Raw genomic sequence first — 576,716 nt, 5'->3', positions numbered from 1 at the left:
TCATCTAAGCCCTCTCCACACCCAGGAGCCAAGCCGAGTGGGAACCCCAAAAGCGAAACGTCCCTCCTTTCCAGCCACTGCCGTCTGTTGGCTCGATTCCCCGAAGCAATTCGCAGAGCCGCTTTCCCTCATGAAAATGAGGGGTGGCAGTTTATGAGATGATAGAGTCCAGGAGGACTGAAGTGCTGCGTCTCTATCAGGCCTTGCTGCGAGAAAGCCAGGCTTTCAATGCCTACGGCTATAGGTAGGAAGACTGGGTGTCTCAGGAGCAGAGCCTTTGGTGCCAAGTTCCTCTTCTGCCCCTATGAAAATCATCCCCCACTCACGCTACAGTTAAATGTGCGTAGGGTGATAGGGTTTGTTTTAAATGGATAAAAAGATCTGTTCTGCTCATTATCAAAATCTGAGTGGAAGTGAGGATGCCGCTGATCCTGATGCTGGTAGGCAGAGGCAGAATTCTTTTTTTCTTGTTTCCCTCCCCAAAAAATTAAGGTGTGTCTTATACTCCAGTGCATCTTATATCCGAAAAATACGGTATGTATATATGTTTCTGTGTCTATGTTTGTGTACACGAACAGAAAATAGAAAGACAGAGACCAATATATACACACACACTCAAAATCTATACATTTCCTTGAACAGGTTATGCTGAGATAATTGTCTCATCAAACATTTTTTTTCAATCTATCTTCTTTGAGATATAACTTTACACACTAACAAATGCAGGTAGTCCTCATTCAGCAATCACTCATTCAGTTACCATTCATAGATATGACAATGCTGAACAAGGAAACTTATGACCAGTCCTTGTAGCTGCAACCATTACAGCGTCTTCCAAGTTTGCCAACTTTTAACAAGGTCCCTGACAGGCAGGAGATTGCAAATGGTGCTGTAATGTCATGTTAGTGACCTGTAATATTTGTTTAAATGCAGCAATCAAAACTGCCACAATTGCTGTTGTAAGTTAGTGCAGTCACAAAGTATCATGCTTTTCAGTTGGGTCACTCAGCAAAGATATTTCCAAATACAACTACCATCGTTAAGCAAGGACTACCTACAATAATAAATGCATTAAACACGGTAATTATTTAGTATCCTTTAAAGTAGGTGTCCCTAATCTTCAGGCTGTGGCCCATTACCGGGCTGTTTCTATTCGGAATTGGGCCAGCATGCACACATCTCCACTCGTGCAATAAATTCCATCAATAGTCAAGAGTTATTTAAAGCAGTGGTGTCCAACCTTTGTGGTTCATGCAGCCCAGTTGCCCACTCCTCCCCCACAGCCAGTCTGCCAAGCTGCAAAAACTGATGACAGTTGCTTTAAAGAACTATTGACTATTGATGGAATTCCTCTTCATTAACATTTTTCAAGCTATATGTGTGTTACAGTCTTCTCAAAATCAAGTTTTCAAAAGCATACTTCAAATATTTTAAGCTCAGGGTCTTAATTACTAAAAAAAAATGCTAATTAATTAACAGAAACATAATTGTTAAGAAGTACTTACGAGTAAAAAATATTAAATCCTGTTAGATTATAAGCAGCATCACTAAAAAAGTGTAGCAGTGCATAGCCAGATGTAGTTACTACTTCAGGTACAGTTTCATTTCCATGCACTTCTGGAACTATAAGACCACTGCAGAATTTTAAACATAAGAGATGTGTATTATTAGTAAACAATGAAAAGCTGGGAATTTGAACAAATTACATGAGTTCTTAGCTAATTTGGAAGTGTTTCATTACATTCCATTGTAATGTGTAAAGCAGAACACAGTGAGATATATTAATATTTGCATACTAAATTAGTCAACATTTCTAAATGATTTTGAACTGGGGCATACCAGTCATAACCCACCACTGAATGCAGTTTAAAATAAGAGAACTCTGGAAACCATTTCTAGAAATGATTGACATAAAAATAATGCAGTCAAAATGTATAAAGGTAATATTTCAGTTTTTAAACAAAATAAAATTCAAATTAGTGCACAGAAGCAACTTTTAAACATATGTATTACTTCAAATATTCAAGTTTACAATTTAGACATAATTCTTGCACAGTCTGGCTTAAGTGTGGTATATATAACCAAGGTGCCACTAAGTCTTTTTCAATAGAGACATCCCATATTTTTCTCCACCTATATCTGGTCCATGAAAAAATCAACAACCACATTCTTTTCTTGCTACAAATCCAAAAGGATATTTTCTAATTTTTCTGAACTAGCAGCACTGTTTGGTTGTATTCCAGTTGCACACTGTGAAACGAATTCCCTTTTCTCTATCAACATTTTTGTTCTCTGTAGCAATTTTTTTCCTGACCTACTGCCCTATCTGTCTCATTCTGAAGGGTCTACCCATTTTAATATGTTAACAAGTAAATGAGTAAAATCTTATTGTTTTTATTCTTTTATGAGGTGAAACAAGACTTTGCCCTCCATCTCGAACAGAAAAAAATGGGGTCTGTCTTTCTTTCTTTTTTCTTTCTTTCTTTCTTTCTTTCTTTCTTTCTTTCTTTCTTTCTTTCTTTCTTTCTTTCTTTTTTCTTTCTTCCTTCCTTCCTTCCTTCCTTCCTTCCTTCCTTCCTTCCTTCCTTCCTTCCTCGATATTCAAGAAAATCATGGCAAAATTTAAAAATGATGAGTTTGCTAAACATGGCTCAAAGTAGAGCATGCTGAAATGGTTGAAAGAAGGATCTTTAAAAAGGCAATAGACAGAGAACTACATACTGAAATCCAATCTAAAACTTCAATTTAATGCACTTTTGTAACACTGTAATAAAAGGTATTAAGCTGAAATACTCACCTAAATACAGCTATTAAAGGTGCATATATTGAATCTCCATCATAAACATACATATGATCCCAACTACATTCTGTTGCAAAATGATTAAATCTTAATCTTAAAACTGAATTAGGGCTAGAAGAGAAAAGCAAGAAACAGCACTTAAAAACAGAACAGTTTATAATGAAATGTACATATAAGTATGTCAGTACAATATTAAAGGCTAGACTTGTCAGTTTTATGATTACACAATTTTAAAAATTGTAATACGTGTGTATATGTGTGGATGCAACCATTACATAAATTTTAGACATGTATTTCATTGCAAATGAGAAAATCCAATCTGAAACTGTGGAACTAAAAACTATTTTCTGGTTCAGACGTAGGAATATGTGTCTGGAAATGGGGTCTTTACTTATATGGTCTCCCCTTGCCCTTACACTCTTTTCTTTATCGTGTACAGCAAATTGTACTTTATTATGATACATTTACATAAGCTTAATTTAGCTTAAACACTGAAGTTGAAATTGAGCTATTCTATAAAACAATTTAGCTCAATTTATTGGATATTCAAGTGTGGCCTAAAACTTATCAAAAACGAATAATTACTCTTTCAAACAAGTATTATTTTCGTTTTTAAGAATGCCGATTTCAAAATCTTTATCTGATCAGCAATAAAACCAATATCTGTTATTTGGAACTGCTATATTGATTACTATGAAAACCAAAGATGCAAGCAAAATATACATCGGCATCAGATTATATTATTAGGCCAAAGTGAGCTTATATTATGCAACAGCAGCTAGAACAAATCAATAAGTTATAGTATCAGGAATTGCTTGACATTTTTCATGGCAGGTAACTTTGTAAGTCCATTTGTGCAGTCAGTTAAGCTCACAAGTAGTAGGTAGATATGACTATCAAAAGCTGCAATGCCATACTGCAATTCTACTGTGAAAGTAGAATTAGTCATATATTCCTTGTCTGTTTTTCGTATTTTATTATTAACAATACATTTCTCAATTTTTTTCCTGAAATATAACTGGTGCATCAAGAACTCTTTAGAAAATCATCAAAAGTTCTCGAAAAATCATCATCATAAAATCTTTGCAACCATGTTATAGAAAACTCAATCATTTTTTAACTTAACATTTTGTCAAATATCTCTTAAGAGCTACAATGTAGAATCAACATTAATTTAAAATATACTTACTATCCTTCAATTAACCATGTACATTTAGTTTTGTATTTATAATTTATCGGCCCATCCGTTAAATATCCAGACGATTCAGTTAACCTACAAAAAAAGTTAGTGTTTAAAGCTATTTTTCCTTGCAAAGTACATACAAAAATATTACAATTTGAATGAAGTTTTAAAAAAGAATTTTATATAAAATTGTGTTTAAAGTGAACTAACATTTCTTATCTTTTCTTACTCATTAATATTGCACATATATTTGCTTACATTCAGTTGCATAGAAGTGTGTTAAACTGACTTGCAGCATGATGGTAAGGTATTGACACTACCCAATGTAAGGAGGGAACTTACAATCAAGTTTATTTTATATCAAAAAGTCTTTCTAGTCTGCAAAGCAGGATACTGCAACTGGGAAAAGGTTCTACAGGAAGAACTTACTTTTTATCAATAAGCAGTATATACAATTCATAATAAAAATGTCCAGAGACAAAATAAAGATGCAAAATAACTCAAATGATTTGCAAAAATATTTATTCTATAATACCTTTGAAAATTTTTTAAAAATAGAATGATCTTCTTTTCAACTTTTCTTATCACTATTAATTTGGACTACTGTAGGGTGCTATACAAAGGGATACCTTGGAAAACTACTGCAGTAGGAAACTGCAGGTATTACAAAATGCAATAGCCCTCTTATTGTGAGAATCTTACTTCCAGAACCACATTATTCTTGTGCTGCGTGTTCTACATTGATTGCTAATAGGTTTCTGGAACATAAATATAATATAGCAATTAAGATGTTAAACTAGTGTCTCCATTGGCATGAAAAAAAATTGACAAGAGTTATTTTGGGCTAATCACTCTCCCAGACCATCCTACTTCAAAATACCAGCAGACCTGCCTTCTACAACTAAAATCAAATCATCCAGTACAATTATCTCATAGCACTTTGTTGATTAGTTACCTATTTAAAAAAGTAAGAGGAGCAGACTAAAACCAGTGGTTGTTTAACTTACAGAACAGCCTTTTCTTAGAAGTGAATCTTGTCCCATCTTAAACAACATTCCAATATTTGGTTAAGGTGGAACAATTCCACAAAGCATGTAGTAGTTAATATATTATTACCATTGGTTTTTATATTATTAATCAATTATCAATTATAACAATTATTTAATTGTCCATTTGCTTGTTCATTTTACCTCAGGTGTCTTAATAGTACAATAATGAAATAAGTATCTATGAAACACATATGATTTGTGAATTTAATATGAGCTAGGTATGTATAGGTAGTGTTGCAAACATACTTTGAATGAGCAATGTTTTAGCACTTACATTACACATAGTCACTCCATCAAGTTTATCTTTTTAAGTCTATCTACAGTAATAGCCTATATCCCCTGATATACTCTCTAAACAGAAAGTTGTCTTTTCAGGATGAAATAATTGCAGAAACAGTCAAGTAAAATCATTTGCAACATCCAGAAAATGGTAGCAATACATTCTAAACCAAAACCTACCTCATATTTCATTAAATATGAATCTATTTATAACACCTCTGTTCATGCAGGGGTGGGTTTCTGCCGGTACGGTGCGCGCATATCCGTTCATCAAATTTAGTATGCTTTTCAGTATCCGCTCGTCCGGTGGCACCATACCGGAACGCTGCCTCCCTGGCCTGCCCCCCCTTCGCTCCCCCTGCCCACCCAGTCGCCGCTCAATCTCTCTCTCTCTCCCCACCTCACCATGCTTGCAAAGCGTGGTACGAGGGGCAGAAGCCAGCGGGGAGCCTAAGCAAAGGAGGCAGAGAGCTGAGTGGAGGAAGGGAAAGCCCTAGCGAGGCTGCCTGCCGTCAACTCGGCTCCACGCAGAGCGGGCTGCAGAGGGTGCCATAAGGCAGGTTGATCAGGGCAGCATGCTGCTGCAAGAAGCCGTGCTGCTACTGCTGGAACTGCATTGCCTCGCTGGGTTTGGGGACTTCTGCCCCTCATGCTGCACTTTGCAGTCGCCAGAGCCCTGCACAGATCTCTTTGGGGTGCTGGGCAACCTGGTTCTGGGAATCCCCACCTCAGAACTAGGTTGCCCAGCACCCCAAAGAGGTTTGTGCCGGCGGCTGCAAAGCGCAACACTAGGGCAGAAGTCCCCGAATTAAGGTTTCCCCCTTCATCCACCCAGCTATCCACCTCCTCTGCTTAGGAGACCCACTGGGCTCGGGAGCTTTGCAGCTGCCGGAGCTCCACACGGACCTCTTTAGGCTGCTGGACAACCTGGTTCTGGGGATCCCCCCCAAAAAAAGACCGACCACCCGTGTCTCCAGATCTTGTGGCTTTTTCGGGGGCTTCTTTTAAAAAAATGCCTCTCCAGAGGGTCTTCAAAACCTGTGAGGTTTCTTTGAGAGGGGGCAGATGGGCAGCATCCCCCCGTCCCTGGGTGCCTGCAGCCTCAAAGCCTGCAGCCTTAAAGCAAGCCTTTGCACAGTAAAGAAAATCTTCTCGTGAGTGTGAGAAGTTCTTAGTTGCCTTTACTGTAAAAGTTGCTGCAGGCTCCAAGGCTGAAGCACCCAGGGACAGGGGAGGGGGGGAATGCTGCCTGTCTGCCCCCTCCCAAAACAACCTAGCAGGTTTTCAAGATCATCTGGAGAGACGGGCGGTTGATCTTTTGGGGGGGAGAAAGGACCGCGCTGCCAAAGACGGGCACTGGACGGATTGCTGGTGGCACTGGGAGCCGCGCTATATGCAAAGGAGCCAGTGGCTGGAGCACTTTGAAGCAGTACCAGCCAGTATCTCCTGCAATAAGAGCTCCAAGGGCAAGAGCAGCAGCGCTGCGTCCTCCTCCCTCCCTGCCCGCTGCCCAGCAGTGCGCTGCCTCCTCCTCGTCAGGCAGGCCGGGCAGGGACATGGCCCAGGAGGTGGTGACCAACAGGGGAAACTGCCCAGCCGGCTCTCCCTCAGCAGCAGCAGCGAGTTCCACGATGCCGCCTTCAAGGTGAGCAGCGGGCATCGGTGTCACTTGGCCAGGGCAGCGCTTGACTGGCAGGCGGATGGATGGGCAGAGAGTTTCCCTGGCTTGACCGGCAGCTAGCATGACTGCCTGTTTTCCCTGGCCGGGTTGGAGCACAGGATGGCCTCGCAACAGGCATGTCTGTCGCTTGTGGAGTGAAGATGCCGTGCTTGGAAGCAGCGGCGGGCTTGTTTTCCAGCCGGTTCCCGGCCCTGCGAAGGTCCCGAAAGTGCCTGGGCTCCGGAAAGGAAAGAGCTTATGACCACAATTGAGTAGAAAATTTTGGTTTCTAAGCAAGAGTGTTGTTAAGTGAGTTTCACCATATTTTCCATGTTTGCACGCCCACCCGGTCACATGACCGCTGAGCCACTCCCACAAAACAGCCCACACCTATAGAATAGGTTCTAGAAAATTTTGAAACCCACCACTGATTCATACTATTAAACTTGCAAGGCTAAACATAATTTCTTTTCCAAACTCCAAGTAGAATCAAAGAGGTTATTAGCTAATGATAGAAATTTTAGGTTATAAATCACTCTCACTTATAAATAATCTCCCTGATTTCAATGGCATTTATTCTGTAGCTACATAAACAGTTGTAAGATTGTAAAATATTCAATTACAGCCATAAAGGAGAAAATGCACAGGTTTATATATATAATACATACACATACACACACACACACACATATATACACACACATATACACACACACATACATACTCAGAGTCCAAGTTCTGACTTATGCAAGGCAAAACTACCTAGATTTCAGAATGTTTACTGTTAGATAGGGTGAACAGATGAGACAGGACTCAGGCTTCAGTGACAACAGTTCGTTATTCAGCACTCTGTGTACAGATCCAATGCTGGCCTGTCTGACAGCTTGCCCTTTGATAGAGAGCTGTCAGACGGCTCAGCCAATCAGCTTCAAGTATTTTCCCGCTGGAATGGAGGACCTTGGTGGAGCCTATTACTCCAGTCTTACCCAATTAATTCCGTAATCCCATAAGTAGGCGGGGCATTTCTGTACCGTTACAGACCTGAGCAGTTCAGTTGGAGTGGAGGCAGTGAACTGTTCAGATGGAACTGTTGCTTCTCCTGGCTTGACCAATGGAAGCACCTGGAAGCTTCCCTGGGGCATGGCTGGAATTCTTGAAACCGGTTCACCTGGAGATCGCCGCTAGACTGATGGTTACATGCAGCTTCTTGTTTCTTGGCATGCTGGCCTGCCAAATCTTGGTTTGGAATGCATCTGTTCATTGCACTCTTTCATGCTTCCACCGGGGGTTCCAGGTCTTGGTGCTTAATGCATCTTGAGAGTGTTCTGTAGTACAGACCAGGTGACCGTCTGGACCGGGGTTGGCTCGGACAGTGCCTTTGCGATGTTGAAAACTTCAGGCCCACAATAACTCAGGAAGAGGGCCCACTTCCTATTGTCCGATAGGCAAAGAAAGTCGTTGGCCTCCATGAAGCACTTGAACCTGGTCATTTAGGAGTCCCAGTGCTCTGTGGCTGGATCGTAGGGAGCTGGTGGGCCGTGCATAGTCATTATGACAAGCTGAGGCAACTTTGAATTTGCCTCTCAAAATGGCCACTTGGCGCCCGATGTTGATTGCTCCAACTGGGATTATGCTGGATCGCATTGTCAGCTCTTTTTTGCCTAGTTGTCTTCTGGTCCCATCCTCATCATCAGTATTGGGTGAACGGATGATACAGGACTCCGGCTTCAGTGACAACAACAGCTCTTTATTCGGCAAACTATGTACAGATACAGTGCTGGCCCTTGTCCTTTTATAGGGAGCTGTCAGACAGCTCAGCTAATCAGCTTCAAGTATTTTCTCTCCGGAATGGAGGACCTTAATATCTAACATTTACTTTTACATTCAGTTTACAAAAATAATAACAAGATTAGTATCACTAAACCTAATCAGATGAGTCAAGCACATTCACTTTTACAGCTTTAACTAGGTATTGCATTCTTTTTTATATGAGCAATTAGCCCCATATCTCTAAACCTAGCCCAGGAAAGCAGTTTGCAAACTATCCATTTTTTCATTCTCATTCTCAAAAGTTTCATTCTCAAAGTTATTTTAAGAAAACATGTCTTAACACAGTGTGACACAAACCTATGACATATGTCTTCCTAGCATGTAATCACTCTGCTGTGTTATTAATTAATTTTTTACCTACTACTCTGGAGTAGATAAAAATTTATCCCCCTCAGTCTAGTCTAGTAGATCAAATTGCACCAGCTCCTGCCCACCGAGCAATTCGAAAGCATGAAAATGCAAGTAGATAATAGGTATAATTTAATGGGTAACAGCATTCTGCGTGCCTCAGCATATAATTGTGCTGGTCACATGATTATGGAAATGTCTTAAGAAAAATACTAGCTCCCTCAGCTAAGAAATTAGGATCAAGGTACTTCTTATACACCTGATGCAGGCTTCTTAATGCAGCCAGGATTATTCTCCAAACCCAATGTTATGTTTTTCACAACACATTGAACCAAAAATTAACATACGTAGACTTCATTTGCATATAATAGCTTCAATGTAATTTGCTAGCTTGTCATTTATTTGCGCAGCAGAAGTACAACATGTGAGAAGCAGAATAGCAATTCTGACAGGACTTCTATCCATTCCTTAACATCTTTTCCTATAGTTGATGACTTGCATCAGTTTCAATTGATTATGTACACATTCTCCCTGATCTTGGTTTTTTTTCCAATGCTATGTTTGACCCACAAATAATTTCCTTAAGAAAATTATAATACTAGATTATAATACTTTTCAATTAGCTAAATTGATGTCAGGGTTTAGTTGTGTCCCATGAAGAAGCTGTGCCAATACCGTGGGTTCAAATAATTAGAATGTTTATAGAATATACTTTGGTACTTCTGGCACAGAAAAATCATACAACTATCGCTAAAGATCTCTGAGCTTACAGAATGTAAGGGTGAAAAAAAGGATACTTGGGCATTTTATTTTACAATTGATTATAAAAATAAGGAGTTTAAAGTAAACATTAATAGTTATTTTTAAATGCCTTGATAGGATTCACAGCCTAACTGGGCACTTCAGCTTGTGGCTTTTGTGAATGTCCAAGGCATATTTCTGCCTTTTAATCAGATCAAATCTGATTAAAATAATGCAAAAAATAAAGGCAGTACTCATTTGGATGCTTGCAGACAGCCATTAGCAGGGAACAGAATTCTTAAAAAACAGATTTATTTGTATGTATGTATGTATGTATGTATGTATGTATGTATGTATGTATGTATTTGTGTTACAACCCCTGGTATGCCCCTGGTTACAACCCCTGGTATGCCCATATATATATCAGTGACGTGCGGTGAGGTTTATAGCTGGTGAGGCAGCAATTTTTTTAGACTTGTGGACTTCAACTCCCAGAATTCCACAGTCAGGCATGCTCAGTTGCGACCTGCCGCCCTCCGCCCTGGGATTCGGCCACGGCACCGCCTGCCAGAGCTGTGCGGAATCCGAGGCGCGCTTGTTGGGCGAGGGCAGCGCAGATGGGGAGCGGACGGAGCGGAGGAAGCCTCTCCCCCCCCCCGCTTCCCGCACCCGAAAGAACAAAGGGAACCTCTGCCGCTGCCCGGGCAACCTGGCCGGCCTCTTTCGCGGCGGCTTTCTGGTGCCGAGCTTGGGAGTCCCTGGAGGAGCTGGCGGGGGCTGCAAGCACCGCAGGCTGGACTGGAGCCTCGAGTCTAGGGCAGCGAGTCATTCGATAGGAAACTCTTGGAAGGAATGACTCGGCTTGGCTCCTGCTTTGTCTCTCCTGCCTCTTCGTTTCTCTGTTCAGTCGTTGGGCGGCAGATCGAAAGCGGGAGCCAAGCTGGGTCATTCCTCCCAAAAGGCAAGTTTCCCATCGAATGACTCGCTGCCCTGATGATGAGAGGTTAAGCTGTGCCTCACTTGCCTCACCTGACTGCACGTCACTGATATATATATATTAAATTTTGTAGAATAAGAGTTATAGATGCAATGTTCAAGATGCTATTGGACGTGATCTAAAATCCTCAGATATTATGAAACTAGGGAACAACAATTTCAAAGAAGCATCAAAATCACTTATTCCTTCATAACTACACTATATTGCCAAAAGTATTCGCTCACCCATCCACATAATCAGAATCAGTTGTGAGTGAATACTTTTGGCAACATAGTGTATGTTCTGATTGACCTTGATATACATGATCTCCAGGAAGTTCTGAATGACTGACTCTAAAGAATAGACTGGGATCACTCTCATACGATGTGAAAAATATGTGGCCTTCTGCCTTATTTACCGAGGGGTGGTGGTGGAAGCATTGGCTTTAATCACTAGCTTTAGAACCTAAAGAACAGGATTTGTAGCTATGCTATGTTGCTGTCTTTCTAAAATTGCAAACTTGCGTGCATCTTTAAGTCAGTTGTCACGCCTGGAATTGTTGGAAGTGGTTTGCCATTGTCTGATTCTTTCAAGAGCTGGTAGAGTGGGAATGGCACAAGGTCACCCAGCTGGTTTTCTGCCTAAGGCAAGGCTAGAACACTAAGGCTGGATAACCATCCCTTGGGAGTAGAGAAATTAGATTCCTGCCAAAGGCAGGAGATTGGACTAGAGCAGCGATGGCAAACCTTTTTTGGTTCACGTGCCATTAGTGGGGGGAGCGCACACATAATGCAGTGTGCCACCCATAATGCAGTGCGCACATGCATACTATGCGCACATGCACATAGTGTGCATGTGCGCACTACAGGAGCAAATCAGGAGCATTTTTGCATGCTTTTTTCATCCTCCTCAGGCTCCAGAGGCTTTATAGGAGCAGGGGGAGGGCAAAAACAGCCTTCCCCACCCCTCCGGAAGCCCTCTGGAGGCTTCAGGGACCTTCAAGAGGCTTCCCTGAAGCCTCAAGAGTAGTCAAAATGACCCTCCGAGCAAACCGAAAGTCACTTCCAGTTTGCTCAGAAGGTCGTTTCGAGTGCTCCAAAGGCTTCAGGGACCTTCAGGAGGCTTCCCTGAAGCCTCCAGAGCAGTCAAAATGACCCTCCGAGCAAACAGGAAGTCCATTTCCAAACTTCTGGTTTGCCGTAGGGCCAGTTTTTTGCACTCCGGAGGCTTCAGGGAAACTCAAGAGGGCCTCGAGGGGGCAGGGGAATCTCTTTTCGCCCTCCCCAGACTCCAGAGGCTTTATAGGAGCCTGGGGAGGGCGAAAAGAGCCTCCACTGCCCCCCCGGAAGCCCTCAAAATGACCCTCCGAGCAAACAGTAAGTCACTTCCGGTTTGCTCGGAGGGTCGTTTTAAGTGCTCCAAAGGCTTCAGGGAAGCCTCCAGAGCAGTCAAAACGACCCTCCGAGCAAACAGGAAGTCCGTTCCCGAACTTCCAGTTTGCCCATAGGGCCGTTTTTTTCAGGGAAGCTCAAGAGGGCCTCCGGGGGGGGCAGGGGAGGCTCTTTTCGCCCTCCCCAGGCACTTATAAACCCTCTGGAGCCTGGGGAGGGCGAAAAATGGCTTTAAAAAGGGTGAACTCAGCTTGCCAGTGCACACATGCACGCTGGCCAGCTGACAGGGCAGGGCCTGGCCTGCCCTGACAAATGGCTCCGCATGCCACCCATGGAACGCCTGCCATAGATTCGCCATCATTGGGCTAGAGGATCTACAACATTTCTTCCTACTTTACATTCTATGGTTATGTGAAAAAGAAAGGAAATTGCATCAGATGAATCTATTCCTCAGAGCTCCACATTGTGAAAGATAAGTCTGACAAAATCAATTTTAAAATGTAATAGTTATGGAAATGAAAAGCACATGAACACAGGCCAGGGACAGAAGAGGCCATTATACAGTGTGAGAAGGAAAATGAAAAGAGGGTTTAAACTATTTATTTGCAGAACAGTGAATTTACAGCATTTTTTCTATTATCTTCAATAAATATTAGTTATCTGTGGTTCTGAATTTCTTGTGAGCCTGTCTCAGTGGTTTATTTCTTCTGTATTTCTTCACTACTTCCACGTAAGTAAACTCAGTCACACTTAAGTTATCATTTTAGCTGTTAGTAGGTTCTAAAAATCTTTGTAGTTTCCATGCTATCAAAACTGATGTTCTGCAGAAAGCACCAACTATACACAGTAACCTAAGAGGAATGGCTGTTTACAGCTTCCACAAAAACCCAGTTTCTTGGACAGTGTCTCCTTAGAACAAACTGATTGTATTCTTCTGTAAACAATCCGAGCAACAATCTCTTACACCAAAGTAGCAGTAATTTATCTAGTATATGTACTCCAAATACAGAGAGGTGGCAAATGAAAATAAACCACAATACATAAATATTTTGTTTTCACACAACTTTGCACACTAAGGAATGAAAAATAAGTGTGGAGATTATGATGTGTATAAAACATTTAATTTGGCTAAATTCTCAGCAGGATTATGGAAAGTGTTCAGATGAAATAGCCATAAGCAACATGCAGAGAATTTCCTTTGTTTGCATGACATGGCATAGCTTTAAGTTATCCATTGCCAGTGGCTTTACAATTACTATATTATCTGAACATGTTACATTTGTTCTTTCAACCAAATAGAGAAAGCTGAAACAACTTCAGACAAGTATCTCCTAATGGAAAAAGCCATTTTGCTTTCTTTGGATGCCATAGCAACCACATTATCTCAATGCTTCTAACTTTAACTTTGGGAATTAAGCACTAAATTCCCAGAATCTAATACATTTTAAATGTATTAAAATGCGTTGAATGCATTTAAATTAAGAAGCAAAGAATTTTCTGGCATGCTAAAGATGAACACATTTATAAAATAGTTCCCTATTCATTCAATATGTCACAATAATTCTGCTGCAAAGATAATAGCAGGGAGTGCAGAAAATAGATGGGAACAGAGAACAGATGGCAATAGCAAAAGAATTTTTTTCAAAAGGGAAATAAGAGGTAGAGAGAAAGAAGCAATGAAGTTTTACACAATAGCTAGGTTCACATTCCAAACTATAAAACACAAATGCCAATGTGAATGAGTAGCAAGAATATGCATGAATCTTCTCTTCAACAAATAAACATTGCTAGTATTTCTTGATTTACGACAATTGAAAAATTCATTTTTAAGCAGTGTAGGTCATTAAATGAGACATCACATAATCATAACTTGTGACTTTCCCTGCCAGTTTCCCAACTGACTTTGCTTATCAGAAGCCTGGGAACTGGGAAGGTCACAAGTGGTGACACATCATGTAACCACACAATATGCTGCAATGGCTGTATATCAGCTGTTGGTGGCGCAGTGCTTAGAATGTACTGCAGGCTACTTCTGCTGACTGCTCGCTCCTGCAATTTGGCAGTTCGAATCTCACCAGGCTCAAGATTGACTCAGCCTTCCATCCTTCCGAAGTTGGTAAAATGAGGACTCAGATTGTTGGTGGCATTAAACCGCTTAAGAGAGATGTAAAGCACTGTGAAGTGGTATATAAGTCTAAGTGCTATTACTATATATGAGGACAAACTGGAGGTCACTTTTTCAGTGAAGTTGTAAATTTAATTTGTCACTGAACAAATGGACTGCTGTAAGCTTTTTAATATAAATTGTTAACTAGAATTTGTGCTATCAGATCATCTTGATTCTTTGATGTCATAAACTAACATGGCTTTCCTCCTACCATTATTCAATGGATGTAACTACAACTATAGTATATACATTTATAAAGATTTATGATTGGGAACTAATTTTGTTATAGTTTCTATGAGCTATCATCAAAGACTTTTTCATTGTGGTTATCATCTTACTATGTTTCAACTGTTTCAAATAAAATCCAGTTTACAAGTAGTCCTCAACTTACAACTATAGTGAGCCAAAAATTTCTGTTATTAAGATAATAATAATAATAAATAAATAATAATTTTTATTTGTTAGCCGCACCCTCTCCCGAAGGACTCGGGGCGGCGTACAATAAAAACACATAAAATATACAAATGAAGAATACATATACAGATAAAAATAAACACATACACGTACGTACACATATACATATACATGGAGGAGGTATCAAATATATAAAATAGAATTAAAATTGACAATTTAAAACACCCTCGATTAAATTACAAGATTTAAAAAACCCGCCAGGAGCGATAAGGTAAAACAGATGCACTGTTAAGATGCATTTTGCTTCATTTTATGACCTTTCTTGCCACAGTTGTTAAATGAATATCTGCAGTTGTTAATTTAGTAACATGGCTATTAAATGAATCTGGATTCCCAATTGACTTTGCTTGTCAGAACGTCACAAAAAGTCATATAGAAGCTGTGGTGGAGCAATGATCAGAATGAAGTATTGCAGACTAATTCAGCTCACTGCCAGGTGTTTGATACTCATCGGCTCAAGGTTAACTCAGCCTTCCATTCTTCCAAGTTTGGTAAAATGACGACCCAGATTGTTGGGAGAAATATGCTGACTCTTGTTGGGAGAAATATGCTAGCCACTTAGAGAGTGCTGTTAAGCGGGAGTCCCCAACTCAGGGTCCGTAGACTGGCATCTAACCACAGCATGCCAGAAACCGGTCCACACAAACAAGCAATGTGTCCTACCTTCTTCCTCTCTTCATTTTCTGTTTTGGCTAAGATTTCATACCCAAACTATCCTTTCATCTTCCCAAAGTTGGTAAAACAATGAGCCAAATTGTTGGAAGCAATGTGCTGACACTTTAAAGCACTTAGAGAGGGCTGTAAAGCACTGTGAAGCGGTATGTAAGTACTATTGATATTATAAGGCTGATTGCTATACTAAGTTCCTAGATTCCAAAATTACTGTTAGTCCCATGTTTTGTTTAGCCAAATGTGACAAATCCATAGTGTTGGCATTATCTCAGTGGTGTCAAACTGGCAGCCGCAAGATGGATCCATCAGGCACAGGCTAAGCCCACCCCAGATCCCCAGGATAAAAATGTCATGAAACACCAATGTTGGCAACGTGACACAGCAAGTTTGACACCCGTGCATTATCTCAATAACAGCTAGTTTCAGGAGAGGTGCAATAAGAATTACAATAAATTTTTGAACTACTACTTAGTGTAATTTTCTATTTTTCCCCATATCCTTTGAAATAGTGTAGATATGTGTATTGAGAAGCATTCAGGTTAGATAACTTGAATCTCTCCTATGTGATACCGAGTGAGCTTCGTAATTACTGTATCACATATACTGTATGAAGGTGGGAAGGGGGGGGGGTTCAAAGCGGAAAGCTGAAAACAACATTTTGCCATGTGTTGCCAAAACAACTCTTGCTAAAAAATTTTTTTTTAAAATAATCTATATAATCATGATTGTACATGAGTCTTTTGAATTTATAGGTTACAGCAATAAATAATCAGAATCACTACTATGTTATAGTTTCTTGAACTGTTCACTTGTTAAAACTGAGGGAACATTTTAGAAATCAGCATTATCACAAAATGGTTTGTATAGTAGCATATGTGATTCTTACTCCGAATAACCTGTAAAATCATGGTCAATGTTTTACTCGTATTGAGAAATAGTATATCTTGTTAATGATGGAGTTTTATTTCAAGGCCGAGAAAACTGACACAGGACTTTTCATTTTATGACATCAATATGAAACTTTGAAATCTCTGCAGCATTCTATAAACAAAAAATGCCAATAATATGATGGTTTTATCAGTGTAAACTGACCACAATCAACAGTAAATTATAGATTAATGCAGCATAATAATTAATGCAGAAAAATGCTGGAAGCTGATTCACACATATAAATAATGGTGTATATATAATAGTGTGGTAAACACCTATTAGTGCCTTGTGATTTTAAATAAACTAATCAAGTTAGGTACATGATTATTTATTCTGCAAATAAAAAGTAAAAAAAAACTATATTTGTAATCTAACTAAGTAGTAACAGTCACAGTAGCCTTTATGAAGAAAAAAAAGTTAAGAAAGTCACACCTTGTTAATACTACCAGAAAATCCCTATAAATATTTGGAAATTTGTAAAATATCTCATAAGAAAACTACGGCAAATACCTTCTCTGCTGTTTTTAAGAAAATTACAAGGCAGTTCAGAAAGAGTTAACTTTAATTCCATGGATGCTTTATATTTTATAATTATGACTCATCCTCAAAACTCAGAAGATGGTATTATGAGCTCCTTCATGTTGTATGATCTTCTTCAGTGCAATTTTCAGACATGGTTATAAATCATTGAGAGGTCTATTAACTATAAATTTGTAAAAGCTGCTTAAGGTAGCAGCCAATGAGCTTAAGACAATATTTTTAAACACATTACATGCTGTGCAAGCAATACTTCAAGCAATCTATTGCAAATCAAATTCATTAGAGTAACATAAATCCTAATGTCCTGAACTAAAGGATTATCAGTATTTTTTCAAATAAAGAAACAACTGAACTGAAATAGATTTTTTCCAACAGATTCTTCAGAGCAGCACATTTTTTTCACACTTCCACACTGTATGCAAACTGAATTTTATAAGCTGTCAAAAAGAAAAGAAAAAGAAAAAAGACTCTCTCCTATTCATCCAGGCACTTCAAATGAGTAGATAATTCTTAAATCGCCCATTAACTTCATGTTGTGGACATGAACATCCTCAATTTGTCTCCAGCTGCCTAGAAGGCAGGCTCTACCTGAATCTTTTTGCTGAATAAACAATATTTTTTCACTTCTGCCAGCAAAGCCATCTTTTAATATCCATCTTCAGCCAAGTTTTGCAGAATAGTCTCAGATGAGGATTGCCTGCTTCTATAGGCCACCTGAAGCAATTCATTTGCCTTTGAACAGAAAAGCCCTGACTGGCAAGAAGCCATTCTGTCCACTTCTCTTGCTAATGTATGAACGGCAGGGGAAAGAGATAGAAGAGGATGAAATGTCGATCTTTGGGACATCAGTTCTCTTACCACCCAAAAGACTCAATTCACAGAAAGGTGAGGTTTTCTGTTGAAAGCTGTATGATTTGTGTAACCTCTCACACATCTCCTGCTATTCATAGATAAGAGCCAGGGGGTGGGGGTGGGATTGGGTTTTTGACTTATAAACTACATGGAACATCCACTTTAGTGCAATGCTGCCATTTGTAGAACTGCTTCGTTTACACCACAGCCACAGTGCAATATTGCAGGCAAAGCAGCATCCCAATGATGCAGTTGCTTATCACACATACATACACCCCACAAAAGTGAACTGCTTCTCCACATGCAGCATGGATCCAGTTGAAGTAGCAGTGCTATTCTCATTCTTCTTGGTAGAGGCAAGCATGCCTCTCACTCTGCTTTGGTACTACTCATAGTGAAAGGCAGGACCACCACTCTTCTTCTATCTCACTTCTCTAGCAAAGTAGGGCAAAAAAAATGGGGGAGAAGAATAAGAAAGAATGGTTCCTTTGGAACTGAATCACTAAAGGTGATTCAAAAAATGAGGTTTTTTTAAAAAAATGAAAACATGTATAGCTGTTTGATTTGTCATTGACCAAGCACAGACAGCTTCATTGCATGATGGTGTTTTCAGGATAAATGTCCATAGATCACTACCTGTCTTTCATTATCCAACTGCAGAAAACAACTTTACATACTTTGCTCTGGAAGTGGCATTTTTACACTTAACCCACCTCCAGAAACTGCATCTACACAATTTAGGGTATGTTGAGACACATAGGAGATTGATTGATTATGCCATCAACTTTTAACAATCACATAGGTAGGATTTCTTCAGAACAATCTGCCGCTAACTTGGTTGTTCAGGTTTTTCAATCCATTGCCACTGTAACCAAGGCCATCTTGTTGCTAGTTGATGTCTTCTCTTTCTTACTTTTCTTCTACGGATTTGTAGATACTGTGCATCTTCTAATCAATGGCTAGAACTGCCAAAACTGAGCACACCAATAATGTGCATTTTAGCCCACTGAAGCATACTTCACTAATGAATGGTCAGGATCTAAATAATGAATGAGGAATTTTACTTTTATGTGGTCCTTGGACATGACTAAAGATGTATTGTATCTCTAAAATAAAAATAAAAAATCTCATATTTTACTTTGATTTCACCTGAAGCCAGTAAACATACTTCACAGATCTCAAAAATTTCCAACATTCATCCTCATAACTGAAAAATTGCAAACAACTGGTCAACCATATAATGATAGCTTTTCATGCTCCTATGATTACAGAGATAGTTGCTGCAGTTCTCCTTTAGGCAAGATTACCTTTTCAAAGTAGCAAAAGCAATAGCTAAATCAAAATGTATAAAACCTAAACCAATATATTATTTATTGCTTTAGTCCAGCGATGGCGAACCTTTTTTGGCTCGCGTGCCACAAGTGGGGGAAGTGCAGGGGGGTCGTGTGCGGGCGTGCCGCACCCATAATGCAGGGCGCGACACCCCCAGTGCGCATGCATGCACAACGTGCCCCCCATTTTTACATGCTTTTTTCACCCTCCCCAGGCCCCAGAGGCTTTATAGGAGCCTGGGGAGGGCGAAAAGAGCCCCCCCGCCCCCTGGAGGCTTCAGGGACCGTCCGCAGTGACTTCCGGTTTGCTCGGAGGGTTGTTTTAAGCATTCCGAAGGCTTCAGGGACTGTCCTATAAAGCCTCTGGAGGGTGAAAAATGGCTTTTAAAAAGGTGAACTCAGCTGGCCAGCGCGCGCATACGCGCTGGCTAGCTGACAGGGCAGCGCCTCGCGTGCCGACAAATGGCTCCGTGTGCCACCTGTGGCACGCGTGCCATAGGTTCGCCATCACTGCTTTAGTCTGTCATCAAAAGTATTAGTTATATATTCTGCAGAAATAACAAGCTAGCTATAAAAAGCAAGTTATAAACAATCCCTTTCATTTTGCTTCTCATTTTTGGTATTAACTAATTAACGTTAATAACTACAGTATGAATATGTTCATTGCATATTCAGGCAAAAAAAAGCTCTGTTGTTAAAAGGGGGAAATAATGTAGCAGAGGAAGTTTCTAACAAGGTCAATACTGCAGCAATATCTTCAGAGTCTCAATGGTAGGAATGGAGAACCACATTAAAATTAGACTATTAAGACTGAGCTTAGCTATTAGCAGGATTGTCACAAGCAATACTTTTACATCTGTGTACCATTCAGAGGCAAGATTTAGATGGATATTAGGAATTCATTTATACACATAGACTTTCTCATTTATAGTATTTAATTCTTATAGCAATTTTTATGTCTAGCAGAGTTTTACACTTTATCAAATGTGTGAATTAATAAACATTTTGAACTGAGGACAAGGCAAATTAATTCCATCTATTTTCATCTGTAGTAAGTTAGAACTACTGAAAAATTGTTCCAAAACACATTGCAATGTACTGTCCTTTTCCATAATACTATGTGATATTAAAAGGACACACAAGTGTTACTTTTAAGAAAGAAGCGGACTATGGCTTTCCACATGATTGTTTAAACTATCAAATTATTAAGATACTAGCCTTTTACATTTCACCCACATTACTCATAGCAAGCAGAAAATTCTGTAATGGGGACAATAAAACTGTTTTATTTTAAAGCTATTATAATAATAATATATCTTTATTACGGTCAAAGACCAGCAATAGACACTACTTTTTACAATATATTAAAAAAGTACTGACATTAAAAGTGGATAATAACATACATGCTCTCAAACTGTTTGGGTCACTCCCTGGTTTACGTGGGTGAAAAGCTGATAAGTATGGGAATAAATATAATGATTTAGAAATTGTTAGAGATACACTATATTGCCAAAAGTATTCGCTCACCTGCCTTTACTCGCATTTGAACTTACTGTAAGTGACTCCCATTCCTAATCCATAGGGTTCAATATGATGTTAGTCCACTCTTTGCAGCTATAACAGCTTCAACTCTTCTGGGAAGGCTGTCCACAAGGTTTAGGTGTGTGTTTATGGGAATTTTTGACCATTCTTCCAGAAGCGCATTTGGGAAGTCACACACTGATGTTGGACGAGTTTACGTGGCCTACCACTTCGTGGCTGAGTTGCTGTCATTCCCAAACACTTCCATACAGCTGACAGTTGACTGGAATATTTAGGAGCAAGGAAATTTCATGACTGGATTTGTTGCACAGGTGGCATCCTATCACAGTTCCATGCTGGAATTCACTGAGCTCCTGAGAGAGACCCATTCTTTCACAAATGTTTGTAAAAACTGTCTGCATGCCTAGGTATTTGATTTTATACACCTGTAGCCATGGAAGTGATTGGAGCACCTGATTCTGATTATTTGGATGGGTGAGCGAATACTTTTGGCAATATAGTGTATTGGTACAAATAATTGGTACAAGATGACAGCTATAATTCTGTAACTATTTTTTTTCTTGTGGACATTGCAGCAAAACAGAGTTTTGCAACTGCATGCATGGTAGACGGGTTTGAGTCCTGGAGGAGAAATAAATAAAATTTATTTATTTCTAAATAAAAATTGTCCCCTGGCAATCTCTCTAGTAAGGGGAGAATATATGCAGACTTATGAACTCTGTATAGCTCACAGTACAATAAAACATGTGAGATATCTTCAACTTCTCCTTTACCACATATACATACATACCTGTTCTGCTATTGGAGTTCTCTTATACCTGCCCTGGAGGAGTTCTAAAGGAAGAGTGTTAAATCTGGTTCTGAAGAAAGTTATTCTTTGTTTTGGGAAGATCAGATCATTTAGATATCTTGCTGATTCCCACAAACCCTGTTTGATTCTGTCCCTACTGTGGAGAGGCAACCTATTTAGTTCTTAGGATAAGCATTTTTAAAAACTGTACACAGGGCAAAGTAGTTGTATAACTATAATATAATGTGTTAAGTATTGTTAACACTTAAAACTCAGATTTTGTAGAAAAACAGAGCACATATATTGAATAATGGATACAGACCCCAGGAATGGGCAGTAGCTGAACAATTCTGTATTGATTTGATCAATGCCACTGTAAGAGTTTCAGAATAAATTGAGAACTAAACTCTGCTGGTTCTTTTCCCCCAAAAAAGCCTGAAGCCCCCAAAATGGAGACCTTAAGATCAAGAGAACAATAAAGAAAAAATTTAACTCTGATCAAAAAAGGTAACTGGAATTGAACAACTTAAGACAGAAATTGAATCATGTTATTGCAAAAATGTGTAAACTTTTGTTGAGATTCTAAATTGAAGAGAAACAAATTAACGATTACATGAACAAATAAGCCATTTGGTTATGTTATACAGATGGATAAATGGAAGACATTGTGGTTAAATGGGTGTCAGGTTCCAAAGGGTTAATGAAAACAGCCAAACACTGAGACAGTTTGAAAATGCAGTTTAACTTCTTCCTCCAGCACGAACTGACCAACCAAGCACTAAGGCAATGAATAAATTATCAGAGCTGACACCCGGTGCTCCCCACCACCTTTTATAATTACTTGGTAATTAGACTAAACCCCACCCCCTACCCCATGTGCACACACATATCATCTTGTGACCCAGAGTGAAATCAATCAATCATGGATTGTTCGCAGTCAGTTATCAGTTCTGGAATGTTCTCAGTGGAAACCTCCCAGCAGTCAAACATGAAGAGCTTGTAGAGGTCTCAGCTGAATTGTTTGTGGAGGATGGAAATCTCCATTGGTAAGCACGAGTCTTGGCAGCAGGGCCAGTTGTCGTCCCGTCCCCCCCCCCCCCCGAATAGTAGCCGGAGCTGACAATGGGATGAAATTCATCCATTAAATTTAAGTGAGAATTTTTATAAAATGACTCAAGTGCAATTATCAAACAAGCATAACGGTACTTAAATGTTGAAAATGTGAAAAGCAAGAAAAGACATTTTTACCATGCATGGTGATAGACTTGTGAAAAAGATTAATGTGAAAAAGATTAATATTGACATAAAAATTCATACAAGGATACAAAAATTTCAAAGATTAACATTAAGAAAAAAAATCTACATTTTTTTTAAATTGGGACATATGGATTACAAAAGTCTCATGGAAGAAATTTTATATATGGTGACTGCAGTAATATTACATGCACAGCAATGGAGGAATGCTAAAATTTCCACAATGGAAGAATGAACTGTGAAAATGACAGAAATGGCAAAACTGACCTTTGGTCAGAGCTAAAACAAGTACTTTTATGAAACACTTAAAACCTTTTATGGATTTTTATGGAATATGGGAAAAAGTTAAGTAACGATTTATTGACTTGGTGACTGAAAAAGCATTTAAAAAGGGATTGTAGGAATTTTTGTAATATTACAGAGGCAGGATGCATAATAAGATTAATTACGACTATTTAAAAGATTGGAAGTTGAATTTTTTATGATTCCTTTTTCTTTTCTTTCTTTTTCTTTTGCCTTGTTTTTATCCTATTTTTTTCTTTTTTTCTTTCACAGTATCTATGTCCTTTCTTTATATTTACTTTTATATATGTAAAAACTTTTAGTAAAAATGGTATGCATATGTTTATTCATTCTCTTGGTAACAAGTGAATTTAGCAGTTTGTTAAAAATGCTGCAGGATTATTATTCTATTCTTGTTATTCTTCCATAGAAAGTAACACACATTAATCATTGAAGGCTATTAGCCAAATACGTGTCAGCGTTGTTAAAGCAAGTAAAGCTTTTCATGAAGAGAGTCCCTTTATTACAATTACATATGCTAAATCTCAGTTTGTACACTGGTTTAAATGCCTTTCTATCTTCCCTACTATGACTAGTTATTGCATTTTCTTTTTAGATAAGCATTTCCTTTTCCTGTCAATAGATTGCAGCTTGAGGCAGAAAAGAGTGGATCTCAGATACAACCAAAAAGTCGTATTATTTAATCCATTCACATGTCAAAGGATTTTTTTTTCTTGCAGTTAGTGAATTATCACAGCATGCTATTCCTCAATGCAAGGAAAGGGAGTTTTGTTTTATTTTTACGTGGAACACAATTAAACCAACACTAACTAAAATATAGTCCTTTGTAGTTTCTAATCTTGTTGCACATCAGACATCAGACATCTATTTCTAAATATAGTGTAGGTATCAGTCCACTCCAACAAATATAAAGTCTTCTTTGTCTGAAACAGTGAAAAATCCTACAGATTTTTATAGAAAAAGACAAAGGTAGCACAACATGAGAAGAAATCAGCATGGGAGTCTTTCTTCAACAAAATCTATTTTCTTTCCAGTTCACTCTCAACAATTTTTTTTCTTCCAGCAAAACAGAAAGTGCACCAGTTCCAATTTAAAGCAATACAGAGCTGTGTATAAAGTCTGTGGGGAGAAACTCTGATCAATCAAGAAAATAGTTCACCTTTCGTTATAATTTGGCAATGTATCTTATCCAATGCGTTCTTAATATTTAACCTTCGTAAAATGGAACTAGTTAAAGCAATCCAAAAGACACTGGTTTTATTTACATCATATCTGTGAATAGTTTTCCTGTCATAAGCTTTGTGTTTTAAACTATGTTACCCAAGATAGAACAGGGTACGTGAAAAAGTTGTCCTTGTGAAAAAATGTGTTCCAAATTTATATATGACAAAACCACAAATTTATATATGACAAAACCACTCATAGCTTAGTAACTACAAATGTAATATCCTCAAATATTGTATCTAATGTACAAGACATCAATACTTGTGTGTGGTGTGTGTGTGTGTATCATTAGCCTAACAACTGATGGCTAACAATACTTTAGTTTGCCTTCTGCAACTACTTCTAATTCACTCAAAGTTAAACTCTGACTGGGCAGGTCCAAGTGAGAAGCCTGGGATAGGTTTTGTGAGGTTATCTAAACTGAGTTTGATTCTGTGACGCCCAAGGCCAAGGAGAGGAACCTCCAATCTGTCAATACAGTCTCTTTTCTATTATCTCTTGATCTTTCCTTGGTTGTTAAGACAGCCACGAGGTGAATCAGAGATAGGTCTGAGGAACAGTGTCATCCTTTTTGAGGGATGGTGTGATACTGGTCTTGAAGGACTCAGTGAAGGAAGCTGCAGCTGGTACAAAATGCACTGCAAGTGCAGCAATGGGGCAATGTGTCATCATGGCTACTACACAAGCTGCACTTGTTGCCAGTTGGCCTCTAAGTAAAACTCAAGGTGCTTGTCATCACCTTTAAATAGACCATATGGCCTAGCTATTTGAGGATCCACCCATCTCCAATGGTCTCTCTCTCTCTCTCTCTCTCTCTCTCTCTCTCTCTCTCTCTCTCTCTCTCTCTCTCTCTCCCTCCCTCCCTCCCTCCCTCCCTCCCTCCCTCCCTCCCTGGCATATTTGCATTGTAGTATCTGTCTGTTAAACATGTTGTGCGACCAAGGTTTGGTTTGGTTTGGTTTGGTTTGGTTTATTTGGATTTATATGCCGCCCTTCTCCAAAAGGACTCAGGGCGGCGTACAACATTAAAAAACACACATCCCAAAAGTTTAAAAAGATTAAATCCATATCCAAAAAAAACCAAACCGAATTTTAAAAAAAAACAATACATTTAAAATAAGTTAAAATTAAAATTAACAAGCCAGGCCGGCTTGCTGGAAAAGCCAACTTTTTAGGGCACGTCGGAAGGACCGGAGGTCAGGGATTATGCGAAGCTCCGGGGGGAGCTCATTCCAGAGGGATGTTGTCCATCCTCTCTGAAACAGCTGAGAGATACAAGTGACACTGAATTTACTGAAGTTTCTTTAAAACTTGCTTTGTTTTACCTCCCTGGAGCTAATTTGTTTATTGTTGTATTTGTTGAGCCCTGTTGTATTTGTACATTTTTATTTTAGTTATTTTAATCTGGGTTGCCTGTTTATGTGTGCTTACGTTCATTTAATTATTTTTATTGTTTCTAAATTTTGTTAAGTAGCTAAAGGCTAATAAAGTGGGTGACCATTACAAATTCAATAAATTAAATTAAAAATTAAATTATACATAATTAGAATGTAATTTTTAAAGAACTGACTACAATTTGCCACATCTTAGCCTTAGAAACAGTATAGATCTTAGGGTTTGTAGGAGTTTGGCCAACTGGCAATGTTTTAATATTTATATATTATTATGCAATTTGTACCAGGCAGTTAATGAAAGAAAATTTTTTATATTTTTTTTATTTTTGAATAAGCACAAACAAACAAGGCACAACAAACACCATAAAAACATATTCCATTACAAATTATAAAAAGTGTGTCAATTGGTTACAAAGAACGTTTGTGCATCCCTTTCACATTCATCACCTAAAATCCATATCAAATTATATATTTTACATCAAATATATTTATATATATTACTAGCATCATACCTCATCCTTCATATGACTTTAGTTGTTTTAACATCCCTTTATAACAAATATTTCAAATTTTAAAGAAAAACCACATAATGGCATTCCATTGTCTATTTTCAATATGATCCAACAACATTCTATCTTTCTGAAACGTTCTAAAAAAATATGTTTGATAACAAAGTTTCTAAACCTCCTTTCTTAATCACTGTTTACAATTTATATCCAATTTCAATATTGTAGGCTTTCATACATAACTAAGTTTCAAAACTTCCTTTCATGGTCACCATTTAAAATTTATGCCAAATTTCCTCTTGTCGAACCAATATGTATGTATACATTATATCAGGGGTGGCGAACACGCGGCTCACGAGCCGCATGCGGCTCCCGGCCAAAATAAATGAGGCTCTTTGCCTCTTATCATTATTTAGTATACTGTGGCTCGGATCGCGAGCTCACTTTCGGAAGCTGGGGAGGTCCTTTGCAGGCAGCTAGAACAGGCCGCCTGCAAAGGACTTCCCCAGATTTGCTTTGAGGAGCACGGGGCGACTGAGGCTAGTTGTGAAGCCCCAAAGCCCCACCGCCACCGGAAGAACTGCTGCCACCTCCTCCTCATCCTCCTCTAACAGGCAGCACTGCCGGATTTGCCGCCCGGCGCTGCGGCTGAGATGAAGCCGCCAAAGCTCCAGCCGGCATCTCCGCGCGTGGCAGCGGCGCCTCGCCTCTGCTCGGAGCAGCTGAGCTCAGTCAGCGCTGGGTTACCCCTGCCCCCTCCTCCTCCTCCACCATGCTTTTGAGGAGCCATGAGGCTGCAGGAGCCAGTAGGAAGGCGGGGGGGAGCAGGGGGAAAAAAGCCTCATGGCTCCTCAAAAGCACGGAGGAGGGGGAGGGGGCAGAGGTAACCCAGCGCTGAGCTCAGGAGCAAATCTGGTGATTCTGTTGGAGGAGGAGGAGGAGGTAGCAGCAGTTATTCTGGTGGCAACTCGTACTCGTCGGCATCTTCAGCAGAAGCCCTGCCCACAATGAAGAAAGCAAAGATGGAGCAGATCCACGCAGATGACGTCGCTGCAACATGACTGGAGGAGGAATTCTGGGAGTTGAAGTCCACAAGTGTTAAAGCTGTCAGGTTTGAAGACCCCTGGGGTTTTTTTTCCCTAAAGGGTTAGGGGTGCAAGGGTCTTGTAACTTGACAGCTTTAAGAGTTGCGTGCTTCAAATGCCAGAGTTTCTGAGCCAACATTTTGGTTGCTAAGCAGGAGCGTTGTTAAGTGATACTGATATTATATAACACTTTGAATTAAGCGGGTACCTTGAAGAAACATAACTTTGAGTTTCAAATAATACTGATTTCGTTGTTGTCTTAGGTGACATCTGTGAAAAAAATTCGGCTCACATCGAAAAAAAATTAGAGGGAACATTGCTTCCGGGTCTGTTTTGGCAGGTCACTGCGTGGTGTGGCTCTCTGACTCTCACAGTTTAAAATTTTGGCTCTTTTTGTCAAACTTGTTCGCCACCCCTGCATTATATCATTATCAATTATTTATCTAACTATATCCATGATCAATCCAATTTCAATATTATAAGCATAACAAAATTTCTAAACTTCCTTTCATGGTCATCATTTAAAAATGTATACCAAATTTTCTCGTCAAACCAATACATATGTACACATTATATCATTATCAATTATCTATCTAGCTATATCCATCATCACTTCATTTTTAACATAATGCTCTAATTTTAACTATTTAGCTAGTATTTTGTTAATAGTTTTCATATCTCAACCTGTCTCTTTCCAGTAGTAGTACAGTCTTATTTCTTTTGCCTTATGTGGGATTAATCTTCTGGTTATTTCCTAAATCAACTTTGTGTGAACTTCTCTTCGCACCTTGTTGTTTGTTGCATGTCTTAGAAATTCTCAAAACCCTCCATCAGCTTCTTTAATCATCTTATCGTTGGTTATCAGTAGTGCTTTTGTCAAAGTTCCTCTCCTTAAATCTATCAATTCTTCTCTTTTTTCTCCTTCTATACCTTGAAATCTAGGGTAGAGTTCCTTTCCATCTCTCTTCCCTTTCCATGTTCCATTCTTTCCATTTCCAACCACGCTCAGATCACTGTCAATATCCACAGTTATCCTCCCTCTTTGTTCATTTTTCCCTTGGGTTTTTGAAACTCTAACCTCCACTTTTTCCATTAGCTGGCTATCTTCAATTTCATCAAATTTTGCTATATTACTATCTATATTTTCCAATTTCTTCTCAATTCCCTCTGATGTTTCTAATAATTTTTGAATTTCAAACATAATCTGTTGTAATGTTATGGTTTCTTCTTGGTATTGTGCCATTGTCCAATTTATAAACACTGCCACTCTAGTTGGAAAACAAAGCTTTGTTTTTCACTTCTCTCTCGCTACCAGAGACATCCAAAGGTCACCTGAATAAACAACCCATCTTATCTCTTTGCAAGCTAAAACCTTTGAAGTGCAAGGTCAAAATGATCAAAGAAAAGAGAGAGAAAAATATTTCCAGAACTCAGCCTCCAACCTCCAAGTGGCAGTGTAACTTCTTTTCCCTCTGATGTTACTGTTTTCTTTATATTCCTTTTATATCTTCTTTATATTCCAAGCTTAAAAGAAACAAGGCTCTTAAATTGGAACAAAATAAAAAGAAAAAAAATCCCATCCAAGCCAGTAGTGTGAAAATTAAAAAAGATTTAATACATAGGTTAAAAAAAAAGTAGAAGAAAAGCCAATACTTTCACTTTAAAAAGTAGAAAGTGTTTGCAAAACTTCCATCCATAGAAGACAATTTTAAAAAGAATAATACACTGTCCAAAATAGCTTAAATTCGCCACTTATTTTCTTTTCTTTACCAATTTAATTTGGTTTTCATCATTTTTGGGATGTCTCTTTTGTAAAAATAAAATTTCCTCACCAGATGGACACACTTTCTCTTTCCGCTTTCCTCCGGTTGCGGAGCTGTCCCGACTTCAGCAGCTTGGGGCTGCGCTTCTATCGCCGGCTAGAAGAGATTATCTTGGATCAATCAGGGACTTTGCGATGTCCCTGAGATCAGCAAGACGTACTCTTCCCTGTCACCATCTATTTGGGACGGTTTAGGTCCAGATGGACCACCCAGCGGTAAAAGTATCGGCTGCGATCTCGGAGCTCCAAGATCGCACATCCATAACATCATGACGTCACCTCCTTCTTCTGAAAGAAAATGTTTTGAGTTATAAATGTTCGGATAGCTATTTTAAGAAATATTTAAAGATTTAAAACAGGTAAATTTACATAATGCTGGGATATTGTGTCAACTATATAGATAACTATAGGTAACTATAGTTATCTAACAAGCCAAATTTTAAAGCTTTTGGTCCATAGGCTAAGCAAATCATGTTATGGCTCCCATTCTAAACCCTCCATATGTATTTTAAATCCTCCATATGGTAGACATTTAAAAAGACATACAAAAAGAAAGGATGCGTGTCTATTCTAAATGCCTGAGATGGACTGTAAAACATGTCAAATTGCGCATTTCTATTCATATAAGTTCATTTGTCTATTTCTTTTCTGGATATTCTCTATGAAAATACATTCATACAACCCTCAGAATCATAAACACCATACAATTAATGTAGGTGTTCCACTTTAACTTAAAGTATATATTTCATTCTAAGTGAAAGAGCATCTTTATTCTTCTGATTTAATGGAATTACAGAACTTCAAAGATTACATTATGCATTTTAATTGTTTTTATGATTACAATTATATTCATCATAGAGGTAATATGGACATGTTCACAGTTCTTGAGGACTAAAGAAACTGAAAGAAGTGGACAGAAATTATATGAAAAGCATAGGATAATTTTCCTGTAATATTTAAACTACTTCTATTTACAAATATGAATTCTAAACCATCACAGACATATTAAACATGTGAGTAAAATTAAACAGAATGTATTAAGTTGATGGTTTAAACTGAACTGATCATGCAGTAACACCCTAACATTTTCTATTAACCTAAGTTATACAGCTATATTCTATAGATAATTGATTTCAGAACAATTAAATTGCTACTGGTTGTTTCCTATAACCCAAAAAAATCTCAATTCAAGCTAAGCATACCAGACACATACAATAACTGAGGCTTAAAGTGAGAGAAAAAAGTAGGTCACTCTATGCTTCCTCAGAAATAGGTCAAAATTTTAACAAGTCATTCACAAGAGATAAAGATTTTAATATTTTTGTGCCTTTGTCATTTTCTATCTTTTTATTGTAGAATAAAACCATAAGATTGAATAAATCTGATCTATTCTATTTTTAATTTTAAATGGCAGTTAAATGAATATTGTATTCCAAGATAAAAAAATTACTGGACAATTTATCAAATATTATTTGCATAAGGATAGTCTTAAGAATTTATCAATATTATTAAGCTCTTCAGATACTATAGTTATTTTCGCTGCCTTTGGGAAGGATGTGGCAATGTAAAATTATCTGTTTACCACACTTTCCTCTGAAGAGAAGTTACCAATCAGGCAAATATACTGTAGCCCAATAATTCTGCCTGAGAACATGCATTTTTCAACTCACATCCATGCAGTTAATGTTCATTTATGTACTTCAATGTTATTTAGATTGGATAAGTATATGTAGAATTGTAATTGCTGAATGCTATAAAATTATTATACATTTCTTTCTCCTGTTGCATTTTTTCATTTTAAATACTTTTTATGTGTTATTTTTGTATATATTTGCATGTATGTAACTTAACTTTGTGTTTTATCTCTTTCTGTTTTTCTGCAGCTATTACTTTAAGGGTTCTCCAAAGTGTTTAGTATTGATCCCAAGGACTATCCAAAAGACAATTATTATTATTCACAGTACTATTAATTAAAGTAGAATTTATTAAATTATTTTCATATAATAAATATTTGGGGTTTAATGAACAATTGGAAATTTCATAAAGGGTCAATGAGCTGAAGAGTTTGCGAACTTTGCTTTAAGGGAAAGGATTTTTTACAAGGCAAACTCTAGCCAAAGAAACCAACTTTCAAAGCCTTGCATGTAAGATTACTGTATCATGCAGTAGTATACAAATGTAGTATAGATGCAAACTGTCACGGATAATTACATGTGACTAGAAATTACATGTGACTAGATAATTACATGCGACTAGAAATGAAGCATTGCTTAAATAATTAATTTTAAGCTCACTTAAGCATTGTATTATTTATAACAATGTGACCAGAAACTTCATACAGTAAATAGGACCAACAATCATCTCTCTGTTATGTAGCTTCAGAAGATTGTTATATATATAAACTAAACAAAAAGTACTCTAATATCTGAAATTCTGTAGTCGCTTTAAAATATAAATTAAGTTCAATGCATTTTTCATAATTTCATTTTATAAAATTTAAAGCACAGGGTAGTTAAACTTGTGATATAAAAGTTGTCTCCAAATGGTTCTTTCATCTGTAATTTCTATCCTTTGTTTATGCCGAGAGAATCCAGATGACACTTATATTATTAAACTCCAGTGTTTTTTATTCCCTTCAAGGGCTGCAGTGTTATTTTTGTAACTCTTTTTTTTCCTTTTGGCAAATTGCAACAAGGATAAATTACTCAAAATTACAGCAATAGTAATTACAATTTACACTAGCAAATAGTACAGCATAGATAAAAAGCAATGTAAAGGAAGGGTAAAATGTAATGGAAAAAAAAAGCTCTCTGGAACAGGCACTAATGCTTGGAAAGGTGGAAGGAAAGAGAAGAGGACGATCAGCAGCAAGGCGGGTGGGTGGACTATGAGTGTTGAGAAAGTAAAAAAAACAAATTAAGAATAAATCATCATAAAGATTGATCTATGTGGTTACTAAAAGTCAAAAATGATTTGATGATACATAATCAAAAAATCAAAAAGGAACTTATGCAAGGTTTTCTGAGAAAAATGAAGTCTTAGAAAATAAGAGCACAGATCTTGGAATAAATTTTATCATTTAAAAAATAATTCCAGGAGCAAGGCTGTGTAAATCTGATTTGATCAAATCTTTTTAATTGAATTAGAAAGTCAAAGCCAATTATTAAATCAGATGCACTTCTATTGATTAAGTTTTGATTTAAAATATCAAAATGAATCCCTCAATCCATTTATTAACAGAGATCAAATTTACAGATCAAATTGGACACAATCAGAGAATAAGAATGAACTTGAACTTTGGCAAATAAGTTACAGTATATAAAGAGTAAATTCCTGCATCATTTTCGGGGATGGGGCAGGAGTGGACTTCATTTTAACACTACTCGCTCTTAACCTAATTATAATAAATCACGAGTAGCTAAATTTTTGCCAGTACTACTACATTGCTTTGCTGATTCAATATCCAATTTTTAAAAATTGGATATTAAAGATGTCCAAAAGAATCTCTCTGAGACAAGTACATTAAAATGAAAAATTCAGTTAGTTCCCAATTAAAATGATGTGCATACTTGTAAAAAGTTCACATGAAAGAGCCAACAAAACAGGATCTCTGGATGGGAATATATAGTTCAATGGAACATGGTCCCAGTATGAATGCTATGAAAAGAGAAACTCGATGAAAGAAAATTGACTCCATCAGCCACTGGGATACTCTCCAGTTGAGCATGTATTCGCCGCTTGACAATGTAACCCACTGTGCAACTGCTATGAACAAAGTAAATCCCTTGCTAGGAATCATTAGGGAAGCAATAAAAAATAAAACTGCCAAAGCTTTGCATTGTACTTCTAGAAAAGGTGTTGAATAATATTAGGGCTGAATTTCTACAGGGACATTTTTGGGACTTTGCACCTTAACAAAAAAAAAAGGAATATGATATAAACACACATCACATGCAGACTCTGGATAAGGAAGTGATTTTTGTCCAATTTAAAAATATCTAGACAGTTACTATGGAAAGTTCAGAAAAAATAAAGGGTTTTTTGCCAAACTTATTTTTTAACTATAAAATATAATTGTGCCCATCAACTTGAGGGACACTAAAAACAGAATTGCAAACTCATAAATTGTGATTACTTGACATAGCTGACATGTACTGATGTTTCTCCAAAAATAAGGCGGTGTTTTATTTTGGGAGGCATCTTATTTTTTTCCCCCATGTACAGGAGGTCCACTTCTGCTTGTTCGCAGCTGGGCAGGAGGCCATGTGGCACATCAGTGCTGCCGCTGTGAGGCAGGGGGATGGGGTGGAGCTGTCCCATGCGCCCCACACTGGCTTATCTTAGGACCCTCGCAGCCAGGTCACCCATGTTCCGACACCAGCATCACTCTGCAGCCGTGGCACCAACATGCCACTTGGCTTCCTGCTCCATTGTGGCCATGAGCAAGCAGAAATGAGCTGGAAGCCACATGGGCTCCTGCTGCATGTCAGGTGTTGGGGAATGGATGGGGGTCCTTGCAGCAGCTCCACCACCACCCCGCTTTAGTGCCTTGGCACTGCGAGTAACCAGACAGAATGGGTGGGCAGGCAGCTGCACAGGTTCTTAAGTAGGTCTTATTTTACAAGGAACCTCAGAAGTCAGTTGCTTAGCATCTTTAGTTTTGGATGGGTTCCACTATCCCAGACAGACCCAGTGTACAACCTGGGGATTCTCTTGGACTTGCAACTTCTGCTCAAAGAGCAGGTCACAGTCATGGCTAGGAAAGTCTTTGTACAACTTTGTGTTATGATTCACATATATGCCCTTACCTGACTCACGAGGCCTGCACATAGTCATTCTTGCCATAATCATCTCTCAGTTGGATATCTACAATATGCTCTACATTGGGCTGTCCTTGAAGAGTATTTGGAAACTGTTACAGAATGCTACGTGCAGAGTTCTGGGGCCCTAGGGTAGCATATAGACACCACTGTTGTACAAGCTGCTTTGGTTATCACTTTGCTTCCAGGTCCAATTCAAAGGTTGGTTCTTTTAAAGCCATATATGGCATGTTTCCAGAGTATCTGAGGAGCCACCTCATCCCAATGAGACTAGTCTACCCACTTGTGCCTTCTAGGGAGCCCATTTGCTAAGGAATTCTAGTGACTAGGGTCAAGGAGAAGAAACTTTTCTGTGACATTGATCTTGCGGAACACCCTGTCACCAGAGTTGAGAACTTGTCTCACCCTTTTGGCCTTCCAATCAAAATTTGTTTTTTTTCTGATTGACCTGGGTCTCTAAGGGAAGTGCTTACCACTGGAAATGATTGACAGGTAGGAAGACCTCATCGCTGTGCCATCTGTCTCTTAGTTCTGATTTTTTTGCACACCTTTAAATTTTTAATTTGCATAATAATTTCATTGCTTCTCTATTATCTTTTTATGATCTGTATAAACCACCCAGGCTCACCTTATCAGGGAGGTGGGTGGCATATACATTTAATAAATAAAATAAATAACAGTTTCTGCCCTATCTGAATGCTGGTTAGATGAACAGATTACTGTCAGAGTGAGTTTCAATTAAGTTGTTTTTTTTTTACTATATACCCATCTTCAGTTGTATGTTACCTTTAGCAAAAGATCTTATTTTTTTAACAGAAGCAAATTAAACAGTGAAGTAATGAGAAGTCATGTTTTAATGGTTAATTCTGTGGCCAAATGAGTAAACATTTTTATATCTTATAACCTAACAAAACCTGTTAAAACTATCAGATCATGTGTCCAAGAAAGAAAACATGTGCAATGGTTTTGGAAATTTGATGATTTCTTTGGAAACTCTTTTGCATTTTGCAGCTTTTTATAATACAGATATTATGATATTCTATGGTAAAGCTTCTGAATAGAATCACCCAACTTGATTTAGGATGAAGGGTTCGTTAAGGTCATATCCTGGTATTAGACTTTACAGTGCATTTAGAAAGTATTCAGATCCCCTTCACTTTTGTCAATTTTGCTATGCTGCAGCCTGATTCTACAGTTGAAATTCATTTTATCATTGATCAACACTCAATACCCCATAATGACAAAGTGAACAGTTTAGAAATGCATGTAAATTTATTAAAAAATGCTAAAATATCACATTAGCATTAATATTCAGACCCTCTGCAACAACACTTGAAATTTAGCTCTGGTGCCTCCCATTTTTCTTGATCGTTGTGACATGTTTCTACTCCATACAATACAATACAATACAATAGTAGAGTTGGAAGGGACCTTGGAGGCCTTCTAGTCCAACCCCCTGCCTAGGCAGGAAACCCTATACCGTTTCAGGCAAATGGCTATCCAACATCTTCTTAAAGACTTCCAGTGTTGGGGCATTCACAACTTCTGGAGGCAAGCTGTTCCACTGATTAATTGTTCTAACTGTCAGGAAATTTCTCCTCAGTTCTAAGTTGCTTCTTTCCTTGATTAGTTTCCACCCATTGCTTCTTGTTCTACCCTCAGGTGCCTTGGAAAATAGTTTGACTCCCTCTTCTTTGTGGCAACCCCTGAGATATTGGAACACTGCTATCATGTCTCCCCTAGTCCTTCTTTCTATTAAACTAGACATACCCAGTTCCCCATGACTGGAGTTGACTTGTGGTAAATTAAATTGATTGTATGTGATTTGGAAATGTACAGTCCTCTCTATAGAAGACCTCACAGCTAACAAGGCATACCGTGCAAAAACCATGAGGTGAAAGGAAATGACTGCAGAGGTCAGAGACAGGATTACAATAAGGTTTCTGCTGCAGTGAAATTTTCTAAGAGCACAATGGTCTCCCCTAATTCTCAAATGGAAGAAGTTTGGCACAACCAGGACTCCAACCTGGCCAAACCGAGCAATTGGAGAAGAAGGTCCTTAATAAGAGAGCTGACCAAGAACCTGACTGTCACTCTGATTGAGCTCCAGAGATCCTGTGTGGAGATGGGACAGAGTTCCAGAAGGACAACCTTCACCGCACTCCTCCGATCTGAGCTTTATCAGAGTAGCTAGACAGAAGCCTATTCTAGGTACAAAATACATGAAAGCCTGATTGGAGTTTGCAAAAAAGCACCTGAAGGATTCTCAGATTGTGAGGAATAAGATTCTCTGGTCTGATGCCACCAATAATTGAACTCTTTGGCCTCAATTCTAAATGTTATGTCTGGAAGAAACCAGACACCGCTCATCACCTGCCCAATGAAGCATGGTGGTGGCAGCATCATACTGTGGGGTGTTTTTCAGCAGCAGGAAGTGGGAGACTGGTCAGGGTTGAGGTAAAAGTGAATGGAGCAAAGTACAGGGATATCCTCAATTAAAACCTGCTCCGCTAAAGACCTCAGACTGGGCGGAAGGTTCACTTTCCAACATGACAATGACCCTAAACACAGCTAAGGCATATTAAGTGATTTCCCCCCCAAAAATTGCATCTTTACTAATACTTTGAATATTTTATCCTGGCAAAGTAGTTGAGAGCCACATGGACCCTTGGGCAGTTTAAGAAGCAAATTTGAAATAAGTAAACAATTGATGAGTTGATACTCCCTTGAGTACCCAAGGCACATTGCAGGGTGCAGCAGGATGGGAAACATAGCAATAGGGGAAGCAGGAACTACCTAACTTGAGTCTGACTATTAGTGTTAGGTCTGAGTCTGACTGTTGGTTACCAAAACTGGATGCAGTATTCCAGACCACACCTGGAAGACCATATTCAGTTTTGCTTACCACATTACAAAAAATATGTTAAATCTTTGGGGGGAAAAGCAAAGAAAAACAACTAAGATTATTAAAGGCCTGGAGACTAAAACATGTGAAGAATTGTTGCAGGATTTGGATATAGCTAATCTAGAGAAAAGAAGGACTAGGGAGGACATAATAACAGTATTCTAGTATTTGATATGCTGCCAGAAAGAAGATGGCTCTCCACTTATTTTCTAAAGCACCCAAAGGCCAGACAAGATGCAATGGATGGAAACTAATCAAAGAGAAAAGCAACCTGGAATTAAGGAGAACAATAAGAACAATTAACCAGTGGAACAGCTTGCCTCCAGAAGTTGTGGGTGCTCCATGACTGAAGGTTTTTAAGAGAAGAATGGACATCCACCTGTCTGAAATGGTATAGGGTCTCTTGTTTAAGCAGGGAGTTGGACTAGAAGTCCCTTCCAGCTCTATTCTGATTAATTGATTGATTGATTAGATTTCTATATCCATTGGACGTTGAAGAGTCACCTTACAGGGGAGATAAATGACAGAGAAAAGGGATGTGTTTTCTAAGTCAAAATTGATTGGAAAGAGTCACAAACCTTCATGATATTTACCAGAACCTGAAGATTTATATTTATTTTTAACATTAGTCTCATAAGTCTATTTCATAATTTAGCTTTTCCCTTTTCCTCACTCCAAGCCAAAGTTTCATTAAGTTTTAACATAGTAACATTTGACATTTCAAGGTAAAAGGCAAAGGTTAAAAATGTAGCATGGTAATAAATAATATTTGTTCAAAAATATAGGAAACTCTTAGTACTTTGAAGCCGAATTGCTTATTTTTTTATCATTTAACATTCATCCCTCTCAGAGCACCTTTCAAAGAATAATTTTATTTATTAACAAATTCCCTGTAGAGAAAATGACACATTTGCATGGTATCAGTCAATTATCTTTGACACATGCTTATCAAGATTGATCAATCACTGCTGATAAGTCTGCTAAGCTATTCTTTTTCAACTAAAAAAAACCTGACATGAGAATTAATACACCCAATCGCCCAGACTGATGATCAATATTGAGTATCAATACCAGTAGTGTTTGCTAATGTCAATCACTTCACGTGATCACTTAGATCGCTTCACAATGATCTAACTTAATTACATACCACTTTATATATCTGAGAATGGAAAATATGAGATTCTCATATTGAAACCATTGACAAATCAGAGAATAAATCCAAGGCTTAAATTAAATGACTTGAAATTCTATTAAACTGTACGTACTATCTATCAAAACGAAAGGTTGACAATACTTATATTTTCAAAAATAAAAAATAAGACATTTTAAAATCCACTTTAAAATACTAATGTGTTGGTCTGACATTATGTTCAATGCATTTACAACAAAACATTTTCCCAATTAGATCATTTTTCTTATTCTATATATATAGTGTAGTTTAAATGTTCTAAATCGCAGCATCCTGTATTGCATCTCCAAGAAGGTTCTCTGAAGTCTGATAACCTTGTTAGGTTGTACAAGTGATAGAGGTAATCTCTGTAACAGTAGAAGAAGTAATTTTCACAAGCTGGTCTATTCATAATACTAACTCATAACTTCCACAAAATCTGTCTGTAATTTCTATGCTTCCATACTATGGTTAAGCTAAGTTATTTATCATTCTTAGAGAAATCGTGCATTCAAGTTAAATCAACTGTTCAGCATGGAGTCATTTTAGTACAGTATATATTAACCTCGATATTCAGTCAAGTTCACATTTTATATATACGTCCTTCAAACTAGATTGCTTTCAGACAGCAACATACTAAGAAGCACCGGTCACAATAATAAATGTACATTAAAATGATATTTTTATAAATAGAAACATTCATATAAAATTCCAAATGCCATGATATGGTTAGACCCCCTCCAAAAAAAGTATCCTCAGAGAGTAGCCTGCTACTTTTATCAAGGGTGTAATTAGACAGGAAAAAATGACTTAGGTTTGACATCATGAGTCACAGTTTTAACTGAAATAAGTAAGTAACTAAATTCAAAGTAGGCAATCTCAAGGTGCTGCCATGATTTCAAGTTGCACTTGAAATTGTATTTATTCTCAGATAGAAATTCATTTTTAAGTGGCAAATAAATATTATATATGACATCTTAACTATAGACTAAATCCTCTCTGTATCCATTTACCAATCAATATTTTGTTAAACATGAGTAACAGGTAACTTCAATATTATCACAGGAAGAAAAAAAATCAAACATACTTTATTAAGTCACTTTAAGGTGCTATGAAGTTAACGAGAAATTTAGGATTGATAAGAGAAGAACTCTATAACAAAATATTTGATTTTGTTGAATAAACCATAGATTTTCTTTCCTTTTGTTGTTGTAAAATGTTTCCAAATCTATTGCAAGTGGTTAATCTGTGCAAGTGGTTGATATGCTCTCTTTTTAATACATATGCAAGGATCAATTATTTTTTTCTTTTGCCAATGCTCTAAAATTTCTTATTTGAAACATGTTTGCTATTTTGCAAGTGGAGAATTAAACATTGAACATGGTCAGATTATCCTAATATTTTGATAGGAGAAAATCTTGACTGTTATCTACAAATAAACTTGATTTAATATTCACACTGACAGTTTCAATATTGTATGTGGCAAATATAGGAAATAATCAAGAAAATACCATCAAGAGCTGCAATAACTGCATTTAATATGTTCAAGGATATTTTCATTATCTTCTAAGTTGTACACATATTATGGCAGGAAATTCTCTAAGTACCAGAAGTAAAAAATATAGACCTAACATTCATAATAAGGTAATCTTTTCAGGAATCACATTAGAATCAACAGTTGGATGTTCCAAGTGCTACTGAAGATTTATCTTAAAAACATACATTTGTCTTAATTATATATACATTAAAGCTGTCATCTAAAATTCTGGTTTTCCTCAAGGGAAAAAAATCAGAAAAATAGGTTTTCACTATTTGTTAGAGGTGGCTTCTATTTATCAGATGGGTGTCACATTCTATTAAGTTTTAGGCCTCTGTTCAGTGTCCAATAATAAGTATACCTCCTTTTACAAATCAAGTATACCTCCTTTTACAAATCAACTAAACAAGAAAGCATGGAGCAACAAACTAACTTGCATAATATTAAATCCCAGACCATAAGGACTGGAGACAATTTACATTTAAATTGTCAAGCTTTATTTGGTAACTTCATTCCTAGGCTAATGTTCAACTTGATGTCTCTAAATATTTTGAACTGGCTATCACTTCTAGCCAAGAAGAAATCATTTACTACAAATGGACAAGACAGTTAAAGTCATGACTGTTTCCATAGCCTACCCTATATACTTCATCAAAACCAATATATTACATGTTGATTTGTTTTCTGGTTCTTTGCAAAAAGTCCATAAGTATTTTCCAGTCAGCAATAAACCTAAATTGCCTAAATTCAATTTTGTTGAATGTTATTCAATATTTAAAACAAATTTGTTCTAAACAAATACCCTCATTAACTTCTTTGGTTAACTTAGAATAATATATGACCTTATAAGATTACAGGAACAACCACCAATACTCTATTATATTCTTAAAATCTGCAGTGTAATCTGGACAGTCCAGGCGGATATTTTCTGTTTCGTTAGCAATTAGCGCTAGGAAGGAAAGATAGCACAGAAACTACTTACTTGAACCTGCCTTGGCAATGCTGGCACTGATCCCCCACCCAGCCTTGATCACAGAGGCAGCTGGAATTGACACATCGACCAGAAAAGCACGAGGTTCTTTCACAAGTCTTCGACTGGGAAACTTGGGCATACAGCACCAGGTAGAGGATCCCGTAAAAGAGCAGCCAGTTATTTATATCCATGAAGGTAGCAAAGCAGCAGGAGGAGGAAGAAAAAGGTCTCCAGGTTCCCAGGATTACAGGAGGGCCTTCTATTCTGCGCAGGACTTTCCCCAACAGATCCAGCATCTTTGCCCACAAAGCACATCCGCAACCGGCCTGCCTGACGAACCGCGACAGGAGAGTAAGGAAGGCTGAATTAATCCAGTTCCTCGGGCAGGCTTAAGCAGGAGGAAAGCCGCCCCGCGCACATCACTCAAAAGGAGGCGCTTTTAAAGAGGCTGAAGAAACGGGGCGCAGGCGAGGAAGGGGCTGCAGACTCCCGAAGGTAGTTACAACAGGAAAACCGAGAAGCTTCCTCCCTTCCTCGCTTCTCACACAGCAACCTCCGCCGGGCTCTTCGGGTACAACGCAGGCGACCCGCTTCCCGCCTCCTCTTCCTCGTCGTCCTTGGGGCTCATTGCCCCCCACTTTCCATGAGCAGAGGCTTCTCTCCTGCCCTGGCCGCTTTTTCTCACCACATGGCCCCGCTCCCCGTGTCCGGCTCTCCCAAAGCCCGCAAAATAAAATTAAAAAAGAAAGCCCCTCTCCTCCTCCGCCTCCTGTAGTCCCGACTCTTGCAGCAGTAGCAGCAACGGGAGAGCAAGGAGGATAGCGGAGGGTGGGGGGGGGGGATGCTCTGGCTCCTTCAAGGCAAGGAGGGCGCCTTTCTTCAACGTCCTCCCAGCATCCCCGAGCAGCGAGCCGGAGGCCGGGAGGGAAGCGCCTTGCAAGCGGGGGTGCGTGGGAGGGAAGGAAGGGCGAGAGTTAAAAGCCTCCGTCTGTCCCAGCTGACACTTTGAAAGCAGCCATTTTTAAAAGGCTAATTGTAAGCTGCTTTCGGAGGCTGGCTGGCTGGGGCCGAATCCCTCCTCTTCCTCCTCCACCCCCGCTCCGCCGGTTTGATTAGACCCGTCCCTTTCTTTTGGACTGCCAGGCAGGCCCCGCCTCAGCCGGGGAGAAGACTGGAAGAGACTCCGCTACGGGAGCCTCGTTGCTGGAGCAACTGCCCCGGAAAGGATGGAGAGCCACTAAAGGTCCCTTTCCATTTCTGAGCCCCAGCCTAGAAAGTGAAGGGAGCGCTCTTCCCTCCCGCCCCCCGGGAAAGTTCGTGCCCCGGTTTCGGGCGGCCTCAAAATCGAAAGGAAAGTCTCTCTCGCTCTCTCTTCCGTCTTTGGAATTGCAACGCTCCAGCCTCTCCGCCGCCTTTGCAGGGGAGCTCTAGAAAGAAACTACTACACAAAGAGGAGCTGAGCATGTGCGGCAGCCGAGGAGCCCCCCCCCCCCCGTTTAAAGGCACAGCGCCCGTCTCCCTTGCATCACTTGGAGCTTGACCCGCTGGGAGGGAAGTGCGCGCGGGAGGGGGGGGAGGGAAGAGAAGCGCGGATCCTCCGGGGAAGGAGGCGAGCGCGCGCAGCGGGCCGAGGTTTGTTCTCTTTTCCGCAGGAGGCGATGCGAGTTCCTGAACTTCATGTGCAAAACCAAACAAACAAACAACCAAGCGAACAAAGCCGAGAGTGGAAGCCATTTCCAGACGTGCTTTGTTAAACGCCGGGACTCATTGCGGCAAAATTTCCAACGGAAGGGAAGCGATCGACCATCAACCTTGTTGCGGCGGCGTGTCTGTCTGTGTTTTTTTCTATAGCTACCACTTTTTCCCCTCTAGTCATGCCTCTGTGGCACTTTATACAGGTAGTGCTCGACCTTAGAACCACAACTGAACAAAACATTTCTGTTGCCACGGGAGGCATGTGTTAAGGGAATGTTGCCCCGTTTTATGACCTTTCTTGCCTCAGTTGTTAAGTGAATCTGGCTTCCCCATTGACTTTGCGTGTCGAAAGGTCGCAAAAGGGGGACACATGACCCCAGGACACTGCAACCGTCGTAAATATGAGTCCGTTCCCGAATCTTGATCACATGACCATGGGGATGTTGCAACGGTCTTAAGTATGAAAAAAGGTCATAACTCACTTTTTTCAGTGCCACTGAAACTTCAAAGGGTCACTAAGAGAACTGTTGTAAGTTGAGGATTACATGTAATGCAAGTAGTCCTCGACTTACAACCATTCCTTCAAAGTTAACCTATGAAAAGAGTGACCTATGACGGGTCTTCAAATTTACTATTGTTGTAACATATCTGTGATCATATGACCAAAATTCTGTTGGGTATTTATGAGGATTCTGAGATCATGTGATCACCTTTTATAACTTTCTGACAAGGTCAGTGGGAAAGCCAAATTGTCTTTGCAACCATGTTAACCAACTTAACCACTGCAGTTATTCACTTTACTTGGCAAGAAAGGTTGTAAAATGGGGCAAAACTCACTTAATTGTCTTGCTTAGCGATGGACATTTTGGGCTCATTTGTGGTCATAGGCCAAGAGCTACCTGGGTAAGAATTTGAAACAAATGGAGCTTAGTGTTCCATTATGCCACCTCCATTTTGGTGCTTTTCATGCTTCAGTAGGGGTCAGTTTCGTACTATATCTAATGATGCTGAACAAAAAAATCATCGTCAAGTTATACTAATTTTACTTCTAATCTATTATACCAGAAGATACATTTTCTATATATCTTTCTGAGCTAGGAATTCTGTTGGTTAGTCCCAATGGTAGTAATAGTTTGGTGTGTCAAACTGGTGGCACACAGACGTCATGTGCATGTCCACTCTAGCTCTGTGAATGGGAAAAATGTTGCAAAACATCACGTGACGTGGCAAGTATGACACCCGTGTTGTAGACAGTATATAAAACTTTTATAATATTTAACGGAGATTTCAAACATATTTAGGTTTGCTCCATGGGCATAACTATATTCAGAAATTGCTTCTTAAATTCAACTTTACACCTTTTCCAAGATTTTTATTTCATTTCTTGCCTTTTATACTTAGTCAGACCATAAAATAATATGCAAAAATTGCTGAATACTGAAAAAAAAAGTTATGCTGAACCCTTAGTGGCAGCATTTCCTTTCTAATGAAACAACTGATGGCCTTCCATAGATTTTTTTTTCCTGTTAATGTTATGCTGCAATGCCCATCTCATTGAGGATATTTTTTTTTACAAGTATGGCCATATAATATAGAGATGGAATTTAAATGAACCTGCAAATGGAAAACTTCTGCTTCTCCCTCTGAAAGCTAAAATAGAATGTCAATTTGATTGAAAAGAGCCTAAAATTGAGATAAAAAGTGATGCCCATAATGTAGAATCTCTATCAGAATTATGCAGCTACCCTTTGCCATTGTATTAGGGAATAAGATTCACGGAATATACTGTATACTCCATTTCCCCAATATCAACTTAAAGTAAACCGTAATTATGTCAGCATGTAACAATGGTATCATAAAATTGAATATCCACATTACAAATTCTTTTCATGTTTCTGTTGCAGCTATCTGCCAAATAGTTGTTCAGGTTTTCATGTCTCATAAGCATTCCAACTATATTTTCTTCCGGCTTTGCTGCAATCCCCTTCAACACAATACAAGAGCATTCTGCAACAAACCATCCAACACTTGAGCATAAATGAAAGAGAATCTGACATTATTAAGCAATTCTGCAAGTTCCTCTTGTCTTTCCTGAACTGCTTTGTCTATCCTCTTCTCAGAATCCATCTGGAACATCTTGTAAGTTAAAAATAATGTTCAATGAAGAAATGCATTGGAAGACAGCTCCTAATCAAAACTACTTGTTTCCAAAAAATCTTAAATGAGTGGCACCATCAGAGGTGGTATTCAGCCAGTTCTGACAGGTTCTGGAGAACCGGTAGCGGAAATTTTGAGTAGTTCGGAGAACCAGCAAATAGGCTTTTCCTGCCCCAGCTGCCTCCAAACTAATCTTCTTTTGTTGCCTTGAACAGGACAATGGAGCTGGAAAGCAGGTTAATGGAGTGGGAAGGAAATGGGAATTTTGCAGTATCCTTCCCCTACCATGCCCACAAAGCCACACCACGCTCACAAAACCACGCCCACAGAACCAGTAGTAAAAAAAATTGAATCCCACCATTGAGCACCATATAGATTTCAATTTGATCACAGCAGAGGGGGAAAGCACCTCAGAAGAGTAAAAGCAACCAATGCTTTATTGAGCTAATTGTTTAAGATTGAAATTGAACTGCTGCTGAAATTGAGTAGATACTTTTCTCCTTTTTGGCACATTAGAATGCAGTTTCTGAACAAAGTTCTCCTTGTTTTAGATTTTATAACCTTCAGCATCTAATTGAAGTAGGCTTCAAAGCTTTAGTTTTCTCTTTTGATGGTGAATCTTCCAGGACAATGCACAAAATAATGGGAAATCTTTCCAATCACATATTAATTCCACATTGGTGAATCCATATTTCTTACGTAAAAGGACCTTTCAATTCAATATAGCAAAGCTACAATCTGGAAGAATAATCCAAAAGATCTTGTAAATAAATAATACTAGAGTAGCTCAGTGGCTAAGACACTGAGCTTGTCAATCAGAAAGTCAACAGTTCAGCAATTCGAATCCCTAGCGCCGCATAACAGAGTGAGCTCCTGATACTTGTCCCAGTTTCGGCCAACCTAGCAGTTTGAAAATTTGTAAAAATGCAAGAAGAAAAATAGGGACCATCTTTAGTGGGAAGGTTAAAGCATTCCGTGTGCCTTCTGTGTTTAGTCATGCCGGCCACATGACCACGGAGAAGTCTTTGGACAGTGCTGGTTCTTCGACTTTGAAACGGGGACGAGCACCACCCCCTAGAGTCGGGAACGACTAACACATATGTTTGAGGGGAAGTTACGTTTATCTTTAGAATTAATGATTTTAATCCCACTATAAACTTAGATTTAGGCAACTGCCTGAACAAAATCCATATTCAATGATACATGAATTGTTCAATTTTTAACAATTATTAGAAATGTTAGGAAATCATGTTTTTCTTTCAATAATAATAGCAGCCTTATAGAGACAAGAGAGAGAGAGAGAAATATAGACAATAAAGCATATTGACTAAACTTATGTCTGGCATTCTGTATTTAGTCTACTCAGAATTCCTAGCTAGTGTAGACTCTGACTACCCTGGCTGGAAATATTAGTTTTGTGTTGCTACAACACTTCAGATTAGATATGTCTGTTTTAAGAAAACCACAAAGTTTGAATCTTCCTATAGATCTGTTGTAGTTCAAAAAGGGCATCTGGGATTAATTTTCCTACATGATTCTATCAACGTATGATCAATTCTACCAGTAAGTGTTTCCTTATATTGTACTTAAGCATCACTTGCTTTTCTGTGAAAGTCAAAAAAAAAAAAAAAAACCAACAACAACATTGGATACAAAGGTTTGTTTTATTTATTTTTCTGTGCAAAGAGGAATGCCATTGCCTATAAAGGAGCTTCTGTTATTTATTCATTCTGAATTACTGCTTGTACCAGGTTACACTCATATAATAAATGAACAGAATTGTAGTTGTAATTAAGCTTAAATAACAAGAGTATTTATATTTTATTTTTATCATTTGTACTTCCTTTCTCATTTTATTTTCCTTGGAATGCCTGTATCTTTATATACACTGTGAGACTGAAATATATGTACATACAATTAGGCAAACAAAGAAGGATTATGCTTCTTTTACTGCTAAATGTCACATAGCATCATTTGGAGGTGTTAAAATTCTGGATTGTGTAAGATTTGTAAATGCCTTTGCTAGTTATGCTAATTAAATAATGAACTTCCTTAGTTAGAAATCTAAGAAAGAAATCTGAGCAAAAGCAACACAATTAATGTAATATTGTTATAATGTTTGATACTCTGTACCTTAAATATGGTATTTGGTATTCTGAATATTTTTGTACCAATGTATAGTATTAAACATGAAAATTACTTGTGATTAACAGATTTTCTATAGAAGCCAAAATAGTTTTTCTTCAGAATAAAAGTTTACAGTGAGAGATTTGTGTAGGATTTGAGAATGTGTTATTTGTATATAAGGAAAAAAAAACTACAGAATGCTATGTTTACAGATCAGTTTTCAGAACAAAGAATAAAATGTTACCTCAATGAACATTTATTCATGCCTTATGCTAATAAGAGGAATGTAAAAATAATAAATCCAGAGAGTGACTTGGATTATTTATTTTAAAAAGTCTTCCTAAAGTTTTTTGGGGGGGAAATTGATAAGGCACCAAAACCTCCAAAGATAATTATTTGAAGTGTTTAAAGGTCAAGAAAGAAGTAAAGGGAAGGATTATAAAATTGATTTATTTGCTCAAGATTGATATGTTATTATGCCTGATAAACCTTTCTGGACTTCTGCTGACACCAGGATTAAAATGACAAGGCTTTATGGATTTCTCTACAGATAAGAGATGGTATATAAGAAGATATCATTTGTTTTATTTTAAGAGAAGGTAATAAGTTATTTAAAAAATTATACTTGTGATTAAGATACCATCGACCATGGTATCCTATTGCGCCGGCTGGAGGGGATGGGAGTCGGAGGCACCGTTTTACGGTGGTTCGGCTCCTACCTCTCCGGCCGGATGCAATATGTGTTGACTGGGGGGCAGAGGTCGACCCCGAGGCCACTCTCTTGTGGGGTGCCACAGGGGTCGGTCCTCTCGCCCCTTTTGTTCAACGCATATGTGAAGCCGCTGGGTGAGATCATCCATGGTTTTGGGGTTGAGTACCATCTGTACGCTGATGATACTCAGTTGTACATCTCAACCCCAAGCCACCCCAACGAGGCTGTCGAAGTGATGTCCCGGTGTTTGGAAGCCGTCGGGGTCTGGATGGGGGACAACAGACTCAAGCTCAACCCCTCCAAGACTGAGTGGCTGTGGCTACCGGCACCTCGGTTCAGCCAGCTGATTCCATCACTGGCCATAGGGGGCGAACAATTGCCCCCTGTGGAACGGGCGCGCAATTTGGGCGTCCTCCTAGATGCCCGGCTGTCAATGGATGATCATGTGGCAGCCGTGGCAAGGGGGGCGTTCCACCAGGTTCGCCTGGTGCGCCAATTGCGCCCCCTTCTGGACCGTGATGCCCTACGCACAGTCACTCACGCACTGGTGACGTCTCGCCTGGACTACTGTAACGCTCTCTACATGGGGCTTCCCTTGGGACGCGCCCGAAGACTGCAGCTAGTCCAGAACGCAGCCGCGCGGGTAGTCATGGGGAGTACTAGGTACTCCCACATAACACCTCTCCTGCGCGAGCTGCACTGGCTACCTGTGGTCTTTCGGGTGCGTTTCAAGGTTCTGATCACCATTTTTAAAGCGCTCCATGGCATAGGGCCTAGTTACCTGCGGGATCGCATCCTCCCACATACATCCCTGCGGCCAATCCGCTCTCACAGGGAGGGCCTTCTCCTGGTGCCATCCACGAGGCAATGCCAACGGGCGACACCGAGGAGTAGGGCCTTCTCTGTGATGGGCCCAACCCTCTGGAATGACCTCCCCCCCGACATTAGAACCACTACTGACCTCCGCTCCTTCCGACAGAAACTGAAGACACACCTGTTCCGACTGGCTGGTTTGGCATAATTTATAACGTCTACCTCCTGGCATACACATTCTTACTGGTTTTTAGAGGGATAGTGTTTTAAATTTAATCTGATATTTTAAACTTTTGTATTGATTTATTTATTAGCAGTACAGTTTGGCATATTTTATCCTCCTCATATACATGTATTTCTGTAGTTATTTCTATGTTTTAATCTGTTGTATTTTAATACGGACTGTACACCGCCCCGAGTCCCTTTCGGGAGAGGGGGCGGTATATAAACGCTAATAATAAAATAAATAAATAAATAAATAAATAAATAAGAAAAAAATAACTTTATATGTTATTTTTATTTTTCTTATTTTTTTCTCTGCCATTTTTCTCTTATTTTTTCTTTATCTTTTATTTTCTCTTTTTTATTGTTTTATATGTTTTCTAGTTTGTATTCATTTTTCATAGTTGCTTTAGAATTTTGGCCAGGGATAATAATCTAATCATGATCCAGGTTTACCAGAAAGTAACATTTTTAAAAAGTGACAAATAAATCTAAATATTATATAAGATAATGCTATTAAAATGGATATGAATGAAGAAGATGGCTTAGCATCTCATGATCACAGTACAATTTCTATTGTCCTTGATATTCTGATTTGTGGAATAGAAAATAAGTGTTCTAAAATGAAGTTGAAGATAATGTGGATCAATGTGTTAGGACTCACAAACATACACTCATGTCTTTGTAATGGTTAATTTCCCAACTCATTCTACCAAGGCAACTTTATGACAATGAAGAACCTGTTGCTTTTCAGAGCCGAGTTAGGTAGAATTTTCAGTCCTTCAAACACTTTTTTTTTAATTGTTCAAATGTTTTATTAGTTTTAAGAATTTTACAAGGAAAAGGGGTTATAGGGTTATAAAACATTTTGACAGCTACATCGTGCGGGGGGGGAGAACTCCCCCCCCCCAGGTCTTGCAACTTTTACAAACAAAGATAGAAAAATATCAACGTTTACATAAGTATTAGCAGTTTTAAGTTTAGCACAAAATCATCAGTATGTTTCAATCATTTGTTTTGTATCACTTCCATGAAAGTACATTGTAGCAACAATTGCAATAGTGTTCCAAATCACTTTTGTGATCTGAGTCTTCTAGTTGTTGCGTCCTCCATCCCGTCCACCCGCTGAGCCTCAGCCCCTCCCTTCTTTGTTTCTTGTGTAACATCCCCCATTCCACCTAAGAGAGCACTGTGTTTTTTAGTGAAAGCCTCTGCTTCCACTACTGTGTTGATTCTAATTCTGCTGCCCTCCCAAAAAATCAACATGCCTTCTGGAAACAGCCACCTGAACCAAACCCCATTATTATATAATTTTTTTGCTAAGAAGGAAAATTTCCTTCTGTTATCTCTTACTTTCTTTGGGATCTATTTAAGAATGGTTATTTCTTTATCTTTATATTTTAATGGTCCTCCCCTTTGAGCTCCTAGAACCTCATCTCTTGTAGTTTTTCTAAGAAATTTGACATGAACTTCCCTTGGAACATTGTGTGTTCTTGTTTAAGCTGAATTAACCCTATAGATCAGATCAATGTCCCACCAAAGCTGTTGTTTATCTCTATTAATATATTCTGCTAGTATTGTGGTCATAATCTCCTTAAGATCTTCGTTCTCAACTTCTGGTAAATTTTGGAACCTAAGAAAAAAAGACATCCTTTCAAATTCCATTTTTAACATCTGATTTCCAAATTCTGCATTCCCCCTTTGGATTGTCTTCATCTCGTCTTTCATCCCAACTGCCCCCTCCTCCAGCACACCTATCCTCTGTTCATTCCGTGTGGTTTGCTGATTCATCTCTCTGAGCTGTTCATTTAAGTCCTGCAGTTGTTTTTTAATTTCGTCCTGTCCCTTTAAGATGATTTGAAACATCTGTTGAGTAGACAAGTCCTTTGCACTCTCTTCAGAGGCTTTAGGTTGTAGAAAAGATCCCAGTTGTGACTGGTGAGCGGGGCTGGACGTGGAAGATGTTGGGGCCAATGAGGCCTTACCAGGCGGCAATTTCTTTGGACCCATCATGAGTCTCAGAGATAGTTGTTATTCTGTACAAAGAGATGGCGTCTGTGGGAGAGCACAGCCGGTAGGGATCACCAAACAAACAAGTCCAAAGGAGAATAAGTCCTCTAGTAGAAAACTAGAGCAAATAGGTGGGTCAAAATATTCCAAATCCAGGGGAATAATGTACTTGAAGAGGCTCCTGGAAGTCTCTGGGGTGGAAATTAGTTGAAAGCCATAAAGTTTTCCAAGGGAGGAGTCTCATTCATAAAGGCAAAGAAGGAGGAAGTTGCCATATTGGCTCAGCCAGTACAGGTGGTCAGGAAACAACAAAGTCAAAGTTCCCATAGATAGTTTAGAGAAGAATCAGTTCAGCCATCCTTTCTCTCACAATTGTAGCCAAGAAAAAAAAATTCCCCCATTATTTAAGGGAAGTGAAAGTAGTTTTCAAACTTTCTCTCTCCCCCATAAAAGGGAGAGATTTTTCAAGTGCCGCTTTTCCAAGGGGGGTGGAATTCCCCCCCCCAATATAAGCTCCTCCAAAAGTTGAAACAAAGTCCCAAAAGGAAAACTGCAAAACAGTCAAAAGTGTAAGAAAGTAAAAGACCTGAGGAGACCCCTCTTCAGCTGTTTCGTTCCAATTAATTATTTCCTTCCAGGCTGCATTCAGAGAAGCATGCGGTGGCATTCCGCGCACTCCCCACGCTCCCCGGCTCCTGGGGCAAGGCTGGAGACCCCCCCATGGCCGCTGCCATTCCAGGGGGTCCCAGCGAGCCGCCCCTATGGCAGGGCGCCTCTCCAAGGCACCCTGTGCTCCCCCTAGACTTCAGGGGAGCCCACCAGAGCAGCGAAAAGGCGGACACGCGCTTTCGTCTCCTTCGGCTGCCGGAAGTCGTCCCAAACACTTTTATTATAGTTCTTTTAATTGTAATTACTAGCAAAAGTAGAATGATTAGGCTACCTCCCTGAATAATTCTAAATTTTCTAGAAATTTTTTTAAATACTTAAATTGTTTAAAAATAGTTACAATTAAGTACTGTATTTTTCGGAGTATAAAACGCACCGGAGTATAAGACGCAGCAAGGTTTTGAAGAGGAAAATTTAAAAAAAAGTTTTTGCACTCTACAAATCTCCCAAAAACGTTTCCCCCCCCCCAAAAAGGTCATGAATAGCCTTTAGGAAGCTTGCAGAGTGCTTGGGGGGGGGGGCAAAATGAGCAAAAAATGGCCCGTTTTTATTAAAAAGGCATGGATAGCCTTTAGGAAGCTTATAGAATGCTCCTGGGGGCTGGGGGGCATTTTTTGCTCATTTCTGCCCTCCCCAGCCCCCAGGAGCTCTCTAAAAGCTTCCTAGAGGCTAAGCACGGTCATTTTGGGAGGCAAAAAATGCTGTGTTCAGTGTATAAGATGCACCCAGATTTTCAGCCTCTTTTTTTGAGGGAAAAAGGTGTGTCTTATACTCCGAAAAACCAGTAGTTTAAATTTAAAATGTTCTAATTTAGATTCCACAACTACCAAGCATATAAGATAAAACTGATACCCAATTTGTTTCATGTCATAGATTAATTTTGTTGTCTGCAAGAAACAACTATTATTCTATGGGTTTGAAGAAAAATAGCATGGAATTCAATTCTAAATATTTGGCCTTCCACCTGAAAGAAAATGAAGATATTTAAATGAATAAAGAACATGAGGGACACTAAACAGATTAAAATTAAATAATCCAAACTAAGGAATGGCACTGAATTCATTATTTTTGTACAATATTAGCTCAAATTGAACTGTGTAATGGAATATATGGATGACCTTGGGGAATGAGTGAAGTGATAGGAAACAATCAGACAAGAGAGACAGGAAACCACAAAAGCTTTAAAGTCAGAGAAAGAAAATTAGGAAGGATGTGCCATAATGGATCAAGCAGTAAAAAGTGGCACCAGGAAGTTTGTCCTTTCAGACTTGCCAGACTCTCTTAATATAGCATTGCAATAAAGTAGAATTGGTTCATCTAGCCATATTTCCAGTCTGGTTTACTTGGAAGGATTGACTCAGTCTTCTTTTGTTTTCATATACTGTTGCAGAAGAAACATTCACCCATAAACAAGTCAGACCTCTTCACTTAATAAATAAATAAGACAAAGTTATAAGCGGTGGGATTCCAAATCTTTTCCTACCGGTTCTGAGGCGCGGCAATCTACTCTGCCGCACGAATCAGCTGAACTAAAAAAACAAAGTATAGGACAGGGACTGACGGGGTGGGAGTATGGGACCAGTTAGAGGTGGTATTTGCCGGTTCTACGAACTATTTAAAACTTCTGCCACCGGTATGCCAGCAAACCGGCTGAACACTACCACCTCTGAAAGTTATACATAAATCTATGACAAAATACTCTAAACTATATCTTTCTATTTTCATTGCTTTGTCAGCTTTCTCATTCTTTTATGTGAATCAGTCAAGTTTTATATACAATAATAATTTTATAATAAATATAATATAAATATAATTATTTATAAATCATAAATAAAGATATAAATGGTGTTGTCTAGTGCTTTCAACCTTTATCCATTGTGGCATCTACTCTCCAAAATGAGATGCCCTTCCAAAATCTGTGCAGCCCCTATAATTTTGGCATTGCATAAACCCTGAAGCTCTGGTTGGTCTTTGAGTTAAAATGGATAGACTCCCTTTTTGGATGTGTCTTTATTTATTTTTGTTTATGGCTATTTAGAGTGGGGAGATCCAATTTGTTCTGTTTTATAATGAGGTTTTTTCTACAGTATTATGTTGTGAATCTGATGGATCAGGGGATTAAGCTGAAATAAATAAATAAATCCTTATTCATTTGAATGACAGTATTACAATTTTAATTCATGACTGTTAGTATCGTGAATATTGTCAATATAGGGATTTTCAACAATTGTTTCATAAAACATCTTTATGTAAAACTTTCTACTTTGTTCTTTAACAATAGATGCTAAGGTATGCTAAAACTTTTAGGAACTACGGTAAATGTAATTTTTTTTAAAAAAAGTTAAAACTTAATTTATGAAACCGAAGAAATCGTACAGCATGCTAAGTTTGAAAGTCCATTTTTTTCTTTCATATAGTTTGGATAATAGGTTTGTAGCATTGAGAAAATCACGTTCTAACAATTGTAATAAAAATCTGAAAAATGCAAAAATAAGTATGTGGCTAAAGTGCAAGGTATACAGTATATAAGTATTCCTTGGATTATAATCACTCTTTGAGCAACTGTTCAAAGTGAAGACCACACTGAACGAATGGTATTTATAACCACTCTTCAAAGCTTTGGCCATCTCAACATCTCCCCAGTCACATGTTTGCAATTCATGAGCTTGGCAACTGATTAGCCCTTAATGATAGTTGCAGAGTCCTATGATAACGTCAATGGGCAAACTGATAGGGAATGTTGCAAATCATTCCCATAAGTTGCTCCTGCTGCTTTTTCTCTCAAGGAACCTCAATACAGAGTACCATGGATTTCGTTGTCCATAGTAATCTGCCTCTGCACATTACATACCCTGAACCTACTCATAGCACCCCCTGCCTTCCAGTGACCCTATCTGCATTCAGTAATGTCTTCCCATTGCCCCCGCAATATGCTGCAGCCCCTGCTGAACCAATTTCCATTTTGTAGCATTGCCTACGGCACCTTCCATCCTATCTACAGCTCCTGCCAGACCATCTGAGGCCCTCCTATCCCTCCCATGCTTGTAGCACCTGCTCTACAGCACCAACTTAGACCTCACAATCCTTGCCTGTAATTTCTGCCTCTTCCTGCTTAATAACCCAGATGGCCTTGAGCAACAGTCGTCCTTGGGAGTGCCAGGATTACTATCACTGTGTGATGTGGTCACATGATATTGTGCTTTACCCTTACATCGGTTAGCAATGGCAATCCCAGTCCCAAGTATGTCATAACCAAAGATACAGTACAATGTTGCATAGTATCTGCCTGGCTGATTCAGCTTGGCAGAATTAGCACACTTTGGGCTCCATCGCTTAAACCATTGGGACCCCAGCAGCATGCATTTTCTCCTTGGAGTTAAGTTGTCCTCAAGTTTTGAACATCTCCTATCCTGCTGTTATTACGAAAACACCTTTGCCAAGGATAACTGATACAGAGGTGGTATTCAGCAGGTTCTGACTAGTTCTGGAGAACCAGTAGCAGAAATTTTTAGTAGTTCAGAGAACCAGTAAATACCACCTCTGACAGGCCCCATCCCCATCTATTCTCTGCCTCCCAAGTCCCAGCTGATCAGAAGGAAATGGGGATTTTGCAGAAACCTTCCCCTGGAGTGGGGAGGGAATGGAGATTTTACAGTATTCTTCCTCTGCCATACCCACCAAGCCATGCCACACCCACAGAGCCGGTGGTAAAAAAACCTGAATCCCACCACTGGACTGTTGCCTCATTTTTATCTAGGTTATTTCCTCTTTATTATCTTGCCATTTCTGCCCTTCTTTTGTATTTCTTGTCATTTTTTTACATCTTGTTTATGGCTGGCATATAAATGTTAATAATAAGAAGAACAACTGGTGGGACCATAAAATAGAGAAAATAATAGAAAATGAAGACGCTCTGAAAATAAACTGCTCTGAATCTTTGAAATTCAAACAGAGGAGCGTCTGCCATACAACACCCCAGACTTAACAATTGTCTATAAGAAAGACAAAAAAGTCTGGATAGTGGATGTGACAGGACCTGAAGGCAGCAGAAGAGAAGAGGAAGAACCTGAGAGAATTGTAAAATACAAAGACCTGCAAATAGAAACAGAACAATTGTGACAAAAGAAAGCAAAGATAGTAGCGAAGATATTATCAACAGTAATAGGCACCTTGTGTCCAATTCCAGAACATCTGGAAAACCATTTGAACACCATCAAATGGTGTTCAATATTGAAAAAAATCACCATTGGTTGATTGGAAAAGGCAGCTTTACTTGAAATAACTTATCTCCTGCAATGATACTTTTAGTACCATCAAACAGCAACATTTGCCTATCCCAGTCCTTATGAAGAACTTTATTGGTAAATAAAAATAAAAATGAATAAAAACAAAAATGAATAAAAAATCAGTCTTAACATCTGCCTGACTATATGACCAACCATAATTATAGTAATAGGTTTATGTAGCATTTCAGACATAACAAAAAATACAATTCAGAGCATGTGAAAATGTAACCTTAACACCTTTCCACAATTCTTTATAGCAGCTGCATTTCTCCATTAGATTGCACAACTGCCTTTTGCATATATACATACACATACTCTTACAGGTGATATTATAATTATGAATTAAACATTACAATGCCTTTGAGATGCAGGAACATTCATTTTCCATTCTTGGTTCTTTAGAGTAAAAATATTCCATATCTTCAACTATATGCTGATAGTTTAGTGATTTATTTCTCATCTAATTTTGCTAGACACTACCTACTAGAACCTATCTTAATGAATTCCTGAAGGAGTTGCCTGTCAGTTTGCTTTCCAAGAAGCTGATACAGCATATCTTTCAGCAACAGGATTTGTTTGGCTCTCATCCAATGCTCAATCAAATGTTAATGCATTTTAAAATCCAATTCTCTACTATTAAATAAGGAACACTAAAACTCATAAATATATGCAGGAATACAGACAATACATGGTACAAACACATAGAAGATCTTCTAGGAGGCTTAAAAATGAAATCATAGCCTACTTTTAGGGGGGAAATTGCAATTGCAATAAATATTTTAAAAAGTGGAAATGTTTATTTCCAAAATGAGAGCATAACTTACATGAAGTTTAGTCCACCTGCTGCTTTTTAATATATAAATATATGAGAAGATGTTCAATTCTAAAATGAAACACAAAGATAAGAAAACTAAATGTTTTAAAAGACAAAAACTAGGGACACAAATACATGTATAGAAAATACCCATAGATGACTTGACTAATTTTGTAATAAAAAGAGATATTGCCTTCAAGTTACATTTAAGTTTTGCAGATTTGCCTGGATCATCTATGGTTCTTTCTTGATTTGTCGTGGAAGTCCTTTACTATTGTCTTCTTTGGCAATATGGTTTTTTTTAAACTTCTCTTTCTTCCTACAGGCCTGGGCCTCCATCCAGGCAGTAACCAGTCACATTTCTGGTTACATTTCTGTATCATCCAATAAAATTACTTTATTCTTTCACTTTGATAGCTATGTTAGTTCAAAGTGGAAATCAAATAAATAATTACATGTAAATTGACTATCTACTAAATATTTATCATTATCAGTACTGATTTCTCCCATAACTCACAACAGAAGTTCTATTCCGAGATGTCCCAGTAGTAGGAGAGAAGTGAAAAGATAACTTTTGCTATTCTTCAATCTCCCAAACTTGGGTCTTACACATCCACAGTTATAGCAATTATTAGGGAGATTCAACAAAATCTGTCATTCTTCTGCTGTCATCTGCGGCTCTCTGCCACATTAAAAAGTTCCATGAGGTGCTCACTTTAGCAGCACGTTTGATAAAGTCGGAATGATACAGAGACAATTAGCAAAAAGTTTCATAGAAGGAAAGGGCCACAGACATACAAGAAGTCTGCTGAGCAATGAGGCTTTTTTGGCTCCGAATCAAGTGTCTTTCCACTGGCCAAGATCTCAGGACCTACATCTTAGCTGCAAATATTGAAATGTGCCTGTTTAAATCTGTATTTAAACCCTATTTAAGAAATGATTTATTCTTTACTTTCTAACAGTTGTCTTTGTGGTGCACTGTATTACTTGTCTGTCTGTTTTTTGAAATATGACCTACATTGTCTTCTTTTCAGTTTGGTAAAAACTAACATGCTTGAATACATGCTGATTTGAGCTGAGAGCCTAAAACTACACACTGCCCATCACTCACAACAAAACATAAAGTAAGGGTCTGTGTGCATTAAGAGTTAGAGTGGCACCAAATTGATAATAAAAGGGAGAGATGAATGAATGTAGTCTTTATTACTTTTCATTCACTCATTTATACAATCAGATAAAGTTACATATACTCACAGGCTTGATCATCTATTGAATTTCTTCTTTTTCCCATAACTATTATTCAGCTTTCTCAGAAATCTTATTAACCAATAGAATATTTGTATTCTATTAGCTGCCCCAACAATGGAACAAGCAGGGAATAGAATACGGAGAATTATTTGTCAGAGAAGCTAAAATATCTGATCAGTATCTGATAAAAGGCCAGCTACCTCTCACTTTTTGTATATTTCATAGTTGCAATAGACTTACTCTTTTAGATTAAAGTAAAATCAACCTAAAAATGTACATATCTAAAATATATACTGCTAAAAAGCCAGGAGCATGGATGAAAATATATAACTTCAGTAAATAATTGAATGAAAGCCTGAAAGATCGATCTAAATAAGATTTAATAATGTATCCAGCAAGTTAAAAAATCTTCAAAAACTGAAGCCAAAGCTGAAAAACCTTCACTGACTGAATAACTCTAACATATATGCCAGAACATATATGCTGGAATAGCAAGATGGGCGGCATATAAATTTAATAAATGAATAAATATACATGTATGGTTAAAACATGTTAAAAATAGCAGCTCATAGATTGGAAGAAGCAATCTACACATCAACATCAAAGAGTGCAGACAGAACAGACTATGCAAACTATCATTCCTAACCCTCAGGAACATCTAAAACAGATTAAAGCCCTACATTGCCAAATGCTGAAGCTGATTTTAGAACAGATTGAGGAACACTAAACATTATTGAGAATGCATAGTGGATAACCGAGAAAACCAACAAGGTCAGCATGTGTTCCATTGATTATGGAAAGGCATTCAATTGTGTCAACTATGCTCTATTATGCAACACCTACTTGGATCTAAGGATAGGAAACTACAGTCCAAATAGAACATTTAGATAGACTGGCATTAGGTCAGCAATGGAATCAGACAAAGCTGTATACCCTCATTTATTTATTCTATGTGCTGAATATATATTGAGGAAGACTGGTTTGGAAAAGCATAAACATAATCTAAAACTGAACAAATAAACATCAGTAACATGCCGCACTGATAATACTACTTTTGGATGCCTGACAAGTGACAGATATTTACAATTGTGTCAGTGTCCTGGGGTCATTTGATCATCATTGGGCATCTTCTCAGAGAGCTTCCTCCAAGTCAAAGGGGGAAAGCCATATTTATTAACAACCTCAAAATTAGCTTAATGACCTCAACAAAAAAGTCATAAAATTGGGTGTATCTCACTTAACAACTGCATTACTCAGCGACATAAGTTCCAATCCCAGTTGTGATCATTAGTTGAGGAGTACCTGTAAAAGATTAACTTGCTACTTCACTGTTGGTTATTTTTCTGCTTCATGAGTAGACTTTTCATGGGCATATTACAGCATACAGATGGTTTTATTCTGTCTCTCCCACTCATTGCATTCACTGGGAAATTATTTGGCACCCACAAACATCCATGAAATCTCTGTGATCAGACAGTTCACAGACATATTCATTGAATAATTCTAATTTAGCTGATTTTCTGGCTGCCAATATCCCCTGCTGTTCTATTCCTGGTCTTCCTTCTGAATAGAGTCTCATCATAGTGCCAACAAGGAGTGTGTGGGAGTGCTTTCTCTTTTTAACATATTAATTGATTTCTCAAAGAACTAATCTGAACGTGAAATAAAGGGAAAATGAAAGATAATATTTTAAAAAGCTAGTAGAATAGCATAGACGGACTGATTTAAAGAAAGAGGTTTCTAGCAGAAAAGAAAGGCTTTGTAGTAGCTTCTCTTTTTCTATTTAATAAAACAAAATACATTCTTGCAAATTCATGTACTAATTACTGTATTTCATAGTCCTTAATCAGTAGGTATAAAATAGTGGAAAAGTAGAGTAAACCATGTGTCACTTGTTCTGTAGAAATTTTCTGAAAGGTTTATTGTCTTATTACATTTTAAATGACTGCTGGCATTTGCATACAAAGCATTTATTCTAAAACAAGAGAATATTTCCTTCATTTGTTCTGATTTCCTACTAGATAGTGGGTAAGTATTCATAGAAAAAAATGGCTATCTGGACATCTGTTTTCAGTGCTTCAGCTGAACTATTCTGTTATTCTTCTTTAGTAAACTCATATTGGAGGAAACAGACTTTTAACTTGAATTCCAGATGCAAGTGTATGAATTTGTATTGGTTTTGTTACATTTACTATTGTTTGTGAACCACCCAGTGTTATGTTATATAAGATGGGCAACTATATAATTCAATTTTTATTTTTTATTTATTTACTAAGCGCTTATAGACCGCCCCCTCTCCCAGAAGGGACTCGGGGCGGTGTACAGTCCATATCAGAAATACATCATAAATAGCTATAAAATTAAACAATTAAAATTATTAAGTAGATAAATAGATAGATAAGAGGAGGATAAAAAGATTTAAAGAACTGTACTGCTAAGTAAATAATTTAAAACCCCAACAAATATCCTATAAAATTAAATTTAAAAAACAATCCCCCTAAAAAACCAGTAGGAAATATGTTTGCCAGGAAGTAGATGTTATAATTATGCCAGGCCAGCCAGTCGGAACAGGTGTGTCTTCAATTTCTGTCGGAAGGAGCGGAAGTCGGTGGTGGTTCTAATGTCGGGGGGGAGGTCATTCCAGAGGGTTGGGCCCATCACAGAGAAGGCCCTACTCCTTGGTGTCGCCCGTTGGCATTGCCTAGTGGACGGCACCAGGAGAAGGCCCTCCCTGTGAGAGCGAATTGGCCGCAGGGATGTGTGTGGGAGGATGCGATTCCGCAGGTAGCTAGGTCCTGTGCCATGGAGCGCTTTAAAGATGGTGGTCAAAACCTTGAAACGCACCCGAAAAACCACAGGCAGCCAGTGCAGCTCGCGCAGGAGCGGTGTTACGTGGGAGTACCTAGTACTCCCCATGACTGCCCGCGCGGCTGCGTTCTGGACTAGCTGCAGCCTTCGGGCGCGTCCCAAGGGAAGCCCCATGTAGAGAGCATTGCAGTAGTCCAGGCGAGACGTCACCAGTGCATGAGTGACCGTGCGTAGGGCATCCCGGTCCAGGAGGGGGCGCAATTGGCGCACCAGGCGAACCTGGTGGAACGCCCCCCTTGCCACGGCTGCCACATGGTCATCCATTGACAGCCGGGCATCTAGGAGGACAGCCGGGCATCTAGGAGCATGGAAAATAATTTGCCTCCCCGTTCTTAATTCAATTTTGCACAAATTGGAATTGAGAAAAGGATTTATAACAACATGAGGAGTTATTCGTTCTTAATTATGAAGAGCCATTGGTTTTTGATATGATTATTTTCTATTCATTGGGACATGTATAGAATCCAGAACTTTGTATAAATTAGCCCTTTTGATATACAAGTGGTAGCAAACAAGGAACTACATTTTTCATTGTAATACATTTTACAACAGAGGTGTCCAATTTAATGAATGATGTCATGAATAAGATTATTCTCACTTCTACAGAAATGTCCACAGATTTAACTTGTCATCTCAATGCTGCTACTTTAAAGATGTTGAGTTTTTAGGTTTTGTAATTGGCTTCAATTTCTGTATTGGCTAATACAAAGACTATGTGTTGTGTGTAATCACTTGTTATCTAGCCTATGTCAGTCTTGGCAGGTGAAAGGTTCCTGGGAATAACAGAATATTTTTCTGGCTAAGGCTAACAATGCATCAGGAAGGGCAGTAGAACAAAAGACTTCATTTGGACTTTTTGTAAATAAACAAATCTCTATATTCTTTCTACACCTAAGGGCACTTAGCTTTATCTTCAGTTAAGTTCTAAAGTTGACTAAATGTATCCTGTGCACTTAGAATGAAAATACTACCAATCTTTTATTATTTTTGGTTCATAATTGTAAAGGAATTTAGACTGACATAGAGGAAGATATGACTTAGTCATATCTGGGGAAGAAAGAGTCAGGTATAAAAGGAAGCATGAGAGGAAAAAATGACCCCCACTTTGATTTTGTTTAATATAGTATTGTAATGATATGTGGGAAAGATCTTGGAAGACAGGGCAAATAAATCCTACCCAAGGGATGATCAGATAAGAGAAAGTATAGCCAGTAGCTGGATAGAGGACAGAGCAAAAAATTCGGGAGAAACTTTCTCTACTTTCTTAGGCTGCAGAGAGGACAACAGACAAATGCACTTTAGGACTTGCAAGATTCTGTTAATGTATTCTTTGGTGGATTACCAGAAACCTTCAAATGGAAATGGATTATTCTTAGATCTCCTGATTATTCTTAGATCTCCTGAACTTTATATTTGTGCTTCTGGCTTATCTTTTTCAAACTACCATAAATAGTTTGTTATCAGAACTCTATGTATGTCACTGTAAAATAGCACAGAACATTATGAAATGTTTATTTTTTAAAATTAAACCTTTAAATTATGGGAAGGTGGAGGGGTTGAGCAGCAATTTGGGACATGGCAATAAAACCTTCATTGAGATGAAAGGAGGATTCTTTACTTCATCACTTTCCCATGAGCACATTGAGTGTCTAAACCTAAAGGCTGTGTGTGTAAGAAGAACTTAAGTTTATCTTATCCAGAAGCAACGGCCTTGATACAACTTGGATTATCATTGTTTATTATATAGAAATGTATTTCCTTTATTGGATACTTTTATCTCTGATAGTGTCAGGCAATTTTCATTGGAACAGCCTAAGGAAGGAGGGAAGACAGGCCCTGAATCTTGGTTCAGACTTTGGTTCATTATAACATTGCAAAAGACTGGTCAAGGAAAAAGATATTTGCAGACAGAGGCAGGGTGAGATCAATGAGGCATAACATTTATATTTTTATCTGTATGTTCAGACAGACCATGAGGGGTGTATCCTGTTATCTGTCTAGGACAGGGGATAGTCCCGTGTTTGTCTCACAGATGTTAAATGTTCCTTGACGTATTTTTATTCTCGGCTCTTTCTGTACTTTTCCATTTCTCCTTTTATCATTTTAGCAAATGTATGCCTGCGTATATGCTTACGTCAAAATGACTATATAAGATTGTTGTTTGAGACTGTTTGGGGTTCAAACCCCCATATGCTATTTTAGCTGTTTGAACCTGCGCAATAAACTTTCTTGCATTGCAAAGAGCTGGTCTTTGAGTCCTCAATTTCCACAACAACATGGCACCCCAGATGGGACTCTTAGACGAGGTGAAATTTCGCTGAGGGCAGGTTTCACCCTTCGGATCCAGGGGAGGCCACTCCCAACTTCCAAGGCGCCGTGGGGAAAACTTATCTCCAGGAAAAGGTAGCGGCCTCCTGTGGGATCGACGGTGCTGGAAAACCTAGTCCAAGCACCCTTGAATGCAAGAAAGAAGGTCTGACCTCTTTTCCTGGCCAGGACGTGTGTGTGAAGACTTTTCAGGCGAGTATATGTTAACTTTGTGAAGTACCTATCTCATTTGAAGATAGAAGAGGGGGACTAATTACCCCCCTGGAGTCGGGGCGTCGACCCTAAAGAACTCCGTGTCAGGTTGTGTGGGTGGTTACTACCGCAGTTCCCTTTAGTGGTCGTATGTGCATCCGAGACTAAGGGTCGGTAGTTGTGTGGTTAGAAATGGGTGGAAAGTCAAGCATTCCCAACACCCCGTTGGAATGCATGTTAGAAGGTTTTGATGAGGTATTTCAATCAGGTCGAATACACGTTTCCCTATCCCAAAATCACCAAACAAAGATTGAGGTTCTTATGCGAAAGTGAATGGCCTCATCTAGGGGTTGGGTGGCCGTCTTATGGGACGTTTAGAGAACAGATTATACAAAGGCTGTGGGATGTGGTTAACCAAAATGAGGATAAATATCCTAACTAATATCCTTATATAGACCAGTGGCGTAACGCAGTCCTTGATAGAAGTGATAAATTGTTACAATGTCAGGCAGAAATGGTGAAACTGTGTCTAAGTAGACAGGGAGGAAATAAGAACAAGATAACTAAAAACATCTGTGACAAAGAGAAGCCGAGAAATGTTCCAAAGGTTGAAAGAAAGACAGAGAATGAAAAGAAAATATTGAGTGAGGATGAAGATGATGTTAGTATAAGACCCCCACCATATGCGCCACCCCCACCTCAGTTATATGCACAACATCAAGTTACTTTGGCAGCGGGGGGGGGGGGAACCCATAGTCCGTAGAAAACAAAAAGTGGCAGATGGCGAGACAAAAGCAGAACTTAGTGGAGAAATGTCTGTCAGTGAAGATAAGGAAGAAGTTGTTAAAATGAAAACACGGTCTGTTACGGCTAGAGAGGAAACAGAAGCGAGGAAGGAATTCCTTGCTCCCTTGAGACAAACGGACCAACAAGTGCCGGGAGCTCACGGGCAGATGCAAATTGTGCCTATGTTTCAGTATGTCCCTTTTACAACGACTGATTTATTGAATTGGAAACAACATTATGGTCCGTTGAGCGAAAAACCTACAGAGATGGCGGATTTATTCCAGACAATTATGCAAACTCATAATCCAACCTGGAATGATATCCAACAACTTCTAAATACCTTATTAACCCCAGAAGAGAGGGAAAAGTGGAAGACAGCAGTTAGAAAGTGCATTCAGGAACAGTCGCCAATTGTTCCAAATTTACAACAGGAATTGTCAGAAAAGGCACCCGAGGAAGACCCGCATTGGTCCACCCGGGATAATACACATATGGATAGACTCAAGGACTATCAAAATTTGACAGTAAGGGCACTCCGAATGGCGGGAAAACCCCCTGTTAATATGTCTAAACCATCTTTAGTGATGCAGAAGCCAGATGAAAGTCCTGAGAGTTTCCTGCAGAGATTGATTGAAGCCTACCAGTTGTATACTCAAGTAGACCCCAGAGCCCCAGACAATGTGCAAATGTTGAATGAGCGCTTCATAGCCCAGAGTTATGAGGATATTAGAAGGAAGTTACAAAGATTGGAAGGGGCATTGGGTAAAAATACTACTGAGTTGTTGGAGATTGCGAGAAAAGTGTATGTGAATAGAGACAAGGTTGAGAAGAAGGAAAGAGATGTTAGGATGCAGAAAAAGACAGAATTGTTGGCAGTGGCACTGCAGAGGGGCCCTGGATTGGGACCCAACCAATGTGCATTTTGTAAAGGAGAAGGACATTGGAAGAGAGAATGTCCCAGAAAGATGATGAGGGGAAGAGGTTTAGGGGATAGACCAGGAAATAGACAGGACTCTGAGAGGCAAACATACGGCCAAGGAGGAAGAGGAGGAATGGTGTCTGGAAGATTCCCTGGCAGAGGGAGAGGCAGAGGTGTGAGAGGCAGAGGATATGTGAATGCAGAGAGAGAGAACAGGGTGGAAGGAATTGGATTGGCAGAAACAGGATGGACAGATTGACGGGGACCTGGCTTAGGGGAGGCCCCACCCGAGCCTTTGGTTACTATGCAAATTGGGGGTCAACAAACCACATTTTTGGTAGACACAGGAGCAGGGAGATCGGTAGTAAATCAACCAGTCACATCACCTGGACCATACAAATTACAAGTGCAGGGGATTTCAGGAAAGGTGGTGGGACGTGAGGTTTTGAAACCAGTGAAGTGTGTATTGAATGGATCTGAAATTGAACATGAATTTTTGTATATTCCTGAATGCCCCATTCCTTTATTGGGTAGGGATCTACTTAGCAAATTAGGGGCTACGATTTCATTTGATGAAGGGTGTCAGCGGGTGTCTGTAAGACACCGGTCTGAAGCCACATGGAGGGTAATGGTACTGGATGTTGTTGGGGGGCAGGAATCGGATGAAAAATGGAGAGAATTCGATGTACCGGAATTATGGGCAGAGGACAATCCTCTGGGTTTTGCAGCCCACCATCCTCCCGTAATTGTAGATTTAAAACCTACTGCTATGCCTGTACAAATTGGACAGTATCGGCCATATTCCAGGGAAGTCGTACTCGCCATATATAAAAGTATACTGAAATACTTGAAAGCAGGTATATTAGTACCGATTCAGTCTCCTTGGAACACCCCGATCATTCCTATTAGGAAGCCGGATGGCTCCTATCGGCCGGTTCAGGATTTGAGGCTCGTGAACAGTATGACTGTGACCCTACACCCAGTGGTACCAAACCCTTACACGCTTTTGAGTTTGATCCCTCCAGAAGCTAGGTGGTTTTCAGTCATAGATTTAAAAGATGCGTTTTTCACAATACCCATTCACCCGGTTAGTCAGCCATTATTTGCCTTTCAATGGGAAAACCCAGGAACAGGAGTTAAGATGCAATTCACTTGGACTCGATTACCACAAGGGTTCAAAAACTCACCCACCCTATTTGGAACTGCTTTGGCCAAGGATCTGCTCTACTTTGTTCCCAGACAAGAAGGAGATGTGGTTTTACAATATGTGGATGATGTGTTGGTGACAGGACAATGTGAGGATACTTGTTGGGAGAATACCAAAAGGTTGTTGGATTTGTTATTAGATTGTGGTTATAGAGCATCCAGACTGAAAGCGCAGTTGGTAAAAGAGAAAGTGAGATATTTAGGCTATGATATTGAACAAGGACTCAGATCGCTAGGACCAGAACGAAAAGAAGCAATTTTAACAATAACAGAACCCAAAAACAGAAGACAACTTAGGGGATTTCTTGGCTTAGCAAGTTTTTGTAGAATTTGGATTCCTAACTTTGCTCTGATAGCAGCACCTCTATATACATCTGCTAAAGGAGCAAATGTAGATCCTTTCCTTTGGGAAGGAGAACAGAAAAATGCTTTTAGAAATATTAAAATAGCTCTTACTTCTGCACCTGCTTTAGCGTTGCCTAATTTGAGGAAACCTTTTAATTTGTATGTGGATACCAGCAAAAATATGGCTCTAGGAGTACTCACTCAGAAACTTGGAAGGTGGCAACAACCTGTTTCCTACCTATCCAAACAATTGGATGGAGTGGCCAAAGGATGGCCGCACTGCCTGAAGGTTTTGGCTGCAATTGCTGAGTTGTTACAGGATTGTAACAAACTAACATTTTCTTGTCCTATCAATGTGCACACCCCACATGCTGTATAGTCAGTATTAGATAATAAGGGACATTTATGGATTAGTAACCAGAGATTGACTAAGTATCAAGCCATGTTGATTGAGAATCCTCAAGTGCAGTTGATAGTTTCCAATAGATTGAATCCAGCTACATTGTTGCCCACAGAAACTGAAAAGGAACATGATTGTTTGCAAGTATTAGAGACAGTGTATTCAACTCGTCCCGATTTATCTGATATCCCTTTGACAGATGCAAAACTTTATTGGTATACAGATGGCTCTAGTTACATGCATGAGGGGAAACGTGTGGCCGGATATGCGATTGTGGATGATGAAGGTGTTGTAGAAAGCGGACCGATAGGAGGGAAGTGGAGTGCTCAGGTGGCAGAATTGTGGGCATTAACAAGAGCTTTAGAAAGAGCAGAGAAAGAGACTTTGAATGTGTGGACTGATAGCAAGTACGCTTTCCTGACCTTACATGCTCATGGAGCAGTTTATAAGGAAAGGGGTTTTCGAGATTCTGCAGGGAAGTATGTCCAGCATGGACATTTGATTAGTCGCCTCATCGATGCAGTACATAAACCTGCAAAGGTTTCTGTTATGCATTGTAAAGGCCACCAGAGGGGGGACGATAGGATAGCCCAGGGAAATCGACTAGCAGATTTGGAAGCCAGAGAAGCAGCCAAGCGAACGGGCCCTACTCCTGATTTAGCAATTCATGTGGCAATGGATTTAGGAGTGATTCCACCAGAAATAAAGCCAACATACACTCAACAGGAGTGTATTAAGGCCACTCATGATTTACATGCTAGTATAAAAGAAGGTTGGTATGTGATGCCAGATAAAAGAATATATGTGCCGACGTCAGTAGCATGGACATTGGTCCAGCTATCACATGAAACTACTCATATGGGGAAAACTGCCTTAGAAACCGCCCTAAGTAGGGATTATTTCATTAATGGACTGGCTGGAATAGCAGCGAAAGTCGTGGCCAAATGTATTATATGTGCTAAGGTGAATCCGAGGCAGGGACCACTCTTGCCCCCTGGAACCATCCCGGTGTCATATCTCCCAATGGATTATTTGATGATTGATTTTACAGACATGCCAAGATGTGGCCCTTATAAAGCAATGTTGGTTATGGTTGATATGTATACCGGATGGCCAGAGGCTTTTCCCACCAAAACAAAACAAGCTAGAGAGGTGGCTAGACTGCTCCTTAAAGAGATAATCCCTAGGTTCGGACTTCCATCCCATATCTCATCAGATAATGGGCCTGAGTTTGTCCATCACATTAACCAGGCGGTGGCTAACGCAGTGGGGATCAAGTGGAGGTTCCATAGTTCAAATCACCCTGAATCGGGAGCGATGGCTGAAAGAATGAACAGAACCCTTAAAGAAAGGATCATTAAAATCTGTGCGGAATGTCATTTGAAATGGCCTGATGCCCTTCCATTGGCTTTGTATGCTGTCAGGTGTTCTCCCCGACGCCAACATAAACTGTCACCTTATGAGTTAATGTTTGGGCGTCCACCTACATTGTTGAGAAGAAACTTGGCGGAGTGGCCTGATTTGGGACATAAGGGGGGTGTTTGGAATATGGAAATGGTGCAAGAGTTAAATAAGCAAGTTGAGAAACTCCGAAATTATGTTCAAGAGCAAAACCCCCCACCACTAGTGACTAAATGTCACCCATTTAAGCCAGGAGATAATGTGTGGGTAAAGCATTGGAAGAAGGAACAGTTGGAAGGGAGATGGAAAGGTCCATATATGGTCATAATGGTGTCACCCTTGGCAGTGAAAATAGCAGAATCCAAGGCCTGGATTCATTGGACGAGGGTTAAGGCTGCGGACGTAGGCTGGAGCGTTTCAGTGGACCACCGAAATCCTACCAAAATGACATTCAAACGTGCTTAAATCACTTGTGTTATGTATATAAATAGGTTAAGTGTACCCAGGTTGTGTTGAGAAGGCGGAAGAAGAGGACCTAGCCCTGCGGGACCACAACCCAGAAGCTGGTTCCCAAGCACGGCTGAAGATTGGTATGGACTCATGTTTGAAGCCTGGGTGTGGGGACTTTGGATATTAGCAATAGGATCACTAATGATAGTATTCTTCTACTACTGTCGTGAGCGATTTTGTGGTATTCCAAAGCCTGTGGATCCTCTGATTCCCTTGCCCACTCCAACTCCTGAGGGCCAACAACAGATCACGTGGCTTGAATTCCTGGAGGAAAGAAGAAACCCCTGCTAAAGTCACCCCGGAAGCTGACTTTTCAACGCATGGGTGAAGATTGGATAAGTAATACTTAGTATAGCATACATATTATTAACATATGCTTATTATATAACCAAATAGGATAAGTCTATATGTGTTGGTTTTGTGATTGTAAGTGTGGGTGTTGTTGCTGTACACATTGTATTGATTGTATTGCATACTCACATTGTGGAATTGAATGTGATGTAAAAATTATAGAGGACGCATTATCACCATACATAGGTCAAAGAGATAACAAATATTATTGTACACTTAAACCTTGTCCTACTGTAAATCAAACCATCCAGAGGCATCAGGAAGAAGCAGACAACCCGGATACAACGGAGGATGAGGTTAACTTGTGCATCCGTTTGTTTGGGGGTAAGTGTGTTATTTACAAGGGTCTTAGGAAAATCAGTGTGCGTGCAAAATCTAGGACAGTGGAATAGGCCTGAGGAACGTCCAGGTATTGTCCAGTCTTATGTAATAGGCAATGGACAATGCCGGGGCTATCCTCCTCTTGTCTTTACACCAGATTGCTGGAATGAAATTTTACCACATCCTTGTCAAGCCCCCCATGCATTTGATCAACTAGTCAAGGAAGCCTGTCTAGCTCGGAAGTACATAAACCATTTCCTCTGCAAGTACGTAGGCTATGTGCTCAGAAAGGGAATGTGTAGCTATGCTTCATATCGAGAGGAAAGGCCTCCTATTATATTAGACTGTGGGGATCCAATATTTCGGGGTTGGGAACGGGTTACTCATATCAATCAGTTAAAACCTGGATGGAAGGGGATATGTACCTTACAACATAGCCGCATAAAGGAGAGAAGGAAACAGCGAAGTGTTGGGGAAAATTGGCCTTTAGGGGAAGGACCCTGTACTCAATGTTTAAATGATGGAGCCATCTTCTATCGTTTGGAGAAACCAAAAACATGTACCAGGTTTGACTTAACCACTTGTGCTCGATCCGGGAGAAGAGGTCTAAGTATATACAAAAGATGTAATGGAACAGAAGGGGTACTATGTTATCAGGATTGCAAAGGCTCATTGAATCACTGTCCACCCCCTCGTCAAACACCCACCAAAGCACACGTAAAAAGACTTTTCCCACAAACACGTGCACCAAAATCTCATGTTACACCAAGAGAAGCACCTAGACGGGCACCTCACTCCACCGAGGCCCCTGACACCTGTTCTCCTTGTATTACAAAGGCACAAGTAGGGAGAACCATTCTTAACACTTTAGTCTACCACACACAATCACCTAGAAACTGTAAGCCTCAGCTTGTCAATTGCATACATAACCAAACCGTGTATAGTTTGTGCAACCATGATGGAAAAATTATTTGTTATAACCCTAGTACTCCCATACGATTGAATGTGACCATATATGCTGGATTGGCTAAATATGGCTCCCGTAATACCCCTGAAGGTGACGGGAAGTTGTATTTTCTCAATTATACTCTAAAGTTAGAAAGAGGAAAAGACCCCTTAAGAATAAGCTTTGATGCATGTATCGCCATGAGCAAAGGATGGGGTTCCACCTGTGGAGACGAGTCTTGGGTAACAGCCTACCAAGCAAACCATAAATATTTGTGTTCCGCTAACATGAATTGGGCTTATGGCAACCCAAACCAATGGCTCCCCTGTGCTGGAAACACCCAATGTTCTGGCTGGAAATGCATCTGTGATTATACTGGAGGGGGTTATAAGGGCTGTAAGTATATTACTTCCTTTAGAAGAAGCAGTGGAAATGTAGTAGAGTTAGAAGTGGACCGAAGGCATCCTGCAGTAGTAAGTTACGGATTTGGAATAGATGGTACAGGATCAGATCCAAAAACGTATCTTACTATAAAGGTGGAGAAAGTATTTGAAGGTGAAGTAAAATCCCTGGGATGGTCGGTTTACGATAATCTACGGAAATTAGAAACGCCCCTTTTAATAAGCGCAAAAGCCAATAATCTTTTTGTAGAGCTTGCCGAAGAAGTAACTAAAACCCTTACAGTCAAGAATTGTTTTGTGTGTGGAGGAACTAACATGGGGGAACAATGGCCATGGGAGGCGCTGGAGGCTCATCCATTGATCTATAATAATCTTTCCAAGGCAGGAAATATTACAAAGAGGGAACAGCTTACAGGTATTGTCTGGACACTCACCACTAATCTTGTAGGAAGAAACTGTTTTGCTAGAAATGGTACACATTATGTAGGAGAACTTATTTGCTTAGGAATTTGGAATGAAAAGTATAACCAATGGACATCACCAGGTAATGCCACAAAACCTGAACATTTTAATAGAACATATCTAGGTTACCTGAACTCATCCCGGACGGCTGATGAATGGGTAGCTCCTAAAGACATGTATTGGATATGTGGAAAACTAGCTTATGAACAACTCCCTTTTAATTGGTCAGGTTCGTGTGTCTTAGGTTGGATAAAACCATCCTTCTTTTTGTTACCAATTCAATCAAAACAAATACTAGGAGTCCCCTTATATGAACAAGTAGGATTGAGAGCAAAGAGGGAAGTGCAAACTGTGTTCACAGACTTCCCTTGTAAAGAATATTCTGCTTATGATAAGGAGGATGAGAAATGGACTAGTGAACGCATAGTGTGTACATATGGAAGAGCAACATGGGCAGAAGATGGATCATGGGGGTACTGCACCCCTATATACATGTTAAACAGAATCATTCGGTTACAGGCAGTTCTGGATCTGGCAGGGGTAAGAATAGACAAAGCACTTAATGTTTTGTTGGAAGCCACTGATAAGATAAGAACTGCTGTGTATCAGAATAGATTGGCCCTAGACTATCTCTTGGCTAAAGAAGGAGGGGTGTGTGGAAAGTTTAATTTGTCCAACTGCTGCCTCCAAATCGATGAAACAGGGAAGGTGGTAAAACAGCTGACTACAGAAATTAGACAACTTAATAATAATAATAAATTTAAATTTATTAGCCGCTCCCTTTCCAGACAGGACTCGGGGCGGCGTACAGTGGAACATATAAAACATAAAACATGTACAGACACATAAACATACTCATATACAGAGACATACATGCACGGAGGAGGTAACAAATTACATCACATTTAGACAATTAAAAATCACCTTACACATAATCCCACTCAAATATGGCGAGGATTTAATCTGAAGGAGGTGTTTGGGGGATGGTTTCCCAAGCTTCCAGGATTACAGGCCATAGTTGCTTTGATTGGGTTGATTGCAGCGGGATGTGTGATACTTCCTTGTGTATTGCCAATTTTTGTTCGAACCATCTCTAATAGTCTGTCTTTATTAGCAGAAAGAAAGGCAACTGCTCAGGTGATGGCTGTGCTAGAATATGAGAACTTAAGACCTACAATAGAGTTGGAAGAATATGTGACTCTTCTGGGAAACTCAGATGAGTCACAAAGGGGGGATTAAGGAAGGAGGGAAGACAGGCCCTGAATCTTGGTTCAGACTTTGGTTCATTATAACATTGCAAAAGACTGGTCAAGGAAAAAGATATTTGCAGACAGAGGCAGGGTGAGATCAATGAGGCATAACATTTATATTTTTATCTGTATGTTCAGACAGACCATGAGGGGTGTATCCTGTTATCTGTCTAGGACAGGGGATAGTCCCGTGTTTGTCTCGCAGATGTTAAATGTTCCTTGACGTATTTTTATTCTCGGCTCTTTCTGTACTTTTCCATTTCTCCTTTTATCATTTTAGCAAATGTATGCCTGCGTATATGCTTACGTCAAAATGACTATATAAGATTGTTGTTTGAGACTGTTCGGGGTTCAAACCCCCATATGCTATTTTAGCTGTTTGAACCTGCGCAATAAACTTTCTTGCATTGCAAAGAGCTGGTCTTTGAGTCCTCAATTTCCACAACAAGCCCACATATATCTAAGTAAGTAAATAAAAAGTTAATCATTGTTCCTTTTTGCCTTTTGTATATATCAGAAGGTATTGATTTTGAAATTAAAAAACTGTAAGAACTTGTTTTCTTATTAGCTATTTTGAGAGACATCTTTAAAAGAAATAGAGCCTATAAATTTGGTAAACAGGAAATAAATAATGTTGGTGTGTATTTCCTTCAGATGCTGCTCCTGGCCTATTTATAAGTAGGCAGTCATCTTGCTGGAGGTGTGTCTAACACTCAGGAAATATATAAACTGATAATACAACCTGTAAAATAACTGCTAGGAAAAAAATAGATTGCTTTTCAGTATTACTTACCCTGTGGCTATCTAGCTTCCCAGTTCATTCTCAAGGATTATAGTAATACATGGTATAATTTCCTCACAGCATACTGGATTCTGACTAGGTAATCCCCAGAGTAAAATTCTCACTCAACCATGAAGCTAGCTAGGCTGATCATTATCTGAACTGATCATTATCTGTCTACCATTCACAAGGTTCTTATGAGGATCAGATGTCTAGAGGGGGTTAATATGCTCCTGCTTGTAGATTATTAGAGGAAGGACAAACTAGAATGTGTAACAAAGAAATAACAAAATAAAAAATAATTATAACAGCACAGTAGTTTCATTTTTTAATTGTATTTTAGTACAATTGAATTTAAAGGATGTAGACAGATTACTGCATTTGAAACATACAAAAAAGTTACTTGTAGGCAATATTTTGCTCCAGCAGTAGCTGCATATGGTAAGATGGCTTGAATAATAAAAAATCTTGTTTATCATGAGGTACAGTCTAAATATCTCTCTCTTTCTCTCTAACTGAGTACAGATGCAGCATTAAGAATCTACACTGTTACACAACTGACCTTTTGTAAGATAATTTATTCATCTGGATCTCATCAGATATTTAGCCATGGAAATAGAACCATCCAACACATTTTCAAGTTATGGTGTATGATTTCATATACAAGCTAACGATATGGATTACAGTGGATTTGTATTTCTAGAGAATACTTTAAATACTTCAACATGCAGTCATAATGTGATTGTTTCTGTAGATCTTTTCTCAAAAATATAGAGGATAGTGATTTTATCTTCTAAAAAATTTGCAAAGTATGAAAAGCATTTTCTCAGCTTTAAACATCTTTCCATTTTGGTCTCTATCCAGTTCCCAGTGTTTCTCAATCCTGCCTGGGGAATTCTGGGAGTTGCAACCCACATATCTTAAACAAACTAAGGTTGAGGAACACTGCTGTTTCTAACAATAATAACATGCCATTCTGAATCAGCTTTCTGAATGTTTCTTTGGTTTTGAATAATTCTTTGCTATGCATTTGCCATTTTCAAATTCTTCATTTAACTTTAATTCAACAAAGTAGTATAGCATAAACAAATCTAATCAATAATGAAATTATAATCAGGCCCTCTGCCCAGGAATAACAATACATTCCAAGGATTATATTTTAAGGATAAAATTCAGATTATGATAGGATTTTCAGTACCAAATTGTAGAATTTATCAATAATCAACTAAGACAAGCCTCTTTCACAATTGTCTTTCTTTTTTCTTCGTATCGCAATTGCATATTCACAAAATGTGTGCATCTGACTTTCTTTGGGAAAAATGTTTTTGAAAGGTTACCAGTCTGATATATTTTTGTATCCAGATAAGGAAAATTTGTATGAGGAAAACCTGGGATATTGCATCTAGGTTTGGTCTAGAAAAGATGCTGAGACTCTAGAAAGAATGCAGAAAAGAGCAACAAAGATGATTACAAGCTGGAGGTAAAACATAAAGAATGGTTGCAGGAATTAGGTATGTCTAGCCTAGTGGGAAAAAATACTAGGGATAACACGATATTTGAGGAGCTGTCACAAAGAAGAGAAGGGCAACCTATTTTCTAAACCACCAGAAAGCCGGACAAGAAGCAGATTTAAACTAATAAAAGAGAGAAACATTCTAAGGATGTTTGCTAAGAATTTGCTGACAGTGAGAATTATTAACCAATGGTAGTTATTGCATTTGGTGCATTTTAAAGAAGAGATTGAGCAACATTTGTCCAGAATGGTATGCAGTGGTCTCTTGCTTGTGCAAGGGATTGGATTGTAAGACCTACAAGGTTCCTTCCAACTATGCTATTCTGTTAAAATATAGAAGAGTTTTGGGAGACTATGTCTGTTAATTTCATTTAATAGAACATTAGTATAGAGTGTTTGGAATGGCACTGCTTTTATTAAAGAAAAAAATTGTTTTCGACATGGTACTACCTTTTTTATTCCGCTCTATCAAACTACATTTTTCCTTTCTTTGTTATTTTCACAATATTATATAGCACTATGTTCTTACATACGGTAAATGCTTTTGAACATTTTTACTGTGGTTCTTGTTGTGCCTTAAAGTATAAGTCTTCTTTACAGCTCTAACTCCTCAATGCCATATTTAATTATAATTTCATTTCAGCCTTTCTAACAGCTGACGTTCTATTGAAAACCAGTGCTTAGAAAATAATAAAAAATGGACAACAAGGAGAGATTTGATTAAGGTGCTGAATATCACGTTATAAAGCACAGTGCTGCTGCTGATAAATCACTAAAGAGGGATTCATAGGTCTCTACTGACAGGCTGCTACATAAAAGTATGTTCAAGCAGCAATGACAATGCTGAAAAGAAAGATGTGTCCTTAAAAAAATATTTTAAAAAGATGTCAAGGCAATCTGAAGGAATCTATTGTGCATACCTGGCAATGGAAGTGGCCATAATTTTTGCACATGAAAACTAAATGTTACAGAACAACCTGGCTTCATTTGTAAATCTTTATTCTTGACCAAAAAGCGAGATACCATAGATAACAAATAATCAATTATTCAATAATATAAAATGTAAATATTCTAGGTCTAGTAACTGAAGGACTTGAAAATTTAAATATGAGTCAATGTTCAAAATAAATCTTTTGCCATTTAATATCAAAAATTCATTATCTGAGAATCCACGTTAACACTCTCCTATTCCAGAGAGTGTAAAACATTATGGGGAAAGCCAAATATGTTCAATTTCCTCCCTAGAACATTTTGAGTATTGAGAGTTGGAAAGTTTGGAGAGATGCAATCTAGTGGTTTTGAGTGAAATGGATGCCAGGTTCAGAGCAGTGATGGCATTTGTCAGGGCACGTGAGGCGCTGCCCTATCAGCTGGCCAGCGTGCATGCACGCGCTGACCAGCTGAGTTCACCCTTTTTTAAAGCCATTTTTTGCCCTCCCCAGGCTACAGAGGCTTTATAGGAGCCTGGGGAGGGTGAAAACAGCCTCTCCAGCCCCCCCGGACGCCCTCAGGAGGCGTCAGGGAAGCCTCTGGAGGCTTCCCTGACGCCTTCGGAGCGCTCAAAATGACCCTCTGAGCAAAGCGGAAGTCACTTCCAGTTTGCTCAGAAGGTCATTTTAAGCGCTTCGAAGGCTTCAGGGAAGCCTCCGGACGGTCCCTGAAGCCATCGGAGCGGTCAAAACGACCCTCTGAGCAAACCGGAAGTCACTTCCGGTTTGCTCGGAGGATCGTTTTGACCGCTCCGAAGGCTTCAGGGACTGTCCAGAGGCTTCCCTGATGCCTCCTGAGGATGTCCGGGGGGGGGAGTGGGAGGCTGTTTTCACCCTCCCCAGGCTCCTATAAAGCCTCTGTAGCCTGGGGAGGGCAAAAAATGGCTTTAAAAAAGGGTGAACTCAGCTGGTCAGCGCGTGCATGCACGCTGGCCAGCTGATAGGGCAGCGCCTCACGTGCCCTGACAAATGCCATCACTGCTCTATTGTCAAAACACTGTTCTTTTTGGTCAGTGTTTATTGATATGTTTGATTTTCCTTAGTTAATATGCCAGAATGGATATCAGTTTCTGTGTATTTACTATTGAAATGTGTAAGAATGCTAAAAACTAGAAATGTTTTGTTAATGTCAGGGACAGCCTAGCTAGTTGTTTCCAGTTAATTATGACTGCTGAGGTGGGGCAGTGGTTAAAGTGCAGTACTGCAGGCTTCTTCTGCTGACTACTAGCTGCCTGCAATTTGGCAGTTCAAATCTCACGTAGCCTTCCATCTTTCCAAGGTTGGTAAAATGAGGACCCATATTGTTGGGCGGCAATATGCTGACTCTGTAAACCACTTAGAGAGGGCTGTAAAAGTACTATGAAGCAGTAAGTGCTACTGCTATTATAACCAAAATATGACAAACACTATCTACATACAACTAACAATGGTTTTCATTGTTTTTTTAAAATAAGTGTTTATAGCAGTGATGGCGAACCTATGGCATGCGTGCCACAGGTGGCACGCGGAGCCATTTGTCAGGACACATGAGGTGCTGCCCTGTTAGCTGGCCAGCACGCATGCGCGCGCTGGCCAACTGAGTTCACCCTTTTTAAAAGCCATTTTTCGCCCTCCCCAGGCTCCAGAGGCTTTATAGGAGCCTGGGGAGGGCAAAAGCAGCCAAGTCACTTCCGGTTTGCTCGGAAGGTCGTTTTAAGTGCTCCGAAGGCTTCATGGACTGTCCGGAGGCTTCCATGACGCCTCTGAAGGGCATCCGAGGGGGGCGGGGGAGGCTGTTTTCACCCTCCTTAGGTTCCTATAAAGCCTCTGGAGCCTGGGGAGGGCGAAAAAAGCATGTAAAAATGGGGGGGAGCACCTGTAGTCCGCGCAGGTGCACTGGGGGTCACGGATTGCATTATGGGTGTGGCACACCCACACACGACTCCCCTGCGCTCCCCCCACTTATGGCACGCGAGCCAAAAAAGGTTTGCCATTGCTGGTTTATAGCATATTTATACCAAATCAAACATTGTGATATCTGATGAAAAATCCAAGAACATGGAACAATTCAGCCAGTTCTTTATTTGCTCACATATAGCAGAAAGAATCTTGCCAGACTAAAGCTTTACCTACTCCCAGCCCAGGGATACCCTAGAAGACTCTCGAAAGTAACTGTCCTTACTCTCTTCTTCTTCTGTTTCCTATGCAGCTTCAGGCTGTGCTGCTTCTTGTTTGGCCCTTCTTTCTGGAATGTGCTCCATCCTTCTTGGGAAACTGCCAGTTCACATAGTCCATCATGTCAACTCCCCTCCATAGGCACTCTCTCTCACATGTTCTTTTTTGCACACTCTTACAGCCACATTCTTTTGTGAGACCAACAGAACTGCCTATGGATGTGAGTTGCTTCATAATACAATATTTTGCAGCATAGACCAGAAGAAAGAATCAAATGATATGAAGATATTTTAAGCTGTCTATTGTATATGTAGAGATAAGTAAAAGATTCTTCGTTATGAACACATGTCAGAAAGATGACGTATCTTCATCCCACTCAGAATTAGTTCTAAATCTCTGGTGCATTACCTAACTGAATGAAAGCTATCAAGAAGGCCTTGACTCAAAGAGCAATCAGCAAATGCAAGTGATAATGCTGCTTTAACAAGAATTCAGGATAGAACATAAGTCATTCTCTTATATCCAGTTTTGCTTATTCACCGCTCCTTTCACTTCATCCTTATGCTATGGATTCATTTCATACTTATTAGCATAGTTCTACATATTCTTTTCAATTATATCTAAATAACTTTTTGGAACGTCTGTTATTTCATTTCTTTGTAATTAATTCTGTTAGTAGAATAATCTAACTTGGAAAATCTCTAATACAAAACTCTTGCAATCATTGTATCCTTTACTATCCTTTACTTTTCTGTTTCTTTCCCCCCCAAGTTTTGAACTTGTCACTACCAATACTATATGCAACATTTACTGATTATTTTAGTCCAAAAAGAGCAGTCAGTTCTTTTTATTTTCATGTCTGGTCTTCACCTATTCATTCATCTTATCCAACAGATTAATTTTCTTTTTCCTACGGCAGCGACCCACCCGGGCTCCTTGGTATACTGAGGAGCTGAGGGTGATGAAGCGCCAGAGGAGACGTCTAGAGAGCAGGTGGAGGTCCTCACGCTCCGGGTCTGACCGAACACAGGTAAGAGCCTATTTACGGACTTACCTTGTGGCATTGAGAGCGGCCAAACGTAGACATTGTGCCGCTCTTATTGCGTCTGCGGATAACCGCCCTGCTGCCCTGTTTAGGGTCACCCGCTCCCTCTTAGTGCAAGAGACGAGGGGGGCACCCTTACAGGGTAGAGCAGAGGAGTTTGGAGAATATCTGCAGAACAAAGTCGCTCAGATCCGGAGCGGATGGGCCCCCTCCAGTGGTCTGGACGGGCCGTCAACAGTGAGTCTTGTGAGTCCACTCTGGGAGGAGTTTGACTCTGTTGCCCCCGAGGATTTAGACAGGTTGCGTGGAAGGCTGCGACCCACCACATGTTCATTGGACCCGTGTCCCTCCTGGCTGGTACTGGCATCCTGGGAGGTGACACGAGGCTGGCTTCTGGGCCTGGTGAACGCCTCGTTGGGTGAGGGATCCTTACCTACCATCTTGAAAGAGGCGGTGGTGAGGCCCTTACTCAAGAGGCCTTCACTCGACCAATGGAGCTAGCTAATTATCGTCCAGTCTCCAACCTCCCTTTCTTGGTGAAGGTTGTTGAGAATGTGGTAGCGCAGCAGTTTCCGCGTCACCTCGATGAATCCGATTATCTAGACCCACGCCAGTCCGGCTTCCGACCCGGGCACAGCACTGAGACAGCCTTGGTCGCGTTGGTTGATGATCTCTGGAGGGCCAGAGATAGAGGTTGTTCCTCTATCCTGGTCCTATTAGATCTCTCAGCGGCTTTTGATATCATCGACCATGGTATCCTTCTGCGCCGGCTGGAGGGGATGGGAGTCGGAGGCACCGTGTTACGGTGGTTCGACTCTTACCTCTCCGGCCAGATGCAATATGTGTTGACAGGGGGGCAGAGATCGACCCCGAGGCCACTCTCTTGTGGGGTGCCGCAGGGGTCGGTCCTCTCGCCCCTTCTGTTCAATGCATATGTGAAGCCGCTGGGCGAGATCATCCGTGGTTTTGGGGTTGAATACCATCTGTACGCTGATGATACGCAGCTGTACATTTCAACCCCAAACCACCCCAACGAGGCTGTCGCAGTGATGTTCCGGTGTTTGGAAGCCGTCGGGGTCTGGATGGGGGACAACAGACTCAAACTCAACCCCTCCAAGACTGAGTGGCTGTGGCTTCCGGCATCTCGGTTCAGCCAGCTGACTCCATCGCTGGCCATAGGGGACGAGCTACTGCCCCCTGTGGAACGGGCGCGCAATTTGGGCGTCCTCCTAGATGCCCGGCTGTCAATGGATGACCATGTGGCAGCCGTGGCAAGGGGGGCGTTCCACCAGGTTCGCCTGGTGCGCCAATTGCGCCCCCTACTGGACCGGGATGCCCTACACACAGTCACTCATGCGCTGATGACGTCTCGCCTAGACTACTGTAATGCTCTCTACATGGGGCTTCCCTTGGGACGCGCCCGGAGACTGCAGCTAGTCCAGAACGCGGCCGCGCGGGTTATCATGGGGATGTCTAGATACTCCCACGTAACACCGCTCCTGCGCGAGCTGCACTGGCTACCTGTGGTTTTTTGGGTGCGTTTCAAGGTCCTGATTACTATCTTTAAAGCGCTCCATGGCTCAGGACCTAGTTACTTGCGGGATCGCATCCTCCCACATACATCCCTGCGGCCAATCCACTCTCACAGGGAGGGCCTTCTCCTGGTGCCGTCCACTAGGCAATGCCAGCGGGCGGCGCCAAGGAGTAGAGCCTTCTCTGTGATGGGCCCAACCCTCTGGAATGACCTCCCCCCCGACATTAGAACCACCTCGGACTTCCGCTCCTTCCGACAAAAATTGAAGACTCACCTGTTCCGATTAGCTGGCCTGGTATGATTATAAATGTTACATCTATGAACTCCTGGTAGTATATTCTCATCTGGTTATTTTGAGGGTAATGTTTTAGTTTTAATTGTTTTTAGGGCCTTTAGCCTCATATTTATTCTTCTGTACAGTACTTTTAATTTTAACCTCCTCCACATATATACGTATATTTATAGTTCTATTTATATTTGTATTTTATCTGTTATTTATTGTGGACTGTACACTGCCCCGAGTCCCTTTTTGGGAGAGGGGGCGGTTTAGAAATGTGAAGAATAAATAAATAAATAAATAAATAAATAAATGCATTTGTTCACAATGTTGCACAGTTTTCCCGCAGACTCATATCTGATTCCCCTGTTATCATGTTTACTAGAATATAACTTTCAATTATTACTCTCTTCAGTATCTAGTATTATTAGCACTCACAATAATTTAAATGACACTGTTCTGTGTATGTTAGTCCTTCCATTCATAATTACATCTACATTTACTCTCTGCATGCATGCATTAACACCACTCAAAACTATGGCATCTGTATTTCAATTACTGCATCATTTCCCTTTCTCTTAGCTTCCCAGATGATAGATGTTTCTTTCATTTCATTTCATTTGCTAATGCCCACCCCTTTTCATTTACTTCTCTTGCATTCTAAATTTATAAATATTGCATGTATCACCGTTATCATTCATAATTGTTGGTCTCTATGCCTATTATGGAGGTTTTCACATAATAGTTTTTAGAGAAAATCTAGATTATCAATCTTAACTGAATCTGTGCCAAATGCATAATTCTTGTAATGCTAAGGCAGTATTGTCCAATTTTGTTCCATTCTGACCTAAAGGCAACAAATGCTACTAAATATGAGGATTATCTCAAGATTGCTTAGTTACTATATGAAAAATAAGTTTCTAATCCAGAAATTATCTTGCAGGCCAACACACACTCACACTCACCAACTTGGAGACCCATGTAATGTATTGGTGTATATGCAGGATGCCTCTTACCTATTAAAATTGTTTGGGGCAATGATTCAATTTTTTTCTCTGTTATGGAACTGTGTTTTCTTGTAACCAGTTTATTAAATTCTTTATTTCTAGTTCACAGTTCCATATCCTCAGTTGCAGATTAGATTATGAACTGCTATTTTTTTCAGAGTTATGCTTTTTTTTTGTTTTATTATCTATTTCTTATTTTCTTATTCTTTTGTTCTTATTCTCTTTTTCTTATTTTAAAAACAGTTTGAGTTCCAAAAAGTTCACGTTTATAATCAAGCATTCCCATCTCACTCCTCTGCTTCACTTTATATAATTGTCACGATTAGTGTATTAATCTCTATAGAGACTGTCAGGATTGTATTGAACAGTAACTACAGCCAGTTATGGAGTGCATTTATTAGAAATAAATAATTACATCTAATTTTATAACCTGTTTAATAGTTCTTACTTCTTTTTTTTACCTACTGTTTTCTTCTTTTGGCTTGGAACAGGAATATTGCTATTAATTTATCGTTCAAATATTTTTGTAACTCACCATCTCTAACATTATGTGTTTGTTTGTTTGTTTGTTTGTTTGTTTTATTGCTTTTCTGTTTATTACAGGGACTAACAGTGGTGAGCATAGCTTTCTCTTCTCCTGTTTTTCTCCACAATGATAATTCTGTGAGATGGTTCAAAATCTCCAAAGAATGCTCTGATGATGAAGTTGAATCTTGATAGTCTGATTCCTAGCATACATATCACTCAAGTTGGCTTGACAACAATTAAAGTCTTGCAAATGTTGTTTAGCCATGATATTTGTTTAAACCTAGATAGAGACAATCCTAGCAAAAGTCTGACTGTGGCATTTTTTAGAAATCCAGGACTTGTTTTGTTAATTGCACAAAATTAAATGGTATGGATGACTGGTGCAGTGCTCAAAAGCACAGTACCATTTCCAATTAAATGAACAAGCAAGGATTTATACAGAACAAGAAAGGAGTCTTACACAGTTGTAGAAAGAGGTAAATGAAATGATCAAGGCGCATTGCTGATAAAATGTCTAATCTAAACTATGCTGTTATTTTGAAAAGCTTGGCAAAGAAAATGCCTATGCTAGCAATTGGCCAAGCATCATGAAACCTGAAAGTGTATTAATTATTAAGTTTCTGATATGAATTCAATTCATAACCTGACCCACCGTAATTACAATCAAAGCAGACATTGATGCCAGGTTAAACAAGCTACTTTCTCTATTTGTTTTTTCCTAGAAATGAGACACTGCCACATCAATAAATTATAGTTTACTGAGATATTCTGATATATATCAAGCAGATTATTTTCAATCAGTTATTCTTTTTTTGTTTATCTGCTGCTGCATAACATACACATGTCTCGGTTATTTTGAAGAGGAGATGCAGAGTTTAATCTTCTACTTCATAGTTTCTGATCCAAACTGACCTTATTAAGTTTTTTCTATATTTATAGCTTCTAATTAGTGTGCTCAAGGATTTGCTTACAACATATTGTAGAAAGCTAGAAGCCATCTAGAATTCATATGCCTGGTAAACCAGTTTTGCCATTATAAATAAATTGAACACTCATGTCAAAAGTGGTGGTTTTTTTTGCATGTGTCTAAGAACTGCAGAATAACTTCTTATGATGTCCATAATGCAGTTTATTATGGGATGGGGCTAATCCTCTGGAATGTTCTGTCCCCCTGACATTTGCGTGGTGCTTACTATTAAACATACTATTAAACATACTATTAAGCCTACTGTCCCCATTTATTTGCATTTATTTCCTTTGTTCATGTCCATGTTCATACTTATACCTGCTATCCTATACATTTGACAAACTAATAAATAAATAAACATTCTAAGTCATTGATGTCCTTGTTTGTCTCCATCCATGCTTTCTCTTTATACATTGTGTTTGATTGTGTCTGCTTTTGTTTTCCTTTCCCTCAGCACTCTGCTGTTCTGTGAATATTGCTGCTATTTAAATCACATGGACATCACAAGTAATAAGAAGACCTAAGTAATTTTCTGTCATTTGACTTTGCTTCTCAATCCTCATTTTTAGACATTCTCATCGAATTCCAGTTCTTTCTGCAGCAGCACATGGTAACATAAAATAATGAAATCTTTGTCTTCTAAGTTGTTGAAAGCTCCATTGTTCCAGAGCATAAACTAGTTTAGACTATGTTACTGCACATGCAACATAAGGACAAATGGCTATATACAAGCAAATGATGAAACACGACCAAGGATAGCAGAACAAAATTGATTGGTAAATAACTGAGGAACAAACTGTGCTAAATTGGTAATTGTAAAGTTTCATGGAAAAATGCACATTGTGCATTTGTGCATAGATTGTGCATCTATTCCAATTTTAATATGACTATTTCATTTCTCTAAAGTCTTCAAATTTTAGTATAAGTTTTGATAGTTTCTCATTTGTTATTACTGGCATTCATATTAATTGGTTACAGGAAATTACACTTTTCTACTGTATTTACCCAACACATTTAATCTCATTCTCATTTAAGTAATTTTGGGATTTGCCCTATAGATTCAGCCATAAAATAACCAAATGGGCTTAGTTCAGAAAGCATGCAAAGCCACAACACCAAGTTTAAAACTTCCATAATTAAATCTACCAATGCAACTATTAGGTTGTGGAAGAGAAATAATATTCTCCCTACATCCATGAGGCAGAACAGGCAAGTTAAAGTTGTCCAATGATCTTCAAGGGGAAGGAGACAGATTAAAAAAACCAGGTTATTGTCTTTTTCTGTGGGGTGACTTTTATAAAACACTTTTCTTGATAAAATAAAAACGTTTATGCTAGAAGGGATCACTATCACTAGAATGTATGAGCTTGGGATCTCCTTAGAATATTAGATTGCAAAGGCACTGAGTCAGTCTATAGTAAGAACTTTATGCTGTTAGCAGATTCTACATTCCTTCAATCATGTCTAATAATTTAAACTGCTTTAGTAAATCAAAAATAATATTTCTTGAGGATATATATACCTATAACCTTGTGGATTTGGGGTCCTTCTTTCTTTGAAAAGAGCTCTGTAATCACTGTAATTGTGCATGCTTATAAAAGATTCATTTAGCCTTTATCTCCCAGTACTTTGGTTCCTTATTTAAGTATTTTTCTCACCACAAACAAACAACAATGTTTTTCACTGTCCTGTGTGAACATGGGCATTTTAATGCATAGAACATGGACATGAAAATATCACGTCTCGTAGACTGCAAAGATAGGATCAGGTTGAATACAAATTTCTTTCTCTTTTGTTGGAAAAAACGAGAAGGGAGGCATGAATCAATCTTCTAGCCCATTTTAACTGTTTTGATATAATGTGCTTAAAAAGTTGGATCAAGGACAAGCATATCATCTAAGGACTTCTCTAACATCTTTAGCAGAAGGGCTTCAATACAGATCTCAGCAACATCAGTGTTGGTTGCAGAAATCTGGGGTTTGAATTGCAAACATCTAAAGAGTGTTCAGATTGTCATGAAACATGCCAAAATTTTGCTAGCTTTATCCAGTTACTAGGACAGCGATGGCTAACCTTTTTTGGCTTGCGTGCCACAAGTGGGGGGAGAGCGCGGGGGTCATATGCGGGCGTGCCACACCCATAATGCAATGCACGATCCCCCAGTGCGCATGCGCGGACTACAGGCGCTCCCCCCATTTTTACATGCTTTTTTCCCCCTCCCCAGGCTCCAGAGGCTTTATAGGAGCCTGGGGAGGGCGGAAAGAGCCTCCCCGCCCCCCCCCGGAGGCTTCAGGGACCGTCCGGAGGCTTCCCTGAAGCCTTCGGAATGCTTAAAACCACCCTTCGAGCAAACCGGAAGTCACTTCCGGGCTGCTGGGAGGGTGGTTTTAAGCGCTCCGAAGGCATCAGGGAAGCCTCCAGACGGTCCCTAAAGCCTTCGGAGTGCTTAAAATGACCCTCCGAGCAACCCAGAAGTCTCGGAGCGTGGTTTTAAGTGCTCCGAAGGCATCAGGGAAGCCTCCGGACGGTCCCTGAAGCCTTCGGAACGCTTAAAACGACCCTCCGAGCAACCCGGAAGTGACTTCTGGTTTGCTCAAAGGGTGGTTTTAAGCGTTCCGAAGGCTTCAGGGAAGCCTCCAGACGGTCCCTGAAGTCTCCGGGGGGGGAGGCTCTTTCCGCCCTCTCCAGGCTCCTATAAAGCCTCTGGAGCCTGGGGAGGGCGAAAAATAGCTTTTAAAAAGGTGAACTCAGATGGCCAGCAAACGCATGCGCGCTGGCCAGCTGACAGGGCAGCGCCTCGCGTACCCTGACAAATGGCTCCGCGTGCCACTTGTGGCACGTGTGCCATAGGTTCGCCATCACTGTACTAGGATATCTAACCATTTAAGGGAGGTCACTTCCTTGAGGTTCAAGGAATAAATTTCAAAAGGGAAATTAGGAATATCTATCACTGCTATAGCAATAATCATCATCATAATTATCACCATCATCACACTTGATGCCATATCCAAAATGTCCATATTTCAAAAAGTGGATTTCAACAACACGATGATATACGGCAATGATGGCGAACGTTTTTCTGCTCGGGTGCCAAAAGGGTGCACGCTTGCTTGCGACAGCATGTTATGAAGCCTCCGGTCCACACCCATAATGCAACACCTTCCCCCCATGCATGCACATACAACTCCCCCCCCCCACGCATGTGCACAGGCCTCACTGAAGCCTCCGTACTTTTGGTTTTCCTGTTGGGCCCTTTTTCACCCTCCCCAGGCTGCAGTGGCTTTCCTGAAGCCTAGGGAGGGCGAATACGGCCTCCCCCACCTCCGGAAGGCCGAAAATCAGCTGTCCAGTGGGTGCATGTGCACACTGGAGCTGACATTGGGCAATGTCTCACATGCCCTCAGATCTGGCTCCGCATGCCACCTGTGGCATGCATGCCATTGGTTCGCCATCATGAATATATGGTATAAGTAAGATTTAAAATGATAACCATCAGATTCCTAGTTCTCTGCTAGCATATAACAATTGATTTCTCGCTACAGTATTTATTATGCTTATTACTTAATAAATACTGTCAAGCATAATGACAGTATGCATCCGATTCCTAATCAAAAACATTTTTCACACATCTCTCTTTTTAAATAACATTTAAAAACAACTGGCATCATGTTAAAAACATCAACAATGAAAGTAAACCCTGAATTTTCTCCCTTTTCCTGCTAGATATCCCTAAAGGATAAGTTCAAAGGAGACAACAGAGACTCACATGTAATTCCATTTTATCTCTTGCTGCCTTCTAATCTTCCTCCATTATTGATGGATTTTGTCAGCAGCTTTTTTGAGATGGGAATTTCCTTTTTATTCACTTAAAGGAAATCAATACTGTTTTAAGAAACCCAGTGTTTAATTCTCTACCAGTGATGGGAAGGAAAAATTGACTTTCATTCCAACACAGGTCACAATATCATTGCTTTAAAATGTATTTTACTGTAACAATGCTATTTCAGTTACATTTTGACAAATTTAATAGGAACTAGGCAATAATTCTAATAGGAAAAGATTTCTCAGTACGTTAAGATGTATGTATGTATGTATGTATGTATGTATGTATGTATGTATGTGTATATATATGTATAAATATATATACATACGTACATACACACACACACACACACACACACACACACACACACAACCTTACGAACTGGTTCCTGAAGATCCGGGCACATCGTCAGGGGTAAAGCAACCATGAGATGACCAAGCTCATAAGCAACCGCCTGGCAAACCCCCTCTCCAGCCGGGCAGAGCACCATTTACTGACCTAGGGGGTATCCTTAAGGCGCCAAGCCATGTGGCACTCTGCCCGTTCCCCAGCTCCAGTGGTTTGGGACATTAAGGATACCCCCAGGTCAGTGTATGGAGGTCTGCCCGGGTGGAGAAGGGGGTTGCGCGAGCGCTTGTTATGCCCCCAGCAGGCATGCCTTCTAGCTTCAACATGTCCAGGCCCAGCTCTCCCTGCAGCAGCCGCCACCACGCTCCGAGCATAATGTCTTCTCCAGTTCCAAACTCCCAAACTCGGCTGCCGAGTCTTCCAGCAGCGGCCGCTCTAGGAGTGCGCTCTATGGTTATGGGCTGGCTGCTGGAAGACTCTCTGTCTGGAAGACTCTCTGTGCGGAAGACTCTCTGTGCGGAAGACTCTCTGTGCGGAAGACTGTCTTACAGAGTCACACATCTCAACAGCCTACACCCCAAAATACAATTCACCATGGAAATAGAAGCAAACAACCAACTTCCCTTTCTGGACGTCCTAATCTACAAAAACCCCAATGGCTCCCTAGAACACACCATCTACTGGAAAAAAACACACACCAACCGCTACCTAAATGCACAATCCCATCACCACCCTGCACAGATCAACTCTGTAGCCAAGACCCTCATCTCCAGAACCAAACGCCTAGCCAACAAAGATCACCTGAAAACTGAATTACACACTCTTACAAATGTATTAATCTCCAATGGATTCCAAAGAAAAACAATTACCAACCTAATCCAAAGGGAGACTACCCCCAAAAACCAAGACACAGAAAGGACAACGGCATCACCCTCTTCCCTTACATCAAAGGCACCACAGATAAAATCAGCAAAATTTTCCACAAACACAATATCAAGACAGCCTTCAACACTGACCAAAAAATACCCAACATCTTAAGAAACCCCAAAGACAAAATCCAGCTAGAAAACCAAGGAGTCTACGAAATACCATGCAAAATCTGCCCTGCAACATACATAGGACAAACAAACAGGAGAATAAATGCACGCATCGCAGAACACAAGAATACATTAAGAAAAAAGAAAAAACTTCCTCCCTTTTCCAGCACCTTAAAGCTACAGGACATGAACATGAAATTAATTTTGAAGGAACCAGGCTAATCCCCAAAACAGAACACTTCAACGAAGAGAATAATTATGGAAGCTATCAAAATAGAGAAACACCCCCACAACATGAATAAACGTGACAATATCTCCCGCCTACCAAACATCTGGAAATCAGCCCTAGTCAACAAATGAGCCCCACCCACCACCGAGGCCGTTAAAACACGAAACAACAATGTACACACAGCCAGCACCAATCAGCACCAATCTACCGATCATGATACAGCCACACAACCAATCACTCCACTTACTGAAACAAAGCCAGCACTCCATACCTTCCCACCAAGATTTATAGAAAGACATTAGCTCCGATCACACTTTAAGCCCAAAACCCATCCTGAAGATGGCAAGTGAGACCTCGCTCAAACGTTGCCAAGACAATCTCAATCTTGCACGGGAAAAGACCCGAATACAACAAGACCAGCATATATATACATATATATACATACATATATGTACATACATACATACATACATACATGCATACACACACACACACACACACACACATATAATTCACTTTTAAAATATACTGAACATGAGATTACCAACTTTCAATTACTGCTGCTTTTTCAGAGAGAGAGAGAGAGAGAGAGAGAGAGAGAAATCTAAGAACAATTAGATTTGATTAGTACTCATGACCTTCAAATGCCATGGTCAAAACAGTACATGGTTTTAACTAAGTTTCTCTGCCCTCACAATTTTGCAAAATTAAAGTTCTAGCCCAATAAACCTTACCACAAGTAATTCTGAAGAAAACTGCAATTGGTGTAGAGCAGCTGTCTGCAGTCCTTCTGTCCAGATATGTTGAGACTGAGGTTGCAAATGTTTGGTTACACAAATTTGGAGAAAGCTGATTTAGACATGTCATTCTTTTCTTTTATTCTGCTTTACTCTGAATCACCAGAATAATTAGTACATGAAGTATGCCATGTGTAGAAAAGACTGATGCGTGGAATAAAAATACAGGCCAGGTTCTGTATTTACAGTTTGAAACCAATCCAAATAATTTAACTTTGGAGACTAGAATTCTAAATGTTTAGCTAAGAAATCAATCAAACAATAGAACATTTCTTCTCCCTAATGATAAAAGAGGTCTTACATTTGGAAGTGTTGGGTAACTGCTCCCAGTAGAGTTATAAGGAACATGTCCAGGACACAAATTCACAAGAACACAAGTTTAAGATCCTATTCAAAGAAATGAAGTTATACATATTTCCATGTATGCGTGGAAAACATGAAATCATAAATCAAGCAATTAAAATTGTGAACTGTTTTATATAATCAGTGCCAATGTTGAAAACAACTTAGCTAGCAACCCTCATCCCTTTTCTTTCTGGTATTCGACTAGTACTAGTCATTGATATAATTGGCTTAACCTTTGTAAAAATAAGGAACAAGAAATGCCTACACTATTATGTTACCTGCTGATCTACACAAAGAGCTACAATTTGTCGTCATACCTTAGGCTAGCATATCTGTTTTAAAAATAGTGGGTTTTTTTTTAAAAAAATGCTCATTAAAAGTGTGTTAGTTAGAAAAAGTGCTAACAGAGTCCTGAAATTTTGCCACTATTATAGGTCTCCTGAAATTTTCTCAGTATTATCTCTAGTTTAGAATTTTTGTTAAGAAGGACAAAATACATGATGTATTGCAACTTATTTTTAATGATAGGGAAAGATATAGGGTTGTTTTTTACCCTCCGGAGCCTTCAGGGAAACTCCTGAACAATACTACTTTTTAAAATTTGATATTGACCAGTATTACTAATAAGAAAATAAATTGCTACAGCAAATCCATTGCCAAGAAATAACTGAAAAATCACACAAATGCCTATTTCCAATATAGCTAGAAACATTCTAGGAAAAAGGAGATTTAATGCTTTTTGTATGTTATGTTGTTTTAAGAATATGGAAAAACGTATTCATTTCAAATCCACTAACATTTATGGTAGGGATTTTTTCCCCAGTAATTATATAAGGAAAGTCACACATGATGACTGCAGTATAAATAAAAACACTTTAGGTTCGCTTCCTATACCTTCTTTGTGTAGATATGTCCTTCCCATTGTACATTTTGCTGTGTTGCATGACAGGGTTTAAAGAAATTGTTTTTTCACTTTCAATTAAACAGAAGTGGGAGCTGTGCTGAAAAATGGATTAATTCCTCAGAATTTTGTTCTTGATTGGCTATTCAGTGCAATAAAGTTTCTGATTGAAAGGACAGGGTTATGTGAAGGAAAGATGGAAGGGATAAAATAAATGGATTCCAGGCCTAGTTTGCTCATGCAAATGCCCGAAGAGACATCATGTTCCTTCATTTAATAAATTTCCTTTATAAGGAAAACTTGGGGTATACGGAATGGGCCATCCCAAAAAGGGACATAGATGACCTCAACTCTAAACAACTCCACCCTGGAATATTTTCTTTCATATTCCATTTTTAAGTAGCTACAAATAATTCTAGAATGTACCAGTCTGGAAAAATCCATGCAGCAAGAAGTTGCTCCATTTTTCATTGGAGCTGTATTGTAAGAGATAAAACACATGTATCCTGTTAACATTAGAAGCATTATATCTATTTCCAACAGTAACCTATTTCACTCTTATGTGTTTCTATAGCAAGTGGGTGTAGAAACAGCTTTTTTGCATTCTAACAAATGGAAAATAACAGAAATGGCTTCCTCTGTCTGCGCTATATGCATGTATGTGCTGGACTGGAGCAGAAAAACGAAATTATAGTCCTGTTTAGGCATGAAGCTTTCTGGGTGTCTTCAAGTCAGTTACTTTCTCCAATCCTTAAGAAGCAAGCAATGGCAAATTACTGAAAATGCAGCAAAAAATCTCTGCAGGGACTTGTCATTAGAGTCAAAATTGATTCAAAATAACTAGAGGTGGAGATATATCATTGTTTATAGAAATGTACAGTAAAGAGGAGGTGGGAAGGAAGGAGAAAGAGAGAAAATCCTAAAATTAAAAGAAAATAGTAGGGAAATATATTAAAACTTTGTTACATTTACTTGGAATCATACTTCTCTTCTTTCTTGTGCAAGGTTTCATGGTTATGATATGAATGTTAACTGTTTCCTCCGAATATGTTTAGCAGAAACACTGTTAAAACTATTCTTTCTTTCTGAAAAAAAGAAGCTATTATTGTATCCATTTATTCAAAGCTAAGAAATCATGAATACATTTGCAGCAATCTGACCTTTCAAATTGCTGTTCCCTTTGACAAAGGAGTGGATTATGTTGCCAGTAGGCTTGTTAGCCGAGCTCTTTTATTTTCTTCAGTCCTCGCTACACAGTTAAGTTACAAGAATAATTCTTAAAACTAAGAAACATATTTATCTCAGACTATTGTTAAGCCCTAGGTCCGGGATGGCGAACCTATGGCACATGTGCCACAGGTGGCATGCAGAGCCATTTGTCAGAGCACGTGAGGCGTTGCCCTGTCGGCTAGCCAGCGTGCTGGCAAGCTAAGTTCAGCCTTTTTTTAAAGCCATTTTTCGCCCTCACCGGGCTCCAGAGGCTTTATAGGAGCCCGGGGAGGGTGAAAACAGTCTCCCCTGACACCGCCCCCAGAGGCCCTCTGGAGGTTTCAGGAGCTTCCCTGAAGCCTCCGAAGGGCAAAAAACGACCGTACGAGCAAACCGGAATCCAGTTTTTCTTGTAGGGTCATTTTTGTTCTCTGGAGACTTCAGGGAAGCCTACTGAGGGCTCCTGAATGCTCCGGAGGGCTAAAATCAGCCATACAAGGAACCCGGAAGTTACTTCTGGTTTGCTCATAGGGTCGTTTTTTACCCTCCGGAGCCTTCAGGGAAACTCCTGAAGCTTCCGGAGGGCCTCCGGGGGGCTGAGGAGGCTGTTTTTGCCTCTCCAGGCTCCTAAAAAGCCTCTGGAGCCTGGGGAGGGCGAAAAAGCATGCAAAAAATGGGGGGTTGCGCCTGTCATGTAAGCATGTGTGCTGGGGGGTCATGCATTGCATTATGGGTGCAGCACACAGGCGCCCAACCACCCTGCACTCCCCCCACTTATGGCACGCGAGCCAAAAAAGGTTCGCTATCGCTGTCCTAGATTGTTAGCATTAATTAGGTATTGATTTCTGTTTCCAAATATTTAGAAATAAGAACACTAGACTCTGAAGTTAGAACTGTACAGAGAGGCTGCTTTAAAGAAAATACTAATAATTGAAAATGCTACCATACTCTCTTGTTACTTCAGGTGCTGTGGATGGCATTATAATACTTTTAAATTTTAACTTGTTTAAATCATTCTTCAAAGTGGTGGGAAGAGTAAAATCTATCAAGGACACAATTCTCAATGGGTATATTTAATAGTTTTATGGAGTTCATGGTATACATATTTAATTACACCTAAGGACATTTGTCAAATCTTCTGAAAGTAGGTATATGTTTTTCAGTGTTTTGGAAAAAACTGACAGCAAGATATAGTACAATTATTAAATCCTGATTTTCTTTTGTGCAATTTACTGCTTTTCTATAAGAAAACTAGATAGCTTTTCATCTAGACACCATTCTAACCTACTACTCAGTTTAGAAAACATGTAAGTCCCACTTTCTGTGGTGTCACTCAAATTTATTTATTTGAACTTTTTAAATGTTAAGCTTGTTTTCCTCTTGCAGATTCTGATGAATATGTGAATGCTTCACAGAATGCAGTATTATCTGAATTTTCTAGCAACATCTACAATACCCAGGATGTTCATGGAGATGGCTATAGCTCCATTGGTTGCAACAAAAACCCCTTGGCTAATCATCTTGTCACCTGGGCCTGATGTTGGTGGGGTCTGTGTTCAGCTCAGCTGTGTTTAATTGTGCAAGATGGCATTTGTCAGCCAAAAAAGCAAAACATTGCTAGAAGGATGGCTTCCTGGCCATGGTAGACAGGGAGAGGGCCAGGATCTCCTAGCATGTAGTGTGTTTTCAGTAGTAGGTCTCCCAGTGCCTTCCTCACCTGATGAAGCACCCCCCCCATGCAATTGTTTAATTACCTGTGTGGCTGCTTAATGACCACAAGTGGGAGAGTTAGTTTGCAGTTGTTGAGTGAAATGCAGTGACGTGCGGTGAGGTTTATGGCTGGTGAGGCTGGTGACGTCATCAGGAAGGCGGGGAATGGGACCACGTAGGCTGGAGGCTCAGACTGCCTCAGCCTCCAGCACACGTGATCCCATTCCCCGCCTTCCTGAGCGTGCTCCGCCGGCTCGCACTCCGCAATCCTCGAAAGCGACTGGGGAACGATGAGAACCTTCCTGCCTCTGCTGCATATTGCAGTCGCAAGGAGCGCGCGAAATCCAGCAGAGGCAGGAAGGTTCTCGTCGTTCCCCAGTCGCTTTCGTGCCTTCGTCATCCGGGAGCGCCGACAACATTTCTGCCTCTGCCCTCCGCAGCTCCCGGGCGTGCCCTGATGGAGGTAGCCAGAATGGTGCCAAGGCAGTCCGGCGGGCGAGCGACCGAGGATCAGGCTGCCTCGCTTGCTCTTTCGTCCACCCGGACTGCCTCGGCGTCGCTGTGGCTGCATCCTCCCGGCCGCGCCCGGGAGCTGCGGACGGCGGAGGCAGAAATGTTGTCGGCGCTTCCGGATGACGAAGGCACGAAAGCGAACCCAGTCGCTTTCGTGCCTTCATCATCCGGGAGCGCCGACAACATTTCTGCCTCCGCAGCTCCCAGGCGCAGCCGGACGTATGTATATAATATTATAATATTATATATATATATATAGTATATAATATTATATACTATTATTTCATGAAGAGAGGTGAGGCTCTGCCTCCCCTGCCTCCCCTGAACGCACGTCCCTGGTGAAATGGTCACATAGGTATCTCATTTAACAACCACTTAAATCAAAATTTAGATCCCAATAAGAAAATCCATATGACATCAACTTTTCAATCCTGTTTTCATCAAAAAGTGCACAAATGGTTACCAGAATTTAATAACTTCTTATATTAACCTTCATCAATTAAACCAACTTATATTCCTCTGTTTTATCTCTGAAACTTTTTTTCAATTAAATATTACCATGGAATCTCTTCCATTCTTTGATTCTCTTCAATTCTTCAAATTATTCTTCGAGGCCTTAATAAATCTCTTTTGTAAATCCAATAAAAAGATATTATCCAGATCGTCTATCTATCAATATAATCATTTGCATTTCTGCTTAATTTTTCAAATTTTAACTAGATTTTATAGGATATTTTTTTATATCCTGTAAAAAATTATGTGAGTCATTCCCTTACCTTGACACTTTTATTTAAACTTTAAATACCGTCTAATGTCTTCTAATATATACTTTTTTAATCCAATATTTCCATTTTTTATCAAGTAAAATTTCTTTCATATCTGCCATTCCTCCATTATTATTATTTAAACATGGTAAAAGTTTCAATATTCCAAATTTGTCTTAACCGTTAATTCATTTATAACTTTCTTAATCAAAATCTCAGTTACCTTTTTGTCATTTATTTCAAATGCTTTTATTTTTTAAACTTATATTTATTTTTTCTTTGTTCAGAAATGAAAAGAGACTATCCAGGTGGCCTTTGAAATTTGGCCATTGGAAGATTTTTAATCGTGTTCAGATCAATCTTAAGGGATCAATTATCAAGGTTATAATTATGGAGGGGCCTTTAAAGGACACTAAATTCACTAAACCTGCTTTTAATTTTTTTAAAAAATTGTATATTTAACTATTTTAAGGCTTCACCAGTGTGGTACTTTATATCCACTTATTCCCCTGCATGTGAAAAATGTAATAAGAAGCCGAAAAATTCAGCATGCTGTTCTAGCCTTCAAATTGGAGCCAAAATGGAAAACATGTTCCCAAAGTTCTAATCCCACAGGAAGATATATTTATTATGTGTTAATGGGCTAAAAGCAAAACCAAGATTTTTTTTAAAAGACCCAGTATATAAATGTTTAAAGGAGCAATTAAAATATGTCAAATACAATGCATTTTGAAATGCACCGTTAGTTCTGAAAGCATTGACAATGGCATTCCCCGGTCCAAGTGCTGATCCCAGTTGGAGAATTCTTGAGTATAAACAATAAACCCTTACAGCAAACGGGGCTGTTGTTTCATATTTTATTTGATTAGCCACAATTGCTCAATTTGATATGGACAAATAGTTTTGTTGGCTTTGTTCATCAAAGGGGATGGAAGGGGAGAGAGAGAGGGAAAGAGATAAATTAGCATAGAATAGTGTTCATTATCTTAATTTCTCTCTAAATTCTACTACATCTCAAATCCTTTTTTCTTTTCCAGTTTAAACAGCAGACAGTCAAGCTTTGAAGATTTTTAAAAAAGAAAATACATCACTGCATATTACCTGACCCAGGAGAACACTTAAGAATGGATGACTATTACAAAACATTAGCTTTTAATTCCTGTTGAGCATTGTAACTCAAGTAAGATGCTGGTTTATACTATTTGAAGAGGTGACATAGACCTTAACAGAAGCAAACAACTAACTTCTCTTAGGTTCTGTTTCCTGATCAAGATAAAACAATGACCTCTGCAGCTGAAAGGGGAAGCATGTGCAAATGTCTGTATGTGGCGCATCACTTCTTCAACTGGGCATTGTCATAGTTTGTGTCATTTTCAACTTCTGCCCAATCTGAACTAAGGGATAATGGTCACAAATTCTCTGCCTTCCAACAGTATACTAAATGCTATAGAATAAAGTATTCTATAGCAGAATTTAGAAATAGATTTTCATGACTAGTTATGAGTTAATAATTAGGCAGATAGATATTTATAGGTGAAGGTTGAAATTGTATCTATATGAATCTTTTGCTAGTGAATTCTATATTGCCCACTGTATAAATAGATAGCTATGATATTCATTACAATATCTATAATTTTTATATTTCACCACATGAGGCATTAGCAATCCCTCATTCATAGAATGTACTCAGATTTTGTGTCCCAAACACAATCCTTTTATTTTGTCCCATGAAAAGTACAATACAATACAATAGTAGAGTTGGAAGGGACCTTGGAGGTAAAAGGAAAAAGCTGAGCTAGTTGCTGCCTCACCGTGGATAACTCTGCTTAACCTCACTGGTGCTCTCCCTCCCCAAGTGTAGTGACTTCCTCCCCAGGCCCCCATTCATTTCTCTCTCTCACACACACACAGCTGGATAAAACTATATAAAAATCTAGCCCAGCTTCACTGATTACAAGTTTGAAAAGGCAACGTGGCTCCACCTGCAATCAAACTACACTTGGGGAGGGAGAGCACAAGCGAGCACTGAGGAGACCACAGGAGGAGGCAGGAAGCCAGGCAAAGAGCCATGCTGTAGTACACACACTTCCCCCCAGCCTCTTTCTTTTGGAAGGCTCGGCTCCCCTCTGGCTTCTCTGCCTCTCCTCTCACCCCAGCCTGCCAGCAGGAGGTGGTGGGTGGGCTTTATTGTGTTCCAGGCATTTCCCACCCAGACAGCAGGCTGCATTTGCAATGGTGGAGGTGTTTGGGAAAGGCAGCAGGGGAATGGGGGGGGGATGGCAGAGGAGCTGCTTTCAAGCCACTGGAAAAGATATCCAATCCAACTTTTGTGTGTGGGGGGGTTGTTTGAGAGTGAGTGAGAGAGGGAAGGGGTAGGAGAGATAGTCCAATCCAACTTCTGTGTGTGTGTGTGTGTCTTTGAGAGAGGGGGAGGAAGGGAGAGAGGAAGGAAGGAGGGGAAGGAGAAGAAAAAGAAAAAGAAAGAAGGAGCAAAGGAGAAAAACAAATGCTGTCGCTTTAAATTGGAACTGAGCATGCCTGGCTGTGGAATTCTGGGAGTTGAAGTCCACAAGTCTAAAAATATTTGAAACCCAGCACTGTGTCAATGCCTCACCAGTCATAAACCTCACCGCACGTCACTGTAATCTAGACATACCCAGTTCCTGCAACCGTTCTTCATATGTTTTAGTCTCCAGTCCCCTAATCATCTTTGTTGCTCTTCTCTGCACTATCTCCAGAGTCTCTACATCGTGGCGACCAGAACTGAATGCAGTATTCCAAGTGTGGCCTTACCAAGGCATTATAAAGTGGTATTAACACTTCACGTGATCTTGATTCCATCCCTCTGTTGATGCAGCCTAGATTGATGCAGCCTAGTACTAAGAACTGAGGCTGCCAAATTTTCTTTACAGGTAGTCCTCGACTTACAACAGGTCACTTAGTGACCATTTAAAGTTACAACAACACTGAAAAAAGTGACACGACCATTTTTCACACTTATGACCCTTGCAGCATCCTCATGGTCATGTGATTAAAATTCAGACACTTGGAACGTTGCAGTGTTCCAGAGTCATATGATCAAACTTTTGTAACCTTGTGACAAGCAAAGTCAATGGAGAAGCTAGATTCACTTAACAACTGTGTTACTAATTTAACCACTGCAATGATTCACTTAACAAATGAAACGAGAAAGATTGTAAAATGGGGCAAAATTCACTTAACAAATATTACTCTTAGCAACATAAATTTCAGGCTCAATTGTGATCCTAAGTCGAAGATTACCTGTAGTAAGATACATTTGAGTTTGATCATTTGGACAGGGTCAGTGTGAATCATATCTCTGTATAATAAAAAAATAATATTTATATTATATTATATTATAAATAAATATATTTATACTATTATATAATATAAATATAATGTATATATAAATAAAGACTAAATATATTTACTACTTGGCTATATTAAATATATATTCATCGAGCCATACATTATGAAACAATATATGAATTGCCCAAAGGTCCATCAGTAGAATCACATGCTGGATTCAGGAAAATTCTGGATAACAAGATGAAGCAGAGGAATTTAAAACAGTTTTCTTCTTTTTCTAGTCTGAATGGATGCCAGTCTGATTCTAAGCTTCCACGGAGCTTAGACATTATTCAAGCATGTTTTGAGAACAGTGTCCTAGAACCTTCAGAATCCCCAACACCAAACTATGCTAGGGCGAATGCAGTGGTGGGTTTCAAATTTTTTTTAGAAACTCTTCCATAGGTGTGGCCTGCTTTGTGAGAGTGGCTTGTCAGCCATGTGACCGGATAGGAGTGGCTTGCCAGCCATGTGACTGGGTGGGCATGGCCAACTTGTAAAATGTGGTGAAACTCACTTAACAACGCTCTTGCTTAGCAACCAAAATGTTGGCTCAGAAATGCTGGCATTTGAAGCATGCAAGTCTTAAAGCTGTCAAGTTACAAGACCCTTGCACCCCTAACCCTTTGGAAAAAAAAACCAGGAGTGTTCAAACTTGACAGCTTTAAGACTTGGGGACTTCAACTCCTGAATTCCTCCTCTCGCTCTTTATCTTGATGATGTGCGGATGGGCGGGAAAAGGGATGTAGAACCGGTTCTAAACAGCACTGTAGATTTGTTGAACCTCTTCTATAGAAGAGGTTAGAACTGGCAGGAACCCACCCCTGAGTGAATAGGTAGAACTAGATAAAATGGTTGAAAAACAAATGGAACTTTTGCTCTGAAATATAGAAAACATATGATTTAATATTCTCATTAACCACAATTTCACTAGAAGAGCTTAGATTATGTGATTTAATATCTATACTTGAAAGTATATGGGCAATACCTGTTAAGTTTAAAATGAGAGGGTTTTAGTTAGTGTCATTGTATAATTTAATCTCACTGGAGAAGAGCCTAATGCTGGGAAAAATTGAGGGCAAAAGAAGAAAGGGACGACGGAGAATGTGGTGGCTGGATGGAGTCACCGAAGCAGTCGGCGTGAGCTTAAATGGACTCCAGAGGATGGTAGAGGACAGGAAGACCTGGAGGAACATTGTCCATGGGGTCATGATGGGTCAGACAGGACTTCGCAACTAACAATAACATAATTTAATCATTAGGTGGTAGGGGGCTTACTTATTTTGCGGTGATATTTTCTGTTGCAGCTCTGTTGTTTAAGAGATTATTGTTGATACTTCAATTTGCCCGCACGCAGTTTGCTGAGTTCATGTCTACTTGATATGTCAGTACCTAGATATAGGAAATTATTTTTATGTTTTATTCTTTAGCAGGAGAAGTGCAATTCTGAAAACTCAGCAAATAATAATTGCTGCTGCCCTCTGTTTCTCCGCCCACTAATTTACCCTGCTTTTTCCATATAGCTTTTAGTAATAAAAGTAACCTCTAAAGGGGTATAAAAGCAGACAACTGTCAGATCAAATGTAAGTTTCAGCTTTGGATTGTAGAGGAAGGTCTTATAGCAAACGAGAGCAATCTACTAGTTTCTGCCAGGAAGCAGTAATGTGTTGTAAAGCTGCTGTCAATTTGGCTACAAATTTAACCATCCCGCTACAATGAACTTGCTTAAGAACAAAATAACTTATTGACTGCTTTTGGTTTTTTTTCCTTTTAAAAGTGGTATGTTTTGATTTGCGACTCCCTAAATGCAAGTATTTCTTCTCATATCATTCACAAAGCACAAAGGTTGCCTGCACATTACATCTTGGAAGCCATAATCTTCGCACATCTCCTGCAATATGTGATAAAGTTAAAAGAAAGGTTGAAAGATTCCTTTCAAGGATAATAATGCTAGATGTAACTGCGGGCCTTCACTTAATGGGGGGTTCTTAGGAAATAATAATAATAATAATAATAATAATAATAATAATAATAATAATAATAATAATAATAATAATAATAATAATAATAATAAATATTTATTTCTTAGCCGCACCCTCTCCCGAAGGACTCGGGGCGGCGTACAACAAAACATAGGAAATAAATATATCGACATACATATAACAAAACATATACCAAGACATATACACGACATATACAAGGAGGAGGTGAACTGATAGATAAAAACAAGTAAAAACACAATGTTTAAAAACCCCTAAATAAATTGAATGTAATTAAAATACCCCAAATAAAAAACCCATCAGGAGCGATATAGTTGGATCAAAGTTGAGCCAGGCCAGCAACTTGAAAAAGGTGGGTCTTGAGCTTTACACGAAAGGAGCGGAGGTCAGAGGTATTCCTAATATCCGGAGGGAGGTCATTCCACAGGGCTGGGCCCGCCACAGAGAAGGCTCTACTCCTAGGCGCCGCCCCTCGACACTGTCTGGTGGACGGCACCTGGAGGAGGCCCTCTCTGTGCGAGCGGATTGGTCGCAGGGATGTATGGGGCAGAATACGATCCCGCAAGTAACTAGGTCCTGAGCCATGGAGCGCTTTAAAGATTGTTATCAAAACCTTGAAACGCACCCGATAGACCACAGGAAGCCAGTGCAGCTCGCGCAGGAACGGTGTCACATGGGAGTACCTAGTACTCCCCATAATTACCCGCGCGGCTGCGTTCTGGACCAACTGTAGCCTCCGGGTGCATTTCAAGGGAAGCCCCATGTAGAGAGCGTTACAGTAGTCCAAGCGAGACGTCACCAGCGCATGAGTGACTGTGCGTAAGGCGTCCCGGTCCAGTAGGGGGCGCAATTGGCGCACCAGGCGAACCTGGTGGAACGCCCCCCTTGCCACGGCTGTCACATGGTCATCCATGGACAGCCGGGCATCCAGGAGGATGCCCAAATTGCGCGCCCGCTCCACGGGGGCAAGTTGAATGCCCCCGATAGCCAATGATGGAATTAATTGGCTGAACCGGGGAGCCGGTACCCACAGCCACTCCGTCTTGGAGGGGTTGAGTTTGAGTCGGTTGTCATCCATCCAGATCCGTACAGCTTCCACACACCGGGACATCACTTCGATGGCCTCGTTGGGGTGGTTCGGGGTGGAAAAGTACAGCTGAGTATCATCAGCGTACAGATGGTATCCCACCCCGAAACCACGGATGATCTCACCCAGCGGCTTCATATATGTGTTGAACAGGAGTGGCGAGAGGACCGACCCCTGTGGCACCCCACAAGTAAGGGGGCGTAGGGTCGACCTCTCCTCCCCTGCCAACACACGCTGCGTCTGGCCAGAAAGGTAGGAGCCGAACCACCGCAAAACGGTGCCCCGGACCCCCAACCGCTCCAGCCGGCGCAGCAGGATACCATGGTCGATGGTATCAAAAGCTGCTGAGAGGTCTAATAGGACCAGGATAGAGGAACAACCTCTATCTCTGGCCCTCCAGAGATCATCCACCAACGCGACCAAGGCCGTCTCCGTGCTGTGACCGGGGCGGAAGCCGGACTGGTGCGGGTCTAGAGAATCATTTTCCTCCAGATGCCGTGGAAACTGGTAGGCCACCACACTCTCTACAACCTTCGCCAAAAAGGGAAGGTTGGAGACAGGACGATAATTGGCCAGCTCCAAAGGATCCAGGGAAGGCTTCTTGAGCAAGGGTCTCACCACCGCCTCTTTCAAGGCGGCCGGGAGAGACCCCTCGCTCAGCGAAGCGTTCACTAGGTCCAGGAGTCAGTCTCGTGTAACCTCCCAGGATGCCAGTACAAGCCAGGAGGGGCACGGGTCCAATAAACATGTGGTGGGTCGCAGTCGTCCACGCATTCTGTCCAAATCCTTGATGGCAACCAAGTCAAACTCCTCCCAGGTCGATTCCTCAAGACTCGCCACGGACGTCTCCATTGGACCACTAACAGGGACCCAATCCTTCCGGATTTGAGCGATTTTATCCTGCAGATATTTCCCAAATTCCTCTGCTCTGCCCTGTAGAGGGGCCTCCCGCGGCCTCTGAAACAAGAGGGAGCGGGACACCCGAAACAGGGCAGCAGGGCGGTTCTCTGCGGATGCAATGAGAGTGGCACAATATTGGCGTTTGGCCACTCTCAATGCCACAAGGTACGTCCTTAAATGGGCTCGTGCCTGTGTTCGATCAAGTTCGGAACGAGAGGATCTCCAACGACTCTCTAGACGTCTCTTGCGGCATTTCATCACCCTCAGCTCCTCGGTAAACCAAGGGGCCAGGGTGGATCGTTGCCGCCGGAGAGGCCGCAAAGGCGCCACCCGGTTCAAGGCCCCGGTAGTCGCATTATTCCACGCGACCACCAGGTCCTCTACCCGGGGGCGGGTCAAGGTTACAGGAGGTGGCCCAAGCTCCGTCTGGAACCTATCTGGTTCCATCAGGCGCCTGGGGCGGAACCATCTAGTGCTTTCCGGTTCCGCCTCCCCGCAGCGGGAGGTAGCACCAGGGAAGTCAAGACGAAGGAGTGAGTGATCTGACCATGACAGGGGAGTGATGGTTAAGTCCCCTCCTCCCAGATCACTCAACCACTGGCCAGAGACAAAAACGAGGTCCAGAGTGTGTCCTCCCTCGTGTGTCGGGCCCTGAATCATTTGAGTCAGGTCCATGGCTGTCATGGAAGCCATGAACTCCCGAACCCCCTCTGATGCTTCTCCCATCGATGGCAGGTTAAAATCCCCCATCACTAAAAGTTTGGGGGTCTCGACCACCACCGATGCGATCAGCTCGAGGAGTTCAGGCAGGGCCGCTGATGTATAGCGAGGAGCCAGGTATACTATCAGCAGGCCCAACTGTCTCCCAGGGCCCCATTTCACAACAAGGGATTCACATCTGGACGTCTGTGGCACAGTAGACTCCCTCGGCTCTAAGTCCTCCCGAATAATTACTGCCACCCCACCGCCCCTTCCCTGGGCCCGGGGCTGGTGAAATGCTCGGTAGCCTGGTGGGCACATTTCCACGAGAGGAAGACCTCCCTCGTGGCCCAACCAGGTCTCCGTTATTCCCGCGAGGTCCGGCTCCCCCTCTAAAATTAGATCGTGAATGAGGGGGGCCTTGTTAACAACGGACCTCGCATTGCATAACAACAGCCTCAGGCCCTGGGTCTGTAACTCTTGACCACCTAGACCGCGGGGATTGGTACAAGCAACCGGGTGTAACCAGCAACCACGGTCTCCCAACCGACTATAAGTTCTTAATCTGTCCTCGTATCTGCCCCTCCCTGCGACCGTTGGAATTAAAGAGCCCTGTATAGGAATGAGGTCCAACAATGGTTTGAAAAGGACCTATAACTATGGATTGTATCTATTCTTGTAGAAAGGTCTAGGTCAAATCTCTAGCATTTCCAATATGAAGGGCTTCAGGTGATGAGTTCAATATGACCTACTTTTAGCAGACCTACTTTTAGATACACACACACACACACACACAATTTGTTAGGTCAATGGAGCTCAGTTACTGCTTTCTCCTGCATCCTGAACATTGCTATCCATCGTTCCTGGTTCTGCCAGACAATGGACTTCTGTTCACTTTTCCCTCCTCACCTAAAATCAGGAGTGTCAAACTCGCGGTCGCAGGCTGGATGCATTATGTGCTGGCCATGCCCACATCTGGTTTAGTGAAGGGGGGAAAAGTCATGATACTATGTGATGACACCGTGAGGACACCCCTACCTTAAAGGGATGCTAAAGAAAACGCTGCCTCGGAAACAACCTTACTCTATATTTAAAATCCAGTTTTGTTTTCTAATCATAAAAGAAGACCATTATTTCAAAAACACCAGTGACTAGATATACATGTTTCTGGTTGCAAATTTGGGAGTGTGGAACTCACCCAGAATTTATATAATCTCTTCAAATAAAAAGAAAAACAAGTATTTCAACCATGGAAGAAGGGGAGAGGAGGAGAAAAGGGGAAAAACAGAATTCTCATTTTGCAATCTACCATCATCTAGTAAAGACTCCAGTAAAAATTAATAGCTAATGATGTTTAATGTATTTGGTAGTGAACAACTTTGTAGGTGTAGCTATTCCAAAATATTATTCATGAAATGATAAGGATTATGTTTTATTTGTATTGTGTTGTATTTTTTCCTGTTTAATTTATTTCAAAGTAATCCATAGTTCTATTAAAAAAATTTCTGTTAGCCAATACAGCTGAATGGGAAACATAAAATTGTTAAAAGTAGTAGTAGAGAAACAATCTTTTCACTTTGAAGATCTGAAAGGATTCTTTAGTCTCTTCCTTGATTCTTTAATTTATTCTAATAGTTTATAAGGACATACTGCCTTAGAGTTTATTTTCCCTTTGTATGATATTAGCCAGTGTAATTTCAAATAATCCAAGATTTAGTTCATAGTTACATCAAGCATAATCAAACAAACAATGGAAGATTATTCCATGGCATTGTCATACTTTCAGCCTGGATCTGCAAAATTTCCTGCTACTGAAATAATTTTTACTTGGGCTTAATGGTCTAATGGGGATGTTCCACTCTTTTCAATTCTCATATAAAATGTGTAAACTTTCATCCTCATTTTTAAAAAATCAGACTTATTTTTGGAAAGTTCAGCTTTGTATGTAAAACATAAAATTTGTTTCCAAATAGCCTAATCAGCTGTTTTATTTCTTAATGTCCTTTTATGAATCAGAGGGCAATTAGAAATCCATTTCTTAGTAGACATAATTCTGTATTCTACTTGGGTTGCATGACTAAAGAGTTTGGGTAATAGTCCTTGCTTGTATGAAAGCTTTAGCTGTAAATCAATATGTTGCAGCTTATTTATTACTGCAATTACTAGACAGCGGGAGAAACATGATTGGAAGTGGATTCCGGTAAAAGATTCAAACTGAGAAAAGAAACTTCTACTATGGTGGGACCTGCTTAAAAAGCTAGCTGTGACCTTCAAATCACTAAATGATTTGTGCTTCTTACTATATTGTTAATATAATTTCCGCAGCAGCACACAATAAGACCTATACAAAGTGAACATTAAACATACAAAACAATTGCATAACATGCATTTTAATAACTGTTCATTTATTCTGTTTAATTTTAGAGACTTTAAAAATGATCAAGACCTCGGTTCAATTTTTTTCAAACCCTGAACTTCATTGAGTAATGTGAAACTAATGATTTTTATCTGATATATTGGGGGCCGTGGTGGCTCATGTGGTAATGATGCTGGGCCTGCACACCACTAAGGTCGGTGGCTCAATTCACATGAGTGAATAAACCACAAAGGGACAACTAAGGAGTCTCTCCCTATTGCTTACTGGCATTCAGGTGTCCTGCCGGTAAAGATAACACTGCCCAAAAAATTCCTTTCATACAAGCATCCTTGGTTATCCCTGGCTAACACGTGCCATACGCTAAAAAAAAAAACCCAAACCATGATATATTAATTATTAATAGCCATGTTTTAATAGTAAATGTTTCTGGTATCCCTAAATTTACCTGATACTGTGTGTAAATTTCTGACACACATTGAATATAGTCATAAAGGAGCTTGTTTGATTAGAGCATATAAATTAAAGCCATTATCTTTTCTATACCATGGTGTTACATTTAGCATGTTGTATCCCCACCTAGCAGTTTGAAAACATGCAAATGTAAGTAGATAAATAGGTATCACTTTGGTGGGAAGACAACAGCATTCTGTGTGCCTTGGTGTATGGTCCTGCTGGTCACATGAGCACAGAAATGTCTTCAGACAACTATGACTCTCTCAGCTAAGAAACAGAGATGACCACTGCCCCCTAGAGTTGGACACATTTCCACAGAGGGAAGCCTTTACAGTGGTGGGATTTAAATTTTTTTACTACCGGTTCTGTGGGTGTGGCTTGGTGGGTGTGGCATGGCTTGGTGGGCATGGCAGGGGAAGGATACTGTAAAATCTCCATTCCCTCCCCACTCAAGGGGAAGGTTACTCCAAAATCCCCATACCCTCCCGATCAGCTGGGACTCGGGAGGCAGAGAATAGATGGAGTAGCCGAGTCAGAGATGGTCTTTACAGGTTCTCCAAACTACTCAAAATTTCCGCTACCAGTTTTCCAGAACTGGTCAGAACCTGCTGAATACCACCTCTGAGCCTTTATCTTTCCTTTTATGAACACAGCTGTGTTTTATTTAATAAATCAAGTACAGTATATGATATTTAGTCAGAATGTAAAAAGATAAAATTGGCTGAGTTATTGCTGATCAAAGGAATATAGAATACATGAGGATCAATGGCTATTAGATGGCAGTGCAACTGCCTGAAAACCATCTGCAGGAAGACTAGTGGACTTTTTTGTGCAACTGGTTGACCACTGCATGAACAGCCTGCTCATCTAAGGGGGTAATGAATGAGATGTAACAATGGCAAGGGCTCCATTCCTTGTGGCAAGAGGCTTTCATTCCTTTCATTTATGCAAAGAGAAATGATCCAACTCATACTAAGTCACATATCTATTGAATGTAGTGTAGCTCTAACCCTCGTAAGGGCTGCTGGAGTCTTGGTTCTCCTGGCCCTCTTCGTATGGCTGCCAGTCCAACCTGGTCCCTCTCTGATGCACTTCTACTTGCTAGGGTCACATGATGGGGGGGTGGTCAGCCTCCTCTCAGCAAGCAGGTCACGGATGGGGTGGTATTCAGGTGGCTGGTTGGAGCTTCTTCCTCTTTCTCTATCTCTTGAACTGCCTGCTGGGCTCTCCTTCCGCAGCCTCTGCTCCTTCGTTGTTTCCTTTGCTTGCCTCCTTTCACTCAAACTCTTCTCTCCCTCAGGCTTGGCCCACAGAAGCCTCTGCTATACCCTATTCCGTTATCTCCCCTTTTTCCCTTGGTCTCACCTCCTCTCTCCCTGGTTCCTGTTCCTTTTTCCCCCTTTCCTTTTTATCTCCTTTCCCCCTCTCCTTCCTTCTCTTGCCTTCTCTTGCCTCCCCTGTGTCCTCCTCTTCCTCCCAACCCCCCCCCCCCGCTACAGTAGATTATACTGTTTTATGAATACATACAATTAAAGAGATCAAATTGCCTTTTAACTGATCTAATGCATCTTGATGAGACTGGATTTGCCTCAAAGAAATATATGAAGGATAATATCCAAAATATTAAATTACTATCAACAAGATAAAATAAAAAAAACCCTAGGTTTTCTCACCTGGGGACAAAGCTAATATGCTAGTAAATTGATTTTTATCCTGAAAATATAAAAAGGAAACAAGCCAAGGTTTCCTTCCTCTTCCCTTCTCTATTTTATTGGCATTAGAACCATTGGCAAAAAATATTTGAAAAGAAAGTAATTTTTCAGAAGTTACATTGGCAAAAAAATATGCTTATTTAATTATATAAAAATAATGCATAATGCATACATGTGTGCCAATAATGAAATAACTGCAAGAAAATAACCAATTTCAAAGAGCACCCAAGACCCCACAGATCAACCCTGAGCTACAGATATTCTCTTCTCTTGATATCTTGGAATCTGAAGCACAAAATCTCAAATGAAAGCTTCTGTAAAACATGCTATTTGGTCAATGCAATTATAACATATGACAAAGCATTCAGCAAACATTAATTACTACATTACCTTGCACAATTTCTGATATACTGGTTCTGAATCAAATTCCATGGAGCAGGAAGCCAATCAAGGCATATGCAGACAGTGTAATGCAGCTATACTTTAAAAGCTAACCTTTCTTTTTCCTGAAGAAAAAAGTTCAAGTTATATTAAGTTGTTAATATTCAGACAGTGTGCCATGGAGAATATTTCCTTAGAAAATACATACTTACTCTTTCACTGCAACACTCATTTTTATTCCCAACTCCAATTAAAAGTAATTGCTTGAATAGAAAAGGTACTGCAGGTCATATCACATATAGCTGAAGCAGCTAAATGTAAAAGTCATCCATTTCTACTGCATCAAGCAAAGCAGAAAAGGCTGGATCTAGAAAAGCCATAAACCATGATTAATATACAATAATGATTGGCTTTGCCCAATATGAGCCAAAACTAAACACATCCCTATTAATTTAGTTTGATTTGTGAGCTTAATTTCTGAGTCTAAATGTTTGGTGATGATAAATGCCTAGCAAGATTTCCCCCACTTTTTTATTACATGCGTGCACAAGCTATATGTGTTAAAATTAATTAAAACATGGCTATATTCTTCACTTGTGGAATTGATAAGTCAAACAATACTGGTACAATGTAGAATGATAAGAAGATAATGGCAGATAAACACAATAGTAACAGTTCAAAAGACCTGGAAGAATAAACTGCCAAGCAATATTATGTATTGTGTTTTGGTTCATTTTTATTTTGTTTCTGAGGTCAGTGGTGTATTAACCATTAAGCAGACTAAGCATGTGCTTAGGGCACCAGGCCCAAGGGGGCACCACAAAGTTGAGAAAGAAAAACCCCCAATGAAGATTTGCAAAGTATGTATAAAGTAGGAGGGCACCAAGATTTGTCAGTGCTTAGAGCACCAGTGAGACGTAATCTGCCACTGTCTGATTAAATCTGGTAGATTAAATCTGATGGTTATAATATGCCTTGACAGTAATTCTGGCTTGGAAAGAACTTTCTCTAGAGTGTAGAACATTGATGGATCATTCTTCTTTATAATTGTCTACAGAAGAGACAACTGGAAAAGACATTCCCATCACAACTATTAGTTATAGGTGTTTTTTTTTAATGAAAGCCATAACTACTGAAAGAGGTGATAATATCTGAGTATAAAAGTAAAGTAACACAAAGAGTGCTTGCAAATAAGCAGAAAGTATTTAAAATTGCAGCTTTGCATCAAAGAATAATAATATCTGCATTTGGAACATATAGACAACAGTTCACATAAATGCAAGATTCTCTGGGTACATTTACAATCTCTAAAACTTTCTGTTGAATAGATGACTAACCACAATTATACATCTTAATGTTGCACAACCTTTTTAGTTATTTATTTACAATCCAAGATTAATATGCAAAATTTAAAATAGAGACACTATTAATACATATCCGCTCCTTACTTAATCAAGGAACTGTGGAAGACCCCTTGCAGGGTAGGGCTGAAGAATTTGTTCAGTATCTGCAGGATAAAATCGCTCAGAATCCGGACAGGCTTGGACTCTGACTGGGTAGATTCGGGCGAGCCAACGGGGATGAATCCTGAGGAGACTATCTGGGATGGGTTTGACCCTGTGACCCCCGAAGGCATGGACAGGATTATGGGGAGACTCAGTGCTGCCACTTGTGTGCTGGACCCGTGTCCCTCTTGGTTAGTTTCGGCTTCCCAGGAGGTGACACGATGCTGGCTCCAGGCGATTACCAACGCTTCATTGAGAGAGGGGTTCTTTCCCACCGCCTTGAAGGAGGCGGTGGTGAGGCCCCTCCTCAAGAAGCCTTCCCTGGACCCAGCTTCTTTAGCCAACTATCGTCTGGTCTCCAACCTTCGCTTTGTAGCGAAGGTTGTCGAGAGTGTGGTAGCATGTCAGCTTCCCCAGTACCTGGATGAAGCTGTCTACCTGGATCCGTTTCAGTCAGGTTTCAGGCCCGGGTACAGCACGGAGATGGCATTGGTCATGTTGGCCGATGATCTCTGGCGGGCCCAGGACAGGGGCTGTTCCTCTGGCTATTAGACCTCTCGGCGGCTTTCAATACCATCGACCATGGTATCCTACTGCGACAACTCAGGGGGTTGGGAGTGGGGGGCACCGTTTTATGGTGGTTCTCCTCCTACCTGTCGGATCGGTCGCAGTTTGTGTTGACTGGAGGGCAGAGATCGACCCCCAGGCGCGTCACTTGTGGGGTGCCCCAGGGGTCAGTTCTCTCACCCCTCCTGTTCAACATATACATGAAACCGCTGGGCGACATCATCCATGGTTTTGGGGTACGGTATCATCAATATGCTGATGATACCCAACTTTTCATCTCTACCCCAAACCACCCAAACGATGCCCTCGACGTGATGTCCCGATGCCTGGAGGCTGTGCGGATCTGGATGGGGAGGAACAGACTCAAGCTCAATCCCTCCAAGACTGAGTGGCTGTGGTTCCCGTCATCCCGATTTGTACATCTTGTTCCATCTTTGAGGATAGGGGGAGAAATTTTAGCCCCCTCAGAGAAGGCTCGCAACCTGGGAGTCCTCCTGGATATGCGGCTTAGTTTAGAAGAACACCTGATGGCCGTGACCAGGGGGGGCTTTTACCAGGTTCGCCTGGTACGCCACTTGCGCCCCTTCCTGGATCGGGATGCTCTGTGCACAGTAACTCATGCCCTCGTCCTTTCTCGCCTGGACTACTGCAATGCTCTCTACATGGGGCTGCCCTTGAAGAGCACCCGGAGGCTTCAGCTGGTCCAGAATGCGGCCGCGGGTTGTCACCTAGGTGCTCCCATGTCACACCCCTTTTAGACGGCCTGCACTGGTTGCCGGTTGTTGTTTTCCGGGTGCGATTCAAGGTATTAATTATGACCTTTAAAGCGCTCCATGGCTTAGGCCCAGGGTACCTGCGAGACCACCTACTGCCACCAGTGGCCTCCCACCGTCCAGTACGATCCCACAGAGTTGGTCTCCTCAGGGTGCCGTCGGCCAAGCAGTGTCGGCTGGTGACCCCCAGGGGGAGAGCCTTCTCTGTGGGAGTGCCTTCCCTCTGGAATGAGCTGCCCCCAGAGCTTCGCATAATCCCTGACCTCCGGTCCTTCCGACGCGCCCTAAAAAGTTGGCTTTTCCAGCAAGCCGGCCTGGCCTGTTAATATTAATTTTAATTTTAATTTATTTTAAATGTATTGTTTCTTTTTTAAAAAAAATCGGTTTGGTCTTTTTGGAAATGGGTTTAATCTTTTTTTTAACTTTTGTGATGTGTGTTTTTAATGTTGTATGCCGCCCTGAGTCCTTTTGGAGAAGGGTGGCATATAAATCCAAATAAACCTGAAACCTGAATACATATGTGTATTACACACACACACACACACACACACACACACACACACAGAGTATATTTTATTTCTCATCCAAGAAGCTTCTTCAGCTCTTGTTTTCAAGAGCTCTTCTACAAGAGCTCTTCTTCATGAGTTACAGAAACTTCTTGGATGAGAAATGAAATATCTTCAAAGAAAAACCAAAAAGTCCAGTTGCCTCTTGAAAAATCACCTTTGGGATAATTACCCAATTCTCTAAATTGTGTACTGTACATTGTTTGAATAATTCTTTCCTGAGTTTGCCCTGAAACCACTGGGTACTGGTATGGCTAGTCATATTTTGCCAACAAAATGTACAGGTAACAATATTGTCTCCAAGCTTTAAAGACATCTTAATAGGCACACTCACATTAAGATCAGTGGGGATCAGTGGTGCTTATTTCAGCAATATACAGCAGTGCTATTTAGACACTGAACTGGGATAGCTGATAAAGCTGACGAGAGAAATAGAAAGAAGGGAAAAAGAGCAGCAATTGCTCAAGCCCTACATATAGCTGTATAAACATTAATCCAATGCAATATGGAATGAATTCTATTATTGTTGGGAAATAAACAGTAATCAATATGTGATTATTATAAAGATTAGTTATTTTTCATTTCTCAGTACAAGTACAAACAAGGCTCAGTGACATTTTATGAAGCCTAGTTTGAATGTTTAAATTTCATTCTTGCTGCAAATGCCTTTTTATTACATTGATGGCTATATTCGTTTGTATTATTTTATAGTACATTTGTTTCATTTGCATATTGAATCTCGCCTCTTTGGGAGGGGGTGCTGAAAAGCAAGATACACATACAAATACAATTAAACAGCTGTCTTTAAAAACAAAACAAAAGAAAGGTCGGTTCTGTAAGCACCTTTCAAGGCTACTGCTATGAATCTGTTTCCTAAGAAATATGACCAAAGAACAACAGAGACATGGAAGAAAATAAAGGTGGAACATCCTATGTTTCTCAATGCATGAAGAAGACAAAGAAAGGCATTGCTCTTGCTGGATTGTAACCTGTCATCTTCTCTGCATAAGTGCGTGCGCGTGCGTGCGTGCGTGTGTGTATAAAGGTGTCATTTCAGTCTTGCCAGTCACTCTTGCATGCTCTTCAGACAGCTCTATTTTTAGCTCTTTCTTTCTTTCTTTCTTTCTTCTTTCTTTCTTTCTTTCTTTCTTTCTTTCTTTCTTTCTTTCTTTCTTTCTTTCTTTCTTTCTTTCTCTTCCTTCTGGCTCTGCCTGGATTCAACTTTCTCAGATCAAGTCAATTTTATCAATTGTCCACTTATCTTCATAAAACACATGCTCTTCTAGTGTAAACATCCATTGTTTTGCTGGCTCAGATTAGATTCTGCCTGGTGGTATGGGAGGACAACTCTAGAGCAAAGAAAGAGAAAAACAAAAGACAGGTGCATAGACATTTTACAGAATTTAAATCACCACCATAGAGGAAAAAGAATAACTAGGAAAGTTTCTATGGAAGATCAGTGAATGAATCCAGAGCTTATCAGTGCAAGAATGCTTATATTACATCATTAAGTGTTTTCTGATTAGCCACTATCCATGACTAATTTTATTCCCCTGTCCAATGTACTATTTTCTTCTTTAATAATTAATTCTCCCATTCCAACTGACATCTTTGCAAATGGATTCAATTGTTTTTAATGCCATACTTAATGCTTTTTTTTTGAAGACACATATGTGCTATAATATACATGTACTATGTTAAAGATTAACTGGAAGTCAAAAATCCAGACATCTGTGTATGGGAGTTAATAATGCTGATCCATCTTATAGTTTGTATATATGGATTGTAAAGATAATACAAAGAAATCTCTCAAAACAGATGTACAAATAATCTTTGATAAAAGTCCTTTTTTTTTCCAGATCATAAAAATTAACAATTATATGTAGATTTTCCTTTTATTATCTAAAAATAAAAACCAATGAATCATCTCATTTTTCAAAGCCTTCAGTATCAGATACTATGTATAGAAAATCTCAGGGCAAATGAAGGTATCACAATTCATGACATAAAATGGTGACTTGTGTCAGAAACTGCAAATAATAAGGTTGGAGTATGTGTCCTGACATCCCTGTGCACATATCACCATTATGGTCTAATCTTGGTTTGCTAAGCAAACCAATCGGCAAGCATCCTTATACCTTGGCCTATTGTAGACTATGATTTAGGCAATATACATAGCAAATTTGTAAAGATACCATGGTCTCACATTAAGAAGTCTTAGCATGCAGGTCTGAATTTGGTAGCCATCTGCTATTTTAGTGGGATCCTTTAATTTTTTCCCCCTTAACCTTTTAAGGCTCCGGAAGCTTCAGGGAAGCGTCCTGAAGGTCTCTGAAGCCTTCGGAGCGCTCAAAACGACCTTCCAAGCAAACCGGAAGTCCCGGTTTGCTTGGAGGGTCGTTTTGACTGCTCCGGAGGCTTCAGGGAAGCCTCGCGAAGGTCCCTGAAGCCTTCGGAGGGCTTCCGCGGGGGTGGGGGAGGCTGTTTTTGCCCTCGCCAGGCTCCTATAAAGCCTCTGGAGCTTGGGGAGGGTGAAAAAAGCATGCAAAAAATGGGAGGGTCACGCCTGTAGTGTGCGCATGCGCACTGGAGGGGTCGTGCATTGCATTATGAGTACAGCGCACCCACACACAACCCCACTGCACTCCCACTTATGGCACTCAAGCCAAAAAAGGTTCGCCATCGCTGCTTGAAGCTTTTAAAAATACCTTTGCAGCAGTTTGGCTGGAATTGCTTTTTTTCTTATGTATTTGTTTCATTTTTATTGTAAGTGCTCCAGGGTCAATGTGTACGGTGCTGTCTGCAGCCATAAAATATTCAGCAAGCGTGTTCCTTAGACACTAAAAGGTTGCCCATCCCAGTTATATAGCTACCAGTATTTCTTCAGTTCTTGTTGGCCAGTAGCTGTATTTTCAAACATCATTCAAGTAATGTTCCTCAACCTTGGCAAATTTAAGATGGATGGAATCCATCCATCTTAATATTGCCAAAGTTAAGAAACTCTGAAGTAAAGCACATATCTATGAATTACTCAGTGGTTCTTTAGATTAAGTAGAATCACATTCAAATCCTACCAAAAAAATATCTTGTTTTAGGTCAGTATTATCAATTATCTTCATCTGGGGAGAGGAAAGCATAGTATAATTTCAAAGATAATTTTTTCTTGCTTTGACTATTTAATCTATTCATCTGGCAAGAGAAAAAGGATGTTGTCTTTTTCTTATTAATTCCACTTTGTTTCCACCCTCAATAGACCACATTACCATCAGTTCATTCACATGCACTTTTTGCTCTACCTACAAAGCATACGGAAAATAGCAAGCCCCATCCTAGCACTAGTCTGGCAGCCAGAGATACGAAAAGCAAAAAGAATCCCCTGTTAACTGGTGCGTGTACGGTTTCCTCTTTTTTCTCGGTACTTACCTTTGCCAATGTCACCGACCAAGCTTTCTGCATAAAAGCAGCTGCCACAAGTTAATGGTGGCATGGTGAATTGCCAATGTAGGACAAAAATCCATTTTGCATAGAAATGTAGAAATGCACTAGGCAAACAAGAGAGCGATTGAAATATTTATGGCTTCTGGTATAAATTATTCATCCTGTAACATATGGGCGGGTGAGATTGTGAAGTCAGCAAAGAGTGAACAGCAAACAGAAGGAAAATGTAGTGGCTCAACCATTGTTCACCATATAACCACTGAACTTAGGTTTTGTTTTTTAATAACTACTTTAGACCCCCTCCTTTGAGGAAGGAAAAACAAATGCTAAAAGTCCATAGTAATTGCCTGGCAATAATTATAAAAGGTTATTTTAAAATGCTATCAAGTAGGCTTCAAACTTTCCTTGTTGTGGCAAAAACTGTCCCTGGATTAGAATAATGCCTCCTAGCCCATTAGGGAAGAAGAATCTCCTTTTGCCCCTGAAACTTGACAAAATTGCACAGCCAAATTATCAAAATTTGGATGCATGATGTGAAGACCTAATTCTCTTGTGAACTGTATATAATGCAGAGAGAGAGAGAGAGACAGAAAGAGAGAGATAGAGTCAGAAACACAGAGAGACAGAGACAGAGAGAAGAAAGAGAAAACATCCAGCAGTTAGGTGGATGAGGTCTACTAGAGCTGTGATGGATGCCTTATTAAAAAAAAAAGTCATGAGCCGGGTTGAGGATACACCAGCTTGGAAAAGATATAGTATACAGTATATACTATATACAGTAGTTATCAAGAATCACCATTGATTTGATGCAGCCAATCAATCGACTGATCATTTAATACCACATTATCAAAAACATAATCCTGTTTATTAAATCCATTGCTTTACTCCTAAAGTATTTATTCCAACCAAGTCAATTGTTTCTGGTTAATAGTAAAAATAATCCCTAAGTAAAAATTCAACTTTCTTGAACCAACACAAAAAAATAACGGGTTATTATCAATTTAACTGCCTGTTTAAAAGAAGAATCTTCAAAGTTTTTTTGCAATGATGCATAATCTAACAAAATTATTATGTACATTTGCATGATTATCTCTGCATTCATACATGACCCATTCTTAACATGCCATTTGGGGATTAACAGTAGCCAAAAGCAAATGACCTTACAATCTTCAGCATTTCAGGGAATGTGAAGTTAAAGTGAACCAACTCAACCTGTCATTCAGGGAACATTTTCTATTTTAAATATAATCAGACCAAATGAATAGTAGCACTGCAACTCTTTGCTTCTTACTTATATAATCAATGGAAGAGAAAAGTTTGTGTTAAGCAATAACCAAAAACCTGGAAGGTAATTTGTTTAAAAAGCCAGCATCAAGGTCCATTTGCAAGTGCAGTACAGATCAGTGTGATTCTTTGACTGTAATTCTGTCAAGTTAATTCATTCTTTTCAGGTTGACTTCTCTTGCCAGTTTTCCGTTGTGCAGACATCCTCCCGTAGGCAAAATGAGCTTTCTGCAGGATTTGCAATTTACCAAAGTATTTGTAGGGGAGGAATTTGCATGATTGTCCCTGTGAATTTTTTTTTTTTTTTAGAATGTTCTGAAGATTTTCTTTGGTTCACTAATCTGCCAGATACAGAAATCATCCCTACTTCCACTTCAACAATAGTTACTAATTTAGCAACTGATGAATTTGAGCCTATTCAATTTTATGTTAGAAAAAAAAATCAAGCCTTACATATCCAGCAGCATGAATCTGAAGCAGGAGAATAAAAAGATCCATCAGGATCTATAACCTTTTCCACTTCCTGCAGGCAGTTACATATTAAATGCAACCGTCTGCAGGAGAAAAGCTTTTACTGGTCAGCTTGCACGCGCATTGACTTCCCTATGAGAGGATTCTGACAGTGCAGCAAATACAAAATGCAAATCAGATTGCACAGTTCTGGATGATGAACAACTATCTGTATCTGGAGACATTCTAGCACATTTTACAGCTGCGGTAGGATATCTAGGAGTACAATAGAGTAGCCAAGGCCAAGCTGTATATAAGCGTTTCTCAAACTTGACAACTTTAAGATATGTGGACTTCAGCTCCTAGAACTCCCCAGGATCTGCTGGGTGGGTAATTGTGAGAATTGAAGTCTACACACTTAAAGTTGCCAATTTTGAAAAAGGCTAATATATTGTGGGAAGCCACCCTCCTCCTAGAAGAAATATTTTGAGGTATATTTTTAAAAAGGCAGGATATTATATTTCCCTAAATGAGAAATGTTTTTTATAGGCAGGAAGCAGACTCAGATTTTCTTAATAGCCCCCAGCAGATATTTTGTGCCCATTAAGAAAGATTGGGCCAGCCTATTCAGAAACCAGCCCCTGTCTCCCTGCAGAAACTAAGGAAATGCATTTTAGAAATGCAGATTTGGTAATCCGTTCAAGGCAGGATATTTTGAAACAAAGGCAGAATGGTAGGATTAGAAGCAGTCAGAGCAGTCCAAAGCACCTTCATTGCACCACCCCCAGAGCAGTCCAAACTTCAACCAAATTGGCTCAGACAAGCACCTAGGATCTGGATTTACTCTTTTGCCTATAGAGCCAGCTATGACCCAAGATAACCCCTACATGACCCCATAGGAAACTTACAATAACCAATACAATGTTAGAGGACATGTTCGTGCACAGGAACAGGAAGCTCAAATACAAAGCCCAAAGAATGTATAAAACACCCACAGTCTCAACTCCATTTTGTCAGCTGCACCAGAACCACAAACCCTGGGGGTTCTGTTCATCATTAAACCATCTTTCCAATCAGCCTCCATGTTTCCAGTGTCTTTCTCCCAGTTTTGGACTGAACCATATTTCTTCCAACAATACATTTTCAGATAGTGTTAGAAACCTAACCCTATCTGTAATGCTCACAAACTTCCACCACCACCTCTCCACCCAAAAAAAATATTGTAGACCTGACTGCAAAAGTTGTGTCAAAGAAAAATGTCCAAATCTCTTTCCAAAATATCTGAATCCATAAAGAAAATCCACACACATTTCATGCCCCACCCTGTATGGTGACTTTGGGTCTTCTAAAATAAGAAAGTTCAGTGTGATCCTGGCGAACAACATATTATTCTCCATCAGTTGTATCCTGATTGTGATTCTAAACATTTCAAATTGTGCCAGCGAGACAAATAAAACATTTCAAATATTTCCCAGTTTTATTTCCATTGTTCCTAACATGACACAAAGAAAATTACAGTGGTACCTTGGTACTCATAATTAATATGTACCAAAAACAATAAGTACCAAACAATTTTTTCCGTATGGAATAATGTAGTGAGTCACAAGGCAGTCGACACTGACAGGTTCTAGCTTGTGCAAGCAAGTACCAAGTAAACAATGGATATTGGGGCAAAATTGTCATGTCAAAATGTATTGATTACAAAATTTGATGAGTTTCAAAGCAGTTGAATACTAAGGCACCACTGTAATTTTCTTTGTCGCATGCTACTATCCTGTTTCCCTGAAAATAAGACCTTCCCGGATAATAAGCCCAATCGAGCTTTTGAGAGCATGTGCTAAAATAATCCCTCCCCCAAAAATAAGCCCTCCCCCAAAATATTGCAACACAGCAACCGCCATAAAGTGACCACGCTCATCGCCTCCTGCAGCTCAAAAAAAATAAGACCTCCCCAAAAATAAGGCCAAGTGCTTATTTCAGGGGTCAAAAGAAAATAAGACCCTGTCTTATTTTCGGGGAGACACGGTATACTACCCACTATAAATACATGCAGAAACAGACAATATATATTCCCACCGCCCAAAATCAGAAACCATAGTCAGCTGAGAGCAAAAAACCCACAATAATGTGAGCTCTTTCTCATACTCCAACAGGTCAGCCAAAATAGGCATGCTGCAAGTCCTATTGGCTAAGAACTGCTGGTTGGCGAGACCTTTTCTATTGTGATACGCTATTGGATATCTATTGGAACTCTCTTCTTCCAGAGATTAGGAAAGTGCTAACCCTGCTGGCTTTTCATAAGTCCTTAAAGACCTGGTTCTGTGTCTGGGCATGGAACCAGGGGTGTGTGCAGGGATCCATTTCTTGGTTATACTAACAATTATATAGTATGGTTTATTCTTGGATACTATGTGTTTTAATTTCTGCATTATTGTAATTGCTTTTATTTTATGTTTAATTTTGTTCACCCTCCCATGATACCTGTTGACAGGAATGACTACGCAAATTGAACAATTAAATAAATAATTCTGCACTTCATACTTAATCAGAGTTTGGCACATACAGCTAGGAAGAATATTTGGGAAGATACAGCATCAATTTTGGGTAAACTAAATTTATTCTAATCCAGTTCTGAGCCTTGGATTAAATTTAACTCTTTATTGTTTAAAAAGTATAACTACAGCAATTATGGTTTAAAATTGGTTGATCTAGTCCTAATGGTAACCACTGTTATTTGTCTAAAGGCATGAAAAACTATGTCCCAAACTCTGGTAGGTTTCAATTTATTTTGCTACTAGTTTGCTTGTGCACATGCGCAGAAGCATCTGGGTGGTGGTGCAGCCTCCTGCTGCTGCCACTACTGGTTCGCCCAATCCAGGACAAACCAGCAGAAACCCACCTCCAGTGTTTTTCCCAAAAGGCAACTGGACTTTGAAAATGTTTCACTTTTCATCCAAGAAGCTTCTTCATGACTGAAAAAGCTCTTTCAATGAGAAGCAAAATGTTTTCAAAGAAAACACCAAAAGAGTCCAGTTGCCTTTTGGAGAAAGAAATATCTTTGGAACAACCATAACCTAGATGACAGGTATCGCACTCGCCACGTCACATTGCCATCATGTGACGTTTTGCAACATTTCCCCCTTTTGCGAATCTGGGATGGACATGGCCTGCGCGTGAGGCATCTGGCCCACACGCCACATGTTTGACACCTCTGACCTACATCATTTAGAATCCCTATAGACATGAAGAACTATGGTTAATCAAAGTGAAAATAAAAACTGGGTATATGGGAGTAAATATGGAATCTTAAAAGCCTAAACCAGTGATGGCGAACCTATGGCACGCATGCCACAGGTGGCACATGGAGCCATTTGTCAGGGCACGTGAGGCACTGCCCTGTCAGCTGGCCAGCGCACATGCATGCGCTGGGAGGCTGAATTCACCCTTTTTTAAAGCCATTTTTGCCCTCCCCAGGCTCCAGAGGCTTTATAGGAGTAGGGGAGGGTGAAAAGAGCCTCCGTGCCCCCCAGAGGCTTCATGAGCTTCCCTAACGCCTTCGGAGCGCTCAAAACGACCCTCCGAGCAAATAGGAAGTCACTTCCTGTTTTCTCGGAGGATTGTTTTGAGCGCTCTGAAGGCTTCAGAGACCGTCCGGAGGCTTCCCTGACTCCTCCGGAAGGCGTCTGGGGGGCGGGCGGAGGAGGCTGTTTTCGCCCTCCCCAGGCTCCTATAAAGCCTCTGGAGCCTGGGGAGGGCGAAAAAAGCATGTAAAAATGGGGGGAGTGCCTGTAGTGCGCGCATGCACACTGGAGGGGTCACACATTGCATTATGGGTGTGGAACACGCTCACACGACCCCCTTGCGCTCCCCCCACTTATGGCACGTGAGCTAAAAAAGGTTCGCCATCACTGGCCTAAACTTTTATATGATTTGTTCAAGTCACATTAAATTTAGATTAGTAAAAAGTGCTAGTTGAGCACAGACTTACATGTGAAATTTAGAAACTTTGGTTTGCGGCATTTGAAAATGATCAAGATATTTTTATTGCCTGTTCCATCATTCATCTCCCCCTTCTTTGGTTAAACAAACAACATGGGTTTTTGCAGAAGAAGCAAGTAAATATGAATAATGAATTCCCATTATTCTTTTATAGTTGCTCTCTAATCTTCTCAGCAGTTACAGTTCTCTATTTGAACAGATGGCTTTCATGATAGAGATAAGAAGGTTATTTCCTGAAAAGAAAACATTTCATCTCTTATGCTGTATCAGAAGGAAACAACTTTAATAACTCACTTTACAGAGTAAGAGAACATTTGGATTCTGGAACGTTTGATGGCAGATGTTTCTACTGTGCCCAGCAGCAGTTTAAATGAGGTGTCATTAATGGTAACGTTATGGCAGCTCGTAAATCAGTCAAGAAGAAAACAAACTATACTGAAATGAAGAAACAGAAAAACAAGGACTCCCGAGAGATACTTATTCCCTGTTGGGTTTATAAGATCAGTGTCATATTTACTAAAACTTCTATTTACACCATTTATATTGACTGCCCAAACAAATACTTCTAACAAAAATAATGTTCAAACAAAAGAGAATGCTAAATGTTGCCTTTCTGCCATCAAATGATATTGAGATACCAGAGATTTTGTAAATATTAACATAGGAAAAGATTGTGGCATCTCTTGTTACATCTATATCTATAGCTATAGCTATAGCTATAACTATAACAATAGCTATCATCTATCTATCTATCTAGATGTAGATGTAGATGTAGATGTAGATGTAGATATAGATATAGATATCATTATTTTTATAACCCTTCATCCTCCTATTTTCCACAAAACAACAGATTTGTAAAGTAGGATGGGCTGAGAGACACTGACTGGTCCAAAGTCACCCAGCTGGCCTTTATGCCTAAAGTGGGACTAGAACTCACTGTCTCCCAGTTTCTAGCCTGGTACCTTAATCACTAAAACCAACTGCAGAAGAAGAATTAGGGTACATCTTACTAGCTTAACATCAAGAATAGATTGTACTGGTTTGTTCCATGCATTTCAGAAATCATACATTTTAGTATTTTGTCATGGTGTTATGACCAAACCATCATTATAGTCATATATCATAAGCTTATAATTACAAGCCATCAATCCATTATGTTGTAAATCTGTGTGATTATATTTAAGGATTGGCTGAGAGCAAAAGTTAGTGAAGCTGGAACTAATCAGGTTATTCTGGTCTATAGATCCACTTGGAAACAATAGACAATTTCTTTATTCTTTTTCAGATAGACACCTAAGGCAGTAATTTGTCTTAGGCAACAAGCTAAATCTTATGCAATTTGTCTAATGCTTAAGTTATCTAAGTTTAAATGCAACAGAATAAGCAGAAAAACATACCGTATATACTTGAGTATAAGCCAAATTTTTCAGCCCACTTTTTGGACTGAAAAATCCACTTCGGCTTATACTCCAGTGAACAAAAAAAAAATGTGGCTCTTTAAACATTTTAATGCGGCTCTTCTGTGTGCCGGGCGCCCGCTTCCCTCCCTCCTCTCGGGCTTCGGAGGGAAGCTACTGCATAACCCCGGCGAGTGACAAGTCTCCCAGGCTGTAATTTACCGAGCTGTACGTGCGCGCCTGTTTTCCACGGCGTGGAGCAGCGGCGAGATTCTGGGCAGCGAGCGATGATTCCGGGGGCCATCAGTGGGGAGGGGCAAGGTCCCCCCTCGCGTTCCTCATCTTCCCGGATGGCCCCTGGAATCATCGCTCGCCGCGCAGAATCTCGCTGCTGCTCCACGCCGTGGAAAACAGGCGCGTGCGCACAGCTCGGCAAATTAAAGCCTGGGAGACTTGTTGTCATTCGCCTTTGCAGAAGCTTCCCTCCGAAGCGTTCCGAGGGAGGGCTGTAAACTTCTCTCTGAAGTCTTGGGATGTTCTGAGGAGCCCCCCAAGGCAAAACGCCGCTGCCAGGTAGTTAAAAGTACGTCTCTGATTCGTCTCTGTCAGTCTCTCTCTGATTCCCTCTCTCTCTCCCTCTCTCTGTTCCTCTGTCTGTCTGTCTCACTCACACACACACACTTTTAGCAATTTTATTGTTATCTACCTGTATTTTTATTTTTGAAATTTACCGTGAGCTGCTGCATTTCCCAGCCTCGGCTTATACTCGAGTCAATAACTTTTTCCAGTTTTTGGGGGTAAAATTAGGGGTCTCGGCTTATACTCGAGTCGGCTTATACTCAAGTATATACGGGTATATAAAATAGTCAGAATGTATCATCAAAATATAAGCAGCAAATTCAAAGGATTAAGTAACAAGGCAAGGTCTCAGGAAGGTCAAGTTTACAAATGTAGGTTTGTGTCCCATACATTACAAGGCAAAGTTATTACTGATTTTTCTCTACTACTAATTTGAACCTAATATAAGTTTCTGAATTCTCACATAAGCCAGGCAAGTGCTAATTTCTGATCAGGATGCACAGCTAATTAGGAGGAGCTCCTGAATTCAAAATACATACATTCCCATGATGTATTGCCTTGAAATCTAACTATGGCCTGATTACTTCTTTGTCAACCTGAATTACATATACCCTGGATTTATATAAAGTAGTGGACGTATTGCAATAGTCCATCCAATTATGTCATAGATTCAGAGGGTTTTCACGGGACACTTGGAGCATTTTCCAGCAATTGGATGAGCAGTTGCATCTCACATTTGGTTGATCTGTGCTCAGAGGTGGGCTGCACTTACGTTCACAAGCAGTTTGCTGGGGGTGAGCGTGCACTCTTTGGGAATGAAATGGAGTTTCAAAGAAACAGGTAATCAATTCAGGCAGCTCCGGTGAGTAAAGCAGGGATGGTGCAAAACTCAGCTGGGCAGCGAGGGCGTAAGGAATGAGCCAGAAAGTTAGTTCACGTAGCAGCCCACCATTGTATGTGCTAATTAGATCAACTGTGGTTGATCTAGGCAACTAAAACACTGGTTGAGATTGTTTCAGCTTGTTTTCTGTGCATTCAATAACTCTAACTTAAGTTGTTTGAAGAAAATCAAGCAACTTAACAGACACAACAAAGATGACAGAAGACCAGAAGTGATTGTATCCAAGCAAAGATAAGAATATGTTTTTCTGTTGATTTTATCTGCATATTCCTACCTACTTGTTTTGTTAAAGAAAAGTGGTTCAAAAAAAGGATATTTCTAGAGAAAGATGGGAAAGAGAAAGTCTGTGCAGTCACAGTAGAAGAATGGATGGGTTTTCTTGATGGATAAAAGTTGATGAGTACCATAGTTCCACTTGGTGGTCATGGGGTTTTGCTTGAGGCTTAATGCTCTCACCAGTGTTATTCTACTTCTACATGAGATCACTGCAAGTAATCATCTGTTACTCTGGAATGAGGTGTAATTGGATGTAATTATATATTGCCACCATGCACCAAGCATAAGATAACATAGAAGAACTGAATTGATGCCCAGAAGCCATAAGAATCTGGATGGACTGAAACATGTTCAGATTAAAGATGGAGTTAGTATACCTCAGTAAACAAATTGGCAATAATCCTAGCTTCAGTAATTACTCTGGAGGGTTTGTTTACTGCTCCCAGGGAGGTAATTCATGAGAAATGTGTTCTTGCAGAATTTAGTGTCTTTGTGAGACAACAGGTAGAACTATCATTTACTGTCCTACCTGGATCAGGATACTCTATTAACCATAATACATGCCCCAATATTTTTGGGCTCAATTATGACAGTTGTTAAGTGAATCACTGCATTTGTTAAGTTAGCAACATGGTTGTTAAGTGATTCTGGTTTCCCCATTGACTTTTCTTGTCAGATGATTGTGAGTGTATAATAGTAGTAGTAGATTGGTTCAGGCTTTGCTGAAGCTGAAACGCAAGTAGGCCGTGAGAAAATGACCTTAAAAAGTGCTTGCATAGGATGTTGGCTAACTGCAACATTTAACTATAGCTGTTTGCTCGTTACAATATTTGATAACTGTTTTCTTGTTATTTGTGGGAAATTACTGAGTGTACTTTTCTTGTACGTGCTTATCTCCCAGCCTTTGTAAAACTATGCAATAAATGGGTTTGTGCAGAACACGTCAGGAGAAATGTAGCTTTCACATTCTCCGAGCATTCTGTGCTTGCCTCCCTCGAGAAAACTCTTTGTGTGATGTCTTGAATTGCGGCTTTCGTCCACGCGTGGACCCTCCAAATTCCCGGTGAGGACCGGGGCTCGTTCTCCCACCCATGGGAGAACCCTGAAGACCCAAACAGGCGAATCCGGACTTGAGTGTGTCGCAAACCTTGCAGCGACATCTGGGGGCTCGTCCGGTCCTGTCTTGGCGTCTTCATGGGCACGATCGTTGTCTAGCGGTGTGCTCTCTTTCACTCCTGTGACCTTACCCGGCCGGACGCGCCACTGTACACATAAGTCATGGGCACCCCGTGCTCTAAAGCTTCTGCTCATCATCGAGAGGAGCTTTTCGCTCTTGTGAAAAGTGCAAATTGTATCCAAAAGATTAATGGCATTACTGTCTACCCGCTTTCTCGCAAATCTATCGCTTCCTTTCTGTCCTATGTCCGTGAAAAATGTCCCGCCTATCCAGAAGCAGGTAACCTTAAAAAAATTACTTGGACACGTCTCGGGAAATTCCTTCATGAGGCTCCCCGAGCGCCACCCGACATCTTGGTCACTTGGAGGGCTGTTATGTTTGCTTTAGAAACTCTCTATCCTAATCCTCCTTCTGAAAATTCCTTTTCTTCTTCCGTTCCTAACTCTTCCCCTTCGAACGAAACTCCGAAGGTGTCTCCACCTCCTTATGAGGCTCCTAAACTCTCAGTCGCTTCCTCCGCTCCCGCTGCGGAGCCCTTTGCTTCTCCCCCCTCTGAATTTCCTGTTGAATTGCCCGATGTGGATCCGTGGGCTGGCTCCTTTTCTGCTTTTGTTGCTTCTGCCAAATCCACACTTTCTTCCGAATCAGAAGCCTCAACCTCTGCCTACCCCCTATACTTAAATCGGGGAGGTGTGGGTCCCTATTATGATAATTTTAATCAAAGGGACCTGAGACATCTGAAGGAGGCTGTAACCCAATATGGAATCCACTCTCCATATGTGACAGGATTACTTGATTCTTTAACTGAAACTGATGTTGTAATGTTAATGTATGATTGGAAACTTTAGTTTTCTATGTTGCTTACCCCTGCCCAATTTGTCATTTGATTTTCGGAATATAATAAAATGGCAGATGCTGAGATTGTTCGGGGGCTGCCCCAGGGCGTCCAAGGTGATCACATAAAAGGCACCGGACAATTTACCAGCCTTGTTCAGCAGCAAAATACCCCGCGCCGAGCTTTTGCTATCATCCGCCTGTGCGCCATGGGAGCGCTCAAGCAGGTGGATGATGCTGATGGTCGCTCAGCTCAAAATTTTTTAAAAGTCATTCAAGAACCAAGTGAGCCCTATGCCACTTTCATCAATCGTCTCCAACTTGCTTTAGAAAGGCAAATTCAGAATCCATCTGCTCGTAACGAGCTCATGATAAAATTGGCTTTTGAAAATGCAAATGAGGACTGCAAAAAGGTTTTGCAACCCCTTTCTGCAAAACCAGGTGTTTCTCTTGCAGAATTTTTGCAGGCTTGTCGGGTTGTGGGTACTACAATTCATAAAATGTCTGCTTTGGCTGCTGCGCTAACATCCTCCATAGGGGGTGGGGAGAGCCAAGCTTTTCCTGTTGCTCGCAATGGCAATTGTTTCAACTGTGGTAAGCCAGGTCATTTCAAAGGCCAATGCCGCATGCCTGGCGGCGGCGGGGCTCCTCGCAGCCGACCGCAGAGCCCTCTAGCCGCTAACAACAAAAAGCCGAAAACTGTGTGCCCTAGGTGTCGGGAAGGTTTTCATTGGGCACGCAATTGTACAAAGTTTCCCAACTCCACTCCATCCCAGGGAAACTGAGTGGGGGGCGACCAGCCAGCCCCGCTCCAAAGGCTGACCTTCATCCCTTGGCCAATGATTCTTCTCTTGCTTTTCCTGTTCGTCTTTCTAAGGATTTTGTGTATGATGACCCAGGCTCGGTTTTTACCATGCCCCTGAAGGTCTCTTTGTTTGCCCCACTCCCTCCCGATGTTCCTGTTCTCCTGATGCCTAATTCCTCTCTCACGCTGGAAGGTGTGATTGCTGCACCCTTTCTGCATAACTCGGACCCTTTTAAAAACATTTCTTTGGCTGCCATTGGGGACCGGTGCTTCTCCCTGAAGGAAGGCACTGTAGTGGCAACTTTGATTCTCCTCCCTTCTCCTGAACACCCTTCTCTTCTTGCTCTTCAACAGCCTGTCCAGGACACCAAGCCCATAATTTCCATTCTTCTCAACGGGCGCTCCTTTTCCGGCCTTATTGACACGGGTGCTGACGTTTCCGTCATTCGCTCATCTGAATGGCCTCCCTCCTGGCCTCTTACTGACGCCTCAACGGTGCAAGGCGTGGGCGGAGCACAGGCTGCTAAGGTTAGCACTTCTTGGCTAACTGCTTCCACTCCTCATTCTTCTGTTACTGCCTATCTCCGTCCTTTCATTCTTCCTCTTCATATTAATTTGTGGGGTAGAGATTTGTTGTCTCAACTTCACGCCACTCTCACTATTCCTTGAACCTTTTTATTATGTCTCCTGTTCCATTGCCCCTTACCCTTAAGTCCTCTGTCCCCATTTGGGTGGACCAGTGGCCCATGACCCAGGAAAAACTCGCAATTTTACAACAGCTGGTTGCCCAACAGCTTCAGGAGGGTCACCTTGAGCCCTCTACTAGTCCATATAATACTCCGGTCTTTGTCATTAAAAAGAAAAGTGGCAAACACCGTCTTCTTCAAGATCTGAGACAAATTAATCTCATTATTCAACCCATGGGCCCCCTACAATGCGGATTGCCAAACCCCAATTTGATTCCTTATAATTATGATCTAGTTGTCATTGATCTAAAAGACTGCTTCTTTTCTATCCCTCTCATGCCTGCTGACAGGATTTTGTTTGCCTTTACCATTCCTCAATTTAACAACTCTAGGCCTACTACTAGGTATCAGTGGAAGGCCCTCCCTCAGGGGATGGTCAATTCACCCACGATGTGTCAATATTTTGTTGATAAAGCCTTGCAACCTTATCGAGATGCACATCCCACGTTTTTAATTTACCATTATATGGATGATATCTTGATAGCAGCTGATGGTCCGAAAGGCACTGTTTCTCAGACTCTTTCCTTTTTGTATACTGTTCTTGCCCAATCCGGTCTTTATGTTGCCCCTGATAAAGTACAAACTTCATACCCCATGCAATATTTGGGACACAAACTTTTGGCCTCTGCTGCCATGCCTGTTCTCCCCATATTGCACCTCCCAGAAAAGGCCACACTTGTACAACTTCAACAATATCTGGGAACACTCAACTGGGCCAGGCCCTATTTGGCCATACCAACCCATGTTCTTTCACCCTTGTTTTCTGCTTTGGTGGGCCTCAAACATCCCTCAGACACTGTCTGCCTACAGCAGGAGCACAAAACCGCTCTTGCTCAGGTCAACACTGCGCTCACCCAGAAATGGGTGGACAGGTCACTATCAAATGTACCTCCTTTGTTTGCTATTCTTCCCACTCCATCTCTTCTTACAGCTGTTGTCTTCCAGTTATCAGCAGAGAAGAAAATGTTTATTTTAGAGTGGCTATATTTGGCTCACACCCCCAGGGCTTCTATTACTACTAAAGCCCTGCAAATGGCTCTCCTCATCGAGAAAGGGAGACGCCGTTGTAAAGCACTCATGGGAATAGATTTTTGTTCTCTTTATGTACCTTTTAAATTAAGCCAGTGGGAATCTTTGTTTCAATCTTCAAATGCTTTGCAAAGTGCTCTGGAGGACTGGAATGGCAATGTCTCCTGCCATCTCCCTCCAGATCCCAGAATTCAAGTCCTTAAGACTGTTCCTATTCTCTTTACTACCCCGGTCGCTTCTTCTCCTATCAAGGAGGCTCTTACTGTGTTCACTGATGGCTCAAAATCAGTGGGCGCTTGTGCATGGCAAGATTCTGCTAACCAATGGCAGACTCGCCAAACTTCCTTACAGCCCTCTGCCCAGCAGGCGGAGCTGTCCGCTTTTAATCTGGCTCTGTCAGTATTCCCGAACCAACCTCTTAACATCATTACTGACAGTTTATATGTTTTTCATTTGGTGTCTTGCATCTATGATGCATATATTTCTCCTTCCACCCCTGCCCCATTAATGAAGCTTTTTTTACAGCTCCAGGATTTGTTACACCTCCGCGCCCATCATCTGTTTGTGGCACATATTAGAAGTCATCAATATTTACCTGGTTTCCTCTCTGAAGGGAACCATATGGCAGATGAAGCCTGTAAGCATGCTTCACCAGTCTGTCTGTTAACTCTGACGGCTGGGGAAAGCCATGACTATTTTCATCAGAACAAAAAAGCACTTGTCAAACAGTTTGGCATTACACATCAAGAAGCCACTGCAATTATTCAACAATGCCCGACCTGTAGTCTCCAGGCTGCTGCTATCCCACAGGGCGTGAACCCCAGGGGTACCTCGGCCTGTGAGACATGGCAAATGGATGTGACTCAATATTCATCCTTTGCCCCTTGGAAATATATCCATGTTTCGGTGGATACCTATTCGGGTTTTATTATGGCTACCTTGCAAAGGGGGGAAGCCTCAAAAAATGTTATCAACCATAGTATTCGGACCTTTGTGACGTTGGGAGCTCCAAAAACATTGAAAACTGACAACGGCCCGGCCTACACTAGTTCTGCCTTTGCACAATTTTGCCACCGTTGGTCAATCGTTCATAAATTTGGCATACCATTTAATAGCAGGGCTCAAGGAATTGTTGAAAGAGCTAACGGTACCTTGAAGCAAGCTCTGGACAGACATTTGGGAAAAAAGGGCCTTAGCCCCCCATCTCTCCCGGCGTTACAGAATGTGTTGAATGTTTGCTTATATTCTTTGAATTTTCTAAACTTGACTGGATCTCCTGCTTCTACTGCGGCCTCTCGACACTTTTCTTCCCCTCCCCTCCCCTCTTCTCGTCCACTTGTCTATTATAGGCATCTACCTGATCCTGCCTGGAAGGGTCCTGTTCCACTCATCACCTGGGGAAAAGGATACGCTGCAGTACAATTGCAGGATCGAGTCCTCTGGGTTCCGGCTCGCTGTGTCCGTCCGTGTCACCTGACCCCCCAAAAATCAAAAAAGGAGGAATCTCCAGACAACGAGGATGAAGACGATTCTGCTCTTTCTCTCACTCAGCTGTTTCTTTCTTCCTCTTTTTTCTGACCCATCACTTTCAAAATTTTCTGACTCTTCCTTTCCTTCTCCCACCTTCCTTGAACGACTCAGCGCATACATTCGTGTGCCTCACTGCAGAGTTGCTGCACCACAAGGAGGCAAAGCTGAACTGACCTGCAAACAGCGATATCCAGTAATACATGCGGCTAACTGGTACTGGTTTAAAGAAGGAAGAACTATCCACTCTTCTGATATTACCCATATTGTGTCTTCTCCTTGTTCTACTTCTCTTCTTCTCCTTAATATTTCTTTTCAGGACTATGGTACCTATAGGTGTGCTTTAGATTTTCCGAAATTAAGACAAGATTTTGGAATGGATGTTTCTCTCTTGCACCCCTCTGAGATCTCCCATGTCCGCCACCGGCGTGCCCTGCAGGAACGCCCTATCAATCGGCATCGTCCTGTAAACTACACCTGGACTATTTTGGACTTTCAAGGAAACATCCTTCATTCCATTTCTAATCGAACTCTGTGGCCTTGGTTCCCTGTGCTTTCCTTTGACTTTGCTGAAATGCTGGTCGGCGCTCATGGCTTTAAATACAAGACTAAATGTGATCCTTCCCCCCGAGGTGTTTGGAAGACTGGTCCAGGCCTGTATATTTGCCCTGGACATCCCACGGACCTTTCCCACCAGGATAAATGTGGAACCTACTTAGACTATTATTGTAAGTCATGGCAATGTGTGTCGACTGGAAAGATTTGGTGGACTGCTCCCTATACCTCGGACTATATCAAAGCAGTATTAGGCCCTGATAGTAATTTGCCTTGGAACTCATGTGAAAATTGGGCCTGTTGTGGTGTTCGCCTTAACCCCATGACTGTCACCTTTACCTCATATGGCAGAAATCTTCCAATCGCTGAATGGCTTGCAGGGAAGCAATGGGGGGGAAGGTCAAACGATAACTCTGACTATTGGTATCGGGGCCATCCAGGTAATGTTTTCACAATTCGCCTTACCAGGACTGAAGAAACGTCCCCACCTGTAGGCCCAAACATGCAACTTAGTTCACCTTTTTTACAGCCCTTGACTAAAAATGATAATCCATTGGTGACTTTGGTTTCTTCTGCACACGATGCCCTCGCGGCGGCTGGTGCCTTCCCTCACAATGACACAAGGTGTTGGTTGTGTATGTCCTCCCAACCTCCCTTTTATGAGGCCATAGGTTCTGCCGTACCTTTTACCAATAGTATCACAGATACCACTTGTCGGTGGTCTAACTCTTCTATAACAGTGTCCTCAATTGAAGGTCAAGGTTGTTGTCTTGGGTATGTACCCTCTAACTTTTCTCACTTTTGTATTAATGCTTCTTCTGATGCTTATCACCTTTGCCAAATGTGGTTGCCTGGTGCAAGACTAGGACTTCCCACAGGTGGATGGACTACTATGCACACCCTCCTTCCCACAGCTGATTTCTCCCGACAGTATAAAGGTCAATTTTTTATTCCCTCCAATGGCTCTGTTTGGGCCTGCTCTACCGGTGCCACTGCATGCGTCAGTGGGGACATCTTACACAAACAAAGAGCTTTTTGTATTCAAATATATCTTCTCCCTAAAATGTCTGTCTTTTCTGATAATGACTTTCTTTCTCGAATGGAAACACCTCAATACCTCCCACGGTCAAAACGTGAAATAGTCACTACTATGACTTTGGCCCTTCTCCTGGGCCTAGGAGCCTCTGGAGCGGCAACAGGCATCGCAGGAATGGTTGTAGCGGACCAAAACATTCGCAGGCTCAGTGTTGAAGTTGATGCCGATCTCAAACGCATTGAACAATCTATGGTTGCTCTCCAGAATTCCCTTACCTCCTTATCTGAAGTTGTTTTACAGAACAGGAGGGGATTGGATTTGTTATTTTTAAAACAGGGGGGCTTGTGTGTAGCTTTGAAAGAAGAATGCTGTTTTTATACCGACAGTTCAGGCATTGTACTCGATTCTATGGCAGAATTAAATACCCGACTGAAAGATAGAGAGACAGAACGCACCCAGTTTCACACATGGTATCAGGGAATGTTTAATTTTTCCCCATGGCTTACAACTTTGCTTTCAGCACTCATGGGTCCCTTGATTTTAATCTTGCTTGCTTGTGCCATTGGCCCTTGTATAATGGGAAAATTGCTTCACTTTTTAAGCATTCGTCTTGGTGATATAGATCGAGAAGTTAGTGCTACTCGAAAAGATTTAAACTTATTGCAAAACTTGCTACCCTCCTCATATGATACTTGCAAACAACCATTGTTGACATTTTCAGATTTAAACTCTGACACAGAAAGTGATTTTCAGTTCCCGGATAAGGTGAGTGGTCCTTCTCGCTGCCTACCGGAGGGTGGGTCGTTAGAGGAATACCTAGCCTTAGAGGGATACTGACCTTTCTTAAAAAAAACAAAAACAGAGGAGATGTGAGTGTATAATAGTAGTAGTAGATTGGTTCAGGCTTTGCTGAAGCTGAAATGCAAGTAGGCCGTGAGAAAATGACCTTAAAAAGTGCTTGCATAGGATGTTGGCTAACTGCAACATTTAACTATAGCTGTTTGCTCGTTACAATATTTGATAACTGTTTTCTTGTTATTTGTGGGAAATTACTGAGTGTACTTTTCTTGTACGTGCTTATCTCCCAGCCTTTGTAAAACTATGCAATAAATGGGTTTGTGCAGAACACGTCAGGAGAAATGTAGCTTTCACATTCTCCGAGCATTCTGTGCTTGCCTCCCTCGAGAAAACTCTTTGTGTGATGTCTTGAATTGCGGCTTTCGTCCACGCGTGGACCCTCCAAATTCCCGGTGAGGACCGGGGCTCGTTCTCCCACCCATGGGAGAACCCTGAAGACCCAAACAGGCGAATCCGGACTTGAGTGTGTCGCAAACCTTGCAGCGACAGATGATTGCAAAGATGCTCACATAACAGGAAGACAGACACTGCAACTGTCATATATTCGAGTTGCCAAGCGTCAAAATTTTGATCACGTGACCACGGGGAGACTACAATGGTCACAAGTGTGAAAAACAGTCGTAAGTCACTTTTTTCCAGTGCTGCTGTATCTTTGAATGTTCATTAAATGAATTATTATAAGTCAAAGATTCCCTACAACTACTTGATTTAATTATTGCAATGCATTCTATGTGGGTCTGCTTTTGGAAATGACCCGAAATGTATCAGCTAGATTTTCAGGACAAAGAAGGGTCCAATCCTCATTAGTGAAAAATGACATCAATTATAAAATTCAAAGTCTTGTTCATCACTGTGTTGATGAAATCTGTATCATAAACTGCATTATAAAATTGTTATGATACAGCAACATGTTACATCAAGGAGTGCTTTTCAGAATTGAATCTGCTCATCTGATACAGCCATCTAATATGGGTCTGTTGAGACTCCACTTAGGAGCCCACATCTGAGAAATACATGGGTGCAGAAAAAATGACATTTTTTCTCAGTAACAATTCCCATTCTTTAGATAATCTTCCCTGAGAAGTCCATCTGAGCCCCACTTATAATGTAGTAGATTCTAAAATTGGTATTATTTCAGTATGCCTTTAGTTGATTATGAATGATCACTGGTGGAATTTTGAGTATTGTTGTTTTTATTACCCTTTAGTGTTTATTTAAAACACCATTATTAAGAAAATATAAACTTAGCTCAAGAAAATAGGAAGACATGCAGTGGTGGGATTCAAATAATTTAAACAACCGGTTCTCTGCCCTAATGATTTCTTCCAACAATCAGTTCACCAAACTGCTCAGAAACTTAACAACCGGTTCTCCCAAAGTGGTGCGAATTGGCTGAATCCCACCACAGAAGACATGAGAAAGAAATTTTAAGATTGCCCTGTCTTGACATTCTTTAATATAAAAGTGATGAAAGGTGCAATATTGTTAGGCTTTCAAGATTGTTTTATCATAGCCAACACAGTTCTAGGCTGCATTAATAGAGGGATAGAATTAAGATCACGTGAAAATGTTAATACCACTTTATATGCCTTGGTAAGGCCACACTTGGAATACTGCATTCAGTTCTGGTTGCCACGATGTAAAAAAGATGTGGAGACTCTAGAAAGAGTGCAGAGAAGAGCAACAAAGATGATTAGGGGGCAGTTGCTGGAACTGGGTATGTCTAGTTCAATGAAAATGACTAGGGGAGACATGATAGTAGTGTTCCAATATTTCAGGGGCTGCCACAACGAAGAGGGAGTCAAGCTATTCTCCAAAGCACTGAGGGCAGGACAAGAAGCAATGGATGGAAACTAATCAAGGAGCAAATCAACCTAGAACTAAGGAGAAATTTCCTAACAGTTAGAACTATCAGTGGAACAACTTGTGAATGTTCCAACACTGGAAGTGCCTGAGCAGGGAGTTGGACTAGAAAACCTCCAAGGTCCCTTCCAACTCTGTCATTCTATTGCATTATATTCTGTTGTATTCTGTTCTGTTCTATTCTATTCTATTTTAATCTATTCTAAAATAGAGTTTCAGTATTTCTTGTGTCAGGTTTCCAAGTGATCGAACTCACCACTTGGTCAATCTCAGTTGACCTTTATCCAGAGTCAAGTTGAGTTGAAGACAGTAAAAAAAAAAAGTTCATACATGTTTTAAATTAAGTCAAATCATTTCCAGAACAAAAGAAGTATCTTCTATGTAAAAGATGTGTGTGAACAGTGATGTAATTAATAGGGACTATATTCTTTCATGAGCAAAAAACAACATCACTATAAGTTAATTTGTGATAAACTAAACCAGTCCTATCCAACATGACACCTTCTATATATGGTGGGAATATAGCTTCAAGGCATGAGGACCAATATCCATGGTAGCCAGAAATTCCTAGTTGTAATCTCAATCTCTCCCTCTCTCCCTCTCTCCCTCTCTCTCATATACATACAACACACACACACACACACACACACACACACACACACACACACACAAATAAGTAATGGAGTACCCTAGCCAGGACATTCAATGTATAAATTGGCTATTGGGCTATATCTGGTTCAAATAATTAAACCAATGGCTAGTAATGGACAATAAATATGAAACAAAATATAGGTTCGGGGAGTTCTGATGGCACTTAACAACATTTTAACATAATCCCAGAATGGAAGAGCAGATTTTATGCAAGAAAACAGAAGGGAAGAAAAATGTACCAAAGGCATCTTTTTCGCTACAGTGCAACTGCAGATAATTTACTGTTTATACCTGTTATTGGTAATTATGAATACTGAGTCCTGCATAGCCGTTGCTAGGAGATTAGCTATCTATAGCTCCGCCAACCCCCAAGGTCTTTTTTAACTTGTAAAAGAATTAATGGGAATAGTTGCCATCCAATTAGTGGAATCTCATTCTTCAGAAGCCCAGAGGAAATTCACTTTCTGCGTATGTCCAGTTCCCATACCTAGCAGCAAAGCGGGAGCCTAGTAACAATGTCAACCATTGGAAGAAAGAACTCTTATACTGCATGGATAAAATCATTTTTGTTTAGCTGTCTTCCTGAAATGTAAAAGATCATTCAGGGATGTTAGAAAGATCCATAATACACTATAGTTTATTGGATACCCAAAGGTGTTTTTTCAGAAGGCAATTGGACTTCCTTGTTTTTTCTTTCAAGATATTTTACTTCTCATCTAAGAAGCTTCTTCAGTTCTGACAGGACAGTGGGGAATGGAAGGATTTATATTCCTTGCAGACTTCCTTGCATTCCTTCCTCTGTAAGTAATATAAATCCTTCCATTCCCAACTTTCCTGTCAGAGCTGAAGAAGTTTCTTGGATGATCAGTGAAACATCATCAAAGAAAAAAAACAGAAAGTCTAGTTCAGTGGTTCCCAAACTTTTTCAGTCCACCGACCCCTTCGTGCTACAAACTGATCCTCAGTGCCTCCCACCCAGTGGTGGGATTCAATTCTTTTACTACCGGTTCTGCCGGCGTGGCTTGGTGGGCGTGGCTGGGGGGTCATGTGACTGGGCAGTTTGCATGACAGAAGGAGGGTACTAACAGTAAAATTCAAAACTGTAACAATTAATTGCACATTTATTCAAAATCCAATTTAAAAACCTTTTTAGTTAATGTTAATTCAAAAAATTCTTGAACATGATCCAGTGATACCAGGTTTTCAAAATCTGATAGTCATTTATCAAGAACCTTAGTAACTAGTAACTTAGTAAATTCAGTAAAATTTAGTAACTTCTTCACTGTTCAGTAAATTCTTAATGTGATGGATGGGCTTGATGAAGTGATACCAGTTTCCCAATGTCTGGTTTTAAGTCACTTAGCAGGAGTCTTAAATCACCACATTCAGTAATCTGGAGCTGTTTGTTTTGGTTTGTTTTGTTTGTTTGTTTTATTGGATTTATATGCCGCCCTTCTCCCAAAGGACTCAGGGCGGCGTACAGTATTAAAAAACACATATTACAAAAGTTAAAAGGAAATTAGAAACAATCCAAAAAACAAACCCCATGAATACAACACTAACATTTTAAAAATTAGATAAAATTAACAGGCCAGGCCGGCTTGCTGGAAAAGCCAACTTTTTAGGGCGTGTTGGAAAGACCGGAGGTCAGGGATTATGCGAAGCTCCAGGGGCAGCTCGGAGGGAAGAGGGAAGGTGCTCCCACAAAGAAGGCTCTCCCCCTGGGGGTCACTAGCCGACACTGGCCGATGGCACCCTAAGGCACCCTAAGGCACCCTGAGGAGGCCAACTCTGTGGGATCGCACTGGACGGTGGGAGGCTGCTGGTAGCAGTAGGTGGTCTCACAGGTACCCTGGGCCCAAGCCATGGAGCGCTTTAAATGTCATAATTAGTACCTTGAATCGCACCCGGAAAACAACCGGCAACCAGTGCAGGCCGCCTAAAAGGGGTGTAACATGGGAGCACTTAGGTACCCCCATGATAACCCGCGTGGCTGCATTCTGGACCAGCTGAAGCCTCCGGGTGCTCTTCAAGGGCAGCCCCATGTAGAGAGTGTTGCAGTAGTCCAGGCGAGAAAGGACGAGAGTATGAGTGACTGTGCATAAAGCATCCCGATCCAGGAAGGGGCGCAACTGATGTACCAGGTGAACCTGGTAAAAGGCCCCCCTGGTCACGGCCGTCAGGTGATCTTCAAAACTAAGCCACGTGTCCAGGAGGACTCCCAGATTGTTGGCCCTCTCTGAGTGGGCTAAAATTTCTCCCCCTATCATTAAAGATGGAACAAGATGCACAAATCGGGATAACGGAAACCACAGCCACTCAGTCTTGGAGAGATTGAGCTTGAGCCTGTTCCTCCCCATCCAGATCCGCACAGCCTCCAGGCATCGGGACATCACATCGAGGGCATCGTTTGGGTGGTTTGGGGTAGAGATGAAAAGTTGGGTATCATCAGCATATTGATGATACCGTACCCCAAAACCACGGATGATCTCGCCTAGTGGTTTCATATATATGTTGAACAGGAGGGGTGAGAGAACCGACCCCTGGGGCACCACACAAGTGACACACCTCGGGGTCGATCCCTGCCCTCCAGTCAACACGAACTGCAACCGATCCGACAGGTAGGAGGAGAATCACCGTAAAACAGTGCCCCCCACTCCCAACCCCCCGAGTCGTCGCAGTAGGATACCATGGTCGATGGTATCGAAAGCCGCCGAGAGATCTAATAGGACCAGGACAGAGGAACAGCCCCATCCTGGGCCCGCCAGAGATCATCGACCAACACGACCAATACTGTCTCCGTGCTGTACCCGGGCCTGAAACCCAACTGAAACAGATCCAGGTAGACAGCTTCATCCAGGTACTGGGGAAGCTGACGTGCTACCACACTCTTGACAACCTTTGCTACAAAGCAAAGGTTGGAAACCGGACGATAGTTGGCTAAAGAAGCTGGGTCCAGGGAAGGCTTCTTGAGGAGGGGCCTCACCACCACCTCCTTCAAGGCGGTGGGAAAGAACTCCTCTCTCAATGAAGCATTGGTAATCGCCTTGAGCCAGTCTCATGTCACCTCCCAGGAAGCCGAAACTAACCAAGAGGGACACGGGTCCAGCACACAAGTGGCAGCACGGAGTCTCCCCATAATCCTGTCCATGCCCTCGGGGGTCACAGGGTCAAACTCATCCCAGATTGTCTCCACAAGATTCATCCCCTTCGACTCGCCCGAATCTACCCAGTCAGAGTCCAAGCCTATCCGGATCTGAGCGATTTTATCCTGCAGATACTGAACAAATTCTTCAGCCCTACTCTGCAAGGGGTCTTTCTCAGTTCCTTGGTTAAGGAAGGAACGGGTCACCCTAAACAGGGCGGCTGGGCAGTTATCTGCGGACGTGATAAGAGCAGAAAAATGTTGCCGTTTTGCCACTTTTATCGCCACTAAGTAGGATTTAATATGAATTCTTACTAGTGTTCGATCAGATTCGGACCGGCTGGCCCTCCAGCCACTCTTTAGGCATTTTTTCATCTCCCGGAGCTCCTGGGTAAACCAGGGAGCCACCCAGGATCGACACCGGGTTAGAGGCCGCAAAGGCACAATGCGATCCAAGGCCCCAGTGGCCGCCCTATCCCAGGCTTCCACTAGGGCTTCGGTCGAGTTGTGAGCAAGGGATTCAGGAAAAGTCCCAAGCTCCATCAGAAACCTTTCAGGGTCCATCAGGCACCTGGGGTGGAACCATCTAGTTAGTTCCGCCTCCCTGCAGCGAGGGGTAGCAGTATGGAAGTGAAGCCTGATGAGGAAATAATCAGACCATGGAGTCGATTTCTTTGCTTGGAGAGAAGTTGGATGACCACACTGAAGCCACATTCCACCAAATATGATGTTGGAAATGCAACAAGGAGCTTCTTAACCATTGTCCATAGTGCAGGATTGCAATCAGAAATTTCTTTCTGTAACCAAAACTCTTGGTACGATTTCTTAAACTTTGGCTTCAGCTGAATGTCATTTTGCAGCCCTATGAGTTATTCCTCCACTACCCCATCTTCCTCAGTATCTGAAAATGGATTTATCACCCAATCTGGAATTTCCATCAAAAGAAGATCCTGATATCGCTCAGTCATCTAAGTCTTAGAATGTCAGAGAAACAACTTTAGCTGGATAGTCACATCCCTGCAATAACATCATTGCAATTTTCAGTTTCATTAATTTCCACAATATCATGGGTGATAGTATACAATACTTATATTAAAGAAAGCTCCCGTGAGTTTAACAACACCTGTATTTCCAAGGCTAGAAACGGAAGATTGCAATGCGAGCTCCCTCCTGCTGGTAATCCAAACCTCCCTAACCAAAATTCACACCACCATAAGGGAGCGACCACACTTCCGTTCATCACCCCCCTCCTCCGTTACTTTTACCCAGCAGCGTCTCCATGCAAAGGAAATGGATGGCACGAAATATGTGACCATTTTTTAAACCAATGGCAAAGAGCTCTCTCGCAAGCTTAACCAGAATTAGATTGGCGGGGTTTTTTTTCCCCCTGATAACACCGTGCACGATCTCCCCGCCCACCGACCATTTTTGGTTTTTTGTTTTAAAAAAACTTTCACAAGCCGAGCCGGTCGGTGAAGACGCCGGCGGTGTTAGGGGGTGGGCGATTGAAGCGGCACACGTCCCTCTCCTGGGATCAAGGCAGTGATTGGAGGGGAGGGTGGTGCCGTTGCTTAAAGGGAAACCCGCAGCTATTTTCAGGTTTGTTTGGTTGATTTCATCCTTCTGCCCGGGTCGATGGGCTTTAAACAGTCTATCTTCCACTCGGCAGGTTTCTCCTTTCCATCTGAGAATTAGCTAAGGGAAAGCTACCAACCTAAGGGCGACGCCCTCTGCAGCCAACACAATACACGATCTTTTTTTTCCTCACCCTCTTAGCGCCGCCCTGCCACCACCTTGCCTCTTAGCGCCCCCCCCCCAATTCATCCCATAGACCCCTAGAGGGTGGTACCACCCACTTTGGGAAGCACTCGTCTAGTTGCTTCTTGAAAAAGCACCTTTGGGACAACCGTTACTTGGATGACTGAGAATCTGTACAGACTTTTATTGGATACCCTATCCAGGGCTTTCTTTACAATACAGATATTCTAGATCTATACATTAGCAACATGAAACATAGTTTGTCTTAAATTTAGAAGAATTATTATTAAAATATTTTTTTCTAATTCAAATATTTTGAAAGAGAAATATCTTACTTTTTTTTTTTACTCTGGAAAGAAGTAAGTATGAGTAATTAATTATCTATTTGTCCTTTGCAGTCAAGGGCTATTTTCTGCCAGCTTGAACCTTCTCTGAATTTCCTGCGTGCGTGTGCATGCACACACACACACACACACATACACACACACACACATACAATGAGCCCTCTGCCACACAATCATTTTGATAGTTCCTCTTTCTTTTATGTTGACAAAAACTTCCATCTCTACATTCCTCTATTTTTATATTGACTATGAAAAATAATGTACTGTGAAGTTGATGTACTCGTTGTATGTTTCTCTCTTTGTGCGATAGCCATAGGTATGAAAATTGTACAGGTAGTCCTTGACTTACAACAGTTCATTTAGTGACCATTCAAAGTTACAATAGCACTAAAAATGTTATGACCATTTTTCACGCTTACGACCATTGTAGGATCCCCTTGGTCACGTGATCAAAGTTCAGATGCGTGGCAAATGGTTCACTAGGGTCATGTGATCACCTTTTGTGACTTTCTGAACAAATTCAATGGGGTATCGAGATTCACTTAACAACCATATTACTAATTTAATAAATGCAATGATTCACTTAACAATGGTGGCAAGAATAGTTATAAAATGGGGCAAACTCACTTAACAAATATTTCACTTAACAACATAAATTTTGGGCTCAATTGTGGTCGTAAGTCAAGGACTACATGTACTAAAAATATTTGAACCTAGGTGAATTGAATGATGATTCCCTGTTTCCACTATCTATTTTTTATTCTTATGAAAGCATAAGGCTATTTTTTCTCCCCACAAAAGAAAAGATTTCCCATGTCTATTTGAATACAGGCTTGCTTGTATCTGAAGGATAAAGGAAAGAGCAAGTAGCAATGTAATAACTGATAATGAGGAAATTAATCAACTGGTTTTAATAGCAAAAGCAACTCAGGCAATTGTTCCAACAGTAGAATGTTTAGAATGTAATTTCTGGGGAGATCATTAAATCATCTCAACTTTGCAAGCAATTTGAGAGGTCGCTGTCTAGGTTAAATAATACAGTTGTTTGGGACAACAAACATCTTAGATTTGAATCATTTAGGAAACTCCGTGTATTATTTAGAGGAACTAGCTAGCTTTCGGTTGCATTCATTCATGTTTTTTTATTCCAATTGCAGATAGGTTTCAGGCCCAATTGAACTGTCTTTACCGAAAGATCCTTTATTCCATCCACCACATGCAAGCTGGATTTGAGAGGATTTGAGGCCCTTCTAAAATAGCATGGGAAAACACCAGGAGTTGCAAGGGAAATGAAAATGTAATAAAGCTACTTTTCTCCAGTGCATCATCCCATGTCTGTAATCTTACTCCTGAGATATTAGAATAGTGATTATAAAGTACTACTACTCTCTACTACTCAATAAAGGAGATTATTTGTAGCTCAGGATTGAACTGTCATTTCCCTTTTTTCAAGTTACCTCCAGAATTTCCCCTGATCATTTGTATATGTTATGTATTACGCCAAACCATTTAAATCAAAACATGCAATGGAATGAAAGAAGATAGTGTCTGTTTAAATATGTGCATGTAGAAGAGGCCTGGAAAGGCTACATCAAATTATTGGATAAAGATGGCCTCTGCAATGGTTTGAAGAATAACATTTGGCTCGAGGTGTTGCTTCCAACTGATTTTCACAATCATATTATTTATTATATCATAAAGAAACATTTACAATAGCTTTTTACTATTTTTACCAAGCCTCCCATCTGCAAAGCACAAACTCAAAATATTTTTGTGTCTTGTATGTTGAAAAGAAATATTGTACAGGCAGTCCTTAGCTTACAATTTTGTTGTTTAACAGTCATTCTGAATTATGACCGCCATCATAAAATGTCATATATATATATATATATATATATATATATATATATATATATATATATATATATATATGTGTGTGTGTGTGTGTGTGTGTGTGTGTGTGTGTGTGTGTGTGTGTGTGTGTTGTATTTGTACTGATAAATAAATAAAGGGAGACTAGTATAGATCTATTTCGAGCTAATTAGCTCTCATCAGCTAGCCATACCCTTACTGGGATTTGAACCTGGACTGTATTATATCTTAGGCAGGAGTCTTAGCCACTAAGCCACAGGCTCTCGTCCTTATCAGCTAAGCCAGGGGAATAGGTATGTATTTGTGTTACAACCCCTGGTATGCCCAAATATGGGAGGAAGCTCACCACTCCCTCTTTGTGTCCTTCGGCTCATCACAGGAAACCATCCAGGCAGAAAACCATATTTTTATTTTTAATGTTGTCTTTTTATATTTGTGTTGTATTTGTGCTGATAAATAAATAAAGGGAGACTAGTATAGATCCATTTCAAGCTATTTAGCTCTCATCAGCTAGCCATACCCTTACTGGGATTTGAACCTGGGCTGTATTACATATTAGGCAGGAGTCTTAGCCACTAAGCCACAGGCTCTCGTCCTTATCAGCTAAGCCAGGGAAATAGGTATGTATTTGTATTACAACCCCTGGTATGCCCAATATGTAATACATATTGTAATTTGTTGTAACACATTTGTTGTAATACCAGGGGTTGTAACACAAATGTATGTATGTATGTATGTATGTATGTATGTATGTATGTATGTATGTATGTATGTATGTATTTGTGTTACAACCCCTGGTATGCCCAAATATGGGAGGGAGCTCACTACTCCCCCTTTCTGTCCTTCGGCTCATTACAGAAGACCATCCAGGCAGAAAACCATATTTTTATTTTTAATGTTGCCTTTGCTATGCTTGTGTTGTATTTGTGCTGATAAATAAATAAAGGGAGACTAGTATAGATTTATTTCAAGCTATTTAGCTCTCATCAGCTAGCCATATCCTTACTGGGATTAGAACCTGGGCTGTATTACATATTAGGCAGATGTATTAGCCCTTTTATTTATTTATCAGCACAAATACAACACAAACATAGCAAAGGCAACATTAAAAATAAAAATATGGTTTTCTGCCTGGATGATCTTCTGTAATGAGCCGAAGGACAGAAAGGAGGAGTAGTGAGCTCCCTCCCATATTTGGGCATACCAGGGGTTGTAACACAAATACATACCTATTTCCCTGGCTCAGCTGATAAGGAGGAGAGCCTGTGGCTTAGTGGCTAATACATCTGCCTAATATGTAATACAGCCCAGGTTCTAATCCCAGTAAGGGTATGGCTAGCTGATGAGAGCTAAATAGCTTGAAATAGATCTATACTAGTCTCCCTTTATTTATTTATCAGCACAAATACAACACACACACACACACACACACACATATATATGTTGTGTTTGTGCTGATGAATAAATAAAGGGAGTGTCAGGCCTGCAGAGGTTCCTTTAAGAATTTTAAGCCTGCCACACTTTCTTATAATTTCCTATGATGTTTCATTAGAGTAGTAGTTGGGAGGGGCGAATAGAAAGGAGTAGAATTGTAGACTGTGTTGTTGTCAAAATAAAACATTCCTTTCTAGAAGCCAAGGTCATCTTTTGTCTCCGCACCTCGACATTTGACCGGAAGAAGCTGGGTGGAGATGCCAGCGTGGAAGAAGAAGATTGGGCCATGTGATGGATTTATGGGCGTGGGGATAGATCATGAACGTTCAACTGGGTGGAATTCCAGGATGTAAATCAGAGTTGGAATTCCACAGATGTGCCAACATACCTGTAAAATTAAATTGGAACTTTAAGGATGATTCTGCCTTGGACTTTGATTTATTCATGCATGGTATTTGGAACGCTGACAGGGAGACTAGTATAGATCAGCACAAACACAACACAAATGTAACAAAGGCAACATTAAAAATATGGTTTTCTGCCTGGATGGTCTCCTGGAGTGAGCCGAAGGACAGAAAAGGGAAGCAGAGTGTTCCCTCCCATATTTGGGCATACCAGGGGTTGTGACACAATACACACACACACACACACACACACACACACACATGTATGTATGTATATAAAATATTAAAAATTAAACCTACAATATTGCAGACTCTGGAGAACAGAGTTAACCAATTTCAAATATACATCAGATGGCAAACTGTTTAAACTATAAAACCCCAAAGATCACAAGATGGGGCTCACCTGTTATAGTTCTATTAGTCTGCGAATGTTATTCAGTTCAGATAACTGCTATGGGGAAAATTATGGTGTCAAAAAATGTGAAAGAAGGGGATTGTTCTCATGCCCACCCTGTTATAGGTATAAAATACTAAAGGGGTAGTTACTTAACTTGCATAAACATATACATAACACAAACTTACCATAGCTTGTTTAAATATGTATCTTTCTTAAACATGAATCTCAAACCAAACCTATATCCCCTGCAGTTGATGTATCCTCTGTGATTTATTTCAGCCATTTACCAGAGCTCTGCCCTAACTCAAGCACACACTTGCCTTCACCGTTTAGCCAAAATTCTCCTTCTAATTTTCAAGAACAAAGCTTTTCAAACCCCAAAAGAGAAGAGAGGACCATGTCTCTTTGCATTCAGAATGCTTGCCTTCTCCCATGTTGATTCTGGAAGTATGTATTCCCAGTCTTGGAAGCCAGCTGTCATGTCACTGGCTGTCACCATTGTGACTGTAAGCTGGCACCACAGCAGTAGGCAAGTAATGAAATATGCATCCTGGTGTAAACCTGGCATTTAACAGAATAATAGTTGAAAGAGACCTTGGAGGTCTTCAAATCCTTGCTGAAACAGGAAACTGTACCATTTCAGAAACACAACTATTTAGTTTCTTCTTTAAAATATCCAGTGATGGATCACCCACAACTTCTGGAATTAAGCTGTTCCACTGTTTAATTGTTGTCACCTACAGAAAATTTCTTCTTAATTCTAGGGTGGTTTTTTCATTGATTATTGTAGGTAATTATGTCTGTTACCAGAATGCAAATATGAACAGTTACACTGGGTAAATTGTTAAAAATGTATAAAGGTACTTCAAATGTATGCTGGAAATGTAAATGAAAGAAGGAACATTTTATCATCTGTGTAGGATCTGCAATAAAGCAAAGAAATATTGGAGTGCAATTCATATTTTATCATTCTTAAAGTGAATATAAAGATAAAACCAGAGACTTTTCTTTTAGGCTTAACAAAGAAGTTGAAAAAAAATGGAACTTTGATGTTATATATGCTGACAGCAGTAAGAATGCTCTATGCACGAAAATGGGAAGATATAGTACTTTAATTCCCCAAATGGATGACTTATCAAAAGCTGATGGAGTTAGCAGAGATTGTTAAATTGACTTTCCTAATTTAAAGAAAAGAATACAACTTTGTTTTTACCTGGAAACTACTTCTGGACTTTGTGCTTCAGGTGGAAAAAAAATGAAAATTTGATTTTGGGCCTTGCTGATTAGGTAGGTTTGTTGTTAAGGAAATATATATTACTATGTAAAAATAAAATTTGAGGTTGCATGCTATTACCTTATTCTACTAAGCTAAAAACATGAGAAAGTCTTTTTCTTTTTCTTTCCCCTTTTGCTCTATACTTCTTCCTCTTCCTTTTTTCCTTACCTACTTTCCCATTAATTTTTCTTTCTATTTTATATTTTGATTCTTGAAAGAAATGTCCTTCTGGGTTCGGCTCCAAGTGGGGGGAAAGACACTGGAGACATGGAGGTGCTTGGAAAGATGGTTTAATGGTGAAACAGGACCACATGGCTTGAGTCCTGAACAGAAAAGGTGATCACATGCTTCAATGTTGGGTGAGGAAGAAGAGAAGGGCTGAGATGCTGAAAGTCCCTGGTTTTATGCCCTCTCTGGGCTTTGATCTTGGGCTTGTATTTTGATTGGTTGTCAGACTCCCATGGGGCCATGCAGGGGCAACTCTCTAGGCTGTGTTTTGAATCCAGGTTTGGTTGAGTTCTCAGATGCCATGTGGTGAGTGGGTAAAGGCTAATCATGTCTTAATCCCATCACCCTGGAACTGAAGAGGAGAACTCTTTATTATGTAAAGGGACTGGCTTGGGCATCTTAATGGCCCATTGACAACATGTTTCTTCCTTTTCACATCCAGGGAAATGTAATATTCTGCCTTTTCAATATTTCCTAGGATATTTCATTTTTCTGGGAGAGGGCTGGGTGATAACTTCCTACATGATAAAACTAATACAATTAATAAAGAAAGGGTGAAAATATGAACAGTTAAATTGGACTGTGTCACACATTTTCCCCCATCAAGTTTCATGAACTATAGTTTCAAAACTGATTTCCTTTCAATTTACTCCAGGAAAGTGTTGTTAGACGAATGGCCAGGCTGACAACCCAATCTACATTCTATAAAACAAGTAAGAGTATTTTCAAGTTCTGTATAAACAACCTTACACTTCATGACTTAAGGACATGGTGATTTGTACATGCAAATGAACTATTACCAATTTATTACACTGAAACAAATTTTAAATCAACTTTTTTGTCCGTTGAGCAAATCTATTAGGAGGAATAGATCTAAAGAGTTTGCTATTAATGGGTAAAAGTTAATAACTTCATCAGATGAATGGAACTTAGTAATGGAGAACTAATGGCCTAAATAACGAGTTCAGCATTACAAATAACAAAGCAGCAAGCCAGTCCAGTAAAGTAGTTTTAAATCTTTATTTGTTCAGTCAAACGAATGCTCAGACTTAAATACATTCATGAAAACTGAGTGCCAATTTAAAATTGCTTATAATCTTTCATAGTAATTACTTGCATACTGCAGGTAGTTAATAGATTTCGAAAAGGATAGCTTTGCCCTGTGACAAGCAAAATTGTCTCCTGGTAAAATTTATACCTTTGCTACTAATTAGCATTTCCATTAAAATGAACAGCTTCTCACAGTAAAGAAATTTAGCTAAAGTGTTGTTGAGTATGAGCATCACAACAGGGCAATTGAAAGCTAAGGATTAGCCAAAACAACAGTTTGTAAAAATCTGGCCCCAGAAGAAAAAGTCTTCTAGTTCTTCTCAATTAATTGCAATGTAGTGTATAACAGATGCTTTATTTGATGCATTTCTAGAATGACAACAGCTAATAGCTCTCTGGACAGTTCACAAACCGAAAATTATAACACAACCAAATATAAAATCTGAATCTGAAACAATCAAAGAATCTATAAATAAATGACAGAAGGTCTACAAAAATCTAAAAAGCACTAAAAAGTATTCTGTTGTGAAATATCACGCTTTAAATACATATTTCACTTTCCAAGGTAAATCTACTTCAGGAATCTACATAGCAAAACAGCTTGTTAGGAGATCCAAGGATGTTTAGTATATATTGGGACACAAAATTATTTTAGATACTCACAGTTTAATGATGTTAAATTTAAGTGCATTGAGGAAAAAAAACAAAAAAATTAAGGTAGATTTCTTTTTTAACAAGTCTTGATTACTTTCATATATTTGGATAGGGAGATTTTGAAGACATACAATATTATTTCACTTCTGCAATAATAGACGGACATCCGCGTCTGCCTTTTCGCTGCTCCGGTGGGCTCCCCTGAAGTCTAGGGGAGCACAGGGTGCCTTGGAGGGGTGCCCTGCTGTAGGGGCGGCTTGCTGGGACCCCCTGGAATGATGGGGGGCATGGGGGGGTCTCCAGCCTTGCCCCAGGAGCTGGGGAGCGTAGGGAGCGCGCGGAATGCTACCGCACGCTTCTCCAAACGCAGCCTTGAAGGAAATAATCAATTGGAACGAAGCAGCTGAAGAGCGGTGAGCCGAGGGGTCTTCCCAGGTCTTTTACTATTTTTACACTCCTGACTCTTTCACAGTTTTCTTGCCTTGCTTATTTTTACACTCCTGACTGTTTCATAGTTTTCTTGCCTTGCTTGTTTCAACTTCTGAAAGAGTTTAGATTGGAGGGGGGGGAGTTCCACCCCCCTCAGAAAAGCGGCACTTGAAAAATCTCTCCCTTTCATGGGGGAGAGAGAAAGTCTGAAAACCACTTTCACTTCCCTTAAATAATGGGGGGGAAATCTTTTTTTGGCTACAATTGTGAGAGAAAGGATGGTTGAACTGATTCTTTTTTAAACTACTTATGGGAACTTTGACTTTGTTGTTTCCTGATCACCTATACTGGCTGAGCCAAGATGGCCAACTTCCTCTTTCTTCTTTGTCTTTATGAATGAGACTCCTCCCTTGGAAAACTTTATGGCTTTCAACTAACTTCCACCCCAGAGACTTCCAGGAACCTCTTCAAACATGTTACTCCCCTGGATTTGGAATATTTTGACCCACCTATCTGCTTTAATTCTTCTGCTAGAGGACTTGTTCTCCTTTGGACCTGCTTGTTTGGTGATCCCTGCCGGCTGTGCTCTCCCACAGACGCCATCTCCTTGTACAGAATAACAATTATCTCTGAGACTCATGATGGGTCCAAAGAAATTGCCACCTGGTAAGGCCTCGTCGGCCCCAACATCTTCCATGTCCAGCCCTGCACACCAGTCACAAATGGGATCTTTTCTACAACCTAAAGCCTCTGAAGAGAGTGCAAAAGACCTGTCTACTCAACAGATGCTTCAAAACATCTTAAAGGGACAGGACGAAATCAAAAAACAACTGCAGGACTTAAATGGACAGCTCAGAGAGACGAACTAGCAAACCACATGGAATGAACAGAGGATTGGTGTGCTGGAGGAGGGGGCGGTTGGGATTAGAGATGAGATGAAGACAATCCAGAGGGGGAATGCAGAATTTGGGAATCAGATGTTAAAAATGGAATTTGAAAGGATGTCTTTTTTTCTTAGGTTCCAAAATTTGCCAGAAGTTGAGAATGAAGATCTCAAGGAGATTATGACCACAATACTAGCAGAATATATTAATAGAGATAAACAACAGCTCTGGTGGGACATTGATTTGATCTATAGGGTTAACTCAGCCTATGCAAGAACACACAACGTTCCAAGGGAAGTTCATATCAAATTTCTTAGAAAAACTACAAGAGATGAGGTTCTAGGAGCTCAAAGGGGAGGACCATTAAAATATAAAGATAAATAAATAACCATTCTTAAACAGATCCCAAAGAAAGTAAGAGATAATAGAAAGAAATATTCCTTCTTAGCAAAAAAATTATATAATAATGGGGTCTGGTTTAGATGGCTATTTCCAGAAGGCATGTTGAATTTTTGGGAGGGCAGCAGAATTAGAATTCACACACCAGTGGAAGCAGAGGCTTTCGCTAAAAAGCACAGTGCTCTTTTAGATGAAATGGGGGATGTTACACAAGAAACAAGGGAGGGAGGGGCTGAGGCTCAGCCGGTGGATGGGAGAGAGGATGCAACAGCTAGAAGACTCAGATCACAAAAGTGATTTGGAACACTATTGCAATTGTTGCTACAATGTACTTTCATGGAAGTGATACAAAACAAATGATTGAAACATACTGATGATTTTGTGTTAAATTTAAAACTGCTAATACTTAGGTAAATGTTGATATTTTTCTATCATTGTTTGTAAAAGTTGCAAGACCTGGGGGGGCTTCTCCCCCCCGCACCATGTAGCTGTCAAAATGTTTTATAACCCTATAACCCTTTTCCCTTGAAAAATTTTTAAAACCAATAAAAATTTGAACAATAAAAAAAATATTATTTCAGTTCTGCAATGTACAAGAGGATCAGCTATAAGAATATTACATGACAAAGTTGTACACTTATTCAACTTTGATTTCATTTAGGGAACTAAACTGCTTTTGTATCAATTATTAATAATGATCTCGATAAAATTACTTCTCAACAAATTAAAAGTTGTTTGGTTCTTGAATGAAGTTCACATGCAACTTATCAGATATGTCATGAACTAAAACTAAGAGGCTGCATTAAAAGCATAAAAGACACGAATAGGGAAGGATGCCATAAAAACATATAAGCTGGCAAAAGTCTCACTCTAATCTTAATAACAATTAAACTCCAAGAATTGCTTTGGCAACTAGTCTGTCACAAAATAGAAGTCTCAGTTCCATTATAGACAATTAAAATGGCTTCCATTGATTACAGAAAATTAAATGGACTATAAGCATTTCAGGACCATAATAAACTATTATCCCAGTTTCCTTTACTTTTTGTTTCATTCCAATCGTCTGGAACCCGGAAATATTATTACTGAGATGGCATTTTAATAATAATCCTCTCCTTCAAGATCAAATCAAAGTCACCTACTACTTAAATAAGAAATAACAATTAAGATAGGAAAGTCAGTTCTAATATTCTGTAAATTAGCTAACTCCTAGAATTTCAGGAGAGGAAAAAAAAGACTATAAGTCTCCATTTTCCAAAAAGCAAAGTTTTCCAACTACCTAAAACAGTGATGGCTAACCTTTTTGGCGCCGAGTGCCAAAAGCGCCTGTGCACACAGCCATAATGCAATGCGTGCATGCCCCCGTTTGCTCCACCCCACCCATGTGCACATGACCTCCCCACGTGCACCCAACTCTTTAAGCATGTGCACAAGAGCCTCCCACATGCATTCTGCTCTCCCATGCATGCACACGTAACCCAAGCATACACATGTGACCCCTTATGCACACGCCCTTCCCCCCGGACATGCGCACACATCTCCTGCATGCCCCCTCATCGCATGTGCAGCAGAGACCCAAAAATCAGCTGGCCGGTGGGAGGCACGCATACACGCATGGAAGAACTGAACTCAGGCGACGGCTCACGTGCCCGCAGAGAGGGCCCACGTGCCACCTGTGGCACACATGCCATAGCTTTGCCATCACGGACCTAAAGGATAGTACAGATTTTCAGTCACAAAAAGAAAAATGAAAGAAAAAAGGTAAGCGGTAAGAAAAAAGGCTGGGCATCATACTAAAGAACTTTGGCTTAACTGTGTTTTTGGCTGAAGGACCAATATTGATCGTGTTGACTCAGTATGTACATTCTGATTCGTTGAGCAAAGTATCAGTAAGTACATAGTCTCTTAAAAATAAAGTATCTTCCTAGGCTGTGTATTCTACAGTCTAGGAAATGCAGAGACAGAACTATAAATACTTCAGTATCTGCTTGCTGAATCCTTAGTGCAACCAATATCTTAAGTCTTCAAGCTATTGTCTGTACTGTATTCAATTTTATATTCAGTATGCAATGTGCCCAAAATTTGGCATCATGGCAAATTCAAGGTAACAGGTTCAAATTTTCCCATGTCCTTCTGATGAATTCCCTGAGGTCTGCTGCCGTTTAAGAAAGATTTTAAAATATGGCTTTTTCAGCAAGGCCTGTAATTTGCCACCCATACTATTTCCTTGGTACTTCCTTCCCCAGTATGATTTTGTTACAGCTTTAGTGTTTTCTTTTCACTTGCTTTAATATTTGAATGTATTGTGTGTTGCCTGGAGTTGTTTTAGTTATTGAGGTAACTTATACAATGGGAGTGGGTGGGAGGGAGAGAGAGAGAGAGATTGGAGAATGCTTCTTGTTGAATGGGTTTTAATGTTCTTGATTAATTTGCTGTTGACAGGGCTAAATAAGTAGTAATGGCCTATATTGCTGGAGCTATGCTAAAAGGTGAAAACAAAGTGCTCCTCCAATAACTAAATTTTAGACAGTGGTCTGAAGTATCATATCCTAGTTGCAAACTATTATCATCCCTATTTATAAGTAAGATGAGAAAGCTCAGCTTGCTTTAATAATCTAATAGCTTGATTTCAGCAAGTGATACATTATATATACCATTTATCTTAATGGAAAACTTAATTGTTAGATGTAATGAGGTTTGGTGGTGGGAACAGGCAGATTCTAGGAAAAGTGACTCAATATTAGATCATTTTATTATTTTAAGATACAGAGCTGAAAAATACACGCCAGCCTCTATACTGTATGCATCTATTGGTTACCAAATTCTTATTATGGATTTGAAATTTACTTTCAATTTTGTTCTCAGGAAAGGATAATGGAAGAAAACTAAACTGATCAAAATAAGCCTGAAAATGAAACCAACTACATCTATTATTTGTACAACATCTATTATGGTGGGCACTGCACAAAAGCAAGCACCCAAAGCATTATCTTTGAACATGACAAACATAAAACAATAGAATAAAACTGGAGAAAGAAAAAATAATGTATTAGAAGGAAGTTTAAAGATAACCTGTTGTTTTTATTAACCTTAAAACATAACTGAATGTATATCCGATGAATCAAGGCATTGAGGGGAAATGGAACACCAACTGAACTTTGTTTATTCAAAGAATTCCAGAGGCAAATAATAATAGGAATATATATATAAAAACGTGAAAAAGAAAAATAACAAGTGATAAGCAACTAAGCAACTAAGAATCAGAAAAATAAAAGCTGAAAAGGAGAGTGTAAGGAAACTTTGGATAAAATCAATTTGAATCTAATCACTTATCCTCATATAAATGTGGAAGACCAAGTAGAAATATAGCACAAGGTAAAAACAATTGCTGTAGTTTATTATTGTATTGATAGAATTTAATTCAACATTGAAATCTCTGGAAAAAAAACAATTGCAATATTAAATCCATCATCTTGAGAAAAAGAAAAAAATATCGATAGATTGGGGAAAATAAATATTGTCCTTGATGTTCAAAGAATGATGATACTTGTCAGGTTTCACACTGGGTTCAATAATATACCATTAGTCTGTTGGTATTTTATCCACTTGGTAGAAGATACCCAACACAGCTCATATAGATTATTTATGGCAGACAAAAATGAAGCAAATGAATAACGAATTGATTGCCCATTTCATTGAAAAGATGTCGGAGATTGGTAGAACTTCCCAAAGGTTTACAGTCAAAGGGTTTTTATCTTTCCCGTCCAAATTAATTGATGTTTGATTATGGGCCCAGTAGTCTTGAAATGGGGCATTGGTTCTTACCTGATATGCCCCTTCTCTCCACCTCCATATGCAGGTGGAGACAGCAGCCATGCACGGGTTAACTTAGCCAGTAACCAATGGACTGAGTCTACCAAAGTAATGTCATAGCCTCTGGGGAGTGTCCTCCCACTTTCTTGATGAAAGAGAATAAGTCAACTGCTGTGCTGTATCAGATTGCTTTCTGTCGATCCCTGCTCAAGAGTCTCTTGTTACTGAACCTTTCAGATATAGGCCCGCGCCTGAAAGGGTGGGGATGGCTGCTGTCTCCACCTGCCAAGAGAAGGGGCGTATCAGATAATAACCAATGCTCCATTCTCCAAAGTTGGTGGACACAGTAGCCATGCATGGGACATACCAAAGTTCGGAGCGTCCCCGGGTGGGAATGTGAGTGGCCTATGAGACTGGAGAAGTAAGCACTTGTTGTAGCACTTGCCTTCCGAATGCCGCATCTGCCGAAGCGTATCTATCTTGTAGTGGCGGATAAAGGGAGTAGGTGTAGTCCAAGTTGCCGCCCTGCAGATTTCTTCCACCAAGGCTTGTGTGGTCCACGCCACCGAAGTTGCCGCACTGCACGTCGAATGAGCCGTGATGTTGGACGGAGGGGTGAGGTGATGAGTTAGGTAAGCCCTTGAGATGGAAGATCTTATCCAGCATCCTATCATAGACGAAAAGGCCTTAAGCCCCTTGTTGGTGGGATGAAATGAAACAAAAAGAACCTCAGTATGTCTGAAGTGGGCCGTTCTGGTAACGTAGATCTTGAGGGCATGATGCACATCCAATGTGTGCCACTTGCGTTCAAGCCTGTGCGTAGGATTGGGGCAAAAATTTGAAAGGGTTAGATCTTGAGATTGGTGGAAGGCCGAATTTACCTTTGGGATAAAGGTGGGGTCGAAGTGGAGGACCACTCGGTCTGGATGGAACACACATAGATCAGATCTGATGGAAAGGGCCGCCAACTCCGAGACCCGCCTCGCTGACGTAATGGCCACCAGAAAGACAGATTTCAGAGTGAGGTGTTGTAGTGAGGCAGATCTGAAAGGTTCAAAAGGAGGCTCTGTGAGGAAGTCCAGGACCCTGGCTAGGTCCCATGAAGGAAAACAGTGGGTGACCGGAGGGCAGAGGCTAGATGCACCTCTAATGAAGCGACAAACATGTGGGTGTAAGGAGAGAGGCTCATCGCGATGTAGAGAGAGAACAGAAGAGAGAGCTGCCACTTGGTGCCTTAGGGTGTTGGGAAGGAGCTCCTTGTCAAGTCCTTGTTGTAAGAATTTCAAGACGTGGGCTACTGAAGCCTCGAAGACGATGATACGTCTGGTAGAGCACCAAGTTGAGAATGCCTGCCACGTTGATTCGTAAATCTTAGTGGTAGCAAGGTGATGAAATACCTGATAGTCTGGATTACTTTGTCAGAAAGGTTAGCCGCTATCAAGGCTGCCCGCTCAGCCTCCAGGTGGTTAGGTTGAGCCAGAGAAGGTCGGGATGATGAATGGATCCCTGATATAGTAGGGATCTGATCATGGGAAGACGCCATGCAGGACCCACCGATAGATTGAGTAGGTCCACATACCAGGGTTGACGCTGCCAATGGGGAATAATTAGGATTACCTGCCTCCTCTTCCAGCATTTTGCGAATCACCCTCTGTATCAGGAGGGAGGGAAGGCGTACAGGAGACTGCGTGGTCACCTGCACCTCGGAGCCTCTGTCCCTTCCGCACCTGGTGTCATGTAGCGAGAAAAGTACCTGGGCAGCTGCTTGTTGGTTCTCATGGCGAAAAGATCCAGAACTGAAGCCCCATACCTCGTGGACAGCTGCCTGAAGATATGAGGGTTCAGACTTCATTCCGCAGGGTTGATTGTTGTGCGGCTCAACCAGTCTGCCCTCGTGTTGTCGGTGCCTGAGATGTGTTCGGCCTGAAGAGAGAGAAGATTGGCTTCCACCCAGATCCCTAGGTGAAAGGCAGATTCCATGAGTGAGATGGCTCTTGGCCCCCCTTGGCGGTTTACGTGCGCCTTGGCTGTGGTGTTGTCCATCCGAATATGCACATGGGAGTTGCGTACTGATGATTGGAAGTGGAGGAGGGCCAGATGGATAACCCTCAGCTCCAGTCAATTCATGCTGTGAGCAAGGTCAGAGCTGGACCACAGACCCTGGGCCACCTGATCTTGTAGATGAGCTCCTCACCCGGACAGACTTGCGTCCATTGTGAGTAAAATACGAGGAGGCTCCCTGAAGAGGAACCCCTGAGAGATGGCTGGGGAGATCCACCAATACAGAGATTGGAGTACCTCTGGGGTCATCCTGACTTTCACTAGGGAACAACTGCTGTTGGTCTTCTGGTACGGCAATAGGAACCACTGGAGGCAGCAACTGTGAAGCCGTGCCCATGGAACAATGGAGAAGCATGAGACCATCTTTCCGAGTGACTGGGGCAGTTGAAGCAGTGGAACCAGATGTTTCCACCATACTTCGTTGGTTAGATCCCTGAGGCTGACCTACCTCTCCTGGGACAGGGAGACTCTCCCCTGGACTGAATCTATCAGAGATCCCAAATAGACCAAACAGTGGGTGGGAACCAGGTGGCTCTTTTGATGATTTATGGAGTAGCCCAGTTCCTAAAGAACTGCAATGGAGGTGTGAAGGTCCTGAAGAGCCTGATTGTGTGACCTGGACAGCAAAAGGATGTCGTCGAGGTAGCACAATATCCTTATGGGATGGGCTTAAAGGTGGGCCACGACCACTGACAGAAGCTTGGTGAACCCCCTTGTGGGGGAGGACAGCCCGAAGGGTAGGGCACGATACAGAAAATGATTGCCAGCGTAAACAAATCTCAGGAACTTCCTGTGGCGTTTGAGAGTGGGGACGTGGAGATAAGCCTCTGTGAGGTCCACCGAGGTGAGGGGATCATTTCTGTGCACGCTCTCCAGAATTGACTGGAGAGAGTGCATGTTGAATCTCCTGTACCTTATGAATCGATTGAGAAATTTGAGGTCGAGAATCGCCCTCCAGCCCCCGAAGACTTTGGCCCGATAAAGAGACGAGAGTAAAACCCTTGTCCCACCTAGCCTGGGGGGATGTGGAGCAGGTGATGAATGGCCTGCTCTACCAGGAGCCTATTGTGAGGGTCTCTGGAGATCAGACACATGACAAATTAGTTTGGAGGGCTGGAGCGCAAGTCTAAAGTTAGGCCAAATCTGATGGTGCACCTGACCCACGTGTCATTGGTGATGTCGTCCCAATGATCCGCAAAGGCCACCAGGCATCCCCCCCCATTGGGAGGGACTCCAGGCAGTCACTTCTGCCTCTTGAATGACTTATTGGAAGAGTCCCTAAAGGACTTCCAAGGGGCGAATCTCTTGTTACTTCGGTTGGAGAAGGAGGGACCCTGTCTGGGAGGGGTCTGATATTGCGGATGGGAGTTGGAGAAACCCCCGTCCTGGCCATGAAAGGGTTGCCTGCGGTAGAAGGAGTGGCCTCGACCTTCCTGTTTCTTAGTGGCATCTTGGAATACCTTCCTCTTATCTTTAGATTCCACTAAGAGGAGCTCTAGTGGGGGACCAAAGAGAAGGTTGGAGGAGTAGACCGAAGAAGCAAGCCTCCACTTAGCCCGGGCCTCCGCCTGCCATTGCCTGAGCCAGATGAGCCAGATGAGCCAGCGGGAGGAGACAGAGGAAGCAATGGATTTGGAAGCAAAATGGGCTGTGTCCAAAGATGCATCTGCAGTGTATTCCAGGGCCACCTTCTGCGAGCCCTGGAATCCCTGGGAGGAATCCTCTCCTGAAGCTATCTGAGCCACAGAAGGGCAGAGCGGCTAAAGAAAGAGGAGGAGGTTGCAGCCCAAACTGCCCACGCTGCAGCTTGATGGACCTTGATGAGAGTCTGTTCGATCCTCTTATCCTCCGGACAAAGAGCCTCCTCAGGAGCAGCTGAAGCCACATAGGGAGAGGACAGGGTGAACACATGCAAATCAATAGAAAGTACCTCAAGAGCCTTGGCGAGGTCGGGACCCGTGTTGTACAGACACTTGTCTAATGTGGAGGGGAGAGGACCTGTACCTGGCGACACCCACTAGTTCTGGACCACGTTGATGAAGAGCCTGGGGAGGGGAATCACTTCCTTCTCTACCCTGGGTTGAGTGAAGAGAGGGTCCATGGTGTCCGTCTTGTCTGCTTCCGCCTGTTGGGGAGTCTTGGGGGCCGGGATGCCCGCGACCTTTCTTGCCTTAAATAGAAGAGAGCGAAAAATAGCAGGTTTAAAGAAACCAACAAAGGAAGGGGGGGTCAGGAGGGAGACCTTCATCCTCAGACAGGTCTGAATCTCTGGCTGGATGCTCTACTCCAAAAACTGAAGGTTGACTGGAGGTGCCTGGCAAGTCTTGTGAAGCGGAGGCCGAAAGATCACCTTCCCTGTGCCTGGAGCTGGAGGAGGAAGACCTTTGTGGAGTGGAATGGGAAGAAGATGAAGACCTGTGGTTTAACCCCACAGCAATGCCCTGCTCAATGGCATCAGAAATGATAATTGCCATATCAGAAGTACAAGGTGGGGCCCTGAAGGGCGTGGCACCGGCATGTTGTGATAAGACTTCGCTATCAGGAGTGAGACTCCTCTCTTCCTCAGACTCCTCCCCACTGTAGACCTGGGCATCTGCATCCCTGGCTTCCTCAGGTTGAATGATGGTGGCAGCAGGAGACAATTCCTCCTCAGAATCTGAAGAAAAGTCTGCAGGAGGGCTAACCTCAACCAGCCTTTGGGCCTGGAATAGGTATGGTTCAGCATGTTTGGTCTTACTCCTGGACTTCCTGGGGGGGCCTGTTGAACTCTGTCCCCTTGCTCCGTAGAGGTACCTGAGGTAGGCTTGTAGTCGGGCCTGGGAGTCTTCGGCAATGGTTGGGTGGAGGAGACCCCATCGGTGGCCCTGTGCTTGGGAGCCCTGGGTGGGAGAGGATCTGCCGGAGGACTAGAGGCCTGGATGTCCAGAGGAGCCTGCGGATCTTGATCCGGTGCGTCAGACATGGCCAGTACTCACTGCGATACCCAATTCAAAATGGCCACTGAGGCAGATAGCCTATGGGCCAGAAGGCAGCGTGGCTGGGTTGCCGCAAAAGCCGCAGGGGCAAAGAGGCACTGCGGGGGCTTTGTCAGAGCTCCCAATGCTGCAGCGTCGACAGTGAGCACGGTGGCGAAGGAGGATGCTACGGCAATGGCAGCGGCTGTAGTGGCGGTGGCCATCGCAGAGAAGCTGGTCTCTAATCTGGAAGGCTAGAAAGGGTTGCCTGAAGGGCGGTAGCCTCCAACGGCCACTGCCCGGTAGCGATGCTGGAAGAGGAGTGCTGAGGAAGAACAAGGTGCCTCAGGGCTGTTTTCCCTGAGCCTTGAGAGGCTGCGAAGCCCGGAGCCCCAGGAGGAGCTGGAAATGCCAAATAAAGATCCCCTGCATTGTGGATACCAATTATAGGGAAGTGAAAAAAGGTAATTTAATTTAAAAATAGCCAATTTAACAATTTTTTTCTAATTTTTAGATGCAGAGAGAGCAAACAGCACAGCCAGTCCCAATCAACTGAGTCTAAAAAAGCAGGAGGACACTCCCCAGACACTATGACATCCCTTTGGTAGACTCAGTCCATTGGTTACTGGCTAAGTTAACCCGTGCATGGCTGCTGTCTCCAACTTTGTAGAATTGGGAAGTTATAGGATGTGTATGTAATGCCGCTGGGTAACATTTAGTTCACTTCTTGAAACCTATGTTACAGTTTTCCATTTTTGTCCTTAAATCCTGACATATCAGATGCTTTTTCTTCCTTCTGCTCATGGGTAGTTGTAGTGAGTTTTCCTGTTGCTTTCATCTCCATCTCTCCTTTGACAGAAACACTTACCAGTCTTCAAGTTACAATAATTCATTCAATGATCATTCAAATTTGCAACAGCACTGAACAAGGGAGGCTTGTTGTTATTGCAGCATTCCTATAGTCACATGTTTGTGATTTCTGATAATATTTACCAACTTCCTACAAATAAAGTCAGTAGAAAAGCTGGCAGGAAGTTGGAAGTCATGATCTTCATGTAATGACATGTGTGGTCCTTGCTTAACAACAGTAACCAGGACTGCCAGAATTTTCATCTCTAAGCAATGCAGTTATGTGATGTTGGGGTTTTACATTTAGTGATGAACTTCTGTTCCCAATTCCCATCGTAAGCCAAGGATTACTTGTATTGACTGGCACTTAGGGAAGATTACGAAAGAGACAATTTGCTTGAGCATAATCTATTTTATAGATAACTATTTTCCTTAATATGACACTGGAGGGTAATATTCACAAATAACATTCCAAGTCACGGTTTCTATCTTGCATTTACAAGCAAGAAAGGAATGATTTTTAGAGGCAATGCATTACTCTGAACAAAGAGGTGTCACTACTTTCTGAACAATTTGCCTGATCTTCTTCACCCATCACTTGGATTGGCACAGCTTCATTACACGTCTTTAAATTATTATATACACTGATCAGTTGCCCCGGCTATTAATCTCAGCTGCTTATACAAAGCCTTAAAAACAGTTTCAAGTGAAGTTCTCTCACCTGACTTGTAGCCATTTGTTTCCTTCCACTGCTATGACAAACACATCACTCTAGGTCCTAGCATACTTGAAATACATTGATTCAATAAGAGAGTAGTCATAAGGGAATAAATCAGATATATGGATGGCATATCATCTCAAGAGAAAATTATCATTATCTAAGACTTGAGCTCCTGCTTTATATTTATTGCAGGTCTTTAATACTGAAAAGTGCTACATTTTGATGTGTTTTGTAATGAAAATGACAGATCAACATTAGTAAGTTGAATTGTACACCGTCTGAACATAGAAAGTCAGTGTAGTATAGTGGAATGACCAGTTTTGCTCTTTATCTTAAAAGGTTTCAAATTTTCTTTCTCCAGCTTTTCCCTGTGAAAATGTGGATGCTGAGACAAAAACATGTTTATTCTCTGTGAAAGCTATAGACACAACAAAAGGTTAGCCTTTCTAGCTACAGAGATCCAGAAACCCCATTTGTCCAATAAACCCTGAGACAATCAACCATCTCTCAGCATAGCTTATCATATCATGTTTCCCCATATTTTTCGGACTATAAGACATACCTAAATTTACAGGAGGAAAACAAGAAAAATAGTTTTGGCCCACCTGAGTCCCCAGAAACATTATAAACCAATCACTTCAGCTGAATTTGCCAAGAATACTTGGCTAAAATGGGGTATTTCAATATTTTCCATCAAAATAGGCATATTTCTAATAAAATACTGTCAAAATACTGTTAAGTATTTTATACTTTAAATACTTTTAAGTATAAGCATGAATTAATATTTTAGTTCCTTGTTTACCTTGAATAGCAACACCTTCTGTTTGAAATCAGATTTCTTGAACAGATGCAACAATATTTTAGTATTTTAGATCCTGGGAAGCATCGTGGAAAGATGCCTGACAAAGTCAAATGACGAGTCTAAATACATTGTTTTCTACGGGATCCACAAAAACGTCACAGATGTTCTGAACTCAAGATTCTTAAGTATAAAACTGAATTAATTTTAATTATCAGCAGATCTCTGTGTGCATTTCCATATACCTAACTTTTCCTTCTCTTTTTATTCTCATCCCCAAATAAATTATTTTATATTCATGATTTCTGGCTTTAAAAAAAAGGCAGTTCATTAGAATTACGCTCTGAAATCTTCACTATTTGTTGAGAATACACTTTTATTCAACTATTCTTTCCTTGTATTTTATTCCTTACACGTATGATATTTTGCAACCTTTTGATGGGGCCCATGTTCTCTGGGTTTCAGGATAGTGGATATAAAGATTTTGAATGGTTTGATATTTCTAGCATGTATTAGTGCCAGAATGTAGCAACTGTAATGCTAGGTTCATAAGAGCCAAATCAATTTTGGCTGAGATTTTCAGCAAGGTGATGATTACAGCAAGAAATGTCAGAAAAAGAATGTCTGCTAAGTCTCTAGATTCAAGGGTAATTGATTGCTTAAGGACAAAGCTTACAAAATGGTATGGGATCAAATCAAGACCTCACCAAAAGAGCAAATACTCTTCTAGCGTCTCATAATGTTTTGCATGTTTCACTTATATACACACAAAAAGCCTTTTTGCCAACAAACCCTCAGAGAAAAAAACAAAGTTGACTGATCCAAAACACCATTTGGGAAAATGGATCATTTTCTAATAATGGTTCATGGTATTGTTAGATGAATACTGGGGGAGGTGGGGATCTCACAAGCTAAAAGGAGCAAATATTTGGCAGTAGGATTTGAAAACTGTCCAAATAGCAACAGCGCTTGTTCAATTATTTAGAGTAAGATCAACTTGCAGTATTAGATTGTTGGCATTTACTTGGGGAAAAAAGGAGATCGTCAGCAGCAGAACTCCTCCCTTCACAAATCCATCATGCACAATTACAAACTAGACACGAAAACAGTATTCCTATTCTGATATTATTCCCAATAGCTTTTCAGAGGCATAGTTTTTGCTTTTAGCTTACAGCTCTTAAATTGAATGCATTAAATACAGAACTAGAATATTGAAGTTGTTATAGGGCAAGTATACAGTAGGAATCATTATTTTCCATCAGCATTCGCAAGGCTGATTTATGAAATTGTGTCATTTCTATGTAAGTATTAATACTGGTCCATAAAGAATATTGCTACTGAAGTATTAAAAGCATTATTCAGTATTTTAAGCTATTACGGACTTTTCTTTTATATTGAAGGAAACTTCATTACAAAATATATAAACACAGATGCTTGCAATAGGTGTTTGCTTTTTATAGATGTTTGTATTCTATGGTTTGGTCTTTAAAATGTTGGTAATGGATCCCAACTGCAGATAGAAATTATTCCGAATAGCCATTAATTTGTTAAAGACATGTTAATGGAAAGCTAATAGTACAGAGTAATGTTAAGTATCCACTTATGACTTCATCTTATTTGTCATTCCATTTGGAAGACATAACTGCAGAAAGAAAAGCTATTTTGCCCAAGGCAGTTTAGGTAATCTACACTTAGATTCACAATCTCAGACTGGTGGACGCTTAATAATTTAAGTCCTAACTAAGGATTTAAGAATTATTAAGATAGCGTCTAAGAATACTGTAGAGGCAGTTCCAAGTAGGGTGATCCAATTTGGGGGGATCAAATTAGGATGTTCAGGTCTGATAATTTTAATATTTTGAGATATTTAACAGGTCCTTTAGGTATTGCTCTGAGGGTACCATCATAATAGGTATAGCAGCAGATTTCTTTTTCCACAAGTGTTCAACTTCCAGACTTATAATTGGATCGATTGGAATTTATTGCTTGTAGATTTGAAGGAGATGTTTGGGTTGAAAACTGCAGGCTTGTTGGTAGAAGACTGAAAGTAGTGTAGATTCTAAAGACTAAAGAGTTAACAGAATTGATGAAAGATGAACTGGACTTTTTAAAGAAAAATAGATATTGGGGAATGGATTTCTTATATCCAACTAGTTTTTTGGTTTTTTTGGAATAACAAATGCAGTGAGATGTTTACAACAGAGACCTATGTTTTGGGGGAATGAAATCCAATTCTTGGTAAAGATCCCAGTTAAAATAAACATTTTAAGGAAAATATTTATCATTAAGAATCAGTTATGGACATTTGATCTTGAATGGACTAGCGGTAACGACTGTGGTGGTTTATGGTAGATCAGAAGCAATCGTGGAGTTTCTAGGAGTGAAGTACAATAATATATTGTTAACAGAAGGATTTGAAGTTTAACTTAGATGTTGGCTTTATTTGGTAAACATATTTTTTATGTAATAGATGTGTCTGGTCAAATTGGTTGGGTAAATAGAGCTGTAGTAGTTTATAAATTGTGGATGTTTCACAAGGACGGATAAATCTATTAGTATCAAGTGAGGGGACAATTTATGTATATATTTATTTATTTATACACACACACACAATTCTATTATATAATGTCTGGTTTAGCTTTGTTCTGGTATTTTTTTGTATTCTGCTCATTTTCCCAAACCTTTTCAACTTGATGGTTTCACTAGTTTTTACATTAAAATCTAAACCTCAGATAGTTTCCAATGAATAATTCTGGCAATTGGGTCATTACGCTGCTTGTACATGTAGTCCTCAACTTACGATCACAGTTAAGCTCAGAATGTATGTTGCTAGGTGAGAAATGGGTTAAATGAGTTTTGCCCCATTTTACAACTTTTCTTGCCACATTTAAGTGAATCCACTGCAGTTGTTAAATTAGGAACGTGGTTGTTAAGTGAATCTGGTTTTCCCATTGACTTTGCTTGCCAAAAGGCCACAAAAGGTGATCACGTGAGCCAGAGACTCTGCAACCTTCAAAAATATGAAATATGAAAGTTGTCAATCATCCGAATGTAAATCACGTGACCATAGGGATGCTGAAATGATCATGTGAAAAACAATCGTAACTTTTTTCAATGCCATTATAACTTTGAACAGTCACTAAATGAACTGTTGTATGTCAAGGACTACCTGTAGTCAGTTTGTGAAATTTTGCTGCAGCCACTGATCAAGTGGTCAATTGTTTCATTTTTTTTACTACGAAGATGACATGTGTTCATAGAAAAAAACTATGTTGTTTGCTACATAGTTTTGCCTTCAGGCAATTAGTTGGCAAATTATTGTATAAATAATACAATAATATATGCAAAAATAAAGGCTTTAGTTTCTTTTTGTAATATTATCTAATGATGAATATAAGAAATGAAGAAATGGAAACCCTTGTGGAAACTATATGAAAAACAAAGGTTGCAAAGAAAAAATGTGTGTTTGTGTGTGTTCCTAAGGGACATGTATAAGTCTTCAAGCTTCATAGATTGCCCATAACTGATTTTTCAGAATGGAACTTTGCAGTGCCTCTCTTGAGTCTGGACTTCTAAACAAGTCTTTTATGTATGCCTCAAGTGGAAAACATTATAAAGTCATAATGGAGCGTGTACTAGACATGATTTAATGGCAGTCAAATCCACATGCTTTTTGGGCTTATCCGTAATGGTTTAAATATCAATTGTTCCAAAATAATTGTTTGAGAAGGAAGCTTTTAATGAAGAGGTTTTATGCGACCATTCATAAAATGAACATTCTGTAGAACTGTGTTGTATGGAATCTCAGTAAAATATTTTGAAAAGGGAGAAATTGTGCTGTATGAAGAAAAATTATAGAAGAGAGTACCAAAGGTCAATTGTTAATTTGTTTTTCTGGAATATTCAATCTATGAACTTCTGAGATTGTCAAAAATCTATTCTTCATGGCTGCTTTATTTCCATAAAAGCTAAAAACTAAATAACAAGATAAATCAACATTTTGTTCTCTTATACTTATTCAGAAAACCATGGAAGGGAATAAGGCTAACCAGGGGGGCCACCAATATCTGGAGAGTCACCATCTTTCAGGGCCCTGAAAGTTTCTGAAGTGAGAGGCTGGACAGACAAAACCAAATGTATGAAAAAAAAACACCATATTTTTACTTCTGGCTGTCCTTTCTCCATACAAAGGGAGAAACGCTGAGACTTCTTCAAAAATAAGCAGTCACTTGTTTAAATTACTTTTTTTTATTTTTATGAATATCCCTTTGAATCCTTCATGCACATTTTCAAACATAAAAATCTTTCAACTAAATCGTCTGACATAAGTTATAATTGTTCCATAACGTGGTCATTCCAACAGTCCCTCAGGAATCTATTAAACTTTGGCAAACAGTATCATCAGACTAGACAAAGTCCAGTAGGAAGGGCTTGATGAACATTTTACATTTGATGTAAAGAGGAGGGGTGGTTGAACTCAACTCATGGGTGGATAAAGAGAAGTTTTCATAGCAGTAAGCAACATGGCATATGGTTTATTAATCATAGCTATGCTGTTAATAGTAATACACATCTTTTTTCATACTGAGAGATCAATGAAAATATAGTATTTGCATTGTTGGTGTCAAATAAGTTAAATGAAGATGTTAGTTTATGACTGACAAGAGATTCAGCAACTCCTGAATGAAGGCTGCCATTCATTTTTAAAGAAATACCATGATGATTGTACAATATTGGGATCTTTGTCTTGGAATACTGTAAGCAAATACTAGGGTTTAGGCGTCCATTAATATACAAATATACATATGTAAACAGGTAATGTACAACCAGCCTGAAGTTGCATCTTGCATCACAACTCTGAAATTGCACCAATGAACATAGTATAAGAATGCTACAAAGAAAATATATGATTTACTACACCAATATACCTATAATAATAGTTTAAAAGAAACAGCTATCATACTCATTCCCTCATGTTATTACATATCCAACATCAGAAACTAAACTAACATTGATACAATTAATAACAGAAAGATGAAAGTTTCTTTTATTTACATAACTGTGCATTTAGGATAAAAATTAAATTTTGAATCATACAATTCCAGCTTTCTTCATCCATTCACGTATATAAACAATGTTTTATCTGTAATGGCAATAAGCACCAAATAGATACCTCTAACCTCTTTAACCCTAGTGGTAAAACTGTAGAACATATTGTATATTTATCTGTATGAATAATAAATAGCCATATACAAGTGTATGGAAACACACAACAAACACTCTCTCTTCAGGCTGACGGTTGTCATGATAAACATAATTCAAACAATTCAAGGAAGAAAATAATTAGCCTCTTTTTTTAAAAAAGTGCATGGAAATCAAAACATTTAAAAGATTAAAAGAGCTCAATTTTGGAAGGAAAATTCAATCTGGTTTTATAAAAATAAGATGTTTTTCTAAAAATTTAAGGATACATAAAAACAACTCAGTAAATAGAGAATGCAAAAAGCTTTCTTTAGCTTTGAAATGCATATTGTGGCAAAGAAATCCTTAACAGTAGGGGAGTACATGAAAATCTTGGTTCTTTAATATTTCAGGAATTTACCGGCAAAATGAACATATTTATACTTAATGGATTTCCTTAATGTACACGGCAGCACAATTCAGGCATTAATTGTAATGCTTTAGAAGACATGAATTTTAATATTAGATATTTTCTATAGCCGTTCTAATAGGAAACAAACTTTCTTTCTTCTTACTCTAGGGCACTTTGATTTCTGTGTGCTCCAGAATGATTTATTTGCACAACATGGACTATACTTTTCAGCTAAAAGTACAATGCTAACAATGCACAAAATGGCTAAAGCATTCAAATGGCAGTATGTCCCTAAGACTGAAGAACATTACCCAAAATTTAAGAGTGGGGCTAATTTGCATGCATTTACTCAAGTTCCAGTATATTTAAAAGACTTATAATAACAATCTGACTAAATTACTTATACCTGTATAAGTTTTAAATGCTTCATAGATAGATCTATTTCCATAAAATTATTTCCCGAGTCTATCTTTTTCTAGCCAAATTCAACAGCCAAATTCACAAAGAAAAACATACCTCTATGAATGTGAAGAGGAAGTCCTATTAGACAAATTTTAACATGATTTTAATTATCACAGTGTAAATGTCTATATTTAAGTTATTTAAGTATGAAGTTACACTGTTCTCTATCAGTTAGTCCCTGGCAAATTTCTACAACATATACCCTGGCAGGTATTGGTTTTCTTTCTTAAAATACAAATCATAGTTCTATTCCCTCCGCCCTCACCCCAAATTTATATCAATCCAAACAATATCTGAAATAATTAGCAAACATGTTAGAAAATTATTATGAAGAAAGAACTTTAAAATTACATTTAAATGCTGAAGACTTAAAAAAGAAAATAAGAAAATTTTGGATTAAATTTGACTTTGTTGTACTCATGGTGTAACAAATAAAGGAAAAGTGATATGAAGGGACCATTCCCCCCCATGTAATGAGTCTATCAATCCCAACTCTTTTACACGAAGATCAAAACCAATAAAATATTATAAAGGTCTTATGTTGATTTTTCAATCCATGGAAGATCAGAAGAGATGAATAATAGGACCACTTGGGCTTCCCATCTATTCTAGATTATTCGGCGTGCCAAAATAAAGAGCTCTTTATTCTCTCTGACCTGCAATGAATTTCTGCAAACATTAACATCAGACCTAGAAGTCAATTCATTTGTAACAGCCTGCAAGGACTCGAGTAAAATAACTTATCAATTATCCCTTGTGGTAGATGATAAACCTTTCAAGATAGCTGGATAATAAAGTAATTTAACAGCACAAAACCTGTGAATTTTCAACAATAAATAGGCACAAAATATGTCTCAGTCAAACAATCATATAAAAATAGTATGTAGCATAACAAGAGATAATGAATAAATATTCAAATAAAACCTGTACTAAACTTGGCATCAATAAGGAGAAAGTATTGAACGAATGTGAAAGATAACGGGGGGGGGGGGGGAATCATGTTTATAAAGTCTGAAACTTCTTGGGTTTTTTTTCTCCAATTGCCTGAAATATTTTAAAACACTTTAATCACTTACTGGTTTTTATATAAAGGGATAAAACACACCTTAGCTATGACACAAAAACTATTATTTAAAGCCTATGAAGCCTAATATGTGTACAGTTATATATTTAAAAATTCCTTCTTCCAGGAAAGTTATTAAAATAAAGTATTATAATTAAAGTTCAATCTATATAACTTCTGAAGCTGAACTTTTTTAGCTAGAATCCCTTCGGTTGAATTGATGTTACGATGTCTGTTTTGCATTTCCAAGTTGCCACTAGCAATGAATGAAAGCACTTCTGCAATTTGAATGTGTCCCATGTAAACTTTCCAAATATATGCCAATGTTTTGCTTTTTTGCTTTCTTGCCTGGGAAAATTTATTAGCCATTTTTCACCGAAACACTACATAACCATGAAGTTTGTGATTGCTGCTCATGGTGCTGATGAAGAGTGGTATTTCACAAACGCAATTGCAGCCAGTTCTTTACAAAATTCTTCTAATACTATCACACCTTCAAGTAATGTCATGTGGTCAACACTGTAAAGTGAAGATAAGGAATAGATTTAAAAAGCCATACAATATCAGTAGGAAAGAATCTGTATTTGACTGACAATTAATATACTTACATAGGCCCTTCAGGTTCTAACCCAAGAAGACGTTTCCTGACCAATAGAAGTTTAGGTGTGAAATCAGGTATGCGCTGAATCCGTACCATGAGATCCCCAACAACCTGCATATCATCCACAAAAATATTGAACAAAATGAAGCAAAGAATCAGTGTATATGGATCTGAATTTTGTGATAAAATATCAAACTTCAACTTTCTAAAGTACTGTACATATGTGGGCTTCATGCAATTCAGATGAATCCCCGGGAACCCTATCAAATTCCCACTCTGGTCCATCTGATGAAATGACAAATGATGAACATTAACAAGAATAACAGCTGCCTTCCATTTCCAATTGCTCAACAGCAAAACCATTCACATATACACTACTGTGAGACTGATCAGATGGCATACTTACCCTAACAATTACTGAAAAAAGAGAACGGCAGCTAGAAGCCAGATTTACATAGGGATCCAAAAGGTATTCATGAATATGTGGATGTGGAAACAAAGAAAGCTTAGACAATACAGATGTTACTTGTAGATTTACATCATATGGCTGTGGGGTAAAAAGAAAAGAAGACATTTCTTCAATATACACGTTCATTGTCTCAGATACCTGAATTTTAGCAAAAAATTACTAGCTCTGCTTTTATCTATATGCAAGATTTACAATGAATAATTTTTATCACCTATGCAAGCACATGGCTTTTATTGTCTTGACAAAAAAGCCATTATATTACTCAAAGAAAGCCAATGGCTGAGATTTCTGTTTTATTTCTTTAGGGTAATAATTGGTTTAAAGCTATCAAACTATAGGCATAAAGGGACAGAAGGTGTACAATAGATCAATTATTACTGTTTAGACCTGGGGTAGTCAACCTTTTTATACCTACCGCCCACTTTTATATCTCTGTTAGTAGTAAAGTTTTCTAACCGCCCACCAGTTCCACAGTAATGGTGATTTATAAAGTAAGTAAAGGGAAGTAACTTTCTTTATAAAATTTATAAAGCAGCAAACCCCTACCGCCCACCATGAAAGCTGGAACGCCCACTAGTGGGCGGTAGGGACCATGTTGACTACCACTGGTTTAGACTATGCAGGAGAGAAGGTTTCTATGTGTCCATCATCTATACTGATGATCATCTGAGGTGATTGAGAGATTCTTATGGCTGCTCTTGAATGCTAATAGCAGGCTGAGTGCAGCACAAAGAATCTGTATTTCTTTCTGTCTCTAGTTCTGGTCCTTGAATACATTTTAGCAAAAGTGAGGAAAATTATTATTAGGTGAAGTTCTCAAAAATTGGACTGATGGGACAAAATAATTTTCCTAATGTACAACAATTCATTTGTTTGTTAGCATGTCATCTCCTGTCCATGGCTCAAGAGAACATTCATATTCCAATGTTACTATATTAGCAATCCTCTAAGAAAAATGTTTCTACAGATAGTAATTGATCTATAATTACTATAATGGATTTTTTTTGTATCAGCAAAATGTCCACTTTATCCTTTGTTTCACAATTGTTATAGAACAGTAAGAGAGATTCAATCCTTAAAATACAGAAAGCATGAAATTTTCAGACTAGGTGGCTGCACAAAGATTGCTGGGAGCCTTGTGAGACATTTTACTTACATAAAAAAAACCCTGAAAACTTGTTTTGATTAGCAAAAAAACTATTGATATCAACATATTGGGATAAGCATCAAGAGGATGTTGGCTATGAGAACAAGAGAACATGCATGGAACATGTGGGTTAAATCTGTAGTCAGGAACTATCTTGCACTTAAGAAATAAACCAGTTTTTGCAAAGTTTTGCAAAATCATGTAATTTGGAAGCTGTAGATACAGAATTTCAGTTTCTGTGTGAAAAAGAATCAGAAAAAAGAAAAAGAAAAAACATCAATTATTCAAGAGGCTAATACTAATGGATCAACAGCCATATACAATGTTGTGTCAGAACACTGAAATGGCATTTATGGATCTAGAAAACAGAACCTGCATCTGCAGGAAACCACCATGGCCTGCTTTATAACAGAGGTCCCCAACCTGTGGGCTATGGCCAACTAGTGGGCCGTGAGTGATTTGCAACCAAACTGCGGAAACGGCCAGCAAGCATTCATGTGCAACTTCACTTGTGTGAACAACAGACAAGCATGCATGCACTCCATTTAAGTGAGTGGCACATGCGCTTGCCAGCCACTTGTGTGTAACCATCCCTTCTCTCTCTGGTGCCAGTTGCAAAGCCGGAAACATTGGGAACTCTACTTTATAACATTAGTAAAGACTGTATAAAGTTGTCGTATGTCAATAGAATTGCATTCAATTGTAAGTAAATGTTCACAGACATATTGTTATAGTTAAATCACGTTTTTCATTTTAATCTCAAATGGGTGCTTAAGAACATTTCCTTCTGATTTAGCATAGCATTTTAGTTTAAAAATGCAGCTATCTTCCCTTATTTTAGTATAATCTAGCATACTAACAATTTATACTGTCCTCTCTTTTTAACCCGTTACGATTCCGTGATTTTTACCTCTTCTATTTGATGGAAAGATAAACTCTTTAAATCTGAGTTTATGAACCTTCAACAATTGTCAGATATAAAAAATCACTCTCTACGGTGCAACTGTACTAATTTAACCACCATTAGTTATGTTGTGCCTAAAAAACAGCTATATCACAAAAGGAAGAGGCACAAAATGTAGATCTACCTGATCCAGAATTTTGCCCATTCTATCAAAGAGAACTTTCAAGAAATGTCCCTCAAAGAATGCAGCTTCTAAATTGCACTTTTCCAGAGATTTAGGAGATCCTGGCCATTCCCATCGTAAGCATATGGAACAATAATCCCGAAACTGAAGAAGGAAACATGTGATTACTAATTAATAAATTAAAGAAAAAATAGTAACGACAAGAAACTCATGAATAATCAACTACTTTTTAAAGATCATTTTAAATAAATCCTAAAATATGCAAGTCTGTCTATTTATCTGCATTGTAGTATCCTTCGTAGAATATTGTAAAAAACACTGTGAATTTAATTGATAAATGCTGTTTTCTTCACAACTAAAAATACTACACTGCAAATATCACTTATGAAGAAAAGTTAAGGTACTAATTTGAGGCTATTTGAAAATTTCAAAACACATAACAGTGTATTTCATTCTTTATTTTATCTATCAAGCAGTATGAATTGAAGCAGTATTTGAGTAGTAAATGGACATGGTGTATGTTAAAATACTATAAAATTGCTTTACAGATAAAATAAAGAATGAAATTAACTATAATAAGGCACTTGAGGGTAGAACAAGAAGCAATGGGTGGAAACTAATCAAGGAGAGAAGCAACTTAGAACTGAGGAGAAATTTCCTGACAGTTAGAACAATTAATCAGTGGAACAGAAGTTGCCTCCAGAAGTTGTGAATGCCCCAACACTGGAAGTCTTTAAGAAGATGTTGGATACCCATCTGTCTGAAACGGTATAGGTTTCCTGCCTAGGCAGGGGGTTGGACTAGAAGGCCTCCAAGGTCCCTTCCAACTCTACTATTGTATTGTATTGTATTGTATAATGTGGTTTCAGGTTTTAAAAAAATAATAAAGTAAACTGTCACATAATTATGTAACCAGGTAAAGCTGGCTTCTGCCTCTCCCTTGTTTGAAATCATCATATGATATAAAAATAGCATTTTCTGTTTTACTTACCTGTCGATGGGCATCTCTGAGGTAGGTATCATAACCTGTTCCTTCCACATGGTAGGAAGATTTGGCTTCATCCGGTACAAGACAGAGAAAACTGCAGAGATATATGAAACAAAGATACATAAAGCAAATCCTTTCTATGCTTTTACAACAAGGAGCAACTCAAATACTATTTAACTTATGCTAGTTACATGAATTGCTGTGGAACAGAAAACAAGAAAGGCCTTGTTGAGGCCTTTCATTCAATCTGATTACAGAAATTCTGAACTACTGAAAAACCATGTTTAATTCACTCCTTGTTATTTCAGTTAGCACACTATTCATTTGTTTTCTGTCCATCAATTTAAATGTTCTTTAGAAAGCAAAACCAAACATAAATAAAAAAAAAATAAAAAAATGGTATCATGCTTTGATCAAGAGCATTTCATACATTTCATTCGCGTACTGATACACGCTATTTTAGATACACATATGCCCAAATGATGACGTCTGTCCTTTTCCTTTGCTGTAAATAATGTAAAAAAGATCAATTTAATGTATTTTTGCATTTTTCCTTTATGTTTATTAATTTTTCACTTGAAATACCAGGCTAATTATATAAATATAGGACTTACAAAACCTGCATTAATATATTAAGGATTTCTTTATAAAATTATGGATAATATCATTGTGTAATATTTATAAATGATAATGAATGAATAAAATAATTACTTTAGGAAAATGGATGTTTGTGTTTAGTAGAAACAAAAAAAATTTCTACCAAACATTCTGGCTGTTTTAGAATCAAGCTCAAGACAAGACAGTGAGATTCAATGAAGTACAATCCTTTATTTGCTTAGACTAATAGAATCTTGCCAAACTAAAGCTGTAATTTTCTAAGGTATCAGATATATTCTGTTGATTCTAGGGTTGGTTATGTTCAACCATCCTCTCTCTCACCACCACCCCGGGCCAGGATTAGGCAGTCCCTTCCTTGGAAATAGTTGGCAAAATCCTCCCCCTCTGATGCTGCTGCAGGTGCACGTCCCATCAAGGCTGAGATCTTACTGTCCATTGGGATGACAAAAAATTATGCGAAAAGGAATTGAAGGAATAAGCATTATCATCTAATGGCATATCTTTGAGGATTTCCTTATTATATTTCTATTGTAATTCTGCATTCTAAGAAGTTATTTGTAATATTTGCGTTATTTTTCTTATTGCAGTGGTTGAAGAGTGAATATTCATAATCAAAGCCCATATATTATAACTAAATTTGTGATTTTTGAATAATATACGCTTTAAATATTAAATTATAGATTTCAGGAATCCAGCTCAGGAATGAAGGTCAGTCAATCCTTTCTGACTGATACATTATATTCAAAGCTATCTCCTAGTTTGTACTTACTCTTCTCTACCTTGCAAATACTCTCTTTTGAGTTTCTCTCAGGGTCAGTGAAAACAGAGAGAGAGAGAGAGCGAGGGAGGGAGGGAGGGAGGGAGGGAGGGAGGGAGAGAGAGAGAGAGAGAGAGAGAGAGAGAGAGAGAGAGCCCAAGACCTCTAACTCTAACCCATATAGTCACATGATGGCTTCAATGTTCATCAGAAAAAGTAATCAATCTTCTGTCCTTTAAACTTTTAGCTCCACCATATAGTAACTTTGATTTAGCAGAATAATGTGATATAGAAGTTAGATCATTTGTAGGAGTAGAAAGATTCAGATTCAAGTCCAGCCTACTATGAAAAACAGCGTCATTTTTATGAGAAAAAAAAGGACAAGAAAGTGCTGTGCATGTCACATTTATTCCTGGAAGGTCATATATAATAAACAATTAATAAAATATATACTATACCAGTCATTTTTATTGCATTTATTGCAGAAACCTAAAGCAAGTTTTACAGTATTATACTAACCTAAGAACAAACATTAGGAAGTTTAACACACCTATTTACAATTTTGTGAACTTCAGTCTTCCCATCAGTTTTTGGATGATCGGGAGTTGTAGGTGGTGAAGCACTAAGCCATTCTTGATTTGATAATATAGTATCAGGAGAAAGATCTGTAAACAAAGGATCTTCTTCCAGGTCTCTGTCGCAAAATTAAGAAAGAATAAAAGGTAATGCTTTCTCTTTAAAAGAAAACTTTATGTCTGCAATCTGAAAAAAAAAATTACATCCATCCTGTACAATTTCTATTCCTTTCTCCTTTCAGCTACAGCCTTCAACTCATAAGCAGCTTTTTAAACATATTCCAAAAATAGTTTGAATAGACATGAAAACATTATATCAAGAAACAATCATGAAATAGGCCATTCCAACATCAGAATATTTGAAGCGTGAACCACTTCAGAATTAATTACCTAGAATGATGTTTCTGTTTCAAATATCTACTTTGACAACCAATGCACCATTGAAGCAATTGCAGAAAGATACTGTATATCTAGATATTTATACAGCAAGGGAAAAAGCAAGAGTTAAATGTAAAAAAATTCAAGATGAAAAAGAGTGAGGAGGATTGGGATTTCCTGATTTGAAATTATACTTTATAGCCTGCTGTTTGGTTTGCATGAGATTGGGTGTTGTGCAAAATAAAAGAATTTTAGAAACAGAAGGGCATGACCTCAGGTTTGGATGATATGGTTTTTAATGGTACGTCAAAGTTAAGGTTAATGTAGATTTTAAAAGCCATTATATTATTGTCATATTAAGATATGGAATAGATACAAACCAAGGCCATGCCTGAAAATGTCTTTGTGAGTCTTAGTACAAGAAGGATTTTATACAAAAGAAAAAACAGGGAAAGAGAAATGATGAACATATCTAGAGTTGTCAGAACAAGAATATAAAGAATACAAGATTAAAAGAGATCCACTGACTACAGAGGGATTTAATTTTCAATTATTTTTATATATGCTATTAAGAGAAAATAGACAGGAGGACACTAGGAACTGAACAACTTAAGATGAAATTTGAAACTGAATTATATGCATAGGGTGAACATATAAAATGTGTAAGCTTTTACTGAAATTTGAAACAGAAAAAGAAGTTAAAGGGAATGTGGTAAATTGAGTTAAGAACTTTGGTTTTAACATACAGATAAACAATGGGAAATATGTGGGCTGAAAGGACTGGCAATCACATTATATTACAATTTACAAGATAATTTTTATAAAATGATATATCGTTGGTACATGACACCAAAAAACTGTCTAGAATATGTAAAGTATTTTTCAGTGTATAAGGCACACTTCCTCCCCCCAAAAGTGGGTGGAAATGTCTGTGCCTCTTATTGAATGAATGTTGCTGAAGCCACCAGATCCCACCCTTCAGTCTCTTCCTCCCAGCAATTTGCTCCTTGCAGCAAACACTTCAGCACACCTGATTTAGTACAAGCAGCTGATTGGCGGTTGGAGCTGCCTCCCAGATTACCGCCTACCAGCTGTTCTAGGCTGTGAGGATCGCTGCCATCTATCGCTGCCTCTGCACGCTCCATTTTTTACCTCCGTATGCCCTATATTTTCAGCCTCCGTGCGACCCATTTTCAGCCTGTTCCAGGCGGCAGCGATCCCCGCCACCTGGAACAGGCCGAAAATGGAATGTGCGGAGGCCAAAGATAGGGCATGCAGGTCGAAAACGGGATGCATGGGGGCCGAAAATGGGGCAAACGGAGGCGGCAAAGGGTGGTGGAAGCAATGGGGGCGGTTATCCCTGCAGCCTGGAACAGCTGATAGGTAATATTCTGGAAGGAGGCAGATACAACCGCCAATCAGCTGATCGTGCTAAATCAGGCTGTGCTGAACCTGAGCAGGCTGTTTGCTGTAAGGAGAGAAATTTCTGGGAGGCAGATTTTTTTTTCTTATTTTCCTTCCCAAGTGGTAGGTGTGTCTTATAGTCCGAAGCATCTTATTGTCCGAATAATATGGTACTTCAACTCTATGATGAAGATGTGGAAAAATGAAGAGTCATTTTATGAAGTTTAGTAGACTTGTAAAACAGCTAAAAGAGTTTGGGTTCAAATACATATAGTTTAAAAAGCATTTTAAACATTAACATTCCACTGAAAGCAGATCTTCATTAATCTTTTTTGGGATTAATGGACAGACAATTAGAAAAGCCTTATGGAAGATTACGTTTCTTAATGATAATTTAAGCAAATTATGTGCAGATAGAAATTCTCTGAAATACCCATAATGGAAAAACGGTTGGTAAAGATGACAGAATTTTCAGAGATGGCAAAATTGACGATAACTACATTTGTTAGTGATTGAAAACATTTTATGGATTCCATCCCCCGAAAAATAGACAAAGTAGAAAAAAATGAACTTAAAATGAAAGGTAAAGAAAAGGGAACTTCTCTAAGGGATCCTTAGGATAGATAAAATATAAATGCATTTATAACTTCTGTAAAAAAAAGATTAGAAACCACTTCTTTTTTTACTTTGTTATCTTTCTTTTTATTCCTTAATTTCTTATTACTTTTCTGTATGTTTAATGTATTATTTTGTAACAAAATTATTCAATAAAATAATTTTAAAAATGAAATACACTGGTAGCCTGGGTGACTCCTGCAGCAATGGTGTAACACAGTGGTGAATTTGTACTGGTTTTACTATTGGTTTGCTCGTGTGCGCGCAAGTGCTCTTGCTTCTGCGCATGCAAAGAAGCATCTGGGCATTGGGAGTAGTCTCCCGCCACCGCTTCTACTGGTTTGGCCAAACTAGACCTAACTCAGAGCAACCCACCTCTGGTGTAACATGGCAGTGCCAAGACTGGTTAGTAAGCATGCCAGCCACAGCATTTAGACCAGTTGTAGTTTTTAAATAGTCTTCAAAAGTAAATTACAGTAATATAATCATAAATGGCAAGAACATGAATGACAGTCTTTGGAGTATCCTGCTGCAGATAAGGTTGCTGTTAAATGGATAGAAGTACATTCTTCATTCATCTCTCTTGCATGAAACAGCAGTATTTTCATGATTTTATTTCTACTCCCTAACTATTTGTGGCGTATTAAAATAACACATTAAAACATTAAATATATATTCTCAATTATTTGCTTAATCAAATAAACCTACATGAAAGTAAAACGATTTTAGGGTTGTTGTTTTTTAAAAAAGAATAAAAATAAAATAATGAAACATTATAGCAACTTCAAAGGAAATTCAAAACATAATAAAACATACACTGCTCCTGGTATCTGCCCATTTTCTACCACATCTTTATCTTCTTGGCAGGGTGGTTTATATTCTGTATAGTTTCTCTCTTCTAAATTTCTAAGAACCAGGTTATAAAGAATGTGTTCATCAGGCTTTTGCAAAAGATGTTCAAACATTCTGAGGGTCATTATGCTGATCTGTAGAAGAAAAGGAAAGAACACATTAAAACATACTGGAAAGGGTTAGTTAATTCCTTTTTCATATGTATTCTCAATATTATGATGCTTGTCACTGATAAAACAGCTCTAGAGACTATCATAGAAATACATACTTAATGCAATCAATACTTGGAAAATAAGTTTTGGTTATCGTAACAATATAATTGTTACAATCTCCTAATCTGGTGGCTCGTTACAGGTGTAAATTTAGGAAAAGCTGCTGTAAAATTATTTTGTAAAGCCATCTGAATGAACTATTTTAGGTTAGGGATGGGAAATTGTCATCCATCTCCAGTACTGAATTAGTATGGTTTGTACGGCTATTACTGAAACTGCAATTCAGCAACAACTGAAGGACCACAATTTTCTCATGCATATTCTATTCTATAGTATTCTGCTTAGAGAATGGAAACAAGACACGCCACAGGTTCAAAGTAGCACTTAAGTGAATCATGCTTCCTAGCCTGTAACATTCAAATCTTGAGGCAAATCTTGAGGTATTAGTCTTCTAATTCCTAGACCAGTCGAGCACTTTAGGCTATCAGTGACTTGCCCAGCCTTTGAAAGTGCTGACAGGCCTTTCTACTTCATGATTTTCCATTTCCTCTTACCCATCTCTGCATCACATCCCAAAATGCTACTATCCTCTATATAACAGATAGGAAAGGAAGCACATATGCTAGGGATTGCACACAGACTTTTAAGTATTTGTTTTTCAGTTCTTTATTACTCTGAATTATTCATCCTCAAGAGTGGTCTGCCCACTTAGAAATGAAACTATTAGAAGGTGTAGCAGTATAATCTGCATTCAAGCTTTTAAAATATATATTTACTTATAGTTATCGGGTGTCTAAAGATGAACTATTTTGCAATGTTGTTCACCATTTAAAACTTAACTTATTAATAAACATCTTGAACACCATTTGTTTCAAAATAGCATTGTGCACTTGCTATATTTGAACTTCTTACCTCATCTGAAATGTGATCGCAGTGCTCAATTAAGCGATGTCGCAATGGATGCCTGTTGACATCCATTAGTTTTTCGGGCTCCCGCTGCTCTCCAAGGATGAAGTAAACCATTTCGTGAACTAAGGCATCTGATGAAACTTGACGAACGATACGATGCAACAGGGCAGTGGAAGTAAGAATTCCAATCTCTGAACTGATCATAACAAGAATTTTAAAAAACAAATTGAATAACATGGGCTCCGTTGTTAAAAATAAAAAAGATGGGGGAAAGCTCACTTCATTTTACTCACGTTTGCATTAGTTGAGGTTCCATCACGCCAATGAAAAAACGTTCCCTCACTGAGATTGCCATGGCAAGAGCAGTTGTCTAAAATATAGAGGATATCAAGACGTCATCTTCATGATTTACAAACCATAGCTTTGTGAATTTGTTTTGGCAATGACTGAAACAAGTATCACAAACCTTGTGAGCTTCCTTAATGAGTTGATCACAGTAATCAAACCAGGATAGGAATGAAATCAGAGCTCTTTTGCCGGGGAAAGCAGATGCGTCTTCTTTGTAGTTATAGGAGTCCAAACTAGAATGCAGGAAATGAAAGCAATTTAAATATTTAATATTTCCTGCCATTGTGGCATAATGATAAGCAAGAGTTCTAAACATTTAGGTAATTTTCATTGCTGTATTGATGCTGATACTTTTTCCAACTGAGAGACATTTAAATTTTAACTGATCTCAAGTATAAGGTAGGTTATAAATATAAATCAATCTACAGCTTATGTGCAAAATGTGTCCCAAAAAATAATACAAGCGTGCAAGGACAGAATACTTACCCCCAGTTAATGCCTTCGACTGTTTCGATATCTAAAGGATCCATTGATTGAGGGAGGGCTTTGTAAAGAGACGCCAGCCTATCTGTCAGCAGTTCACATAAACATATATTCTGTGTTAAGTACTTGGCAGCTGCTGGTTCAGGCAAACTCACTAGAAGCATGAGGCCTTCACAAGCTTTCACTGCTACTCGGCCATCCTGTGAAGGAAGATCAACAGATTTTACTAAATTGAAGCACATCTAATCATATGGTTTCTGTGACCTAGGGGTGGGTAAAATAGATTGAATTGATTACATACTATGGCATGAATGTATATGTAGGATTAATTTTGCTTATTTATGTATTATACATACAGACCATCATAATCAGGATTGACTCTATTTATACAGAATAGCTTAAAGGAAGTTTCCATTCTCAAATGCAGCTGTACTAACCTTAAAAAAAGTGAGTGGGTTTCACCACACTTCTAGGGTGGGAACGTCTATCATTTGCAGGCAACATGGCTAACAAAATGGGATAGTTTAAACAAGTTCTAAAGGTCCTTGTTAATTTAAAGGATTATTTAGCAGATTAGGTACTAACAGGACACCATTCAGAATAAGTCTTAAGGAACTTACAATAGTGGTTCTCTAACTCTGTAGTATGCCCTTCGGAAAATAGTGAATTAATGACTTTTCTGCCAAGAAAACTAACGATTTTGTTGGTGTTCCTTATGTTATATAAGGAATAAACCACTTTTAATCATTATATTTCTTCCATATACAGGAATTCTCAGACTTAGCTATACAATAGCCCGTCTCCCCTCAAATAAGGTGAACAGGGGTAATGCCTAGACTTGTTTGCACTTTGCCTGCCCAGTGTGACATCTGATGCCCCACCCTCAGTAGCTTACAATTTACTAGAAATTCTGATCCACAGTTTGAAAACCACAAATTAGAGCAAATTTGTGAGGGTTCCTGTGAATATTGGTCAAAGTGGATCTGTAGACGTGATGATTACTCAGCAGCCAAACAACCACCAGACAGAGAAATGATGTCTCTCTTTAATCCAAAATTAATTCTGCTATAATAAATAGACACTCACTGGGCTTTTGGTAAGGTTGAGCAGAGAATTCACCAAATTATAATCCCCATGTGGGCGAACAGCTAAAGCCTCTGGAGATAAAGGGATGTTTAATTCAATTTGATTTGCAGAGAAATTATCTGCCTGCTGAAGGTCATTCTCTCTCTCTGCTTGCTTTGTCCTATTTGATGTTTCTTCAGATTGAATTGACTGTCCTGTATCTGTCACTCCAGAATCTTGCCTTTTTACGAGGTCCTCTGTGATTGAGTTTGCTGCATCTTTTGAAGCCAATCCTTTCTGCTTGTTCTGGAAAAAAAAATTAAAATGGAAAATTACAAAGATAAAATCAATGCTTGATTTGTAGCAGAAATACAGCACGAAGAAACCCAAAGGAAATGAAGAAACAGCAGAAGAAACCTAAAATGTTAAACTGATTCCCGAGGGTCTAAGTTTCTAAGTAACTAAAATGCATTTGAATTGAATAATGTAACACAAGGAAGCTTTTCATTATGCCTTTCATATTTTAAGAATGTTTAATCACAGAATGTATTTTTGATTCTCAGATCTTAGAGCAGGAGATAAAAACTGCCTAGTTCATTGCATTATATATTTTATACAGACTGCAGAAATTTATCAACATCAAGCAATCTTCCATGAATTTTAGCCTGATTACATAAGCTACTATCCTGTGTTTATTTGTAACCTAATTACATGCATGCATCAATCATTTTTTTAAAAAACCACACACATTATCGTTTGATTTGTTAGCCTTGGTGGTTTACTTCTTCTGCTTCTTATCTAATTAAAACATACTTCCCGTCAATCTGGTTAGTCAGAATTACCGAATAACATGTTAAAAATAGAAGAAACAGGACATCCTTCAACAATTTAAAGTGTGCTACAAAAATTTGCTAGGAATTGTACAATCAGGTGCAATACTCTACATACCTTTCCAAATGAAAGCAGACATTTATGATATGCAAGGCATCTTCTAATATTAATTCAAAAGAAATCCAAAAGAATTTAGTTTAAGACCTCAACTCACTTTATTTTTCTGAGTTCTAAGAAGGGTTTTAAGTGCTAATCTAGTCATGCTTCTAATTGCACACATCTAAAAGGAAAAAAAATGTTATTGGAATTGGGAAATCTGTACTTACCACTATACAAAATTATGAAACCTTTTTAAAGGCTGCCCAATTTAAAGTGGAAACACTTTGAACACTTCACTTTTGCCTAAAGATCTGCTTCTGATTTGTGAATGATAAGACAGATTCAAAGTTCCAGTTTTTGCCAGTTTAAAAGAATCCTTAAGAACTACGGTAATGGGTCTCTCAGTTTCCTTTCTGTATTTGGCAATATGGCACACTTAAATTATAATAAACTTGCATAAACAATTGTGTAATTGTTATCCTTGAGTAATGTTATTTTGGAAGCACATGCAATATTCCATGCATTACAGAAAATAAACATATAATTAAAACTAAAATGTAGTTAGAACATAATTACTGTATGTTCTATTATGAACGTAAAGGATAAAAAAGAGTAGTATTGCAGAGAAGTCTACTATTTGCCAGAAAATATTTTACTATAAAAAACCATATATACACTTTCTAAAAAATACCGTAGATTTCTGTTTTTGAAAATGAAATTGACTCATACATGGCATCATTTTAACATTCATGGATCCCGCTATGCTAAAATGACATATGGAAAACTAAGACCAAATTTAAGTATTGTATGCAACAATGTAAACATTATTGGGTTTTCAATGCTTCTTTTAAGTAGACCTCAGACCTAGTGAGGCTTCAGCACAGATGTGATGTGGAATTGTTAATGTTAATCTTCATTTCAAATGAAATACTTGTAGAAAGAATCAACCTGACAAATAGTGTCAAAGGCTTGATGACTATGCCTACATTAGGAATGGAGAACCTAGCCCACAATTTTGTACTATAATTTTAAAAGCTCCAGCACCATGACACTGGTGTTTTATGGGATTTGTTGCCCAAACAAATACATGGGGCCATATTTCTTCTATTAAGAAGCAGGCTGTTTTCTCTGGAAACAGTAAAAAAAATTCAATGTGGTGTCTGCTCCTTTATTATTGTTAATGGGTTGCAGTAAGAGATGATTTATGAATCACACTATGCAAAACAATCAAAATTCATTGATTTGTTCATGCAGCCCACCTGCTCACCTGCCTCGAAGAAATGTGTAGGACAGGGCCTGGAATCACCTATTAGGAAAGTTTAATGAAATAGGCTGTATGCTTTCTGATTCAAGAGCATCATCACCAAGGGACTTCACTACCAGACCACTGGGGATAGCAAGAGCAAGCAACAGTTTGCTGAACTTAACAGAAAGAAAAAAGCCAACTCAGTTCAGCAGCAAACGGTGTGTAGAAAGCATCTTGTCAAACAAACAAACAAACGCCACATAAAAAGTCCAACTGGTTAATTGTGGTAATGAAAACATTAAAACAAATGTAATCATACACACTCTGTCAGGATACATATGCTGCTCCCTTTTTCTTTTCACACTATTAGTCACAAAATCATGGAAGAAAGATAATTGAAAATACAGCCACATAATTGCATAGGGCAGGAGGCATTGTTCATCACAAAAGGTACTGCACTGGAAAATGCAGCAGTGTGATCTATATTCCACTGGTCTAATATGACCACATAAATCTGCAAATAGTGGCAATAATAATTACCAATCTTCTAAATGCAATTACAGTAGAAGACCAGTTTATGGAAAAAGTCGCAGCGACTCTAATAAAGTTCAGAAGGTGAACTCTGCCATTCATTAAAAACGTTTATACCTTCAGTAATATTAATTCTATACATGTCTACTCAGAAATATTGAATAAATTCGGTTGGAGATACTTTTACAAGGATAAACATACAATTCCAAATTTGTAAGATTCTCTCAAGATTATCAGTCTTTCCTCCATGGCTATAACTTTTCCACAGGCATCGGGTTGATGCACTATTATGGAAATAGTGAACTACTACAAAAAGACTCTAATCCAATTGGGTTGTTAAACTTTTAAACCAAATTCAGTTTATATATTATACATTAGGTATGCAGAGCATGGTGAGATGCATTTCCTCATTTATCAAACAATCAAACTTTGTATCACCATGGATATCTTGAAATCAGTGGATATATATTGGCAAGCCTGAACAGTCTGGTTAAACTGTTTCCATAATTTCATGTTTGTTTGTTTTTGTTAAAATTATTTGCCACCTATCTTGCCATGGGGCTATTCTAGGCAGTTTACAACATAAAAAGGATGAAATGAAAAGAGTATAAACAAAAGAGAACATCTGGATTACTGCAATGCACTCTACATGGGGCTGTCCTTGAAGACCACCCAGAAGCTTCAAATGATCCAAAATGCAGCAGCAAGCACAGTAGTGGGGGGGGGGGTGTCCTACTGTAGGCTTGTCCATGTAAAGTCTCTGTTGAATGAGCTCACTGGCTTCCAGTTTCTTTCCTGGTGCAATTCAAGGTGCTGGTCATCACCTTTAATGCCCTATACGGCACAGGGCCAGGCTATCTGCGGAATATCTGCCTGACATTCAGTAGGCCTCCACCCATTTAGCCTTCCATAAGGCTGTAAAGACCTTTTCCATCAAAGATTGGAAGAAGATAATAAGATGATCAAACTGATTTGGCACCAGGTTTTTGTTCTTTTTGATGCTTTAATGTTTTAAATAGTTGAGTTTTACAACTTTAATATGATTTTATATGTCTTTTAATTTTTGATTAGAGGTCATCCAGAGTTTGCTGAAAGATGGGTGGCTATAGCAAAATAAATAAATAAATATAAGCTATATCTATTATTTGTGATATTATAAACTCCTTTAAATTCCAAATTTGTCCAAGAGCAGCAGGTATGGAGAATTAAATATTCAGCACTATTGTACCTTCCGACAATCATGAACAAGTAGTCAATAAGGAGCAACTACAACATGACCGTATCATATTACTTTTACTGATGTAAAATATGGGGCAATGTTTTTTTTCTTTTTCTTTTAGTTTTATTTAATACTGACCTATTTATAAATAAAGGTGAGATTAAGTATTTAAATGAATAATATTAAATACAATAATTATTTAAAAAACAACAGCCTCTTAAGAGGATTCAACCTCAATTTATTAGTCCTCATCATGCCATTACAGTGTCCATACAAAGCAGACTAGAACCTAGCTCTGATGTAAATGACTTCCTGATTATTTCATTAAGCAATTTTGTACTGATCTTTGACAAATGATACAAAATGAATCTCTTGGATACTCCACACCTTAGTAAGGGAACTGAGCAAAATTCCCAAAATTGTGATTCTAACTATGACCCATAGAGCCAGTCGAACAATATATTACTGCACAATCAGTAGTATCTAATGTGATGGAGATATCCAGAAGTACATGGTTATACTTTCACATTTCTCTCTTTCAGCAGATCAGTCATAAGAATAATCAACATGATGCTGATTCCAATCCCTTAATTTAAACAATGCTGGAATGGTTCTAGATAATCAGTTTCTCCCAAAAACAAAAACTAACCAACTACCTTTCTCAAAATACCTTAATGTTCATGTATATCTGGAACTAGTACAGAAGAAGCTATACTTCTGTTTCCTTGAAAATGATCTCGCCTTTTTATGCATCTAATTAATATTTATTAGTCACAACAGAATCAAGCTATATGTTGGGAGGGATTATTCCCAAAACACCAAATTGGCAGCACTCTCAAATGTCTTCCACAAGTGTTATAATTGCCGGCCCAAGACGTTGCAGACATACTTTTCTCAAAATTATGATAGAAGAGATGAATCTCCATCACTAATTCGGTTTCACTAGAATAATTATGTTTAGCAACCTCTCAAGGATGAAATTGTCCTCTTTGGTTTAGGCCAGGCTGGAAATACAACCAAATGAGTTCATTATACTTAGGCTACATTATCAGAAACTAGATGAAAACCTCCTGCTGTCTCTTTTACAGTCTGAGAGGTTAGGCAGGTTCCCTTTTGGGTCTCTGCCTCTGTACATATTATGCAATTGAGAGTTATGTCATCTCTTATCTGAACATTTCCTAGGCAGTATCCCTCTTCCCTGTATTCCAAGGTCATACCCACACACCACTATAGTTTAAAACTCACAGTTGCTAGGCAAAAAAAAGCAATTTACTCAAGGCAGAATAGGTAGCGGCAGTCAAGGAAAGGAACGTAAATCAAAACAGCTTCCGGAAAAGAAACCTTGTTTGAGCAATGTTGCTTTTAACAGGAGCATGCAGAAGAGTAATCAAAATCCAATCCAAAGTTCACGGAGCCGAGTTTGGTTTGTCAGCTAGTCCAAGGTCAGTGTTTCATGAACAAGATTCACAAGAATGATACGCCAAAGGAGGAAATCAGTCAGTTGTTTTTTAATAAAGTAACACAGATAAAGCTGCCTTTTAAATTAGGTTGCAGACAGCTATCTTTAATCAAGAAATGTTACTCCTTGCTTGACAAGAAGCCTCACTGAGCATCTTTGCTCTGTTCTCTGCTCTACTCTCGGAATCTGAGAGCTTGGAAGCTGAAGCCAACAGCTCCAGCCATTCTCATGATGCTTCTGTTCGATCAGCCTCGGGTGATTCCTGACTGAAGAGTCTCTTGAGGCTGATATTTCACATGTTCGGTTAGAGCAGCTTCTTAAGAATCTGAATCCTGGGTCATGGCACTATCTTCCTTCCCAGAACTCTGTCCAATCTCAGATGGAAGCTTATGCTTTTGAAAGTATTGTTTATGGAAGTAACATAACAGAGGTGGAGCATGAACTTGGAATGCATCCTCACCACTATTCATTTCACCACTGAGTCATTTCACTGGGCCATTTCTCTAGTCCAGGGATATCAAACTCAAGGCTAATGGGCTGGATCTGGTCTGTGGGGTGCTTAAATCTGGTCTGTGGATCTACCCTGGAAATACGAAAGGACTGGCCCACAATGGTTCTGGCGGCTAAAGTGGGCTGTGTGCAGCACCCCCGCCCTACATTTTGCTTTCCTGTAGCACTGCCAGCCGAAAACGTCCCCAAAAATGGCCCCGAAAACGACTGGAGTGCTATAGGCCATGGAGGATGAAAATGAGGTGCAGGGAGGCTGAGTGCAGCCCCCCCCCCCATGCCCCGCTTTGAACTACAATGCTGATCTGGTCCTCAAAGAAATCCAGTTTGACACCCTTGCTCTAGTCCATCAAGCAATGTAATCAGTGTCTATACCTATGGGAGTCCAAAATATGTACCATCTCATATTTGGGGTCATCATTTATCCTGATAAGTGGTGGAGGCAGAGGATTTGAGCAATGAGACATTAGAGCATCAAGTGCCAACAATGATCTATGGAAATTGGTAGACTTTATTTGATGCAGGTAGTTTAACATAACGGGTTAATGGGTTACTCATAGCTTTAATAAGGAAAGATTTAGGTGGCCTAGTTTTTAGTTATGTGCCTGGTGTAAATCCAAACTAAGTCTCCAACTAATGAGGTAATTACAGGTTATTGAAATTGATCAGCAAAGTGTCTATATGATATTTTTTGCTTTCCATACATGAAAGACTTAGTGGATTGCCTTTTGTTCCTGCAAATATTGACTGCATATGTAATTGATTAGGTAGTGGAATCCAGAGAAAAAAAGAAAAAATCCAAGGTGGAAACCATAATTAATAAGAATTGTGTTATTTGTGTAGAGATGTGTTGTGCACTGTTTTGGGCACATTCCTCTGAAGCCAGAAATTTAGTCCAATTGCTTTGGTGCTAATTTACATCCAGTAGCACGAGAGAATTTTCCTGGAACATTTTTTGACCAGCAGCAAACAGGGCATGAAACAACATATAGTTCTACTTCTATCTTGTAATGTGACCACAAGAAATATCTAGCCATCTATGCAAAGTCTTAAAGGGAACAAAATGTTCTGATGGTGGGCTGTCATAGCATTGATTAAGAACAGTAACCTGCAAAGTTCCAAAGAGAGCTCAACCTTGAAAGAATAAGACATTGTGATTCAATAACATGGGGGAGGTTATTATAGATGGTTTCAATTTCCTTCTGATAGGCCTGGGCAATAGCAGGTAAGGCAAGCCTGTTCTTGTAGTTCTTGAAGTATACAGTGGAAGAGTGGAAGCAGCAAATTTTTCTGGAGATATAGTAGGAGCAGCTGAGAGTCAACGTCTCAGGGGCTGACACAAAGAAGAGGGAGGCAAGCTAGTCTCCAAAGCACCTGAGGGCAGGACAAGAAGCAATGGGTCGAAACTAATCAAGGAGAGAAGCAACCTAGAACTAAGGAGAAATTTCCTGACAGAACAATTAAATTATCAGCTGTATAAGTTTGATAAATAGCATCCACAGAGGAATAGGATGAAGGAGTGTATCTGCCACTAGCGGCAGCATTCCCAGGGATACATCATAGGCATCAATCCCTATGACAAAAGGCCGTGTTGGATCTGGATGATGAAAGTGGACTGAGAGACGAAAGCAATTTTTCTTCTTCTGAGGAATACACAACCATCAATAACCTGGACCAAGTGGGTAAGTGGTCCAAAAGTGATTGGCAGGCTGTTACTTCTAGTTTCATTAAGAAACTCTCTACTTATAGCAATGAGATTGCTGACATAATCCCAGTCCCTAATGATGAAGCTCAACTGCCTTAAGTTCAATTTTATTTATGTTTATTTTAAAAAAAATATGGCTCCCCATCTTAAACAACTCTGAGTGAATTACCAGTAAAACTTTTGAAATCAAAAGGAAATTATGTGTCCAAACACTTAGTATTGTTTTTCCATGCAAATCCAATTTTTCTAAAGATTTCTATCTAAGGAATCTGTGATTTAGGAAGCAACTCAGTTTAAATTTCTTCAAGTTAATAAAAGTACTACAAATGCCTATAACGAGGAATGTTATTGTAGGAAAGTAAAGTAAAAGGCTATTCTGGAGTTATGAATATATATATGAATCTATTTGTAAAAACAGAGAAAATGTGTCTTATTTAATAAGGCTTAAATAATTCATTAAATATTATATTTATATAATATTGTGTTTGCTAATGAAGCACAATTTTTTGTGAAATTGAAAAGACCCTTTTAAGAATAAAACTGTATACCTAAAATGACTTTTCAACACTTAAACAGACTATTCAGTAAAAGCACAATCAGCAATAGATTAACTTACTTCAAGAAAAAAATTAACCAGGTATGGATCTTGCTTCAACTTTGAACATACTGTGCAGAGAAACTGGATTTCTTCATTTTCTGTAGGTGTTGCAAGAACTTCACCACACAGTCTTATTAATTTCTGTTGGGAAAAAATTAAGGAGTATTTTAAAATCAGATTTCTTTTTTTTTTAACAATTTCTACTGATTCTTTTGTAGAATCATACTGTAGATGTCCTTAAAATAAAAAAAAAATTAAAAAAAATGTATTTAATTATCAAACAATATATTTTCAAATGTGTCAGTTTTGAAATTAATCCAATACCTGTACAGGTCTGTGTACATTTATATGTGGAAGAAGAGGTTGCCGTATTCTTCCCAGAAGTTTGGTATAAAAAGATAAAACCTGCTGTTTCATGCCTGGAGGACACTAAAAAAAATGAACAAAAATTAAAATTATAGGGAAGCTGATGACAATAATTATTTTCAATATTTATTTGTATATGTATAGCTTTAGTTGATAAGCTTCTAATATTACAGAGCTTTATTTTCTAACTTGAAGTATTGAGCTTTTCTGAATCCTACGTTGATTGAAAGGTGGTAACAAATACTACACAGAATAAATACTACACAGTATAAATACTAAATTAATTTTTTTAACAAACAGAACAATATGTTTTATAACAAATAGAACACATTACAGTATTTAAGAAAACTGAATCTTTATAATACACCTTACATAGCAGGGTCAAACATGTAGTACCTGTTACAAATACCTTAAAATAAATATATGTTACCTACTATTGTTGAACCTTATGAAGTGTAGATTCTTTAAAGATACACAGCAGGTGCTATATGGTTGCCCATCAAGATTCTGAATCACATTTTCCCACTAGAATTGATCTCTGCCCAGACCTTTTTCGTACGTCATACCAGCATTTTAAATAAACAATGATACAATGATACCTGAGCCTGTACATAGGCATGGTTGCAAAAAGCAACCAATATGGTTTAGGTATGACTTACTGAAAATATAATTAGCATTTGTGGGCCTAAAACTAGGAAGATGAGGCCATGTATGCTGACACTTTCCCAGCAGTGGGAAAGGGGGTGGGGGTGGGGAGAGACTACAATGAAAGCAACATCACAGGAAGGATGGTGATTTGCCTTTGTTTGTGCAGTTTTGATGAATTTACAAATCAAATAAATTACGAATTTATAATTTCAATAAAGACTAACAGATAGATTGGGCAATAAGAAAACAGGATTGAATAATTCAGGAACAAACCAATTCAGAGTTCAATAGTTTTCAATCTGCCCAATCTGCGAGACTTTCACATGTCATTATTTTCATGTGTTTATGCATGTTTTTAACTTTCAATAGTAACATCTTCCTAAATTATCATTTCCAAGACATCATTTCTTGTTCAAGAAGACTGGAAGAACATGAAGATTTAACATGTGTGAAATAAATGCAATTACATCCAATCATAAGATCTGGCCTTTATTGATAAAATCTGATAAACTTACATCAGCCTTGCCCAAAGTGTATAAAGTTTCCAAAATTTTGTGATGTAGCAGATATTCCATACAAGGACCTGTTTCTCCAGATTCCCTTTCATTTTCTTCTTGAACCAAAATGTCCAACATCTGCTCCAGATGTGATGGAATATTGGTATCAGTCACAGGAGCTTTGTCATCTGCAGAAAGCATTTACATTAAGATCCAGCTTCATTAGCATGGCACAGTAACTTGCCATTTTAGCAAATATTGTTTTTATTTACTTTTACATTTTCTCATGTGATAGAAGAAACAGAAAAGGCAAATATATTATTTTGACTAACCACTGAAATTGGTGCATATCTGTTCAATTAGCTTAAAGCAAATGGTTGATGATATTTTGGTACAAAAAAGACAAGAAAACTCTTGAAAAAACAATTTGGAAAAAGTCAGTTATATATCCTCATCTTCCATATTACTAATTACACATATTTTCTGATGTCAAGTTTAAATATAAAATATTCATGTTTAACATATGAATAAAAGCAAACAAAATATTTATACTACTAGTGTAAAAAAATTAACTGAAGCTAAGTGGTATTTATTTATCTCAGAATGCTTAAAGCAATTGAGATACAATTTCATCTAAGAAAACGGTTACATTATAAATAAACCAATGGAAAGTTGCTGCATTTCCCCTTATGCAACTTTCTACAAATAAATGGTATTTCAAGGTAAAGAAAGTCAAAGTCACAGGAACAACTTGCAACAGCTGAACTTCTGGACTTCTAACATTACAAATGTGTTTTTGAAGTGTTGCAAGTACACCATCCAGAGGTCATCAACTAGATTCCTCTTTATTTTATTACTTCTTGGATCTGATTTTGTGTATGCCATACGTGTGGAACTACAATTCCCATCCACTGAATTGAGGAAGGATAATAAATTGAAGAAGATTCTTTTAGATTACTACTTTCTAAGTGACAATAAAGAATTTTATCTTACCTGATGTTTCTATGTAATAATGGGTAATTGCCTTCCAATGGTAAACGAAGTCTTCTTGCAATGGAAGGGAAGGTGCAAGCTGAAGAAATACAAACAAATGGAAGACATTTTCTTCAAAATATGTATTTTATATTTCTACAATAATATTTGAAATTTACTTATGAAGTTGTAACAAAATATACTTGACAGATACATTGTTCAACAGGAGAATAATATAAAATACGGCTGTCATTAAATCAGGTTATATAATTCTGAAAAAAAATGATCAATAAACTTATGTGTGTTATCTTTAACTTATTTACTTTTATTTATAAAAATATTCTGATTTTATTCAGGGGAAAAAGCTAAGAGTAAAAATTATAATAGAACAAAATAAAAGCAATATGAGAAGGGCCCTAGCAAGACTTACGACCTTTGGTTCAGTGACCATTTGAAACTACAAGAGTGTTAAAAAAAATGGACTTATGGCTGGTCCCAAGGTTACAAGCACTGAAGTACCCTTGCTGTAACATCATCAAAATTTGGGTCGCCTGCATTTACTGCAGGGGTGTTTCAACTCCATAATAATAATAATACTTTATTTACAGTCACAGACCAAAACACGACCACTACAAAAGAGACACAGCAGCCAGTCACCAAAAGCCCAACTAAGGGAGGTTACAGCTCTTTCCTCTAATGGTCACAGCTCTCAAGAAAAACCTGGAAACCTGAGAGGTGATGTACGAGGAGACATCCCCAAGGCAATGCACAAACAAATCACAGCCATCAGGTCCAGAAGGGACAATTTCAGGAAGAGACAGTAACCTAGATCTATCCGTGCTATACATAGGGCAAAATAGAAGGACATGCTCCGCTCTCTCAACCTTGGCTCTGTCACAAGGGCACAGCCTCTCATTAATCGGAAGCCTCTTGAAACGACCATCCAGAAGTGCTGAGGGCAAGACATTGAAGCGAGCTAGGGAAGTTTCAACTCCATATACCTCCTTACTTCCTCTCCATCATCTTTGCACTCCACCATATACCTTTTCGTCCCCTCTGTTCACAACTGCCCTTTGTTATCTTCTTCACCCTGCTAGTGGTCCAGGAATCAGGTGCTGGATGAGGATAAAACCTTGAAATAAAACCTTGCTGTAAGGTCAGCAGAACAATGGAACTCATTTGTTGAAGTTAAAGCTAACTAGGCCTGGCTACGGAAAAGGTAGTATGGCTTCTCCAATGCCTGGCAAGGCAGGCGATCAGGCGGCAGTTCTCCAGGCAAAGATGGGAAGCTGTTTGACAAGTACTGTTTGGAATGGTGGCATTACTGGAAGAAGTGGAGAGATGAGGGCTTCTGGGACTATGCAATGCATACTATGTAGCTTGTGCTGCAAGTATTCCTGGAAGTGGCCTGCCAGGATGTCCCTTCACAAAGAGTCCAGGCAGTGCCATAAATGTTGTTGGCATTGGGCATCCATGGCCAGCAGTTCTTCAGGACCCTAGTGGTGGTGGCAGATGGGTCCCTGAACTGGGCTGCCCATGCCTCAATCAAAGCTTAAAAGCCTATGCCTGCAACACACCTTCCCTTCTAATGGCTGCTAATATTGCCTCTGCCATATATATTCCCAGAACTCCTTAGTTTTTACAAGACTACCCACTGCACAATCTTTCCAATGACGAGGTGAACCACATGATGGAAGGTCTTAGCCATTTAACTTTTAATGTATTGAAAATCTCAAGTGTCTTAAGACCTTTTTCTGATTGGCTAAGTCCTCTACTTTATCATATGGCTCACCTTCCTTCTCCAGACCTTACCTAGTGCTTCTCTTAGTTGGTTTTTGAGAAGAAAATGATTTACTTAACTGAAAATACACACAAACTTCACAAACATTTGTCTGCACATTCCATGCTTATATCACTGTATTTTATTTCAACTAAAACACCCTGTTTAATTTAGTATAATTTCCTCCTTTACCCAATCTTAAGTACTATAATAAATATGATCTGAAATCATCATTACCCCAAAGCTTTAAATCCTGTTTTCCTTAAATTGCTGCTAGTAATAAGTTTCCTGGCTTGACTTTAATAGGAAACAAATTCTCAACTACAATGGTTAAGATCTTAGTTTCTGGAAATCAAACCATACACATTACATTATGGCATCGTTATGGATATGCCCATGTGGTTTTTCTTACTTCTTTTTGCACCCATCAATGTCTACGTTATGTTTTTTTCTTTGTGGTTGTCAATATTACTATAGCAGCAATTCCATTAATTACAAAAAAAGTCAATTTGTGACTTATTCAATACCAGCATCATTTTTTCAAAATCCAAAAATGTCCAACAGTCCAAATTTTTGTGGCTCTAACAACTTAGCATATGTGAACCCAGCTAGTGATTTTAATGAGCCACAAGATTATATTTTGAACAAAATCTTTGACTCTGAATGAACACAAAACAATAAAAGTATGCAAAACTTTGTAAATTCACCTAGCACTTATATCAAAAATCCATTCTATTCAATAATTTGAGTCTTGCTAGTCTGATTTTAAAAAACACCCGTTAATAGGATTGATGCTCTTTATCAATTATTTCTACAATACTTTTTTGGGAACGTGATTTGTAAAAACATAAAATAAAACCAATTTTCATATATAGAACATACATTGTATTTACTATTCACTGAAATATGTATGCACCAACTGTGAGGATCAGGACAATAAACAACAACACTACTGCCTACTGATAGTATTAACAGTAGAGTTTCTAATAATGCGTAAGATGTATGACCTAACAGATTAATTCAAGTAATATAAATATATACATATTACAAATGCATGAATAAATGGTCTGCATTTTCTGTTGCATGGTAAAGCTATGAATATCAAAGTTGTGTATAGCAACACCCTGAATCTATGGATTGCTGAATCTATAACTGAAAAGTTATGTTCCAGACCCTACAATTATCTCTTCCCCTGAAAACTTCATTTCTCTTCCTTCCATAGCTATTGTCTGTATACTTCATCTCTCAGTGAGTTCTCCTCTTTCATTCAGTCATGGTGGATATCACTGGGTCAGACTGATAGTGCTTCAGGTGGTCTTTTCTTCAGATTGAATGTGGTTGGCTGGTGATATACAGAAATGCCCCATTTTCACCTCTGGATCACATTCGTTTTCTGCCGTCTACTGTTCTTTTATGAACTAAGAGTAGGAGATTCTTGAACATAGCAATTGCAATTGCAATAATTAAATGTATGCAGTCTTTTGCAGCACTAGCATTCATTGGCACAACTGAGCATTCCGCCATGAGAACGCATTGTGAATGTTCGTATGTACCCACAAAAATCCATCTGTCATTCTTTGGGTTCCTAAGTATAAGGTCAAAACCAATGATACATTAAAAGCATTACATATTCTACATATTGATACATCTCTATCAATCGCAGATATGAGAAACCATGGGTAATCTGCGATTACTCAGAGCACATAAATTGACTCAAATGAATTCTTAAATATGTGTGGTATCCAAAAAGAAAAATACTCTGCAGCATTAAGTGTAGTGAACAATGAGTCATGTTGTAACCTTAGAGTAAGAGGTACATTTATAATTTATAATCAGAAGCTATTTCTTTTCATCTTTTTTTCTCCCGTCCTTGTAATTTTAGCTTTCCCTTTGATTTCTTTCTTTCCTCCTTCATATTTTTTATTAATTTGAATTAGTTTTATCTTTTTTAAACTTTAAAAATTATAAATATAAAAATATTATATATATATACATACACATATACGTGAAGGAATTAGTGTTGCCTACAACATAAACATCATGCTTCAGCATTAATCTAGATACTGCTAGTTCTTGTGGCAGAAATAATTCCTTGATCTATATAATCTACTCACAGAAAGCATACTTATATTAATGTGGTGTGTGTGTGTGTGCGCACACACACACACATGCATGTGCCTTTAGTTATCACAATCAAACAGCATTCAAGGATGCATTTCCTTTGCATAGGAATAGATGATGGTATGCGTTCAGCATAGATTAATTGCAGGAATAACCTGTATGGATCCTACTGACAAGTTTATAATGCATGTATCACACAACTGTCCCTTATGTAACTGATATTTCTTTAGAACCCACTATACTTGAATCTATACTCTGTAAGATGATACTGGTTAATAGTCTGTTAGGAACCAGGCAGCACAGCTGCAGGTCAGTGGCAGGTGAGCAAGCAAAACCGAAACCATCCGCCCCTGGTCCGTGGAAAAACTGTCTTCCATGAAACCAATTCCTGGTGTCCTAGTATGCAGTCTTAATCAAGAATGTGTTAGCAAAAAGTCCTACCAAGTTTAATACAACTTTCTGGTTAAATGCATATAAAGGTTACAGCTAATTTGCACTGTCAATTTTTCAATGTGACAAGGATGCATTTCCACTTGTGCTAGTCTCTTATACGAAAAATATATGCTTATGCGGTTAAAAACTGTTTTACTACTGTAGTAATATGCTGCTTTCATTCCACCCTTTACCATTAGCTTAGTTGACTCTTATGATTAAATATGCCATAGACTAGCATCCAGTAGAGCAACTAATGAATGCTTTGGAAAAGATATTAAAATACCGTTATGTGTCTATATCTACAAAGATCAGAATCATGCAAGCTACATTATTCCCTGCAACACTCTGTGGAAATGAAAGTTGCACTTTAAAGAAATAGGATCGGAAGAACAATGCTTTTCAACTTTGATGTTGAAGAAGACTCTTAAGAATATTGTGGACAGCCAAGAAAACAAATTGAAGGATAATTGAACAAATCAATCCACAGTTCTCACTTGAAACCCAAATAACTAGGGTTCATTATGTGAAGACCTAGATCTCCAGAAATACTCTTATGCTGGGAAAGATAGAAAGAAAATAAAGAATAAGATGGTCAGAAGCAAAATGGATAGTTTCAGAGATGATGAACAATCATGAACAAACAGATTAGCTGATCTTAGAGAAAATCTATCTATGTGGTAACTAGGAGTGATAGGCATGTAATGGACCTATCAATGATTAAAGTATATGAAGAAGTCATGCTTTGTCATCATACAGTTCTCAAGCATGGCACAGTAGTGGTAGAGCCCTGAACTAATCTATGCTTATGATGTCATCTTTTGCTGAATGTGCGATAGGGGACTTTGTCTCCTCCATGGCCAGCACAGAACTTCAATGGATCGATCGTCAAAGTACAAATAATCCTATTCCTGCCAAAAACCTCCTAGGGTTGTATAAGCAGATGGTATAAGGGACCAGATGTGAGCCATCAAACTCTCTCATCTCTACACTTTTGTTCCCTGGGGAAACCTCTTTAAAATCAAGGATCAAGTGATCTGACAGCAGATCAGATCCTCTCTTCAAAGCACGCCCTGCACTGGATAAAAATGGGAAGACTCACTCCCATATAACACAAGCTGCATTTTGTGGTAAGATTTGTTTTGCTATTGTCCTGAAGGCTTCCAAAATTAGCACTACATCCATTTTAATTGTCTAATTGTCTTTCATTGCAAAACAAGTACCTTTTTATTTACCAGAGCCTTATAGCTAGTTTTTATTTGGCTACATTTTTTGTTTTAACATAAACAGTTGTCTATTGGTTTACCCCTCCTGTAGCCCAGGCCCAGAAGCATAATGCAAGAGAAATGCAAAATATTTCAAATACATGAACAAATAAAGTAAAGAAAGAAAGTAAAGAAAGAAAGAAAAGACACTGAGCTATATAGCCGAGTTCAATCAGGGACTAGAAGAAAAAAAGGAAGCAAGAATTATATTGTCAAGTTCTTATATTTTACTTTGCCGTCTGAATCCGGGCGGGGGTGGTTCCCTCCCCCACTTCTTCCCCAAACGGAAAAAATAAACAAGTTAAAATTATTAGGTGATCTGACACAGAAAGACGGAGGCGGTTGGACAAGAGAGGGAAACCGAGAGAGGGCCCTGAAAAACGAGCGTTCCCCAGCTTAGGCCCGAGGTAAGCCCCGGCCTTGCGTGGCGAGCGTTTCCGGTGGCCTTACCGCTTCCACGGCGTGCTGCAGGATGGAGGTGAACTTGGAGAACATCTTGTCCCTGGACTGGACCAGCCGCTGCCGGGAGGATCTGGAGAGCTCTTCGATCCGCCGCCTCCGCTCCAGGGTGAGGGCTGCATGCGGCTGACCGGACAGCGGGGATCGGATCGGTTACCGAGGCAAGACGGGGCTGCTTCCAGGTCTGCCTGCCGCAAGGAGACACGGTGGCACTGACGGAGGCGGACACCCACCCGCGCCGAGCTTCGGCGACGGTGCCCGGAAGCCGAGCGTTTTCGCCCGGCGTCGTTGCTTTTGCTCCCTCCCCTCTCAGGGGCCTTCTGAGAGCCGCTACCTCCGCGGACGCCGCCGCTGCTGCTGCACCGCTTTTAAGCAGTAACAGATGAAAACTACGTGGGCTCCGCAAAGGATAGAGCGCAGCTTCTTTCAGGTCTTCTTCTTGCCGGAGCCAGAAATCAGGAGGCGTCTAGTAGCACCTTCTCAGACTCGCTTTTGTCGACGTTTTCCCAACAACACCCGTTTTTCTCATCTATAAATAGAAGGGTGGCATTTAGAATTTCCTCCCACAGGGTCTTTATGTTAGTCCTTATAACTGGGGCTTGCTTTCATATTTCCCTTACTACGTTCCAAGCGAAAGTACTGTTACTGATGAAGCAACTTTCTGTCCTTTTTTTTCTCTTTTCACTTCAAATAGCTGTTGTATGTTTTACCTATACATGAATTGTATCTGTGTATGGCAAGGATCCTTAAACAGAATACAGGTAATCCTTGACATACAATCACAATTGAGCACCAAAATTTTGTTGCTAAGAGAATGAATTTTGCAGTTGTTAAGTTAGTAACGTGGTTGTTAAGTGAATCTGGCTCTCCGTTGACTTTGCTTGTCAGAAGGTCACAAAATGATATGATCCTGGGACACTGCAACCGTCAGAAATATGAGGCTTTTTGCACAAGCATCTGAATTTTGATCACATGATCATAGGAATGTTGCAACCGTCAGAAATATGAGGCTTTTTGCACAAGCATCTGAATTTTGATCACATGATCATAGGAATGTTGCAAAGGTCCTAAGTATGGAAAATGGTCATCAGTCACTTTTTTCCTGTGCTGTGGTAACTTTGAACAGTCACTGAATGAACTGTTGTAAATCAAAGACTACCTGCATCATGTACCTACGTATTTTTCGGACTATAAGACGCACCATGATTTTGAAGAGGTAATTTTTTTTAAAAAAGCGTTTGCACTCTGCAGCCTTCCCAAACCCACTGCACACCTTGTTCTTTGCAAATAAAGAGTGGGGGGGACATGCAGAGAATTTGGGAGGCTTGTAGAGTGCTGCTGGGGGCTGGGGGGGGGAGGGAGCAAAGCAATAAAAAATTGCTTCATTTTTTTGCTTATTTTTGCCCTCCCCAGCTTCCAAGAGCACTTTGCAAACCCACCAAGCCCTCTGCACGTCAATTTTTGCAAAGGGGATAGGCCAAAAATGCTGTATTCAGTGCAAGAAGCACCCTGATTTTTACCCTCTTTTTTGAGGAGAAAAGGTGCGTCTTATACTCCGAAAAATATGGTACATAATGTACCTACATGGTAGTACCTACATAATCTTGATGAAAAGCTAAATAGGTCTGAATCTTGTTGGCACATGGTGGAATTTTGTTAGCTAGATTGGGGAATAAATTATACACACACACACAGGCACACTCAAAAGTAAACTTACTTCCATGTTTTACAGAAAACCGTATGGATGTGTCTAACACGCATCAGAGAATTAAACTCAATTTGAGCGAGCGCTTAAGGGAATGTGTGATGCCTAGGTTGATTATAATAGAATAGATTTTTTTTGAGAAAAAACAAAATAGGAAACGGGGATTAGGACAATTTGAAATGCTTCAGAGTGAGGGCTTCCAGCTTTGTTCAATGTTTGGTCTGTGCCTGTATATTTCAGCACCAAATCTTTTTGGGTAACGCTATCTCATCCAGAAATAAAGATGAAAAATCTCGAGATGTAGGTGGGTCCTAAAACCCACAGCAACTAAGTCACACTAAGGTTGAACTCGTTGCTGCCCATTCCAATCCCCACAGCCTTCAGAAGCGAAAAAGAACCTTGAAAGTATCACTTGTCAAGGGCAGGAATGGCAGTGTATATAGCTGAATATAATCAGCCATATTCAAGGTTGCGTATTCCAACCAATCAATATTGAGGAAGTTCAGTAAAGTCATAGTTAGCTTCTATCAGGACAAATCAGGAGAAACACGTGGAAAAAATAGTTAATAAATATATGTTGATGGAATGAATTTGGTACCATACACTAAAAACATAGGGCATCATGGGTTTCTTAAAAAGGAAAGCTAGGCGTATTTGTAATACTAATTTTCTGCAAAGTTGGAAGAAACGTTACAAATATAGATTTTGAGGCAAAAGGGTACTGTAGTCAGATAGGTACTAGCATCTTTTGACACTCCTGAAACTTTTAATACAATGAATATATAATTAATATTTACAGGTTCTCCTTCACTTATTGTATGACTATAATTGAGCTGGAATTACAGTTGTAACTTGTTGAAGTCAAGGTAATACATGACCAGCCCTGATTTTTTAAAAATTCTTGCTGCAGCCATTAAGCGGATGCCCTGGCTGTTAAGCAAATCAATTTTCCCAATGAAAATTTTCTGCAAGAAACAGGAAGTAAACACTAGAAACTGGAAAAAAAATATTGCAAATTGCAATCATGTAACCTCTGCAAAGATCTATAAAAGTGAGCCAAGCACCCAAAATGTAGTCACATATCTAAGTATATATATGTGCACGTGCGTCTGTCATAACTTTGAAAACAGGTCATAATTAGCTCTAAGGAATTCTGTCTTAACTTTGAACTGTCATTAAGTAACCAATCGTAAATCAAAAACTATACTTGCTTCTGTTAAGTGTCAATTTTGATTCGATCGGTACTAAGTTGGTAGAAAGTGCAATAACTTTGACTGCATCACATCTGCATAAATTGTGAACTACTGTGTACTATGAACTACTTTCCCCAGTTGATACTGGTAATTACAGGATATTATAATTTTTTAGTACCACAAGTTAGACATGATCAGAATTTGCTCATAGAAATTACTTTGACCTTGTTACTCATGAAATGCATATACTATAGGATAAATACATTTTAAAATACTAATACCTAGATGCCCCCTTTTTACTTGGTATTACTCAGATAAAACTGAGTTCTGAATTCTAAACTATTTTTAAATAAGTTTGAGCTATCCCAGCTTTTTGCAAATTATCCATATTAAGTATTGGTACTTGAATTATTTCTGCTACTGCTAGTATTTCCATGGATCCATTCTATTAGATGTTTTGGGGCAAGCCGTGGCTCATGAGCCACATGCGGCTCTTTACACACTTTAATATGGCTCTTCTGTGTGCCGGGCGCCCGCTCCCCTCCCTCCTCTCGGGCACTTCAAAACAAGCGCCCCTTTCCCTTTTTTCTTTTCGACCCACAATGATTAGGGAGGATCCTGAAGTCAGGCGGGGACGAGAAGTGAGGAGGCAGAAAAAGAAGCGGAGGCTAAGGAGCTTCCCCCCCGCCTCCTCCCAGCAAAAATCTAACCGGGGAGCCGGGCGGGCAGTAGCAAATTAGCCGATCACGCCGCGTGATCAGCTAATTTGCTACTGCCCGCCGGCTCCCTGATAAGATTTTTGCGGGGGGGGGAGAAGCTCCTTGGCCTCCGTCTCTTTTTCTCCCTCCTCGCTTCTTGGGGCTCCACCAATGGGGGAGCAAGGCCCGCCCAGCGCCAGGCTTTGGGCTAACACAGAGGTCTGCAAAGTTTGCTGTTTTAAGACTGGTGGACTTCAATTCTCAGAATTCTGGGAGTTGAAGTCCACCAGTCTTAAGAGCCAATTTTGCAGATCCCTGCCTGGGCTAATATGATTGATGCCCTTGGTGGACTTCAACTCTCAGAATTCTGGGAGTTGAAGTCCACCAGTCTTAAGAGCCAATTTTGCAGATCCCTGCCTGGGCTAATATTTTTACTTTACTTTACTTTTATTTAGATTTTTATACCGCCCCCTCTCCCCAAAGGGACTCGGGGCGGTGTACAGTCAGATAAAAACACATCAATAGATAGAAAATACAAACACAAAAGAGGAGGCAATAAGAAACTGTACATATCGAAGCAAAGTAGTTAAAAAACAATATTTAAATAACCCTAAAAATACCCTAAAAATACCCGATTAAAATATCTGCCAGGAGGTAGAATAAAACTATAGATCTATAAATGGGCCAGGCCGGCTAAACGGAACAGGTGAGTCTTCAGTTTTTGTCGAAAGGAGCGGAAGTCGGTGGTGGTTCTGATATCGGGGGGGGGGGGAGGTCATTCCAGAGGGTTGGGCCCATCACAGAGAAGGCTCTACTCCTAGGCGCCGCCCGCTGGCACTGCTTAGCGGACGGCACCCGGAGGAGTCCCTCCCTGTGAGAGCGAATCGGTCGCAGGGAAGTGTGTGGTAGGATGCAATCCCGCAAGTACCTAGGTCCTGAGCCATGGAGCGCTTTAAAGATAGTAATTAGCACCTTGAAACGCACCCGAAAGACCACAGGCAGCCAGTGCAGCTCGCGCAGGAGCGGTGTTACGTGGGAGTACCTAGTACTCCCCATAATAGCCCGCGCGGCTGCGTTCTGGACTAGCTGCAGTCTTCGAGCGCGTCCCAAGGGAAGCCCCATGTAGAGGGCGTTGCAGTAGTCCAGCCGAGCCGTCACCAGTGCATGAGTGACCGTGTGTAGGGCATCCCGGTCCAGTAGGGGGCGCAATTGGCGCACCAGGCGAACCTGGTGAAACGCCCCCCTTGCCACGGCTGCCACATGGTCATCCATTGATAGCCGGGCATCTAGGAGGATGCCCAAATTGCGCACCCGTTCCACGGGGGGCAATTGCTCGCCCCCTATGGTCAGTGATGGAATCAACTGACTGAACCGGGGTGCCGGTAGCCACAGCCACTCAGTCTTGGAGGGGTTGAGCTTGAGTCTGTTGTCCCCCATCCAGACCCCGACGGCTTCCAAACACCGGGTCATCACCTCGACAGCCTCGTTGGGGTGGTCTGGGGTGGAAATGTACAGCTGCATATCATCAGCGTACAGATGATACTCCACCCCAAAACCACGGATGATCTTCCCCTGTGGCTTCACATATGCATTGAACAGAAGGGGCGAGAGGACCGACCCCTGAGGCACCCCACAAGTGAGTGACCTTAGGGTTGACCTCTGCCCCCCTGCCAACACACATTGCGTCCGGTCAGAGAGGTAGGAGCCAAACCACCGCAGAACGGTGCCTCCAACTCCCATCCCCCCCAGCCGGCGCAATAGGATACCATGGTCGATGGTATCAAAAGCCGCCAAGAGATCTAATAGGACCAGGATAGAGGAACAACCCCTATCTCTGGCCCTCCAGAGATCATCGACCAACGCGACCAAGGCTGTCTCCGTGCTGTGTCCGGGCCGGAAGCCAGACTGGCGTGGGTCTAGATATTCGGATTCCTCAAGGTGTCATGGAAACTGCTGTGCCACCACATTCTCTACAACCTTCGCCAAAAGGGGAAGGTTGGAGACTGGACGATAATTAGCTAGCTCCGTTGGGTCAAGGGAAGGCCTCTTGAGTAGGGGCCTCACCACCGCCTCTTTCAAGGTGGCAGGTAAGGACCCCTCACTCAAAGAGGTGTTCACCAAGCCCAGTAGCCAGCCTCGTGTCACTTCCCAGGATGCCAGTACCAACCAGGAGGGACACGGGTCCATTAAACATGTGGTCGGTCGCAGCTGTCCACGCAACCTATCCAAATCCTCGGGGGCAACAGAATCAAACTCCTCCCAGAATGGTCTCACAAGACTCACTGTTGGCGGCTCCTCTGGTCCACTGAAGGGGCCCATCCTCTCCGGATCTGAGCGATGATATGATTGATGCCCTTGGTGGACTTCAATTCTAAGAATTCTGGGAGTTGAAGTCCACCAGTCTTCAAGCTGTCAGGTTTGAAGACCCCTGGGTTTTTTTTTCCTAAAGGGTTAGGGGTGCAAGGGTCTTGCAACTTGACAGCTTTAAGACTTGCATGCTTCAATGCCAGAGTTTCTGAGCCAACATGACTGGAGGAGGAATTCTGGGAGTTGAAGTCCACAAGTCTTAAAGCTGTCAAGTTTGAAGACCCCTTGGGGTTTTTTTCCTAAAGGGTTAGGGATGCAAGGATCTTGTAACTTGACAACTTTAAGACTTGCGTGCTTCAAATGCCAGAGTTTATTGAAACTAAAAACAGTGTACCATCCTATGTATTTTCAGTTTTAAAAATGTGACTCTCAAAATAAATTTCAATCGTGGTTTTGGCGAGATTTGGCTCAGTTGAAAAAAAAGGTTGCCCACCACTGTTTTGGTGTAAGGCCATTGAAATTCCTACTGTGTTTCTTACTGCATTTTTCTAAAAAGCTGTAATAAACTTATAAAATTAATTTTAATTCTATAACTTTAAAAGAACAAACAAAAATGACCCCATTCTTATAAATCAGGGGAAGATGTTTTTAAATCATGTAAAATAATTTATTTTTATCTTAAAATGAATTCAATATAACAGAAAAACTTTGGCCACAGTGGACACTTGTGGATATCTGCTTAATAAGGGTTGGTTACAATTATATGCATGTATATGGAAAGCAAGAATTGGAACCCCAATGTATATAATCTGATTTTATTTTTTATCATTGGATTTGGGTTTAAAATTTTCAGAATAATTTTAAAAAGATTAGACTTGTAGATTAAGGATGTATGTGTCATAAATCCCAAATTTTGGGAATTCATCAACATTTATGCCATTTTAATGTATCAAAATACTGATGCCAATATGATATAATATTGAAAGGATAAATCTACAGGGAATTATGCTGATAATTGTTGATCTCTTTCAATATTTGAATAAGCTTTTTAAAAGGAAGGTCACGGAAGATAAATAACTGAATAAATTCAGACAGATTTATTTTATTTCAAATATCTCCACCCCAGCCTATTCAGTCAAATATACTGAAGTAGCCAATATACTACCCTTTGCAGATACCTAGTGTTTATGAAGTTTATCATTAGTTACATTATTAGTTACAGTGTAAACAAAATACAAAATGAAGTCGATGAAGAATTCTCTAATTATGAGGAAATAGATAATTTACATCAGGAAAAAAAATAAATCAGATATTGCCCTGCAGATGGCAGTAGGTTTACACATTTTAAATGTGGATGATATTAATCTCTACAGAGGGAGCTTGTATTGTGAAGCAGCACTACATGATTTATATAAAATATATAAAAAATCCTATGCATGTACAATTAAAAATGATTTTAAAATGGAAGAAATATGTAAACAAAATGCCAGGAAAATTCTTTTGCTCATAGGACTTATTTTTCATACCAGCAGTGGAGGATTAAGGCTCATTGGTGCCCTAAGCACTGAGAAATCTTGGTGCCCTTCTCCTTTGTACATACTGTACAAATCTTCAGTTTTTTTTTTCTTTCTCAACTTTGTGGTGCCCCCTTTGGGCCTGGTGCCCTAAGCATGTGCTTAGTCTGCCTAATGGTTAATACCAGTCAATCATTGCCTAGGCCAAATGGAGTAAAACATTTTAAAAGTCTAGAATGTCCAGACAGCATGGAAGCTTCACAGACAAAGACTGTAATTCACCAAAATATGAGAAGGGGATTGTACAGCATAATCAGACTTGCAAGACTGTTGTAACAAAACTCAGTTAAATAGTTTTAGCTTTTTCTGCACTTGACTTGATCTGGCTTATCTTGTGGAATCCTTTGGTCTACACTTTCCTGTTTTTGTTGGTCTTTGTTGGTTCAACAAGTAGTGAAAGCGTCAACATAGGAGGGGACCAGGACAATGGGACAGGAGGAAGAGGGGGGGAGGAGGAGGAATAGGGCAATGACTAAACTGGCTGGTGAGGATAAATATGACAAGGATGGCAACCATGATGGAAAAAGATTAGCAGTGGAAAGTGGACAAAATGTCCAGGGTCATGTTTGTCCATTTTTAATATCTTAGTTGAATGGATTAGATGCTGGGGGCTGAAAAAATGGAATAGGTTGTAGTTTTGAAAGACCAGTTGTGGGACTGAATGAATATATGTTTGTTGTTAAAGGCAGATGACTGAAATAAGTCACAATACCTCTGATGAACTGATAAGGGACTTCAACAAAATAATACTAAGATGCAAATAGTGGCAGAAGTGAACTATGATGATGACACAACCTGCTTGATTGAGTTTGAAATAAGACTGCTGTTTTTGATTTTAAACTTGAGCATTTTGAGAGAAGGGATAAAGAGAAGATTGGGAATGGGGCATTTGTAGGAGAAAACAGATTGAAGACTAATCATTTTAAAATTATTTTGTATGTGGACTTTAGCACAAAGTTTAAGGAGTGCTTAGAAAATAATAACTCAGCTTCAATAAAAATGGCCTAATAACAACAATTTTGCTTCTGCTGAGTCTATTCAAGCCAAAATGACATTGAAAGGCAAGTGATCACCAGTGACCAGGGAGGAGGGAGCATGTCCATATAAATTAGGAGTATGTAAAGAATTTTTAAAAAAATGCTACATCAAAACTGATATTTTAAAACTGAGATGCAGGCAGGTTTTGAGGGTAGAGCAAGTACTAAACGTTTGTGGGGCATGAGCTGTTGCAGTTAGAGGAACATGAGGATAACCAATTTCGTTTTATTTAAATACAATGACAATAAAGATTATATTTATAAGCTGCAAAGCACTTGGATGTTCTATCACTTGTTGTTCTTCTGGTTTAATGAGATTCACGTGTTTTTCATTGTTGATGAGATGCTTATGTACCTTGGTTTTCAATCTGTGATGCAACATTCATCTCTAAAACAAAAGCCCAAAAGCTCAAGAGTTTGAAATCTTTTATTTGTGTCACAAGCATCTTCATGTTATAGACATATAATGTTCAACACTGAGCAGATAAAATAAATCATACAGATATAGTACATATAAAAATTATGTAAAATAAATAGGATTAAGCGTAGATGACATTTACCCAGTAATGGGCCACATTAACAGCATTTTCTTTTGCCAGCATGAGATCTTCCACTGTACATGTTGAAGGACATTGTATGCACCATAGTATGCATGAAATGGACTGTTACTTTCCACATTCACATAGTGTATCTTCCATAGGCAAGACCCATTTTCTTAGATTGTTCCTTGATCTTTCTACTTAGCATAATCTGTTTTGCGATTTCCATATATGTCAAGTTTATTCTTGACCAGATGGTAGTCGTGTGGTTGTGCCAAGTTTCCCGGAAGCTCCTCACTCGCCTTCCATAATTCCAGGGCTGACTGTGGCTACTGCTTGATGGGACGGGTGAAGGTTTTGACAAAGTCATTCCTCGATCTCAATCTGAACTGTGGAGGTTGATGGCCACATAATGTGTTCTGAAGTTGTTGCTTTAACTCATCCTTTCTGTGCAGCACTTTCCCAGCAGAACATTGGAGGGCAGATACCAGCTAGATAATGCATCTTTTGTATTTGGGTCAGTTTTAGATACCTTGATGATCAGTCTCATTGTTTCATTTAGGGACACATCCACCTATTTTGCATGTTTCGATCTGAACCAAACAGAGTGACATATGTCTAATGTGGAAATTCTATGGAAATGTGGTTGAGTGGTCATCTTTATTTTTCTTAGATTGTTCCCAGCAGATATTTTATGTTTGGTATTAAAATAGTGGTTCTTAAAGGTAAGTGCGCATTTCAGATTTACTCCAAAATACTTTAGGATAGTGAAATTTTCTAGGCTAGTACCATTCTATCATACATGCAGTGTTCTTGATGTCTCACAGTTTTATTCAAATGGAAAGCCCAGGGTTGTGTTTTCAGCTGGTTTGGCTTCAGCTGGTTATCCCTGTAGTATGTAGCCATTAGATTCAGACCCTTGATCATTTTTTTCTTGACAGCTTTGAAAGTTACACTTTCGCTGCTATTACCAGATTGTTGACATCACAGTGAAGTCTGAAAGATATTGAACTAGAAGGTGTTATCTTTAGAAGCAACTGCAGAGAAATTGCAACACATTGGCAATAGTTATCAAAGCCATAGCTGCTCAGTAAATTGTTCCTTGATGTTACTCTAACTACAGCATGACTCTTCTTATATAAACATGGGAAAACGTGAATGGCTGTTATTATCTTTATCCTGATGTACAGCAGAACTGGACACGCATTGCTGATATATATATTTCAAAGCCTTCTTTGGACACAAGGAAGATGCTAAAGTGAATAACGTAGGTTTTTCCAGTATCTTGGAGACTTGTTACATGTCTACAAATTCAGCTTTGACTATATATGAAGCAAAAAGAAAGCAAAGCGAACAGTTTATGACTTAACATGAACAAAACAATGTGGTTTCCACAAAAAGTTGTATATTTTGTCTAATTATTTTAAAATATAAGTAAAAGTATGTAAATATTTTCTGGCATGGTTTTTCCAGTTTCTAACTTGGTACCTTGACCATTACACCAAACTGGCTCTCCTAACATTCTGTAGAGGAAGCCCAAATTGGCAAAGCAAGCAGAAACCATGCACTTTTGTATGGGTATCAAAATTGCACATTGGGTTGGTCATGCAGTTGTGACAACCATTATGACATTTTAGATCCCTCCTGGGGTGCCTCTGAGAATGTATCTGCTGCTGAATTTCCTTTGCCCCATTTTAAGGCCTTTCTTGCCACAGTTGTTAAGTGCATCACTGCAACTGATAAGTTAGTAACCTGGTTAAGTGAATCTGGTTTTCCCATTGACTTTGTTTGCCAAAAAGTTGCAAAAGATAATCACATGACCTTGGCACATAGCAATGGTCATAAGTATGAACCAATTGCCAAGCATCTGGATTTTGATCACATGATCATGGGGATGCTATAAAGATTGTAACTGACTGGTCATTAAATGAACTGTGGTAAGTCAAGGACTACCTTAAACTTTAAAATATTGTTTTGGACCAGAACGTCAAGGCTTGGACTACAATTTCTATATATTTGAATGACTTGTTTTGTTTAGTGCTGTTAATTCTGATAATGTATAAAGGAAACTCTGAAAAACATAATTTTAAGTTTTTGTGGTTTTTAAAAATAATTGACAAGATTATCCTCTCTATTGTATAATGCAAAAGCCTAAAGGAATTATCTAATGCCCACTTGGAAAACAGAAAAAAAGTGATATTGTCTGAATACAGGGCTGAACCTGGTTTATTTGCCTATTTTTTCATTTACTGATATGACAACCTTACATTATCTAACGATGGGAGCAACTGTTTAACTAAAATAATAGTCACTGTGGACTTTATATATATATTTGCAAAATGTATCATGCAGTTTGATTAGGCTCTTCTGTTAATGTATTAGACAATAACATATCAATTGCTAATTGCAAATTTGTTGAATGTACATCCCACTTTTTGTACATCAATTCAAGATGCTCTACATAATATTTCTGCCTTCACTTACAGGAATAGCGTCCATCTGTGAAATTGACTATGTTGAAAGTGATCAGTCTCCAAGGTCACCAGTGGCCTGAAAGACCTTGATGTGGGTATCCCTGATCTTACTTAATATCCTAACTACTGCACAACACTAAATTAATACCACTTGACATTGATATCAACTCTACAATGGTATTCTGGCCATGAATTTTATTTTGAGAAAACATATCCACCTGGAGACGACTTCCGGTCCCCGAAGGCGATGGACCTGTGCGTCCGCCGCTCGTTTCTTCGGTGGGCTCCTTGGAGGGGCTCCCTGCCGTAGGGCAGCTCGTTGGGACCCTCAGGCTCGGCGGCAGCCGCAGGGGGGTTTCCAACCTCACCCCAGGAGCTGGGGAGCGTGGGGGTGCATGGCGGCGCTGCATGCTGTCGCTGTGCGCCTTCGCTGAACGGAGCCTGGAAGGAAACAATTAACCAGATGCTACAGCTGAAGTGCAGTGAGGTGGGAAGTTTCCCTCAATCTCTTTTAAATCTACCTAATTGATGAGCAGCAGCCTTTCTAAATTGTGGATTCAATCCTTTGAAGCATTAAGATTGGAGGGGGTGGATTTTCCACTGCCCCTCAGAAAAGTGGCACTCGGAATATCTCTCTCTCTCAGAGGAGAGAGAGAGAGTTAAAAGTTAACTTTCACTTCCACTACGCAATGGGAGAATGACTTTTGCAACAATTGCAAGAGATGACTGCTGAGTTGATTCTCTTAAACTACCTTTTGGAAACTTTGGATATGTTGCTTTCTGATCCCCTGTGAAGGCGGAGCCAAGATGGCCAGCTTCCTCCTTCTTCTTTGCTTTTACGAATGAAGTTTCCCCTTTGAAAGGATTTCTGGCTTTATATTACCCCACGCCCCAGAGATTTCCTGGAGCCTCTCTTCTTATATGGTCCCCTTGGATTTGGAACATTTGATTATTATCTTTTGGATTGGAGCTGTATAGGAAGACTAACTTTCACTTCTGGGCTTGTTTGCCTCACGATCTCTCCCAGCTGTGCATTCCACAGACGCCATTTCTTCTGTATAAGACTTACAGCTATCTCTGAACTTAACATGGGTCCTAAAAAGCCACCGCCTGGTAAGGCATCCTTGGCCCTGATATCTTCTACGTCTTGCCCGATTACTCAACAGACACAAATGGCTTCATTTCTACAATCTAAAACAACTGAAGAGAGTTCAAAGGACTTATCTGTTGCCCAAATGTTTCAAACTATTATGAAGGGACAAGACAAACTGAAAAAACAACTGGCAAACTTAAATGATCAGCTCAGAGAAACGCAACAACAAGCAACACAAAATAAACAGAGAATAGGTGTATTGGAGGAAGACACGACTGGGCTGAGGGAGGAGGTTAAGATTGTCCAGAAGGGGAATAGAGAATTTGAAAACCATATGATTAAAAATGGAATTTGAAAGAATGTCTTTTTTTCTTAGTTTTTAAAACTTACCAGAGACAGAAAATGAAGACCTTAAGGAGATCATGACCACAATTTTAGCAGAATATATTAAAAGAGATAAACAACAGCTATGGTGGGATATTGATTTGATTTATAGGATCAATTCAGCATACGCTAGAACACACAATGTTCCAAGGGAAATACATGTTAAATTTCTTAGAAAGACTACAAGAGATGAGGTCTTAGGAGCTCAAAGGGTGGGACCACTAAAATATAAAGACAAAGAAATAACCATCCTCAAACAAATTCCAAAGAAAGTAAGAGATAAGAGGAAAAAATATTCCTCTTTATCAAAGAAATTATATAGCAAAGGAGTTTGGTTCAGATGGTTATTGCCAGAAGGAATGGTGATTTTCTGGGAGGGCACTAGAATCAGAATTAATACAGTAGTGGAGGCAGAGGCTTTCATTGAAAAATACAGTGCCTTTCTAGATGGAAAAGGGGACAGTACACAAGATATGAGAGGGGGGGCATGGCTCTGCCAGAAGACAGGGGGGAGGAACCAATAGTGAAAAGACTCAGGTCACAAAAATGAGTTTGAAACATTGCAATTGTTGTTATAATGTAAGTGTTGGAAGTGACATAAAAGATGATTGAATATATTGTTGATATAATGCAAAACAAAAAGCTGCCAATGTCTATTTCTTAATTTTTGATTCTTTTTTTCTGTAAAAGTTGTGAGATTTGGGGGGATTTCTACCTTTCACACGATGTAGCTGTCAAAATTTTCTTGTACCTATTTACCCTTTCCTATAAATATTTGTAAAAACCAATAAAATTCTTTTAAAAAAAGAAAACATATCCACCTGGAAGCTCTTCTGAGATTAAAGTTTTGCTATTTGTGCCCAGAGAATGAGCTGTGCAATAGTAGCCCAAGATGACATTTCCATCTTGAAAAATGCAACCCATCAGCCAAGCTTGAGGTCAGTTTCTGTTTTTTCCATACCAGGAGCATCAACAGCATTCACTGGTTTTGTAACCACTATGTGGTTGTGAATCACCACATACTTGAGGTCATGTACAATATCACAAATTGTAAACAATCGCAGAGAAGGGGACAACAGGATTTTCTAAAGACTCTGAAAGGTCCAGAATACAAAATAATCATTTTGTATTTCCTTGCTTTTCTCATTTTGTGTTCCTTCAATGTACGTTTCTTTCCTCCATTATTCTTTGCCCATTGAAAACAATACCATGACATTTGTGTGGGAAAACCTGCACATGTAGCATACTGCTTGTGCTATTATATTTTAACTGGTTTAACTGCTTTGAATGCCAAACGCCGATCAAACGCCTGTAATCGATCATTTCGAATACAGTTATCGGTTCATACTGGTGGAGGTTCCTTCATTGTGTACACCTGGAGGCGCCCCTCCCCTTTCAAAAACACCGTGGATTACGCGAGTACCTGTTGCCTGCTCGATCCAAGCGGCATAAATGTCCTGAATTGCCCTCAAGATAAAACAAAAAAACAAAAACCAGACTTGGCTTCTTTATCCGGCTATTAAGCCAGAATTCATTGCGGAATGTTCACATTGCATGAAGGAACGAACACGTAAATCGCCTCCTCGCTCTTCTGCAGGAGGCCCCAACCGGTGGGCCGGTGGTTGGTTTTTTTTTTTTTTTTAAGCCAGATCCGAGTGGTGCTGCAGCGCCTGGCGAAGCGGCAAATGGCCCCGCCCAGGCCCAGCCGGTCGCTGCTCGCAGTGGCTGCAGCGGTCGGCTGTTGTGCTAGTCCGCGGCGCTCCCTCGCTTTGAGACGCAGACAGGTACCGCCCTCTCGCTCGCAGTCCCGGCGGCACATGGGGAGATGCTTCTCGGCTGCGCCCGGTTAATGTCGGGGAGGGGGCTTCGCTTCTTGCGCTCGCCGCCGCCGCCTTGTCTCTCTTGGTCCATCTGAGCCATGTCCGCCAGAGGTGAGTGAGCATCTGGGTCGGGACAGGAGATTGGATCAACATCTTTTCAGCCAGCGAATGCTTCCAGATAAGGCCAACTCTCCGCCTCTTTCGCATCTTCCTCTCCCTGAGCGGTAGTTGCATTCATGTATCCCCTTTTTCCCCCTTCTCTCCCCCCTCCACCTTTCCCTGCATTATGCACCTGCTGTGCCTACGAACTTCGCTTCTGCCTCCCCTTTAATTTTCCATTTGCTTGATCTTTTGAGGGAGGCGAAGAAGAGCCGCGCTTGAGAGAGCCTTGAAGTCAACGTTTATGTTAACACCACAGCTCTCTTTTGTGAGTACGAGGAAGCCTGGCCTGGCCTGGGAACCTACCTTCCTTAGGGGTGGGGGTGAGATTTTGCGTCCACCCCACCCTCCTTGGGACGGGTGTTTTTATACAGTGTTGATGGAAAAACTCATTGATGCACCAAGATATTTAAAGCTGCAGTGAATCCCTTTGGGAAAGAGGGAAGGAGAATGGAGAAAGGGTGGGGGTGGGGGGGATTCACAATCACTTTGGAATTTATCAGTCTGCCTTCCCCCCCCCCCCCAAGAAGAAAATATTTTTTGGTGAAGAATTTGGGAGGTGGAATGTTGCACTGATAGAAAGTGAAGGAAAATACCAGAATGATAATACTAGTATGTTCTCCTTTCTGAGCTAGGCGAAGTAGCTAGTACAGTGATTTTAGTCAGTTGTAGATACTTCTTTTAATGAAGTGTTAGATATTATTGAGTAAGGGGCTTATTCATGGAAATGCATATAGTATTTATTGATGTTGAAGTTTACGAACAGATTTTATTATCTGGATATAAAAATATTATAATTTTAATGTATTTTTCAACAGAAGTCCTTTGCACACTTTCCTTGCACCTGGTCGGAAATCCTTTTGAAATGTAGATGCATAGGATTGTGATTTAAAGAAGTCCAGATGTAAAATCCTTCTTTGAAACTGGACCTTTAGAACATAAGATCTGTGTTACGTGCTGTGTTATAAGGACAGAAATGATTTTTTTATTCTGATAAATCCGTGCAATTGATATTTCTAGCTGCATTGTGTACACTTTATGTAAGATCTTTTAAGAGCGTGTACTTGTAAAGAAATAACAAAACCAAAGACATGTTTATCTTATTTCCACTGTGCGTATTTGATTTATTTCACTCATACTGTGATTGTTGTTTCAATAATAATTGTACACGGTAGAATCTACCATGACCAGAACAAAACTCCTCTAGAAATCTGCAAATACCGATTTGTCTGCAAATTCATGGGTGTGGCTATGCTTGGAAATGGAAAAAGAAAAGGTGGAGACATAGGAGGAACTTTGCATACTCTGACCAGACTCCTTAATATTGCCTAGCTTCCTCTAAGTTTTGTGATGTCACAGTACTGACTCAGCTAAAATTTAAAAGTACATTTAGTTAATTTATTTTTGGGGTGGGATACTCAGTGATCCTCTTGATTTATACAACTTGCATATCAGTGACTCCAAGATCTCTTAACCTTCTATTGTTTCATCTTTCTGAAGAAATATCTGTTTAATGTTTGAATGGAAAATCTTGTGCCACTCTTCGTTTCTAAAATCTATTGCTAGCTAGCTGTAGAATTAAAAAGACCATGTTTAACCATTGCAGAAACCATACTGTAAAGTTATTGTAAAATAGGGAAAATTGAAGCAGATTTTATTTCTAACGAGGTGAGTACTCCTGGTCTCTCTTCAATGTTTTTGCATTTTTGAAAGAAATTAGTGGGGGAAAGCATTAGATGTCATGTATTATGCTTCTCAGCTGTCCACCGTACTGGAAATATGAAGCTCAACCATGCATATCAACATTTTTGTATAATTTAGACATAGCAGTAGGCTCGAGTCTTTTAAGACAAGTTTTATACCCTTGTGGATTAAGGTTTTTAAAATATTCAAAACATTGAATAACTTTAAAATACTATGATTATAACATAAAGCATCACATTAGGATGTAGTCATTTTGAAAGCTTTAAGGCACAGGTGTCAAACTTGATGCATCATGTTGCCGTCACGTGATGTTTTGCAACGTTTCCCCATTCATGGACCTGGGGTGGGCATGACCTGCATGTGATCCAGCCTGTGGGCCCTCAGTTTGACACCCCTGCTAAGGGAAAGGCTTTGGTAGCTTTAAATATAAAGAGTTTAGGAAGCCAAATATCAAGTATCATCTTGGAACCATTTTGAAAGCAGGGGCTAACTGCAGCTCTGAAGAGTGCATATTCAGCAGTTTGGGAGATAGCTGTTAGGACTTTGGAAAGCAGATTGTAAAATTCAAGGCAGATTTACACCGGGAGCCCTTGTTGTTTTGCTAGTCAGCCTAACTGATTATGGTATTGAACAAATATGGTAGCCTATGGGATATTTGATAATGCATTCTTCTGATGATCATGCTGCTTCTTGCTTTGACAACAACACTCATTCAAAAAGAGAAATAATAGGATATAACACCTGGGGAAATACTGTTGCATATCCATCTTCTGTGGTTTTTGGCTGCATTTCAGATTCAGATATAAGAAAGAGTGATATTTTTGTTCAGTGGTACGAGGTATTCCCAACAAGGTGCATAAATACGGATGACTATTATTGAAATTGATTTTATTAAAGCTATATCAGTTAAAATGCTCATTTTTTTGTGCCAATATATATTTACATTCTACAATTATATGCACTTAGCAGAACCACAAGACTGAGGTTTCTGCAAATATAGAACAAAAATCATATGACCTCTCAGGGATTGATTAAAATCCTCTTAGTTGCTGGTAGATGAGATCAGAACTATTTGGGGTGCAATCTTTGATGAGTCAAATGGTAATTTCAATAAACTCCAGCAATATAAGACTGTACAGAAAGACCATTTAAATATTGACATATCTTTGGAAAACTGATTTTGTACATTTTAAATTATAGTTTCTTGGTTTACTTAGGTAACCTGGATTGCCCCAAACTAGGTGCCTAGATTAAGTACTGATAAACTCTGCCGTCTGGTATTTCCATCAGCAGACTGTTGTAGAAGACAAAATAATGCAGCTGCTCTAGGGCTCCCATCCCTTATATTCACCCCTACTGGTATATGGAAATAGGGGGCAGAAATAATATGGGAAGAGATTTACTAATCTCCAGTTTGTCCATAATGGTTATGACCTTAATAAGATCACCACTTTTAATTTTACGGAATTACATATTTTTTTTCTTTTTAAAGTCAAGGAGGTGACAACTAGCTAGGAAGTTTGTGAAAATGAACATTACTGTAATGTGACAGTTGCAGTTGGCATATCATCTGGCTACAAATTGAGCTAATGGTTTATCTTAACTTGTGCAAAATACATTTTATAATAAGCTTGACTGTGTCATACTGCCCCTTCTGGCCAAGTGAGCTGCAGAATAAATATTGATCAAGGCTGAATAATATATAATTTAAATAATGAATAGTACTGCAAGCCAATCAACTCCCTTGAGGCTTTCAGAGAAAGAAGTAAAGTGCACAACAGGAATAGTTGATTTAAGCATAAGCTTCCTATAGGTATATCTAAGCAAGAAAATGAGCTGGCAGGGCTTGACAGAAGATTCTCAGCAAAATGCCATCCACAAATGTGTCCTTATTTTTCCAACCCGGTGGCTTAGATTTGTAGCTCCCATCTACTGTTTTAATTGGCTTTGCAAATCTGCCAACTATAGGAATTGAGAGCTATGTTTCTTCATGGTAGTGCTACTACTTATACATTGTTTCATTTGGGGTATCTGGACGTATGGCTATAAGTATTGATCACACTTTTATAGTTGTTTCACCAGGCATCCAGGAAGGCTTCCTATGTGTAGTTGTTCATATATCAATTATGTCAACTAATCTCACAGTTTCATAGACAAGAAGCTCCCGATGGGAAAAATAAGTGCTGGAATTAAACTACAATATGTATTAAAAGGGAATTTCACTTTCTTGTTGATTAAAGATAATCTGTTGTTTTCGTGTGGTAATTGAGGATCTTAAAATGACCATGGACTTATACTCCAGGCAAGCCTGGAAGCTTAGCTGATGTCTTTCAGTGAAGGGTTAGCAACATATCTATAGGCCTATGGTATATTTTTGGTAGTTATGGAAGGGAATTATATTTGATAATTCACAGTTCCTTAAATGGAAAGACAGCATCAAAGATACGCTACAAAACATCAACTAACAGTGATGTTCAGGCTGCCAGAAGAGCAAGACAGGGAGAAACTTTGTATCTCCCTTGAAGTGGTAAAAGAGGAGAAGCAGGAAGAAGAGGAGGAGAAGGATCCTCAAAGCTGAATGGCTTAACATGTTTTTCAAAGTATTAAATACTTGGAAAACATAGTGAAGTTTGTCATCTGAAATGCAACAACTAAGCAACTAATTATTGTGTTTCTTTAGCTGTTATCAGAATTATGTGTAGCTTTTAAAAACAAAGTATGAGATACTGTAATAAGAATATCAGGAGGAGAAAAGAACTTTGCACGTTCCCACAATAATTGTGTTAATTGTATGTTTAGAACTACATACTTGAGCTCCAGAATTAAAACCAGGTTCTATCATTACCAATGCTTTTGATAATGTGTTTTGATGGGTATATATTTGTCAGTTCTATGGATATTGCAAAGCACCAATCTCCTATGATTGATTGGGCTTGGTATTCTTTAACCAATTTCCATAACTTTTAGCCAGTAGGCTATTGTATTTTTAACAGTTTTGGTGGGAAAGCATGAAAATATAAATGTTGAAAAAATGATGGAAAGGCATGGAAATGTTACAAATGGAAGGTATTGACATATGGACACTTAGTAAAATAATGTGATTAATGCAAGACTATTAAGAATAAATTCATAGCCTGGATTGGTATTTTTGTGGAATTTGTTTGTTAAATTACTTAGACTAATTTTATTATGTAATTGCTTTTTAGTGTTTTATCATGAATTAGATTCACAACTTGAAGGTTATGTTAAAATTTATTCAATTTATTCAATTTATAAGTCGCTCCCCCTCCACGAAGGGACTCGGGGCGGCGTACAATTAAATACACAAGCATATGGCACAGGAGGAGGTATATACATAAAAACATTTTTACAGTTCATAAATAAATAATTTATGGTTTTATGTGGTTTATGTGGTTTTATGAGGAAAAAAGAGCCGTGAAGTGCTAGACTTAACAAAAAACAACTTAACCATTTATCTTGAGTTGGAGCTTTTTTTTAAAAAAAAAAATCTATCTTGTTTTGGTTACAAGCCCATTGGAATTCCTGAGGGGAACATTACAAATAAGTCAGCACTAATAAGCACCAGAATGGTTGTGAGCTGCTAGTTTCCTGTGATTGTCTGTCTGTACAATGAGCTTTAGGCTATTTTGAGTGCCCATGTTTCTGTATCATTTTAAAAAGAGAAAATAAGCTTAGCTTGTGGCTAAACAATTAGCAGTTCAGTTCTATGCATGGTTACTGAAAAAAAGTCTCTTGGACTTAAGTGTGTGTCACTCCTAGGAAATTGTATACAGCATCAGCTTGAGCAGGTGTAAAGCTTCCCATATGTTCCTTAAATGGAGGGAAGTTACCCGAATCTGGTCTAATCATAATGCTATGCTTCACAAACAGTAGAGACAATAACACAACAGTAACACAAGCCAGCATGATCTTGCTGCTGCAACTAATCATGTGATCACCTGCTTATGATGTTGCCTGTGCATAAAGACAGCTGTTGGCCATTTTTTGTGTGTGTGATGTTTAAATTTTGTGCATTCACACACAGATTGAATGAATAGGTTTTCTCAAATTGTGAAAGGTTGTTACAGAGGTCTTGTTACCTGTAATTTGAGAATGCGCATATGGAATAAAATGCTTAAATTACAAGAAGTTATTTAACAATGAAGCCAAATATGAGCGGCAAAGATGAACTTTCTAGTGCTGGACATGTTTAAGAAGAGAGTAAAGAACCATTAGTTAGGGAGGACTTCATTTCTATTTTTGTGCTGCACAGATGAATCTATTTTATTTTGAAACAAAATTATGGGAAGGTGGGAAAAATGAAAGTTTCACACTACCACCACTGCCAAATATATTGCCCGCCGCTTAAAAAAAAAATTTAAACAGTGTGCCCATTGGCCCTTCAAAGTTTGAATATCTAATAAATAACAATTAGCATGAAGCGTGGGAGTTTAAAGGAAAGGAACTTAGCCATGGGAAATATATTTCAGAGATCTGAGTCTGCCATTCAATTTTTTAAAAAATTAACTCTATAAGCAAAGTTAAGCTTTTCAATGTTTTGACCTCAAATGTACTAAAGAGGCACAATAAAACTGTAACAATGGGAATCTCTTGCTTCCGAACTCCTATTCATCAGTTGCAGGAATGAATATAAACATGATGGGCTAATTTTAGTTTTCTGGATCATGAACTGAGAGTTCTTTCTTTTTTTTTGTACTATACTTACACACATATAACATATAGAATCGTAGAAACAACAAAAGAAGCATCATGGGAAGTCATTACTTATTGGAATAGATCTAAGACTCTAAAAATCTAGTTTCAGTTCTTGGCTGGCATTCATGTGTGAATTATCTGTACAGAAGATATACTAAATTTAGGGTGCTTTCTTTGAAAACAGAAGCCAGAAAATAATCACTTCTTTCCATGATAATTTGTTCAGTGAGTCTAAAATAAGCATCTCATTTTAAAAATAAATTATTTTGGAGAAAAAGTCTTCCTTTGCAATACTGGCGAATGTAAGATAATAGTTTCTTTATGTAAGATAAATTTAATACATCATATAAGTACATCTAAACTTTTTTCTGTTATTGTGACTTTGATAATACTGATACTGAGGTCTGCATACTGAGGTCTGTATTATTTCTAATTTCATAAAAATATGGTATGGTCTTCTTTATACTGTGAAAATACCATAAAACCATGATTTTTATAACCATATATTATATTATATTATAGTATAGTATAGTATAGTATAGTATAGTATAGTATAGTATATCATATCATATCATATCATATCATTACCATTTCCCCCCTTTATTTGTACAATGCCAGATTTTCTTATTTTTTATCAGGCTGTGCTGATCAAACCAAGATGGATTTTTCTAATGAGTCCTTTTGTCTATGAGTCTGTCCAGCTGGCTGAATTGCACAGCCATCCATCTTCAAATCAGGGATGACCCCCTTATGTTATAATTATGATTGCCTTTTTGTTTTCAACAGTAAGATATGATTCACGATCAATTGCATAATTTTTTTCAGCCAGCTGCAATGCACATGGCTTTGTTTCCTATTTATAGAGTCTTAATGATGTGAACATTTGTTGATAGTTATCTTTAGAAATTCTTTTTGTCATTTCCTAGTAACAGATACAAGAGAAAAGGAAGGAGTTGGTATGAGAATTAAAGTTCTAGTCTATCTTTTCAAAATCATTTAAACCACAAACTCGTTAGCCACATTTCAGTTTAGTTCATTACATTAAGCTAGCGTGTATTATTAATTTATGATCTAGCATGCTGTGGAAAGCTACAAAACCACTGTTCTCCTTTGCTGTTTTAGCTCCTATATCCGTGATGGCGAACCGTGGTGGCACGCGGAGCCATTTGTGAGGGCACGCAAAGCGCTGCCCTGTCAGCTGGCCAGCGCGCATGCACGCGCTGGCCAGGTGAGTTTACCTTTTTAAAAGCTATTTTTTGCCTTCCCCAGGCTCCAGAGGCTTTATAGGAACCTGGGAAGGGCGAAAAGAGCCTCCCCTGCCCCCCCGGGAGGCTTCAGGGACCTTCAGGGATTGTTTTAAGTGCTCCGAAGGCATCAGAGAAGCCTCGGACGGTCCCTGAAGCCTTCGGAGCACTTAAAACAACCCTCCGAACAAACCGGAACTTCCGGTTTGATCGGAGAGTTGTTTTAAGCATTCCAAAGGCTTCAGGGACCGTCCAAGGCTTCCCTGATGCCTTCGGAGCGCTTAAAACCACCCTCCGAGCAACCCGAAAGTCACTTCCGGTTTGCTCGGAGGGTCGTTTTAAGCGCTCCGAAGGCTTCAGGGACCGTCCGAGGCTTCCCTGATGCCTTCGGAGCGCTTAAAACGACCCTCCGAGCAACCCGGAAGTCACTTCCGGTTTGCTCGGAGGGTGGTTTTAAGCGCTCCGAAGGCTTCAGGGAAGCCTCCGGACAGTCCCTGAAGCCTCCGAAGGGCCTCTGGGGGGTTGGGGGAGGCTCTTTTCGCCCTCCCCAGGCTCATATAAGCCCCTAGAGCCTGGGGGGGGCAAAAAAATGTAAAATGGGGGGGTGTCGTGCATTGTGCGCGCATGCGCACTGGGGGGGGGGCACGCGTTGCATTATGGGTGCGGCACGCCTGCACTTGACCCCCCTGCACTCCCCCCATTTGTGGCACGCGAACCAAAAAAGGTTCACCATCACTGTCCTATATATTACTATTGTTCACAAAACTCTATAAAGTAATGATCAGAAATGATGTTTGGATGGGGACCAACCTTTAGTGGAAAAGAAAAAGTAGAAATTCATTAACTAGAAAACTAGTTAAGGTCAAGGATCCAAGTTATTGCGCTTACAATATTATTTACTTAAGCTGCTTTTTATGCTTCCACATAAACCTTAGAAAATATGGCTCTTTCTTAATTCCCATAATTTCAAAATGGATGCTAAAGGTGATGGTGTAGAAAGAAAAATTAACTCTTCTTTGACATGGTTTGCTGACATATGTATTTTCCTTGCTGGTGGTAGAATGTTGAATATATATATATATATTCTGGTGTCCAGTTTTGAAAAAAATAAAATAATAATATTATAAATTTAACATAAATAGTCATCTTTAATGTGATTCCACTCTGCCCTTTTGAAAAAAGGGGAGAGTGGAATCATATTAAAGATGACTATTTATGTTCCAGTAAGAAATTCTGCTGTTTTATGTTAAATACTGCAAATAATTAATTCAGGAAGCTATTGCTAGACTTATGGCATTGGATAATTTCTAGTCTAACTCCAAATTTCTCTTTTTGATGAATATTTTTCAGAAATAGTTATCCTGAACCTTTTGAAAGCCTTTAAGTCAGATTTCAGGCGTGGCAAACTACTGAAATAGCACTGATCACACTTTCTTGGTGATTCATGATTGCATTTGTTGATTACCTATGACGGGTCTGGGATGGAGGTAATGCATCTTTATTGAACTTTCTTGACTCTTAGTGGCCTTCAATATCATCATGTGTCATGGAAATTTCAGAAATTTCAAAACACAGATTTGATGAAAAAGAACTATGTCCAGTTCAAAAATCATTTGGTGCCTTTTTGCAAGAAACTGGAAACAAACACCCCCCCCCCCACACACACACACCCCAGAACCTGAGGGCTATGAGGTGAGAAATTTAGCAATCTGATTTTCTGGTCAACTTTGAGGATGCTAGTCAGATCTTTATCTGTATCCACATCCTAGGATTTTTTCCAGGATGCTGCTCTGGAGAGTCCAAGCAAGGGTTAAATACAGCCAATCTGCCCAGAACTGAATTGAAACATTAAACCACGCCTCTGGTGCTGATTATCTTCAATTTTTTTCAATTCAGCTAGCCCAGTGGACGCGTTTCGAGTTTCTCTTCAATTCTAGATAGATTGCTTGGACTATCAATTGTGTTTGAAGGTAGAAAAAGTATTGTAGAAATTAATTTTGAGCAGGCTTGGTGAGAAAAAGCTCGTTTCTTTCTAATTTGGCCATCCTCCTGGTGTCCCGGGCTTGCTCGGGCACCGTTGGGTCACAGACAGCTGTTGGGGAGGTGCGTGGGTTGGAGTGCCGATGCCAGCGCCATTGCAGCAACCCTGCTGAGAGCTCTGTTGCTGCCGTCCGTGTTTTTTACGAGCTGGCGTTCTCAGGGCTCTCCCTATTGCTAGCGGCAAACTTAAAGGGCTGAAGAGGCGGCAGGGAGTTCTGGGTGCCATTTTTGGAACCCTGCTGGTTTCGGTTTCAATTCTGGCCTCATGCTGCAGCTGCCTGAAGCCTGACTCATAGCAGGACCCTGGGCACCGCAACTACCGCCTCCCAGGTCTGGCCCCAGGCTTTACCCCATTGAGGACCAAAGGCCCAACCTCTCAGCAGAAATGCAGGAGGTCATCAACAGAGCTATCTCCCAGGGCATTGAAGCGGGCATGCAGCAGAGGGGCAAACGCACTCGCAAGACATGCCATCTCCAGCCCGAAGATGCTCCCAGAGCAGCATCTTTCACCCAGCCTCCTCAGTCCCCCCATTCCTCCTTGGCCTCTGAGGATTCAGATTGGGAAGAGGAGGACATATTACCTAGTCAGGAAGCCAAGTTCTCTGGGGACGAAGGTGGTACTTCCGAAAAACCTATATTTTCGGGCCTATTTAAACTGACCAACTTCAAAACCATCCTGGATAAGGCTAAGATAGCAACCTGCTTGGGGTCAACACCATCGGTTCAGGCGACTAATGACCCAGATGACCTATCTGGGAACCTGTTTGAGGAACCTGTGTCAGCCCAGAAGATAGTACAAGTCCCCAAACTCTTTCTCAATATGGTTCAAAAGCAATGGGCACAACTGGCTATCATGGCTACCCCCAGCAGTAATGATAAGGAACTGTATATGGTAGATGCCAGCCTGGAGGATTTGATTAAACTACCTCCAATTGACACCCCCCCCCCGTGGTGGCCCTTACCTCAAGGTCTGTTCTCCCCCCTGACTTACTAGAGGATCTCAAAGCAGAGGACAAGAAAACTGAGAATGCTTGTCACAAAACTCACCAGGTGGCAGCATGGGTGATTAAAACATCCGCCTCGGCCTCATTCCTTTCCAGGGCCGCCCTGCTTTGGTTGAGGCAGTTACTGGCAAACATTCCGGCCAGTAACTGCCTCAACCAAAGCAGGGCAGCCAGGGACACCAAATTGAGGCAGGATATCAATAAGATCATGGCAGCCACAGAGTGTACTGCTGATGCCACCCTGAGCACGGCCAAATTTGCCTCTTGAGCCCTAGCATCCAATGTCACTATCAGGCGTCTTTTGTGGCTCAGACACTGTAACGTGGACAAGCATTCCAAGTGGAAGCTAGTCTCAGCCCCCTTTAAAGGGGACAAGCTTTTTGGGGAAGTCCTGGACCCAGTCCTAGTAGAAAATAAGGACCTGTTCCAGCACATATCCCAGAGGTTCGGCTGTCCGCAGGTAAAACTGTTCACCACCGCATCCAACACGCACCTCCCCAGGTTCTTCACGAGGTTTCACGACCCGCGTGCCAAGGGAGTCAATGCCTTGCACTGCCCTCGGCTGCGGGGACTGCTGTACGCTTTCCCGCCGTTACCTCTCCTTCCCAGAATCATCCAGAAGATCCTGTCGGAGGCAGTAGAGATACTACTGGTGGCACCGTTCTGGCCCAGGAGAACCTGGTTTTTAGATCTGGTGAGTCTCTCCGTCAAACCCCCTTGGCAGATTCCACTGCAGGAAATCTCCCTCAGCCAGGGGGCCCTTCAACACCCAGAGCCCCAGTGGCTACAACTAGCTGTCTGGCACTTGAGAAGGATCTCCTGAGCAGAGGCAGCCTCTCTGCCAAGGTGATCTGTACCATCCAAACATCCAGATGTCTGTCCACAACCCGGATCTACGACGCTACCTGGAGAGCCTTCGCCAGCTGGTGCACTGCTCGTGGGACTTCCGCTTCCTCAGCCTCGATCCCTGTTATTCTGTACTTCCTACAAGATGGCCTTGAGAAGGGCCTAGCACCCAACACCCTATGGCGTCAGGTAGCCGCAATTTCCACCATTCTGGCTCCAGACGAGCACTCCTCGCTCGGTCGGCATCCTACCATCCACAGTTTTCTCAGAGGTGCAACCAACCTAAGACCTTCAGTGGTTCACAGATATCCATTTTGGGACCTCAACGTGGTTCTGCGTGCCCTCATCGGTCCCCTGTTTGAACCACTCTGGACAACCAGCATTAAACATTTGACATTTTGATTGTCATTACCTCGGCACAGCGTATTTCGGAGCTGGCAGCCCTGTCTGTCAGAGAAGACTTGTGCTTGATTCAACAGGACAGGGTAGTCCTCAGGCAGGACCCATAGTTCATCCCCAAGATTAACTCCTGGTTCCATCGCGCCCAAGAAATAGTTCTCCTGGACTTTTGTCCACGCCCTAGACATCCGAGGGAGAAACGCTGGCACATGCTAGATGTTCGCAGGATGCTCCGCAAGTATGTCAAGCGCACAGCTGGCTTTTGACGTTCTGAATCGCTCTTCATTTCTTTCCAACCGACTTCCCAGGGCAGGAAAGTGTCCTCATCGGGTAAGTTACCCTAGGACTGTACTGTGAAGTGGTGAACTGTTCTTTGTTTCAGATGGAATGGCAGAGAGGATCAATTTGTCTCTTATAGGATGAGATAGAGAGGAACTGGATTTGACCTTAGTCATGTCCAAATAATGAGGAAAAAAAGTGAAGCTTCCATTTTGTTTGTTATATCTATCTTCTGCACTAGACATGGTAGCCATTGGACTCACAAGGATATTGTGATGGTTCTTCTTCCCGCAGGGTCAGTTCTTATAGACCCAGCTTGTACACCAGTTGTATCTATTCTGCTTGATTGCTTATTCCTTTACCTATTGATGATTGATCGTATATGGCAGAAGCTATCTGCTACGTCGATATCTTCATTGTCAATTCTGGCTGGTTGTTTTACCCATTTTTGTTAGTTTGGTCTGCTTTATATTTAATTTTAGTCCCATTTTTTCACTGTGTCCTTGACCTTTAGTATTGGCGCTTGCATATCATTTGCACTTTCAACCATCAGGGTAGTGTCATTAGAATTAGCAAATGTAAATACTGTTAATGTCCAGATGACTAGATGTTGATGTACATATTCCTCCTGGTGAGTGCTGAAACAATAAAAAACATGGTCATTTGAATTTTAACTTTTCAAGTAGAGCATTATAAGTTAATCGCCAATAGCAGATTTTTATTATGTAAGGTTGCCTTCTTTACAGTAGTTTAACATGTGTTAGAAGTTCAGAATACAGGATAACTGGAAAAGTTTAAATTTTCTAGACCTGAAATAATTTTTTAAAAAAACCCTTTTGTGGAGATCAATGTTCTTTTTTAGAACCATATGTGCTGTTACTAACGAACAGGTTCAATTGAGCCAAGTGGAGTACTTACGTTGTGAGCACAAAGGACATGTATGTATGTATGTATGTATGTATGTATGTATGTATGTATGTATGTATCCAATTCCAATTCCAATCATCACATTTTCCATATTAAATATGGGTATTTTTTCTATGAAATATCATATTTACAACAAATTTCACTTTTTCTTTTCTACATTTTGAAACTTGGTTACTTCAAAGGCATGAACTGTAGGGCGTGATAAAGTTATTAATTAAGACAGCTAAGATAAATAAATCTAAGACACTGAATAACTGAAAAAAATACTTTTGAAATAGCAAAATGACAAGAAAAAACTAGGTATTTATGACAGGAGTATTGGTTATTATCAAAATTGTTTACAATTGTTAATAATAGCAAATACATTCATAAATAAAAAATATTTTTGATTTATAGATGATAGATACTGGATTTATACGTGGGTTAGTTGTCTTGAATAGGGACAAATGAAAGCAGTTGGGTCCAAAATAATGTAACAGTTTGCCTGGAAAAATCGAGGACAGTCAGTCTTGTATAATCACACTATTCCCCCTTTGTCCCAGGATATTTGTGGTACATTGATTATAAAAGAGTGTTAGTTGAATTGCAAAAGTACATAGCCCAGTTGACTAGGAATGTCATTTGGCCATTATCCAATGAACACATTTTCTTTGAAGCAAAGGATCTTTTTGATTTTGACCAGTACGTAGGATGCAAATATTAAAATTATCTATACAAAAATATCCAGGTATGAGTTATTTAATCTAATATTAACTTGTATTAGGGATAAGCCCATTCTGTTCAGTCAGCATGTATTAAAACACACTCATCTGCATTTCATTCTACAAACAATTTTTATTAAAACAAGAATTAAAACAAGAATCTCTTTCATGATTACATGCATTGTTGGTACACTATTTAGAGATGGAGAACTGATGGAAAAATTGATAATCTGAAATATGGCTTAATTTTTTTCTTTAGTTTTATCACGGGCTCATAATTGATTTTAGTGTGCATGTTTCATCAGCTGGGACATTGCAGGTCCCAGGTGCATTGTCCAATGTCTAGGCATGAGAGCTCTTTGACGTAGAAAGGACATGTTGATAAAGTTGCCCAGCCATTCATTTTACAACTGCAATGAATACTGATTCACACATAGCTCCCTATGTTAGTTACCGAGTCTCTTGGCAGCCATAGCTGCTGTTCTATTTCTTCAGTGTAATTAATTATATGGCCTGAATCAAAGGAAGAAGCAGTTGCCTTTGTCGCAAAGAAGGGGAAATCCCACCCGCCAAAAACTTCTGTGTCCATAATGTTCTTTTTCTATGAAAAGGTAAAAAGCTTTGCTTTATTTATCATGTCACTGAGAAAAATAAGCATTAGACAAAAATATACGAGGTTCATACCTTTGTTTTCGTTTGCAATCATCACAAAGGGTTAGTGTTTGGATCAGGAGTGATAGAAAGTTTCCTATTTCAAAGCAGAATGAGAATGTCTTTGCAGTTTCACTTAATGCCAGTATGTTTCAGTTTTGGCCTGGGCATTTGCTCAACTTGAATAAGACTGTGCTATGAAGTCCATGCTGCATTTTGTCATTTGTTAACAAATGAGCATCTTCCTGTGTCAGTGTCTGGGGGATTTGTGAAGTTGGATACAGTATAAGGATGCTGGTTCCCAGCAAGCTCTCTTTGATTTATGCTTAGGATAGTCCTGGTAACAAATGTCATGGAGAACATTGTAGCTTAGTAGAGATCAGAAATACATAACAGCAGGTCTCCCTGTGGATTATGTTAATTGTGAGCAAAATCCTCCTGGGTCAATGTAAATATTCAGTTACTTCTTAAATATTTACAAAATAACATGTAATCAATGAGCTATTCCCAGATTATATTAACAATGACTCCTAGAAATCCATTAAATCTGGTTCTATTATAATTGGAATTGCATTTTGAATTATTTTACCTAATTTTCTCTTTAAAATCTATATGTGATTTACTTGCCTAGTTCTGGTTGGCCGTGAAGAGCAGATGACTGGTTGAAAGCATAGATGGTAGGTCATTGCTAAGCAAAAATATGCCTCCATTCTCATGCTGCTGATGACCACAGAAACACTGAATGTTCTTGTTTTATTAAAAATGTTAAACTGCAGAGCTCGCTGGATGATTTGCAATAAAATACAATAAAAATACAATTTGGACAAAACTATATACAATAAAATCAAGCAAGTATTTATTAAAATACTTAAACTACCCAGATGATTCTAAATAGTTATGCTCACTTTCATAACGGACGTAAATTTTAAATGTCTACATCTAGAAATTTTTATTTATTGTGGTTGGTTAAGATGCTATGATCTCATTCACATTTGATTTTCAGAAAGGTATTACAGATTATACCAAAAAGTGAGTGAGAATTACTAAGCATTACAACCTGTTTTGTTTCCTTATGTTCAATTTCCATAAGAAGATAAATAAAACAAGTAAAGGTGCGTAATCTTGAATTCTCATCAGCCCTGGCCAGCTGCAGCTATGTCTTTTTCCCAGTTTGTGCAGGTTGCTGTTAATCCAGTGGTGCTGACCTGGGTGTATCCAATGCCTCCTGCACGCTTCATCATGCTCACCCATCCACAATGTTACAGGCCTTGGCTTCCTCTGAGTTAGTCTCCATATCCCCCTCAGACTCATCAGTCTCCTTGGAAGGCTTCTCCTTGTCTGAGCCATCATTCAAGAGACCCATCACAATGAAATTGTTTCATAGTCTAGTCTTTTTTCTTCTTGATCACATTCTCCCAAAGCAGTATCTGGTTTTTTTAAGATCAACTAAATGTTGATCCATTGGTTGCTTCCCTCAGCGGTGGCGGCGAGAGGAGGCGGCCGGCGTCCCCTGAGGAGCAGGAGGAGGAGGAGGAGGAAGGAGCTGCCCCTGGCGACATGAATGTGAGGCAGCCCCCGCTGGCCGCAGCCCCATCCAGAGACTCCGTCGCCGCTGCTGTCGCCGCCTCACGAGGCACCCAGCGGCCGCCCCAGCCCCGCTGCACCTCAGGCTAACACCACTGCCGCCCCGTTGGAGCCGCCTTGGCGAGGCCGTAGCTGGCTCCCTATGAGGGGGGTGGAGAGTGTGCGCAGCTGGCCGGGCTGAGGAGACGCTCCGCCTCCACCTCCTCTGGAGCTCCACTGGGATGGGCGGGGGGAGGCCAGCTTAAGGGTGGGGAGATGTGGCAGAGGGATGGGGCAGGCGCCGCCCCGCCACAGACAGCAAAGGCCTGGCGGCAGGGGAGGATAGAGAGGGGAGGGGGAGGCTGAAAGGCTTCGGCTCCCCTTGGTGGAAATGGCAAAGCTCATCGGAGACGGGGCGGAAAGGGAAACGGGTGCAGCCGCAGCCTAGCCACACATATAAAGGGACCGTCGGGACGAAGCTGGAGAGAAGCCGAACTGTTCCAAATATACTATACTCAAGAAATGAACACTATGGTATAGTGTGTTTTGCTTTTACGTCCAGCAGATGGCGCTGGTTTTCAAAAAAGCATGCTTTTACAAAAAATGTGTTTTTACCTATCACAGGTGTGACATCTATATAATATACATATATAAAAACATGCACGTAATTGAATGCAACGTTTTGTCAAAATTTCAAAGCAGTCGGTGAAGAACATTCGGAGATTTGAGATTTTGAACAAACAAACATTACATTTTTATTTATATAGATTTAAGTTGGTGACTATAACTGTAGATTGTACTTAGTATTTGTCATCAAAAAGGATATATCCTTGTAGATATATGCTTCATTTATTTTGAAGTTTTTCCTTAACCAAAATTTCCTGGAAGCTGAAATATAAAGTATTTTTCTGTGTGGCTCATAAAAGTGATGGAATCTGGCAAAGCTACAGAAGTACTTAACTGATGAGGAAGGGAGGATCTTAATGGTTCTTGACAGCTTAAGACAAAACAGATTATCTCATTTAATAGCAGATCCTCTGTAACAAGTGTGCGAAGCCTTTTTTCCCCACAGTGGGCCACATTCCAGATCTGTGATTTTGGGGGAGGGTGTAAGAGCTTATATGATGAAGAATGTTAAAGCAAATCATTGGTACCCAAGCCAGCAGTGAGTGGTACTATCCATTTTCTCTCTGTAAATTCTTTCTTTTTCTGATATTCTCTTTTCTCCTTCCTCAAACAGTAGACTGCTGGAAATTTCTGGTGATTATCATAGCTCTGAAACAAGAGATGGGTTCAAATTAGGCCTGGAACTAATAGAATTAAGCAGATGGCTGCATAGAGATATCAGGTTCAGGTTATTAATTTCTGCTTTATAAATTAAAATGCATTTCTGAAGCAGTATTTCAGGATGAAATGCTTAAATGGAAATAACTGCTAATTCAAATATAATTGATTCTAAATAGAAGAATATATCACTTTCATTCTACCAGTCGAATACATGTACTTTCCTGGAGTTTAGCAGATGTGAAAAGTTCTGAAGAATGAAGAAGAATTGATTCTGCCCTAAATCAGCACAAAATAGACACTGAGAGCGAGGCCTTGAAAATGACCCTTTTAGCTTCATTAAACTCCACACACAGAGACTATTGAAATATGTCTCAGCCTTGATGGATACATTTTTTCTAAGTGTTAATCAAGTGGTTTTAAGGACTGCACTATAGAAGTAAATGCCTGCTTTGAAATCTATATGAATAAACATAGTTGTTAGTGGGTAAATATAATGGCTGAACAGTCATGCGTAGACTCCAGAGTACATGAAGTCAGCATCCTGGCAGCCAAACTCTTTTTGTTGTCTGGGTTTCTTTTCTACAGTGTTCGCCCTTTTCAGAGAATCTGTTGGAATGTTCTTTTGCCTGGTTAACTATTGATTGCTATTGTTAATGTTTGGTGGCATGATTTATATGGCTAGCCAGGGTTCCTTGTTTTTCCTGCAGCAGACAATAAAATAGCTACATCTGTAAGCACTGACCTCTAAAACTGCAAATAGGCATATTCTCTCTGGTGTGAAAGTTAGAGCTGGTAGAAGTAATTTTTAAAAAGGGAGGGGGATAAATATGCTTCATTTTAATGCCCAAATAAGCATTTCTGAAACTAAATTTTTAGGATTTTTTTTTTCCAGGATATAAGTGAACATGGAATATACTTAATGGATATTTTTCTGCGATTAAGGAATTACCAACTCTTTGCCTTAAAATACTTTTAATCTCACAATAAAGGTTAAATACATATACTGAATGAACATATACCGAGCCTTTTCTCAAATTAGCTTGAACATCTGACATTTCTTTTTTTCACATAGGCCTTTTACTCTGTCGTTGATCCTAAAATTATGTGACTGGCATGTGAAGTTAAGGATAGTATACAATAGTTTGTACAATAAGTCTCCTTTCTTTAGTATTCTTTAGTCATGTGACCATCATTAGTGTCTTTTGCAAATGGCTGATGATAAGCAGAGTTAATGGAGAACGTGGAGGCAAAATTATAAGTCCCAGTCACATGATGTTTTACTTAACAAAGTGGGAGAGAGATCATAACTCCATCACACTCATATGATTTTCCGCTCTATGACAGATTTTCTGGTCCCAATTGTGGCTGTTAAGCAAGGACTACCTGTATCTTAAACTTTGGTCCAGATGAAGTTCCTTAGGTTTTAGTAAAATTCAAAGCATGCAAAATCCTGACATACAATATGGAATCTTCCAAATAGATCAGCATAAAGTTTGAGTTGACCTTTCCGCAATGATTACAATTTAAATTATTTTCTTAAATCTAGTATCTTGAAGAATAAAGAGTTATAGATTTAGGGCCAATTAAGTTTTTATTACTCTACCAGCACACACTTCATCTAAAGAAGAAAGCTTCCTCCCCCCTTCTTTTCTTCCAAGCCCCACCTCTTCCACACAATTAATTTATAGGAGAGTGGAAACTAGATGATAATTATATACACAAAATACCCCAATCCGGCTGTTTACTAGAGAAATGCTAACTAAAGCTTTTAGCAGTTGCCACAGTCTATGAAAAACAAAAGAAATCAGCAATACTTTGTGAGCTGATCGGAGTATTTTATATGCAATCTCCATGGAGACCTGAATATCCTGAGTGTCAATTGCACTCTTTCAAATAGATTTATGTGCTAGTTATATCCCTGTGCAAGTCTGGGAGCCATTTCTTTGATTGCTAATGGAAATCCTAAAACCAAGGCCAGGTTTAAACAGGCTTCCATAATCAATGGGAGTGAGACGTTTTTATGCCTTTTTCATATATCCCCCCAAAATAAAAACAGTGACATCAGTGAAAGACCTAATGAAAATATGAGACTTTCTTTGTCAGCTTGGACTGGGAGACAGATGGACAGGAGGATAAAATAGAGCTGCTTTAGTTATGGTAGCTTTCCTATTACTTATAGTTCAGTTTAGGGATTGCCATGAAATTCTTATGACCTTCCAGGTTTGCACATAATGCTTTATGCAACGACTGTTCACACTCCAAGACAGAATAGGATGGCACTTCTTTCATGTCTGCAGTCAGTCCACAAATCGGATTTATGCTATGATGAAATAAATGGTATAGAAAGCAAAAAAAAAAAAGATTATCTCTGTAGTATGGTGGACTGTTTTGATGTTCTATCATATTCATATTATCACTCTTTCTTTTAAAAATGATCCTATTTATTTTCCCTCTTCCCTTGGTTATATAGTAATTTGAATGATCATTCCTAGTTCCTTGGATTATTAAATTAAAAAGATCACCAGTCCATAGGGTTTGGTGTCTGTTTTATAATTCTTATATTTCTGAGAACGTCCTTGCTTTCCAGCTATTGTACTGTATACTTCAAATACAAGTAAGTTATTCCTTTTTGGTGACGGGAGGAAATCCTCTAGTGCTTCTTGACAGTAATCATGTTGCTGAGCTTGGAAATTTCTGCACAGTTTCAAATTGGACGTTATCCTAAAACATTATCTCTATTTGGAGAAGCAGACAGTGTGACCTGGGAGCCATTCTCTCTATTTAGGGTAGCACAGATTGGCATCTAATAATATATATAGTACGCCTGAAACTAGAAGAAACTAGAAGTGGGTGCTTTGTGTTAAAGCCAGCTTATGTTTCTATTTTTAATTAAATGTAGAAATGGTTTTCTCATATCTGAATTCATAGCAGTTTTTGTTTCTACAAGTTTGAAATGTATATTCATAAATGTGAATGTTAGCATTAGTTGCTTACTAGAGTAACTACATTCAGCTAAGGCCAGGTCAATATCTTTCATTCAATTTCTTAAAGATTTTCTTCTCTGAGACCCTTTTGTTTTTCCTACTGTATCATCGACTGAGCATTTCTTTTGAGTTTCTTCTGATACCTTAAATATATTATCAAGAGCTGTGGTGGCACAATGGTTAGAATAAATGTCTTCTTTGTGAGAAGCTATGGAGGCTGCAAAATGTTTAAGACAGGGCATGCATATGCATATTTCTCAACAATTAACTAGGATACTTTATTGCTCAAATCTGAGTGTGTAATTAAAAACAAGAGCTAGCATCACCCATATGATAATATAACCAAAATTACATTTTCAACAGGAAAAAAAAACACCCCAGAGGACAAATTCTCTTTCATGCAACATGAGTAGTGATTAAAAAAAATGCAAGTAAATCTATGTACAGCGCTATGATCAACATTGATTTGATGGCTGCTTATAGTTTTTATCATGATAGTACTAACATTTTGAGGTGTCTTATTCTCAGGAAAGCAATGTCATTGACTTGCATTATATTGTAAGTCCTCTGTTAGATGTGACTTGAAGAGCATCCAAAGTGGCTAAACCAAATATGCAAGTGCAGGCATAATCAATTCTGCAAGGCAAGACATTTGATACTTCAATAATGTTACACTTTGCTTCAGTGTAAGAGTCTGGTTTTCACACTAAATAAAAAATTAAAACTGCCCAAATATTATTTGTAAATAGTATGTTGTATTATTTTTCCAGTAAGGCAAGAAAAGCATATGTTGAGTGTCTTTAAAGACAGACCAGAGTCGTAAAGCAAGGATACTCTTCAGTGCAAAAATAAATATAATATTCTCTTTAAATTCATTTTTGGATTAATTCTATAATACATCTGGGTACATCACTTTATGTATCGTAGCGACTTGCCAGTTGTTTCTAAAAGGAAGTCTTTTGAGTAGAACATAAAGATAAAAGTTTTCCATTCCCCTAACTCTCCCAATATGATATTGTTGATTGCTGTCCTCAGGTTTAAGCCTGTTATTATTCCCTATTTAGTGCAGCTGGGTGGTTAGTGAAATGTTATACGGAGGTATTGTTCTGTTTGCTGAGATTGTTTTTGTCACTGGTTTCCTCATATTCTCTCCCTTTACTCTGATAATAATGTTTGGCTATAAATGGGGAGTGGAAAATAAAAGATACTGTGGAATAAAGGAGTGCTGTTGTAAAAGCTTTTGAAATGGTGAACTCATGCTTCAATTGCCTTCCACTCAGTCTCTAATCTATAGGGGGCTGCTGTTGAAGACCACTCAGAAGCTACAGCAGGTCCACAATGCAGCAGTTCAAGAAGTTATGGTTCTATCACCTGTCACCCATGTAACACTGTTTATTTAAGGTGGAATTCAAAGTTCTGGTTGTCATCCTTATGGGGCAACATTTTAGATATGTGTGTCCTAGACTCACATATTCCCAGTGACACTTGTCTGTTCAAAAAGGTCTGGAACAGAGGGCTCACTCCATGTTCTGACTCAAGGTGCATGAAACAGTTCTATTAAACTGTTGACTTGTTTATCTATATTTGTGTTCTAAGAAGAGCAAACTTGGAAAGACGTATTTGTGTATTTCATATATTTATTGGGCTACCCAATTCAAGTAGGATGACTTTTTTTTCTGCAGCTGTAGTCTTTGACTTACGATCACAATTGAGATCAGAATTTCCATTGCTAAGTGATGTGGTCATTATATGAGTAATCACTTAAGACTGGGTTGACATGGACATTAAGTGAATCATTCAATGGTTAGGCAGATCCATTGTCAGAACCTTGTTGGGAAGGTTGCCAATCGTAGCCATGTGATCCTGGGATGCTGTAATCCTCATAAATACATGTCAGTTGCCAAGTGCCAAATTTATGGTCATATGGCTACAGGGATGCTGCGATAGTCGTAAATGGGAGGACTAGTAAAAAGTTATTTTTTTCAGCCCTGGCATAACTTCAAACAGTCAAATGAATGGTTGTAAACTGAAGACTACTTGTAGTCCCTCTTGTTTTGTCTATATTAAAAAAACATTCTTGGTCTACTTGGGGAGGAGTGATATCTTAGTAAGTCCAGGGGGAACTTTAGGAAACATACACTATATTGCGAAAAGTATTTGCTCACCTGCCTTTACTCGTATATGAACTTACTGTAAGTGACATCCATTCCTAATCCATAGGGTTCAATATGATGTTAGTCCACCCTTTACAGCTATAACATTTTCAACTCCTCTGGGAAGGCTGTCCACAAGGTTTAGGAGTGTGTTTATGGGAATTTTTGACCATTCTTCCAGAAACGCATTTGTGAGGTCACACACTGATGTTGGACAAGTTTATGTGGCCTACCACTTCGTGGCTGAGTTGCTGTCATTCCCAAACACTTCCATGTTCTTATAATACAGCTGACAGTTGACTGTGGAATATTTAGGAGCGAGGAAATTTCATGACTGGATTTGTTGCACAGGTGGCATCCTATCACAGTTCCATGCTGGAATTCACTGAGCTCCTGAGAGCGACCCATTCTTTCACAAATGTTTGTAAAAACAGTCTAGATACCTAGGTACTTGATTTTATACACCTGTGGCCATGGAAGTGATTGGAACACCTGATTCTGATTATTTGGATGGGTGAGCAAATACTTTTGGCAATATAGTGTAGATTGAGCTAAGATGTTGAGTTTGAGTTGAACCTGACTATTAATTATGTGCCTATGTCAAATATGCCAGGTGTGATGCTTTCCATTATTCAAGAAGAAACTGGCAAGAGCTGAATGAATACAGATATCAAAAAGAATGCCTTTGCAAGCATTTTCCAAGCTAAATTGGATGTTTTTTCTTTTTTATCCTTATTTCTTTTTTTCTGTTTTTGTTTTTGCCAACAAATTTAACATAGTTGTCTTGCAACTAAGCTATACAGGTAGTCCTTGACTTACAACCATTGTTTTAGTGACTATTCAAAGTTACAACAACATTGAAAAAAATAACTTATGACCATTTTTCACATTTAAGGCCATTGCAGCATTCCCGTGGTCACTTGAACAAACTTCAGATGCTTGTCAATTAGCATATTATTTATGAAGCTTGCAGTGTCCTATGATCATGTGACTCTTTTGCAACCTTCTGACAAACAAAATCAGTGGGGAGGACAGATTCACTGAACTGCCGTGTTACTAACTTAACTTTGCAGTGATTCACTTAACAACTGTGGCAAGAAAGATTTGTAAAATGGGGCAAAACTCCCTGAACAACTGCCTTGCTTAACAATGGAAGTTTTAGGCATAATTGTGATTCATAAGTCAAGGACTACCTGTAAAAGGGATAGAAATAGATGTGGGATAATTCCATGCTCTGGGATATTGGATAAAATTAAAATGTGGTCGCTTATCGCCTTTTGTGCCTGTGGTAACTAAACTCACCTATCATGTTTTCCAAATTTGTGAGTAGTCCCATTCCAATGCTCCTATTTTAAAAAGCTTCCGTTACAGTGTTAAATTACAGTTCATTACAGTTTCAAACAGATCTCAATTTTTCCCGAAGGCAAAATGAATTAGAGATTACTTTCTTTTCTTAGACTATTGAATAATACTAATTTTCGTTAATTATTTCCCAAAGGAATATTCAGCTCTATTGTGGTTATGATGAGAGGGAAATTTTCCATTTGATTCTGGCCATTAACAGGTTTTCTCCTTTACCGAGCTATCCAGGACAAAAAGACACCATTTACAAATCACTACTTATTTGCAAGTATTTTTACACTCCCTGTCTCAGTAATACCTATAGTGGTCATGTATGCTTGTGGGATTATTTTTTCTATTCCTCTTTCATTCCCATTTCTCCTAAGGAAAATTAGATGCGGAAACCAAAAAGGTAGCTCAGATAGGACATAGCAAATATACATGAGACAAAGTTATAAGAAGCTAAAGGAAACATAATGTGACATTTTTGTACCTTGGTGAACTTGATGGAAATGATGCTGCTTCTTGTAAATTATTTTGTGTACATACTATACGTACATAGTATGAAAGACTTTTTGATTGATTGTCAACGCTTAGTGAACATATAGATTTTCTTGATTATTTATACCCAACCTGCTGTTTCATGTCTTTCATCCCGTCTACCGTACCTTGCTGCTTGTCATCTCTTCTTTTCTTTTCTTTCCTTCCCTCTTTCCTAGCCTTAGAATCTTCTCCAGAAACTTCGGTCTTCTCATAACGATCCAAAATTTGAGCGGGTCATTTGTGCCTCAACTCTGGATTGAATGAAAAGATTAGCCTTTTTTAAAAAAAAAACATACTTAATAATTTGTTGAAGAACGTTACAAAGCTATATGGTAGAAGCTTGTGGCACTGAATAAATGTCAATATGACTAAAACCTATATATCGGACCAGGAAAATTGTTTTTCCTGCAAATGTTTTTAAATAATGGCTTATCATTCAGATCCTGCTAACGTGATAGTTCCTAAATTAAACCAAAATTCAAGAACATAGATCTGAAGTTGTAAACTGACATTCAGCAATTGACCTGAAGTTGTAATAGTCAAAATCCTATTAAATGAGCTTTTTGATAAACTCCTTATGCCACGCTTTTAGTGGAGTATATTATTTCTTGGTATGTTTGTTTTTCCACCCTCAATGACAGCTGCAACTGGTATGTGGCATCTCATTCTTGCAGTTGGGCAAACTGATATTAACAGCTTGCTCCTGTAAAAGCGCCAGAATTATTCCAAATAGCTGCTTGAAAAGGCAAATACCAAACCTGAAGCTCAATCTTCTCTCTCCTGCCCCCAACCTTCCCCGCACTCCCTAGAATAAGTACTTTCTATTTGGCCTGGTTCCTGGGAGACTTATTCTGTTGCCAAAGTCTAGTGCCTAGTTCCAACTTTTGTTGCTGTTGATTTATCATGCAGTCCTCAATAAAATAATCCTTTTTTTAAACAAGCATTATTAAGCTTTTGCTTTTTAACGTATATCTCTTTTAAACATCAATTGAACCAAAACTAAAAGAAAAATAGATTGGAGGATTCATATCATGAATCAGGATTATAATAGGTTTAGGACAACAATTTTATGCATTCTTAATTAGAAATAATCACCAGGAAACAGAATTTCTTAGAACATGTTCACAGACAATGCTCTTAATCACAGTTTATTGAAATCTTAAATTTTCTATGTTTGTGTGAGATTTTTTTACACAATGTTTATGCATTGCATCATGAACTTTATGCTGGATTTACACAATGTGCTAAGCTGAATTGTAGTTGGCAAATGTATTGTGAGAACACAGCCAGTGAGTCAGACCGTGGATCTATTTAGCCCAGCTCTGTTGACAGTGATTAGTTTTCAGGCTGGAGTTTTTCCAGCTCTACTTCCTGCATTTGGATCTTCTGTATTCTGCCACTGAACTGTAATGACAGTTCTGTAATCGTACCTGAACTGTTGTTTTAGGAGGTTTTGCAAGATTAGCCAGGATTGGGTATTGTGATTGGCCTCGAGACAGAGTTAATTTGAAGCCACGCCTCTGTGCTCCTTGCTTCTGGTTCCCAGTTTCAACGAGTCAAGCCCGCTGCAAAGCACCTGAAAACAAGTCATAAGGGAACACACCCTATCCCCTGAACTCCCCCAACCCCTGGACCAATGCTAGGACGGGAACCTGGCTAATCCTGAAAAACCTCCTAAAACAACAGTTCAGGTAAGACCAACTGTCATTTTCCGGAGAAATTTTGCAGGATTAGCCAGGATTGGACATATGTACCCAAGTTAACATCCCTCGGGGGGGCACTATTGGTCCCCCCCTGGGCCCCTCATGCACTACCACCTGTTGTAACACGCCTCATAGAAACTATGTTCTATGTTAAAGAACCTCCTGTCACTGCTGCTGGGGTTGGGAAATGTTCCTGGCTTTTCCCACTGCTTTTTAACTACCTCTAGGAACAACTTAGGGGCAGGGAAGTCTTCCTTCACTGGAGGAGGCTCTGAGTAAACTCAATCCACCGGATTGAGTTCTCTGGACCACCCTCCTTGGCACCCTCCTTGGCGCCCTCCGTCTCACCCAGTTGCACTGTGGTCCTGGCCTTGCACAACAGTGACTTGAACAAATCCGGAGGAAACAGACCAGAGAATGCTGGTGCATCAGGTTTTGAGGGATCCTCATCATCAGACATGTCTACCTCTCTCTGAACCTGATCCCCGTCATGGAACCCTCTCTAGCCAGAGAAGGAGAAGCAGGTTGGCACACATCCAAGTGGGAAGGGCTTAGCCTGGCCTGAGCAGTGGCACCCCCCCCCCCCATGGACCTTTGCCACCATTGCAGGTCGCACAGCAGGTAACCCAGCAGAAATTCCATGTAAAATTGCAGAGGAGATAAACCTCTGAATGCTTGCTGGAAGTTGCTCCATGTCTCTAACGAAGGAATCCTCCTTCTCCTCTTGTGCACAGCCTTCAGACTGTGGAGCCAGTGATGGCCTGATGGGACTATACCCCCTGCCCCCCCTATACTGAAAAGTATCCCTTAGATAGGGGCCCTGTTCCACCATGGAGAGTGGGGGGGGAGGTGAAATGTCCCTGAGATACACTGGGGAATCTAGACCTCAAGGGAGAACTAGGCCTGCCCCTCTGTTCAGCCCTGGACACCTGCTTTTCCAGGGCCCTGTGCCTCATTTCCTCATCCTTGTGCAAGGCCTTGGAGGATTTTCCAGCTGCTGCAGTTTTTCGCAGTCTCACAGAGGCTCAACTGGAGGTCCCCTCCCCAGGGGACAATGGGGGGCAATCCGGTCTCTCCTCTGCATCTGCCATGGCACTTGGTCAGGGCTCCACCAGGCTCAGCCACCAGAAACAGCAGCGACCAAAAATCAGCTTCCCTCAATCACTCACGGCCTCCACGCGACAAAATCAGCCTTTGGTAGACCTTTCCTGCCCCTTCTGCAAGCTGCGTGGCTGCCGGCAGTGCCACATGGCCTCGCCACTTGGTCCTCGCTGTCCCTTGCCACTCCGGGCCTCCTGGCATTAATCTGGTCCTGCAGGGCCTTGCTGCCACCGCCGCTGCAAAAAGGATGGCCATCCAGGAAGGCAGTGATGAAAACAAGGCTTCATAGTAGCTTCTGCCCCAGCCCAAGCGGCCCGCAGGAATTGAGCCCCCAAAATGGCCATCATGATGGCATCCTGCCTCTAAAGCCCCAAGAAGCAACTTTTTAATCCCTTACCGGCAGCCGGAAGCGAGTCACACCAAGCGGAGGCTTCCAAGCATCAGATGGAGGCAAGGGGAAGAAGGCAGAGAGAAGGAATTTGCAGGATGGCACTGGGTTGTTTTTGGAAGAATCAGGAACCAAAAGCAACCTGTCTTTCTTCGGCCAGACAGAGTTGAAACTGGGAACCAGAAGCAAGGAGCACAGAGGCGTGGCTTCAAATTAACTCTGTCTTGAGGCCAATTGGACATCACAATACCCAATCCTGGCTAATACTGCAAAATTCGTCCGGAAAACTTCTATAGTAGCTGCTGTGAGGAAAATATATTGCTTCTGACAGTGTTTTCATACATAGACTCCATTCGTTTATTCTGGCGCACATAAGCATTTATGCACAAGCATTACATTAGAGAGAGTCCTCACTTAATTACCCTAAATTGACGTTGGAATTTCTGTCGCTAAGCAAAGAGGTCATGTGACCACATCACTTAGCAGCAACAGTTTATTGTTAGGCCAGAGTGTCATATTTCTTCTGCCCTGCTGCACTTGCCTCTGTTTCAACTCACTGTATTGCACCATCCTGCTGCCTGCCTTCTGCTGGGCATCCCTCAGTGTCCTGTACTCTCCTATCCTTGCCCAGCTGTCCTCCATTTTCTTTCTCTTCCTGCTGCTCCTTAGGCATGGTTGGCTTGATGCTTTGCCAGGTTTTGTGTCCTCACGAAGATGTCATGTGGCCAACAGCTGCCTTGTGAAGGCTGGACATGCCTTAACAGCAGTGGGAGATAGACAGCAGGACAGCAAGGGCAGCGAAGGTCACAGTGGCCGAAAGAGAAGAGGTGGGCAGGGGATAGCCAGGAAGAGGTGAGGGGGGGATGGAAACACATCATGTAAATGCAATCACGTGACTACAGCCATAACTTTGAAGACTGATCACAAAGATTATTTGTTCAGTGCCCTTGTAACTGTGAAGAAATGGTGATTGATTAATAACTACTTGTATCTGTTCTTTGATCCAGTCTGTGATCTTAAGAACTTTACATCAATTACGCTTAGTGAATGCTAACCTACCAAATCTCTAAGCAAACATTCTTTCTGGCCCTTCCCCTTTGGTGTCAATGCATACCTATCAGACTGTTAATATGAAATTTGACCTAATGCTATGCTTTAACTAATATTATGTTACCCTATATTTGAGGTTATTCAGTATACGTGATCAGATAATGCACCTATAAAATTGATTTATTTAATGTATTATAAATAATGTGCAAGTCATCAGTCCAGTGTTTAAGAAACTGTGTTGGCCAAAAATCAAGAACTATTTCCTTTAATATTTTAAAACAGTATTTTTTGAGAGAACACTCTTTCCTAACATACTCTTATTTTGATTTCTGTCCAAGTGGACACACCACATTAGAGTGCTGTTGACAGAATTATCCTGGATACCAAAATCAGGTGACCTCAGTCTTATGTCTTTGTTACATTGCTCAATTCTGCTTTTGTTCAGGGCTGTCTCCACCCTTTGCCCCCCTATTCCAACCAAGACCTTTTTTAAATTAAACTGATCAAAGTACAAAATGCAAATCAAAATAAAAATAGTGGGAAAATGAGGGAGGAAAGGGGGAAAATAAAAGTTTAGGGTAAAGGGGGAAAAAAAAGAAGAGCATCAGCTTCTGACTCTTTTAGCACAATAGAATAACATTACAGCATCAACTTTTTAGTTTGAGATGCTTAATATGGACTAGTCACTTTTATAACAACAAACTTACCTAATCAGCAAAACCCAAAATTATTGTTTAGTTTTTTTCCATTTCAAGCATAAAATCCAGAAATGGTTCCTAAGCAGAAAACAAAATTGGGTATGTTCTTTTCTTTAATTAAACCAGTTGATTTTAGTCAGTTCTACATTTCTTATCTCAAGCTATCATTTTTGAGGGTTTAGTGGTTAAGCTTATGTCCACTTTGTCTTTTCTGGCTTGGTACTTTTAATTTGGATTTAGGGATTTAGGAAAGTTTTGTTTTCCTTTATTTCTTGTGGTTTTTGCAATCCACGGGCCTAATGTTTAAGGTTTACAGTTTGTGATAAATGTTCTTGTGGTGAAGGCTCATGCTGTGATCATATCCTGGTTGTGATTGAGAACCATGACATTTCTTTTTGTAGATTAAAACAAATAATCAGGGACGTGCGGTCAGGGAAAGCAAGGGAGGCAGAGCCGCACCGCTCTCATCATGAAAATTTTTTGGAAAAGGGAAAAGGCGCTGAGGAGCCTCCTGCACACATGGTCGGGAATGGGAGTGCTCCGTGGTCCCCTTCATGTTGAGTCAGGAGTCAGGAAGGAGGGGAATGGGACCATGTATGCAGGAGGCTCCTCTAGCCTCAGCCTCCCTCCTGCGCACGTCCCATTCCCCGCCTTCCTAAGTCAACATGAAGGGGACCACGGAGCATGAGCTGCGGTCCCGCGGAGGGCCCCTTCATGTTGACTTAGGAAGGCGGGGAATGGGACGTGTGCAGGAGGGAGGCTGGAGGGATCGCGGAGGAGGGATTGCGCAGCATGAGCCGCGGTCCCGCGGAGCACGCTCCATGGTCCCCTTCATGTTTACTTAGGAAGGCGGGGAATGGGACATGCGCAGGAGGGAGGCTGGAGGGATCGCGGAGAAGGGATCGCGCAGTGTGAGCCGGCGTCCCCCGAGCATGCTCCGTGGTCCCCTTCATGTTGACTCAGGAGTCAGGAAGGAGGGGAATTCCCCTCCTTCCTGACTCCTGAGTCAACATGAAGGGGACCGCGGCTCACGCTGATGACGTCACGAGCCTCACCAGCCGTAAAGCTCACCGCACGTCACTGCAAATAATATATGTATATATTTTGTATTCTTATTGTATTTTAAGCTTGGTGTTACATACTGATAAACAGTATGGTAGTTTCCACCAAGGTCCTCTGATCCAGCGGGAAAATACTCAAAGGTGATTGGTTAAGATGTCTGACAGCTCCCTATAAAAGGGCTGCTGTCAGGCAGAGAGTCTTTGCTGGATTGTACATAGTGTTGACTAATAAAGAGCTGTTGTTACTGTTAGCTTTAGTCTGCCTCATCCATTCACCCAATCTAACACTGGTGACGAAGATGAGATTGGAAGGCAACTAGGCACAAAAAGAGCTGACTGAAAATCCAACAACACAATCCAGCCGGAGTGAAACTCAGCATCAAGCGGCCATCTTAAGCAGCAAATTCAAATCTGCCTTGACTGAATCAGGATGACTATGCACGCCCTATCAGCTCTGTATGACCCAGTCAACGAGCATTGGGACTCGTATATGATGAGGTTTGAATACTTCCTCGAAGCCAATGACCTACTGGGTGTGTCCAAAGGCTGAAAGAAAGCCATGTTCCTGAGCTGCTGTGGGCCTGAGGTATTCGACACCACCAACGACCTATCCGAGCCAACACCGGTACAGTCAGTCGCTTGGTCGGTGCTTCAACAGACACTGAGGACACACTATTCTCCCAAACCATCTAAATATGTGCGGAGGCATGAATTCAACCTCCATAACCAGAAGGAAGGCTAAACAATCAACCAATATGTTGCCGCACTTCGTAAGGCCGCAGCATATTGCGAGTTTCGTGATCTTGATGAACTGCTACTAGATAGAATCATTTGTGGGATGTGAGACATCAACCTGCAGCGAAGGTTGCTGGCAAAGACCAACCTTATGATGCAAATTGCATTAGACGAGGCCAGAGCAACAGAGTCCTCGACCAAATTGACAGAAACACTGCAGAATTTGAACCCTGTTTCTTGCCTTGCCCCGGCTGTGGAGGAAACCACCAGCAATCTGCCTGCCATTTCCAAGAGCCATATGCCAATGCTGCGATCGCAGAGGTCACATCACAAGAGCCTGCAGGAGCCAGTATCCAATTCCAACACCATGGAAAACCCAGGCTCCACAGGCTGCAAGGCCATGTCCACCGGTGAGAGCAATGGAAGCGGCAACAGAGGGAAGAGAACACAGATGCCAAAGACACGTTCCAAACAACCATCGGGCAAGCAAGCACCTCCGGAACAAGAAGCTTTGGATCTCCATCCTCCTTGAAGGGTCTCCATGCAGCATGAAGATAGATACCGGCTCATCTCTGACCATCATGTCCTGGGCCACATAGAAAAAGGCTGTCCCTAATCTACGGAAGCACAAGTTGAGGGTTCCAGAGATACGCCTAAACGACTACCAAGGGAACTGAATCCCCATTTTGGGTCAAGGCACCTTTCAGGTACAATTTAAGAAAATTGATGGCTTGCTTCCAGTTACTGTGGTCAGTGGAGCCCTGCAGAGAGTCCTAGGTTTAGACTGGTTCGAATCCCTGGACTTGGGGGTGACCGGCATCAACGCCGTTCGAGACAACAGCACCGAAGAACTAATGCTAGAGTTTGAGGACGTCTTTGGCACTCTTCGAGGCAAATATGTGGGGACCCCAATTTCATTTAATTTGGATCCCAATGTTGCCCCCATTAGATTAAAGCCCCGGAGGGTCCCTTTCGCCCTCTGCCCAAAAATTGACCTTGAATTGGACAAGCTAATTGGCCAGGGAATTCTGGAGCTGGTTGATCACACATGCTGGGAGACCCCTATAGTGACCCCGGTCAAGCCTGGCGGGGCTGTCCTCATCTGCGCGGACTATAAATGCATCATAAATAAGGCCCTACAACAGAGCACTTATCAGGTGCCCATTGTCCAGCATTTACTTCACTCCCTTGGCCTGGGAAAAGTATTTGCTAAATTAGATATGGTGCAGGCATACCAGCAATTACCTGTAGATGGCACCACAGCAGAGGACCAAACCATTGTGATGCATAGAGGTGCATTTAAATGCACCCGGCTACAATTCAGAGTTAGTATCGCCCCTGGACTTTTCCAAAGCATCATGCAACAGCTTTTACAGGGGATATCAGGAGTCGTCCCCTCTTTTGACGACATCTTGCTATCGGCTGCAAATAAGGAGCAACTTTTTAAAAGATTACAAACCGTTTTGACCAGAATTAGCGAAAAGGGTCCGTTTAAAAAGAGAAAAATGCCAAATTAATGTTCCAAGGGTTGAATTCCTGGGGTATTTGATCGACAACTCTAGAATTCACCCAACAAATAAAAAAATTAAAGCAATCCAAGAAGCCCCCACACCTCGCAATCAGACCGAGCTGCAGGCGTTCCTTGGACTTCTCAATTTTTATAATCTCTTAAACAGAAAGCTACTGTCTCTGAGCTCTTGCAGGCTCATGCTGTGACCATATCCTGGTTGTGCTTGAGAACCATGACATTTCTTTTTGTAGATTATAACAAATAATATATGTGTATATTTTGTATTCTTCTTGTATTTTAAGCTTGGTGTTACATACTGATAAACAGTATGGTAGTTTCCACCAAGGTCCTCTGATCCAGCGGGAAGATACTCAAAGGTGATTGGTTAAGATGTCTGACAGCTCCCTATAAAAGGGCTGCTGCCAGATAGAGTCTTTGCTGGATTGTACATAGTGTTGACTAATAAAGAGATGTTGTTACTGTTAGCCTGAGTCTGCCTCATCCATTCACCCGATCTAACACTTGTCTTCTTGCTCTGCTTGGCTTTTATCCAATATTCATACAAAGCTGTACTCTTATCTAACTAAAGATAAATTTTACATTTTACAGGGTAGTCCTCAACCTATGACTACAATTGAGCCCAAAATTTCTGTTGCTAACAGAGACATTTTTAAAGTTAGTTTTGCCCCATTTTATGAACTTGTCATAGTTGACAAGAATCACTGCAGTTGTTAAGTTAGTAACACGCTGTTAAGTAAATCTAGCTTCCCCATTGACTTCCTTGTCGGAAGATTGCAAAAGGGGATCACATGTTGCCAAGTGCCTGAATTCTGTCACATGACATGTGGGTGCTGCAACAGATATAGGTGTGAAAAATGGCCATAGTCACTCTTTTCAGTGCCTTTGTAACTTTGAACAGTCATTAAATGAACTGTTCTAAGTCAAGGACTACATGTATTCTATATCACTTTTCATGCTTTACTACTCCTTTCTTTATCTTTAGAACTTAGATATGCTTCTGTATTTTCTTATAGTTTCTTGTAGCATTCTAACTGTTCCTTAAATAAGAAGTGAAAACTTTCAATGCCTTCCTTGGGTCAGTGTGCCCTCTTAATCACGAAGTCTGTTCAGTGTTAATCAAACCAAGTATTAGTTTTAAATTTAGCACAAGCATTACACATCATGATCTTGTTTAATGGAGAGAAAACTGTAACTCACTTTATTCTTTCCAATATATGATCTGTGGATATGTGCTGTTTCGGGGAGAATATTGTAAGTTATTGATGTATATTCAAGCATACTTTTGAGATGTAATTAGGCATTGTCTCTTCCAGGCCTAATTGGAGAGGTCATCGAAGCTTGTAATTGAGTCCCTTCAGGGAGAGGGGGCGGTCTATAAATCTAATAAATCTAATCTAATCTAATATGATTTTGTTTGAATCTATTTGTAGCAAGGGTCAAAAAGTATCCATCATGATGGTTGGACCATAGAGGTAAATAATATCTGAGAATATATACACTCACAAATGAAGGCAAATATATGTGTCCCAGGATAATGTTGCCCGATCAAATTCTGCATGAAAGCTAGCGAACTAAATAAATTAGTGTACAAAAAAGCATAATCAGGGAAAGTATTTGCACACAGCGTGCACACTAAATAAAGTTGTAAGATATAGATTAAAAATGTAAATTGATTTGGAAACCAAGTGTTACAAGTAGCTTATGGCAAAAGTTATTTCCTCTTCCCTGTCCATAGTTAGTAAATCCTATTTTACAGTGGTTCATATTTAGCACTTAATTTTCAGTCCAACAAATTATATATTTGTTGCAAGAATTAAGTTATTTTTTTCTTTACTATTTTGGATAAATTGTTTTACCATCAACTCTTGCTTTCCTCGTGGTGCAAAACCCTTGTTTCTTATGCCTTTTAACTTTTAATTGGAATGTAGAAGTGATGCACCAGTTTGACCTGTTTTCTTCTTCGGAGTCGTTCTTAAGCCAGCATTTTTTTTTTAACATATCCTCAAGAGTGTAACTAGATAATTAAAAGATTCTAGATAGCTACAAATTTAAAAGTAATTAGAACCTACTTAAATTTCCCAGAAGACAATGTTGTAAAATTAATTTTACCAAAATAATTATTTAACTTGTACCTCATGCCTAGATCCAAATTCTATAGTTGCTCCCTAGTTACAATTGATTATATGTAAAGAAGAAAGTTGGTGGTAGCTTTTTTCATGTCCCTTATCTTTTCTCTCTCTCTGTGTACTGTGTGTTCCCAATAAAGATTACATTACTACTCTGTCCTACATACTGTATCTAAATAATAAACAGTAGTGTGTTGTTATTAAAGGAACAGTAAGTTGCCTTAAAGTTTTAGGTATAATATGTAATGTGTAAGAAACCATTTCTTTCTTTCTCTTTCTTTTAAAAAAAATGAAATGTATGGGATTAGATTTTGATAAGAATCCAATACTGCCAATCCTTTGATTTACAACAGATCAGAAAAGGCACTCCACAAGAAATACTTGAACTGAAGTACTCAACTTTATTGATACAGTTCTAGTAAAAGAATGTAGTGTTTCCCCTTTAATTCATTCTTATAATCCAAAGAGTCATTTTTAGTTTCTTTTCAATGCTTTCTTTTTCCCCAAAGTTCATTCATGTTTTTTAAACTGACATATTCTTCCTTCACTGTCATGTCTGAGGATCTGTACAAGTAACATTCACTGGAACTAGTGTGTAGATGTAACTAGGAAAGAATGGCCAAAGTCTTTCTATTGTACTAATAAAATAGGGGAAAATTAGATTAATTTAAATTAGGTTAATAGGCCTTAAATTAAATTCAGGATTACACACACACACACACACACACACACACACACACACACACCATATGTACAAACACATATTTTGGGATTCTTTAAGTAAAATTTGTGGGTGATCTCAAGTCCTCTCCTTGTCTGGAGAAAAATTAAATTAAATTAAAAGAGCCAGTCAATTCACTGCAGATATTGTTTCCACTTCATTTTGTCACATAGACATTTCTGCTTTTAGTGGTATTATCTTCAGTTCGTTTTTCCTTCCTAGAAATCCCTAAATTCTGTTTGCTTTCTTATCTACCAGATTTGTTATTGCACAATTGAAAAATAAAACATAACTGACTCATTGAAGAATATTTTTAAGATGTGAGATTGTTTTAGCTGGCAAATGAAATAAATGCTTGGGGATAGTCTGTAAAGGATATTGTCTGCATAAATTTCCTCTGTAATAAAAGGGTAAATATACACAATATAGTCATCATTTATTTCCTATATGACTCATGTTTTTAGTACAGATTAGTATGTGAGAGCAAGTTTGGTGTAGTGATTAAAGGCTTTGGGTAAGAAATCAGAAGATTTTGAGTTTTAATCCTGCTTTGGGCTGAAAGCCAGCTGGATGACTTTGGGCAGTCGCTATGACACAGCCCTAGAAAGAAGACCTTGGCAACCCCCTTCCAAAAATGTTTCCAAAAAAATGACATGGCTTGACTTGACAAGACTAATTTGAAATTGCACATTTGTATGTACACACTCAAAACATTAGTATAAACAATAGCAATTCTACACAAGAATATAAAATATGTTTGTTTTTTTTAATTTCTGTTTTTCCCAGATAAAATAAATACAAACTAGATGTAATTTTTACTGGTCAAAGAATTAGGGTAGGTTTCTCTTCTCCATTTATCAGTTGTAAATTGAGACAGACTAGAAGACATAATTATTCTTGGCATTCATTGCTCTTGTCGCTTGAAATGATCACCATATTATTGACATGGTCCAACTTGAGTCATATGCTGAATGTTCTGTTTAAATTTAATTTGAAGCTTTATATTATACTTGTGCCACTTTCACAGTATTAAATTCAAATATTGCATCCAATTTCATTATGGAATTGAATAAACGTGGTACAGTAGCGTTTGATCAAATGTAATGTATTTTGTGATAACAGAATGGGCTATCTGGAATATAGGTAGTTCTCAACTTAGAATAGTTTATTTAGTGACTATTCAAAATTACAACAGCATTGAAAAAAATGACGTATGACTGTTTTTCACACTTATGACTGTTGCAGCATACCCATGGTCACATGATTCAGACTCCTATTTATGACGGTTGCAGTGTCCTGGGATCATGTGATCAGTTTTTACAACCTTCTGACAAGCAAAGTCAATGGGGAAGCCAGATTTATTTAACATCCATGTTAGTAACTTAACAGCTGTTGTGAGTCACTTAACAACTGTGACAAGAAAGGTCATAAAATGGAGCAAAATTCACTTAACAACTGTCTTGCTTAGCAGCAGAAATTTTGGGCTCAGTTGTGGTTGTAAGTCGAGTACTACCTGTGTTAGAAGTATTCATAAGCACCTGTTTATAGTAATGTCATTGCCTTGCCTATTGGCTGTTCTTCCCAGTTATCGGCATAGAAGATCCTGTGCTTGAGGAGCTCCACTGATAATCACCAGCAGGTGCTTATTTATTTCCCATTTAAACATACCAATTAGATTCCGAGATATGGACTGTTCTCTCAAGTTCTTGCTCATTGGAGAGAAGAATAGGCATATCAGGTTTTAATAGCCTGATAGCTAACAGGTTTTAATTGTGATATTGACACAATTAAAACTTACAAGCTGTTTGATTTGGTGTGTGCCTTGTATAAATACTGGGAGCTGCTAGACTTTCTATCTATACCCTGTAGAAGAGTCGTTCGCCTGCTTGAGTTTTCATATTCTTTTATCATGTTGCTACAGATCTTTAGTTAGAGGACAATTTGAAATTCAAGGTAGCCATGACCTGACCTTGATACCTATTAATATTTATCAGAATATTAATTAGGAGACTATCAAACATTCCAAAACATTCAAGGTATACAAGAAAAAAAAAGACAAAGAAAAATATGAGAGATGTCAAGTGTGCTTCTTCTCAATATAGATGTTATGGTTTGCTTCAACAGTAAGTAAAATAGTAAAGAATATCTGCTTATTTGAAGACCCAGATTGTTGAGGGCAGTAGGCTGACTGTCTATCATAGAGAGGGCTGTAAAACGGTATATAAGTGCTATTGCTATTATTATTATTATTTTAACTAGAGGCTAATGTTTTATGTCTAGGAGGTGACTATGAGTTTGGTAAGTAATTATAGTCTTCCTGCAAATAGGATCAGTTAATTATTTTCATTCATTTAATTTCCTTTTAATCTTTGCTGTTCCTGAATAATGCTGACATATTTCAGGTTCTTGCTCTTTTGTTTAGTTTTCTTTAATCCACTCCATCAGTGCAAACATTGTTGTGAAAGAAATAAGGATGATTCAGCTAATGAACACTAAGTACATTTGACTTTAAGAACCAGTGAGAATTAATAGGAGAAGGGAACATTCAGGGCCATTTCAGGAGGACGGTCTAGAAGAGCTAGTTTGACTATCATCTAAATCTCTATTAAATATTTTTGGTGACCAGTTCTTGTTTATAAGACAGAAATGTAAGTAGTTTTAAGCCTATAGCAAATTCTTTTATATTGCAGCTATGAAATAATAATGATAAATATAAGTTATCTATGTAATTTATATTAAGCAAAAATTCTCCCAGATACAAAGCATTGATTCCAGTCAAATTTTGTAACTTCTTATTTAAGAAATAAAATCCTACAGTAAACAGTTTATTCTAAATCATATGATGGCATTGACACTTGGGAAATGAAAATAAAAATAAATAAAAATAAAAATGTGGAAAACTGTCTTGTAGTAAGCGAAACTGGAGCTAGTCTAGCATAATATTATCAATTCACTGGTAATTGCAGAGATGTTTTTCTAATTCTGCTTGGAGATGTTAGGCATTGAATCTGATGAGGTCTTCTTCTTGCAAAGCATGTTTTGCCTGTCACTTGGCTACACTTTGCACTTTCTTTTTGTACTGTGTCACATTGAGTGCTTTTGCCTGTGGGGATTAATTGATTGATTATGTGCCATCAGATTAGCATCAACTTTTAGGGACCAAATAGATGCATTTTCTTAATGATGATCTGTCATAACCTGTTTATCCAGGACATCCAGTAACACATCAGTTACCACTGTAATTGAGTCCATCCACCTTGCTGCTGTTCATTTTTTTCTTTTTCTTTTTGTAGCATAACAATAACTGTTGGTATGAAAGGTAGAAATATAGATGCAAGCACTTCTTTTTTTATTCAAGCTCAAATATTTGAATGTTGTTGTTTGGCTGATTCAGTGATTTTCCTGAGAATACCACGGATACTCAAGAAAGGAAACCAATAGATCATCAAAAAAAGGTCAACCTAGAGTTCTCACTTGAAACGAAAATGACTAGATTGCCCTACTTCAAACACATTATACAAATACCCAGGTTTCTAAAAAAAAACCAACCTCCTAATCCTGGGAAATTATATAATAAATAATAATAATAAATATTAGCATTTGGCCTTGGCAGTACATGAGAAATTACAGAGGAACTGGCATTTCTACCTTTCCTATCAGCTATTGTTATGCCATAGATGAACTTTTTGACAAGATATTATATAATTTCTCTACTTTACCTTTATAAAACATCAACAAAGTAGGTGAAATTATCTACCTATGTATTTCTACGAAGTCAAAAGATGGAATTAGACTGCCTAATAATAACACTCTCCTGTAAAAAGTTCATTAAAGAACTTTCCCTCCCTTGTTCATTGTTCTACAACTTCATTGTTATTTGCTAACCATTACTAATAATTTAATTATGATTGGAATTAGTTACCTAGAAATGTCTATGAATTTGGACTTTGCTTAAATCCAGTTAAAACATAGGTGAATTGAAAACTCACCATTATTTTCTGAAGTTAATATGAGCATACAAAGTGCAGCGAGTAGAATGATAATGGGATGTGACTTGGATGTGAAATTGGTAGTAGACATTGAAACACATTATGTACATAATGCTGGGTTGCAAAACATCCATAATGACTTTTCTGTACAACTGTAATAGCTGAAAAAGATAATTATATATTTTGTTTTTATTTGATAATCTGATAAATTTCATAACTAATATCAAACAGTCAGGTTTCGTCCAAACCAGTACTAAAATTAGAAACTTCACAAACAATGAATCAAGGAGATAGTTCTTCATATGCTAATTTTATTGCAAGAAGCACTGTTAATGAAGAAATTCAACAGAGGGTTTAAGATGCAAGCCTTGCAATCTTAAATGTCTTTCTCTTGTGTGTGTTTTGCAGTGGACTAAGAGAGTCCCACTTTTGGTTGGCAAACAAGGTTGACCCTTGTGAATTGTTATTGTGATGGACCAATCAGGTCTTGGGTACCTTTTGATCTATCCTTCACAAATCCCCTTACCATTGCTTAAAGTCCAGGATCAACTGGCCTTCCTAGTGCTTATGTTGCAACCTACAAAAATCTCTCTCCTTCTACAGGTGCTCTGAGTCAGAATGCAGGATGACTAAGGTAAGATTTGTAAAGAGTAAAATGCTTTCTATTCTTTTAGCATTGCAGTATATGGGAGCAGCAGCACACCCTGCTTGACATGGCCACTCCTCCCTTATTCTGAACACTTGCCAAGTGGTTGAAAGAGAAGAGCCAGAAGGAGAACAGCCACTTCAAGGGACTAGTTGTTCCTTTCTGCACTTGAGAAAATTGTAGCTTTTTTTATGTTGGGGAAATATTGCAGCTGGAGAAAGCAAATGGCATTACAAATACACCACAGTTCTGCAAGCAGCCAAGGTCTGTCCTGAGCAGCTCTGCTATGTAAACGGCTTGCGATCTGGCATATTATTTGTATTGTATCCAGGATGTTGTTTTTCAAGGAGGAAGCTGGTTAGGAAAGTTTTGCTAGACTGACGAGAGCATATGAGTTGTTCTGTAACTAAACTATTAGTATCCAGTCAGACTGTGTAGAAAGAAAATGCTGCTGTTTAAAAACGGAGATCTGGTTTCCATATGGCATAGCCTTATCAGGATAAGATAAGATAGGGAGATAGAAAGACAGATAAAGATAGATTGAACTTGATAGAGCTCATTCGTGCATTTGATGTATTTGATTTACTTTTCAAAAAATTATGCTGTTGGGATAACTAAGAAAGACAAGCAATTAGCTTGATAAATTTTCTTTTGCACCAATTTGTTGCTGAAGGAATTGTGTACTTTTTCAGGACATATTGAATCTATAGTTGAAAAAGGAATCCACTCTGTGCTTATTTAAATATGGATCACCTACAGATGACATGTCTTGTTTGCTTTAATGCACTAATCAATCTGTTTAGCAAAACCAGGAGGAATGTTCTGTACTTACTGTAGTATCAAGATAGTACAAATTGCACATATTTTGCAGGCTGTGTATTGGCTCTGTATATAGTTTCACTTTGCTTATGAATTTATAAATTAACCAGTGCTCAGTTTAAAACATCAGTTTCCAGGAATGCTTTTTTAAAAAAATGTGTGGGTTTAGGGAGACAAGGATAATAAAAATAGAGATGGAATGTTCTGTATATATCAGGATAAATGTTTATCCCCAGAGATAAGAATTCTTGCCTTGGTAGCGTTGGTATGGAATTTTTATTGTATAGATCATGGAGATTTGTATGATGATCCTTGGGCAGATTGTTTCTGAGGAACAGGTGTGTCCAACCTGTTCTTTTTTTCTCTTTAATGTCCTGTTGAGAAATGCATTTGTTTAGGCATGATATTGATGATGACAATCACTTGACATGTATATGCTTGTTAGAGAAATGCCTACCGCAGCCTTTGTAAGTGGCAAGTTTGGAAAGAATCTTTACTGGTAAATTGTGTAACTGTGATATCTTTGACAAGATCTAAACCACACACAGGATCACATTAATTGAATTAAAAGGTTTTTATTGAAACAGAACTAGCCAAACCAGTGTGTTGGACCTCATTATCCATAGACTGCCTTTAATGCAATATTATGAAAAGAATTATTGGCAACTCTTATATAAACTCATCTTGTGTTGCCATATCTGATGGGGGTTGGTCCATACCATTGACACAATAATTGCTTTTCATTGAGGGTTCTCTTGCATTTTTGTGTTGCATTGTCCTTAAAAACATTAATCTTTTATTTATTATCTACAATACAGTAATGTGTTGCAGTATAGATAAGTGCTAACACATGCACTACAAGCAGTCCTTGATATGTTGTCTTTTGCTTACCTTCCTCCTCCCACCTTTAGTGATGCATGTTCTTATGGATATATGAGTGGATACATGTATGCTAGAATGTTATGAAATTAAAAATAGGGTTTATAACTTTAACTACAGGGTGCAAAATTTGGTTGATTTTGACTGAAATAGCCTAAAAATATTATATTAATATACAGGTAAAATGTACTTCAGGCTTTATTTTCTCTTCTTTGTGGAAAAGATGGTTACATCTATATTTCTTAAATTAGAGTGTTATCTTAGGAAAGAATGCTTTTTCTATAAGCTTGGTAAGATTTTTCTCAATGCGATTGAAGACAGGTTATTACTCTATTATACTTTTCTAGGTTAATGCTTGCTGATAGTTTAAAAAACTAACTAAGAATTTCATTATATTACATCTTCATAAATGTGAAATTGGTGCCACACACTTAGTTAATGGTAGTGACTGCCATTTTCCCTAGAGATCAGCGTTCTGGAAATGTGTTATTAAATAAGAAGTAGAGAAAGGAGTTCAGTATCTATGGAACAGCGTATGTATATATTGTATGGTGAAAATTCCAAGTTGATCACAGTTAGAGGTAAATGTGAAATATCTCCCTTAATGTCCTAGACAACCAGTCCTGGTCAGAGCAGTAGTAAAATAGCCCTGATGCAAGTATCTTCTTATGTCAAGTTTAATATTCTTTCTAATCACTCTCCTCATACCTTCATTGCCATCTTTGTAAACAACATACAACTCTGCTTCCAGATATCCTTTAAAAAAAAATTAAGAACACTCCTGGGGCCATGTCAAAGGAAAGCAACAAATGATTTTAACATTGACTTCATGAGATGATAGTGACTGAATTTTGAATGTGTAGTTTCAGCCTACTTTGAAATGAGTTGGTTTTAAGATTGTAATTGGGGTATGGTTTATCAGAAACCTTTTGTTCCCTTTTCTACCTTAAAACCAATGTATAATGCCAAAAGATAATAAAAAAGACAAAAAAGAGAGAAAGTTTTAAGATTGTAAATTGGACTGAAATACTCTTATTTCACCCCAGCCCCTCAACAAAAGTCACAAATACACAGCTGAAAAGGACTGCCATATCCCTAATGGGTATCTAAATGGCCTTCTGTGGACTTCAGAGAAGTTGAGAAGTTGAGTTGGTAGCTAAGAAGCCCAGCATAATCCTTTACAAAGTATCTCCACCTTGGCTACCTGGAATCTAATAGCATGATTAGAAGATTGTTTTGGAGCTTTATGCAATTCTTTCCAGCATGTAAATTTCCTATTTAAATATTCATTAAAAGTGGAGATAAACTATAAGACATTAAAAGCTAAAATTAGTCAGATGGGAGTTTGCAAGGGAGATACCTGCAGGGATATTCGATTACTCACCTGCTCCAGATATCAGCCCTCTGTAAATCTTAATTATTAGTTTAGAATGAAATATTTTGAGCACAGGACAGTACTACTAACTGTTCATCTTTAAAGTAGATAAACTTTAAAATAAGCTCCGCTTTGTGTTTGGCAGTTGTTAAAACAATATGATTTTTTTTTCAACCAACAGATAATGAAAAAAGATGAGGCACGTCAAATCATTTTAAACTAACAACTAAATAGATATAGTTAGTTGTTTTCCATGATGGGGCATTCTTAAATTATTCTTTCAACCTTCCTAACTATACACTCATCAACCATTTATCTTGCTGCTGGTTGTCCTTTTTTCCCTTTCCTCCCACTTTCCTCCCACTTTTCCCAGCATTAGATCTTTTCACTGATTATGCAATTGCATAATGTATCTGAAGTAAGATCATTTGAGTTTGTCATTTGTGCCTCAAGTATGAACACTGGGTTCATTTTTTCAATTATCCATCAGTTTTGTTTTCTTGACTGTCCATGATATAGTGGGAAGTCTTTTCCAATATCAAAATTCAAAGAAATCAGTATTCTTCCTGTCCTGCTTCTTTAGGGACTAACTTTTTCCCATAGCTTGTCTTAGGGAATGCCATGCTTGCATGATTCTGAACTTTGTAATTATATTTTATGTCATTTGAATATTTTTTCCAGGGTCTTCATGGCTGCTTTAACCAAGTGCTTGTCTGTGGCATATTATTTCTTTACTGCTTGTTCCTTTACTGTTGATAGATATCAGGGGAAAGTAACCAGAACAATTTGTGAATAGTTCCAAACAGAAACTTTATCCTGTTTTTATTTTATTCTTTGTTCTTAGATCAGAGTTCCCAAACCTTTCTGGCTTTACAGACCGGTGAGGGGATAGCGGGGATGGTTCCGTACCAGCAGCCAGAAAGTGTGTGCATATATACACACACAGCTCCATTTGCACGCATGCTTGCCCAGTGTTTTCACAGCATGGTTGAAACAGCTCATGGCCCACTAGTGGGCTATGGCCCAGAGATTGGTGATCTCTGTCTTAGAATGTTTGCTGTTGTCCTTGCCAGAACTAGCTCTCACAGATTCTCTTAATTACACTTTATAATGACCATGGCTACTATGTTTTGCCCAGCATTAGTTAATCATAATCATGTAGAATACTGTTTATTGAAAGTTAGCTTTTCTGCAAGCTACATTTACAAGATTGAAGAAAGCCTGGATTAATACATTGGAAGTTGAATCCCTGTTCTGAGTGGAACACAGATTTGTGATCAAATACAAGGAACAGATCAATTTACTTGGCTTTAACTCTACGTCTAAGACCTAGAGATGTTTAGATCTCATTTGTCAATGTTGTATTTTAAAGTGCTTAAATAATAAAGCTTTGTTGTGCTTTGTATTATTGAATAGAATTATATAACTGACATAGTTACTAGCTCTCACCAGCTGAATGGCTTTTCAACTGCAAATCACCAAATATGCTATAATGCAGCTGTCTTGCAAATAATGTGCTCTTCAAATTAATTGTAGCCACAGAAAATAATATCAGGAATTCTTCTTTGTAAACAAAAATGTGGGTAACTTGAATAAATCACATATGAAAATATACTGTAACTAATAATTAGGCAGCCACCAGATGGAAAGACAGAAAATCTTTTGGCATCCCTACTGGTTGTCATATGTACACACCCGCCCCCCTTCCCCTGCGCACACACACTGAATATTATTAAAATATGAACTGGTAAACTAGGCTGTTGTTTACATTGAGTTATTTAGCTATTAGTTTTCTGTTGTTGTGTTCTGAATTATTCTTCTCTTTCTACCATCAAATCATTTCTTTTAAATATCCAGAGTGTTATGGAATTGTGAATGGGATGTGAATGAGACTTCAGTATTAAATAGATACTGAATCTAGTACTGATTTACTGACATTGTAAACAGGGTTTTATGTGTTCCAAATATCTTTGCTGTGTGTTAACTATAAATGGATGTGCATGATATTTGAAAAGTTGGTGTTTTTTTTTTGAAGTTTCAGAGCCACACAGCTGTGGTTGTTTTGGTACTTAATGAAAAGTTTCAATGACTTGACCTGCAAACCTTTTCATTGTGTTCTGTCTAATTCACACACTGGGTTATGTGACTATGTAGAACTCTGTTCAGAACCTTTTAGATTTTATAGAAAATACAGCAATAGCATGCTTGTCCTTCAACTCTGTGTTCATTGAGGTTCTAAATTTCTAATGTTTGGCTTAAGGAAACAAGAACAACACAGGGAGTTATTTCCGTGTAGTTTCTTTATTGTTGTTAACCTAGAGACAAAAATCTTACCAGAGTAAAACACTTTTCTGAATAACTGCTAGATAGATCCCTGTAGAGTGGTGGAAGGGGGCTTTCACCTTCACCCTCTTCCTGCATACCAAAGATTCCAAGCTAAGTTGTCTCTTGGTCTCGGTGAAGAGGCTCCTCCCTCCTGCAACTCTGGACTACATTCCACTACACTAAACATGATTCAACATGTAAGTGCCTTGGTAGCCAGTGGTGTGATATTTTCCATTGCTTTGCAACATCGTCCCTGATCCTGCTCTGCTGATCACTCATTGGATGTAAAATATATGTTCTCTTTGGCAAGGCTGATCTATTCTTTTATAAGGCTGGACATACTCTGGATATAGTCCAAAAGATTTGTATAGCCTACAAATCGGCTCTGCCTCTGCAACAACCAAACTTCATTACTTCCCATTCATATGCTCCAGTTTATGATTCAACAAAAGACAGGGAACGTAGTAACCTATGCCTAGGATTTCTTTGCTGGGCATTGGCAGTATCTTCATTTTGTCTTAGCAAAATGATCATTATGATCATTATTAGCAGCTATCCTGACTTGAATATTACCCCTATAAAACATTCATATAAAACATTCATAGGCCCATTTTCATAGTGCATGAACTTTTATGACTATTAATACCTTCAAAATTGCCCTGTTGAGTACTGTTTTAATCCCACACAGACCACCCTCTGGAACAGCATCCTCCAGAAGATCCTTGCAACTCCCGTCCTGATGATATTCAGAAAGTCACTGGCAGCCGGACTGTTATCCCAGATGTTGGCGTAGATTGCTGGTTAAACCCCTGAAGGATGTTGAGATTTATACTCTTACCTTCATTGCCTTAATTATTTTTTGAGACTCAGGATAATACCAGTTCTTTCTGTCTTTCCTGTTAAGTTCTTGGCAGTTCATTTCAATAGCAAAAACAAAGATTCAATCAGCAGAAAGCAATTTTTAAAGAAGATGTACTAAAAGAGAATAGGCTAGGACAGTGGTGGGCAACCTTTTTTTTCAACTGAGCCAAATCTCGCCAAAACCACGATTGAAATTTATTTTGAGAGCCACATTTTTAAAACCGAAAATACATAGGATGGTACACTGTTTTTAGTTTCAATAAACTCTGGCATTTGAAGCACGCAAGTCTTAAAGCTGTCAAGTTACAAGATCCTTGCACCCCTAACCCTTTAGAGAAAAAAAACCCCAAGGGGTCTTCAAACCTGACAGCTTGAAGACTTGTGGACTTCAACTCCCAGAATTCTGAGAATTGAAGTCCACCAGTCTTAAAACAGCCAACTTTGCAGACCCCTGTGTTAGCCCAAAGCCTGGTGCTGGGCCTTGCTCCCCCATTGGTGGAGCCCCAAGAAGCGAGGAGGGAGAAAAAGAGACGGAGGCCAAGGACCTTCCCCCCCCAGCAAAAATCTAACCGGGGAGCCGGGCGGGCAGTAGCAAATTAGCCAATCATGCGAGGAAAGCGAGGTCTGACTCCAGGGCTCTCTGTTCTAATTCCCCGTGAAAACTGTTGCCTCTGAAGCGTTTGCTCTACTGTTTGAAACTTTAAGCGCCCCTTTCCCTTTTTTCTTTTCGACCCATGCGGCGTGATCGGCTAATTTGCTACTGCCCGCCCAGCTCCCCGGTTAGATTTTTGCTGGGAGGGGGCGGGGGGGGAAGCTCCTTAGCCTCCGTTTCTTTTTCTGCCTCCTCGCTTCTCGTCCCCGCCCGACTTCAGGATCCTCCCTAATCATTGTGGGTCGAAAAGAAAAAAGGGAAAGGGGCACTTGTTTTGAAGTGCCCGAGAGGAGGGGAGGGGAGGGGGCGCCTGGCACACAGAAGAGCCGCATTAAAATGTGTAAAGAGCCACATGTGGCTCGCGAGCCGCGGCTTGCCGACCACTGGGCTAGGATTACAGAACCGGATTGCTTTTATTTTAGAATCTAGTTTGTCTCTCAGTTTGTTTGGGGACTTTTTCAATCTTTTAGTTTTAGATTGTGTGAACTGGTGAGGATACTATTTTCTTAACTGATAAGACAGGAATCTCCACACGGCCAGAATGTGAATCTCTTGGGGTCTAAATTTACCATTAAATCTTTTCCTATAAAACAGAATGTGACTTATAATGCACTTATTTTCACATTTCCATTTTCTGCTAGCATTCCTTTGTCACTGCATCAAGTTTTAGCTTTACTGTTTGGAGTTTATATACAAATATACACATTTTAAAAAGTATATATGACACCTATAATCACTTTTCTCTTCCAATGCATAATTATGTTTCCTTATCTAGATACATGGTTTTCTGCCACGTACTCAGGGCCTTCCATTCAGTTCATTGGTGTAGCCATCAGAGAAGCACAGGTACATAGTATCAGAAAAATCGTGTTCCCACTGTTATCATGAATCTGTATATGTAAGCGAATTCTTCATTGATGTGCAAATTCGGAATTCTATTGTCACTGTGGCCAGACCATCTCTATTTCCATTTTTGTTATGTATTTTTACCCAATGCACACAACATCTTATCAATGAGTTTGCAACCTTCACATTTGAGATACACTGCAAATTGGAGGGTATTTCTAACCTGTCAGCAGTAATTCCTAACTGTCACCTCATAGAGGAGATGGGCTGCATAAAAAATTAATACATGTAGTCCTCGAGTTACGAATGTAATGGAGACTGCCAATTACTTTCGTAATTTGAGGATTCGTAACTTGACCGCAATCACTCCCTCCTTTCGCCCACGCATTCACTAATCGATTGCGTGGGTCATTAAGTGCACATGAAATATCTCAGGATGGGGAAGGCCATGGAGATGATAGTGATGGAACAGGCCACCTGCTTCAGAGCACCCAAGGCTCCCCCAACCCACAGATACCTCATCCACCTGCACCCCACCCTGCCACTTACCTTTCAAAGATCTAGCAAGCTGTCCCTCTCCAGATACTCTGTTTCTTTGCCTGCTCCTGGAGATAGCAGAAGGAGAGCAGGATTAGTGCTCCCTGCTCAGCTTTTCTGACTCACTGAGGCTGACACTAGTTAGGGCTTAGAAGGCTTGATTCCATAATTCCTGTCACACAAAAATGAACAAGTTATCTTGGCTTCTCCTAAGTGTCCCACTAGGACTTCCCACCCAGACAAAAGGAAGAACTTATTTGACAGCCAAATCAAAGTGAAATCATAATAAGACAAAGTGAAATCATAATAAGACATAAAAGATAATTCTGCCTGACAAATATTACTGCCTACTACTGTGTTTTCCTGTCTATAATGCCATTACCAATGCCTTTAAATAGAAATCCACACATACATCTTATTACTACCATACCAGATTGGTCATTTTAAAGCTTGGTTTTCAGTTCTATACTTATGTAGGCCAGCAGCCTGCCTGTATTTGGCATAGTTTATATTTTCCTGGGCTTATTTTATTTTATTATGAAAGTTGGTTTCTCTGATTAGTTTTCGGTTCTTCAAATGGGCAAGGTTATTTTGAGTTTGTTTCTTACACTTTACACTCAATCCTTTCTCAGGATTGAGTATTTTTTTCTGTAAATCCTCCCACAAACAATTTACTTACTCCTTCTCAAGGTCAGGTTTACATTCTTTCACACCAGGTTTTTTCTGTGTTTGCTTGCTTAATATTTTGTGTCATGGTACATTGAACGTTTCTTTGGTGCTTCTTTCATGTGGTTGAAAATGAAATTAGAACACTACAGAGAGTTTAACTGAATTAACTCGCATTTTCATGTTTTGTTTAATTCACAAATGGCTTCAGGAGAACTTAAAGTTGTATTCCAAACGCTAATATCCTGTTTCCCTTAAAATAAGACCTCCTGGATAATAATTCCAATTGGGCTTTTGAGCGCATGCGCTAAATAACATGCTGGTCCTTCAAAATGCGCTAAAATAAGCCCTCCCCCGAAAATAAGCCCTCCTCAAAATATTGCAACAAAACAGCAGCCATGAGATGACCATGCTTGCTGCCTCCTGCACTTCAAAAATAATAAGACTCCCCAAAAATAAGGCCAAGCTCTTATTTCGGGGGTCAAAAGAAAATAAGACCCTGTCTTATTTTCGGGGAAACATGGTACAATTCATTTTCAGCATTTTATTGTTTCTTGCATAAGTTCTTTCAAGACTAACATCTAAACCCATGTGTAATAATTCCTAATTATTACAAATTAGCAATGACAAAATTTCTAAGAAAGTTACAATGAACTGTGAGCTTGTTCTGCCTTTATTTTGACAAAGTTTTCCTTACAATATGGGGAAGAAATATTATAGTTAAGAATCTTAATCAGATGTTGAACTATACTCCCAAAACATAGAATTTGTCCCGTCATGAAATAGCCCTGTATTGGTCTAACAAAAAGAATAATTCCAGTATATGCAACTGTAAAAAAAAAAAAATCCCTCCTGATTTTAATGGATGCATCCAAAATATGAGTGAGTTAACCTGTTATTGAAAAGTTTCTGGGGTCCTGCTATTTTCAAGCACTGGGCACCCAATAGCCAGACATTTTTAAAAAATAACTTTCTTACAAAAGTTGCTAAGTTTGGGACAATGTGCGACAAGTTCTTGGCTGCTTGAATTTTAAGTCCCAGCATACTTATTATTTTTTAATTGCTTTGTCTATTTTGTGATCCCACCAGTTCTTGCTTGCAGGCAAGATCTTCTTGCCAGATCTTCCAATGCACCATTGTTGTCTTTGTTTGTAGTCAATCTGCGCAATCTTTGGGAAGCAGCAAACTCTCTCTCTCTCTCTCTCTCTCTCTCTCTCTCTCTCTCTCTCTCTCTCTCTCTCTCTCTCTCTCTCTCTCTCTCTCTCTCTCTCTCTCTCTGTCTCTGTCTCTGTCTCTGTCTCTGTCTCTGTCTCTGTCTCTGTCTGTCTCTGTCTCTGTCTCTCTCTGTCTCTCTCTCAGAGATTATTGACATATGAGTTGATTGGTAACACTACTAAGGAGTGAGTCAGCTCCTTGAATTCCTGGCAGTTATTGAAACTTCTATATCATTTTTCTTTTATGCTCGGAATACAGTATGTTTGTTGTATAATGCACCCCCCCCCAAGAGATAGAATAATGCAGATTTTTCATCAGTCACAACAACAATTTATTTTGATTGACAAGAAAAAAACATTGATTCTCATAATCCCAGTGTCCAAACTGATTGCTTCCTTTTCAGATAAGGCATATTAGTTCTTGAAAAGGCATATTAGTCTTAGAGAAAGAATGCTATCAAAAACAAACTGATATATTCATTTTATAGCTAATGTATATTTGATTTAGGACATGAATAGGGAGAAGAAATTATATAAATTGGATGGCTTGTATTGCTGTCTATACAGTATATTATTATTATGGTTGGTTGCACAATTATCCAGATGTTCAGACATTTTTATTGAGTCCTTCCCAAGGACATGGGATAGGCAGATTTTGTTATTTAGTAATACTGAAGGAATCTTTGCAGAATGTAAGCTTTTCTAAGTAAAGCTTTTGCAAGTGACAGACAGCGATTTTGTCAATGCCGATAGTGTTCAAATGATAATCCAGATGTTTTAGAATTGCACCGAGGGTGCCAATTTCTTTTGGTACTATCTTTTGCCACAGTTTTCTCTGCTTCTACCTAGTTGCAGGTCTTTAAATTTTGTGATATGTATTCTTCCAGTTCTTTCTTTTCTCTGCTACTGTCTCCAGATATTGTTCCACTATTCAGAACTTTTTGTCTTTCTCATCAACAATTATTAAATCTAGGATATTGTATGGCAGATGCTTGCCTGTATAAATTCCAAGGCCACTTTATCTTTTTCATTACTTTGTCTATTTTGTAGTCCTATCAATTCTTGTTTGCAGATAAATGGCATTTCTTTCAGATACTCCAAGGTATCATTGTTGCTACTTTGTAATGATAATGTTTGTAGTCAGTCTATGCAATCTTGAGGCAGCTAACTAGGTGGTCTACAAATATGGACAGTTCAAAGCAGGGTGGGGTTTTGTAAAATTAGGGTGTTTAGATCTGATAAATTCAATATTAATTCAATATTTTCAGATATTAAGGAAACCTTTAGATATTACTCTGATGGTTCCAATCACAATATTTATATTTTTATTCATTGGAAGTTAGATGTTTAGACTGATTTGGCTTTTTGTAATCCACCTATTGAATCAATATTATTTTGGTTTGTTACATAGTCAGCCAGATATTCAGACTGGATTTGGCATCCTTTCCCCCCTTTCGAGTCCTTCCCAAGGACCTGGGATAAGCAGATACTGATATTTTATAATGTTATTCACCGAGAGGATCATTGTTATTACTGTTGTTATTATTTATATGAGAAGGAAAGAAAGTAAGTACAGAATTTCCATAACTGTAATGTGTCATAATTTGCTGGACTAAGTGCAATATTTGAAATGTGAAGAATATAGTATATGTATTTTAGAGAAATATGTAATATTTCAGGCAGATGCTTGCATTCCCAAGATTGGTTTTTAATTCATAGATTAACAAGGATAGGTAACTTCTCATTCTTAACTATTACTATTTTAATGTTATTTAATGTGAGTGTTAATTATAGTAAAGTTAGAAGCAAACTTCCAGAGACCACATTCGCCCATTACAATAATAAGGGGTTTAGGATTCAGGAATTGCCAGGGATAAACATCTTGGTACACAATTACAGTTCATAATTCTAGGCTGAGATGTTCCCATTCTTAGATATCTCCTTGCCTTGTATCACTGCCTAAACTTGTCATTGTCTGATCTGCTTGGAATTTTAAATCCACAGGAAGCACTCTTGTTTTCTTTACAGATTGAGTTTTAGTTTACTTTTGTCTTCACAGTCAATGAGATAGGAAATAAGCTAACAACTAAGTGTACAACAATAGAAATAACCTAGTAGCTTAGCCTTGCATCCCATGTGCAGCAGTTTTACTGGCTTTTGACTCATAGAAGCTGTTTGCAGATGAATTACTCCATTCTATTCCACATTAATCTCCTTTTTCATATAACTGAAAAGGGCATGTCGAATCAGCCAGATGAACGTAGTTGAACAGCATGAAAGTAATTACTTTAATAAGATCCTTCCCCTTGGTTTTTTCCCCCTAATGAACTTTTATACCAGAAAGGAGATTAGCTTTTCCTCCTCCCATCAGGTAGATTTTAGAATGGCTCTGTGGCTAAACTGATTAAAGGATAAAGCAGGAGAAGGCCACATTTTGTTTGCTTCTGAAGTTTGCACATAGTGATTGGTGGTGGATCATGGACCACATACCAGAAGTGGACATGGGCAAAATTAGCAGTTTCTTAATCTATTAATCCTTCTTTCTCCCAGACCCACACAAAATAACTTATTCTACCGCATTGTCACTTTTCTTCACATTTTTTGCCAATATTCAGATATGCACATAGATACAATAACTCCCCTCTACCATCAATGTAGAGAAAAGAACACATTGTACATGTAATCTCTGCTATCTGATTGATGATAAAAAGTTGGCTTCCAAATCCAGGCTGAGAATGTGTAGACATTAAGTGCTGGTCTTAGAACAAGGTGACCCAGTTCAAATCCTTCCTAAGCCATGGAACTAATGAGGCAACTTTAGGCCAGTCACTGTTTTTTTAGCTCAACCAACCTTTTAGTTAAATTGCTGTTGGAAGGAATAACATTAGAATAAACACTAATGTATGTCATTTTAGAGAAACATGGAGCTGTGTATGCTGTATTCAGTTTCCGAAAGCATCTTGGAACACAAATGTAGCATCTATTTACAATACCTTAAAGTAACTATGTGCACAATTAAAGGAAATATTTAAAAGAACTATATTTAAATTGTTGCTGTACTGCATTTATCCTCCCTCATGCTTCAAAGCTCCTTTATTTGAGAGACTGAATCTGAAATGTTGCCCAAGAGGATAAACAGAACCTATTTGACTTCTAGATGCATTAATTGATTGTATAGTTAGAATGCTTAAATAGCAGTTCCAGATATAGAACAAACCTAGATCTGTTTGGTTAGCTTGAGTTTTTCAGTACATAGAAACACAGGAAATTTATTTGTTATACCTGTGTAGGTTAGAATTTTTTTTCCTTAGTGATGGACAACCAAGTGTCCATCACTTTAAAAATTTTGAATGATCCTTCCTAGAATGGCATTCCATTGGTTTTGTTTCCAAAACAAAATGTTAAATTATTTATGGGGAAGACTTCCTCCTGATTATTGCAAACATCATTTTACAAGCAGATTTGAAGCTACGGAAGACTTGTTAGCAGAAAACATCACCTTATAAATATATCAAGAATACATTGTGTATTGAAATAATGCAGTTGCTTTTTTCCCTGAAGCAGAAACTACTAATAGTTTTTTTAAAAATACTAGCTAATATCACATGTTATTTTACCCTGAGAAAGGCCAGACTTACTCTTCTGTTAAAAAATTAACAAAATTCCTAGCAATGAAATATATTTGAACATTCTTCAGTTTTCACAAGTTCAGCTATATGAATGTGTGTGTAAAATTACAGTGTAATCCTTTTCTTAATTCTCTGGATTTTAGGAGCTCTCTAATATTACTATCCTAAACGGGTTTTAAGGCTCATGTAGTCAATGGAAGCCAGAGGAAGATTTTAAATCAAAATATGTTAGAGAGAGCTGTTAGATATTAACTCTGTCTGCTATAGTTTCCAACAAGGTCCTCTGTTCAGGCGGGAACAGAGATTGAATCCTATGGGCTAAGAGGTCTGACAGCTCCCTATAAAAGGGAGACCAAGAAGTTGCTGGATCATACAGACTTGTTCCACGACAATAAAGAGCTGTTGTTACATTAAGCCTGTGTCTGCCTGCTCACTACCTGATCTAACACTGGCGACGAGGATGGGTTTGAGAGACAGATAGGCGAACAACGAACAACGAGTCATCCAGCAAGTAGATCAGTGCAGCAATCAAGCTACCATTTTGAATGGCAAATTTGAATCGCCTCAATCGAGAATGGCCATGCATGCCCTGCCAACTCCATATGACCTGGCGGCCGAACACTGGGAATCATATATGTTATGGTTCAAATGCTTCCTTGAGGCAAACGACCTCACGGGTGTCCCTGACACCTGAAAAAAGAACCTTTTTCTGGGGTACTGTGGCAGAGAGGTTTTTGAAACCACAAAAAGACTTTATCGGAGCCAATCTCGCTGCAAGTGGTTCCTTGGGTGGCATTGCAGCAGACCCTGAAGACCCACTATGCCCCCAAGCCATTGAGGCACATTCGCCGCCATGAATTCAACACAAGAAATCAGAAGGAAGGCAAATCCGTCAATCAATACGTGGCGGCACTGCGGAAGGCGGTGACTTATTGCAAGTTCCGTGACCTGGACGACTTAATATTAGACTGCATAATCTGCGGCGTGCGGGACATTAATCTGCAGAGACGTTTGCTTGCCAAGTCAAACATGTCTCTGCAGATCACACTTGATGAGGCCAGAGCATCCGAATCCGCAGACAAGTCTGTGGAAGCCTTGCAGCGTCAACACAACGTGCCGCAAAACGTGCATAAGCCAACACACGTCCATCACGAGGCCGCAGAACAAGAACCCTCTGACAGCGAAGAAGATGACAGCTACCGCATGCGCAGTAGCCGCACAAAACTGGCACAAAAATTCAACTCGCGAATGCCGCCCTGCGCAAACTGTGGAGGGGACCATGCCCGGTCTACTTGCAAATTCCGAGATGCAACCTGCAGGCATTGCGAACGAAAGGGGCACATTGCCAAAGTGTGCTGGAGCGAATTCCCTGCCACCACATGGCAGCCTAAAGACATTCCTAGCCGCCAACAGAGGCCCACCCCAGGGGCTGGCAAAAGTCGCAAGGGCGCCCAGAGAGAGAAACAAAGGTTACCTATCACATTGCGATAGGACAAGTCCGTACTAGGCAGCCAAAAAACCTGAAGATCACTGTCCTCATAGAGGACGCTCCCTGTGAGCTTGAAATAGACACTGGATTGTCCTTAATGATCATATCTTGGTCAACACTGAAGCAAGCCATTCCTGGTTTGAAGAAACGGCAACTTCGCACCCCAGACATCATCCTGCGAGACTATCAGGGGAACCAAGTCCCCATCGTCGGCCAGGGCACCTTCCGTGTAAGGTTTAAAGAATTCAGCGCCAGACTTCCCGTGACCGTGGCCAGGGACAGCCTGCAGAGCCTCCTGGGGCTCGATTGGTTCCAAGCCCTGGGGTTGGAGGTGACTGGAATCAACTCCATGAAGGAAGATGGCGCAGAGGCCATCTTTAAGGAGTTCGAGGGCGTCTTCAGCCCCGGTCTCGGTAAGTATGTGGGGACGCCAATCTCTTTTAGCTTGGACCCCAACATAGCGCCTATCAGGCTGAAGCCCAGGAGAGTGCCTTTTGCTCTCCGCCCGAAAATTGATAGGAAATTGACAAGCTCGTGAGCCAGGGAATCCTGGAACCAGTCGACCATGCTCGCTGGGAGACTCCTATTGTGACCCCGGTCAAGCCTGATGGGTCAGTACACATCTGCGCGGACTATAAATGCACAATTAACAATGCGCTACAACAAAGTGCATACCCTGTACCCATTGTACAGCATTTACTATATTCGCTAGGCCCAGGAAAAATCTTTGCTAAATTGGACATGGTGTAGGCATACCAACAGTTGCCTGTAGATGGTGCTACAGTGGAGGCTCAAACCATTGTGACGCACGGGTGCATTCAAATGCCACCGCCTGCAATTTGGAGTTAGTATTGTCCCTAGATTGTTCCAAAGCATCATGGAACGACTTTTGCAGGGGATACCAGGAGTCGTCCCCTATTTTGACGACATCTTGGTATTGGCTGCAAACGAGGCGCAACTTTTAAAAAGAGTTCGAATGGTTTTGGCTAGAATTAGAGAATTAGAAAAAGGGCCTCCGGCTTAAAAAAGAAAAATGCAAAATTAACGTACTGAGGATTGAGTTCCTGGGGTACATGATCAATGGCTCTGGGATTCACCTGACATCACAAAAAGTAAAAGCAAAACACACCCCGCACGCAAACCGAGCTGCAGGTGTTCCTCGGGCTCCTTAATTTCTACAGCGTCTTTCTTAAACAGAAAGCTACTGTCGCTGAACCGTTCCACCGTCTTCTGGCCAAGAACGGCAAGTGGTCCTGGGGCCGAGCCTAGGCTGCCGCACTTGCCACGGTCAAGTGACTGTTGACAGCTGATTCCTTGCTAGTCCAGTACAGCCAGACCCTACCACTGGGGTTAACCTGTGATGCCTCGCCCTTCAGCGGAGGTGCCGTCCTCAGCCACTGCATGCCCAATGGCACAGTAGCCCCTATTGCTTTTTACTCATGAACCTTGTCTTCAGCAGAAAGAAACTACAGCCAGATGGACCGCAAGGCTCTGGCTGCAGTAGCGGGTGTCAAAAGGTTCCACGAGTATCTTTACGGCTGGGACTTCAAACTGGTGACTGACCGCAAGTTGGGACTACTGGCTGGGGGCCGACCTACCCAGTGTTGCTATCCCCTTGCATGAACATGTGGACTGTTTTCCTGGCAGCGTATTCCTACAAACTGATCCATCGCCCCGGCTCCACTCTGGGACACGCAGATGCCTTGAGCCATTGCCCCCTTCCAGAACTATTGTCTAATCCCACCCCCGAGACACTGGTCCTACTTATTGACTACTTGGACACTGGACCTGTCTCGTCCAATGACGTTGCCCGGGTTTCGGCAAAGGACCCCACCATCAAGCAAATCTTGAACTGGGTGTGGAGGGGGTGGCCCAAGGGGCCTGTTGGGGCTGATTGTAAATTGTATGTTGCAAAACAAGATGAATTGTCTGTAATTAATGGCTGTCTGCTGTGGGGGAACCGAGTGGTTATTCCAAACAAACTGCGAAAGGCAGTATTGGAGGCTTTACATATGGGGCATCCTGGCATTGTAAGGATGAAGTCCTTGGCTAGGAGCTACGTCTGGTGGCCTAACATGGACAGGAAGATAGAAGAATGGGTGGCTACCTGCACACCGTGCCAGGAGTCCAGACCAGCTCGCCCAGAGGTGCCCGCTAAGGAGTGGAAGCATCCTCAAGCACCTTGGTCTAGGGTGCACATAGACTTTGCTGGCCCAGTTCATGTCCAAACTTTCCTTGTTTATTCTTCGCACTTCTAGACCGTCCCCTTGTAGTTGTGGACGTGTACTCGAAGTGGTTAGAGATAGTCCTGATGACCTCCACCATGGCAGAGGCGGTCATCAAGGTGCTACGGAGACTTTTCTCCACGCACGGCCTGCCCGACATCTTGGTCTCTGACAATGGGCCCCAATTAATGGCCATTCAATTCGCTAGGATGGGCCCGGGGGATTGGCAAAGACGGGTTGATCACTATTTGTTAATGCAACACATCACGCCAAGTGCCACTACCGGGAGCAGCCCCTCCGAGCTTCTCATGGGTCGCTGGCTAAGGTCCCACTTAGATCGGCTACACCCAAACTACTCTGCCATATCGCCCCCTGATTCCACAAGCAAAATTCGAAACTTTAGCATAGGGGACTCGGTATATGCCCACAACTACGCTGGGGAACTCTGTGGATCCCTGCTACGGTGACAGGTATCACCGGGCCTCACTCTTATCTGTTAGAGCTAGAGGATGGTAGAAATTGGAGGAGGCATGTTGACCAACCCCGTGGTCGCCTCTCCCACTCCAATCTCAGAACACCAGATGCAACTCCAGAACAAATCAGCCAAGGCCCTACCCAAAAGGAGCAAGCGCTCACTCCCTCTACAGCCAGGTCAAGCCCGAGGGTACCGGGAGACTTATCTGAATCTGTTGCAGGCCCACAGCGAGCTCCAAACAAGCAAATCCTAGAAGCTCCAGCCGCAGCCTGGGAAAGGTTCCAGGAGGTTCCACCGAGCGGAGCTGGAGAGCAGACAGGCCCATCTGACCTGCCCAAAGAACCGGTTCCAAATGAACTGCTCAGGTCTGTTAGGACTAAACAAAAATCCGCCTACCTACGTGATTACGTGACCAATAGAAACATCCTAACTAAGAGGGAAGGGGTGTTAGATATTAACTCTGTCTGCTATAGTTTCCAACAAGGTCCTCTGTTCAGGCGGGAACAGAGATTGAATCCTATTGGCTAAGAGGTCTGACAGCTCCCTATAAAAGGGCTGATGTCAGACCAAGAAGTTGCTGGATCATACAGACTTGTTCTACTACAATAAAGAGCTGTTGTTACGTTAAGCCTGTGTCTGCCTTCTCATTACCCGATCTAACAAGAGCACTAAAAATAACCTGTTATTTTCAGAAAATAGAGAAAATAGAGCTTTAATTGGGTACCAAAATAATTTTAGATTGGATCATCTGCTGTCACACCAACCTACTAAAAATTGGGCTAAAAGTGGATTTTAATACGGTGCATTCCCTTCTTATTTTATAATTAAATGATTCTTGCATCTTAGCTAAGCCTACATACATATTTATAGCTAAATAGGAAGACTTCTCATCCTAAATCTGAATTTAAATCTGAGTTAAAATGGGAATCTAGTCACTTTCTACACTTAAAGTGGCTGCTGAACATGGAAACAATATGCTTATGTATCAGACAAACATAGAAATGTGTTCACTGTTAAATTAATCTGCCATTTTAAATATATATAGTGTTGTTTTGATGTGTTTCTATAGTTTCTTGGACTTTTCTCCAGCTTAATAGCCCTCATTTCACTATTTTTCAATCTTGCCAATCAGCTAGAGGTACATGTTAGTTTCTAAGATTCTGTTATTCTTCCATGGCACAATAAAATTGCATTCCGGGAATCCATATGGTATCTTGATCTGGTCTATCTCAGATGATTAGCATACAGTATATGTATGATCCATGCATCTCAATGCTCAGGGTTTACAAAATTTATACACAGGTGTGTTTTTAATCAATTAAGGAAAGTATTTAACCAATAAATGTTTGTCCAATAAGAGAGAATAGTGTGTTTTTGTTTTTTTGAAGAAGAAAAGAGCAGATTTATTAAGAATTTTTTCCTTGGTATTTGAAATGGCACTAATTCATTAGATAGTTTTAGAAAGCAAGCAGGAAAACTATTCTGGAGAGTTATTTGTTGTGGCCCAGCCGAGAGTGATACTCCATATGAGTCAGCTTCAGAGGAGATGTGCGATCCTGGACAGGATTCGGAGGCTGAGCAGGAATCCGAGAGTCTGGTCGGCCACCAGGTGGCGCCAGAGGCATGGAGCAGCGGTGAGAGCGAGAGGAGGAGGACTCCCGATGCCCTGCCTTGGAGCAGCGGAGAGGATAGTGACTCAGGACTTAGTAGGGCGTTTCTAGATGCCCGTTTCCGGCACGCCCACAAACGCAAGGAGCGTGGGCGTAATTATAGGCAGTAAAGAGCTCTCAGGTGCTGTTTGGGAGACGCCCTTTTTAGGTTATAAAAGGGTTGACTCTGGAGAGGCTCTGCGTAGCAATCAACAAAGGACTTTTGACAGCAACTCTAGTCTGGGATCCTGGCAAGCTGGATTGCTGCTTTTGTGTGTTCTGTCTTTGTGAGTTCTGTCTTGGTGGCTTGCTGCCACAAAACCTCTTGTCTGTTGGTGTAATAAACCTTGTTCCCTTGTACTGTTCCGGAGTGTGTGTGCTGTGTGGGCAACGGAGGAAGGGGGGTCAGAACAGTTATTCATATGTCTTATCACAGATAATACTGTCAAGCAAGTTTGTTTATCCCAATATGACCTTTAGTCCTCAGGTTTTTTATTAGCAGAATGACAATAGTCATTCCATAATTTATATACATAAGTTATGTTCCACCCTGGCAGCTGTTAATTTATTAGAAAATTTGTCTCAGTTATTGCTTGCTATTTCCTGGATAGGTGGCAACTAGGTAGAACAGTAAATTTCTCTTGTTACTGTGTGCCAAATACTGCCATTTATGCAATAATAACTTTGCTAGATAGAATTATATAATAATAAAATTGATAGATGCCATTTAGGCTGAGCCCAACTCCTGCCCAGGGCAGAAATCCACATTAAAGTTCTTTATATAGTTTCTGCTTCAAAACATCCAATAAATGGATGTTGCACCTTCTTTCTGGATATTTATTTATTCATTCATTCATTTACAGAGTTTATAATCCACTCAGATCAGATTGACCTTGGATGACCTATAATTCTCAAACTCTTTATCTTGGATTAAAAACAAAATTGAATATAAAATCATTGCCAACATAATAAATAATCAAACTAAAAGCCATAAAACACAATTCCCTATAACATTGATTAAGATGTTCAAAGACAAAAAAAGCCCCTCACAACCTGCAATAGTTGTTGGGCAACCAAGGCTGTCTGACTTTCAGAAGGAATGGCATTTACTGCAAAAAAGGTCTACCTAAATCTATTATTTTATATCCTGTAATGGGAGGGACTGCTCTTGACCATTTTACATATCATCTTTCACAGATTTGTAGAAGGTGGTCATATTTTTATTAATATGATCTTGTAGCCTTCTTGGTATCTCAGTATATAAAGGTTTGATCCGGATAGTGCAATGTCTTAGTATTTGCTCTTCAGAATGCCTTTAGCAATGTTAAAAAGTGCCTGAGAAGCTATTAAATTTGCCACAGCGTAGGTATGATACTGCTCTTACTATGTGGGTCTTGATTGCTAGAACAATAGAATAAATGGAAATAGGCTTTCTAGAGGTAATCTTTGTCTATGAAGAAGAAATTCTTTAATAAGGTATAAGCATGTAATATTAAGATTTCAAATAAACTAGTTAAAGTAGCATTTCCCATTTTTAATTGTCTCTTTGAAAAGCACTTGTTCTAGATTTATTTGAGATTATTTTATTCCATCCACTTGGAATTTGGTTAACTCCACAGATCAGTCCTCCTGGATACGCGGCTTAGTTTGGAAGAACCCCTGACGGCCGTGACCAGGGGGGCCTTTTACCAGGTTTGCCTGGTACATAAGTTGCGCCCCTTCCTGGATCGGGGTGCTCTGTGCACAGTCACTCATGCCCTCGTCCTTTCTCGCCTGGACTACTGCAATGCTCTCTACATGGGGCTGCCCTTGAAGAGCACCCGTGGCTTCAGCTGGTCCAGAATGCGGCCGCGCGGGTTGTCATTGGGGTACCTAGGTGCTCCCATGTTACACCCCTTTTAGGCAGCCTGCACTGGTTGCCGGTTGTTTTCCGGGTGCGATTCAAGGTATTAATTATGACCTTTAAAGCGCTCCATGGCTTAGGCCCAGGGTACCTGCGAGACCACCTACTGCCACCAGTAGCCTCCCACTGTCCAGTACGATCCCACAGAGTTGGCCTCCTCAGGGTGCCGTCGGCCAGACAGTATCGGCTGGTGACCCCCCAGGGGGAGAGCCTTCTCTGTGGGAGCGCCTTCCCTCTGGAATGAACTGTCCCCGGAGCTTCGCATAATCCCTGACCTCCGGTCCTTCCGACGCGCCCTAAAAAGTTGGCTTTTCCAGCAAGCCAGTCTGGCCTGTTAATTTTAACTTATTTTAAATGTATTGTCTTTTAAATTCGGTTGTTTTTTTGGATATGTATATAATTTTTTTAACTTTTGAGATGTGTGTTTTTTTAATGTTGTACGCCGCCCTGAGTCCTTTTGAATAAGGGCGGCATATAAATCCAAATAAACAGAAACAGAAGCAGCTACACACAGTATAGCCTATTTTGTCAATTGCTATTTATTTCAATAAAATTGTTCTGGGTAAATGAGCAGTGGAGTTATCTGTTTTATCAGATTATAAAAATTAGCATTTAAAATATAAATAAAAATGGTAGATAATGAACCCTTTGTAGAATCTATAAATACAAATACTAGGAATTATGAAAGCGCCTACAAAGAGTACTGATTATGTGGACTAATAACTGTAATTCAGGTGGCTTATCTAGCCAAGTGCTTCTGCATCTTTTTTACATTTAACAGAACACAATAGTATTCAGACAATAGTTGTTATATCTGTACTGTAGGCATTCTTAAGAATCCACCACTGTGGCTAAAAGTAAGGAGATAACAGGAAGCAAGTTAGACACTCTAGAGCTCTATTGAAACATTAAAACTTTAGGCTAAATCAATAAAAAGCAATATTGTATTGAGTAATAGCTAATGTATGAACCCTTAATGGCCCTTATTATATATCTTCTTGTGCTGATAATTTATTGATGAACTAAAGTGGATAGTTTATTTATTCCAAATGTATATGCATCTATAGGAGCTAGATAGTAGGAGAGCACCATAGCAAAAGAATGTAAAATAAGTGCACATCCAAAACTTGAAACTTGAAAACGCTGAATGGTAATTGAAAGTTAATAAGAGTTAAACCCTGACTACTAGTTATTCTAGTTTATATCTTTGATACTGGATTATTTCATTTGCTCTCATATTGTATTAACTGATAATGTATAAAAGGTTTCAATGAGTGGGAAAGAAATCATTACACATATAGGACGCTACAATTCATGCATGATAAAAATCAGACCAAGTTGGGTTTTTGTTTTGTTTTGTGTTTTGCCCGTTTTTTTTTTTTAGTATAAATCTAGATTCTAGAGGTCCATATAAACTGCTATGTATAGGAAATACAGGATAATCACAGTTTTGGATCCCATGAAAGTTTTAGAAGTGCACAATAAAATACTACACTTTCTGCATTATACTAGTTTTCAGCCCAATTTTTTTATAGATCTTTTTGTTTCTGAAATTAGCAGAAATAGTTCTTTGTGCATCATGGATGGAAATTTGGAGTTTTTATAAAGGATGAAATGTCATATATGTAATCATATATGTTACGCATCCACATTTACACACAAGCGTTTACTGATAAAGCATAAAATGGCTGCTTTAATCAACTCCAAGAACCAAGCGGATTTGCAGTTGTGTTTGAATTATTAATAGAGAGAACATAACCATGCCGAAGAAAGCTCAGGAAGCTTGTACGTGTTTCCATCAAATTGAAGCTAGGAGAACGAGTTGGTAACATTCAAAACAATGACTGAAGAATTGGTCTGCAAGAATGGTTTTTGCCAATATGCTCAGAAGATCACAACTTGTTTTGGAGGGATTGGTAAGAGAATTGGTGTGACAGAGAAACTGAGTAACATTTTAGTGAAAGACATGAATCACTCAGCAAATCTTTTTTAGCTGTTTGCTTTCAGGTCATTAGTGAATTCTTCTGTTTGTGTTTCTGCATGCATGCCCTTTGGATTGTCAGTGTGAATAGTCCATCGCATATTGTTCTGAACAATTTAATGTAGAAGTAGCTGTAAATTGTGATGGCCTGTAACTGAATGAACACTTGACAAATGCAATTCCTTAAGATGACAGCCTTAGACTTTCATCTTTAAAATTTAATGCATCTATAATGTTATGGTTTTTGTTATATTCCTTACTATACTTACCTGTGAATAAGCCACATGGAATGAAAATGTTAATTGCAATACTAATGCCAACATTGTGGAATAAGCATTCTTTAAGTCTAACTCAATTTAAATTATTTTATATTTCATGGAATAAGTCAACAATAATGTCATTATTCTTTTATCACTTTTTCGACCTAATAGAAATCACCACCCATTCTGCTTCCTGGAATAATAGTTGAAGTTTGTTATTGTTATTACAGCCTAATTCATAAGGCAGGAATGTTTGAATAAAATATTATGCTTCTACAAAAGTTGGCATCTTTATCTTAAAAAAGCACACCAAATAGCAGGATTTTGTATTTGTTTTATTCTATGTAAAATAGGGATTTTGATAAAATGAAATGATTTTTAAATTAATCTGCCCATCCTTTTCTGTTGTACTTTCTTTATTGGTCTCAGTTAAATTTTATCTTTTGTATGTAGCACTAAACAAGAGTGATATAGAGAAAGAGAAATCTAGTGTTTGTGCTTTTATGACTGAAGCAATGAAGACAGCTGTATTCACACAATGAACAGTATTACTTCTGCTTTAAATAAGCCTAAGACTGTCATCTTCAATATATATTCATGTAGATTTATACTTTGCACTTCTAAATAGCCATATGCTGGATATTTTTTAAGATGGCAATTGGTCTAGAAAAGGTTCCATAAAATTCAAATCTCCAGAATCCAATGCTCCTGATTATCCATATTTTATCAGAAAAAAAATTGTAATATCAGTAATTATATAGCTCTTTAGAAACAATTATATAACTCCTTAGAAACATTTATATAGCTCTTTAGATCCACTGGGGCCATGGCAGCTCCTCCAGATGCACTGCCAGTCAGGTGGCCCGGCCGGAGCTTGCTCACTACTACAGCCCCCACCTTCTGGATTCATTGCCAGTCAATGGGTCATGATCAGAAGCTGATAATTGGTTTACTAGAGTGTACAAGTAATAATCCAAATAACAGAGTGATAAAATTCAGAAAACTGGCTTAGATACTTAGATACTATTTGAGAGCCAGATTGGTTTAGTGGTTAAGACACAAGGTTAGAACCCAGGAGATTGTGAGCCTGAAAGCATTGGATGAGTTTGGGCCACTCAATCTATCTTGGGCCAAAACACCTCACAGGGTTTTTGTTGTGAGGAAAGTAGGAGGAGGAAAGAGTTTTATGTATTTATTTATCAAACTTGTACGCCGCTCATTTCACCAAAGGTAAATTATATGTTCACTGCCTTGAGTTATTTATTCAAATAATACAGGTGGGATATAAATAAATAAATAAAGAGACCACATGTTACTATTCTGATTCACATAAGAACTTCAAAGGAAGGCGCATATAGTCAGAAATATAACAACCAATATCTAAGAATAGGATTTTAGTGGGCTAAAAGTTCTTTCAACTCTGGCTTTTCATACTCTGAGATTTCTCAGAAGATTTTCTTGACCAGAATGTTTACACCAAAAGCTGTTTCTTTATGGCATATCAAATTTAAAAAGTAAAATGGTAAACAAATATTGATTTTTAAAAAAAAAATTAAACATGAGGTCTAGTTTTAAAAATCCCTTAAACAAGAATTTATTCATAAAATGATAGCCTTTATTCTTCATCAAAATATTGAAATTCCAATTAGGCTCTTAGTTGAAAATGTAAGGAAATCAGTGTTTGTTTAATTGTTTCCCACATTTTCTTAACTTTTATTTAGTGGTTCACAAGTGCAGAGAATTTGAGAAACACTGTTATAAACTATTAAAAGTAACAAATGAGTTAATAGAATTGGCCTTATATCCTGGTCAGGATATAACTTAGTTTGACATGACATCAAGATCAGCTTTATAATCTGACAGATACTGTGGCCATGTATGATCTATATATTTAGTCAGTCCTCAATTCACAATCATTCATTTCATGACCGTGTGAAGATACACTGAAAGAAGTAAGTGATTTACAACCATTTTACAGACTTATGACTGTTGCAGCATCCCCATGGTCACAAGTGATCAAAATTCAGATGTTAGGCAACTGGCATGTATTTATGACAGTTGCAGTGTCCCAAGATCATGTGATCCCTTTTTGTGACTTTCTGGCAAGCAAAGTCAATGGGGAAGCCAGATTCACTTAACAACCATGGTACTAACTTCAGGGATTCACTGAATACTCCACTTCAGGGATTCATTTAACAATTGTGACAAGAAAGGTTGTAAAATTCAATTAACAACTGTCTTAATGATTGAAATTTTTGGCTCAATTATAGCTGTAAGTCAAGCACTACCTGCACATCTAAATCAACATGCTACAATTTCTAGTAAACATACCTAAGTATTTTTAAAGGAAACTGTTTACCCTATACAATTTATATTATTTCCATTTGGAGTATCAGTCAGTAAAACAGGTGGCTCATCAGTGATACACGTGGTTGAAATTAGAATATGTTGTTGCACGATGCAGCAGTATATATTTCACAATATGAGTGTCCTTATGTTTTGATTTAAAAAGTCCTAATGTAACTTAATGACATCAAAGAGGTTTTTTTCCCCGTGTTTATTTTCTGCCAACTATAAGATTTTTGCAGTCCAGATGTAATGGCAGTAGTTTAAAAGCAGTTTGAATGATTGCCACAGATAGAGCACATGAGCAGTCATAGGTTTGAGTCTGATTCCCCTTAAATGCATTTCATGAATCAGTCCTATTGGACAGAAATTATTTGATATATTATAGCAATAAATGAAATTGTAGCAGAGACTCATCTTTTTTTTTTTTTTCAAAAAGTTTTATTGGTTTTTTAAAAAACATTTATGCGGAAAAGGGTAAGTGGAATGATTACAAATTTTGGCAGTTGCAAGTGTGGCAGACGCCCCCTCCCTCCAGACTCCTAGGTTACATCAAAATATCAAACCTTAATACATAATCATAAAGAATCAGCATATTAATTCTAGAAAAAATAATTTTCAATCAATTTATATAATTATAATATATAGTCTAGTTATAAATTCATTATTACTTTCGGTCTGTTTATAGCATTGTGGTTTTCTTATTTATTTTTGTGATCTGAGCTTTCTTGGTGTTGACCCTTCACCCCCCGCTGGCAGAGCTCCGGCAGAGACTCATCTTCATATATTTATCTATTTCTGCAAACAACAAGAAAGTAAATTGGATTAAAGTAGGTTAGGGTAAACTAAATGTACATGTAAATATGGACACTTACATTCTTTCTTTCCTAATAAGACTATTGCATCTTTATTAAACTTTGCTTTCAAAAACTATTTTTAATTATTTTCAGTTTTTTTTCTGAATATACTAATGATTGCACCATAGTCATAGCTTTTACTTTGCATTTATGTATAGTATAGCATATCATAGGTGGTTTTAATAGTGTTTGTAGTTATCACTTTATTCAGTATGCTTCTTATAATCTTCCAGTGCGAAGATCAATGCTAAAAATACTTCTTCCTTAATCTACTTTATGGTTGAGGAAGAGAAGAAGTGATGTATGAGTATAGCATGATAGATGGATAGATGTAAAAGTTCATATGATTTCTCGCTATCTCACTAAGGTTGACTTTGGTCATCACTTTATATAGATGCTGTAGACATGCTATCTTTTCCCATTTTAAAGGGCTTTGGGAAGCTCTGCGGAACAGGAAAAAAACGGAAATTGGTGTCTAAGCAGATGAAACACAAAAACTCTATCCAAAATATGTCTCTTATAGAGGAGTGGGATATTGCTGAGGCAAAAAAAACAAAGAACCAATTGCCATATTTGAAACCAGAGGGCTACTATTTGTATGAATGGTTGTTTGAACAATTGGAAAGTTCAGGTAAGTGAGGCGACACAATTCTATTTTATATTTGGGGGTACATCAGTCATTTGCTAACCAGTTAAGAGTATGAATGAGCACAAATTATTGATAGAAGGGGTGGAATTAATAGAACATTCAAACTAGCCTTTGCCAAACTGGTATTCTCTGTATATGGGGTGGGTAGTTCTGACATCTTTTATCTTAGCATGTCTGGAAAATTCTGTTGGGGAAGGCTAGTCTAATATTTTATATTATGAAAAGGACCTCCTATATTCCCAAAGATTTGGAGAGTAATAGAACTATGTTCAACAAAAAAGTGTAATGCATTTCAATGTAATAATCATATTGCAAACAAGATTGTATTGTAGTATCTTTAGTTCTAGTTGTCCACCATTAACTCTTTCAGGACTCCTCAAGCTTTAGTTAGTATTTTTATACTTGTGTGTGCATAGTGTTTTGAATTATAAGCTGCCTTGAGTATTCAGTTTGATCAGAAAGGGTAGCATAATCAAATAAATTTCAAACATTTGAGTTGAAATTTGAATTTCAAATGTCTTGAGTTTCTACTATAGGATGATGATAATTTTAAATAATAAGAAACATAACCTTCCTATCCTCTTAAAGTAAGTAGATATCAGTTCTAACTATTCTTGTTCTAGAGGAGCAGATTTATTCACTGCTTTCCCCCCATTTGAATTGATGTAATATCTGCCAGTATCAAGATAAAGGAGGTGGTGGGGTGAACAGTTCTTGCATTGAAATTGCTCATCTCTGTCATTGTAAAAGATCAAAGTGTTTTATAATAGTAGTCATTATCTCTGTTTTCCAAATGGTAAAACAGGAATTGAAAAGGATAAAAACACCTGTTGAATACAAAGAAAATTGGTAGCAAATGTATAAATAAAATCCCATTTAATCATTTTTCACTGTCCTCAATTTAAATGCAAAATACTTATCAACAGTAGTCCTGAATTAGTTTGCATTGATTTCACACTTCTTCCATCATTTGCTATCAAATTTGTGTTGACTCTTAGCAACCTCATGGATAGATTTTGTTCCATAATAATCTGTCCCCAACCTGATCAGGTCTTCCAATGATGCACCTTTTGTGTTGGTAATTGAGTTCATCAACCTTGCAGCTGGTTATCATTTTTCTTCCACTTTTTCCAGCATTCTACAGAATTAGATCTTTACATAATGTCTGAAGTATAATAACCAGCCTGCTTATTTGTGCTTCAAGTGAGAACTCTGTGTTGATATGTTTGATTATCCTCCTTTGTTGTTTTATTAGTTATCTATGGTATTCTCAGAAGTCTTTTCTAATATCAAAGTCATTAATAGTCTTTTTGTTCTGTTTCTTCAAAATGCCACTTTTGTTTCTATAAAGCCTCTCACAGAGAAAAATATTGGCTGCATGATTTTGCTCTTTGTGGTTATAAACCCATTTCAGCATCTGAATATCTTTTCCAAGGACTTCATTGCTACTCTATAAAATATTAATCTGCATCATATTTCTTGATTGCTAACAGTAGTTGATAAATATTACTAAAAGGGAGAATTTATCCACCAGTTCCTGTAGCTTCCTGACTTGTTAATGGTTGAGGTACTGATTTAACTTCTAGTATGACAGATTCTTCTAAATAGGGAATATCTTGTGATATTGCTTGGATGTTGATGTTTCTACTGTATAGAATTTAAGTATGGACCTTCCATTTCTGTTTGATCTTCTTCAAAATAGTTAACAGTATATCTTACCAAATTTTAACATACCAATGTGAGTTTGGAACACTAAATTCTTGGTCCTGTTCCCATCTTTGATATATTTACAAATGTCGTAATATTGCCTCTTCCAACAGTCCTTTGGCATTTTTATTAAAAACTTCTTCCTCATATTTTTGTCTTTGCTGCTTTTGGATTCTCATTTCTTCTCTTGGCAATTTGTGTTTTAATATCCAATTTACCTTGCTTTTCTATAACTTGCTTTTCTTTTCTTTTTGGTTTCTAAAGAGATAAGTTACATGGTAGTGTACAGAAATATAAACCTAGAATATCTTCAGTTTAACAATAGTAAATTCAGTACAAAATATATTTGTGTAATTCATTGTTAGGCAAATGTATATAGGATTACACTTTTAATAAATTGGTTTATAAACTAGTTTGTTTTGGTTAAAAAAATACTAACAGCTTATGCAGCTCATAAAACAGGGCTTTAAATCTACTTATTTGCAATCCTTTCTTGCACTTGACACAGGGATGTCAAACTCGCAGCTCGCCCACCCCCATTTTAGCAAAGGGAAAAAAGTTGTGATACATCACATGATGACAACGTGACGCCATGTGTTTGACACCCCTGGTCTAACCATTAACTGATGTTAATTGTGAATTTTTCTTCCAAGAAGCTTGATGAGATTGCTCAGCCGAGCAATAAATAACTATTCTGTTCTGTTTCTTTAAAAAAAAAAGTCTATATTGTACTGCATTATACTGTGTTGCATGTAAGAGAAAAGCCTACCTCAGAAAAGATGGGTTTAATTTAGAGCCTAAACTTACTTTGTTTCAGTTTGGAATTATGTTTACATTTTCTGAATGTAATAATAATTTCTGAGTCATTTTTATGGAATAGAGTGTCTGAAAATATTTTGACTCTGAAATCCAGGATTGTCCAAGTTCCCTATTTCTGCTAGCGTTAAAAATGCCTTTTTTATTTATTTATTTATTTATAAAACAAATGCCTTTGTTTTATTTATTCTTCAGAAGTCCCATAAGATCCTTTCCCCTTCCTTCCATATTCTTTCCTTTTGTTTTGTAACTTTTTGCACTTATTTGATCTTTAGGAGAAAGGAATGATGAGGTGAAGTGACCAGCTGCTTTTCTTATGCTTCTCTCAGATTCCACAGCTGAGTCTTTCTCTTTCAATTTTTCAGTTGTTTTGAAGATTTCACAACAGCACAGATGTTAACCATAACAGTTTGCAGACATGTTAAGCCAATTTTAAGAAATTCTGTCCTAATATATTAGGTTTGATTTGCAACTAATTGAACTGTAACATTCACATTGAGCCCCCCCCCCCCGAAATTACTATGAAATTAATAGAATTTAACTTATTACTGATTAACTTTTGTGCCATTCTTTTCAATGCCTCTGTTATAAACTTGGTATTCTGGCTGCAGGGCAAACCCTGTTTGATTTTGAATTTCATTTTTGCAAGTTCTTCATTTTCAAGACCAAGTAATCTTTTTGGAAGATTCCTCTAAGAGCTCACTCATTCCTTCCTTATCCTCCAGGTCAGCTCCACATTCCTTTACAAAAGACAACATTTTTGACATAATTATTATACTTTTAGTTCAGAACTTTTTCTGTCTGTTTTGTAACAGTTCCTTAGTGCCATCGATAGACTACAGGTAGTCCTCGACTTACAACAGTTCATTTAGTGACTGTTCAAAGTTACAACGGCAATGAAAAAGTGACTAGTGACCATTTTTCACAGCTATGACCATTGAAGTGTCCCCATGATCATGCCTTCCAAATTCAGATTCTTAGCCATTGGTTCATACTTATGGCCGTCGCTGTGTCTCAAGGTCATGTGATCACCTTTTGCAACCTTCTGACAGGCAAAATCAATGGGGAAGCCAGATTCCCTTAAAAACCAGGTTACTAACTGATCAGCTGCAGTGATTTACTTAACAACTCTGGCAAGGAAGATTGACAAATGGGGCAAAATTCACTTAACAAATGTCTCACTTAACAACAGAAATGTTGGGCTCAATTGTGGTAATAAGTCGAGGACTACCTGTATTTTCATTTTCCTAAAAACTCACTTCCATGATTAGAAATATTTCTGTCACTTGCATCCAATGTATAGACATTTCAGACAATCTTTTTCTTTTTCCTTCTGTGCCTTCACCATGTTTTTATCTAATCTACAGCATGTCACTTCCACTGTGATCTATGGCATATCCTTCAGATACATTAGCTTTGGCAGTGAGAGAGTTTGTATCTTTCAAACGGGCTCTCCCCTTGTACTTCTAGATTTCTAGGTCAATTCGGCTTGCAGCTTTTGCTGACAAGCAGGTTATGAGGGCTATGCCAAGCAGCAGGTTATTTTTAAACAGGTTTAGCACTCTTCATAAAGAATGCTAAATCCATGTATAAAATAACATTACAGGCTTGCTGTAGGTTACACGTTGCTTAGAAATCTATCCCCAGCCACAATGTGGAACTTTCCAATGTGCAAGTTAAGTTACAGTTGATAGGTGCAGAAAAAATAATTGCATGGTGGACAGCTGAACTGTTATCATTTAGGGCAGGGGTGTCAAACTGGCGGCCCGCAGGCCAGATGTGTCATATGTAAGCCATGCCACCCCACCTCCACAAAAGGAAAAATGTCACAATATGGCAACGTGACACCGTGAGTTTGATACCTGTGAGTTAGGGCATTCTAAGGTACGGTGGGTGTCTTAACTGTATTATACAATCTCCTTAAAGCCAGTCAATTCTTTGAGTATCTTTCTGTTTGATCTGCTATCTGTCTCAGCTTGGCGTGGGAGATATGACAGTTCAAGGAAGCCTCCGGGTCTGTCATCCCAGTAGCACATCGCATTCGGAAAGATGCAAGATTTGCAAGAGCCTGGTTTTAAATACACAGCCCAAAAGTAAAAGATGTGTATTTTAGTTTGATCAGTAGGCATTCAGACTCTCATCAGGTCTGGAGTTTGTCTTCTATGGGAAAAAAGCAAATGCAATAAAGATTCAAATAATGTTCTTATGAGTCAGTGTATGATTGATATACACACATATCTTCTTCAAACTGGTTGTAAGTCATACAAACTATCTCTGAAACAAAGAAAATAATATTCATTGTCTTTCAATGAAACCCCTTTTATTGGCAAGTTTAAGCTGTGAACCACAATGCAAAGAAGTAGTTTTTATGATGACGTGATATATAGTGAATTTTAATCTAGACTCAATCCTGCAATACATGGGCTGCCTTAAATTCATATATGCACCAACAGACCATGCTATCATCAATGTACTACCAATATTTTTTAGAAAGGTGGACAATATTGACCCCCCTCCTTTTTTATGTACTTCCTTAATTGAAAGAATGTACTTCACCATACAGTTCAGTAACTGTTTTGAGACTGTTGGTGGGCCAAAGTTTTACAGTAATAGTTACAAGAAGACTCCTCTTCTCTGAAGAGAAGACGACCAGAAGTAAATACTTCCCCTGTGATTTGAGTGAGGTCAAATTAAACATATCACTGATAAGTGTAGCATGTGACTCAATGTGGCAGATTTCCTTTTTGGATGATTAAAATTTATAAACTGCCAGTATTTCAGCCAGTCTCCTTAATCATTTCAGACTTCCAGTTCAAAGACAAATCATCTGTCAAACCCTTATAGATTAGTTGCATGCCTTTTTCTTGCTTCTTCCAAAAAGTCAATGGCCCATAATTAATTGTACAATCTGTTTCAACCTTACATCTCTCTCTCTCTCTCTCTCTCTCTCTCTCTCCCTCCCTCCCTCCCTCCCTCCCTCTCTCTCTCTCTCTCTCTCTCTCTCTCTCTCCATTTGAAACTGAAACTACTTAGAATAGATGTGACAACAGACAGCAAAAGGAATAAGTATGTACTTCAGCTTTTGTTACATCATTGCCATACTATACTTGAGGACAAGGTATTTCACTAGTTGTCTAAATAGGATGGGAAATGGAACTAAATATAAAATGGAACAATTTTCCAGTAGAGTGGAGGGAGGGGTCACAGCAGGGTTAACACAGCCTGATTGGTCCATTTGACTGAGAGAAAACTTCTTAACCTTCGCCTTCTCCCGTTGGTTCCCAGTTTCCTCTCAGTCAAGGTCCAAGACACAGGTTTGGTTCCTAGTAGTAGAGTTTTAGTGGGTTTTATTAGTCAGTATTAGTGTTGTTGGCACCTTGAATTTGGAGTTTTTTATTTAAAAATTTTTTTCTAATGGTCCGCCTTGCAGGGCTGTTGTTCGACTGCCCTCAGGAGGCTGAGATAGTCAGTGGGGGGGGGCGCTTCCTCCCCCTCTCTTAAGGGATCGCTCCGGACTGGTGCCTGGGGTCTCGGGTGTGCCGGGCGATCCTACGTACTTTAATTTGTCTTCTTAAAACTTTCCGGTGAGGCTCGCAGCGCGCTGGGGCTTTTCGGCGCGAAAGCGGCTTTTCGGCTTCAAATTTGAACCGCTAGCTTCCCGGGCCGGTTACAGCCCACGGCAGCAGCGCGGAATCGTTTTTCTTGGTGTTGGCAGGCTCCTAGGGGCTTAGGAGCTCAGCGATGATTTAGAGAGCGTTTTGGGAAAGGCGAGCTTGCAGCTGCAGGCATTGGCAATTAAGGGCGAGGTGAGCGGCCATTTTTAGGCGCGCTTTGAAAGCACCGCCCAAAAGAAGCCGGCGGCCATTTTGAGTCACGTGTTTGGGGCTTGCAACACGGAGAGGCTGTGAAAAACGTGGCTGTGCTGTTTGCAACTTTACCGGAGGCCCGGAGCAGGCGATTCTCACCAGCTGAAGGGCAATTCCTACCAAAAAACCTCGTTCTGGAGCACGTGAGTGGGGATGGCAGATAGAACTGAGTCCCAGCAGGCCGCGCCAGCTCAGGCAGGCGAAGATCAGGTTGAGCCCACTCCCCCAGTTAGGCCTCGGGTTTCTAGGCCTTCAGCTGAGGACAGGCCTTCGAGAGCTCTGCAAAGGGATGAGCTCAGGCGATCCAGGGCCATTGAGAAGGTCATTGAAAGGGCTGAGAAGAGACAGGCCAGGGATCCTAGGCCCAGATCCAGATCCCCACACGTGGCGGCTTCATGCCCTCCCCCACCGGTGGCTAGGGGGTTCAGCCCTTCCTCTTCCTCTTCCTCTGCTTCCCCATGCAGATCTGTTAGGAGTCAGGAGCGGGGGGCGCCTCGCTCTCCTTCTGCTTTCCCGGGGATTAGGGAAGAAGATAGGGGGGATCCATTGGAAGGTACCTCTGCAGGTCCAGTTAGGGGTAGGAGATCCAGCAGGGCCTATGTGGCACCAGACTATGATTCAGAAGGAGATGAGGAGGATCTCGAAAACCTCCCTGAGAATCTCAAAAGGCTTATTTCTGCAGCCATTTCTAGGGGCATTTCCCAAAGGGACAGACCTTACCACCACAGTCGAGTTACTCCCTTTAGTAGGTCCAGATCTAGGGCTTCTTCGCCTTCCCTCATGAGTGAGGTCTCCTCTAGGGGGGAGGCACGGAGGGACGATTGGGGGTTCTCTGAGGAGGAGGATGCGGCTCCTGAGGCGCCTCGCTCTTCCAATCTTTTCCTCCAGGCCATGTTCAAACCATTGCTTAAGAAGGCTAGGAGGACCACCAAGGTGGGCACGGGGGACCCCACGGTCCCACCGCCCACGGATCCGGACATGGTCATGTTCTCAGCGACGGCCACCAATAAGGAGGAGATTCCTGCCCCTCCTCTTTTCTTAGAGGTAGCTACTAGCCAATGGGCCCGTCCTTCTAACTTTTCCCCACCTGGCAGCAACGACCGTCGCGCCTACAACATGGAAAAGTCTTTTGTGCAAGCTATTCAGCTTCCAGTTATAGATCAGCCCATAGCAGCTTTAGTCTCCTCCTCTCCAGTAGTTCAGGGGACGCGGCTGACAAACTTAAGGCAGAGGACAAGAGGGCGGAGCTCACTTTACGTAAAAATTTTAAAGCCTCAGCATGGGCGGTGCGGGCAGCGGCTGCTGCCTCGTACTTTAACCGTACTACGGTCATGTGGCTCCGCCGGCTCCAGGAGCGCATTCCGATCCAGGAGGAGCGCGCACACCAGGATTTGGCTAAAATAATGGCAGCGTGTCAGTATTCGGCTGATGCGACCCTAGACGCAGTTAGATTTGGTTCAAGTGCTTTGGCCACCTCTGTGGCCTCTCGTAGACTTTTGTGGCTCAGGAACTGGCAGATGGACTATAAAGCCAAGTGGGACCTAGTAGCTGCCCCTTTTGAGGGTCCAAATTTGTTCGGGGCTTCCTTAGACCCGATTTTGGTGGAAAACAAAGATAAAAAGAAAGTTATGCCTACATCCACCAAGAAGGCGGAGTCCCGTAGTCATCCCTATCGCAGGCCCCAGTTCAAGTCTTATGACAGGGATCAGGACCAGCGATACCAATCATACAGACAGGACAGGTCATTTCATAGACAGAGTTTTCAGGACCGTTCTAGATATCAGCCGCAGTCCAAGCGGCCCTTTCGTGGGGGGGGCGGCCGCCCCTTCCGCAGAGGGAAATGACTCGAACCCGAGTCATCCCATCGGAGGCCGCCTGGCACTGTATGCGGACGAGTGGGATCGGATCACGTCAGACGGTTGGGTCAGGGCGACCGTTCGCCACGGCCTAAGGTTAGAATTCCTCTCCAAACCCCCAAGTTTTTTCAAAGTTTTTCCCCCGGCTCGGGACCCGGCGCGGCGTCGTCTCATGGACCTCGCGGTCGCCCATCTTCTAGAAATCAGGGCAGTGGAGGTCGTTCCGGAGCCGGAGAGGGGTCTGGGCTACTACTCCCATCTGTTCGTAGTTCCAAAATCCTCGGGGGGTTGGAGGGCAATCCTCAACCTGAAACGCCTAAACCGCTACCTAGTATACAGGCGGTTCAAGATGGCGTCCCTGAAATCCATTCTGCAGGGCATTCGGAAGGGGGATTACATGGCCTCAGTAGATTTGACGGAGGCCTACCTCCACGTCCCCATCCTTCAGTCTCACCGGTGTTATCTCAGGTTCTCTCACCGGGGCAGGCATTACCAGTACCGGGCTCTCCCGTTTGGTCTGGCCTCAGCTCCGCGGACGTTCACCAAGGTCCTGGCAGCTCTGGCGGCTTATCTGCGTTCCATTCCGGTGAGACTTCAGTGCTACTTGGACGACGTCCTAGTTCAGGCAGGGTCCCTCCCCAGGGCCAAGTCGGATCTTCGGCTGACGATCCGTTGGCTTCAGGCGTTGGGGTTTTCAGTGAACTTTCCCAAGAGCCACCTGTCCCCATCCAGGCAGATTCTACACCTAGGGACAGTGATAGACTCCGAGTCAGGGAGGGTCCGCCTGTCTCCAGAGCGCTTGTCCAGCCTTCGCCAGCTGGTCTCCTCTGTACAAAAAAGACGGTCTGTTTCCATCCTGACCTTGTCTCAACTTCTGGGGAAGATGGTCTCTTGCATAGGGATAGTGCCCTGGGCCCGGCTCCACCTGCGACCTCTCCAGTGGGCCTTGATCCCGGTCCAGAGAAGGATGATGAGCAACTCCTTGCGTCCAGTTCCTCTACCGGTGGAGGTGAGACTCTCGTTTCGGTGGTGGTTGTCCCCAGCGCTGCAACAAGGGGCTTGTTTTTGGGAGCCCGAGAGAGTCACAGTGACGACGGATGCCAGCCTCTTCGGCTGGGGGGCCGTGATGGACTCCGACATGACCCAGGGACGTTGGTCTGCCTCGGATCTCCGCCACAACATCAATTGGCTGGAGCTAAAAGCCGCGCGGCTTGCCCTAAGGACTTTTCGTCATCACCTGCGGGGGCGCCATGTCCTCCTGCTTACGGACAATGTGGCAACGAAGGCCCATGTCAATCGCCAAGGGGGCACCCACTCACGTTCTCTCTGGCGAGAGGCGCAGTCGTTGGGCTTGTGGGCGGAGAGACACTTGGCCTCCATAGTGGCGGAGCACATCTCAGGAGTGTCCAATCTTCAGGCGGATTGGCTGAGTCGCACAACCCTAGACGATGGCGAGTGGCAACTGGGCCCGGCGTTGTTTCGGAAGATATGCAGCAGGTTCGGCACACCTCGGGTGGATCTGTTCGCCTCCCCCGACAACGCTCAGCTGCCCCGGTTCTTTACCCGGTTCCAGTCTCCGTCGGCGGAAGGAGCGGATGCTCTCAGGAGCCGATGGCCCCCGGGTCTCCTTTATGCCTTTCCTCCCCTTCCCCTCGTTCCCCGTACGATAGGGAAGATAGTCACAGAGAGGGCTCTCGTTATTCTGTTAGCACCATACTGGCCGAGGAGACCCTGGTTCGCGGACCTGGTCCAGCTGTCGGTAGCAGACCCCTGGAGGATTCCCCCGGGGGAGGTCGTTCTGAGTCAGGGGGCTTTACATCACCCAGGGCCTCAGTGGCTCCATCTGACCGCCTGGCTCTTGAACGGAGGATCCTGAGGGGGCAGAGACTTTCGGCAGGAGTCATAGCCACCTTAGAGGCGTCTAGGAGGCCGTCCACGGTTAGAATTTACAATGCCACATGGAAAGCGTTTGCGAAGTGGTGCATTCCTTTGGGGTTGGATCCTTCTAGGGCTACCGTCCCAAACGTGTTGGAGTTCCTCCAGAAGGGGTTGGAGGATGGCTTGTCGCATAATACGCTCCGGCGTCAAGTGGCGGCTTTGGCCACCATTCTGGGGGGGGAGGGTTCCCCCGTCCTTTCCCGGTCTCCACTGATTAAGCGTTTTCTGAAGGGGGCGGCTAACATCCGGCCGCCTCCGGTTCATAGGTTTCCAACCTGGGATCTGACCCTGGTTCTCCAGGCTCTGACGAGCTCCCCGTTCGAACCACTTAGGACGGTACACATGCGTCTGCTTACCCTTAAGGTGGTGTTTTTAGTGGCCATTACATCGGCCAGGCGCATTTCAGAGTTGGGGGCCCTTTCTTCACGCAGTGACCTGTGTGTAATACACCAGGACAGGGTGGTCCTTCGCTTGGATCCTTCGTTCATTCCGAAGGTGAATTCACAGTTTCACAGGGCCCAGGAGGTCGTGCTCCCGAATTTTTGTCCCAATCCCTCGAGAGAGCGGGAGTTGGTGTGGCATAAGCTGGACGTTCGCCGGGCTGTTCGCATTTACCTAAAGCGAACTGAGGGCATTAGGAGGACGGAAGCGTTATTTGTTTCCTTTCGTCCGAGCTCGTTAGGATGTAAGGTGTCTTCTTCCACCATCGGACGATGGATTAGGTTGGCCATAGTTGAGGCTTACGGGGCTTCTGGGAAGACTCCCCCATCGGGGATTACTGCGCACTCCACCCGCAGTGCGGCTACTTCGGCGGCTTGGGCCACCAGGGCACCTTTCGAGGATATTTGTAGGGCGGCGGCCTGGGCTTCCCCCACACCTTTTATTAGGCACTATCGTTTGGATACTTATGCCTCGGCTGAGGCATCCTTTGGCCGGAGGGTCCTTCAGAGGGTGGTGGCCGATTCTTCACCTGGGACCCAGTCGGCCCGCCCGGGGACGTAGCGTGGGTATGTCCCTGCTGTGACCCCTCCCTCCACTCTACTGGAAAAAGAACGTTGGTCTTACCTGAACGTTTTTTTCTGGAGTAGTGGAGGGAGGGGTCACATTTCCCGCCCTAGTTAGTTAGTTAGACAGGGTCCGGGAAGTGTAGAATCGGGAGGCCCCGGGGGGGCTTGTTCTTGTTTGTGTTTGACTTGCAGTTGCTGGCCGTGACATCGCGGAAACTGGGAACCAACGGGAGAAGGCGAAGGTTAAGAAGTTTTCTCTCAGTCAAATGGACCAATCAGGCTGTGTTAACCCTGCTGTGACCCCTCCCTCCACTACTCCAGAAAAAAACGTTCAGGTAAGACCAACGTTCTTTCTCTTGGCAATGCTGTAAACCAGAGTTTCTCAATTTTAATCTTGGTGGACTCTGTTCTCTGAATTCTCCAGCCAGAATTCTGTGAATCAGTTTAAAGTTGAGAAACAGTGATAGAGATGGGTTCAGTAGAAGTTCAGGCACTAACAAGTTTGGGTCATCAGTCCTTGGATAGGGGAACTTTGCAGGGCAGAAAGTGCAGCTGAAAAACCTTCTAGAAGAAGAAAGGGGTAAAACCTCTTCGGTATTGATAAGAACAAAAACTGTCAAGCTTCAGTTAAAGTTGTTCTTTTTCTGAAACAGATCATAAAGTTAAAAATATATAAGCATTCATATTTTAATTGGGCACTGATGTTCTTACAAAAATCACAATATGCTTCTCGTTACAAATGAATCAAAAGCCTCTATATCCAAACCGAAAAAGTATTGGAATGCTCAAAAATGAAAGTTATAATTAATAGGATTCAGCAGATCCTGACAAGAATATAAATCCTTCTATTTTCCTGTGATCGTAGAGACAACAGCCAGACTGGGTATGCTCAGTCCAATCGGACTGAGTCTACAATTATGATGTCATCGGGCCCCTGTGGCTCCTCCCCAGTTTTCAGACTCAGTCCAACCTGGACTGGCTGTGAGAATTGATCTCTCCTCCAAAATTCAATTATAATTATAATTGGTAAATTGTTTCTAAAAACATTTTTCCCTTTAAATTGTTTTTTTAAATAATTCTTTATTTTGACAAATTGGAGGGAAATTCAAAAATGCTTTCTGGCTGCCTCTCTTCAGCCGTCTGACTGCCTGCAGCCACGAGTTCGCTCGGGAAGCCTGCCTTGCAATCAGATCGGCTAGCTCACGAGCTATGGCTCCACAGCTGTTTCCCTGCGGCACTCCTTGACTCTGGGCACTTGGAGGGACGCGCGACCAGCTGTTTAGTGTGCAGTGGTTCCAGGCGAGTTCGGTGGCCATTCTACAGATTGCCTGGCCATACTTAGTGCCCGTGGCCATTTTGTGGATTGGAAAAGCCCGCGAAGATAGTGGTGGCCATTTTGAGGCTTGGAAAAGCCTCGGAGAAAAAAATAGTAGGCCACTTTGGACACTTTAAAAAAAGGTGCAAACTCTACAGCAGCCGTTTGGAGTGTCTAGCAACCCAGGATCACCCCAGGTGGATCGGATCAGGAGAGCCTGGCCAGCAAACGGGTGAGACCATTGGCTATCTTATTGGGGCGTTGATTTATGTTTGGGGAGATGGCTGATCCATCTATGGATACAGATGCAGGATTAGAGGAGGCAGGGCCATCAGGGACAAAGAGCAGCAGGAAGAGGAAGCCAAAGAGGCTCCTTCCTCAGGAGTAAACCCCAAGGTCTCTAAAGCGACTACCAGGGCAGAAGAGCTCAGACAGAAGACCCCTGAGAAAGAATTTCTCCAAAAACAACAACAAATTCTAACTGCCCATCCCTCCCTCCCTCCTCCCGAAGACCTCCAGGTTGCTTCCCCACTCCACCTGTCCTGTCTCCCATGGGCCCTGGCCCTTCCCTGGCCTATTCAGATGGGGAATTGTCTTCTTTGGAGTCCTCATCTTCTATGGAACCTGACAACAGAGGCAATTTCTTTGATGTCCCTCTCAATAGGGAACGCACCTTTGAACAGGCTTCCCTCCCAGTTATACATGGTTCCAGGGTCCCCCAACCCATGTATGCCTCTCCTGCAGATATGGCAATGATCATTGCTGAAACCATTAAACAGGTCATGGCTGCTGGCCTACAACAGCACCCTCAACCTGCTCCATCACATGGCCATAAGCATAAATCTTCTGCTGCTGCTGTTCAACAACCTAATTCCTCTTCCTCTACTTCTCAGGCCTCAATTAGAGGGAAGCAAGATAACCTGCGGGATTCAGACCTGTCTGATGACGAAGTGGTCACCCCAGATGTTCCTGCCTTTACCGGATTATTCAAAACTGATCAATTTAAGTCCCTTCTACTTAACACCATTAAAGCTGCTAACTTGCCATCTTCTGCTTCAGCTTCTACTTCACAGGAAAAACCGACAGAACTGGCTTCAACTGAGGGTCCCAGTATCCCATTCACTGAACTGACTGGTGATTTCTGTTCCCAAGATCTTCCTAACCGTCATCCAGAAGCAGTGGGAGTTCCCAGGCATGGGCCCACAGCCGACCAACCTCAACAAACATTTCTACAACTGGAACTCACCAAGTTCTTCGAGACTCCCCCAGTGGACGCACCGGTTGCTGCCCTATCTTCTCCTATCTTCCCCTACTGTGGTCTCTGGAGCCTTTGAGGAGGTTCTCAAGCCTGAGGAGAGAAGGTCACACCAAACCTTAGTCAAAAACTATCAAGCTGTGGCCTGGGCTGTTAGGGCCTCCACAGCCACTTCCTTTTTCTCCAGGGCGGCCCTGGTTTGGATTGAACAGCTTCAGGAGCGCATCGCTCCTACTGACACTAGATCACATAGGGATCTCAACAAGATTAGAGCAGTGGTTGAATTTGCGGCTGATTCTTCCCTCAATGCTGCCAGGTTCGCTTCTAAAGCCATGGCCTCTTTGGTCACCGCCAGGCATCTGCTTTGGCTCAAGCCATAGCAGGCGGATGTCCATACCAAGTGGCGCCTGGCAGCCTCTCCTTTCAGTGGCACCGAATTATTTGGTAATCCCTTAGATTTGTACCTCACGGAATCTAAAGACAAGCACAAGGTCGTTTCATCCATCTATAAGAAACAGGACAGTCGGCTCTCTCCTTTCTATAGGAGGTCGCCCTTTCGGCCTGCCAATCCTACAGTCACAGACAGGGATCTCACCAGGACAGATCCAATAGAGAAACACAGCGTTTCTCCTCCAAGAAATCTTACCGTGGAGGAGGCAATCACCAATTTTCACATAGGAAATGACTATCTGGACTCTCTTCCGATCGAAGGACGCCTGGCATTCTTTGTCCACCGCTGGGAGGAGACCACAACAGACAATTGGGTACTCAAAACTGTCAGATTTGGTCTCATGCTGGAGTTCCTCTCCATCCATTTGTGCCATGCCCTGTCTCTCCGTGTCCTCGCAAGAGGGCACTGATGGAACAGGCCATTCAGCACCTGTTGGAGATCCAGGCCATTCAACCGGTTCCTCCCCATCAGGAAGGGCAGGGATTTTATTCCCGCCTGCTTGTGGTACCGAAGAATTCCGGGGGATGGAGAGCAATTTTGGATCTCAAAACTTTTAACCGCCACATTATCTGTCGGCGGTTCAAAATACATTCTTTGCACACCATCCTCTAGGCGGTCAGGAAAGGCAGATTCCTCACGTCGGTAGACTTGACCAAAGCTTACCTTCATATCCCCATCTTCATAGACCACCGAAAATATCTCCACTTCTCTTATGGGGGAAGGCACTTCCAGTACTGAGCTCTTCCGTTCGGTCTATCTTTGGCCCCCAGGGTATTCACAAAGGTACTGGCAGCCCTGGCCACCCACATCATGTCATCCCCAGTTTGGATTCTCTGTTACCTGGACGACATGCTCTTGTTGCCCAGGTCGCCGGTTCAGACAGAAAGAGATCTCGCCCTCACCATTCTCACCTTGCGGAATCACGGGTTCGGGGTGAATCTCAAAAAGAGTCACCTCGTTCCCAGCACTCGCCTTCTCCACGTCGGTGTCTTGATAGACACCATGGCAGAGTGGGTGTTCTTATCCAATGACCGCATACTCAGTCTGAGAAAGCTTGTCAGTGCTACATCTACGCAAGGGGTCCATTCTTCTTCTCTTCCTTCTTCTTCTCTTGCCCAAGACTCCTAAGTCTTGGGCAAGATGGTATCTTGCTTTGGGATTGTCCCGTGGGCCAGGTTTCACAGCAGAACCCCTCAATGGTTCATGCTTCCATATCAAAAAGCCGACAGGAGCTGCTCTCCCCTCCGGATCCCCCTTCCCAGACAGATCTTACACTCTCTCAAATGGTTGCAGTCCCCGGCGATTTTGCAAAGGACCTTGTTCAGAGATCCGTGCCATCTCACACTTACGACGGATGCAAGTCTGACAGGATGGGGGGCACACATGCAGGGCCTAATGGCTCAGGATCAGTGGTCCCTCAAAGAGAGCCAAAACAGCATAAATTGGCTAGAATTGCGGTTTGCCTCGCCCTCAGACACTTCCACCACAGAGTTCAGGCCCGTCACATATTAGTCCTCACAGACAATACCATAACTAAGGCACACATAAACAGACAGGGGTGAACACGTTCCTGGCCCCTGATACAGGAGTCCAACCTGTTGTGGCAGTGGGCAGAATCTCACCTGTCATCTCTCAGGCAGAGCACCTCTCAGGGGTCTCCAACATCCAAGCAGAATGGCTGAGCCGGACAATGATAGATCAGGCAGAGTGGCGCGTCCATTCGAACCTCTTTCATCAACTGACACTGTGATTCATTCTCCCAGTCCTAGACCTGTTCGCGACGGCAGACAACAACCAGGTATCCATGTATTGCTTGCGATTCATGGACCCCATGGCAGAAGGAGTAAACGCCCTCAGGTGCCAGTGGCCCAAAGATCTCCTGTATGCTTTTCTGCCCTTTCCCTCATTCAGAGAGTGATTCAGAAAATGTTGGAGCAGGAGGCAGTACTATTGCTGTTAGCGCCAAATTGGCCACGCCGGCCTTGGTATGCCGACCTAGTGACACTGTCAATCTCCACTCCATGGCACATTCCACGGTCTCTCCTGCCTCTACACCAAGGGTCAGTTTGTCATCCCGACCCCCAGTGGCTGCAATTAACCACATGGCGATTGAGCGGTAAGCTTTAACAGCCGATAACATCTCCCTCAACGTCATTGCTACCATTCAGGCATCATGCAGAAGCTCTACTAACCGCATTTATGATGCCACTTGGTGGACCTTTGCATTGTGGTGTTCCAACCAGACTGTTGACCCACTTAGGGCATCCATTCCACAGATACTGGATCAGGGCCTGTATTAAGCTGTCTTATGAACTACAAACATTACAGCTCATTCTACATGCAGCGCGTGACATCTGCGGCTTGGTCTACGCAAGCCATGTTGGAAGAAATCTGCTGGACAGCCACCTGGGCATCTCCCACCGTCTTCATAGGTCATTACAAGTTGGACAAGTATGCGTCAGCTGACGTGGCCTTTAGGCGCAGGGTGCTACAACAAGTGTTTGCAATTCTTACTTGAGTCTACAGTTTTCCTAAATCTGAAACTGGGGAGGAGCCACAAGGGTCCGATGACATCATAAGTGTAGACTCAGTCCGATTGGTTAATGGATGGAGAATACCCAGTCTGGCTGCTGTCTCTACTCTAACAGAAAGTGAGCATATCAGGTAAGAACCAACACCCATTCTCCACCATTCAGTCACAACTGAAGAAGCTTCTTGTATAAGAAACTAAACATTTTTAAGGTTAAAACCAAGAAAGTCAAGTTGCCTTTGTAAAAACACCTTTGGGACAACCTGGAAGATTGAGAATCTCCAATGATAGATTCTGACTTTCTCTTGTTTTGTAAAACACAAATATGGAAGGAGTCTTGTTTAATTATGTCTGGCTGGTTTCCTTACTATTCTTAAAAATGGCTTAGAGATCACATGCACTCATATTAGACAGTGGTGGGTTGCTCTTACTGTCACTACCGGTACGCTGATCACATGCTCACATGTTCTGTTTGCGCATGTGCCTGACTTGCGCTGTGTACATGTGTGCAATCCACAGCCCCTGCGACAACCTTCAACTGATTGTTGGGATTCTCACAGGTACCGCACGCTGTGCGAGTGTGCGCACTTTGCCGTTTGCCATAAAAACAGGTATAGAGCATGGGAGGGTGGGCCAAAAGAGCCACCATACCGGTACGCTCTCAGCTGCTCCAGGCCACTACCGATATGCCCATACTGGGCTGTACCTGCAGCAACCCACCTCTGGTATTAGAGAAAAAGATACTGTACCCTGGCTGTACAGCTCGGATCCTTGCACCTGGATTTTCCATGCACAAATACATCTAATCTTGGACTTTCCCCATCAGTTTTATTTAAGCTATCATTCTGCAGGGCTTTTATCGTGTAAAGGATTCTTTCTTGGAACTTAATGTCACAAATCTAATAAATCTTTTTTGATTTATAAGTTAGGTGGATAGTACACTCTTATTTGCTCATCTCTCCAGTTGGCTGCTATAGATAATGGCTGAAACAGGAAAAGAGATGAAACACAACAGTGTTAATCCTGATCACATATGAAAAAGGGGACATGGCCATTTGATGACCTAATGTCTCAGTCTCCAGCAGTTGCTGTTGCACGTCAGAAACTTCTGGAATGGAAAATAATTTCTACTGAGGGAAACATTTCAAATAAGGACATTGCAATCAAGGCTGTTATTTTTAAAGTACAAGATTAGGAGGTGGGATCTAAAAGGAAATAATATGGCAGTTTGGGAAAAGATGTTAAAAACCAAGTAATAGACCTCTTTCATAGCTCAGAATATAAATGGCAAATAACAGTGTGCCAATTTGTATGTAATAGTAAACATTGGCTAATTATTATGTATTCCTTATAGAATGCTTAGGATAAATTAGAAGCCTTTATTTCAGTTAAGAATAATTGAATGTTCAGTGCTATCATTGAACTAAGAAAACTGCAGTTAGTTAATATGATCCAACTTCATGTAAAATGCCTAATCATAGTTTAGATTAGCCACAATTGATGGGGTTGGACATTAAACTATTCAATTTAAATTGAAGGCAAAAAATCTGAAACCATTGCTAAAGAGAGAAGAACAGGATGGCTAGCCCGAAGCTTTTGCTCTTTTGGGGTCCAGGATGCAGCATTGATGGTAGAAAATTGGGTAAATCGTCTCAAAGGGAACCTTTATCGGCTTCAGTTAACAAACCTGCTGTGCCCTTACTCTGGAAGAGAAAGACCTGGTTTCAGTGATTTCTACACAGGTACCTCAGAGTTGGATTATGATCATGCCCTCTTCAGTGGTTCCCGAAGATAACTAGTTTAGAATGCAAGTAGCAAAGTAATAAGATAAGTGACACCTGAAAGATCCCTGTATGTCTTATTCTGAATTAGCTGTGTTGATTGTCTGTTACATTCACTATCAAAGTATAAACATTGATATGCAGTATCTTAGCTTAGGATCAGGCTACTTGCAGGACTTCTACTTCCGTACAGTCTACTTCACATTGATATATCACCAAAGGGCACTTTTTCACGCTCCCATTGCATTTACATTCCACAGCATCTGGTTTTCTCCTTATTTGAGCCAATGCTATGGAACAAGATATCAGAATTAAAGCAGATTTCTTCCTTATTATAAGCTAAGATGGGACTCAAAACTTATTTGTCTATTTGTGCCTTTTAATTATCTTAATTTTAATTACTTAGTTTGAATGATTCCTGTTTTATAATCTTTTAATAGTATACCAGGATTCATTTTTCCAATATACTTTATTTTATTTGTATTTCTGGGTAGGCAGCATATAAATACTTTAAATAGAATAAATAATAAATTAGCTGTTGTTTATTGCTATATCTAAGGCAGGTCAGTATTCTAAGTGCACAACAGTTCAACCTATTATCATGCTGTGAGGCCCTAGAACTATTTTTAGTAATTTAATCAGCCACAAGAATTGGAATGTCAGTTCTTTGATTCTGCTACTTAACTATGAGTGACTGTAGAAGCTGAACTACTGGTTAAGAAATAACACCAACATTTTCTGTTGCATGTTTCCCTCCTGGCTCATCTTTCTCAATTGTAGAATTAGATGACTAAAGGAAGAAGAAAGTCCAGATGGCTTTATCTTTGTCATACCCAGTACTATGTATTTTTTTTAAAAAAAGAAATACAACAATCTTGACAATATTTGCAGCAAATTAAATTTAACAATGGTTGTACATTCTCAGCTTTCTGAAATGTATCAGCCATCTGTCCCTTTATCAAACAAATGGCTATGATCATTTACCAGATGATAAATGTAGTACCAGAATTCAAGCTTTTTAGGAGAAATGCTTTGACTACCATGAGAGTTCTCTGTACATTCTCTGAAAGCCCTTTATCACCAGTTGCTTTCCCTAAATTAGCCATCTCTTAAAGCAATGAACAAAGATGCAGATGCTTTAAAAAGACTATCTTGAACTATATTTCCCATCATATTTAAATTGATATAGTACTGTATTTGGACAAAGATGATTGTACTTTACCTGGAACGGTACTCTTCAGCATCAGGAGGATAAATGTACAGCATCAACTATTCAGTGGTCTATAGAGTTGAAGTTTTTAATAATTTATCAAAGACTCACTTATTGACCTACATTATCTATGAAAGATTACAGTGAAAGATGCTACTATTAATTGAAATGCTTATATAGAACTTTTATTTTCATATACGTATCCATGACTGTGCGTGTGTGCGTGTGTGTGTGTGTGTGTGTGTGTGTGTGTATGTTGTATTTGTGCTGATAAATAAATAAAGGGAGACTAGTATAGATCTATTTCAAGCTATTTAGCTCTCATCAGCTAGCCATATATATATATATATATATATATATATATATATATATATATATATATATATATATATATATATATATATATATATATATATATATATATATATATATATATATATATATATATATAATTTTCTTTTAGTTATATACTATTTGCATAACCTTTTGTATTTTTTCTGTTTTGTATTTGATGAAAGCAAAAAAGGTACAAAAGTTTCTTAATATGCCTTGTGTATTTATGATAGATTTTCTTCTCCCTTAGTTTGACTGCCGGAGAGATCAATAAGAACACGTGCCTGCTCATTCTAATTTAAATCTCTCCTGTCCCTGTTGTCCCTAGAAGCAGTTCCCATGACATTTCTGAAATCTGTCACTTGAGGGAGTCCTACTTACTAGCTGTCAGAAAGTAATGCCAAGGACTGGATTAGATATGGTGAAGTTTCTCCTTCCTTAATCAGTGGCTGTTGCTGAGTTCTCTCCCTCCCATTCAGAGGGAGCAGAGTTCATGCTCTGGGAATGAAGTGTTGTTAGAACAAATAAAAGAGACTCCGAAGGGAAAAGCAAATGGTGAGAGTTAAAAAAGAGAAAGACGACACCAAGCATTTTGATTACATCAGATCTGATGGGAGAAATAATCCATAGCTCTCTGGAACAACCAGCCTTCTGGGCATTTATTTTGTTCATTGCTGCTGGAAAAGAAGGAACGTGTGCAAACATATGTATGTATGTCCGTGTTTGAAAAACATTTCAGTTGAACTTCTGCCTTTTCGCTGCTGCTGCTGACCTTTTATTCTGTCATGGTAAAAGAAAAAGGTAATTTGATTCATATGTACTTTACAGGTTTAGACTGAAAGACCTTGGTAAAATAGGGAGGGGGGGAAGCACTCAGATTTGTTTTCCATGGTGACTTTTTATCTATTTCTTATTTGTTTTTTATGTGCAGTATGATTAAAAGATATCTTCTGGGCAATCGTTTTTTGAATTAAAGGTGCTACTCCTGAGGTCTGTTCCCAAGGTGGCTGTGAAAGTGAGGAATCTGTTTAGGGAAGATCTTAAGAATGGTTGAAATGCAGTACAGTTTCAGTTCAGAAGTTGCCTATGTTAAAAGTGTAACTTGAAATCTCTAACTTGAAATTTTACTAGGAAAGCAGTGGGGGAGAATAATTTTAAACACACTAGGGGTCACTACCTAACGAAGTACAGTTCAAGAGTTCTTTTCAAGTTGAAGTGCTGTTGAAATAGATGATGCTAGTCTGAAGCAATTCTTTTAATTTAGTGACTTTTAGATTTCTCTGTAGATTTATAGAATAAAAATTCACTCCCCCACTTTAGAAAAAAAAATATTGTCTGTTTCCAAAAATGATAAACCATCTTAAAAGGTTGTTGTTGCAGGGAAAAATGGGAGAACTTCTGTGTTTGCTGTTTGAGCTCCTAAAAGAAGTGTTTGCTATAATTCTAAATTAACAAAACAGCAAGTGTAATTTTTCAACATAACATGCAATGTGAAATAATTTAATTTTGCAGTTCCGGTGCGTAACTGGTAGAAATAAAATGGAGAGATATCTGCATAGAAATTTTATTGTGAGAGATGTTGCAGAATTCTAGTTTGTCAGGCCTGCTTTAAAAGTACTGGAATTCTTCCAGTAAAAAAGTTGGCAACCTCAGTTCAGTCTAGTTTGTGATTGTGTCAAGAAAGGTTCCTACTCAACGAAGGTTTCCCCCTGAATAACTAGTTATTCAGGTTAAAACAACTTCCCCGAGTAGTAACCTTTCTTCTAAGGAAACATTTAAGTTTGGCTCTAGGGGATTTTGACTGATAGTCGATGTCAAAAAGTCTTTGCTTACTGTTTCCTATAAAACTCCCCTTGGCACTTCTAAATTTAGGCAGAACATGTCTCCCAAAAACTTTCCTAGATGGAAATAGGAAGCAGGAGTGAATCTAGAAAACAATTGTATGCAAAGCATATGTTCTTCCTGTGAGGTATGTATTTAAGTCTTGTTAATATCAGAAGAATAAGAGTGCAGTGAAACATTCATCTTACTGCCAAGAATTAGTGATGATTAGGAAAGGCTTTAGTATTGAATGTTCCATAGTTGCTTTTTCCAGCTGCAGATACCACACTTGAACCATAAATTACACCCACCGATATTTTGTCCCACACAAAGGCTATGCTGCTGTGGAAAATCACTTAGTATAGCCTCTGCAGAATTCAGCACACACATCCTAATATTGCATATTAGAACTTCATTTAAGGAATAAATTGATTTTTACGTTTTTGCTTCTGTTGCCTAGGTGGAACTCCATTCCTTCTGAACATTCTGGAAGAATTAATTATGTAAATTAAGTGGACAGTCATAAAACTCCCAAGTTTCATTTTACTAAAATAAATACTAAGTGCCTTCACATAGTGAAATGGAAATAAAATATACTATATATGTGTATCTGACACCATTGTTTCATTTCTTTTCACATGAATCTTATTCATTGAAATGTATATTGATGTTCCAAATTTATTTTTCTAAACTCTCCTTTCTAGATGTATCCAAGGACATTTTTTCCTTACGTATAAGGGCAGGCAATGAAAAACAGAATCAGATTATATGTACTCATCTATTTCTATCTGTGTTTTGAACATCCACTCATCAATTAGAATTAGAAACCTTGTGTAACACAGTATGTTCATGGACATTCCCTCAAATTGGCAGTTCTCTATTAACATCACTTGTTTAGTGGAAGTCAACAGTCTGAGTTCTTAGGTTGAGGAGAGAATATTAAATTGTCATAATAACTTGAGATTGCTTTACTAACAAAGTTAGCCAATGTATAAAGCACGTGTGAACCTTAATTCTAAATTCTGTAGCAATTTTGTTTCTTAGAAGGGCATCCATCTTGCAAATGTTATCATGATTTATAAGTAGACCCTGCTTCATAATACCTTGATGCTTGTGTTTGTTGTTTCATAATGTCTCCAATGCTGTGGCATTTTGTAGAGAACATTTCTTCATTTGTATAATAAATTAATTTAATTAACTTCAACTTTTATGGTGGTATCTTATACCCCAACTGGAATTATGAAGAAGAACAATCAACACATAATTTTATGTAGTCTTCTAAGATTAGGTTCCCCAACTTGCTCTGGCTTTTCTCCTTTTTCTTAGTTCATTGGCCCATACCTAATACTGCTATTCTTACATTTGCTTCTGGCACTGTCAACATAACAGGCAATTTAACAATGTCCTGTTAGGAATAAATGTGTTATTTCCAAACAAGGCCTCTAGTATTTCCCTAACTGCACAAGTTAGCACCTGTGATGTGTATTAATGCATATATACTAAGCATTTTTAAAATATGTATCAGTATAAAATTCAGGAAATGATTGAATATTTTATGTAGATGTCTTTAGCAGAATTTCTTTTCCCTAGAATAATTTCTCCACTGCAGATAATACTGTTGAAAGAATATTTACTGTGAATAAAATAGGATTATATTTATAACTGGTTCTAGTTTTTCCACAATTATAGAACAATTTAAGAGACATAGTAAATAATGAGGTAACATACTAAATTAAAGTACATTTTCAAAAGATATGAGCTACTTCGGAAACAAAGAATTTCATAAAAAGAACAAAGATTAAAAAAAATTATATGGCTGAGTATCTCTTTCACATCTACTTTTAAAATCTTTCCTGACCTAAATTTAAGGAGCATTTTGTGTTTGTGGAATATACAGACTGAGTTCTTGAAAGCTGGTATTCTTCAGAGGTTTATCACACCTAAATAATAACATAGAGAAGAAAAGCAAGGAAATATGAGGTTCCCTAAGATGCTGATTCCTATCCACATAACAAACATCACAGGATCAAAGTTAGGGGTACAGTTCAGATTTATTTCCCCCTTTGTAGCCATCATTTGATTCTGGCCTATTATAGACTTTACCAAATTATTTGTTCAACACTTAAATCAATTAATGCAAACATTTGCATTTGTTAGAATGGTGACACTGATTTGTATGATGCAGAAGAATATAGAGACTGTCTTAAAAAAGAATTCAGCAGCATTAGATAATATCAGCTTAACCCTTAAAGGGAGGAATGAATGAAAAAGAAACTTAAGACTGTCCAGTCTTGAGGTTCCTTATTATAAATATAAGAGGAGGAGGAGGAGAGATGCTCTCAAGTTTACAAGATTATGTTATTATACCCTCCAGCAAGAGTAGATTTCTAATATGTGTTCTCTGTGTTGATACTTTTTGTTTAGCTCAATACAGTATGTATGTTCCTTCAATAAATGATCTGTACATCCAGTGTGTCCCCTTATATGACATCATGAAAAAATAAAGTGCATTAAAGCTTTACCACAACTACATTAAGGCATTCAGTAGTTGGATGATTAGAGAAGATGCTAACAATGCCATTTGGTATAAAATTAATTTCAGGTATAATTATATAAGGTTGTGTTATGTGCTTTAGGGCAGTGAAGGCTGATTTTTCCAGGGCGCTGCTCTGGAGAGTCCAAAGAAGGGTTAAACACAGCCAATCTGCCCAGAACTGAATTGAAAACTTTAAGCCACGCCTCTGGTGCCGACTCTCCTCAGATTTTTTCAATTCAGCTAGCCCAGTAGACGCGCTTTAAGATTTCTCCAGTTCTAAGATTGATTCCTTGGACTCTCCAGAGGAAGAATAATTTTTTAAAACAGCATATTTAAGGATTTTTAGAGCAGGCTGGTGAGTTTAAATTTAAGTTTGTTTTTTTCCCTTTTTAATTGGGTTTTTCTCACCCTTTCGGCTCTCCTGGAGTCCGGGGCTTTGCTCTGGCTCCTAGAAGCCGCAGGCAGCTGTTGGGGGAAGCGCGTGGGTCGGAGTGCCGACGCCAGCGCTGTTGGGGCACCCCTACTGGGGGCCGATTCCCACTGGAAGCCCTCCGTTGCAATTTGTGCTTCTAGCAAGTCAAATTGCTGCGTGGGCTTCCAGGGCAGCCATTTTGGCTTCTTCCCTCTTTAAATTTGGCGCGCAAAAGCTCCGGTGAGTTCCGGCCGCCATTTTGGATTGCGCAATCTTCCGGCTTTACTTTTAAAAGGTTTTTGCCGCAGCTGCCTGGTGCCTGGCTCTTTGCAGGAGCCGTGTGGAGTCAGACTTGCCCGGTGTGACCGGCGACCTGGGCCCCAATCCAAGCAAGTGATAGCGGCATGGGATCGTGGCCTGCTGGGTCGCCTCCTTTACTCTCCTGCAGGCGCTGGGAGCGAATTCTGCTTGCGCCTAAGAAATTCCAAGCTACTTCAGGCCTTGCAGTTTCTCTGTCTCCTCAGGAGCATCGTGCTGCGGTGGGCTTTCTGGAGGTGGTGAGTGGGATTTCTGATCTCGGATATATCTTTACTCCAAAGCAAACCTTTTAGTACCACATATTGGTACAATAATGGACTTATGATTGCAACTCTCTATAGGTCACTCTTTAGTAGGAATGGCGAATCCTGTATTCGAAGACCAGTGATGCATTCTGGAGGGTGTTTATCTTCTTTTAGAATCCTTTTCAGAATGCCTGGCAAATAAATTGGATGTGTGTATGATTCTCTAAATGGAGGTTTGTAAAAACAGCTCCTTACTGTAAAATATGGGCCTCACCTTTTCTTTTGCCTAGTGTCATTTTCAAGCTGTATCACTATATCTGGGAAAAGCTGCCTGCTGTCCTATAAGTGAAGTGCTGCTCTTAACAGATATATGCACTCTAGACATGTTTGGATCATCAGCATTTTCTCACTCTGATTATTGCTTTCAGCACAGATAAAAGTGAATGCAATATTAATATTTGTCTGTCCAATCACACTTGGCCAATAAAGAATATTATAGTCGATATTCTATTCTAAACTGTTGCAGTTAAAGGTTAAAATCCAATTTTTTATTCTCATTCCCAAGCTAGGAGAAGTAACCTCATTGTCTTTGTCACTTCATTGTCTGAGGGGAATAGTGACCCTGTGCAGAAAGAGATCAGTAAGTACGCAGTATGAATACACACACACACACACACACACACACGACTCGGCGTATTCAGGTCTTTTCCCATGTAAGATTGAATAAAATTCAATCTTACATGGGAAAAGACCCGAATACGCTAAGACTTGCATACCTATACCTATTTCGTAAAAATCTACGAAAACACACACACACAACATATAACATATTACATATTACATACTACATCTTCTCTTCTTACATCCTACAGAATGTTTTAAACATTTTTTTATTCATACGTGGTTTGGGCTGATATTAATTGTGAGCATTTACCAAAAAATGTATGTCATTGTGTGTTTTAACCTGATGTTATGTTCTATCATGTTAAACAATCTAGAACTTATGATTGGAGCCATCAATGTTATTGTAATACAAAATGGTAAAATGTAGATTTTTACATAGTATTACAATCATAGGTTGTGTCCTAAAAAGCTGCATGAGATGTTCAAAATCATTATATGGAGTGACTAATGTGTTGTAATGTGCAACCTATTAAGTAGGTGTCAGGAACTGGATCTTATCAGTTGAATGCCTTGTTAAAATTTATAATGCATAAGGTCACTTTCATGAGTGAAACCACAATGCTGTTATTATTTCTGGGTTCCTTTTATTTTTTGCCAGATTATCTAGAATTAGAATAAGCGTTTAGTAGTTCTTTCAGAGTGTTGTGTATCAGGCATTCAATGTTTGATGCATCAAGAATATTACATCCATTTAATTACAAGGTGCTCTGAAATAAAATCCCATCAGACTTAATAGGGTTGATGCTTAATAAAAATGTTCAGTAAATGTTTGAATGTTAGTGTAAAGTGAGCAGCTATTAGAACAAAGTAGAAAACCTGATTCCCACCACATGTTTGGAAATATAAGTATCATTAGCTTTGGCAATATGAAGAATTATGAAAGTTGTAGTCCCAAATATAAAGAGTTATTTGCTGTTTCTGTGTATTAATTAGATTTATGGCATGCAAAACTCAAATATGTGTTTATTTTACTGATACAAATGTCTTATTGACCCTCCCCAGGTCACTTTTCACTCTAGATAGGGTGTGTGTGCATGAATCCTGGTCATGTTAATTTTTCTGTATCTAAGCTAATCAACTGCTTTAATCATAATAGACTAATTTGTAAAACAAAGCAAGTTGGAGATCAACTGCAAATAATTTATCATCATGTGTAAGTAGTTTCCGAAGAAAAGCTTATAATTGTAACCCTTGTCTCTATCTTAAAATCAAGTGCACACAAATAACTAGATGTTGATATAGTCGTCCGACTTGCTGATGGATTGCTAAAAATTATATCATTTTTAAAATCCTCCCTTCATCTCTTCTCCTCCATTTGAACATTCAGTTCAGAGGCTTTTATGTCTGAGATGAAAGTTTCACAAACTCTTCACAGTCAGAAGTTTTCTGGCTTCCCTGTTAAATTCTTCCTCCTGAGAACTCCTCAGAACTTGTGATGTCTTTCAAGATATTGCTTATAGAAATCAAGATAAACCTATTGGAATGAAGAATGTAATTAAAGATGATATGCAGAGATGTTTTACTTGTTACGGATGCTTCTACTAATATGGCTTTACCTTGGTGAAGATTAATGGTAGCAGATAAGGCTTCCTAAAGTAATGTATTAGAGATGTTTTATCTGTTCACAGAGGTACAGGTAGTTCTTGACTTAAAACAATTCATTTAATAATGATGGTATGGAATTACAACAACCTTGGAAAGGGTGCTTTATGACTCATAAAGCACTTTAGCCATCACAACATACTGCACCATCTCACATACTCACCAGTCACATGATCGTGATCTGGGTGCTTGGCAACTGTTGACACATTCAGTTGCAAAGTGTTCCTCAATCATGTCATTTTCAATCTTCTATGCCAGTTTCCCCCAATTTCCCCCCGATAGTTTCAAGCTATTGCCCTCATACCAAGAGGAATCCAGGTCATCTCTAGGAGATGGCTGAAAGAACTGCTTGCTAAACTTCTTTGGCAGGATGTAGAAAAAAGCTCTGTTCTTGTATCTTGCTGAAGGAGTTTCAGTCGTGCATGAAGGGGAGCTGAACTCCTTCAGCAGGCAGCTCTTTCAACCAGCTTCCAGCGACGAGAGGAAGCCCAAATCCAAGCTTGGAATCTCCACTCAGGCAGCATAGTAAAAGAAAGACTGTGAGGTGCTTCAGGTGGGTGGAAAAAGCCCAGCATAGGGTATTTACGAGTGTCTTTCTGTTCAGGTGCTGAAAATCCTGCTTGGATTTCAACAGGGAGGATTTTCAGTTCCTGAGCAGAGCCTCTCGGGGTCTCCCTCCAACATTCACTGAGGCGACCTGGTACTTCCTGGCACTGCCTTTGCTTGTTTCATGAGATCTCTTGTTGACTTCAAGCAGGAGTGCTGGGATTTTGGTTGTTGAGCGAAGCAGTCATGTGATTGCAGTCTTGTTTAATGATTGCTTTGCTCAATCACCAAAATTCCAGTTCCAATTGTGGTTCTAAGTCATGGACCACGAGACAAGAAGCAACGGAGGGGACCTCATCAGAGGGAAATTCAACCTGGAAATAAGGATGAATTTCCTCATAGTGAGAACAATTAATCAATGGAATGGCTTGCATTTCGGAATTGTGAGTGCTTTATCACTGGAGGTTTTCAAGAAAAGATTGGACAAACATTTGTCCAAGATGCCTTCTCTACTCCAATTTGGGGGTTGGACTAGAAGACCTCCAAGGCCCCTTCCAGAACTATGATTCTATGATTACCTATTCCCACATGTCTTTTGATTTTAACCAGAAAAATTATTACAGAGAGAATAGAGGAAAGTCTCAGGTTGTAAACCAGACTGCTTAACATGCCTCCAGAGGCACTCACCCAGCTCTTGGTGACTGATCACCAGTTATTTTTTCTTCCAATCCTTCTTTATTATGCCTAGCTCTTGCCTAGTAAAATCATGACACTTTAAACTTGTTGCAATCATTTCCTCTGTATCCAGTTGGCCTAATAAAAGGCATCACGTGGATATTTTTGACTCACGCAGCTGATGTGTCTTTTTGATATCATTTCAGAATGCCTCATTCACATTAGATTATTTGCATTCCTACCAAAGTGGAATATGTTCCATTCAGATACAGTAAGCACCAACTGCTTACCTAGCACATTTGACTGTTTAAATTGACTCAGAGGTCAATATGACCTATGGTACATTTGATATGCTTGAAGAATTAAAAAAAAAATCTAAGAGCTAGTTACAACAGAGAGTGAATGAAAGCCAAGGGTAGCAGAGCACACTTAGTAGGACAACAAAGACAACATTCGACTGAAATCCTCCAGCTATTGGAAAAATATATTCTATATACAGCTGAAACTTGAAAAATTAGAATATCGTGCAAAAGTTCATTTATTTCAGTAATGCAACTTAAAAGGTGAAACTAATATATGAGATAAGACTCATGCAAAGCAAGATAGTTCATGCTGTGATTTGTCATAATTGTGATGATTACGGCGTACAGCTCATGAAAACCCCAAATCCACCATCAGAAAATTAGAATATTACATGCAATCAATAAAACAAAGATTGTACATAGAACAATATCGGACCTCTGAAAAGTATAAGCATGCATATGTACTCAGTACTTGGTTTCGGCCCCTTTTGTAGCAATTGCTGCCTCAATGCGGTGTGGCATGGAAGCTATCAGCCTGTGGCACTGCTGAGGTGTTATGGAAGACCAGGGTGCTTCAATAGTGGCCTTCAGCTCTTCTGCATTGTTCGGTCTCATGTCTCTCATCTTTCTCTTGGCAATGCCCCATAGATTCTCTATAGGGTTTAGGTGAGGCGAGTTTTCTGGCCAATCAAGCACAGTAATCCAACAGTCATTGAACCAGGTTTTGGTGCTTTTGACAGTGTGGGCAGGTGCCAGGTCCTGCTGGAAAATGAAGTCAGCATCCCCATAAAGCTTGTCTGCGGAAGGAAGCATGAAGTGCTCCAAAATCTCCTGGTAGACGGCTGCTTTGACCCTGGTCTTAATGAAGCACAGTGATCCAAAGTCCTGTTGCTCAGTGGTCCAAAGTCCTCTTTTCTGATGAGACCAACTTTTGCATCTCATTTGGAAACCAAGGACCCAGAGTATGGAGGAAGAATGGAGAGGCCAATCAAGCACAGTAATCCCACAGTCATTGAACCAGGTTTTAGTGCTTTTGGCAAAAGTTGCTCTCATCAGAAAAGAGGACTTTGGACCATTGTGCTTCATTAAGACCGGGGTCAACGCAGCCGCCTACCAGGAGATTTTGGAGCACTTCATGCTTCCTTCCGCAGACGAGCTTTATGGGGATGCTGACTTCATTTTCCAGCTGCCCACACTGCCAAAAGCACCAAAATCTGGTTCAATGGCTGTTGGATAGCATATTGCGTTATAGTATATAGTATTGTGTACAACAGGGTAAATTCTTACACAGAAATGCATTTTTGTTGACATTTTTCAGTATATGAAATGGTGCTGAAAGAAGCCAAATTGTTGTGTCCGAACCATGGCAACCGCAAGGTGTCAATCATCACCGGCAGTTGGCAGGATTGGCTGGAACGTGCATGCGTTGTCAGCAGGAGTTGGCGTCCTTCTAATTGGTTGATGGTTTGACAACTGCACTATAAATAGCTGTCAAACCGGAGTTCGTCGTCTCTGTTCTATATAGCGAGTTGTTGTTATCTAATAAAGTTGTTCCTGAAAAGATCGCCTCAGTGGATCTTACTTAAGCTGAATACATAATACAAATCACTGTTGAGGTGGTAACCAAGTATCAGTGAAGTGTTTTCGTACTGTTTATTCAGGTGGGAAAGTTAAGAGTCTGACTGATTTGAAGAAAAGTAGAATAAGAGGAAAAGAAGGAGAAGAAATGGGAGATGTTATTATTTTCTAACAGGATGATACAGAAGGAAAATATGCTATTTGTTTATTCACATAATGGTTTCTAGAAATATGGCCATTTAATTTCATTGGTCTAGTCTAGCATAAGCTTTCCTGTTCTTATAGCTAAGTAATGTATTATCTTCTATTCATCGACTTTTGCAGTTTTACTGGCAAAGTAATACAGATCAAGTGAAATAATAGGGCCAGTCCTATCCTTAGGGAAAAGTGGCCAATTTTTGAGGGTCATGAAGGACACATGGTTTTGTATATGTTTTGTTACTAGTTTACAGTAGTTTTATACCACTAATAATGGGAGGTTTCTAATAAGGTTGGATGGAGAAAAGAAACAATTTAGGAATTTTGTTGTGGATTAAAATAGGACAAGGTAGTGCTATAAAGGCTGCCCTGAACTCTGGAATGAAAGGCAGGGAATAAATAAAATACCTTTCCTGGTTTGGGTATTTTTGATATGAAAAGGAATGTAAGTTTATGGGTAGAAGCACCACGCACACTGCCTTTGCAGGTGTCAGTGCCTGTTATGAACTTTGTATATGGTTACTGAGTTCATTAAGATTACCAGCAGAAAACCAGAATTTCCTCTTTACAATGTTAGCACCACGATTGTGATAAGACAATTTATCTCAAAGCGGCCCTGGCTGATTTTCATGAATATCTTTTGAAGGTGAAGCTACTACCTACATTCTGGGTTCATACAGTACCCCCTCCTTCCTTTAATCTTCAGGACTCATGTTTTATTTATGATTAGAGTCATACTTGTGCAATTGTTATTCTTACACTGCTATAGCATGGTAGGAATAATTCCAAAATTATTTTACTAAATGCCATCGACATTACAGAAACTTAGTAGAATCTAATCAACTGACATCAGGCAGTTATGCTGCAAGTTCTACACATTGGAGTTTTCATGTTAATGGATTCTAAATGAATAAAGTTATTTTTTAATAGCTTGGGCTTGCCCTTTTATACACCCATGTACTCTTTTGTACTGTATAAATAATGCGTCACCACTGATACTAATTATTCTCATCATGTTTTGGGAGGAAGCTAATAACCCAGTTCTTAAGTTTCAGAAGTAGAACTTTTTTACTTAGACATAGGGCAGCTCATTGAAGGCTATGTTGCACCAAAGTCTTTTTTAGAAATAATTATCTAATTAAAATATTAGTAGGCATTCCTTTGAGTCTTCAGTACTTACATGGATTAAATAACAGAGGACTGTAAATAGAATCTAAAAACTACTAGTCGGAGGATGAAAAGAGGGAAATCATTTTGTATTTGTAGCAATTAGGTTCTAGTCATTTGTTTAAAAAATAAAGCATTGATTTATCCTTTGTTCTGTATAAAGTGCTTTAAAGCAGAAAATGAAATTCCTTTAAAAAATAGAACCATTCATTATTCACAGGCATACTGAATTAGAATTCTCTAGAATTCCTGTAAATTAGCAAAAAAACCACGTTTCATAGGACATTCCAATTGTTTTCCACAATTCCTTCCAGTGGACATTGCTGATAAATCTAGCAATGGTTATTGCTGACTGTGTCATATGAACAAAAAATCCTGACTTGTTTTGAACTGGTAGTTTTGAAACTATCTCTTGTAGAAACATATTTTAATTTTTCTAGTATTTGAAATTATTCATCCATTGAAGCAAAGGGAGCAATTTAAACACTCTCAAAGCCAAGTGCTTTATGAATGTTCAGAATTATAATACTCTTAAGGACTAGCTATAATGCCTTGGTCAACATAATGTGATTTCTTTTCTAAAGACTTGGAAGATACTAGGATGTGCTAGGTGTGCTAGAGGATGGGTATCCAATCTTTTGGCCGGTGTTGCCTTGAGTGAAGAAAAATTGGGTTGTTTATAAAATAAACAATACATTTATAATGTATATAAATCACATAATAATGTTAAAACTTCACGATCTTTTGGGGCCACATTACCAGCTGTCCAGGATTGCATATGGGCCCTGGTTGGACAAGCCTGTGCTAAAGCATAAAACATGAGTTCTTTGTCGCTGCCCTCTGAAAGCGGGAACTGTAGTTGTACTACAGACAACTGTTAATGGAACTCCTTTCTAGCTATCTCTGCCTCTCCTTCTTTTCTCCAGGAGTTCTGAAGTAATCTCATGCAGAGGCTTTTGAAATTAGATTGACATTTTCCTACAGTTTGGTTTAACATCCCAGAAAATGTAATTTTCAAATCCAATTGATAGGATGTTATGGTCTAGTCTGGCATGAGGAAATGACTTTGAAATATCATACAATATGGTACGATGAGCATTATAGAATATTTGTTGTTTTTTTAAACATGTCTTCTTTTGGTAATCTTTTATTAGAAGTAGAAAAATGTGTACATTTAATATGCAAATTTTGTTTTTCCAGTGGCCCATCCTCAGGAGCCTCATCATCCCACAGAGAAGCCTGTCATCCACTGCCACAAATGTGGGGAGCAGTGTAAAGGAGAAGTACTTCGAGTTCAGGCCAAGCATTTTCACATTAAATGCTTTACTTGCAAAGGTACTGTAATTTTGTTTTATCACTAGCCACTCCGGCAATCAAATTGTTTGTATTTCTTTACTCTGAAGAGACAGGCTGAATTCCTATTATGGACCTGTGATTGCGTTTAGACCCATAAAGGAAGATATAGAGAATTAACATTACTTAAGTGTACAAATAAAAATATTCCTTATATATGTGTCTTTGATATGTATATACAGTATATGGCACAGGACCTAGTTATTTGCGGGATCGTGTCCTGCCCCATACATCCCTTCGGCCGATTCGCTCACACAGAGAGGGACTCCTCCGGGTGCCGTCCACTAGGCTGTGCCAGCGGGCGACGCCCAGGGGAAGGGCCTTCTCTGTGATGGGCCTGACCCTCTGGAATGACCTTCCCTCTGACATTAGAACGACTACGGACCTCCGCTCCTTCCGCCGGAAACTTAAAACCCATCTAGCCAGCCTGGCCTAATTCCAGCTTTCCCACTTCAGTTTGTATTTTTAAATTTTATGGTTTGGTTTTAAGGTTTAAGTTTTTAATTCTTATAAATTTGTACAGGGGATATTGAATTCAATTTTAGTTATGTATATTATCGAGTGTATGGTTTTTAAATTTGTACCTGTACACCGCCCCGAGTCCCTTCGGGGAGAGGGGGCGGTCTAGAAGTTTAATAAATTAATTAATTAAATTAATATATGTATTTGATATGTATACATGTACTAATGAATGAATGAATGGCCACTCATAGTCACATGGTGTTGATTGGGCAGCCATATACTGTATATTATTTCAATAATAATATTAATACAAATGTTAATTTCAGCAGTTTTCAAATATTTCCACTTTTGAAATTTTAGAGTTTGCATTAACTGGTTAACAAATATAAAGGTTATCCAAGCCTTCAAAAAAGGTTTTATGGTCTGTGGGAGTTTACATAGAATACTGATTGGACCATTAAAAGCATATTTAAGCATAAAGCATATTTTCCAGGCTGGCAATTGGAAAAGTTGTGATTTGAATGTAGCTGGTTTGTATGTGCTCCCTCCATGTTATAAAACATCTTTTTTTCAAAAATAGTTTTAATAAGCCCCAAAACACACTCGCGCCCGTGTGTGTGTGTGTCTGAAAATGTAACTAATAGAAGAAGCAAATTGATCCAAATTTATCAAATCTTATTTACCTCCATTTGAAAAATGGTTAATTAAAAAACTGGCAAAGAGCACATGTCATCAATTCAATGCAGTATATAAGATATTGCATATTCAGTTGTGTACTAATATATGTATAACTACTATTTCTGATGATTGAAGTTGTTGTTAATCTGCCATCTGATGCTCCATCTGCTTTCAGGAAAGATTATCAGGTTTACCAGAGACTGGACTTCTTTGTTATTGTGAAACAACTGCTAATAAATGCTTTTGTATGCAGCAAGAAATTCATGAGGATCCTCAAATCAAAACTCTGGGCTTTTGTTGATCTCAGTTTATAATATATTCTTTGCAATATGTTTTTTTCCAAAATGAGCCCTTTATTCCAGGAACATGCCACCTTTGGGGAAATTTAGCTCTTTCACAACACATTAGCTTATGTCATGAGAGTTGTATGATATAAGTTCCAGTCAGGTATAACTTTCATTATGGTATTAGTGATATGAAAAAAGTCTCTACATCATCCTCATTTAACTTGCTCAATTCTTTAGAAAATTTGCTTCCCTTTACAAATTTCGTATTTTAGCACGAGGGTCTAAGCAAACTTTCCTTTCTTTCCCATTTTATTACTTATGACTAAGGTGTTCATCTAGATTTTGAATTGATGGAAGCAGTGGTTAAAAATGACATCTTCATGTCCATCCAGAGTAATCATTGATTCCAGCTCTATAATCATATAAAGTACAAGAGTCAGCATTTATGGCCACTTGGCTCATCTATTCCAGTTAGTTCTGTATATGGAATGGAGGAAAGATAACTTGTTCTTTATCTGAGACTGCAAAGTATCTTGGGGGCACCCTGAATTTCTAATTTTAAATGGAACAAACTATGCTTAAAATAATTAAGCTGTTCTCTCCCCAATTTGGATGTCAATTTGGATTATTGTGAACCAAGAAGGAAGGATGCAGTTGAAGAAGGAAATCCACAAGGTATTTCCAGCAGTCTAAGATATCACTGTTTTCTTATGCTTAAGGATTAATTTACTAAGCTTGTATCTCCCTTCTACCAGAATGTTAGTACTACTGACAAACAGAACTGTAATAAAACAGAAATATTTGCATTTTCACCCATTATTTTGCTATAAGATCAAATATATGTTTGCCCATACCATGGTGGCATGCAGTATTATAGGCTAATTCTACCAACTGCCAAAGGTTTGATTCTGACCGGCTCAAGGTTGACTCAGCCTTCCATACTTCTGAGGTCAGTAAAATGAGGACCCGGATTCTTAGGGGCAATTGCTATTTATGAAGGAATTTAGATAATCTATGACCTATTGGGTTATCTTTTTAGAAATATTTACCTACCACTCCCTCATCTTCCCTGACCCTCACTGCACTTTCTTCACACCCTTGCACAACTCTCACATTTCCATATAAATTCCTCAATCCATGAAGTATTTCTCACACACCCTGGTACAATCTATACAGTGCTTGTCACATATCCCTGGACATTCTCTCCAATGGACTCTGCAACTCCCCTGCAATTCCATGTACCCATCATTCTCTCCCCATTCGGCAGCAGCTACTTGCCTACCTGCCAGCCTAGGACTTCTTACTTTTTCCCAGATTCCCAGTTGATTTTCCTTGTGCAAAGCTGCTAGGGAGTCTTAGAAATGAAAATCATGTGACCGTGACTGACTATGGAAACATGGCAGAATTGAAGTGGCCTTAGCTTTTCCAAATTTCAATGTCCTGAGAGTAATGGATCACAGAGTATGAATGCATTCTGTAAATTAGCCCAACTGGAGTACCTTTGTTCAAAAATTATTACCCATGATGCAACCTTTAGCCCAACTGAAGCTTACAAACAGATATGAAAATTTTAGAATTATATAGATTTAATATGTCCAAATTTGTAACAGAATATATCTTTATTACTTCCACTGCTTTATATGCTGTTGATTAATTAAGATTTAAATGTCTTACCCCCTCAGCTTCATTAGCATTAGTTCTCTTATTAGAATAGCACTTTTAATTTGTCATTCCACAAGGTGATAGGTAGCCTGGGGAATATTGCTTTTGCTCCTCAAAAAGTGCTATCAATTTTTCCCAACTAAAAAATAACTTGCTTGAGAAAAGTCTTTGTTTTGCTTTTCCTCCCTTTGCGCAAAATGCAAATAAAGCTTCATGTTATTTTCTTTTTACATCTATTCATTATAAATTTTGGCTACATTTTTAAGTCTAATGTGCAGTATAGAGTTGTACTAGATCTTTTATAAATGCTAGATGCCAGAAATATTGGGGAAAGCATCTGTTTTAATTATAATGCACACATTTTTATGTATCTCTTATGGAGGTTATAAGAACAACGTTCTCTTTTTAGTGGATGTCTCAGTCACATTTCATTTGAAATTCCTGTGAAATTACCATGCATTGATTAACTTAAGTAATCACTAAGCAGAAAATAAACTGTTTAACTAAATAATATCCCCCACAAACCCACCTATCACTGTTTTTCTATGTGGCATGTGGTATAACTATGAAACATAAATGTGTGTTAAAATATGTAACTTGATAATTTCAGTTAAGTATTACAAACCAAATATAAATATTTTCCCTAACTGCTTTCCACTGTTTTCAATAGAATTTACCCAAGATACATAAAATAGATTACATAAAATTATCTGTTGTATGCATTATAAATAAAACTGTGGTAGTGGTAAATAACTCAGGATGGTTTCACTTGCTAATGCAAGTTTACTTATTGAATCGGAGAGAACCAGGGTTAGGTAGCTGCTTTGCCTTGCTTTATAATCATCCAATTATTGAATAGTTTAAATGAATCAATCTGTTGGATTTTGATCTGGAAATAATGACGACATTCTCTTTGAGGACTGATCAGCAGGTTTATATTCCCTCTCCAGTTGTATTGCATCTCATAAAATTTCATTTCTGCTTGGCAGAAAGTGATCACCTCTGATGCAGTTTAATAGAAGACATGTTCTTTCCATTTCGGTTAACTTTGGGGTATTGTTGTAGATGAAGATATTTAAAGGCTGGTAATATATTAATCATTTCCAGTGAGTTGCCAAATCAGAGTCACAAGGGTAAGAGTGAATAACCTCTCCAAGGATAAAAAGAAATACAGGTGTCTTTTTACATTAATATATTTACAATTACATAAATATATTCTGCCATATTACATTTCATCATATTTTATGTTTGCAGCTCTTCTGAATATGACATTATTGTGTAACTGAGATACATTTACTGGAATTGCAAATGAACTTAAGGAATTGGTTCATCATTAACAAGTAATTTGACATTCAAACTAGCCAGTTTGCTGGATGTATGAAAGACATCACATTGTTGGACTGCAGTTTTTATTTGGATTAGTAAATGAATTAAATCCTAATCCATAATCTCATTATATAAAAACCCATTTTCTTATTAAGTTACTGATAGGTTTCTGAGCGTTATGTTTAGGATTATAACTGCCGTATTTTTCAGATTATAAGACCCACCTTTTTTCCTCTAAAAAGAGGCTGAAAATCTTATACACCGAATACAGCATTTTTCGTTTCCTGAAGCCCTGCCCCTTCACCAGAATGGCCGTGCATAGGCTTATGGAGGCTTTTAGAGAGCTCCTGGGGGCTGGGAAGGGCAGAAATGAGCAGAAAATAGGCCGTTTTTGTTCCCCCAGCCCCCAGCAGCACTCTATAAGGCTCCATAAGGCTATGCATGCATTTTTTGGGACAAAAAAACTGCCCGTTTTCTGTTCTTTTTTGCCCCCCCCCTCCCAGGAGCACTCTGCAGGGCCCCACAAGGCTATTCATGCCTTTTATTTGAAAAAAACGGGCCCGTTTTCACAAAAAACGGACTGTTTTGGGGAGGTTTGCAGAGTGCAAAACCTTTTTTCCCCCTTTCGGAAAGCTGTTTAGTTAGAGTGGTTGATGAGTTTTAGGCCCTACAGCAGTGTTTCTCAAACTTGGCGACTTTAAGTCCTGTGGACTTCAACTCCCAGAATTCCCCAGCCAGCTATGCTGGCTGGGGGATTCTGGGAGTTGAAGTCCACAGGACTTAAAGTCGCCAAGTTTGAGAAACACTGCCCTACAGGTTGTCAGCGATTTCCTTCTCCAGCACATGGATAAATACACCTGGAAACATCTACCTACCTACATAATCTATCTCTCTATCTCTCTCCCTACCTACCTACTGTATTTATCTCTCTCTCTCTTTTTCTCTATCTCTCTATCCCTTTAATTACCTTCCTAACTACTCTCCCTCTCTCCCTCTCCCTCCCTACCTACTGTATTTCTCTCTCTTTCTCTCCCTTTCTCTCCCTCTATCTACTCACCTACTTTTAAAAAAAATTCACCTCTTCAAAACCTGGGTGCGTCTTATACTCTGAAAAATATGGTACTAACAAATCATTAGCTAATCCTATGAATTCACACCATACATTCCTTTATTGTCTGAAAAATAATATAGAGAACTGTTTGATTATAGCAATTTAGAAATTTAGCAATTTAGAAATGTAAAAAATAAATAAATACCCAAAGTGATGCAGTGCTGCCCTGCAATTTTTATACAAAAATCGTAATGTATGAATTGTCTATTAAATAGGTCAAGGTTGAACTTTGGAGTCCTTTGTGCTGTCTGAACCTGGGTCTAGATTTGCAGAAGCTTTGTTATCTGAGTAGGTAACATCTTCAGTGCAAGAAAGGAATGGGCTTTACTGTCTGTTTAGATACAGTAATTTGCCCTGTGAGTGCTGGTGTGATTCTTCCTGGGCTACTTGAGTTTTTTTAGTTTACTTAAGATATTGTGGAGGGCTTTAGTTGATTTGTGTGCTATGATGGTGTGGTGTTGTTATAATAGTTGGTTGTTTCTGACAGTTAGAACAATTAATCAGTGGAACAGCTTGCCTCTAGAAGTTGTGAATATCCCAACACTGGAAGTTTTTAAGAAGATGTTGGATAGCCATTTGTCTGAAACGGTATAGGGTTTCCTGCCTAGGCAGGGGGTTGGACTAGAAGACCTCCAAGGTCCCTTCCAACTCTGCTATTGTATATTTTTGATGAATGGCAGTGCTATCATTTTCATAGCTTGATTATGATGGAGTGAGTTGAGCAGTCAGGAACTTTTTGATAAAATTGTGAGGGTATCTATTTTATTGAATGGGCTGCCTGTTTCCTTTTTCTGGTGTCCAGGGTTGCTGCAGTATGTTTGTGTTCACCCTAATAATGTTCTTACACAGGTTTTCTGGTGAAAGGTTGGGTGTTACTTTGATAGAGGAGCGCTCAGTGTGGGTGGATTTTTGATAGTCTTTTAATTCTAATTTGCCACCATTTTCTTGGCTGATTAAGGTATCAAGGAAGGGTCATGTGCTGTTGTGTCTTCTTTCCTTATGAATTTTATTCCTTTGAAGATGATATTGATTGTTTTGTGTGTTTTTTCTACATGTTCCTTTTTTATTCCAACAAAGATTTCATCTCCATATCAGATGCATACATTTCGTTGTATGCGTGGGAGTGCCATAGTTTCTAAACACTGCATTGCAGTCTCTGCTGTGAATCCTAAGAGAGGTGAACCCATGGATGTTTGTCTTTGATGTGTTGAAATATTTGTCCATCAGTCTGAAAGTAGGTAATGAGACAGAGGTGATGACATCCATGATTTAGGGTATTTCAATCTTAGAGTATTCGGTTAGGTTGAGTGTGTTGTGTAATATTGCTACCATGGACTCCTTTGCTAATTTTGGATCTGTGGATGTGAAATTGAATGCAATCCTAATTTCATATTCTTCTACTATCTTTGATTTTATGGAAAATGGGAACACTGCTCTTCTTCAACCACTACACCTACTGTGGCCAGTAAAAAAACAAAACACTTTTGCTATTAAAATCCGCTGACCTCTGAGGATGTTCTGATTTGTGGTGTCCCAAAAAAATATCAGCACGAGGAGAATTTTTAAAAAATTATAACACTGATTTAAATTTTTTAGAAAATTGCTTTTGCTAAGCCTTAAAGATAGTTTCTTCTTACTTAAGATCATATTTGAAATATACTTTATAATAATTACTTAAGAAATAGCTGTAGTGTAAGTTCCAGTGTAGCAAATTTTACCTTTAAGTTTTTTGCAACAAGAGTATAACCTTTACTACCTTTGTACCTTTTAAAAATAATCTTTATACCTTTGTTTTTTAATCTTTATACTTTTGTTTTGTTCTAGTCATACATGAACACAGAAGCTTTGAGTATTTCTAGGATTCGCTGAAGGCTGATAAAGTCCCAGTCAGCTATAAATATCACTATCCAGGAAATGAACTCTTCATACTAAAATGTGAAGCATTTCAGTTATTCTTCAGTCAACTAAAATATATTGAAGGAAAGTGCGTGGGTTTTTGTTTGAGGTTATCTACACATATATTTTGAGTACCAAAGAGTATTGTTTGATGTTACATAAACAAACAACAATAATGGCTTAACTTTATTTGAAATAATTTTATAAGAATTGCTTATAAAATCTAGCTTTTGTACACATTTGAAAGAAACTCTTTTTAAGTGTAAGTTCTTGTGTAGGAAATTTATTTCTAAGTAGGGCTCACACAAAAATTCTTATAATAAAAAAAGTGAAGATTTCTCTGAGAAATTGTATTTTATCTTCAGTTTTCATTATCCTTCACTCAAATACCAATGCACGACAGAAGAAAAGAGTTTTTCAAGATATATATATATGTATGTATGTATGTATGTGTATATATATATATATATATATATATATATATATGTGTGTGTGTGTGTGTGTGTGTGTGTGTGTGTGTGTGTTTGTGTTACTATATATATATATATATAGTATATCTATGTTCTGCTTCTATAAATTGGGTAATAGTGCCTTCTAAAATGATAATCATAAATTAAAACATTCCAGTCCAATTACCAACTTTATTTTTTAATTATACCTATCCTGGCTTTCAAGATGGCTGAAAATGGATAATAACGAAAGAGTCAATAGTATATTCTGAAAGTAATAAGGGAAGACACATTCTTTTAAACCAGTTGCATAAAATGAAAAGTTATGTTACAGGTCAGTGAAGAGATGTAAGAACATGAGGTATGAAAGTGTTTGAGCAGAGAAAATTGCAAGATTTCCCTACACTCCACATACCCCATTTACAGAACAGCCAATTTCTTTATATGAATTGAAGCAGTTGGATGTATTGGATATTCTCCATTGATGAAAACATGCATGCTTTTTAAAATTAATTGAACGAAATCTGCAGATGTAGCAGGTTCTACCCTCTTCACAGACATTGGAAGGATTATACACATCCTTAGAAATCTGCCAACCACTCATCTTGAACAAACATACCAAGGTAATCTCAGTGGAAAAATACAAGGCACAGCTACACTTCCAGTTTGAGCTCTCAAATAACACTGTCTTGTGGTTCATCATTCAAGTACCCACATTCCTCTCTTTCTGTGAAATAAAAATAGTCCAGGAGTCTATAATTGCAAATAACAGTACTGAGATTAAACAAGCCAAGCAGAGACCATTATCAAGATTAACATATGCCTGCTCATTGTGTAATTATTGCCTTTGGTGAGGAATGGAATGTAAATGAATCCAAGGCACTAGCCAAAGGAGGGTGGGGTTGTTATATACTACAGCTATATACTGTATTTTAGTATTTAGAGGTTCATATTATTTATTTTCTGCTAATGAATACACTGAACAAAATAGTTTTTCTCTTTAGAAAGGCGTTATAACCTAATACCTTATGAGGAATATATATATATATATATATATATATATATATATATATATATATATATATATATATATATATATATATATATATATATACATACATACATACATACATACATACATACATACATACATACATACATACATATATATATATATATATATATATATATATATTCCCCTGTCTTATTTTCCTCTCCCAGAAGGAATCCACAATTTTTGCAGATTCAGCAAAATGAGATAACTATCATAATTTAAGTGTTATCTTTTTATTTTAGTTTCAAATGACAATAAGCTGTTGATTGTGACTAATACTAATTCAAGTAGTAGCTCACATCTTTACTGATGGCTTCAAAATAAAATGAACAACGTGTAGAAAGAAGTATGAGATAAAATTGACTATAGTAAGAATACTTAAGAATGCAACAATAGTCAAGAATGTAGGGATATTAAACTCTTTTTAGCATGGGGAACAGCCGTGAGCAGCAACAATTTATTTTGTAAGGGAAAATGTACATTTTATTCTAATACTATATGAAAAAACTATACCTAGTACATTTTATATTTATGAAGAAGACTAATAAAACTTTGATTAGTGGGGAAAGTGTGTTATTATTCTCCATCCCCAAAGGGCTTTATGATAGGTAGGGAAATTTAAAAAGTATATCTTGGAAGAAAGTAGCATTTCAGTATTTCCATCAAGAAAACTCTGTGTGTGTCCATATAGTCTACAAGCATTGAACTTGGATTTCAAAAGACTTTATATTTAGCAGGAGAAACAAACTTTGCTTACCACTTCATGATAATTCACTGTATATAGCAGTGATGGCGAACCTATGGCAGGCGTGCCACAGGTGGCACGCGGAGCCATTTGTCAGAAAAATTTTTGTTCTCGCCCCCAGGGGAAGGAGGAGGGGGGAGAGCCAACTAATGATGCCTCACCCCAGTAAAAGTGTTTTTCATTGGACTTAGTTCCAGAACTTATTGATGACCTGAGAACTTCGTGAACTTTTAAAATTTTCCTATGCCTCTGAGCCCAAAGCTGGCAGGGCAAGATGGCACACTTCCGTTGTCTTCATGAACTGTGAAACCTGACTCCACCTTTAAAATTCAGGCTTCCGGTCTTTGTCTCCGTGTCACCCAGAGGAATCTCTTGTGGATTGTTATTTCCTGAACTCTTTGGAGAGAAAACCCTTCTCTATTGCTAGACTGACTAAAGAAACTCCCACCTGTTTGGATCTTCTGCCTCCTGGACTCATCTGTCTGCTCTACTTCTCCAGCTGTCCAGTCTCTACACTGACTGATCTCTTTGTTTTATAAACCATGTCTCCAAAAAGACCACCCCCTGGAAAACCTGGCTTTGCTACTTCTGCACCGACATCTGCAACATCCAGTCCTGCCACACAGTCAAAGATTACAGAACTGATGCAACCTAAGAGTACAGAGATGGACTTGCAACAAATGTTCCAGCAACTCATACAGGGCCAGGAAGAAATTAAGAAACAATTAAAAGAAATGAAGGAAGAAATTAAAGAGAATCAAGTTCAAATTTATAAGAACTCACAGAGGCTGGACCTTGTGGAGGGTGGGGTGGCGGAGGCGAGGGGGGGGGTAGAGGCTCTGCAGAAGGGAAACAAAGAACTTGATATCCAACAAATGAAAACAGAGTTTGAGAGAATGTCCTTTTATCTTAGATTTCAAAATGTTATAGAAGCAGATGGGGAAAATATAAGGGACATTATGACTAATATTTTAGCTGAATACATACACAAAGATAAACAGCAGATGGAATGGGAGATAGATCTGGTTTATAGAGTGAATTCAGCATATGCCAGAACACACAATGTACCCAGGGAGGTCCATATTAAATTCCTTAGGAAAAGCACAAGAGATGAAATTCTGGGTGTACAAAGGGGGCAAGCATTGACATATCATGACAGGGAGATAACCATCTTGAAGCAGATCCCCAAAAAAATTAGGGAGAAAAGGAAAAGCTATTCGCAATTGGCGAATAAATTATACCAGAAGGGGGTGTGGTTTAGATGGTTGATGCCTGAAGGTATGCTGATATTCTGGGAGGAGACAAGAATCAGAATCAATACACCCATAGAGGCACAGGCCTTTATGGAAAAAAATAAAGCGAACCTAGAAAAAACAGAAGACTCTACAACGGTCACACAGGACACGGGAGGGGCCGGAGCTCTGCCAGCGGGGGGAGAAGGGGCAACACCAAGAAAGCTCAGATCACAAAAATGAATAAGAAAACCACATTGTTATAAACAGACCGAAAGCAATAATGAAATTATATCTAGACTATATATCATAACTATAAAAATTGATTGAAAACTTTTTTTTTAGAATTAATATGCTGATTTTTTATGATCATGTATTAATGTTTTATACTTAGATGTATCTTATGAGTTTGGAGGGAGGGGGCGTCTGCCACACTTGCAACTGCCAAAATTTGTAACCATTCCACCTACCCTTTTCCTTATAAATGTTTTAAAAAACCAATAAAATTTTTTGAAAAAAAAAAATGACCCTCCGAGCAAACCGGAAGTGACTTCCGGTTTGCACGAAGGGTCGTTTTAAGCGTTCCAAAGGCTTCAGAAAAGCCTCCGGACGATCCCTGAAGCCTCCGGGGGGGGGTGGAGGAGGCTCTTTTCGCCCTCCCCAGGCTCCTATAAAGCCTCTGGAGCCTGGGGAGGGGGAAAAAGCATGTAAAAATGGGGGGAAGCGCCTTTTGTGCGCACATGCGCACGGGGCCGCGCATTGCATTATGGGTGCAGTACGCATGCACACGACCCCCCTGCGCTCTCCCCACTTGTGGCACGCGAGCCAAAAAAGGTTCGCCATCGCTGGTATATAGGCTTAACTTCACACTTGGTAGGTTGTCAGGTTAATAGACATTTTGCAATGTTTGCTAATACTGTCCTACTTTTTGTGGCTGTTTTAAAATAAATTATTTTGGCAACTTCTTCAGATGCGTGGCACCATTGTGTGACTATATACAATGGCCCAAGTATAAATGCGAGCACGCACGCATACAAACACACACACAGTGTATGTATGTATATCTATATTTATAGCTATCTAAATCAATCTATTTTTCTATCTATATTTCTATCATTCATGTATGTATGTATGTATGTATGTATGTAGATATAGATAAAGATATAGATATAGATATAGATGATATATAGATTTAATATAGATATAGATATGAGAGAATAATATGGAATAGATCATTTATAAAGCCTACAAGTGCAGTTTATCCTTTATGGGAAGACCTCCCTATTATATAGCATTTTAAACTTGTCACTGACCTTCAGTCAGTTATGTATAGTGTCCAGTTGTAAAATGGACTTGGAGGATGCACCATTTGCTGAGTCAACTAACAATTTTATTCTGTTTATAAAAATTACATATGATCTAAGCACAAATAGTTTGCAGTTGGGGACCACTAATTTATCGCCATATTTAGTTTGAGAAGATCCATTAAAATCAATGGACTTTTCATTTTCAGATTTTGCTCCCAGTTAAATTATTTTGTGTTTATGAGCAAAACTAAAAAGATTTGCAGATCAGAATTAAGGGCAGTATTTTAGCTTTCCCATCTATACTTGAAAGCATTGGTAAGTAGTAAGTGACCTTAAACTCAGCTGCTTTTTATATTGGAAATTGTGTGAAGACCCCTTCCAGCCAGGCATTAAATGAATTCAGTACTCTTTCTACATGTGTCCATATAGAAGTGTATGTATGCACATACCCAAATATTTGTCTATTGGTGTATTTATCGGGAAGAACCTTTCTATATCCAATGTTGTGATTTCCTGTTAAATAAATTATTCTGTGGGCAGACTGTCTGGCACCACCATGACTCAATCGTGTTATAGGAGAATTTAGGAACACAATAGAACAATAATTTTATAAGGGTATGCATTATCTGATTTACCGCATTGCTGTATTAGATGACCATAATTAGATTCAGGAGGATGGAATATATAGGAATGTAGAAAATCTTCTAGGGAAGGTAAGGAAGCTGCTACATTGTGCTCTTAAGTAACTGTTACATCTTTTGCCTAATCTGTTACCTTTTGGAATTAGTTTTTTTCATGTCTCACGTGCATTATTTTCTTATATTTTATGGTGATGATTTCATTGTTTAAAGTTTCAATATTTTACAATATTTTCTGCTTTCTTTGTAACATCGAACGATTATTGACCTAAAACTACAAAGTAGTAGTTTTAGGTCAATAATTGATGTTTAATCAAAACTACATAGTAGTAGTTTTAGTACTATTATTTTTTGTTTTGTTTAAAAACCCCTGAAATACCTTTAAAAACTATCATATTTCCATAGAGAAAAAGGAAAGAAAGGAACTGAGTCTATAGTTGTGAGGCTAAGATTCTTAAAGCCTCAGAAATTGAAGGTCAGGACCTCGGAGTTAGAAGAGCATAAAGAGCGAACTGGATTGTAGGGAATAATACAGGTAGACAGATTCTGAAAAATTTGTGAGTGGAGGTTCTAACACAAGCACATGCAGCTTAAACTTTATATTTGGATCAAACAGGATGCTAGTGAAGAGCCTTGTGTTGTAATGAGACATGAAAACAATATGGAAGAACCAGAGTCCATTACAATGAAATAGTTTGTGTTTTGTAAACAGTGATATTGCTCTAAGACTGTGATGGCGAACCTATGGCACATGTGCCAGAGGTGGCACCCAGAGCCCTTTCTGTGGGCATGTGTGCCATCGCCAGATGCTCTGGTTTCTGGCACACACATGCACGCCGGCCAGCTAATCTTCGTGAACACCGGGGCACCGGAAAACAGACTGAAAACGGCCTGAAAGTGGAGCAGAGTTCATTAGTGCAGGAGTTGGAGAAAAGCAGGAAATCCCATTTTCTGGTGTTATAGTAACACTGCTTGACAAATGATTGAAATCAGATTGATGACATGTTTATGACAAGAGTCTAACCTTGCTGGTGATTCTTTTGTTCAATGAATCATTTTTAAATTCTGAATGAAGAGAAGATCAGAAATAGTGATTTAAGTCTTGAACTTAAAACACAACAGTAATACTTTATCTGTAAGATGAACAATGTGTGGAGTACAAAACTGAATCTGATCCGGTTCCGGCGGCTACGGCGACAGGCAAGCCTTTGCCTGCTCCCGCTCTCCCGGTGGGCTTCCCCCGCTTCTGGGGGGGCACAGGACGCCCCGGAGAGGCGTCCTGCCGAGGGAACGGCTCGCGGAGGGTCCTGGCGTCGGCGGCGGCTGGCGGGGGCTTCTCCGCTTCGTTCTAGGCACCGGGGAGCAGTATCGGAGGGCGCCCGTGTGCGCGCGTCTCGCCCCATGCCGATCGGAGAATATACTTCTGAATGAAGCAGCGGCGGTGTGGTGAGGGGCTTCCCTTCTCCATTCCCTCTCTTTTGAATTAATGGACTTTTCAGCCCTTTTTTAAACAAAGTTTCTTTCGGACTTTTGCTGGAGGTGCGGCTAGAGGGAGGGGGATTTCCCCCCCCCCCTTGGACAAGCGGCTTGAAAAGATTTTGCTCTCGCCCCCAGGGGAAGGAGGGAGGGGGAGAGCCAACTAATGATGCCTCACCCCTATAAAAGTGACTTTCCTTGGACTTAGATCCAGAACTTATGGGTGAACTGAGAATTTTCTGAACTTTCAAAAGTTTGCTATGCCTCTGAGCCCAAAACTGGCAGGGCAAGATGGCACACTTCCGTTGTCTTTGTGAACTGTGAAATTTGACTCCACCTTCAAAATTCAGGCTTCCGGTCTTTGTCTCCGAGCCACCCAGAGGAATCTCTTGTGGATTGTGATTCCTTGAACCCTTTGGAGAAAAAAAACTTTCACCTATTGCTAGATTTACTAAAGAAATTCCCATCTGTCTGGATTCTCTGTCTCCTGGACTCGTCTGCCTGCTCTTCTTCTCCAGCTGCCCAGTCTCTACAGTGATTGATTCCTTTGCTTTCCAAACCATGTCTCCAAAAAGACCACCTCCGGGAAAACCTGGTTTTGCTACTTCTGCTCCAACATCTGCAACATCTAGCCCAGCCACACAGTCAAAGATAACAGAACTGATGCAACCCAAGACTACAGAGATAGACTTTCAACAAATGCTCCAACAAATTTTACAGGGCCAAGAGGAAATTAAGAAACAGCTAAGGGAAATGAAAGATGAAATCAAAGAAAATCAAGTGCAAATCTATAAGAACTCACAGAGACTGGACGTTGTGGAGGGTGGGGTGGCGGAGGCGAGAGGGGGGGGTTGAGGCCTTGCAGAGGGGAAACAAAGAACTTGATACCCAACAAATGAAAACAGATTTTGAGAGAATGTCCTTCTATCTTAGATTCCAAAATGTAATAGAAACAGATGGGGAAAATATAAGGGACATTATGACTAATATTTTAGCTGAATACATATACAAAGATAAACAACAGATGGAATGGGAGATAGATCTGGCTTATAGAGTGAACTCAGTATATGCCAGAACACACAATGTGCCCAGGGAGGTTCATATTAGATTCCTTAGGAAAAGCACAAGAGATGAAATTCTGGGTGTGCAAAGGGGGCAAACACTCACATACCATGATAGGGAGATAACCATTCTAAAACAGATTCCCAAAAAAATTAGGGAGAAAAGGAAAAATTATTCGCAATTGGCGAATAAATTATACCAGAAGGGTGTGTGGTTTAGATGGTTGATGCCTGAAGGTATGCTGATATTCTGGGAGGAGAAAAGAATTAGAATTAACACACCCATAGAGGCACAGGCCTTTATGGAAAAAAACAAAGCGAACCTAGAAAAAACAGAAGATACCACAATGGTCACACAGGACACGGGAGGGGCCGGAGCTCTGCCAGCAGGGGGAGAAGGGGCAATACCAAGAAAGCTCAGATCACAAAAATGAATAAGAAAGCCACAATGTTATAAACAAACCGAAAGTAATAATGAAATTATATCTAGATTATATATTATAACAATATAAGCTGACTGAAAAAAAATTTTTTTTTCTAGAATTAATATGCTGATCTTTTATGACTATGGACTAATGCTTGATATATGGATGTAACCTATGAGATTGGAGGGAGGGGGCCTCTGTCACACTTGCTACTGCCAAAATCTGTAACCATTCCATTTACCCTTTTCCCTATAAATGTTTTAAAAAAACCAATAAAACTTTTTTCAAAAAAAAAAAAAAACCTGAATCTGAAATGTATTCAATTGTTGCCTTGTATGTGAAGTTTTCTATTTCAGTTCAACAGTTCTTAATGTGCTTTCACCAAAGATAGTTGTATTCAGATGTCTAGCATGCATTGTTGATACAAATAATATAACTGTGTAGCCCTTCAGGTTCAGAAACCAAAGCATGTTTTCTCTTTTTTGTAGATATACATATAACACCTGTCTAAAACTTCAAACTGTGTAGATCCCCCTACACACACAGTGTACTCAATTGTACTCCAGCTACAGAAAGCACCCACATGATCCCAGGAAGGCACAGTTGCTTTAAAGCAGGAGGGGGGTCAAACTCACAGCCCGCGGGCCGGATGCGTTACACGCCAGCCGCATACACCCCCATTTTAGCAAATGGGAAAAAAAGTCAAGATACATCGTGTGACGCCACAGGTTTGATACCCCTGTTTCAAAAATCTATATATTCAAAGCCAACAAGATGCTTATAAGAAACAAATATTTGAGTCATTAGAATCTGGTCTGTCTGTCTCCTATATGAATATCTAAACCTTGAGACTTAAAATTTTACAGTTTGAAATCTATATTAAAATTGATATTTTAATCAGCAATATTTTGCTCAAGAAATATGAACTTAACACGCTTGTTTTGTATGGCAACATAATCCTCTAAGTGACTTACTTGATTGTATTGAATAAAAATTCAGAAACCTACAATTTAGTGTAGGTTCCGTGACTATACGACCTTTGCCGCCTTATACTCATTAATGGAGGCAGCCACCAGTGCCTCATATTTTCCTCCTCCTGCCCATTAGTAAATCAACTGTGATAATTTAATTGTGAGAGAGCTTTTTGGTTCAAGGTGAGAAGGCTTCTGCAAAATATATCATCTATTGCATTCTTTTTCCATTAGTTTTATCTATCATGAATTATGCATAATTACTATTCTTCTCCACAACTCTAAGATCTCAACTTACTGTCAGACAGAATGGAAGCACCTGTTCTTCCATTCAAGTTTTACTGAAGCTTATTTAACAGACAAGAGTTTTTGCAGTATTGCCTCTGGACTCTTCCATCTGTTTTGGCTTCTGGTCTGTTTGGCATAAAAGTTGCAGAACAGGCAGGTATAAAGATGAAAATTGACACGGTTCACAGTCCTGTCTCTACCACCACCACCCTGGTATGGAGGTTTTTTTTAAAAAAAAATGATCTGAGAATTATTATGCTGGAATTTATATAAATTAGTTGCAATTATGGCTATGTCCTTACATCCAATCTCTGAAGATCTCAAACGGAAAGTTACCCAATACTGAAATGTTTTAGAGAATGTTTTAAGCTGTTTTCTTAAGATTTGCTGCATCAGTGGTTAAGAAATTACATATTCATTTCCATTACTTCTTTCTGTTACCTAAAGTCTTGTCCTCATGATTCTGTTTATATGTTGAAGTATAGACAACTTTTGGTTGTTTTGAATAATATCTTAAAATTGAATGTATAGAATTATGCAATGGGGCTTGACAAATGATCATTTCAGAGCAATTTTCAGCATCAGCCTTTTTGCTCCTTGCTGTTACCTCCATAATTTAAAATTGTATCTGTTTTCAAATTAATCATATATGTATGATTGTTTTCTTTCCTTCAAAACTGTTCATTTGCCACAAAAAAGTTTTTGGGGTGACTAAATCTCAATAGCCCAACAACGAATAATGATAAAACAACATTAAGGACAGGTAGTTCAATTAACATATCAGAAGAAGACACTGAATTGTTAGTAATTTGATTATTGTTATATCTAAGGAAGAAAGCAAAGTGTGGGTAAACCATATAGGAAATACGGCTATATGAGCCAATTGTACTTTATTTCTAAGGCTACATTAACAGAATCTTGCAAGTCTGCAGGTACAAAGTATCTACCATCACTTTAACTACCTGAACATTTAGTGGGTTCTTTCTAAGTTTCTTCTCTGATGGTTAATTCATTGGCAACTACTGTCTCTCTTGTCTGACTGTTTTGTAGGCAACATCTCTTCCCTTGTCCCCCAAGGTCATCCACATAGTCCATGATTTTTTCATTGCTGAAAGTTAACTTCCCAGTCATAGTCCAACACTCTTAATCACTACATCATAGTTTCACTCTATATTTTGCTCCCGAATGACATTTGCTACTGCTGTTGTGTTTGGTTACCACTCAAGCTATTGGGTTGGTATGAAGGAAGAAAATGCTGAGCAAAAATGTGTTCTTTTTTTTGATACACACACTATTTTTAACACTGTGAGCCCTAGGGTATTGCTTATTGAGTTTAGGTTTTCTATTTGCATGATTCCAAAAGACTGAATGTGGTTTTTCAGTTTTAAAAAAAGTTGCTTGTCCTCAGTGTATCATGACCTACTTACTTTATATGTCCCAATATAGCATTCTTTCATGCTGATTTTCATCATAGAACTGACTTTCAAGAAGACATTTTTGAGTAAATGCTTTATGATCATACGGAAGATCATTTGTAATAGGCTCTGATAAGAAAATACACTATATTGCCAAAAGTATTCGCTCACCTGCCTTAACTCGCATATGAACTTACTGTATGTGACATCCCATTCCTAATCCATAGGGCTCAATATGATGTTGGGCCACCCTTTGCTGTTATAACAGCTTCAACTCTTCTGGGAAGGCTGTCCACAAGGTATAGGATTGTGTTCATGGGAAGTTGTGACCATTCGTCCAGAAGCGCATTTGCGAGGTTACACACTGATGTTGGACGAGAAGGCCTGGCTCTCAGTCTCCACTCTAATTCATCCCAAAGGTGTTCTGTTGGGTTGAGGTCAGGACTCTGTGCAGGCCAGTCAAGTTCATCCACACCAGACTCTGTCATTCATGTCTTTATGGACCTTGTTTTGTGCACTGGTGCACAGTCATGTTGGAATAGGAAGGGGCAAGCTCCAAGCTGTTCCCACAAAGTTGGAATTGTCCAAAATGTCTTGGTATGCTGAAGCATTCAGAGTTCCTTTCACGGGAACTAAGGGGCCAAACCCAGCTCCTGAAAAACAACCCCACACCATAATCCCACCTCCACCAAACTTTACACTTGGCACAATGCAGTCAGACAAGTACTGTTCTCCTGGCAACCGCCAAACCCAGACTTATCCATCAGATTGCCAAATGGAGAAGTGTGATTCGTCACTCCAGGGAACACGTCTCCACTGCTCTAGAGTCTAGTGGCGGCGTGCTTTATACCACTGCATCCGATGCTTTGCATTGCACTTGGTGATGTATGGCTTGGATGCAGCTGTTCGGCCATGGAAACCTATTCTATGAAGCTCTCTGTGCACTGTTCTGAGCTAATCTGAAGGCCACATGACATTTGGAGGTCTGTAGCGATTGACTCTGCAGAAAGTTGGCGACCTCTTCGCACTGGGGGCCTCAGCATCTGCTGACCCTGCTCCGTCAGTTTACATGGCCTACCATTTCATGGCTGAATTGCTGTCGTTCCCAAACACTTCCACATTCTTATAATACAGCTGACTGTTGACTGTGGAATATTTAGGAGCGAGGAAATTTCACGACTGGATTTGTTGCACAGGTGGCATCCTATCACAGTTCCATGCTGGAATTCACTGAGCTCCTGAGAGCGACCCATTCTTTCACAAATGTTTGTACAAACTGTCTGCATGCCTAGGTACTTGATTTTACACACCTGTGGCCATGGAAGTGATTGGAACAACTGATTCTGATTATTTGGATGGGTGAGCGAATACCTTTGGCAATATAGTGCACTTCTCATGGGAAGTCAGTGGGGAGACTGGACAGAAAAAGAACATATAAATTGTGTGTATACTGTATATTGGAATATGAGAGATACTTGTTTATATCTCCAATGATAATGTACAATTATTTTTCATCCACTAATGATGCACATGAAAACCTTAATTTCTTTTCATTTTTATACAATAATAGCCTTTTTAGGAGCCTTTTTAAAAAATAAAGTTAGTAAAAATAACCTCAATAAAATAGAAGAATAGTGATATGGGTGAATTGGAAATTATAGTGTAAATGGATAGTTTTTTTTATTAATTTTACTGCAGTTTTTAACATTTTTTTCAAATTACTTGTTATATAGGTTTGTAATTGAACCTGCCATTGGTAAAAATCGCAAGTGTTACGAATCTCTTATTTCAGTATGAATAGCAATTTTTCATACTATAATAAACTGAGCAAATTTATTTGGTCAGGGAAAAAACCGCCTATCAAATACAAACTTCTACAAGATAATAGAAACAGAGGTGGTTTTGAACTCCCAGATTGGGAGCTATATTACCAGGCGGCAGCCCTAACATGGTTAAAAGACTGGATCCAATTAAAAAATAAAAGAATCCTTATGCTAGAAGGACACGATCTCCAACTAGGCTGGCACGGCTGCCTCTGGGAGGAAAAGACTAAACCCCATTCCTACTTTCAGAGACATATATTAAGGGATGCTTTGTTTAGGGTCTGGGGGGAAAAAAACACCACTACCTGAAAATCCCAAGCTGGTTATCAACCAGGGAGGCAATGACATATCCATATACTATAGACCTTAGTAAAATGGTAAGATATGCAGACCTCTTAGATGAAAAAGGAGAACTAAAATCAGTACAAGATCTGAAAGCACAGGGAATAAATATGGAATGGTGGCCCTACCTACAAATTAAAACAAGATTTTAAAAAGGGAACAATACGGAATATATGAGACACAAGTGGAATTTGATAAAATATTACTAGGAATGGGAGGAAAAATGATCACTAGATTATATAATTTTCTTTTAAAATATAAAATGGAGGAAGAGACGGTAAAGGAGACAATGATTAGCTGGGGAAGAAATTTTGGCCACAATATAGAGTTAGAAAAATGGGATAAACTGTGGGAAAGAAATTATAAATTTACAAAGGCAGCAGCTTACAAAGAAAATCTCTATAAAATATTTTATAGATGGCATTTGCCTCCAGCGAGATTGGCCAAAATGTACCCAAATCTATCCCTAATTGTTGGAGATGCAATCACAAGCCTGTAACATTTTATCACATGTGGTGGACGTGCCCCATCACAAGGAAGTACTGGTGCAAAATTTGGAAATAGTTAAAGAAATTACTGAGCAAAAAATAGAACTCAAACCAGAAGCATTCTTATTAGGACTACTGGATCAAAAAATGGACAAGCAATCTCAATACATAATCATACACATACTCACTGCAGCCAGGATTGCCTTCGCACAAAATTGGAAAAAAATTAATACACCTTCAGTTGAAACTACAGGAAAATACTTGAATGTGCAGAAATGGACAAAATGACAATAGAACTAAAAGAAAGAGAAGAATCGGACTTCTATAAAGTATGGAATAAAATGTACAAGTGGCTAGAAATCAGAAGCCAAAACAGAAAATAGAGAATACAAATAGATGGAGATACAAATAATGAATATTACTATAAGTGTTAATATTATGATTGCTACATCATAGGACAAGGTTATAGTGATAGGAAGACAATGCAGAAGGGAGAATTATAAAAGCTAAGCAGGAAAGCCGATATTGAAAGCTGTAAAATTACTCTATACTGTTACTCTATACTGCTATACTCTATAGCTGTAAAATTACTCTATACTGTTACATAAAATTACTCTATACTCTATACATGTTCTGTGTTTGGTTTTATTGTGTTTTTTCCTTGTTGTGTCTTTACTGTTTTTAAAGATTAAAACATTCAAAAAAAATTAATTAAAAAAACCACAGAAGAATAGTGTTATGGGTGAATTGGAAATTATAGTGTAAATGGATAGTTTTTTTTATTAATTTTACTGCAGTTTTAAACATTTTTTCAAATTACTTGTTATATAGGTTTGTAATTGATCCTGCCATTGGTAATATAATGTAACATCAGTGACGTGCAGTCAGGTGAGGCAAGTGAGGCACAGCCTCACCACTCTCATCATGAAAAAAAAAAGTAAAAGGAAAAAGCTGAGCTAGTTGCTGCCTCACCGTGGATGACTCTGCTTAACCTCACTGGTGCTCTCCCTCCCCAAGTGTAGTGACTTCCTCCCCAGGCCCCCATTCATTTCTCTCTCTCACACACACAGCTGGATAAAACTATATAAAAATCTAGCCCAGCTTCACTGATTACAAGTTTGAAAAGGCAACGTGGCTCCACCTGCAATCAAACTACACTTGGGGAGGGAGAGCACAAGCGAACACTGAGGAGACCACAGGAGGAGGCAGGAAGCCAGGCAAAGAGCCATGCTGTAGTACACACACTTCCCCCCAGCCTCTTTCTTTTGGAAGGCTCGGCTCGGCTCCCCTCCAGCTTCTCTGCCTCTCCTCTCACCCCAGCCTGCCAGCAGGAGGTGGTGGGTGGGCTTTATTGTGTTCCAGGCATTTCCCACCCAGACAGCAGGCTGCATTTGCAATGGTGGAGGTGTTTGGGAAAGACAGCAGGGGAATGGGGGGGGGGGGGATGGCAGAGGAGCTGCTTTCAAGCCACTGGAAAAGATATCCAATCCAACTTTTGTGTGTGGGGGGGTTTGTTTGAGAGTGAGTGAGAGAGGGAAGGGGTAGGAGAGATAGTCCAATCCAACTTCTGTGTGTGTGTGTGTGTGTGTGTGTGTGTATGTGTGTGTGTGTGTGTTTGAGAGAGGGGGAGGAAGGGAGAGAGGGAGGAAGGAGGGGAAGGAGAAGAAAAAGAAAAAGAAAGAAGGAGCAAAGGAGAAAAACAAATGCTGTCGCTTTAAATTGGAACTGAACATGCCTGGCTGTGGAATTCTGGGAGTTGAAGTCCACAAGTCTAAAAATATTTGAAACCCAGCACTGTGTCAGTGCCTCACCAGTCATAAACCTCACCGCACGTCACTGTGTAACATAGTGATATGATAATAAGGATCGCATTTATAACATATTGCTGCTTACTCAGGAGATTTGACAAAAATATATTCCAAAATCGTAAGTGCTATGCATCTCTTATTTCAGTATGAATAGCAATTTTTCATACTATAATAAACTGAGCAAAGATGCAAAGCCCTTCAAATGACCTTTGGGTAATGTAGTTCAAAATAATAGATTGAATTTATAGGACACAGCTTGTTTTTAGTCAGATCATCATTCTGACAGCAACTTTCCACAGTATCAGAAAGGAGTGATTCCATGCCTACCAAAAAGAGATGGAATAATTGTATCTGGGATCTTTATTTATAGACAGTTAAAACACATGATTTATCATTGAACAATATTTATAATTAGACTTTAAGCTACAAATTGTCAAACGTTTTTGTACAAAAAATCGATTTAAATTACTATACTTGCTTAAAATTGATTTAAATTACTATACTTGCTTATTAGAACTAGATGTTTATGTTCTTGAAATTCTTTTGAATTAAAACCATAGGTTGCTAATTGTTTTAATACCATAACACCAAGAGTCCTTTACTTTTTCAGTGTATAACCATGCTGTTTAATTTATTTCACTCTTCGTTAAAACTCTCCTTCACCATTTTAAGCCATATTTCATACACAACTTTTGTGCAATTTTTCAACTCTAATGTTGAAGTAAACAGAATATTGTTAGTCTGAATTTTGTAAATGGATACACTATAGCTGTGATGGCGAACCTATGGCACGCGTGCCACAAGTGGCACATGGAGCCATTTGTTATAGCACTCAAGGTGTTGCCTTGTCATGTGCGCGCTGGCCAGCTGACTTTGGCATTCTTTTAAGGCCATTATTTGCCTTCCAGAGGTTTTCTTGAAGTGACTTCCAGTTTGTCCATAGGGCTGTTTTTCTTCAGGGAAGCCTCCTGAAGGCTCCAGAGGGCAAAAAGTGGCCCAAGATCAAACTGGAAGTCACTGTTCCCGAACTGTCTGGTTGCCAATAGGGCTGTTTTTCACTCTCCAGAGGCTTCAGGGAAGCTCCTGAAGCCTCCGGGGGTTAGGGTTAGAGGGTTAGCCTCTGGAGCCTGGGGAGGGCGAAAAAAGTGTGCCAAAAGCGGGGTAGGGGTATGCAGTGGGGTTGCACACATAGCATTATGGGTGAGGGCATGCTCGCGCACGACCTCCCTGCACCCCCCCCCACTTTTGGCATGTGATCCAAAAAAGGTTAGCCATCACTACACTATAGTATACTGTAGTATGTTGGCTAACTGGTATAAATTTGGAGTTGCTATCCAAATTTACACATTAAGCTGCTAGTACATTTCCTTGAAAACACATTATAGAAAGCAATAGTACTGAATTCCTTTCTAACAGCATGAAATTCATACTTATGCTAAATGGGATTTGCCAATGCAAGAATGCATATAATTTGGACTACTTCCATCTAAACTTTGTAGCCGGAAGAGTGAGCTTCCACAGTAGGGGCATACCATGTTTCCCCGAAAATATGACCTGTCCTGAAACTAAAGCTGTGCCACATATTTCGGGTGGCCAAAAATATTAGCCCCCCCCCAAAATAAGCCCCCTGGACAATCCCCCCCTCCGGCCAGGCAGAGCACCGCTCGCTGACCTAGCGGTATCCCAAAGGTGCCAAGCCATGAGAACGGGGTGGGGGGCAAAGGTGCTCCCGTTGCTTGGTGCTTTCGGGGTACTGCTAGGTCAGTCAGCGCCGCTGTGCCCAGCTGAAGAGGGGGGGTTGCCAGGCAGCTGCTCTCGCGAGCAGGCACAGTCTCAGGGTCGAATGGCTGTGTTGCGCTGTCGCAGCAGCAACACAGCAGCCATGAGGTGACCATGCTTGCGAGCAGCTGCCCTATTCTCTATGGTTGTGGGCTGCAGAGCGTACAACCATAGAGCATACTCCCAGGCATCCGTCCTCCATTGCGGCTTCCAAAGCATGGAGGTAGGATACTGCTCTGGAGTACGCTCTATGGTTGTATGCTCTGCATAGAGCGTACTCCCAGAGTGACATCCGTCCTCTGTGCTTTGAAAGCTGAAAAAAAAAAACCAAGCGGCAGGCGGCGCCAGCAGCATAGATGCCCTGGCTCTGCATGTACTGTAGAGTTAGCCATGGGCATTGTGAGCCTGCAATTCGTGCGAGCGGGGAGTAGAAAAGCCGCTTGTGCAACCCCCCTCTCCAGCCATGCAGAGCCCCATTCACTCACCTAGGGGCATTCCAAAGGCGCCGAGCCGCGGGAGGTGGAGGACGGTGAACAGGTGCTCGTGTTGCTTGGTGCCTTCCGGGTACTACTAGGTCAGTCAGCGGCGCTGTGCCCAGCTGGAAAGGGGAGTTGCCGGGTGGCTACTCGTGAGTGTGGTCAGCTCATGGCTGCAGTGTTGCTGCTGTGACAGTGCAACACAGCCATTCGACCATGAGGCTGTGCCCGGTTCTTCGGGAGTTCAGTCGCAAGGGAGCGAAAACCAATTGAAAACCACTTGGAACATATATTTCTTTTATCATGCCCATTTGATATTCTCTCCTGTATCACAATAGGTGGAAAGTTAAAATATACTCCAGAAAAAAATTCAGAAGTACTGTATATCTTGGCCTGCTTTGCAGCATTTCAAAGCCTATATCATTTACTTAAAATAATCTTATTTATTTCTAAATTTTCTTATTTATTTATGTGTTTGCTGACTGGAATAATGTTGGCTTCACATGCAACATTTCCAGAAACATCTAAATTAAGGATTATATCAAGTATAAGGTTTTATTTTTTTAAAAAAACTTGAAAACGTGTGATCTTTTAACCTTGAGATGCTGCATTTGTGACTCATGTGCTGGAGTGAGTCGAATATAAAGCAGTCATTCCACTGCAAAAATATAACAGGCTAAAAAGCAAGAAATCCACTATGAGCAATTATTTGGCTCATCTCTGAACCTGGATTTTTTTCTACCATGACTTGCTGAGCAAATCTTAGTGGTCTTATTTCCTTAGCATATTAAACCAAATGTAAATAAGCAACATTTCAACTTACTAAACATTTTGTGTTAACCTGCTGTATGAAGCTGCGCTACCAATCAATCTAAATGTAGTAGGCACATTAACATCTAAAAGTTGTTTCATTTTAATAGTAAGTAACTGTCGGACTAAAGGGATTGGTTGAAAGCCAGCTGAATTTATTTCAACTAATTCTACTTCTTTGTGTACTTGAAATTAGATTTTAAGCCATGAAATGTTTTTTTTTCTGTTGAACTTGTTCTGCCATCAGTAATAAATATAATTCTGAAATTACATCGATTTTTTTAATCATCAGCTATTTGTAGGTAAAGCTAATAAAGTATAAATCCAAGCTAATTTTATTGTTTTCCAACTGATGTATAAAAGAGTTACCTTACAAATAAATATGTAGAAGTTGGTAGTATCATGTACTGTATGCCTTGTTAAGTGTAAAGTTCTTGAGATATAACTTTCTCTTCCACAGAGGACCTAAAGATTCACTGTATCTACAATTCAATTTAATTTTTACAGCAAGAAAATAAATAAAATTGATTTTCATTTCAAGGAAAAAACATGCAGATCTACTAATCAGTAAAAAACTAAACAGCATTATAAGCATTTATTTTATAATTTAGAAAACTATAGGATAACGATGAAGATTGAATACTGTTCCTTTTATCCATTGTTTATGCATTTCCCCCTTCCAATTATTTTCCTTTTTTTTAACACTTTCTACTTAGAAAGGTATCTTGTCTCTAACAATAATCTTGTTGCCTTTCCTACTGTCTGCTCTGTTTATCAAAATTCTCTGTTTATCACTTTAATTTTTTTTATTAATATTCCTTCTCTGACCTCTTTGTCATCTTCTAACTTTCTTCTTTCTTCTCCCAACCTCACTACATATGCTTCCAAAAACTAACACAGAGAACTGTTTTCCATTATCAGATACAAATGCCTGCGTTTTTCTATGTTCAAACTGATTAGTTCTTGGTTTCTTTTAAAATATATTTTCACAGTGTGCGGATGTGATTTGGCTCAAGGAGGCTTTTTCATTAAGAATGGTGATTACCTTTGCACTGTGGATTACCAGCGGATGTATGGGACCCGATGCAATGGCTGCGGAGAGTTTGTGGAAGGAGAAGTTGTAACAGCTTTGGGGAAAACCTATCATCCCAATTGCTTTGCCTGCACTATGTGCAAGTAAGTGAACTGATGCTGAACAAGACGATCTTTTTCCCCTCCTCTCTTCTTCTTCTTCTTCTTCTTCTTCTTCTTCTTCTTCTTCTTCTTCTTCTTCTTCTTCTTCTTCTTCTTCTTCTTCTTCTTCTTCTTCTTCTTCTTCTTCTTCTTCTTCTCCTCCTCCTCCTCCTCCTCCTCCTCCTCTCCTCCTCCTCCTCTTCCCTCTCCTCTCCCTTCTCTTCTTCTTCGTCTTCTTCTTCTCCTCTTCCTCCTCCTTCCCCTTCCCCCTCCCCCCCTTTTTCTGGATTTCATTTTTAGCTGCTCATTTGCAAAGGCTTAATTATTGGATATCCTTAATATCCCTAAACTTACCTGATCATAGAAGTTAAGTAATATAATTCTTGCTTTAGCTAGTACTTAATAAAAGACATCTTGGAAATAGTGGATTCTGGAGGCTGTTTCTCCTTTGCTCAAGATCAGGAAATAGACTATTGGATTTGGTTATCCCTACATGGTAAACAGTTGAGATAATTTTCTCTAAATTTCCATAAGGTTATGGAGGTCTATGGGTTTCCCATTAGTCTTTTACAGGCAATACTTCTACCATAAGTGTGCAGGTGGTGTCAGGCCTTTTAAGATCGGGAATTTTAAAGGCAAAATGTCCCCTTTTTTCTCACTACATTCTCTATCTGTAATTTCAGTAAAATAAATAATAATAAAAAATACTGAAGTATCTTTGGGTGCTATGTTTTGACTCAGAAACAGTGCCTTGGAAAATGTACTTTTATTTATGTGATACTTTCATCTATTTAAATTTATTTGAATGATGGGGTATACAGGACAATTATCTTCCTTACCCTTTCACAAAGCCTGGATAGCACTGTAGACAAAAAAGTCTTTGAAACTCTGCAGCGCCTCAGCCAATAGACTGTGTAATGGATACCTAGATGGACCATTGATCTGACTTGTTATAAAGCAGTTATTCTTATTTCTATCTGTTGTTTACTTTCTGAAGAAGTGGATCTTGTTGAATACTGAAACTCCTTCAAGTCAGAATTTCTGATTTAATTTTTTTATGGCAGTTTCAGTATTTGTTCATTCCAATGGTATCTACTTTTAATCAAAATCACCTTTCTTTTCCTAAAGTAATGTAGCTGAGCTTTCTGCTTGTTTAAAACACCAAGAACTGCTTAATTTCTAGTATTTGTTGCTTCCATTGATTGCCAAAAAAATGAACTATCTAATTTCATATACTTTCAGTGAAACAATAATAGAAATTTCTAAAGATTTTTCATTTGAGCATTCAAACTATCAATGAACAGGCTTCTTTTCTTAATAAAAACACTTATATAGACTTGTGCTTTTTAAAACAAACGAACCTTTGAAATAAAAATGTATTGGTCAGGGTTTTTTCTATCATTATTATTTTTTTCCTTCTTGAGATACATTTAGTGTTTGGATTTTCTCCAGATGTCTATCTTTGCCAATACTGCATTTTAAACATGCTTTGGCCCTTTTCCCTGCAAGAGACTTCTTTTTCAGCAGTGGCAACAATGGGAAGGAGCTGAGAAAGATAATGTAACCCCAGAGATAGCGTTGCATTAAAATGCTTCTTTTGTTTCCCAGACGTCCTTTTCCACCAGGAGACCGGGTTACCTTTAATGGAAGAGACTGCCTCTGTCAAATGTGTGCTCAACCAATGGCATCCAGTCCAAAAGAACTCACCACTTCCAGTAGTAAGTATTGCATCTTTTCTAAATATTTCATAGTCTCGATGGTTATATTTCTATTTTCTGCAGCTGCTTTATTCTAATGTGCACTGATGGCTTTGGTTACGAGTTGGGTTTGCATTCTAGAAATCAGAGACAGTCTCCCCCTATTCCTACATCCTGCTGGTTTTTTATTAATTTATTGTTTAATTTAAGTGCATCTGGAAAAACTAAGTAGATCCAGCGTAGTTCTTTTTATTCAAAAGAGGTCAAATTATTTTCTATACAAATATTCAAAGATTACATTATTTTAATTTTAACGTTTGGAGAGATAGAAGCGTTAAGGTTTGTATTAAAATAGCATTTACGACATTTTCAGAGTGTTAAGTAGTTGCTTTAAAATCCTACCTATTCGTAAGTAAAAGTAAGTAAAACTCTTTTATAAGACCTTTGTGTTTTGTAGTTATCCTATTTTTTGGTGTATAAGGTGCACCTTTTTTCCTCAAAAAAGAGGTTGAAAATCTGGGTGCGCCTTATACACCGAATACAGCATTTTTTGCCTCCCGAAGGCCCCCCCCCTTCACAAAATGGCTGTGCATACCCTTATGGAAGCTTTCAGAGGCTTTCCTGGGGGCTGGGGAGGGCAGAAATGAGCAAAAAATAGGCATTTTCCCCCAGAGGAGCACTCTATAAGCCTCCATAAGGCTATGCATGCAATTTTCTTTACAACAAATGGGCCCGTTTCCGTGAAAAACGGGCAGTTTTTTGGTCCCCCACCCCCCAGGAGTACTCTGCAAGTCCCCTCAAGGCTATTCATGGGCCCACTTTCTCTCACACTCTCCCTATCTACTGTATTTCTCTCTCTCTTTCTATTTCTCTCTCTCTATGACTCTACCTACCTACCTACACACTTTCTATCTCTCTCTCTATCTCTCTGTCCTTTATCTACCTACCTATCTAACTACTCTCTCTATCCCTACCCGCCTACTGTATTTTTCTCTCTCTCTTTCTATTTCTCTCTCTATCCCTCTACCTACCTACCTACCTACCTACCTACCTACCTACCTACCTACCTACCTACACACTCTCTAGCTCTCTCTATTTCTCTCTCTATCCCTTTATCTACTTACCTACCTAACTACTGCCTCTCTCCCTCCCTACCTACTGTATTTCTCTCTCTTTCTCTCGCTGTCTATCTCTCTATCTACCTACCTACCTTTTTTTAATTTGCCTCTTCAAAATCTTTGTGCATCTTATACTCCGAAAAATATGGTACTTGCTTTAAAAAAATTGGTAAGGGAAATATTTAAGAGAAGTAAAAAAGTTTAGGATTATATTAGGTGTGACTCAATTAAGTCAATATCCAACATAAAGGCAGAGTACACCCAAAAATAATTATAGACACATTCAAAGACTGACTTCTCTACCTTCTTAATCTAGTTGGCTCAACTGCAGCTGAATTTTTTTTTCTTTCCATTAATGTATTGTATGTGTATGTGTATGTGTATGTGTATGTGTATGTATGTATGTATGTATGTATGTATGTATGTATGTATGTATGTATGTATGTGTGTGTGTATATATATATATATATATATATATATATATATATATATATATATATATATATATATATATATATATACACACATACACATACACATACACATACACATACACATACATACTTACATACATACACATAGGTATAAAGTCAGAACATACATACACATACGAATTAACAGCAACTGATTAAAATGTATAGTGGCTGTAAAATAAAGCATTCCATTGCTAAACGTAAATGATTCCTTGACTATATGTGTGCAATTAACATCATTCTTTGTCATACATATTCCACACACTTAAGCATGTTCAGTAGATGCAACAAATAGATTTTGTATCCATACAGCTGTACTCTGAAAAATTGAGCTGCTTTTACTAGTGTTTTGTTTCAGTTGTGTTTTCTTCCCTTAAACAGTGTCTAATTTGAACATAAACACATGCACACATAGAAACCCGCTAAAGAAGCACTCATCATTTTCTATATTAGTTCTTCCTATCTATAATTGTAAGGAATGCGGTGGCTCAGTGGCTAAGATGCTGAGTTTGCCGATCAGAAAGGTTTGCAGTTCAGCGGTTCGAATCCCTAGCACCTTTTAATGGGGTAAGCTCCCGTTACTTGTCCCAGCTTCGGTCAATCTAGCAGTTCGAAAGCATGTAAAAAATGTAAGTAGAAAAATAGGAACACACTTTTGTGGGAAGTTAACAGTATTCCGTGCGCCTTCAGTGTTTAGTCATTCTGGCCACATGAGCACAGAGATGTCTTCGGACAGGGCTGGCTCTTTGGCTTTGAAACGGAGATGAGCACTGTCTCCTAGAGTTGGGAATAACTAGCACATATGTGCGAGGGGAACCTTTACCTTTGCCTTATCTATAATTGTACATCATTCCAAATTACAAGGTGAACTTACAGTACATATGTGTTGCAGAATTGTTATGAAGGTATGGGTAATGGGAAACTTAATATTGCAGTTATTAATGCAATGTAACATCAAATGTCTTATAAGAAAACATTCAAACAGATACATTTCTCCATTAAATTACCTAAAGTAGAATAAATGGAGTTCTGTTTGTTTTGCCTTTCATTCATTTTACAAATCAAAAATTAAAAACCCCAAAAGTTTGGCGTTCTTATATAACTTTTCATTAAATAACTCACATTACATTACATTCTTCTTATATCTGTCTGCAACAGTTTGTATTATAAATAGAGTTCCTTTTTACAAAGCAGTACAGAAATCCTAAGAAAACACAGTACTGGCACAAAAGCATCTTCTAATAGTGTCCAAACAGAAAAATTAGAATGTTATAACTTTAGATAGAACAGTTTTGACAGAATGAGGACAGGTTTGCTATGAGGGTATATGTATTATATATGTTATGAATATAAACAGATTTTGTTATGAAATTATTTTAATGGAGTCCTTTTGTCCATTTTGGCTTTAAATGGTCAGATATTAGATAACTATCTTCAGCCTAAAGACTCATTTGGGAGAGAATATCACTGAAAGAGCATCTGAAACTTTAGCTATAACTGTGTTATAGAAGGGTCAAGTAGAATTAATGTTAACTTTTTTTTTTCATGTTTTGATGGGGTGGGAATCCCCCAAAGGCTTGTAAGGTTGAAATCTTAATTCAGTTTTGGGGACAGTTGCTGTGATGTTATTGCTATAATATCAATATGGTTTTTTTTAGTTTAAAAAAGGGATAGCTTAAAGAGAAAAAGCCAGACATGTTGCATTTCATTAAAGATGGATTGGAGAACGGGCATAACTCTTGCACTTAGGAGAGTTGCAAGAAATGCAATTATGATTTTGATCATGTAACATGTTACATGATCAAAATTTAGACAATCAGCATACATTTACAACACTTGCCATGTCGTGGGGTCATGTGATGACTATTTGTGACGTTTCAGCTGCCTTCTGACAAGCAAAGTCAATGTGGCAGGGCAGCTGGATTCCCATGCTTGAATATTGTGCATTTTGTTATAAAATTCTGGAAATCATCCCATTTTTACTTGAGACACAGGAAATTGGTTCAATTTCCTATGTCTCAAGTAAATACAGAGTCAGCAAATCTCAATATCTTCTTCCCAGCCAACAAGCAGCCTAGAGAATGGCACATCTTTTCAAGTTAAGCGGAAATGAATTAAACCAGGTTGCCTTTTAAATACCATCTTCCCATAGTCTTGCGATATATTACCTGTCTAAAAGTTGTTTTGACTTTCCTTCTGGAAACTGCTATGACGTGTATATGCTTCTGGGCAAATGACACGGCTTTTGTCAATTTGTTCTTTTTTCTCTCAAGTGTGAAAGAACTTGGAAATGTTGTATTGTTTCTGTCCGTTAGCCTGAAAGTTCAGGGTTTTTTTTTTCATCGTCCTTTTAGAAAGAACACCGAGTCATTATCGTAATCCAAAGCTTGGATCATCTTGGAAACTATCCAATTTGCTCACTGATTGAAAATCGAAAGGCTTTTAACAAAGGCACAGGCGTACACAGGCACACACACACATGTCTCTCTGTCTCAAGAATTAACTCCAAAACATTACCTGGCAACAATTTTTATTAGTCTTGGTCTCCTTGTGGCCTGAAATGCAGAGGGGAAATGTATCATATTATTATTTACTTTGCTGTTCTGTTGGCCCAGATACTTGTTGACACAACAGAGATGCAAACCTGTAACTTAGGGCATCCCTATCAGAAATTTACGTTATTACTTTTTTACTTTTATTTAATTTACTTTTCTTTTATTATTTTACTTTTATTCTTCACTAACTGCTGTCTTTCATATTTTTTTAAAGGGCACAACAGTTGTTGGAAGCAAATATGATGTTATATTCCTAGTGGAGATCAGGCCCACTTCTCATTTGCAGCTGGTTTCTGAATTTGGGCCTAAAGAGTCCACCTTCTGACATAAATCAGTTGTTCTTTCCCATGAAATTTAGAAGGCTGTACCATTAATTTCCTGTGCAGTTTACTTTCAACAACTAGGATCTGATTATGTCATAAAGTGGTCATAAAGCTACACAAAGCAGCTGGGGTACAGCCAACACAAAGAATTAGGCAATACGCATGGTTTTATTACAACACATAGGTGTATATTCATTTTCTTCAAGTTTCAGATTTCTTGGTAGTGCTCTTTAAAATCAGTCCATTAATATGTTTGTTTTGAAAAGATTGCATTTACTAACATCATTTCTGGCAAGTGATTGCACATCTGCAGGTTGTACTACTTTACTTTTGTCAGTTACATGACACACCCAGGATTTCTGTTCCATTCTCTTTTCTTTTCTTGCCAACTGTGTAGAGGTTATTTCTCTGTTCACTCTCTCACACACACCCTTGTACAAAAATAAAAAAGATGAGGAGAACAGAAATGGGAATAAAAGCTTAGAATGGGCTCAAATATAGCATGCCTTGCCTTATCCTGTTGTTATTTCCTACCATAGTGTTAATGTTTCCAATTGCTATTTTATTTTAAAAAGTTATATTTTACATTATATGAAGGAGACCAGTATAAGCCATAGGGAAATATTTCTATGGAATCTTCTGAAATTATTTATTTCTGGTTCTGGTTAATGCAAACTTTGAAATCTTGGTAACAGATGAGTAAATCAAACTGTTTAGACCATCCAACCCAAACGTGATGTTTTCAAGTTGATTCATGTGAATCATGCTGACTTGGAATTTGGGTGACTGCAAATGGGACCCATTTATAGGGTCATGGCTGCATAAGACGATTCTAAAAGTAGTTTCCAAACTGGATCTTATCAAATACTGAGGTACAGATAGACAAGCTATAGTTCAGCGATGGCTAACCTTTTGGGGGCTGAGTGCCGAATGTGCACGCATGCGCACAACCACCCATCCATAATGCAATGTGTATGGGACCCTCCCAGGTACCCCACCCCCGCACATGCACACGTGACCTCCCTGCACAAGATGCCCCCCACATGTGCCCCCACCTCCCTGCACATGCACAGCAGAGACCCAAAAACCAGCTGGCCGACAGGAGGCCCACGCATATGCGAGGCAGAACTGAGCTGGGGAGATGGTTCACTTGACCACAGAGAGGGGTCACAGTTTCGCCATCGTGGCTATAGTTGATAGGCTGATAGTTGGTTAAATATTGATTGTCCAGCCTTGTATTGTTCAAAGAAGTACTGAGAAATTGTGTATGCATGTACGCATCTTTATTACTTGAACAGAAAAACAAACAGGAGAGACAATTTAGACTTTCATGGCTAAGGCAGGACTAAAACTCAATCTCTTGATTTGTAGACTGTTATCTTAACCACTAGAGTCAGCTGGGTGATCTTGGGCCAGTCACACACTGTCAGCCCAACTTATTTCACAGGGTTGTTGTTGTGAGAAAACAAGAGAAAGGAGTATTAAGCATGATTGCCACCTCGCATTGTTGATAAAGATAGTAAAGGCAGGATGTAAATAAGTAAAATTTTTTTAAAAAGTAGTATATTTGCACGGAAACAGTGTTCTTTAATTGTTAAGGAGCCAAACTGAGTTAGGAGGACCCAGGTTCTAGCCTTTCTTTAGCCACAGAATCCAGATGTGTGTTTTTGGATGAGTCATTCTGTGTTTGACTGGAAAGTAAAAAAAACCCCACCATTTATCTATTAACCCTTACTGATATGGTATGAAATGGTTCTCCCTGATTTTCAATAAACAGCCCTCATCCTACATTGAATATATTTGTTATACGTTATTCCAAATGAGCATGTCAATTAATGGGATAATCATATTTCATTATAATCATCTACAGCAGGGGTGTCCAAACTTGGGAACTTTAAGACTTGTGGACTTCAACTCCCAGAATTCCCCAGCCAGCATGGTCTTAAAGTCTTAAAGTTCCCAAGTTTGGACACCCCTGATCTACAGCTATCAATATCAAGAATAATTCATTCATAAATTTCTAATATTAATTCTGCAGAATACTGAAAAGTTGGGGCCATGTATTTATCTTTCCAGTGCTGATAAATAAGGGCACAAAGAATATGCTTTCTTTGTCAGATGTCACTTTCCAGATGATAATGGCCCAAATTATTTAGAGAGTTGTTAATAGAAGCTGATCTATGCACTCTAAAGCACATCTCATATTCTGCAGAATATGCAAAGGTCTTATGGTGGCTATTACTCAGTTATTGATGTATTCATGAATAAAGTGTTCTCTAAAAGCAGAAAGCTTGAAAATACTTTTTTTTCACTTTAGGTTAATACATTTTCATGATTTATTTAAATCTTCCAGTTGTTTAGTAACTTTAAAACTATGTCACCAATCTGCTTTTAAAACTGCATCTTGGTGTTCATATGTAACACCAGAAATAGAAACAAAGATCAGATTTTTTTTAAAAAGAACTCTAAGCTAGTTGCTATTTTCAAAGAGAATAATAATTGAGGGACTGGCAATACATGTAATATGCACTTTGGTCGTCCCAAAACAGTGGTTACATGTCAGATTGATGGTCCATGATCATCCTGAAGCGACACACAGGACATTTTACCTTCATCCTCGATAACAAAAAAGCATATTCTTAAAAACCCACAATGCACTAGTCCTTTGGGAAAAGCAGCAAGATTCGTGTATCATTACGATTGTCTACTACTCTCTTGTCCCTCTCTGTTATGCCCTGACCTTCATCTTGCTTCTGCTTCTTATTTTTATCATAGCATTAAATTATGCAGTTGAAAGCTTTTCTCAAAACCCCTTGACTAATTTATAGGTGGCATCATAATCTATTCTTCTTGTGTAGTTTTATTTATTTTCTTGTTGTGAGGTACAACACTTAGATTTATTATTCTAGAGGCAAGATAAATGTGCCTTTCAAAGATTTTATAATGCTGGGGACTTGAAAAGAAAGATTGCTATGCTTTTGAAGCAATTTTTAAATTGGATTTTTGAAGAGGACAGCTGAATCTAAATGTTAAAATTTAATTATTTTTTTCCTGTTTTAAGGTTTGGATTTTTTTTTTTTAAGAACAGAGAAGCTTCATAACTAAATACCACAGATCTTAAAATTTTTATCTTGAATGACTACTTAGGGGCAAATGAATAACTGCTTGATTTGATATCAAAGAGAGTACTAGCAATATTGCAATTATCTTGGAGCAATTGTGTAGTTAAAAAATAGATCGCTCAAAGCTTATGTTGTTAATCAAGACCATTTGAGGATATCTAATCTGTGCTACTTGGTGAAGGCTAAGGGTTCATCCAACTGAACATTGACAATTCTGATAAATGACTGAATCTGTTTTTTCTGTCTGATATTTTTTCTGCTGGAAACACAACAACATTGTGGCCTAAGAGAAACAGTTTTACAATCTGGTACATGAGTAAGGGAGGCTGCTTCCCCTCTAGTAGGAGCAGAATCTGATTGGATTATGTCACTATATTACCTGGTTCAATTATGACTTAATTAACTGGCAATATTTCTCTAAGGTTTTGACTGGAAACTTTCCCAGTCCCCCGCCCCCTAGAAATACCAGGGAATTAATTTTGGATTTTCTGCAGGCGAAACAGATGCTGTACTGCTGAGCATTGGCAGGCAGAATATTATGGGAGGTCAATAGGCAGATATTATGGGAGGTGGTGTGTAACAAGATCCAATATCTAGTGTAACATTCATTGTCACAACTTGATTGGATTAAATTTAGAAACGTTCATGGTTGGAATTAAACTTAATAAATTCACCGAGACAAGGTGTGTGTGCGTGTGTGTGCGCGCATGCGCATGCACGTGTTTGTATGCACCTTCATGACAGTGTTATCCAGTAACTGCCCTGGACTACTTGCTGCAGTTTTCTTGGCAAGATTTCATAAGTAGCTTGCCATTGCCTGCTCCCTAGGGCAGTGTGAGGGTGAGCGGCCCGAGATCACCCAAGTGCCTAAGGTGGGAGTAGAACTCACAAACAATCTGGTTTCCAGCCTGGTGTCTTAACCATTGTACCACACTGCTTTTCTGAGGCACGTTAGACATATTTAATTTAATTCCCATTGATATTGGTGCATTTGCTTCTAAGCATCAAGCTCTGGTTCCAATATTTGATTTTTTTTTTAATGGAATATCTCAGCAAGGTACCTAGACAACTTCTTCAAATCTATCCAGATTTGGGCCTGGTGATTTTATAGGAAACCTCCAAGGAAACTCAATGCAAAAGGCAAACATTAATTAATAAAACAAAACAAAATATTAAAAGATAGCACATTTACATTTTTGACTTTCCTGGTTCACTTATTTTCATTAGATAGGAAAAGAAATGGTAGAAAAATTGCCTTCATCCATGAGACAAAGAAATGCCTTGAAATTTAAAAGTAATCTATTTAAGGAAATTGCTTAATATCATAATTCTTATAAAATGTTGGTTAGTTTTAATGTTTCCCTCTTATTTTTATACAAACATTTAGAATGTTGCTGCCACCTAGAGGATTGAAATGTAATAATATGTAAAGATCAATTAGACATAGATATAGAATAACTTTATTGTCACTTTGAATGTACACTAATTGGCATACATTAAAATGAAATTTCATTGCATACAGCTCTCAAAGGGTCACTACCTCCAATATATACTACACAAACATGACAAAATAAATAAATAAATAAATACATACATACATAATTATGCATTTACCTACATATACTATGACACAGAGAAATAACACAGTCTAGTTCATTTGTATACATGTATATGGTGAGAAAAATGAATGGGGGGGGTATAGGATTGTCAACCTCCTAGAAAAATATATTTATTTCTAGAAATTGTATGCAAAATTAAAATGCAGAAAATCAAAAGTAAAATTCAGAAATTATATGTAAAATTAAAATAAATATTATTGCTAAACCAGCAAATAAAATCATTAGGCAAAGGTGATAGAAAACTGGCAGTTGCTTTTTATGGAGACTCCTTCTGTAAGGACACACACACACACACACACACACACACACGTACGTATGTGTTTTGTATATGTATAATGTGTATGTGTGTATATATATATATATGTATGTATATAAATAAATATATCTATAAAATTTCTATAATGTTCAGAAAGCTTCTTTCATTGAGCCATTTTAAAATGATGACAAGTGGATTAATCTGTGAGTAAGTAAATATGGATGAGTAAAATTGAGTAACCTTATATGTGTCTTGGTTTCTTTGCAGATTGTGCAGGCTGTGGAAGAGATATAAAAAATGGACAAGCCTTGCTTGCTTTGGATAAGCAATGGCATCTTGGGTGCTTCAAGTGCAAAGCCTGTGCGAAGGTTCTAACTGGAGAATACATCAGCAAGTAAGTCCACATAGAAAATAAATTATTTGAGGACTCAAAATATCTGCTCTTTATTCAGGTGTCAATAATTTATCTGCCCTGCAGAACTTATTCCTTTAAAGCAGTGTTTCTCAAACTTGACAACTTGAAGATGTCCGGACTTCAACTCCCAGAATTCCCCAGCCAGCATTCGCTGGCTGGGGAATTCTGGGAGTTGAAGTCCAGACATCTTCAAGTTGCCAAGTTTGAGAAACACTGCTTTAAAGGAAGCATCATGTGAGCTATGCGGGGGAGCGGGGACACTTGTGTTTTATGTTACTCCCCATGTGACATCACATCAGAACATGTAGTAAGATATTCTGTTTTCAGAATGCTGAGAACAAACTTGTCAGCAGTATACGTTGACTTGATACTGTTCCTCCTCTGTCATATTGTTATTACAATGTTCTTTGGGGTTAAATTATTCCAAGAGATGTCTACTTAATGAGTTTGCTAGCTGAAGAGAAATTTAAAGCTGGATTTTGTTTGCCACAATTCAACATTTAATGTTTGCATTCTCTGACTGTCAAAAATGTATTTATGTTGAATGGGTAATAAGTGCAGAGTGAGACATAGCTGATGAGAAATCTGAGGAGCTGTCTTTAATGCTATAAAGTGCATCATTCAACCCAAAATATGGGGACATACAAGGAAATGGATATAAAATAATGTGTATTCTATATAATGTTAGTGAAAATAATTTGTATCTTGTGGGTTACATTCAGAGATGGTGCCCCTTACTGTGAAAAGGACTATCAAGTTCTCTTTGGGGTCAAATGTGAAGCATGCCACCAGTTCATCACTGGGAAGGTCCTAGAAGTAAGTAATATGCAACTTTATGTTTAGCTGTTTGTTATAACGTATTTCATAAATATATATGTGTGTATTTATTTATGTGTAATTTATGTTATATGGGAACAAAGGTACATATTATTTTATGTAAATAGGCTATAACTAGGTTTCATGTTTTGAAAAAAAAACATTCTATGTGTTGTTTGATATCAGAAGCACTGAGCAGCAAGGCCTTTACACATTGAAGATACCTTTCTCATATTTTATGCTTACATATGCAACCCATAAGAATCTCGAGTAACACAAGATAACAATGAAGTAACTCTTTATTAACTTGTAGTGGTCATCTGAATATAAATAGTCCAGCTTTTCCTGAATTATAATTGAATTATGTGATACAAAAATTTAAAATTAACAAAACCAACCACTACAAAATTACACTTAACTTTCAGTATAAAGCATAGGGAGAAAGATGGAAGACTGTTGTATATGGCCAGGGCCGGATTTAGATGAAAAGAGGCCCTAGGCTATTCCACTTATGGGGCCCTTTCACCTCCCATTTTTAAGTTTGTAAATTACATGAGAGATAATAAAATACATCATTACTGTGATATATATCAATATACTAAATGAAACATGTTGTAATTGGTACTAACCTTTATAAAAAATGTGGCACGGATAAATAAAAGGCCCCTCTTGATCTTGAGGCCCTAGGCTGAAGCCTAGTTAGCCTATAGCAGTGATGGCGAACCTTTTTTGGCTTGCATGCCACAAGTGGGGGGAGCGCAGGGGGGTCGAGTGCAGGCGTGCCGCACCCATAATGCAACGCGCGACCCCCCCAGTGTGCATGTGCGCACAATGTGCGACCCCCCCATTTTTACATTGTTTTTTGCCCTCCCCAGGCTCCAGGGGCTTTATGGGACTTCCGGGTTGCTCGGAGGGTCGTTTTAAGCGCTCCAAAGGCATCAGGGAAGCCTCGGACAGTCCCTGAAGCCTTCGGAACGCTTAAAACCACCCTCCGAGCAACCCGGAAGTCACTTCCGGTTTGCTCGGAGGGTGGTTTTAAGCGCTCCGAAGGCTTCAGGGACAGTCCCTGAAGTCTCCGGGGGGGCGAGGGAGGCTCTTTTCGCCCTCCCCAGGCCCTCCCCTATAAAGCCTCTGGAGCCTGGGGAAGGCGAAAATAGCTTTTAAAAAGGTGAACTCAGCTGGCCATCGCGCATGCGCGCTGGCCAGCTGACAGGGCAGCGCCTCGCGTGCCCTGACTAATGGCTCCGCGTGCCACTTGTGGCACGCGTGCCATAGGTTCGCCATCACGGGCCTATAGGAAAATCCGGCCCTGTAAATGGCAATCCAACATCTATTCCTGTTCTTCCAATCTCCACCGTTAATTTACAAATGACATCAAAATACAGCAAAATTGAGATATTTTGTGATCTTTTATGATGTTTGAATATTTTCAAATTATGGCTACCTATTATTTTAAATGTTTGCCTACCTTTGTGTACTTTTAACAGCTTTACTCAGTATATTTTATTCAATACTCCATAGTAAGATTTGCATGTATGTTGTAAACATACAGTATTTCTCACTTCACTTATAATAAGGAATACTATAATAGTAGGAAGTAAGCACCAGAGGGCAGCACCAGATATTGTAAGGTAGTGATTGTATGGACAGAGACTGTAACTAAATTTTGAACCACAATTTTTTTCATAATAGTACTTCTAAATAAATACAAGCAAGAACTTCTTTACTTCAGATGTACAATTTTGTTGCACATTGAAAGTAGAGGAAGGCAGCTAAAGTAATTTGTATTTTTAAAATTATCAACTGTTAATACTTAATTGAATATATATTGTAATAGATTCTAAATGTTTAGCAAAATGGTTTAAAATGCCCACACAGTGTAGGATATTCAAATTACAGTGAAAGAAGACAGAAAACATACATCAGTCAATGGAAATAAACTAGTTTAAACTGCCTAGGTTTTTGACCTGAAGTTGAAAAATAATCAATTGTTTTTCTATTGGGAATACCTTCCCCAGTTAAAGGGCAATTCATTATAAAAGAATTGTAATTTTGTAAGGAATTGTAAAGATAAATACAAAGGTGTGGATCAATTTTGGCCAAATATGGAATCTCAAGATGGAATGAGGGGTTTTGGAACATTTTTTTGCCTCTTGGAGTGGAACTGAAGGGCTTGAGTTCACTTTATTCTGGGCCTCTAGGATGCTCACCTTCTGATTTGTTTATCTAGAACATTGTTTCATTACAAAAATGGTCAGGAAGTAGTTGCCATCAGAAAAGGGTTTTTTGTGTGTGTGCAAAAAAATAGTATTTGGGTAATGAATCATAAAGGGAATTGTGATCAGAACAAAATACCCTTATTCAAGTCAGTCAAACATCATAGTGAATGGAACACTTTTGAAAATTGAAAAATGCTTATTAAAATATTCTACACACATATACACACATACACAGACAGACAGACAATGAATTTATTTTATATAACATAACAACCCGTTTATTTCTGGCTCTTTTAACAATTTGGGAAGTAGACATTCTCTAAATACCAATTTCTTTTCCAAAAAAGAACCTTGATCTTCCAGTCTAACTGTGTAACAAGTAGATTATCTTGTGCAAGGTTGCATTTCTGTTTGGGGTGTGTGGGTGAGAACAAGGCTTTATAGAGATGCCAGTCTTAATTGTGTCCATTATCATTTTGAAGAGTGCATCCCCAGGGCATTGCCCATCAAGATTGAATGGACATCCATGGAGGAGCAAGAGTTCAAATGACAACATTACAGAATGCACAAAACTGTCATTGGAGCTGCTATGACCACTGTAGACAGTGAATTCTGTATCTGATTCTTTTAGTAGCTTTGAACTTAAAATTGTGTTTTTTAAGACCACATGGGTAGTTATATCACTTGTTTTCAGTTCAGGAAAGATACTTGACAAGTGTTACATGCTACATTTATGTCTGTCTATCTTTCCCACTAGAATTTATTTAATTAGAATTATATCAGTATTTTTCCCTTAAGGAATGAAATCTCACTGAAAAAGAATTAAGCTGCCGAATTTGAAATTACAATGAACTCAACCTAGTTGCTAACCCACTTAGATTGCAGATTTAGTAATGAAGTTGAGCTAAATATTTTCCAGGGAAAATTGAATCCATTAAACACTTCATAAAAATAAATACATCATACAAAGTTCTCCCTGATTTCAGGTTGTTTTCCATGACCAGTTGCAATAACCCAAATTATATGTGCACAGTAAATATAGTATACACAGTATACATAGAGGAATACATTAATTAGGTATTTGCTGTTAAATGTTCTGTTCACATAATGTTACAGTATAGCGTGATAGGAATCTTACCAAGATAATTGAATTAAAAGCATTTTTTAAAAAGTCAGTTATAAATGTAAGGACTCTTGAACATAAGCAGAAGAGATTTAGATTATAATGCATATCAATTCATGAACATACAAAGTACAGTTTATTGAATATATGTTTCTTTGATAAGAATTTATCCTTTGCTTTGTTTGGTAGGAAACCCAAGTCCCCAAGGTCCTAGTTTCAGCAGGAACACTCAGAAGCAATCTTCTGAACAGCTGTACTAAAATTACTACATGCTACTTAGATGAATGTAGACAAATGGTACTGCCTCACCTTAAGCAATAGGCATCCCCTTTTCTTTTTTCCATAATGGACTGGTCCGTTTATTGCTAATTGCAACCAAAAAGCTAGAAAAATCTGTCTGTTTCTGCATTGTGAATGAGTGATCAGGACCAGACCACACAGTTGTGATTTTGAAAGAAGAAAGTGCTATGCTTTGGATTAGGAGCAATATTGCCAGAGTTTTCCCTATGATAAAATGATCTGGAAGTTATTTCATGTCAACAAGATGATTCTCACAGTTATTTGAGGGCGTCAGAGAGAAATGGAAGATGCAACTCATTGAATGGTGAAGTTTTAAAGCATATCAAAGAAGTCTTTGCAGAAGGTAAATTAATCATCCTGAGAGAATTGTTGAATATGCAGCATTACAGTTATTTAAATGAAGCATGCAGCTTTAAAGGAAGAGTTAAATGGGGGAAGGAAGGTTAGGATGACTAATCCAACTATTGTTACCATACTGCAAACAAACAACCAGAACAAATTATTTATGTGAATTTGGTGTGATTTCTTGTCTTGAGAAATATAGCTATCAAATTCTGCCAGTGCAAGGAACAAATAGTGTCTGTTTGTTAAAACTTTTAACATTTCTCATTAACCAGTGCTATTTCAAATCATTTTTAAAAATATGACACATAGGCAAATGTTTCTCTATTTAGTTTATATAGAAGCAACCCTGAATACATTTATGGAAAAATTCAAAAAAGTAATACATCCGTGTGGGAGAAATATTAGAGTCAATGTACCTACCTTTAAGTAAACATATAGAAGGTGAGAAGATAGTTATAATTCATGCATACTTTTTTTTAACCTAAAACCAATGTGAGATAAGTAATTATCTCTAGAAGGCATTTTATGGTGTGTATGTGTGTGTGTCTGTTTATCACATTTTTTGCTTTTGATAAAAGTGTGTGATTCTGATCTATGCAACCAGCAGCATGTCTACAGATATTTCAGTTGCAGAAAGATTTCAAACTCATGGTTGACCATATTTCAAATACAAGATTTTAAAAAAATATCAGCAAAGGCTTTGGGACAAAGATTTAGGTACCAGTTTCTGGCCTGATTTCTATCAGCATCAACCAACATATTTGCAAATTGCTAATGCAGACCAATAGAGGACATTGAAGTAGAATCTTGCATACGTTTTATAAAACTGAGGTAATATTTTTGTATTTCTGAGATTTATTAGGTTTTTATCCAATTTTTATTATTTTATAAGTAACTCAAGACTTTGAAGTACATAATACTCTCTTCTCCTTCTATTTTCTCCACAACAACAACCCTGTGAAATGGATTGGACTAGAGAGAGAATGCTGGCCCAAACTCCCCATCTGGTTTTCACGTCCAATGTGAGACTAGAACTCAAAGTCTCCTAGTTTCCAGTCTGATGTGTGGTTTCTAACCGCTACACCAGACTCTGATGTTAGATTGCTTGTCCAAAAATATTGGCCAGGTTTCCTGATGAACAATAAGTGTACCTCCAAATTCCTTTCCTTCCTACTTAAAATGGTTTTAGCATGCAATAAAGTTTCCTTCCTTCCTTCCTTCCTTCCTTCCTTCCTTCCTTCCTTCCTTCCTTCCTTCTCCTTCTTCTTTCTGCTCTCTTCTCTCTTCTTTCAATTTGGGCTAGTAGATAAAGTTCATTATACATGTGTAGTATTTATTTTATCCATAATCCAGTTTATTTAAACAGGTAAAGGGTTTTTTACCATGTATGTCCAGCATTTGGAGTCAATTTCTGGAAAGTATGAAAATCTAGAAGAAAGTTGTAGCTGCTTTAAAATGTTACAGACATTTTCCTTTTTATATTCCAAAGTACTTTTCGGAGACTGAATCCAAAGTTAGTGATCCTTAGTGCTCTGTCATTACCACTAGCACTTATGATGTTACCTATCTTGGGTAACGAACCGTCTGCTAGAAAACAACCAAGCTCAGAGAGCACCAATACCTAATTTGAACCCTGAATGCAAAATACTGCATAGCCTTAACGTGAAGCCTTAATCTGCAACTTGTTTAGAAAATGTCAGTAGTTCTTATTGACCACTCATTCAGAGAATATTTGAAGTTACAACAATGCTGAAATACAACTTTTATGTCCAATTTATTACCATTGATGACCTTTGCAGCATTCCTCAGTTACATGATCATCATTACTGTCAATATCTTACAATACATTACTGCCTTGTGATTTTCTTCTGCTCTTCCCACCCCCACCTTTTGCAGAGTAGAAAGATTGGGAGGAAGGGATTGCAAGAGAATAAGCTGTTTGCTTTTGCATGCATCAAAAGCAATCTAATCACACCAACCAGCCGGTGCTGGAATATATGGCTGTGCCATTAAAACATCTTACAGTATTTTCTTGAATCTCTTCCTCTCCAATTTCTCTGTTCTGTGGAGGAGAGGGATGAGGAAATACAAGCAATTTCTGTAAGCAACTTTACCTTTACTTTTCTGCTGCTAATATGATTGCATACCTTTTGTAAGTGAGGAAGAGCAGACATCTTACTCTCTTGACATCTCGTCCTCTCCAATCTCCCTGCTTTGCAAGGGCAGGTAATGGTCAGGCAAAGCAGAGATCCCCTACAGAAATCACTTGCTTTATCCCATCTACAAAATGGACAGATTGGAAGGTAGAGGTTTCAAGAGAATTAGCTGCCCATGGCTCCCAGCCATAGACTGATGGCACAGTTGCATTACTTTGTGTGTACAAAATAGCAAAGCAGGCATTCCTGCACTCCAAAGGAGAGAAGTGTTTAGGACGCAAAGAAAATCCAAAATGTAAAACTGACTTTCTACCTGGAACACATAGTCCCAGTCATTTGATTCCCACTTAGTGACTTGCTTAGTTTAGCAGCAGAGTTCCCAGTCCCAATTAGGGTCATTAAACCAGGAATACTTGCATATTGGGTAGAACAAATTAACATTTGCTACAAAGATTAAGCATATTGCATTCAGCTCTTTTAAAACTGTTTGCCTTTCATGTCATAAACTTGAAACTGATATATTTTATAGTTTATGTATTTACTATTAAATGCTTCACTGATTACTTAAAAGAAAAGCTCTGAAAAGAGAGCCAAAGGAATAGTGAAATATTAGAAAAGTATGTAAAGTCTTCAGAAAAGGTATATTGGTTCCCATATAATGCTAACTAGAATAGCTGAGTTTGCACATCATTATTACATTATGGATGAATGTAATCAGGGAATATGGTATAATGAATCTTGAATTGGCTGGGATAGTATCATACTACATTTTCTGCCAACCCAGTTTGTCATGTAAATCTTTAAGAACCCTTTCTAGGAAACAAATTTACAAGCAGTTTGTTACTTTTTCAAGGCAAAGAGAAATTGATGTCAGTACTGTCCTTTTTTAAATGATCGGGGAAATGAAACCAGGAAGAATCCGTTTTCAAAAGCTGGACTCACTTGCTAAAAAATTCTACAACTATGTTAAAGATTTTTTCTCTTGCTCATTTCTATCCTTTTCTTATTACTCTGAAAGAATCATACTATGTTCAACTTTCCTCTTAGTTTTGACAAATGAATAAAGGATTCTACTGTCTCACAACCTTTATAGTGCTACTTATCCATCTGCAGAAGACAGGGTGGGGACTGAATGGTAAAACGTAGCAAGCCACAATGGAAATACAAAGGTGGGTTGTTTATGGTATTCATCATTTCCACATCTTTGAAGTTTTGACTGGCTGCTTATGCAGTGCAGAGAGTTCTGGGAGAATACAGGAAAACAGGTCTGTAATTGTTCCTGCTACCCATTCATTAAGGAGATCAATGGAGGTCTGTTGCTTGAGAGCCCTTTAATTTACTTGCATAAGTTCAGTCACACATTTTTTTTCTGATTAGTGTTATCACTGTATTAGTTTACAAACACTATGCTACACTAAACATAACTCTCGAAAAATAAAAATATTGTTTTTCTTTTTATTTTGCTATATAATTCCATAATAAATTAGTCCTCTGGGCTTCCTTCGAAGAGGGACTGTCTTACACTGATAGTTCTATTCTGAAGCATACATAGCATTGGGATTTTCACATTCAGGAAGCACATATTAGATACGACTTTTTTTGTCACTCAAGTAGAGAAAAGGGTATGCTGGATGGCGTACACCAAGAATTTAAAAGGACGTTCTGCATTGGGATATTGGAGGGTAGCAAGTGAGAAACCAGTTTTTAAAAAAGGGTCCAAGGAAGATTATACTCGGGAAAAAGTGTACACTGTTCAGTTCAGTGTCTTTTGGGGGAAAGCAAAAATAACCAAGCTCATAGAATAACAAGCAAAAAGAAATGACCATAGATTCTGCATTAATATATCCTTCCTGACCACCATTCAGATATGGGAAAGGAGATGACCATGTCAACATGATATACTTGGACATTCAAAAGTTGTCTTTTGGGGTAAAATATCTTGTTATTATATTTGATGTGTACCCCATTAATTTTATATCAGGCTATTATTTCATCAAAATTTTGTCTTATGAACTCTGTAGTTGCATAATGATTAGTACTTCCTTATCTATGTAGCATTTCAACTTGCATTCCTATCCTTAAATTTTAGTCACAAATATTTATTTGTCTGTATAAATCTTGTCTATGAAAACATCTATACCGCTGAGAAATAATAAGGAATACAGTGGGCACTCTTACCTGGTTCCTTTTCTCATTGAACAATTCATGCCAAGAATTCTACTTGTTTTAATTTTTGCTATTTGCCATTGATATATACTAGTAACGGCTAACCTTTTTGATACTGAATGCCAAAACTGGAGTGTACGCACATGTGTGTGGTGGCCAGCTGCTCTTCTGGGTTCCATCACACACATGCACACCAGCCAGCTGTTCTCTTCCGAGCTTGGGACATGCATGTGCTTTGACAGCTGGTCAAAGAAGAACCTAGAAGAGCAGTTGGCTCTGTGTGCCACTTCTGGCACATGTGCTATAGGGTTGCCATCGTGTATATATACCCTTCACCCAGTGGTGGGTTTCAAAAATGTTTAGAACCTCTTCTGTAGGTGTGGCCTACTTTGTGAGAGTGGCTTGCCAGCCAAGTGACCGGGTGGGAGTGGCTTACCAGCCATGTGATGAGTGGGAGTGGTTTGCCAGCCATGTGACTAGGTGAATGTGGCCAACTTGTAAAATGTGGTGAAACTCACTTAACAACGCTCTTGCTTAGAAACCAAAATGTTGGCTTAGGAACTCTGGCATTGAAGTATGCGAGTCTTAAAGCTGTCAAGTTACAAGACCCTTGCACCCCTAACTTGATTTATTTATTTATTTTCAAAATTTATAGACCGCCCCCTCTCCCCGAAGGGACTCGGGACGGTGTACAGGCATCTCATTAAAAACAGATGCAAAAAATAAACACCCTTAAATACCCTTAAAAGCGAATTAAACCTAAATTCAGCTGTACAGAATAATAAAAGTTAAAATCAACTAAAAAGCGTACCCCTAAAAATTTAAAAATGCAGACTTGAGGGACTAAAATTGGGATTAGGCCAGTCCGGCTAACTTGAACAGGTGGGTTTTAAGCTTCTTACGGAAAAAAACCCCCAGGGGTGTTCAAACTTGACAGCTTTAAGATTTGTGGACTTCAGCTCCCAGAATTCCTCCTCCAGTCATGTTGGCTCAGGAACGCTGGCATTGAAGTGTGCAAGTCTTAAAGCTGTCAAGTTACAAGATCCTTGCACCCCTAACCCTTTAGAAAAAAATCCCAGGGGTGTTCAAACTTGACAGCTTTAAGACTTGTGGACTTCAACTCCCAGAATTCCTCCTCTCGCTCTTCATCTTGCTGATGTGCGCACGGGTGGGGGGAGGGAGCTGGAACCGGTTCTAAACGGCACTGTAGATTTGTGGAACCTCTTCTATAGAAGAGGTTAGAACTGGCAGGAACCCACCCCTGCCTCTACCCAAGTTTTAAATTTCTCTTCATTTTCTTTAAAGCTGCTAATAAGAAAGGTTATTCAAAGTAACCGAAGTTTTTTTCAGCGTCTAAAATATTACTGCTATATTTTTTGGAACTATTGATTTCTAATGTATTTACTTTAAAAATCTACTGTCCTCCTTAATTTTCCTCTTGAAATATAACCTGCTCAATCTGTTTGCTTTATTTCAGAAATATTGTATTCTTCCATTTAAAGGAATTGTTTTATTTTTCTTTGTTATTGAAATTGGGCTGTGGTGATTCAGAGACTCTCTTTTTACTTAATGGGTAATAAGAAAGTTTTGGTGACTGAGCTTTGAGACCCAGCACATATCAATTCTGGGATGTTTAATGGCATCCCTAATAAAACATTTAGTCCTTTCTTTTTGATTTTTATAGTCTCCAGACACATATTAAAGCCAGTATGTTTATATATTGAAAGACTTTTGGGAGGGACCTTCCCATATTTTTCTGTAGAAATGAGAAATGCTGGAACTACTTCTCGGATATGCATATGAAAATCACCAGAAGAATTTGCCTTGGTTCTTTTAACTATACCATGCTACATTTTATAGATCCAGTTGTTCCCGCTATCCAAATCATTAAAAAGAATCTGATGATACTGATGATTCATTTTTTTCAAAAACTGAAAGTGGAGACACTTTGTGAATGTTCTCAGAGACTTGCAGTTTTTGCTGGTTGATTGGCTGTACATCAGAATAGGAAATACATTTCTTTAGCGTTATTTTTGATTGCTTATCAAACTTGCTGGAGTCTCTTTGTTGATAGCGGGGTTAATTAAAAGATTGTAACAGTACAAATAAAGCAAACGGGATTGGTAGAAAAAGATACAATGTATCCTAATCCTTAATAGGATTATTGCTAGCCATAACTTCTGTCAACTCAAGTCAAGTCCTTATTTGGTTTTGAAATGAAGCAAAAAGCTCAGTAGCAACTCATTCGGGAGAGAGATCATTTCAAGATCAAAACATGACCACAAATTTTAGAAAAGCATTTTGTATTTTGGCTCTTCCTGTTTTTAGGAACTGAAGTCCTTGCGATATTTTGTCTCTTGAAACTCACTTAAGGTATTAATTACCGTACTTTTCGGAGTATAAGACACACCTTTTTTCCTCAAAAAAGAGGCTGAAAATCTGGGTGCATCTTATACACTGAATACAGCATTTTTTGCCTCCCGAAACCCTGCCCCCTTCACCAAAATGGCCGTGCAGAGCCTTAGGAGGCTTTCAGAGTGCTGCTGGGGGCTGGGGAGGGCAGAAATGATCAAAAAACTGGCCTTTTTTGCTCAATTTTGCCCCCCCCAACTCCCCAGAAGCACTCTATAAGCCTCCTAAAGGCTATTCATGCCCTTTTTTTGAAAAAAAATGGGCCAATTTTTGCGAAAAATGAGCCATTTTTGGGAGGTCTGCAGAGTGCAAAAACTTTATTTTTAATTTGCCTCTTCAAAATCTTGGTGTGCCTTATACGCCGGTGCGTCTTATACTCTGAAAAATACGGTAGTGAGGAGGAAGCAAAAGCAAATGATATGCCTTCTCCAAATACAACAGTTGGAAAGTGCTACCAAGGTAAAGGTAAAGGTAAAGGTTCCCTTTGCATATATGTGCTAGTCGTTCCCGACTATAGGGGGCAGTGCTCACCTCCGTTTCAAAGCCGAAAAGCCAGAGATGTCCAAAGACATTTCCGTGGTCATGTGGCCGGCATGACTAAACACCAAAGGCACACAGAACACTGTTACCTTCCAACCAAAGGTGGTTCCTATTTTTCTTCTTGCATTTTTACATGCTTTCAACCTGCTAGGTTGGCAGAAGCTGAGACAAGTAACGGGAGCTCACTCTGTTATACAGCGCTAGGGATTCAAACAGCTGAACTGCTGACTTTCTAATTGAGAAACTCAGCTTCTTAGCCACTGAGACACCAAGTCCCCACTATAATATGATATCGCATTATAAAATAACCATCTCAGAATCAAGACTTATAGCATATTAAAAAGGCAGTAGAAGAAAAGAAAGAAGTTATCTATAGCTTTTGGAAGTAGGTGAAATAAAGCCATACCATTAACAATCAATGTCTCTGTTACATAAAGTGTTCCATTAACATTCCAGGGTCACAATGCTCCTAAGCAGCACAAAGCTAAGCTGTTTCTAAGTATATACTCCTCCCTAGAGAATATTAAAACAAGGACAAAGAAATAGGGTATCATCAAAGATATTAGTAGACCCAAGTGTCAGTGTAGTGAATTAGTGCTGCGCAAAAAGAAACCATTTCATGGTGGAAGAAATAAAGTGCAATCTTAAGTAGCTTCATGTTTCAGTAAAAGTAATCCTTTTCCAAATGTTGGATAGAAAGTATTAAAATAGAAGACGTGAGTCCAGCTGTTCAGTTGTAATACCATAAAAATGTATTTTTTTGGCCAAAAGAAAAGATATGTTTGTAATTAGCCTCTCCTCCAGATCCATTGGCAGTCAAAGTAGCCCTTGTGATGTCTCATAATGTGTATTTCTACATACCAATGGCAACTCTTTTGGAAAGAAGTGCCGAATGAAGTCAGAAGCATTAGAAAACTATGTTCTCTTACTCAGACAAAAGGACAAACATCTCTCATAGTATTGTACAATGTTTCCAAGGTTAAAATAGTGCAATTGTTCAAAAAGCATATAAACTGTTATATCGTTTAGAAGTAGAATCTAACTCTCAACAGTTACCACTGTAAGGAGAAAAATCTCCTTGCATATAAATTTGAGACAAAAGTTTAGCTTAATTTATAGTCACATTTTATCATTAAAATTAAGCCTGCAATTCCTTTTTATCTGATAGATTCTTACATTATAAAGTCTTTACCTTTATTTTTGTACTGTAGTATGAAACAATATTACATTTATGTTTATCTTGATTCATGTGATAAATATATTAATGAGAAATACCAAGTTAATCAGAGTTCTAATTAAAATTCAATCAAAAATAATTGTATGAGAAAACACAGAACTTAAATTGCAATCTACAGATATTTTAAAGACTGCCATCTTCAGTTCAGAAATCTTGCTCTGCTTTTGCCACTATCAAGAGCAATAGCAGTCAGTGAGTGGTGAGAGTAAATAGAATAAAAATGTTAGGTCCATTTATCTACAAATAAAAATGTGTGCTAATTATATTTATTAATAGCCTTGGAAATAAAAAAAGGGGGGGGTAAGAAAATTGCTGCAAATAAACCGTGGATCTAAGAAAGTCACAGAAGAAATAAATATAACATTACAAATTTGTATACATCACACTAATTCATCCAACTCATAGGATTGAAACTCGACTTTCAAAATGTGTAGTATGTTGGTTTTAGAAAGTGCAGTTCATTAAAAATCATAGCTTATGAAAGGCTTAGCTAGGGTAACATCTTGTATAGGATTTTGAGCTGGAACTGTGCCATTTTTGTATAAATATTGGTGATAGATAATGTAGATCACATTCTATTCTCCACGCTTATCTTTTCTGCAGGCAGGAGACAAACATTACCATCCAAGTTGTGCACGATGCAGCAGATGCAACCAGATGTTCACAGAAGGAGAAGAAATGTATCTGCAAGGTATATAAATTATAGATAGATAGATAGATGATAGATAGATGATAGATAGATAGATAGATAGATAGATAGATAGATAGATAGATAGATAGATAGATAGATAGATAATCTGCAGTTAATGCTGAATGCAGGAAGATTATGGGCATGCCCAGCTTCCAGGTGCAATTCAAGATTTATATTATCAATAAAGCCCTTTGTGATATGGTTATATTAAGAACTTCCATAGTTTCTTCTCATCTTGTACAAATGTAAAAAGTTGTTATGGTCCAGGTCCTATCCATTAAAGAGCAAGTTCTGATGGGACCTAGGAAGCTCACCTTCTCTGTCTTCCAGGAACATGTTAACAGGGTTTTCAAGGCTGAACTGAGGTTAAAGTAGAACTGTTTTGCTTTCAGTATCATTAATTAATCTCTGTGGATTTTCTTTCATCATTTTTTCTGATGCTGACCAAATATAAAAATATTGCCTTGCTTCAGTTCATATCCCTATCCAGGTGTGTTATTAGAAAATAAGGCTAAAATATAAATTAACATAAAATTTCCTTACTCTAAACATAAGTAAATAACGTATTTGCTTTCTCTTTTCCTTTTCCTTTAAACCAAAAATAAGAAGTACCAGAATTTACTGTAGGAAAACAAGTTTTTATTAACTATTAACATATTTCCATTATTTATCAGCAACAAAAAAAATGCAGGAGTTTTTCTTTTTATTTAAACTTTTCTTAAAGAATAGTGTAAAGCAGTGCAAAGCTATGTGATCCGGAAGTTTAAAGAGGAAACTTCAGTTTGGGTAGTGTGTTCATTGCATACTTGCATTAGATTCGTCTATGCGCCAAATAACATGGAAATTTTGTCCTATCTTCCTGTTGAATGACAATCTTGCTTTCTACCTTAATCCAGTCTAAATCTAAATTCTGATCATAGAACTGAATTTTCCTTTTTTTCCACATGTCCTTTTGCCTTGCATCCGAGATTTGCCGGGGTCTCCCAAATATGTCTCAGGGAAATATTTCAGTCTTCTGAGCCAAGTTAGGGTGGCCCAAAAAGGTGCTAGATAAGGGACATCTAGTCTACTAATAGATCCAGGAGGTGAGAGGACAACATGACAAAAAAGACGTTTGTTTATTGAGAAGTTTATTCAAAAGTAACATTAGATTTAGTCTGATCTTTCTGAAGCTAAGTAATGGAGAAGCAGTGCACCTTTTAATTTTGATGCAAGGAGCTCTGACATTATTTTCTCCAGCTCAATCAATGTGGAAGGAAGAGCCTTGGAAAACGTACATCTGCCGAAAGACTTAATTGTTTGAGACATCCATGCATTGACATTGCACCGTGTGCTGCATACTTGCTTCTGGGAATTCTGCAGTATGTGAATAATTGTACATAAACAGAATATTACGAAACAGAATTTAAGTCTTCTTTAAAAAGGAGACTGATTCAAGTCAGGATGCTACTACTGCAGAAGTGTCTACAGTTCAGGAAAGTGGGAAGAATTAAAGACCTTATTTTAAATAGATTTCTTCTGAGCTGAATGAAATGTAATATGATTTCTCTTGTTCTTTTCCACAATAGGTTCTACAGTTTGGCACCCCGACTGTAAACTGTCTACAAAGGGAGATGAAAAGCTAAGGGTAAGAAGTAATTTGCATTATTCTGAATTTTTAAAAACTACCGGTATATGATTATTTGTTTCACTTAAAAATATTCCTTTTTTTTGCAATTTTTAAAAAACCCTTTTTATAATTATACTGTTGATCTTTTTTCTTGATCTTGGGCTGTAAATAAAAATTTGATTTTATATGATTCCTTTAGAAATTAGAAATCTTTTTTACAGAATTAAGGATGTGATCCTGTTCATTTATTTAAAGTTAATATGACTCTGGGATAAGTCTCATCAAAGAATTAGAAAAATGTATTAAATCTACTAATTTATGTATGGTATTTTATCATTCTGAATTCCATTAAAGAAAAAGGAATCATGAATAATTTTAATTAATGATTATACTATAAACTGACAATATAATCTGATGTACTTATAGGCTTGCATACTCATAACTTACAGAATATTCTGCCATATGTGGGTGGAACAACAGGATGTTGTTCAGATTCTATGAAGAAAACAAAAAGAATAAAAGCATTTTGAGTTTCTGAAAAACAGTCATGTAACTTGCATGATATTTTGACAAATGTTTATTTAAAACATTTAAATCTTTAAATGGGTTATTTCAGTGTCCCAAAGAAGGCAGAAAACTGTTGTGCATTATATTTTTGCTTTAATTCACCTATGTCATTTTGACATTTCTCCCCTTTCTATACCCTTACACTGTTCAGAAGTTTATAAACAAATTAACTTTCATCATTTTAAAATTTCACAGAAATATATTGCATTCTTACTGATAATATATGGATCTGGATTTTTTGTTCTATTCCTGAAATAAATGAGATCCAGAAAACGTTTCCACTGGTTAAAGGAAGGAGTAAACTATATTTCCCCAAAGATTTTTTTTTACTACTGTACACTGAAAAAATTGTATTTTTTGAGGGAAATAACATAAAGAAAACAAGCATCAGAAAAATTCTTTTCCTTCTTACTTGTATTACTTGTGTTATTTCCACACAAATATATCGCCCTAAGTTTTGCGACATTATCTTCATTTGGCTTCATTTTGTGGATGTGTATATCTTAGAATCTTCAATGATTCCTAACATATAGATCTACAGAATTCCTTAAGTATCCCTTTTGGAAGTCATTAAAATTTGTAAGGCTAACTTAAGTAGCCACAAAGATTGGACTATTGATAAATAGTAAAGTCAGAAGTATGGTTCTTTTTAAATGGTTGTTAACTGCCTGGGTTTTGGGATGTGGGCCGGATATAAATGCTTAATAAACAAACACATTTGTTGTAAGATTAGTTCATCTCTAAGTTGAAGATCTAAACATGCTGTTGGCCAGATTGTTTATCTGTTGTTATTAGTGTGGTAATAATTCTTCAGCTAAGTGTTACTGACCTTTCAAAACCATTTAGCACAATTCCCCGTTTCCAAGGAAACTGCAGCCATTCTTTTCTCTCCTACATGAGGTGCTTGTCTGGTTCAGCATAAAAGAAGTTTTGCATCTAAAAGTATAAGCTCTATTTCAGTAGTTCCAAAAAGTATATAAGTCTGCAGAGAATCAAAACTGTCCTCATTGTATTTCCCCTGACAATCAAAATACATACCACCAGAATTACTTGTTGAAATAGCTTCAGCAATCGTCAGTACATTATACAGAATTTTGTCTACAGCAGATCTTGGACTGCATGCTCGTTATTATCAAGAGTTCCTGCTAGGTTAGATTTTAGGTGGAGTCCATAAAAACAATAATTATTTAAGATCTGTTCCTCTTGGGAGATTTCCATAGAAAGTTATAGATGCCAGAAAAAGCAGGAAATAAAGTAATCAGGTATAAAACTGTGGGGAATGTTTATTGCTTTCTAACATGGCCCATAATCAATTTTTTTTTTTTGCGGGGATTAACTGTTTCTCTAACTGCTGTCATGTACCAAATATCACAATAATTATAAGGAGACCATTTTTATGGAAAGGGAAGAATTTCTCTTTAATATATACATTTAGGAAACCTTTCTCCTTTTTTTACTTTTCCTTGTTGTTTGTGTTTTATAACAGCATTCCTCCTCTGATTTCTTTTATCCAAAGAGTTTGGTTCTTCGCAGGCCTTACTCTTCAGAGGTTTGCAGTTGTGTTACTTCTTTCTGCACTCAAATTTTCAGCTGCTGCTCCCATGTCTTTCACTACCCTTACTTTTACTTTTTTAACCACATCATGCACTCTTGATTTTTAATTTTCACAAGTAAATGTCACTACTTGGTCTTTATGTTTACATAGATTGCAAGAAAGGAAATGAGGATGCTAAAGAAACTATAATGATACATTGTGATATTTACAGTGGGGCAAAAAAGTATTTAGTCAACCACCAATTGTGCAAGTTCTCCCACTTAAAAAGATGAGAGAGGCCTGTAATTGGCATCATAGGTAGACCTCAACTGTGAGAGACAAAATGTAAAAAAAAGACCAAACAATCACATTGGCTGATTTGGAAATAATTTATTTGCAAATTATGCTGGAAAATAAGTATTTGGTCAGTATCAAAAGTTCATCTCAATATTTCGTTATATATCCTTTGTTGGCAATGACAGAGGTCAAACGTTTTCTGTAAGTCTTCACAAGGTTGGCACACACTGTTGCTGGTATGTTGGCCCATTCCTCCATGCAGATCTCCTCTAAAGCAGTGATGTTTTGGGGCTGTGGCTGGGCAACACGGACTTTCAACTCCCTCCAAAGGTTTTCTATGGGGTTGAGATCTGGAGACTGGCTAGGCCACTCCAGGACCTTCTTACGAAGCCACTCCTTCATTGCCCGGGCAGTATGTTTGGAATCATTGTCATGTTAAAAGACCCAGCCACGTTTCATCTTCAATGCCCTTGCTGATGGAAGGAGGTTTGCACTCAAAATCTCACAATACATGGCCCCATTCATTCTGTCCTGTACACGGATCAGTCATCCTAGTCCCTTTGCAGAAAAACAGCCCCAAAGCATGATGTTGCCACCCCCGTGCTTCACAGTAGGTATGGTGTTCTTTGGATGCAACTCAGCATTCTCTCTCCTCCAAACACAACGAGTTGTGTTTCTACCAAACAGTTCTATTTTGGTTTCATCTGACCATATGACATTCTCCCAATCCTCTTCTGGATCATTCAAATGCTCTCTAGCAAACTTCAGATGGGCCCAGACATGGACTGACTTAAGCAGGGGGACACGTCTGGCACTGCAGGATCTGAGTCCCTGGTGGCGTAGTGTGTTACTGATGGTAGCCTTTGTTACGTTGGTCCCAGCTCTCTGCAGGTCATTCACTAGGTCCCCCCGTGTGATCCTGGGATTTTTGCTCACCGTTCTTGGGATCATTTTGAGCCCACGGGGTGAGATCTTGCGTGGAGCCCCAGATCGAGGGAGATTATCAGTGGTCTTGTATGTCTTCCATTTTCTAATTATTGCTCCCACAATTGATTTGTTCACACCAAGCTGCTTGCCTATTGCAGGTTCAGTCTTCCCAGCCTGGTGCAGGTCTACAATTTTGTTTCTGGTGTCCTTTGACAGCTCTTTGGTCTTCACCATAGTGGAGTTTGGAGTGTGACTGTTTGAGGTTGTGGACAGGTGTCTTTTATACTGATGACAAGTTCAAACGGGTGCCATTGATACAGGTAATGAGTGCAGGACAGAGGAGCCTCCTAAAGAAGAAGGTACAGGTCTGTGAGAGCCAGAAATCCTGCTTGTTTGTAGGTGACCAAATACTTATTTTCCACCATAATTTGCAAATAAATTATTTCCAAATCAGCCAATGTGATTGTTTGGTCTTTTTTTTTTTTTTTACATTTTGTCTCTCACAGTTGAGGTCTACCTATGATGCCAATTACAGGCCTCTCTCATCTTTTTAAGTGGGAGAACTTGCACAATTGGTGGTTGACTAAATACTTTTTTGCCCCACTGTATATACCAATATATTAGTTGTTAAAGAGACAAAGTATCAGTGGAAATCATTTTACTTTGCATGTAAGTTTTTAAAATGTGAACAGTCCTTTGAATTCTGGAAGATATCATTTAAAAAAAAATACATCAAATCATCAGATCATCTTTGGGCAGAAACAACATTCTTCAGTCCCTGATTTATACAAAGACATTATATGTAAATAGTGCAGCCCACCTTAGATAATATTTAAGATTTCTCTTCCATTTTAATGTCTTTCTTGTCTACAAGAAGGGGGTTGAAATCAATATAGGCACTCTTATTTTCATTCTCAATGAGTTTAGTTAGTGATGAAACAGGCATTCCTATGCTTAAATATCAACGTTCCATTCATGTATTCTATTTTTATCTATTTACGTACTTATTTATGAATTGCTTCTCCACAGTTTAAACTCCCAGTTTTCAAGGTTGACTCAGTTTACATACTCCCGATTTCGTTAACACTAAGTAAGCAATGTATTTAGGCACAACTACTTGACAGTGCTTTATTCAAGTGTTGTAGATTTTGTGCACAAATTAAACAGTTCTGTGTATTTCTTTGCAGTTGTATGTATTTTTGTGTAAGCATGATAGCACGGAAAATATATACATGTTGCATGCCCATTTTATTTAGTTGCTGTTTAAATCAAATATATGGCGGTATTTAAAATTGTTACTTTTATTTCAAAATATGCTCTCAGAAAAGTTTTATATGCAATAGAGAACAAATTTTCACTGAGTTATGTCTTTAAAGCGTCTATTCGCTGTTCTGTGGTAAATAGATACAAGCTACTACTTCTTGAGATTGAATATTTACAATTTCTTGATATTAATTTTATATTTATATCAAAGCTTGCAACCTTCTCTGACAAAGGTTATCAATGTTTAATGTCTTATAAAAGGAACTTAAAAAGCTGAAAAACATGGGTTTGCTAATGGACATGGGAACCTGAGTACTATGGAGTGCATGAAGTGGTTTGTTTGATAACTTTGATTACTTAGAAGGGCCTCTGTGACTGCAGATTTCAACCTTAAATTTCAGGGCAAAATGTTATTTTTTTAAATAGGTAGTCCCTGACTTTCAACATTTTGTTTAGTTACTGTTCAAAGTTACAACAGCACTGAGAAAAGTGACTCATGACTGTTTTTCACACTTATGATTGTTGCAGCATCCCAGTGGTCACATGATCAAAATTCAGACACTTGGCAATGGACTCATATTTATGGCCGTTATAGTGTCCCAGGGTCATGTGATTTCCTTTTGTGACCTTTTGACAAGCAAATCAATGGGGAAACCAGATTTACTTAACAGTGTTACTAACTTAACAGCTGCAGTGATTCACTTAACAACTGTGGCAAGAAAGGTGGTAAAATGGGGCAAAACTCCCCTAACAACTGTCTCACTTAGCAACAGAAATGTTGGGCTTTGTGGTCATAAGTCGAGGACTACCTGTATAAGCAAAAAACTAATGTGGATTATTTTGATTCATTTCATAATTCATTAAATTAATACGGGTGTAAATTTTAAAAGCTAAGTAATGCAATAAGAAACAAATTAAACAGAATGTCAAACGTTCCTTGATGGATTTTGTATATTTTGAAAAGGTAAAATTCAAAGGAAATTTCAAGTGTGATTGTAGCAGTAGATCTTGTAAATGAAATGTGTAATCTTTTATTCATGAAACATTTATATACATAAACAAAGTTTAACAATATATATTTCTATTCCTTTCCTACAACCTGTCATTTCTTTAAGGTGGTTTTTTAATGTGACTCTTGTGCAGTTTTACTCTGATCATAATAAATTAATGATGCTTATGTTGTGCATAATACAGTAGCTTTATTATATGTAATAGTTAAATTATAATTAGCATTCAGTTGAAACAACACCTGGTCTCGGGTCTCTTCACTTCTTCTCAAATATAGCTAAAGAAACTTTAATTGCTTTTTTAGATTAATTAAAAAATATTATCTCTCATCTATCTATCTATCTATCTATCTATCTATCTATCATCTATCTATCTATCTATTATCATATATATACATATATATTTTCTTAGATTTTTCGCGGGTGTAGGTATGCTGATCTTGTTGTATTCGGGTCTTTTCCCGTGTAAGATTGAGATTGTCTTGGCAATGTTTCGGCGAGGTCTCACTCGCCATCTTCAGGCTTCATTCACACAAACACAAAGCCGAAAACACCAGCCTGAAGATGGCGTGTGAGACCTCGCCGAAACGTTGCCAAGACAATCTCAATCTTACACAGGAAAAGACCCGAATACTACAAGACCAGCATATATATCTGTCATCTATCTATCTTTTATTTATCTATTTATTTTCCACTAATCTCGTCATAATGTGATTCTTATTAGGATCTGGGCAGTCTTACCATTCTATCATCAAAATAACCTAGCACCAAATCCTACGTTAGGATTTTTTAAAAATTACCTCAAAGCTGCTTTTCCAAAAAGCAACTGGGCTGTTATTTTTTTTAGGAAGGTATTTCACTTTGTGAGTTGTCTTTGGGTCTGTGGAATCTCCAAAGATATTTTAAAAAATTACAATTTTGGGTATGGAAATGTTTTTTAACTCTATCCTAAAGCAAGTTAAATTTAAAGAAGGCCAATATTTTCTAGTTTTCGCAGAGGTTAATTTGTAGAGGAAGCAAGAATATGCAGACTAATGTCTCATTGTTGTATAGTCCTCTACTTCATAAGTTTATTAGCGAGTTACAGAGGCACTTTAAAAAGTGATTTATTGTTGTTTTCCACATTTATGATCATTTCAGCATCCCTGAAATCACGTGATCAAAACTCAGACAATTGCCAACTGACTCAGATTTATGACAGTTTCAGGGTCCCGAGTCATGTCTCCTGACAAGCAAAGTCAATGGCCATTCACTTAACAACTGTGACAAGGAAGGTGTTAAAATGGGGCAAAACTCACTTAGTAAATATTTCAATTAGCAATAGAAATTGTGGTTGTAAGTCAAGGACTACCTGTACATCTTCATAAAGATCAGTTATAGCCTAGCATTATGGACAAATGCAAGCCACTTATATAAAAAAGATTGTTTCGGTAAACCAGTACCTCTCTAAAACAACAGTGACCTTGCTAATTTTCTTTTTGTGGTCCCCTGAAGTTATTCCAGAGTGGGTAGGCCCTAATGTTTTATTTTTAGTTAAAAATAATATAATTAGAGATGATTAAGAGGGCAAGTGTCTTACATCCTTCTCGTAATTAAAATCCCTTCAAACTGCCTCAGAAAGATTTTTGGTATCTCCAATTGTAATCTTTGTGTCATATAAAGCTGATATAGCCCTTGAAATGATGGAGGTTCCTGCTGTAAAAGAAAAAAAATATATGTAAAAAGTAACTGTATTCTAAGCATATACTTATGCATGTATGAGTCACTCTCTTCTATATTTAAGAAGCTGTTATTTGGGCCTGTTACATGGTAATTCTATATGAATGCAGTACGATTGCAAACACAAACCAAGCTATTCCTTCTTCTCCAGCTGTTTTCACCATCTTGTATACTGAACACCATCAAAACGTTAAGGCAGGTACTGTAAACTGTGCTGGATCAATGTCCTTATATCTATTAGTAGTGCATCCAGTTGGTTTGATGTTCAAGGAATTATTATTGATACAGGGAACTTGCCCTACATAATTCTCCAGAGCATGACTTGAACATCTGCAGTTCAGAGATGGACAGCATCACATCACTCTCACGGAAGGATGTGGATGGCTCCAGTGTTACTTTGTTTTAAAGATTATCTGTGTAAATTACAATCCGTGCCTGGCAAAATCAGTGTCAGAGTAAATCAGAAGTGCTGATTATTGAGATATGAAACCAGTTTTGCTGTTTATTAACAAAGGAAGTGGGTTTCTTGAGGTAATGCTGTATATGCCAACTTTTAAATGCAACAATTAACAAAAAAAGTTGTGTCCGTGAGGTATACTAACTTAGAAGTTAGATTAAAACTTGAGAAACCCAGATGCACATTCTCATTTCACTATGGAATTAAAATATTTGTATTAGTCAGTTCCCCTGTAGGTTATTATAAAGATGAAAAGAAGAGCACAGTGTAGTGTAATAGTTAAAGGCACCAGATGAGAAGCCAAGAGACTGAATTTTAGACATTCTCTAAATATTAATCCAATTAGCCAGTCACTCTGTTTCAGCCCTAGGAAGATAGGCAGTGGTAAACTACTGCTAAAGTGTTACCAAGAAAATTGCATGTACTTGTCCAAGCAGTAGCTGGAAGTTACTACTGATTCAGTGGCACAAAAAATGGGGCTGGAGGTGAAAAGAAAGCCTTGATTACTGCCTTGAACCTTCCCATAGATCAGCAGTCCCCAACCTTTGAGACTTGGCAGCCTGGCTGTGGAGAGGGAGAGCAGAACTGGGACATATACACACACGCACAGCCCTTGCCAAGTGGTGGGCCGGTGTGCATTCACACAACTCGACTTGCATGAGCAACAGGCAGACATGTGCGTTTGCCCATTGGCCCTTTGGGTGCCCAGGTTGAGCTCTACATGCACACTAGCCAGCCCGTCACATGGCCCAATTTTGAACATGTCATGGCCCAGAAGTTGAGATCCCTGCCATAGATATGGAATATAGGTATAGAAATGAATTTATCCTAATATGTAAAAGAAATTTGGGGATTCTTTTGTATAAAAATGAAATATTGTGAGAAGGAAAACCAAAATCATGACAACAAATGGAATAAGGATATAAAGTATTAGCAAATATAGATAACTCTCAACTTACACCATTTGTTTAACTACCATTTGAAGTTAGAGTGGTGCTGAAAAACATGACTGTCACAGTGTCCCCTTGACCCCATGATCAGAATTTTCCCCATAGGATATAAATGACATTGTAGGAGATGATCAGACTGAGCCCGAGGGTGAGGTCAAATGCATCATCAGTCATGAGTCCCTGCACACCCACAAGAGATCTAGGTCCAACCCACCTTGAATTCCTTCTTAACTCTCACTTATTTTCTTTCATTTTTAGTAGTTTAGATTGTTGTAGAGAGCTTAACCTTGTAATAAATCTTTGTGCTCATGTGATCTGCCTGAATCTCCTGATTTCCCCTGAGGGATATTAAAGTTTTAAATTTGTTTAGGTTTTTCATACAGAGGAGTTTTGAAAGAACATTGTATAAGTTTGGCTAAAAGAAATGGCTTTCTAGCTGAAGCTGAGTATCTGAATGAATATAAGAATTAACATTTTAGGAAGAGGTCATTAAAACAAGCAACCACAAATTTTACATAGTACAGAAATGATTTTTAAAACTTTGCAAATAGAAATTTATCGTTAATCTGAAAGTTTTCTTCTGGATACAAAAATGATACTCAAATAAGTCAAGCCAAAAATATGACTGACAGAAGACTCAAATAGTTGTTTAATTACAGGTCAAACAATAGAAAATTGATCAGCAGATAAAATTTATTATGATAATGTGGAGGAAAAAAGTTAGTTGCAAAACAAATGAAAAGCATAACCCTATAGCATGGTTACAACAAGCACCAAATATTTGTTTGCAAAATATCTAAAATATGATACAATAGCAATATTTTTTAAAAAATTCTTGCTTTACAAAAACAACCATATGTTGTTAATATATTTTATGGCATGTTCATTTTGTCTCTCATTACTGGCTTTTGCCTCTGAAGATCATCTTGTTCTTTGTTATAGACTATTATGCAAGAATAACTTGTTCTTTTGCTTTTTTACCCCATTTTTTAAAAAGAAAAAGGAACTAAACAGCAATTTGCTGAAATTGGGGATTGGCTTTCCCTCCCAAAAATTGAGAGATCTATTATCTTTTACAAAATAAGAAAAATGTATTTACTGCCTATCTCTTTGCAGATATTTCCACAGTAATGTCTGGAATGAATAATGTTTGCTTTCCCAAATCTTGATCTTTGGTTTCTAGCCAGTGAGAGACAAAGAAAAGTTCAGCAAGAGTTTAATTATAAATGGTGTTTGGTTCAAGCAGAAAAAAAAAGGCAAGCACTTATTCTGATTATTCCTTGGACCTTGAAAGAACATTTGCTGAGGGAGGGAATGTGTATATATTAGCAAGGGGGTTGGTTGATGCTTTGTAGTCTTCCTTATCCAGCTCTGTTGGATCCTACTGCACTATGAGACAAATAAACAACACTGGTGTTTCGCTCTGAATTTAGATGAGAGATTTGGTGGTCAAGCTGGATTTGCAGTGGGGACATTCTCATCCCATCTGTCTGTTTCAGTGGAAAAGAGAGCATTGGCTTCATTTGACCTCGGTGGTATCGCCACATTGGCTCCATGGTTGGAGTTACTTGGAATGAAAGAAGGTTATCCCTTTCACACAAATAGTAATACTAGGCAACAGCAGAGAGGGATTAATGAAACCTGCAAATCCGTATAATCAGCAAAAGATAATGTGTTCTTTAAATATGGAAGGGTCCTGCTCCTAAAAGAACTTAGATTGGTTCAGATACCCAGTTAAATTGTTATATTCCTTCATCAGGTAAGAAACTTTTAAATCTTGAATCTAGTTCAGCAGAGCTCCTAGTATGAAGTTGATTAGCAAGTACTTTGTTCTGTGGAAGATAAATCCTTCTTCTGTTCAGATAATCTGAATAATTTGCCATTCTTTTTAATCATATATTATGCATGCTCATCTCTTTTCTTTAACAATTGTTTTTCAGTTGAATATATTTGTGTGTGCTTTTTAAAGAAAAACAAAGCGCAGGTATATTGCCCGGATATTATTTTATTTTGCTGCAATAAAATACAAGCTTTTAGTTTCATTTTTAAAAAAATTTTAATGGATTTTCCCACCTGTGTTTTGTATGTTGGATTTGTATGTTCCTGAAACATAATTCAAATTTTGCCCCATTTTTATCTTGGTTAAATGTGTAATGGGACAATCCTGGCAAATGTTATCCTGTCTTGTAATGCCGTCCTGTCTCTCCATTCATGTGCAGTTTTAAATGAATCTATAATTTTGAGTTTATGACCTGATTTTGTCTATAAAATCTGTGATTATAAATTCCAGTTCTGAATGAAAGTATTGGGGTGGGGTGGGGTTGAGGAATCTTATGAGCAGCCTTCCCCAACCTGATACTATCCAGATGCATTGAATTTCAATTCCCATATTTTTTGACAACACACTCTGGAAAATATGAGAGTTTACATAATAGAAAATTTATGTTTGGTAAAAGGAACAGATCTATAATGGAAAATATGGAAGAATTGCTCATTTTATGCTTCTTCTTGTGAAGTGAGGCTACTCCTAGGCAGACCTATGAATTTTGTACCCTGGATTTATTGAGCCACCATACTCCTAACACAGGAAGTTCATAATACTTTTAAAAACCAAGAGCAATTTCAACTCGGGTACAATTTGAAAATTCTGCCTAGTCTGCTTCTTTCATTGATCATTGATATATCTCAATGAAAGAGATAAAACTAGGATAAGGTGGCCAGGGCACAACCTGGATATCTAATTTTAACTAAGTAGACCTTTAAACGATGCCACAAAATAAGGAGATGAATACACCATCTAGTTGTTCCTATCTTCCTGCTTCTAAGCAGTTGGGGAATTCCATGGAATGACCAGGATAAGAACAAATAATCCAAAACAGCAATGCCAGCTGGATCTGCTAATTCAACATGGTTTTTCAAAGGACATCCCCATCTTAAAGTATTGAGCTGTACTGGTTGTTTTGCAGACTTGCAGGACTAGGCAATAATTGTCTTCTAAAACTTTGGTGTTTTTTAATTCTCCTTGTGTAGGACTTAGCATGAAAAACTCCTCCAGTCCGTAATGCTGTGTAACTTCTCTATAAAGATAAATCCAATCTGCTTCATAAGGCAAAAAGGTTTTCGCTGAATTTTACTTTAAGAAAAAAAATGGTCATTTGAAAATGGGCTTAGCTTTGAATGTTTCAAACCGGATATCTAACCCAGCAATGTTTTTACAGTGTTTTTTCTCCCTTACAGCCTACCCGGACATCCTCAGAGAGTATTTACTCAAGGCCTGGATCCAGTATTCCTGGTTCACCAGGACACACAATCTATGTACGTATACTTTCATAAAATGTTGTATTAATTAGCTTTTGATTTAGTGTTATGTTTTTAGAGATGTAACGATTTAGATGTATTATCATTCATGAAGAAAAGCAAACAGTTCATGACCTGAGAAATCAGAATTATTTCCTCATGTTACTTCCTTTTTATCAATTAGATTTTTTAAAAAATGTGCCAAAGTGATGTGTCTTATTAAAAAAAAACCTTTGTAAATTTTTGATTTCTTATTTGGGTATTGTCAATAATTTGGGTGTTGTCAATAACATGGAATTTAACTTACAACTAGTCACTTAGAGACCATTCAAAGTTATGACCAACTCTCCCAAGAATACTTATGGCTCAGTTCCGACAGCCACTGACAGCTACTGCCCCTTCGGTATTCACATGACCGCATTTTGTTTGTTGGCAGCCAGCTGGCATTTATGACTGTTTGCAGTGTCCCATTTTCACATGATCAGATTTTTTTTTTTGCGGAAAACCAGCATTTACTTCTGTTTTTTGGCAAAAATGTACCATAATAAACAAGGTTCCTTTAACTACTGCAGATTTGCTTAATGATTGTATTTATTCACTTAGCAACTTCAAAAAAAGTTGTAAAATTGGGTTGGTCACATGCTGTATGAACATCACAACTTTACAATTGTAATGGGCAGACTTCATTACAGTTGTAAGTTAAGGGCTATCTATATTACAAAGCTGTAATTTAAGGAAATCATTCTATCCCCTAATGAGTGGCCGACAAACAAAATAAAACTTGGAAATGTCACTTTTTGGGGGGGGGGGGGGTCTGAATGTGATGTTTTGTGAAGTTGGCAAAATAGAAATTGCTGTGGGCCATTAACATGAGTATATGTATGAGTAACAGTTCAATATGGTCCCAAGTACTGTTCTTATAGTGCTCATAATTAATCAGTTTACATGATACTAATGCCTGGATGCAGCTAAAATTCACTGAGTCATAAACTGTGCTTCACTAACTAGCCATGTTAGTCAATCAATAAAATTCATGGAGATTTTTCTCCTCACATTTTCTGTGATGGATGTGGCTCACTAATTTCAAGCTACAAAGTATACTTTGAAGGGAAGTCATCGTGTTGAGAAATTGTGACTTTTCTATCCTCTTGTTGTTGATTTTTTTCTACGCTTCTTTGATGAATTGATGATGATCAAATCCAGTCTTAATGTAATAAAAAGGGCCATTTGATTGAAAATGAATTTGGGGAGTGGACAAGAAAAAGAGATGGGTTTTTTTGGTGGTTTTTAACTGCATTTGTTTTTCTTACAAGCAGAATTTAGAACTGGATGTTATTCAAATGAATCTACAGATTTGTATTTACCTGTTTTCTTTGATTTTTTTTAAAGGCAAAAGTAGACAATGAGATCCTTGATTATAAGGATTTAGCAGCCATTCCCAAAGTCAAGGCAATCTATGACATTGAGCGTCCAGATCTAATTACTTACGAACCTTTCTACACTTCTGCCTACGAAGAGAGACAAGAAAGACAGAGCCTTGGAGAGGTAATAAATTGGAAGTTCAATTTTGAAACCAATTCACTTGGTTTGTAGCCTAGCTTCTGCTCTTTTTATAAATAGCTGATGAAATGGTCCAAATGCTTCATATTTCTCAACTTCTTGATTCGTTATAGCTTTGAAAAAATGTGAGCATTGGACGGTGCTGTTTCACTTTCCTTTTTCATTAATAACTATGTGTGCAGGGATCCCTGTCGCACAGAGCTCTTCCCTCTCACATTCATGCGCATGCTTGACGGGTGGCAGCCAGAAACCTCTGAGTTTGAAGCACTCAGATGGGCAACAAATCTTCAGTATTTATTTTTCCTAGAAAGTGGCATAATTTCTTAAAGAAATACTGCTATGTGGGTAGAGCATCTGTCTGTGACAGGAGTAAAATGGTGTCTGAGCACAAGAAAACTTTATTAGAATTGTAAGAATGACACTTGAGTACATATTTCATATACACACACACACACATGAGATCTCTGTGTTTGCACAGAAACTTTTTTTACATTAAACTAGCTATGTCAATTGGAATGGAATAGCATTCACCCAGAGATCAGGATGTCTCAAACACTTCTGGACCTATGTAGGATGTTGAAGACCTTGATGCTCCTTCTTGGGCCAAATCTGTTGGCAGATTACTTTGTTTCAGTCTTTCTGGATTGAATATGGAATATTTGGACCCAGACATAAACTATGTTGACATGTTGTTATTAATGTGGTATTTTATGTATGTTATATTTATACAGAGAAAAGAAAAACTAATATATCATTATCCCAAATGTTTTGATCATATGTACCTCAGGTTCACTGCACAGAAATGTTTTCACAGAGTGCCACCTAGTGGAAGCCAAGAAATACAGATATTTTATTTTGCTATTGAATCTAAAATTCATTTAACAATTCTTAACCATTTTTAATGAAAAAACTTGATTATCTACCACTTTTGTGCTATAGCTCTGATCCATTTTGTCTTTGTTCACATTTGCTCCTCAGGCTGCATTTCTTTTCAAGGGCCTCTACTTCCTTGTCTATCTATATTGCTGATTTTGATTTTGATTTTAACTTGTTACTCATTTCATCCATCTCAGATATTTTTCTCACTCTTGGTTTTGTATGTCAGTGTATTTTTGAAGAAGCTTACTGTTGTTATATAATTATTAGAACACCATATGCAGTTTAAAAATGCAGATATTATTAGTAGGATAGATGTTATTTCCATATGTAGATATTTCGCCACCCTTATTGCGTCCGCGGATAACCGCCCTGCCGCCCTGTTTAGGGTGACCCGCTCCCTCTTGTCACAGAGGACACAGGGGGCACCCTTACAGGGCAGAGCAGAGGAATTTGGGGAATATCTGCAGGACAAAGTCGCTCAGATCCGGAGCGGATGGGCCCCACTCAGTGGACCAGACGGGCCGCCAACAGCGAGTCTTGTGAGACCATCCTGGGAGGAGTTTGATTCTGTTGCCCCCGAGGATTTAGATAGGTTACGTGGACGGCTGCGACCCACCACATGTTTAATGGACCCGTGTCCCTCCTGGTTGGTACTGGCATCTTGGGAGGTGACCCAAGGCTGGCTTCTGGGCCTGGTGAATGCCTCATTGGGTGAGGGATCCTTACCAACCGCCTTGAAAGAGGCGGTGGTGAGGCCCTTGCTTAAGAGGCCTTCACTCGACCCAATGGAGCTAGCTAATTATCGTCCAGTCTCCAACCTTCCGTTTCTAGCGAAGGTTGTAGAGAATGTGGTGGCGCAGCAGTTTCCACGACACCTTGACGAATCCGAGTATCTAGACTCACGCCAGTCCGGCTTCCGACCCGGGCACAGCACAGAGACAGCCTTGGTCGCGTTGGTTGATGATCTCTGGAGGGCCAGAGATAGAGGTTGTTCCTCTATCCTGGTCCTATTAGACCTCTCGGCGGCTTTTGATACCATCGACCATGGTATCCTATTGCGCCGGTTGGAGGGGATAGGAGTCGGAGGTACCGTTTTGCGGTGGTATGGCTCCTACCTCTCCGACCGGAGGCAATGTGTGTTGACAGGGGGACAGAGGTCGACCCCGAGGCCACTCACTGAAGTGCCACAGGGGTCGGTCCTCTCGCCTCTCCTGTTCAACACATATGTGAAGCCGCTGGGTGAGATCATCCGTGGTTTTGGGGTTGAGTATCACCTCTACGCTGATGATACGCAGCTGTATATTTCAACTCCAAACCACCCCAACGAGGCTGTCGAAGTGATGTCCCGGTGTTTGGAGGCCGTCGGGGTCTGGATGGGGGACAACAGACTTAAACTCAACCCCTCCAAGACTGAGTGGCTGTGGCTACCGGCACCTCGGTTCAGCCAGCTGATCCCATCGCTGGCCATAGGGGGCGAACAATTGCCCCCTGTGGAACGGGCGCGCAATTTGGGCGTCCTCCTTGATGCCTGGCTGTCAATGGATGACCATGTGGCAGCCATGGCAAGGGGGGCGTTCCACCAGGTTCGCCTGGTGCGCCAATTGCGCCCCCTACTGGACCGGGATGCCCTACGCACGGTCACTCATGCGCTGGTGACGTCCCACCTGGATTACTGCAATGCTCTCTACATGGGGCTGCCCTTGGGACGCGCCCGGAGACTGCAGTTAGTTCAGAACGCAGCCGCGCGGGCTGTGATGGGGAGTACGAGGTACTCCCACGTAACACCTCTCCTGCGCGAGCTGCACTGGCTGCCTGTGGTTTTCCGGGTGCATTTCAAGGTGCTGATTACCATCTTTAAAGCGCTCCATGGCACGGGACCTAGTTACTTGCGGGATCGCATCCTCCCACATACATCCCTGCGGCCAATACGCTCACACAGGGAGGGACTTCTCCTGGTGCCGTCCACTAGGCAATGCCAGCGGGCGACACCGAGGAGTAGGGCCTTCTCTGTGATGGGCCCAACCCTCTGGAATGACCTCCCCCCGACATTAGAACCACTTCTGACCTCCGCTCCTTCCGGCAAAAACTGAAGACCCACCTGTTCCGATTAGCAGGCCTGGCATAATTCAACTGTCCCTCCTGGCAAATGTATTATATCTGGTTATTTTAGGGGCTTTTTAATTTACTGTATTTGTTTTTAGGGGTTTGAATTTATTTTATATCTGCTTTGTACAGTTCTTTTAACTACATTTTAACCTCCTCCATGTCAATTGTCAACTGTACATATTTAATTTAATTTTATTGTATCCTGTTATATTTTGTATGAACTGTACACCGCCCCGAGTCCCTTGCGGGAGAGGGGCGGTCTAGAAGCATTAAATATTATTATTATTATTATTATTATTATTATTATTATTATTATTATTATTATTATTATTATTATTATTATTATTATTATTATTATGTATTGGCAGGGTAAATATCAACCCTAACATGTTTTAAAAAGAACTACTGTTAATTTTTATACAGCGATTGTAATAGGCATGATTAAAATAGAACTGAGAAAATTTTAAGTAGATTCATATTTATGCTTTCTGGGGACCTTGAACGAATGGCCTTTTCCTTTCTGGCCTTGACTTTCTGTCAATTCTGCTTTCCATTGTAAAGTATTCAATCCCAATTGTAACTTCAATCCTGGCTTGTATTTTGGAAAGCTTGACTTAGATGAATCAAGTAACACAAAATAGATTTTAGATTTTACTAGATTTCTTTATCTTCTCTGTCGTTGAAAGACTAACACTTATTCTAATTCTGCTCACTTTGCTTTCATTGTGCATAATATTGAATAATTGAAGTTTTGATAAGTAGTGAATGTGTAAAAATAATATCTCATATAGTACAAAAGTCTAATTTAGGAACATGTTATTAGATAGTCAAATGAATCATACTATGTTCCATTAGTTGGGTCATATATTATCATTTCTTTTTTGTACTGTCAGAGTAGGAAGAGAAGAAAGAAAAATGTAATGATCATGAAAATGGATTAGATTGAACCCCAGCAAATAAGACCATAAGTGGCTATTATTCATGATGACTGCATATTTTCTCCCATATAGAGGTTACTAGAGAACAAGAAGAATGGTCCTAGTTTTGAGATTCTATAGACATCTGACTGGCCTCTGTAAAAATAATGTGCTGGACTTAGATAGGCTTTGATCTGAGTCAGCACACCCATCATAATGTATTTAATCAGGGGTGGGGAATATGGCCCTTTTATGACTGATGGACTTCAACTTCCAGAATTCCTGAGCCAGACATACTGGCTTAGGAATTCTGGGAGTTGAAGTCTGCAAGTCATAAAGGGGCCATGGTTTCTCACCTCTCATTTAATTGAATTGCATTATAATTCTTTTCAGGAATATATCCATGGGCTCTTTAGATGGTTGGACACCAGTCATGTTTTCTGCTTCTAGATTGCAAAGAATTAAGGGCAAACTCAGTTGTGATTTTTTCTGCTGAATTGATAAAATGCCCTTTACAAGTTGAATATTCAATTATGAAACAGGGCTACCATTTATGAAACCCTAATAGTTTACATTTTAAGTATTAATTCAGACCTGGGGGCGGGAGGGGGATGATTTATCACTAAGCCACAGGCTCTCCTCCTTATCAGCTGAGCCAGGGAAATAGGTATGTGTTTGTGTTACAACCCCTGGTATACCCAAATATGGGAGGAAGCTCACTACTCCCCCTTTCTGTCCTTCGGCTCATTACAGAAAACCATCCAGGCAGAAAACCATATTTTTTATTTTTAATGTTGCCTTTTTATATTTGTGTTGTATTTGTGCTGATAAATAAATAAAGGGAGACTAGTATAGATCTATATTCAAGCTATAAGCCTGTGGCTTAGTGGCTAAGACTCCTGCCTAATATGTAATACAGCCCAGGTTCAAATCCCAGTAAAGGGTATGGCTAGCTGATGAGAGCTAAATAGCTTGAAATAGATCTATACTAGTCTCCCTTTATTTATTTATTTATCAGCACAAATACAACACAAATATAGAAAGATAACATTAAAAATAAAAAATATGGTTTTCTGCCTGGATGGTTTTCTGTAATGAACACATATACATACACACACACACACACACACACACACACACACACACACACTATATATATAGTTTATAGTAAGGAGGTTCGTTACTTTACTGTTTTCTGTTAAAATGTATGAAAATGAAGCAGTTATAACCCTTTTTTTTCCCTTTCAGAGTTCAAGATACGGCAGTTCTCCTGTGCATGATGAAAGTGTAAGTTCAAAAAACAGGATGCAAAATTCATAAAGTGATAGATGATATAAAACAAATTTGCATTAGACAGTTTGTATCTAGTTTGATTGATACATACATGCGCGTGCACACACACACACACAAACACACACACACCTGAAGAGTGATTGTTGGATAAAATAGTAATATCTTTAAATCATAGAATATTAATTTATAACAATTTATAATTTATAACAAGCTGCCCAGATTCACCTTACAGGGCAAATAAGTAGCATAAAATGTAATAATTAAATAAACAAACAAACAAACTTCTGGACAAATAAGCATTTGGCATGATAGGTGACAAGGTGCAGAAAGTGCAGACAAAGTTCAAATATGAACTTAGGTTCATATGAATAGTTGTGAGAGTTCCTTTAGAATCATTTGTTAAATAGCATTTCTTTCCATTTGCCTACCACAGTTTTTTTTTAATTGCAATGTGTTTCAGCTCAAGGCACACTGAAAAACTGCAATGTGGCTTGCGCTGCAACAAGAATATGTGGTTAAACAGATACGCCAAACTTCATCACAAATGTAGGTTCTCCAGGACATGTTTAAGAACTCATAGATGCATAAAATTTGACCTAGATCTTATTTTAAATACCTTTTGGCTATATAAATCACAGAATGGTATTGCTAATTGTCTCTTTGCTTCTGTACATCAGAAAATGAAGATGGTAAAGCTAATAAAATCTCATTTTGGTGTGAAATGGCCATTTTATTTGGGATAGCTTTCATTGTAAACATTTTTGTCCAAGATATGTCAAAATACTTATTCCTCTTTCTCTTTAAATTTACAGTCAAAATGGAATCTTTTTAAGTAGGACTTCAGTATCACATGTATTTGGTAAATTCCTAATAAAATTTCAAAATCACTGAAAGATAAAGCCTGTTACATTTATTTATACTGTAGAATTGCAGTAGTTACCTTACTAATGTTCATGATAATTAAGTTTTCACTGAATGAAATAATTACTGCAATTATTTATGAAACTTTGATCAGATTAAGCACAAATTAGCATACTTGTGACCTTAAACTCAAGCAGTTTCTTAACTCCATAAACCTGACTCTCAGAATTGGATTAAACAATCTTTCTCATGACATTATCAATCATCTGTCATTGATTTGATATAACAGATTTCACCAAAATGTCTTACATGTAATCTCCTTTCTGCTATGTCTTTCAGTCACCAAGGACACTCTCTCCAACTCCATCTGCAGAAGTAAGTTACAATCAAACATTCTGTAATCTTGTTAAATTGATGGTATGATGGTGAGATAATTGTTTTTGTAAAAGAGATGAAGCCCTTCCCAATTCTACTTGCTGATTGTCCTGTTAACAGTACCTGCATCACAAAAGATAAATGTTTCCTTATAGCTAGGTATACCTAGCTTGGTATTTTATGATCTAGTATGATACAAGTGAACCTACTAAACTTGAGTAGAAGGTACAGCATAAGTAGAAGGACATCTATTTTATTTATTTATTTATTATTCATGCTTCTAGACCGCCCCCTCTCCCAAAAGGGACTCGGGGCGGTGTACAGTCCATGCAAAAATCTATGGAGATTCTCAGTTATCCGGGTCACGGTTGTCCAGTTGCTTCTTGAAAAAGCACCTTCGGGATAAGTAGAAGGAGTTTTATCAGGTCATCTGCTATAATACATAAAATAATATTTTCTTCAGGGTTATCAGGATATTCGAGAACGAATGATGCACCGGTCAACCAGTCAGGGTTCCATTGGATCCCCTGTATACAGTCGCCATAGCTACACTCCCACCATGTCACGTTCGCCTCAGCATTTCCACAGACCTGGTAAGGCTAATGAAAGCATAGAACCAAATTTTAGAAACTATCATTCTTCATTCTTTAACTTTTAGAATCTCTAGAAGAGGGATCTACTTCTTTCAATTTCAAAGCTATTTTATTCATTATAAAAGTGTGTTTCCTTTTCTTTCTCACTTTTTGTTAAGTGGGTCTTTATTGTAGAAGAATAGGGTATATCTGCTAATTAGAAATGAAACAATTTTCTGAAATGGATTATATTATTTGAGGCAATAATTAATGAGGAAAACATGTAAAATTGCATTTATCTAGTTTCTTTCACCAGCAAATAAGTCTGAATTTTAGGTTATGGGCATTTTTGAATAAAGTCAGGGTTTTTTATTTTTTTTGAATATTTCTTAATGTAACTTTTGCTTGTTTAATGAAAATGTAAAACCATTTCTTTTTTTTAAATGTCTTTATTAAACCCTAGGGGAAGGAAGTTGCAATATAGTATTTTTTTTAAAAAAAAGAGGAAAGAAATGTTTTTTTAAAAAAACCTATCAGGAATTATTTTCACTGCTGAAATGCTAGACGTACATACAGAAATAAAACAATCCCTGAATCAAAGTCAGTTTCAGGTGACCTTGGTAATGTTATGAAAGTTGCCTATCTTTGCCTTTTTCTGTGATTTGTTTTTTCAATTATCTAATTTAGTGATCAGTACAGGACTACCTAAACAATCACTCATCCAAGTGTTATTAGAGTCAATTTTGTTTGACTTTCACCACCTGCCAAAGTCCTATAGATACTGCCACCTTGATTCAATTAATTATCTTCTATTACATCTAGGCTTTTCCTACCCGAAATATTCTGCATCAATATTAATTTGGCAATTTGGCAATATACACCATGTTAATACTGAGTACCCCTTTTGAAATTTTACTTGAGCTTTAAAATTAATATAACAATATGAAGTTAATACTTTTTGAAAGATTTTAAAATTTTGATATCATAGGAAGTCAGTTGGCACCATCAACAGTTTATAGACACTCAGATTTTATTATTTTTCTAGAATTTTTCTTCTGGTAAACCAAATTAAAATTTATGGTGATTAGAACTTACATTCTATTTCTAAAATGATTCTTCTCTAGTGCTTATACTATATTAAATGTTTTCATTAGGAGAAAAAATATTATTGTGGGAATTATTTGTTTGATTTATATGGCCACATATTTGCTAAGCAACTATAACTTTTCTTCTAAAGTTAGAAGATATATTAGCACAATATATAACAAAAATAAAGCTTTTATTTGTAATTGTTTGGTCCAGTACTTCCCCATATAATTGTTCCTTGAAAATAAGTTAAAAATGAGAGTTGCATGAATGCCAGTTCCACCCTCTTTTTTGTATATAAGGAAATATAGATTTAACTTGAAATGAAGGAACATTCAATGTAAATTTGATTTTTCCACATTTCTTTCTATGAATTTTTCCTGCAGTAAGAAACCTCTTTCATTTCCTTTGTGTAGTCCTCAGATTCCTACTTATGACAGCTTGTCCCTGTGTTTCCCTCAGCCTCCAACCACTTTTTCCTGCTTCTGTCTTATTTGGTCTTCTCTTTTCTTTGTTTCTGCTTTGTCCTGCTTCACGAATCCTTGCTGCTGCAGAGCTGCTGTCTAATGGTGTGCAGCGGTTAGCCCTCCTACGCACTAATAGTCCAATCTCTACCCACAATGATTCCCGCCCCTACTCCCCTTTCCGACACCACTTCATTCCCTATGTCAAAGGTAAGGAGACAGGCCATTCAAGCTAGTGTCCAAATGACTGGAGATTTATTAGCATTCCAGGAAGCTAATAAGCCACATCTCCATAAAATGGCTGTCCACTCCGTGGTCCCAGCATGCTCAGATTTTCGTCATAGCGATTATGCAAGACCTGGCATATCTTCTTTTCTTTGAGAAAGTATGCCCTTTCTAAGGGTCCTCCATAGATGAAGTGGTCCTGAGTAAAGATTTCTTAAGAAAATGTGACTGTCTGAAAACTGAGATATTTATCATTTTGGGAGATTAATTTGGAAACAGTTATAGTAAATTTATCTCTCTTTTCAAACACACTGACATGACTCACATTTTCCTAATCTTAGAGTCCCAGACCACATACTAATTATGCATGCATTTTAGGGGTAATCTTGCATATATATCAGCTTCCAATATAGGTTTACATAGATATATATGTTTGTGCATATGTCTAAAAGAACAGTTTCCTAGTTTCCAAAGTCTCCAAAAACATTATTTCAAACATTTGGGATGGATGCTATGTTTACTGTAAATGTGTCCTTTCATCCCATGCACTTGCCTTTTGAATATAATGGAGCATGCTTATTTTGCAAATTTAAAACACTAATGTAGAAAGGTGCTTTACATTTTGTCCATAACAATTGTCAGTGATTCTCTGGCATTTCAGAAAAGAGGATTTTTTTAAAGTTCTACTTGCAAGTTCCAAAAGGAAATCTGTGAACTTGTTTATGGAAAATATGTATTCTAATACAAAACCACGGCTTTTCACACAATGATGTGATGATCAGTTGATACAACATTTTGTCATCCGAGACTGATATAATATTTTAACTTATACAACTACATTCTGAGAATTCTCTGATTCTTTTCCAGTTGTCTTGCTCCATCTACCACTTTGAGCTTCGTGTGCATAAACCTAGTTCTCCTTAATGGCTCTTACGTCACCTAGTTCCTGTATTCAGCATTACTTACTCAGGAATGGTTAAATAGTAGAATTGGTTTAATTAATGAAAGAGAAGCAAGTTTCAAATACAGCCTAATCATGCATGCTTAACCTTCCAAAAGCAATATATATATAGTATACATAGATCTCCTATTTCCTATTTATTCTAGTATAAAATACAATTGCAACTTTTGTTTTCATTTTGTTTCAGTCATGAGGTCCCTTAAAAACAGAGGCACAGCTCATATTTGCATGCAGTTGATGCATAAATTCTAGTTCTACATTTCCATGTTTATCTCATGCTTTTCAAGACATTCTCCTTCCTACTGTCTCTTTTAAATCTGTCATGGCAAAGCTTCAAGATCACTTCATAGCTACCATTTTCTAAAAAGTAAATCTATCTGGAAGATTGAATTTGTGATTTGGGTTGATATTTCAAATTCAGGAAGTGGGGAAGTAAATATATGGGAATTAGGTGGAATCAAATTGGGATTCTTTCACCAATGAAAGTTCTTCATTAGTGGAACAATGTCCTATCATACCTTCTAAATCTGCTCATGTATCCTGGAAGATTTCTGCCTTCCTAATTCAGGGATGTAAAAAAATCTGGTGGAAAATCACTGCGGGTTATGTATGTCATAATTATTTTAAAGAATTGTGAGAATGTGTGACCATCAGTGACTATTATTTTCTTTTCATTTTTCAGTCCATACTCATTGGCAGCTTCAACCTGGGCTGCTTGGAAGCTTGCTACTGCACTTTGTTAATTGTAATGGTTATGAACCTAGTATTTTTCTCACTCAGTGCTTTCATAATACTAATATAGCATATTCCCAAATATAAGGAGTTTTTCCTTCTAGGAATTCTTTTCAACTAGCTCACTAAATGAGAAATAGGATGCTATCAATAACCTATATAATACAATACAATGCAATGCAATGCAATACAATACAATACAATACAATACAATACAATAGTAGAGTTGGAAGGGACCTTGGAGGTCTTCTAGTCCAACCCCCTGCCTAGGCAGGAAACCCTATACCATTTCAGACAAATGGCTATCCAACATCTTCTTAAAGACTTCTAGTGTTGAGGCATTCACAACTTCTGGAGACAAGCTGTTCCACTGATTAAAACTTTCTTAAGGCCATTAGGATACATATTTGGTCGCTAGATGATCTTTGCTAATACTGAAAAAAATAACAGAATATTCACTTGTTTATTACCCCATAAGTGTTGTGGGAGTAGGATCCATGTTCTTTCCGGATACTTTCAAATGAGGAACAGCTATTGCTGAATTGGTACATCAAACTTAGGATCAATGATACTAAGCAGCAGATTATCTAAGAAATAGATTCCTCCAAATGATTTCCCTGCAGGTCATGATATTAGAACAGGAAATATTGACACTGCTTGATTAACCCAGCACTTAATGATACTCTGTTGCTCTTGTTTTAGAAGTTCTGCTTTGGACTTTCTGTTTTCATTTACTGCTTTTCGTGTTAATTTATCTCTTCATTTGCATCTTTCTGTACATATTTTAAATTGAAGTACAATATTCCAAAATATGCAGTGTGCTGTTCTAATTAAAGAGATATGTGTGTGCTTCCTGAACAGATCCCCATAATAGTGGTAATTTATATTATAAATTATTCCTGAATCAATTATGTGTCACTTCCATGGTGAACTTGAAACCAAAATTATTTTAGCATAATTGTGGGATATATGAAAGGTGTAATATTTAGATTATGCAGTTTTTCTAAATGTAGTTAAATAATGAGAAATATTAGTTCCTTACCCCATAAAACTCAACCTTTTGTAGAAGAATATCATCTTGAAGGAAACCAAATGTATCAAGTTAGTCCAGGGTTCATGATTTGTGATAAAAAGTGTGATGATGCTTGAACCATCCTGGAGGGTTTTGTTTTTAGTGCTGGACCATGGACTTAATTACACCTATCTGGACTCTTTGTATACTTGGATATGAAATAATATTATAGTTTACTGAGTAGCTCCAAGAAATAAAGCAACATAGAGATGTCTTGAGGGCTGCTGGAGGAACATCCTACATCAGGACTTGCTTGTATCAATAAAGGTAGCAAAATATATGTATATCTCCATCTTTATTGGATCTGCAGATGACTGCCAAGCAGCTCTGTTTCAGATAACCAAGTCCTCTTGGGTAAGTAAAAGCTGGGAAAGCCCCAGCAGGGCTACTGTAAAAAAATATTTTTGTCATCTTAACAAACAAAGTTGTTCATCTTTGCTGTGAGTTGGACTCTGGTTAGTGAGATCCTTTGAAAGTGACATTTCAAAGACATATATGAGCCTTTACAGCTAGTTGGATCTGAGGAAGTAGACAGGGGTCTTGTGCTGTCAGCTTGGCCCCCTGTGTTCTGGACCCATGCTACTTCTGGTTGATTAAGTCCTCCTGGGAAGTGGCATGCAGGTGGGTAGAAACAATGGTTAATGCCTCTTTGTGAGAGGGCATTGTACTGACTCCTATAAAGGGAATGTTGATGTGCCCCTTTCTCAAGAGGCCATCCTCGAATTCAGTGGTGCTAGACCATTTTCATTCAGTCTCCAACCTTCCCTTTTTAGCGATGGTTGTTAAGATGCTAGTTGGCATACAGATACAAAGAGCCCTGGATGAAGCACATTATCTGAACTCATTTCAGTCTAGAATCAGGTCAGGGCACTGAAATGGCATTGGTCATACTAGTCAACAATTTTTGGAAAGCTCAAGTTAAGGTGGTACAATCTTTGTGGCATTCCTGAACTTCTCAATGTCTTTCAGTACCATCAAAAATGGCAATCATCTAGATTTCACGGGTGGGAGTGAGAGATATTGTGTTATAGTGATTCTCCTCCTTCTTCTACGGCTGTTTCCAATCAGTGTTGGTTCTTTCCCAGACTTGCATTATGGATGCCTTAGAGCTCAAGTCTTTTGCCTCTTCTTCTTTAATATATATGTGAAATTGCTGGGAGAGGTCATTTGCTCTACTAGTATTGGCCAAGCACCTTCAAGCTATAACAGTCTGGATGAGAAGAAGCCAGCTTCAACTTATACCTGGCAAGAGGGGGGTCCTTGAGTTTCAACCCTCCCAGGTGATATTACATCTTTGACTTTGCATGAGGTGGCCCTACCTTGGGCTGAAGTGAGTCCTCCTAGACTCATGGTTTCTGCTTGAAGAACAGGTTGCCACCAAGGCTAGGTGTGTGTGGGGAGACTTGTGTAGATTTATCTAGTGCACCAATTGCCCTCCCTTTTGGTCTTGCTCATGGTCACTCATGACTTGATCACTTCCCATTTGGATTACAGCAGTACATAATACATGTGGCTTCTCTTGAAGACTGGAACTTTCACTTGGTCCAAAATGTGCAGGGACATGCAGTGATTATAGGTTTGTCCATGTTACACCCTTGTTGTGTGAGCTGCACTGGCTCCCAATTTCCTTCTGGATATAATTAAAATGCTGGCTCTTTCCTTTAAAACCCTAAAAATCAGGTTGTAAGACGGCCTCTCCCCAAGTTTGGATAAAGTGGACAAAGTCCTAGTCCCTACCCTTAAATGTTGCCATTTTATGTATATAGGAAATGTATCTTCTTGATGGCATCTGTCTTATGGAACACCCTTCCCATTGAGGTTTGGTAGGCCACCCTTTTAGGCTTCCTAAAAGCACCTAAGATTTGCCTCCCCCCCCCCCAAGTCCTTGGATAGGATGAGATTAACAAGAAGAACTTTTAGTAGACTACATGTAAAAGTTTAACTATAGTGACAAGTTTTGATGTTTGTGGTTTTAATATTTTTATTGCACACATATGTTACTTTAATTGATGGTAGTGAGCTGCCCAGGGGTTGATATAAGATGAGCTATATAAATATTTTAAATAAATAAATGTCTGCACAATCCTGTTGCGAGCCAAAAGTTGGGGACTTTATTATTTGCAGTAATCTTCCTGAAGAGAAGGATCTCTTTCATGTAGCCAGTTATGAAATCCAAACATGCTTGGAATCAAAGAAGATATTACTCATTTGTCATTTTGTATCTATACTTTGGAAATGGATAACTGCCTCACTGGAATTAGCCATGCAGTTGGTAGGAGAGGAAGGCTAGTTATGCATTTCTTTCCCATAGTTTTAAAAATGGGCTACTCAAACATTTTCTCATTGTTCTTTCTGTCATACTTTTTTAGCTAACCTTATCATTTGGCAAAGTGGAAAGCTGACCAAGTGGTTGATTTGGCTATCTTAAATGGATAGCACCTATTTATAGACATAGATACAGATGAACGGATATTTCCAGTAAAATTGAGGCATCTTTGTCTCTCATCATTATCTCTGCCCCTCTGTAAAATAGGTTTGAGATTTTTTCCACTTTAAGTGCTAATCCATGTATCCTGCCTTGACATGGAGAGAGAGAGGATAGATTCAAAGCTTTTACTCTTCTGTCTCAGGCAAAAAATGTTTGGGCCAGCTTTGCTTCCCCAGAAGCTTATCTGGAGATGATTCTCCAATGAGGAGTAGTGTGGTTTAAATTAATAAGAAATGAATAACTGCACCAGACATTAACTGCAATAACTTGTAGCCTCTTTGCTCATTTTTCATGTGTGATCATTTTAAGTATGGAGCTTCTTTTGCATGAGAATTAACTGAAAAGCCGACCTGATTTGCATTTTATCTAGCAATAATTTTGCCAAAAGCTGTTACTTATATATTGAAATCCAGTAATTCCAACTGTCTTTTTCCATTCCTTTTCACATCTCATCCATGTAATTTAAATGCATGGTACCCTTATGCATGCTAGTGATAACGAATGAGTGAATGAATGAATGAACGAATGAATGAATAAATGAATGAATGAATGCAAGTTGCCAAATTCCAGCCTAAGGCGAATGACTCCTTTAATATGTAATAGCAGTGCCTTACAATACTAGCCACATTACTGAACTCTCCTGTATATATTTTTGTTTGTTTTTCCTTCTCTGGTTTCCCCTTGCCATTGACTTTTGGTTGGGTTTTGACTTATGCCTGCTTCTTTACTGCTCTCTTTGTTTTGTTTGTTTGTTTGTTTTTCCATTCTCCTCATTGGAGGCAATGAGCCGTCCAGCGGTCGGAATTCCCCCGCCCCTTATCGGCCCGACAGTCGCCCTCTAACACCAACTTACGCTCAGGTCCCTAAACATTTCCATGTTCCAGGTAGGAGTGGCATTGTGTGTCTTGGTGTCTTGTCCGAGTGTAGACTGTAGTAGCCTTTGTAACCCTTTGTTTTTGTTTCCATTGCTGCATGCTGTTTAGTTGTTTTGAACTTGGGATATACCCTGAACTGCTTTGAGATCCAGACTTGTTCGCTTAATTTGGGAACAATTAGAAAATGCTGGATATGGGGAGATGTTTAGTTATAAAGTTAACATTTCTCCAAATCATAACATTGATGAAACAGCGATACACAGTGGTGTAGTTTAGTGCAAGGTCCTAATGTTTTTTTTCTTGTTTGTCTCAGAGTTATACCATGTTAATAGTGTGTAATATTTTTAACAAAGGATAAAATATAGGATGCAGTCCCAAGCATACGAAAGAAATTAAACATTATCAGCTTTTCTTATACATTTTCAAAAGAAAAAAGAAAACTTAAGAAAAGTGAGAGGAAGAATTTACATGAACATCATCTCAACTTAAATTAATTATTAAATTGGTCTTATGTATATGTCCATATCATACAGCACAATTGATTGATTTAGAAAAATATATAATTAGTAATACATAGTGGTATAAAGAGACAAAATATAGAAATAGGCCTCTGCTGAAAATCCCATGGCAACAGAATGCTTTGTCAATATCGAAATGGAGGTAAGTTCTTCATACTTTTGTAAAATTAAAAAAGAAGGGATATCCTTCATTCTTCTGGTGTTAGTTTTTTTGTTCTCATTGGTACGTGCAATATCCATTTTGTTTGTCTTCTGATTAGTAACCACACAATTGGTACATAATTTAAAAAGAACAGGAGTCTTTCAATAAAAACTCTCAAATTAATAGAGAGATACCATTTTCTTAAAGGGAGCTACTGTAGGGCCCAATCACACCCAATGATTAAGTGTGGGAGTTGAACACTTCCTCTCCATAGGACTTAATAATTTCTGTGATTTGTCATTCTCAGATATAGATGTGACATGTAGATGCCAAAATACCTTTCCATTTAGTTATGATGTGTTGATATTATAAATATGTATAATTCCCTCTACTTTTGTATACTTAATTTACTATAACCTAAATTAAGTATTTATTAATTATTTATAAATTATATTTTAGGCATATTATTTAAAGGTCAGTTAAATGGAAGAGATTCCTGAAGTACTTACGACTGTCTTGGTCAGCATGTTGCTCTTCTCATTATTCTAATAATCCCTAAAAGGAAAACTGACAGGTTGGCATAACTATGGAGCCCCCGTGACACATGGCAGTAGTGATCAGTTTTCTGATATTTCCCATTTCTCATTTTTCACTGCAACTTTTGTTGCCCTTTCACTGAGAACTGTTGTCCCTTTGGGGGTCAGTGAGGAGAGCTATAAAACCATGGGTCACTTTAGTTACTTTAGCCAAAAACAGACCTGGTGTGTAATATGTAGAGATTGTACTCCAGAAGGTTAGCAGAATAGGACAAAAAGATGGACTGTGTGCAATTTAAATTAATGAAATTAATGAAGTATATTTAGTACCTAAAACTGTGGGAGAGCATATAAACCTGGAGCTCATGGCATGGATCATGCTTTCAAATGATAGCGTATCATGGTGTAGTGTAGGAGGGTTTTAGGATACAAATGGAATTAACCTTTTTTATTACATCTTGGATATTCCCAATTCCAATAGTTTTCTTCTCACTATAGAGCGCTCTTTCAAGAATGCACATCTCAGACGATTGGAGTCAAAAACCAAATGAACCCTACAGCCAATGTTTCTAGTAATACAACCTAATTTTCAATCTCGTGTACATTTAATATGACTGTTACAATCCTATACACTATCCATTGCTGATACTGGGAATGTTTTTAGAGACTGTCATAGTAGAACATAGAAGGTTTTTTTTGAAGAATAAAATTATTTGCTAGCATATAATAGAATAACAGAATTGGAAGGGAGCTTGGAAGTTTTCTGGTTCAACTCCTGATCAAACAGGAAACCTTTATATTATTTCAGACAAATGGTTGTCCAATCTTTTCTTAACAACCTCCAGTGTTGTAACATCTGCAGCTTCTGGAGACAAGTTGTTTCACTGATTAATTGTTCTAACTGTCAAGAAATTTCTCCTTACTTCTAGTTGCTTCTCTTCTTGATTAGTTTCCATGCATTGCTTCTTGTCCTGCCTTCAGGTGCTTTGGTGAATAAGTTGACTCTTTTTTATGGCAGCCCCTTAGATATTGGAACATATTATTTATCTAAAGTTCCTTAAATGAAGAAAACTATCCATTATGTTCCTAGATCAGTGATGGTGAACCTTTTAGACACCGAGTGCTCAAATTGCGCACATGTGCATGCCCAAACTTAAAGATGTGTTTGCGCGCACACATGTGTGCATGTGCAGACATGCAAAAATGCATGAATGTGTGCATGCGCAACAGAGACCCTGTTTCATTGTTTGCAGGGAAACAGAAGCTCACGAAAGAAACGCCACAGAGATCTGACCTGGGGCGATGACATGCGTGCCAGCAGATAGGGCTCTGTGTTCTACCCCTGGCACACATGCCATAGGTTCGCCATCACGGCCCTAGATACACATACTAAATATCCAGCATGAAGTGATCCTGTTACACATGGCAAATTGTTGTGTCACAGAGCAATCTTGTTTCAATGGATTTAGAAGAGAGAAATGTCAGTCCCTTTAGAGCAGTGGTTCTCAACCTGTGGGTCGGGACCCCTTTGGGGATCGAACCACCCTTTCACAGGGATCGCCTAAAACCATCGGAAAACACATATTTTCTATGGTCTTAGGAACCGAGACACCAATTTTATGGTTGGGGGTCACCACAACATGAAGAACTGAATTAAAGGGCCGTGGCATTGTGAATGTTGAGAACCACTGCTTTAGGGACATTTGCTGTTAAATATGTCAAATATATCTTTTCTAGCGATTACTGTATGATTCTTTCAGCACAGAAATAGAGCAACTTGCAACAGAACATTTAACTTCACAAGCATCAACTTCCAGTGCACACTTAGGGTTCTCCAAAACTGACTCTGTGATTTTGAACCAATACTACTGCTTAACCCAATCTCCCTTGAGGGTTGTTGTGGGGCGGGGGGTGGGATATGGAACTAGCTCATGGGAGCTAGTTATGCTAGCTCCCATGAGCTCTTAGAAGAAAATTAGGCATCTTATAAATAAAAGAATAAATAAGATTGTGGCATTGCTTAGCAAAGAAAAAAGATGTAGCCTGATAAGGAGAAATCATGTTAAAATCTTGGGAATGAATACGACATTTAATGATTGCTCTTAGCTGTTAACACATTTTTTTTCCATTTCCAAGTTTTTGATTGGCCGTGTTAATTAATTTGCAATAAACTGTCTAATATAAGAGTGATATACCATATAATGCATATAAATACCTGATTTCAGCTCTTTGTAGTCATACGCATACTTAGAAATAAACTACATTGAGCCCAATGGTGCTTACTTCTGTGTAAGTGTGTATAAGAATGATAAGGACTCAATAGCACTCCCATTTTTATCTGGCTCGTGAGTAAACATACGTAGATGATAAAATTTCTTAACCCAAAAATGATTTTGGGTTTAGAACATTTTTCTAAGAATCCTCTCTTAACAGCAATTATTAGCATTCTTGTTTTTCTATATTTTCAGCAGAATATGGAGTTTTCCTTTTATAGCCAAACTTGTTTTTCTTTAAAAAATATTCCTATTTAAAACTATTAGAATTTGGAGCTTTGAAAATACTGATTTGCCATAAAATTCCCAGAAAAGGTGCATAACTTTTTGAAATATAAGCTGGCTTCAGGCCCAGACCTAGCAAAAGCATTTTCTAAAGTGCCATATAGTCTTGAAGAAAATAACTCTAGTTCAAAAAAGAACTTCAGAAGCAATTTCTGAAACTTTATATAAATGCACATCATTAATGTCTGTGGTTGGAGTACAAATGGAGCTTCTTTGGCCAGGTTTCCCAGTTGATATGTGAGCTATGTTCTCTGCAAATTATTCTTCTCTCCAAACAAGGCACCTTCATTAATTTCCCTTGAAATCTTTATCCCACCAACAACTCACTAAAATACAAACATAAAGGCAAACACTCAGAGACATCCCATGTGGCCAGTCGTGTGTCAAAATTTCTTATCATGTGTCTGTGATATTTTTCTACATTTGTGTGAATTTGGTTTTCTTTCATAAGATACTTAGCAGTTTTGTGTCATCGTTTTTCAGTTCATCTGCCAAGTCCTTGATTTGGAACATCCATTAATTTTATGTTGTTGTTGTTTTCTATTCCCTGTGTAATTATTAAAAATGTAAAATTGTTCACATTTTTCTGCTTTTTATTTTTTTATTTTTTTTACAGATCAAGGGATCAATATTTATAGAAAACCACCCATCTACAAACAGCATGGTAAACTTTATTCTTTCTGTCTTCAAAATGGGGTAATCAAATGATTGAATACTTACATGAACAATAAAATTCTTTTGTTCATAATGTTACATACAACACTAATTGATTGTTGCTTACTTTTAAAGTTAATGTATTTTTATTTTATTTTTCTTTCTTTCTTTGTGTTGAGGTAAATAAATTAGATTTAAATGATGTAGGTTACATAATATGCCTCTCTGTTTTAGCTTGCCATTTGCTACAGCCGATGAATTCATTATATTATTTCTTTATACAGGACCCCCTTTGTCATAAAAATGTATGTTGGTGTTCATTTCAATATTTCAAACTGGCTTTATTTTTTTAAAAAAATGATAATATAAGAAGTTGTTTTTAAACCAACCCCAGAAACTGAAAATGCCTGATTGCTACAATAAAATCTGTGTAGCAGGCATAGGATTGAGTGAGTGACCTACAATCCGTTATTAAGCTCTGTGGTTAAACAGAACCAAACTTGGTCCAACAATTTGATCTCTATATTAGCTTGCTTTTTGAATTTCTAGAAATGGAAATTTAATTTAATAATAATATATTAAATATTTAATAATATTTGAAGGGATAATCTCAGCCAAAACCTTAAAATAGTACAGGCTAATTCAGAAGCATTTACTGCACACACATTTCCTTGCTACTGCAGTTTTTATTGCTATATTTCTAATAACATGTTTGTTTAACTTAAATGTATTTTATTTATTCATGAAGATTTTGGACCCCAAAGACCATATTTGTTGCCAGTTTGGAGACCACCAATTCTCTTAAAAAGACATAAGGGTGCCTGGTTGTAGTTCTTCTTTCTGAACTCTCATCTCTTAACTTCACCTGGTTAAACCGACTACCTGAGAAAACAAGCTAGTTCAAACTGACCTTGAACTAGTTTCAGAACCATTCCTCTGATTTGAGGGAGTGTATTACAATGGGAGAAGTGTTGGCAAAATGACCAATTCTCGGCCAAATTTATTCTCTACTGTCCCTACTGTGTCTTGCTGTGCTTGACCTAACTTAAAGGGTAACTAATAAGAATCTCTGCTAAATTGAAGCCAAGCACCAACTCACAAAAGGCAGTCTATCATATGTGCAATATGCCAAGTATAGGAATAGCTATATACAAAAAGAGATGCTTATAAGAAATAAACAAATAGAGTAAATCAACGAAGGATTTCTCTTGCTTTTCTTTTAGAAAAAAGAATATATTTTATTAGAATCACATGTAATAGAAAACCTAGAATACCTAATCTAGCTTTATTCTAAGTAAATGAAAGAAAGATATAGCCTTCTAACCCACAAGGCGCCTAGTATGATATCATTCCTAGTATGGTATTCCATTACCAGAATTGAGAGAGAGAGAACAAAAATGAGAGTCCTCAGAATACCAGTCTAATCAGTTATAGGCATGGTATTTAATGCCCAAAAGGGAATGACCAATATAAAGTTTCCGTAAATAAATGTTTCATTAAAAACATTAAAGGCAAACCAAATTCTATGAAAATTAAAGATCCCTTACTCCCAGAACATAGAATACAACAAGATTTGTTTGCTTGAAAGCAAATATTGATTATTATGTTGCATTTATATTACAGTGTCATATTATTTTAAAACTTTAACCCTGTCATTTCACCTTTTCTTAATGTTATTTTTATTTCTTTATGATTTTGTTGTATCATCTCATCTCCCATTTACTTGTGAATATTTTACCACTGAACTCATCCATTTCAATATGTAAGTATTGTTTGAAATCGTGCCTTTGTAGTATCAAACAATAAGCCAAGGTAGCTGATTTTTATCCATTAGAACTAGATTGGACAGTTGCTCTCAAAGTAGCTTTGTGTACATGGCATACATGAAACCTAGAAGGGAAGGAATGAAAACATGCTGGCAATTCATGGTTCAGTTCATCATTTAGCACATCATGGATGCAAAGACATGCAAATAGAAATCTTGATGTCCCAGAAGTCAAGATTCCAGAACAACCAGGAATTTTGTTTCTCTTGCAAATACAGCTTTCTTCTTTGCAGCCATTTCAACAAATATGCAAATGGTCAGCAGCATGCACAATTGAAGCATAGTGGGGCTTTGAAGAGAAAGTTCAGTGGGAAAAATAATTATTCACTAACAAGACAACAACACCCCCACAATCCTATACAATAATACTCATTTTAGCTCTCTCTTTTTTTTTTGAACAAATCTTAAATTTTTACAGATGGTGGGGGAAAATGTTGTAGAAGTCCAGCAGCATTGCAGAAGTCATATTTTGAATTGGTTGCTATTATTGCAATTTTGCATGTTTTTAAATATCTGTATTGAGAAGGACTGGTCATATTTTAAAAGTGTCTGATAGAGAGGCTAGGCAAAGTTTCCCATCTTCCTGTTAAAGCTTGTTCATAAAGCATAGCATTAAAGTAGCACATTTTTTTGCAGTGGATTAAAAAGCTTTATTCACTTTAACAGACGTACTAACTTTATTGTTTAAATAAATTTAATTTGTTCAAGTGTTACAAATCATTTCTGATGCAAGTATGCCTCCAGAGATCTTGCTTACACGTTCAAAAAAGGATCTCTGTGTTTTAAATGTCTGACATCTGAAAATATGTTGATTTATCATTTTTTTAAAATCCCGTTTGTTCCCATATGATGGAACTATTCTATTTTTAGTTTTTATTAGACGCTTTATATCCCCCGTCCCATACTTCTTGCATATTACAAGTGTTAGAAAATTGATTAAACTTTTAAGATTTTTTTCATTTTTGTGCATTGAATATATCAGTTAGTCCTCAACTTATGACCATGATTAGGAACTAAGAAATGCAGTCATTATATGAGTCACACCTGATTTTATTATCTTATTTGCCATGGTTGTTAAGCAAATCACCGCAGTCATTAAGCAAATCTGGCTTTTCCATTGATTTTGCTTGTTGGAAGCCTCCTGTGCAGGTTACAATTCCCATGATCCTAGGATACTGTAAATACATGCAGTTGCTAAGTGCCAAAATTTAGATTGTGTGAGTACAGAGACACTGCGGTGGTTGATAGTATAACGACCAGCTGTAAGCTATTTTTTCCAGTACTGTCATAACTTAACAGCCATTAAACAAATGGACATAAGTTCAGCACTATCTATATAGCAACAACAATATGCTGACCTTACCATAATTGAGGTTCAATTTTTTTGAATGAAATTTGTGTTGTTTGAATGAATCCTGAGATATAAAAAGTTAAAATGAAAATACATAGGCAAATGCTGATATAAATTCTAGAAGTTCTCACCGAACATTTTCAGCGACACAAATGAAATCCATTATTTTTCAGTTATGTCTCTATAGTCTGCATTTATCAGCAATTGTTTATTAATTAGTTGATCAGGAAATGACATAGAAAAGTTGAATATACTGTTATATTCCTTACACAAAGGAAAAATGCTGTTGTTGTCATTATTATTATACTAAAAAGGTGCTATGTAGAGCTTCTGTTATTCTAGTAAACTTGCATATTGCCAACCATTCAAAAACTGTATACAGACCAAGCATTATATACATAATCGGACTGAAAATAGCCAATTTTCTCTACTGGACTCCACCTAGGGATATCTACTTTTCTGAATTTGTTGCTAGCTCGACACATTGTAAATTGCCACTATTTTAAATGTGCCTTTACAGGTAGTGCTCGACTTATGACTCCAATTGGAATCAGAATTTCAATTGCTAAATAACATGATCATTAAGCAAGTTATCAAGTGACCATACCCAATTTTATGACCTTTTTTATCATGGTTATTAAGTGAACCACTCTGGTCATTACACAAATCAAATGGTCATTATATCGGTCACGTCATTGTTAAGTGAATCCAATTTCCCCCATTGAGTTTATTCCTTGGAAGCCAACTGGTCACAAATAGCAATCACATGAATGCAGAACACTGTAGATGCAAACTAGTAAATGTGACCATGGGAATAGTGCAGTGGCTGAAACTTCAAGAAGGGATGATCAGTCACTTTCAGTGACATCATAACATCAAAATGCTTTTACCCGAATGGTCAAAAGTCAGTGTCTAAAGAGATTCTCAGTCATCCAGGTCATGGTTGTCCCAAAGATGCTTTTTTTATCCAAAAAGCTTCTTCAGAGCTGAAGCTTCTTGGATCAGAAGCAAAACGTCTTCAAGGAAAAAAACAGAAAGTCCAGTTGCCACTTGAAAAAGCAATTTAGGGTCAAAAGTCAAGGGCTACCTGTATTATTGTATAGTGATGTCTGGAAACTTCATCTGAAATGGGGAAGAGGAGTTAAGAGATTAGCTAGCCTGGAATCCCCGAAGCAGAGGAAATGATAGACAATGACCCTTCCTAAACCCTGGAGAAATTATCTAGTTCTGTAAAGTGCAGATAATCTGGCAAGATTCAAGTAAATAGGTGAGTGATAATAAACATACCGCTCTGATCAACTGTCAGTGTACCTATGATTTCTATGCCTGACAGTAACTGTATTTTAAATAGGGCCATAGGGACGATTGAAATCATAACTAGCCAAACTTCATCTATTTTGTTAGGAGCTACATTCCCGCATGGGTAATTTTTCAAGAACCTAATTCTGCTAAGGATTCCACTTTTTCCCTGTACTTACATGTTCCTTTGTTTGCCCCCCTACATGGTATTGTGAACGACTAATTTGTTTATTCCAAGGAATATTTTATCTAAATGAATAAACATGTTTTATGAATGAAACAAAACATGAGGAACAAGCAAGACTTATGACAGAAGCAACTTTTGAATTATGGACCTCATTTACATTGAGTAGGCGGGAATGAGGCTCAGTCCAGGAGAGAAATGCCCCTTTGGTTCTTGTGTTAATGCTTTATTTGTATGCACAATTGAAGTTCTCAGGAATGTCAGGAATTTACATATTACAGAAATTGGGACTTTATCTGTTACTAAAAGAGAATGTGAAAAATATGATTGTAAGAGACTTTGGAATATAATAGAAGCATAGCATTAATCTAGGCCATAACAAAGCAATTTAATTGGCTAGTTTTAAGTTCCCCTAATTACCGTCTAGATGCAGCTGCTCTGGCAGCCCAGAACAAGTATTTCGATGATATCATCAAGTCCTCCAAGTTCCCAGCAGCCCATGCTCCAGCACCCAACGAGATTCCAAAGATTGAGACAGAATACTGGCCAGGTCCTCCCTCACTTGCGGCTGTAGGTATGAAACAAGTGATATGGGTGAAAACCCATACACAGCTTCCTGCTATCCATAAGTACATTGAGGCTGCAAAGCTTCTGATGAGGGCGTTGAACTTTTTTGCACTGACCGCTTGATCTCTTAGGAGAGTTATTCTAAGTATCTAATTAATATTGGAGTTGTGGGGTGGTAACACTACAAACTTTATAGGATTTGATGGCATCAGAATTACCTGTGTGGATGTCAGTCCCCAAAATCTACATCCCAAAGGAGGGGATGCTTCAAGAATCTTCTCATTAGAAATCCCTTTCTCTGGATGGATTCCCCAGAATCTTTAAGGCAGGGGTGTCCAAAGTTGGCAACTTTAAGACTTGTGGACTTCAACTCCCAGAATTCCCCAGCCAGCAGAGCTGGCTTGGGAATTCTGGGAGTTGAAGTTCACAAGTCTTAAAGTTGCCAACTTTGGACACCCCTGCTTTAAGGGTTTTAGCACAGAAGGTTTTTTTTTAAAAAAAAAACTAAAATCCCAAAGGTACTACCAAAGTGTGTGTAGTGCTCCTTGGTTACAACTGTTCATCAAAGTTGAGATTTGGTACCAGCATTTACTTATTCCTTTACTTGTCTGACTCACCTACTTGCCTTCTCCTGGCATTTACAGATATTATTCCCTAAGGATACAGAGTGAAGCAGCCAGGTCAGCTTACAAATGCATTATACCTTCTCATGCATTATTCTGTTCACCTTCTGCTTCATTCAAGCAAGCAAGCCATCAGCTATGAATGCTGACATTGGAAGACACAGAGTTCAGTGAATTCCTTAACCTTTTTGTTGCCTTCAGAAAAGATAGCCTGCTGCCAATATTGAAATACCAAATCCACAGCCAGTCCAGTCATTGCCACATGTTAAAACCAGGCTCTTTTGGCTTGTTGTTGGACAGCATGAATAATAGCAAAGCTTCTATGGCCCCATTGCATCATTTTTGTGCTTCAAGTTCTTAACTTTATTTTCCATTCTGCGTTTCATTTTTCTAACTATTATTTTTAGACCCCGTGTATTCCATGACATGTTGTTTAAATTTCATTACTCAGAGTTGGTTCCTACCTGTATAAATCAAAAATGATTAAGGAATTCAAAATGAGGTTATTTTGATGGACCAAATTCATTGTTTCTTTTGCTAGAATTAAATATCAGCTTCATGCAAGAAAAAGATAACATTTAGTGACATTTTACTTTCGCAGTATTCATTATAAATCTTAATATTTAAATATGGGTTAGGGCATATTAGGGCATTATACTATAACTGAGAACAGAACTATTACATATGGCTGATTTTTCTTCTTCTATTCAATTGTGTTCAATTCTTGGAGACTGCCAGTTTTCTTGGCAAGATTTTTGAGAAGTGGTTTGCCATTGCTTCCTTCCTAGGGCTGAGAGAAAATGACCAGCTCAGGTCACACAGCTGGCTTCATATCTAAGGCAGATCCAGAACTCACAGTGTCCCTTTCTAATCTGATCCCTTAATCATTGCACCAGACTAAGTCTCATTACCATTTATTTACATTAGTTAAAATGATAAAGGAGTAGTACAGAGAATAGTATCAAATGATAAAAGATGATTAAAAATTACTATCGGCAGTGTGTAGCTTACCATTAGTTTGTGTCAAGATCAGATTTGGGATGTCACAAAAGCAAAGTATGTGCATAATTATTTAAAGTACAATTTTTTAAAAAAAATCCAAATATGATAAAATGTCCATTGTAGAATCTTCCGCCTTTTATATCACAGTAATTTGATTGAGTTTCAAATTAGAATACGTTGAGGCCAGTTGCTGCTCCTTGTCATATAGCACATTATACTGATTTGACCAGAGGTGGGTTTCTCCCAGTTCGTACCAGTTCAGCCAAACTGGTAGTGGTATTTTGGCCTGGGTCGCATAACAGGCAGCGACCCAGGCTGGCCACACCCCCGAACCAGTTCCCCAATCGCTGCTGCCATTCCCGGCATGTTGTTTAGTAGTGCGCATTTGTGCGCAGTTCACTGTAAATTGTTCTGCGTATGCACGAAGAACACCTTACATTGAACTACGCCCGCACAGCATGTGCCTGGCGTGAGCACAAAGCGTGCGCGAAGCGAACTGGTAGTAAAACCGGGAGAAATTCACCTATGGAATTCACCAACTTTGACCACAGTTCAGTATATGAAGTTAGTACAGTTATCATGATGGATTGAGATTGTTAAAATCATATATTGATTTTACTACAACTAAAAGTAAGAGGAATTCTATCAGCAACTAAGGATTTATGGTTTTCAAAAAGAAAAGGTATAGGATACGCTCTAACCCCTCTGACTAATTTAGAATTTGAGACCAAATATATTTTAGTTCCTAAAATATCTTTAACAAAGCTATTAAAATAGGGCTTTTAATAAACAAAGTAGAAAAATACTATGGGCCAAATTATGATTCTAATATTAGAAATCCAGTGAATAAATAGCTGTGACAAAAGTCTTCCTACACCTCTGGTCTCCATTTTTCCTCAACATATTCCCTTACTTAACAAAATTCTCAATATTAATCAGAATGTTACAAATTATGTTTTATATTCTGTAAAACTCTCAGTACATAACATTATGCACTTAATCATCAAAATGGTTTCATTTAATGTATTATTTAATTCAGAACCAGATTATTTGAGTAACACTGTTTTGAGACAGAATTGGTGGATTATTTAGGTACTTTCTTAAGTATTTGGTTAATTTCTTCAACAATCAACTCAGAGGAAATAGTAGGTTGATTATCATTCCTTATACCTATACTTGAAATAAGTAGTTCTTTTTACTGTGGCTTATGGAAGTAGGTTTTGATATGCGACGCCGATCCACTGGTAGAGATGAAGATCTAGAAGAACTTCAGAGGCGTCGACAGCTGCAGGAGGAACAGCTAATGAAGGTGGCTATCCTCTGATTGTAAATTCTCTTTGTGTGCCAAAATCTGCATGATGTGAATCTTTTTCACTAGCTTACCTTTTCCTCCAAATTCTCATTTGCAGCTAAACTCAGGCCTGGGGCAATTGATACTAAAAGAAGAGATGGAAAAGGAAAAGTCGTTACTTGCCAGCAGATGTTACGATTCTCCAGCTAATTCATGTAAGCAGCAAAATTAGAAAAAACATAAAGGATTGTGGGACATGATGAGCTAGGACTACAATTCTCTACTGTATTCACATAGCTGACAGTTGAGCTAATGACTTCAGTGAGATTTAGTTTTAATAGACCTTTATAGTTTCAATGTAAAAAGTTGATATTAAATTTGGTTAATATCAGGCCTTATTATTATTGCAATTCAGTTTCTGATAATGCAAAACATGACCTCTAAATAATAACAAGGAAGTAGCTTTTGTCTCTAATGTGTTTACTGCCTATATTATAACACTAGCTATTTCTTAGCTAGTAGTGTTAATAATAGCTTGTATTAACAGGTGTTTTTAAATGAAGAAAGATTCCAAAAGCACATTTCTCAGCATCTACTGAACAAATCCAGGAAAAGAAATGCCTAAAAACACCTGCTCCAATTATAGTTACAATTACACAAAAACTATTTCACTGTTCTAGGAAATCAGAATGTATTTTAATTCAAGACAGGATTTTGTAGCATCTTTAAAGTTAATAATTTCTCTGCTAAATGGTTGAGGATTATTGTCTTTTTCTGTAGCAAACTAAAAATGCCCATGACTCCAAAACTTTATCCTACAGTGTTTATACATAATATAGATAATCACAATGCTGATTTTTTTTGAAAAACACATCTGTATTACCGGTAGCTTCTAAAATAATATAAAAATCCTGTCATATGTAGTGACTGCCAATAAATACCTCTCTAAGTAAGAACTAATTTTTTATTCCTGCTTTGGTCATCTCTGATGAAAAGCTTTTATTGACTCATTTTATAAGGGAAAAACTTTCCAGTATTAACTAAATATATATTTGCCACCAATCAGAAGCTGTTTTTTCTGCATCATTCAGAGCTCTCATATGGATCTTTTGAAGAACATGCACTCAACTTTCTCCATGTCTTTGAGTTAGAGAACTGTTACAGGGAATTGTATAGCTAATCATGGGAGACACTGCATATGGTAACTGCATATAGTAACTGTTAGATACCAGAAACATTGGTAATGGTTTACACCAAGGTCCTCTGTTCCAGCGGGAACAGAGATTCAATCTGATTGGTCAAAGGGTCTGACAGCTCCCTATAAAAAGGCTGCTGTCAGACTGAACCTTTGCTGAATTGACTTGTGCTAATAAAGAGTTGTTTGTTACTCTAAAGCCTGAGTGTGCCTTCATTCACCTGATCCAACACTGGCAACGAGGACGGGATTGGAAAGCAAGTAGGCAGACAAAAAGAGCACGACAAATTAACTTCCAGCAAGTTAATCCAGCCTGGAGCACGGCACAGCATCGAGCAGCCATCTTTGAGTGCAAATTCAAACACACTCAGGAACACAAGATGACAACGCACATCCCACCGACTCCATACAACCCAGCCACTGAGCACTGGGAAGGTCTGATTGATGAGGTCCGATTGCTTCCTCAAAGCCAACGATCTCATGGGCCTTTCTGAAGGCCAGAAAAAGAATATGTTCATGAGCTACTGGGGACCAGAGGTGTTTGAGACGGCAAAGGATTTGTCTGAGCCAACGCCACTCCAATCTGTCATTTGATCGGTTCTACAACAGACACTGAGGACATACTACGTTCCCAGACCATCTAAATACGTCCGGAGGCATGAATTCAACATCCGTAACCAAAAAAGAAGGGGAATCCACCAACGAATATGTTGCGGCGCTCAGAAAGGCCGCAGCGTACTGCGAATTTAGAGATCTTGATGAACTACTACTTGACCGCATCATATGTGGTGTTAGGGACATTGGCCTGCAGAGGAAGTTATTAGCAAAAACTAATCTTACTCTCCAAATTTCTCTAGACGAAGCCAGGGCTATTGAGTCTTCAATTAAATCAACAGAAACCCTGCAGCGCCAAAATTGTCCAAAGAGCGCGTGGAAGAGTGCAAGCATGCATTGCGAGGCCACAGAGCCTGAAAGTTCAGAGAGCGAAGATGACAGCTACCGCATGCACAGTGATCACACCAAGCTGGTCCGAAAATTTGAACTGCATTTCCCGCCTTGCGCCGGCTGCGGAAGAAACCACCTCAGAACACATTACGTTTCCGCGATGCTATCTGTCAACGCTGCGAACGCAAGGGGCACATCGCCAAGGTCTGCAGAAGCGATGGCCCCGCTACAACCTGGAAGCCCAGAAGCATACCTAACTGCCAGCAGAGGCCCAAACAAGAGGCATGGCAGCCGCCACCATGGCGAACAGAAGGCGACACCAGAGTCACCTACCACACCTCCATAGGCCAAAAAAGCTGAAAGTCACAATCCTCATTGAGGACTCTCCATACAATATGGAGATTGACAGGGTCATCCTTGACCGTAATGTCTAGCCTTAAAAAGCATCAGCTGCGGGTTCCAGACATCCGCCTTTGTGACTACCAGGGGAACTGAGTCCCCATCATGGGCCAGGGGACTTTCTGGGTGAGGTTCAAGACCTTCTGCAGCCAGCTACCAGTGACGGTAGTCAACGAAGACCTACAGAGTCTCCTGGAGCTTGACTGGTTCAAAGCCCTGGGCCTTGAAGTGACCGGAATCAACTCCATATGAGACGAAAGCTCTGAAGAATTCCTCGAGGAATTCGAGGAACGTCTTCAGCACCTGTCTAGGTAAGTATGAGGGGACTCCAATATCTTTTAACTTGGACCCCAATGTTGCCCCCCTCAGACTAAAACCCAGGAGAGTACCTTTCGCTTTCCGCCCTAAAATTGAATTAGAACTAGACAAATTGATTGGCCAGGGAATCCTAGAGCCGATAGATCACACACGCTGGGAGATCCGTATAGTGACCTGTCAAGCCTGATGGGTCTGTCCGCATCTGTGCAGATTACAAGTGCACGATAAACAAAGCTTTGCAGCAAAGCGCTTATCCTGTACCCATTGTACAGCATTTACTGCACTCATTAGGCCCCAAAAAAGTTTTTGCAAAATTAGATATGGTGCAGGCATACTAGCAGTTGCCTGTAAATTGCGCCATGGTGGAGGCCCAAACCATCGTGATGCACAGGGGTGCATTCAAATGCAGCCGCCTTCAATTTGGAGTTAGCATCACCCCCTGGACTGTTCCAAAGCATCATGGAACGGCTTTTGCAGGGGATTCCAGGAGTCGTCCCCTATTTTGACAACATATTGGTATCGGCTGCAAATAAGGCGCAATTATTTAAAAGATTGGGAACTGGTCTGGCCAGAATCAGAGACAAAGGTCTCCTCCTCAAAAAAGAAACGTGCCAAATTAACGTGCCAAGGGTTGAATTCCTAGGGTACCTCATGTACGGTTCTGGGATTCACCCAACCAACAAAAAAATTAAGCCAACCCAGGACACCCCTACACCTCGCAATCAGACCGAACTGCAGGCGTTCCTCGGGCTCCTTAACTTCTACAGTGTCTTTCTCAAGCAGAAAGCCATGGTTGCTGAGCCTTTGCATCGGCTTCTCAGCAAACACGCCAAGTGGTCCTGGGGCACAACTGAGGCAGCCGCATTAGCCACGGTGAAGAAACTGCTGTCAGTGGACACGTTTTTGGTCCAATATAGCCAGACCCTGCCACTTGTCCTAATGTGCAACGTTTCCCTGTTTGGCATAGGAGCCGTCTTCAGCCACCGCATGCTGAATGAAACCGAGGCGCCCATAACCTACTACTCACGAACATTGTCTGCTGCCAAGCGGAACAACTGGACCGTGAGGCTCTGGCTGCAGTCGCCAGCGTGAAAAAGTTCCACGAGTACATCTACGCCCATGACTTTGAATGTGTCACAGACCACAAACCATTGATGGGATTGCTGGCTGGGGACCAGCCTACCCCTGCTTCTTTGTCACCGCGATCGATCAGATGGACAATCTTCTTTGCGGCCTACAGTTATTGCCTCGTCCATCAACCTGGCTCTACCTTGGGGTATGCCAACGCCTTGAGTTGATGCCCACTGCCTGAACTGCTTGCAGACCCTACCCCCGAGACACCAGTCTTCCTCATTGACTGTCTTGAGGCTGGTCCTGTCTTGTCTTGTGACATCGCCCACCACTCAGCAAAAGACTCTACATTCCGACAGGTTTTGAATTGGATGTGGAGGGGGTGGCCCAAGGGGCCTGTGAGGTCTGAATTTAAAATGTTTTACTGTAAACGTAATGAACTATCATTAATACATTGTTGTTTACTGTGGGGGGACCGGGTCATTGTTCCACCCAAACTGCGCATTGCAGTATTAGAGGCCTTGCACGTAGGGCATCCTGGAATTGTCAGGATGAAATCTTTGGCCAGGAGTTACGTGTGGTGGCCTAACATGGACAGGAAGATAGAAGAATGGGTGGCTACCTGCACACCATGCCAGGAGTCCAGACCAGCTCCCCCAGAGGTGCCCGCTAAGGAGCGGGAGCGACCTCAAGCACCATGGTCTAGTGTGCACATAGATTTTGCTGGCCCTGTTCATGGCCAGACCTTTATGGTAGCTGTGGACGCCTACTCGAAATGGCTAGAAGTAGTCCTCATGACCTCTACCACGGCAGAAGCGGTCAACAAGGCACTAGGGGGACTTTTCTCCACTCACGTCCTACCCGATGTTTTGGTCTCTGACAATGGACCCCAATTTACGGCTGTGCAATTTGAGACCTATTTAGCAGCATAGGGAATCAGACATGCCCTGGTCGCTCCATTCCATCTGGCTTCCAATGGTCAGGCAGAGAGAATGGTGAGATCTGCAAAAGAAGCCCTATCCAGGATGGGTCTGGGAGATTGGCAAACACAGGTTGATCAATTCCTACAGCACATCACGCCAAGTGCTACCACTGGTAGAAGCCCTTCCGAGCTTCTAATGGGTCGCCGGCTAAGGTCCCACTTAGACCGGCTACACCCAAACTACTCTGCCGCATCGCCCCCAGATTCGACCGGCAAAATAAGAAACTTTAGCATAGGGGATCAAGTTTACGCCCACAACTATGCTGGGGGAACTCTTTGGATTCCTGCCACAGTAATAGGCATCACTGGGCCTCGCTCTTACCTTTTAGAGCTCGAGGACAGTCAAAATTGGAGACGGCACATTGACCAACTCCATGGCCGCATCTCCAACTCCAGTCTTAGGCAACCAGAGGTAACTCCTGCATGAGTTAGCCAAAGCCCTACACAAAAGGAGCACGAATTCACTCCTTCCACAGATAACTCAATCCCAAAGGTACAGGGGCACTTATCTGTAAGTGTTGCAGGCCTGCAGCAAGTTCCGAGCAAACTGACTCCAGAAACTCCAGCCGCGGCCATTGAGAAATTCCAGGAGCTTCCATCAGACAAAGCCGTGAAGACAACAGGTCCATCTGACCTCACTGAAGAATACCTACCAACTGAACTGTGCAGGTCTGGGCTAGCCACCAGAAAGCCTGTCTACCTGCGTGACTATGCCACAAGTCGGTTGAGCCCATCTAAGGGGGAGGGGTGTTAGATACCAGAAACATTGGTAATGGTTTACACCAAGGTTCTCTGTTCCAGCAGGAACAGAGATTCAATATGATTGGTCAAAGGATCTGATAGCTCCCTATAAAAGAGCTGCTGTCAGACTGAACCTTCACTGGATTGTACATAGTTGACTTGTGCTAATAAAGAGCTGTTTGTTATTCTAAAGCCTGAGTATGCCTTCATTCATCCGATCCAACAGTTTAGCATGTACCCACCATAACAATTTTATATAATTAGGAAGACTGATTATGTATTCATATGCTGTATGCTGATGTTTGAGTTTCTTTTTTAAAGAAACTGCTTTTTGGGGTAAACTGATCCATTTCAAAAAAAAAAGAAGCAAAGATATAATTACTGTTTGCTTATAGGAATTTTATGTATGAAATGCATGCTTACATGGATGTATTTCAGAAGAGGGTTCCTACTGCTTCAGACCGCTTTGGCCGAGTAGGTAGTAACTTGGCCTGCCCTGCCCCCGAACTGGTTCTCTCGGCACCACCATAGGCGCTGCCATCTTGTTTTTTGCTTCTGTACAGTAGCAGAAGCCAGAACCCATCCCTGATGTATTTTCATTATAATTTGGGGGCTGGGGGGGGGGGGTTGTGTCCTTTCCTGATCTCTAAAATACATTTTAAACATATTACGCCAGAAGACCCAGGGCCATGATAGTAACAAAACTAAAGAAAGGAAAGGATGATTATAGCTTTCATTCTATCTGTCTGCATCAAATCACTTACTTCCAGACAACAATCTATAAAAATGATTCACTTCTGGGTATACAAATGTATCTTTGTGTATGATTACAGAGAACAGCCTATTCAAGGCTAATCTGAGACATAAATTTAGTAGATTGCTTTAAACAAGCTACTTTTTTTTAACCTCAGTCTCTGCCTCCAATTTGCACCATATGGAAACAATAGCAATCCTGGCTTGTAAATAACTGCTGACATAAGAGCAGCATTTTGCTTGTTTAGTGTGTGCAAGAAAATAAATTAGGAGAAAAAGTATGTTTTAAGCAATTTGAATCAAAAACTCAGAATGTGACATTGTGCTGAACCATGACCATAAAGCATGACTCGCTAGAGATTGTTGCTGTGTAATGTGTAGAGTGGCTACCTGTGGCCTTTCGGGTGCGTTTCAAGGTATTGATCACCATCTTTAAAGCGCTCCATGGCAGAGGACCTAGTTATCTGCAGGATCGCATCCTACCACATACGTCCCTGCGACCTATCCGCTCACACAGGGAAGGGCTCCTCCTGGTGCCGTCTGCTAGGCAATGCCAGCGGGCGACACCTAGGAGTAGATCCTTCTCTGTGATGGGCCCAACCCTCTGGAATGACCTCCCCCCAGACATTCGAACTACCACCGACCTCCATTCCTTCCGGCAAAAGTTAAAGACTCACCTATTTCAATCAGCTGGCCTGGCACTTTCTTAGTTTTACCTCCCAGGGATTTATTTTATTTTAGGGTTTGGGGTTTTAATTGTGATGTTTTTAGGTATTTATTTCTTAGTACAGCCTATCTCCCCCTCCAAATGTATTTTAAATGTAGCTTAAATGTATTTAACTATTATGACTGGTTTTATTGTATTGACTGTACACCGCCCCGAGTCCCTTTTTGGGAGAGGGGCGGTCTAAAAATCTAAGAAATAAATAAATAAATAAATAAATAAAGAGTGACTTGTACACAGTTAAAATGCATTTATGTCTGTAAAATTAGAGAGGAATTGAAAAATTTTAATCCAAATTTGACTTACTGGACAAAGCCAAGATAAAATGATTGCTTAAAAAAAAATCCATACAGATGCAAATTTACACTTTGAGATTTTTGATTGATTTCTAAGATGCTGTGATTTTGACGATGTATTTTTATTTCCTACTAATTATTATTTTCTCCTTCTCAGGCCTTTCTCCTTCTCATGCTGCTGCTTCTAAAACTTCTTCACTGCCTGGGTATGGACGAAACGGACTCCACAGGGTGAGCAGATAATTCTTCCCATACAAGAAAGTACACTTTAAATTTCAGTTTTGTGATTTCATGGATACTCCCAGATAAGAGGCAGTTTGGTCTAGTGGTTAAAGCACCAAGCTAGAAATCAGGAGACTGAGTTCCCATAGCAATGAAAGCTGTCTGAGTGACTTTGGACCAATCAACTCTGTCAGCCCAACCCACCTCACAAGGTTGTTGGTGTGAGAAAAATAGGAGAAGGAAGGAGTATTGGGTATGTTTTCTGCCTTGAGTTATTTATAAACATAATAAATGGCGGAGGTAAAAATAATCTAAAACATAAATGAGTGTGCTATTCGCATGTTTTCCATGGCCTTTGTGGTGATCTTTTTACTGGTAATGCAATGTATAGATAATGTGATTTACCCGTTCATGTTTTTATTTATATATATTCATGTAGCCGATGTCCACAGACTTTGGTCAGTACAACAGTTATGGAGACGTGAGCAATGCAACTCGAGGTAAGTTTGTAAAGGAAATAGAATGTGAGGTTTGGGCTGTAGATGGTTTTTGAGTTATTTTCAGCAATTATGCTTTCTGTTATGTTTTTATAATAGTACATAAGGTCTTCTCTCACGTACAGCTTTTGAATACCATACTTAATCTTGAAATATTTGTTTACTTGCCATTTGTTGAAAAAAGGGTGGAGAGGATAGTTCAACATTATATTCAAACTGAGAGGACATTGTAAAAGTAAAAGTAACATTTAACGAAGGCAGGAAATATATGTATTTTGGGTTGATAATAAGAGCTTAAAAACTTTGTGCAGAATAAACTTTGTTCTAATATGTGTCTTTTCTCAATATATATCCCTTTTTAGATTACCAGGTTGGTAAAGATTTTCGTCCATCAAGTTAACAGAAACAAATTCATCAACAGTGCATCAACTATGTTAATCACATCTTAGAAGAATTTCTTAAAAGTTGTTAAGCTGCTTGTTTTATTATTAATGATATAATTATGACACTATGGGAAAGAGTGTCTTACTGTCACTTTTGTGATTCTTTACAGCAAACATTTCTAAGGTTGTCAAAGAAGCAATGAGTGATAGTTCTCTCATTGATAGATTTCTCCTAACTATGATACTATCCAACGAAAGTCCAAAATATAATTCTGCTTATTCTGTAGTTATAGCTTTGCTCTTCTTCTCCAGATGGTTTCCTGTCTTTTTTATATTGTAGTCATGGAATAAAAACCTGCCAATGTATTTTATATAAAACAGGCATGTGGGCTGTATAAAATGGCCAATTAAAAATGTAGTATTTTTTAAAATATAACCCTTCTCTTTACATGTTTGAATATTACTATGTTATGGAAATCTCAATATATTGATTACAGAAAAGACTTTATTGATGTAGACGGAATTAAAAATTTTACTTGTTAAAAAGGATAAAATGCTTTGGTACACCTGGAAAGCAACCAAATATTGCAAAGATGATAGCAAGAACCAAAACAATCTGAGGGACGGTTTTCCTACCATTCCTCATTCCCTGAATAATGGTGTTATTGGTGGATACCATGTTTCCCCGAAAATAAGACAGTCTTGTTTTCTTTTGATCCCCGAAATAAGCACTTGGCCTTATTTTTGGGAGGTCTTATTATTTTTGAGGTGAAGAAAGCTGTGAGCGCGGTTATCTCATGGCTGCTGCTGTGTTGCAATATTTTCGGGGAGGGTTTATTTTCAGGGGAGGACTTATTTTAGTGCACACGCTCAAAAGCCCAATTGGGCTTATTATCCGCGGAGGGTTTATTTTCAGGGAAACAGGGTAAGCAAAGGGAGTATATTTTTAAACAAGTTAGGCCCTAGATATAGAATATTTGACATTTTTAGAACTGTCATCTTATTTTGTCAATCAGTCTTTGGGAAGAGTCCCTGGGAAGCTTCATAATTGAAAGAGAGGGCAATGAATAAAGACCACTTAAATTAGGAGCCACATCTTTATGTATAGTATATATCTGGCATAATTATATTTATTATACCTATTTCTCTGGAACCTTACTATATATTGATGTGTATGCACAGCATGAATACCTTTACTCTGTCTGTGTGAGTTTTGTGGATAAAGATGTAATCTATGTGTTTGATACCTACATGCTTCTGATATAGTTTCACCCAGATGGTCTCGTCACTGGAATGCGAATGGACCGAGGAGTGTCTATGCCTAACATGTTGGAACCAAAGGCAAGTGATGAATGTATTCCTTGTGTTTCACAACAATGTAGGATAACCTTTGGAACGATAGCATTAAAAATGTCGTGGCAACCACTTTTTAATTCGTTTATTTATATGCCACTCCGCTCTTTTTCGGGGCAGTAGGACATCCCCCTTAATTTGAAGTGAGCACATAGGATAAGGGATTTAATATACAGGGAACTATACAGAAATATTCTAAGTGGACCTAAAACAAGTAGGTCATGTGAAATCAAGCAATCGTGTGAAATTAGTTAGACTTGCTAGTAATGTGACAGCATTAATTGGAATTAATGAGCAGAATGTAGCGGGGATGAATTTATTCTTGGTTGTGCTGCATGCACAAAATAAAATGGAAATCAAAGCATATGTTCTAATTGCAGTCCCATTATATAGATTTTTATTCAGAGGTAAATCCTAGTAATTCAATGAGATTTATTCCCAGAGTCATATGATTTCAGAATAGGCTCTCCAAAGCAATCCAAAGTCATCCAAAGTGTGCGGGCAGGAAAGGGTTGTTACATGAAAGACCATTTTCAAAACCAGACTAATTAGGGTTGTGTATTTTCTTTGCTTATAACACTAAAAGAATGCAGGAATTGCTAATTGTCTTTTTATATCTCATTATTTTTGATGTAGTATAAAAAATGGGAGGAGGCAATTTTAAGATGTGAAGGGAAATAAACTTGAACTGAGATATGCACAGTGAAAGAGAACCACTTCCCTTATTCATTCTCTCGCTCTCTTTCTCCCTCTCCCCCCCTACTCCACCCAAAACTACAGTGACATAAATAAAAAAGCAAATACATATATAGAGAGATAAATAGATATTCATGGCCATTAAAAAAAGGTTTACCCACAGTGTTTTTCAGACAGTCTTTCTAGAAACTCTTTTTTGTTCATTAATTTTCTTGGCCACTGATACAGGATATCAGGTTAGTTCTTAAGAAATATGCTCAGAATGTATAATGTCCTGGTCATTGTGGTTTTAACATACGCAGCCCTAATTTAGGATTGTAGAGACATGAGAAAATTAAGGCTTATTTCTGAGTATATTTATTTGAAATCTTCAGGGACTGTAAATACAAGTCTTCCACTGTCATACTGAGTTCACCCATCATCTGGCTTCAAACAAATAAGACAAATCCAGACAAATCACATTCTGCTTTTGCACAATGTGAATGCAGCCTTACAGAGGCTTGTTTATATATTACCGATTTTGAGTCTCTAACATTTATTTTATTAAAACTTAAGGTTCCCGCACAAGATGCTTGCACTATCACATATAATTAGCTTAATAGGGGTGGTGGTGGTGGTATGATGACTTAATGGGTATATAACGAAATGGGTAGTTTAACTTAAAAAGAGAAATGGACAGATCAAATATAAGCAAAGGAACGACCTATGAAATAACTTTTTAGCAAAGTGTTTGCTTCTGAGCGCATACGCCAAGAAGATAAAGGCAAACCAATGGTGATCTGTAAAAGAAAGAAGATAGTAACATTATCCATCAGCTTATCAAGGAGGAGGGAGGGAGGGAAGGAGAGAGAAAGAGGGAATATAGATGGGGATATCTTTATAATTATGAGACTTCATTGTTCAGTAACAAATATTCCAAGGAAGCCATGTAATGAACTTGCAGCTGTCTTTTATCAATGACCACATTATGCTTGTGAATTTGATGTCTATTTGTGGCATTTAATAAATTCTACATAAAGGCCTCTTCTATACTGATAACAGATATTTCCTTATGAAGTACTCATGGTGACCAACAGAGGGCGAAATAAAATTCTAAGAGAAGTGGATAGAACCAGGTTGGAGGTAAGAACCAGGTGTCCCGTTTGGCATTAGAAGAAAGTTTTGTAATGTTATGGGTTGCTCATTATTCATAACCTTACAAGACAGTGCATTAATCGGAACTGCTTCATCCATACAAAGATAACTAATACACCAATCCATGCAAGCTTGCTCAGAAATAAGCTTCACTGAGTTGAGTGATCCTTTCTAAAGTAAATATCTATAAAATTGGAACCACACGTATCATAGTGTACAGCCACATTGTTTCTCAAGGTTATACTCTAGTTGTAGAACTGTTTTCAATCACATGACATAATGATGTCATAATGAGTACATAGGGCCCAATTTTTAGTGCCTTCCCCCAACCAGCAACCTAATGCATCAGATTTAAGCCAGCTAATTTTGGCATTGATTCTGGATAAAATATTAATGATATTGGGAGCTAAATACCTCTGCTAATAGAAATACTTTGCCTTTGATGTCCACAACAGGGATCAGCTGAAGGTATAAGATATGTATCTTTTTAAAGAAAAATGTGCAGGCATATTCCTAGAATTAAGACCTGGTGATACTGATTTATTTCATCAAAATCCACCTATACCCGAAATGTTCCAGTTTAAGTTTTATTCTCTTCCATTGTCAAAGGAAAATACAAGGTCTTGATACAGCCCTTGTGTGTATAGCTGCATATACTAGGTTTTCTTTATGCAGATGTCACCACAACAGCATTGGCAGGCTGCTCATGTATTGAGTCTTCCAGATATTGAACATCTCAACAGGATTGTAGTCTCAAGACCTCTGGAGGGCACTTGGTAGGGAAAGGCTACCTTGAGCTAGACAAGCAACTGCTCAATCTCTAAATTGTTTGCTGTGTTATCTATTGCAATACTTGACTATCATTCCTATTGGCTAGAAATTATGGTTTCTATCTCATTACTTAAAATCCCTGAAGAGTAAAAACAACAACAACAACAACAGGGGAATACTTATTCTAATATTGGATGCTTTGGCAGCCAAAAAATAAAAATCCCAAAAGGCCACATGGTGCTTGCTATAGGACACTGGCCTTATCCATTGCTCAGGACTTTATATTACACCTGGTATATCAGATCTAATATGTTGACGGTAATGCTGTGATATCTATATTGCCTGTTTCTACTTCTTGAGTGATAATGTACTTTTGTCTTGTGTTTCTTTAGCGTCATTTAGCACCTGAAGTTTTTCAAGAAATATTTGGCATGACGATACAGGAATTTGATAAGTTACCTCTCTGGAGACGCAACGATATGAAGAGGAAAGCCAAACTCTTCTGAATTCTTCTTTCTCGGGAGAGGGAAGATATCATATCATAGGATAATATATTATAATCGAGTCCAAACTCTTTTTGGAGAGCAAACAATCAAGAAGGTGGGGAGGAGAGAAGGGACAATCTGAGAAAGGCACGTACTAATGCCTTGAGATTGTGCAATGGCCTATCAAGCTTGCCATAGGGAGAGACATGAAAGGTTCTTTGTTCAAATCTCAGTCATGGTTTTCACTCATCAAGTTTTTATATAGCATATATATTCAGTCTTCTGCCTTCCTCATTTTCCCTTGACTTTCATTCAAAGTTGAGGATACTAATTGAGAAAACCCAGGAAGTGCCCGTAGGATGCCAGCTCACAATTTTGTGGTCATGGACTTTCCAAGCAATGAATGAATATATTCTATAGTTAAGGAAGGAGTCCTGTGTAATATATTTATCCTCTGGGCACAGCTATTACAGTTAATTGGCCTTATTGTCAAATAGCTTATTCTTTCCGCAGCACCCATCAATAAAATAGGCTGCTGAACAGAGGTATTCTGCTGTGCTGCATACTGGCCAATTTTTTGGATAACAAGCTCCCAGCTTGCACTTGCACATATCTGGTAGTAAATTGCCATTTACTGTTTTGTTGTTGAAACTCTTTGTTCCTCCATCTTTTCCTGCATTAACTGGATATAATTTTTTGCTTTAAACCACTTGGTTGAAAATTAGCAAGAAGAGCAAGCATATAAACCCAAAATTGGTTTCTTGGTTTAATGATGAAGGAGTTATTTCAACTGTCATGTTAAATGTAAGCCATAGTGTCATGCAATCTTAGTTTTAATTTAGATGTGACCTTTGCTGTGTGAAAATCACTATGACATGGTGTGGTCACGCATTGCTTGATATGCTTCAAAATAAGCACTGTGTGGGCCAATGTATTGATGTTGTTCCTTTTCATGTTAAAATAAACAATATTAATCACGCTGGTCCAGGAAAAATGGTCTGTATTGGGCCAATAACTTATTGTGATCCACTGAAAGGCATACAATCATGTTTAAACTCTGAAACTCTCCCCAGTTCTCCTTTCATAAGTTGTAGGATCTGATACATGATCATCTTTCATAGGATCTAGAATAGGTGTCACCATCCTTACTGGGAAACTGAAGATTGAAGAGTGTTTTGTGAGTAGAATTAATGCCAAGCAAGTCAAAAGATTGGACATTTTCAAAGTACTCTACATAGCCTGTTCCAGGATTGGAATAGCATTATTCAATCGCTAGTACCATCCAATTGCAAAGGTTACATTTGAATTTTTTAAAAATGTCTACCAGAATAGTGAATTTGGAAATTTTAATATATTTTAACTATTATACGGAGTGACTTTGCTGCTACACAGTGATCATTCAAGCTATTTTCTTGTAAGCACTGATAATATTGCACAATATGTCATGTTGAACAATGTTTAATTTTATTTTCTTCATGTAATCACTCGTTATCCATATAAGGAGACTTGAATTTTGTGTTATTTTACTATACACAGTTTCAAATAGTTTATTTACTATCAGTGCCTGGGGGAAAAAACCCTTTATCTTGGGCAATTTCTGAATCAAATGTCCGCTCAACTACATGCAGCCTTTTTTTTTTTTTAGAGGATATTGTGTGACCTGGCCTCTTGTCTACCTAAATTGCTTGATAGGTTGTGTATCTTCCGTAAAGGACGCATACAATTTTCTTCTGTAGAATCAGAAGCCATTTTTGGCTGACAATAGGGTGCAGTGATACATTAATTTTTTTTACCTGAGTGATAACTGCCACTATATAAATTTTTACTTTTTCTCTTTTAATGTGCAGTTTCTGCCAACAGTGTAATCCTCTATGTATATATACAATGCTTTATACTAATTTAGAAGCAAAGCTTCACTAAATTAAATGAAGCTTGTCATTTAGTAAGTCTCTGTAGCATAGATGAGGAACCTGTTGCTCTCCAGATGTTGCAAGACCCCCATCTCCCTGCTTTCTTTACCATTAGCCCTGGGGGGCAGGGGGCACTTGGTAATGTTATTCAACAACATCTGTAAGGCTACAGATTACGTATCTCTTGCCCTGTTTAGATAGCAATTGTTATTGTAAGGTTTATGCAGGAAGGACTTGTAGTATTTTTTTTTGCTCTTACACTTAAGAGCTAAGCATAGGTGGATTCCAGTGGCATATCTGAATTCACAACAGGTGATCAAGATACTAATGGCTAATCCCTTTGCTCTTAGTTTATTCTCCTCCTAAATTAGGCTACTAGATCTGGTTTGCAAAAATCCAGAGGACCATTATGTGTAAACAAAGAGAGAAGAATTTTATTTGCAGCCATTTAATGATTTTTGCAGCCTGTGTACAAAATGATAAAGAAGTAAAAAAGATGTTTAGAAGATTGTTTGGCAGAATTCATGTAAAATGTTAACTTCATCAAATGCTGATCATTCTATCACATTGTAATTAAGTGTGAAAGGATGTTCACTAGGAGAGACCCAGATCAAGGGTCTGTGCAGTTACCAGCTTGGCAAGATTCTGTGAATTAGGTGTAAACAAAGGATTGAATATGATTGGATTTCACTATGCTTGGACCTGACAATAGGAGTAGTAATAGCACAGCCATACTGGTGATATGTTATTTTTTGTGGGAATTTATCACCTGGCCAAGGATACTTTTTCTCCTGCCTACTTCACAGGTTTCTGTAAACTGATGTCCTCCAATATCCTATACTGGATTTAATATATTCTAGAAATTAAAATCTGAAATAGCTGAAGGGCACTGTTAGGCAATAGTGAGAGAAGGATGCCCAATAATCACAAGAATAAATATACTATGACAGGGGTGAGGGGCAGTCATGACCCATGATAGTTTTCATATTTCTAATTCTATTATCTCAGGCAATATTATCAATTAAAACAAATTATAGCAGGAGTCAGGAGGCTCAAGGACACTTTAAAGTGACAATGTGTAGTTGTGTTTGAATTCTGTAATTTTCTGTAATTATGTATTCGACTGGCCTATTAAACTAGCTATAATTTAGCCAAGAGGACAATTTGACGAGTGATTTACAAAGGAATGTGCTGTTTATCAGAGCAATTGGGCCTTTGTCCCAAAAGCAAATTCTGGACTGCAAGCCAATCAGTTGAAAGAGGGCCATCTGAGCTGCCTCTTTTCCTGGACATATTATTGCTTTGACTGCACATCGATGGTTTCTGTGTGATTAGGCATCCTTTCTACTTTTTTGTCCTTTCGTACAAATGAGCTCTGGACAGACATTTGTATCTGGTGCACAGAAAGGATTAAAGCAGCGTATCCTAATTGCAGTTCATTAAATTAGCCAAAATCCAGCCATATCTGTGCTTCCTCTTTCTCCATTCAGGATGTTTATATCTTGAAAATTAGAATAGTTGCTTCTCACCACCTCATGGAATTAAATCTCCATTGCCTTTTCTTCTTCAATTGCATTTCCTTAAGCTGAGCAGTAAGAGGTGTAACCTACAGCATGGCTGCTATTTTAAATCATTCCATGTATGCTTCATATTGCCTGGGAAGCCAAGCATTTATTAGTTCCAACCACAAAGTCCAGTGTTACGCCACTCATTCTTCATTCATCAATCAATTTTGATTTAACAAAACCTGAATTCTGTATTCTCAGTTTCCACACATATTATTCCAAGAGCAATGACACATTTTACCTTTTAGAACAGGGGTATCAAATTTGCACAGTGGCATCACGGGACATATCGGGGCTTCCCTCCCCCCCCCCCTTTGCTACACCAGGTGTAAGTGTGGCCAGTGCATGACGCATCTGGCTCGCGGGCCACAAGTTTAACAGCCTTGTTTTAGAACTAAGATATTATAGCTAACTTAAGATATCATTCCAATGCTTTACAAACTCTCTCACACCCTGAAACAAAAATAGGGGGGGGGGGTTACTAAAAAGAATGCAGATGAATTCATGATTGGACAATTAGTTCATCTCTGACCAATCCCTGTAATAGTCTGTAATTCCAGAAAAATGGGTGATCACAAATGAAAACTGATGATGATCCTTAAAGAGTAACAATTCCTAGCATTGTTCATCAGTAGTTGGGCTCTTCTTTTGCAAAACAACATTGCAATTGGATTTCTAAAATTACAGGATGAAAATGAATGTTATTCTGTGTGTTCCATTATTATTTGCTAACATATGAGCATGACATACTTTTGTAATAAAGCTTACAATTAAGGATAGATCAGGTTGTTGTTGTTTTTTTTAAAAAAAAGCTTGGCAAGTAGTCCTCAACTTACGACACAATTGAGCCAAACATTTCTGTTGTTATTAAGTGAGATATTTATTATGTGAGTGTTGACAGGAAACTGCAACCATCATAAATATGTGTCAGTTGCCAAGCATCTAAATTTTGATCACATGATTATGGGGATGGGGTCATAATTACGGGGATTATGGGGTCATAAATGTGGAAAACAAGTCACTTTTTTTCAGTGCCGTTGTAACTTTGAACGGTCACTAAATGAACTGTTGTAAGTCAAGGACTAGCTGTATTTATTTTGTGAGGAAGTACACTTTATTTGGGAGGCTACTTCCCAATTATATTAATTTTATAAAAGAAGACTTAAAGAGGTCTTACTACAAATACAAAGGACCGAAAATCAGCAAAAATATTGAATGTGGTGCTAAAAATGGAACTGATTAGAAAGACTGAGCTTTTTCTCTCTATTGTTTTACAAATGTGCTAATGACTTGAAGTGCTATTGTACAAATAATTCGATTACCCAACTACCTACTTACCACTATCCTCCTCCTCCACCGTATATGTATCCAAAAACACATTTTAGCCCAAATTTTAAGATTTTTTTTTAAAAAAAACACTGATTCAATTGTATTCGAATGGGAAGAGTAGTACCAAAGCTGAGGTGAAGTAGATGGACTTCACTGTAGTGATGCACAAATTCACCACCACTATTTGATAAGTTATTGCACACAGCAAAATCACATCTCTTAAAAATGCAAGTAAATGTCAAAAGATTAATAAGCAACATATGGCTATTGCAGAATGAATACTGTACTGTGGAAGCACGGCAGAATGCAGATAGTCAACATGGAGGACATTTAATGTGTATTGTTCAATTATTTACCTTTGTAGTGCTGAAGGGGTGGGGATTCAGAAACTATATGACAAGAACATTATCTCCAGAAGGATATTTTATTGGTGCTTATTTACATTGTATGATGCCCATTCTTCTGTTGTATATTTCTTCTGCATTCTTAGTGCAATCTACTAAAAAGGGATATTTTGGTTTAGATCCTTTTTCATGTTACAATTCCATCTTCCCACTTCCAGGAAAACTGCATCAGAAATATAGTATGAAGAAATGAAGCTAAATTGCTTCTCAAAACATAGCTGTTAAAAAGAATGTATTCCTTGGTTTGGAAAAACAGCGATGGCTCTCCAAGATTGTCAGAGCAAGCTTGATTCCAAATATATAATGTCAAGAAACATAAAAAAGGGTCTTTAAAATATTTTTTTCAATGTGCAGAATGATTTCTAAAAGGAAGAATGAATATGTTTAGTTCCACACTCTTGGGATATTCATCCATGTGTAAAAATACTGTAATGACCCAACATAAGTATGTTCTTTGTTTCCCAAAGGGTTCTAGCTGAAATCACCAAAACATAAATTTTGCTGTAAGTGCCTAGGCAAATGCCTCTTCAAGAATATAGATTTTAAGGGTATGGATTTTACATCCAAATCTAAGGCTATCAGATTTGAGTTTCAAGAATCTGGTAAACAATGAGTTGGAAGGACAAGGTATTGAAAAATATTTGTACTGTTATGATTTTTGCATGCCAATCTAGTAGCCCTACCAAATCTGTTTCTTCAAGAATGAGTGATAATTTGCACACTATATTTGCATATCAATTTCTGAGCCCAAATCAAGCCCAATTGAATTAGATGGTAAAGGTTGAATATTAGGCTATTTCTCAACCACCTAGAGAAGATTCTGCTTATTTGGTTATACTGTGTATTGCTAACAGCAGTATTTTCTATAAAGTAGTTTAAATTACTGACAATCGTTATAGTGATGAAGCCATATTTCTGATGTTTAGGAACCTGACTCTAATTAATAGTATTTTGCTTAAAATCTCAAGGTTTAAATTTATCCATTTTTCCCATGGCCAGCTGATGTTCAGAACTGAGAAAAAGCCTTTTTCAGAATTTCCCTTTTTCTCTGCCTCTCCCCCTTTCTATTGTTGTTATGGAATAGCTCTGATTAAGAGCCTTTGTTGAAAGAGAAAGCCACCAATGCCTGTCCATAGAGTTAACTCTGCTTCTCTGCAAAATGGCCATTGTTGCTATTCATGTTGTTTGCAAATGTCACCCTAATGCCGCTATAATCTACATTGCTGTTGTACTCATACCAAGTAGATGAATAAAGTTTTATTCTTACCCTATTGTTTGGATATTTGTTTTTATTTATTCTGCTCATATTAATACAGTGAAAATGCATTTGGTCATGCTTGATGATAAAACTTGTGACACACATACTGTTTGCAAAACAGGATATGTTGGGAACAGTTATTGATAAAATTTTACACATTTTGAGATCTTGGGGTATTTTCTGAAACGATACTTGGGGGATTGCTTAAAATAGCGGAGTCAGTATTCCCTTGGCCACAAACTTTAAATTATTCAATAATTATTATTATGACTGATAAATAACAGATACGTGATTTTGAGATCTCAGTCTTAATTTCAGGCTGACATTATTGTGTAGGTCTCTTAATGTCCTAGAATTAACATAGTATGATTTGTAAGAGTTATGTACAGTTATAATGTTTTTGCAAAATTTATGGATTGAGAATGAAAAATTTATTGTCTACAGCCTCTCATTCAATACAGAGGAGTACGAGTTTGTAATTACTGTATTAGTTGAAAGCTAAAATTAGAGCAGGATGTGGTTAGTAAAGTAAGTAGTAGACAACTGATAAGAACTATGCAACAGCAAGTCACAACATAATATAGAGCCGTGGGAGATAGAAGATAAATAGAAGTACAAAATGGAGGAGATCAGGTGAAACAACAGAAATGATTGAAATTAAAAAAAGATCTTAGAATAATAATTGATTGAAAATGAACAAAAGTCCAAAATGTGATTGTACAAAAAGATGAAAGAATTTTAGACTGGATCAAGAGCAGTTTGTCAAATCATTGAAAAATTCTATTCTGCACTGGACAGATCCAGTGGGACATATTGTGTCCAATATGAGCAGAATGGTTTAATTAACTCAGAAAAGGCCACAAGGACAATAAGGAAAGTGAAAATTCCTACGAAAGTGATTGATGGTATTGGGAATTGTTTTGGATAGAGAACCTGGAAGGATGTCGCATGAGAAAGTCATAGCCTACTCTATCCAGAGCTCAGAAAAATGAATGCATGTGATAGAAGACACATTTTTATTGTGCAATAGAAAAGAATTCTTTAAAGAATTTTGAAATACTTTCATGCCTTTCACCAGATTCAACAATCTTACTATTTATTTTAGTGGTGCTTTGATTTGCATTTTAAAGCTTCTATTTTCTGTTTTTGTTCTTTAAACACTGTTAGCTGTCTTGCCTATACCCCAGAAATGAAAGATGTGATTGATGTAAATCAAATAAAAATGAGTAAGTCAACCACTGCACCGGCTTAAGGCAATCACATTCATCATAGAAAGATATATCAATTGAGAATCTTATAATCTTCATCATGGGCAACAGATATATATTTTTTTTTGGCTGTTTGTTTAATGAACAAACAGTGGAATGTGTTGGTTGCTATATATATGTGAAAGTGTCAGGCCAAAAGCCAAATTTATTTCATATTTGAGAAGCCAAGAATATGTGACAATGATCATTTAACCAGCCAGCCTGATGCTTTCTGTGCACATTGACCCTAGCAAATGATTCATCATCATTATTCTTCATACTTACTTAAAGCCTTTTCTTCTCAGATAATGAAAAAAATAAATTCTAAATTCTAAAAGTCTGGTTTTCTTCCCTGCTTCCTGATACAGAAATAATTGTGAGTTTCTGACCTCTGAGTAATGATTCAGGAATGTATTACATCTCCCAACACAGCAGGGCAGCTGGTAAAGTGAATCTTCACAGCAAGTTAAAAATACAGATAATGGTGCCAAAACCCAGATCTGATTGAAACATAGTTAAATGTCAACACTAATTTGCTGCTAAATACGTACGATTCCCTGGGATTATTTGAAGTTCAGAGTAATGCACTATGGGTTTTTTTTCTTTACCAACACAGTAAAATCCCCCCCTTCCCATTTTCCCCCTCCCTCTCCATTTCACATTTAGTTTCCTTTGTTTGAGTTTCTACAAGGCTGGGGGGGAAACTTAGTTCCAAGTTTTCTGTGGTGGAAGGGCCTCAGGAACATGTACAGTTCCGGGACATGAATAAAGAAAAAAAAAGAGGGTCATTGTTCCAGGGCATGCCCTTTCCACAGTTGTCCTTTTATGGATTGTGCCTTTTACATTTGCAGCTCCAGAGAGTCCAGAACAATCTATAGTTTTGATGAGCCTCTGAGCTGCTGTTTCTTTTGACAGATCAGTGAGATCAAGACTCTAGGAATCCCAACCCATGCATCATTGTGAGAGTCTAGACCTGTGAATGTAACAAAAAACGCCAATAATGACTATGAAGCAATGAGAATGAAAATAAATAAATTGTACCGTATCTTTCTTTTGCAGCTGAAAACCAAACTTGAGAAAAGTAGCATTTTGTTTAAGGAGTTATGGATTGGTGCTCCCCCCCTTTTTTTTTTACAGCCAAAGTGCTGCACAGCCTCATTTCTTGCTGAGGATGTTGTGCAAATAATTAGGAAATAAATATTTCAAATGCATGCCATAAATATCATAAAAACTATGCACGTCTTTAAAACAGGCATGTGCAATGTTTTAGTGTCTAATTGCCTTAAATCATGTATCAAGCCTAAACTACAAAAACAGCAGGGTGACAACCACAAAAAAATAGAGATAATTTAAATTTAATGAATCCACTTGTGTGGTAGCACTTTATCTCCAAGACCACTTTAATTCTTGGATGGGGTGAGTAGAAAATACCAGAGTTGTTGCCTAGGCAATGGAAAATATTTTTTTCAAATGCTAAAGTTTATTGTTACCAAGGAAGTTGTATGGGAATCAGTGGTGGGTTCCGGACCCTCGTGCAGCCGGTATGCTGTGCATGGAGCTGGGAGTCCTAGACAGAAACGCATGCTGTGCACGCGTGCATGCACCACCGCCCTGCAACACCCAGCTGCTTGGCGGAGATCACGTGTGCGCAATGGGCCAGTTGCGGTATTAAACGCCCATAGAACACGGGTGGGATGGTGGACCAAACAAGCCACCATACCAGTACGTTGGCTGCAGCTCCCCGCTACTCCCGGTACGGCCATACTGGGCCTTACCACCCGGAACCCATCACTAATGGGAATGCCCATGTAGTTTTCAAAAGGTGAGATTGTCTTGAAGAAATCTTCAATGCAGTTAGTACAGTTGCTTATAAAGTTTCCCATGTATTTAATGTTTTAAGATAATAGTCTTCTGAAGAACTTCTCTGGAATACCTTCTTGCTAATTTCCATCATGACTTTTCTTTGACATCTTTTAAAATAGGGCAGGACAATTTTCTTTCTGACAAGCGTAATCTTGGACTGATTTTCTTGAGGATATATGTAAAATGTGTCCTTTGCTGCTTCTATTAGTTGTTGGCGCCAACAAAAGTGATAACAAAATTACAATAGGTGCATAGTGAAGTCATCAGATAAACGCTGCAATTATGTACTTGTGTTCAGATATGTGACACTAATACAAAAATACAGTTGTGATGTTTGCATGATAATATGATCATACACATTTCATCAGTAACCCTTCTACTAGTTCCACTGCCTAAGTTCAATCTATTAAGAAGAAAAATTTGAATAAGCAAACTCTTCAATTAGCAGTTTGGTTTGCTTCAGGGTTCTTTCTGGATGAATCCAAAAAGACCCACAACATCTAAATAATATTTACATAACAGAGAGATACCCTGGATTTGGCTAAGTCTGTATCTGAAGGTTAAATGAAAAAGGGGGCATTGGATTCAGTGATTAATGGATTTGTCCTCAAAGAAGAGTGATTCTTGAAATTCTCAGGATGCCTCTTAAGGTATGAAAATATCTGAAGGTCGAGACAGATCATATTATGTCAAAAAAGAAAAAAAATCTAAAGAAGAGTCTAATTTCCACAAACTTTCTATATTGTGCCTCTAACACTGTAGCTTTCCTTTTGTCCTTAAAAGCAGGATGTAAAATTATAACCATTTATACTTTTTTCCATGTCTCTTATAAGAGGACAAAGTGATTTGACTTTTTTGCTAAAGTTATGAGCACTGACTATGATTGAAGCATTTTCAGAGCAACTAGGTCAGATCAATTCTCTCAATTAGGCCTTTCAATTGGCTTACTTAGTTTTATCACCTCTAATACTGTGTTTCCCTGAAAATAAGGCCAGGTGATATTAATTTTTGCTCCAAAAGACATGTTAGGGCTTATTTTACAGTTAGGTTTTATTTTGGGGAAAATATGTTACTAAATGCATCCATCTGGCTGACGATCTTAACTGGGTCTTATTTTGGGCGCAGTGCTTATATTACAAGCATACTGAAAAATCATGCTAGGGCTAATTTTCCAGTTGGGTCTTATTTTTGGGGAAATGGTATATAAATGAAAGGAAGCTAGTTTCCATAAATAAGGCGGTGATGAGAGGATTTTCTTTTCCCTTATATCAAAGGTGCTTTTTTCAACAGGCATCTAAGCTTTCTTGATTTTTTCTTTGAAAATGTTTTGCTTCTCATCCAAGAAGCTTCTTCAGTACAATTCTTCCTTTTTGCTTTAGTTATTAGGCCTACCTGGAACTTCAGATTAAAGTATAATTCTTCCTCAGCTGGTTTCCAAGTCTCTAAATCAATTAAATATGCTGAAACCTTTATTGTATTGGGAGGGATGATTAGAAAAAATAAGACAATGACTTCAACCGCACAGTTGTGACAGTCTTCACTCATTCACATGTATACATACATACATACAAACAGACATACATGCACACGCACACACATGAGAGCCCTGGTTGATTTGAGTCACTGCCTCTGTTCTATAAAATTAAAATATTCCAGTAGGGTGTTTGGTCAAACAATTATTTTTTTAATAGTGCTTGTAAAAGTCCTATATAAAGTTATAATTGTGTTTTTCCAATCATCTGCCTTATCAGGTCACAATACATTTCAATTTCTTCTTTCCCATTGGAAATTCCATCTTCTTTGGAGCATCGATCTATATTCTTTCATTCCTTCTGGCAGGGTTCATACAAATAGAGTAGGTACTTTCAAACTGCAATATTGAATACAGTGTAGGTTTTTAGTTGCATATTTTTGTGAGATTTCCCTGAAATTAAATTGAAAGAAGAAAGATAGAAATATATTACCATTAATTAAGTTGAGGAGGAGTGTAATCTATTTCAAACAATTAACCTATTGCTAATATTGTTAGCAAGCAACAATGGAAACTGTTAGGCTGTGTAAGAAAATGAGAAGTGAAATTTTCTGTTTACAATATTTACTTCTTATGTGTATCTAAAGAGAAGGCTAAGGAAAGAAATGAGCAATTTGCAATAGGCATACTAACAGAAACCATTTCCACACACATGCTGTTCAATGTTGCATTTGTTATAGAAGACCTTTGATTTAACCTATTAATTGATGGTACAATACATATATACACTTTGTCTGCATATTTGTGTATCAAACATTCAGAAAAGTTAAATTCATTGTAAGTGGTATGGTGCATGATCTCGAATTTTATAGGTTGTGGTATACTGGTGTGGGCTCAGTTATAGCTATGAAAATACAGTAATTATAAAATATGGAAGGATATTCACGTGATTCTTAATGGGTCATTTTGAATATGTGCTCTTTGTATTTTGAATATGTGCTCTTCATCTCTGTTTCAACAGAGGTTCAAGAAATAAGATATCCAATATGATCACATTAAATTATTCTCTTCATTGTTATTTATTTATTTATTGTATGTCCATATAAAATGGGGACAAGATATGCTTAGTATATGGAAAGTCAAAGACTACTACATCTAGAAGTCATTACGTTTGGAGAAAGTGTTTTAAATCACTTAGTATACTGACTCTCAATTTGATTTACTCTAAACTGAATCTTTATGTCAAGAATAGAAACAGTTTGGTTTTTCTCTAATAGTGAGAGCCACTATCAGCTAAATACTTCAGCTCATTGCTGAAATCAGTATAAATCTACTATGTAAACCTAGATAGTTCAGAATACTAATAAATACTGATTTTTTAAAAATGCCTATGATCTCATATTCTCATATCAATTTAAGCAGAAACACTGTCATTTATTTTTCTTCTTAACAAAATAATGTTTTAGATATTATATGTAAAGAAACCATTGCCCTTCCCTGCAGCTTCCAAAAAGCTAATATATTTTTTTCTGTAGACAAAAGTCATATTATGTGCTTCTAATTTCTTGCAATCTACATTTTAGTTAAAAATTTAACCAGTGGTAATACATCTCTTTGTTAACCTTAACCTGTATATCATCCCATTAGATAATTGCCAATTCTTTTTGTAATAAGTGAAAGTGCAAAGGCTTAGTTTCCATTTCAAACTAAAGAAGTTTATATGAAAACGATCATCCTTAGCACATTTATGTAACGTTAATAAAGACTAATACAGTACATATTCAATATACTCAGCTGAAAAATATTTGCTTATTATTTCATATTTTTGAAGGATCCCCACATGATTGAAAAACATGATCTTCCAGTTTCTAAATATCACATGGAAGGAAGAAAATGAATATGATTGTCATTTTTCACTTTTGAGTGGTGATTCCTATTACGATGGTTACATTTATATTCTGCTTTTTCTGTGAGTTACCATAAATTTTCTGAGAGATGCCCCATGAGATGAGTGACTAGCTAGACTTCACAATATTTTACTTTTTTCAGAATTTGTCTTCCAGAACTATATACTGAATAGTGTTATTTTGTACATGCTCAGATGCCATTGGTAGAAGAGAACAATGCTAAATGGTCCAGTAAAAAGAGCAGGCATTAAGTCAATAAATGTGTATGAAACACATTATTCTTTAAAGCACTAATTCTCCATGTTTCTTGATTGCACTAGCAATATCACTTAGATTTCTATACTACTTCACAGTGCCTTACAGCCCTCTCTAAGTGGTTTACAGAGTCAACATATTGCCCCCAACAATCTGGCTCCTCATTTTACCCACATCGGAAGAATGGAAGGCTGAGTCAATCTTGAGCCGGGTGAGATTCCAACAGCCAAATTGCAGTCAGCTGGCAGTCAGCAGAAGTATCCCACAGTACTATATTCTAACCACTGTGCCACCATGGCTCAACCTGATACCTGTTTAGTGACACCAGCTGAAGATTTGAAATGTATTGATGATATCCAGTCAATTTCACTGCATTAGGTAATAATGGTGGAGCTGCAAAGGTACTGAAATAGTCTTCTAGACTAGATAATAATGATCTGACTGAGAGCTAATGAATGAAGATAGATGTATTCTGGCTTTTAGGCTCTAAGTGAGACTGAAGAGTGTGGGTTCGCAGCCTAGGGAATGAAAATTAGAGATAGAGGTTCAAATTCCAAATTTGAATACTGTTAGAGCAAGGAATGGCTGAGGAAGGATAGCCAAATTACAGTGACCTTCTATCTGATGAATGAGTCAACTTCCTTTAAAGCAATGTGTTTGAAGATTGTTTTAAACCTCAATACAGGATATACCTGATAACATTTTGACTGTATTTGGAGCAGGCCTACTCCTCTGGTTCTACTAATCTCTTAGTGGCACGAATACTGTCATACCTTCTGGAGTGTTAATTAGAGTTAGAGGCCAGTGGCTCTGTTTTGCAAAGTTTTCCCTACTTTTTGCAGGTTCACTCAGTGGAAGGAGGAGCAGGAGAGCCTGATCTCTCAGCCATTCCAAAGTGGGATGACTCCAAGCTTGGTGTCCCCCCCCCCCATTCTTTTAAAATACCTACAATAAATACCCTGTGAGGAGATAACCTTATCAGTTCCAGGGGTATCATTAGCATCAGCATGCTAATGATACCCAGTTCTATATCTTCACCCCAGGCCAAACAGGAGATAGGACTTGTTAAAGGAGGAACTGTAATGACAAAAGGCCAAATTTTAGCTTGTTGTTTGTTCAGGAACCCTCTTGCTCCAGGCTAGTTCTGTCCATGGATCTGGACAGCCTTGTACTCCCCCTAAGAAGCTTGCATAGAAACTGGGATTCTCCTGGTCTTAATGGCTGTAAGTGGAACAACAGGCAGTGTTGCCAGCCAGGATTTAAGCTCAGATTTTATTGCATCCTTTTCTGGAGTGGGAGGCCACACGATAAGATGTTCTGAGTGAAGAAGCCCTTAAATTTCTAGTGCTGTCTAGTGATCTTCTAAATGTTACTGATCAAATTTGGTGGCTTCAGTTATTCCAAAAACGTCTTACTGGCGTGGGGAAAAAGTTGAAAGAACAAGCAGAAGACAACAGACAGTTCTCCTTGCTCACATACCCTGCATCTTGGTCACCCAAAGGTCACCCACCCAAAACATGTTCTGGAAGCACCTGAGATACCCAGAGGGTTGATCTGAAGTTTCTTAGAAGTTTCTCATGGGTATCACAAATTGGTTGCCTTGTTTTCCAAGTACATGTTTGAACTTGTATACTTGACTGACAAGCTTGCATTGACAGATTAACAGTTTAACAGAAGGGACCTTGTAGGTCATCTAGTCTAATCCCCCATCCAAGCAGAAGACCCTACACTATTTCTGATAGATGGTAGTCCATGCTCTTCTTGACAGCTTCCAGTAATGAAGCTCCCACAACTTCTGAAGGCGAACTGTTCCATTGGTTGATTGCTCTCACTGTCAGAAAATTTCTCCTTATTTCCAGGTTGATCTCTCCTTGTTCAGTTTCCATCCATTATTTTTTGTCTGGCCTTCAGGTGCTTTGGAAAATAGTTTGACCCGGTCTTCTCTGTGGCAGTTCCTCAAATATTGGAAGACTGCTATCATGTCTCCCCTGGTCCTTCTCTTCACCAGACTAGCCATGCCCAGTTCTTGCAATCATTCGTCTTATGTTTTAGCCTCCAGTTCCCTAAAACATCTTGGTTGCTCTTCTCTGCACTCTTTCTAGAGTCTCACATCTTTTTTTATAGTGTGGTGACCAAAACTGGGTGCAGTACTCTAGATGTGGTCTTACTAAGGCTTTATAGAGTGGTATTAGTACCTGACTTGATCTTGATTGTATCCCTCTGTTAAAGCATTTTAGGATAGCATTGGATGTTTTGGCTGTTGGCTCATATTTAATTGGTTTACATGGGTCCGCAAGACGTCGAAGCCGGTTTGGGGGACTCAAACGCCCCCTTTCCCAACCGCTCCCTTCCCACGCCGTTCTCTAGCCAGCCAACCCCTCGTCGGTCCCTGGAAAGTCCGACGATTCTGACCTCATAGGGAGGGCGGAGCTCGGAAGCGGCAAGGCAGTCAGAGAACTCGAGAGTTAAGGCAAAGAATTCGCAAGCAGGGCGAAAAGAGGCGCATCCCACGGGGGGAGAGGTCCGTCCGGAGTTTTGGAGAGCGTGGGAGAAATCCGGACCCTCTACTCTAGAAAATCCCGATCTCTCCATCCCGCCTGGCGCCAATTAAAAGGCAAAAAACTCAGAATGGATAAATACAAAGGTAAGGGGAAGTGCGCCTCTGTTGCTTTTCTCCCGAGCGTGGGAAAGGTCTGGAAAGCTCGGCGCTTCTCAGGGAGGCTGCTTGTTTTCTTAACCTTGGGTATTCTGCTTTCGGTGAGATGTTTCCTGGGAACCCCACGTAGCGCTGGTTCTGGCCTCGACCCCCCCCCATTCTAATCATCCCCGCTTTTTAGCGGTTTCGGGGAGCAGGCGAAGGTTTCTTGAAAGCTGAGATTTGGACAAGCGGCGACGTGGGTGGATTCGTGCGTGGATAGCGGCGAAAGAATTGATCCGTGTGCTGACAAGCGAGATTATGCGCGGTCTCGCTTCCAGAACTGGTCCCAGGAAGGGAGGAATCTGTATTTAGACGCCTGGGAAGCGAAGGGGGGGGGATTTCATAACGGGACGGTTTTAAGGGCGGCGGTGGTGGTCGCCGCAGACTAAGAAGCAATAAAGTGCTTGAAATAATACACCTTGAATGGAAGGCAGAGATGGGGCTGGAAAGGTGCGCGCCTCTGCTGTTCGCGGTGACTCACCTGGTCCACCCAGAGCACCTGAGAACTGAACCCGAGAGGGCCGCCAGCTGGACCGCCAGGAAACGGGCGAGACTTGGAAACCGTGCGTCCCAACCGAGTGTGTGTGTGTGTGTGTGTGTGTGTGTGTGTGTATGAGACAGAGGGAGAAGGGGGGGTGAGGGGAGGTGGGAGAGAGAGAGAGAGAAATAAAGAGGAGGAGGAGGAGGAGGAGGAGGAGGAGAGAGAGAGAGAGAGAGAGAGAGAGAGAGAGAGAGAGAAGGAGTGAGTGAGTGAGTGAGTGAGAGAGAGAGAGAAATAAAGAGGGGGAGGGGAGAGAGAGAGAGAGAAAGGAGAGAGGGAAGGAGGGAGGGAGGGAGAGAGAGATCAAAGACTCCACTACAGCTACTTCATGACATAAGAAAAAGAATTTGGGAACTTTCTGGGTTTCGTCTGCAACCTCCGCTCGATTATGCTGGGCACTTGGGGCTGGAAGGCGTAGCTGGCTACTGGTTTTGTGGCTACTAGTTTCGCGGCTACGATTTCTCCTGTTCAAACTATTTAAGGAATAGTTTGAACAGGATAGAAGGAATTGTTTTGAATAGCTTAAATGGTATTTAAGGAAGCGATATTTGGAGCTTAGTCTCTAAAGGAGATGTGCTTGAACTCCCGGTGGTGCACGTTCTCAGGAACTGATGTTTACTAATCAAATAATGATCGGTGATGCTGTAAACAGGAAGATGCTACGTTATTTTGCGCTAATAAGTATGTTATTTGCAATTAGGGTTGTTTTGTTTTACTTTTACTTTAGGCAACTGGGGTTATGCCTGTAAGATGGTGGCCACATACCTTTATTAAATAAACAAGTACTGGCATGTAATAATCCTGGATATTGGGCTCCTTCATTTTTGTGTGTGTGTGTGTGTGTGTGTGTGTGTGTGTGTGTGTGAGAGAGAGAGAGAGAGAGAGAGAGAGAGAGAGAGAGAGAGAGAGAGAGAGAGAGAGTGGTGTGTGATCATGAATGAAAGTGAATTAGCTATCTAGCCCACTGGGGTGTCCTTGCCCACTATAGCAGCCACACCCACTATTGGCACCCTGCCCCCAGCCTTGCCTAAAGTCCTTCGGTTTAAATAGGTTCTCTACCTCTATGTATTGCACACTATTTTCCCCAAAATTAAACTTAACAAAATGCAATCTATTTTTTTGGTATTTTGCAAAAAATAAAATAAAAATGGGGGGGGGATGGGAAAGTTGTTAGTGAAACTTTCTTCACTGGAAAGAAGAACCTTGCAAGATTATTTTGATGTCAGTTGAAATATGCCAAAAATGCGCTTTTCCAGCATTCAGCCTTGCGCTTGAACATATATACATATACATACCTATACAAACACACACCTGCCCGCTTACTTAACAAGTAGGTTGTAGGACCAGTTTTCAGGGTGATCTGGCAATGGCAGTATAAATTAGGGCCTGAAAATCTGGCTCTCTGCATTTACAACTCTAACATGAGAAACAAGCTATCTTCAGCACTCTAATCCTAGGCTGCTCTCCTGTGTTTCTCCTTCCAAGGCAAATAATCAGTCAGCCCTTCCAAGGAGCAATTTAGGTGGAATCTGAACATATAATTGTTCAAGAAAATCTCTCACATTCTGAAACTAGTTCTTGCAAGTACTGTGGGATTATGATGCAATCCTCTTCTCATTTACCCCTCATTTACATGCTGTAAGTGTCAGAGTAAGTCACTGTTTTTCAGTGTTGTTGAAACTTTGGACTGTTTCCAAACAAATGGTTGTAAGTCGAGGACTACCTGTAGTTTCCAATGTTGCAGAACATTATCAGTTGAGGCTGCCCCTTACAAGCTGTGGACTAAAAGCGATTGTGGTCCAGCTGTCACCTTCAGAGTCTGGAATTGCTGCTTCATTCATATATACCTCGGTTCAGCCAGCTGACCCCATCGCTGGCCATAGGGGGCGAACAACTGTCCCCTGTGGAGCGGGCGCGCAATTTGGGCGTCCTCCTTGATGCCCGGCTGTCAATGGAGGACCATGTGGCAGCCGTGGCAAGGGGGGCGTTCCACCAGGTTCGCCTGGTGCGCCAATTGCGCCCCCTACTGGACCGGAGTGCCCTGCGCACGGTCACTCATGCGCTGGTGACGTCTCGCCTGGACTACTGCAATGCCCTCTACATGGGGCTTCCCTTGGGACGCATCCGGAGACTGCAGCTAGTTCAGAACGCAGCCGCGCGGGTTATTATGGGAAGTACACGTTACTCCCACGTAACACCTCTCCTGCGCGAGCTGCACTGGCTACCTGTGGCCTTTCGGGTGCGTTTCAAGGTATTGATCACCATCTTTAAAGCGCTCCATGGCAGAGGACCTAGTTATCTGCAGGATCGCATCCTTCCACATACGTCCCTGCGACCTATCCGCTCACACAGGGAGGGGCTCCTCCTGGTGCCGTCTGCTAGGCAATGCCAGCGGGCGACACCTAGGAGTAGATCCTTCTCTGTGATGGGCCCAACCCTCTGGAATGACCTCCCCCCAGACATTCGAACTACCACCGACCTCCGTTCCTTCCGGCAAAAGTTAAAGACTCACCTGTTTCAATCAGCTGGCCTGGCACTTTCTTAGTTTTACCTCCCAGGGATTTATTTTATTTTAGGGTTTGGGGTTTTAATTGTGATGTTTTTAGGATTAGAATTATTTATTTCTTAGTACAGCCTATCTCCCCTCCAAATGTATCTTAAATGTAGCTTAAATGTATTTAATTTTATGACTGGTTTTATTGTATTGACTGTACACCGCCCCGAGTCCCTTTTTGGGAGAGGGGCGGTCTAAAAATCTAAGAAATAAATAAAATAAATAAAATATACACCTGTCCTGAGTAGATTGCTGTCCCCAAGTTAGTCTCTTCAAGGCTATCTCCCAAAGGACATATTGAGATTAGCCACCGTGGCAGTGGTGGGTTGCTCCTGGTTTGGCCAAATCGGTAATGAAATTCAGGCCTGGGTCGCAGAACTGGCAGTGACCAAGCCTGCCATGCCCTCAAACTGATTCCTTCGCCACCGCTGATGTCACCGCCATTTTCGTTTTTAGTGACTGCGCATGTGCAGTTCACTTTAAATTGTTCTGTGCATGCATGAAGAACAATTTACATTGAACAATGCATGCATGCATGGGGGTTGCGAACCGGTAGTAAAATTGGCAGCAATCCACTCCTGCACTGTGGACATGTTACAATGGATTGCATTGCACATAGTCTCAGAAGACAGGTTGCTAGCTGTAGATGAGAAGTTGTGTTGGCTTCTTCTGGAGAAGGCAAGCAGTGGTAGGGACCCGTCGCGGTGCTTGAGAGAGAGGCAAATCTCAAATGTCAAAGCAGGGTGCGTGGGAAAATCCTTTTGCCTTTCTGTAAACGTCAATGTTATAAGATTCGTGCAGCTGGATGTCTTAAGGATGGCATTGACTTTCTGCTTTGAAACAGAATCTTTGCTTTCCCTGGGCAGGGAAATGCAGCGCCTGACAAAATGGAAAGCACTTTTTTCTTCCCATTTGTATAAATTCCACAGTAACAGATCTTTCTCCTCTGATGTGTGATGACTTCCTGGCTAGTTTGTGGATTTCTTGGAAGCATCCTGCTGACTGTGCCAACACAAAATGGTGCATTTCATTTATTAATTAAATAACCCACCACTTGGGCTTTCTTTGCTTTCTTGCCGCTTTTATCATCCCTTAAAAATGGAATTGATCCTCAACCTGGAATTTGGTCCTTAGCCCTTTTTTCTATTCAATAAGTTGCTTTGTATTTTAATATTTTAAGAAAGAGAAGTTGTGAGAATCATGCTGCAACCTTTTTTAAATGCTATTTTCTGGCAATGTTCTAAAAGGTTTACATTCTTTTGCTGAGAAATCTTACCAGTTTCTGAGAGTTTTGCAGCATGATTTGTTCGTTCGTTCATTCATCCATTCATTCATAAATATGCAAACTCTATCTTGTGAGTACATAGGATTGCAATATTAATTTATGTTCTGTCATATCTGCCTTAATAAATAAGTGAATTTAATTTATTTACAAATTTAATTTTTAAAAACAGAATAATTACTACCACATTGCCTGATAATTTTCAATACTGTCACAAGCCAACTGTTTTTTTGGACTTGTTTGCAGAGAGGTAACAATGCAGGGATGGCTGGACATCTTAGCTGCTATTTGGCTGTGTGGCTACTTTAATTAGATTGTAGTGATGTTTAAAAAAAAGTTTGTGTCTTAATGTATTGTTATGCAGCCTTGCCCAATCAGGATGGGGCATGCTGGGAACTCAAATCAGGACATAATTTTTAACTGATTGGAAGCTGATGTAATTCTACTGCTGCACAGAGTGGGCTTAGAATGATTCCTGTGGATTCATTAGAATTCTTCCTTTAATTTTCTCATAATTGCCTGTGCTTTGAGGCTGAATTCTCTCACAAGTTTCTGCTTGGTCCATTCTGATGAAAACATTGGTTTCAATATACATCTGCTATTATCATTTCAAAAATATGCTGCTTTTCAGAACATTTGTGTGGTAATCTGAGAGGTGTCCTGAGTTTATCGATAGCTGAAAACAGGAATACTTGATCAAGTATGACATAATATTTGAGCAATGCTAAATAGGCCTACTACTTCTTGGATGTGCAATGAGATATTGTCATGTGCAATGAGATATTGTCATGTCCGACCCGCCGACCTTTCTAATTGACAAGCTCAGCATCTTAGCCACGGACCCACTGCGTTAAAATGTACAACCCCAATATTTTAAATAATGAAACGGCCTTTTTAGTATGACACCTGGTTTGAGAGCTCACGATGATTTTGTCAGTTAAAAATGTATTTTTCAGAAAGAATGACTAGCAAGAGAGAGAAATTATTGCAACAGTATGTTAATTCTACCATCATTCAAAACAACTTTTCAATATTTGGCTAAACATGTGAATATAGGAAATGTACTGACTTGCTTCAATAGGATCCAGTCTTTTTGTGAAGAAATAGGCTGAACATAAGATGCTGCATGCAAGGATTTGCATGTAGAAACTTGTATCCTAAATGTATAATTAGAACAATTAAAATTAATGGCACTCATTACATTTTTCAGGGCAAAGGATGGACTGGCTAAACTGCAGGTGGTTATTATCAAAACTGACAGTGCTATCTATTAAGAGACAATATCTGCCAAACAGAAACCAACCCAGTTGCTATATACAGCTGGAAGTGCTGAATACTAAATTATTAGCTGCTGACAACACTTTTTCTATATGGAGAAATATTGCAGGTTTTACTTGCTAGATAGAAATATTTGGGTGAAGTGAATGAACAATTAATCACAGTATATAGATGCTTTGTGAACCTATGTCCAGGAAAATTATTGCTTGATATACAGTGTTGAATTCTGTAATATAATATAATATAATAAATAAATGAAGTAGCTTGTAGCCAATTATGTGATACAAACAAAATGATGATTATTAACTAGGCAAGTCCTAGGTGGGATATGTGTCTTCTAGATGTTGCTGGACCACACTTTCAATTGCTTTAGCCAGTATGAGAGAGATAATGAAACTTGTAATTCGAACAGATTCTGAAGGCCACAGATTCCCCATTCATGTTTTAAAGGATTATCTGTTCAGGATATCAAGACTAGAAAATGTAAGAACGTGAGCATCAATTCTAGTGTCCAGGAATGTTAAAACCATTTGCATCTAAATCAGCCATTGTGGATTTCATTCTGTTACCTGGGAATGGATGTTGTTGCATCTTATTTAAATCTGTGTATTGTTTACTCTTTCTATTGCTTACCTACTTTCCTTATTAGAATTCCCTGTTTTCACTGTAGAATATTGCTTGATATATATACACATATGGATTATATATCAATATAGTACTAGGGATGAATTGCAGGACTTCAAAATTTTAGGTGCTTAGAGACTTTTGTGTCCTTGATTATTTTGTTAAAAAATGTTATATGGTTGAAAATAAGTACATGTGAGTTAAGGGGGACAAGGTAAGTAGAGAGTTAAACCAAGTCTCCCTGGACCCACTGCTAGAAAAGAGCAATATTTTCACTGGAATAAGCACTTTTGGGAATATGTAAATTCTAGCCATGCAAAGTAAGTACAGTATATTGAAAGACTAAACATGCTTTGGTGGAGAAGGGGAGACAGTAGGAATGCCTGGAATCTCGAAAGCATGTGGGACAAGAAAGAAAGAAAGAAAGAGTGTGCTCTAACTTAAGGAGGAAACTGGATGATTAATTTCAAGTATCCAGAATACGTTATGCAAATTGACCTTTTATGCACTTAGTTTGGAATGATCATAGCCCATAGAAAAACTGTAGGATTGATGAAGTGAATTGAACTGTAAATATACTAAATTTGCATCTGTGAATAATTGTTCTTCATCATTACAGTCAAAATAATGTTTGGCAAGAATAGAAACATGGCAACATAAATGACATCATCATCATCATCATCAATTGTGGGCAACAGAATCTATTCCAAGGCAAGATTATTCTGTTCTCATCTGTTTCTCCTTTTTCCTCCACTCTTTCTAGGAAAACCTGCTTCAAAGACAACTGGGCACCTCAGGTTCTACTTTGATCTTTAATCAGCCTAAACCATGCAATGATGTTTCCCAGCCTTGGCAATTTTAAGAATTTCCCAACCAGCATGTTTAAAGTTGTTGAAACCTAGAAACATTGCCACATAACAAAGCCTTATAACATTTTGTGTGAGGGGATGCTTTTCTTCTGTTCTTTGAATCCTATTCTAGATGTCCAATCGATTTCCTTTTATTTATTTTATTTATTATTTTATTCTTATGTATTAGAGCAGCGGTGTCAAAATCAATTTCATTGAGGGCCACATCAGAGTTGTGTTTAACTTGGGGGGGCGGGGTGTCAGGTGGATATGGCCAGGGTGGGAAGGACCAGCTCAATGTTGCAGCCTTCCCAAACTTTGTTTTTGCTGGCAGAGGCACTGCGGGCTGGTCCTTCACTGTTTTCAGGGCGCCCTATTTTTACAGGACATCATTTTAAAATACATAACACCTTGATAACCTTGGATTCAAGAGACGAAACCTACTTTGAAAACAGTTTCAAAGCTTGATCCAATAGCTAAACTAATTTAATTTTCATTCTTTCTGTTTTTCCATGAAAGTAGTAAATACAATTTCTGAGATCGCCAGTTGTCAGATGTGGTAGCCTTTGGGTAGGGTTACAAAATCTAGGCTGGAAAAAATTGGAGAACCCTTGATGACTGCCAATTGTTACAGAAAACTAATTCCTTGCTACTGCCCAATTGTGTTCTATAATTTGCATAGTTTGGTAAGGCAACCTTATTTCAGAACAGTTGTTGCTTTAAAAACACAGGAACATAAGCATAAGTTATGGGAAAGCATTTCAGTGTACGAAAAGTAGGTGACTGTTGTAAACAGTAGATAACTCTTGCAAATCACCCAGTGAATGTCTCTAATTGAAGGTGAACTGGAATCTACACCCCTTTATTTCTGAAGTACTGTTGGCTCTCTATCAGTAAATACATTTTGAAGAATATCAAGGAAGCATGGAAAAAAGCAAGGATTGATATCTATTTTAAAAAAGTTTGTTTTAAAAAGTAGTACTTCCTTGCTATCTTTGTAAGCGAAAAGGTCATCAGTAACAGCAAGAAGTCACTAGTTTCTGACTATGGATATAAATGACAAAGTCTCTCCTATTCCCTCAAAGTGGCACAAACTTTTGTTCGTATACTTTATGAAAAACGCTGAGCATTTTTTAGATAACCGAAAGAAAATAAGAACAGTTGAATTCATGATTGATTCGGCATAGAAAAAAATTGGCTGCATTATGATCCCTGTTGCAGATTGCAAATTGTGCCTGCATAGCCTGCACACCTCCTTTAGTGGAAACTGAGAATAGCATACAATCTTGGAGTCCTAATTTTAAATGTTAGATTACCACAATCTTCCCTCTCCTAAATGAAAATTGCAGCATTGTACATGCCAGGCAGATTCGGTTGGCTAATACTGATATGACATGTTAGTAGATTTTTGAAGTATGTTTGAGGGGGAGGGGACATAGAATGCCAAATAGCATCTGCTTTTATTGTGTTGAAATAATTGCCAAGAAGAGAACTTGCGGGCTCACTACTGCCTGTGAAGTTAATGTGTTTATTTCCTGTGCTAACCTTACTGTATTAGAATAGAGCAGAGCAGAGCAGAACAGAACAGAATTCTTTATTGGCCACGTGTGATTGGATACCCAAGGAATTTGTCTCCAGTGAATAAACTGTCAGTGTACATGCAAGTAACAAGTGATAAATCATGATCATAAAATACAATCATAAGGTACAACACTCAGTGATAATTGTAGGATACTAAATAAAAGCAATCAACATAAGTCATAATGGTATATTAAGTAAAAGCAATCAACATAATTCATGCAAACAACAAAGTTATAGTCAGTTTCTAAAGGAATAGGTAATAGGAAAAATGCAAAGAATAGTAGCAATATAGTCCTACTATATGGTTTGACATTCTAGGGCACAGGTGTCAAACTCGCCCCATCATGTTGCTATCACATGATGTTTTGTGACATTTTTCCCGTTCGTAGAGCTGGGGTGGCTGTGGTCTCCGCTGCCAGTTTGACACCACTGAACATACAGTGTTGTGGGAATTAGTTAATAATAATAATAAATAAATTTGAATTTATTAGCCGCTCCCTTTCCAGGCAGGACTCGGGGCGGCGTACAATGGGCATATAGGACATAGAAACATGTGTACAAACACATAAACACATAAACATACAAAAATACAAAGACACACATGCACGGAGGAGGTAACCAATTACAACCTTTAGACAGTTAAAATCCCCATTAAAATACCCCAATTGTAAAAGACCCAATGTACAAATTAAAATTTAAAATTTAAAAAGACAGTCAGGAGGAGTGAGAAAAATTACGGTTGAGCCAGGCCAGATAATTGAAAGAGGTGGGTCTTCAGCTGTACACGGAAGGAGCGGAGGTCGGAAGTAATCCTGATGTCACGGGGGAGGTCATTCCACAGGGCTGGGCCCATCACAGAGAAGGCTCTGCTCCTGGGTGTCGCCCCCCGACACTGTTTGGCGGACGGCACCCGGAGAAGTCCCTCTCTGTGTGAGCGAATTGGTCGCAGGGATGTGTGGGGCAGGATGCGATCCTGCATGTAACTAGGCCCTGTGCCATGAAGCGCTTTAAAGATCATAATCAAAACCTTGAAACGCACTCGGTAGACCACAGGAAGCCAGTGCAGCTCGCGCAGGAGAGGTGTTACAGGGGAGTATCTAGTCCTCCCCATAATCACCCGCGCGGCCGCGTTCTGGACCAACTGCAGTCTCCGAGTGCATCTCAAGGGAAGCCCCATGTAGAGAGCATTGCAGTAGTCCAGGCGAGACGTCACTAGCGCATGGGTGACTGTGCGTAGGGCATCCCGGTCCAATAAGGGGCGCAATTGGCGCATCAGGCGGACCTGATGGAACGCCCCCCTTGCCACGGCTGTTACATGGTCATCCATGGACAGCTGGGCATCTAGGAGGACGCCCAAATTGCGCACCTGTTCCATGGGGGCTAGTTGCACGCCCCCGATGGCCAGAGATGGAAGCACCTGGTTGAACTGGGAGGCCGGAAGCCACAGCCACTCCGTCTTGGAAGGGTTGAGTTTTAGTCGGTTGCCATCCATCCAGACCCGTACGGCCTCCAAACACCGGGACATCATTTCGACGGCCTCATTGGGGTGGTTCGGGGTGGAAATGTATAGCTGAGTATCATCAGCATACAGATGGTATCCCACCCCAAAACCACGGATGATCTCGCCCAGCGGTTTCATGTATGTGTTGAACAGGAGAGGCGAGAGCACCGATCCCTGTGGCACTCCACATGTGAGTGGCCTCCGGGTCGATCTCTGTTCCCCTGCCAACACACGTTGCGTCCGGTCAGAGAGGTAGGAGCCAAACCACCGTAAAACGGTGCCCCTGACTCCCAGCCCCTCTAGCCGGTGCAACAGGATACCATGGTCGATGGTATCGAACGCCGCCGAGAGATCTAATAGGACCAGGATAGAGGAACAACCCCTATCTCTGGCCCTCCAGAGATCATCAACCAATGCGACCAAGGCCGTCTCGGTGCTGTGCCCGGGACGGAAGCCGGACTGGCGCGGGTCTAGATAATCATTTTCCTCCAGGTGACGTGGGAACTGCTGTACCACCACACTCTCTACAACCTTCGCTAAGAAAGGAAGGTTGGAGACTGGACGATAATTGACTAGGTCCATTGGGTCCAGGGAAGGCTTCTTGAGCAGGGGCCTCACCACCGCCTCTTTCAAGGCGGCCGGTAGAGACCCCTCACCCAACGAGGCGTTCACTAGGCCCAGGAGCCAGTCGCGCGTAACCTCCCAGGATGCCAGTACAAGCCAGGAGGGACACGGGTCCAATAAACATGTGGTGGGTCGTAGACGTCCACGCAACCTGTCCAAATCCTCGATGGCAACCGAGTCAAACTCCTCCCAAAGCGGTCCCTCAAGACTCGCCACGGGCGTCTCTACTGAACTACTGAAAGGGGCCCATCCCATCCGGATTTGAGCGACTTTGTCCTGTAGATATTTCCCAAACTCCTCTGCTCTGCCCTGTAAAGGGGCTTCCCGCGGTCTCTCAAACAAGAGGGAGCGAGTCACCCGAAACAGGGCGGCAGGGCGGTTATCTGCGGACGCAATAAGAGCGGCGCAATGTTGACGTTTGGCCGCTCTTAATGCCACGAGGTACGTCCTCAAATAGGCTCGTGCCTGTGCTCGGTCGAATTCGGAACGGGAGGATCTCCAACGACTCTCTAGGCGTCTCTTGTGGCGTTTCATCACCCTTAGCTCCTCGGTAAACCAAGGGGCCAGGGTGGTTCGTCGCCGCAGGAGAGGCCGCAAAGGCGCCACCCGGTCTAGGGCCCCGGTAGTCGCACTATTCCATGCGTCTACCAGGTCCTCCACTCGGGGGCGGGTCAGGTCCACAGGAGGTGGCCCAAGCTCCGTCTGGAACCTATCTGGTTCCATCAGGCGCTTGGGGCGGAACCATCTAATACCTTCCAGTTCCGCCTCCTCGCAGCAGGGGGTAGCACCAGGGAAGTCCAGCCGGAGAAGTGAGTGATCCGACCATGACAGGGGAATAATGGTAGGATCCCCTATTCCCAGATCACTCATCCACTGGCCAGAGACAAAGACAAGGTCCAGCGTGTGGCCTCCCTCGTGAGTAGGGCCCTGAATTAACTGGGTCAGGTCCATGGCTGTCATGGAAGCCATGAACTCCCGAACCCCCTCAGACGCTTCTCCCAACGACGGCAGATTAAAATCCCCCATCACTAAAAGTTTGGGGGTCTCAACCGCCACCGATGAGATCAGCTCGAGGAGTTCAGGCAGGGCCGCTGACGAATAGCGAGGAGCCAGGTATACTATCAGCAGGCCCAACTGCCTCCCTGGGCCCCATCTCACGACAAGGGACTCACACCCGGATGTCTGTGGCACGGTGAACTCTCTCGGCTCTAAGTCTTCCCGGATAATCACTGCTACCCCGCCGCCCCTTCCCTGGGCCCGAGGCTGGTGAAATGCTCGATAACCTGGCGGGCACATTTCCACGAGGGGTAGACCTCCCTCGTGGCCCAACCAGGTCTCGGTTATTCCTGCGAGGTCCGGCTCCCCCTCCTTGTTTAGCAGAGTGATGGCATGGGGAATAAACTGTACTTGTGTCTAGTTGTCTTGGCATTTATAATACATAGGTTTATAACACATCACACATACAGTGGAAAATGGCTCATTCTCTCTCCCCCCCCCCCCCCCATGCTGAGTTGATGGTCAGTCCGCACAAATGGAAATGAAGAACTGATATAAATTAAAAGACAATTGGACTCATTTTCTGTTGCCATAAAATGGATATACCTTTTCTTTAGCAGCCTGGTGAATAAAAAGAAAGAGGAAGGAAGGAACCACCCAGGGATAAAGCTGTACTCCCCAAAGCTGGATAATTTACTCAAAATTTGGTAAAAAAAATTCTTTGGGTAATGACTCACAATCAGTTACTCAATCACAACAGGAACATTTAAGTGGACTTAAAGCATTATATCTCGATTGGGTAAAAGTGACTCTGATAAAGTCTGCTCTGTTCTGTTTTCTATTGCTGTGTTGGTTGAGTCTGATATTGCAAATTGTAGATGAAAAGAGCTGGTTGAGATATTAAATAGGTATATGCATTTGATCCATGGATGTCAGGATATCTTACTACTTGCATCTGGTAAACAAAAGAAAACCCAGTTTGTCAAGCAGACAGTTTTATACAATAGTCCAAAATGCAGATCACAAGTGAAGTCTGTTCAACTGTGTATCACGTACAACCCACTTTCATAATTTCCTCCCTGACTGGATTACAAAACAGTGCATTCAGGAAGTTATTTTGAAATGAAATGTTTTCACACAGTTGGTATTTTTCTCATATGCCATTTTTTCTGCTCAGTATTAAGGGCTATATTTTTGTTATCTCACTTTCACTTTCCAGTTATATAATAGGATTTTGAAGTGTTTGAAAAAATCTTAGAAGTTTGAAGATATTGTCAATATTATCCCCCAAAATGTCCTTCTTTTTAGAATGAGGAATTCTCCAGGAACCTTATTTTCTCAGGTTGAAAGAAAAATTTGGAAGCAGCCCTCCATGCCGAGGATAGGAGATTTTCTGGTTTATATGAACTAAAATATAATGCAATAGCACCAGAAAGAAGTAAATTACATTTACTCGGAGAGTGATGTCTTCGAATAAAGAGGTTTAGTGCAATAGGAGATTTCTTCATCAATCATTTTTTGGTTTAAGTTTTATTGTCAGAGCCATTGGCATACAAAAGCTAATTTAAGGTGTAAAAGACCAGAACCATCTGCTGAATTGCAGCATAAAAGATTTATTCAAGCCTACGCATAAGAATCTAGTGAACTTAGAGTGATCAGGACTCTAAGTTAATGGCATGCTTAACTCCTCTCCCACCTCTGTCTATTATTCTAACAATATTTTAATCTGCATCCTCTTCCTCAAGACTGCAGGTAGTTTAAGATACCTGGTAACAGGCTGTCAGGGACAGGTATTCCAATCATACAATAATTAGCTGTGTTTTCCTTACCAATATAATTTTCTGTCTTACATGTCTTTGGATAACTCCATAAATCTATGGGCCATTGCTTTTTTCTAGGATCTTTCTGGTTATTCTTATATTTTACATATTATTAAATTGTAGACATTTTTAATATGCAGAAAGTGAGCTGCAAAGATTGCATTTCCACTAAAATTAATATCTTGCTATTGGAAATTAAGATTTCCATTTTAGTTATGCATAACCCAGACAATGAGCAGTTTGTTATATTGATACTAGGTGTACTTCTTTCCAGCACCACCTTTGTTGGTAAATATAGCAATAAGACTTAGGCTTATATATTGCTCCAAAGTGCTATTACATCGCCCTCTGAGCAGCTTACCGTGTCATCACCACTTTGCTCCCAACAGTCTGGGTCCTCATTTCACCGACCTTGGAAGGATGGAAGGCTGAGTTAACCTTTAGCCAGTCAGGATTGAACTCCTGGCTATGGGCAGAGTTAGACTGCAATACTACGTTCTAACCACTGCATCTCTAGGGCTCTTTGTATCCATAGTAATGTACATCCTGTGTTAGAATATGTAAGGATAATATATATCCAGTGCCAGAATACCGTACATTTATTCCCCAAAACATGCCTATATACTATGTGAGGATAAGGGTCACTATGGGATCACCAAAATTGATGGAAGAGCCACTCTTTCTGGAAGGTCTGCAAGAATGGGGACAACCTTACCTAAGGGAAATGATATTCCAGAGAGTAGGAGCTACAGCCAAAAATGCATTGGTCCTGCAAGATGGAGCTTCTAAGAAGCCAGAACCCACAGCATATACCTTTTGCTTGACCTGATGTAGATGTGATGTAGAAGAGGTGATCTCAAAGATAATCTGGTCTCTTGCCATGCAAGGCTTTAATGATCAAAATGAGCACTTTGAATTGCACCAAAAAGCAAAAAAGCAAGCACAACACAATAGAGATGTAACATTCTAGGCCCGTGATGGCAAACCTATAGCACATGTGCCACAGGTGGCATGCAGAGCCCTCTCTGCAGGCACGTGAGCGTTGCTCCAGCTCAGCTCCACTGCGCATGCGCGTAGTGCAGCTGGTTTTTGAGTCTTTGACGCTCATGCCTGGAGGGCAGGGTGCATGCGGGAGATGCGTGTGCATGCACAGGGGGTGGGGGTGGGTTGCGTGAGCATGTGCATGTAGGGGCGGGAGTACATGTGGGAGTACATGTGGGTGTGCACGCATGCGTGGGGCAAGGGGAGTGTGGGGGGCCCCTTGGATTCCATTGGCTCTTATCTAAATCCTGGCATGTGCTGTTACTGTGCACAAGCACTAGTAGCAGTAAATTAGTTTAGCTGATTTAGCGGACCTGATATTTTTCAGGACACCTTGTCAGGAGACCTTATTAATAAATATTCAGCTTAAGCTTATTGTACAATAAATATTTTAATGTGATTTTCAGGAACCAAAATTTCCATTGCTAAGCTAGATGGTTGTTGAATGAAATATGCCTGATTTTATAATGTTTTTATTTTTTGCTGTGGTTGTTAAGTTAATTACTGCATTTATTAAGTGACATGTGGTCATTAGGCAAATCTATCTCCCTCCCCCCCCCTTGCTTAATGGAAGCTAGGTGGGAAGGACACGAATGGCAATTACATGATCCTGGGAGACTGTAATCATCATAAATTTATGCCACTTTTCCAAGCATAAAAATGTTGATTATGTGACTGTGGAGATGCTCCGATGGTCATAAGTGCAAAGACCAGTTGTAAGTCATTTTTTCCCCAGTGCTTGTAACTTTGCTTGGTTGCTAAATGAATGGTTGAAAGTCAAGGCCTACCTGTAATCCTGATATAAAAGAATGTATATGACAAGAAAACAGATCATCGACAGAACCAGAGAACAAACAAGAACTGTTAACATAGATGTCTTTTGGGAATCTTTCTTTAATCCCTTCTCATTTCTGCCCCTCTTCCAGAATAGATCAAGAGGAAACTCAACTGCACCTTTGAAAGTGAGCAATCTCTTATAGTGCAAAAGCTATGGCTGTAGTAGACAGAGTAAAAAAGGATTAGTGAAGGAAAAGGACATGTGCCAGGGAGAGAGGGTTGGGTGGGGGGAGTTAAGGACATAATATCCTCTATACGGGGAGTGGGATGAGAATATTTGGGGTGATGTAATCCTGAAAGGGGAGAAATATGTTCATGGTTGAATAAGGAAAAGAATGAGGTTCTTTTCCTTATCTCTGCCTTATCTTTGAGCATTGGGATTATTTCAGGAGGGAAAAAGTAATCTAAGATAGTTTTTATTTCTTTGTAATAGCTGCTTTGGTAGCTGCCACACCGTTATTTTATGATATACTTGCAATACTGTCTCAATGTTGTGCCTACCAGATGACTGCAGCATCATTCATTCATTCAATCAATCATTCAATTTGCATATTGTCCATCTCTCTCCCAAGCCCATCTGGTGCACTATGTTAGCCAAAACATACAGTACTTCCCTGAATATAAATTCCAATAAGTTCTAGGAAATGTTTTAACAGAGAATGAATTCAGTATTTCAACACTTCCAGGTTAAAGTAAGATAAATTCTTCACAATCAGGCCAAATCAAATGTATGAATAAATGATGCATCCTTTAATATTTAGTTCAGTTGTAATTGGAACCCTGGAATGGATGTACATTCACGGTGCCCCTCTCCTCTTGTATATATTTATTGTTGATATAATGGTGCTGAACCCTGCACTTAAAAATTACTGCAGGATTTCCAAAGTAAATATAATATTTGATTTAATAGGTAGCATAATAAATATAATATGAAGGTTCCATTACATATTTGCAATAATGTATACATTTGTATTATGCTGCATATATTTTATATTATTTTAGTTGAAAATCTGCACTAAGAGGTTTCTGTATGCTTTTTAAAATAAATGTAAATTAGACGAAAACTTTTCAGATGATACTCAGCCTGCTAGTGCTTAGACTATTATAGAGTTTGATATGACAATTGCAGTTAGTTTGCTAAAATAGATTAAACTTACCCACTAAGCCATTGCTAACTGAGTAATTCACAGTCAGACACATAATACAATTATTAATGCACAGTTATTGTTTTTACAAAATGTCATTTACAATAAACCTGTATTAAGGCTCATAGAATTCTAAATGTGCATAGGAGAACGGTTTCAATTTTTGTACTTTTATATCAATTCTTTTTTCCCCCTTTCCTTCTTTGATGCTGTGTTAGGTTACACTGTTGTTCCAGATGTTCTTTTCTCTCCAGTGTTCTCTTTTACCTTTTATGGCAGACATGCTCTGATGACTGTATAAATCAAAGAACAATAATATGCTTTTTCTGACCTGTAGCTCAAATCACTGTGAGATGGGTAATAAGAAATCATGAATAATTTGCTTTAGGATAATATTTTCTCCTTTTGTTACCCAATCATATTACTCATGTTGATGAAACAAAATGTGCAAAATTTGAAAGACTGCTTAACAAGAATATGTTTTTGATCCAACACCCATTTACCCCAATCAATTGTCCATTTCATACAAGTTCTTTAATGCAATATAGATAAAGCAAACTAATTTCATTAAGCTTATTAAGTTGTTTTTTTTTTTTTTTTTGCAAATTGCTGGTACTTTGTTTTTTGAAATTCTTCATGGCAAATACACTTTTAAGAGCTAGGAGAGACTTCCATGCAGATATTTGGCCAAATGCTTGGATTTTGTCATTAAATGTTATTCCCATGCTTGCCTGAGTTTTTGTTGGCCTCTCACTCTTTGAAACATATGTTTTTGTTTCCATCAAAAAGTATAACTAATTTATTGGCCAGAATATAGGATAGTTTCCCCAAGTCCAGTACCCTCCAGCTGTTTGGGAATAGCTCTTTGTTGAATTTCTAGCCGGTAGGTCTTTGACTTTTCTGGCTGGGAATTCTGAGGGTTATGAGGTCCAACAGATCTGAAAATAACAGAATGGGAAAAGATGATCTCGAGTGAATGCCGACAAAGCCCATATTTGTCCTCATAGCTTTTTAGAAAGAAACAGCAGCTCAACTTCAAGATTGTTATCATCCAGAAGCTTTATAGTTATGCTAACTATGAGCAGTCAAATTTGCTCTCTGGAAAATTAAGGAGCATCCTTTTTGAAACATTTCCCATGCCATTCCCTTCTTCTGCAGGCTGTGACACCTTTGGCATGCTGGTTTTTCCATCTGTTGCTCTCTCTCCTATCATTCCAGTAGTGGGTTTCAAAAAAATTTAGAACCTCTTCTGTAGGTATGGCCTGCTTTGTGGGAGTGGCTTTCCGGTCATGTGACTGGGTGGGCGTGGCCAACTTGTAAAATGTGGTGAAACTCACTTAACAACGCTCTTGCTTAGCAACCAAAATGTTGGCTCAGAAACTCTGGCATTTGAAGCACGCAAGTCTTAAAGCTGTCAAGTTACAAGACCCTTGTACCCCTAACCTTTAGGAAAAAAACCAGGGGTGTTCAAACTTGACAGCTTTAAGACTTGTGGACTTCCAACTCCCAGAATTCCTCCTCTAGACATGTTGGCTCAAGAACTCTGGCATTGAAGTGTGCAAGTCTTAAAGCTGTCAAGTTACAAGACCATTGCATCCCTAACACTTTAGAAAAAAAAAGCCAGGAGTGTTCAAACTTGACAACTTTAAGACTTGTGGACTTCAACTCCCAGAATTCCTCCTCTCGCTCTTCATCTTGATGATGTGCGGACAGGTGGGGGGAGGGATCTGGAACCAGTTCTAAATGGCACTGTAGATTTGTGGAAGGGGTTAGAACTGGCAGGAACCCACCCCTGTATCATTCCCACACATCATTACACTTCAATGAGTAAGAAAGGTGGCATAAATATACATAAGCAGTGCATTTATGCATATCTGGTGTGATTACTCATAGAAGTCAAGGCCCAATACATTAGGTTTCTAGATGATCTTCTTAGAAGATTTATTTATTTAATTAGTACAATTATTAATATTTCAGATTTCAAAGAAGCTGTGCTTTCAAAACAGCTTTTAAGCATAATAATAGTAACTGTAATAAAGAGAAAAATGGCTGGATAGTGGACATTGCAGTGCCTTGGAGACAGTAGAATAGAAGAGAAAGAACTGGATAACATCACAAGAAGGCCTCCAAATAGAAGTAGAATTATTTTGGTGTAAGAAAGCAGATATAGTCGTGATAGGCACCTTGGATGCAATCACAAAACAACTGGAGCAAACTCAGCACCAATCAATTGCAAAAGGCAGCTTTACTGCTAGTCCTTCACTTACAACAGCTTGCTTAGTGACCATTCGAAGTTTAAATGGCATTGAACAAAGTGACTTATGACTATTTTTCACACTTAATGACTGCTGCAGCATCCCCATGGTCAAGTGATTTACATTCACATACTTGGCAACCAACTCACGTTTAAGGCGGTTGCAGTGCCCTGAAGTCATGGGATCCCCTTTAGTGACCTTCTGACAAGCAAAGTCAATGAGGAAACCAGGTTCACTTAAGAACTGTGTTGCTAATTTAAGAACTGCAAGAATTCACTTAACAAACATGGCAAGAAAAGTCGTAACATGGGGCAAAATCCACATAACAAATTTCTCACTTATCCACATTAATGTTAGGCTCAATTGTAAGTTGAAAACTACTGCTCTTGGAACAGCTTACATCCTGCAACAATACCTTTAATATTATTGAACAGCCTCTGCCTATCTGAGGTCCTTGTAAAGTTGACAGAGGGAGAGAAATTCAGTTTAAACGTCTGCCACCAATTAGCAATAGCAAGAGGATTTAGACTTATATACCGCTTCACAGTGCTTTACAGCCCTCTCTAAGCAATTTACAGAGTCAGCATGTTGCCCCCAACAATCTGGGTCCTCATTTTACCCACCTTGGAAGGCTGAGTCAGCCTTGAGCCTGGTGCGATTTGATCTGCCAAACTGCTGGCAGACGGTGATCAGCAGGAGTAGCCTGCAGTACTGCACTCTAACCACTGTGCCACTGCGGCTCTTATTAATATTTACAAGATATAAGAAATTAATAATCAATACATATCTAGGATCTTTCCAATAGGGAGAGAAAAATCTGGCTGAGCTGATTTTAAGACAAATGAGGCTTGCACTTTTTGTTGTTGTTGTTGCTTCAGACAGATTTCTCACATGGCAATTGGTAGTAATGGCCTTGGGAGAGAGGGAGGGGTCCAGTTACAGGAGTTATCTGTGATTTATTCCTCCCTGCAGAATAAAACAAAAATGCAGACATAGTTAATATATCAGCAAGTTGAATATTAAAACAATTCTCTCAGAAATGGGCTTGTAACTGAATTATATCTGAAAACTTTTGTCTATTTAGAAGATTACATTGTCTGTTGAACAAACCATTACAGATGCATACATAGTGCCAAACTAGAAATCATATTTTGCAAAAATTCTTTATGGATTAGTATGATGTATTAAACCTGAAGATTTCTAAACCACTCTTTATAGCTTTTAAAGATTGCTCACGACCTCTGCAGATGCCATATACTAAATAACTAAAGATTGACCAAGGAGAGATTCAACCTAGAAATAAGGAGGAACTTTCTGACAGTGAGAACAATCAACTAAAACCTTTAAGGTCTTTCCAACTCTGTTAACCTATTATCTGTTAACTAATCATGGTTAAAATAGACACTATGTCTTATATATAAACTACTGTATTTTTTGGAGTATAAGACGCACCGGGGTATAAGACGCACCAAGGTTTTGAAGAGGCAAATTTTAAAAAAAGTAGGCAGGTAGATAGAGGACAGAGAGGGAGAGAAAGAGAGAGAAATACAGTAGGTAGGTAGGTAGGGAGAGAGAGAGTAGTTAGGAAGGAAGGTAGATAAAGGGAGAGAGGGAGAGAGATAAATATAGAGAGAAAAATACAGTAGACAGGGAGAGAGAGAGAGAGAGAGAATAGGTAGGTTGGTAGTTAGAGGGGTAGAGGGAGAGAAATAGAGAGAGAGAGAGAAATACAGTGGATAGATAGGAGAGAGAGAGAGTAGGTAGGTAGGTAAGTACATAGCAGATAGAGGGGGGAGAGAGATAAATGCAGTAGATAGGTAGGGAGAGAGAGAGGGTAGGTAGGTAGGTAGGTAGGTAGGTAGATAGAGGGAGGGAGAGAGAGAGAGAAAGAGAGAGAGAGAGAGAGAGAGAGACAGAGGAGAGGAGAGAAATACAGTAGGTAGGTAGGGAGAGAGAGTAGGTAGGTAGGTAAATGTTTCCAGGTGTATTTATCCATGTGCTGGAGAAGGAAATCACTGACAATCTGCAGCACCTAAGATTTTGTTTCTGCTGGCACAGCACTTGATCAATATAATTCTCATCAATCAGTTAAAGAACTTTCCGAAAGGAAAAAAAAAGTTTTTGCACTCTGCAAACCTCCCCAAAACGGCCCATTTTTCACGAAAATGGACCCAGATTTTTTTTAAAAAGGCATGAATAGCCTTGGGGGGGGGGGCTTGCAGAGTGCTCCGGCAGGGGGGTATGAGCAAATAAATGGCCCGTTTTTCACAAAAACGGGCCTGTTTTTTGTCAAAATAATTGCATGCATAGCCTTATGGGGTCTTATAGAGTGCTTCTGGGGGGGGGGCAAATATGAGCAAAAAACACCCCATTTTTTGCTCATTTATGCCTCCCCCAGCCCCCAGGAGCTCTCTGAAAGCCTCCATAAGACAATGCACAGCCATTTTGGTGAAGGGGGTGGGACTTCAGGAGGCAAAAAATGCTGTATTCGATGTATAAGATGCACTCAGATTTTTGAGGAAAAAAGGTGCGTCTTATACTCCGAAAAATACGGTAAATCAATGTTCATTGAGTCAAATGCAATTTCTGTTCTAAACCTTTTTTTTTATTCCAGACCCACCCATTTTTGGGTGTATTGCCCCAGTATACCATGGGAATGTGATGTGCAATCCTCAGTTCAAATATATACGTGTCCTAACATTTAAAAATAAAGTAGGAAAAAAATAATTGGCCCAGTAACCATAAAAAAGGCCCATTTAATGATAGATTAAGGGAAGTATTTATTACACATCAAAAATATTTAAGTAACACTTACAGCTTGCTTACAACTCCCTTTTGCCTAAGACCACAGAGAAAAATTTGATTAAGCAAGATATGGTGATTACTCAAAGTGGATTTTTTTTATTAGGCTAGATGTAAAATGCAAATATCTTGTAAATAGTCCAGCTTTTTTTATTCACACAGTTCTAACAAAAGAATATCCCAGCCCACTCAATGGCTGACATTCCTGGGAGATTCTAAACCTGAATCAAAGCCAATTTGTCTACTACTCTGCATGAACCATGCACTCTGCACTTGCATTAGAGATGATAGTTCAACTAAAACCATACTTTTTGTGCATACATCCATCCATATTCATCATATTTTCCATATTGAGTAAGCAATACTATAGAAATAGAAAGCTAAAAAGAAGTTAAGTGGATGAGATCAAAAGAACAAAAACGGATATAGTGAAATCTAGCTTTTACCAATGCCAACAAGTATCTCTCTCCATACTTTTATAATATTGTAAACATCCCTGTTTCAATGATTTCCATTTACTTCCTAATCCATTGTCCTTTGTTCTTTATACTTCTCAGTGTTTTCTTTTATTCATCAATTCCATCCAAACACAATGTTTTTAGTCTTCTTTATTTATTTGAATTATAAAGCCACTGTATAAAGTGTGTGACTCAGGGAAGTTTACATAATCAGTACCAGTAATAAAACAATAGAAACCACAAAACAAATATAGAAAATTGGTGCAATAAAACCCACAGGTGTTGGGGAAAAAGACCCTCATTCAATGAGTAACATCATTACTAGACACAATGTCTCAGGAAAAATGAAAACAGGTCTTTAATGTCTTCTAAAAAGCAGGTGGGATTGGAGCTAACTTAATCTCGGAGCAGATGCTGTTCCATAGGATAGAAGCAGGAACAGAGAAGGTGTGTTTCCTGAGTCCCAACAGACTCACTTAAATTTAACTGGAGGTAGATGCTCCTACAAGTAACCGTATGCCATGAAGAGCTTTGTAGTTAAGACCTAACACTTTGAAGTATATCTAGAAATGCACTGGTAATCAGTGCTCATACTACAAGTAATCCTCAATTTACAACCACAATTGAGCCCAAAATTTATGTTGCTAAGTGAGAAATTTATTAAGTGAGTTTTGCCCCATTTTACAACTTTTCTTGCCACATTTGTTAAGTGAATCACCTCAGTTGTTAAATTGGTAGCACAATTGTTAAGTGGATCTGGTTTCCCTATTGACTTTGCTTGTCAAAAGATGACAAAAGAGGATCACATTATCCTGGGACACTGTAACCATCATAAATGTGAGCCAGTTGTCAAGCATCCAAATGTAAATCACGTGACCATGGGGATGCTGCAATGGTCATAAGTGTGAAAACTTTTAGTGCCATTATAACTTCAAATGATCACTAAGCAAACTGTTGTAAGTTGAGGACTACCTGTATAGATGTATTACATAGGCCAGTGATGGTGAACCTATGGCAGGTGGCACGTGGAGCCATTTGTCAGGGCATGTAGTTGAGTTCACCCTTTTCACCCTCCCCAGGCTCCAGAGGCTTTATAGGAGCCTGGGGAGGGCGAAAAAAGCCTCCACCCCCGGAGGCCCTCCGGAGGCTTCATGAGCTTCCCTGAAGTCTTCGAACGCAAAAAAACGGCCCTACGGGCAAACCGGAAGTTCAGGAACGGACTTCGGGTTTGCTCAGAGGGTTGTTTTGACTGCTTCGGAGCCTTCAGAGAAGCCTCCTGAAGGTCCCTGAAGCCTTGGAGGGCTTCTGGAGGGGCAGGGGAGGGTGTTTTCACCCTCTCCATACTCCTATAAAGCCTCTGGAGCCTGGGGAGGGCGAAAAAAGCATGCAAAAATGGGGGGGCACCTGTAGTGCGCGCATGTGCACTGGGGGGATCGCACATTGCATTATGAGTGCGGCACGCCTGCACACGACCCCCCTGCGCTCCCCCACTTATGGCACACAAGCCAAAAAAGGTTCGCCATCGCTGATATAGGCAAATAGAAGTATATCCATGATCATCTTCACTGATCCATTCTGGACCTGCTAAAACTTCTGAATGGTCACCAAGGATAGTTCTGTGTAGAGTACTTTGTACTTATCCAAACAAGAGGTGACTAAAACATGAAAATGCTCTTCAATCCATTAGTGGGAATAAAATGACACAAGATGAAGCTCTGCAAAGATCTGCCAAGCCATGGTTGCTACTGCTCTTTGAGCAGGAGGAACACTACAAATCAATCTAGAACCAAAGTGCAAAATGCTTGTCCCATAATCCACAGATACTTGGTACAATTGCTGAATCTCAAGCTTTTCTCCATCATCCATACTCCTATTACTTCCAGACATCTGACAGAACTGTGACAGTATTGCTTGCAAGGCCCAAGGCTGACAGTACAATCAATATCATCAGCATGCTGATAGTATCAAACAAATTTGAAAAGATTTGTGTTCTTGCTTGATATCTTACACAACAACTCTGAAACCTCATGAGATGCTTTGGGAGAATGCCAAACAGTTATGATTTTACCATTCTGATGAAAACCTCAAGATTGAGATTGCTGAAATTTCACAAAATACTAATCTGACTTTCTAGATAATTTTTTATGGGTCAGGATATCTACCATTTAAGCAGATTTCAGACTTCTGGACTAGTATATCTTTATTTAAAAAATACGAAAGTGATAGAAAGATGAATTCAATAAAATAAAATAAAACTTCAACCTCATGTTGTTGAAGTTTAACTGCATTGTTTGGACTAGTTTATTCCTAAAGTTTACTTGCGTTTTTGGCTCAATTCTAAGTGCCCCAATCATAAGTGAACTGTTTTTAAAAAACAGTTTTTAAAAAAGAGAATACTTTGGTCTCCTGTTTGTCCTTCACGTGTTTTCAACGACTTTCACATTTTCAGATCATAGTTGGGAGTCCTGTTTGGTAGCTACTGTTTGTGACTTGTAAATGTAATTTCCTTTGAAAAATGCTCCCTTTCAAAGTCTTGGCAGAACACAAGGGCAGAAGAGTAAATAATATTTTAGCAAGGGTTAAAAGTTCATTTTCATTTCAAAACAAGTACCATATTCTCCAAGGCCAACGAATGATGAGCACCTGAATTGAGATTTCAGCAACATTTTTGGTTGAAAAACATAGTTATCTTCCTTGGTGTGGAGTTGGTTAATTAGACCCATGCTAATTGCATGGAACAATTTTAAACTTGTATGATTAGAGTACTTTCATATCTAACCCCTGTATTCTAACCCAAGGAGAAAAAATAGTGTTTAAGTGTGAAGCACACAACTCTACTACTATTGCCAACTATTTTGACTACATAACTATAATAATGGTCTTCGCTTAATGACTATTCATTCAGTGACTATTAATGGTTATGGCAGCATTGAATAAATGGTAGTTATGCCTGATCCCTGAAACTACAGCCTTGGCAACACCCCTGCAGTCATATGATCAAAACTGGGCACTTAACATCCTGCCTATACTTATAACCTTTCTCTTAAACGAGGGGTGTCCAAACTTGGGAACTTTAAGACTTGTGGACTTCAACTCCCAGAATTCCCCAGCCTTCCCAAGTTTGGACACTCCTGTCCTAAACTATCTCCCTTCCATATATCTCTCTGTTGCACTGCCCTACACTCTGCTGCCCGTGCTCTGTTGGCTCTGCCCCTTTGTCCTCTGCTTATCCTGGCCCTCCTGCCATCACCAGATGACCTTCTTTGTCTTTTTCTTCCCACTACTAATGATGTGTGCATGGCTGGGAGAAGGCAAGCCTAGGTCTTCTTCCCAAGGCCACATGCAGCCTTGACCAAAACTTGTGTGTGCTTTCTCGCAAGGCTTTGGAACTCTTTGACGACTGCACGTAATTTGGGCAAGGAGCAATTGCATGCGTCTCCTGGCAAGGTTTTGGAGCCTTCTATAGCCTCACAAGAAAGTCTCGTGTGAGTCATATAAAAGGCCTCATGCGGCCTTGGGAAGAAGGCCTGGAGTGGCCAGTAACTTTCTTGTGAAAGGTCAGGCTAGGTGTGCCTCGTCACTAGCAGGAGGAAGAAGATGGTGAAAATCAGCTGCGGGTAGTAGATTGCAGCATGGCAGGACAAGCAGAAGACAGGGCAAATGGAGTTCAAGACAAGTGCAGAGTGAGTACAAGGCAGGTCCAGCTAAGGCAGCAAAGTACAGGATAGCCAAAATGGCACAGTTGTATGTGTATGTGGAGCAAATTGCAGAAGAGGCAGCCCCTTACTTTATAAAGGCTTAGAACGGGGAGAGAGTTGGGAATGACTTGGATTGGGATGGGCCTGCCAATGGGATTCAGTTGGCAAGAACAACAGGAACTGCTAAAATTGCCATTGCTAAACAATGTGGTCACAAGATTTTACACTTTGCAACTGCATCAACTTAGCAATGGCAATCCAGTCCCAAAACGTCTGGAACTTGACGATTACAGTATCTATAATACATATGTCAGGGTTAATGACATGATGCCTATATGCAAATACTTTAAGAATTTGAAAGTAGGATACAGTATGTCATTGCTACCATTATTTTAAAGATAGTACAAAATGAGGATAGTAGAATATTTCTCTGAAATGTAGTGGAATAATTTAGACAATGATGTTGCACATCATACTGAAAGAGTATGCAGGCTAACAGAAAATTTAATTCTATTATTATTCTGCCAAAAACTGTTGAAAGTTGCTTTTACGAGAAATAGTTAAGCTAGTTTTGGCCTCATCTTTAGATATGTTGGCCTTCATACTACTTGGAGACGTGTCTAACATATCTGGAGAGCATCAGGAAAATAGAGGTTGACCTAGAGATTTTTCACTGATAGAAATAAATTATGGCTAAGTCCCTAAAATTAGCAAAAAGGCACAAAGTTTTTTAAATACTTATGTCTTAAGGCTGAGGTCAAATGTAGGAATGAAGTATGTAAGAAGTTTGTCAAAAAGCATATGCTTGAAGTTTAAAATGCATGTCTAGTCCTGAATATTTGTTCTAAATGTCTATTGGCAATAATGATCTAAAACAATAGATATGTTTGACTTTAATTAGTGAGATGAAAAAAATGAACAAGTAATCCAATTGAAGCTTAAATCTTTACCCTTGGATAGTCTGCGAACAACTGGTTGCTATGTATGGGATTCACTGGTACTTTAAACAAAGAGAACTAGCAATCTTCCCTGTGGAAGCCGAATAAAGAATTCCTCATGCAAGGAAACAATGATTCTTCTGAGAAGCCTTCATAATATGACAATGGTGCCTGTCAGTTTGCTAGTAAGAAAGGATGCCATTGATTCTGAAATCTTAGCATGCAAAATGCCAGCCTTTAAACGTAATTGGAAGGAATGGTCACATTTCAAAGTGGAATATGTGAGTGGGTTAGCGGCAATCAAATACAGAAGGCAGATCACACAAAAAATTAAAGAATATATAAGATGAATAATAAATTTACTGTCTCTCCATATGTATGTCAAACTCTAGTTCTTAAGGATTTGAATTGTCTGTTTTGTTGGCATGCTCTGAAATTTTAGAAATTTGCCTCACAAAATATAAGACACATTGTCTCAGCAATAAAGTGCCACCTTGGGATTTATTTTATATTTCTTTCATCTGAACATCAGAGTATCAATGTCAGCCAAAGATGGTTGGGAATATTTCGTTCCTTTGGTCATTGTTTCTTATAGACTTATGATGGTATAACTGCCGAATCATCACCCTTTTTTGAGTGGGTTTTAGTCTCTGACTATATTTCATAACCTGCTTTACTGAGAAGTGTTTCTTCAGTTACTTTTGGCCAGGAGGAAGTTTGCACAATATGCTAGCCTCAGACATGGTTGGTTCATTTGTGGTGCAGTGTGTCCTGCAAACATATCAAGTATCTCGTGCATGATCTGTCTATGATTCTGATTTCTTTTGCATTGCCATTTGCAATCTCATGCCATTGACACAATGGTGGTGTCACTGACTTTCCAGGACAGTAAATGACATTGATTTGGATCAGCTTCTTTTGAGATTCTTGATGCCATGCGTATGGTGGCAAACTTATATTTTCCTGGAGATTATTTCCATACATGAAAAATCATGAAAAGATAGTATAATTAAACTAAATAAACTGAAGTATAAATGAGCCTTTTAACTAAGTAAACAGTTTCTTTTACTTCAATATAATTAATCATCGTTAATTAATCTCGCTTGCCTTTTTTGCTGAGGGTTTGGGGGCTCAGTGATTAAGGTAAGCATGCAAAGTGTTCAGGTTTCTATCACATAAATGAATGAGGATCTACTTCCTAGGTGGCCAAGATTGGGGTCTGTTTTTGTTCTTTAAACTATTCTTGGACATACACTGTGGTTTTTGTGTGGTTTTCCTCAGTAAGTCAATGATGATGTTTCTTGGCACTAGTGATGCAGAAGTTGAAGATTTCCCATCCCATAACTCTAATTTCACATTTTGTCTGAACTAGGAAATATTGTTTAGCAGGAATCTTCCAGCTTCATGCTATGTCCTGCTTTGTTCAGAGGAAAGTATTTCAAACAAAACAAGAAACTTTCTGAAGATTTCCTGCTTTGCCAGCTCCCACCTCAAAGGGAAGAATGAAGGGTTACATTCCGAAGAATTGTTCGTATCTGGGCTTATTAATTCCAGATATAAACATCAAACCTCTCCTTAAGTATGAAATATCATCGGGGATATTTTTTTTCTTGCTCAAGTCAAGAATATTTGTAGGCCTCCTGGAAGACATCACATAGAAGCAGCTGCTGTGAAATCTAAAAGGGAAGCTTTGAAATCCTTTAGGTTTCCCTCCCATTCTACAAAACCTTGCTCCAACCCAGCTGTTTGCAAATATTTGCCAATATTTAATCTAACGGTTAAAATATACAGTAACACCAGATTACAACTGTTCTTAACCCAGAAGCCAAGAAATATGCAATGTCTTTTCACTTTCAATTTGAGTGGCTCTGAGTACCGAATAATGGCTGTGTGCCATTCTCAAAATAAATCCAGTCTAACTAACCCATGGCTTGCTGGACCAAAACCTTATGTTCTTATACTGTATTTCTTGTGTTTCATATGTAGTTATGCAAGTGGTTACTTAAGTAATTCTAATTTTATCTAATATGTAACAACATGTCTCTCTGCTGTTTATATATACTGTACAGTGCAAGAGATTATGATAATTATAATGAGAAGATTAGGATAAATCTGCTATAAGAGTTGTAGCTACAACTAAACTTTCCTATATCTTGTGAGAACACAAATACTTTTGAAAGGTATCATTTTTTGTTTTGTTTTGGTATTTTCTTAGCTACAAGAATGGTTTTGTGGCAAAATAAATATAATTTACAGGGAGCTATTATACTTAAGAATATAGGTTTAACTAGCAATTGTTATAGTGGCTTAACCTTTTGAGGACCCTATCAAAGTTCATCTGGGAAAAAGATTTTAGAAAGATTTTATATATTTTGGGTATGAATGTTAATTGATTTCCCTCTTCTTTGGAAATTTATTGAAATATTCCATCCAGATGATCTGCTGCTGGAAGTTATCATACCAATAACACAAGTCAGATGGCCAAGTAGAATACTGGAACATCAGTTAACTGTTTAAGTGTCATATATATTCCTGCAGCAAAACAGGTTATGCCAAAAACAAAATATCTCAGGTGGTTTAAATTGGAATAGAGGAAAATGTTTTCCAAATTAGTCAAGCAAGAACACAATGAAATTGATATACAGCATTGTAGTAGGCAGGTGCTCAAAGTCCTCAGTATCAACAGCTGCTTTAAAAGGCAGTGGGTGGAAAACAGTGTACATGATCAATTTAGAAGGCCTGCATCTTGGAATGGGACTTTATTGTTTGTAGGATTGGTTACTGGTGACTCAACCTTTCCTTTTGCACTTCACAAAGGGAAACTGGGCAGCAGAATAACACCAACCAATCAAATGTATCTCAACCTGCTATCTCACAGCTGACATCTTAGCTTCAAATGGAAATAATAGGGTGAGTCAATCCAGAAAGAAACTTTCCAGCTTTCACTATTCACTCAATAGGAAAGTTGGAAAGCCTTCAAAAAGGCGCATGGAGGAAAGGGGAAACTGCACATAAGAATGTAGGAAGCTAGAACAGTAGCTGTAGTGTCCCTTCCTATTGCTCAAGAGAAGCATTGATAAAACAGAAGCATTTATTAAATGCTAAGCAATTCAGAAAAAAATAAAGATCCTTATAAACCCATACTTCAAAAACCTGCCTGAGTTGGCCTGCTTTCCCACCTTGATCAGCAAGAATATGAGGAGAAGCAGGATCAAATAATAATGTTTCTTTCAATATTGTTTAACAATCCTTTTTTTAAAAAAAAATGTTTTCTTTTCTTCTAAAGGGATAAAACCTCCTGAGAGTTGGCAAGAAAGAGAGAGGGGAACAGATTAAAATAATTTGCTTTATGTAGTATATAGAGTAAGATGCCAATTTGTGCTGGGTGAAGAGGGAATTCTTAAGTTGAAGAAGAAACTGTGGTACTAAATTTTAACTTTATATTCAGGATTAAATCTCATATATTTACCATTATTACAGGCTTCCCACCCAGGAGAGGGAGGAGTGAGATAGAGAAAGAGAGAGATTGATCATAGCTCTGAACATGAATGTTGACAGAGTTGGGATTAGCAAAGTCAAGATGGCAGCCACAGCCACCTGACCAAAGCACAACTTTTTGTGCATATCTCATGAGTAAAAGGGATAGGTTTAATCATATGGTTTTGTCCTCCATCTTGACTTTTTCAGTCCAACCCTATGAAGACCGCTGATTGCACATTCTATACAAATTTGCTTTCCTTTTCCTAAAAAGTATGTTTTCAATCTTTAATGGTTACAAGAAATTATTCCTATCCTTGAGTTTTTATTAACTTTTGGAAATCTCAGGGGACAAAGAGACCATTCTTTGATGTCTACTTTTTTAAAAGCCTTTATCTATAAATATTAATCCATTTTGTATAGATGTAGAATCCTGTTCTTCATTTCTCCATGTAGCAAACTGAGACTGAATAATTTACACAATCCATGCTGATATACCCCAAATGGTTTACAATATACCTTTTTCTAGACCTGCAGTTAAAGTAACAAAAACGTTTGTCAAGGTGTCCAACCATTATAGTGTCCTCTTTTCTTTCCCCTCCACCCCTACGTCATCCACATTGTAGTTACAATCATTTTGAAATGTCATGAACCAATTTGATCTAATGGTTAAGGCACCAGGCTAGAAAAAGCAAGAGACAGTGAATTCAAGTCCTACCGAGGACCTGAAAGCCAGCTGTGTGATCTTGGGCCAGTCACTCTGTCTCAATCCTTTTGTGAGAAAAATAGGAAGGTGTGTTGGATATGTTCATCGCCTTGACTTATTTGTAAAAACAATGAAGGCGTGATACAAATACATGAATAAATAAAATACATACCTGGTTGGATTTGATGGTGGTTGGAGTACAAAAATATCCACAAGGCTATCACAACACTGGGGAATCATCCATACTTGATTACCATAATCACTCTCCCATTTTAAAAGCTTAGCCTCCTTCCCATGGGAACACCTAGTATGCATACCATTTTTGAGTGTTTTCTTTTCCCAACAAGCTGCCCTTTCCCCCAGTTGCTTAAACCTTTGTCGTTGGAAAACAGCTAGCAAATGTCATGAGCTATGTCTGTGTTCAGCTTTTTTCTCATAGTATTTTTAGTGGAGAAATGGACTTCCTGACCCAGTTGTTTGTAGTTCTGCGTGTGAGAGCTCGGCATTGTTAAGCCACAGTATGCAAGGGAATACGATCCCATGCATGTTCCAGCTGTGATTATCTGATCTATTCCTATTCTGGGAATAGCTGGGTGTTTCCATGTCCCTTGAGCTTGCTATGTTTTGATTTCTCGCCTTTGTCTAATGTGCTTAGATTATGGAAAGAACTTGGATGCTTGCCAAATCCTTATTATTGTTGTTTTGATTTAAATGATTTAACCTAAAATGAATGGGTTCCTGCCTTCCCACCCATAAGTACATTTGTTGGATATTTCTGTGCCCAAGAAGTTGCTTCCCCCTCCTTTCTACTTAGATCCATGTCTGCCTGCCCACCACCCATCATCTCCATATAAATGCTGGCTTTATTTAATTGCTTAACAGCAGCACATCTTCAAGACTGTGTTTTAAAATTTGCAGGGCTGAATGCCACTCCAGCGATCATGTAAAGAAATACGTTTTAAAGACAAGTACAGTTGTATCTCCTGCTAGAGCAGACAATTCTGATAATCCTTTCTCATAGAAAAGAAAGAATCTAAAATAGATCTTAAAAACCAGTAGTCCCCAACCTTTCTGGCTCTGCGGACCCTCAGAGGTGGTGTGTGTGTGTGAGAGAGAGAGGGGGGGCTGGTTTTGCACATGTACCGATTAGTTGCATAAATGGAGCTTTGCGTGCTTGCCCCCCCCACTTGTGTGGCCCGGTCCCCAGTGGACCACAGCACATTATGGCACCATGGGCTGGGATTTGTGGATCCCTTTTATAAAGTATATTTTTAAGCTCTCCTAGAGGATTATACTATTTGAATTATGAGCTGACCAGAGGTGGGTTGCTACCAGTTTGCACCTGTTTGGGGAAATCGGTAGTGGAAATTGCAACTGGGTCACCGAACCAGTAGGGACGGCAGGCTCACCACGCCCCCAAACAACTTCCCCGGTCACCGTGGCATTTTTTAAAAAAATTATGTTCTGCACATGTGCAGAGCTATTTACAGGCAACTGTGGATGCATACGGAGCAAATTGTGCACACACCGGACCAGTAATAAGGCTGGCAGAAACGCATCCCTGGATCTGACTGAGTGATCTTTAGCATGAGAAGATTCTATTGAAACTACGTATCTTTTGGGGGTATACTGAACATAGTAAACAACTTTTACATGTTGTTAAACAGCAAACACTAAGAACTACTATGATGAAGGATGTTTTCCAAAGTATCTAGCAAGATAGAAGAGCACCACTGAGAATGGCCTATATCTCTATCTATAGCTTGAATTCATTCATCTTTAGCTTGAATTCATATTTTATTTTATTTATTTTCATCCTGCCTGAACTATTTTTAGAAATAATTATAGGAGGCAAATGTATCTAATTTTCCTATTTTTCCCACAACAACAACCCTGTGAAGTGAGTTGGTCTCAAAGAGAGTGACTGGCCCAAGGTCATCCAGATGGCTTTTCATGTCTAAGTGGGAATAGAACTCACAATCTGCCATGTTCTAGCCTGGCTTCTTAACCACGAAACCAACCATTTTGAGGCTTTTCTGTTCTTATCATAATCGCCAAAGCCATTTTTGCAAATTTTGAGTATTATTTGATATAAGAGAAACAAAATAGTGAATGCAGCAGATACGGCGTTTTCCTCAGATCAAAAAATACTAAAGAAGAAACAAGAGTGAGAGAATGACAGTCAATTCACCTTAATTAACATGCTGCTTACAGATCTGCATTTCTGAGGACGAATGAGTATAGTACAAAAGAAGAATTTAGTTTGGCTTGAAAGTAGCTCTTTGGGAGCCTACAAGAATGTTGAAGTTTATGCATATTAAGTTCTAATCATTTCCACATTCCATTATGAAATACTGAAACATTTGTCTTTTTTTTTCCTTGGTGAGTTTGCTTGCAAAATGATGACTTTTTTGAAGGATCATTCTTGCTAGTATATTCATTCATCAAGGATATTTTTCACTAGACTCACAGAATTTGTCACATTATGCTGCCACAGGTAGTCCTCAACTCACTTAGTGACTATTTGAAGTACGGCCGTACTGAAAAAAGTAACTTATGATTGTATTTCACACATGAATGCTGCAACATCCACATGGTCGTGTGATTAAAATTCAGACCTTGGACAAATGAGTCATATTTATAACGGTTGCAGTATCCTGGGGTCATGTGATCACCTTTTTCAATCTTCTAACAAGCAAAGTAGTGGGGAACTCCGATTTACTTAACAACCTTGTTATTAACTTAAAACTGTGACAAGAAAGATTGTAAAATGGGGCAAAACACATTTAACATATGTCACACTTAGCAACAGAAATTTCCAACTCCATTAAGGCCGTACATTGAGAACTAACTGTATTCTACTTCATGCAAATAAAGGCAAGAAATCTGCTAGATCTTAATTAGGTGGCCATTTTCCCAATTACATCAATACATCTCTTAAGAATCATTCTGCTAAGACAAAGGAATTATTAATCATCATTCTTTGTGATGACATACTTCTCATATTCCCATTAGTCCGATCCTTCAGACTGGATTCTCATACTATAGTGTTTATGTCTGCATGTCGAACAAAGTTCCTAAGTACTTTTATCCAGTCCAATACAAATACAAACAAATATAAAATTACATGATAAGCTAGGCCTGAAATAATTAGTAGTACAAAGAGGGACTGACTTCTAGAAGCCATAGTTGCTACTAAGAACTTGGTAACCTTTAAAATGATTATCTGTATTTGGTCTTGTTGGACCAAGTGTTTTGGTCAAAGAGCCAATTATGATTTTGTATCATGTGACTAAGTGACAGACAGACACAATCTAACTGTACATGAATTGTTGATTCAACCTATCTATGTCTGAAGGCACAAATAAACTTATATAGGTAAACTATATGACTGAACACTCCATATACAGAGTGTGAAATTCAGAGATTAGTGTTATTCTTTCACTTGTAGTTAAGCAGTATATCCTTGGTCATGTTTATATCATAGATTTTGGAACAGTAATTTTACAGGTGGGATATTGTGTGATACATGGGATACATGCTGGCATGTGGTAAAATCATTCATATATAAATATAACAGTATTTTGAAACAGTACTAATTTACCCTGTTAATGGCATAGTTGCCAGAATGACTGAGATTTCTTGAGTATTTCATAATCTATGGTATTGTGTGTTTGTAAGTGACCAACATACATATGTCAAAGATAGCCTGATTATTTAGCAATTATTATATGTACTGAACATTTTACCTGCAAAACTACAGGTAAAAGCACATGCTTGTTTTTGTACTATCCATAGCTGGAAAAAAAATGAGTAAGAAGTTATAAAAAAAAAGGGATTATTTTGATCCTTTGTCCACCTCAAATTAGTTCATATGTCTTACTCCAATGGGGAGAATTAATCAAATTCATGACTGCTACTAGCTCTTCATTCATCTTCCCAGAAAAGAGGGAAGCTTTTAAGCTCACAATAAGGAGCTCCAGATGATTGATCCTGTGAGGAATGAACTCTAGAGCCTTACAAAACAGCAATCTGTCTTTAAACCTGTATGCAAAAATTTGAAACAGTACCCAATGATCCTGTACAGTATTTCCCTCATCCAGTTCAATATTCTAGATACTGAATCGCACCGGTTCTATGCTGAGGAAATCACGTGTTACTTAAATTCTTCAGAAAGGATTATGTCCTTCACATAAAAACTCCCAAAGGATTTTTTTTCAAGAAGCAACTGGACTTTCTTGTTTTTCCATGAAGACAATTTGCTTCTCATCAGTGGTGGGTTTCCATTTTTTTTACTACCGGTTCGTTCGTTCGTGCGCACTTGATGCTTCTGTGCATGCGCAGAAGCATCTAGGCAGGCAGGCAGAGCCTCCCACCGCCGCCACTAATCAGTTCGCCCAATCCGGGCCGAACCAGCAGAAACCCACTTCTGCTTCTCATCTAAGAAGCTTCTTCAGTTCTGACTGGATGGTGGGGAATGTAAGGATTAATATTCCTTGCAGACAGCTGGTCATTTACATTGTTTTAGAGAGTCATTGAGGCTCTCTTGGAAGTTTACTGTATCTGTGTCCTCAGGGTCACCTGAGTAATGCAAAGGAGTGTGGAGCCTTCTTGGAATTGTTAAAATGATATGTTGTAGACTAGAGATAGATAATGGCATATCCGTCCCCCTCTGTTGACAAAGGGTTGTTCAATTTTGATGCAGAACAATTTAGTATCTGCATAGACATTTATTTCACATAAATTGTATGCACAATTTATGCACATCTACACATGGACACACACTGAGCATATTTAATATACAACCAGACTATCCTGATATATAGAGAATGATTACTGAAAGAAAATATGTCTGTTGTCCACAATTTAATCACCCTTTCCTAATTCATTATTCACCATAACATCTGAAATCCCAAACAATGGCCACATTGCCTGAGAATATGGAGAATTATAGTCATAAGATATCTGGAGAGCACCAGATTGGGAAAGGTTATTATATGTACTTAGCACAGGAAGTAGTAATGTAAAAACAAATATATAAAGTCCAACTTTCCATATACTATAGTTATGAAAGTCATGAAAGGTTTATATAAAAAATTTAAAGCAATTTAGTTTTTTAAATAAAAATTTCTTGTACACTGAGACCAATTAGATCATCCAAGAACACAAGACTGTAAAATTTCAGATCCCTGGTCTACTTTCTTTCTCTTTTTTCTTCACAATTCTGAAACTATTAAAATAAACACATGCTGCTGAAAACCTAGTCTAATAAGATAGTGATGTAATCCTGTTTCCAGGTTTTAATTTTATTGAGTTTCAAGAGCTTTGAAGACAGATGAAACAATTTATTTGAGTTCACCAATAAATAACAATTATTTAAGGGTGTTTCCTGTTTTGTAAAATAATAATCACATCCTAGATTGAATTAACTAAGAGGGCAAAATGAGTTACATCGGTTTATTATTAAGAAACTAAGCAGAATTGATCTCAAGTTATCTGTGTTCCCTGCTCTGTAGCTGAGACTTTAAATATATATATAACTCCTTGGAGTTCTTTCAGTAGCAGAATCTATTGTACCTGTTTAGCTGAAAATAATTTTTGGCTAATAAGATATACATAAGTTCATATGTTCAATTATTGATTTCCCCCCCCCTAAAATATGAAGAAACTGATCACAGTCCGTTAAACTGCTAAAGTTTACAGGCACATTTCTGTGAGTATTTCTAACAAATAAATTGTACCAGTGTTCAAGGTTTACTACTGCAATACACAGCACAATTGGAATAACACTGGGGTGTCCGTACCTATATTTAGTCAAATCCCTTCAAATTCAGGGTGAAAAATATTTGCTGTGAAACATTTTTGACAAGGAACTTCTGTCATGGCACACATTTTATGAGAATGTTCATAAAAGTCTCTCCAAATTTAAAATATGCCTCAGTGGTCCAAAAAGTTAGGAGATATTTTCTGCTTGTCCATTAAGTTGATGAATTATTATCCTCCCTGCATGAGTATATCCAAATCCTGGCATTCATTAAATATGTAAATGTGTATCCATTTTACATCCTGCACAGAAACACATTAAAGTGATGCTCACAGTTTTCTCCCTATTCCTTAATCATTTGTCATTAAACCCTATTTATTTATTATAAATACAATACCTCGAGTTGTGTAATTGAATGAACATTTATGTGGAGAAAATATAAATGCAAACCTTTCAGAATGAATCTAGGTAAAGGAAGTATGATTGGATTGTGAATACATGGATTTCAAACTTGTATACCTTAGCAGAAAACATACAAACTATATACAGAGGTATATAGTATATGTTACTGTGAAGAAGGTTGAATAAGAAGGAAAAATACTCTTTAACACAGTGGTGGGTTTCACATTTTTTTAGAACCTATTTTATGGGTGTGGCCTATTTTGTGGGTGTGATTTGGGAGTCATGTGACTGAGCAGGTATGGCCAACTTGACATCACTCATGCACACTCAGTCACATGACCACCATCCCCAAGCCATGTGGCAAAAAATTTTGGGACTCCTATGAAGGGGGGGGAAGAGAGGGGAAAACCTCCCAAAAATAGACAACTGGAGGATTAAAGGCTGAAATTAGGGAGATCTGAGAAGGCAGGACAGAGAGGAATCCAATAGAAAGCTATCACACGCTGGGGAAAGATCGGAGGAGGCAGGACAGAGGGGAGTCCAAGAGAAAACTCCTGAGCTTGCCGCTGCTGTCTGGTGGATGGTGCCGCTAGACCTCTCCATGCTTCTCTGTTCACCACCTCCACTCCCAGGTATGGGACTTGACACGGAATTGGGCTAGGATAGAGCGGACGGGCGGGGGGGAGCGAGCGATGGAGCGGCTTCCAAACAGGCGGGGGGGGGAGCAAGCGAGCGACAGAGCGGGGCAGGCGTTCCGGAAGTTACTTCCGGGTCCACAGGTCGAACCTCCTCTCACCGGATCGGTAAATTTCACCATCTGGTTCTCCAAAGCTGGTGTGAACTGGCAGAAACCCACCACTGCTTTAACAGCACCATAAAATGACTCCCCTTCAGGAATGGAGAAACATTTGGACATTTGAAAGATGGCAGGAAATGGAATTTTAGCATAGGACAATACAGACAAAAAACTCATATAGGTCAATACAATTCAGTACTTCCCCTTAGAGTCACTATATCTCAGTGATGGTCAACCTTTTAGACACCGAGTGCCCAAACTGCTCTTGTGTCCATGCCCAAACTGAAAGGTGTGTGTGCACGAACGAGTGTGTGTTTGTACATGTGCGCACATGCACATGCGTGGACATGCACATATTTACAGACATGCACATGCACAGACATGCGCATGAACAGACATGTATATGCATGCGCAGCAGAGACCCTAAGACCAGCTGGCTGGCGGGAGGCGGGGCATCCCAACACTGGCAGCGCAGCAAGAGATAAGATCTTTTTCTTTTGTGAGCTGCTGTTTTGTCGCTTGCAGGGAAACCGAAGCTCTCAACAGAAACGCCATTGAGATCTGACCTGGGGCGACAGCGCACCTCTGACATGCATGCCATAGGTTCGCCATCACGGCTACATCTGCACTTACACTTTTAAATCAAGAGGATTTAAAATAGAGAATGCATTTGTTAATGCTATACTCCTTCGTCATACAAACATATTCAGTTCGAAAGATTTAGTTTTCCAGCAGCTCTGTGATGTGAAGGAATGAGTGGCACTAACCTCATGCATTCTGCTCATAAGTTTAAATGATCATAAAAGTATGGACTTCTGCATCCATTTTCCATGTTTAGTTATGACATTTTAAATAATGATTTATTTTTCTGATAGTGTGTAAACCATTTAAATTCTCTTTACTTTAATAGTCAAATACTCCCAGCTGTCTCTGTAAGGCATTAAACCAGTGTAAAATAGTGTTTCACTTATTTAAAGTAAGACTAATCAATCCACGTCCTGCTAGGTGATCATTTCAGAGCTATTTCCTTACTAAACACAGAGAAAGAATGACCACAGGCAGGCAAAAAAAATCAATGGGAGCAGAAGCGATCTCCACCTTCTTGTTGGCTTCCTCATTCAATTTCTTTGTGGGAAATTGACAGTGAGCATTGGAAATTTTCCTTCCTCCTTCCCTCCATCCTCCCTCCTTCCCTGTTACTCCCTACTCTTTCCCTTCCATCTTTTCTTTTTTCCTCCCTCCCTCCCTCCCTTTCCCTTTTCAGCAGGCAAATATGTGGCTGCTCTGGACGGGGAAGAGAATGAGGAATTGTACAAATGGCCAGAAAGCGGTCAGGGAAAATTGAAAATGAAGATCATGTGACCAGAGCAGCGCAGCAGTGGCGCTGAAGCAGCAACAGCAGGGCTGTGCTGAAGCAACCACAACTTTCCCCAAATCATGCCCTCAGGAGTAACGGCTCCCAGCATTTTATAAGTTGGCCAATTTGAGGTAATGTGGTTGAATTTTTCCCCTCTATGATACACCAATTAAAGGTTACAGACACAAGAATTTTACTAATATATAGATATGTCTGAGGAGGTGAATTTCAGATTTCTCTACCAATGACCTTTGATGAAGTTCAGTTGTTAAGCAGAAAATTATGCCATCCAAAACAATTACAAATTTAGAACCTAAGACGCATATAAAAATTGTCTGTCAAAACATCTTAAATTATACCAGATGACATAAGTAACAATCAAGTGGTAATGCTGAGAAAAGAAAAAAAATCACTAAATTACAGTTGACTTTCAATTATATTTTGGAGGCTTGTTGGTGCAGAAAGAGAGATTAAAGAGCAAAACATTAACACCAAATATTCTTAGAAGACAAAAGATACAGGAAGGTTACAAATTCCTTCATCAGCAGGTTTTGTCACTGATTTTATGCTGAAACATTAAATGAAAACGGCAAACTAGCTCTTCAAACCTAGGTAGGATTAGAGATGTTTTCAGAATGTTTTATTTTATGAGTTTGCAGAGGTTTAATCCAATTTATTATTCTTTCTATAGATAATAGGCTCCTGTTAAAAGACAGTCTGGTCTAGACAAAATAACAAAATCTCTTTTATCTGATAAATGGCTGTTCTTTAAATCTGGGATTTCTGAGGATGGGCCCACCTTTGGTGTTATTTCTTTTTTAATAAAGTAGCTGGCATTTTGGGAAATGCAAGTCTCTGACAAATCTTGAACTTTCCCCTCTAATTATTATTTCCTTGCACCTTCTACCTAAGATAAATTGCTATATGAATAACATTCCACCTGTGGTTAAGAATAATGTGAAAAGCAATGCTTAATAAACTCAAGGAAATTACTGAAGATTTAACTCTTGGATCACAATGTAAAGAATGTAAAGGATCAGTGGGTTCCAGATCCCGTCGCAACCAGTACATTACAACGGGGCCGGGTGTCTACCTTGGACACACGAACTGCGCATGCATGAGGAACCCACCGCCCTGCGATGCTCCAGCTGCTCGGTGGAGGTCGCACAGGCGCTGTAAGTTGTGCGTGTGTGCTTGGCTTAAATACAGGTAAGGAATATGGGTGGGCGGATGAGCCCTCCAAAACACTGTTCCGGTATGGTGGTTGCTGTTCCCAGCTGCCACTGGTACTCCTGTAACGGGGTGTACCGCCCGGAACCCACCACTGTAAAGGATGTATGTTTGTGTTTTTATTTTTATAAATCTAATGTACACTGAAGACGGCATTTAAAGAACAGCATTTGTTGTACCATGTGCAATGACAATAAACTAAACTAAACTAAACTAAACTAACTTAGCATGAATGAGCTATTTTATATCCTCCATCGCATATCGGTGCCTGTATACTTGCTAGAGTGACATTGATCATAAACAGGGAATAGGAGAATGAGCAGGGGAATATAGGAGGGCAAGAAAGGAGAGATGAGAAGAGTGCATCATGATACCACAAAGCAAACATTGAACTTACATCAGACACATGCAAGGATGCAAGACAGATGCAAGGATCTGGCATTTACACGGTGACATTACTATGCACATGTTGCAGTTTACTAAGAAGGGGACATTCCCTTATTTGCCAAAGAAGAATTGAGAGAGAATGAATTACTGTATCCTTGGAGTAAGGTTTCTGCTAGGAAAACAAATCTAAAGATAGTAAACAACAGGTGTACTTTTCAAAAATGAGTCAAAAGAAATGCTTCAGGCCTTATGTAACACACAGTACCTTTCTTATTAGTAGTCTGTTGTTTTTCAAGCTTTTGCATAGGCTTGAAAAAAAAGGTGTGGCTGCTTTAGGAATTACATTTGTGTTAGTAGGTCAATTTTTCTCCCAGGTTTTCATGGAAGTCTTATAAAGGCTTAGCTGCTTATTTCTTTGTTTCTTGATTTATTTCCATGATTCATCCCCACCTCTGAGTGGGGATGTTTTATTCACCCTTTAGGTGAATAAGGGGTTGTTTGTGTGTGCTTCAAAGCACACAATTATTCTTGAAGTGCACAATTTATATACAAGAGCCATAATGAGCAAACTAAGTTAATGATCTTCAACAAAAAGGGTTTGAAAAAAAAACCACCTAGATATCTCTTACCTATCAAGTTGGAGCTGAAAGCCATGATTCATTTTTGTTTCCAATTTCTGACGTTTTGCAGAAATGTCAAGAATCTTGGTTGAATGTTAAGCTAAATAAACCATTCATGCAGTGTACCACTTGTGTTTAGTTACTCACACTGGCAGGATGAGTCAACCTTTACCTCTGTTGTGCAGATATAACCACTGTGTATAAGAAAGCTAAAGTTTTAATTACTGGAGATTCTTTGAAGTGGTGATACTGGATAAGCCTTCTGCCTGTAAATCACGTGCTTGGCCATTGAGCTATGGAAAAGACAACCTTAAGGACTGAGCTTTCATTCTTAAAACTTCTATCCGTAGAAATGAAAAAGGTAGCATGTGCTGGCCAGTACCATAAATATTACTCTTCAATAGCATTTGAACCACGCAAAATGCTGCTCAGTTACAATATTTAATAAAAATCAAGTAGTTTGCTGTTTGACTTAGTGTTTCAAATCATACTGTACAATAGTAGAAGAGGAATAATTGTGATTACTAAAATTCCAAATGTTTTTGTGATGTGGCTCATTTTTCACATTTTAGGGATTCTGGCTTTTCCTAGTCTTTTCACTCCTCATATTAAACAGTAAACAGTAGCAGAGTTGGAAGGGACCTTGGAGGTAATCTAGTCCAACCCCCTGCTCGTGCAGGAGACCTGTACTAAGGATTTGAACCACCGAACTGCCAACTTTTCTGATCAACAAGCTCGGCATCATAGCCACTGAGCCACCTAGTCACATGTGAGCCCTGTATTTCTCCCACTGCAAGCCAGAGTGCAGTGAAAATGATGAAATCTGCAACCATGCAGGCAGAAGGTCTCTCACCTAGTTACCTGCGGGATCGCATCCTGCCCCATACATCCCTACAACCAATCCGCTCACACAGAGAGGGACTTCTCCGGGTGCCGTCCGCTAAACAGTGTCGGGGGGCGACACCCAGGAGCAGGGCCTTCTCTGTGATGGGCCCATCCCTGTGGAATGACTTTCCCCTTGACATCAGGATTACTTCCGATCTCCGCTCCTTCCGTGTAAAGCTCAAGACCCACCTTTTTCAATTATCTGGCCTGGCTCAACCGTAGTTTATCCTTTCCTCCTGACAGTCCTTTTAAATTTGTAATTTTATTTGGGGTATTTTTAATGGTTAATTTTATTATTATTATTGTGATATATGTAATTGTTACCTCCTCCGTGTATGTATATGTATGTGTATGTGTGTATGTGTATGTTTATATGTATTTATGTATGTTTTTATTGTACGCCGCCCCGAGTCCCTTGTGGAGAGGGAGCGGCTAACAAATTTAATAATAATAATAATAATAATAATAATAATAATAATAATAATAATAATAATAATAATAATAATTATTATTATTATTATTATTATTATTATTATTATTATTATTATTATTATTATTATTATTATTATTATTATTATTATTATTCACCCGTATCATGCATTTTTGAAGGTTTTGGGGCCCCTAAGTCATAAAAACATCTAAAGCAGGGGTGGGGTGATGCCCCATTTATGATTTGTGGACTTCAACTCCCAGAATTCCTGAGCCAGCTATGTTGCTTCAAAAATTCTGGGAGTTGAACTCCACGTCATAAAGGGGCCGTCATTCCCCACCAGTGTTCCAAAACAATAAGGCAAAAAACCGATCCAAACATTTTTTGGATTGTGTGCCAAAAATGGGGGGAGTGCAGGGGGGGGTCATGCAGAGGTAATGCTATGCGTGTGTGACCCCCCCCCCCACATGCACGTGTATACCATCAGCACTCCCACCCGCTTTTGGTACACTTTTTTCGCCCTTCCCAGGCCCCAGAGGCTTTCTAGGAGCATGGGGAGGGTGAAAACAGCCTCCCTGCCCCCCGGAGACCCTCCAGAGACTTCAGGAGCTTCCCTGAAGCCTCCAGAGGGCGAAAATGGTCCTACAGGCAACCTGGAAGTTTGGGAACGGTGACTTCTGGTTTGCTAGTAAGGCCGTTTTTCACCCTCCAGAGTCTTCAGGGAAGCCCCCTGAAGCCTTTGGAGGGAGAAAAATGGCCTTAAAAGAAGGCCAAACTCAGCTGGGCAGCACACACATGCGTGCTGGAGTTAGGGCACACCTTGTGTGCCCTAACAAATGGCTCCGTGTTCCACCTGTGGCACACGTGCCATACATATGCCATCACAGCAGTAAGGCATATGTAGCCTTCTTAAGAAAAGGAGGAAGTGTGGTTACCATTGTGAATTCAAAATACCTAGGCTGAAGATTTCCATCCAAGTGATGTTTTCTGTGCAACGATAAAATTGAAAACAGTGTTTTAAACCAAGGTTCATCGTGGCAAGGCTGAAAGCACCTTTATTTACGGCAGGATCTGAAAACTGTAATGAAGTACCAAGATGCATGTAATTGTAGGGAAAGAAAGAAATAGTGCTTTCTTGATTAAGGCTTCTGAATGTCTTTCAAGAACCTTCTCTGCCTCTCTTTGCCCACTCCCACCCCAATCCTCCCACTGCCTTCTTCCAGTGAAGAGCAGAGAAGCTAGTCTGTTATTTGTTCCGCAAACTGGAAAGCCTTGTCTGCTTCTTCTTTAAAATTCAGAGTTCCTGGTTCAGCAATGATAATTCCTTCAATAAAATGATTGTCCAGATTTCCAGAATGGCCCATATTGTACCGATACAGTTCCACACTTGAGCTTTCAGCTTACAAATAACAAGGCTCAGTCTCTGGATTGTCCTGGCTTGTAACTCATAGAAATATATGGATAGTCTTTTAAAATAGTTTTCTGAAATTGTGCATTAAAATATAACTGAAATATGATGTTGGCTTTACTGGCATTGCAGTGATTATGTTTGTACAGTGACTCCACATTCATATTTTATTTGTTAGGGTTAACAGTTTGCACATCGAGAAATATTTGGGGAGGGGGGAGTTTGGTCAGATTGTTGTGATTTACATTTTCTCAAGTACCAACCCCGCAATATTTCCCACAAATTTCTGACTAAGTTAAAATGCTGCTTGGAGGAAACTATTCAGGGAGGCAAAAATATTTTTGGGATGATTTTGTGCAAATGTCCTATGAATAATTGGTATTTTCTTCCAGTTTCTCCCAATTAGTTTTAGCTTGCTTGATGAGATTTTGCTTTTTGTGATTCCTAAAGTCAGAAATGTAGCTTAGAAGCCAGCCATGTGTTTTGAGGTGCTTCAGAGCTGACCTAGCACTATAAACATGGCAAATTCAAAGACTAATTGGATCAATTGGCCACCAGAACTGGTTATACTTCATTGGTAATTCTAATGTTGCATGGAGCAATTACCTTGTTTAATGACCATTTGCTGTTACAAAGGTAATGGATATGTAGCTTTATGACCAGTCCTCAAATTTATGACCTTTGCAGCTCGGTAAAGCTCTGGAAATCTAAAGTAAGATCACAAGCACAATTGCAGTTTTACTTAGCAACCACTTTAGTTAAGACCAAGTTGCCAGATGAAGTTGTGATTGCTATATAAGGACTATCTATACGTCAGTTGCATACTTTGAAGTATCTGTCCTATGTGTGGCAAGAGAGCTGGGAGGGAAGGAACCTCATCTTTAGTATAGAATATTTTATTTGTATGTATTTATCTAGTAAAATTAGGGATGTTGTTTATTTAAATGTGGATTATACAATGCATGATTTGTTGAATAGGTATGTATCAGCTGAATAGATATGCATCTCTTTGTGCACATTTGTCTAAATATTTATTTACTTTTTACATTATGAGAAATTATTTTTGGGAGAAGCCAAATTCTTATTTAGAATTTAGGTTTATTCTCGGACTTAGATACATGCCTATGAGCTTCCTCAATTTACATTATGTAAAATGGGTATGAATGACTGATAAGTATTCACTCTCTATGTTCTGTTTGTGTCTTTTCTTATCCTCACATGAGGGAATACATTTTTTTTAAAAAATGACCATTTAATAAGAGTACTCATAGCACACTCTTTGTTAATTGAATTCAAAGGTTAGCAAACTTCTAAAGTCACATAGACCCAATTTTAGGAAAACTAAACCAGACCTGAAATTTTTTAATCTCTGAAATACCACTTGGAGTCATGCACTCTATGTGAATTAGCAAAATATAATCATTTTTTAAAACAAGCAAATATAGTATAGTATCATTATAAAATACAATTACAATAAAACCAGAACATATACAGAAAGAAATAGATGCTGTTTTTATATGGTAACAATGGTGCACTAATACGGTTGACTAATGATGTTGATAGGAGCAAAACATTGCTAATTTTCCAGACCAGACCACTTTAATAGTCACCTGGCAAAGAGTTGAGAAATCAAATGAGAAATTGTTTTTTTTTCTCATTCCTGGATCAGTTTAGTCTTTTCCAGAGCCTCTCCCTCAAAATGGGACAGTGATCAACATTCATTCTTGTTTTATTTATGCTGGATTTAGAAGTAATAACCGGAACAGTTCAACAAAAACAGGTATTTCTTGTTTTCTGTTATAGTTACTCATTGTTTTAGCCTATTTTTACCTTGAAGACTCAGGCAAGTGAGTAGCACCAAAGGGTTCCCTTGTCAAATGCATATATGCAATTTGTTCCTTTACAAGGGTCAGTTTCCATTCAAAGTGATCCAGCTGTTTTCATCTGCCACTATCAGCACATCTGTTTCTTTTTGCTGTTCAGAACAGCATTCTTCTGCTGTTGTTGCAATTTACTTTCTCTTTCCCTAGAGCAGCTGACCCTTCTGAACCTTGGAATGTACTTTGTAGAATACTCTGGGAAATCCATTGTAAATCAACCACATTTGCTATTCTGCCACTTGAAAGCTTATTGCACTGAAATGATCAGCTGGCCTGGCACTTTTCTGCAACAAAGAATAAAGCTACAGCTAGAAGGAAACTGCCTTTTGCCAAGACATTCTCTTCAGAAAAGAAATTGTGCCAGCTTAGAAGGTTTTAGGTCATGCTTGTTTTGGATTGTTTTGTCCAATGAGTCTAGAGGACACCAATTTGGGGTAGGCTCTACACAGATGTTTTAAAGGGAATATAGGTAGAGGAAGAGGAGTATGCAGAAAAACATATGCATTCAGTGGTTTGGTGTGGATAGTTAGGTTTGGGAAAATGGAATTGTCTCTTTTACTGCTTTTCAAAGTTCTATTTATTTTGATTAATAGTTTACATTCTTAGTATTTAATCATTCAGTCTACTTTTCATGTTAAAATAAAAAGGATTATTACTTTTATAATGTTAAATGTGCTTGCTCTATCATGAAACTTGCTTATAACTTTATACAAATTGTTATCTACTCACAGGGCTAGAAAGACAATAATAGAGAAAAGACAATAAGCAGGAAACCCTATAACACTTCAGACAAATGGTTGTCCAATCTCTTCTTAAAAGCCTTCAATGTTGGAGCATTCACATCTTCTGGAGGCAAGCTGTTCTGCTGATTAATTGTTATAACTGGGAAGAAATTTTGCCTTAGTCTTAAGCTAGTTCTCTCCTTGATTCGTTTCCATCCATTGCTTCTTGTCCTGCCCTCAGGTGCTTTGGAGAATAAGTTGACACCCGCTTCTTTGTGGCAGCCTCTTAGATATTGGAACACTGCTATTGTGTCACCCCTAGTCCTTCTTTTCATTAAACTAGACATACTCAATTCCAGCAACCCTTCTTCACATGTTTTAGCCTACAGTCCCCTAATCAACTTTGTTGCTCTTCTCTGCCCTCTTTCTAGCGTCTCAACATCTTTTTATATCATGGCAATCAAAACTGGATGTAATATTCTAAATGCATTCTTATCAAGGCATTGTAAGAGGTATTAACACTTAAATGCATAATAATGTTTGACTAGCACAAATAGACAAACTCTATAACTTAGAGTTCTCCAGAAATTTGTATCATTCACAGTTGGCATATCCAGTGTTGATCGCAGATGATGAAATTTTGTAGTTCCAGATGGGGACCCAGACTGATCAGGGTGAAAGGATCAACATTTTGCTAAATGCTCATTTTGGGGCAGTTATCTTCATTTGCTTTATTTGGTTCCAATATTTTCTGCGTATGTATGTATGTATGTATCCATCCCCACATTTGTTCTGATTCGTTTTTTCTTCATCTATGCCTACATCTTCAACCTTTTTTATATTATGGGAGTTCCCATTCTGATGCCTTCCAAATACGTTGAATTTCATCTCCCATAATACTCAAGAGAAGATTTCCTATAAATTGTGGAATGCTGCCCTATTGTTTTCAGTGAACTATACTGTGCTCACAGCTTTAGGCAATCCATTTTACCACAGAAGCAAGGTCCACTAAGTACAACTCAACATATCCATTAGAACAGAAAGCTTTATTCAGTTGAAGGAGACATCCTTATGACTGGTGGGTCACACTATACCAGGCTGGCCACAAAGTGATGGTCCTAGCATAGACTGTCCCATACAAGTAGAAAGGCCCAGTTTCTGGTCAGCTGCAAGTAAAGTTTTGAAACTGGATCCATCATATGACACTCTTCCTTGAACTGAGCAGAGGAAAAACTTCTTTCCAATCTTTTCTGAGCCTAGCATAAGCTGCACAAAGTAAAAATGCTTATGTGTATTATTTGCTTACAAGTTGATTGGGAACAAAAAATATATACTAGGACTAGGGGAGACATGATAGCATTGTTCCAATATCTCAGGGGTTGCCACAAAGAAGAGGGAGTCAAACTATTCTCCAAGGCACCTGAGGGTAGAACAAGAAGCAGTGGGTGGAAACTAATCAAGGAGAGAAGCAACTTAGAACTGAGGAGAAATTTCCTGACAGTTAGAACAATTAATCAGTGGAACAGCTTGCCTCCAGAAGTTGTGAATGCCCCAACACTGGAAGTCTTTAAGAAGATGTTGGATAGCCATTTGTCTGAAACGGTATAGGGTTTCCTGCCTAGGCAGGGGGTTGGACTAGAAGACCTCCAAGGTCCCTTCCAACTCTACTATTGTATTGTATACAGGTAGCCCTCAACTTGGAACTGGTGGCTTAGAACCATTTGACGTTTCAATAGGCCTACCTGGGGATATATATAACCCAGATTTGAATTATAACCATGATGGGCAGTATCCATTATGGTTGTAACTCAAGAACTCCCTGTAATTAATATTTCTTATATTTTATTCATTACCAGGAGGGGGAGCAATGGAGTTGCATCACATACCTCTGTTTTCCTTTCATATTTGTTTTTTCCAATGCTGGAAAAATTCTAATCCAAAACTAGAAAAAAATACTTGATACACAGACATATAAAGTGAGGGTGTGTAGCCCGAATCATACAAAGACAAAAAAAAATGTTTTAAAAATTCCTGGATTACATAAAAGCCATTTGGCATGGGATGCAATAAATAAGCTAGTTTATTTCATATCTCTTTTAGCTCTGGAACAACTGCTGACAGAACTTGAAGATTTTCTGAAGATACTAGATAAAGAGAACCTCAGCAGCACAGCTGTAGTCAAAAAAAGTTTTCTGGCTGACCTCCTTCGGCTGTGCACAAAATCAAGTGGTAAGCAAAATCAGGTGAACAATTATTGACTTTGGAAGGTTTATCTTTCTTGCTGGTACCCCAGTCTATCTAGTTCTCATTTTTGTTTGAACCTTATTCCCAAATGAGATGTAAAAGAGAAACAAATATCATTTATCAGCATGAAAACAAACTTATTTATTGGGATATATGTGTTTGAGGACGGGGATCTATTTAATTAGGTGCAAATCTTGTTATCAGTTGCTCAGAATATGTTTACAATTTACAGATGGTGGTGGGGATTAAAAATGGATAAAAAGAGGATGGAATTCTTTTCCAGTTGTGTTTCTATTAATTTGCTTAATTCAAGGTGACAGCAAAGTTCATAGGAATGTGCAAAAAACTTATTCCCTTCCTTTTATTGTAAACATCATAAATTATTTTTATTTGCTGAAGTTTGCTAATAAAATTAATTTGCAAGGGATGAATCACCTTACCTTTTGCTCTTTACAAAGTTCTCATTTCCCTGTTTTACTCAAAATAACTTCTTCAGGAACAAAGTCCAGTAAAGTATTTCACATGAGAACAGAAAAAGGAAGGGAAAAGCAAAATGCTTTTTTAACTTGTTTAAAATATCTGCCATAGAGTAAAGCACATAAATTAGCTTAACAAAACTGCAAGTGAAAGAATCATGCTGGATAATGACAATCGGAACGATGGTCCTTCCACGCATCATTGCTGATACTGCTGTACATGTACACAGAACAAAATGCAAAGCAGTACTTTACAGTATTTTTACCCTGTAGGTGGTGATGAAGAATACATTTATATGAACAGAGTAACCATAAATAAACTACATGGGGAACCAGAGAAATCCAACAAAGGTAGGCATCAAATGCTATTATCATTCAAATGTATCTAGAGGGCACCAAGCTTGAAAATAAACTATTCCAGAAACACGAGTATTGCCATTCATTGGGGGGGGGGGGGGGGAGATACTGTGGTCACGTAATCAGATTTGTGCTCTTTGATATTATTTTATAGTGATATATGCACACATACACACACAGAGAGTATTTTTTCTTGTTTGGCTTAATACGTTGGCCTAATAGATAATATAAATTGTTGAAAACATTATTCTTCTACGTTCATTTAGCATTTCTGAATAGCACTTTTCAACTGTATAACATCCATCCATACCAAAGCATGGGGAACTGCCACATGTAGTATGTTCTATTCTGTGACATTAGGTTAGATAGTAATTGCTTGTGGCCTCTCAGTGGATGGATATTTTGCCTTCAGAAGCTTTTTGTATACATAGATCCTCTTTCTGTGAATATGAAAAAATTCTGTGCATAGATATTAAATAGCATGAGTACTAAAAGCTCCATAACAGTGGTGGGTTGCTCCTGATTGGGCACGGTTCAGCTGAACCGGTAGTAATGGCGGTGGAAGCCTCCCCCCCCCCCCCCGGATGCTTCTGGACATGTACAAAAGCATTGCCCGTGCAGGGGAGCATGCCCGAACCAGTAGTAAAAATATTTGCAACCGACCACTGTTCCATATGTAGAATGATTCCTTAAGTCAGTACATAAGTCAGTGCATATCATGTTTATACTTTTATCTGTTATCTTACATATGCCTGACAAAATAAATAAAATAAAATAAAATAAATATATCCATCTCTAACAAAGTTGGTTTGAGACGCCCTTATTACTTAATCTGTTTTGGTTTCTGCAGCTGCCCTGCTTAGGTTGAGCCTATAACTGATTCCATTTTGGGATTTATAGATGGAAAAATGTAGTCCCTGGTATCTGTCTCTAAGTTGTATAGAAACAGAAAATCTGAGAAGATGTGGGAAGAACAGCAGATGTCTGATTTGTTTGGCTAATAACATTACTATACTATGCATAGTTTGTTTTGCTGCTTCCCTTCTTGTACCAGAAAACTATTAAAAGTTTCAGATGTTATTGTGGCTCCTAAGGCTTAATCCCAAAAATACTGTGGTTCTAACTTTATTTTTAAATTGTACAAGAATGTAACAAAGTTCATGCCAGATTCTTTTCAGCGTCTTGGTGACCACTGCTTACCATTTGGGTAGCTATCAGACCATCCAACTTTAGAATACTCTTATTTTCAGTGAAAGTTTTGCTTGGCATATTTATAGGGATGCTTGAAGTGATTTCAAATATAACCTCTCTGCACATAAACATAATTTCCAACTATAGAAATCATGTGCATCTCTCTTATGTCACCATACCAGAAAATGACAGGTCTGACCCCGTCAGTCTTTTGCAGTATATTATCCTTGTCATATTTTGGATAATGTCCTTCACAATTTTTAGTCAGTCTAGAGCACACTGATAGGAAAACTTAAAGAGAGTTCTAGGAGATACATTATAATATACTAAGACTTGTTTTAGGTAGGTTACTGCACCGGAAAGGTTATAAATAGGGAAAATATAATTTGTTTTCTCTGTTCCAGGAATAAGCAATTTGGTGGTTTTCTCCGTGCTTTGCATTTCAACTTCCATTCGTCCCAGCAAACATGTCCAGATAGGAGATAATTGTTAAACTGCTTACTTACATCATGTTTATTCTTATTTATCATTTAAAAGTCATTGAATCCATTTAAAAAATCACAATGTTTGTTGAATTTGGTGGGGGGGGGGGACGACGAAAACATCTCATGTTTTAATCTGGTTATAATCATTATGAAATACACTTTTGAGGGATTTTAAACAGGTGTTTTATTCATTTCTTTCCACACACTGTCAAATCCCAAAGAATGAAATAGTTTGTTCTGTACCATATTACATTTGCAAATTAGCTGAAAATCAGATTGGCAGAATTTACTCTCCTACCACAATTTTTTTCCCAGTCAGGTTTTTCTTTCTTGGACTGAAAAGACTGAATAACCTGATAGTTTAAACTATCCTTAGCAACAGTAAGGAAAGGTGAATACTTACAAAAATTTGATTTAGGCATCAACTGGGCCTTATAAGTAGACTGATTATTTATAACATTATAAATAATGGACTTTGCAGTTTTCAATGTTAACTGAAGTACTGAAGTATTTCTGTACGCATAATTCTGCAAGCACCAAAAGTGTATGTCTTGAGCAGTATTATTTTCCCCCACCATATTTTTGGAGTGAAATCAATTGCCATTATGGTGCTCTAGACTAAGGAGGCTAATTAATCATATCTTTCTTTCAAAACAAAAGTGAAGCATCTGAGATTGTAGCTGAGTATAATTATATGTAATTACCATTTATTTGTTGTGATTTCTCTTTGGATTATGATGTTAGGTTACCAGGATTCGTTGACTAATGGAGAAATGGAGCAGTATTTGTATCCTCCACAGAAAAGCTTGCCAGATCTTCCACATTCAAAAATAGTAAGTCCCTGATATATTATTTAAAAATAAAAACACATGAATACATTAGAATTTGAAGATCTTCTAAGTAACCTGCAAGATATATAAATTTGTTGAAGTTCATAGAACACCCACAAATACCACAAGAAAAAAAGAGAAAACCATGTGGGGATACTATTTATTTTTGCCGGAACTGAACTTTCATTTTCGTTATAAATGTTAAAAAACTAGCAAAAAAACTTATTTTCATCAATTTCACAGATAGCCCTACCTGAATATTTCCTAGCTATTCTTTTTGCTGTTGTTGCCCAGCTACGTTGATAATTGTCTGACTCTATAGAGCTGCTGACTCTATATAGCAGCTATTTTTTGTTATTAATTATTATACAGAATATTAGAGAAAATCAAAATCCTATTGTTTGATCACTTGTTTAATCTTGGCTTCATTTGGCATGATTTGTCTTATAAGAAAATCAGTTCCTGCTCTTTTTGAATACTGTGAAATGAGGTTGCATTACTGAGGTCACGGACAAAAGCTCAGGAATGTCATGCGTGATGTACTTTGTGCATTAAAAAAGAGAAAACCTGCAAGAAAATATACGTACAGCATGGACCTAGTGTGGGAGGAAGTGAAAACCTGTGGGTGGTCTGCTGAGGAAATAGCTGTGTAAACTGCAGTCAAAGAGTGATGAGACGGATGATTACAGTGAAATCCTGCTGCAAGGATTTGGCGTGAGTGATCCCATCAAGGTAGCTGGAGAAAGGAAGCCTGAGAAAAACAATGACTTTAAGACGTACAACTTCATTGTCCAAGTAGTGTTTTTAGTCCATTCAACTAGATAGTTATAACTGACCGTTTTTTGGCGGGCTGGGTAGAATGAGAAGCTGTTTTTAGAGACAGCAATTTCCAAATGCTCAATCCATCCTTTTCCCTATTACTATTCTGTAATTTTAAAAATTACAGTAGATGCTCAAATGTAATGTATATTTAAAGGCTCCCCTCCCCCTCCTAAATACAATTTCTTTGAAATTCTGTGCTTTAACACAGGTGAATCTGGATTGGAGGCAGATTGTTATACCTATGATATGTAAATGCTAATGGTGACTTAACATCTAATTGGCATTTTCACTCAAGCTGCAGGTAGACAACCTCTTCTCTTCCTCTTTTTCTGTTGATGAAATGCAGCACCCAGCATGCTGGAAGTCCTATTTCAGCAACCTTTAGCTTGTCAGAAGTTACCTCGCACTGGTCTAGAAGATCAGGTCTAGGATCTGGAAATTCAAACTGGAATACATAAGAATTCAATAGTTCAAGCTATTCTATTTAAAGCCTGGTGTGTGTGTGTGTGTGTGTGTGTGTGTGTGTGCATGCATGCAGCATTAAATAAGGTAGACAACTTTTCTGACTTTTGATGAACACGTGCTAGTTTTTCATAGTCATGTTATACCACAACAACTACAGCTAGGTTGCTCTATATACATACTAGCACTTGTTTGGTGGGAAATATTGCCCATCTCTTCATTTGTAGAAGAGTAAATAAAGAAAGGCTTTTCGCTAGCTGTCAGGTTGAGGAGAAAGATCATTTCACTTAATTCTTAATTCACTTATTATTTCTAAATTTATTAGGTAATCTACAGCAAAAGCTGCGAGGGCAGTATACAATAAATGTGTGGGTTAAAAATTAACATAAAAATAGTATAAAACAAGAATGAACTAAATAGCTGCTAAAGGAGCAGAGAATAAAACTGGCATTGATTTAGATAAAAGAACCTAATAAATAATCAAAAGATCACCACATGATACTTGATATTGCAAAGACTATAAAGTTGTTGCCAAGGGACCTTTGTTTAGGAAAGAAACTCTACACTTTTAGGGCTGTAGTTGGTAAGAATCTCACATCTTATGTTATGAGATCCACTCTTGCTTCTCTTTCATGCCCTTTCTTGTCAACCTTATTTGTAGCTAAGGTTTTCTTAAGATTGTAGCTGGTCAATCACAGTAGATGCCAGTAACCATTCTGGGAATTATTTATGTTTCCTGTATTTAATTAAGAGGATAAAGGCATGAAGTGAATCCTGTACACATTACTCGATTGTTAGGAGCAACTCTGACCATTCCTGTTAATTTCAGAATGGAAATCCCAGGAGCTAAGATTGGATCTGTTTCAAAACAATTCATCAGTGAGGATTTCAAAGCAAGCTCTGGAAATTCATAAATAACCAGAAGAGAATTCTACTTGCAAGCCTCTAGGTCATTATCAACACTTGGTTGTGACTGTTTTAAAGAAGTGTACATGGGCTATTTCTGTGTATATACACCAGTAGTGGGTTTGTACCAGTTTTACTACTGGTTCGCTCATGTGCCCGCATGCTCTCTCTGTCGTGTGTGATGTTTCTGCACATGCGCAGAAGTGTCCGGGTGGGTAGGGAGAGTCTCCTGCCACTGCCACTACCAGTTCAGCTGGACCGGGCCGAACCAGGAGCAACCCACCCCTGATATACACACACCTACCCACACCGAATAATCACACAAAAGCATCAGTTTTAGAATTGGATCTGAAGCACTGTATAGGTTGTTTCTTTCCACAATGGAAAAATGAGAGAGTTGTTAAGTTTAACTTTGAAAAATAATGCTCAAACAACCCCTACCCTTTTATAAATTGCTGGATGCATTTTTCATTAACTTCTTTATACTTGTCTTATTTAACATTAGGGCATAGGCATTTGTAGATTGTATGTCACATATACATTTGGAAGTTCCCTTGAGAGTGTATAATAACTTAGCTTACTTCCTGCAAGTCTGTCTAGAACTTTTTTGAAACACTTTTGTGGTGACTAAGTCTTTGCAGAAATAACTAAATTATTAACCATTCATTTCCAAGCAGGCTATATACTCAATTTGAGGTGCCTTAACCTCAAGTTTTGCTTGACTTCAGCTAATGGTAAAAGTGGATTATAGTGCCATTGACAAGATTGGAAGGTTCATTAGAAAGTTAATTAAATGTGTTTCTTTGACATCTTCTGCAGAGACTTAAGAGGGAAGGGAAGAGAGACCATCATCCAAACAATATTGAAGTTCACAAAGGAAACACACAAAATAAATTAGAAGTCATAGCTGGATCTTTTTTACTCTAACTTAGAGGAGAATCAAAGAAGCTGATTGGTTGCTTCTTAGTCAAATCAGTAAAAAGGACTCTAGCAGAAATATTTGCCTAGGGATTAACGCTATGACTAATGCTATCTGCATTTGAAGTTTGTTACTATGTAGATTATCTATAGAATGTGCCAAACAGATAGGAGCAATATGTGCAGCAATTCCAGTAACGCCTGAAATTCACCAATATCTGATAATTTAGTTTATCTGAAAAATATCCACCCTTTGCTAGTCTGGCTAAATGTATGTGTCATGTAAGCAAGAAGCTGTTGTTGATGCAAAGTTGTTATCACTGATCAGGTGAAGTGATAAGATTAGCAGTGGTTTTTATCAGCTTTTCATAATAAACACCAAGATCAGAAAGAGCGAGTTGTTTAATAGCCATAGAAATAACTGGATAGCTTCTAGGTGTCTGAAAAAAAAAGCTTTTTCTTGAACAAAATACCTTTTGGTAAAAAGGTGAAGGAAACTGAAAGAATAATCTGGCACTGGATGCTTTTCATGTTTTTTTTTTTCTTGCAGAAGAAAATCAAATAATTCTGTTGGTATGGCAGACCAAATAAGAGCCATCTTACTCCCAAATGAATGTTGATTGCAACACCCTTTACTGGGAAAGATAGTAAAGAAAAAAATCCATATAGTTAAATGTCTTGAAGATGAGAAAGTTCTACAATCTTTCAAGCTACCATAAGGTTCCTCACCGATAGATAGAAGTTAAAGTAGTAAAATGGAAACGATGTGGTTCATTTTGATGAGACACAAGAATGAGTGACAACTAATCTCTCCTGCACAAGGAACAATGAATTAGTTTCTTTCCAATTTTCTGATGAACAGAAAATTTATTATGACAGCATATCCAGGCTGTACAAAGCTGGTTTATAAGTAGGGTATCCCTGTTATTTAGACTTCTTTCAAAAAATACTTATTCCAGTATATTCATATTCTTTTTTGCTGAGTTGAATTTAATTTCTTCAAATCCAGTTTCTTACTAAGTGCAACATTCTAAGTTACAGCTTCTCCAGTGCTACTCTCGAGCCCCTGTTTCAACATCCCATGACGTCCACAATCTTTGTGGCTAATTGGTCTTGCTGTTAGGAAGTGTTTTTCCCCTGACATTTGATTGCATTTTTTTAAAAAAAAATCTTTTCTTTTCCTTTTGACTGATAAGAACTCGGTGGCATTAAAATGACAACCATAGCAGAAAACCCCCGAGACTTTGATTTGTGGGAGAATCAAAGAATCAATAATAGAGTTAGAAAACAAGGCTCAGAAACATTTTTTTTAAATCCTCTTGCCCATCCTCTTCCCAATTTTTTTTTTGTACTTTCTTATCTGTAAATCAAAGCAACAAAAAGTAAGGACTTGAGTCAGAAACAAAGGTATTTAAATTAACAGTAATGTTTATTTTTCAATGCCAGATAATTGTTTAATTTTAGAATGGGGCAGAAAACATTAATCTTCCTGTTCTCAGTTCCAGAACTAATCAGAAAATAGTGATATATTCCTGGCAGAAAGTAATTAATTGAGCTTTGAACTGATTGAAAGATGAAACTATTCTTTCTCTTACCGCCATCTGATTCCCATTGTTAATAGAAACAATGCAAAGAAGTCACTTTCTTTTTGGTCCATTTGAAATTTATTTAATAAAGAACAAAAATGTTTGTTTTAAGACTGTAGAGCAAGATAACTATTTTAATCTTTCTAGACTTTGTGATAGTATCTGGTCCTGGCTAACTATAAATGTATATCACAATCAGGTTTCCTGCCTAGATCCAACTACTGAAAACATAGTTTAATACTCCAGTGTGGTTTTTAAGCACTTTAAATATTTAAGTAGGTTTCTAAAGATTGTCTATAAATACTGTAAAAACTGGACCTACCATTTTTTTACATTAGTGTTTATTGTTTTCCATTTAACCATTTTCAAAGGGAGTAAATATTTTACCAAGGGAACAATCAAAAGCAATTATTTTGTCATTATTTTAAATTAAAGCTTACCACTTAATATTCTAATTACTGGGCATATCCTCACTCATTTATTGGTATTTGAAAGTTAGGGATTGGTGCTGGAAATCCTTTGCAAATAGAGTATTGATGTGGCTTATCCTTAAATGATGTGTATAAATTCAGTCTAAAGCTAATTGGCTGAGATTCATTTTAAAATGCTCTAAGTCATTTCAAAGTTTTCAATTTTAAAAGCTGTACTAATAGTAATGGAATAAGGCGGTTTGATTTGTTTTCTAATCAACATAAACAGGTTTCAAGATAGAGAGTTCCAAGTGTAAGAGACTTCACAAATAGGCCTCACCATATCTCCTATACCCCCAGCAAATTGAATGGGCCGTCTCTATTTTGTTTGTCACTCAAATGTCTGCGTTCCTTTACCCAAACCTGTTCATCCCAAAATTATCTGAATTGCTGATTGATGCCGAAGGCTGATTGTTTATCCAGACAATTGCCTTACACCTATAACAATATTGCGGAAGGAACTATTGTAGGAGATCTGGCACACAAATATCATCTACCACTCCCAAGAATGCTCACTGCCAAGTAAACCTTCTGATGAAGCAAATATTACAGCCTGTCCTTCCAGCACTGAGAGTTCAAAATGCATTTAAAAATGCCCACCACTGAAATGGTGTTGATGGAGAAGTGTGCAAAATGCAGTGCAACATTCTAGAACTGGAAGAGCATGGTGTACAAATAGATGCATTTCCAACATGGCAGTAAGCAAAAAGTTATAAAACGGATCTATACTGTGCTGCCATGGGAAAAGGTTCAGTAAACTTGACATCCAGTTTCTTAAATGCATGTATGTGGGGAAGACATTTCAGGTGAGTTTCTCTAACAGTGGTCAGGGAGTCCTTCTAGGTGATGATAATAGAGAACTTGTAAGATATTTTAGTGGAATCCACTTGATTCTTAAGAGTGCTGAACTTATGGTATAAGAGGGGAGCACTGGAAAGCATTCAATTACAAGATGAGATGACAGTTATAAGTGGCCACAGACATGCAATTGTGTTAGTTGAGTGGAGGTATGCGCTCACTTATAACTCAATATAGTTCTATATAAAATATTAGGCTAGATGTCTTTCTGGTAATTTACATAGCAACAAAAGTAGTATTCTAATGTAGAATTTGTCCTCTCAGTGTAGTTTATTTGGAAGATGGATCAAGCTTAATATACAGTAACTAAAACAACTTTCAAAATGTGTCACAAATTGATGCCATTTGTAAGAAATTGTTTGGACAAACCGTAGTTCCAGAAAACTTTTTGAATGAATAGGCAAGCTAACTCAAGGCTTAAGGGAGATTACAACAGATAATAAAATATGCCATTTTAAAAAAGAATTCATCCACCATCAGAATGATATTCAGATCTTTGACACATGATAGCTCAGTTATAAAGTCCAAGGAAATTGTATTCCAATGCCTTGTAACAGTCTGATAATTTGCTGGGCAGGTATTTTGACAGTGTTGCAAGATGAGATATTAGCTAAATCAAGACCACCTTAAGTTACAAAGAAGGGCATGAGTCATTTTAAATCCTCCAAAATACCCAGTAGGCTCACCACAGTACTGTATATTAAACTTTGCTTAAATTCAGGAGTAAGTCACTTTATCACTGCATCTACATGCCAGGAAGATGTAATTTGACTTATTTTTGATAAACAGAATCAGAACAATTGTCGGAATAATCAAACGTCACATTGATGAGGGTTTTTCAGAAAATTCCATTGACTCATGTTCAGAGAAAAATATACAGCGTTATAACTGTAGCACTGTTACACTACAATGCTTGCCTTTTGTTCTTGGTTTAATACGAAATTTCTTATTACACTAAGTTCTGTGGACGGAATATATCTTGCTTTCATAAGAGAATGTTCTTTTTAATTTTGATGATAGAACATTTAGAACCTGCTTCAAAACTTTTTATCTTCTTATTTCCTGTCTTTTATTTATATTGCACAGATTCCAGAATCAAAACTACAATTGGGCCTCAAAAACGAATCTCCAGAAGGGTACTATGAAGAAGCTGAGCCTTACAGTATTTCTATGAATGGTACATAATTGTATATGTCTAGAGTTTCATTGTTGTTTTGTTCAGTTGCGTGCTAGAAAGAAAGAAAACCGTTATTTCTAAAAACAATCAGTTCAACCACATGGCAGAAGAGATTTTCAAAATGTAATACTGCTAAGTAAATTTTGAAAAAGGACATTAAATGACAGAATTGCCTAGGTCCTATTCAGCTCAATGTGATATTGATGCCATTATAGTTAGATTTTCCCCTTGGTATAATAGATTTTACAGATATCGCTATGGACGCGCTAAGACTTTATATTCATGCTGCATCTTTCTCCTCTATTTAAAATTGCCTCAGTTCTTCAGACAGCATGGGTAGGTTTTTGAGCTACTTTGACCTTGGCCTGTCCATTGAGTCTAATGATTGCAGTGCTGAGGTCCTCCAAGCTGAACTGCAACCATTTGTCAGCCTCACAAGTAAATCATGACAATCAATATAGGCTGTATCCTTCAGAGTACATATTGAATGCTAGCTATTTAGCCTGAATCAGCACCATTTGATTTTATTTGCACTGATCATGACCATAAAGAGCTTGTTCTAAGTTTTTTAGAAGACTGAGTCTAATTTTCACTACCAGTGAAATTGATGTTCAGAAGTCTTTCTTTTTCTCCTTCTTCATCTCTCATCATGCATATCTTTATGTTAAGTTTATGGCTACTGGGACCAGAGCCATAATCCTAGCTACTGGTGGGATTCAAATTTTTTTACTACTGGTTCTGTGGGTGTGGCTTGGTGGGCGTGGCATGGCTTGGTGGGCATGGTTTGGTGGGTGTGGCTGGGGAAGAATACTGTAAAATCTCCATACCATTCCCACTCCAGGGGTAGAATACTGTAAAATTTCCATTCCCTCCCCACTCCAGGTTATTGCAAAATCCCCATTCCCTCCTGATCAGATGGGATTCAGGAAGCAGAGAATAGATGGGGTGGGGTCAGTCAGAGGTGGTATTTACCGGTTCTCCAAACTACTCAAAATTTCCGCTACCGGTTCTCCAGAACTGGTTAGAACCTGATGAATACCACCTCTGGACCAGACCAGCATCCAGGTTATTGAGAGAGTAATCTAGGTTATGTTAACTATGGGTCTGGCATGTTTTAAAATCTGAATATTCTTGCCCTGGCTGTCAGTTGTTTTGTAAGAGTCTTTCACCAGATCTTATTTTTATCCTTAAAACATATCCATGTTAGGACCATTAATAAAGAAATAGCACCAGGTATAGATTTTTAAAAGCAATGCCTTAATCAGTCATGATCAATTATAATCGCTCAGTGCTTCTAGACAGAACATTTTTGCTTTGTAAGAAGCAACTCTCTGTCAGCATTCAGAAGCTCTTTCCTGGGGCTCATTGAAGTGCAGCTGGGGAACAGCAGGCTCTCCAGAGACTGTAAGTTCTCCTTTCATAGTCTAAATTCAAGAATACAAGAAAACTAATTGGAGATAAAGTCAAATGAAAAAAAGTCAGAGCATTGTGTCCACAAGTCTGAGGAGGAGGAGGAGGAGGAGGAGGAGGAGGAGGAGGAGGAGGAGGAGGAGGAGGAGGAGGAGGAGGAGGAGGAGGTATAAAAACAATTAGACTATCCAATTCATAGCATTCACCTCTGAGAATACAAGGATAAATTGGCCTTTTTGTGTCCCATATCTGTAATTTTGATTAAATTCAAGATTAAGTCTATCACTGCATCTACATGACAGGAAAATGTAATTTGACTTATTTCTGATAAACAGAATCGAAACAATTCTCTGAATAATTAAAGGTCACATTGATGAGGGTTTTTCAGAAAATTCCTGACTGTGAATACAAAGATAAAATGGCCTTGATTAATCTAGTTATGCCAATCTTCTGTCCAGAATGCTCCCCAGATAACAATGAGCCAGGTGTTTTCTTAAATGCAACCTGCCTCGCAAGATTGTTATATGGGGAAAGTCCAGAGGACTGAGTGCAGTATTTGGTGAATTAAGCTTCTAAAGGAAAGGCAATCTTTAAATCTAGCAAACAAATTCATAAGTATATTTCATGTCTATGGAGATTCTCAGTCATTCAAAGTCATGGTTGTCCCAAAGGTGTTTTTTTTAAAGCAGTAACTGGACGTTCGGGTTTTTCTTTGACGATATTTCACTCCTCATTCTGAAGAAGCTTCTTCAGAAAGTCCAGTTGCCTCTTGAAAAAAGGGGACAAGTATATTTAATGTGAACAGTTCCCTGATAGATAATACAGTGCAACTGATGATGATGATGATCACTAGACACAGTTTAGTGATTTTGCCTTCTGGTGTTATGCAATCCAGTACTTTCACGTTAGGCAAACTTTGCTGTCCAAGGAATACGCAGCAGCCTTCTCCAGCACCACAGCTCAAATGAATTGATTTTCTTCCTGTCTTGATTTTTTAAGGTTCAATTCTCACACTGATAGAGAACATCTACAGAGAACACAATAGAGTGAACTAACCTACTTATTATTAATAAGTAATTAATAATAATTAATTAATAATTAATAATAAAATTATTAGTGTACTAGTTCTATCAAAATTAATGCAAGGGTTGATGGGTGTATGATTTAAAGAAAGGGTTAGGGATAGATCATAATGGAGAAACTCTACTTATCTTCTTGGGATCAAAAACAACCTGATGGCACATAAATTATTATTTCATATGAATGTGATTCATGCCATTCACTTTTCAAATTATATTAGTGTTCTATCTATGATTTCAGCCTATATATGATGGCTATTATTATCAAATTTAAAAATTGGATTGGATAATGATCTTCTGCATGCTGATCAAAGTGGAATGCGGGTAAAATTGCCATATTTTCTTGAACATATTGTGATGGTTTAAACTTGGTAAGTTCTCAAGCCATCTTTATACAATACAATAGTAGAGTTGGAAGGGACCTTGGAGGTCTTCTAGTCCAACCCCCTGCCTAGGCAGGAAACCCTATACCGTTTCAGACAAATAGCTATCCAACATCTTCTTAAAGACTTCCAGTGTTGGGGCATTCACAACTTCTGGAGGCAAGCTGTTCCACTGATTAATTGTTCTCACTGTCAGGAAATTTCTCCTCAGTTCTAAGTTGCTTCTCTCCTTGATTAGTTTCCACCCATTGCTTCTTGTTCTACCCTCGGGTGCTTTGGAGAATAGTTTGACTCCCTCTTCTTTGTGGCAACCTCTGAGATATTGGAATAATGCTATCATGTCTCCCCTAGTCCTTCTTTCTCTTAAGCTAAACATACCCAGTTCCTGCAACCGTTCTTCATATGTTTTAGTCTCCAGTCCCCTAATCATCTTTGTTGCTCTTCTCTGCACTCTTTCTAGAGTCTCCACATCTTTTTTACATCGTGGCGACCAGAACTGAATGCAGTATTCCAAGTGTGGCCTTACCAAGGCATTATAAAGTGGTATTAACACTTCACGTGATCTTGATTCTATCCCTCTGTTGATGCAGCCTAGAACTGTGTTGGCTTTTTTGGCAGCTGCTGCACACTGCTGGCTCATATTTAAATGGTTGTCCACTAGGACTCCAAGATCCCTTTCACAGTTACTACTACTGAGTAAGGTATCACCTATACTGTACCTGTGCATTCCGTTTTTGTTGCCTAAATGTAGAACCTTACTCTTTTCACCATTGAATTTCATTTTATTAGATAGTGCCCAATGTTCAAGTTTGTCAAGATCCTTCTGTATCTTAAGCCTATCTTCTGGAGTGTTGGCTATTCCTGCCAGCTTGGTATCATCTGCAAATTTGATGAGTTCCCCATTTATTCCCTCATCCAAATCATTGATGAAGATGTTGAAGAGTACTGGGCCTAAAACAGAGCCTTGGGGTACTCCACTGCATACTTCCCTCCATGTAGATGCAGTTCCATTGAGAACTACACGTTGAGTGTGGTTGGTCAGCCAGTTACCAATCCATCTGGTGGTGATGCTGTCTAACCCACATTCTTCTACTTTATCTAGTAGTAGGTTATGGTCTACCTTATCAAAAGCCTTACTGAAGTCCAAGTAAACTATATCAACGGCATTCCTCTGGTCCACTAATTTTGTCACATTATCAAAGAATGCAATAAGATTAGTCTGGCATGATCTGTTTTTGACAAATCCATGTTGGCTTTTGGCTATTACTTTGTTTGCTTCTAGGTGTTCGCAAATTCGTTGCTTGATTATTTTTTCCAGAATCTTTCCTGGTATTGAGGTTAGGCTGATAGGTCTGTAGTTTCCTGGATCTAATTTTTTCCCTTTTTTGAAGATGGGAACCACATCAGCTCTTTTCCAGTCCTCTGGTAGTTCCCCGGTGTTCCAGGATCTCTGAAAGATATAATTCAGTGGTTCTGAGATCTCGTCTGCTAGTTCCTTCAGAACTCTGGGGTGTAATCCATCCGGTCCTGGTGATTTGAACTCATCTAGGGTAGACAGGTGCTCACTTACCATTTTCTTCCCTATTTCAATTTGTGTTCCTAATTTTGTGGTGCTGCTTTTGATAGGTTGGACTGTTTTATCCCTTTGTGTAAAGACAGATGCAAAACATGAGTTAAATAGTTCTGCTTTCTCCCTGTTGCTTGTCACCTTCTTGCCACTTTCTCCTAGCAATGGACCAATTGTTTCCTTAACTTTTTTCTTGTTTTTAACATGTTGGAAGAAGCTTTTTTTGTTAATTTTTACTTTTGTGGCAAGCCTTTCTTCATTGTGAGCCTTAGCTTTCCTCACTTCATCTTTACAGGCTCGGGCTATTTGCTGATATTCTGTCTTAGTTATGTCCCCCTCCTTCCACTTTTTATACTTACTTTTTTTGTCTTTCAGTTTGTCAGATAGTTGTTTATGCAGCCATGCTGGTTTCTTTTGGGAGCTGTTGTTTTTCTTCTTCATTGGTATTGTGTTAGACTGGGCTTTTCTAATCTCATTTTTCAAAATTTCCCAAGCTTCTTGAGTTGTTTTCCCCTCGAGGATTCTCATTGATGGAATTTTTCCCAAGCTCTCTCTAAGTTTATTGAAATTAGCTTTCTTAAAGTCCAAGACTCTAGTTTGACTTTGTTCTACTACTTGTGTTTGGATAATGTTGAATTCCAATATTGCATGGTCACTTGCCCCCAGGGTTCCTATGGCTTCAACACCTTCTATCATTTCCTTTCTGTTAGTGAGAATTAAGTCCAGTATGGCTGATCCCCTTGTTTCCTTCTCTACTTTTTGGAAAACAAAGTTGTCTGCTAGGTTTGTTAGGAACCTGTTGGATCTTCCACTTGGTGCAGAGTTTGTTTCCCAGTTGATGTCAGGGTAGTTAAAATCTCCCATTACTATTGTGGTGTGCTTCCTACATACCTTAGTTAGCTGACTAGCAAAAAGTTCATCTTCTTCCTCTGCTTGGTTGGGTGGCCTGTAGTATAGACCTATGGCAATGTCATTTCCCCCACAACCTTTAATATTGACCCAAATGCATTCAAGATAGTTCTCATTATTGTTGTGCTCTATTTCTGTAGAGACATAGTTATTTCTTATATATAGTGCAACTCCACCTCCTCTTTTATTTGGTCTATTTCTTTTAAATAATTTAAATCCTTCTAGCTGTATGTTCCATTTGTCAGTTTCATCCCACCAAGTTTCTGTAATGGCAATAATATCATATCTGCCCTCTTTTACTTGAATTTCTAATTCTCCCTGTTTATTCCTCATACTCTGTGCATTGGTATATAGACATTTGAGTCCATTTTGATTGACCTTGTGTTTACTGTCTACATAACCTGTATTATGCCTGACTGCCCCTATTTTCTTGCCACTTGTGTGATTCATGCACATGGTATGACAATCACTATTACATGCTTGGTTTTGCTTGACAGCAGGAGTGATAATCTTACCCACACACACATCTATGTTACATGCATTTATAACCCTATGAATTTTAGTTTGCTGGGGACAGAGATGTTCTGTATCTATTAATTCTCTGTCCCCGCTCTTCAGTTTAAATGTTTATCAAGAAAATCTGTGAATTTAATGCCAAGTAACTCAGTTCCTTTCTTGGATGGGTGCAACCCATCTCTTTTGTACAGTTTTTAATTGGACCAGCTACAGGCTTCATGACTAATAAAACCAAAGCCTTCCCTTTTACACCACTCCTTTAGCCAAACATTAAACTCTGCTACACGCTGGCCCTTCCCTTTTTGTTCCTTATATACAGGTAAAACCTCTGAAAAGATAAGCCTACAACCTATACTATTAAGTTCATACCCCAAGTTCTGGAAATCATTCTGCACAGAAAGTACATCTTTCTGGGATAGATCATTAGTGCCAAGATGTATAATAGCATCAACGTCACAGTCCTTACTTGCATTCTTGACTATCTTAAGAATACGCCTCTTGTCTCTGCTGGCAGTAGCACCTGGCAGACACCTGACCTCTTTTAAAACCTCCTTATCCTCTCCTAAATTAACATCTCTTACGATTGAATCACCAACCAGAAGGTGACTTCTCTTTTTACATACCTTGATCTTCTTCTGCGACTGATGTGTGATACCTGGTTCCCCTTTTCGCCTTTCCAAAGAAAGTTCTTCGTTTTGGACCACGATCCCCTGCTTATTTGAGTCATCATTATCACAACTGCCTTTTTTTTTTTTTTTCAAAAAGTTTTATTGGTTTTTTTAAAAACATTTATGTGGAAAAGGGTAGGTGGAATTACAAATTTTGGCAGTTGCAAATGTGGCAGACGCCCCCTCCCTCCAAACTCCTAGGTTACATCAAAATATCAAATCTTAATACATAATCATAAAAAGTCAGCATCTTAATTCTAGAAAGAATAATTTTCAATCAATTTATATAATTATAATATATAGTCTAGTTATAAATTCATTTTTACTTTCGGTCTGTTTATAACATTGTGATTTTCTTATTTATTTTTGTGATCTGAGCTTTCTTGGTGTTGACCCTTCACCCCCCGCTGGCAGAGCTCCGGCCCCTCCCGTGTCCTGTATGACCGTTGTGGTGTCTTCTGTTTTTTCTAGGTTGGCTTTATTTTTTTCCATAAAGGCCTGTGCCTCTATGGGTGTATTGATTCTGATTCTTGTCTCCTCCCAGAATATCAGCATACCTTCAGGCATCAACCATCTAAACCACACCCCCTTCTGGTATAATTTATTCGCCAATTGCGAATAATTTTTCCTTTTTTCCCTAATTTTTTTGGGAATCTGCTTTAGAATGGTTATCTCCCTGTCACAGTATGTCAATGTTTGCCCCCTTTGCACTCCCAGAATTTCATCTCTTGTGGTTTTCCTAAGGAATTTAATGTGAACCTCCCTGGGTACATTATGTGTTCTGGCATATGCTGAATTCACTCTATAAGCTAGGTCTATCTCCCATTCCATCTGCTGTTTGTCTTTGTGTATGTATTCAGCTAAAATATTAGTCATAATGTCCCTTATATTTTCCCCATCTGCTTCTATTACATTTTGAAATCTAAGATAAAAGGACATTCTCTCAAACTCTATTTTCATTTGTTGGATGTCAAGTTCTTTGTTCCCCTTCTGTAAAGCCTCTACCCCACCCCCTCGCCTCCGCCACCCCACCCTCCACAAGGTCCAGTCTCTGTGAGTTCTTAAAGATTTGGGCTTGGTTCTGTTTAATTTCATCTTTCATTTCCCTTAACTGTTTCTTAATTTCCTCCTGGCCCTGTAGAATTTGTTGAAGCATTTGTTGAAAGTCTATCTCTGTAGTCTTGGGTTGCATCAGTTCTGTTATCTTTGACTGTGTAGCTGGGCTGGACGTTGCAGACGTTGGGGCAGAAGTAGCAAATCCAGGCTTTCCAGGAGGTGGTCTTTTTGGAGACATGGTTTTTAAAGCAAGGAAATCAGTCAAAATAGAGACTGGGCAGCTGGAGAAGTAGAGCAGGCAGGCGAGTCCAGAAGGCAGAAGATCCAAACAGATGGGGATTTCTTTAGTCAGTCTGGCAATAGATGAAAACTTTTTCCCCAAAGAGTTCAGAAAAGAACAATCCACAAGAGATTCCTCTGGGTGACTCGGAGACAAAGACCGGAAGCCTGAATTTTAAAGGTGGAGTCAGGTTTCACAGTTCATGAAGACAACGGAAGTGTGCCATCTTGCCCTGCCAGCTTTGGGTTCAGAGGCATAATAAAGTTTTAAAAGTTCAAAAAGTTCTCAGTTCACCCATAGGTTCTGGAGCTAAGTCCAATGAAAGTCACTTTTATGAGGGTGAGGCATCATTAGTTGGCTCTCCCCCCTCCTCCTTCCCCTGGGGGCGAAAGCAAAATCTTCTCAAGCCGCTTGTCCAAGGGGGGGGGAAATCCCCCTCCCTCTAGCCGCACCTCTAGCAGAAGTCCGAAAGTACTTTTTTTTTAAAAAATGCTGAAAGGTCCATAAATTCAAGATAGAGGGAATGGAGAAGGGAAGCCTCTCACCACATTGCCGCTGCTTCGTTCAATAGCGCGTTCTCCGATCGGCATGGGGCGAGGCGCGCGCACACGGGCGCCCTCCGAAACTGCTCCCCGGTGCCTAGAACGAAGCGGAGAAGCCCCCGCCAGCCGCCGCCGACGCCAGGACCCTCCGCGAGCCGTTCCCTCGGCAGGACACCTCTCCGGGGCGTCCTGTGCCCCCCCAGAAGCGGGGGAAGCCCACCGGGAGAGCGGGAGCAGGCAAAGGCTTGCCTGTCGCCGTAGCCGCCGGAACCGGAAGTCTTTTATCACAACTGCCTTGACCTATCTCTTTAGTGTCCCCATTAAGGTCAGCAAGGGCACTATTATCTTTACTTCTGTTTATCTTTGTGGTACACCTTGGAATGCTTTGGAGCTAACATAGTAGAAGAAAGAAAAATCTAATCCCTTTGTAACCTTGATGTAAATGTAGTGGTCTCTTTCCCTTGGATGCAGATGATGAAGCCGTCAGCAGCTCCTATGAATCCTACGATGAGGAAGAGAGCAGTAAAGGCAAGTCAGCCCCTCATCAGTGGCCATCACCTGAAGCATCTATTGAACTTATGAAAGATGCCCGGATCTGTGCTTTTCTCTGGAGAAAGAAATGGTTGGGCCAGTGGGCCAAGCAGCTTTGCATGATTAAAGACAACAGACTGTTGGTAAGTATTTGGTGAGCCAGAAGCTATGTTTAAAATATAAATTATTCTTGAAATTTTTCTGTTAAAATTTTGAACATGAAGAATTCAGAAAGGAGAGGTGGCAAATAAATCCAAAGAGTCTAAAAACTTGATTCCTCCAGATAAACAAACAAATACTTCTGGGAAGCCTATAAGTAGGATGTGAAGGCAACTTTACTTTTACCATACATAATTTTCAGATGTTTTGGACTACAGATTTTATTATCCTACCTTTGACAATCAGTTAGTAGGTTATGGAAAGTTTCTTGGTTTTCTGTTCTTTAAATAAGAGCTAATCGTGTTTGCAAGTGTTTGCAGAAGAGCTGTTTGGGCAGATAGGAAATGAGGTATACAGTAGTACATAGTATGACACAGGAAGAAATCACAAATATAAAGCCAAGGTAACCTTATTCTATTCCAGGGGTGAGTTCTGGCTACTGCCGGTTCATTCGGGGATGCTCTTTGGGCGTGCATGCACTTTGGGCGTGCACATGCTTGATGCGCACTGTGCGCACATGAGCAGTAGGTAAAAAAACAAGATCGTGACGCCTATGGTGCCACAGATAGAACCGGTTTGGGGGCATGGCCAGCCGAGTTACTACCTATTCAGCCGAACCAATCTGAACTGGTAGGAACCCACCTCTGCTCTATTCTCAATTCCAATATATTTGTTGAGAAAGAAGCATGTGTGGATCACATGTATTCTTGTGGGAGAAGTATAGTATAAAGGAATACTATAATTAAGATATTAATACTGTAAATAAGACAAAGGAATACTCTAATTTAGAGATTTTAATGCTTAAGATAAATAACAAACTGCTTCCCCCTCCCCTTCCTCCCAAATATCATTTCAACATTGGTGATGAGAATGTATGCTTGAATAAGTTTAGGTATATCTAAACTTTGTTACATGGCACATGTAAAATTTGTATTAAATGTGAAGGTTTGGTAGAGGCCTTCCTTCTACTCTTATTGGATAGTTTTAATCTTTGATTTGTAACTCCCAGCAATTCTGTTTTCATTCATTATTTCACGAAACATTTATTTCATATTTTCATATGTCAGTTGGCTTCACTTTAAATAAATATTACTTATTACCTGTGACATACTGTTAATCGCAATACTGTCTCTAGATATTCGACATTTAGTAAATAGCAAGCCTATTTCTTTAGATATTGACATTAGGCAAGTGTAGTCCCCATTAAACATGGCATGAGTTAGTTGTACACATTCTTCTCTCTGGGGCATCTGCCTGTCCATCAGAATAGATAGGGTAGGCATATTCCAAGTCCTTTCCATTAAACATTTCTATTTGTGGGTCCTTAGAGGAGCACCTTTTCTTTTGCAATCTCTGTTCTAAGGAGCACCATTGGCCCTGAGACCAGCAGCCTTCCCTCTTTAACCTTCAGGAGAGCAATTAAGATCTGGCTCTTCCCCCAAGGGTTGCAACAGGGTGAGTTCAGAGTGGGATGAACTCAGAGTGGGATGAGACTGTGTTGAGTACCATCTGGGAAGTGCGATTTTGGGGCCAAGTTTTTCTTCTTCTTTTTCTTTTAGTTTTATCATTTTTTTGCTTTATGATTATTTATTGTTTGACTGGTTGTAAGCCACCCAAGAGTTGGTTTTAAGTTGGGCAGCTGAACAAATGTTTTAAATAATGTTAACGAAAGTAATAAATCATCTTGCTATATTTCTTTTGTTCCCAGTGCTACAAGACTTCCAAAGACCACAGTCCTCAGCTGGATGTTAATTTGGTAAGCTGCAGTGTCATTCACAAGGAGAAGAATCTGAGAAAGCAGGAACATAAGCTGAAGATCATCCCCACGAACGCAGACGTGATCGTCTTGGGTTTGCAAAGTAAAGACCAAGCAGAACAATGGCTCAGAGTGAGTGGAGCCCCCCCCCCCTTTTTGGCAATGCCTGTTACTCCAGGTTGAAGGATTTGTTGAAGCCACAATTGCAAATGCCAATACTGAAATTGGGAGCCAGTGTTCTTGTGTTTTACCAGCCATGTGATTTAAGACTTTTTCTTAAAGAAACACACAATGCCTTTAGGAAAATATACTTGATGAGCTCACTAGAACCCAAGGGCAAATGTATGATTTAGAAGAGCAAAGTTCCTTGTTAAATTAATATATTTTTAGAGAATTTTCAATAACGTTAATTTAAATTTTATACAGGTAGTCCTTGAGTTATGACCACTCATTGGGCAACCATTTAAACTTATGACGCCACCAAGTGAATGATGCTTATAACTGATCCTCTAATTTCCAGGTTTACTTACACATTACTGTGCTTCTAAGCTTTTCAAGAGATAAATGTTCAATGTTATGTGGCCGTGCCCTTGCTGTTTGATATTTCTGTACTTATTATTTTGATTTTTCTGCATCTGGATCATCTTGATTTTCCATACCGAAGACCTCTGAACTGAGGTTAGCTGTGAAAACACAAGGAAATGCTTAATAATTTATAGTCAAGTAAAAATGTCGAAGTACAAAGCAAGTACACGCTGTTTGGTAAATCTTTTAAAAGCACAAGAACACTGGCTGGCAAAAGACCAAGCCTCTGTTTCTAAATTAAACTAACCACAGCAAAAAATACATGTACGCACTCATATTGGTATAACACAGGGTCACTTTGTCAGCCCAAACTGAGATAATCTTCTATGCCTCTCGTGAGTGGTTTTAATCTACAGTGGTCAATATAGCACAGAAACTAAAATCATTTTCTTCTAATAGGTGAAAGAGGATTTTTTTTAAAAAAAAAAAACTGTTGTTGGCTCATGTAGTGTTTTGCATCTTGATATCTCTACTGACATGCCCAGAGACTGTTACGTAAGAAACCATTCCTAATTAGAGTAGAACAATGGAGGGGGTTGCCCAGCACATCCTCTGATTTGGTGTGCTGTTTATATATGTGTCCTAGGCTTCACTCGCAAGCACAAGTTTCTGAAACAGCTCAACTTTCATATCTCTTAACTTAAACATTGCTTTGCTTAAATTGAATTCGGCTTCGGTTAAAATTAGCCGAATGCTTTTCAGCACAGAAGAAAATAAAAGCTGTAGCTGGCCATAAGACACAAAATTGCTTACGTCGTGTTTTTTCCCCTCCTAGGTAATCCAAGAAACAAGTGGCCTCTATCCAGAGGGACCATGTGAAGGAAATCAGTACGTTCCAGACGTCCAGCGGTTCAATAATCCAAAAGTATGCCTTATCTTTTGAAGGGGATGCTTAAAAAGTAGCTCTTAAATGTTCTGCTGCATAATATTTTAAAACTACTTGCTTATATAAGGGAAGTAAGTCCCACCATCAAAACAGGAAAATGGTTGAAAACTCCAGCCTGTTTTGGATGCTGCAATTAGAACAGCTTCAAGCATCTTTCCATCCTTTCACAACAACACTTCTTTGTATCCATTTATCTTTGTTTCAAATTGCTTTTAAAGAGAGCATATAGATTTAGTACTGTTCAAACCCAGAGGAAAACATTATATTAAAAAAGCATTCTTTTTTTTTCTTTTTACAATCATTTAATTCCTTGTTTCAGGGTGGAGTCAGGGCTACTGAGTTGAGCTGAGTGTTTACTGGCCTTTATAACATATATAAAACTATGTTCTTGTTGTTAGTTGTGAAGTTGTGTCCAAGCCATCGCAATCCCATGGACAACGTTCCTCCAGGCCTTCCTGTCCTCTACCATCCTCTGGAGTCCATTTAAGCTCACGCCTACTGCTTCGGTGACTCCATCCAGCTAATTCATTCTCTGTCATTCCATTCTTCTTTTGCCCTCAATCTTTCCCAGTATTAGGCTCTTCTCCAGTGAGTCTGTGGGGTTGTATGTGGGGTTACCACATACACCCCCACAGAAGTCTATCTGGGATGGGAAACATGGAACAAATGTAGTCAAACATAACCTAGAGGAAAAGGCTACTCTGATGGTAGTAAGGTCTTCTTTCCTACTGGGGAGTCAGCACAGAACTTGCCTTAGGGAGTTGTTGATGTTGTTTAAGTTGGAGCTACTATGTTCTGAGCTGCAGAAGAGAAGGGAGTGTTCCCAATAACCTGCTGAGATACATTTGCAAAACAGTTTGCTTATTAAATTGCTTACCTCTATTCCAACTTGGATTTGTTCAATGAAAGTGATACTGTTCAGTATCCATAGATAACACTTAACTCATTCGTTTATGGACCCAACAATTTTTTTAATGGTGGGAATGGGAGCTAAATGATTCTGGGAGGCAAATGATTAACTCTACAATCCCAGGTATTTCCATCCAGCAAAAGAGGCTGAAATAGTACCACTATGTTGTTCCAATACATTATGCCACTTAATTCAGCTCTGTAGGATTCTGTATGCTTTTAAATATCTACAAGAAGCTGCTAACTCATGTGCAGTTTTAGGGAGTGGTCTGATTATTATTTGGGTGGTATCTAACTCCCTTTTTTGTTGCCAATTGATGCCAAGGAGTTTTTAAAGTTAATTTTCCACATGGCCTGCCCCAAGAGGGACACATAAAAAGAGCTGTATTTTCCTGGATGTAGTGAACATGTCTTTCCCCAATAGATTTCTTGCTGGATCATTAAAAAAGAAAGCTAAGAAAGCTAAACTGAGAGTAAAAGGACATTTCATAGAACATACTGCTATATTTGTTTTATTTGAATATCAGTATTATAATTAAATGAACATGTTTTAAGCTAATCAACCAACCATTGGGCAAAGAGGAAGCTTGGTGGAAAGACCAAGTTTCTCCAAGTTTTGTGTACCTGGTGTTCCAATCAAGCTGTGTTGCTGTTTGCCTGAAATCAAATAAAAAAAAGAAACAACTGTTTATTTAGAGAGGATTTGTAAATCTGATAACATTCCAAGAACAATAGATACATCAATATTCATGGTTTTTCATTATACCATCCATCATTTTCTCACATTTCTCCAAACACAAAATATAGGTTTCCAACAGCAGAAGAGTTCTTCAACCCAATACTTTATAATTTTCTCAACTTTAGTCATGGGGATTGTTTTTTGTTCTTTGCAGGTGGAGCCATCAGAGAGTGGAAGCAACATTGATGGTCACATGGAGCTGGTGGAAACAAAAGATGGTAACATGACTTTCAATTCAGAAAGTTAGCCTGATTTTCATGCCTGTGCCTAATATAAGCCCTACCCCCAAAATAAATCATAGTTAAGTCCCAGCCACCATCTGGTTGTACAAGGTGGGGCGAGGCACATATGTAAAAATCAAGCTAGGGTGGCGGTGAGGGGGTGGAACTGCTCATGTGCCCCGCATCCGCTTACCTTAGGACCACTATGGCCAGGCCTCCCACACCCCAACATCTGTTGTGCTGCTGCACTTCTGCTGCCGCTTGCGGCAGGATGCTGTGTGGCTCATCACACTGGTGCCACCACTTGCTGCATGCCATGTGGCTGATTGTGCTGGTGCTGCCGCTTGCGGCAAGACACCATGTTACACGTCGCACCAGTGGTGCGAGTGACAGGATGCTGTGTGGCTCATCATGCTGGTGCCACCACTTGCAACATGCCATGTGGCTCATTGTGCTGGTGCTGCCGCTTGTGGCAAGACACCATGTCGCACGTCGCACCAGAGGTGCCACTCGCACATGCAACTGCCCAACACACCATGCAGCCTCCTGTCACAACAAGTCATGTAGTGTCTGGTTGCGAGTGGCTGCGAGCAGCTGCAGAAGAAGTTGGACAGTAAGACATCCCCCCAAAATAAGACCTGGTGCTTATTTTGCCCCCCCCCCCCTTAAAAAACAAGATCAGATCTTATTTTGGGGAAAACATAGTAGTACCTTTCATAGATGTTGTGAATTGTAATCCCATGACAACTGCAGTGCTCTGGGCAGGAGAAATTTGAATTAGAAGGAGGAAGAGAGAAATTAAAGCAGCTGTCTCTGCTGTATATTGAATTTGCAGATTGCCTGGTTGAAATAGAATTGGCAAGAAGAGCTTCTCTGCCAAGTAAATTTGTTATCCACACTAATTGAACTATGTAGCTTCTACCAGGGATAAAGAAATAGAGTACCTTGTAGAACATAGAAAACTTCCACATACCTGTTTGTCAGTCCAATCCACTACTGTTTTGACTGGCAATGGTTGCCCAGGGTTTTGAGCAGAAAGAAATCCTTTACATCTCCTATCTGAATTTTTAATTAAAAACCAAGACTCAAATGTGGGACTTTCTGTATAAAATGCTTATGCTCTCTTGCTAAGCTATGATCCCTTTCCAAAGGAGGGAATTTGAAAAAAGAAGGAATTATATCGTGATTCCTTCTCTAAATACAGAATGAAAATGTTGCTACTCAGAATAATATCATAAAGAGGAGGCATTTTACCTGAAACTAAATTTCATTTAATGTTGGAATTTGAAAGGAAGCATATTTTAGATTTGATTATTAGCTGGGTAATTTTTTTTCTGGAACTGAAGCATTGGAAACAATATCAGGCCAGAAGCTTGTAACAGCTTTGTTAAATTGTTGGTAAACTGCAGTAAACCTAACCAGTGAGCTTACATGCCAAGAGTATATATTGCAGTTATGTGCTTGCTTACATGAGGTATCATGTGTATTTAGCCCAGGAATTAAAGTTTCACCAAAATGGCAATACAGGATTTAGTGTAAATAGAAACAGAAAATGACAACCGCAATAAGAGTCGGTAAACACCCTCTATTTGTAACAGACCTCATCTGAGTTTTCAGTCATCCCTTGCAGATTATTGTAAAAACCCGATGAGCTTTGCAAATACTTGAAAAAGAATGCTTGCAAACGCTTTCCCCAGCTCCTCAGTAAAAAGGATGGTTCAAATGAAAAGAGCTCAGCTTTTTATCACAAGAGTCTTTCTCACCTCCCTCCAACCATAACCATGCTTTAGCATTTATTTTTCTCCTGCCACGTACTCATTAAGTGGCTTTTGTCTCATCCCCGGCCCATATCTGAGGCATTTGAAAATGGTCTCCTCTCCCAACGCAATCTTTGCTGTGGACATGATCTGGCAGACTTTATTGATCATTTAGCTGATGATGTGGCTTGGAACTAAAATCTGCTCACTTCGCTGCTTTAGGCTCCTGCAGGCAAATCCCTTCCCTTTAATTATTGTGAGTTGCTATCCACATCCACTTTGGAATAGGTGGCAGAGGCCTACCTTCTGCAGAATCATCTTCCCTTAGAAAATGTAACTGGAGTTTCTGAAGAGCTGATCCTAAAAACGTGCTCCTGGCACGCTTCTAAACCTGAAATTTAGACAAGATTACAATTATTTTGAAAGAATAAACAGGCTGTCCTGGGAGACGGACAATTGGGTATATCCTGCCAGTAAGTGTTCTGAAGTTGTTCCGCTGCTACAGTAGATAAGGATTTTATATAGCTATGGTAGGTTTCTTTTACTGTTTATTATCATCATTATGTTTGAGGAACAATAGAACTTCCTCCTGATGGTAAATGCTCCCAGGACCAGAATTATACAGTGGTAGTTCCTTCATCTGTAACTCCACAATGACATGCTGTGTTGGGAAAGACAATCTCATTGTTTACTTCATTCTGACTTTGGTGACACTAAATACTATGGTAACTGTTTGGTGACTATGGGAAAACAAAATAACAAAATTCAAGAAGTCTACTCTGGCATGTAGGTTCTGTATGATCATCCCACGGCTACTTCCTCGTTTGGCTAATTCTGAGGTTAGAACTGGACTTATGGCCATTCACTGCATGTACTGTTGTTCTCTTGCAGTTCTAGTTATGGAATTAAATTCTCCCACTTCATTCCGCATGTCCCTCTGTGCTTTTAAACTATGATTTGCTGTTGTTGTTGTTTTAAATAAGGATTAATGCTGTTTCAAAAGAGCATTATTTCTGCACACAAAATAGCCTGCTGAACAGCTATCAAATCATTACCCCTGTGCTCCTCCTCTGTGCTATTCTCTTTCAATATTTTAGAACCCAGATATATAGCCATACACAGAAATAGCTTGAGAATAGTTAACAGGCAGAAAAAGTTGTGTGGAGTAAAGTCTCTCTGGATGGAGCCCCTGCCACTATTTGCTAATCCTACTAAACTTGGCCCATCCTGTCCTATGGGGATCAGAACGGGTAAGAGAGGGTTAAACACTTAATGGTTGGGGAATAAATTTGCAGAACCCACTATTCTTGTTCCCTACTTTGACCACCATAAATAAGGACCTCGCCAGTTAATGGCCTCATTGTTGTAGCACAGGGGTGTCAAACTGGACCAGATACAGCCCATCCAGGCCATGCCCACCCCAGCTCCACAAGAGCAAAACCAATCATGATATGTGACGATACATCCCGTGATGCGACCGGGTTTGACATCCCTGTTTTCAATAGGGGCAGCAGAATACTTGCTAGAATACTTTTCTGCCAGCTCAAGACCTGCTAGGTGATGCTTTCATACAACTTTGAGGGAGAACCTATGCAGTCATGAAACAGATGGGCTTATTTTAGCCCCATCGAAATCCAATTTTATTGAAATAGTGGTTCAGAAATTATTTAAAGATACAAAATAGCAGAAAGTTATAAGCATGTGTCAACAGTCAGCATATTTTTAGAAGGTTAAAAAGGACAACCTACACATTTGGTGTGCAGTGCTGTTACTTACGTCCTATCCAACCTACCTTACAATGGTTCCAGTGACAGCAGGAAAGAAATGGTATGAAAAACAAGCTTTGTTTTGTTCCAAGCTGACTTAAAATAGGAGGCATTTTTTCCAACAAGTGTACTTTTCATACCTCCCTTTTTGAATACTTGCCTCTACAAGTGCATATTTCATAATTATCAAGGTAATATCACTCAGTCGAGAACAGCTAAATATCTTCAGGCACATAAGTAGGTTATCATTTCTGTAACCCTTTGCATCCTTTCAAGTATTTCCAAGAAGGAAAATGTCTGGTTCATTATGGCCCTTGTAAGAAACAAGCTTCACGTTCAGAAAATAGCAAAACACCTTGCTTGTTTTTAAAATCTTGGATTATCTAAAACTGGTTTTGTTATGCAAGTATTCTTCATACTGTTGAGAAGATGGGTCATATATGAAGTTGCATTCCATTTTATAATAATCATTTTCTTCAGCAACAGAATTTAATATGTAGCTTTTTAAACTATTTAGCTAAGAAGAAATGCACACCTGGGTTAAAATTTAGCAACCTAATGCATCTTGGGAGAAAGAAGTCTGCCTCCATGGACAGTACAGAAAGATCTTTGGATACCTGCAGTAAGTAACTTTTAAGAAATGCACATACTTTTCTCTGTTTATTTGAATTTCTGCTACCTGCAGGGAAGACAATCCTAGAGAATGATGCAGAAAAGAACTATAGTATAGTCACTGTGACTGGAAAATAATAGAAATCATGCTTCCAGTGCTCTTTTAGATCTTGTAAAAATCCATAGAAGGTATAGCAATACTTTTGGGACAATTCTGAGAGTCATTCTACGATTCCTCTTGATGTTATTTTTGCTCAAAATGCAATCCAATTTTAACCATTAAGCGATAACTTATTTATATAGCATGGGTTGTATTTGGTTGGGGGTTGGACAGTGGATGGTGATGGCTGTGGTTTTATCAATTAATTAGTTACAATAGGTGCTTTTTAATATCAGAATTTGGATCACAGTTTGTATGGTGGCATCACTAACATATTCATTGTGCTGTAGGGTTGGAAGCAATATTAGAGATCTCTTAATTTAGCACTAGGGCAATAAAATTATGTATGTTAGCCTGTTCTTATCCACTAACAACAGATCATCTCTAGAGGGCATTGAAAAAGTATTCTGGGTTCCATTAAGAAAGAACATATTATGAAAACAGCATTTCTTTCTTCACAGCATATTTAAATGTACTGGTGAACAGCCAATGGAAATCCTACTGGTGCCATGTGAAGGATGGTCAGCTCCACTTCTACCAGGACAAAAACAGAAACAAGGCAGCTCAACCAGCTTTGAACTTGGTGGGATGTGAAATCATCCCAGACCCAAGCCCTGACCACGTCTATTCATTTCGTATCCTGCACAAGGGTGAAGAATTGGCCATGTTAGAGGTATGGGATGTCATTCTCTCCAGAAGCTGGTAAACACAGTTTAGTAGCTCTTCACGGCAATCTATCACAATGCTGTGTTGGAATCAATTTAAAGCTTCCTTTCTTTGCATAGAGCCAATTTAAATAACTTATCTTACCTATCCACAGCTTATTTGATTGAGTAGCATAGAAACATAACACAGAAAGCACAAGAGTGAGTGAGAGTGAGAGTGAGAGTGAGAGAGAGAGAGAGAGAGAGCAAACTGAACTTTTAATTTGTTTTCCTTACATTTCAGCCAAATTAATCCAGAAGGTAACTTATAGTGAGAAAATAAAACCTGTAATTTTAGGTGAAGCCCTATAAGTAAAATAGCAACTATAGAGTAATTTTAAACAGCAGGAAAATAACACTAGCAATAAGTCCTCAATATTTGAGTTCCCAGAAAGAGATGCAGGACCCAGCAGTATAGAACCATTTTTCCCTTTAAGGACTATTCTTTGAAGAAAATGTTTGGGTTAAGATGCTGGTATAACAATGGGTCGAAACTTACAGTAAGCAAGACTTTGTGTCCTTTTTTCTTATTCTCCCCTTTTCTTTCTTGTTTTCTGGGTTCATTGATTGATTGAAAGTAGGGTCATCACTAGATGACCCTTCTTTTAAAGTCTACAGAAATCTTAAGCTTTTTTCATTGGCCATATATATTTCCTCTTTATATTTGGCAATGCCTAAGATAATACTTCTTGTTAGATCTGTGAGGAAAAAAATCTGTTGAGCACTGTATCAGCAGTTTTATAGTTCAATAAATCAATGTGCATTCAAAAATAAATAAATATGAATCTGCTTCAAATGATTCCTTGCCCAGAACCTTTTGTTCTACCTCCCACTATTCACTTTTTAGTTGTTGTTTTTAATTTTCTAAAAAGTTCAGGCTGAGGGCCCAACTTCTTTTCTTCATATTGGCTGTTTCCACCCTAGCTCCACTTCCAAATGGCATATTCTCTCTCTTACTCATGCCTACAAACACACATAGGAAACAAAGTACTTAAATTTATAAGGAATGATATTGTGAGCTCAAGAATGCTGGAGGGAAGGGTAAAAAAAGAACAAGAAAGTAAAACAACTGTGGGAGTATCTAAAATTAGGCCAAGGTTCGGAGGCTGTGCACAGATTGCAAGATATATAATATGTAGTTAGCTGGTGCAGCTTTCCCTTATGTACATGGTTTGCATTAAAACAATTTGAATACTGTCAGCAATATTCATTCCCTCCCTTTCTAGAGTTCTGCTCCAAGTATAATAGTATCTACGTTATATATGGGGATGTACAGTATAAATTCAAATTTTATCTTCTAATTCTAATCTTGTAACTTCCTTTTTTTGAATAAACAAGTAGTAAAATGCAATCTTAATCTCCTATAATCTCCCTTGAGTTATATTTAATTTCTCCTGGAGGAAAAGCTGATTTGAAAAACAAGTTGCTTACCTCTATTACTTTCACTCAGAGTTGTTGTTTTTTCTTTGTTTATTGCTAATCTTAGATTCTCTGACATCAGCAACATTTGAGTAGGAGGAGGAAAATGTGACAAATTTCCTACATTTTGTAGTGGGAGGAATGTTTTCAGCCAAGGGTAGGATTGCCAGAGCCTCTATTGTTTTGTTTTTAGAAGTCAAATTGCTGAGTACGGTGAAGCCAGAATAAGGACGACTTCAACAGTTATTTCAAACTAGTTTCGTTCACAAAGTTAAGGTACCATATGGATACAGCAGTTTAGCTCAAGGCAGCTAGAAATTATGAAATCATTTCTCATAGATTTTTCATGGTGCTTACTGAATATTTTCAATAGGCATCCATAGGCTCACACAAACCCTGTTACTTATGCATGACATCCGATGTCAGAATACAAATACAGAAAGCTGGTGTCGGTATCCTGTTGCACATTACTACTTTTTTTTCTTGATTGTAGAGGTAGCCTGTGATGCTTTCCTTCATGTTTCACCACCAAATTTCAGTATTTATTTTAGTACCCGTCTGAGGCAGAAATGTTTAGAAAATCAAATTGGTGCCATCTTCTGGGGAAAAAGAGAAAGATCTTTAGAGGAAATGTTTTTTTTTTTTTGGTTTTTTTTTTGAAACTCTGGCATACTTTCCCCCCTGAGCAGCTAAACTCTCACTTATTATTCAGGACAAATCTTACCTTGAATATAGAATTTTCACAAATATTTAAATAATTAAAAGTTTATATGAGTGTGTGAATCGTTGAATTTCAAGCATGAATGATTCCTTTCCGTGGGATTTGGGCAGAACATAATTTCCTAACTTTTTTTCTCCCATCCAAACTCTGTTCTTTCTTAAGTAAGGACTCTTTGAACAATGAGCAAAATTGTGTGCTCACTCTATTCAGCCAAAGAGTCTACAGAAAATATTATTGAGACAAGGCTGACTGGAGAAAGGTGCAAAATTTGTCTTTTCTTCTGCTTACTTCCAATTTTTCTTTAGATCCACGCCATTGGATTTGTAGAGACCACTGATTAGAGATTTACTAAACTGCTGATTAGAAGAGGTTTGAACTATAGCTATAACGATTGGTTGTATTTTTATTTATTTAATAGACAAAGTCTTCTGAAGAAATGGGCCATTGGCTTGGTGTCCTTTTGTCAGAATCTGGCTCTAAAACGGATCCCGAGGAACTTACTTATGATTATGTTGATGCTGACAGAATTTCCTGCATTGTCTCTGCAGCAAAAAACTCATTATTGTAAGTTACTTATGCTAGCATTCAGAATCTGCTTCCTTTTGGTGGTTTAGTAGTATATTTATTAACTCTGCTAAATAAGAGTTTGGGATTTGCATTGAAAAATAATCAATGCAAATTTTAATAGGATTATTACTACTTGTACAAAGAAACAGTTGGAAAAGAATAAACACTACTATGTAAATATATCCCATCTATGACACATTCTGATGAAACTGCTATACTAAAGAAAAAGTAAGAAAAATATCTTGATGATTATTTCCATATTATGTCCCCAAAGGCAACCTTTGAATGAAGATTCTACCCCTAAAAAGAGAGATTGGATAGGGAGAAAATCCTATTTTCCCACCATTTTAAGGAAAATACAGTATGTATAACAAATGAATGAAGATGCAAATTGTTGTATTTATCTGAAATACAATATCTCATTTATTTATTTGATTTCTATAGCCACCCATTTCTTTAACTTTCCAACCTAAAGCCTACCAAATATTTTGAGACAAACATTTGGAATCAAAATTAAAATTCTTGGAAAACTGTAGTGGACCCATTGTTGCATGATTACACAGGTGTGTGACATACTTGGCCTCTTACTAATAGGAACCAGTGTTTTGGTCTTTGTTGCACACTGCTTCATTGGACTCTTACATGGTAACTGCTTCATTGGACTGCACAGACTTGGCTGTCTGGTACAAGATGGAAGTCAGGCCACATCCGAAGATAGACAGTAACTGTCAGGATTTAACAGCTATCATTGCTCATGGTGTGTGAAACTCTATGATAGCATGTTTGCTTTCATGTCTTTCAGCTTAATGCAAAGAAAGCACTCTGAACCCAACACTTACATTGACAACCTGCCAAAGAGAATGGGGAACCAAGAAGAACTCTATGATGATGTGGACATTCCAGAGGCTACCATGGTGAGATTTTTGCAGAATTGGCTAGTTTATTTATCATTCTAAAGCAGCAATCACTGAGTTTTGGAGAGGGAGGATTGCAAAGTGTTTTTTTTTGTCAGTAATATTTAAAGAAAATTGTGCTGGATTGCTATTATAAATTCATTGAATGTAAATCCACATTACTAAACAAGGTGTAATATGTTGAATTCACATTGTCAAATAGACACTTCTTACTCTAAGCAGAATATTCTTCTTTAAGTGAAATTATTATTTGGAACATGCCATCTTTTACAGGATGCTGTGCCTCCAAATGGAAGTAAATGTGAAGGGGAACAAGACAGAGTCTATCTGGACCTCACTCCAGTGAAATCCTTGTTGCCTGGAGCTGGTTCAAAGCAGGGTCAGTCTACTCCTTCGGTGTCTCCACCTTTACAAAGATCCATGAGCAAGAGTTCGGTGGACTTTGAGAAAGACTCAGCCATGGTGCAAAAAGAACCAGAACTAAACAGAAGTGCAATGGAAATTCCAGAGCAGGTACTATAGAGCAATAAAGTTTTATGTATTCTTACAATACCCTTATCTAGACTGACACATTCCACACATGCTGGGTCTGCAGTTCCCTATATTTTTAAATAGTATGGTCATCTGGAATGATAGAATTTGAAATGCAAAGATAGCAGGTAATAGGAAATGCATCTGCTTAAGGCTTTGGATAGCCATTGTCAGCGATAGAACAATCTAATCTCGTGTGAAGGGGACAAATAATATTGTATCCTTTACTGGAGGTTCTGAAATGGATATTGGACAAAACAGATGAAATGAAACAGATGAGATGATCCTGAAGGGAAAGAGGAAAAACCAAACTACTGTCCTTTTCCCTAGTTTGAAAGGAGCTACTTACAGTAAAGGGTGTTGTACATGTTACAAAGAGCTAGTGTCAGTAGAAGGCGGGCCTAGAGCTTTTGTAGTAATGTGAAATTTTGAAGCACTGAGTCAGATCATAGTAAGGTCAGCCCATAGTATTATCAGAAGTAAAGCTAGTACAAGCTTCTGTATGTAAAGCTTATACAGGTAGTCTCAGGTTATGATGATAATTGGGACCATACTTTCTGTTGCTAAGCTATCTGATCATAAAGCACATTGTCACTTGACTTGGCAACAGAAAACCCATCAGCCTGCATCTTCCATTAACTGAATCCCACTGGTTGTTAGACGAGATCTAAGACATTCTACCTAACCCCAAGCCTGGGCAGGGTAAGAGACTGCCTCCTCTTGAACACTTCTGAGACAAAGTCACAAGAAGATTGTACCTGCCTTTCCCCAAATCATTTGCACTCTTCTCATGATGCTTCAGAAGGCTAATTCCACCATTCTAAAGCATCATGAGAGGAGTGTACATGATTTGGCAAATGGGTGTGCAGTCTTGGGGAGAAGGCCTTGTGCAACCAGCAGCTGCCTTTCATAGGAACAAGCTAGGTGCTCCTCAATAGCAGAAGGAAGAAGACAGCCACGGTCAATTGGGCAGCTGGGGCTCTGTGTTGGGCTTGAGGCACCATCAGAAGCACAAGCAGCACCAGAGCTGAAGCTTGGGAGCATCCAATTGCGACTGCTGAAGGCCCCAGGCTTCTACTTTAGTTCCAGTGCCACTGTCTCCACCATTGCTTCCCAGAAGTGCTGCTATTCAGGGTGACCAAAAATGCAGAGATTGAAGGGAAATAGGTAGGCGGGGGAATTGAAGTGTCCCTGCAGGTGTAAATGCAGGTGGGCTGCCAACTGCCTGAATTTTGATCATGTGACTGTGTGGGTATTACAACTGCCATAACTTTAAGGAGTGGATGTAAATAACTCTCAATGCCACTCAACGTTAACCTCAAACATTAACCAACGACTACCCATAATACTATTTACATCCTATGTAACAATTCTGGTTGTTATGATTAACCCATAACCTTGCTAGGTTCAAAGCTTTTCTTTTTCACAAATCCAAGGCTTCCAATGCATTTTTACAGACCCAGCAATGTGCTGCATCTATAGAATCTCCAAATGAGTTTGTTCCTTGCTTAAAGGAAGACAGTTTTATTCCTAGTATTAGCTCTGTACTTAACTCATTTTAACAAATTTTCTGTACAAACATGCCTGTACTACTTTCCCCTCCCAGTTTCCCTATAGTATAGGGAAGTATAATATAGTAAGGAAAGGTGAGGTGGGTGGGTTGAAAGAGAATGACTGTCTCACATTCAGCTGGCTTTAATGCTTAGGGCAGGACTAGAACTCAGTCTCCTGGTTTCTGATGCCTTAACCACTAGACCAGGGGTGTCCAAACTTGGGAACTTTAAGACTTGTGGATTTCAACTCCCAGAATTCCCCAGCCAGCCATGCTGGGAATTCTGGGAATTGAAGTCCACAAGTCTTAAAGTTCCCAAGTTTGGATACCCCTGCACTAGACCAAATGGTCTCTTCTCATCTTATTTCTCGAACAGAGGCCTCCAGACATAGATGAGGTGCCACCTCCTTGGACAGGTACAATAAAAATCCAGACACAGCAGCAGCAAATTATATTTCCTCAGAGTGACCCCACTGTGGTTATGGCTGCACCAAAGGAAAAAACAGAAAAGCCCAAAGTGATGAATCCAGGTAGGTATGGTGACATCAATAGTATCTATTTAGTTCACATTTTTATTAGGCAATTGGATCATCTCTATTTATGGCCACAGTTCGTTAAGTCATAAACCTGCTGTAGATCTATTGGCTAATTGTTAGCGAGGATTTAGTGAACAGCAGCCTAAATTGGGACCTCTTTTATTATTTTTCTGATACCTTCTAAATTTACTGGCTTTCTCCCTCCCACATGACAACAGATTAGGACAGAATTTGTCTACCTCATGGTTACAGTCAGCTTTTGTAGTCAGGTCAGGTGTTTTTTTTTTTTTTATCTGAGCACTTCAAGTAGCTCAGAAGATAAATGTAGATATGCTGCCGCACTTTTTTTCAATTGTATTCAACCATTGTATTAGTGTTTCTGTCACTGAGAAAGATTCCTGCACTAAGAGAGCGTAACTAAATTCACAGCCCCCGTAGAAACAAAGCTAGGCAAGAACTGGACGGAGGCTGAAGCGAAGCGATATTCAGAGGAGAGAGACCGTTTGGAGAAAGACAAAGAAGAAATCCGCTCTCAGCTGACAAAGCTTCGAAAAGAGAAAAGGGAGCTGAAAGAGATGATGATGAACTGCTCAGGTAAACTTCCATTGCTCGTCTTATTTTCATTCCCTGGTGCTTGGCGTAAAACAGGAAATCGTTTTAAGCATTAAGTGATGTGATTGTTTTTTATGAGGCTGCTGGATGATGGCTGAGTTATCAGCAGGTTCCTGCCCTGTTGATTCTTTAGAAGAAAAGTTTCATATAATCTTCTGGAGACTAACAGATACACTATTTTGATTCATTTGATAAGTAGCTCTTCTTTTGTTCACAGTTGTCCCTAACCTTTCCCTCTTGGAAGTGTGTAATGGTCTAAACTAAGAGTGCTCATGAAAAGTGATTGAGGGAATAAGCTGAAGTCAATATGATAACTGGAAGAAAGCATTTAGAATACTTTACATCTATTTTGCTAATCTGCACTCCCAGTTTGATTTTCTAGAATCTGTTCAAGTTGCTTAAAAAACGTAAATGCTTTAAGATTTGGATGCCTTAAAGACCATCCCACATATTCTTACCATGTAAAAAGGCTTTGCTTAGAGTGTCTTATTGCCTCTAATGTTAATTTTATTATTATTTATTTTATTTTTTATTATTTCTTTCTGTCCTATAACAAAAAAATTGAAGGGAAGGAAAGGATAAGATACAGAAAATAAATCCATGGGGGCATAGATAGATAAGATAGATCATAGGGATAGACAGACAGATAGACAGACAGAGAATTGATTGCTTTTTCTATATCCCTATTCTTCCCTTGGCAGATAAGACTAAGTTGTCTACAATGGAACAGAAGCTAAAAGAGATAGAAGAAGAGTGTAAGAAGAAAGAAGATCAGCGTGTTGACTTGGAACTAAGACTTGTTGAAGCAAAAGAGAATCTCAGGAAAGCAGAGTCTGGTCCAGTTACACTTGGCACCACAGTGGATACCACACACATGGAAAATGCAAGTCCCAAAGTATGTAGCCTGTTACTTTGAGAAGCAGTAGGATGCTTGTCAGCAACTTGTCCATATACGTGTGAGGCAAAAGTTCTGTGATTGAATCTTTTCTCATACTTTAAAAAACACAATAGCTAATAGTGTAGGCATTCAATTCACAAGAAGATCTCTTGCTTCACTGATATTGTAAGGCATACAGTACCCATATGGCTCATTAGTACTTTGGCCAAAATTGGAAAGAATTCTAGCTTCATTCTTGCTACATGAAAGCACAACACCAGAATCAGTTGTTTCCATAAATTGCCAAGACCGAATACAACATTAATTTATACTTCCACACTCCACATATCCACAACCTGAAGATTCCAGGAACTCTGATATGCAACTGACAAAATTTAATTTAAAATAATAGAAGTTTGTGTGATCACTATCCTTTTTTTCCCCTAAATGTAGATGAAAGTTGCTAATCTTACGAATAACCCAGAAAACTCACCTGTCAATTCAGCAGTGGCATTAAAAAACCGTCCTTTATCTGTCAAGGTCACAGGGAAAGGAACAGTTTTGCAGAAAGCAAAGGTAAGGCATCTGGAATTATGTAGCAAAACAAATAGCAACAACAATAGCACTTAGACTTATACACCGCTTCATAGTGCTTTACAGCCCTCTCTAAGTGGTTTTACAGAGTCAGCATATTGCCCCCCACAATCTGGGTCCTCATTTTACCCACCTCTGAAGGATGGAAGGCTGAGTCAACCTTAAGCCTGTGAAATTTGAACTGCCGATCTGCAGCTAGCAGTCAGCTGAAGTAGCCTGTAGTACTGCACTCTAACCACTGTGCCACCACTTGGCATTCCAGGTTTGGTAGGTCATTGGAATTGGTAGTAGCATCTGGATGGGAGATCAGGAAATATCAGATCTGTAGATTATGTGCAGAAATAAAATAAACAAAAACACTATATAAGCTAATTGCAACTCCACTAGCTATTAAGCACTCCCCCCACCTTTTTTTCTTTGCAGGAATGGGAAAAGAAAGGTGCTAGTTAGGAAATCCTAGCCTCAAGTAAAGACTGAAGATTCAGATTGGTTCTTTGTGGACTACAGAAGCCGACTGCCAGTAGCAAAAATGTCCAGATGAAGAAAGCCTGGCAAGTGGGGAACTGTATCATACTGTCTGGAAGAAACAATGGACCTTGGCCAGATGCCAGTATGGCCTTTCTTAGACTAAGGCTGTTGCTCCTTTTAGCAGACTTGCACTGTGTAGCTAGGACAGATAACCCAAGTGGAAACAGTACTTCTAACCTTACTGGTATCCTGAAACTGTTGCTGTATATAAGGAAGCTTTTGTCTACTTTTACTATGGTGTTTTATCACTGGACAGTCTAGGATTTGTCGTTAAAATGACTTTTAGTTGGACCTGTTTAATATTTCTGTAGCATACCAAGGCATGACAGGAGACAGAAGAGGTAAAGTTGAGCTTCACATCAGCCATTTCTTTAGGAGAGAAGTTTTCTTCACCAATGACGCAAATTTGAATGATACTTCTATAGAATTCCAATTAAATGCAGCTGTTCTGGCCAACACAACATCCACAGGAGAAAGTGTTAGGTGCTCAAGTTCAAAAGTTCAGCTGGCAAACCAAGTTTATTCAGATGCCCTAATTTCAGATTAGGTGACCTATTGCTCAGCATAATGACCTTATATGATCCATGGATTTGAACATGCCATTTATTTTATTAAATAATTTTATTACACCAGTATGGCCTTTCCACCCTGTATAATTCGATACAGAAAAACCAAATGCTGACATGTTGTTGAGTAGCACTCAGAGCAGTAAATGAGCTTAGGAGGCATGTAGTGAGTATATTCATACAGCATTATCTCTTCTCTCTCCGCTACGTATATACCTCCTGGGTCTGCTGATGCTTCATTGTACAATATTGGAACTGAATGTAGGAGTTGATGTATTAAGTTCAGAAAAATACAACAGAAATTCTCATTTAACGTTAGAATGGATTCTTCACCAAATATACCAGATTCTATATTTTATTCTTGGATAGGAGTAATTTTTCATGATATATGAACAGAAAGCATCATTGCTAGGAAGCTACTGTCAGGAAAGTACTGAAACGATTTAGTGGGCTTTTGATATCTGAGCACCATTCCAGACAATCATGATACTGTGCAATAGATGTGCCATATTAATTATTTGCTCGTTGCAGGAACTTCAGACATCAGGTTTCCCATTATGATGGGCCAACAGCATTGCATTGCCTTGGGGGAAAAAAGCATCATTTATCGCAAAGAAAATATCAAGACTTTAGATCAGGAGTGTCCAACTTTGGCAACATTGTGGATTTCAATGCTCAGAATTCCCCAGACAACCACAGGTCTTAAAGTTGCCAAGGTTGGACACCATTGCTTTAGATAATATTTATATCGATAGATGTTTCTATACTGATTGGTTAGCATTCATTAAGTCAGTGACAATCCTACTGCTCTACCCTGGATTATTTTACAGCATCTTAGCCAGAGCTCTTTCTCTTCTGAACTAAATATATGGGCTGCTCCATCCATCAGAAGCCCTTCGCTCATATGTGTATACAATTTCAATTCTAAGTATACATCTGACTGGCTTATCATATATTTATTTTTAGGCATCTAAAACTCAAATACCTCTTGATTACATCAGGAAGTAGTCTGAAAAAGTGGGTGGAAAGTCGAGATTAGCAGCAGAAATAAATCTCTAGCAGTCTTCAACTGTTCAACTGTTGTTTGTAGCCCTGTGTGGTTCTTTCATACCCTGAATAACTATAAATGTAAATGCTACAGGTGTTGAAGGTCATATTCAAGTAAAAATATCTTTTAGGGTTCCTAAAGGTAGTCATCTAAGGTAGCCATCTAAGACTATCTAAGGTTTTCTAAGGCTGTGTATTAGTATATGTGAATGGCATTTTGTAGACAACAGGCAGACTTAAGGGGTTGCAGGACTGTTTTTAAAAAGTACCTCGGATCCAACCAGTTAAAGAGAAGCAGGTAGTTAATTAATGAAACCCAAGACTGCTCCTGTATATATGCCTTCAGGGCCAGTAAACAGTGTTTTATGATGTCTGTATCACATGTTAGTGTAAGCTAATATCAATGTGTTAGAGCAGGGCTGTCAAACTCCCAGCCCATGGACCAGATGCATCATGTGCTGGCCATGCCTCTGCCCAATTTAGCAAAGGGGGAAAAAGTCCTGATATGTCACATGACGCCACCATGATGACATGAATTTGACAGCCCTGTGTTAGAGTGAGAGTGAGTTAAAATGCTTGCAAACTTTGAAGCCCATACAACTAGAAGCATCAATAGAAAAGGTACTGGAGGAGTAGCAACTGACTCATTTACTCCACTCAGTTCAAATAGGTCACTTCAGACCATAAAGTTGTGTGTCTCAACCAAAGTGCCATGGCTGATGGTGTCAGCCAAAACTGAGGAATTCAAATCAGATCCAAAGCTTTCTTTTAAATAACCCTAGAACTGTTATTATGTCCCTAGAGTTTTTTTTTTAAAAAAATATTGTACAAGTGTCTTTTTAGTCAGTTGCCATTTCAGATAAATCATTTTTAAATAAAAGTGTTGGCTGTATTTTAAATGTGTATTTGTTTTTCATTTTCATTATTACACTGTTGAGCTAAGTTTCCACTGAATATCTGGTTTTATGTAAGCCTACGAAGTTGAACTTTTCAACTTTCTACAAGGAAGAGTTATTAATATATTCCAAAATACTTTAAGGGAGCCTCACAATTTTTTATGTGCGTTCATGGTATGATATGTTCTTGTCCTGCAGGGGACACCCTTGTAGCATTTTTAATAGAATGCATTAATAACAAACTTCTACTGACTATAGAAACATTCAAGGATTCCTGAGATACATGAATTATATAGAAAATATAGAAAAATGCTAATTCAGAGTAGGCTGAAAAACCTTACACTAAAAATGCATACTTCAAGGCACTGATTTTAACAGGCATAGCCTGATACAATTCTGTTCCCAAGATGGCAACTATAAAGTGCTCACTTCCAGTTAGTTTAATAACTACTAGTTCCATTGTTAATCAGTCTATACTATAGAAGAATTGGGGGGAGGATTATAACCTGCAGTTCTGATCAGGGTTGTTATTCACTTACCTTCACTACCGGTTCGCAAATGTGTGCGTTTGTACGCTCCATCTCCACAGGACATTCTGCACATGAGCAGAGTATCAAAAACAGGACATGATGATGTTCAGGTGGGTGGGCAAAGCCTCCCACCAATTTGCCTGAACCGGATAGAACCAGATGAATTGCACCACTGGTTTTGATATGTAAAACTTTCTGGGACTTAAACTTAACACTCCAAAAGCCAAATTGTCACTATGACTAATAAATAAAACAAATACTCAAAGTTAATTCTATGTGGTCTAAAGCAATCACAGGATCCTTTGGTCCTCACTGAATTTGAAATACCTAAAAAGATCCATTGCTAGAATGTTAGGGTCTGAAATCAAATGTATCAGTATAACCTCTTCAAACGTTGGTATTCTCTGCTCTAGGAATCAATTTTGGAAGCTTTGAAAAACATTGAGCTATTCCTGATTTGTTTTCAGCAAAGTTATAAACAGCATTTCCAGAATCTTTCAAAACGTTCCAGATTTTGGGTAGCTTTGAACTTTGTTATCGTGTATTTATAGAAATAGAACAATATTTGAAGCCCAGCTGCAATATCTATTTTTTAAAGTAGATGTGTTCACTTTTTTTCACCATTTTCCAAATCCAGTAAGAACTGTATTTCAGATGCACAATATATACCTAAAAAGTATGGATTTTTATAGTGTATATATTAAACACAGAAAATATCTGATACAGGTTGACTTACAATCATTCATTAAGTGACTGTTTCAAAGTTACAATGATACTGAAAATTAACTTAAAACTGGTCCTTGCACTTATGACTGTCAGCATTTTCACAGTCATGTGATCAACATTTGGGTCAACTTAGCAACCATCATGTATTTATGACAGTTGTACAATACTGGGATCACATGATTGCCATTTGCAATCTTCCTTGTTGGCTTTTGACAAGCAAAGTCAGTGGGAGAAGCTGTATTTGCTTAATGACCATGAAATTCTTTTAACAACCATGCCAAGAAAGGTTGTAAACTCCAGTGCAATTCACATAACAACCTTCTTGCTTAGTAATGGAAATTCTGGTTTGAGGTGTAGTCTTAAGTCAAGCAGTACCTGTAGTATGCTCTATGTAATTTGCACCTCATAATTCCAGTATAATTATATGTTGGTATCTGATTTGTACGAACATTTTCAAAAGTAGGACAATTTAAATTACTCCTTAATTTGGACTCTGTGCTCAGCTGAGTAAAGTTTGTCTCAATGTTCTTTAAGACAATCTAATGCAATTTGTGGGGGATTTGATCTCTGTAAATCAATTGCATTTATTAATCCTGGAATGTAAGCATGTTGCACAGTAAAAGGAGTGGATGGATAGGAAAGAAACGTTTATCTGGTGTGTATATATTCTGTATTGCTAACCCAGAAGTGTTCCCTGAAGGTGAATTTTTCCGTTTTTGAAATATGGTATTCCCTTGGAAACCTAACCAGAATTCCCCCTTTGGAAATGCTCGTGTCTGTGATCCGTACCTTATTGTAAAAAAATACGAATACACTTCTAAACCAGTGTTTCTTAACCTTGACAACCTTAAGACTTCAGGGCTTCAACTTCTAGAATTGAAGTTGAGCTAAGTTGGCTGAGGTATCCTGGGAGTTAAAATCATTGTTAAGTAGCTCACCATGTGACTACATCCGATTTTATGACTTTCTTGCAGTAGTAGTGAAGCTAAAGCAATGATGGCTGCTGTATTTTTCGGACTATAAGATGCACCAAGATTTGAAGATGCAAGTAAGAAAAAATGTTTTTGTCTTCCCTGGCCCCCAGAAGCACTTTGCAGGCTTCAGCAGAACCGGAGTAAGGCAAAAACGCCATTTTCACCAAACCGGGGCATTTTTCCCTTCTCCCAGCACTGCTGAAGCCTTCAGGGTGCTTCTGGGGGTGGGGGAAGGCAAAAACACCCCTGTTTTGGTGAAAATGGGATTCACAAAAATGGGATGCGGTGGCAGGGCTTCGGGGGGCCAAAAATGGCTGTATTCTGTGTATAAGATGCACCAACATTTCCACGCTCTTAGGAGGGGGAAGGTGCCCCCCAAAATACGGTAAATAAATATGGCAGTTATTAAACAAATCCTTTTTATACAAAGGGTGGGGATTTTTTAAACCAGAAAATGGAAATACTGTAAATGCCAGAAATCAGAAAAATGAATGAATGAATGAATGAATGAATATCATGTGATCACAGAATGCTGAAAACAACTGTAAACGCAAGCCAGTTGCTAAATGCCTAAATGTGATTCTGTGACAACAGGGACTACATGTGGCTGTCAGAACTTAGGTATCAGGTCGTAAATTCCTTCTGGGGAAGTCCATCATAATCTAATGGTTGTTAAGCAAGGCCTACCTGTAACCATAGTATCATGAGCATAGTTTTGACCTGGAATGCACTTCATGGTGCAATATGAATCAGTCCAACCATTAAGGAGAGTGCTATTCCCCATCTCATATTTTGCTCCCTTTTGTTGGCTCCATGGAAACTACATAACCTGTGCTAACCTGTCCTACTCTAAGTAGTCAGCCCTCACCTCTGTGACAAGAAAGCTTTCTTTGCCACATCAGCACACAACAGAGAAAAAAATGTGCCACCTCCTCATTTCAGGTAACAGGAACCTGCTTCAATTCATTAATGTACACATTTTTAAATCAAAGTTTGAGGAATCCAGTTGGAGGAAACCACAGCACTGTGTCTCTGGTGAGACACAAAGGGAATTGGTATGAAATGAGTATTCCTACAAGAAATACATTTTTGTCGGCTTAGAGCTCAGGCCTGCTTTCTCAGCTCCAACTTCTTTGTATTAACTCCTAATGTTATTATCACTTATCAGCATGTTTTTTAAGAAAACATTTATGTTGTCTCACATAAAGTGGACCCACATATCAAATGACTGCAGTATGTTAAATATTTATTAAACACACCAATATGAATTGCTGATGTTTTTGATTTGCAAACGGATTATTCAAGAAAAAATGGCTCTATGTACTCCTTTTTTTCCCCACGTAAGAGAAATATAATAAGTAGAGAAGAGAAACACCTTCAGAATCAGCAGAAAAGAACACCAAAAGCTTAGCAGCTGCTTTTCTGAACAATATAATATCTTTACTGTCTTGCTTGAAAAAAAAAGATGCAGAATTTTACGAATAATGCTATTTCTATAATAAAAGAAAGCCTGCCAGATGGATACACTGCTTAGCTAACTTAGGTTGAAATCATAAAACCTTTTAGTGATGAGTAAACCTACACTGATGGGATTTACTTTGGAGCAGACGCATATAAGATTTCAAGGCTGGATAGCAAACTATTATCTAGGGAGCTCTAAAATAGATTGGTAGTAGTTACAAAATAACTTACCTTCCAGATATATAATTCCTGAGGAATTTCTTGCCAAATAATGTTCCTAATACAGTATTTCTCTCTATCCCTTCCCATCACTGCTCCAATTCCCTATTTATATGTCCCTCACTAAATCAGCCTTTCTTAACTTGTGAAATTAGGGAATCTAGTACTGTAGTCACTACATTTTATCTGGCAAAGCTTTAGCACAACTTTTAACTGGGGTAACTAAAGGACCATATTTTAGCTTTAATCTCTTGGGATCTATTCAATCAAGATTCTAAAAATCATTTTTTGAAGTGTGATACTTCAAATGCATCTCAAATGCATCTCTTAGGCTTGGAGGAAGGCAGATCAGAGTAAAGATGATTCAATTATTGCCTAAAGCTCATCTACCAGCCCACTGGACTGTACTCTGTTTCCAGTGATATTTTCCCATCTTTTTCTACGTACCAAAAGGAATGAATCAGAGGCAGTTACCCTACATTTTCTCCCTGATCTTACTTCAACTATCAAAGCTGTTCTTTCAGCACTGTTAAGGAGAAATATTATAGACTCCCTGTGGTTCACCATTTCTACTCTTGTAGCACACAAGAAGTAGAATCAATAATGCATGTTCTTTTTTTACTGCGGTTTAATGCAACATTGCATCAGGATCCTATTTTTTCACTTCTACCAGAAATACCCGGAGAATCAGCCAGTTACCATGTTGAATGTCTTCTCACTGATTAGGTTTTTATATAACCTACAATGTTAGAGAATTTTGTAATTTAGCATCTCACAACTTTGGCATGGAACTCACAGTAAGATTTCAGAGGGATTCTTCTACAGGCTTATTTATTTTGACTTTCTTTTTTTCTTTTTTTAATCTCATGTTTATTTGCTAACCATAATAAATAAAAATGAATTGATTTACTATAATTTTGGATGTGTGTGAAAGGTAGCAACTTAGATGATTTTTAAAATGGGGACAAATTTATAAAGAATGTGTCTATCAAAGTTACCACCATTCTACTGTACTCTACCATCTCTGGCTTTGCAGACAGTATATTTTATATATCAATTACAGTGAAATGATGCTATATCCATATTTTTATGTTCGACAGTTACTTTAAATCAGTTTTGGATTGCTATATAACAAAAAAAGCTAGATTAGATAATCATCTCAGAGTTCTCACAACAACTTCTATAAATTCTGGCTTTTGGACTTTACTAACTATAATTCTGTACGATTAAAATTGTTTCAATATCTTCAATTGCGAAAGCATTTATAGAATCTAGGGACATCATATTTGAACTGGAAAAAAAGATGATCTCTAGATAGTAGCATAGAAATACTCTTCTGTATTTATCTATTTGCTGGAATTAGTGGTTGTCACAACCAAGACATGGTATACTTAGTTTATATTATAAAAGAAATTTCAAGATAGCATAACAGTTACAATTCAAAGCTGTATAAAGGCACTTTGGTTTTCATATGGAGAACTGAAACATAAAATACCTATTATGAGTATCATTAACTATACATTCTGCTTCCTTTTCCTCCACCAGAATGCTATTATAGGATGTGATATAACATAGAATGCAATTTATTTGTTACCTTGGAGATAAAAGATAATAAGCAAAAGAAAGAAAAGATTATTAAGAATAGATGAATAGTTCGTTTCACCGAATTGAGGCATAATCAGTAAATTCACACATTTGGCAGCTAGTTTGCTTCTCGTGTATGTTTCTGTTTGAACTACAGCAATGTTGCACCATTAATATCTGTTCTCTTAGCTGCAATTTCAGCATGCCTGCACTGAACAATCTTTTCCATTATAACACAAAGCAAACTCTTGTTTATCTTGTTTATCCATAGGACACTACAATCCTTCTTCTCTGATTGATTAGATGGCAGATGATACTTTCTATAAAAGCATAGGACTTAATTAATGAAACTATAAGAGCAGGGTATAAGAACCACTTCCTTTTGCAGTTAATGGTAAACTTGACATGGTCCCAAAATACCAAAAAAATAGTTGGAAATGGGAGTATATTTTATTCCTGCTTTGGTCAAGGGGATAGAACTCCCTAATTAAAGGACAAAAAGGAAAGGAATTGCAGTTGGAATTGGGAGGAAAGAATAGACCAGCCATGTAAAACCATGCATACAAGTCATTATCTTTGGTGAATTTGCCAATATCTAACATTTTATATAAACCAGTAGATCTGGAAGTCATAAAAGGGCTAAAATGTGCCTTAATTGAATTCACCCTGTATATTTGGAAATAAACTCAGGTTTCACAAAATCAGCCTTCAGTGATCAAATCTGGGTAACTATTGTGTATGAAAGCTTCTCACTTGTTATAGTTGTATCTAGCAACATAAGTATAGCTTTTGTAAGCCATGTCAGAGCTTGTCAAGTTGTACTACAGTTAAACCTTTGGTTTATGACAATCGTTATATAGAGGTAATGTTGAAAAAATTGTATATCAAACATAAATATGCAATATAAAATATGCTAGATTATTAGTCACCTTATTTTCAATTACAATAAGATACTTTTGTGCAAAACTTTTGAGCTTAGAAACAGCATACTGCTTGCAAATGTATATTTCGCTTCCCTGATAAGTATGATTTCAGTAATTAAAGGCAAAAGTTCTTTTGTCCATTTTAGTGCATCTAGTCCATGTGTCTTCTTCTTCTTCTTCTTCTTCTTTTAATACTGATGAATTCTGTATAGCTGCCCCAACCACCTCAATTTAAATGAGTATGGATCATTGCAGGATGTTTCCATTATTGTGAAGTGTCCCTGCTTTGAATTCCTGTATTTTAAAAAAGGAAAAGTAATCCTAATTATTAGTTCTCACAGCCAAGTACTGAGTGCCTATTCTTTTATGCATTCACAACCTAATTAATTTATTAACAAAATATAGGTGACATTACAACAGTGGTGGGTTCCGGATCCCGTTGCAACTGGTACGGTGCAGCGGGGCCAGGCCTTCACCACATGCACTGCCTGTGAAGTTCCGCAACGGCTCCACGATACTTCAGCTGCTCGGTGGAGCGTCGTGCAGGCACCATATGCTCCATGTGCGTAAGCACCGATTGGCTCAAATACAGGCAAGGAGGGCGGGTGGGTGGGCCCTCGGCAGCATTGGACTGGTGCTCCCAGCAGGCACTGGTACACCCGTACCGCGGCATACAGGTCATATCCCACCACTGCATTACAAGGTCTATTAGAAGCCTTAAAAGAACTTTAGAGAGACATGAATTCCAAGAGAGGAGAATATTTGTAGCTCACTCTTGGTGGTCTCTGAGTGCACTGATGATGTTACCTTGTTGGTAATAAATCTATAAGAAAACAACTAAGCTCAAAAAGCACTAAAGGTTCCACATAACTTCAGGTGAATATGAAGTATGTTTATCATACTGAGATCTTTTGTGATCAAGTCTTTAAAATATTAAGAACCACTTTTACTAGAATAATATTGCAGAGCCAGTATGAAACTAATATTCAGAATCATCAGCTTTCAATTGTCAATCACCTCCTAAGAGATGCCCTTGAGATTCCCAGGCTCTTCAAGGCAGATGGTTGGCGCATTCTTCACAGACAGAACAAACTGTTTGCCAGATGCATTTGCAGAAACTCTGCCGCTCAGCAAAATGACAACCAGCCAATTGTTGGTGTTTTATATCGTCATTAAGTTAGCACACCTACTCTTTTGGAATAAAGCCAGCAAGATCTAAGCAGAACAAATACAATTAAAATCAAGCCATGTATGCTTTAAGGGACATTGCCATGAATATACTAATTATACTATTTTATTATGCAACAATAAATACAATGTTACATTTTAGCCTCAAACCCACATATCCCTTTTAGAAATGAAAACCATTGGGATCCCCATATCAATACAACATACCTTCTGTATGGCAGAATCTGAAAATAACATTTAACACAGCACAGTACGTAAGCAAAATGGTTTGGTTGAGAAGAACATATGTGGAACTGATTGGGGTAGTTTGTAGGGGTGACACCGATGCGTAATTTGACTATATTTTATTTATTTATATATTAAATTATTGTATTTTAGTCCCATTTCATGTTAAACTGTATTTTAGTTCAATTTCATTTTAAATTGCATTTCATCCAATTCCATTTTAAATTATTTTTATCAGATTTTAGTAATAAAATTTGGAACTCTGCATTTTGATATGGCCCAAGGGATAATCAATAAAGTAAAGTGAACGTTAAATGAAAAACGTTAGAAATGTTTAGAAATTAAAAACCCATTTCCTATTTTCCAAGAGGGCTTCCTTAATTTTTAAGTGCGATTGGGTTGAGAATGAGGTCAAATAAATAATTAAGATGGCATAGAAGTTCTAAGAAAAATGCCTGCTGATCAAAGCAATACATACTGTTTTCACAATGAAGTCCTTCCCAGCCTTGGCATTGACACCAGTAGTTGTCATTTTTAGGGATACAAATTCCATAATTCATGCAAGGGTTCGGTTTGCAGATATTTACTGGCATTTTGGCTTCTGTAACAGAGAAAACAGAAAACAGTGATGGCTATTTGGGAACAACTAAGTTTCATCTCTCAAAGCTGCATACCTGCCTTTTGTTGCATTTGTGATAAATGGAAGTCAGTGAACACATCTTTATCTGTTTGAAAGAACTCCCCAGTATCCAAATTGGGTACTGGAATAACTGCTGGAAAGTAACCAGCCAGGATCTGCAATTTACAGAATTTAAGAAAAGCAGATGTATCTGGGGACTATGGAAAATAAAAGGGCCTTAAAAGAAGAATGGTGTAGCTTCTACCACAAATCAAGAGGTGTTACCTTAAAGACTAGTTGTATTTACGGTGATACCTTGGTACTCAAGTGCTTTGAAACTCATTGAATTTGCTACTCAATGCATTTTGACGTAAAAATTTTGTCCTAAAATTTTGTCATTGTTTGTTTGGGCTAGAGCTTGTCGCTGTCACCTACCTTGTGACTCACTACATTACTCCCTATGGAAAAAATGTGTTTGGTACTCATTGTTTTTGGTATTTATCGAAACTTCCGGAATAAATTAATGATAAGTACCGAGATACCACTATATTGATTTAACCTAATTCAAAGTCAGAGACCAAAGCAATGCTTTATTGCTGAATACAGTTTAGTATTATCCCTTATTTATGGCATATTTCTAAATTCAGAATTATTGTTTAATATCTCTCTCTTCATGACTCATTATATTCCTTTCTTTCCCGATATAGAATCTGATAATCTATTACAGATGGTCCTTATTTAACGACCATTCATTTACTGACTTTTCAAACTTGCAACAGTGCTAAATGAGTGGTACTTATGACTAGTCCTAGAAGTTCTGGCTATTGCAGTGCTCTCATAGTCACATGATCACAATCCAGCAGAGGTGGGTTCCTACTAGTTCGGCCAAACAGGTAGTGATTTGCTGGCCAGGGTCACCGGAACTGGCAGTGACTCAGACCTGCCATGCCTCTGAACTGGTTCCCTGGTCGGCGTGGCATGTTTTTTTTTTAATGTTATGTGCATGCACAGACCCATTTATGGACAACTGTGCACGCACCGAACTGGCAGTAATGCTGGCAGCAACCCATCCCTGCAACTCAACTGTTACGCAGTGGCCTGGATTTCCAACCATTGCAGCATTCCATGGTCCCTTGTTAGCAATTTGCAATCTTTCCTACCAGCTTCCCACAAGCAAAGTCAATGAGAAAGTTGGCAAGAAGTCATAAATTGTAGGAGATCAATTCACTTAACGATGGTAACCAAAGATTGCCAGAACTGCCACTGCTAAGCAGTGCAGTCACATAGTGTCATTATTTGCAACTTCATCATTTAGTAATTGAAATTCTGATCCCAAATACTATTATTAAGCAAGGACTACCTGTCTCACCATCTACAAATTCAATCCTATCAAAACATTGTTTGAAAAAGAAAACAAACTCCTCTTTAACAGAAGAACAAAGTATTTTATCTACAGTATTTCCACAGTAATATACATACATACGCACATACATACATACAGTACATACATATATACATACATACATACATACATACATACATATATTCATTGTTTTAGATTTTAGCACAATCCTAATTTATTTATTGACGAAGTACAGAGTATTTATCATTCTTTTTATTTCAAGTATATTTTTAAAAAATCAGTAGCTATTTTAAAGTAATTCTTGTTGGAGATGAAGAAGGTTAAATCTAGGTCTTCTCATTAAGCATAGTGAGGTAAAAATCAAGTCAGTGTTTTCAGGAGAAATGGCGTTAATACTGAATTTTTTTTACTCTTTCTCATTATACTTTTGTATTTTGCCGCCTCTGCTGGAAGTTTGGAGCTGACTAAAAAAGAAAGTAGGTTAAGAAAAAAATGTTGCCGCAATTGTTGGCTGTAAAACAGAAAATCAAAATATACCTTACCATCACACAATTTTTCCATGATAAAGTCTTTGTTATGTCTGAGATCTTCATAAGAAGAAATCCTCACCAAACTGTTAGAAGAGCCTGCAATCCTCAACAAAAGGTCCATTTGTACACTTTCTGTCACAATGATAAGAAGCAATACATCATTACCGCGTAGCTGTTGGGCAGGGACTACGGCATCCTCCACTCCAGCTCCACTTGTGAGGACTACCACAACTTTTTTCACACCAGGCCTTGCTCCTTTTTGGACAACTGTGACATCATCGTGAATATGAAGCAAGGCACTTCCAAGTGAGGCAGAGCCCCCCATAAAGGGAGCTTGTTTGATGGCTTCCTGTACAGCTGAACTAGTAACATGTGTATCTAGTCCAAATACTGTTTGAGGCCTTTTCCCAAAGACAACAAGGCTTACTTGCGTTACATCCCTATTGATGCCAAAGTGGGAAGAGAGACTGCTGACAAAGTTTTTCATCTGGGCAAAGTTAAACCTTCCAGTTGAAGCTGAAGAATCCAGAGCAAAGACCAAATCCAGGGGCTGAGATAGGCAGCCTGCGGAGAAAGAAGAAGTCATCAGCCTTTGAAGAACGTGACATATTCATGTGGATACCTACAAGTCTTATATGATACAGTAAAGGGAATCACATTTAAGTAAGGTTATGTTGGCAGCAGAAGTCTTCCTCTACAGGTTTCTCATTAAGACTGTTTCCATTAGCAAATCATGGAAAAGGTGGTTTCACTTCCTTCTGCAGCTGCAAACATGCACACAAATGACAAGACTTTCTATAGGGGAACTGGGATACAAATAAGGTTTTGCTCTTACAAACTTTCATTTCATCAATATTTCAGACTAGAAGTTATAAATCTGGAGATTTAGTGATAACACCAGGAGGTGAGTTGGCAATAAAACAAAATGAAATCTGTATCTTGTAATATCTCAAGGGTTGCATTAGAAAGAACTGAAATCTCAGTGAATTATGAAGCTTATTCAAAAACTCTCTGCTATGATCACCAATATGTAGCTTATATTATGGTGCTACTGGAGGAAAAGGGGAAAAGGAAGACAGCGTATATCTCTCCGAACTCTTTGGAAAAACAGGGGGATAAATATACAGTAATAAAGAGAATTAATATTATGGAGCTACTGAAAAAACAATTGATATGGTAGCTTTATCTTGAATTCTTACCTTGGTTATCAATGCTGCAGATTTTTCTCTGTAATTCAGTAATTTTATTGACTAGATCTTGAGTTGTGGAGTAGATAATTGTCCGCTTTGGATTCCCTGTAATCTCATCCAGTTCTCTTCTTAAAAATTCACTGCCAATTGCAATGATAGAAATACCTTCTTTCCTACTGAATTTAGCTGCTTCTACCACTGAATCCTCAGCTTTTGAATCTGTGAGCAATACGACCACGTGGGGAAGATCTTCAGGAACATCAGAAAAGACTGGTGGACGCTTAAAACCTTGTTGTGTAATAAATTGTAAAGCTTTGCCGGTCAAAGTGTTCCCTCCAATTAACTCCATGGAATCAATGATCTTCACCAGACTGAAAATATCTCTGTAATCCCCAATTTGGACAATCATCTTGACATCATTGCTATAATGGGCCAGGGCCACATTTCCCAGAGTTTCTGTATTCCACACTACATGGAGAAACCTTTTCAGGAAAGCTTTATAATGCAAGAAGCCTTCAAAAGTAGTGCTGGATGAACTATCCACCAAAAAAAGAAGGTCCACGCTGCATTCCATATTTATATTTGGTGCTGTTTAACAAAATAAGCAAAAACTATTAGAAACCCAAAAAGAATGCAGAACAAGAATCTTCTAAAATAGAATATTGTACAATATATAACTATCACTAAGGTTTGATTTTGGGCCTGTCATTTTTTAGTTACAGAAATGGTACAGGGTCTCCTGCTTGAGCAGAGGGTTGGACAAGAAGACCTCCAAACTCCCTTTAGTTCTGTTTTTATTGATTGATTCAAATATTTAATCACAAAATGTAACCTAAGATGGTGCTAAAAAGAACTAAGACTTAGTTCATTGGCAAAATGTAATAAATGATGGGTGTGTGAGAGAGAGATGGGATTTCTTGTTCAGTTGTTTATTTAGGTTACTAAGTCATAAACCACAGATAAAAACATCTTCCAAAATTCAGTATGAATAAAAGCATTAGAATAGGTAAGCAGAGATATAATTATGTCTAAAAGAGCCCCTTTCGCTTCTGTATAAATGTCCCACACCAGAGAGATTTGAAAAATGTAATTTGGATATTTCATATTAATAATTTTCACTCTCATAATTCCTCTTTCATAATAAAGTATAAATTAAAAATGTCACCCAGACAAAACATACTTCTTATTAACTACAGAGGGGCTGGATAAAAGGTTCTATCCTATACAAATATTGAAGAGTTTTTGCTTGTTTGGGAAATTAAATCAACATATTCTGGTATCCTGATCATATATGATGCAATTTATGAAATATATGATATTTTATTTTAAGGAACGTTCAGATATGGATATCACATACGCTAATTCTTAATGATGATGGTGATTTAAAACAAACTGTCTAATTCTTATCCCATTCTGCTTTTCCTTATTAAAGAACAAACAATGATAATCAGAGATTTTTGTAGAAAACTGGCTAATGTTACCAACACATTAAAAACAAGATTCCAGTCCTTAAAATAAAACAACATACCACAGTTGGAATCTCCTCCAAATTTCACTGGACAGAAACAGTGGTAGCCTTCTAATCCCTCTTGAATGCAAGTGCCTCCGTTCTGGCAAGGGTGGGAATCACAAGGATCTAAGTTCAGAAAACAGAGATAAATGGAAGCTTATAACATTGTTTTCCTCTTTCAATAGCAAGCAGCACTAACCTCTAAAAAGCAACACATTTCATAGTATATCTAATTAAAATCTATTACTCCATCACCCCCATTTAGTGTCTACCAGGCATCTCTTATAATTAAGATAGTAAAAATAAATCAAGAATAAAAGCCCTTAGAATTATGGAACTTTGTACACTGTGATCGTTTCCATAGAATAAAGGTATTATAAAGAGATATAAAGAGATAAATGGATACTTGTCTTGATTCATGCAATTATTTTTATTCCAAACATAATTTAGTTTGGTTAATAAAAGGGTAATGATTGAGGGTGGATGAATTTTCAAGATAAAGTTTTGAATTTATTAATTTCTTCAGTGTTAATATTTTATTGTAGATTAGAAAAGCTCAAAGGTGAACATGTAATTTTTTTCATTATAACAGTAAAATATGTATGATCAGTCTTGAGTTGAAAGAACATAATTTATTGCTCAATTAAGGACCTAACACAATTCAACTGAAACTGATTAATATTTTTCTATAATCGAAGAATTTGACTGAAAGAAAGTAAAAATGAAAAATAAATAATGAAGAAATCAAGTTATAAATGTTTAAAATTGTCTGCATGGGGGACAAATGGAATACACTTGATAAATCGGTTTCTTCTGTCCATAGAACATTTTGAATCTAGTGAAGAAACACCACTGGCAGAATGGATGAAGCGTCTATTTTTATTGATGATTGCTCTTCCTAGTGCCCTTGAATAGCTATCCTTGTGCCTATATAGTTTGGGGATTCTCTTAAATAGTGTTTCTCAATTGTGGCAACTTGAAGATGTATGGACTTCAATACCAGAATTCCCCTCACTGATGGGAGAATTCTGGGTTGAAATTCATGTATTTTCAAGTTACCAGGTTGCAAAACATTGTTCTATAACAATGCCAAACCAGAGGGAGGAAGAAATTTGTGAAAATAATCTCTCTTCTTTGAGGGAACCATTCATGTTGCTAATGGAAAAATACCTCGGATCTCAGCCAATTATTAATAGATATGCTCCTTTTTTCACCTTACCACTTTTATTTTGAAGCAGCTATATTTTAGATTTTAGAGATCTGGACCTTACCTGAGCATATGGTTCGATAGCACGTAGATGGATATTTGATGAAAATGTTTCTCCAGCTTAATTTAAAAAGCCAATATTAAAGAAAATGAAACTTAGATGAGTTTGTATTTGAAAATAGTGAAGCAATGATACTGTATTTAATTGATTAAATTATTAACAATATAATTCTCTATCAATTAGTTTTTTAAAAACAATAACATTCCCCTACTTTTACATTTGTGTATCATATTTTTTCAGAGTATAAGACGCACCCTTTTCAATCAAAAAAGAGGGTGAAAATCTGGGTGCATCTTATACTCTGAATGCAGCATTTTTGGCCTCTTCAAGCCCCCCCCCCCTTTGCAAAAATGGCCGTGCATAGCCTTTAGGAGGCTTCCAGAGTGTTACTGGGGGCTGGGGAGGGCAAAAATGAGCGAAAAACAGGCTGGTTTTTGCTCGTTTTCCCCCCTCCACCAGTGTGCAGGAACACTCTATAAGCCTCCTAAAGACTATGCATGCCCTTTTTTGATAAAAAATGGACGTTTTTGCGAAAAACAGGTTGTTTTTTCCTCCTTTTTGCCCCCAGCCCCAGGAATACTCTACAAGCCTCCTAAAGGCTATGCATGCCTTTTTTTTTACAGAAACAGGCTGTTTTGGAGGTCTGCAGAGTGCAAAAACTTTTTTTTTAATTTGTCTCTTTAAAATCTTGGTGCGTCTTATACTCCGCTGTGTTTTATACTCCGAAAAATACACACACACACACACACACACAGACACACACACACACAAACTGTACTTGCCAGATTTCTTCCTGCAAAGCTTTGTGAAAGGCCACAGGTCAGAGAAATAGAAGAAGGAGAAGGGGGGGAAGGGGAAGAGGAGGAAAATTAAGGTGACTTACTTGTAGAAAGGGCAGAGTGATGTGCGTACAATATTACTGCTTTGGGATCCTTTCCAACAGAAATAGTTTCCAACCAGTTCTTTTACTCGTTCAAGTGTTTTGCGTTCACAGGGATGAGGTTCAGCCCTGCAAGCTTGTGCAAGAGGCAAGAATTCAGAATCAGTATTAATTGTGTGCGACAAGAAACTTAAACATACCAAAATAGTGGTGTAACAAATCTGTAGCACTTTGACTTTACATGGATAAATCAGATTTAATAGCTTCTAACATCAGGTAACATCTTGGGAAACATGGTTGCCTGAATTTCTGGGGAGCAACTGCCAGTCAAAACAGGTAAGATGGATTAAATGTCAGGTAGATGGGCTGATCTAAAGCAATTTTTAGTATTTGACGATTGAGCACTTTGTCCCTTGACATGTTATTTCTCTGATTTGCAATAACATTTTGATTAAACATTAATACAAGTTTAAGTAAAGGAAAGGGATAGCTCACTCTCGTTCTCTCTCTCATTATCTCCAACATACTTATTCAGATGTGCAGGAAAAATCATTCTGAAAATATTTCTATTTGCAGAGACCACCTGTTGGCTACACAGAAAGAAACTGCAACCAGTATCTATACATGTTGCTATTTATGGTATAGCAATGCACACCCTTTAAAAATCAACTTTCTAAAATATTTGTAATTATTTTTAATACCTGAATCTTAGAGATGGAAAGAGTCATTTAAGTTTCTGAGCTCAATCTTCTGTTTAATAGAGGATCCAAACTAAAGAATTGGCCTTGGTTTTACTTTAATTTACCCAGTAACCTAAACACTCCCAATCAATTGGAATCCACTTTCAATAATTTATTCCAATGCTGAATTACTGTTACTGTTGATTCCCCCCGCCCTACCATTCAACTGGAATCTGCCTTCCTATAACTTGGATCCAAAATTCCATGTCCTGCACTCCAGAATTCAATTTTAACTCAGACTACTCCTTTATTGGGTTATGTTGCTGTTTGAATCTTTCTTAGATGCTAGAAAAGCTGCACGACATTTTTCTCCATCAAACAAAAAACTGTGGGAAGGTTGCAAAATACATAATAACATCATATGGAATCTACTCTTAACATTCTTCAAATTACATCAAAAAACAATAGAAAAGCTCCCTTATCCCCTATCTACCAAGGAGTCATAAAATTAGTTTTATAGCCATCTAGAGGTTTCTGGAGTCTGGCTATACCAATTGACTAAATTAAATCAACTTATATAGAAACAACAACTTTCCAGGGGGGTGGGGGGGGGAAGGACACAGTGAAAACATAGCTCTTAACTGAGCAATGGAAAACAAGGTACAATAAAAACAGAAGGTACATAAATAACGCTTAATCTGAGTGCTTAAAGTAAACTGAAGATCCAATTCTCGGTGCTCTTCTGTTTTCTTGCAGACTTTCATTACCCAAACTAAGTAACATCATCAGTGCTAGTCTCTAGCACTGATGGTGTTCCATAATTTGGGTAATGAAACATCTGCAAGAAAATAACCAAGCTCAGAAAGCATCAAGGAACTGTCCTTTCAACCCTGAGCTACAAATATTCTTCTTTATTGGTTAAATTAAACTTAAAATACCCGGAAATGCAGCATTGCAGATATCAGAGAGTGTAAGCACGGTATAAAGCCCATTGGAAGCATCATCAGTGTCTTCTGCAAACAGTGTATAGTATTCTACTGGCTCACTTGCTAGTATATACAATTCTTCCCACCTGCACAAATGCAAAAACTTTTTAAAAAGTACATTGTACATCCTTACACATACAAATCTTCGTTGTACAGAACTGAATCATTCATGCTGCTTATTTTTTTTTTAATGAATGGCCTAAGATTCTTCATTAAACAACATTATTTTTGTTATTTACAATAGACAAACATACTGTATAAACTGGTTACAACTCTTAGGCTACCTTTTTTTTCCAGTGGGAAGCTTCATTTCATACCTAACACCTTTCTGGCTTTTTCCTTGATGTAGGGCATTATGTGCTCAGTTTTAGAAACACTTTTTACCGTACTATTCAATTTATATGTAATCCTCAATTTACAATCACCATTGAAACTGGAACTTCCATCACTAAGCAATGTAGTCCTTGAGTTGCACCAAAAATGATGCCTTGTTTTGCCAAGATCATAAAGCATATCGCCAAGTGATTTAGCTTCTCCCAATGACTTTGCTTGTGATGGGCTGAAAGGTTGCAAATAGCAATCACGAGGACACTGCAACTATTGTAAACACATGGCAATTGCTAAGTTCCTATATTGTGATCACAGGACTGTGGGGGTGCTGCAATGGTTGCAAGTTGAGGACCAATCACAAGTAACTTTTTTCAGTATCCTCATAACTGCAAATGGTCACAAATCAAATGGTCCTAAGTCAAGAACTTCCTTTAGAATTGCTTCTAAAATTTAGAATGAATTTTACCAGTTTCCCAACACTTCAGATTAAAATGTGTCAATATTTAACTGGAGATGCCAAGGAATGCACTGGAATCTTTGGTATGCTAAAGATGTAATTAATGACTGAGTTTTAAAAAGAACACCCACTGTTGTTCTTTTAAATTCTCAACGGCAATAAGCTCCTACATAGTGGATCCTCTCTGTTCTTGAAAAAAGTGGATGCCAAATCTTCTGTCTACTGCAGGACTTCCCTTCAATTCCCTTTAACTACTCTGTTATCCTGAAATAAGACCTCCCTGGATAATAAGCCCAATTGGGGTTTTTTGAGTGTATGAGCTAAACTAAGTCCTCCGTCTAAAATATTGCAACACAGCAGCAGCCATGAGGTGACCACGCTCACCGCCTCCTGCACCTCAGAAATAATAAGAACTCCCCCAAAATAAGGCCAAGTGCTTATTTCGGGGGGGCGGAGAAAATAAGACCCTGCCTTATTTTCTGGGAAACACAGTATTAAGTGGCAACAGCAATGGAACATTCCATATCAACTCACTTTGGGAAGTTGACTCCAATTGCAAACACCGCAATCCCCCTTTCTTTTATCTGCTGGGCTAAAGTTGACACGTTGTCCTGAGATCTCCCATCAGTTAAGATTATAAGGATTTGGGAAACTGATGAGTTCCTGCCTCCACGGAATCCATGTTGAAGAATTTGTTTTAGAGCAAGACCTGTTTTTGTTCGCCCACCTCTAAAGCAAGAAAAGTGAGCATTAGGAAAGCTTCAGGCACCCAGTTTTGTCTTCTTAACTTCTGATAATTCCTTATTAATATCTATAAATAACATATATATTTTCAAAAGTAAAGAGGAAATGAAATGTTTTATAACTACGGCATACACATATGCCTATTCAATTATTTTAAACAGCTTGACAAAGCTAATAGTTCAGTTTTTATCGAAAAAACAACTACTCGGGATCTCTTTATTGAAACTTTCTTATGAAGATGGTACTTTATGTTCCCTGATATTAAACAATTTAATTTTGCTTATTTGTTAAACTTCATTAAAAATGCTACTACATTGGGAATTCAATCTGAGAGTTACTACTAAGGACAGTAAACTCCTGGCAGGTTCTTGGTTCTAATCATTGTGAGAATTTCATTTATTTTTTCCTATGTTGAAGGTGATCAGACATATTATCACTTACTAAACAAAAAATTATAGTTGGATGTTCATCTTCAAGAAATATTGGATTTAGGAAAAACTATTAAAAATGGATGGTAAATTATTGCACATGAGATGGTAGATATCTCTCATTTAAAGATATTTTATTACTTCAGACAAAATACATTATTATCAAGTAAGATAAAGGGATGAAAGATCAGTCTAGTAATATATATTAATCAAAGTCCATCAATAAATTGAATGCACTTAATTGGATAATATGTCAAATTGAATGTAGGAATTTATTACAATCACAGCCTCATACATTATTTAGGATTTCCATGTTCAGATACCGTAATACTGGGAACCTGCTTTGATATATGTAACTATGGGAATTTTTATTAAGAAAATAAATCCATATTTTAGCAAATAAATAAACAAATAAATAAAAATGCATCTTATTGTAATTGTCTTCACAGCAGTCAAGTTCATTTGTATTATTTTGAAGAATAAAATATGATTGTACAATCTGCAACATCTTTTTTCAGTTTTTAATCTCCAGTCTTGCAGTTCTACTTAAAATCTGAAAAAGCTTGAACACAATGGAGAGAGAGGAGGGAAAGGAGGGAGGGAAGGAGGGAGGGAGGGAAGGAAAGAGAGAGGAAGGGAGGGAAATATATATGTGTGTGTGTGTGTGTGTGTATGTGTGTGTGTGTGTGTGTGTGTATGTATATATATATATATATATATATATATATATATATATATATATATGTATGTATGTATGTATGTATGTATGTATGTATGTATGTATGTATGTATATATATATATATATATATATATATATATATATATATATATATATATGTATTAATTCAATATGTTAACTAATAATCAGCGAACATAGAAGTAAATTCACATAAACATAAATTTCTGTAACAGAGATAGGACTTTTGATGTGGTAGATTTTAACAGTTGTCAGATAATGTCATTTGTAAATCAATTTCAGACAGGAATCTTTTATTATTTTTGACCATTTTAAATTTATTTCTAAAAACATCTTGTTTCCATAATTGATATTTGTATTTCTAATAATTCATAGTTTTGTTTGGCTCTATTTAAAAAAGAAAATACAACCTCCACATTCATTATAAATTAACAACCCATAAAGTTTGGTAACTGTGTTTTTGGCCTTTGGTGCTATTTTTACACATTCCTTTTCAAATAAGCTTTAAACTGCCCATTAAAGTTAATTTACTTTGAATCTGAAGTATCTGTGGTCAACTTTTGCCCTTTTTTCAATATATTTATAGTATAAATAACACACACGTTTCTGTGTTATTTATACTTTTTATTCTTTTTGTCATTTTAATATTTTTAAATGACATCTGCCCTGGGAACCTTGGTTACCAGAAAGTATAATATAATTATTATTATAATTATAATTATGTTTCATAAGCTATGATTTCAAGTTGTTTACATTTATTCCTTCACATCCTTTCATAGCAGTAGAAACAAATCATGTAATTACCTTCATTTGTTGTATGATGTTATTTATACCACCCTGGCAGCCCAAAATGGGCTCAAAACAAGCCAGGGTGGACAGGCTATCAAACCCTCGGGCCTCAGATGGCATGAGGCCCGGCAGCAGCCCTAATCCATCGGGGAACTCCGCGGCGTTCTCCGGAGCTCAGGAGGCGACCGCCATCACCGGAAGCTCTCCTCCTCTCCCTCTAGCTAATTATCGTCCAGTCTCCAACCTTCCGTTTCTAGCGAAGGTTGTAGAGAATGTGGTGGCGCAGCAGTTTCCACGGCACCTTGATGAATCCGAGTATCTAGACTCACGCCAGTCCGGCTTCCGACCCGGGCACAGCACAGAGACAGCCTTGGTCGCGTTGGTTGATGATCTCTGGAGGGCCAGAGATAGAGGTCTATCCTGGTCCTATTAGACCTCTCGGCGGCTTTTGATACCATCGACCATGGTATCCTATTGCGCCGGTTGGAGGGGATAGGAGTCGGAGGTACCGTTTTGCGGTGGTTTGGCTCCTACCTCTCCAACCGGAGGCAATGTGTGTTGACAGGGGGACAGAGGTCGACCCCGAGGCCACTCACTTGTGGAGTGCCACAGGGGTCGGTCCTCTCGCCTCTCCTGTTCAACACATATGTGAAGCTGCTGGGTGAGATCATCCATGGTTTTGGGGTTGAGTATCATCTCTACGCTGATGATACTCAGCTGTATATTTCAACTCCAAACCACCCCAACGAGGCTGTCGAAGTGATGTCCCGGTGTTTGGAGGCCGTCGGGGTCTGGATGGGGGACAACAGACTTAAACTCAACCCCTCCAAGACTGAGTGGCTGTGGCTACCGGCACCTCGGTTCAGCCAGCTGATCCCATCGCTGGCCATAGGGGGCGAACAATTGCCCCCTGTGGAACGGGCGCGCAATTTGGGCGTCCTCCTTGATGCCCGGCTGTCAATGGATGACCATGTGGCAGCCGTGGCAAGGGGGGCGTTCCACCAGGTTCGCCTGGTGCGCCAATTGCGCCCCCTACTGGACCAGGATGCCCTACGCACGGTCACTCATGCGCTGGTGACGTCCCGCCTGGATTTTTGCAACGCTCTCTACATGGGGCTGCCCTTGGGACGCGCCCGGAGACTGCAGTTAGTTCAGAACGCAGCCGCACGGGCTGTGATGGGGAGTACGAGGTACTCCCACGTAACACCTTTCCTGCGCGAGCTGCACTGGCTGCCTGTGGTTTTCTGGGTGCGTTTCAAGGTGCTGATTACCATCTTTAAAGAGCTCCATGGGACGGGACCTAGTTACTTGCGGGATCGCATCCTCCCACATACATCCCTGCGGCCAATACGCTCACACAGGGAGGGACTTCTCCTGGTGCCGTCCACTAGGCAATGCCAGCGGGCGACACCGAGGAGTAGGGCCTTCTCTGTGATGGGCCCAACCCTCTGGAATGACCTCCCCCCCGACATTAGAACCACTTCTGACCTGCGCTCCTTCCGGCAAAAACTGAAGACCCACCTGTTCCGACTAGCAGGCCTGGCATAATTCAACTGTCCCTCCTGGCAAATGTATTATATCTGGTTATTTTAGGGTTTTTTTAATTTACTGTATTTGTTTTTAGGGGTTTGAATTTATTTTATATCTGCTTTGTACAGTTCTTTTAACTACATTTTAACCTCCTCCATGTCAATTGTCAACTGTACATATTTAATTTAATCTTATTGTATCCTGTTATATTTTGTATGAACTGTACACCGCCCCGAGTCCCTTGCGGGAGAGGGGCAGTCTAGAAGCATTAAATATTATTATTATTATTATTATTATTATTATTATTATTATTATTATTATTATTATTATTATTATTATTATTCCCTTTTTCCTAACATGTGGGAAAAATATATATTAAACATCTTGAGAAAAATAACTATGTAATTGTATGAATGTAGGGGAGACAGCTAAAACAACTGGACAATATTCTCCCTCTGGTTCCCTTCAAATGGGAGTGACTGTTTGAGTGTCCTGGGGAAGGGGGGAGAACTAGAGTGACAGTGAGTCATTGAGTTGCAGTGAGTCACTGCTTTAGCCCACACCAAGAACTATTTCCAAATCCAACAGCATCATGGCAAGCTCTCTTGTCTCAATCCAGGAGAAAACAATCATTTCTTCCAGCCAGTCTCTTATAGCAGGGGTGTCAAACTCGATTTCATTGAGGGCCACATCAGGGTTGTGTTTGACCTTGAGGGGACCCAGGGGGGCGTAGCCAGGATAGGTATGGCCAGCTCAATGTCACTCTTGTTGGAGGTGCCTGTGGTGGCCTGCCAACAAAAATGGGCTCCTGAGCTCCATTTTCAGCTGCAACGGCTTCCTGCAACCTCTGCCAACAAAAACAGACTTCAGGAAGGTCACCCATGGCCCTTGTAAGCTTCATTTTCGGCTGCCACAGCCTCCTGCAACACTCTGCTGATCTCACAAGCTCCATTTTCCTTGGCAGGGACACCACGGGCCGGTCCTTTGCTGTTTCCAGGGGTGTCCTGAGGAAGTTTGACACTCCTGTCTTATAGCCATTTATCCTGCTCTTCTTTTCTATTGCAATGAATGTTAAGCTTTAATGACTTTTCAAGATATAATGGAGAAAGTAGAGTGAATAGGTATGAGAATCAAGGAGAGACATGCAGGAGAATTGCAGCTGCCTTGACTGCCAAAACAATGACTAGCCTGAGAGGGAAGACAACTACTTTACAATCATACAAAGTTGGTTCATATCTATTATAACAGGGGAAATAGCTACTTCCTGGAGAAAAGAATGAAGCTGCACAGGAGATAGTTCACTCCTGGTGAATAAAAACCCAGATGTTGATTTGTGGGTGAAAACTTTTCCTTGTTCCTTTAAACACGATATACTATATTTATATATTTAACTAAAAAGCATAGGGTACCAGAATTATGCATACTTTATGAATTGTGTTGTTCTCTCTTTGAAGGAGTGGCTGTTTTCCAGCAATTGTTAAAGATTCAATGCCCATCTGGCAGGTGTGATTTCATATCCATCCCCAGACTTCCTTTTCAACAGGGAATGAAAGTCAGTTCTAGGAGTCCCAGAAATTAAGTGCAGCTTTCAGAAATCCATTTGGATTGTACCAGCTGATTAGAAGATTTTGGCAGCCACAAAACTTTGTATTATTCTGCTTAACAAAAAGGGATCTAGACTGGCAAGAATAGGAGGGAAGAATGGAAATGCTAGGTGCCTGAGCAACCAAAATAGAAAACAATTTAGTGCTTGTGGGATCAGATTTCCATCATACATATATATATTTACACAAAGGGATATGAATAATACAAAATACTTATATATCCACAGCAAATTGTATCTGGTGCTATAACATAGTGACAAAATTAATTTACGAATATCAAAAAAAAAGATCAAACTTCTATTATGTCTTTTGTGAAGGCAAGTTTAAGTTGTCCTAGTGAGTTGTTTGATGGTGATGCTGATCTGTAAGTCAGAAAGCATCTCAGGTTCCTACTGTTTGCTAATTCCAAAGGGAATTATGTTGTTATTCTTTTATTAGTAAGCCCAAATGGGTTATTAATTCCGCAATAGCATATGATTGACTAGTCATATTGAATTTTGATAGTCTAATCAACTTTCTTTTGCTCATTATAGTATTAGCTAGGTTAGTTAGTTAGCTATGCATCCTTTCAGAATAGTAACATATCATATCATATGAGATTATCAATAAAGGAACAGAAAAGAGCTCATCGATATCACTTATAATAGTATGACCCAGAGTATGCAGTTTGCAATTAAAATTAGAATAACATTCTAGTACTTTGGCCTCGATTGGAGTCTACGGAAAAATAAATAAATCACTTTTATAACAAATCATTCTTCCTCATAGTTCAGAAATGAACCCTAAAATGTTTATTTATCTTGAAAAAACGAAACTAGTTCTATCCACTTTTTATTTCCTGGTGTATTCAGCATTTAATCACACTCTTGCTTTATGGTACCTAATGCTTTAAATTACACATTTCTCTCTATAACAGCTTGTAATTTTTAATACTCTAAATTCCTGCCAAAATTGTCTTGGAACTCTTTTTTTAAAGCTTTTCCTTTATTCTTGCTCTCCCCTGCCTTACTCTAAAGTTCCATGTCAGGAATGCATCAACAAAGCTGTGGTGGCAGTCATATTTTCCTGGCCAGCTGCATTTTGTCAATTGCCGTCATTTTCCACCTCCCAAAACCTAAACTCACTGAACAGTTGGGTTCAGAGTTGCATTCTGTGATAAAGTCTGTATCTTTAAACAGCCGTCCACTAATTGATATACTGGAATTGTAATTCTTAGAACTGGGAAGCTTAGTCTAATACTATTTGAGTGGGGAAAAGTTCTTTTATTCTCCAAGAGCTGGTTTGAGATTTCTAGTTCTCACCCAGTATATCTCGAGTTCATCAGATTGGGACATTATCTTAGAATATTATATATAAAAGGTTTGCATATAGATAAATGAGCTAAAACTCTTTCTGATTTAGAAAAGTCCTGGATTTTAAATTTACAAAGCTCTCAGGATATTTTTTCTATACTTGCATGTTAAATATAATCATAAAAAAAGCTAATATGCAGACCCATGTTGTTAACATGCCATTGGAAAAATTGCCTTACTGAATTGTTGATAGCAACTATGCATATTTATACACATAATTCACATGGGCTGAGACTAAGAGACAATAGGATAGAATTGAATATAGTAGGTATACACATATAATTTCAATGCAATTCCCACTGTTCTTTATCCTGTGGTTGAAATGTGGCAACATGACAAATTAAAATCTCTCCTTTTAATTTATATAACAGAGTAAACAAAAACACAGGACAGCATAGGAATATATAAAAATGATGGGCTCATTGGATGATCTGGAGAAAGTAGCTAATACAGGCCCATCAGAAAAATGGAAATATTTATGGCTAATGAGAAGTAGGATGCATGCTGGAGATCAGGTGATATTATACTAGGACTAAGGACAGCCAGGTGTCAGCCATAGAAACTAATGGGAAGATTTTGAGCATTAAAAGATAGCTAATATAAATTGATAAGAGAAATTACAGACTTATTAATCATATAATTTTAAATGTTTGAGTAAATTTAGGGAGATTTCCATATGATGGAACAGAATATCATTTTGTTTTGAAAGAACTTTCTTTAAACAGAGGCTGGATATCTTTTCAGCTACAATTTTTGGTTGATATCACATGACCTTAGGGGTCATTTAATACAATTAAATGATTCAATGATCCAGAGCAAGAGCCCAAATACGAAATCTATCTTACTTGAACAAAATCTTCTTGAGTTGAACTTTTATCTCGTGCTTAGTGAAATATGCATCCAATGGGAATTCCAAGCGAGGAGTGTTGCTGAATTGTATTGCTCCAACTCTAACCTGAAAAGGTAAGATAAAAGTTTGGGTGGTCTCAAGAGGCTAAGCTATAGAAACATAGAAATAAGCAAATTAAATTTCTTCTCCTTTTTAAAATTTCCTTTGCTCCTGATATATTCCTTTCCTTCCAGTTAGAAGGCATAGGAAACTATAAGCAACATCGTCAGAGGAATAACATTCAAAAGGGAAGAAGAAAACAACAATACACTAGCCAGCAGAGGCAATGGTGGCAAATTAGAAACACAAGTCTATTGTAAAACCACCCCTACTAATCAAATACTGCACTATCAAAGAAACAGCCCAAATTCTCAAAAGAGAAGCTGTGTAAGAACACTATTTAGCCAAGTACAAACACACTGCAGCAACCCTGAACACCCAAAAAAAAAAGGAAGCAGATCATCTCTACATTTTCAAAAAAAATGGAAATAGATGGATACCAGGGGGTGGGTTGTTGGCGGCATTACTGCCGGTTTCATGCGCGCGCAAAAACAAGCAGTCAAGAACACTTCAATCAAGGAACTACAAACAGTAAATAGCAGTCTAATCAAGAAACCAAGAATATTTCCACCAACACTAACAGGGCAAACCACTAGTATATAAACAGAGAGAAGCCCCATTCCATTCTAGCACTGATAATGTTACATAGTTTGGTAATTTTAATTTTCTATTATTATTATTAATGTGATATATGTCTGATTACTACCTCCTCCATGTATGTATATGTATGTATATGTGTGTATCTGTATGTCTATATGTATGTATGTATATTTTTATTGTACGCCGCCCCGAGTCCTTTGTGGAGAGGGAGCGGCTAACAAATTAAAAATTTGAATTTTTTTGAATTTGAATTTTTTAATGAAATGTCTGCAAGAAAACAACCAAGTTCAGAGAGCACCAACAACCCCACATTAGATAGGGCTGCAAAACACTGTGAAGTGGTTTACAGCTCTAAGTGATATTGCTATTATGATCCAGACGTTTCTGTAGTTGGGCAGCATTAACAAATGCAATAAAAAAAATTTTTTTAATTATTTTTTTTTAAAAGTATGCCCACCTACCTAAATGGAGAACAGTGTAAAAATACCACCTCCTCCCAATAAAGATAGAAGGAATGAAACTTTTCAGAGAGAAATTGTTCTTTACGTTCCAAATTCATTACTCACAGATCCCTAGGTTAGATTTTATTGCAATACTGTTAGTGTTGTGTGAAATATATGAGTATACTTACCTTTTCTGGGCTGATGTCCAATGCATCACAAAGCTTGATTGTCAGATATTTTGACCTTTCAAAGCTTGCTTTGCCAATGCTATAGGACCCATCTAACAGAAATAAGATATCGACTGGAGCAGAGCAATTCATTACTGAAAAAAGACAGAGGCAATTTCTCATAACATTTAACTTTAACATTTTGAACTGTTCTGTTGTTTTGGGATCATGAACGCAGAGACGGAGAAAGAGAAATGAACACACTAGAAATAAAGGTCACTATTAATAACTTTTTTTATTGTACAGTAAATAGCAAGGGAAAGAAGAGGAAATCCAGCCATTGCTACATTTACTATCTAAAATATAAAACTTCTATATTATTATATATTCGCAACTGTCAGGTTAATCTAGTAGGTAGGTTTATAAGATTACTTGCTAAGCATTATTACATGCCAATATAATATATCTTTAGTGTTTTTGACTACTGTAACATCTGTTGTAACAAGTAGGTGGTGTAGGAGTCATGTTTCAGGCTCCCTCTCTGAGGAAGTATCATCTAATGGGATCTAGGAGATTTTTTGTTGATTTATCTCTCCTTTGGAAGAAGCTGCCCCAAGGCCCAAGGTTTGTGCAGTAGGACAAGAAACAATGCAGGGAAACTAATCCAGGAGAGATGCAAGTTGCAATTAAGAAGTAACCTGCAATTCAGGAGAAACTTCCTAATAGTGAGAACAATTAACCAGCATAACAGCTTGCCTTCAGAAGTTGTTGGTGCTTCATCATTGAAGGTTATTAAGAAAAGACTGACAGCCACTTGTCTGAAATAGTATAGGGTCTGCTGCTTGAGCAGGGGGATGGACTAGAAGATCTCCAAGGTCTATTCTATCATATCCTATCCTATCCAATCCTATCCTATCCTATCCTACCCTACCCTACCCTACCTACCCACCCCACCCTATCCTTGTCCTATGCATTAGACCAGTATGGCAATTGAGTCTGTCCTGCTGGAAGAATGAGTTAGTCTCATGGTGTAGCTGGCTAATTTGATTATATATATTATTCTTTTGTTCAATTTTGACTACTTTTGATTTTTATTGATATATGCCAACCAGACTCATTAATTATGAGTTGTATAGCTTCACTTAAATAAATCCCAACTAGCTTTCCCCTTATCTCTCCTAACCATCACAATTAAAAATCCTGAAAATGTTAGGGATCATTAACCTGGGCTTCAGTTTAACAAATGTCCACAGTCTAGTATCATCCAGCCTCTCCTTCAACTCAACTCCCAGCCTCTAGCTGTCCCTGGAAAGTACCAATTAAGAGAAGACTGAACCATGTAGTTAAAAATAGCTCCTAGACAGTCTGCAACTTTCGCTCTAAAGTTCTAAAATGTGACAAGCAAACCAATACCTTCCAGATAATTATGAATTCTGACCCAGAATATATCCCATGGAAGTTGTGGAATCAGAGTTAAAGACATCTGAAAAGCCTAGCCTAAAGGATGTGGAGATTTTACATAAAATTCTTGTGGTTGAATATTACTGCATTTTATTCTTCTAGATATTCAACTAAAAAAAGTTTGTTATTGGGAGGACTAAAAATGGAACCATTCTGAGAACAGCAGCTGCTTCTAACTCAACACAAGATATTATTCCTTTAGGTGCTTAACCAGTTTTTCTTCATGTATACAATATGCATCACACTAAGTCATGCTTTATTAAGTAAAGTCACAGTCAGTTGAATTTCAATACCACTTTAAACCATTATCTACAGCTACAAATCATAATGAACAGATTTATACAGCACAGTTATTCAAAACCAAATCAAGCCATATTATTGTTTAACACAAAGGGAGCTCCTTACCCCTCAGTTTTTTAAAAGACAAATATAATTATTGTTGTAAATCCTTTCTGGATTTAAAAAGTTGTTTTAGCTGCGGGTCTGAGAGATTTGTAGTTATGAACATTAAGTTCTCTTGCTATATTACAATTCTTTTATAATCTGCAGATCAGATATCTGAGCTTTGGTTGATGCAAGCTTCATACAAACGTCATGTTTTCCTGAGATAATGTCCTTGCTTTACCTGAACAAGGACAAACTTGCTTGCAAAATAATTACTTGCTGCTCCAAACACTTATGCCTCAAGATAGAAACCTCGTGTTTTTTAAACAGATGAATATAAGATTGTCCTTATATAGGGAGGGGCCCGTGAAAACACGCAAAGCACAAATATGCCTGGGAGAAATTGGTTTTCGTCATTAGACAAAATACTGGGAAAAAAATTTTCTTTCCAATTTTTTTAAAATATAAATATAAACTGCATAGCGAATAGAAACATCAGTGGTTAAGGCAGGTATCCTTAGTTTAATGCTTTCTTTGTTACACTAAGCGATCATCATTCTAATCTTTGATTTCTCAGAATTATTCAGATTTATAAGGCTCGGACCAAAAAAAGCTACAAATGTGCTCTAACAAAAGCTTCATCTGGTCCAGAATATAGCAGCATCTGCAGTCTTAGGCGCACTATGCTACATCTATGTCAGTGGTGAAATTCTAATTTTTTACTACCGGTTCTGTGGACGTGGCTTGGTGTTCTTGGCAGGGGAAGGATACTGGAAAATCTTCATTCCCACCCTACTCCTGGGGAAGGATACCGTAAAATCCCCATTCTCTCCCCACTCCTGGGGGAAGGATATTACAAAATCTCCATTCCCATCCCACTCAGGGGCCGGCCAAAGGTGGTATTTGCTGGTTCTCCGAACTACTCAAAATTTCCGCTAACAGTTCTCCAGAACCTGTCAGAACCTGCTGAATTTCACCCCTGATCTATGTAATACTGTTCCTGTATCAGTTTCATAGACTCCCTAGGTTGATAGGTGTAATTCAAGATGCTGGCCTTTATCTTTAAAATCCTATATGGCACAGGATGAGGTCACCTGTTTTGACTGTTTCTATCCCATCAGATCTTACAGAGTGGATATGTCGTGGCTACTATAGGCAAAACAGTGTCACCTGATGGGTCCCAGAAAGTATGATTCCTCCATTATAGTGCCTGCCCTATGGAACAGCTTCTCCCGTCTAAATACAGGTTTACTTTATTGATCTTTCACATAGTTAAATAAGGTCATCCCCCAGTCCTTAAGGTCACAATGTTTTTAAGGTGGGTCTGCTATGGGCAATGTGAATGGTAGCTTTTGTGGTTTTACTGAGTAACAATATAGCTTTATTTGGTTTATTTTAGATACTTTGTTTTTATTTTGTTTGCTGCCTAGGGTTTCTTGGCTAGATTTATTTATTTGACTTGTACACCACACATCTCGCCTAGATGGATGGTCATATAAACTGGATAAATAAAATAAACAAATGAAAATACAAACAGAAACAATCTCTTCTGGACAACACATCATTATCTTTAGAATTCAAGAGACAAACTATTTTGTGATTGTATATATTTCTCCTCAAAAGTAAAATAAGAGAATTGGACTGCATAAAATGTGAAACAGGAATTTATAAATGTAAAAAATAACTCCTTCATGCCCAAGGGAGGACGTATTTAATGTCCTGGAAATTGACCTGATGGATCACATTCTGATTACCACTAGGTGTTGGAGCTGAACATTTTAAAGTGTTCAGGAATAAGTCTAGTGCTTTTTAAAGTTGTTGCTTTTTTCTTGGACCTACTGCTTTAAAGAAGTGGCCCACAGGATTTTCTTAGAACCAAGCCCTACTGTATATTGATGAAACACAAAATAGGTAATTTAAGAAGCAGTTGCAAAGGAGAAAGAATAATTTGTAATAATAGGAAATAATTAAATATGTATGGTTTTTTAGTGAAAAGGATAGTACAAATACCATATTTTTCGGAGTATAAGATGCACCGAAGTATAAGATGCACCAAGGTTTTGAAGAGGCAAATTAAAAAAAAGTAGGTAGGTAGATAGAGGGAGATAGAGATAGAAATACAGTAGGTAGGTAGGGAGAGAGAGAGAGTAGGTAGTAGGTAGATAGAGAGATAGAGCGAGAGAAATATAGTAGGTAGGTAGGGAGAGAGACAAAGTAGGTAGGTAGTTGTTTCCAGGTGTATTTATCCATGTGCTGGAGAAGGAAATCACTGACAACCTGCAGCACCTAAGACTTGTTTCTGCTGGCACAGCACTTGATCAATGTAATTCTCATCAATCACTCTAACTAAAGAGCTTTCCGAAAGGGGGGAAAAAGTTTTTGCACTCTGCAAACCTCCCCAAAATGGACCATTTTCACGAAAACGGCACTGTTTTTTTCAAATAAAAGGCACGAATAGCATTGGGGGGTGGGCTTGCAGAGTGCTCCTGGGGGGCGGGGGGAGAGCAAAAATTGGCCCATTTTTCGCAAAAATAGGCTGTCAAAAAAAATTAAATGCATAGCCTTATGTAGGCTTATAGAGTGCTGCTGGGGCGGGAGGGGGCACAAAAAATGGCCCATTTTTTGCTCATTTCTGCCCTCCCCAGCTCCCAGGAGCTTTCTAAAAGCTTCCATAAGGCTAGACACGGCCATTTTGGTGAAGGGGCGAGGCTTCAGGAGGCAAACAAATGCTGTATTCGATGTATAAGACACGCCCAGATTTTCAGCCTCTTTTTTGAGGAAAAAAGGTACATCTTATACTCTGAAAAATATGGTAACTACTGTATACGAATGAAATACTTACATTGGGAAGTGGCTGAAATCTTCTCAATTATTTCTTGACTGACTTGTAGCTCTTGGATACTCCATGATAGAAATACTGCAACATTAAATAACAATTGAAACTGTAAATGCTTACCAACATACTTCAAGGAAATCATGTCATACCATTCTTTTCAAATGTCTGCCACAAATCATGACATCAGTCTGGGGATTGAACCTCTTTGTAACATTAAAGATATTAACACCATTATTCACAACACTAAAAACCTCTTTTCTAAATTCCAGAAAAGCTAAAGACTTCAATTTGATTCTACAAAAGAGAACACAGCTAAAAAAGAATGCAGCTTGTTATGTAGCCTGTACATTAATCAGCAACAAAAATTAGAAATTGAACTGAAAGATCTGATTTATATGCACTACACCTGGGATGGCGAACCTATGGCACACATGCCACAGGTGGCACACGGATCCATTTGTCAGGGCATGAAAGGCGCATGGCCAGCTGAGTTCAGCCTTTTTTAAAGAGGCTTTTTAGGGGCCTGGGGAGGGCAAAAACAGCCTCCTCTGCCCTCCCCGGAGGCCCTCCGGAGGCTTCAGGAGCTTCCCTGAAGTCTCCGGAGTGCAAAAAACCAGCCCTACAGGCAAACTGGAAGTTTGGGAACGGACTTCTGGTTTGGTCGTAGGGCTGTTTTTAGTCCTCTGGAGCCTTCAGGAAAGTCTCCTGAAGGTCCCTGAAGGCTCCGGAGGACTAAAAACAGCCCTACGAGCAAACCTGAAGGCTCCAGAGAGGTTAAACCGGCCCTGCAAGCAAACCGCAAGTCCGTTCCCAAACTTCCGGTTGCCCATAGGGTCAGTTTTTTGCGCTCCGGAAGCTTTAGGGAATCTCCTGAAGTCTCTGGAGGGCCTCCGGGGGCGCAAGGGCGCCGGTTTTCACCCTTCCCAGGCTCCTATAAAGCCTCTGGAGCCTGGGGAGGGTGAAAAAAGCATGCAAAAAATGGGGGGAGCACCTGTCATGCGCATATGCACGCTGGGGGGGTTGCGCATTATGGGTGCGGCATGCCCATGCACAACCCCCTTGTGCTCTTCCGCTTATGGCGAGAGAGCCAAAAAAGGTTCGCCATCGCTGCACTACACCATTATATAACTACAATCAATCATTTCACAGCAGTTATTATATGTTTGTAACAGTTTTAACTGTTCTACTCTTGATTAGATACAAGAGTAGATATTGCATTATCATAGTACCTAGGTAAGTGTCTCTGAATGATAGGCTGAGTGTAAAAAATGTCCTACGCTTTAGAATTAACAAAATGCTTGCATGATTGTTCAATGGTGCTTGCTTTAGGGATCGGTTGGTTGAACTGAGACTAAGTTTCTGGTCTCTCTCTTTATCACTGCTCTTTCTTCTGTGATAAAATGGGAAGTGGAAAAACTGGTTTTATTGTCTTTAGTGAATAAAGGGAATGAAGTCTTTAGTGAAAGTAAGAAAAAAATCAAGCTGGATCTATGCTATTGTGAACATGTACAGTTGCTGACACAGGGTTTATAGCGGCGATAGTATTTGTCTACTACCCTAATATTGTGTTTAAGTTGAAAATTAGCAAGCAATTGACTCATACCTAACATAACTCTATGCATGCATTATTCATAATCACAGACGAAAGAAATAAAATCACATACAGCGATCAGGCAATAAAATAAATGGATACTCATTAAAAAATAATAAACCCTCATTCAAAATTAATGCTTCCTAACTGGGATTGCTACTGAACTATATTTTAGCTATTTTCATGGAGTTGTCAGTGAACCAATCTGCTAATAAAAAATGCACTACCCACACCGGGCACTTAGTGAGAAAGTTTTTGAGACAGGCCGCTAAACAAATTTATATGACCATCCAACTCACGCACAGTGATTGGGGGAGGTTTTTTTTACAACATTAAAATATCACCCATGGAACAGTCACTCCAGCAGTGACAACACACACCAACTACTTGATCAGTTCCGTATCAACCAGGGGTCCCCAAACCTGCTGACAAAACTACATCTTCACGAGAAAGTAACAAGATGGGGGCCAATCTTATCTCCAGCAGAATGATATTCCAAAGAATGGAAATCACAAGAGAAGGCTTGTTTCCTTGGTCCCACAAAATGTACCTTTTTACTACATGGAACCTGCAAGTTAAATTGCCTTCTTGTGCTCCTTCAAATAACCTAGCCCTAAGCAACTTTTTCCATTGCCAAACATGACATAAATACTGTGCATTATCATACGTTCCCTCTAACACAATGGACGATAACAAGTCAAACTTCACTAGGGTGAAGAGGAACAGAGAGAATGTTAAATAAATATTTAGGGGTAAAAAAGACTCTGTAAATTAGGATTCTTGTTGTTTCGAGGCCTTAAGCTTGTCACTTTGTAGGTACAAATCAAAGATTCTTTGTAGTCTATAAAAGTTTTTTCAAAATCAAGCATGATCAAAGATTGAGTTGAAAGACCCAACAGACTAAATTCTTTTTTCCACAGAGATAAATCTACTGTTAAGGGTGTCTTAAACTAGAGACTCACCCCAAAAAACTAGTTTTAGCCAGATTTTTCAATGGCAAATTCTCATACAATCTTCATCAGATATAAAACAACAAAGCACACAGTGCATGGCTTATTTTTTTAAAAAAACTTGAATTACACTCTATGTTTAAATCATAAGTGGAAAATTAATGACACTCAAACAAAACAGCCTAAGGTTTAAATATTTGGAAATCATCCAGTCTTTTATAATGTGGAGATAACAACCTCGAGACATTTCAGTCCATACCTGAAATCTTTGAAAACTGCAATGAATTTTGCCAAATCTAATGCGCATAGTTTTTTCATCTGATATCAAGTTACTGTATTTAGAGCAAAGATGTTGATTCTCTTGCTATGTTACAACATAGTTCATGGTAGATGCTAATTTTCAAGAACTAAGCATCCAGATTTATTCTCTGTAGATGCAGTCCTTCCTTCCCTACCCTGTCATAAACAGATGGGCATTGCATGCTATGCCACACACTATCATTTCATTCACTGCTGTCTAAAAGTAAAATTTAAAAATTACCTTGGGAAAACAGGAAAGTGCAAAGTGACTCAAAATGTAGGACGTTCATGAAGACCATACTGAAAAGGGAAAAGATATGTGTTACTATAAGTACTAACTCATTTTTGACTTTTTTTTATTTCTCATACTTTAATATCAAAGCAAATCTGAATTACAGTCATAGACTGTAAAGAGAATAGGGGACTTTAATATCCATTTGGTGAAAAATTTAAGCCTTCAACCAAAATGAAATTTCGGCAGAAATATTTAAACACAACAAAAGATGGGAGAGAAGAATGTTAAAAATAAATGGACCATTTTCAAAGGGTGATTTCTTGCAGGAATTTTATAACAGGAAGCAAAATGTACCTATTGGAAAATATTACAAAGGGGCATCCTGATAGTGCATTGATGACTTTAAAAAATCAATGCCATTTCTGCATATGGTAAAAGTCCTGGTAACACAGAAAAACACACGAGGATCAGTCGGTAAGAAGGTGAGAGGTAAGAGACTAAAGAGAGAATATATTTGAGTTTTTTAACATTTCCAGTTGCATCTGTCAACTACATGCAAAATATAGGATTTGAGAAGTTGAGACATTCTCACAACCACAATAGTATTTTGTACTCCTAACTTTAAGATAACTGGGCATAAATTGTGCTTTCCCAGTCTAAGTTTACTACAGATCAGGAAAAAGCTCAGAAAGAATTGTTGCCTTTACACAATTTAATGTGGGATGGGTTTTTTCCTCTCACAAAGCATCATTTATCAGCAAGAAAATGAACTACCAATTGTTCTATTTAATAAAAGTGGCTTGTAGTTGGTGAACTCTGGGTTTCCCCACCCAGAGCATGCAGCCTTATTCATTTGCTTGCTTGCCTGCCATAAAATTACCAACCTCTTCTGATCAATAGTTTATTATTTGGGGAGAAGGAACCAAAAAAAAAAAAAAACCTAAGCTACAACATAGGCTAATCAAGAAGAATTATATAGTACTCTTCTCCAGTTCAGAAGCCAATTCGTGAAGAACTGAAGTCATTAACTGTCTTGATGGAAAAGATGTTTGCTAAGCCTAGGCATTTCTGCAGACAGTAGAAGTCTGGCTAAAGAGATAGAATCACTGTTGGTTGGACAACTTGTTGGTTGGAAAAGTTTCGGGGCAGTTTGTAGAAAGTGGAGAAGACCAAATAAGCATTAGAAGTACAATCAAGCATTCTATAAGGCCATTCATGACTCTCTTTTGTCCAATAATAATTAAGAATTGATTTCTCTTCAAGTTTATCCTCTTTTGTATATGACGTTTTCACTCTGAAGTTTTTGAGCTTCAGAGCGAAAAGAGAAAGCTCAACACTACATTTAATTCCTTCTAAACAGATAAAAGGCACATACTCTTACATAAAATTCACTTTCCAAACGTATCCCTTTTCTGCAACTCAGGAAAGGCTTAGGAAGATCATAGGAAGATGCTTGCTGCCCAACCATCTCCACCAGCTAGGCTAGTTCAGAGGCCTGCATAACAGCCTTTTCTTCATTTCCCAACACAATATATAAACTGTTACTGGGAGGACAAAGGTACTTATTTTGAGTTATGTGCCAGAAAGGCATTTATATCCCACGATTTAGCACAGCTACCATACACAAATGGTACTGAAGTTAAGCCCCTGTCCTCACATGCACCGAAGTAAAACTTTCATCTTCCTAACAGCTGAAAAGGCTCAGCTTCATGAGATTTATAGTCTAACCCGTGTGTATGTGTGTGTGTTTGTTTGTGTGTGTGTTTGTGTGTGTGTGTGTGGGTGAGTGGGTGGTACCAGATTAGAGAAGGAATTTATATTCTCATAAAATGCAGAGTTTATAACAACTTTCTATTAAGCATTCTCTTTGCATTGCATCATTACTTGCTTTAGGATTGTTTAACTGAACAGCCATATAAACTTGTTATGAATAAATAATCTATCTACCCACAGTACGTGCATTTGTCTCAGAGGTATTAAGAAATACTTTCTTTTCTTCCCACAACAGGACAGAAAAAGTACTGGCATTGGCTCCATAATTCACCATACAAAAAGCAGTGACCAGCTGTACTTCTCTGAAAGGTTCTGCTATGAAGTTAGCTAAGACCAATCTCCAAAGAACACAACATTTTTCTAAAGTAAGGAGATGTACACAAAGACCTCCATTTAAATGTAGCCCTGGTAATCTATGGAAACCTTTATGTGTATATCTCTACAGACACCCTGATCCAAGCATTGGCATTGTATTGATGGAGATGCAACTGTAAAGTCATAGTGATATACCTTTACATTATGACATAAAGTTATCATGAAGTACTGTCATATTATGGCTTGACGGTGCTCCTGCTTCTTGTGGTATCAAGTGGTATTCTCTTTGCGATGTCTTTGTATGTCTTTGTAAAAGATACACATAGGTCATGATTAAACATGTTGAATCTATTATATTTGGCAAACCAAAAACAGCAGACGCTAATTTTCTCATTATTTATTTATTCATATTTGCATGCAATCTACTCAGTGTTCAGTGGCCACTAACTTGATTCATTTAAAAAAAAAATTAAAAAGTTAAATTAACCAATGAGCTATAAATAGAAAAACATGAATCAGTTTACAAAAAAATTGTTTTATGTTTCCTTATTTATAGCTCATCGGTCTGTGACGAAAGCGAATACCACGCTGTATAATTTGCAGGAAATGTTCTCCTTGACAGCATCTGGTTCCTGCTATTGCCCAATTAGCCATTGCTGAGCTAATGATGGGAATCATTAACAAAATTCCCGGATTTTTTAATCCCATGAAAGTAAGGCACTTGGTTGGAAAGATCCATTAGCAATTATATAGCCGGCAGATCCGCATCTCCACTGCAGAAGGTCTGTGGGCACATACATCCTGAATTTTTACCAGAGGTAAAGAGTAATAGGTGGCCTGTTTGTGCACATTGAACAGTCTGAGAACTAGTCTCAGGTCACGTATTATTGCTTTTTAAATCTATGAGTAACTTACAAACCTGTTCGTGCTCCTCTAAATAGCAGTGACATAAACACGCCTTTATCTAGCTGGCAAGCGCCCAAGTTTATTCTAGCAAAAACTTTCCATCTCCATTTAAATTGTGCATGGAAACTATCATCTTGTGACCAAGAAATAAGGCTGCTATGATTCAGAGGTGAACTGGGTGTTATGGCATTTATCATACCCCACCATCAATATTCAGGGCTTCGTTTTTGCTTTTAGGTGTAGTACTTTGTAGCACGTTTTAGTCATTCATCCTGAGATGGAAGATATAACATCTATGGATGGATATTTCTTGATGACAGTAGAACAGTTTCAAATACAGACATTCCTACTACACAGTAGTAATAGCTACAACATACATAAATGGAAGAGAAGTGAAGCTTGTATTAAATCAAACCACGACAACTAGCAGATTTAAGCCTTGTCTAAGTGTTGCTATTAAATCAAAGGGGTTATTATTTTAGGGATTGGAAGCATCACTTAATTTTTTTGGCAGAATGAGAGAAGCAATGATCAGGACAGAACGAAAAGGCCCACATTTTGGAGGGTGGGGAGGGAGAGAGGATTTTTTGGAAATAATTTTATAGCATTGTTTCTGGTTCTGTTAAAACTGTATTAATCCTACCATAAGGCTTAGATTGTAGGCAGTGAATGTTTATCTCAAAAGACATAATATGAACCCAAGATGCTTGTTTAGATCCAGTGACGTGCGGTGAGGTTTATGACTGGTGAGGCACTGACACAGTGCTGGGTTTCAAATATTTTTAGACTTGTGGACTTCAACTCCCAGAATTCCACAGCCAGGCATGCTCAGTTCCAATTTAAAGCGACAGCATTTGTTTTTCTCCTTTGCTCCTTCTTTCTTTTTCTTTTTCTTCTCCTTCCCCTCCTTCCTCCCTCTCTCCCTTCCTCCCCCTCTCAAACACACACACACACACAAACACACAGAAGTTGGATTGGACTATCTCTCCTACCCCTTCCCTCTCTCACTCACTCTCAAACAAACCCCCCCTCACACAAAAGTTGGATTGGATATCTTTTCCAGTGGCTTGAAAGCAGCTCCTCTGCCATCCCCCCCATTCCCCTGCTGCCTTTCCCAAACACCTCCACCATTGCAAATGCAGCCTGCTGTCTGGGTGGGAAATGCCTGGAACACAATAAAGCTCACCCACCACCTCCTGCTGGCAGGCTGGGGTGAGAGGAGAGGCAGAGAAGCCGGAGGGGAGCCGATCCGAGCCTTCCAAAAAAAAGAGGCTGGGGGGAAGTGTGTGTACTACAGCATGGCTCTTTGCCTGGCTTCCTGCCTCCTCCTGTGGTCTCCTCAGTGCTCGCTTGTGCTCTCCCTCCCCAAGTGTAGTTTGATTGCAGGCGGAGCCACATTGCCTTTTCAAACTTGTAATCAGTGAAGCTGGGCTAGATTTTTATATAGTTTTATCCAGCTGTGTGTGTGTGAGAGAGAAATGAATGGGGGCCTGGAGAGGAAGTCACTACATTTGGGGAGGGAGAGCACCAGTGAGGAGACCACAGGAGGAGGCAGGAAGCCAGGCAAAAAGCCATGCTGTAGCACACACACCGGCCCCACAACGTGGCTCTGCCTGCAATCAAACTACTCTTGGGGAGGGAGAGCACAAGCGAGCCAGGGTCCTTCCCTCCAGCCTTTGCCCAAAGCCCTGCACAGCACCAGGAGGATGAAGTTTGAATTCCTCCCCCTCCCTCCAACCCACACATACCTTTTCCAGCTTTTTTTAACAGTTAAGCAGAGTCATCCACGGTGAGGCAGTAACTAGCTCAGCTTTTTCCTTTTACTTTTTTTTTCATGATGACAGTGGTGAGGCTGTGCCTCACTTGCCTCACCTGACTGCACGTCACTGTTTAGATCTCACTAAGACATACGTTCCTTTAAAAAATGAGGTTCAAATGTAAAACAAATAAAGCTTACCTGTGTAAATGGAAACTCTAATTGTATATGGAAGCAATATTTGGCTATCTATTCTCCCTACCACTTCTGTACCCAATTACTCTTTAGAAACAATGTCCAGATTTACATAGGACAATGGCTGTTGTGAGTCTACATGTCATCCTAGACTTTCAATCACCCTCCTAGGAGTAAGCAATTGCTTAGTCAGAAACTCAGCATTTCCCTCTATTAGATACAGAAAAAGTTTGGTATTTTTATACTGATCAGAGAAATGTGTGGAAAGATGATGAGAAAGAAATGGAAAACTAAGACAGCTCCACAATATGAACTGCAGTGAAGAACAAACACCTGGTGAGTAGACTGGCTCTTTAAATCTATCTGGATAAAGAAAGAACAGGTCAGCACCTGTAAGTGCTTCAGTCAGCTGCTCCTCGTGAAGAGGTTTTGAGCACTGAAAGATAAAGCAACAGACATCTTGTTCAACTTGCTGTCAGTGTCTTTTTAAAGACAGATTCCATACTTTCTTTTCTAATTACATTTGGAAATTACATAGATTTAAAGAATACTTGCCACGGGAAAGTCGATTTGTTTTGAATTTTTTCTAAGACATAAAACAGATAAAGAATTGTAAAAATTGGATTCTGACTTCTGCTGGTGAAAATGGCAGTCTTTGAAATTGGACACTATTGCAAATTTTTCACCCGCAATTCCTCAGGAAGGCGGCTTTTTCTTCCTCCAGATTTAAGGAGAAAACCTGAAATTAATCCATCTGTCCTATGGACTGTCATTCATTGCTAGAAAGTAACAGAAATAGAGATTTCCCCAATGAACTGGTTTGAGTGAGTGACAAGGAGACTGGGTCTTCCATCAAGTGCACACCTGTGGTGCAGTCTAAATTTATGGACAGTAGAGCCGACTTTCATTTCTAATATACTTTTTGGAGTATACTTTTTTGGAGTATAATTTCCACTTCAATTAAAGGGAGGCTTTCTTCAGATAGGAATAAATCTTTTTCTTTGCGATTTTCATTATTTCTGGGACCATAATATTTTGAAACGGCCGAGATGTTTGCGGATTTTTGCTTGCCTCACAAAAAATTGAGAACTAAAAAGATTTACTTACCTGATTATGTTTAAATAATGAGTTTCTGGTGATGTTGAATGGAAAATGGCGTAATGGAGTAGTTTTTGATTATCTAAATAAGGGGTGATTATTTTTGGTTATATTTAATAGTTTTCATTTGTTTTTTCATTGTTTAATTGTTAAGAGTATGACTTCTGAGGGAAGAGTTTTGGGATCTCCCACCTTCCACTTTGTGGTTATAAGCCAGAGGTGTCAAATTAGTGGCCCGCAGGCTGGATGTTCTACATGCAGACCACCCCCACCCCCAGCTCTGCGAAGGGAAAAAAACATCATGATACATCACGCAACAACAATGTGATGTGGCGAGTTTGACACCCATGTTATAAGCAATTGCTATGCTAAATTCATCAGAAGTTGGCCAGTGATCCAGTATGTTTTCTGCTTATCTGTAACTTAGGTGACTTTCTGAAGCTGCAGGAACAGGGAGACAATTAGACTGATTTTTATGCAACAAGGGTTGGAGAACAAAGTTGATCCAATGCTTTGTTCTTTTTTAGAAATGCACTGATAATCAAAGGCACTGAAGATCGCAGCAAAAATGTGAGAATCAAAAATCTCAACTAATTAGCAACAAAGGACAGTATGAATCCAGTTAGACACCAACATATATTCTCTCCTTCAGGAACATGAAATATTGCCAATTAAAAGAAAATGGAAAGATTGAGTCTTGACAACCTCCAGCTCTGATGTTATATCAAAACACATGACTCTGAAAATACACCAAATAAGGACAATTGTGCCCGAAGCATTGGAAGCAGATCTATTTAATTAATCAAGAAGCTTTTTAAATGGAAATGCCAAGTTTATGTCTTGAAAGTTCATTACACATAACACATTTTACTCATTACAGCATATATTTCTAAAAACAGCATATAAATGTCACCCTTTTGCAATAGTATGGAACTGTGGAGTCCTTGGTTGTTTTCTCTTTCTTGTTTTCTTGCAAACATTTCATTACCCAATTAGGTAACATCATCAGTGTCAGATGAGAGTAGGTTTTGCTTGGTGTTCATATATATTGGAATGTTTTGCCGTGGTTACTTTCTGCATTTTTAACAATATCCCCATCCAGCTTATAACCTTGGGATATAATCCAAACACTTAATTCTTATTTATTCACACTCTTTTGGCTAAAGGCAAAAGACTTATTTAAGCATTCTTGTGTAAATAGATAGATCAGTGTGTATAACCATAAACTCTAGAGGGAGATGAATCAGACAGGCTTAAGTCTGCTTTGGTTGACATGTTCTAACCTTCAAAAGTCAAGCTTATATGGTTCAGACAGAATTGTTCTAGAATCAACCTCCAATGCCAGAGCAATTTTGTAATGCTCTGTCCCAAACTGCCTTGAGCTGAAAACACATTAATTCCATAGATCCAATAAGATCTACTTTTGCCCATATATGAACTACTACTTAACATGCTCAAAGTCATCATTTTATTATTTTTAAAAATATCTGAATGTGGCCTAAAAAACCTTGAAAAAATATCTGAATGTGGCCTAAAAGTTTTCTCGTCATCAAAAACTGAGGTATGATCCTCCCAAGAGGAGACAATTCTTGATATTTCTAACATTATTTGCTTCCGCGGGTCAATTATTAAGGCAGATAATGTCAAATGGTTTGACATATTCACCATGTGAGAAGATAAATAAGGGATCCAGATAAACTATCAAAACAGAAAACAAAATGCAGTGTGATTTCAAGCATTTAAAAGGAAATGTTTGATTATATTTACCCGATAATATGCATTGGTTTGCTTCGTAATATCAGCTACCTGATGTTCTGAGTGTATCACAAAATTTTCAAAAACTCTGGAAATTTACTGAACAACATATTAACCTAATTTAAGACTTAGACTTAAGATAATTTTGATATCAGCATGAAAGTATTGTTTTGACTCTTGTGAACCTGAAACCAAACAAATGTATTTTGAGGGTGTGAAAGGAAACAAATGTTTTGTTCTTAGCTACTTCATGTAGAGAAGTTCTGACTGTTCCAAACTCTATGACTGGGTTTTTGTTTTTACTTATGCCTGAGCTGTTTTTGTTTCAAACTCTCCCCATCCTAGGCAGCAGAGAACAATCATCTCCCTGTGGATTAAAAGAGGTAAAGTCTAAGACCATGGCCAACTCGCCACAGCCAACTTAACACAGCCAATTTGCTGTGAAACAATTCAATGCTATCTTAATCGTTTCGTTTAGTTACTTTTATTATTGGTGACCATATTTTCATCAAAATCATTGTAACTCATGTATTTCTGGATTGACTTTTCTTATTTTATTATTATTGGCCACTTTTCCATTGAAATAATTCAACTTTTGTATTTGTTGAATTATCCTGAGGCCAGTTGTCCCATTCCAGAAGGGTTATGGAGGGTTCAGAAAAAAGAAATAATTAAGCATGTGGCCCAACAGAAGAAGGCTACTTTCAACTGTAGGGTTGTAGCTTTCCTGGTTACTAATGCTTTTTTAAAACCAAAAAATTAATATTGCTATGAGAAAGTTAGAGTTCAGTAAGGTAGGTTGGTGGGATACATGAATATTTTCTTGTTCTCCATTTTATAGCCTGGCAAGGCAAAGGAGCGCATACACTTACTTTGCACAGAAATGGTGCAGGTGAAGTTGGACAACTGCTTTAAACTCAATGTAAATTGTTCTAAACTTGACTGTAAAAAATACAGTTTCTGTAATAGAGTTGTCAAAGTCTGGAATGCTCTACCTCAGCGATGGCGAACCTTTTTTGGTTCGCGTGCCACAAGGTGGGGAGCACAGGGGGGTCGTGTGCAGGTGTGCCGCACCCATAATGCAATGCATGACCCCCCAGTGCGCATGCGCACACAATGCACGACCCCCCCCATTTTTACATGCTTTTTTCGCCCTCCCCAGGCTCCAGAGGCTTTATAGGAGTCTGGGGAGGGCGAAAAGAGCATCCCCCGCCCCCCGGAGGCCCTCCGGAGGCTTCAGGGACAATCCGGAGGCTTCCCTGAAGCCTTCGGAGCGCTTAAAACCACCCTCCGAGCAAACCAGAAGTGACTTCCGGTTTGCTCGGAGGGTCGTTTTAAGCGCTCCAAAGGCATCAGGGAAGCCTCCGGACGGTCCCTGAAGCCTTCAGAGTGCTTAAAACCACCCTCCGAGCAACCCGGAAGTCACTTCCGGTTTGCTCTGAGGGTGGTTTTAAGCGTTCCGAAGGCTTCAGGGAAGCCTCCAGACAGTCCCTGAAGCCTCCGGGGGGGGGAGGCTCTTTTCGCCCTCCCCAGGCTCCAGAGGCTTTATAGGCAAAAAATAGCTTTTAAAAAGGTGAACTCAGGTGGCCAACGCGCGCATGCGCGCTGGCCAGCTAACAGGGCAGCGCCTCGCGTGCCCTGACAAATGGCTCCACGTGCCACTTGTGGCACGCGTGCCATAGGTTCGCCATCACTGCTCTACCTTATCCAGTTGTCTCAGTTACAAATTTTCACAGTTTCCGTTGCAAATTGACTTATGTGGGTCTTACTTCATACTTAAGTGGTCAGTAGAGGGAGCGTGCATAAGTGCACTAACGTGCCTAATGTCCCTGTCATTGTATTTTTATTCTCTTGTTCTTGTTCTCATTTATGTTTGACAAATTCCAATAAATAAATATCAATAATTCTAGCACAACACTGATTTGTCTTGTTAAAGCTCAGTTTTAATGTTCATGCATTAATGCGATTAAGGAAGCACTGATAGCTCTTCTTTTCTTTTCTTCTTTCTTTTTTCTTTTTTGGTAAGAAGTCAGTCACCTGATTTGCAGGCAAGAATAAACAAGGTAGTTGATTTTGAAGAGCATATCCACTAATTGAAAGGAATGCAAGAGTTTTGTCAGTCTTTGTACTGCAATCTGTTGCACAATTAATTCAGAGGGCTTATTTAAGGAAATTCTAAGAATGTCTATCTGTTACTTATGTTGAGGGAGGGCTTGGTGATTTTGGGGGGGGGGGAGGATGTTTATATAAACAGAATTTTCATTTAGTAAATTGTGTTCATTTTATTTCCTATGCTGATTTATTTTTATGTTTTCAGAAGTGTTTTTAAAATTATGCTCTGGGCCATATTTTTTTTGCATTTTGGGTGATAAGTAATATTTAGTATGGAGTCCATCCATCTTACCTATCCTTATGGTCTTGGGATGGAAAACAAGGAAGTACCAACTGATAGCAAGATCTTATTGTTTCCTGAATTCTCATCAGAGTATTAAGGAACACTATTAAATAAGGATATTACTTGCTTTACTGTGTAAAGCAAGTGTAAGCACTCCTTTGCCTTACTAGGCTGTAAAACGGAGGACAAGAATATACTCATGTATCCCACCAACCTACCTTACTTAGCAGGCCTGGCTAAATGGTACAGTGTATGGGCCTGGATTATGACACACTGATGAAGTTACACAGGTAATAGAGGTAATATAGTCATACACCGTGTTCCTTATTAAGGACAATTACAAATCTATATGCACCAAGCCAATCTCACAAAAAGTCCAACATATTTGCTTTTCCAGGGAGTCTTTTTAATGATTGACTATGAACTGACACAGCGTATCGAAGACCAGCATTGGAAGTCCAACTTGAGTTGTCTGCTCTGCCAAAATTTATTCTTCTGTTTAGTCAAGCCCCTTTTACAAACAAGTGAGATATTTCCATAATGTAAGGATCTCCAAATTGCGAAGAGCACTAACTTTGGCATGCTTCAACACTTTCTCCTACAGCAATTTTGGGAGATCAATCTAAGAGAGTTTTGCTATGAGCGAAGGTTGTGTCCCTGCAAAGAAGTCATTGAAATTACAGGTCAGGCCCAGTTATAACGTATCCTTTAGAAAGATTCAAACACCTGCCTTGTAACTCCTTACGTGGTAAAACAACTGGGAAATTCTGATCTCTTTTATGTATAGTTATTAAATCAACACGATTCACTCTCCTTGAACACAGCTGTATTTTGTTATGCTATTTGTAAAATTGGACACACTTTGATCACCCATCAGTGAACCCACTACAATTATTCAACGAAATTAAATGCCATCTTCAGTGTACATCATACATAAGAAAACTATTAAAATAAAACAAAAGCACACTTCCTTCACATTCTATACAATTGAATCGAAAACCCCTGATACTGCATTAATATTACACTCTGAGGTAGAATTCAATATAGTTACTGCTTTGGTATAGAAGCTGTTTTTCAGCCTATTTGTCCTTGTTTTTATTGTCCTGGGCCATCTGCCAGATGGTAATAATTCAAAAAAAGGGTGTCTGAGATGAGATGGATCTTTAAGAATGTTTTGAACTTTCTTAAGGCAGCGGAGCTATAAAGCTCTTCCAAAGACGGGAGAGGGCAACCAATGATCTTCTAGGCAATGATGTTAACCCTCTGGAGTGTTGTCCTATCTGCCACTGTGGAATTAGCAAACCATACACAGGTGCAGTAAACTAAAATACTCTCTATAGTGCAGTGGTAGAAGGTCACCAGTTTTTTGTTCAGTTGTTGTTTCCTGAGAAGTCTCAGGTAGTATAATCTCTGCTGGGTCCTTTTAGCCAGGGGTGAAATGTGAGCGCCCCAGGTCAGGTCCTCTTTTATGATAACACCCAAAATTTAAAACTGGCCACTTGCTCCACTTAGTCTCCATTGATAACCAAGGGCTGGATGTCTGATCTATTCTGTCTATAGTCCACTATAAGGTCTTACCGGTGTTAAGGACCAGGTCATTGTCTCTACACCACGAAAGCAACATAAAGATTAATGATAGATAACCTAATGATATAATATTAGTCATATTAAAGCATAATTTATGACTTATCATAGCTTATTATCTGAGACTAATCATATTGTGTTCTAATTAATAAACCATGGTTAAAATAAACTAACTGAGTGTATGAATCCAATTACAGTAACATGTTTTTGAAATAGTAATACACATTATGAAAATAGAAATGCTGAGAAATAATAAAAAGCAAGGACAGATTCATATCACCATGCATGTAGTTTGAAATCTAAATGAGATAACATTTTAGTTATCCATCCATCCATTAGATTCCAGCCATTATCTTCCAAGGTACCACTCTAGCCTGTCATTCAAAAGTCAGTTATGATCCTTAGTCCAGGAAGTTACAGATGATTTAAGATGAATCTGAGATTATGGGCACATCAGGCATCTATTCTAACATTGCCTTTTATGTCACTGCGTTAATTTGTTTGTCAACTTGAGCTTATATTCTGAGTTATACTGTAGAAATGTTTTCTTATCTGACAATGATTAATGCACATGTCTCATAATACGTCACACATTCTTTTACTTTTCCTTCTGATCTTCCGTTCGCCTGCCGAAGGAGGTGGGCAACATAGCTCTGCCAAAATGTAAGGTTTAGATAGTAAGATTTGTATTTTATTTTATTTCATATTAAAGTTGTTCATTAGAATATGTTCTCGGGTTTTTATTTTCTGCTTATCTGGAGATATGCTGCTCGGAAGGCCGACGATTCACACCTCGTTACAATGCTTTACACACCTCACATTTTACACAAAGCTTTTTATTTTTGTCTAACCTGGTTTGATTCAACAAGAAAAGTGGCTGTGTTGCTTTGGGCAGTATTAGGAAACTTTAGCAAAGCAGATGAGCTCACATAAGTGATAGGATCAGGCAATGATTACATATATGGTAGGGCATCTATTTTATTAAGGTCTTAAGCATATACAGTAGATCTTTTTTTCTTCATAGCTCAGAGGCAGCTATCTGCTAAGTGTGATGCACAGAGAAGAAACTAGGACTCAAGTCACAGCTTAGTTAAACTATTGTTAAATAAGTGACTGATAATGATAATAATGTAATAATTTGTATTGACATGATAAAAGGGAAATTGGATATAAATTGCAAACAATGATTAAGAAAAGAGGTCTAAAATTTTGCTATTAAACATAATTAATTTTTATTTTCAATGTGTTATAAAGGTTATCCACGGCACTATGTGGATTTGTTTTAAATGTTGGAATGTTTGTTATAAAGGGATGTTAAAACAACTATAGTCATATGAAGGATGAGGTATGATGATAGTAATATATATAAATATATGTGATGGAAAATATATAACTTGATATGAATCATAGGTGATGACTGTGGAAGGGATGCACGAAAGTTCTTTGTAACCAATTGACACACTTTCTACAATTTGTAATGGAAGATGATTTTTAAGGTGTTTGTGTTTATTCAAAAAATAAAAATTTTATTTAAAAAATAGTCACAGCTGAGTGCAAACAAATCCTCTCCAACTTTTGAACTGCTGGCACAAAAAAGAAATCACTTGGAAATCACTTGCAAGTTGTTATTGCCATTTGTATACACAATATTGTGCTTTTGAACTGAAAGGAACATCGTTCTCTTCAGTTCAGTTCTCAAAAATATGTGGCTAGTTATGCCTGCTTATTTGAGAAGAAAGTCAAAAGTCACAGTTAGTTATTATTCAAAACAAAATTCCAAGTTCTCTAAAACTCTCTTTACGCTGAACAGCCTAGATATGAACATCTTATATATGTACATAAATATGCAAATACAGGGACAGAATAAAACATGTTAGGATTGGCACCACAACTAGGATTTAGATTCCAACATAATCCCTATTTTTTTTTCTTTTTCTTTGTTTAACATGTGGTCTGAAAAAGACTTCTGGTCTAAAAATGAGACCTCTTACAATCTTAGGATCTTTTAGCAAGGTTCATATAGAAAAAAATATATTTGTCATATGATCTGGACAACCAATGTGCAATAAGATTCAGTTTATAACTATTCCAGTCACAAGAATTAAAAAAGAAAGAAAAAAGAAAATTGAGTTTAGAGTCAGAGTGGGGACAGAAGGCTAAAATTCCAAAATTTAGGTCACCAATTTACATTAGCCCCTTTCAACCTGGTGTACAAGACTATAACTCCCACACTAAATTGAGAATGATAGGGTGTGGGGTCCAATACTTCTAGGATTGTAGGGTTATGAAACCTTGCATCAGACACTTGCTTCCAAAATATTGCGCAATGCATTTTCCAGGATTAAAATGCTAGGATGCCAAACTCGTTTAATAACAGTGCTGTTTAATTCAAACCCTCTGTGTGCAGGACAACTTTGCCAAATATTGGAAATACGGGTTACAAGAGGAAATAAAGAAAGTAATTTCTTCTTCGTCGCTGCTCGTACTGCAAAAACGAGCCCCCGGAAAACATTTTAATTCATAATCGGATTACCGTCAAATCTGCCAAATGCCTCCCTCCCCCAAATCCCTCAATTCCGCTGATCTACAGCTACACCGAGAAGAACAGAGGGAGCGAGATGGGGAGCTTGCCCGATTCTAGGAGTCTGTTTTAAGCCTTCGCCCAAGGCTCCCTTCTTCGGATCGGAACGATCCCCCGTGGAGCAACTTTTCGCCTCTCGATCCTTCATCCGCCGCTACTTTTGTTTGCAAGGACCAAAGAGGTTTGCAAGGATGAAAGAGGTTAAAACTTACCTGTCCCCTTGTTTCCAGAAACTTATTGGCTGAAGTCCATCAAACGTGCAAAGTAAACTTGCCAGGAGGAAAAAGCAAAGCGCTGGCCGCACTTAGCATCGGGGTTTCCCTTACACCGACCCCCTCTTTTCTGTGAACCAAGGAGCGCTGTGCTCCGCAAGGTTTATTTGCCGCAATAAAACAGTCCGCGGGGCAGATGGTTATACTCTCCCCCCCAGGCACACTGAGAACTGCTGCTGTATTCCCTTCTGCAGCACTCTTAACACTCTTCCCCAGGCCCGGATCAGGCGGCTTCAGCAAAGACAACTTTCTGCACTAATTTACACCAAAGCGTGGAAGGTTTTTCACAGGAGTCAAAGGGGTGTTTCCCTGTTTCGCCTTCCAAGAGCCCGTTGGGTCACGTTTGAGAGATTGAGTAGGTGGGAAGGGCTTTACGCCTCCGCCTATTCGGAAAGGCGGCAAGTGCCAAGGAAATTGGGGAGTCGGCACTACAGGTGTGTATCTTCAAGGTGAGGAATGCAGGGCAGGAATGCCAGCAACCGATTACACACTGGGGTCAAAGAGACAGGCAACCCCTCCTGCTTTCCCCCTTTCAGCCAGATGGC

At 39.0% G+C, this 576,716-nt stretch overlaps 5 protein-coding genes and 3 long non-coding RNA genes across 22 annotated transcripts in view; 2 read left to right on the top strand and 6 right to left on the bottom strand.

Moving 5' to 3' along the window:
* ATRNL1 (attractin like 1) overlaps nt 1–41,955 on the bottom strand; it is a 536,103-nt gene extending 494,148 nt beyond the window's left edge. Inside the window, exons 1-4 of the mRNA XM_081954366.1 lie at nt 40,556–41,955; nt 3,990–4,073; nt 2,798–2,911; nt 1,506–1,634 (exon numbers count right to left, since the gene is read on the bottom strand). Coding sequence (XP_081810492.1) covers nt 1,506–1,634; nt 2,798–2,911; nt 3,990–4,073; nt 40,556–40,842 — 614 coding nt within the window. The 5' untranslated portion in view covers nt 40,843–41,955. The remainder of the gene's footprint in view (nt 1–1,505; nt 1,635–2,797; nt 2,912–3,989; nt 4,074–40,555) is intronic.
* A 122,655-nt stretch (nt 41,956–164,610) lies between these two features.
* FHIP2A (FHF complex subunit HOOK interacting protein 2A) lies at nt 164,611–196,510 on the bottom strand. The gene is made up of 17 exons (XM_081953522.1): nt 196,072–196,510; nt 190,045–190,123; nt 189,070–189,239; nt 187,865–187,969; nt 187,559–187,681; nt 179,367–179,651; nt 178,284–178,480; nt 177,916–178,030; nt 177,743–177,819; nt 177,453–177,645; nt 176,293–176,462; nt 173,055–173,198; nt 171,133–171,223; nt 170,142–170,285; nt 167,844–167,984; nt 167,445–167,548; nt 164,611–167,355 (listed from the first exon to the last, which is right to left on the bottom strand). Exons 1-17 carry the CDS (start codon nt 196,114–196,116, stop codon nt 167,250–167,252), a joined length of 2,289 nt encoding a protein of 762 aa, XP_081809648.1. The 5' UTR covers nt 196,117–196,510; the 3' UTR covers nt 164,611–167,249.
* A 14,320-nt stretch (nt 196,511–210,830) lies between these two features.
* Nucleotides 210,831–427,185, top strand: ABLIM1 (actin binding LIM protein 1). 15 transcript variants are annotated; one of them, XM_081953529.1, is made up of 24 exons: nt 299,313–299,603; nt 312,181–312,315; nt 339,335–339,518; nt 341,124–341,233; nt 350,946–351,072; nt 351,816–351,909; nt 365,011–365,098; nt 366,667–366,725; nt 378,666–378,743; nt 380,115–380,270; nt 385,436–385,474; nt 386,681–386,716; nt 387,180–387,309; nt 388,929–389,048; nt 395,096–395,200; nt 399,562–399,609; nt 404,686–404,832; nt 407,668–407,759; nt 407,860–407,956; nt 415,323–415,396; nt 415,827–415,895; nt 417,534–417,608; nt 419,358–419,438; nt 420,614–427,185. In XM_081953529.1, the coding sequence occupies exons 1-24, from the start codon at nt 299,507–299,509 to the stop codon at nt 420,725–420,727; spliced, it is 2,355 nt and encodes a 784-aa protein (XP_081809655.1). In that variant the 5' UTR covers nt 299,313–299,506; the 3' UTR covers nt 420,728–427,185. The 15 variants fall into 15 exon arrangements, 14 of the variants coding, with proteins under 14 accessions (XP_081809661.1, XP_081809651.1, XP_081809650.1 ...); XM_081953535.1 differs by lacking the exons at nt 299,313–299,603; nt 388,929–389,048; nt 395,096–395,200 and adding an exon at nt 210,831–211,015 and having other exon boundaries at nt 407,665–407,759; XM_081953525.1 differs by lacking the exons at nt 299,313–299,603; nt 388,929–389,048; nt 395,096–395,200 and adding an exon at nt 211,249–211,331 and having other exon boundaries at nt 407,665–407,759.
* On the bottom strand, nt 227,907–237,015 carry LOC309393616. The gene is made up of 3 exons (XR_014175621.1): nt 236,876–237,015; nt 235,571–235,696; nt 227,907–228,412 (listed from the first exon to the last, which is right to left on the bottom strand). It is a non-coding gene; the product is annotated as an uncharacterized lncRNA (long non-coding RNA).
* A 4,760-nt stretch (nt 427,186–431,945) lies between the features above and the next one.
* On the bottom strand, nt 431,946–437,278 carry LOC309393696. The gene is made up of 2 exons (XR_014175637.1): nt 437,095–437,278; nt 431,946–432,206 (listed from the first exon to the last, which is right to left on the bottom strand). It is a non-coding gene; the product is annotated as an uncharacterized lncRNA (long non-coding RNA).
* Nucleotides 436,354–526,833, top strand: AFAP1L2 (actin filament associated protein 1 like 2). Its single transcript, XM_081956175.1, has 19 exons — nt 436,354–436,559; nt 485,601–485,729; nt 486,494–486,571; nt 488,998–489,086; nt 496,192–496,282; nt 505,164–505,366; nt 507,091–507,270; nt 508,499–508,588; nt 510,412–510,475; nt 514,519–514,623; nt 515,235–515,446; nt 518,036–518,181; nt 518,987–519,098; nt 519,372–519,611; nt 521,558–521,711; nt 522,147–522,311; nt 523,031–523,224; nt 523,660–523,782; nt 524,224–526,833. Exons 1-19 carry the CDS (start codon nt 436,544–436,546, stop codon nt 524,248–524,250), a joined length of 2,418 nt encoding a protein of 805 aa, XP_081812301.1. The 5' UTR covers nt 436,354–436,543; the 3' UTR covers nt 524,251–526,833.
* LOC309393697 lies at nt 507,298–514,494 on the bottom strand. The gene is made up of 3 exons (XR_014175638.1): nt 511,452–514,494; nt 510,087–510,175; nt 507,298–507,821 (listed from the first exon to the last, which is right to left on the bottom strand). It is a non-coding gene; the product is annotated as an uncharacterized lncRNA (long non-coding RNA).
* Nucleotides 526,834–531,110: 4,277 nt separating the features above from the next.
* Nucleotides 531,111–576,376, bottom strand: VWA2 (von Willebrand factor A domain containing 2). Its single transcript, XM_081955223.1, has 14 exons — nt 576,112–576,376; nt 561,548–561,606; nt 558,472–558,546; nt 553,806–553,939; nt 552,471–552,580; nt 545,015–545,209; nt 543,646–543,779; nt 542,031–542,163; nt 541,151–541,206; nt 539,898–540,005; nt 538,379–538,957; nt 537,192–537,743; nt 535,146–535,268; nt 531,111–533,548 (listed from the first exon to the last, which is right to left on the bottom strand). Exons 2-14 carry the CDS (start codon nt 561,603–561,605, stop codon nt 533,520–533,522), a joined length of 2,286 nt encoding a protein of 761 aa, XP_081811349.1. The 5' UTR covers nt 561,606; nt 576,112–576,376; the 3' UTR covers nt 531,111–533,519.
* Nucleotides 576,377–576,716: the final 340 nt, after the last annotated feature.

The sequence above is a fragment of the Natrix helvetica genome (genome assembly GCF_964273705.1).
Source record: "Natrix helvetica genome assembly, chromosome: 5".
Taxonomy (NCBI): Eukaryota; Metazoa; Chordata; class Lepidosauria; order Squamata; family Natricidae; genus Natrix; species Natrix helvetica.
This window is presented reverse-complemented; position numbering and strand designations above follow the sequence as displayed.

Excerpts from the sequence above, each read along its gene's own strand:
- FHIP2A (XM_081953522.1), bottom strand. The coding sequence starts at position 196,116 with ATGTTCTCCAAGTTCACCTCCATCCTGCAGCACGCCGTGGAAGCG. Across the intron at positions 171,224-173,054 it reads GTTCACAAAATTGTAAATAG|TTTTCTCTGTCTTGTACCGG; the intron begins GTGTGTTAAACT and ends ATATCTCTGCAG. Across the intron at positions 167,985-170,141 it reads TGGGCAAAATTCTGGATCAG|CCATATGATGTAAATCTACA; the intron begins GTAGATCTACAT and ends TTTACCCCACAG.
- ABLIM1 (XM_081953529.1), top strand. The coding sequence starts at position 299,507 with ATGGGAGAAATAATCCATAGCTCTCTGGAACAACCAGCCTTCTGGGCA. Across the intron at positions 339,519-341,123 it reads TTTGCCTGCACTATGTGCAA|ACGTCCTTTTCCACCAGGAG; the intron begins GTAAGTGAACTG and ends TTTGTTTCCCAG. Across the intron at positions 395,201-399,561 it reads TAAACATTTCCATGTTCCAG|ATCAAGGGATCAATATTTAT; the intron begins GTAGGAGTGGCA and ends TTTTTTTTACAG.
- AFAP1L2 (XM_081956175.1), top strand. Across the intron at positions 507,271-508,498 it reads AAGCAGAACAATGGCTCAGA|GTAATCCAAGAAACAAGTGG; the intron begins GTGAGTGGAGCC and ends TTCCCCTCCTAG. Across the intron at positions 518,182-518,986 it reads GCAGCAAAAAACTCATTATT|CTTAATGCAAAGAAAGCACT; the intron begins GTAAGTTACTTA and ends CATGTCTTTCAG.
- VWA2 (XM_081955223.1), bottom strand. The coding sequence starts at position 561,605 with ATGGTCTTCATGAACGTCCTACATTTTGAGTCACTTTGCACTTTCCTG. Across the intron at positions 545,210-552,470 it reads CTCAAGAAGATTTTGTTCAA|AGGTGGGCGAACAAAAACAG; the intron begins GTAAGATAGATT and ends TTCTTGCTTTAG. Across the intron at positions 543,780-545,014 it reads ATTGGAGTCAACTTCCCAAA|GTGGGAAGAATTGTATATAC; the intron begins GTGAGTTGATAT and ends GCATTTGTGCAG.